A 546,100-nucleotide genomic window follows, 5' to 3' on the forward strand; every position below is an offset into this window, starting at 1 on the left:
ATTCATATTCCAGTGGTTTTAAATGTTATTAAATTTCAACAAATTAAACTGTGAATCTAAATGTACACTTTAATTTTGAGAAGTCATGTTGTTACAAAACTTGAAAGTGCAACAAATGTCTGATGCTGGAGTTCAGGTCCGTCCTATTGGTAACTATTATAAAGTATGGTCTAATAAATTAAAATATTTTTAAAATAAAGTTCTTTAAAAAGAGTGAGAGGTATTTGTGAATCATGCCAAAGTCTAAATTCAGTAGGGTTAAGCTCGAAGCCTGTGAATTAACAATGCTTATAAAAGTAGGAAGTTGATGTTTCCTTTCTTTACTGAATTCATTTTAATGATGGTGGGGAGTTAATATTTTCAGTTATTAAAACTCTATCAAGGAAAAAGATCTCTGTGCAGCTTTTTTTGAAACAGATAATCTTTCTGAGCACTCATGACTTCAAGAAGCAGCTAAGATTAGTTTCTTGAATCCAGAAATCATTTCAATTCGTTACTGATGAGTTTTTCAGTCCTTCGTGTGTCGAATACCAAATATTGCGTATTGTGCTTTATTTCCACAATCCAGAAAGGCCATCAAGTAGTGTGGGTATGGTACTGAGTGTAGATTCTGCTTCTTTATAGGGGCACTTACTGTGAAAAGAGAGATTATTTTCCTGAACTGCAGCACATCTCTCTGCAAAACCCTTCGGTATTGAGCAGTAAAAGGGAAAATATCAGCTTCCAGTGGGTATTCCTCAGTCCCTTCAGGAACCCTGCTGTATGGTTCTGCTAAGTGGAATTCTCTACTAATCTGCAAGAGAAAAATGGATCTCAAATATTTTTATCCTCTGTATTGTTGAAGTTTTTGTCTCTTTCCAGGAAGAGCAAGACTTGCAGTTAAAACCCATGTTAAGGGGTGGAGGGAAATGTGTTACTGGTTCTGGTGGCTACTATTTGTTAAAAAGTGACAAGGCTGAATGTGTTTCCATAGTAGTGTGTCATAAGCTTGTTTTTGTCCAGTTGAACTTAACTGTACTTAGATTTTCATCCTGAAAGATGCTTCTCAAAGAATCTTTTCCACACATATTTACATCCGTGCAAATGGGGGCCACTAGGACTTCTGATACCTTAACAGTGTAAGGCAGCTTTATGTTAAGAACAGTGAGGTCAGACCTGCTGAGTTTAGTGTTCTGAATAGATTCCAGCTTGATCAACAGTTTTCTTCCTGTCAGAGTTTCATAATTAGACTTAAGCACAGTGTGGGTTTCACATCACATTTTTATGCTGTGATTTACAGCAACAGCTCTTTGACACCACAAGTCTTGGACAGAGGACTGTGGATCTTTTGCCTGCATCAGGGGATGAATCTGTTTCTCTCCTTCTGACAATTGTTTTAAATGTATCACACATCTGTGCTTTCACAGTTGTGAAGGTCATTCATCTCAAGGAATTCAAGGTAGAGATAAATAATTGCTGCTCAACCACAAATGAGTCAGTTGCCATAATTACTTTTTTTATATTGTTTAAAAATTTCTTTACAATAGACTTCAAAGCGGTAATTTTTGTGTGCTTTGAGTACTGTATGGAAGTGGATAATAAGAAAGAGCAACAATCATAGGTAATTTTGGAATCGGAGGAATCTGGTGAGGATTCAATAGGACAAGATGTTTTCTTATATTTTTGCACTGAGTATAAGAAAGTGGTTTGCAATAAAAGCAGGTCATTTAAAGCAAAGATGAAGTCTGTATAAATGCTAAGAACTGACTTGCAGAAATGGGATAGCAAAGAATCATTTGGGGTGGTTTTTGATTTGTTTGTGCTTTTTCAGCCAGTGGACTCAGGTTGAGCCTCAGGTGTAACAGCAAGGAGGGTCAGTAGTCCTAAATTTAATAAAATCAATCGAGTGTTCAGCTTAAAATGGTGGGACAATTTTCTCGAATTCTTAGCAGTCTGAGAAGTTCCACATTACTGTATCAGCAGTGCACCTCACTGTCTGCAGTGTTCAATGAGATAAATCAGCGTGGTAAATCTCAATTGCATGTAAATCATATGCTTCAGAAAATGAAGAGTGACTGTTGTGTGTTAGATATTTTGTTATCCTCATTGTTACTACTGAGAGTGGCTTATTGTTGCTTATTTTAATAAGCTAATGCTGCACACACATTAGGTGTCACCATTAGAGTCACCCTTTAACAACCACAGGTCCCTCAGCCTGTCTTTGCAGCAGAGCTGTTTATCTCTGATCATCTTCATGACCCTCCTCTGGGCAAGCTCCCAAAGGTCCACGTCCTTTGATTTGGGGGCTTGTGGTTTAACCTCATCTGGCAACTCCGTCCCCTCTCCTCCCTCTGCCCTCCCAGTGGGGATGAGAATTGGAGGGGGGGAAGGGTAAAAATAGTGGGTTGAGATAAGAATAGTTTATTAATTGAAAGAAGATAAAATACAATAATACTAATTGTAATGAAAAGCAGTGGGAGAAATGAAATCCAAGAGAAGCAAGTGGTGCACAGTGCAGTTGCTCACCCCACACTGAGCAATGCCCAGCACGTCCCTGGGCAGCAATTGGCATCTCCCGGCCACCTCCCAGTTTATACACGGAGCATGATGTTCTATGGTGTGGAATATCCCTTTGGCCAGAGTGAGCCAGCATTCCTGGCCATGCTTCCTCCTGGTTCCTGGTGCACCTGCTTGCTGCCAGAGCTTGGGAACTGAGAAGTCCTTGGCTGAGAGCAAGCACTACTTAACAACTAAGCATCAGTGTGTTTTCAACGTTATTCCTGTCCTAAATCCAAAACACAGCACTGTGCCAGCTACTACGAAGAAATTGAACTATTCCCAGATGAAATGAGGACAGATCTCCAGAGCTGGCTGCAGTATGCCCAGTGGGGTCTGATGAGAATGAAGTAGAGGGACAGAATCACCTCCCTCAGCCATGTTTCCTTTGATGCAGCCCAGGATATGTTTGGTTTTCTGGGTCTAAGAAATACATGTTTCAAATCTGTGCTTCAAGTGTGCAAATATTTGGTGAACCAATTGGATGATCCTGTTACCTAATTAATTCACCTTTCATGGGTCAGTGAGAAGCTCTAAATAAGCACTCTGACCAAACATTTTCTGGTTTGAGAGGAATGTGTTTTAATCTCTTGGTGCATCTGTTACCTGGTCTGCAAAATTAGGTGGTGTTTCTGTGTTGCACACTGGAGTGTGATTGTTAAAAGTACAAACTTGTTTTTAACTTGGTGAATTAGAAGACTGAGAGGCTTTCTAACAGTCTCTGGAGGGGCTGATTTTTCCCAAAACACATTCAGCTGTTTTGTGGCCCCTCTGTTGATCCATCCTGTTCCATCCATCTGAGCTGCTGGTGGTAACTGTGGGGAGCCCATTGTGATGTGCTTTGACTCCATGGTTGTCATGGTCCTGTGTAGCCAGTCTGCAGGTGCTGTGCTCAGGAGAGCTGCAAGTGTCCTGCTCCAGCAGGAGTGGAGAAAACAGCAAAAGAAGTAAGTAATGGCAAGAACAAGAATTTTCTCTTTATCTCTCTTGTTTTCCTTCTCCCTAAAAGCATTTTCCCACTTTGTCCTGAATGGTATTAGATTTTAATAGGTATCTTGAAAAATGATTCCTATCCTATTAAGAAATAATTTCATGTTTAACTACCAAAGCAAAGTTTCTCCATGGGACAGAATTCCTCTCTATATGTGTGTATTCCTCTATAGCACAGGTATATCTGAGGGCAGGGAACCTCCTCATTGAGCAGCAGGAGTGCTGAGAGAACTGACCCTTCAAAGGGCATTATCTGTGTGAAACACAGCCAGTCTTTTCCCTGTATAGCACTTCAAAAAATGGGATTCTCCCCTTATCAATACTAGCAAGATAGTGTCTAGATTTAAGGTGTCTTAACAACTAAGTGGTAATAATAGAAAAAAGACCTTTTGAGGTTAAAAGAGGAGCAGCAGGCAAAGTGAAATACAGCATCTGGCAAAGCGGTCATCAGGGGTTGGTTGGGGGTACAAAACACAGCTTAAATCTGCTGTTAAATTACTATGAATGACTTTGGGATTTCTTAAAATGTTTTTGTCCATAATACAGTTTTGAACCACCTTTTAAAATTGTTATCCAAGCATATGTTCCAATTTTAAAAAGACTGAAGAATTCAGCGAGCTACACCAGAATTCAGTTTTAAGCTTCCCGCAATTTTTCATTCTTCAGTCCTGATTCTGCTCACTGAACCTGGATTAAAATTTTTAGCTAAAAATGATCTTTTTAAGTGCCAGGTGTCCAGCTCTGGGACACTTCAGAGACATAATTTTTTGGCTAGTCTCTGTTAACAAGATGCCTTCCTTTAAACTCTCTTTAGGTGAGTAATTTCTTCAAAATCATTTCTTGCCAAAATATATATGGATTCACTGGGTTTGGCCTCCTTTCTTGTAAAAAAAAAAAAAAGGCAGTTCTCTGTGCAGCTATCAGCTGTCAGGTTTGTTCTAAGCCATAAATGTGAAGCTAAGACCAGTAATTTTTTTATGCATGCCCCTGTTCCTGTTGTTGCTGTTGGTTTTATTGCAGTAATGCTGCCCATTGGCACCCATCGAGCGTGGGTCGTCATGGTCCTGATCCTGCTTTGTAGCATCCATTCACGTGAGTATTGCAAGGGGAAAAGCATTTTCAGAGAAACAGCGATTACTTTTACTAGCAGGAAGTTTACAGTTTTGTTGTCTTGGGGATGATTGGAAAATACTGAGAAATATTACAAGCAGCTACTCCAGAGGGGATTGATCAGTCCTGAGACTTAAATAGAGCAAAAAAAATTTTCCTGCAACTTTCCCCTTTGTGCATCTGTACCAGAAATGCTGCTTGTTTCATCCCCGGCAGTGCATCTTGCTTTTATTTTAACTTGATTATAGATTCTTCTATTTTTTATCTTGCTTTGACTTTTTTTTTTCTAGCATACTATTAAAGGTGTTCTTATAGTCTGTTGAGAATTGATGTATTTGCTTACCACAGCAAATGACTGAAAAGATTTTTGTCTGATAACTTGCACCCACAACAGAAGTTAAATTTGTGCATCTGACATGTATAAAGGAGCAGTCCACAGGTTAAGGTTGAGTCTGATCCTTAATGCATTGAGAAACCAGACTTAGGGACTCCCTGTTGAGCTCTTGATGAAAGGCTCTCAGTTGCTGTGTCGTTGTAAAAGGCTTCCAGGGTGGGAGGGTGGGAGTGTGAGCTCTAAGACAGATAAAATGTGATAAATACAGCAATGCCCATTAAACCTCTGTACATGTATGGCTCCTGTCTCTTTAAACTCTGGCAGGAGTGTGTAATGCAGCCATGGCCATGTTTTCAGATAATTCTTACCAAATTGATTGCTGTAAACCTCATCTCATGAAATTCCTGTGAAATTATTACAGAATCTTTAAAATTTTCTGCTCTTCTGTGCTGTTCACTGGCAGGGAGAGGGGCCCCATGACATAACTGTTGGTGTGAGCTTTGGTGGTCACTTTTCTGTTATACATTAGTTTCAGATTCTCTATTTTGACAATAACTTCAATTCTCCCTTCACTGATGCTGCTTCTTCGCCAGGGAGTTTTGTATGGCACAGAAGGGGCAAGCTGTGCCCCAGGACAAGTAGGGAATTTATGCTCTTGTTGCTGTTAGCTCAATAATTATCCAAAAGATTGTTGTTCGATACCTTAGTTTTTGGTTAGGCTGCAATCTCACTTTTGTTCACAAGGAACTCTAAAACCATGAAATGGCTTTCAGCAGACTCCATCACAGAAAGCTATTAAAGTTGTGATGGTATAAGTTTCTCTCATGTAGAGAAAAAAAGGCAGGCAGGGGGGGAATCCTGGGTTTCTTTTTTCCCCCTCATTGGGGAGTGGTTGATTGCCAGTGGAGTCCCACTGTGATTTGCACTTTTGGTTTAATGAAAAAGAGATGCGGGGAGGCAGCAAGGTTTACTGACACCACATTTTTTAGAGTAGTGTAAATGAAAGGTGATTGAGAAGTCCCAGAGCAAGAGATCACTATGGTTTGGGGAAATACTGCAGTACCTCTATTTTCGGGATGTTTTGCTCTTTCCTACACAACTGCAGTAGGTCACTGAAGCAAAATATTGGGATAGATGCATGTTTGTTTGTGTCTGATAAAGATGCCTTTCACCACTTCTCTGTGTTTTAGCTGGGGTCTGATCTTTGTCCAGAAGGCTGAATGTTCTGCTTGTGTACCTAAGAGAAATATAACTGTAGATACAATAAAGTGTTTTCATGTAACCTGAACCTTATAGGTGAACAGCAGGGCTTTTTATCCTTGACAGTTTCCACCTGAATGGATTCTTTAATTTAAATTTTACGGCTTTAGTTCTTTACTCACTGTGTTTCATGGAGCAATTTGAAGTAATAAAAGTGAATACAACAGAAAGACATCTATGCTTAACCTTGCTGGCCCTCAGTAGACACAGTTCATAATGACTGTAAATGCCTTCATAATGAGTGATAATCAGCATGAAAATATAATTGCATTTAATTAATTATGGATATTTTGATAGTAATGAGCTAATCATTGTAAACTTTCAGTTCTTGCAGCGCCAGTGCAGCAAGGTTTAGGACAAAGTGAAGCAGCACCCCACAGTCCCAACATGACACTGAAAGGTGTATTCGAATCTCTCTTAAGCTTCTTCAGGCCAATGAGTAAGTGGCACTTCACCATGGCAGCATTGTTTCTCTCTTCCCTTTCCACTTCTGCCTCACTTCCAGTCCATCCTCCCACCCCTACCTGTCAGCATTTAATGTATTTTAAACCCTCAGACTAAAATTCACTACATCTCTTGAAAATGGTATTGCTAAATGTGCCTTTGGAACAATCACAAATTTGCTTCCCTCCTGCAAAACCCTCCCACCCTCAGGGATGTGATCATGCTGGAAATGCTGGAATTGTGATGGAAAGTTTTGCACAGGATGCACCGTGCCTGGCTTTGCTGTATCTCATCTGAACTAGTTTTCTAATCTTCCCGTGTAGAAATAAATTTGGCACAGCCTAAATGAGAGAAGGATTTTGCCCCACACTGGTGTTTCTGCGACTTATACTGGCTGGGGAAGACTCCAGGGCTGTGAGAGTAGGCTGATCCACTCACCTTGGGACTGCTAAAGTTAAATGACAAGAACTACATTTTTTTCATAAAATTATTGAGACAGAAATCACAATGCTAATTTGCTAATATCAATAAGAAAGGGTTTTTTATGTATAAAAATTGCAAGCCTGGTTCAATATCTAGATTACAGACCAATAGGACAAGCAGAAATACTACTTTTCAGCTCAATACATTTCTACATCACTTTAATAGCAGTGTACCTCCCCCAATATTACTCACACCTAGCCCTAAGTAAACACAGAGGACTGGTGAAGAGCCTGATCCCCTATTTAATAAACTGAATTTGGCTACAAGTAATGTCTGTGATAAATGTGAGACTGACAATGCAACCAGTCCTGGGAGTGTTGTTGGAACCAAATGATGCTTTGCAGCTGCTCTGTCACATAAGGGATGTGATATGAAGTTTTCCAGGAATTAAATATACAGAGACACCTACTGTTTATGACTATCTTATACATTTAACCCATTCCCAAAAAGGATCTCATGATTATCAATAAATCTGTTATTAAATAGAATTTTTTTAAAATTGTTTAAATATTTTGTTCAATAACAAAATAATGTGGGGTTTTTTTCAGCTGATTTTCAGCTGTTTGTAGAAACATATAATTAGTGCCAAACAGAAGTGGTTGGTTGCAACATAGTCCTTAAAAAAAAAAATTGCCTTAAATGTCTGTTTTCTTTTTTTAATTCAAAACAATCCAGTCAGAAAATTTAATTTGTCATTTTTCACTTACTTTACAAACCTAAGTACAAAAGAAGTGGCAGGATGGTGTTTAACTTCAGCTTTGTAATTGTTTCTTACAGAAACAACGCAAATTACTAAAGATTTTCTATGCCCTTCTGTTCATTTTAATGTAAAGATTGATTAGGTTTTGGGAAAGAACATACATGGAAGCCAATGATACTGTTTTTTGGCAGAGTTAACATACTAGAGACACCGAAGTGATGGCTTCCCTCTACTTGGGCATTTCTTCTAGGGTAGAAATCTTATTTATTTTTTTTTCCTTTTTCAAGCATGCCGTCTCAGCAACGAGCAACCCTTAATTCCTTGTCACGTAGAAAGCCTTAATAAATCTGAATGCTTGAAAAATCACTGTTGTCCTATGAAAATTGGCCAGGACCTGCAGTGTCACATGCCGGTTAAAGACGGTAAGTTTGGTGCTGTGGCTTTCAGCCTCATGGCCAGGTGCTGCTTCTGCTCAGACAACACAATTTTCTTTGCTCTTTATAACCTCAGTTTTTCAGGACACTCCTCTCTTTAAAGGAAGTGCATTTATTTCTTCCTTTATATTAATAAAGAAAACAATGCATTGATAGAGAGCTGTCTGGATGTCTTGTCCAGCCCAGCACGAGCAGAGAGCAAGTGACATACAAAGAAACATAGTCACATATGTTCGTATAAAAAGTGAAGTAAAGGCTTTGTTTGTGGAAAGGAGGTTTAATCTAAAGTAGTAGTGACTCCATGAAAGTGCTGTAAAGAAAAGGTGAAGGAACTGGATGTGTTTTACATGGTTTGGTAGGGGCATACAACAGAAATTGAATGTTTTAATAATATTCATTCCCAGCCTGGGCCTTTATGTTATGTATAAAAGACACTTCACTATGGCAAGAAGAAGAGCTGTACAGAGAAAATTATATGTCTTCTGCTCATTTTTAAGACACATACTCAAGCAAATGTCAAAATTAAATATGCTTATTCAGCTGTGACTGCTTGATTCCTCATTCCAGTTAAGCTTTTATTGTTTGGACATCAATATCAAAGGCTGATTATTTTACTGAATTATTTGTTCATAGATTAATTAGCTTCTTGAACACTCCTGGATATTCAGCATATGTCCAAAGAAAACAGTTACTGTTTGCCTTGTAGCAATCTGTTGACAAAATAGAAGCACTTAGCAGATATTGGACTCATGGCAGTTGTGTTTGTAAGATGCTCACAGGCTGCATACTGAAGCATTCCTCTCTGGCAGTTTTGTCTTCAATTTCGCCAGGAATAAAATGAGGGTTTTTGAAAATGCTGCTAAAGTTATGAACTGAAGTAGACAAATAGCATTCATTTGAAAGATTTTGTCTCTATTCTTAAAGAAGCTTCCGAAGGACTTTATTTTTTTATTATTATTATTATTATTTATTCCCCCCACTCAACCCTGCCCCATGCCCTGGGCTCACTCAAACCCCAGTTGCCTGTGAAACTAAACAAACACTTGTGCTATTCGAACTCAGGTGAAATTTGAGACCAGTTCTTTCTCACCTGAGCTCATTTCTTAGTCTTTTGCCGTTATGTTGCTGCCTAAGATACATACACAGAATCCTAGAATCATTTAGGTTGGAAAAGACCTTTGTGATCATTGAGCCCAACTCTAAATTCAGCTAAAAGATGGCAATTTTCCTTGGTATTTACTGAAGTCTTAAGGTATAAATGTTGTCAAGAGTTTTGCTGACAAAACCTCTGTCTAAGAGAAGTGGCAGCGTGGCTGTGACTTCATGGCAATAAAAATGTCTGTGTTAGAGGCTGATCTCTGTCACCTGTACCTCAGTGGATATATTAGAATATTTCAGAACTAATGCAAACTTCTGCTGACTCTACAGATGTGCAACTGGCAATTCGACTGATTTTGCTCACCGGAGGAGGATTTTTGATTTTGGGGCTTCTACCAATCTGCTGCTGTGCCATTTTACAGAGAAGGTAAATGTGTCACCAGAGCAAATTTAAGAAGTACTGCTTCTAAACGGTGAAAATATGGAAAACTGACATCTTCTAAGTAGGTGAGGGGAGGAAAGTTTGGAAAAAAAGGGCAAGGAACTAATGTGCAAACACAAAAGATGAGACCTTCTATTTTGAAGCTATATAAAACACAGAGTCAATTTGGCTTAAGGAAAAAAAGTGATTTAATGCCCTAGTACTATTTCTAAAGACCTGGTTATAAAGAACTTGGGCTTAATCTTAGCTTCACTTGCTTGGGAAGTTGCACATAAAACAGGAAGGCCTCCAGGACAGACCTGGAGTTACACAGTAGGACACGGAAGGGAATAACAAAGTAGTAGGCCTGAAGAGAATAAGAAAGATGTGCTGTGAGTGTGCTTGGGAATTAATTATCCCTAAATATACTTCTAATGTGCAGCATGGGGTTTATTAATGTATAGGGCACATCACAGCCTGTGAGTTCTATGCAAGCAGTTTAGTGTTTGACACTGTGAAGAGTTTCAGCACATGTAGGTGTTCTTAATATAGTGGGAAAATGTAAGTTCCACAACATCAAAATCATTAAAATGGGATTGAAGGAATTAACATAGTTGTGCTTTATTGTCTAAGATAGTAATTCATATTGAATGGCTAGTGCTACAGCTTGGTAAATATGACAGAATTGTCTTTTTAGTGAAGATTTTTCCCCCCAACTGTTAAACTTTTGCTCTACTAAGGTATAGTAGCCTGTGTGGGATCATATACATCCATGTATACACACACATAGACTTTACTAATGTGGCTGCTTAGCAGATGGCTATTGCTGTGGAGTTCCACATTTTGACAAAACCTACTGTGAAAATCTCCACATTACATCTTACACTGTGCTCAACAGCTGATGCTCAGCATACAGAGAGCTGCACTGAGTCATCCATGACTCTGAAAACAGGAGGCAAAGAATCAACATGAAATTACCATAAATTTTCTGGAAAATGAATTAATATGTGTTCATTTTGAGGGAATTCACATTAATGTTTAAATGATTGTTTCTGTGTTTTTTCATAGCCAGTGAAATTAGGAATATTGCTCTTCTGCTATGACTTGTTTTTTTTGCTTTGTTTTTTAATGCGGTGATTAACCAGATGCTAAATGGTTTAAATTTCCAACATCATATATTTGAGTTCTAGGAAAGAAGCAATCCTATCAAACTTTGAGCTTTACTGATTTTAGAGGCAGTTGATAGAGAATACTGCTTTGAAAAGCATTCCTTTAATGAGCCAAAAAACCTTCTCTCTGGGTGGAAATTCTTTTGTTTTCAGCATTGTACAGTCATTGTTGAGAGGACCCTATGTACAATGCCAAGTCTGTACTGCAAAAGATGTGCAGAAAAGTAAAAATGGTTCTCCAGAGTTATCAAAAAAATAAGAGGGCTTTTGCTGTTGAAATTTGGGATAATTGTTGAACTCCACTGTGCCTCTCCTAGAGCAAATTCCAAGGTTTTCCATAGGAGTCTATATTAAGAAGGAAAAAAGAGAGAGAGCAAACATGGGCAACTAGGGAGAGCCCTGGAAAGGTTTGGCAGGTCCTTGTGCTACGTGGCAAGGGGTGGCTGTTTGACAAGAGGTGCCCAGGTGAGGGTCAGTCTCTTCTCTAAAGTAACAAGCAACAGGACAAGAGCAAATGGCCTCAGGCTGTGCCAGGGGAGGTCTAGATTGGATTTTAGGAAAAATGCCTTCACTGAAAGGGTTGTCAAGCATTGGAATAGGAAGGGAAGTAGTTGAGTCCAGCCCTGGAGGCATTTAAAAGCCATGTAGATGTAACACTTGGGGACATGGTTTCGTGGTGGACTGGACAGTGCTGAGTTAACAGTTGGACTTGATCATCCTTAAGGTATTTTCCAACTTATATGAATCCGAAGGTGAGGTGAAATTCATGAAGAAAGTGTAAGAGATGGGAAAAGCATATTGAAATGCTTTTTCTCACTTTAATCTACGTTTTAGAGATGAACCTTGTGATGGCTCCTGAAATCAGCTGCAGCTTTGGGAGGTTTCTTACTGGAGCTAGGACTACATGGCTGAAGTCTATGTGACCTTCTCTAAATTCCTTCTTTGGCAGTCAACCAATGTCAGCTGTTGTTTTAATGTGTTGCAGTCCATGTATCAATCCTGTACAAGGGATAAGCAAAAAAGTTCGGCAGATTGCACGAGAGAGAAGAGAACGTCGTGAGGAGACTAATGATGAAGAGGTTCATTTACTGGATTGACTTAAGAAAGAACCATGAGGACAAAAAACAGGAGGTAAGCTAACCTTGAGATATTGATTTGTTCATTCATTTTAGGACAGTTTTATTAACTCTGTGTAGAATACTAAAGATATGCATTACTAAATACCTGCTGCCTCCCAGTCCAGCAGACATTGTCAAAAGGCACTGTTTGTCAGGGATCACCTTCAGTTTCTGCTGTGGGAGAAGTAATGAGTTTGCAAGAATTTGGTTGCTGTTGCTAACTGACAGCAGAGCCATGGGCAGTGTTACAGCCCTGGGTTAAAGCCCTGCACCGTTTCAGTGTTCCTTATCCCATGTGCAAACTGTGTTGCATGGGAAAGTGGAGAAGCAATGGGTTTGCAGCTTTCAGGAGATGCAGATCCATTTACAGACACTGAAAAACCTGTCCTTCTGTATGGAGAGGGGTGTTTTTCAGCTGATGCAACCTCACAGCTCCATATCCTGGCATTCTTCCTCAATGCTGAAGAGCAATTGAGTACTGGAACAAATGTGATCTGAGAGAGAAATGGTATTTACTTCACATGAACATGCCAAACTGTAGCCTACTAAAGGTGTCACAATGAAATAAAACAATGTCAATGAGGTCATTAGACAACAAGGAAATATTTCAGGGAGAGTATTGATTTGGCAGAAACATAAAGATGTCCCTAAATCTGGTCACACTCATGGCTGGGGGTTTTTTCTCTTTAGTGTATAGGAACATCCACCTCCTCTTGAAGACCAAGCTGAAGACACCAGGATTATTTGACTACCTCCTAGAAAATGACACGTTTGGTTTTAGTATTGAAGTAATACAATGTTGTTAACCCTTGATAATACTATTGATTTTGCAATAAAAGTTCTTCATTCACAGTTCCTTGTGCTCATTCCATGCCTCCTGTACAAAAAAACTGGTAAAGCTGAAAGGCAAACTGCTCATGGCAACCTCTGAATAATGAAGTCAGTGTTCTTTTAGCACTGTAGCATCCTTGTGGAGGGATATAAAGATACCAGTTACGTGCCCATTTCTGTTTAGGGGTCAGTCTTATAAGATTAAGAGAGTGTTGTCCCTCATTAAATTGGTAGTGAGGGAAGCTCACTCTCAGTATTGGATGGCCCCATAGCACAGCAGTGCTACTCTGAGTGAGGAGAGGGACTAATTCCTTACCAGGGTACAGAAGATTTGGGAAATCTCTTGTTGGGCAATTGCTTTAAAGATCTGCTTGGCAAAAATACAGAGTACTCAAGGAAACTGTGGGAGTGTTATCTCTGGCACTGTTTCTCTCCGTGGTATATGGCTGCACCACAGAACTTTTTTTGGTCTTCAGATGGCCTGTCTCCCAAGGTAGGTGATTCCAAAATGCAATTTCTTTCTGTTTCTCTCTAGTGCAACAACAAAAAAAGATACAAACTTGTGGCAGTTTTCAACAGCTGAGTACAAAGTAGGATTAAGCACCTAAAAGAATGTCAGTAGAAATCAGTGTCACCAATAGTAATGCAAAAACTTGTTATTTTTCTTTGGGGCTGTGAGGTCCATGTAGCAGAATTTCCAAGAGCTACAACGGGCAGGAAGGGAGCTTTGCTCCTAAGCTGGAGAGTAAATATTATGAGGATTCTTAGAAACAGTGTACTTTCAGAATTCCCCACTTAATAATTTTTTTACTTTCATCAGTCCTAAAAAAAAAAAGCATCACTTAAAATCCAAGTGTAATGGGGGTGGAATATGCATATGGGCAGTCTCATGAAGTTGTTGAAGTGCTTACTGATGGTCAGACATAATTATATGCAGGAGCTTTAAAGCCTGACATTGTAACCATTGCCAGAAGCATTTTATTACAGATGGTTTGGTTATAATTTTGTAAGCAAAAGTATTACAGTATTTTTGATGTGGAGCAGCAGAATGATGGAGACTGAAGAGGGCTCTGTTTGCCTTCCAAATCTGTTGTGTGTTTGCTCTTTCTTCATATCATTTTTATGAGTGGTGGAATATGTCTATAGACATTTTGACAAAGATAAAAACGGTTTCCTGCTCCATGAATTTAGAGGCACTGTCACAGCTGAACTGTGCATGTGACAAACCACAGAGATCCTCGTGGCTGGTGATTGTGGAGAGAGCAAGAATAGGTAGGCTTTCCTATGGTGCTTCATGGTTTTGATTTGAAGGGCAATAAATCCCTTCTGTTTCCATGTCATTGACAGCACAACTGCTCTCAGTGTCACGTAACGTCCTGACAAGGGGACACACACTGATAAAACAACTGTGTTTAACAGTGAGCCATCAGTGGGCCTGCAGGAACTGTGTCTGGCAGCACCAGAACAAGATGAGCATAAGCAAAATGCATGTGCAGTAAGAGGAGGAGGTGAGATGAAGAAGTCACAGCCAGGGTTATGCTCCTCTTAGTGGGACAGCAGTCAGGAGCACAGTGCATGGACTTCGGCCGTGTCCTTTGCCATGTAGCAACTTTGTTGTAAAAATGTTCTGAAAAGCTGGAAGCTTTGCTTTTCAGCTGAAGAAGGCAAAAGCTCCGATTTTACATTTTAATTTCTTTATTAGCTTGAGAATTCATCGAATCAATAGCTGTCAAGCCGTGGGTATTGCATAAATAACTGCCATCTGTACCTAAAATGCCATAATAGCTGTTTTATTATTATTGAAGGTCAATATTGCCACCTTAGGGTCAAATCACAGATATTCATTCACAGGCCTGCATGTGATGTGAACTATACTGACATTGTCACACAAAGGTGGATGTTTTGATCAGCTGATCTGCTGCTTACTTCCACTAATGAATATTCAGATACCCTGAATAATAATTGGTTGGTTGGTTTTGTGCTCCTGGACTTTAAGATTCTACAGAACAATTTCAGGATGGGGTTACCCCATGTCTAACAGGAACCTGTCTTTTCCCCAGTGCCTCAGCTGCTGGTTGTATCATATACACAAAGCTGCATGTTGCTGAGCCACACTCAATTTTCCTTTGTCATTTCTGTCCCTTCCAAGATCTCCGTTAGGGTCCAGGTCAGCTACGAGAAGGCACAGGCATTTTTACCAGGCTCTTCACAGTGCCTCTGTGGCTTGCAAAGAAGCTGACGATGACTGGGTGTGGTCTCCAAATCTGCAGAAAAAGACCTTCCACCTTCCCGGCCCAGGGAGAGGGAGGGACAAGTTCAGTACTAAAATCAGGGACCACAAGATGGTGCTGCAGGAAAACATTTTTCCCTCAGCGGTTTTGGCTTCTAGAGAACTTTATTGATTTCTGCCTTTTACAATGTGGTTCATCAAGTCCCCAAAAGGCAGATGGTGTACAATAGAGCAATGGTCACTCGGTAAAAAAGACAACATAATACAGCATATGATGACAAGGCTTTAGAAGACTTACCAGATATACAAACCATTGCTTGTGGCTTTAGCTCTGCTCTCTTTCCTATTGAACTGATACAGAGTGAAACAAAAGAGCTCTCAGTGGAACATCCCTCTTTATCTTCACACAGATTAAATAAATACAAGGCTAAACACCTTGTGCCAATGCACAAAAGCTGTGTCCAGGAGTGGCTGCTGCTGCCCTAGAGATGGGAGCTATGAGAGGGCTTCAACAGCCAGCCAGCCCTTCATCACATCCCCAGAGCCTGCATCATGGCTAATGGCAAAGGGTTTGGCTCACTTTCTGTTCCCTCTGACACCAAACCCACACCTTTAACCACATTCTGTGAGATGAAGAGAAAGGGTTGCAATAATTTTTTTAGAAAGCTTTAAAGCAATATGAAATGACTGCATGACACTGTGGGCGATTGTGGCAATATCTGGTAGTTCTGTGCATTTGACCTTTAGAAAGCTTTCAAAGTCACGAGAACTTTAAAAAATAAATACAATGGAATGAAACCCAAGTTTCACACTACAGAGTTAGAGTGAGAGAATAGATAAAATCCTAAGCCAAATACAAATTTGTATTAAAGGAAAATCTCAGTGACTAGGGAACTTGTCTTATATTTTTGAAGGCTTGGGGTTCAGTTCTGAGGCCTATTTTACCCAGCTGAAATTCATGCAATGCCAGAGAGTGCAGATATAGGAGGAGAATGTGCTTTGTTGCTCAACAAACATTTCCTGAGCTTGTCTCCATGTAAGGGATGTAATTTTAAAATGTTATGGTTCCTCTGATCCTTGCTGACCTAGGGTTGGATGCACAGCTAAAATGAAGTGTAAAGGTCTCACTGGAAAAGTGTTCTGTGTTCTCCTGCAAGGTCCCAGTGGAGCGACTGGTTCTGTCCAACTCAACTTTGCTTCTGATGTTTGTGCCTCAAACCTTTTTTGTTCTTACAAAACGCTGGAAAAAAAAATAAATTTAAAAAATGGTTTCTGCCAGATGAAAGGGAAAAACTGTCCACAGCTGCACTGTTCTGGCCTTCTGAGTTTCACTGAGGTATTTCCAAGTGCCTTCACAAAAGGCACGTTTCTGCCTGCACTGCTTCCTCCCAGAGCCCACTATCCTACGTGTATCTCCCATCCAAGCAGATAAATCTTTGAGCACGTGTGTGTGTTCTGGTCTGTGTACAGGTAAGTGGAGCAGAGCCTCACCCTGCAGCAGCTGTTCCTCTGTAGTTTCCACCACCATCCCTGGCTCTGCAGGGGTGGTTGTGTCAGCTGCCATTCAGGCAACGTTGGAGGGGTGATGGCAATTCTCCACAGAGCTGCCCTGTGTAGAGAGCATGGCTGTGGATGCTGTAGTCCTGCTGCATCAGTCTCCCTGGTTTCCAGGTATGGGATTTTTCAGTCTGTAAGACTAGAGCTGTTCAATATTCCACCTATGATCATGAAGTGAAATGATCAGAACAACTTGCCTTTAGAAAAGGAATTTTCTAATACAAGTGCTTGACCTGCCATTTAGCACTACGCTCTTGCCCAGGCTCCTGTTCGGGTTTTTACTGACTCTCCAAGCTTTAAATATTTCCCTATTGAAGACACCTGATCCAGCACTTGATCTAAATGTGGGATGGAGAAACTGTGCCAACAAAAAGGACAGAAAACATCCTTTGCTTAGGACTTATGGCATGAGTAGGAGATCCAGGGAGATAATACACAGCTATAAAATACTCTTGCATACTTTTCCTAATGGGGAAATCCTGTTTCAGTTAAATGCACCAGGTAGGTAGCAGCATTGCCAAAATGCAATTTCTTCAATTAAACATGGCCTTATGAATTGCAGTAGTTCATTGTGGTTAGCTGTGTGATGAGTCTTTTCCCATCATCTTCAAGGAAGGACAGGGAAAAGTTCATTCCCCATTTCTAACACTGGGTGCACTGATAGCTGATATTTCCAGTTATATTTCTCAGATACCAAACTGATAACTTTAAAGAATGACAGAGTTCAGTTTGAAGGAAGGAGCTCTTATGGTCTCTATGAACAACTGTGGGAAGCAAGGAAACCTGAGAGCCTGGGGGAAAACAGTTATTGGGGTGGTGTTGTTTTGATGTCACAGTAGGGGATCCATATCAAGCTTTTGAGTAGTGGCTAAACAGGGCAAATTACTGTTATGGTGGTTGCCGTTCATAACAGTCCTAGAATGCCATAAAATGACTATGGTTAAACTGTGAAACATCTGGGGTTAGGGCACATCAGCTAAAGACCAGGCTGTGCAAACTGGATGGGAAGAGAAGGAAGTGAAAAATGACATGGAAAATTTTACCAGAATGCAACAGAATGTTATTTCTATTTTGCTTTTGCAATTTGTTTTTCTTATATGTGAACACACTAAAAATCTGTCACAGCAACTGCTAAAAGCACTCATCTTTTATTTTTATCTATAATACTGGTTAGTTGTTGGTTTTGGGTCTTGTTTGTTGGTTTTTTTTTAAACAGAACTACAATTAATCATAACTCATCAGTGCAGCTAGCTAGAAAACAAAAGGTTAATTCTGTTCTACTGGTTAAAGATGCTACTATAGCAGCATTTGCTCAAATGGTTGTTTTACACATGCAGTGGCATCATCCAGTTTAAATCCTGCTGTGTTTCTTTGCCAACAACTGCTAGTGAACATTTGCCCACCTTCCCTGCTGCTGAGTAGTATCAGGATTAGATGCAGGGAGGCGAACAGGCTTACAACTTCATCTGTTGGCACCACAGGAATGCAGGAGCAGAACAGCATGGCAATAGGGAAAACTTTCAAAATCATCAATTTTAAGGTCTTGTCTCAAAATGACTATTTCCTAGCTGGGGGGAGGTGGGGGCGGGGGAGGGGGATAGCTTTCTCCTGTTGTGCAAGGAGAAGGAAAAAAGCAGCAAGAAGAAAATCTTTCTCAAATAAAGACATGATGGGCATTTATTTATTATCCAACCTAGCAGGCAGGTGTATGTCTGCAAAACTGTATTGGGAAGTCGGTTTTGACATGGGAGGAGTGCCCGTCAAGGAAACACTGATCTTATCCAGCTCTGTTGGGAATAAAAATTTAGGGAGCTTTAGTACATCTTGAACTTTTTTTAAATGATGGATGGCTTGCAGCAACAGGCATTTTCCTCCCCTCACCAAAGGAAGCCACTTTTCCCTCAGTACTTAGCAAAAGTCTCTTTGAATGACATGATTATAGAGAATCACATTCTGAGCAAAGAGCCTGGTAGAGACAGACAGCTGGGCTTTCTGAGCATTTATATTAGCCTTTGCCTGGGCTTAAAATCAGCTGAACCCCACGCATTTCTTACCTTTAAAGCTGTGTGCCTCTCTGACCCTCACAACCACTTGTCTGTGCTTGTGGGCAGAGGAGGAATGTAATGTGCCAAATGGCCAAAAGACAGGAAAAGGTGGCATCGTTCTTTCCACTGAGTTCCTCTGCTGGAAGCTCTGGGTGTGCTGGTTACATCCAAACATGTTTCTACAATGGATGGGCTGGGCTGCACCCCCTTTCCCAGCAGAGCTTTCCCAGCTGGCTGGCAGCAGGCAGTTGAGCTGGGAAGTGGGGGAGCAAGCAGATATTGCTTTTTAACCATAAACATAGCTTTAATGGTTCCTCGTAGGTTTTTAAAGTAGCGGAGCACAGAGTTAAACAAAACACATCCTCCCTTTTCTCATTGTTTGTTCTCTGTAAACACGTGGCAGGCGTCTCTGTTATTAACTCTGAATTTGAGTCCCCTGTGATTTGTCTGATGGTAGCAATACCTGTTCTTTATAGTTGCTGTAGTATTTCCCCTGCTCAGACAATGCTCAGCTATGGCACCAAACAATCAGCTTAAATTGTGCGTCAGCAACTACAAAGTAATTAGGATTTTTTTCTTGTTGTTTTTCAGATTAAAATAGATTGTCACAAGCTAGGCTGACAGCTCCAAAGCAGCTCTTATGGTCTGCAGTAACAGCAGTGTACATTAAAGACCTCTTGACCACATATTTATGCAATAGACCTAATAGCTCTAAATGAGCTGTTATGATCTATCAGTTAATATATACTGTTAAGAATTCCAGGATAAACCCAAAGGAATTATTGTTACCTACTGCAGCAATGTTCATATTCTTGTACTTCAATAAACTTTTTTTCTCAGAACAATTGCTTTTCTATTTGCTTAATGCCATTAATAAAAAGCATACAGCCAATACTGAACAACATGCTTTGAGTTAGGGAAGTCTGCAGAAAATACTGTGGTAGGTTTAAAACATCATCTGTAGACAGATTAGAGTTGTTACAGCATGAATCTCACATTTATGCAATTATTTGGAAGAGCAGCAAGAGATGTAACAAGTAATTGAGTTTTCCTTGTTTTGTGATTATAACTTTACCATCCAGAGAATTGTTCACTTTACTGTGATTTCCTTCTGGTCTGATGCTCAGGGCAGGATATTCTGGTCCTAGGACTAGTAACAGTGAGTCCTATAGCTGCTCTTGACATTTACCTGCTCTAGCTGTTCTGCTGTTTCAGCACTGCTTCTAGTTTTAGAGCTGATCTGGTGCTACCTGCAAAACCAGTCCTTTGGGTTTCCTAACTTTTTGATCATGTGCCCCTATCAGTAAAATATTTTTGAGCATGTACCCTCACAACTGATACTATGTGCCTTATAAAACATACACACAAAATTAAAAAGGGTGAGATAAAGATGGAATAAACACTAGGGTTTTTTTTTCCCTTTTCCTTTTAATTTTTAATCCGTTCCAGTGGATTGTCTTGTGTACCCCTTTGAGTGCACACACCCCCCTAATGAGACCACTGCTTTGGCATAGTACAAGGACAGACCTCACTCTCCCTTATTTAAATATAATCTTCTGTGCTTTAATTCTCTCTCCACTACTCAGTTCTTCTCACACAGACATCCCAGTCATATAGGAAATAATGACCAGTGAGACAGGTAAATGATTTTTTTCTTCCCCATTCCCTCTTCACCTTGTTATTAAGCCTGTTACAGATACAGCAACTTAATGACTACTATGAACAAGATGGGTAGAACATAATTATTCTTAGTACATCATGTAGTCAGACTGCTTTAGTAAGTCACCGTAATCTGCAGTGAAATTTGGGTTTACTCATCATTACAGGGTAGGAAGGTGTTCTCTAGTCCTGGCCTGAAGCTGCATATGCAGTCAGCTGCAGAATCTCACTATTTGCTTCTCCACTTCTTTATTTTAGGGAGAATTTGCTCATGGTTCCCAGTTACTGGGAAGAGCACGTGCCTGAGCCAGGTGATCCCTGAGCAGGGATCACACATCCCTCCAACCACTGCCTTTCACACTCACACCTGGCTGATAATTTGTCTTTCAGGGTGTGAACTAGATCATCACCAACCATTAGCCTCCTCCCAGCTGTCACCTTCCTGAGCTCAATGACCCCAGTGAAATAAAAGTACTCAGGCACTTCACAGGCCAGTGGTTTATGTCACAGGCTAAAGAGAGGCAGAGATTCCTCTATAGCCAAAGCTCCTGAAGTGGCAAAGCAGCTCAGACCTGTTTTACTCATATTTACTTCTGTTGAGCAAGGGGAGAATTCTGCCAATCTGCCTGAATTTAGCTTCGGAGGAAAGAGTAATTATTTCTTTATTCATTCAGACAACCAGCTGAAAGGGGTTTTGTGTCCTTTCAGATCTGATTGTCCCCTTACAAATGCTATGGACCTGTTGGCAGCAGTGTAGCCAAACCTACTATTATAGGTTGTCTTTGAAGGTGTGTTGGTTATGTAAAAGTATTCTTGGAAGAAGAGATTTTAAGAAATAGCTTGGAGGAAGAGATTGAGATTGCTGCTGCCTGGAAAATGTTTGCCAGCAGCCTCACCCGATCCAGGTGAAGATGATAAACCTGATGATTAGGCCACTGCACCTCAGTGAAAACAAGGTGAAGAACAAGATAGGAGAGCAGAACCAGTATGGATTGTGCAGGGGTGGTAAGGTAAGACCAGTAACATAAGGTGATGGTGTTGAGGAATGCATTTAGTGCAGGTAGCTCAGCATGAGCTGTTTCTGTGTTACTGCACCATGAATATGTTGCTTTATGGAATGAGACATCTGAGACTGCTCTGGGAAACCTGGGGTTGAACTGGTGAGGAACCCTGGTGTGACTGTGAGTGTGGGGTGTGCAGGAGCCAAGTGGGGACCCATGGGGTCACTGGAGCTGCTGCTGTGAGGGGGCTCTGGTCCCAGCTCAGGTGGCATGAGTGTGACCAGTGTGAATGGTCATACTGGGAAGTCTCCTTACCAATGGTCAAGATAAGAGAAGAAGGAATTGCTCTTGGGAGTTGATAAGAATATATTCTCCTTCACCCCCTATAGTTTGAAACCTGTGTTTAGTACCTGTAGGAGTGGATGTAGCATGGCTGATGAAGAGGGGAGGGAACAGGGCTGGTTCTTCTGCTCAGTGATCAGACTGGGAGGAGGAGAGTAAACTGAAGGAGGTTGTATCACCTGGCTTAGCCATGTACTTCCCTGTGATGCCTTTATTGTTTGTGGTGTAGCTTGTTACTTGCTTTATCCCCTTGACCCTTTCACAGAGAGGAAAGGGCAGCTTGGTTGGTGTCAGCTGGTTTGTGTGGCCTCCTTGGCAGAGCAAGTCACAGTGGGAAGGAGATTAACCCTTGGTGGGAAGAGTGAGAGAACTCCCCCCCCGGCAGAAAGATGTGTCCAGGGAAGAGATGAAGCAGGAAAACAAAGAATGGATTGCTGTGGGGTTGGCTCTTGTGCAGGGTAGAGCTCTGGGAGAAGAGATCTCTTGGTTTGCTTGTGTGGAAAGGGGGTGTATTTGATCTGTGTTACAGAGAGCTCTCTCATGGCTGAAAAGGAGAGTGTTGGTTGTGTATCTGGAGAACAACGAGCAGATCTGAGGGTGCTTGTAGTCCTGCTCCTGGTTCCTTTGTGTCCATTAATGAACTCTATGATGTACCACAAACTAGTTTGTGACTACAGCAAACTGGGATTGGGAAGGTTGTTCTCATCTGATTCATTTCCCCAAGTGGCTTTCCAAGATACCTGGTTCCTTCTCAATTGTGACTTGGCACTAAAATCTGTTAAGGGGACATGTGAGGAGGTATGATATGAGGAGAAAAAGAAGTATTTGTATTTTTATCATAGTTCAAGCAAAAATAATAGATTGTAGGTAGAGGTTTGTGAATATCTACTTCTACCTTTAGTCATTAACATTAACCCCTTTGTTTAAAGAGATGAGGCCTGAGCTCTGAGGATGCAAGAGTCTGCATCCAAACCATGCAAACAACTTGACCAGTATCATCCTGAAGTATTAAATTCAGCAACATATGTCTTTCATCTAACTGGGAGATGGGTTTGTAAAGATTATATTTGCATGTGATTCCACAGGGAAAAAAAATGTAAACCATCAAAGCTGTTGCAATTAGGGTTTGGCTCTCGATCCAAAATATTTATGAATTGACACTGATGTTGTAAGTCTCTAATGAAACATTCATTCACAAGTTTGATTACTAAAAAAATGCCATTTGCAGAAGAAATAAGTTATGAAGGAATCAAATTTCATATAAGAAACTCTGGAAAACAAGACCATGAATGACAAAACATACTATTTAGAGCCCAGATGGCTGCATAAAATAAATAGCCGTTGCCTCAGTGGAAGCATAGGCAATTTGGCTGTGTGAAGCTACAATTCCTGCAGAGATCCTTGGAACAGATGTTAATATTGCTTGTGCATAGAAACTTTACTAAAATGCAAGATGTTCAGGTAACATGAATGTAATAAATGACGACCTCAGATTTCTTTGTCTGTAGGAGATGTGCACTTGAAACCATAAAGTGACTGCTGTAGAGCCTGGAAGGTAAATATCTGTATGAATGTCATGATGAGCTTACACATGGGGCTGCCTAGGAGGTTTGAGTCATTTTGGTAATTTTCCTTTTGCTGTAACCAGTAGTCTACTGAAATATTTTTAAACCAATGAGACAAAAGAAATAATAAAAAAAATCAATTCTAGGTGAGCTGTCTGGAGACCAGTGGGTAGTGGTGAAGTCTGACAACAGGTTGTTTCCCCACTTCCTGTGTCTGAAAATACATCCAGGAGGAGACATTCTGAGGAAAAGGCCTTGCACAACAACCAGTGGTCAGAGCACATACCTAGACTATGAGAGATTAGCATTCAGTGTCTTGCTCAGCCTGAGGTGATTCACCCCACACCGGGGTATTCCAGAATTTCTAGGGATTCAGAGGTTTCTAAGGAAATCTGTCATCTGCACAGCTGTGGTCAGAATTTGATGGGGAAACACTGGAGTTGTTTGCAGTGGGGCCAGCACTGGTAGTGTTGTTAAAATGTAGCCTACTCTAAGGCTGAGTCAGTAAGAATTTAGTGTTCTTGGATGTGAAGAAGACGCTGTTTATGCAGGAAGGCTTGGTGGCCATGTCAGTAGCTCAATATGCTCATTGTCATGGATGTCTGAGGCTTTCTGTTAACCTCCCAAGATTTGGGCTGATCTCAAGGTCCTTGAGGCATAGCAAATGCAAGGCATGTAGCAGTTCTCTGGATAAGACAAGAGATTTCCCACTCAAAAAGAATAATATGAAATTATAGATCTAAATTTTGACTCTCTTATACTGGAACAATTTCAGTAGAAGACAATTTTGTCTTTACTATATGGTTCAGAGCAACAGATTTGTTACTCAAGAGTGTTTACCGACTTCAAGATATCCTAGTAATCTCCCACATCAAACTAAATTAATTTATAGAGTATTTTCTCTCTTTCCTATTTATAAAGATGAAGAGTGAAAGGACCTTGATACTTGAAGAGAGCTGAAGAATATGTAAACCACTGCAAGGGACTTGATAGCATGTGGCAGAGAGCTACTGTTGTGTCTGCTGAATGGAGCTGGAACTGCTCAACTTGAAACCTTGTCCTCAATTGTGTTGAGCAGTCTCTCCCCTGAACAGGCAGTAGACATATGGGCTCTTAATAAAGGGGGTTCTGGCACCTCTCCCCAGCATCACAGCCTGATTCTGACTCATCTTGTTCAGCTCAGTGACTCAAGTGAGTTCTGAGAGGACACCAGTTATTGCAACAGTAAAAAAACCCTTTGTCTTCCAAGGCTTAGTGTCCCTTGGTTAGAGCAGGGGAGTGAAAGTAAAGCTTCATCATTCAGAATCCTAAATCATTCCCTTGGCCTCTCTCCTTCTGAGCATCTCCATCTCTGCTACATTTTCCCCATCTGTAATAACAGACCTGTGCCTGTGCAGGAAACTGATATCTTCAGCTAAAAGTGTAGTATAAAATATACATTTTCTAAGAAAGCATCAGAAATCTTTCCAACAAGAAATAGCTTTGCTTTATGCTAAATTGCAGTGCCTCTACTGTCATATGATACTGCTTCTCAAACACACCTAAGTCAGCTGAGTCAACAAGCTAAACACTGCACATCCCAGTATTAATTTCAGCAATCTTGACACCTCTGTATCGTAGTGTTACACTTCTTAACTCAGCTGTCAGAATGCAGGGAATGTGGTGGTACTGTCAGCCCACACAGAATGGGCTCAGGATCACAAGGAGAGTGTTTTGTAGGCTCGCTCAGAGAAATTCCATTTTCATATGCTCTCTACATTTACAATAACAGTGGGCTGGGTTTGCCACTCTTATAAATTAATGTCTAGTGCTAATACTGTAATAAACAAGTGTGAGTTTGCTGAGTCTTCTTCTCTAAAGAATCCCTTTGTTTGATAGAGAACCAAAAAAGTCCAAAGGAGTTTCTTCAGAGGAAACGTGCATCTATTGGTAACTCTTACAACTGGGACACCTGTTAGTCTGACCGATGAGACAATAAAATCAGACTCAAATTGCTTTATTCTGTAAGGATAAGTAGATAAAATCACAGAGAATAAAGTCACAGTAAAGTAAATTCTTGCTCCGTTCACAGCTGTTTAATGGGATTGCCTCTCACGTGAAAGCCACAGCTGTTCCAGCCCTGCCTGCAGCACCCACTGTGGCTCTGGAGCTGCAGCAAGGCTTGTCCTAAGCAGCCAGGGCTGCCTTCAAAAGTGACCTTAACTAGAACACATGCCTAGAACCAGAGCAAGCTATGGAGCATTGTGACCTGGTGTCCGTTTGGTTGGCAGCTCAGCTGAGGGCTTGGTGTGCAGTTTGCTGTTCACTGGCAGCTGCTGTCTCTCAGGCTGCAGTAGATCTGTGTTCTGCCCCTTAAAAACAGCAACACATTTCCTTGCTACCAGTGAGATGTGCCCTTACAATTTGGTAGAGCTTTGCAAACCAGCCTGTTCACCTTGGTGCACGAGTGTTATTGGCATCTTGGGGTTGCAGTAATGGGCCCACACCTTTGCAAGTTCAATTAGTTGTGTGTAGAAATGCAGTGTTAGACATGGATCTAATTCTCCAATTTGTGAGCGTGGTCAGTAGTTAAACACATCAAGCCTTTTTTCCCCCCTGTGCTCACTTGGCTTTTATTTTGGAACTCCTCCTTCAACTTATTCCGCACACAAAAGGACTCAATTTGCCATTTCTAAATGAGAGTAATAAACCCCCTTACCTCACAAGGAAATTGTGAAAATAAGTCAATTAGTGTGCTGGAAATAGTCTGATACTGCACTGGCAAACACAGAAATAGTGCTGGCTTTAGAACTTGGTCTAAATAGTATGCAAAAAGAAAGGCTCTAGACCAGTAATGAACAGTGACAGAAGGAGAAATTATTGAATCGTTGCTCATTTAGTGAACATGATTCCTGCTGTGCCCTGGATGAAATTGGCCCTGTGGGGAAAATAGAAAGACTAGGATAATTCTTAGAAAAAGAGGAATGACTTATGGTTGCAGAAACAAGCTTAAATTTAGCATTTCCTCACTCTTGAGTGATAAGTGTGGCCATCCAAAGACATTTCAGAAAATGGTGTGTGGGTATTTGATTTGGGTGTTTTTCTAGCTTTTGAAAGAGAATTGAATATAAAGCAATTCTGTCCTGAGGCATTGTTCAAATACCTACAGGTGATTGAAAGTGCTGAAATGCCTAAACCCAGAGATGTCCCTAACTTCAGCTAAGAGAAGCTGCCCAGATGGTGTTTTATCACCCTCTGAACGGGGAGATGTTGGGAGGAAATATGAGCTTTGTCATGAGCAAATGGAGCTTCTGACCAGGTGAATGAGGGAGCCCACAGTGGAAGTCACTAGACCTGGTTGGACAGTCAGCAGAGTCCCCACTCTCGTTCTTTCTCACTTTTAGCTTGGTGTAATCAAGGAATGAAGATTAAAGACTTAGCCATCCTTTGACGAATAAATCGGTTTGTGGAAAACACTATGAATTATAACTTCCTAAATGCCAGTGGATTTTCATAGGGACAGCATAAAGCAGCCTTGTCTCAGATTTCAAACCTTTTCCAAAATGTGTTTTCTGGAATGGACTCATTTGGGGTTTTTTAGTGTCCAAGAAGCAAGAGCTAGAATTTTTTTACACAGATTAAATACTTTGTTTCCCCTTTTTTTATCATTGGAAAATGCAAAAATGCTTTGGTTGAAATTCTCTAAAATGCCCACTGTGAAAACTTCAGGCCAGATAGTTATAATTGAAATAAATTGTAAACAATTGAATGCAGGATCTTCTAATGAAAGGTATCAAGGAATATTAATAATAATATTATTTCCAGCCAAGCCTGTAATAATACATGATAGGATATTTAAGGTAAAGAGATGCAAGTGCAAAATGAGGCAAATGTATGTACTCATCTCTTACGTTTTAATGGAACTAATTAATGAGGCTGGCATGCTTTTGAAAATGCTTTAATTTATTCTTTGATTAAAAAGTAGAAGTCTCTCATTAGTACAAAAATATCATTTCGAGTTACACTTCTGGAGTGTATAAAACAGAGCAGTGCTGATATAAACTGGGAATTTCAAAATTATTGTTTACATTGCATACTATTTCTGCATCATTCATTGTGGATTTACATCATAATTAGTTTGCTCTGTTTTCCCTGCAGTGAGCTTGACTTGAAACGGGGAAACTCTTCTGGATTTAACTGTTGCACCTGATTGCTTTTTTTGCTTTCAGACATTGGCCGTAGGGCATGTATGTTATTTTATTTTTTATTTCTATGAGAAGGAGGAAAAAAACCCACTTCTGAATTTGATTTATTAAATGACTTCTTTTCAGTTTTGCTCAGTTTTAGGTAAGGTGACCTTTGCATTTGTGGAATGGTATTTTGATTATAAAGCACTGCTTTGGCTAGCTCACAAATTTTTTTTGCACATACCTTAATTATATTAGTCCCCTGCAACCCTCGTTTGGGGAAAAAGGATCTAGTGCAGTAGTTCCTCTTTAATACCAGGTTCTGTAATTAGTATCCTCCTTCTACTTACTCATGATTTTGATAAAACATTAATGGATATTAAATACCGTGAGTTTGTGTGTAGGGTGAGGGGTGTTCCACAGATGAAGCTGCATCCATGGCAGTAACAGAGGATGGCTCTGGAGGGGGAGTGTGGTTGCACCTTTGGATAAATGCATGATTTTCATACTTCCCTGCCTTGCTTTAATGGCTGAAATTCTCCCCTAGGCTAGAGGGTTTATGAGGACTTTACATTACTAAAACATCCTTGAGCTAAAGGTAAAACCCTGCCAGCTTTCAGGAATTTCATCTAGATAATAAAAAAATTGAATGTAGCTCCTGCACCAGCCCCCTGCCCTTCTGCAGGTTGTCCTTTCCCCATAGTTAGAGCAGGGCTGTCCCAGGTCCTGCCCGGCTGTCCCAGCCCTTCTCCCACCAGCTCTCACCTTTCCTTCACACCAGGCACTCACAAAGCCACGGGGGAGGAAGGTCAGGGTGCAGACTGAAGGGTTCCTGCTTTCTGCCACCTGCCCAGGTCCTGATTGTTGTTGTCTCTTATATCCCTTGGAAGTGGCAGAGAGGTGAGGAGGAGGAGGAGGACGTGGTTACTTTACCCCTTGTAGAGCACTGAGCTCAACCTCAGAGCAGCTGGAACTGCTGCAAACTGAGCAGTGGCTTTGTTGCTTTCAGCCCATCCTTTTTCAGCTTTCTGCTACACAAAGTCCAGACTGAAGCGAAGTTTCAGCCTTCCCCACCCTCACTTACCCCTGTTTAGTGGTGGGGAAGAGGGTTGCTACAAGGAGGGGGGGGAAGTTTTTCCTTCTAGAAAGGCAGGATAAAATCCAGAGGATCCTGTAGGCTAAGTAGAACAGATGGGAAGCATACTGCATTGCCCTCCTCAGCAGGTTAGAATCTGGCAGTTTGTGTGTGAGATTTAATGTGGTTATGAATAAATAATAGAGGGAAGGGGAAGAAATATTTGCTCAAATCGGAGTTTACAGAATGATATGCTCTACTGATAAATCAGTCCAAAAATACCTCCTTGTCGAGACTCATTTTTCAGCTCCTTTGACAGCAGTCAGTGTCCCAGTTTGAAGGGTTCTCTGTGGATTTCACTCCCACTGTTCCTCCCTGTCCCAGCAAGTTACATCTCCCAGTTTTACTAATACAAAGCTCTTCATCATGTAAGGAAAATACAATGGCAATTTAGAAAGGCTGACCAGGGACAACTCATCAAAGAAGAGTCCAGAGCTGTGTGAGTGGCAGCACACTCCTACAAATTCTATAAATACTTGGTGTCACCCCATGCACATCTTCCTTGGATTTTGCATTTATTTCTCCCTACATTATACACCAACATGGGTAGCAAAATATGAAAAAGAGGAGACAGCAGAGATTAGGGGCTGGAAACATTTTCACAGCAGTATCTTGTCAGCTTTCCAGCACACTCTGACTTATCGAGATCCAAACACTCACAGCTGGTGCATATTTTAATGCCAAATGACTGGCATGGCTGAAATTGGAATTCACAGTCTCTCAGTGCACCGTACCAGTGCATTTAGTCAGCATATTGCTTTTGTGTGACTCTTTTAAAGTTAAGTTACATTTCAATGAGGGTATTTTTATGAGGCGCCGTGAACTTGCACGGAAGAGTGTGTGGCTTGGTGTGCCAAGTGGCTCTATGTCTGATTAAAATTAGAAGTAAAACAACATGAAAAACCCTTCTAATTTACTGCCCTAAAATTGTCAATTAGAGCAGTGCCAAGCAGTCTGGCAAGAGCTCCAGTTCTTCCAAAAGGCAGAACAGCAGTGCCAACTCTGAAGCAAAGGAAAGCGGAGGAAATATTTGTCAACTCTATCCAATATCTGGTCACATAATAATTGGGCAGTAAATTCTCCAACCTGAGTTGTTTGGCTGATGGTTGGAATAATGCCTGTTTTGGGGGTGGAGGAAGTTGGGGTTTGCTTTAAGGAGTTTTTTTGTTTTGCTTTTTTGGGGTTTTTTTTGTTTGGGTTTTTTTCAGTTATTTAATCTTTTCATCTTTGCATCCTTTTTCATTGGAATTATGATGGGTTGCTGTGTAACTCAGTGCTGAGCTGCATGTTCTACACTGCCATGTTTCCTGAACAGCTCAGTGTGTAATGTTGCATTTTCTATGATATTTGAAATAATCACCAATTTCTCACAGTGACATTAGAGGGAAGGTTTTGGGACAAGCTGCTTCAGCAGGGTGATAGCTGCTGTATATCCATCATCTGAAGTTCAGTGGCCAGAAGCTTGAATTGTGGCCTTTCAGTACCTGAAGGGAGACTATAACAAAGATGGAGAGAGACTTTTTACAAGAGCATGTAGTGACAGGACAAGAGGGAATTGCTTCAAGCTGACAGAGAGTAGGTTGAAATTGGATATTAGGAAAAAATTCTTTACTGTGAGGGTGGTGAGATCCTGGCACAGGTTGCCCAGGGAAACTGTGGATGCCCCAACCCTGGAAGTGTTCAAGGCCAGGCTGGGTGAGGTTCTGAGCAAACTGGTCCAGTGGAAGGTGTCCATGGCAGGGGGATTGGAACTAGATGGTCTTTAAGGTCCCTTCCAACCCAAGCCTTTCTATGATTTTATGATTTCCCTTTTAGGAAGTGCAGTTCAGGTCTGTAGTAAGATCTTGCCTTGATTTTGAGCCCCTGAACACAAAGAAGAGGCCACTGTGGGGTAGTGGTCCATGGCCAGGGTGTCCTCTAGCACAGCTGTGGGGACTGTTGGCTGTAGGGGGCTCCTTTGGGATCAGCCTTCTAAGGATACTGCTGGAAGGGGTTGTGTCACGCAATGCTGTGGTGTTTGGGAGTAGGCTTTCACAGCTTAAAATGGTCCCAAACACTGTCTAAATTATTCTAGAGTCATGGAGCAACTCAGATTTTGTTCATTAAAATTTTTGCTAGACTATGAAATGTATTGAATCCAATTCAATTCAGTGGAAGCAAGATCCCATTATGAGAGATGTTTTTGAACTCTCCAAACCTACAAGAGTTTTCAATTTTTTTCATGTGATCCATATGTTTGCAAACAATTATCACACTTGATTAATTTGACACAGAGGGAGGCAACAGATCAGCCAGTACTTCTATTATAACCCAGATTGTGAGGGACTTTATTTTGTGACCTGCTTCCTCTGCATTTTCTTTCCTTCTTTTTTTTTTCCCTGTCCTAGATTAATCAGACTTTAGGGATTAACAAAGCAAAATATACTATATGTGCCAGTGTTAAAAACTGGTTAACTAACCATCTTAGCAACAATTTTTGGACCAAGGGGGTAGGTGGAACCACAATACAGAAGGTAAATTGTGACACTATCATGAATAGAGTTAAGTCTGGGCAGTTATTGAAGAACATGTGGGGAAAAAAAAGAGCAACAGGTGGCACAGGACACAAAGAGAATCAACAGAGGTATCCAGGCCAGCACTCACATGCTGCAAAGTGTGAATAATCCCTGAGTTTGACTTCTTTCCCTTCTCATGTAAATCTGTGCCAGCTAAGAAAAAGATATATGAAAGAATAACATGAAGATATGGTCAGACTCTGAAGTGGGAAGGGGAGACAAAGGCAAAGGTCTTCAATTTGTCTCAGAATAGCAATTGGGTTTTGGGTTGTTTTGTGCTTTTTTTTTTTTTTCCTCAGACACTGGTCTGAGAAAATGAGAACTGGATCAGCTGGTATTTGTGCCTGGTCTGTGTCAAGAGCTCGTGCCTCAGGAACTGGTGGGGTTCAAAGCTGGGACCTCAGCACAGCTTGAACTCTGACTGCTTGTAAAGAAAAAAAACCCCAAAACTCAGTGTCCAGTTTTCTCTCCCGGAGGCTCAGGGAATGTACACACCTCCTGCTGTTCTTAAGAGGAGTTTCACTGCTACCTTCAAGGAGCAAGATCAGACTTTGAACAGTGGATTTTACTGAGACTATCAAATATACTACATATATGCCACAGGGAAAAGAGAAATGCCAGGGCTATAGTGTGGAGTACTTAGCCTGCACTACAGGTTTAGATTGGTGCTTTCCAATGGAAAGCTTACCTTTGTTAAGGTAGGAAACTGTAAGAAGAAATGGATGAATTATTTTGCACCTAGCAGTTGTAACAAAGTTGTCACAAAGACATCTCTGGTACTCAAGAGAAGCTGAAGTAGCACAAGGACCAAATTGTCCCTGTTCTCCAATTGTAGCCTGAATGCTTTGTTCTTGCAAGTCCCATCCTGCATGAGTGCAGAAAGAATTGTTTATGTTCAAAAGACCAACCCTCTACCAAATAATCTGTGACATGTTTTAGTCCTGAATTCAGTGGGAGCAGGAATAGGACCGTGATGGGTCAATACAAAGCTTTTGGCTTAAGCATTTACATTTTACTCTTTATTTCAAATTCATGTTGCCTTCTCAAGGCCCTCATTCCTGTGCCAGTTTGAAGATAGAATATATGCCAACTGCAGTTCTTTTGATGTCTGTGGGATTGCAGATATTTAATGAGTTTTATCATAATTTATTACCAGTAGAGAGCAGTCTGAGATTAGAATTAATATCAGACATTGCACGAGAAAAATACCATCACTGAGCCATACATACAATACACAGTGCAGAATTAAACTGATTAATTTTTACGCCTACATCATACTTGTAAAAGTAGCTTATTTTTGCTGGTTGGCATCTTTAAAGAGCAAACATTTGAAACTTTTGTATATAGCACAAAGTGAAAGAAAACACAGTAGTGTTCTTTACAGTTTTAATTTTAAAGGTGTGACTGCTGGAAGTCACATTTCTGTCTTTGCCTTACCTTTTTTAAAAACAGATCTTTTGTAAACAGTATTTGTGGTTCATGGTTTTCCTTAGTTTCTAAGCTTGAAACTTGCCTTGATGCACAGCAGGTAGAGCATTACACTGTTGCCTTCATTTCAATTTGCTTAAATTATTTTTAATAGTTTTCAAGTTACAAACATAAAGCCTGTTTTTCATCAGTAGCTTCCTACAGAGTGTTTCATTCAGACTGCTGAAAGATGTAAGAACTACAGATCATTGCCAAAATCAATAAACTGAAGTATTGACTTTCAATCCTGTCCTGTTTAGAAGGCATTAATCTACATATTAAATCATGTCATCATTACAATTCTGTCCATCTTGCAATTTTCTTTTATTTTTTTCTCTCTTTTTTTCCTGTACTTGAAGGGCTTCTTCCCAAATTCTAGTTTGTTTATTTTTTTTCACCCTATAACATAGTCAATGCTCTAATTTTACTGCATGATCCAGCAGACAGATGGGGCTGTTAGAGGTAAATCTCCAAAATCTGTAACTCCTGAGTTGAGTTCTTCTGGAGGCAAGAGCAGCAGCTTACCTAGCCCTATCCAAAGAAAAACCTGCTTAGGCATACAGTAAGCCTCAGTGCCTAGAACAGGATCTAAACAGATTTTTTTGTTGTTGTTTTGTTTTATTTGATTTTTCTTAGGCTCCCACTCTCTTGTGACTGGGCCTCACTTCTTTTGCACTTTTTTTGTGGTTGCATGGGTGGGCATCCTGTGCCAGCTGAGCAAGAGCTCTCCTGCTCTCTGCTATGGAACGTGGGCAAGGATCTGCAGGGCTCTGCTTAACCTGCCCGTTTCCTGCAAGGGGTAGAGCTAGAACATGAAGCTAAAGTGCAGATCAGACTTATCACAGACATGTTCAAAACAGGAGTAAGTGTGTGACTGAGAGGTTCGTATATGGGTGGTCAGGTGGTTCAGGCAAAAAAAAAGAGCTGCACCAAGAGTGTCAACACCTGTCTCTGGAGAGATGAAAGTGTGGGTGTGTGCTGTGTACAGTCATTAGTGTGTGACCCATCCCTTCGAATGTCTAATCCAAGTCAGCTCCTTTCATCACTGAAGAGCCTGTCAAGACCTCTCCAGCAAAGTTCAGCTTGCTTTCAACTTCACTAGACATCAACAGACCAACGTGGGTCTACAGGAATCTTTCTAGGCATAAAAACTCACTCATAACAAGAACTTCATTTAAATGGAATCATTTAGCCCTTAGAGCCATGGAAGGTGTGCCTGGCCTGAGGAGCAGCCCTGCACAGTTGTGTTTACAGGACTCAGAGGGGTAAAGGGAGGTGGGTGTGTTTAATTCACATACTTGGTGATGTTGAAATGGTAAAGGAAATCAGTCTGAAATGAGAATTTTATTTGTTCTCTGGTTGCCTGTAGAATCCCAGTGCATCTGTTAGAGGAACAGCATAGATTAGAGATGTGTTGAATTGTATTATTTCACTTATTTTTGTAGGCTTCTAGGAAAAAGTGGCTTAATTTCAAGGGGGAAATGAAGAAAAGTCCTGAAGGAGCACAGTTATAATGGAAAGAAAACACAGAAGTTAAGAGAACTAACCTGGCTTTAGTTCCAGGTAGAATCAGAATTTGTCATTTATCCCGAACTTTTTGTCTTATTGCCAAAAGTACTGATGGGGCAGAGAACTAAAACTGAAAAATTTACACATTTAAATTATGTCCATAGTCTTGCACTGCTATGCCTATGAGCCTTTAGTTTTAACACAGTTAAAACTTTTTTTACAGAACGTGCTCAGTATGCCATTTTTTAAATCTCTACAGAGGATTAAGCAGATAATCACCAACCATTCGACTCCAGAATTCTTGTTTATACATTAGTAGCTTTTCCTATTTGAATGGTATAAATAGCCAAGGCAGAGACCCAGCTTGCAAGAGCCTATCTGGGTCTTTATCACCGAGCAGAAGCTGTCACTTCATGGGTGCGGTTCACTTGTTTCTTTCATGTATTTCTTGCTCCAGCGTCAGCCAAGCCTCATCCCATGAGAACTTGTGGTTGCTGTTTTTCTCAGTGCTTCCTTATCTCAGGTTCCAGGGTTGGCTTTTTTTAGCTCTCTTGTTGTGTTGCAATCTCTCCACAGACTCCCTGAAATGCGGTGCAATAGGGCAGTTGGCGGGCATTGTTCGGCTCGGAGACGTTTTACCTCTCTGGTTTTGTCAGGGAATTGATAATTAAAGATGAGGCTTGTTGCTGGAGCATAATGTAGGAATACTTTAGAATCGGAAAGCAAACCTCACGGTACTCAAGAGGAAATGAAAGTTCAATAATGTCCACGTTATTAATCACTTGCATTGTTTCTCTCTGTGACAAAAACAATGTGTGTTTTCTATGGCTCTGCACGAATATTTACATTAAAAAAAAAATCAGTATATTCTTTTAACAGTTTCCTGTTAATGGCACTGTTAGGAATTCCTGTATAGGAATCTCACTTGAGGAAAAAAGATTTATATTTAAATTTTCCAGCAATAAAATAAGAATATCTGTTTGACAAGATTTGCCTAAATGTTATGTGCAATCTGTAGAATATAAATTCTTGGAGACAGAGATTGCCTTTTATTCTGTGCTAGTAGGGTACCTAGAACAATAGTGTCATTGTAAGTGACTGTAGTTGAATAGGTATTGAAAACTAATATTTCAACAGCCACAGTACTCAAAATGTGTTTTGAAAGATGATATATAAAGGCTCTATTGCAAGTCTGTAGTTTGTAAACAATATAAAAATAAAAAATATGACACTTCCCTTGCCTCTCCTGTGCCCACATAGTCAAAGAAAACATAAAACCCTAAACCCAGGGAAAAGAGTGTTACAAAATATGCTGCTAACAAGAAATAGGATGTAGTAACTTAGCTTTACCCTTGTGTATGCGCATCTTAATCCAGCCTTCAGTGAAGGCTGAATGTGATACTTCCTCGCTTGTAAAACAACACTGAAGTGTGTTTAGCATAGCTTTATTTTAAATATGGAATATAAATAGTGCCTGTAAACCCAAGGCTGATGGCAGGAATTGCTGTGCAGAGGGCTGGGTAGCAGAAACAGTTTTAGGGGTGGGGCAGTGGACTTGGTTCTCCAGCCTCTGGCAGGAGATGCACCTCGTGGCTGAAGGCAGCCCCTTTGGTGTCAGTGTCTCATTTGCACATCACTATATCACACAAGCTTGGAGGAAAGCAGAGGAGGAAGGGGAAGCTGGTTATGAAGTTTCCCCCGTGGTGAAAGCTCCTTTCCCCCCCGTGCCCACCTGAACGGCGCAAGCAGGAGCGCTCAGGAGATTGTGTCAAGGCTGAGCAGAAGCACAGCTGCTACATGCAGCCTGCTCCTCTGGCAGCATGGAGGAAATCCAGGAAGGAACACATGCTGGATTTATTGTAGCAGTTCCCTCACTTCCCTTCTGTGGTATCTGTCCTTGTCAACCATGGCCAGCCCCTTTCACGGGCAATTGGCCTCAAGGGAACTGCTTGTCTCTGGAGAATTGCATCTGTCTCCTTCATCTCTTTCCAACTCACACTCATCTATTTGCATGCCAATAAGTTTTTTCCCTGTGTGGGATATTATCTTTAAGGACTGCCCTTTTTTGTATGGCTCTTCCCCCTTCCTCTGGCCATACAACCTTCCCTGCATGCATACTTTCTCCTTCCTTCCTCAGGAGTTTCCCTAAACAGTGAATAGAAACAGGAAGCCACTTATGGCCTCTTTTCCCTTCCCTTTCACTGAAAAAGATTAGGGCTTTTTACACAGTGACCTTGAAGTAGCCTTCCTTTCCCAGCTTGGACTGATAGTGGTGATTGATGTACCTTTGGGGGGGGGGCAAAGGCAAAGAGGAGGTGAAGAAATAAAAATGAAATAAAATAAAGAAAAAGAGAAAAGAAAATCTAGCCCAGACTGAAGAATTCAGAGATGAAAAGAAAGAAAAGAAAAAAAAAAAGGAGAAAAAATCCAACCCCAAAAAGCAAGGAATCCAGTTCACCTGTATAGGCTTGAATGTCTCTGAATAGCTACCCCATGGAGGTGTGATTGCTCTGTATTATGCTCTGTAGGTCAGAGTCACTGGGTGTCTGAGAGCTTGCAGTCAGATGCCTGGGGCTTCCTCTTCCCACAAAAGCAGTAGGGAAAGAAACAAGGATTTTTTATGAAACCAGAAAATTACAGTTTTTTTCTACTGGCTTATCTTAAAATGTTACTCCTATCAGCATCAATGGAAGAGGCTTGAGTAAATTATGGCCATTTTCAGGAGTGCACACTTATCCAAAGGTGTTCAGCTTCACTTTTTCCTTGAGTTCCTGCTGACAAAACTGCACTGTGTAATGGCTGAGTGTCAATCACAGCGGACGCTGTCGTGTTCAGCAGAAAGTACTGAGCAGCTCTGAGAGGGGGTGTTTAAAACATGAGCAGCCTCGAGGAACAAACCAGTGTGTGTTGCTCATTGTGATCTTGACTTTGCTTTTCTACTTTATTTACTTGCTAATTCCAACCTCTAAACTGCGCTCTTTAAAAGCACCTTTAATAAAATACCTGATTAAAGGTTATGGTAATAAGCACGTTACAGAGTTTCAGAGCATGTCAAGTATCAACATATAAGTCAAGTAGTTCACTGTGTCTTTGAAACACTAGAAAATTATATCCCTTAGACAGATGAGGACAATGCTGACTAAATGACTTCCCAAAGTCCTCTGGTGTGTCCAGCAGAACCATCTCATGAGCTTGCCTCCTAATCAGTTCATCACCCTGGCACGAATATCAGTTAAATATAGTATTTTTCATTTCCTACAGTGTCATTTGAACTTTCCTGATTTCATGGAATCGGGCTAGTTTATCCTTTTTATTTTCAATCCTACAATAATGTGCTTTCCTGGGTCTGGGATGGCTCCCATCTCCTTTTGTGGAAACAGGTGCATTCTGGAAGCAAGCAGGGAAGGAATCAGCTGGTTTGGAAAAGACCTCCAAGTTCATCAAGTCCAACCCTTGATCCAACCCCACCGTGGTTACCAGACTGTGGTAACCAGTCTCATCTTAAAAACCCACAGTCAGTCTCATCTTAAAAACCTCCCGGGACGATGACTCCACCACCTCCCTGGGCAGCCCATTCCAATGGCTGATCACTCTCTCTCTAAAAAATTTCTTCCTAAAATGGTCCCTTTTGTCCCCAAAATCAGAGAGATACAAAATCAACTGCCCTAAAAAAGTTTGTAAGTAAAATGAAATCCTTTTAACTCCTTCTCCTTGCCTTTGCTGTTCTTGACCTGACTCCATACTGGGTTTATTAATTTACTATGGATTCTTGACTCACCTGTTGTTAAGTCCCAGCTCTTTTATAGAGGAGCTATGGCTGACCCCACTGAGCTCCTGCTGGGGATGGCTGGCTGAAAGTCTTGGAGCAGCACCCTGGCTTTAAAAGCATGCAGGAAAAGAGCTCTGATTATCTCCCTGATCTTAAATACAATCTGGGCTGTTCACATGCCTGTTACCTGTGTGAAGAATTTATTTCATTTACTGAAACTGGCTCCTTTTGAAATACAAGGAACATTCATGTTTGTCATGAGGCACTCTCTACTCTTCTCACTAAAGCTTGCATTTTTGAAACCTGCTTCATTATGCATGCTCCATGGAGAACCCTTTGGAGAACAATTATGTGTTATCTAAGGTATCATGACAAATGCTGGATACAATAACTCCTAACTCACAAAAAGCATGAATGCCTCCTTTCTTGAGGCCTTGTATTTCTTGCAGCTTTACATCCAGATGGATTTCCTCATTGTCACTGCACATTAGGTTCAAACCCATAGGGATTTTTCCATTAGACACTTAACTCTTTCTGGGTCAGTTCAGCAGGTATTTCCCTTCTGCAGCTTTCTCAGTCCCACCAGAAGTGTTCATCCTTCATCACTCCTGTTAATTCAGATTCTTTATGTGGGATCCAAACTAATTTCTGCTCATTCCATCCTAGCCAATGTACTGCCATGGAGATCCTTTTCTGAAACCAGTGGTGAGCAGACCTCTCAGCATTTTACAGAGATTAATGAATTTGTCTTCTCAATGTCCCCCAGAGGCAAGAAAGCTTTGCTCAAAAAAAAAAAAAAAAAAAAAAAGAAAGGGAACTGGGAATCCAGGGAGATTAATGGATTTGGTGAAGATTATGAGGGAGACAGTGGCACAGAGGTGACAAGCTCTGACTTAGCTCCCAGTCCTGTCCTCACATAAGGAGTCATCTTGACAGGAAAAACTGCTGCTTCTATTTTTAGTAGTATGTTTGCTAGTTAGTAGGGAATATAGCCCATGTGGCTTCTTTTAAAGGAAAATAAGAAACTATACGTTCCTAAAGAAATAGATAATTTAAAGCAATAGCAAATACAGAACACAGGAGGAGATGTCTTTATATTTACAGATGTCCAGGAGAGAAGACAGAGATAAAAAAGTCCCAATCCACGTGTTCCTCTTGCAAGCTGACTCATAATAAGAATGGACAAAAGTTCAGGTCCCCAGGCAGTATGGAGAGCAGCCTATATGGAAGTTACTGATTTATTAGTTTCTTGTTCAGAATTGTACATATTGGACCAAACATTGGGTGCAAGTGTAATACCTCCACTGTGATATTTTTTTTGATGTGGAGGATAAGGCCAAGTTCTGCTGTGCACTTGCATGCCTTTGCATTACTGCAAAGAGTGTGCTAGAAAGATTTCTCTTCCTCCCAGTGCGTTGAGTTTTTCCCAGGTAGATGTGCAAGTAAATCAGAAAAGATTCTTGTAGTAATTCAGAGAAGCAGAGTGTTTATTATTCATATATCACTGAGCATCTTTTACTCTCGCAGATTTGAAAGAGTTTCATAGAAGGGGACTCTGTGTTTTATCAATTCTCAGCTATCACTGTGTTGAACACAATTTTGTACCCCCTATAGAAAAGGAATCTGGGGTTGAAACTTACTTCTGGCTATAATGTGTCCTGACCTGTCACTACATATTGTGACCCTCCTTAATGACACAACATTTTTCTTTTGGAGGGCTGAGGCAGCTTGGGAACACCTTTGCTTTCCAGGAAGGCAGGATAAGGCCCCAGTGATGCCATCTACTTTGTGGTGATTTTTGAATGACCTTTTCAAATACATCCAATTAAGGAAATTTATTTCAACTTATCCTATATCACTGATTGAAGTGAAGAACTTTATTTTTGCCTTGAAGGTGGAATATGTACTGAATAGTCTTTGCTGAAAGCTTTAATCAAATTTGGGAGGGATTGCCTTTCTTCTGTACTGGTAATTTTCTTTTTTTTTTGTTTTAACCTTCCAAATGCCCTCTTCTGCTTTTAACTTTTTGCCACTGTCCTTTATTGGAGCTGCCTGGAAATTCTTGATGCAGGTTTCTATAACATACACTGGGCAAGGCAATCTTTTCAAAGACAGAAGTCTGTCAAACAAATTAAAGACCTCATTGAATATAAATAACCGAGTTTATAAATTAGTTATGTAGTGTTCAATTCTTCCTTGGCAGTTGAACAATTGTTAAAAAGTAAAATTTCACTATGCTTGGACTATAAAATAAAGTGACATTTGCTCTCTGGACTCTCCAAGTGACTGCTTTAGCAATAGTAATGTTTTCTTGCCAGATGCAGCATACTTTAATCAAGTATGTTTTTCATAGGAGTAAAGTCTCTTAACTTTCCTGAAATGTGGGTATCCTTATTTGAAAATACCATTAAGTTCCCCTGTTTTGTTCATCTCGTTAAGGTTTATCAAGAACAAATGAGGCCTGTGTTCAGAGGCAATTGCTTTATTTCCTGTGCCAGAGGCAGCTTCTTTGATGCTGAGTGAGGTCACTTACAGTGTTGTTTCTGTCATCATCCCACACAGCTTTGCATGAGCAACTTCTGCAATATTAATCTCCTTTGGAGTTCTGTCAACATTTAGGTTTCAGGTAATTTTTATGCAAAATGAATTCTTCCTCCATTTATGCAATTCCTGTACTGCTTTCTTATGCCAGGGATGAAAATCACCACCACACCCCACAGTTTCCACATTCTCCAAGTTTTCTAATTCTTCTGCTATTTTTTTCTCAGTTTGTTGTGTTGGGGTTTTTTTTAATATATATTTCCTGCGAGTTTTGTTTACCTTCATCAACTTGCCAGACTTTATTTCAGCTTAGTTTAGTGTCAGCCTGATCCATATGGAGCTTTCATTTACCATTTCTGCTGTCCAACACAGTTAATTTCTCAACCACAATCCACCCTGTTTTCCAGTGAGATTACAAATTTTATTTTTTTCAGCAAATCCATCCTGCCATGAAGTACTACTGTACTTTGCCTCCAGCTCTTGTGGTTTCTTCCCATACCCTACTGTTGCCCCCTCTAAAAAAGACACAAACTGTGTTGTGGTGCTTATGCCAGACTGAGAAGCACACACAAAAAAAAAACTCACAAAAAACAAAAGCAAGTATTAACTTTCATTTTATATTTTCCTTCAGGTTTTTTTTTCCCTCCCTGACATTTCTTTCTCTTCGTGGTTCATTTTTCACCTGTGTTGTTCAGTATTTTAGTTTCTCAAACGTGTCTCATGACAGGAATGAAAAATGTGTTTTCTGAGCCAGGCCACAGCTGAAACCAGCTGTGCAGGCACCGCCTGAACCACTGAACGAGCAGGAGCACAATTATTACCCATCCTTGTCTTCTCCCTCTCCTCCGGCTCGCTCCGTGCCCCTTGCAAGGAGGCTTGGACGGGGAAGGCACATAAAAGGGAGTCGTGGCGGGGCTTTTGGCAGGTTTTTGGCAGGAGTGGGCCGGTCCCTGGCACACGGGTGTGTTCGCACACCCCCGGTGTCCCCGCCACCCCCGCGCCGGGCCCGGCGCTGTCCGAGGTGCTGAACCCGGAGCTGCCGCTCGGCAGCAGCATCCCGGGAAAACGGCCCGTTCCCTGCCCTGGGACACCGCGGGCACATGGAAGGGACCAGGCCCAAGTGAGGTGTTCAATGAGTTCATGGCATAGAAAATGTATATCGGAGATGCTGGAGGTGTTGAGGCATTGGAACTTTTTTTTTAAAATCACGTGTTCTTAACCTATTTATAGAAACTCTTTATGCAGAAAAAGAACAGGTATATATTAGATACTTATTTCTCATAAGTAGTTTTCAGAGTTAGGGGAGAGTGGCTGTGTCGTGCCTGATTTCCAGTTGAGCTTAAAACCACGACGGGGTTTTTGTTTCCTTATTTGTTTGTTTGTTTCAAAAAGATAAATCTTGAAACATTTTTAAGCCTATAAGGTTATTGAGAACATGCAGCACCTCAACTGACTGAGAAATTGAATCAGTTTCTTTCAGAAAACATTTATTATATATTTGGTGCCCTGTTTTTTCATGTATTAGGAGACTACGTGCTCTAGTACAAATCTGTCTGTAGAAAGCAGGAACCTAACATTAGAAAATACTAAGCTGGATCTTCTCTTGCCCTGTGAAACACTCCTGCCATCACACCTAAGTAGAACTCCATGACCTTGTAAGTGCTGAAGGTCACAAAATAATTCCATAATACTTTGGAACGAGAATTTAGCATCCTGAAGCATGTTGAATACTTAGAAGGGTGTTGATCCATCATTCTTGTATGTGCTTTGTAACTGGGCTTTTCAATCCAAGAAGTTAAAAAACAGTTTGCCAACAATCCATTTATCCACCTCTCAGCCAACCTGAGCGATTGCTGTTTATTACGCTGCTCTTGCATGGAGCTGTGATGGTGACAGAAGGGTGATGCAGTGACATCCTTGTCAAGCAGTGGTGCTGCTGGAGTTAGAACACCTCTACTCACCCCCCATCTGAGGTGATGTTGCCCAATTACTTTAAAATACGCCACCTGTGACCGCAGTGCATCAGTAGCAAAATGGAAAATAAAAGCCTGATTCTGAGATTCTTCTGCCTTACTAATTGTATTTTCACTTCATAATAAAGAATATACATGAGGGAGCTGTTATTTCCCCAGTCTAGACAACAATTTTTTATTCTTGATGAGTGTATTTATTCAGCTACGATTCTGTCCTGAGCTTTTGTAATTTTATTTATTGCTATGCTTATTTGTAAAAATGAGAAAATCAATAGAGTATTGGGGGAAGGGAGGGAAAGGAAAAGGAAAAAAATCACTCAGAGGCACTACAATAAATTTACTGCAGGATAAAAAACTCCAGAGACAAAAAGTAGATAAATGCCTGATGATAAAGACTGAAGGCAAAATCTGAATCACTCATTGATTCATCATGTCTTTTCTTCAGCATTTATAGAGCCAAACAAATAAGATAAAGGGAAGAGATAATCCCAGTAGCCTAATGAGAATTTTACAGTCACCATAAAGGCCTCTCTTCTGAGGGCTGAATACAGTGATGTGCTCTATAGATTTGTATTTAATAATGAGCTAGAGGGTGATGTGGACTCATCTGGGCATTAGGTTAGCTTAGCTGCCTTTTCAAACCTCATCAGTGGTAGCCTGAGCTAACTCCACCCTCTTGGTTTGACTGGCTTTTTAGGATTTTTAAGCTTTATTTGTTTTAGAATTGAGGTGATGTGACCATGTCATAAGAACCCCCTTTTCCCCCCTCCTAATACCTGGTTATATTTATTATTTTAATATAACAGAATAGAAAAGCAATGATCTCCATGAGATATGGTTACAAGTTTAATGAAAGTACACGATGAGGATGACCATGATGATTATCCCACTTTAAACAGGACCTGGATTCTGGGTTTCAATGACACATTTTCCAGAAAGAAGAGGCATGAATGCCCCATTCTTTAATGAAACTGCTTTAGTTAAAGATTACACCTGTCTAAGATGACAAATCCACAGGAAGTCAGTTGTCTTTAGCTCTGTTAAACTAACAGGTACATCACTATTCAGGAAGGTTGCACGTGTGTGTTATTTTTGTTTGTTGTGCTAAGAAATGGAACTTGTGGTTTTTTCATTTTTTAAGACTACTTTGTCATTTGGGGAATCAAGAAGACCAAAAAATCAATACTTATTTGCACACACAGATTTTCATTCCTTTTCATTGAGCCTGGCATATGTAGTCATCAATGCAGTAGAAAATCTTCAGCCTGAATAGCTTGCAGACAGCCAAATTAAAGAGGGAAGGATGTATAACCACTATGGAAACTGGGAAAGTTCTGTTGGTGTTTATTGTTTGGAATCAACCACTGCCAAGTTAATTTTTGCTTGTGAACAAAACAAGAAATGAATTTTTTTTTTTTCTGGCTGATGCAGAAGTGGAACTTTCCAAGATGAAAAAGGTTGAGAACACTTGACTGAAGTTCTCCATCCTGCAAACCTTTTCTTAGCTCTTCTATTGCTGTTCTGCTGGTTTCACTCCCCTTGCAGTGCAGACTTTATCCCAAGTCCTCACGGAGTATTTTTAGGTGCTTGAAATGTTTTGATGGGCACTGCTGAGGAAGCAGAAATATCATGAGATGCTGCCATACCTCACTGTGATCTGCTGTCTCCTCCAAGGCCCTGGCCTGAAGGAGTGTAAGAGGAAGGCATATCAGTTTCTCTAGAAAGGCTACTGTTTTGCATGGAATAGTTAGGAACATTGAACAAACCTCTTGGTCTCCCAAGGATTTCTTTTTTTCTTTATTCTTAACATATTCTTTTTCTCATTATCTATGCTTGGCTTTTGTATAATAAACTGTTACTAGTTGAGGGACTGGATCTAAAAAGACTGCTTATTTTCCTTGCTTGTGCACCCTGATTCTACAGCTGAAGCAAAGCTCTTACTTTGCACAAGATTTAAATTGGATTTTTATTCAACAGCCAAATAATTTAGAGGTTTTCTCTAATCTCTGCTACTCTGGCTCATTAAGTGAAAAAGAATTGTCACTTCCACTCACCCTCATTGAAAAAACAGCCTTTAGTAACTTTGCATATAGCTTGAAGGCTGCTTTTGTTCCCCAAAATTAGTTTACGTTTAGCCTATATTAGTTATTCCCCTAGATACTGTGTCCCAGGCAGCTCAGTATTCAAGAGTCCTTGCAAATACAGAAGAATAACACCAAAGACTTTCTACAAAGACCTCATTGTAAGACTAAAAGGATTTCCTGTGAATGAGAGCTACACATGGACTTAACACTGCTGGGAGCAAGAACATACAAGGAGAAACTAACTACATAGTGAAGCCAAGACATTACTGCTTTTTAATGATTTCTTTGTAGATAGAGAGAAGAGGTCTTTTCCCAAGGAGCTCATGATAATACAGCGTAGCCAAGAACACAAAGGAGAATGTTGTATAGAAGGAAAAAAGGGAGCCTTGAAGGAAGAGAGGAGGCTCTGAGCTTTCTCCATCTTTCTCTTCTTTTCTACTCATTTAGATGAGGTGTGAATGTAACTGATAGGCAATGCACACTGCCTCTTCTGCAGAAAGGGACTCCAATGGGATATAATGATTTCTTAGTCCTACGTTATGGTGCCAGTTCAAAGGGGTAGCAGAGCATGACTTAAAGGAACATCATTCTCAAGGCATGTGCCACAGGACTGCTCACTACAGCGGGCAATGAATCCCTCTGAGGAAACTCCAGGAACTATTGCCAGAACTGCATGGAAGGTGGCATGTAATCTACATAAAATTTGTCTTAAGGTATAAAAAATAAGCATGATAGAGTGAAATAGTAGAAACTCAGGAGTAGATGGTGATTTTGTTGAGTTAAACTTAAAAATGTATTAAAAACAAAAACAAACAAACAAACAAACACACTATTTACCTAAAGCATTTTTTCCTCACGAGTGTTCTCCTACCTTGGAGAGCTTTAAATAAACTCACATTTGTGTCAAGAAGGAACTTTATTGTTATCATACGTCAGTGCAAGATAGGAGTAACTTCAGCCTGATAATGCATAAGAGATAAGAGCTTTTGGGGTCAGCCTTTCTCATACTGAATATTACTAAGCTTATGCAATTTCAGAAGGAATTAATATTCAGTTCAATGTATCTCAGATGATGGAGGGAGAGTGATGCTCTTTCTGTAGTGTTTTAAAAATGAAAAAAGAATTATCATCTTTATGCTGATTTGCTCAGTTGCATGACTAAGGTTGGCCAAAGAATGGTTTCTTAACCAGAGAGACCTTTTGGTCCCAGACTATGCCAGGATCTGATACTCGTTTTGCTGAATACAGACACAGAGCAGTGGACTTGTTTGTGCAGCCCTCACCTCTTCCCTTTGCCACAAAATATAACATGGTTTTGCTTCAGACCAACAACCTGCTTACCTTGTACCCCATCTCTGACCACAAGTAATGGGGATGCTTAGGAGGAGGATGAGAACAACTGCTCTACTCTCTCATTTTTAGCCGAGTGCTTAGAAGCTGCACAAAAGAGAGGACAGTGCCTACTAACCTGGATTTTGATCACCTGCCCATTGCTGATCCATAAGATCCTCACCTCAGTTTTGTCTCTAGCATGTGTTTGGTTGGAGATAACTCTGGAGCTGGTATTTGAGCATTTCTGCAGTGTAGAAGAGCAAACTTTGTTACTTGTGTCTGTACGAGATGTTTATTCTGGGCTGTCCTTCATCAGTTGGTGCAGAAATTTTCATGGCATTTATTAAGTAAGAGAAGCTCTGAGGATGGCTTCTCTGTCAGATGAAGGGTAGGACTGTCAGGCCTCTTCATCCATTTTTGTTCTTTTCTGTTTTATCTAATGGCACTGTGGTCATGTTTTCTCTTCCCTAAAGCCATAGTGATGAATTTTGTAGCTGGTGGACCAATGTGATTACATGCTGAACCACACTCATGTAATCTTGCTCTCTCTCTTTCCTTGACCTTTCCACCTCTTTCCTCCATGCATTCAGCCTCTCATTTTTATAAGAAAAACCAAAAGCTGCTCAAACTCTAATCATGGTGACCTTGGAGTCTCAGTTGGTGAGAAGCTACCTCATTTTGCATTCTAAGCCATAATTAGTGTCAGTCAATGTCAATGGCATGAGAAACAGCTACATGCAAGAAAGGTCAGAGAGTGGCTGTTCCCGAGGCTGAGTGCACAGTGGGATAGGTGGGTGTCCACTCACTGAAATTTGTGTATGTGAGTCATCTAACAGGATACTCGACCTCACCATGTAGTTGCCAGGTACAATTTCAGATCATAGTTTTTTCACGTTACAGTATTAGTTTTGATAACCATGCAGAGACAGATGGCATTTTGTCGGCTTTCCAAAGCAGAGGAATAATTTGCCGAGCTGTAGCTAGTGTAATGAGGAGCCAAGTAAGTTGAAGATGAGGTAAAACCAAAGCATCTGTCGATCCTTGTGTGCCAGCTTTTAGATGCCGCATACAAACTAATATTTCCACACAAAAAAAGTAGTGACTGTTACAGATTTGTGTGAAAAAGATGGCATTTGATAACAATGCCACAACAGATGTCGTTGAGTCCATGCTTGATTTTTACTACTGCTCTGTGCATTTTTGGAAGAGATACTTACTCTGCACAGCTTGTATGGAGTATGTTCATTATAAAATTTTATTTTTCGGGAAACAATGAGATGGAAAATTTGTAGCTAATCTGATATTGTCCTTCTTTATCACGCCTTCTTAGTGGTTAGGGGGGAAGAGTTTATTCTTGTTTGATTCCTTTTCAATCTCTTTTATGTGAGAGAAATGTCTATACATATAACTATATACTGTATATAATATAAAAATCTTAAAAGAGAGCTCTCTATTAAAATACAATGAAAAATTTGAGGTTACTTGCATTATCCAATATTACATTTTTCAGCATGTGTCATGGAAAACGTGTAATTATATCTTCCCTATTCAAAGAAATCCTTCTCTTCACCTTAATCCTATTCTTTCTCATCTTCTTTGATGAGAGAGAACAATGTTTCAAAAGTTCCCCTTTAAGAGCAAAGCTTGTAAAAAGAAACCCATGGAATACTATAGCCTACTTGACTCATTCTCCTTGGTAATAGATGTGGCAACTTAATAAAAGCAGCTTCTATCTAGGTCAAAATTATCTGAGGCATGCATACTTCTCCTAAAATGTATATATTTTTACTAAATACCTGCTATGATGTGGTATCCTCTGCACAGCCTGCATTGTGTTTTGGGAGTCTGAGGGGCCCGGTGGGAGTGGGTGAAGGGGAGCACGTACTTCTCAAAGGCGTGAACCTCACAAGAGCTAAACATTTATGTCCAAGCCCTTCTCAGAACTAGAAACAGCAGGACCACAGCTCAGCGTGAGGAAGGCTGAGGAAAGAGAAACAACCCTTGGGAGAGAGTAGAGAAGGGAAGCGGCTCTGCCAGGACCCAGAGCAGGCCTGTGTGTGGCTCGGTGTAAACTTCAAAGGGATCCAACACTAAAGAGCTGCTTGTTTGTCTTGTGCTTCTGCTGGTTTTTGTTTGTTGGTTGTGAACAGTGGTGCTGTCATTGCTTTGCTGGGTGCAGTGGTGTGGGAGGAGGGAACGCAGGTGGAGCTTTGTGTTCTCCGTGATGTCTCGCTCCAGGGAGCAGCACTGGTGTGCTCTTGCCAAAGTCTTGGTAGGACTGAACCACAGCCAAGTCCTGTTTGAGGCTAAAATAGCAACAGGTAAACTGGACAGAGGTTGTATCTGAGGGGTTGAATCTGAGAGGTAGAACTGCTATATGTTGATTACAGAAACATACAGCAGTGGTTGATTGATTCTTTTTGCTACCTGAAGCCCTGAAGCAAGGAAGAGTGGAACTCTGAGATTATAAAGTGCTTTCACCGTGGGTTAGCAGATGCTCTCAGCCAAGGGAGTACTCTTAGACCTTGCCAATTCTTCAAAACACTTTTGTCTGCCAACCAGCATTACCTCTGCCTTATCCACGCTGAACTGAAGTCTAACATGTTTTCATCCAGTACCACATTTTTGCCAAGTAATGTAAGAGCAGACATTTTTCTCGCAGTAGATTAAATTCACTGATTTTCTCTCCATTTCATAGCATTCAAAAGGGTGATTATGACACAGAGTTAGAGGCCATATTTTGTTCAATTATCATAGAGTTTAAATTGATTATCCTAATGGAGATCTGCTCTTTTCAAAATGTTGCTGTCTCTCTGGTTTTATAGTGCCTATTGAAGGCTGCTGATGCCTTATAACCCTTACACATTTAGTTTTCATTCTATTTGCTTCCTTATGAGTGTGAAACATTATCCAATGTTTTGGGGTATTTAAGCCAAATCTTATTAAGCACTGTGTTCAGTAACAAATGTTGGTACAAAGAAAGTGTGCAAGAATGGAATAAATACACTTGAGCTACATAGAGAGAAAATCAGTATCTAATATTTTACTTCTGCACCTGTACAGGAAAATCAGGCTCATTCAATGTTCTTTATTATTTCTTGAATGTTCATTTATTCAGTCTACCATCTGCAAGAGCTTTGCTTCCTCCCAGATACTCCACACAAAAATCTTCATTTGATAAAATTAATGCTGATAATATCTTTGGATCCTATCCTTGGAGACAGTTTGGGTTTCTTCGTATGAAATAGTTGTGAATGTCTGTATAAGGCTAGAAATCATAACAGCTTAGAATATTTGTGTCTTTGCAATGTGAAAACTCAAGTTAAATGGGAAGCTGAGTAGGTGTGTTCATAGAGGTCTAGAGGAGGAAATGATGCTGTGTTGAGACGCAGCAAACTTGGGTTCCACTCCCAGTCTGTTCCAGGACTTCTTGCAGAATATTCAGCTTTATTTTCTCTTTGATCTCCTTATGTTTTATGATTTTGTATGTGTATGTTTAATTGGGAAATGGTTTATCTTTCCCTTTATGGCACAATGAGAGGCTTAAAAAACAGTGAAGGTCCTGAAAGAGTTGGATCCAACAGGAAAGACCATGACTGTACTATAGCAAAACACACTGTAACCCCTGTCTTTCTGGAATTATCAACATTGCAGGTTAGTTTTAAACATAAATAAATAAAGACATAAAGGCAAGGGCAGCAAAATTAACTTCTCTTGCTGCAAATGAGTGGTGATAATGGGACTCTTGAATACAAAAATTGTAACAAATCAAAATACAGATTTAAAATTTACAGGTTTAATTGGTATAAGACTATTTTTAGAAGATAAGAAGATGAGCACATAAATATCATACTTTAAATTCGGTATCATTAAAGATGATCCAAGAAGCTAATATAATTTTGTTCTGCATCACTTTCTTTAAGTACTGTTTTGCTTTAATACTGAGCATAATAGATGGCTATGATTTTGGTATATCATTTGTTAGAATGATGTTCTGATGAGCCACTTGTACAGTGCCAGCTTGAAGTACATTTAATCCTTTTTCTTGAACTATCTGTTATTCCTCTGCCTATTCTCTGCGATGTGTTTTTCACTGACCCCTGTTTGCTAATGGTACATTTTATTAGTGCCAGTTAGAATAAATTGGTCTGTTAGGTTTAGAGCAAAGATGTTAATAATGTTTTCAACCTCAACACAATGAATATCACGCAAATCACTGTGCATACTTCAAAATACAGGATCTCTTCAATCCATGTGGTTTTTGTAATTTGTGAGTCTGGTGCAGTGTTTTATTAGAACTCCATTCATAAGCCACTTTGCCACCAAGGATGCATTATTTCCTCTTTCAGGTGATGAATTTCAGGAGCATCTTTTGCACTGAGTACTAGTTAAAAAAAGGAACAACAAATAACCCAAAGATCATAGATATGAACTCCAGTGATCTCTTTGCTTCAGCAGGAGCTCGTCCTGTGACCAAAGTAAACGCCCATACAAGGAAAAAGAGTAAAATTTAGTGCTCTCTTCTCACGTATTCATGAAGTAGAGCAGTGATATATGAGAATGAGGACTGGGTCCACATCTTGCCTCTCTCTGCTTATCACAGTGAAGTTATTGGCAGTTGATACAAATGCATATATAGCATAAAAATTCTCCTCATAACTGGTATTTCTTTTCCCAACAGACTAAACTGTTTTTATGGGCATTACAGGGAGGTGCCATTGCACCTGGCAGCTAATCAGTTAATGGTCTAAAGGACCAGAGGAAAGCAGTAGGCTATTTCAAAGCACTGGACCTGATTGTCAGACGTTGGAAATCAGCATCAGCTGAGTTATTTTTGTTCAGTGATGCTGATCCATAGGTTGCAGTTCTACTGTTTAGAAATGTTCCCATTATCATTTTTTCCAGTTTAAGGTGTAGTTCATGGCTCTCATATGCGATATATTTATTTGGCAAGCAGGCTAAGTTCTGCCATCTCCTCTCTCCTCTTTGAATATCCTTCTGGGGACTGTGCTTGGTGTACTGTCTCTGTGGCTCACCTTTCTTTCCCTGGTAGGACCATGGTCTCCCAAACATGGAAGATACTTTTAGATGTTCAGAGTTATTTTAGGCCTAATAATTTTATAGGTGTGCACTTTGTATTCTTTCCTCTGGGATGACCCAGTAGTAGGTCCTTGTGGCAAGGAAGGCCAAGAGCCTCCTGGACTGCACAAGGCAGACCAATGCCAGCAGCTCAGGGGAGGTGATCTTCCCATCTACTCAGCCCTGGTGAGGCCACATCTGATGTGCTGTGTCCAAGTCTGACCTCCCCAGTACAAGACATGGACTTACTGGAGAGAGTCCAGCAAAGGGCCATGAAGATGATTAGGGGATTGGAGCATCTGTCATAGGAGGAGGGGCCAAGAGAGCTGGTACTGCAGCTTGGACAAGAGGAAGCTCAGGAGGAACTTACCAGTCTGTATGAATACCTGATGGGAGAGTAAAGAAGCCAGAACCAGATTCTTCTCAGTGATGCCCAGTGACAGGACAAGAAGCAATGGGCACAAAGAGAAATACAGGATATTCTACTCAAGCACAAGCAAAAGCCTTTTTTATTGTGAGGGTGGTCAGACAGAACAGATTGCTCAGAGAGGCTGCAGAGTCTCCATCCTTGGAGATACTCAAAACCCAACTGGACACAGACTGTTCTAGCTGATCCCGCTCTGAACAGTGGGTGGGACTGGCTGATCTCCAGAGGTGTCTTCCCACCTCAGCTGTCCTGTGATGAGACCTCAGACCTTGCTACTTTTAGCTTGTTGCAAATGCAGTACTAGATCTCTGGCATCTATCTGCTCTCTTGCCCATCTGCTAGAATGGCACTCTGCCCGCTCAGAAGGTGCTATGCCAGTTTCAACAAGGCACAGGTGCCAACCAAACATAGATTTAGAAAGATACCCTGCATAAGATCCTCCTGGTAGTACGTAATGCCAAATTAGGCCCACATGCTTCATTACGAGAGATCACATCTGTTGAGGCTTGTGGGCATTGTACCATCAATTACAGCCTTTATCCTCTCATTCTCTTTCCTGAAAGCTTTAGTGAATGGAAAGCAAAATTTATGAGACCATCAAGTGCCTTGAGAAAATGTGGGTTTTTCCCTAGTGATCTCTGTCTTGAAATCTCAAAATTCAAGCTGCTTGTGTTTATCTTCCTCTGCTAGACATAATTCAGCATACACTAGATTTGCTTGTGAAGGCAATAAAAGAAAAAAACACTGAAAAATATATTCTTTCTTGTCATTTAATACCATGAGGGAAGGACTCTGTGCAATTTGTTTGATACTTGTTAGACCTTGAAGAATTATTTGGACTGGCACCTTCATTTAGTGGAAGAGAACACACTGTTTGGTTGTTATGCATTCTCAATTGGCATTCGAAAGATCACAAGGCTCAATCTGCTGACCACTGTGGTACTTGCTTTGTCTGTTGTGGGTGACACCTGAAGAGGTTATATTGTTCAGCACGTGCTATGAGAAGAACTGATGACCCAGGAAGAACTGTTAAGCCCTCCTGCTTCATGAACATTGGGCCTGTGTAGATAAAAATGGATGGCAAAGTGCTGACTTAGTGCTGCCTGCTCACTTGGGAGCAGTTACCTGTGCCTGTGGTAGGTAGTCTATAGGATGTTTGTCTGTTGTGTCAGATATGCCAGCTTTGGGGTTTGCAATGCCAGGAAGATGTCTGAGTCTTCTCACTCTTGGTCCTGACTTACCTTGCCCTCTGTTCAGTGGGTTTATTTCAGGATCTCTCTAAACTAGAGATTTACTGCCAGTGAAATACTTTAGGTAGGACTGAGTAATGCCAGAGCAGGGGCAAAGAACACAATGCAAGAAATTGCCTGGAGTATGGCAGTCAAGACAACTGAGTAGGACTGACAGCCTGAATAATCCACAGTGGTTTATGATTTACCTTAGGGTGTAGCCAATTTTTTGTATGTAGCCTCCTATTTACCATGATCAGAGCTGGATTGCATTAATTGACAGTCAGTTTAATTTGAGTTACACCAGCCTTAAAAGCACAAGCCCAAACACAGCCCTGCGATCCGTCGGTGTGTGCTTGTCCCTGGTTGAGTCAGGCAGCTTGGAAGGCAAGGCAGCCCTGCCTTTCAGCCTCTGCCTGCACAGGCAGTGTGGGGGGCTCACTGGAAGTTCAGGCACTGAGCTCTGAGTGCTGTCATGTTTCTCTAACCCTGCCTCATGTTGCTTCAGCTGATGGGCAAACCAGCTGCACCACCCCCTTGTAATATAAAGCATCATAATTCTGATAGTGTTTATTCCATTCTTACATCATTAAGAGAAATACGCTCAAGATGTTGTTGAGTCCTGCAGACTGAATTCTATTCTCATAATGATACAAATATTGATATCTGAACAGTCTATTATTTATGCACCATTAGGTATTCTGCTCGTGGCCTTTTCCTGTTCTTTCCCCCCAAACCTGGAGAACATGTGCTGTCATATGGTTTACCTATTATTTAGGAGTTAAAACAATAAAAATAGCAACAGCATAATCTTGTCCATAAACAATGGAAACATTGCTCTAAATTCAGTACTATTTCTGTTTTTATTATGTGATCGCTTCTTTGTTGTTAATCACTTGCCCTACTTAATTCATTCATTATACTCGAAAGCTTTGAGATTAAACCCCCAGGCAGGATAGCTTCATATGAATCCTTTCTTTTTTATCTGTTCCAAGTTAGATTAAGTCTAGGTCCTGTTTAATGAGGTGCCACTTGCTGGCTTTTCATGCAGAAAGAATTCCTCGTACTCAGCGGTATGTATATACCATATAAATTATAAAATATTTTACATTTTTTTCTGAATTAACTAATATGTCCTGCAGAAAACACTGTTATTACAAGTTCCCTAGGATGTGGTTGGTTGGCCACTTCTGGTGTGATTTTTTTTTTTTTTTTTAAATGGTGAATCTTGCTGTTCATTTTTCAGTTATTTTGGGTTTTATTTAAATTATGTCATTTCATAGCAATTTTGTTATTAATGACAGTGATAAGACTTCTTATTTGTCTATGCCTGCAACTCAGTAAGTCCATTACTGGAATGTCTTCACCTGCCATACAGTGTTAACAGCCTGCCCATGCCTGGCAATGCTTTGGTGTTTATGGACTAGTAGGGCCGATGTGGCTTCAGCGTGGGGAATTTATTGTCAACAGGGAGTGTGATGGGACTCTCACTTCACAGTCTGAGTGATGAAGAACTTTAACATGACCATGTTGACTGGGGTTGGGCTTTGTCATGGGTCTGAGGTTGGAATTTGTACCTTTGCATCTTTTCTGAGCTTTTTTGCACTGCTAAGGGGCTCCTTTACAGCCTCTGTCCTGTGGGTAACAAATCCATCCATATTGGCAAACTCCTGATACTCGTGGCACTTCCTCCTGGTTCTGCTTGTACTGATCCAACTCTGTCTGGCAATTCCATGCTGGGCTCATAACCACGCTTTTGGCTTTTCCACATTCTTTCGAACACTGACAAATTATTTGGTTGAAAATGCCTTGCACAGCTGTAATGTCATCCCCTATTTCTATGATCTGATATGTTGCAGATGGCAGGTTTCTTTGTGCTAACCATGAGTGTTGAGATATATATATATACAAGGAGAGTCTGGCTACACTGCCAAATCCCACAATTCTGAAAATTTGGAACATATCTGTTTTCACCTATTTTTATTTCAAGACAGGGAATGAGAAAACAAAACCATGGTTCAGCTATTTCGGTGCAAGCCTGCTGCAGATAAGTGGTAGGTTATGTTAGCAATGAAAGAGCAGCTTTGTCCTGCTGAGATAAAGTGATCACAAATAGTCTCTATCATGAAATGGCTTCTAAAATCCTTTTTCCCACAGAATTTAAGACTGAACACCTAACAGAAGTGGAAGGCAGTGATGATGTCCATCCAGGACAAATCATGTTCCACAGTCTCTGGAGAGCTCTTGTTCTCGTTTTTTGCCTGCTGAGTTTAGGAGTTTGGTTACCTTACTCCAAAATAAAGCTGCTCTTGAAAGATTATTCTAGTTATGTTAGTTATGCTAAAGAAAGCATTGGTTATGCTGAACTAGTTATGTTGTATTAAGCCAATTTAGGAAGGGGGGGTTTCTTATGGAGTTTCTGAATGTTTCTGCCCATTTATAGGGAAGATAAACTATAATCTTCAGCCTGAGTTTCTGGTGTTGTGGCTTGCTCTGTGTGCCCCTTCCATCTTGTCATGCTCCATGACACAAATTTTTGATTATTTCACATTAAGGACCATTGGGAGTCCAGTGTTAAGGGGTTTTTATATAGTAAAAATAAGCACCAGTGATTTGGTAGCCTTTTCTTTTAACTGTTGTTAAAAGAAATTTTTTTATTGTTACCAGTACTTCTACTGATCTTCGAAGTTAGAATTAACATAAAGCTTCATATTGAAGATTAATATTCAGGAGAAAGAGGAAAAGGACTTTTTTTTATTTTTCTTGTTCTGTGGGTGACCAATTTTGAAAGTATTGATGGATATTTAGATGGGAGAGAATGGAAGAATAGAGTTTAACTGCACCTAAATATTTAGTTTAAGCAATGGCTTACAATTTATTCTTTCTTCTGAGGGAGTCACCAGTCAAAAGGAGTCAATACTAATCACAGTAGAAGGGATATGTGACTCAGAGAGAATTGTAGATTTAAGCACTTTTTTGTTAATGCTTTGCAGAATTTAATGTTAAATAACTCCTTAATAACCATTTTTATATTGATATGAAAAAGCAGAAGAAGTAGATGACTCGACATAGATAAAAACTGAATAATTTTACATTTCTGAAATACCTATGGATAGTCAAACATTATGAATGCAAGTACTGGTACCTAAATATCATCTCTAATAGTTGATCGACAGCCTTCCACTTTGTGAATCAATAAAAAAAAAAAAATCTTCTCTGTTCATCTCCTTAAAAAGTTCAACATAAAAAGTAAATTAACCAGTTGTTTTCCTTCCTTCCTTCTGCCCTCTGTTGCTAGGCTGTACCACTTATCACCTGTGAGACATCCGGACCTGGAAGAGAAATAACAAAAGGAATTGCAGTGCTTTCAGTTCAAGGGACTGCTGGGGTTTCACAGTGGGCTTGCCCCCCACAGCCAGCTTTAGAGAGGAGATCGGTAGCTTTTCAACTCCATAGTGTGATGTTATCAAATATTTTGAACCGTAATCTTGCAATTACTATTAATGTTGCATTAAAAGATTATTTAATGAAGGAGATCATGCAGAGAACGAGCAATATAATGGCTCCAAGCAGCTTGCCTCCCACATACCTGGAAAAACTCCCTACTGCTACAGAGGGAGGAAGAACAGTTAGTGCCAGTTCTAAACAATAGGTTTCACACTATATCTGTTAAGACCTGTTGCTTTTGGCAACAAAAACTGTCTCAAAGGCACGAATTTAAATTTTAAAAAGTGGTGTTTGGTGATCAAAGACAAACACAGAATATTCTAGTTTCTGCTGTGCATTGTTTAGTATTCAAAGGCAGTTGTGGAGGTGTTGGCTGTCTGGGTGTTCCTTTCCACCACATATTGTTTAACCTCTCTATGCATTTCAGGGCCTGATCATGTTCTGACAAAAGCGTGGGTAATTCAGAAGCAGATGCACTTGCTCTGGTGTAAAACTTGTTGGAGTAACAGAGGAGCTGAGGCTTCAGTTGTGCTTTGGAATCAAAATGTATTTCTTGTTGTAAATTTATGTAACTGTTGCTTTAGTGCTCCACTGGCAGGACCCTCCTATAGCAGATCTCTCTCTGGTATCTGTGATGATGGCTGCCTGGCATTTCCTTAAGCCTTCACTTCATGTGTCTGTTTTTCTCTTTGCAACACACTGACAGCTGAGTAAAGTGTGGTGATGGAAACGTGTGGCTGAATCCCGACCAGCCAGTAGTGACACAGGGATACTACACTACAGATACTTTCAGAAATTGGTCCACACTAAAAAGCATGGAAAACACAGGCTTATTATAAGCAAAGCAGCACTCCTGCACCATTTAGAAAAGCAATAATCAAAAGAAGTTGTTACTAGATGTGGTAGAATTACAGCTGTGATGGTCTAAGGACACGGGCAGGGTGAGATCAGGAGGAATACAACTCTTTATTTTTTGTATTTTTTAATTCTCCAGTACAGGAAAAATGGACAAGTTTTCCATGCAGACCCTTCCTCATGTCATGCTTTGTGGAGGTACATAAGGAAAATCCTCAATGCAGTTCCATCCTCCAATGAAACTGGAGTTAGAGCATCAAATTTGTGGCTTAGCAATAACCTTACAGGGGGCTGTGCCTGAAATAGTGTGTTGTGCATCTAACAACAGGTGTCAGGGGTTTTATTCTTCACATAGAGGGAAGCTGGACCTGCTCTGCTGGAGTGCAAATACCCAGTACAGTTGTAACCCAAGGTCTAGTCTCAATTTCACCCTTCCAGATCTCAGTGTAGTTGCTGGTGAGCCTCATACTGTACAGAGCTAATAGGAAAAGTCAGTAAAATCAAGCACTTGCACCTCTCTTTTTCACAGCATTTGTCTGTTAATCTTGTATTCTGTCCACTGTGAGCAAAGACCCCATGCGTAAAGCTATTTATACAAATTTATTACCATGCAAAAGAAAATCCTACCTCTGACAAAATCTAATTGTTAGACTGGAGGTATGAGTGTTCATATCCATTTCAATACATCTTAAAATTTCAGTGTTTCCATCCAGTTCATTAAATAATAAGCCTGCTTTCCTATCATCTTTATTTGTGATTGCATTTAAAAACCATTAATAATTAGAAATAATATTTGAAACAAAGGCCTTTGAGGCTATATTAATCAAGGAGAAAAGTGTTACTCATGAAATTTTATGGGATAAGCACAATTATCAATACAAGAATATTCCTTCAGCATTAGCCTTTTTTTTCTCCTTTTTGTTTTTTTTAATATGACTTCTGGTCACATAGTACCGTATTGTTCTGAATGCACAATGTATTTTTAAAAATTAAAGTAATATTGTGTTTAATCTCACAATGTCTTTGGGGGAAAGATTGGTTTAATTCAACCCTTTTTACATATGAGAAAGTTTCCTGAGTGATTTTTCAGGGCATATGGCCTAGGAATGGAACTGCATGTCTTGAATGAGTTCCAGCAAATTTCATGTGCTCTTCTTTCACTGCATCTTTGTTGATACAGAGGAAAAATTAATTCAGTCTGCCAAATAAGTAACCCTGTGTAGATTGAAAGAGTGCCCATCTCTTCCTCTCTGGACATGATTTTCCATGGTATCGGTATTCCACTGGGCATTGAAATCTTCAAAAATAGCCATAAATTCATAAGCACATGAGGGAGTTGTCCCGAGAAGTGGCCAAGCCTTTGGAATACTTGCTAGAGGGAGAAAAATACGATAATGAATTTCAGTATATTGAAAACTATAGACCAATTTATTTTTTATTAATCTTTTCTATGATACATTTTTCTCGACAAACCACTGCTGGCCATGTGCTGTCTTCATTCCTTCCATCACCTTTATAGATAAAACAAATGGAACAGAAGAAATTAGTGGAAGGGAGCAGCATACTGCAGGAAAAAAAAATTGAAATACATAGAGAAAGAGAATATTACAGAAAGAACCTGTTGCAGAACAACAGTTTTCACCATCTGTTTATCAATTCCCAAGCTGAAGCAGAACCCATAAAGTACACAGCAAAGAGCAGAGAGGTCCATTGTGGGAGGTGCTATTGAACTTATTCAACAGCAACCTTTCAAATACAATCCCCTTTTTCTTCATGAGCTTTGAAAGGTAAACATTTGGGTTTGCAGATCTGCAATCAGAGTTTTATGCTGCCCTATGTCTTTGCCTTATCAACTCAACTAGGAGGAAGACTTGTGTTTTTAAAATGACTCTGCAGTGCATTCAGTTTCCACAAACTGATGTATTTTTGCCTTAGTTTTTAAGCACAATCCAGTCTCTTAAATGCTTTTACAAATTAAGTTTGAATGCTACCTTTCACTGCTCTCTGAATTGCAACTTATTATTTCCAACGATCCATCCTTCTCTTTGAAATGCCACTCAACTTCTCTTCACTGGAACCATTAAATATAGCTAAACTAAATAAATAAATGAGAAGACTATTTCTAGCATGCTAACCTTGACAAATTTTTCTGTTATATTTCAGCAATTTTTCAGGTGATAATGAAATACTCATCTCTGTATCTCATTATGAAACTTCATGAAGTTTCTTTTAACACTGTTGGTGGCAATGTTACTGGGAAGCTGTGTTAACTAATGGATGTTACATTTATAATTCATTCCAAGCAGTCTAAACTGTTGTTGGAAAATAATGAATGCCTTCTGAAGCTTTATGAATATAGTTGCAGGTATATGAATAATTTGTAACCATATATTCACTGATTAGACAAAAGTAATGGAAGTCTTGATACTAGTTGTTACTGGAGTGACACCTGTTAAAAACCTCACTTTCTTTTTGAACCAGTTGTGGTATAGACAGTATTTTTCCATGAGTGTTCAACAGAAATCCTGCTTCATAGTAAAGCACCTCTTCTCCAAATCCAAACGAAGCAATACGTAACCTTTCTTCCATCCCTTAAATAAAAATATGCTAATCATATGTTGATTAATTGCATTAAAATTTAAGAGGAAACACATAATTATAGTACACAGGTGCAAAATTAGTAGCCAAATTTTCAGTATAATATACAACTTGAAAACTGAACCTCTCATCATTATTTATTAGTGGCGACCGTGCAGTACTTGGATGCTTCCAGTTTGTGTAATGTAATGAATAAGAAAAAGCTCTACATTCTGTTGGTGTTTTAATCACCCTTCTTTTATTTTAATCTGTGATCTGGTTATGTCTTCTGTTTTACACAGAGCCTTTGTTCTCCGTTTTCATTCTAAAGATTTGTGGAGCTAAAGATGCGTAACTCCCAGCTATTACTGGGAAGCACAGCTTGGAGAGTGAATTTCTCAAAGTTCTCTACTGTGTTGTTATGCCAAAATAAAGTATGTGGCACCATTTAAGTTCAGGCACACTGAATCAGGAATATGATCTTTGTACTGGAGTTTAAATATATAGATTTAATGGATGATGCTCCTGCTGCCTCAGCAAGTCCCAATGCAGTCATCACAAATGCTGTACTTCGATCACCAGTCTGATGGTCAGTGAGATGCCACAGAGCAGGAGAGGTTTATGAACAATGTAAAACTAAGCACCACTGAAGTTTAGGTACGTGTTGTCACTGTGTAGAAGACTCAAGTGGGTAAGAGGACATGCATGACATAGACACCAACACAGTCCCATCACCTTTTAGCATTCTCTGAAATCCAGAGATAGGGTTCTTTGGCAAACAGCTGAAATTAATTCAGGTACAGTCATTAAAATTAATTACTGTAAACCAGGTTTGCTTGAAAAAAACTCATCTACCTGGACTCAGACTAATCTTGCCATAGCATAACTCTGAAGTGATATTATTTATTCATGTTCTGAGGATTTTGTACCCATGCAGCAGAGGTATTCTTATTTTATATCACAGACAAGCTTATTTTACTTGACTTCGCTTGTCTTGCACCTTTCTGCAAAAGAGTGAACATCTGGAGAATCACTGGTTGTGATCATGGGCAAGTTTGCAAATGTATATATTTAAACTGAAACCTGAAACTTTAATTTCTTCCAGTATGAATTTTGGGAAGATCTACGTACTTCCAAGTGGAGTTTCTTGTAATCTTTTTTTGGTGCAGTCAGTAAATGTTTTTCCCTTTGTGAATGGGTAGATAGCTGGAAGAGCCAGGAATTGCTGCTTAGGTGGTTCTGCTTTCTATTTACATGCTCTGTGCAGGTTTTGCTTCCTGTGGACTCTTGCAACCTTCCCTTCTGGTCTCTGAGGTTTACATGAGGGAGTAAAGCCCTATGAGTGTCCAGCCACCAAAGTTCCCCTTTAAACAGAATTTTCCTGAGAAAGTGAGTCAAATTTTGCATGAGAAGAGTTGTTGCAGTATCAGCCTAAAACGAGTTTGGCCCCTTCTCAGTAGTCCTAGAAGAAATTGTGAGAGTGTAGGTTATACTTTTGTAGATAATATTGACCAGACTGTTTGCTGGTGTTTAACTCATTCCCTTATTCTTCCAGAACCTGAGGCCTGCAATGTGTCTGTGTTTTCTGATCCACCTTGTTATGTCTGTCACAAGAAATTAAGAGCTGCTATTTTGCCCATCTCATAGCTCATTTGTAAGATTTCCTGTGTTTCTCCTACTCTTTCTTCATCACTTCAATAGCTTAAGGTGCATTTAATTGCAAACTAAGTAGCTTGCATTCCCTTTGCACGCATTAAAGAGTAAATTCTGAATGATTGGACATAACTAGTACTTATCGTAATAAATAGCATATTCATCTCTTCCACAGTCAGACAATTTCATACTGTGCAACTTTTCTGCCTTCTGAAATGTCACCACTTAAACTGTGGCGTGATTTTCCCATGAGGACACATTAAAAAGGCCTTTCCTGAAACACAGCTTGAAAATATAACCTGTAATGTTATATTTAACCCAATTTTATAGCACTCAAAAATTGGATGAACAGGTACAATACCCACACAGTAGAGACAGTGTGCTTTTTTCCCCCTAGAAACAGGTCCTGGGTTTAATGAATTTTGAGTTTCATTTTTATTTTGAAGTCACTTGCCTGTTTGGTGAAAGCATTTCTCTATTATTAGGCTTTGCAGCTGCAGAAATAATTACTTTCAGATATCTCTCTGAGGTGATATACAAGGCAGCAAAAACTCAGGTACTGCACATGTCATGTCCTAACCTTGAACTAAATGGCACCAAAGCCATCCTGAAGTTTAGTAGTTTCTTGGATCGTGACTTTGCAGAGGAAAGCTGCACTTTTACTGGTGAAAAATGGTGAGGTGTTTGTTTTACAAAGAACTCCGTGAATATGGAAAAAAGGGAAAATGAAAAATCATCTTTAATCTGAAACATGTTTGATGCATTTGTTTCAGTTTTTAAATGAACCTCACAGCAATGTGTCTGCAGGTAGACACGAGCAGCACCAGACTGAGCAGAAATGTCCTGAAAAGCCTCCACTCATTCTCATTGCAGTATTTCATGAATCCCAGAGAAACTACCGGAAACAGTTTGGAAAAACTCATTGGGAGGAAAACAAATTATGAATTAATTAAAAAACACAGATTGAGTTAAAAATACAAATTGGCCAATTTCTGTCAGCTTCAAACACAGCCATTAAAAGGAGCAGCACCAGACCCCCAGCACGGCCACTGATGTTCCTCAGAAAAACTGGGGAAGAAGTTGGCACAACCTGGACAAAACCTGACCTCAGCCCCTGCCAGGTAATGCCAGTGGGGAATTTCTCTTGAAATGCCTAGAGACCGTCAGGTCATGCCAAGAAAGAATTTCAGACCAGAACTACCCATCATAGGCAGGGTTCCTTAATGGATTTGAGTATATTTCTGGTGGGCAATAAAATACAGAAAGCACATTTTTCAATTATTTTTGTAATTAATGGAATGGATCAACCATATTATTTTTCTGTGGCACCAAAAAGGAAGAATGAACCTTCTTTCTCTGTGGTGTGTATAAGCTTTCAACTAGATTAATGATTAGCCACCAATTGTTGCACACAAAAATATGACTTAGTTTGGACTGATCTGTCATCTTGGTTTGGGTTCTGGGGGCTGATGTCAGACAAAGGAAAATTGACATTTTGTAAAACCATGTGTGAAGTTGTTATTGTTTCTTATTTGAAGATGAGTATCATGTCATGTTACAGGTTAAGCATTTGTTACTCAAGTTGCAGAAGTTACAAAGGCGTGGTTAAATCACTGATGGTCTTTCGTTAGGGCTAAATCTACCCAAAAAATTGGAGACCTACAAAGGACAAAGCTGTTTGTGTGTGGGTTAGATTCACAGTATTCCCACACTACTGTAAATCCACGTGCTAAAACTGGCTGCTGGCTTGTACCTCTGAACCCAGCACTGCACAGGAAAACCTGCCCCGGCGGCTGGGCTGCACTGAGGGGCTGTGAACTGGAATCACTTGTGTGGCCAGACCCAAAGACTCAACCACTGAAAGACCACTGCAGTGCCACCTTGGGGTGTGGTTTGTGTCACACCACTTGCTGCCAGTGCGGTGCAGGGTCACTCATGAGCTCCTGAGGCTGAGCATCCTGGAGGAGTGTCAGCCGGGGGCACCCTCCCTCATCTGGAGCTGGCTCTTGTTTTCCCTGTTTCCATGGGTAGGTTGGAGTGCTTCATGCTTGACCTCTGCCATTAAGTTTCTCTCTCTCCGATAAAACCCAGGGATAAGTCAGATTAATGACTTTTGTCTGTTTGTCCATTTTTGGCAGGAAGCAATTATAGCTGGTGAATAATACGTCGTGTCCTATGTGTGCTTTTACTCTGTGTTTATGGTTACCAAAGGAGATTTCCTCTCTGCACACTTCCTTTCACTAAAAGAAGAGCAGTCTGACATGCAGTTAGTCCTTGCTGTTTTAGTCATTTAACCACTGCAATATAGCACTTATTTATTTTATCTGGATTTATTTCTTCTCTCCTTTGTGCTGATAGCTGGATACCTTCAGTTGTGTGGTTATGTTTCATTAACTGGAGTTCAAGCCATAAGTGTTCATGGCTTTAATGGAGAATCCAGTACTGAAAACAAAGGGGCCTGTGGTCTCCTTAGGAGACTGGGGCTGGGAAAATTCAGAGATAACAGAGAGCTTCATGTAGGAATTTGTAGGAGCTGCTGTCTAGCCAGGGGGATATAAAGTAGGACTGTATGACCATGAAGTAAAAATTAGTGGAGGGGGTGTGTTCTAGAAACACTAAATCCTACTCAAAGCAAGAGGTATTTATACTTTTAAGGCTCTATCTGCCATGAAATCCATGTAGCTATTGGCAAGCATGACACTGAACCTGAGTTAATCTCCCTTGAGCTGACACTGAACACCCACAGCAACAAAGCTTCTAAGCACCCATGAGTGGCTTGTCTGCAAGAGATTCTCATGATGCACAGTATGTTGTCATGCACACTTGGGAGTCTCACAATCTCTCGTAAAGCCCAAGGAAACTTTGCAACCCAAAATTTCCAAAGATTCCATCTCTTGCTCCAGGAAGCACGCAGTCAGGTGAGCAGAGGTTTGCAGTGTATTAGATTTTATTACCCACACTACTCACCCAATAATCAATAGCCACCTTAGAAACGTGGTGCTGAATTAAATCAAGGACAGTACTGCTTCCTGTACCTTCTCAAGCCCTTTCAGGAAGCATGTTCTCCAGTCATGTGTGGGACACCTACTGCAGCTGGGCCTGGTCTGTAGAGCCCAGGACCTGTGAGTGTATGTGGAGCATGAACACACCTCTGTGCCTGAGTAAATGAGTACCTGTGTGTGCATCTGTAGTCACATATGAGTGTGTTAAACACACGAGCTGGTCTTGCAGTGGAGACAGCCAAGCCAGAATTTCAGCAATTGCATCAATTGCTTTAATCTAAGCAGCAGGCTCCACTCCTTCAGTCTCTACTGGGTTTTTGTTTCCCTGCCTGTGCATAGGTCAGCTAACCTCTGATAAGAGTGGTAGTTTGTTAATTCATCCACCCCGCCCTGCCTCGCCTGAATGCTACAAACAGCGCTGAAAACAGCAGTGAGAGTTTCAGATTACTCTGGTTGCAAATCCATTTCTGCAAATTACTGAGAGCCTTTTAAACGGAAAAAAATAATGTTACTTCCAACTGCAAATCTGCACTCAGGAGACAGAAAAGGAAGAGGGGGCAAAAATGCAGGTCTGATTCTGCTTTTGGTGTCACTCTTAGCAAAATTTCTGTGGCAAAACCCTAAAGCAGCTTGATGCCAAGAGTTTGCATGAAGTGTGCTGTATTTGAAGCAATTGAGTTGATGTTTGAGATTCTGACAATCGGAAAAATAGGTTGGCATAATTATATTAAGATATCTGAGAGTGTCATGTACTTTGCAAGACTGAATTTTAAACTGTTGATTTAAATTAATAAAGATTCAAGAGTTTATAATTTGTTTATTTATTGAAATCAAATGCAGTCCATGTTTCTAACTAATTGAAAAGTATACTTGTGATAGAGAAAGTATTTAATTTGGGCAGGCAAGCTACCAGACTTCCAAATAAAGATGATGAATTGCAAATTCTCAATCTTAATCCCTGTAGGCTGACAGTTACCCCTCTAAAAGCAGCATTTGAGTGATATACTATAGCTGGTAATAGCACACAGCTGCAGAGTAGGAAATCCCATTGATATTTTGCAAAGCTTTTATTTTGCCTCGTTCATTTATTTTTTAAAATGATACATTCCTGTTTTAGAATAAAGAACTTTTTTTGTGATTGTGAGTGGACCTGATCTTTAAAGAGCAGTTAGTTTGCCATATGTAAAAATGCCTAGAATTAGTTTTGAATTTACTTTACTTGCATGTAGCATTTTTAGGAGCACAAATACACGTGCGATTTTGCAACCTTTTCCCCCTCCAAGTGTAAAGAACACATCTCTGTTATATATCCCAACATTCAGTAGACAAGATCAAATGCAAAAAGGGTTTTTTCTGTCTCTAATATATAAAGCATGTGTCCAACAACAGCAGCAAAATCAGTGCCAGAAGAAGCAGTCCATAGGGAAGCAGTAATTTGTGTGTCTGCACATTATTCTGTGTCTATGCACATATTAACCCTGGTATACAGTAAATTGTGTTACCATGGCAGCCCTCAGATGGAAAGTTATATACTAGTAGGGTATCTCTAACAACCACCAATGGGGAATATGCATGTGCTGGCAAATGAGGAAAGGTGTAGGGTTTTTTTGTGGGGGGAAACAATACACTATAATTAAGGAGGGGAAAACCAGGTTGCAGAAAGGATGAAACAACTCAGCATTTGCCCCAAATGTAAGAGGTGAAAAAAAAAAAAAGCCCTCAGAATTCCCTCTCTCCCTTTTCCCATGCATCAGCACCACCAGGACTCCCAAGGGCTGGAATGCTGTAGCCTTTATTCAGAGAAAGCTTCCACTAAAATCCTGTCCTATGGTTTTCATTCTCTATACTTTTCATTGAGGCTTTTACATGGTACTTTGCTTTCATTAGGTTTTTTGTCCAATTCTGAGACTGAACATCTTTCTTTCTGATGGAGCTGATTTGTCAAGGGTGAGCTGCTGCCAGTGATGCTTACAGTTCGTCAGCACTGCGTGATATCATATGCTGTGTTATATTTTTAGTTGTATATACAACTTTGCCAAACTTCAGCTTTGTGGCTGACATTTTGAAACAGATGCTATTTGCCTGAGCTATTTCCTTTTTTAAGTGCTTGAACAGAAAGAGGTTCAACCTCTCAGGGAAGTCAGATCAGAGGAAAAATATTTTTTAACCCCACTAGAAATTTTTTTGACCGTTCTCCTGGAATGTTTAGCACCTGCTGGTTTGGACTGGAGTCTCAACATTAGTGGTACAGAAATGATAGCATTTCTCAAAGAGAAGGTACGATAGAAATGAGAGACCATGTCAGTGCTTTACGATGCAAAACCCAACATGAGTGAAGTGAATGTAAGGTCAGCAGTTTGCATGAGTCATTGGTGGTTTAGAAAGAAGAAAAGAAAAAAGACATGACAAGATAGACACTCCCAAGAGCTACAGGCTTGTTGTATTGGCTGAAGTTTAATAGAAAAGCAGTGCTCCTGTCAGCTGGTGTACTACATAATAATGTTAACACCACTACAAACAGGTTGTGGTTTATTGCTTCAATTTCTTACGTACTGGCAAGAGAATTAACAAGATTGATGCATTAGGATCTTAGATCTCAGTCAAATTAGGTGACTAAGAGGGTGATGAAAAAAATGCTTGCTCTTTGAAGGAGCACAACTCCATCAGAAACTTGTTACATCCTAGCATCAGGCCATTTGATGAGCTGCTGATTTAACAGCACACTTAGCAGGCAGTAGTTACATTGATAGGGGCAACTACTTAATCAGTGCTTTAAAGATATTATGTTCAGAGTGATTTAAAGGGATATTGTGCTTTAGTAAGTGTGCCGTGAGTATGAATACGTTCTGCATGAAGTGAATGCAAAAATGAGGTTGCAAGTGTCATTTATATTGTCAGCTTCTTTATTTGGACATATGTTAAAAAAAAGAAAAAGCCAGTAGATAGAAAACAAATACTAGCATTTTGAAAACGTTACTTACTGGAAGGAAAAAGCCATCAGCTGAGGAGAACAGGGAAAGAAAATAGAAGCTATCACATTCCATGGATTTGCATGGTAGAGAGAGAAAGAAAATTATGAAGACCTGTCAAATATAGGCGAGGAAAAATCATAGGAGTAAAGTGAGCAAAGTGCTTGATTTTAACTGTTGAGCTCCTATGACTTGGAAGATTTCCCTCAGCACTGTGGATGTATCCAGGAATGCTGACTGCCTCTCAGTACCTGCCTTGTGTAACAAGTGGCTTGAGGAATAAACCTTGCTTACCTTCCCAAACAAGGGCAAACCAGCTTGGTACTGAGGGAGCTGTCAGCACTTTGAGATCTGATACTGCATTTTGTATCTGATAAATATCTGTGGGGGATCAGCACGGGAATTGCTTTCTGAGGCCTCATAGACAATATTTAAAATAACAAACCACAAAAAAAAGTGAGGCAGCAGTATCAGTGTATTTGGAATATCTGGCGTTGGAGGATGTTCCACCTCTGGGTGATGTGGAGGGTGTTTCATGCCAAGTGATGGATCCAAGCCTGAAATGACTGCAGCTTTTACATACTTTGTCTTTACTTTTGGGCTGGTGACTCTACCCTTTAGCTCACTTGCCTCAGTTTACAGGGGTCTGCAGATTAGACCCCTCTTGTCCACACGTTCAATGCTCTGCTGTAAATCCCCACAACAATGAGCCACTTCCTGCTGCCTGGTCCATCCCAGTAATATCCAGTTACTGCTGGGGCACCATGGTGCAGGCAGCAGAGCTGGGAGCCCAGCACCACGGTCCTATGGATAGCTGTGGTCCTGTGGCATCCCAGGGCAATGGTGTGGAGCTTTTCCTCAGCACTGAATTCACCAAATTTTGAAAATAGCCAGATCTTTAGGGTCCATCACAGAAAGCACAAAAATAAAGGAGGGGAAATAAAAACAATCTTTGCTTAGGGCAGGGGAGCTATTCATTTTGTTGAGGAGAAAATGAGGCAAGGCAGAGTCATTAGCAGGGCTCCTTATGAAAGCAGGAGTTGCTTGGGAAATTACAGTGCCATTGACTAGAATACATGAAGCACAAAAGGGAGATATAATAAGAGGAAAGCAGTTATGCACCTAAACCCTGAAATGTAGCATTACATCCATCCCGAGAGGTAATCATTCCTGTCATTACTAAGCTGTAAGATCACTCAGTCCTACCATGTTAGAAATCCAGGAGCTCAACACATCAGTCAGGTAGCTTTTCATAACCCTCTGCTTCTGTGGCTCAGCTGGAGTTCAAAAAAAGCCTCAGATAGTGGCAGTCACTCTTATGGCTGCTAGCAAAGCTTGTAAGTAATAACTCATAAACCTCCTTAATTGAAATAAATTAAATTTTATCTTCATTACTCTTTTGCAGACTCATTTGAAAGTGCATTGTTTCTTGTTCAGGAACTGATCCACTGATATTTGCACTTGTGGTTCCGGAACAGAAATTTTGGGAACAAATGATATACCACGGATTTCTATCTTCTTTTAAGTCACCTCTGGTGTCCCCCTTAATTGCTACAGTTGTGGTTGGTTTGTTTGTGTGTGTGATCCCTGTTAGATAACCACATGTGCCAGAAGCAGCAGGTATCACACTGCCAGTGAGGTGTCTCAGCAGGGCGTGGGGATGGGACATTCTGCCCACACCAGAGATGGGCAGGAGAATAGAAATCCTCAGGGTGATTGTGGAACCACCACACTGTCTATGTACAGGCACTAATGACTTTACCAGCCCTGCTCGTTGAAATTATGTCTTATTCACTGCCATAGAAACCATTCAAATTATTCCTAGAACCGCCTTACAGATCCAGGACATGATATACTGACTCGGAGAAAAGGTCCTGCACTCTATCTGTGAAGCAGCCAGAGAAACAGGAAAGTAAATGTTTGAGTTATTTACCACAAAGTTTGACAAAATGCAGAACCTTCTGACATCCTTAGAGGATAAAAAACTCTGGCAATCCCTGCCAAAAAGAGAGTCTTGGAGAATGAGATGGAAAATCATATGTTTTGTTGGAAGAGTCGGAGTAAAACCATGACAGAAAAAAATACTGCATAGTGGCGCAAATAATTGAGGATTTCTCCCAAAAGATGCATAGGTTCTTAAAAATAGCTTGAACTATTCTGATGACCTTAAGATTACTGGCACCACAGAGCCATAGACTTGCCCCCATTTGTTTTTGTGTCCAGTCTTTGCTCTCATATTGTCTGAGAGCATATCCCAGAGAACAGCTATATTTAAAGAATTCAAATGCAGAGGAATTAATTCCAACTGTGAGTATACAGCCACATGTCTCCATTATTGTCACTATTTATTTATACCAAAAATATGAAAGCTTCTTTCCTCTCTGCATGAAAACATAATTTCTGTGTTTTCACTAATGTTTTTTCTTAATAAGGATTATTCTTCCTTATTTAGGGACCATGAGTGAATCACCCCCTGACCTTCTCTGGCATAACCTAAACAGATGGAGTTTCTGGAATATCCAACAGCAGGATGGGTTCTGCAGTCTTGAAATCTTTTCTGAAAGTGTTTCTGGATCATTTCCAGCTTGTCAACAAGCTCCTAAAATGTGTGGATTGAATACTTAGAAGTTAACACTGTGTCAGAGGGCAATTTACTAATTTCCCATTTTGTGTCATATTCTCAGAGGAAGCATTAATGAATATGCTGGCTGTATCTGTCCTTATCTGCTGGGATGCCATGCAGTATAGCTCGGCTTCCCAGTCACCAGAACATATAGATCAGGCTGGCATCTGCTCAGAACACCCCAAAACATCTGCACTCAGGAGCCAGGTGTGCCTGCCCATCTGGTGATAGACACAGAGTACCCTTTCTTTTTGAGTGAGACTCCTGTCCACCTTGTGCCATGTAATAGGGAGAGAGAGGCCATTTACATTTTGCTTTCTGATTTGTAGATTGAAAACACTAAAAGGACTGCTCACCTGGAGAAAGAATTGATACCAAACCTTGGCTGTATTTATGGTTCTGTTTCAGATGCTTGTCATGGCTGCACCCAGCTTTAGAGGGCCTGACCATCTCTGGAAGCTGTGAATCTGAATTAAAGGGTTAAAATGCTTTGTATGGGCAAAGATAGGCGTCTCAGAAGGGTGTTGACTGAGCAAAAGGTCTTTATGGCAGCCCTCAGCTGCAAAGAGTGTGTCTTAGGTGATGGGAAGCACTCGCTGCTTCAAGCAAATCCTGCATAATTTTTTTCTATCCTTTCCAAAGATAATCTAATGTAAAATGTCTAAAAAATGTTGAGAGTGCAGAATAAAAGTCCTCCCCTAGTTTAGGGTATCTGAGTCATGCATGTTGTAGCTTTTTTCCTCTGGAACAGGGAATTGGAAATGTTTTCCTGTACAGAGATGTAACTTCAGTGCAACTCATCTGCATCTGTGCACACTGAGCTTGGTTTGGGTGTCAGACTCTGGCTCCTGCAGTGGTTTGGGCTGTGCTTTGACAAACTGGAGAGCCCCTGAGCTGGCAAGGCACTAACAGTGCTGTTCTGGGAGGGCAGTGCTTCTTGACTGGCAACTTAAATGCCTATGGACTTTAGAAATGCAAATTTAGATATCTGGGGGCTCCAGTCAGGCTTTATGTAGAATGTTTTAGGAATTATGCTCTTCTACATAAGTGCCTAAATTCCACCCATGTTCCACTTCAGGCTTATTAGTCCCTCTGTGGATTTAGGCCTGGGAAAATAAAAGGCAGGATGCAAGAACCACTAGACTGTATTTAATAATGAATCTCTGAGCAGAGAACACACAGGCTTTGGTTTGAGGTCCAGCCTAAACTGGAGTCAAATAAGAAGAGAAAATACATGTCTTTGGGGATTGCAAATCAGCAAGTTGGTGCTGAATAGAAAGAGAGCAATAGAAGAAGCAGCTGAGAGAGGAGAAATTGGGGACTTAAAGAAAATTGTCCCTTCTCAAAATCATTGCCAACATTTTCTACAAGAGTGGGCTATTAAAATACACATACTCAGAGATGTTCCTTCTTGTTTGATTTGGTAGTGATCTTGAAATTTCAATTTTTATGCATGATGAATCCCTAGTTAGAAACTACCTTATAACATTGAAATGTTTCACACCTGGATTTTGTATATATTTCTTTATACAGCTGCTTTCCACCAGGATAGTTAATGAGGTGAAAACTTGGACACTCCTCTCTGGTTAGTTTTATATTGTGCAAGGAAGGGAGTTTCCGAATTCAATGGAAAGAGCAGGCCACGGTTACAGCGAGGTCACAGGCAATGTTCACCCACTGTTGGGTATGAAGCAGATATAATCCAACTATAAATGTCCAGTTAAAATTTTTCCAGCTGGAAATGGTCATCCACAGTGTATTTCTACACACTCTATACTGTTCCTGAGCATTGCAATAATGGCAATAATTGTGCTGAATTGGGGCTGGGATCATCTAGATCAAGGGTGACCTTCCCGTCAGTCCTCATCTCCCTTAACATTTTTAATCTAGTGAAACAATAATAATAACAACAGTAACAGTATTAGTAATGGTGTGATCACCAAACTAAGTACTCTGGAAGTTCAGGCTGGTGTTCCAGTTCAGGCTGAGCAACCCTTTAAGCTACAAATGAACTTGAATGAGGGTAATTGTACAGAAAGCGATTACTCAGCCTGAGCCCCCGTGGGACAGCCACCATCTCTGAGCTGTGTTTGCACAACACTCAGATGCACCAAGGTCCAAGGCTCCTCTGGGGGATCACCATCTGTGCTGAGATAAACTCTAGCTAATCTCTGAGGCTTAATGCCATCAGCACTGTAGAGTCTGTTTTCTCTCTTGATTTCTCCTCCGCCATTTATTCAAAGCTCTTAAGCAAAAGCAGTGACAGTAACAAACAGAAGAATTCTCTATGTTTTTTTTTTCTTTCTGGAGGTGGGTGTTGACACAAAGGGGGAATCTTCTTTAGCACTGTGCTTTTTATCCTTATCATTTTTCTGCCATTGGCAGAAACTCAAGAGAACCTAAGATAGCTGGGCAACTCTTTCCTTACATGATTCTGAAACTTAAGAGATCAGAAAAAAATATTAGAGAAATAGTTTCATAGCTAAGTTCTAGAAAACAAGCGGAAATGTCAAAGACATCTCAGGAGATAAAATTCTAGTTGTCTTGGTCACTGGAGAATAATTTAAAAGCTATTTTGTTTTATGATGGCTGACTGTCATGTGGTTTTTAGTGACTAATTGAGTGACTTTTTATTGAGAAATACTGCATTTTTTTTTCCCAACAAAAATTTCACATTTTATTCCATGTAACTAGTAAAGAGGACTATGAATATTGGAGGCATTGCCTCCTTCCAGTGTTTGGAGTACTTCTACGTTTTGCTTTCTAACTCTTCTAACTCTTATGGTCATAGATCCACGCCATAATGCCAGGATATTGTGAAATTCAAATTCACAGGAGTTTCATAGCTGTCCTCATAAATTCGAGTTATGACAGTACACACAGGTTCTAGGGAGGACTGGAACTAAATTGCTTGGGGTGCTGAACAAACACAGGAAAGGTGATTCCTCATCCCCACTATGAGATTGTCTAAAGAGGGAACAGAAATACTTTCGTGTGATTAAAATGACCAATGGACCAACAGAATTTAAATCTCAGATATTGTGTTTCACAACTGATCTTCACAATAAAAGATGTAAACAAGTTAATATATACACATATTGTCAAGTTAATTCAATTGAATAATTGGAGAAAATCACAGTCTGTTTACATATGCTCTATGAACAGAAAGTGAAGCTGTATTAAATCATGTAAATTATTCTCTGTGAGCTGTTTACTCTTTTCCAGTAATGATGTTATTTGTCACCCCAAGCCCCTGTATGTGGATGTAAACCAAAATACATGTTAGAAAAAGGAAATAGCTATACACAACATGAGCTTTTCCTCTCTAGAGAAGTATAGTGCTGCCCATTTACATTGTGGCCTTAATTAAGCAGTGATTGATGCTTATTTGGAGAGCTAAAGATAATTACTACCTTTTCTGATGTGAACCTGCTGTCCCTTTGACCCCAGTATTTTAGCCAAAGAACTTTGTGGGGAGTACAGTTCTTTTCTTAATGCAAAAGAAAAAGTGATCTTTTCTGTTCTTGTCTTTGGTAAGTTTTCTCCCCAGAACAAGACCCTTTCCTCCTGCCAGGTGGGTTTTTTGGCTCCTATGGGACACAACAGGAGTAAAGGGTGCTTCAGGGTAATACCTTCCTTAGCTGAAGGAAGATCTGCCTGGAGATTTCTCCCCTTTCAAGAGGGGAGGGAAGGAACACCCCTATTGTTGTCTGGTGCTCCTGCCATGTGTTTGGTTGGACATAAGGCAGACAGAGACTGCATATGCAATTGCTTTACAAGAGGCTTTCAAATATTTTAAAAGCTAGAGCATTATCACCAGTTCCTTCAAAGGAACCTTGTTAAGTGTCCTTTCCCTAGTTGGATTTATTTTTTTCATTAATACACAGGTGTTTTAATGTCCCAGTTCTATGGCAAGAAGGAAAGAGAAAAAGATTAGGATTCTGCCATCAGTCTCTGCCCATCTGTTTGCCTGCTGTCAGCAGGAAAAGAAACATTTCTCAAATACAGTCTTTCCCTTTTTCCTTGCTCTTTTCCTTTTTCCTCCGTTGTTTTCCATATTGACATGATGGGAGGCCCTCCAATGGCTATCTCCAAAAGTGTTGAACTCCCTGCCTTATCTTGATTTACATTACATGCAGCTAGGTGGGCTTTGTTTTAAAGCAGCCACCTGGAGAGATTTAACCACCTGCAGCTGGCTTCATGCTTCAAATAAAATGTGGCAGATAGCTGGGCCAATGATCTGATGACACATTTTATCATTCCAATGGGCATTTCCCATCCTGATAACAAACAACTTCACCAGTGCCATCACGCCACTGAGAGTGATGAAAAAATTAATTTCATTCTGACCAAGACAATGGATTGGGGTTTTGGAATGACAAGCTATAAGCAGGTTAATTGACTTCTGGGTATCTCAGTGAGTCATGAGAAATCTTGGTGCTAGATATTTTACTCCAGTGTGTGGTTTGCATGCTCCCCTCCACAGCAGCACCTGCTTGCTGAAGTGCTGTGCTGACAGTCTAAGAAAACACCTCTTTTCAAAAGCACCTTGGGAGATTTCAAATGATGTGATAAAACAATTATGGGATAGAAATTAGAAATCATACTGTAAGTACTCAATTAGGGGTGTTTGAAAAAACCATGGAAGCGTGTGTGTACATATATGTAGTATCATCAGAAACTATTTGGATCCCTTTCTGATATTTTTTTTTTAGTTTTGTAAGTTCTGAATTCCTAATTGTGTTCCTGGGACAAACAAATGGGAGCAAGAGCAGCAGAACCCATCCACAGTTAGGGTGGTAATTGCATTTTACAAGCAATTAGAGGAACTTCTGGAGTTTCCACGTGCACTCTGTGATTTGGCAGCATGGCAGAATCGGAGAGATTTTAATGTTAGTGCTGAAAGATTGTAAAATCATGCCTTGCGATGTAGAAAATGGAAGTTCCTTTGAAAGCTGCATTAATGAGCTCATTTTACTAAACTTCATTAAACCAGCCATATAATCTGTGCAAACTTAGTCTACTTCTCAATTACACAGAAATGGAGTGTGCTCTGATGAGTTAGGAGCCAGTGGCCATTACTGATTGTGTCATGCCAGGGAGGCTAAACTATTGCAGATGTCTTCTTTCATGATTTCTTTAGGCTGTAGGTGAAGAATTTGGCTGAGAAATACAGCATGTGGCTGTGGGTGGATAAAAGACCTATGGGACATGGGGCTGTGGAGACAGAGGTAGGTAGAGCAGCACCACATTGGGGTGGTGATTGTGCTCACAGAGCCTTTAGGGGTACAGGTGCAAATGGACCATGCAAAGGGATATTTCCAGTTCTCAGCAGAAATGAGCTTAAGCCTGTGAAGGGATGAAGAAGATCCTCACAAAGAGCGTGGGAATGATCCAGTATATCACTGGGAAAAACAAGATGTGGGCAAAACATCTATCTCCCTCCTACCCTATAATTTCTGCTGTTGTCTCCTGGTGTTTTGGACAGGGACAGAATGGTGTCTGCACTGTGCATCCCTGTTCAGGAAAATTGTGGTCCCACAGATGCTGTTCTCTGCTTTACAGGGGACTGTATGGGGTAGATGGTTTGCATAAAGCATTTTGTTTCATCTCACATCCTTGAGAGAGGAAAATCTGTCAAATCCAAAATGTTTTGGAAAGAAATTCAGTTTTATGGAATTTCAGAACTCAAAACATTCCTGTCAAAATGTATCCCTACTACCAACAACCTTCTATTTTGAAATTTGGGGGATTGCCTTAAACTCAGAAGTGGAATGGAGAAAAAGGAAAAGAAAGGACTGGCTCCCAACCACAATATTGAATTAACCTGAACCAGCTTTATGGCTTTCTGACTACAGTTAGCAAAAAAAAATTCCAACAGTTTAACTTTTCATCCCATTTGAGGGATTTATTTGAAACCTGCGACATGGGAAACATTGGAAAGAAAGCACTGGAAAGATCAGGTGCCTTGTGATGTGTTGCACCCCTGTTCCCATTGGCTAGGCAGACTGCATTTGTGCCTTGCACCTTTGGATGGACTATTCTTAAATTAGCTGTTTATTCAAAGTCTGTTCCAAACCTACCATATGTATTAATCACTAATCAAAGGGTCCACTTGTCAGGAGCAGATGTGACTCACTTGCTTTCCCTTTTATTGTGTCAACCTGTCCTTCGAGTGTCCTGGTGTTTTTCTTTTAATTATGTACCAGTTGTGCTGTGCTCTGTCTTGTGGGACACAACGTGCTGTAACGATTAACACTAGAACATCAAAGCTGACTCAGCTTTTATTGGTGAGGGAAAAGTAATGGAAGTGGTAAAACAGCACTTCTGGGATACCACAGACCTCTTCCAAATACAGCCAGTGAAATCAGGGAATATAAAAGAGACCTGGTGACTTGTCCCTTTTCTCAATGTGCATAAGTTGCTTTAGAGATCCTAAACTGAGACATTCAAAAGGGAGGCAGCTTTCAGAGAGCTTTAAGCATCTGTCCATCAAAAACTTTGCCTCCACTACAGTGCTGAAATGATGTGTGCTCTGAATGTAGCTGGAGACATTACTTAGAGTGGCAGATGACTGACGGTCCTGGTGGTCACCACTGCACCAAACCATGGCCAGATTTACCAGAACAACACCAGCTAAAACCAATTACATGTTGGGTCTGGCCATGATACCTGGCTAATGCAGCAATGCAGCCTCCCTATGGTGGCTTATAGTTCCTAGGCTGCATATGGTCCCTCATTATATCCTAAAAACATGCTGTAAATGTACTTTGGTCTGGTGCAAAGGTTTGGAAGGGAGCTTGTGATGAGGTTATGTAAATGAACTGGCTCTGCCTGTTCTGCCTCCATGTAGGATGAGTGGTTAAAGGCAGCTTTATTTCCAGAGGAAAGGTCATGTCTTACAGGGAGGTTGCAAAGTAGGATGTGTTTAAGGATTATTGCAAAGCCTTGTGTATTGTCCTACAAGCCCAGGAGATGTATAACACTATAGGCTAATGTTGTGGCATTATTCATAATATTGATATTAGGACAGTGACAGCAAAACTGACTTTGGAAACACCACAAGGCCACCAGAACAAGAGGAACCACATAATATTTGGACAGGGCCATTTTCAAATCCTTTGAGACGTGGGTTCCTGTGCCTGGCTCTGTGCACAGAGGAGATTTAGGAAGATTGTTTGGGGAAAAGGGATGGAAGAGAAAGACTGAGAGCTGGCTTTCAGGGTAGGACAGCAGAAATGAGGCAACTGCCACTCTTCCTTAAATCATTCCAGGGTTTGCTCTGGACCTGGCACAGACTGATGTATGAAATGGGGAAACTGTAACTGCTTGGTGCTATTCCCCCAGGCCTCCAGGCTGAGCAGATCTTGTTCAGAAAAGGTTCTTGTTAAAGGCAGTAATTATCTGGTAATTAAATGATGCTGTTGCATATGGTAGATTTCCAAAGTGGGATTGTCCAGGTTTAATATAAGCCTGTATATGAGGAAGGTGAACAAAATCTTGCGATAAAACTTCCACGCATTTTTTTCTGTATGCCTTCTGTAATATAAAGGCAATCTTAAATGAAACTGTAAAGTGAAACTATCAGCTATTTGGCAGTGGTTCAGGCAAGAAATACTTTTCAAAACCAAATTATATTATACACACGAAACATCTTTTCTGAGTGTCTGTGTTCAAGGAAAAACAATAGCTGGAAAGCTACTAGTGATTGCATGAGGCAAACCAGCTTGTACAGCTAAAGGTTCAGTGTGAGTAAATTTTGGAAGCTGATGTGTTAGAGATAGTGGTTGAGGAGTGTCAATAAGATATTAAGAAACATCAGAAAACTCCTCCATCTGTAATTTTTCCACAGCCCTTCTGGAATTCTTTTTTTTTTTTTTTTCCAGCAGCAGCAATAGCAGAAGCACTTGCATAGGTTAGTCTACAGACCAAGACATGTTAGGATTCAGGCTAGCAATTATTTTTGAACACAGAATGTAAATTTTCTCAAGGCAATGGGATGTTCAAAGACTGGTCCCAACCTGCCATTAGAGCATTTTTGGATGGTTTTTAATTTTTACTTATTGCAAAAAGCAAGTAAAATTTTACGTTAAGGATCCATATTATGTTTCCTCTCGTGTCCTTCCTGGTAAAAGTGCATCTAACTGAATCTTCCAATTTTTTTTAATTTTTTTTTGTTTTAATATTTGTATCTAAGCTACTTTTGTCACCTTCAAATATTGTCAGGATTTTCAACACCATTGCATCATTTTTTTTTTTGAGGAAATCTGTCAGTACAGTTGTGAGCTGTTGTGAGCAAGAGATATAAAGTACTGCTCTGGTGGGGTCTGAATCAGTGTGCACAGAATTCTGTTCCAACCCAAGGACTCAGATGAAATGCTTTCCCCGAGGCCAGAAGCCTTTTCAGTGATGGGTCAGTTCTAAAGATGAGTCACTGGGTTTGAGAAGGGGCTGACCAAAGTACAGCCAAATCATGCTGCTGATGCAAAAGTGTGTAGGGAGTGATGACAATTTGGGTTGAGAAATGAAGAAGGAACTTTTCTCCAATCCAATTTTATTCCCAAAGAGCAACACTAAATATAAACCAAGAGCTTTCTCAAGAGGTTTATTCTGCTGTTCCTATCCAAAACAAAGCAGACATGTTGCTACTGAATAAAATCCCTCTTTTTTCCTACATTCTCCAGTGCAGTTTTATTTTCCCAATCAATACAGCCCTAATTCAGGAAAGGTATGACTTCTTCGGGTGTTGGCCATAGTTGTTTTGTTCCTTATAATCTGTGGAGCACAATCCTCCTTTAAAGAGGTAAAAGGGTCCTCTGCAAGCCATGAGGTGCATTCCTGCAGTTTCATCTCTGTCATCACACAGAATTTATGAAGGCCTGGGGGTTTTTGTACACTGTTGTGATGGGGTATGGAATATGGGCAAGTTTTCAGAGTATTCTGTAAAGTCATTGCTGATGGCCCCCAAAATTCAGGGTGCCTGTTGATAACCCATGTTGGCTGCAACAAATGGGGAAACGGGGTGAGGGCAGAAAGCCTAAGCTCTGCTCCCTAGTGAGCATGAAGCTCCATTAAAAATCTAAACTGGAATTAAATGCACTTCCCTTTTATACTCAAATTGTTGCTCACTTGGGTTGCAATGGCAATGGATTGGCTCTCACTGGAGGCCTTCCTTTCACTCAACCATCTTGTTAAAAGTCAAAATGCTTGTCTTATGGATCAGAAAACTTGAAGTTGGATATTCCTCAAAGCATACTTGCACAGCTCTGGTAGGAGCAGAAGTCAGAGGACTCCAGAAGAGCCTCCCTGACTATCCAGTGGGGTGGATAGAGGAGGGTGGGATGTGGACTGTAAAGAGTGGGGGTGTTTGAGTCATGCTCAGCCCTCTGGCAGAGAAACAATGTTTTCCCTGGAGATTTAGGGGGATGAATTAAACTCTCTGTATTCCTTACTTCATTTTAAGTCTACTTCCTGATAGTCTATTTTGGCTTGAAGAGTGAATCTGTACAATTAATTCTGCAGCAATATTTTTTGTTGCTCTATTTTCACTAGTGTAGCTTAAAAAATCTAGCCCTGCAATAAATAACAGCTTGGTAAGCCCTGAGCTCCCTGTCAGTGAATCTCTTTTAGTGCCATCTGATTCATTTCTAAGGCTCCAGTTTCTCATTGTGGCTTATTATTACATTTTACTGTTCTGAAAGATGATGTGGGTAATTGTACTGGTCCCTTAGCTAACTATAGATTCTTTTTAATTTCTTAATAATAATGAAAATGCCATGGATGCCTTATAATATTTTTCTTCAGAAATAAACATTTAAATAGAGGTTCATACAAAGCAATTCTGGGCTGCCCTGTGGCAACAATTATAATTAAAATATAACTGTTTGATTATATAATTGAAATTGCTTCCATTTGATTAGCTTGGATCCTTTCCATGGCTGTACCCCTGTTTTTGAATAACTCAGCCTTTGTACACTGTGCTACAGGAACATTGATGTAGATGCAGTCGTGGGCTGAGAAGTACACGCCTGTTTCAATCCACAGGTAAAGAAAACACCTGAATGTAATACTAATTGAATAAAATCTGGTTTGTGTGCAGTTAGATGGCTACACAATCCTGCTAAAAATACAGAGCCAATGCTTAAAAAAACCAAAACAGATAGTGAAGGGCAGAGCTCAATTCTCTCCACTCCACCAATGACCACTCCAGCAACATGCTCATGGACTCATGCTCACCCTTGTTCATGGATGTTTTTAGTTCCTGTGCATATTTATCACCAAAACAGGTCTAGAGATGACTCTCAGAGCTCATCTTGTCCATTACTCTGCACAAATGGCAGAAAATAAGGGCAGCATGGATTTCTCTCAGGTCTGCCCCCAGAGCACTGGTATGATCCAGTATGGCTTGGCATGGCATGGGATGTCCCCCGTGAGGGAGCCAGGGAGAGGCATCTCTTTGTGCACCCCAGGGTGGGGGCTCAGGGAATAGAGAAATCCAAATATATTCACTTCTGGGAAGACTGAGGCACTGCTGGCAGTGGAGCCAGTGAAGCCAGAGTGAACATCACATTCCTCCTTAATGGCTGTGTGGTGAAAGCATGCAAGGTTTAGATGTAGGGGCCTGAATATAACTCACCCTAAATCATCCTTGAGAGTAGCACCAAAGGGCAATTGGTATTCTTTTACCACGGTATGAGTGAGCTCAGAAGCTGTGAAAAGACACAGCATGCAGAGAGTAACTGATTATTTAATTTACACAGTTTGCAATCAAATTGGGTTTATCTGGTAGCAGAAACATAGAGCAGCTCTAAATATTGCTAGAAATGCACAGAAGGAATAAAATAAATTTGACAGTATAATTACAGTTTCCTTTTATGATTCCATCAACATTATTTAAGTGCACATGAACCTGTGCTTTCACAAAAAGGCTCTAAGAAAATCCCAAATTGTATTGAAATTTGGGAGAACGAGGGAAGAAAAGTTCAATTCCATGTTTTGATTGTTTTATAGTGAATACACACAGAGTCTTATTGTAATGCACTGCAATACAAAGCCTGACATTCAATTAAAGCATTGGTTAATGATTTCTTCATTTAGTGACAATCATGTAAACAGAAAAGTTGGAACTTAACAAATTAAGTAAAGAACTGTGGAATAAATTTCAATTCAGGTTGAAAGCTAATGAATTGAAATGTCAAGTCAATCATTTAAAAAAATTAGAATTCGATAGTTTAAAATCATTTAATCACTTTTATAACTCTTTTGTGACATGGAAGGAGCAAAGGGTCAAAATACAAAACTGCAAGTACATCTTGGCTAATGTGAATATTGGAATGAATGGTTTAGTTGCCTTTCACCTGGAGTACATTAGTAACTTTCGCAATGATTATTTTTCTTTCTTTCAAGGAAATTAAATAATCAACCAGCCAAGACAGTTCTAAAATAAGCAATTGACCTGTCATGGGATACAAGGATTGATTATTCTATAGTCTTCATTTCACTTTACTAAATACACATCGGAGCAGACTTTCAGAGGTATCTAAAGGTTAGCTCAGCCATTTCCAGCCTCAGCCTCAAGGCTGGAGCACATTCAGCTCCCTCTGAACTTTATGAAAGTGAACCACGGCTGATAAAGCATCAACCCTTGATGACCCTCAGATGGTGGGTGCTCTGTGGCACAGCTGGCCATGGTGAGGTGGGACAGGAGGAATGTGTCAGGAGCCCCAAAGTCCTTTGCTTTGGGAACACAATGTTTAACAGCCACGCTACGAGGTACGGACACACCGAACTGCTATGGGAGTCACCAGATTGCTTATTTTGTGGTTACTGTCTTCTAAACATGACAGGTGATTAATGGAGGAATGAAAGGGTTGGCTAATCTTCAGTGCAGAGCATGGAAGGAACACCGTGTCAGCAGGCTGGGCAACTCTTAGGTGCTGATGGCTTCCCAGTGTTACGCTCAGAAGAGCTGAAGCTCTATTTTTAGAGAGGACATTGATACCACTGCAAAACTTCTGGAAGCTTATTTGTGCTTTGTCAAAAGCGTGAGGTAATATATTCTTGGTAGGTGCCTGTGCAAGAAAAGAGGGTCAGCCCCAGCGGGATTTGCTTGTGTGCAGGACATCCAGGGAATCCAGAGGGAGCTCTATGAGGGGCTGGTTGTCCAGCTGAGCTTTTTCCCTGTTAGGGCTCTCTGTGTCCTCCAGTATTTAGAGAATAAACGCTAGAGAACATCAAAACCGTGCTTTGGTTTTGTTCTGTTTGGGTTTTTTTCGGAAAAAGAAAATGAGATTGTTTTTCTAAGTAATATGATTTCTGACTGCAGTGTTTAGTGCTGGTGGTGATAGGGGCTTTTGTTAATAGTGGACAGTAGAGAAAACAGCATGCTTGTTTCCTGGGTACTTATGATATAATTAAGGATACAACCACACAAAATAATTGTCCTTACAGATGATTGGGTAAAGCCAGACTGGTAGGATCAGTACCCAAGCACAGGAAAGCAGAAATTACTACCTGAGACAGCAAATAAGATGAACAATCTGAGAAAGTCTATCAGATGCTATTCCACATGACATCCCCCAGCCCAAGACAGTCTCCAGTGTCACAGAAGAAAATTAAATTCTCTTCTACAAACCCACACTGACCAATAGTCCCAGAACTGCTTGTATTTGTCTTGCTGTGGTCAGCTTTTGGTAATCCGTGTATCCTCCACAAATGCTTGTGCTGTGTGACAGCTTACAGACTGCACCCAGGAATGACAGGAATTACAGATGGAAAGGAACTGTTAACCTTGGCCCCACAGGACTGCTCTCCACTTCATGTTTTAATGCAATGTGCAGTTGGCCCATGCCAGATGATCTGATATAGATGTTACTGTCACTTTCCCTCTTAGTCAGAAGAGCTCATCAGTGACGATGGAACAGATTATGTTGCTGCCAATAGGAGAAATGCCTGCTGAAAATCTGCACCACGACCAGGTTCTTTTGAAGGAAAATGACTTATTATAAGGGTAGAAAATTACCATGGAATAATTAATATGCTCGGTATTTACACTTAGGAAAGTGATTGTAACGCATAAAGAACAGTATTAAATTGGAATTAGCTACACTCATTTCAGTTACTAACACAGCACCATCCACACCACATCTTTTGCGGCCTCTCCAACATCTGTTTGAAAAAATGAAACCAAATCAGCCCACGGTTTCTGCATGATCTAATTGTAAATCTCCGGTAACTTCTTGGGTTCTATCCAAAACAACATGAGTTTCAATTTTTTCCAGTTTTTCCTTATGCTGGGAAGTCAACCACCCATGTTATTACTGGGAAACATGACCCTGTGTTATGTTCCCTCTCTGAGGTCCTTGAGTCAATAATCCCAGCAGTGCCTCAGCTTTTTTAGAAGTCCTGTTCTCTTCTTTCAACAGGCCTTACTCTCGACACAGTGCCAAATGTTACAACAAGTTTTTAGAGGTGCCAGAGTTATGATAATTAATGCTAAGAGACTTGTAGAAGGGTTGTAAAAGCTCATACCTCAGAGTTTCAAACACTTTCCCACTCTCAGAGATTAAGATAAACCCACTGGGGGGGGCTAGATTATTCTCATTTTGCCAAAGCTGAGATTTCTTATGCCTTTGTCCAAGGCATCTGGTTCTGGCTGCTATCAGAGACAGGAAACCAGACTAGGTGGACTTCAGCTCTGATCTCGTCTGGCAACTCAGATCCTGGAAAATAAAAGGGGGACAGGCTTGTTTGGTCCCTAGCTTGTGGGCAGCTGCTTCCATGGAAAGGAAGCGGGGCTGAGCGAGGCTGTACCAGGTCATCGAGATCTCCAAAACGAAACTTCCAGTTTCACTTCAAAGGATGCAGACCAGTACTCCTGAATTCCCAATTTAACCACATGTTTTGCATGTTTAAAAGGTTTCACTCAGAAGGCTGCAACCAGAAGCAATTCCGTGAGAAAACAAACTCTGGCTGCATTTTGCACAAGTCAAGATCCTGTGCCCCTTTTCCTCAGTTGTAGCTGTGATGCTCTAACTCTGAACCCCTTAGAGCCTGCCAGCACAGGAATTTGCTGCCTTCAGAAACAGGCCTAACATATATTTCATGTTTGTATTTCCCCTTTGTGCCTGTCTTGTCCAGAATTGAGCTCCAGAGCAGGTTCTAGTGAGGATACTGCCCTTTGCAGGCACTTTTTTTGATGGCCTTGGGCAGCAGGCACTGTGGTGGGACCCTCTGTCACAGGCTGAGGGGGGTTAATCTCTTTGGAAGACTTTCATTTTATTAGAGGGTGAGTTCCAGCAGTTTTTCAGAATTGAGAAAGAGGTTGTGACCCTCTGACAAAATTTTGGCTGCAAAATGAAATTTCCTCTCCACGCAGGAAACCACTGGAGAGAATATTTCTATAATACTTCCATTCAAATAAATCCAGGTATTCCAGTAATTGTACGGTCTCCAGTAAAAATATCAAATAAACCTGTCATAGACTTTTCCCCCAGATGCTCAGATACAGTCTCCTTTCACTGCTTCCCTGTGCAACACAGCCTGGAAGGCTGACGGACATCCAAGGCTACGCTCCTGCGGTTCGGGCTCCGCGGCTTGTCCTGCAAGGAGACAATGGTTTCACTATGCTCCAGGGTCTGCACCTTGGCACTGCCCCTGCCTGCCCAGTGAATGAGGTCAGAGCAGCGCTCTCTGCTAATATCTTGGGTAACACGGCCTCTGGGAGAGAGCAGTTTGGACGTGATGCAATCAAAGCTCATCACTATATAATTTATTAACTTGCTTTGTAAGGCAAAAGCAGCGTGGCACAGGAAAGGTGTGCTCTGTGAGGAGCACACAGCAGCCACAGTGGTGTAACTGTCTAGTAAAATGTTTGTGCTGTTGGAAAGGGTTTCTGCAGAGGAAGATAAAAGACAAAGATCAATAAAATGTAAAAACCTTTACTTGGAAGCCTTCTGTCTTAAGAGGAGACGGGTCTGCTTAGCCAGGGTGCGGAGGGCACGTGTTCTCATGGCTGCCTTTGTACTGAGCCTCAGATCTGACTGCCTTTGCTCCCTTACAGTCCTCAAAAGCTTGGCTTCAGCCATGCCAAGGTCTTCCAGTGTCTCACCTTGATAGAGCTCTCTTTGATACAGAAACATTTAAATGACCACTGGTCATTTACTTCAATTTGCCTCCACAGCAGAGCTCTCTGCTCACCCACCCAGATGCAGAAGGGCATTTTCAGCCTTTTACATGCAGCTCACAGCCTCAGCACAGCACCAGAGACTCAAGCCCCCCAAACATTTTAAACAAACCACGGATGAAAGGCTAACACAAGTAGTAAATCTCAGAGACAGCTCAGTGATAGCATGTGCTGCTTTAGCTGTGACATACAGTAGCTTAAAAAATTAGAATTAGTTACGAATAGTAGATTTCTCACACTGCCAGACTGTGTCATTTATCTTACATAATTTACTATATCATTTTCTCTTATAAACAGCTCAGAAGCCAAGACTTGGTTAAAACAAACAAACAAACAAAAAAAAACAACACAAAACCAACACAAACAAACAAAACAAAAACCAGAAATGGATTTAATATTTAACTCTTCCCAGGGGACCAAACTCATTCCTGATATAAATGAATGAGTTTGACCCACTCTGGGCAGTTCCCATCAGCTTTAATAAACTTTCCTCAGGGTTGGGCTCCACCCAGTCTGTTTTTCAGCTCCTCTTTGGATGACACTGTTAAAATTAGAGTACCTTGACCTCCACTGGCAAGAGACAAAAGCCTAGTGTATTTTTGTTACTAATTGGCACAGCCATAATGACTTTCATTTCAATGCAAGCACTTTGGAAATATGAATTGATGGGTAGCAAAGTTCATTGATTAGCACTTGTGTACAGGCACCTTTCCTCCTGGTATGGGGTTTGCACATAATTGCTCAGCGGTAGCCAGCACTTACTTATCAAAGACAAATCCAGAAACATATGGCTGAACATCTACATGCAGGAAACATTTATCCAACCACATACTTGAGCATTAATTTTACATACAGGAAGAGGGATTTCCCTTTTGATGGTGATAGTTCCTGTAACAAAGAGATGGAATGGTCTGAACAGTTTATACTATTTATTATTATGAAATGGGCAGGAGAAATTGAGTGACCTTCCGGGTTAATAAGAATTTTGAGCAATGGTTTCATTGAGATATAATTCAGTGTTCAGGAGGCATAAGTCTTACACCTTAATTAATAATATATAGATATTTTAAAATAACATTTTAGGAGTATTAAATCTATTATCACAATAAGACACTTCAATGTGAGAACTAGTGTGAATTAATTCACACCTAGTTGTATGGATGGCTCTTAGCCCTTTGGCCCCATACTTGACAATATGTTAGGCTTGAATTAATGCACTGTAATTCACAGCTTGTCATATCTTATTGCTGAAGCATATCCCTGAAGTGGCTTCACCAATATATAGGCTGGCTTCACACTTTCTCATAGAAGAATGGCTTCAGCTCTTCCCAGTCAGCTACTCTCCTGGGCTGTGACCTCTGAGGAAGGCATCACACTTCCCAGAGCTGTCAGCTGGCGTTCCCCAGTCATGGAACCACTGCTGCTGCCTGCACAGCCTTGGTGCCTGATGCACAACACACAGCTCAGGAGCAGATATTCCTGCAAAAAAAAAAAAAAAATAGATTACATTCAGCTTCCTTGTTTCCAACATGGATATGCTGTTTGGAAAACTACAAACTCATTGAGAGACACCAGACCGTACCTTGAGTGGGACTGTGGAATGAAATGCTGTGTTGCATCAGCATGGTACTGGCAAATATGGGGGCTCACAGACGGTGGAGAATAAGATTTCTCCTCCATTCTTGCTGAACAGAAATGATTCTGAATAAACCATCCAAGACAGACAGTGACTCATCCGCTGCAGGAATTGCTCAAGAGAACTTAATTTCATTGTGTGGGAAAACACTACCCCTGTAATACTGCTACAAACTGTAGCATCTTGATTTATCCTCATTCCAGAAGTGCAAGTGTTATTTGTTGCATCCACCTGGATGGTGGCCTCACATAACCTGCCTAGTTTTTTGTTTATTCATTTGTTTGGTCAGATGGCTGGTTATGTTTCAAATGCCTTTGATCCCAGTTGACATTCCCAGTTTAGAGCTTTATGTGGAAATAGCAGAGCTGCTCCTGCACTCCAAAAGAGCAGAAAAGGCCCAAGTTTTGTAGCGAGTCCTCAGAAAAACAGCTGAGGCAGTGATTTTTGGGAAGGAAAAAAAAAAAGGAAAAAGAAAACATGTAAAAGCAAAGAGCTTGATAGGTGTGGTGATAAATCTGAATAAATAAATGAGAGTTGCTGCAAGACATGGAGGTAGCAGTTTTGCTGAGCTATGTTGGAAGAAAGCCCTGATTGTGTGCCAAAGCAAGAGAGCAGCTGTGAAATGCTGGGTGTGGGTACTCAGCAGTAATCTGGTTTAACCCTGTACATAATGATATAATGCAGTGTCCAGCCCATGCACAGTAAGTGGTAAAGCACACTAAGTAGGTGCCACACAGGCATAAAATATGCATAACCTGTTTCTTTCTTTCTGCAGTAATCCACATGAAGATACAAATTCATTCTTCTGTCCATCTCAGGAACCATAGCAGGATAAGGCTGAAGTCTTGGTGTGATCAAAACCGATCTCCAGACCAGGTCACAGGGCTGTGTTCTTTCCTGGTGTCATCTTTGTGCTCTTATCAACATTTCTGTCGCATAGATCACCAAAGCTACCCTTCAGTAACAGAGTAAAGATGGCTAGAAAGTTGTAAAATACAACTATAACAGCAGAGTTTATTGAGCTGCAAATTTTACAGAAATTTGTGTTTTCTTGGTGGGGGGACGACGAGGGGGGAATCTCAGTGGAATTATTCAACTATAAGGGCATTCCTGAGGTTGCTCTGGATCTCTTCCCAGTTGTTAAGATCTGTTTTCAAATATGGGTCCCCCAAAATAATTTATCAGCACCTTAATATAGATGCCTTTTTTTTTCCCTCATCTGTCATAGATGTCATTTGTTCAGAAAATAAAGACCTATTTTGTTAACAAAATTAAGCACATATTTAGAAAGATTGTATGAGGTATTTAGCTTTGAAAATGTTTTCAACATTGGTTTCTTTCAAGGCACACCTCTGCTAATACAGCATGCATATACAAAAGCTGATAAGTGACTATATACATCATGTCTGAATATATACAGAAGTTCAATATTTCTATTTACAGGGTAAAGTAATGGAGTCAGTCTGATCTGAGAGAGGTTCTGCATGCAATTTCAGGGAATCTATGTTTAATTTAATAGGTCATGTATCTGTCTCAAGTGGGGATTACAGTATCTGGTTTAAAGTGATCTACAGTATCAGGCTTATTATGTAGCTTTTATTTTTAGCAAGGAATGGATTTAGCAGTTGACACTCCTACTTAAGTATGAAATACATCAAATTTACAAGCCAGGCCAGTCTGGCTGTATTACACACACCAGCTCACAAACAACCTTGGGACTTCCACTCGTCGGGTACTTAGGGGCGGTAGGAAGCGCCAGGCTGGAGGTATAAAACCATCATGATCCTGCAGCAGCCTGGGCTGATCTGTGGAGCAGTATTGTTGGTGAGGTTGTAAAGCTGATTGGAGCACGGGTTGATCACTGCACTGGGAAAAGTTATGGAGCAAAACAGGGTAGAGGGAATCTGGAGTGAAAAACAGTTCATGCTTGAGTGCCTTGAAGCAGCGCGTTGAGTGCTCTGCTCTATACCTGACCCAGCCGGACCGCGGGACCGGCAGAGCCGGTCTGCACTGAAGGAGAGAAAAACAGACAAGCAACAAACAAATACCATGGGCATAAGATTTCTGAGGGCTGGAGGGGAATGTATAAACGGTTGCAATGCACACCAGGGCAGAATGAGGGTTTTCACGTGATCCTGTTGTTGTCAGTTGCAATGTTTAAATGATTTGGATACAGCAAGAGATCAAAAGATTATCATATTTCCTGTGATGATTGGCCACTCCCTGGATCTCTCCTTGTCTGTACCTGCCTATTCTTCACTACATCCATCAACATAGCTGGTTTCCAGCTAGAAACCAGTAGCAGGAAGCTGAGTGCTGGTACAGTTTTAGCATAATGAGATGACTTTCATTTTGCTTGTGTAATAAGAGTGGCAAAACAGAGGTAAGTCATAAAGAGCTCATCTGTATTCTAATTAACTCAACTTTTGCTTCTGGCCTGGTCTGTAGGTTTTGTTGGCACAGGAATGAATCCTCTCAGGTGCAGAGAGAGAGGAGTGTAATATCTACTCATCATAATTGCACCAGTGAAAGCTGCTATATAAACAGAATTATTCTGCTAAAATTGCACTTCTCCTAGGAAGCTTATTCTACTTCTGCAAGTGGCTTTACTGGAGTGATATGAAACTTTCCTTGTGTGGCCTGGCCACACAAAGGCTGCTGTGCCAGGACTGAGCAATTCTAGCTTGTGTATATAAGCAAAGGCTCCTATAGCAGACATCACTTTGGTCACTACAATAAAGCTTGGGATTTTTTCCCCTTTATTTTAGCTCATTTATATCTAGCTGTAAAATCAATATCTCATGATGAGAAATTGAGCTATAAAATTTCTAATAAATCCATTTTCAAGCGCAAGTTTTGCTCCCGAAAATGGCTCTGTAACAGAGTCATCACACAGTTCCATGTCCACCACTGAACAAATCTTCTGCTTTTGCAATTAAAATTCAGCTTTTCTAATTGCCTTCTTTAGTAGCTCTCTACTCAGCCTACACAGGGTCAACCTTCCTCACACACCCTTACCAGCCACAAGGGCTTTCCAAGCTGTGTTCTGCCCTGTCTTAATGTGGATTCTCACATGGATGCACTGAAACAGTGAGAATGGATGGGGTATAATTTCAGTCTATCACATCAATTTTGCACAGAAAGGAGGAAACTTGTTTCAAGTGACAGGGTAGATGCTGAGTTTGCTTTTAAGATTTATTCACTTACATTTTCACTTACATATTTACTTAGGCCCAGTCTCTCCCTGGCATTGCTTCTTTGGAATACCACAGACAAGGAGGCCAGGCTATTTCCATGGGGTGGTCATTTTGACTGGTTGTTTTCTACTAATGGAAACAACCAAAATCTGTCTTCAGTCTTCTTCTTCTGCTCTCTGAAAGGACACAGCCCTGAACTAAACTCTGCTTTCCCAGCCACTGCACAGCAAGTTGGTTTATTCTGAAGGGGCAAGGTGGCATACTGGTGGCAGGAGGACACTGCCAAGCAGATGATGTCCAGGAAAGTTTAATTGGCTCCCCACAGGTCCTATACTTCCAATATCGCTTTTGTAATAAATCCAAAATGTCACTTGTTAAATAACCCGAGACCTTTCTTGTAATCACACAGGATTACATTAGAACATTAAATCAGACATAATTGGACTGTCCCATTTAGACATAATTTTAAGGTAAAAATAAAAAAAATAATCAGACAGTAGTGTATTACATGTAATGAGAAATTTATTGCAGTTCCAAAAATATCTTCACTGAAAGTATAAAAGAATTTATGGGGTAATTTTTTTCCCTGAATATAAAAAGGACTAACTAGAGTGTTTTAATCTGCAGCCACTGAAGTAAGCACTCTTTCTGACAGAAAGGGTTTGCTTTTACTAACAGCAATTAGATCTTCAGTCACCTGTAGAAGAAAATATTAAAATGCTCTGTTCTTCACTGGTCTTAACTCTTTATATTATACTTTCTACTTGTTCTTGAAATGGCACCAACATGACTTAATTGGCTTGGATATTTTGACATATAATTAACCTCACAACTGATTTCCCAAATAAAGGGTTTAGAATTAAACTGGAATCTGTTGAACCCATATGTATAAAAATATTAATTTCCTTTCCGTAAAGTTTATTATGATTTATAGTCAAATACGTTCACTATTGGAATTCTTCTCTGCAAAAGAGGCTGAGAAAGGGCAGAACTATTAATGACATTGCCACTTTCCTGGAAAGTTACGTTGTGTAGGTATGTCCAGAGAAGTTTTTTACAGAGATTTCCCATCCTGGAAAGTGAGGAAAAAGATTAGGTGGTAGGAAACTACCCAGCCACTTCCCTGGGACACTCTGCCCCAGGGCAACCCCAGCACCCCTGTGTGTGCACACAGGATGTGGGTGAGTAATGAAACACGTGCAGGATGTACCCAGCCCTGTCACACCAGCGATGCTCCCTCACCAGGCTATTCCCTTCCTCACCAGCCCATTCCCTTCCTCACCAGCCCATTCCCTTCCTCACCAGCCTATTCCCTTCCTCACCAGCCTATTCCCTTCCTCACCAGGCTATTCCCTTCCTCACCAGGCTATTCCCATGCAGCACAGCCCTCCTTGGCCACACAGCCTGGCACAGGAGCCGGGTGGGCAGTGGAGTCCTAAGATGGTTCACACTCCTTTACAACAGGTTTCTGTGTCCTGTTGGGGTTGTGCCTTCCCACAGCTGTAAAACTCATACATGTGCAGGAGGTTTTGCTTCAGATCTGATGAAAATTGAACATGAGCTTGACATTTTTGTACACTGGCCAGTCTCTGCCTTCAAACAATTTTGTGCTAGTATCGCTCTCAGAGAAAATTTGTGCTTCAGGAAGAGTGCTGAGAATTCAGTCTTTATTTCCCATGCTTTCTCTTTCTGGTGTGCTTTGCATGAGTTTTAAATGAGGTGGTTTGGAACTTAGGGATAGTGTGCTTCCATCTGTGGTTTACAGTCTTCAGATTTCTAAATGCATACGCTTCGTGTTTATATCATAAAGAATCTAATAACCTTGTGTTATTATCGTTTATTTCAACTTGACATAAATCAGGAGCCAAACGAAAGGGAGGACAGACTTTTTGGTGTTTAACTAGGTTGTTTCATGTTGCTTGACATTCCCCATGACTTTATTTAAAAGCTTCCCTCCAGCTTCATTAAACCACTTTTGACAGGCAGCAGTTTAATATACACATGCACACACACATATGTATGTATGTATTCATTTGAATTTGGGCTCTTTCCCTCCAGTCTCTGGTAATTATGATTTGTGTCTGGAGGGAAGAACGGTCTCAAAAATAATAAATAAGAGGCCTTGAGAATTGAAAGCCAGTGTTCAGGTTCATCTAGAAAGAAATTAAGCAAATCAAGTTCAGGCTTATAAAAGGAAGCAAATTACCCTGGGGTCTCCACACACTGGACTGACTTGACATATTTAATTATTTTGCAGGTTCCTGCCCTTCTAAAGAAAATTGCAGCACTTTTACTACAGCCACCTGGGGAGGTGACAACGAGGTTATCAGGCACTCTAGAACTGCTGCAACAGCTCCTTAAATACACACAGCTGGGGAGGGCTCCTCGTGCTAATGACACCTCCCTATACCCACAAATTAAAGCCCAGCTGGTCACGAACCATCCCACCGCTGACTAAAAGCCCCAACCTTTTGCAGGTGTGGGCAGGAGGGAGGGAAGCACCTCCCGAGGAGATAAAGGAAGCAGAGGTGGCCGGGAGCCAGCCGTGGGAGAAGCTGTTGATGGTCCAGGATGTGCCTCCAAAGGGGCGGTGGGCTGGCGTGGAGGCCACCCCTGCCCGCCCCGCCGGGGCTGCGCTCGCAGCCGGCCCGTGGCTGCAGCTCTCCTCGGAATGCTGAGAATGCTGTGCACCGCAGAGGTATGCAAAGGAGATGACTCAACACCCCTCCGATCATGATCCTACAAGCAGCTTGGGGATTTGGTCTTGATGGTGAGCTGATTATTATTTTATCTCTTACCAAACTGCATAATTCACAGCAGACCAATGTTTTTGCGTGTTTTCTTTGTAAGCCACTCCTGCTATTTCATTAGTAGCTGTGTTAAAAGAGAAAAATGCCTTTTCCCCCCACAAAACTATTTACTCTCTTTCATGCAGACTGATCCCAGCCTTTCTACCTCTCCACAGAACCCCGAGCCCACTTGAAGGGTTATATTTCTGTAATCACTAAACAATCCATTTCAGCTGGATGCAGAAAACCATCTTTGATTTCAGTTCCCCCTGAAGTGATTTAACTAGGCTCCCAGTTGAGAACAGACTTTGAGAGGGGTCTGGAGTGGTTTTCTGAATTCAGCCACCCAGATGAGAAAGCCAAATCTAAAGCTGTTCATGAGTGTGCACAATGTACCCTCGTGTGCCCACAGTCACCAGGTGCAGTGAGGGGTTGATTGCCAACCTGTGTCACTACTGGGGGCTCTGAAGCTCTGCAGCATCTCCCCCACTGGCCACTGAGGCTTTGCCAAGAACTTGACTGAAGTAAATATTTAAGTAAACGAATTATTGATGCAGTAGGTCCTTGCAGAGTTTCCTGAAGCAAAATGAAGAATCTGGCTATTTAAGTGTTTGATTGTGAGCTAGATTTTTGTGGGTGTCTTCAAACTATGACCTAAGGTGTTACCTGAAACAATGCAAATGTGGCCAGTCAGGTAGTAACTTGCTTGTCTTGCTTCAAGGAGAGGAAGGGACCAGGCAAGGCACGAACCAGGCTACCCAAGTGGCATTGTCACGTTTTCATACCTTCAGTTAGTGATGCTGATAACCTCATGGCACCTTATGTGAGTGTCCATACTGATAAATAGCAATTGGTAGTTATTTTGGCAATATTTGCCAGCATCCAATGCCAGGCAATACTCAGCAGGGAGGTCCCTGTCCTGTTGCATGCTTTGATATAAGACAGAGTGGGGGTTTTACTGCAAGTTGTTGCCTGTGTTGTCAGTTCTGCAGCATAAGTAATAGCAGTTCATAATTTTACACCCAAAAATGTAGGCTCAGAATCTGCTGGCTGAAGTACAGGTGACAGGGTCTGTATGAAAGGAGGAATGATGAAGCATGGCCACCAACTTTTGCTGGCCAACACACCTCTGGTAGAACCAGCCTGTGAGCACAGCTTTTGATCACAGTTGCTCTGATGGGGCTTTCAGACAAAGTGCTTTGCTACCATTGTGACACTGTGTGTGTTGTGGGCAGAACTGTATTTTCTTAGCCTGCCTGGATTTTGGATGTTAAGGTCACTCTTGAAAAGTGTTCTAAAACTCTTAGCCAACCTATCCAAAGGTTGTTTAATCTGCTTATATAAGAATATATGTGGAAATACTTTCTCTGAAGGAGAGTGCTAGTGTCCAGGCAGAACCAGCAGTTTCAAACAACCTTAAATATCTCAGGAAAGACCTCCAAGTTCTGTCTCCATCATGGAATAGAAGCTGCTTTCAGTTCAGGCCTTGGGTCTTGGCGAGCCATGGGGTTTGCTGTTGAGCCCAATTGAAGGCTGCAGTTTGAGAAGACTGACCCAAGTGTGCACAGTGAGGCTGGATGGGTACACCATGCTCAGAAAATTGTGAGCAGGGCTGCCAGCTTAGCAAGTGCATGCATGAGGAACAACAAGGAGATTCAACAGGGGTGCTCATTTTGGGCCATGAGCACCAGGTGTAGCAAAACAAGGACTCTTGGCCTGCAGAACGAGTCTTGAATTACCAGTAGTGAGAATCCATTATCCTGTCCTGAGGACAGGACAAATCCTGCTCACCCTCATCCTGCGATTAGAAACAATAACTGAGAGCAGAGGAAAAGCCAAGGGATTAGCATGGTATGTGCTGCTTTCTTAATGGGAACATCATTTGGCTGAATGACACTCAGCTGCTCCTGAAGGATTTGGAAAGCAATGCTGTGAATGTGCTGAGTGTCAGTGAGAGTAGAAATAAGAAGCTCCTTCTGAAAACTGGGTTCTTCTTTGCCACCTTCTTCAAATAGCTGACTCATGTTTCTTTTGGTTTTGAAGGAGTATCTCTGCATTTTTTCCTTTAAAAATGAAACCACAAAAATATTAAAATACTTGTATCTCATCAGCAAGAACCATGTTCTGTTCAATGTGCTCTTTCTACTAGTCCCTTAAACTTTCTTTTTTCTGTATGTCGTATGAAAGATGTTTAAACAGTTCCTTTGGTTTTGGAGGGGTTTTTGTTCTGAACATTGCATATTTTTTACATTCACAGCTTGTGCCAGTTACTAGGCGTTCCTACTTTACTCACAAACAAGACTTTCACTTTCAAATTCTTTACCAAATTGTGCAATATACATTCTTCATGAGGCACCGAGTTACCATTTAAAAAAAAAAAAAAATTGGCAGTGGAAAGACTGTTATAGTTGTGTGACAAAACACAGATTGGAAAGAAATAGCTCAAAAAGCATGAATTAAACATCTAATTAAAAGTGTTAAGTCTCATTTTAATTTTTTTTTAAACACCAAAGACAGAAAAGCAGCTGCATGCCAGAAGAATGTGGTATGATAGCATCCAGTTGAGTATGAACACAGAACTGACACAGACAGCTCAAGGAAACATCTATGGAAAATGTGGATTTTTGGGATCCTCAAAAACATGATTTATCACAGAGTAGATTTTTGTAAAAACTGCTTATGAAATGGGATCTGAAACAGGACTGGCAAAATGATGTGTTTTCCTACCTTGTGGTGAACAAATATATATTTAATTAGCTTCATTTTTTTGCGGTTAGCAGAGGACACTCATGCTTAATCTTGTGCTGTGCCTCTAGTTTTGGATGGGTCTGACATAAATGGGATCATATTATTGTCTACTTGGAAGATATGTGGTTGTTTCAGCTCAGGGTTGCAGTGTCCTGAAAGCAGTGGTTTGAAAATGTTGAGAAATAATTTGGCTCCTCCTTCAGTTAGAATTACAGTTCAAAGCCAGAAAAAAAAATTATAGGAAAACCCCTTGTAATTTTAGAAGAATATTTTTCTTTGATATTATATTTTTTCTAAAGAAGAACATACAGCGTGACCTAGGGTTGTTATCTATTGTTCAATAATGTAACTGGACAGTCTAATATTTGCTCTGTGAATATAAAAATTGGAACACTAAATTGCTTGGGCCTTTTCATGTGATTATGGGGGGGAAAGAAATCTCCTTGCTTAATTACAACTGTAATTCAAAATGTATTTTAAAATATTAAAAAGTTATCTGCACTTGCAAAACTCAATCAGAAAAAATGTGTTGTAGTTGTATCCCTCCCTAAGGGCTGTATTCTGTCAGCTACTGTGCAGAGAAGTCAGGTTCAGAGAGATGACTGTATGAAATGCAACTCTTTTCTTGCTTCAGCTCCAAACTGCAAAAAGTCTACCAGTCCATCCTGGACACAGTCCAGGTGCTTCTGCAAGTTGAAAGACTAGACTTGGATCTGCCCTCTAAAGTGGTTTTACACTGGAGCAAATGGAATGAAGTTCCTGATTTACACCAGTTGCTAAGAATTAAGAAATGGGCTTTTGAAATCAGAGAATCTTTTTTTTCAGGCCTGTCCTGATGTTAGGATGGTCCCTGTGCAGAGCTTTCTGCTGATGTAACCAATGCTTCTAAGGCAGCAGAACCAGCCAAGGGCTGTGCACAGCATTGGTGAGAGCCAAAGCATTCATTCAGGCTTACATGGGTGCTGCTGTAGTTCTGTGTGGCCTTTCTGTGCAGCAGGAAGCTTCTTTTTTTGACTTGGAAATGCTCAAGTTCTGCTGTTTCTGCATTGGAGAGACTACAGAAATTTGTCACTAAAATGCTGGGCAGGTAGTTGGACACATCTGGGGGACAGAGTTTGATCTCAGCTTGAAGGAAATGCATAAGCTCATTTTGCCTTTACGTGATGATAACTTACAAAGCTTTATTTTTTTATCTCCAGAAAATAGCTGGGGTCTGATTAAGTGCACATCGATTGGTACACAATTACCACAGTAGCTCTAGGTGAATTTTATTCTGGGTTTGCAGGCACTGAAACCCAACAGGCCAGGTTCTTGGTTTGTGTCTTGCATGTCTGAAAAGCCATGACCAACAGTGAAACCACAGAGTGGAACAGTTCTGCCCCAGTTCCTCCCTCTCCCCCAGACAGTGATGCAGCCACCTATGGCTGAGTGTTCCCGTGTGAGGCTTGGGGAATCAAGCACAGCAATGCATGAATTTCAATAAGCTTCCCCCCCTTCCTGCACAGTCCCACATGCCTTTCTCAATTTTGTTTCTGGTTGCAACAATTAATGTGCATGGGATGTGAGAAGCCATGGGCAGCTGGAATATGGTTGTAATATAGCAGAGCAGACACAGCTCTGGTAGACAGGCATGTCAGGCAGAGAGGCAAATTCAGTTCTTCTGTTGTGGAGTTCCTGGGCACTAGTCTATACAGGTAGAATATGTACATTAAAATGCATTTAATATTCTGTGGGCCTTTCTTTATAAATGCTCTGATCAGGCCTAGATCTGTAATGAATGCCTTATAGTATAGCCAGGAATCATCATGCATACCTTGGATTGAGACAGGAGGGAGGATGGTGTTCCAAGAAAAATCAATGAAGTATTTAAGTAAGAAAAAGTAATTTTGTCTCTTTGATTTCATCTGGTAACAACTGAAAATACACTCTAGGAGCCTTTAAAGTACATCTAATTTCTCATCCACTCTCAAAGAAAGAAATTTCTCTGGTTATTCATAAATACAAGAGCAGTATGAAGTGGTTACTCATTTATTCAATATGTTATTGCACAACAGTGTTCTAAAGTAAGAGGTTTAAAGGAGCTGGAAATACAAAGCATTGAAGCATAGCAATTGTAATATTAATTTGCAGAGGGCAGCTGTATATGACTGTAACAACTGAAAACTAAACAGGGGAAATGGGTTGGATAACAAGATCGGGAACTCATAAACTGAACTTTCATCCCCCTCTCCCTGGCCCCCTAAAAAAAAAACCAAAACCCAAAAACCTTCAATGAAAGGGAGAAGATTCTCAAATTAAACAAAATATCAAACCATAACCAAGAGTGGGTGGGAGAGCAGAATTGGCTAAGACATGGCTGCAGAAAGGGAAATGAGCGTTGAGACAATGGCTGGAAAGCGAACACCGCAGTGAAAAGAGCTTCCTAATTAGAAAAAGTTCACTTGTTAAAAGACTCCAACTCCCAGCCTAAAACCCAGGAATATTTCTCTGCATAGAAAAGGATACTTGCATGCACATGCTGGGTTCTCTGCCCACACACAAGGAGCTTTATAGCTCTTGTAGCAGGGGCTGAGCAAATGGCTGGTGCTGAAGACCTGGTGCCTGCGCTGTTTGAACTTGGGGCATTCATGCTTCAGAGCAGCTCTAGTCCGGTCAGGCTCTGTGTCCTGGCTTGCACTGTGGCAGGAGTAGGCAAACAGGCTTCCTTTCAGTGGGGACTACACTGCAATGTGGCCCTGTTTGATCTAGAGTCACTTTAAAAATCCATCTTGACCCGAGCTGCCAACACAGACACCCCCAGCCTGGAGGCATGGGGTGCACTGCTAAAGCTCCTGTGGCCAGGTGCGGGTGTTTGGGATCTTAAGCTTCAAGGATACAATTGTGGCAGGGACACCATAAGAGTAGGAGAAAATGACAAAAAAGCAGCACAAAAAAAGGGAGCTATTCCTGAATCCTCTCACAACAATATTGAGGACATCATCCCTTGGCTTAGTTTCCTAAATGGATGGACTTGTTTTCCAGATATGAATGCATGTTTCAAACTAGGACTGGTCCTGTGATTCTCAGGAGGTAAAACTATCTGTAATGCAAGTGAGGCCCTGGACTAAATCTGAGCATATGTGAATAAATGTCCTCCCTCAGCTTTGGGGTGGCTGCTTCCAAAATGCTGCAAGTTTTGGGAGCAGTTTGATCTAGGAAATTAGTGCTAACTCTATAGGAGGAGACAAATGTGGTAAATCAGCCCATATCATTCTTATAAGGGAAATGTTTACCCAAAGGGTAACTTCCACCTTCCACTATTGGAGAGACTGGTGATGCTGGGGAAGTACTGATCCAGCTACAGAGGGAGACAGGACAGAATGTCCAGTAGTGTTCAACACTGAATATAAGATAAAACTGAGAATTAATGCTTTGTATGACCCAAAATCAGAATAATGTGGAATAGTGGTACTTAAGGGATATTGAAGTGGGACTTGAAAGAAGTAGAAAACTCTAGCAATGAAATAAAACATAATCAAGTAGAAGAGTTCTTTGTCAATGTAAAGAATAAATTCTAAAATGTCACAATATTTTGTTAAGTGAGAACAGGCCCATTAACAAAAGGGGGAAAAAAGACAGTTTGTCAATTACTTTCTAAACTGTAGGATTTTTTAATGAGGAAAAAAAGGAACTGAACTTGCAGAGGGGATAAAGAAGGAAAGTATGTATATCACTGTGGGACTGGCCTGTATCTACAGCTGAAAAGTAGTCTCAATGTTATACCATTTACTATTTGTTGCCTCTGTAGCAGTGGTTCAAAATATGGCCATGTCTGGATTTCTTTGGCCTTTTATAAAGGGTTATCATTTCAACTGACACTTCTGATTTTTTTAAAAAAAAGTCTTGTTACTTTTTCTCAGTTCAGACTCTTGTCCTCCTGGAACTGATTTGTCCCCCCTGTTTCTATACTGTCAGATATGAATTTCCTGCATATCATTTGTGGCCTTTAATTACCTCTGGGTTAATCTGCCTTGTACAGGGGGGCCATCTACCTTACCCAAAGCAGCCTGCAAATGGAACAGAAAGTGCCTTTGTGTGACCCATCCCTTGGGGCACTGCTGGCAGGAGGTGCATTAGCAGTGCTGGTGAGGGGCTCTCCCACAGGGACACGGGAATTTGTGGCAGCAGAAGCACCACTCCCCAATTTACCCCACTCTGACTGTCCTAGGCAGGTGTCTGCCCATGCACTGTCACCCACCACTGACATTTCACTCCTCTGTACCTATACTGTGGTCTGAAATGGCAGAAGGGAAGGTAAATGAGTTGTTAATTTTATCCCTTGTTATGTGCCTGTGCAGCTACAGAATTTCTTCAGTGGAGATACCATGAGCTAAAGGTCCTTTTGGGGCTCCTTCTGTCCCATGAGCTGAATTTTAACACTGTGCTCAGTTTTTTAAGTCTGTGCAATAGCTGATGGATTGGTTCTGGATAAGCCTGTATAGGGAGAAGCCAGTTGCAATTAAAAAAGCTTAAAGATGTGGCCGTGATGAAACTTATTGCCTTGCAAAGCATTGATTTTCTTCCCTATAATTGTAACCTGGAAAACGTAACCTGGGTTAGGTTTTCATACATTTATACATTAATTATTTTTCAATGTAATTGTTTCCTGAAGCTATAAAATGGTAACATTTGTACAATTAACAATAAGAACATATGAAATTACATAGCAGTGCTTGTCTGAATGATTAAATGCAATTTGACATCTGATGCTACAGTGTACTGTATGACAGGTAAAGGTAGGCATGAAGTTATGAAAATAGTAATTTGATTTGCACTTTGTCACAAAAGCTTTTCCTTTAGTCGTCTAACATCTTACAAATACAGCGGAGTTATGAAAACTACACATTTCATACAGTGAAAATGGTGACTGACTTTACATTGCCACCAGTCAGTAGCTTCATCTCCTCAGGAGCGAAGAATTAAGCAAGACACTTGAAAAGTCAATCAAAATTAATTAACAAATTAAAAATCAATCAATAATACCCAGAAAAGTCTTGTTATGACCTCAGTTACTTGTTTGAGCATAAACAAGATAATCGGCTACATTTCCTGTCTAGAAATAAGATCATTGCCAATTAACTTAGGACTTAATTAACTCTCTAAGGTACTGAACTTTAGATGCATCGTAGGCTGTGTCTTAATGTTATTATTAGTTATTGCCGTGGCTCTAGTACATTCCTGATTTATTATAATTGTTATATAACTATTACATTTACACTTATGCTATTAAAAAAACAAAGCCTTCAATATTACATTAAAGTTAATGCCACATAAAGGACAGAGGCATTAAATAAAAGCAGAATTAAGCAGATGCTATAGGTTTACATTGAAAATCCAGCAGTCCAGCTTCTGTTCTTTGCTGGGAGGCACCAGCACAACAGTTTACACATTTATAGGTATCAATTTTCTATTGCCCATCTATAATTGCTTTTTATTTCTGGTCATGAGCTATTGGATTTGCCATCCCTTTGGCAACTGGGAGAAGTCACATGTAATCCTTACCTCCTTTCGAAGATCCTTCCTGCTTGTCTCTTCTATAACAAAACTTGGGACAATCTTGATTTTTTTTTTTTTTCTTCTTCTGTCATGACATTCTGGCAGGTTTTTTTTTTTTGACACCTCAGTGACCCGTTTTCCTTCTTTTCCTTCTCTTTCTGTCTTAATGACTACAAGCTGTTCATTTTCCAAGGCTGAGAAGAATTTGTCCCATGTTTGCCAGGAATAAACAGTCCAGCGGAACAAGTGTTCTGTCTGCTGAACAGAGGAGAGAAAAAGTTGGATGAGCAGAGACATTTAAATCTGTTCCTTTGCTCAAAGTGGATGTTAACATTAGTTTGGCAGTGTTTGATAAACGTCTCCAGAACCCTGAGTGTCTGGAAATAAACCTACCCTGTAAGTGATATGCAAGTGTTGCTGTCGCCTCGCGAGCTGGCAATCACACCACCAGCAAGCATCTCTTGCAAATGGGTGTTTTGTCTCTTTTATGACTCTAAAGAATCTCACTATGAAACTACCCCAATCTTTTATTTCAGAAATACTGTCACCTTGTCTGTAAGTCAAATTGGTTTTGGGCGCCTTTACGTGCTCTTTGCACCGGGTAAAACAGCACAATCTAGTCTTCACCTTTGGCTTTACCACACTTTCAGCTGGCATCTAGGCTTTGGCTTCTTCACCATTTTATGACTGAGCTGGACAAATGGGGCTAGGAAAGCCAGTGTACTTTTTGGCACTGATTATATTTACAGCGAGAGTGGGCTAACAGCAATGTTTTGTTTCATGAAAGAATCATTTCAGCTTTAAGAAAAGCTCACAGCTCCCATGTGTATTACCATGTGGCTTTGGGTTGGTTTGGGGTTTTTTTTGTTTATTTGCTATGTCCAAACTTAGGAAATAAAACAATCCACTATCTGCTTCAAATCTGGCAACCTAGACATAGGTGGATTTAGGATTTGAAGGGCTTGTTTTGAGAAAGAAACAGCCTCACAGAGAACCCTTTGATAGGATTGACCCCACTCCTTTACAGTGTCTGAGGATCAGGAACTTCCTTGTCCAAAGCACTCCTGGGTACCTGTTTTGTGCCTGACTTGCCAATGATACAGGCATATCCATGGTGATCGTGTCACAAGTGAACTGAAGCTTCTGCATCCACTAGCCCTAGGCTGGGGCTGCAGTTAAGATCTAGAACTCCACAGCACCTCTGATAGGTGCTATATGTATTCTATATTTCATGCACACATTGTCCTTTCATTCATGTCTAGATTGGTCACATAACATTTTACCTGGATCTGAGAATAAGTTCCTTACAATAGAGGGGGTGTCTACCCAGGAAAGTGGATTTGGCAGAGTCTGCCAACTATAACAGGTGAGCTATTGTTTCTGAAAAGGCTAAAGGAATCCAGAATGAGACACTTTTGTCCTAGAATAGATATATCCACCCTGGGAGTATCCTTTCTGGAAGCGAGCCAGGAATAACTCCCTGGAATAATGCTCTGTGAGGGCTCAACCCTTTCTGTTGTCTTGTGGGTTTTTCCTTCAAAATGTGAAGCAGTCAACATAAACCTGGTGCTACATACAGAGATGTGCTTGATTATCTTAGCATATAATTTTTTCAGTTTCTCTTGGACTCACTATTAAACACTGTCTCACAAAACTCCTGATGTTACCCAAATTCATTTATTGTTTTCTGCAGAGGCCGTGCTGTTACTTCTTTGTAGGAAAAGAGCAAGCGATGAAGAATGTATTTTTCTTTTCAGATGTAGTTCTAGCTGCCAAGGATAAATGGCTAATTAGAGTAACATTATTGTAGGACAAATGGATCACTTCTTGAGTCATGTCTGCCTTAGTTTGCGTGCGTGGGCTTGTTAGAAGAAACAGGGCTGGGAGGAGATGGAGGAGAACTGCTGGTGCTCATGCAGAGCTCATTCTTTAGTACTATGACTCTTTCTCCTAGGTGCTTTGCTCCTTCTTCACTGTTCTCCATTTCCCAGAATGTTAGAGAACTAACTCTAACTCTGAGGTAACTGTGTCCACTGCTAATGTCCAGGATCCCATCATGTTCAGCTGCTGCTTTGCCTCTCCTTGGTCCCAGCGCTGGGCTGAGCAGGGAAGCAGCTTCTGCAATGTGTTTCTCTGGATCTGGGAATAAGTTCCTTACAATAAAGGGGGTGTCTAACCAACGTTTGTCCGTGGCTTCTGATGTGCAGGGAGAATATGATGTTACTGAAGGACTAATATCTTTACAAGCATGAAAAAATTGAGTTATGCCCAGGCATTTGCTAGTCATGTACTTGCTCACAGTCACGCAAAGAGCCTGTTCAGAGATAGGGCACATCTACTATGTCTCCCTTTCCTGCAATTTAAAGGACACTGCTAATCATGACTTTATTATGCCTGCCACACACTGCTTATATGTCTGAAAGGAGCTTGGCTGAGAGTACTGACATTTCTTAATGATATTTTGATCATTTTTCTGTAAATTATACTGGTAGGAAATGTACCATGAGAAATAGAGGAAGGAATGGAGAATTTTATTTTCAGCCAGACTTAGATGAGTAAACCTTGCCACAGTCCTGGGTGCTCAAGGTCTTTCCAAGATGTGCTTAAGATATTAGGGGCCACATTTGAAACTTCTACTGAATTTAAATAAGCTTTGGGTTAGATCTTTGAATACTTAACCATTTTTTTTAAATACAGACTGTCACTATACTACTTTTGTTAGTCTCTAGCTCACCAGGTTCTCATAGCCTCATGAGCAAAATAATGTCACCACTGCTGTTGCTCAGGAGTGATTATTGTACTGGGTCCTAACAGAGTTAGGAGATTAACCTCCCCATGCTGAGTGAGGAGGGAGGCAGCCTGTGACGGGAGGTCAGGCTGGTGGCAATTAATGGCCTTTTCATCATATAGGTCTATTCTGGTAACCGGTGGCTTAGGCAGGAGATATCAAATTTTTGGGAGGAAAAAATCATAAGGGAGGGAGAAGAAAAGGGGAGGAAACCCAGGAAATGTGTGACACATTGCAGTGATGCAGTTATCTTGGCAGTTCATGAATGGCACAGCAAATCCCAGACACCACAGTGTTGATTCTGTGGGCTGTGAAACAGACTCCTCATGTTCAGCCTACCCAGATCAGAGGATCTATCAGCAGTAATTGTCACAGACAGAAGACAAAGCTGTTAAAAACAATCTAACATCAATGGCAGTGGGACTGGAGCTTGCAGCAGTTTTAGAAGGTTTGCTTTATTTGTATTTTGTTCCATGATGTGTGAAAGTGCATGGACCAGAATCTGGTGGTCCATTCATAGACTTAGCACCTCCCCTACCCAGTGGTCTTTAATCCTGGTGCAAAGGGATCCCTCTCAAGAAGGGAGCAAAATCTCCACTGACAGAAATAGCTTTGCAAGTTGGAGGGCAACAACTAAGAAGGTCCTTTATCAATAGCACATACTGGATGTTAGTAAAACCACGAGCCTATCTGAAATAAGTCAACATAATCTTCCAAAACCTCCTTTAGTATCACCCTGAGACTGGGATTTTATTGTTAACTAAATAAAAAGGTCTTTTGTTTTCATGACATGATTTACAGGGGAGACTGCACAACCTCACTGGGCTTTTGTTTGCAGCCTGCATGGCCAAGTCTTCATTGCTTCCAGCCCTGGGTAAACAGGCAAAACCTGATCAAATGTGTTGACCCACACTGCAGCTCCACTTCTGATTACACAATGGGTCAGCACTTAGAATATGAAATAGCTTGTTCTACCTGGTAGGTTCTTAAAAGAAGCAGGGAAAATGTGATTCTTGATACTTAAATTGGTACTTCCAGATGCTTTTATAGAACTATCCAGCCCAGGCTACCCTATCAAAATTATGTCCACTTAATGGCATTTAATTCAGCCACTTTGTCTTTTCCTTCCATAAGCAAATACGAAAGTTCTCCATTTCTTCCACGAGGGCATTTTTGCAGAGCTCTCTTCTGAGCTATAAACCACAAAAAGCTACAGCCAACTGCTAATCTAAGGAGCAGCTGGAAAATAAAAAAAAAAAAATAACTTCTGAACTTCCTAAGGGATAACTTCAGCATGTCACACCTGCAAGTGCTCTACCCCAAGTCAGTGTCCCTATTGCCACTTGCGAGTAGTAGTTTAGCTCTTCTGCTTCAAAATTCTTCAGTTGAGCAGGCCCTGCACCCATAAACTGCAGTTACAGGAAAGAAATATTGCCGCTCCATTTTTTCCTCTTTAAATATTTTAGGCATATCGAAAATGGAGCTTAGCAGAATTCATACTGTTACTGGTGACTAGAGTCAAGCAATCAATCTTGGAATCATCCCTGGAGTGCACTAGCATTTCCTTGCACATTGGGTGCACTCAGAAAGCAAGTAAATTACCTGTTTAGCAAGATTAAAGTGAGTTGGTGTACTAACCTGCAAACTGTAATTTAAGGAGTCAAAAGCCTTTCTCTCCCCACCCTCTTCCACAGAAATTAACAACTCCAGTAGCATAATGTTTTTTTGTACTGCTGCTCTCTCTCCAGTAAAATATACTTTATTACTATTTGGAGGCTTTATCCCTTTATGACAACCAGTATCAAGAGTAATATTACACCAATAACTTGGTTTGCTAAGTATTAATACAAGGGAAATTATGCTAAGAGCACTGTGTGAGTTTAATTGCAATTCACACTTTAATATTTTGATGCAGCTGTAAAAGTGTAGAATGAGAAACATTACAATTCTATTAGATACTAATAAATTGTGTTGTGGAGGAGGATATGAGCTGTACTTCCCATAATGAAGCACATTCTACTTCTCATCTCTCTTTTGATCTTGCATGTGTATGATTTTATAGAAAGGTTCAGCAAAGGTTCTACAGAACAAGTCAAATGAGTGCAGGGTTGTATATTTTTATTTCCAATAATCACAAACAAAGTGAAAATAATGTAAATCATCTTGCTTATGAAGTGTTTATGTCAAACACTTCATTTTCTTTATGTAAAATGTGTGATTGTTTAGAATTAATCCTATTAGGTTTAATTTTTTTCTTCTTTTCTAAGCTTAAGCTTTCCAGGTTTGGATGTATTTAATCAAATGCCATTCTCAGAAATATTCAGAGATTCATCCTCTTTCATTTTTTTCCTAATAGAAATGACATTTTTAAACTGCTGTGCTTTTCTCTATTTCTATTCATGAATGTGGGATGCACTGTGGTAGCAATACTTCCACAGAGCTGAATCATAGACTTGTTCAGGTTGGAAAAGACCTTTTAGGATCATTGAGTCCAACTGTTAACCCAGCACTGCCAAGTCACTATTGAACCATGTCCTTAAGTATCACATCTACATGTCTTCTGAAAGCCTCCAGGGATAATGACTCCAACACTTCCCTGGGCTGTCTGTTCCAGTGCTTGGCAGCCCTTTTGGTGAAGAAATCTTTCTTAATATCCAGTCTAAACCTCCCATGGCACAACTTGAGGCCATTTCTTTTTGCCCTAATGCTTGTTTCCTGGGAGAAGAGACCAACCCCCACCTGGCTACAACCTCCGTTCACGTAGCTGTAGAGAGCAACAAGGTCTCACCTGAGCCTCCTTTTCTCCAGGCTGAACCCCCCCCATGTCCCGCAGTCACTCATCAGACTTGTGCTCCAGACCCTTCCCCAGCTCCATTGCCCTTCTCTGGACTTGCTCCAGCACCTCGATGACCTTGTCATGAGGAGCTCAAAACTGAACACAGGATTCAAGGTGTGGCCTCACCTGTGCCCAGTCCAGGGGGATGGTCACTGCCCTGGTCCTGCTGGTCACACTATTGCTGACACAGGCCAGGTGCCATTGGCCTTCCTGGCCATCTGGACACATGATGGCTCATGTTCAGATACTGTTGACCAGCACTCCCAGGTCTTTTTCCATTGGGCAGCTTTCCAGCCACTCTGCCTCCAGCCTGCAGCATTGCCTGGGACTGTTGTGACCTGAGTGCAGGACCTGGCACTAGGCCTTGTGGAACCTCTTACAAATCTTGCTGGCCTGTTCAGTTAGTCCCAGTGCATTTCTCTGGGTAACCATTTCTGAAGACAAAATTTAGCTCTGGACTAGTAACTTGAGCACTTAATATCTGAGGCTGTCCCGAAAGAGCCCTCAGAAGGAGAATGTTATCTGTGGTGCATGTTGTACAAAATGGGATGTGGGATGTTTGAGTTGAGTCCCTTATGGCATTTCCAAGTACCTCTGTTTTTTGGTCCTATTTTTGTTATGTGTGTGCATGACAGCAGCTGGTTATGCTTCAGTAACCCACTTTCAATCCATTGTCTGTGCCCTGGATCAGTAGCTACGAAATCACTGGTTCTCATGTTCAATAATTACAGCTCTCCAAGAATCCAACCAGGATCAAGGATGCTTTGCTGGACAAAGTAGATAGCTACAAAAAGATATGGTCCCAAGTTAAAGATCTTTCAATTAAGCCAAGTAAATTACTGAAGGAGGCATCCTGCACTCAAAGATACCAAATTGCATGTCTTATGTGTCCTGAAGTAACTTGTGAATGTTCAAAGCATAAAACATGATGTTGCCTGATATCAGCAGCAACTGAAAGGGGACTAAGCAAACAGTTTAGTCTGGTGATCTGACATTCAGACTAAAATACATAGAACTATGTGATTTCAGGCGAATCACTTGAGCTCTTCTTAACTTTTGTTTCAGTAGCTGGGAAGCAGAAATAAAAATCTCTCACCATCCCCAGTATAATTTTCTGGTTAAATAAGAACATTACTTGTGTCTGTTTTCCTCCTAGATTTCTCTATTTTTTTCAGAGTTGAGTGTACAGGTAGGAATGACCCCACTTCCACTTACACAGAGGTAACGCAGTCTACAGTAGCAACACCTTCCTTAATTTATCAGTAACAAGAGCAAGATTAGCTACAAGTTATTTTTGTGTCAGCACTTGGGTGCCACACTACTGACAGCAATAGCAGAGTTCATGGATGAGCTGCTCAAGACCCAGCTCACATCCCCAGGGAGGACAGCAGGGCACCTCTTGAACAGATCTGCTGACCAGCTACATGCAGCTGATGTGAAATAGTGGTTTACTCTGATTTTTTCCTTTGAATGTCTGTGAGTTGCTGTGTGCAGGTAGGGGATGATGCAAGAGTGCGGGTTAATTTGTTCTCCTTTATAAAGTAGATATTCAGAGTGAAACCAAGGCTTGTACTAGCCACGTTTACCTTTTCTTATCAGGCTTGACTCTCAAAGGTCAGTGTAGTTTTCCACTGGTCTCGGTGGATATTTTTTGGAGGGCAGAAGGGGTCTGTATGACTTAAGCAAACATATATTTGTACATCACACTGCCAGCTCAAGGATTCTTACTGGCAGTTTACACCCTTTCACGTCTCCTGGCTTGTAACACTCTTTGCCTTTTCCTCTCCAATTCCTCCTGTGCCTCCTGATCTGGGTATTTTGTTATACCTGGTTCTCTGCCTTCTGCCTGTGCTCTCAGGCTGAGCATAGCTGACTGCACATTTCTCTCCTTCCCAAATCTAACCCATCCATGTGTCTTGAATGAGCAACTGACACAGGGATCTTCTCAATTAAAATGTTCACAGAGTCATTAAACTAACTAATGGTGGAAACTTCAGTAGAAATAATGCTGTAATGAGACAAGCTTTCATCATCTTGCTGAGGAAAACATATTTCACTTGATTCAGATAAATTATATGCCCCTACATATTATGATCAATATTTTAGCAAGGCTTAGCATTTAACTATGTCATTTTTGAGTAATGAATAATCACGTTGAGTATATGAAAAATGAGTAATGACAGATATCACTGGACTGGTACATTTTCCGCTTCTCAAAATGATGTTTAAAATTTTACAAAAATGTTGTATAAAGGATTCAATGACTCCAACTTGTTCCTTCTAATGGGTGTCTACCATTTAATACTGTGACTGCTCTCAAGGTGCAGGTTAACATAACTAATTCTAAAACATGTTCAAATAATTCTGTATTTTGACAGAGCAAAGTGAAACCCAGTTGTTAGGAAATACATGTGATAAAACTGGATTTCAGAAATTGAAGGCCTTAGCAGACCACTAAAGTGACTCTTTGTTGCATAAAGGCAGTAGCACTTAGTACTCATGGCTTTGCTGTTATAGGAAATGTGAAAGGTATAAAGTACTTTCATCAGGGAAAATATCTAAATAAATAAAGATTTTTAAATAACATACAGAAAACTACAGCAGTTGTCCTGACCCAGGTATACTTTAATTTGTTTAGTTACTTTAGTTAGCTTATTGTATCACATTTCATTTGTGTACAGCCTTCCCAATGGCTCCTGCCCTGATTTCTAAAACGTTTGTGCTTGAAACTACATTCTTAAAAGCACAAACCAGAACCAAAGGAACTGTTTTGATTTTCCTCTAAAAATGTCAATGTGATTTCAAGCACCTACTTAAGAAAATCTTTGCCTCTTCTGAGGCCCGTTGAACGAACCATCAGCAAATGTGTGCAAGTCTTAGAAAGATCAGGAAGCATTTGTCACTGTAATCCAAAAAGAAATCTCTCTATGCATAGGATACTAATTTTTTCCTCAGTCAAGTAATCAGTCTCTTGATTACATTGATCTGTGGTTGACTTTTTTCTCCTAACAACTGATCTGTCATGTGGTTTTAAGGTTGCAGTTGGGGTGATAGATATTGTTCTATGCCTTTATTATCCTTAGGCTGTAGTTGGCTGTTCTGTTCTTGATTGACTTCTTTGTTTTATGATGTCTAGCAGGTACCTAAAACTAATCTGCAAGTATGACCACTGACATGGTGACTTGCTCTTGCAACTGGGTTTGGTGGTGCAATATTGTACTTCTAGCTTTTAAAAAACACATAAATACGGTATTGATGAGTGTACTATATTTCAGTTGCATTAAAGAGAGACATCATTTGCCTCAATTGTAATTTCTGGGCCTTTAAAACGCAGAGTGAACAAGGAACATAAGGGTCCATGATCACTTAGGCAAGTTCTTCCATGGTGGTTTGCACTGTTACCTGTAACAATCTCTGTTTGGTTTTAGTCACCTGCAATGTACAAAGAGGTTTCTGTTCCTAACAGGGTGGACAAAAGGCTTTTCAGGTGTCCCTTCAGCTGGCTCTAAGATTTCCTCTCTATATTTAGCTATCTTAGTGTAGTCCAGATAAATTTCTAATGTTTCCATCTTTTTATCGAAGAATAATGTCAAGGAGATCAGCTATAATCTTGTCATTATATTTACATAAATACTATTCTGCTTTTAAACTCCTTGCCAAGTGTGTCTTTTTCACTCAAAGTTAAATTCTCCCTTTGTCAATATCAGTGTTTTCCTTAGGGATGAAACAGCTAATAATCTATCCTATATAATAGGCAAATTCACATTAATGCTATCAGAAGTATGATGATTACCGACTCTTACAGCACTAGTTTTCCACATTGACAGAACGACATTCTAAAATGCATTTTCATAAATTAGGTCATTTAAATCAGTTCAATATGTAAGTCACAGTAGCAAATTTTTCACTTGGCAGCTCTTCATTATGCAGCTTGGATTAATTCTGATTTAAGAACTGTGTTTGGTTATGCACTTTTTTCCTCAAAACTTAATTTTCAGTAAATGTGGTGACATCACAAAATGATAAAACATCATTTAGTGTCACCTGCTTCTTCTAGCTGTTGAGATGACCTCTCAAGGCACAGTCACTGTACACAGTAGAATCACAAGTGAACCAGGTAAATTTTTCATCAAGGATGAGAAAAAAAAGAAAGGGCAGGTGGGAGTGGAATTTCACCCTGGGCCCAATGGTGGGAGTAAAGGAAGTTATACTACTCGCTTTTGGAAACAGATTTTAAGAGCATAAGTCATTTAACCACTTTTAAAGACTTAACTCTGGGGTGCCTCAGTGCCAGAGCTGTGCAAACACATGGTAAAAGACAGTCCATGCCCCAGTGAGCTTAATTGCCTTCTCGGCTTCCCTCCGGCAAGGCCATTATGCTCCAACCCTCCTCTCTTGCACAGGATGAAGGCCTTTGCCTCCTCCTCCTGATTATTTTAGCAGACCTCTGGTTAGCACATGGAACGAACCCTCTAGACTTTGCCGTCAGCACTACAATCCTTTCAAAGCTCACCTGGCAGGTTTCCCAGAAAAGCAAGACACGGTCGTTTAAGCTGGTTGCCAGGAAAAAGGCTGAATAATACTCATTCTAGCTATTTGTTTGGGATACTGGTTCTCACTTTATGAAAAAAATATGCCAGGCATTCATCTCTTGAATAAAAAGAAATTGCTGCAATGGTCTTGCACTGTTCTCAGCAGAACCTTTCCAAGACCTGTCAAAGGCCTTTGACGGAGCATCTCGGATGCTCTAATCCCAGTGCTATTTCTGTGTGGAGTATCACTTTCACCAGGGTCTTTCAGGGCTCAGAAAAAGTTCAAATGAGGAGTTCTCTGCTGTTGTCTTCTAAGATATTCTAAGTGAATATCTTTTCCTTAAGTCAGAACTGGCTTTTTTTGGTAAAAACCTGGGGAGGTGTGAACACCCAAACAGTAACGTTCATGCAGTGCTCTGTGCTTGCCAAATGGACATGCGAGCTGATCCTCTAAATTATATTCTATACCATAACATTTGTCACAGCAGAGCAAACTAGGATGTAAAATGTCTATAGGATCCATTCACTGCCCAAGTGTCTGGATGACTGGCTGTGTCTGCCCATGGAAAGCAGACACTTCTGTTTTTCTCACAACAGAGCCAGGAAGAAGCTTACTGCCTCAAGTCTGTTGGCCCCCCCATGCACCTGGGAAATGCTCCCAAAATACTGTGACATTGATCAAATTTGTGAACAAAAAGCTACAGTATGTTCAGCGGGGTATGTATTTGTGAAAACACAGGGATTCTGCAATTAATGCTTTTTTTAACTAAAAAAGAAACGTTTCGTAGGTATTTACCAACATCTTCTCGGGGGAAAGTCTCTCCTGAAATGAATTTAGATTTTGTCTGACCCCTTTGTTGTCAGAAGTTGCTGTCACATGGAATATTTCATATACCTAGAGATAATTTGCACCTTTTAATGCTTTGGATTTATGACTGAATTCCTTTGTTTGGTATTGAACAACTAGACCAATACTCAAGCTGTTGCTTGAATTTTGTTGGTTTCTCATAGTTAATCCTGAACAGCTATAGCATCTGCTCTGAACGTATTTGGTAGAGATACCATCTTCTAATATTAGTAGAAAACAGGAAAGTCCTATTTTCCTAATATAGGGTAAGCAGGCAATCGAGGTTGAAGGGGACGAACATAATGCAGTGATTTTACCAGAATAACAGAAGAAAAGGGAGAATGAGAAAGGAAAAAGAGCAGCTTTTCTTCTCTGATATTCCACCTCTGTGCTAATGTTATGTGCCATATATTATTCTTTTTGTTTCCTTCAAAAAAAGGAAGCTTTGCCTAGTCTTATGTTTCTGCAAAGTGCATTAGAGAATATCGTCATAAAAATTGCTGAAGACAAGACAGTACTTCAGCAGCTTATATATAGACATCGTTGCTCTAAAGTGCTTCTGTCTTTTGAAAGCAACATGGCAGAAAGAAAGAAACTTGATGTGAAAAGCCTTTTTACCATGCTTTTGCACTTCAATTTTCTGGCTGTGTTTGCGTTTCGAAGTTGGTACGGTAGCTTTGTTTTATGCTGTGCGTTGTCTTTGGTTCCACTCATGAGGAACATATGGTCATGCAATTGGTTAAAAAGCTACTACAGGGATTGCTTCTGTGTGCCAGGGTAGGAGATGGTGAGAGCCATGCTAAGGCTGTAAGCGATTGGTTTGGTTAAAGGAAGGGATTGCAACAGATGGCCTCCTCCTCAGCTACTCGCTTCCACCCATTGTTTACAATCAGTTAGGAAGTGTGAAATAAAATTTTGTTCCTTAAATCTTAGAAGAAGATAGCCAGCTGCTTTAAATCCTGCAAAACAAAGTATTGGTCATAAACTTAAAAACGAGAAAAAAGAAAAAGAGGAGGGCTGGATGTCAGGAAAAGATCAAACTGTGATGATTCTAATTAATGAAATGTCTACTTGAAAGTCAAATCGGTTTTGATTTTTTTCATAGAGCCTTTGTACTTTTGACCACTCTCATCCTCCAAATTCGTAGTTCTGTGATCCTCCCTCTTGCTTTTCACAACTGATTTGCATCTGCTTTCCAGTAGAGCTTTTTGGTTACTTGTTTCTGAAATGACTTTCTTCTAGCTTTTGACTACAGTCAAAAGACAGATCTTGCCTAGTTTTGAAAGTTTAGACTATCCCGACTGTGTTTTAAGAGCTGCCTGGCTAATGTGCAGAGTGACAGTAATAAATAGGAATGTCATAATTGTTGCTTTTCTTCCTCCTGATTTTATCCTGACAGTGGCAAAACATCAGGTGGAGCTGTGCCTCAGTCGGGTAGGGCCACGCAGTGTCACAGCCTGAGCACCACAACACTTCTAGTGTGACTGCTGGGTTATCAATGCGTGTCTCTTGAAAGCATTACTTTGTAACATGTATTAGGGAGGACTTTCTCGCCACCTGAAAATGGCATTCCTGGGGCTTTTGCTGATACGTGGCCAACATACAGAGAGGTACCAAAAGAGGGAGCTGAAAACCCCTATGACTAATTAACATCTGACTATTGTGGGACTTTAAAACATCCACTGTGCACCTTATAGGAACAGAGCATGATGAAATCAGTGTGTCCTGGAAGGTAGCTCTGGACACATCCTAACATGATATGTAAGAGCTTGCCATTGTGAACAAAAATATCAAAACACCATGTTTCCTAAAGGAGTCTGGAGAAACTTAATGAAGGGAGGATTATTCAGAAGGACAGGAGAATGCTCCCCCTTCTCTCAGTAAGAATACTTTATCAATATATTCTCAGAAGAAATTATTCTTGTTTCATAAAATAGGAGTAACAATGCTAATAAGAATAGTTCTGCACAGTTAAATAAATCACTCAGGCAGCACAGAGTTGATAATTACAATTAAGATGGCAGGAAAATAAAGATTGCCTATATATACACACTTGAAATTGAGGACCAACGTACTTTCAGTAACTGAAATACTTCTGTACTTCCAAAGAGGAAATTTAGCCATGAAGGCAGTACATGATGGGTTTCTACTTTATATATGCACATCTCAATGGTGATTCTCTTTTTGTGATATAGCAGCTTTAGGATACATAAGATTTATGCACTCCTGCCAACAGCCTGTTCTCAGAGAGATGGGCTAAATATTCTTGTGCCTACCTTTAAACAGATGCTAATATTAACTTAATTTTCAATGTATTAATGTAATCTGTGTGCTTTATCTAAGATGTAAGTTTGTTCTCTATACATGTTTAGTGCAGTATGAATGAGGCACAGAAAGAAAAATCAATCATTGCTTCACAGAGAAATATGAACTCTGTTAGCTTCATTTTTCACACTGTGAAAATGACTTGACCTTCCTTTCCTCAGAAATCCAAATATCTCCAATCTGTATTCATAGCTAGGCACAAATTTTCCATTAACATTTTCTGGATAGAAAACTGTGATTTCATTATTCTTGTTTTGTGGGAAAATAGGGTTTTCTTTGGATCAAATGGAGTATTCTCAGCAGGAAAGGTTTCTGTGTTGTCTCACAAGGTTTGCAGTTCAGTTACCTTTTGCCTCTGTGGCTGTGGACTGCTGGCCCCAGTCTCACCCAACCCACTATGGGCACAGCCTTGTCTCTCCTTCTTCGGGAACAGGGACAATGGGGCTGCTGAGCCCTGCCTTTGGAATAGAGCACTGAACTGGCCCTCATCACGTCTTCCTCATTGCTTTTGTATGTTCTTTGCATATACTGTGCATATGTGCAAAGCCTTTGGGTAGCAAGATTGTCATGGGATATAGGTGGGTTTCAAAGAGAAAGAATGGGGCTGAGATGCCCCTTCCCTGCTTCAAACTCTGTTCTGTACTGTTTGCTGCTGAACCTGATGAAACAGGTGGGAAGTTTGACCATTTTGGTATAACTTCAGCAGCTCCTGTGGTTGCACAGTGCTTTCAGCTTGTGAGCCCACCCACGGCTGCCCAGTCCTGACCATGGCAGCAGCAGCCACCAGAGGGGTCCAGGCATTTGTGCTTCCATCAGAGAGACTCCCTGGCAGGACTCCTCCTCCTCTGATCCTAAATGGAGACAACCACCAAAGCCACCCACCAGGAGCATCTTGCCAGAAAGCCGGCTCTGGGCTTGTAGAGCAGGATGGGCAGGGGAAGGGCTGGCTGGCACAGGGCAGGGGCGGGTGAAATGGCAGCAGGGCTCTCAGCCTGCAGCCTCGTCGGCAAAACCGAAGCCTGACCCGTGCTGAGCCAGCATTCCCCTTTGTAGCAGGCTGCGGGGCCGGGCGGCAGTGAACAGGGCCAGGAGGCCTTGCTGATCTTATTATCCCCGCTCTGAGCTGTTGCAGGTGCTGGGAACCGCAGTTGTATTTTCCACTATAACTGTAAAAGAGGTCACGCCGAGGGCAGTTGAATTTTCTATTCCTGGCAGTTCGGGTAAATGAACCCTTTGCTCTGTGGAGCCAGGGCTGGGACAGCCTCATGTTTGCTCTTGCCCTTGAGCGGGCAGTTTGCAGAGGGTGCTGGATCCCTGCTGCCAGCAGCCAGGCACTGGGGGAACAGGTACACCCCGCCACGCTTCCCACAGCCCTTTGCTCCTGCAGTCCTGGCCTCAGCGAGCAGGCAGTGAGCAGGGCCAGCTCACACTCTGCTGCTGTGCGTTGAGGTCGTGTGTGGCCAAGCGTGGGTGTGCTGTGTCCCTGGGGAGAGGGCTGGGGAAGGCACTGTCCTGCCAGCCCCCATGGCAGCAGACACTTGTCCAGCACAGAGCCCCAGTGGAGCCTGGGCTGGGTCTCTGCAGCAGTGCATCCTTGGAGGTTTGAAACCTGAATGCAAAACCTGGTTTGTGCACAAGTTTTCTTATGCAGCTGAGGGTACGGGGTGTTTGGGGAGCTCCAGGTGCCAAATGTGCAACTTCTGAGGAGAGGGATTACCTCTGCTTTTGCCCTTCATGGGAACAGCAGGTTTGCTTGCTCATGAAGGATCTCCCACCCCTTTGCTGGAGTGCGTTCTGAAAGCCTTTTCAGGATCTATTTTGTGCACCTTTTGCTAGTTTCTGAAGGTTTTAAAGAAGACTTTAAGAAAGTGAAGGCACTTGTACCTGTGAAGTGTTTTTTTCTTTCTGCTGGGCAGAGGAAGGTCTGTTGCAGACACTTCGGTGCACGGGCTGCTGGCTGGCAGCAACCAGACCCCTCTGTGAAAACAGGAGGAGCATAACTACCACCTCCTGCAAGTCCCAGTGCTTTACTAAGTTGTTTGAGTTTCACTGTTGAAGCTCAAGATACTGAAAACAGGCAAGTTATTGAATGTGATGGACTAGGCTTTTACTTATATTAATAGTTATTTTTTTTTAAAAGCCCCTCTCTACTTGTTTCTGGATTAATGTTCTGAAAATGTGACTCCACCTCCCATGTTGGTCTGAAGTTATGATTGGCCACAAGTTATGATTTTGAATGGGGCCTTTAAAACCAACGATGATGCTTAAATAGGAAACAGACAAGAGAGGGGACCAATTCACAATATTTTAAAGCTCCAGGCCCAGAGCAGTATGTTTGAGTCTGTGGAGAAAATAGAGGTGCTAGAAAGGAAATGCTGTGTCCACCTGCCTGCCCATGGCAGGGAGAGGAGCAGTGCTTTGGGGTTTGCTGGGTGCAAGCATGGACTGTCAGCAACACAGCCTTGCCTGAGCTCCCTCTCTTTTGGAGGCCCACAAGACACATGATGTAAATGCGAATCTTGCAGTGAAGCCCAATTTAAGATGAACTCTGCCATGTTTGACATCCATGGTGCCACAGCTTTTCTTCAGCAATATTTTTAACCCAATAGCACTTATAAAACAATTGTGTGCTCCTTAGGAAGGCAAAAATTGTGGATTACATTAGCTGCTCTGCCACTGATCTAATTTATAATCTTAGATTTGTCTCTTAATTCTCAGGAAGCCCATAAAGATGCTTCTGTTAGAGGGTTCACTGGAGCCTTGTCTGTGGAGGCAGAGCTGGCTGCTGTGACCAGCTGTGTGAGCCTCCTGGGACCAGGGCATGGTTGTGGAGATGGGAGCCCACCAAAGCAAGGGTCATTTCAAACTTCACCAACACCAAGTCACTGAGACTCGCTGACATGTGGGGAAGATCAGGGTGTGACTGGTCCTGTGGAACACTGGAGTGAAAATGAACACAGCTTTGGTCTTGTCTTTGCAATACCAATGTATTTGTTCAGTTGGGTATATGTATTTGGAATTTCATAAATATAACAGGGACATGTAAAATTGTAATACCTTGGTTACTGTTTAGAAGGCAGCTGGATACAGAAGCATGCAAGCAGGGCATGTGAACCTGAGTAGAAAATAATTTGATTAAGGGTGTGGAGGGAGCAGTGGGCCCTTCTGTGTATGGGGCAGTTTAGGACTCGTGCTTGGCTTCTCCCTGGGGCCAGCTGGGAGTCTCTGCAGGAGGCTCTGGATTGCCCCTGTCCTGCCTGCTGCCTGCAGGTGAGCTGTGCCACTGTCCATCACTCACGCAGCAGGCGGGCAGCAGGAAGGGTCACCATCCCAGCTGGGGTATGGGCTGCTCCCCTGGATCCAGACCCCGGGAGGGCCATTCTCATCCAGCCCCTGCAGCCTCCCTGGTCTGGCTCTGCTCTGCCCCTTCTCTGCCATCCTGCATCTCCCAGCGAGGCAGACCCCGAGAGTGCTGGCATGTTTGCGCAGGCAGGTTTGTCCACTCGCAGGAGTTGGCTTTGCCAATTAAATTATAGGTGTCTGTTTGGTTTTTTGTTGTTTGGTTTTTGGTTTTAATTCTCTCCCCCCCCCTCCTTCCCCAAGCCCAGCCAGGCCTCTCCGTGTCTCCCGGAGGCGCGAAGCCCGAGCTGCTCCCCCGCATCCCCCCGCCGTTCCTCCTCCTCCTCCTCCCTCCCAGCTAAACTTCCCCGCGCTCCCGGCGGGGGCTCGCGGCTCCGCCGGATCCCGGCGGTGCTGCCGCGGCGGCTCCATGCCGCGGCTTCGGGCCGCCCCGGCTCCTCCCCTCGCGGTGTGCGAGGCAGGCTGCCCGCCCGTCTGTGTGTGTGTGCGCCGGGCCGCCGCCGCCGCCGAGCCGCCTCTCCCAGCCGGGCACAGCCGCGCCGCGCAGCTGGCGGCGGCGGCGGCGCTCCCGCCACCCCGGGCGGCTCCGCGCGGCCCCGCGGCGGCCGCCGCTCCCCGCGGCGCCGCTGCCCATGCGGGCCGGGCAGCGATAGCCGCGCCGGCTCGGCTCGGCTCGGCTCTGCGGGGCGGCAGGGGAGGGGGCAACCCACTTCTCTGAGTCTCTCCCCCACCACATCGTTATGGACCTATTCGACTTTTTCAGGGACTGGGACTTAGAGCAGCAGTGGTAGGTTTTTTTTTTTTTTTTTTCGGGTGGGTGGTTTGTTGGGGTTTTTTTTGGTTTTTTTTTTTTTTGGTTTTGGTTTTTCTCCTTTTTTTTCCCCTCTCCGCCACCCCGTGTCTCTCCACCCCTCTCTCCTTCTCACAGCTGCCTCCTTCCTCGCTTCCCTGCTCGCTGCCCCCGGTGCCGGAGCCTTTGTTGCGGGGGGAAGCCCCCGGTGCCAGCGGTGCGGGGCCGCCCGGGGCAGCCGCCGGTGCCGGTGCCGGGCGGCTCCGGGCGCGCTCCGCGGCCGCGGCTCCGGGAGCTCCGCTCGGTCCGCGGCGGCGGCGGGGGGCGAAGTTGGCCCGCGGGGGAAGGACGGGACGCCGAAATGTGCCGGGTGCCGCTGCGGGAGCGGCAGCAGCAGCAGCCCCCTCCCGGGCAGAGGAGCGGTGCAGCGGAGGCGATGTTTCCCCGGGATCGCGGCTTCTGCTAATGTTGTGTTTACTGCTGTCACTGACAATGTTCCTTTTCACGGGGGAGAACCGCAACTGTAGTTTTTACTGTGGCACAGTTCGCCTGTGAGCCCTGATCGGTTTAGGAGGGGGGGCTTCTCTTGCTTGGTTTTAGTGGTTTCCTATTCTGGATGGAGCGTTATTGAAGTTAGTTTTGGAAGTGGGAAGATCAGTGCCCGTGATATTATAACAGGTCTCTTTTTTTCTTCCCCCTCCCTGCCTCTCTTTCCCCCCCCTTTTTTTTTTTTCCAAAAAAGAGTGGAATTTTAGGTTTATATTGCTCTGCAAATAGATGCACGCTTAAAAAGGTCGGTGCATCTGTTTAAGTGTATTGTAAACTTGCTATCAAAGTGAATGTTAAGGAATTTTTGATGGGTGACAAGTAGCTGGGAAAGTTAGAATTTGGGTAGGTATTTAGTCACTTCCCCGGCTGGTTAATGAGATTGTGCTTATTCTTTGTCTGGTTTTATGGGTTCTTTCTTTACTTTTCAATTTAGCGAATATATTTATAATTCTTTAACTATGCATGGTGAAATTCAGGGTTTGGGTACTGCTTTGTTAAATGCTTTTAGGCTGGAGTACAGTTTGCCAAGAAAGAAAGAGACTAAAATACTGTTTTTTGTGATCCTAATCTCTAAATGTCACACAGATTATATGTGTGTATGCATGTGCATTTGGACCTCGTCTTTTGCAGAGGGTTTACTTTACTTAGTTGATAATATAAAGGTATGTCTAGGAAAGAGATAACATATCTAGTTAATAACTATCATTTTGCCAGACATGGTCTAACAGCAATACTTGCAAATCCATGGTAATCAGAACCAAATACCTGTCACGTTCCATTTTACAGCAATTTGGAGTAAATCCTTGCAACTATAAATTACACTGTATCAATATTAATCTGTTAACAGGCGTTTTGGATCATGTGCGTGTTTTATCAGCTCTGCATAAACCATTGTATTACATCGTTTAATAATCATGCTGTTGTTATTTAAAAGTAATAATCACAATAAAATTAGTGCTCAATTAAATATTATGCTTCTACCACACTATCTTTACTCTGCTACACTAATTTATTTTGCAGACAACTGATAACCACCATATTACCACTCAAATAATATTTGCATACAATTTGCCTAATTTATAATGTGGGTAACATCATTAATTTAATAAAAGCTGTTACAACCTGATATGTGGGTGTAGTTCAAATACTAAGCACATTATAGGTATTGAGTTTTAGTGTTTGCTTAATAACTTACTTTCATTTGACTATGGTTTTATGTGGATTTAGAGATGTACATCAGAAAGAAGGGAAGTCTTGTGCTTCTGTTTTTCCATAAAATATGAACATCTTGCCACTTGTTCTAGAAATTCCATTTGCTTGCTTTCGTACCGTGAAAATGTATTGTTTTTAAGGTCCACGAGGAGAGAACGTTTTTACTTTGAGTGTTTCAAATTGTTTGATATGTGCACAAACTCTCTATATGGCGCAGGCGTTCACACACAATTACTTATTGCTGAGGTCAATTTGGATTTAGCTTTTAGTAATCCAATTAGTGTATGCAAGTGCACATGTGTATAATATATGGGTACGTAATCTACGTGTATACACGAACGTGACATGTATTTTATAACACACGTAAATATTTTTCTCTCTGACAAGTAGTTGCGTAGCTTACAGAGAGCTGAGTTTAGCTCATCTATCCATGAACATACATATATATATGTGTATATGTAAACTGTTATATATACCATCCCTACACACCCAGAAATGTGCATGCTCACCCATCAAGGTTTGTTAACTTTGTCTGTGTATCAATAACGGTGTGGTTACTTGATAATATTTACGAGTAAGTATATATAACATGATGTGTGAATTGCTGCTGCTTATTTCAAAGCTATCCTCGGTGGTCTGCCTGTAAGATGGCCTTTGTAAAACGTGTTTCACAAGCATTTATAAAGCAATTAGGGACCCTCTTCTGCATTCCTTGCAAACCCAAAACTTCTGCTAATCTGTGCTGCAGTCGCCAAGAAGGCAAGCTGGGGCCTACCGGGTGTGTGGGTGTCTGTATTATCTGTATGCAAACTACAACAGAAACATTGTTAGCCTGAGAAATATATTAAAAAAATATTTATAGCTTGAGCAGAATTAATTTTTTAATCTGATGAAAAGGTGCAAAGGTAAACTTACTCTGCTTTGCCTTTATACCAGGAAATGACTTCCCAAAAGTTTTGGGCTGATGGGAAAAATACAGTTGATTTCCCCCTGCCTCCAGTGGAGGTACATTTTTGTGTCCCTTCTTGAAATGTATTTTGTCAAGAACTGTGGTTGTTACAGCATGTGGTGCCACTACATGTGTGCTGAAATTCTCACCTGGCATTTTGGATGATTAGTGGGAGCTTTGCCCTGATACAAACTGCACAATCAGCCCTTTAGTTTCCTATATTAGGAGAGATCACAGTAGTACAAGAATGGGGTGTTTCATTGAACCTTCATCAAGAAAGTGGTCGGGAGGGCAGTCGAGAGCTGGTGTCAGGGATTTTGTTAACATTTGGGTAAAATGTGTAAAATAAGGCCACAAATATCCCCATGGATGTTTTTCCAGACTTGAAAAACTGAAACATACCCAAAACAATTTAAATGAATGTAAACTCGGGATGAGATGAAGGGGCCAAAGCTGAAGTCTGCTATGATTCCTGGATGAATAAGAAATGTTCACCTGGGCTTGCATTTAATACGAGCTATTCTGTGAGGGAGAAAGGAGGGGAGATGGATATAATGAAAAGCTTGAATGCCTGTGTGCACCAAGGGGACCACTTGCTGTTAAAAATCAAATTTCATCTTTTAAATCACTTTCCACGCTTGTCTGTGGTAACCAAGTAAATGAAATCTTGCTGTGTCCTGGGACCATGTGGCTGGATTTGAACCTGCTTACGGAGTAAGGTGGTGTCATTAATCAGCAGCTGGGAAACAACAAAACCCAACAAAGACCCAACCACCTCAGAATATATATATGCCTCCTCACTAGCACAAACAAAGGCAGAGAGATTCATGGCTTATATTATATTTATTGTCGTTGGTATTAATATTTTTAAGTCCTCCAATCTTTAAAAAAGTGGAAGTTGAGAAAATACTTAGCCGAAGAATTCATATTGAGGTATGTAAATTAAAACCTGGCAAAGGGAAATAAGATGATCAGGTAAGAGTGTCATCTTAGATGTGTGGTTTTGATGAGGAAGACTCCTCTCTGCAGAGAAACAAGCCTCTTGGGCTTTTTTTTCTTTTTTATATTATGTATCACAAGTAGCCTAATTACAGCAAAACCAGCAAACTGCCAGTTATACAGGAAGAGGCTTAAACTCACTAAACTGTTATATAAATAGAAAGTTCAAAGGTCTGTTTGTGGCTGACAAAGCTGAGAACAGGCCATCTGTGGGCCAGGTTCCTCTCCTGTGTGAGTGCAGAAACACTCTGTGTGCCACAGCAGCGCGCTCTTTCAACATAGTGCTCAACCTGGAGGGGGTGATCCTGCTCTCCAGACAAAGGTGAACTGTTTCAGTTCCAGCCTTGGCTATTTCTCCCCCTTCACCCACCTTCCCCCTTCCCTCTTTGCCTTGTGCCCCTGCAGAAGACCTTCTCAGTTACTGTTCTTTCACCAGGGTCTGTAATAACTCACTCAATGAAAAGTCTTCTGAATGTGGAAAAAGGGTTGTGTTTCCAATGGGAATGTGTGAAGCAGAGTAGATAGGCTCTTTGGGAGTTAGATTAATTTTTTGGTGTTTTTGTTTTTGTTTTTTTTTTTTTAATTTTAAATTTTTTGGGGGGGTGATGGTGAGAGCATCAGTATAGGAGAAAGTCACGTTTTGAAGGCAATTTTTTAAGGTTTTTCTCCCCCTCCCTTTCTTCCCCCTAAGAAATATTACAGCTGAATTGCAGTTACTTTTTGGATTTGTATTACAGACATCCGCGAGTAATTATTTGAAAATGTTTCATTTTCAATTTGCTTTGGAAGTGTAAATGGATGGATTGTGTGGCTGCTGGTGGGTGTGTGAGGAGGATTAGATGCTGTCAAAACAAGCAGCTGAGGAAGACCAAAAATAGTCTTGGGCCAAAACCTGTACTTGAAGTAGATCCTGATTTAGTAATTCTTCCCTGGCTGATATTGAACTCCATGGAGTGTAAATCTTAAAAGAATTTGGCTGTTTGCAAACATTAAGCTCACATCTATCCTATGAGGCAAAATTACTATCAGTTTAACAGCATTTGAATTGTTTTCCTAATGATTCATTCAAGAATTTAATGACTTTTAAAATATACAAATTGGGACAGAGAATAGATACTTCAGATATTGTTCAGCTATTCTGAAGCCAGGCAGAATTTCAGAGCATTTAAGCACTTTCAACGTGAATGCCAATTATATTGCTTGGGCTTTTCTTTTTGAGTAAGAGATGGTACTGTGATGCAGGTCCTTCAGTCAGGAAAAACGATTCCTTTTGTCTGTCTGACAAGACTGTTTCTGCAACCTGGAATGTAGCTAAATAATTTAAGGGGGAAATGTGACATTCTGTAAACTGTTAAGTTAAATAAATACGTCAAATGATCTTTGAAAAAATGGCTGGGCACTGCTGGTCTTTTTGTGCTGAGGGCTGAGTTAGGACTGAGATGGTGTGTGCTCCAGCGTTGTGGAAGGAGTGTTGTGATGCTTTTTGTGTATGAGGCCCAAATTCTGTTTTTATGCGAGTCAAGCAAAATTCCCAACATGTGAGATGGGACGAAATCGGCTCTAAAACTTAGAAAAAGCACGTGGGCCTTAATAGGGAAGGGTCCATAGGCAGGTATGTGGTTTTAAGCACACAAGTGGTCCTATTAAAACAACTCTGATTTCAAATTAAATTTTACTGAAGTGGGTTCTTGTTCACTCCCAAAATGCTCAACATGCTTTACTAATGACTAAACCCCAGTTTTTGATGTATGTGGTAATGAAAGCTGATGTTATTTTTGACTTTATACACATCCATTTCCCTGAAACCTGTCAGCAGTTTTTCATGATTTCACAAATAACTGGGCATCCAGAAAGAATGCAAATATTAAATCTCATTAAAAAAAAATTCGAGGAAATTTTTTCAAGGACGCTTTTTATACACTAAACCCATGAAGTCTGTGAAATAAACATCTAAACAGAGAGACCCTATCCTGTTTTTCCCTGTGCCTTTAATTTGGGGTAATGATTTTTTTTTTTTTATGGCAAGGACTTGAAGGATTTGGCTTCTGGATGCTTGTTAAATGTAAATAATAAATACCATAAAGTACCCATGTTTTCCTCCAGCTTGGGCCTGAGTCAGGAGCTGGTGATGCCAATGGAGGTGCCCCCAGTTGACTTCAGAGAGTACTGGATCTGACCCTGTTTTGGCCAAAAGGGAGACTTCATTAATGTGAAGCAACTCTCTAATGATCAAGATCAGCAAGGCACTTTGCACATGCCTAATACTATGCACGTGGAAAAACTCCTCAGAGCCCAATTCTGAACCTGTCTAATGCAAATTTACTGCCTTTCTTTTACAGAAAGAAAGGAAAAATGGAGAGGGAAGCTTGAATCTTTTCTCTCGATTGCAGTTAACAATGGATTTTCTAAAGCCGTCAAACATCTATTAACACTGAAAACTGAAAATGTGCTGCAATTCTGGGTTTTGCTGTGTTACAAATTCTTTCTTAAGCACTGAAAAAGAAGATAGTAAATCAAGTAAGGTGTCAAGTTAATATAACCTTCCAGACCACTCATAGTATAGTATGGTCAGGAAGTCACAACAGTGACTTGAAAAGACAGGTCCTTCATCTTTTTATTGTTACTGAATGTTCTGTATTGATGCTTTGTAACCAAAATATTTGTTTAAATTGTTCTAATAGCTTTGGTCAGAGGTCAGAAGGTACATTACTCCTGACTAATGGACAACTGTAGAGATTAAAAAATGAGAGGAAGGATGGCAGTGTGTGTGTCAGTAGCTTTTAAGCTCCATTTTGAGTAACTTCTAATGAGACAGTTGTTTGACAGAAGAGTCTCACAAAGGGCATGTGATGTTAAATCTGCATTTGTGAGGAAAGATTTTAGGAAATGACCTGGAGAGCTTGTTTTCAACTACTCTGTACGGGAGTCCTGTCTTGCAGAAACTTCTAGGAATTGTATATTGCTCCTGAATTTCAACAGGACTGCTGTTGAGTGCAATCAATGTGTTGGGTTTACAAGGTTGGGCTCATACTGCTGAAAAATAATGTGGAACCAGAGAACTGAGGTAAGAGAATAAACCAAGAGAAAAAACCAGCAGTTAACTTCCCAGCTGTTACAAACTGTTTTATCCTGAAGAGACTACTTTTCAACTCGTACGTAGCAGATCAACACCATAAATTATTATGACTTTTAAGCAAAGGTCTAGTAAATAGTTTCTTCAGTAAAACTTTATATCATGTTTTAATAATGTTTTATGAATGTGTTCAAATCAAGCCACTGAGAGAGGAAAACTCTACCTGGGGAATTTTTTCTTTGTGACCTCGGCAGTTAGTCTGTGTATTTTCACTGGAGATTGAGTCCTTACTCCCTGTGATTTGGGGTGATGAGTTTTAAGGAGAGTTGGAGATGGTACCACAACTGGAAGCTGATTTTTATTGTAGGTGGAGCAGAGAATGGGGAATGCCATTTACTATGTGTGATGAGTAAATCTTGTTTAGTGAGGAGCTGCAGTCAGCAGTTCAGATTCCTGACTCAGATGCTGCATGGTGCTACCAGTTATAGTAAGACATGAATAGCCCACTCATAATTATATGTATTTATAGGGGTGGGGTATTAACAACCAGCAAAGAAGAAAACAAGATAGAGCACTAACTTAAAAATCACTCAGTTGTTCCTTTGACAAGTATTATAATAGCTATTTTTGTATAGCTGTGGGTGTACATGGTGTTGTGGAATGAGTAAATTCTGTAGCTCTACATTGCTTTCAGTGCCTGGGGCTCAAACCTGCAGATGGCTTACTACTGAGACTAGTGCTTTTTCCTTTTGGCACTTTGCATGGACTGTTGTCAGGATTCAGCTGTAGTTTGAGTTTTCTTGGACATCCAAGTGTAGGCCCTTATGATAACTGATGGTGTCTGCATCCTACAGAATGATAGACACCTGAAAGTAAGACTAGGTAAAAACAGAGCAGTATTTGGTGGTTTATGATTTGTGCCGAGAAGGTGACTTCTCAATGGGATGATTTTTATTTAAAATATTTTTGTGTCTGAGGGTAGCAGTACATTATATAGGTCTACTGCGGTTTTTTTTTTTTTTTCATCCTTTACTGTGTTACTGGTTTAGGTCATGATTTCACTTGTGAGGAAAAAAGCAAACAACTGTCAGTAGAGAGAGCAAATGCAAAGCTTTTAAATATAAAATCGGGAGATATAAAATATCATTATGGTTGCCAGGTCCCACTTGCTTCAGTCTCATGCCATGATGGAAACTAAGATCCTGCAGTAATGTGGTGTTTAGGTGAGTCTGTTTCTATGCTGCTTTCAGTAGCAATGCTTATATTTGAGAATGTTGTATTCAAGACTTGGAAGAACATGTGCCTGCTGGTTATGGACCTCTTTGCATAGGTGCCAGTGTGCGAGATGATTTCAGAAGGTTGCACACGTTTTAGGTCCCTGTCCTGAACTCTCAGGTGAGACACCCCTAGCCTGGGGGAGCCAACTCATGTATGAAAACTTTGGGCTGCTCTTTTGAAAGTGGGGGGTGATTTTTCTTCCCGTTTCTTTCCTGTAGAACAATGGAGTGACATTCTTCCTGGTGTTCCCTGTGAAGAATAATGACGAGGAATTATCTCTTCTGTCTACAAGTGTTTAAAAACTCATTAGTTAGGGTCCCTGAAAGAGTTCCAATACAAGTCAGTGGGTGTGGTGAAGCCAATTGTAATGGGAGGCGGACTGGGCCCTGGGGCTGGTGGTCAGCAGGGAGGCAGAGCTGTAAAGAATACTGTGCATATGCTATGGTAAGCATTTTCATAGATCTCCTCTGTGGGAGAGGACAATGGCTTTGGAGCTCATATTTACTCAAAAAGCAGCCCTTTGATTTTCATGGCTTTCTGCTTCGTTGCACATTGGAAAGCCTATTTGTCTTCACCAAGCCTTTGAAGAGGGATAGGTGAAGGGATTGAGGCACTGGCCAGTGGCTCAGGGTAGTGGTTGCTTGGAGAAGGAACTAAGTTGCTTTGCTTTTTTTTTTTTTTAATACTTGAGAGAGTTGTTGTCCTCATTTTTAAGTTTGTGAAATCAAGGTGAATATGTCTTTAGGAGTAGAACATGGATTCTCTTACTGGTGAGATTCTCTTACTGCATCTGGCTGCTTCACTGCCTTTGGAAGGTCACTTGGTATCTCTCAAAGTGAGAGATACCAAGTGGTAATTTGCCTTTTTTTTTTTTTTCTGAGGTGCAAAACATGAGAGAGAAGGGCCAGCTGTGTAGTTACCTTTATCTGATCTTTCTCCTCACTTTTTCGTCTTCCTGGGGGTCAGCTGGGAACTCTTTTTGACGTTTTCTCTGCTCTGAACTTCCCTCCAGCCATATAGCCCTTCACTAGCTTTCTTGTACAGTGTTACCTACAAGAAGAGTAAACAGTGTTGATTGTCTGTAGCACAGCTGGTGCACTGAGATCCTTGTGTTGAATGCAACATTTTTGCTGATGATATACACGTGTTTAGAAAAATGGGGTGATATTTCTAGCTACAGACCCTTCAAGCAATATTAATTTATGTCTCTGCTTTACCTCCTTTTTTAAAGTGAGAAGCATAACACCTCAGAATTTTACTGGTAGACTGAGGCATTTTTCAGAGAAGTCGTTGTCATTACTCCTTCTTATACACTGGGGAGTGGAAAGAGAGGAGCAGAGGACTCTGTGTTGGTCAGGACTGCTGGCAGCTGAGTTCCACTTCAGTGCTTGCCAACTCTGATGGGTATATTTTCCTATTCCATGGAGGTGTGATGAGGTTAAGTCCCTTAATGTTTATGAATGTTTACAGTGATAGAGGAAGACAGAAACCTAGGCAGATATATTAGTAGGGGAAAGGCAAGCCTGTAAAGAGAAATGGTGGGATTTGGGCAGAGCATATCTGCAAGAGAATGTAATCAAGGCAGAGAAACTCTTCTGAAAGGCAGAATTTATTTACGGTGTGTATACTTGATGTAATTTGCCCTGCTCTCAGCTGGACAGTGAAGGCCATGGACCTTTTGGAGACAGAACCATCTTGTTACTGCAGAAGACTTGCCATTTACCGGATCTTTTAGCAAAGCTTTGTATATGCAGCTGTAGCTTAAATAAACGTCATGTCTTGGATGCTTCACTGAATAGTACATCCACAGTTTTTCAGAAGCACTGTTGCTCTTTGAGCCAGCTGCCTTTGTTTCTAGCAGGCCACTGCTTTGTTGGCTAACCCTGGACATGAGTTTTCTTCACATATGTTATTAGACTGAACATACTTTCTATTTATACCACTTGGGGATACAAATTACTGTGTTGCGTTCAGCAAGCGCTAGGAAGAGTACATCCTTGTGATTGGAAAAAAATGAATACAGGGCAAAATTTTATTCTAAGGTCCTTTCTTTCAAGGGAAAAAACAGGCAGCAAAAACAATTGATGGTCTTTATTTTCACGTCCCCGAAAAGCAGGGGGTATTTGCACATATGTGTTTTAATAGACTGTGTTGGAGGAATTTGCTTCTGAAATTAACAATGTGCCTTTGAAGAAGGGAATGAATTTTGATGAAATCCTGTGTATCATTTTAAGGCAATTAGGGAGATTATTAGTGTCATACATACTTAGAAGTATTGTCTTTGTGGCTTTGGTAGTTGTCTGTGGGCCAGTAAATTTGCACCAGAGGGCTGAGCCAGAGGCAGTTGGTTGAAGTTTTTCGTTGATTTAGTAAACTCTAAACCATACTTAGCTACAGCTTCCCTTGCTTTCACACTCCATTTCAGGAGCAGATGACCTTTATCTACTCTGTGGTAGAGCTCCAGAAACATTATGCAATTTATTGCAATGTTTCTGTTACTGCTCAGTCTTTCCTTCTGTCTTTGAAAAGCCCTTGCCCAAGCTGGGTATTCTTTAATGTGCACATGGAGGGATCATAGATAAGGGGATATAATTAAAGAAAGTGTTGATATTTGTAGAAGAACACACCTGTGTGCTCATTTGGAATCATAAACTCCATCAGCAGGACGCTGAGCATGTTTGGATGGTAGACCATGACTAGGTGTTATCCTCATCAGGATAATAAATAATACACTTCCCTGTCACTTCACTCTGCTGTTTCTTTCCCCATTACCCAAGACAAGCTGTTGTGTGAGAATTTCGCCTGGTTGTAGACTGCTCATGAATCTTGCAGTACATGACATGCAGACATCTAACAAACATGACTAGAGACTGCATAAAGTACACAGACGTAACACAGAAGTCATGTGTTTGAAAACACATTAGAGCTCCACAAATAACCTGATATCGAGGAGGCTTTTTTCCTCCTGTATACACATAACCAAGAATATTTTTCTAGCTGCATTTCAACCAGATCAGGGTTATTTTAGATTTTGTAATGATTCTAGCTTGTGTAAACTCACGCAATCTGCCTGCAAATTCAAGTCCAATGATAAAAGGTCTCATCAAAAAAATTGAGGCAGGCTAGAATGTTTGGTTAAGATTTAATATCTTTCTAACTAATTATAAAGCAGTGTCAATATATGCTCTAATATCTGTGGAAAGAAAAGGAACATAAAAGATACAGTTCCATTGTACTGGGTCTTTTGTAAACATTTAATGGTTAGGTGGATGTCTGAAGCAAGGGCAAGAGAATTGATAAACCTATTCTAAAGGGCTTGAAAAGTTGAAGTGAATTCAAAATGTAGATTAGGAGCAAACGATGACAGCCAAGCCAGCATTACCTCAGTTGATTAATTTATAAGGATACTGGTCAATGATTTTAACCAACAGCTATGCATAGTAGAATCCTAATGGGATCTGTCTGTTAAGATTACATAAAGTAGAGCATTTGATTTATTTCATAGCCTTCCAACGCTCCACTTTAACTTCATACAAATAATGCATTAGTCACACTGGATAAGATGGCGTATTGAATAAAGTTGTGATTTTGTCTGCTTCTTATAATCTGATTTTTATAAAGGATTAAATCTGTTTTAGTAGTTTATTCATATCATAAAAGAGATTGTCAGTTGAATGAAATCTTTACATCTGCCACTTTCTATCTCATTAGAAAAGACAGTAACATAAAGTTCCTCGTTTCCTCCCAGTCTGTTTTATCCCCTGGTGTGTCTGAGTGTGTATATCTTCTGTACATGTTTGTATATTATAACGTCAGTGTGTTTTCAGAGCTGTGGTTAAGAATGCGTCACAGCTTTGGGGGGGGAGGATATTACCAGGGGTTGTAAACGTTCTGGGCCAGGAATATACCCAGCCAAGAACAAATGGGGATGTGGCAAAGGGTGACTGTCAAAAATCTGGAAATGATGGCTTTTAGCAGCGTGGCCAGACTGGGCAGGTACTGGAGCACCCCCAGTCCCTCAGTGAGTGTGCCTGCGTCAGTGGGCACGAGCGCTCGCTCAGGGATAAGTGTGTTGACTTAGGGCTGAGTTAAGAGGACGTGAAGCCTGGGCATTCCTCTGGACTTAAACGTGAATTGTCAGTTGTCGTTCATCTGTCACGCTTCCAGAGGTTTTAGAAACGTTCTTCTAGTTCAAATGTGCGGTTGTTGGTTTTATTTAGTTAAATATTTAATGGAAAATTACCAATCTAGGCTTTTTTTATCCATTGCTGCCAGAGCGTTGGCTTACTGTTTGTGTGTTTTATTCCTTTTGTTTAAATGTGTGTCATTGACAGGATGCTGCTGTTACAACTGGCAGTTGTTTCCATATAGACCTTTAAAGTCAGAGCAGCAGATGATCCTTTGCTAGATGTTTTCTTATTTGTATTTAATGTTCTTGTCATTTTTATTTAATCCCATGAAGTATTTAGGGCCAGACTTGGTCTTCCGAATGTCAGGTGTTCTTGGATTTTCATGTAGAACAGGGAGTACTATCTAGCTCTTTTAGTTGCTTTTATAGTCAAAAGCAGATTCTGAGGATCTCAGTTCTCCCTTTCGAGGACTTGCTGAAGATGAAACTTCTTCATTCACATTTCCATTTGTTGATACATGTTGCAGTTTTACTGGCTCTGGCATTTCAGTCTTGGCTTCTTTTCCCCATACTTGGAATTGGTAGGAGTATTTTGATACAAAATGTGTAGTCAGGCTCTTCTCTAGCTCAGGGAGCCTCCTGCAAGCTCTGGTTGCAGATGCAGTGGGAGCACTGGGGTGGGCAAAGAGGCTCCTGCTGGGCTCTGCCCTCGCAGGGACCCTTGGGCTGCCCAGGAGTTAATACAGAATTATACCCATTTGACTCCAGTGCAGGACTGGGCCCATCTCTGACTCTCCAGCAAGCTTCTTCAACAAGGCTGTAGGAATCAAATATTGTTCACCACCCTGCTTTGTTTTAGGAGAAATGACAGCGGGGCTGAGCTCTGCTCTGTGCTGGCCGTTGTCTCTGCAGCAGTGCTGCACTCACTGCCTGAGCCCTGCAGTCACGGCTGAGTCATTTTGTGCTTAAATCGTGTTCGTTACTGAAATTGAGGGGAAAAAACCCTTTAGTTCTCATGAAAGTGTTTTTTGGTCGTGATACATTCCCATGATGTAGAATGGTCCTCAAAAGTGTAGTCATGTTTGCTGAGGTGGAGAGTTTCTGGGGCCAAATTTGGGGAGTATGCACAGGTAGGTTTGCTGAGAGCAGGTAGTTTCCATTTGGCCTTATTTGAAGGAACAGTGTCTTCTTTCTAAGCTCAGTTAAAGTATCCCCTGCTGCAGGTTTACCTACGCAGGGTGTAGGTGAAGCAGCTCCAATATCTCTGCCCCTGCTTTAAAAGTGGGTGTCATAAGCAGCAGACACAGCTCCAGTATGTGCTGGTTTGTGACTCCATTGGCACTGGGGGAAGTGGGTGTTGCAGGGAGCCTTCCCCAGCCACCCTCCTTCCCAGCAAACCTGGCCTGTTGGAGGGGTCATCCTGGAGCTGCACATGGCTGGAGTACACATCCATCACTACTTTCAGAGAATGCCCAAACCTGGCACCTTCTTTATGCACAGCTATTTAAATGAGATTATTTGTCAGCTCCCTTATATATGTAACAGCATAATTTTAGGGGTGGAAAGCATGTGCTGGTTACATAGGGGTCTAGTTGCTATTCAGGAATGGGAGGTGATGCTGGACCCACAGTTCCAGCCCTCAGTTAACAAATTATCCTGTGAGATGGTTACAGCAATAAGGCAGTAGAAGTATTTAAATATGAAAGAGCAGTGCCACACTGTTTATTTTCAGTGAGGAGTACTGACTTTATCTCTGAATAAACAGACAACAGCCTTTTATGAGAGATTTTTGTTGTATTTTATTTGGCAGCTGTTTGTCTTAATAGGAATTCTTCAATAGTATTTATTGTATTTTGTGCTGGTAGGGGGGAGAGCCAAAGCAGAATCTGAGCAGTTTTACTTGCTTTACTCATGAACAATAAGAAAATATTGCTGTATTAATTACTTTTGTGCTTTATTGGCAAAAATAAAGAGATCCTATAATATGAAATTGCTAATATAAGAAAGGCTTTGATTTTCTCATTAGCACAGGATATTTTGCATCTGTTCTGGTTCACAAGTGCATTGTCGGCACTTAAATAATAATAATGACTCAGTAATGAATAAGAATAACAACAAATAAGCATGTGAGTATGCAGGCAGTCAGGCACCCTCCGGTGTTTATCAGTGGGTTGGTTTTGGAGGTCTTGCAAAATGAGCTGTTCCCATATGCCCATTCAGATTTTCTTAGATCATTGCACAGCCCGGAGATCCATTTCACTGCTGACATGTCTGGGTTATATACAAGCACTTTTTTCGTTCTATGTCAGTAGTAAAGTGCTAAAGTTGAAATGGGAAATGTTTCTTCCACTTAGAGACATTTAAGTCTCCATTTTTCCTCTGTTCATTTTTTCTTTTTCTTTTTTTTTTTTTTTTTGTGAATAGACTCTTAAGTATCTCATTGTTTTGAATTTGTGAAAATACCAGAGCACTGGATTGTTCTGCCAGTCTTTCAAGTATGTTCTTAAAAATGTAGCCTGGAAACACCTTCACTACAGTTCAACTCAGCTTGTATTTAATTGTCCCTTTTGTAGCTACTCTCACAAAACCGGAGAATGTTAAACTAATGTTAGAGGTGTGTCTTGAACACTGAAAAACCTAGGAATCTAAAATTAAGGTTCAAATTCCAATTTGACTCTTGGTTTATAGCACTGTCTCACCTTTTATAAAGTTGCCTCCCTGCCTGCAGAATATTCCACACAGTGCAATCTATGGATTTCATTTTTTTCCAGGTCTTATCTAATGTCAAATAGTTAAGAAGAGTGATAAGTGAAGGGATAGCACAATACTCCCTTTATTGTTAAAGCAGTGGTTAATTTTGTCGAAGTATATTAACTTTTAGCCTTTTTCTCAAAATAATTTGCACTAATGGTATGGCTTCATGGTTCTGAGCTTAAGAGAAAAGGAAAATTCTTAGTTAAGTTGGGGGGAAAAAACCCCAGCAATTGTGTTCTGAGTTACTGTTTTCTTAAAACACTGCTCTGTATTGTAAATTATACCCTTGTGACCCTGCAGCTCAAGAGAAAGTCACAAAAAGACTGTATATGTGTATAAACAGTGGTCTGGAATTTGACAATTCTTGTCAAAATCCTTAAAGTTCTGGGCTGACAGGCAAGAGGGCGTCTTCTGTGGGAAGAGTCTAAATTGTACCTGCCCTTTAATGGCATTAAAGGACTACCTTAAAACAAATTACCAAAAAGTGTCCTTATTGATTGCTCCAAGTGATACTTGCTTTAAGAAGTCTGCATGTGTTATAGTACACTTCAACAATATCTTTGAAGCAAAGGAAAGCAGAAGTGGATGGTTTTTCTTTTATTGATTGCAATTATTTTTTGGTCCAACAGCCCTTAACTATAATGGCAAAAAGCTTACAACAAATGCATGGTTAAAATAAAACAGAGAGGGGAAAAAAAAAAGAAAACAAAAAATAACCTTCCTCTCCAACTAAAACAGTTTAGCCTTGGATAAGCCAAAAGAAATTGATAAAGCAAGTAGTTTAATAGCACATGACCTGTAAAGTACTTAAAGTGATCTGTGAATGGAAGCTACCCTAAGTCTGCTTCTTGTCACAGTAATTTGTCTGGCTTAAGAGCAAAGTAAGTGGGTCTCCTTGGCAGTACAAGAGCAAGTAGATCACTAGGTAAGATCAGATAGAGATAGGAGTCTCTGGTGGTAACAACCGAACTACAACAAAGCTCTTCTTTGACACCATTTCTGCTGCTGTTACTGCTGTTAATAAGTGTGCTAATTATCATGAACCTGATAAGGCTTATATTAATTGACTGAACTAAATGTAAATTCTGGTTAAATAGAGAATAGTTTAGACTTGACAGGTGCTGAATTGCTTAGCTGCTGTGTTCACCGTGACAGCATGCCTCAAAACAAAATAAATATCTGTATGTTTAACCCTTGAATTTTGGGGAGGCTTATAATGTTCAAATTTTACCCCTAAAATAGAAGAGCTTAAGGTTTTCAGAATATCTTCTGCCTTTCTCCCATCCTGTGATGCTTTATGCAAGGGCAATTAGTTCTTACAGTTTTCCTACTGCAGTAAAATCCCTGTGTAGTCGTTTGTCACATATTTGCATGGCACAGTAGTGTGGCAAAACTGCTTAGTCTCCAGACACTATTACAGTAGTAAATGTTGGATAATAAATAGCAACAACAACCAGTGTGATGGCTGTAGGGTAGATGTGGAGTTCCAGTTGTACTTGTGAAGATACATAAAGGTCTTTGAAATATCTTTCATATGGCCAAGCAAAACAGTATCAGTATTAAAGCATTCTTCTTTTACCTTGTGAGGAGGGCAATTCCTGTTTAAGTACTCAGTATTATAAGTATAGACATGGAAATGGACATGGAAGAAGCAAGCATGATACCTCTTAGTGATAAATGTCATGGACATTCTTTGGAAATGCTGGAATATTTATAGTATATTTTATGTATTCTGTAATTAGACATTGCCATTAGTGGACATGACCTCTTCATTTTAATTATCAGGAGAGCTGTCACACAATAACACGCTGCAAGAGCAATTGGGTTTTGTCATTTATCAGCTACATTTTATTACTTTTTAAGGTGTTTTAATTCTTTTCCCACTTCTCCATCCAGTAAACATGATGTTCATTTGTAAAGCAAACAGCTCTGCTGCTTCCAGAAAGGAGATGGGGTATTTCAGTCGCCGTTATTCCTGTACTTGATAGCTACTGTCACCTTAATCCTGCCTCTAAAGACTGACTTTTGTATTCATTCTTGCTGGATAATATTCTCCTCCCAAAAGCACTCCCAAAGCAGTCTCCCACCAACCCAACAAAAGGCAAATACATCATGAGGCTTGTGCAGTGTTTTAAGACTCTGTAATCTCGCCATGAATGGGGCTGGAGTGGTACCTCAGAGTTAGTTTTGATGCACATGGGCTAAAAATAGCTGTGTGCTTTCTGCCCCGTGCATGCCACCTGTTCCAGTGAAAAGAGGAAGCATTAACTGCTCATAATGGTCACGAAACTAGCTGCATTTTACTGACACATACACGTGCAAATAACCCCCTACTTTAAAATATATAAGGTAGTAAATTGACTGTTGAGAAATTAGAATGCAGCTGGACTTCTTTGCAGGGTGAGGGTGGTTTATTTCTCTGGGTGCCCCCTTTTCTGTCAATGCGGGGTAATTACCACACATTACATTTGGATTGCAAGATCATCACATGCTTTTACTACATGCAGTGCTTTATTGAAGCTATCCTGCATTATTTCTACAAAGGTTAAAAAAAAAGGGGGGGATGGGATTAGAATTACTTTAGAATTACCTCCTGCCTGAGAAACATGCTGCAGAGCCCTTTTTTTTTTTTGAAGTTTTTAGTTTTGTATTCACTAATTTACTGTTTGTTCTAGAGCAGCAGTGAGTGGGAGTTAAACTTTAAGTGCACATTTGGCTCTTTAAAAAGACATTTAGTGTACAATTACTGCTGTTTACCATCTTATAATTGTTGTGTGTTTAGGCTTAGTCAGGCTTAGGAAGATGGGTATCTGTAATCTTTGAGGGCTACAACTCCCTGTCCTAGTTTTTACAAAAGAGAAAGTAATTATAGATATTGAGATAGATACAGAGATAACACAAGACTTTGTGCTGTGATGTTTTAGTGATTAGTGTAAAATAAACACACAGACAAAGAGAGAGGTTGTGGTGAAAGATGCTGAATGTGGCTGCAGTTTCAGTCAATGATATTCCCTTTCATGCTTAAATTGGATCTGGGAGTCAGGATTGCTTGTCATGGAGTCCCCAGATTTGCTTGCTCTGTTCTTACACAAGGTGCACAGTTTGCAAAACACTGGTTTTAAGCAAGGGGCTGTATTTGTAGTAACAACTGTACGTTACACCACATCAAAGGAAAACTAACGACTGCGGTCATGCCTCGATTGACATCCCGACCAACAGGGGTGTCAGCACGTCCAGTGGCAGGGGAGAGACATCTCCAGCAGCCTTTTTGGGTCAACATCTTTGTTAGATAGGAAATAGTAGAAAGGTGGGTGAGTATCTGGGAAGACCCAGATCAACATCAGGATCTCAGCAGGGCTTAAAGTGTGGTTTATGGGAGCAGCCAAGGGTTGGAAGCTGCAGGTTTCCCAGTTTGAGGTCCATCAGAGGAAAAGAACAATTGCATGTCCCAACCTGCTGTGTAGCTTGTTGCTCAGTAAAACCATTTTCAGTAATGCCTGCACGAAGCACTGGAGAAATGTGGATGAATCCAGGTGTAAAATATGAACATACTCGTATTTCTGTTTTACAAATACTGAGATGTGGTCGTTGTGGCTTGGCAAAGGATGCTCTGCTACCATGTATTGTCTGGATTTTCTTCATGAGGAAATACATCTGTGAGGCATGGGCTGAGATGGGTTACATTCAATGCCTAAAATGAAAGTGTAAATTTAGTTGTTTGGGTTGATTTTTCCTTTGAACTTGGGTGGAAAAAACAGTTGTGTGAAAAGAAAATGTGGCAAATGTGTAACTGAAAATGCCATAGTACTTGAAAGGCATGAGAGAGAGGTAGTTAAAGAGCATCATTAGCTAGAAAAGTATCATCTTCCTTTAATTCAGTTTTATGACCCACTGTAATTGGAAGACATAGCTCCACTGTTTTTCTTTAAACAGGAGAATATTACTGGATTTCAGAGCAGTCATCTGAAATTTTTCACTTACAAATATAATGAATGCTTTCAGCTTTATTTGTAGGAAATGTTTTTGAATTACAGATGCTCTAGAGAAACAAATCTGTGTGAGGGCTATTTTGTAGCTGAAGGCCTTTGAGGGAATGTTCCTATCATTCAAAAAAGATCTGAAGCTCTGAGTAGGTATTGTGACTGTCATATTAACTTTCAAACTTAGAATGCAAAGGACAACTAATCCTTCCCTCCTTGATAGGAGTCATATGCTGCTTTTTAACTTTCTTCACCATGTTTTATTTTTAATGTAATTTTAATGAAAAGGTGGATCTGGCATTATGAAGTGGTTGTTTGTTGCTTCTCTTCTGATGTCAGAGTGATAGGAGTTTCAGCAGTGTTACTTTTTTTTTTTGGAATAATATTATATATATTCTGCACTTAAACTTTGATCTTGTGTTTAGTCCTACGAGTTGAAATCCATGACACTTTCTTTGGGCTTTATCTGCAGCCTTTTAAAATCAACTGGCATTTTTTCAACAGGCTGTAATAGTCTTTGGGTTGAGACCACAGAGCTTGAGTACTTGGGTGTTAAAAAGGTGGAATACAGGGAGGGAGGTGGTGAAGATCAAATCCACCCTCCCATTTAAAGGGTGGAGATAAAGCCTGATATAGTACCCCACCTCTCCTTGATAAGGCTGCTCTGGCTGTGTTAATGCTGTTCCTCTTTGCTGTGTTGAACTTCACCCACTGACATTAAATCCTCTCTCATAAGTGATTGGTGTACAAGCCTACTCTGTGATTTCCAGGCGTGTCAAGGGATTTAGCTGTACAAGCTTTTTCTTGTATTTGAAATGCAACTTTTTGATAGTAATAGGAAACATGGATCAAAATGTGTGATTCATCCTTCTTTGTACCCAGAAAATCCTGTAACAATAGCAAAGCTAATGAATATAGTTAATTAATTTGTTCATACTACTAACTAGTGGGGGGGAAAAAAAAACAAACCAACAACAACCACCCACAAGCCAGAAATCCTAAAGCTTATCTGCTTAAGAAAAAAAAAAAAAAGACACCTTATTTATGTGAATCCAATTAATTTTTTTAAGACTGAACTTTTATATGGGAAAATACGTTTTTCCATGAAGTATAAAATTTCAGCAATTTTATGTCAGTACTGGTGGAAAATTTTTTAATTTAGAAAAGGATCATTTTTGCCAGTGGAGGAGGAAAATTGCTTTGCTTTAAGAAATAAATCTGAGCATCTCTTAATAAACACTAGCATTACTGTGGTTTTTATCTGTATGTGCTTTCATAAAAGGTTCTTTTTAGTGCAATGCACATTTGGTTAAATCCTGCAATACCTTAATGCCTTTCATGCTAGTGCATCCCAAGGCACTTTACAATCTGTAAAGTTAACATTAGAAATGCAGCACATAAAATTCCCTAAGACAATCCTTTTTAAAATGCTGAATAAAACATCTTAACTGTTTAGTTTGGATTAAATGGCCCAGCAGTTGGTGCATTTTTTTCTTTCTGTGGAAAATATGTTTGAAACAAATGACTGAAATGAATAAAGACTCTGTAAATAATATGACTTCAAATGATATTCATGGAGGCCAAAATCTGCCATTCTGCAGGAGGAAGTCTAGACATGTACAAAGTTCAGCTCTGTTAATTAAGAGGGAGCAATATGCTGCAGTGAGTCAGAGCAATTTTATAATCCAAATGCTGCTAAAAGGGACTCTTGTCAACCTCAAAATCTTATTTGTTTTGTAATCACTGGGTAGGGAGACTTGCTGGCTGAGGAGATACATGTCTCTCTTAGGTTTGAATGCAGTCCAGCCTGGTAGTGACCGAAAGCTGCTGCCATCTGATAACTGTTTGTTAGGCCCTGCAAAATAATCGTAGTCTCTAAACAGTTCCCAGTGTCAACGTCAAAAAAAAACCCAAACCAAACCCACCCCCACGCTTGGCACTAATTATTGCCCTCTCTGGCAGCCCGGGCGAGAAGGCCAAGGTTTGGCTGTTGTTTCCCCTCTCAGTGCTTGCAGTGGTCCTGCTGAGAGAGTCTGTGTCTGGCTTGTGGTTAAACGGTGTATGCTCTGTTTTCTGCAGGGCTGCCAGCTTGATATCTCCTATAAGTACTGATTTTTATCATTACGAGAACAAGATCCTTCATCGTCTTCTTACTCCACCTTTAGCTCTGCTGCAGGCTGATTTTTTTACATAGATGCAGTTTAAAAAAAAAAAACAACAACCAACCAAAAACACAACACCAAGAAACCAGCAGAACAAAACAAAAGCTGTGGCAGGTATGAATTTGCTGTGCAGGGATAAGATGAGCCAGAAAGAATCAACGCTGTTAAAATTTCATTTTTTTATTTCTTTTAATTTGGAAAAAAAAATGTATGCTGAAAAATAAAAAAACAAGAATAACAGCCAGCTGATAGCAGTGGAATACATGAGAGGAAAAAAAAAGCCCAGGATTATGCAGCCTCAGAAAGAGCCAACAGATGTTCAGGGCGGGTTAGAAAAACAACATGATCAACGGTATGAAAGCGGCGACAGATCTAAACAAAACCCCAAAATAGATACAATTCTAGAATAGGCCTGAAAAAGAGAAATCATTATAGGCTTTCCTCGGCACAGCCGCTGGTCTCTGATAAAACAAGATTGAAACTTCTCAAAAAGGAAATTTATACTGACGTGGGTTTGCAACTTCATTGCAAGACACTTCTCATGCACCTCTGCCAGCGGGTAAATTGGAAACAGGCTAAAAATGAGCAGTGTGTTCCTCGGGCAGGAGAGGTGCCTGAAGTAAGAGCTGCTTGCTGGCCCTGTAGCAGAGTGGCGCTTTCTTAGGAATTGGGAACATGAGTGCTGTATCACTTAAAATAGGTTTTGTTTTTTTCATTTTGCTGGACAGCTTGAGGTGGAAGCAAGTCCACACAGACCATGTAGCCATGTACAGTTGCCTCTTGCCCGTGGTGCTGAAGGCTGTGTTCCCGTAAAGCAAAAGAAGTCGGGAGTGTGGGCACAACCGAGTCTGCGTGTGGCAGTGTTGGGAGTGCTGGTGTCCCTCCTGTCCCACGGCCGTGCTCTGGGGATTAGATCTGTGTTACCACCCAACCTAACCATCCTCCTCCCTCAGCACTCAGCTGGCTCATTGGGGCAGACCTGAGAGCAGGACATTTCGGGGGGTTCAGGCTGGAGGTCCATGGCAGCTTTCCCTCGGACACAGGAGTGAGTCCCTGTGCAGTATTTAATGGTTTGAGGCCCTTTTAGCTTTCAAATTGTTTGTCACCTTAAGTGCCACTTGGTGGGCCCAGATGCTCCCATCCCTGGAGGAGTAAAGCCAGAAACACCTGATGGTGCCTCCCAGAAGAAGGGAGCTTGGCTGGGGCGGGAGTCCACTGGGAATCCAAATGCGGCTTTTTTTCTGGAAACCTGCGTTTCTGGGGGGGTTGCCTGCTGCCTACCCCAAAGTGAGCCCACAGCTGCTGGAGCCAGCCTGAGCTTTGTGCCTGTGACTATAAAGTGCCATTTTGAAAAGGCAAGTGTGTATGGATCTGCTTAAGTTACTCTAAATTTTAATAAGGTGGAATATTTCTCTATTTTTATCATAACGTTGGAGAAGCACCAGAACAAAATACCTTGACTTGGCGCTGTGGGAAGGGTGTGATGGCCAGCCCCTGTGGCACAGGCAGCATGTTGGGTGAGGTGTGCTCCCGCTGCCTGGGCTCACACCAGCTTTCCCTGGGCTCCAGGAAACCCTCTCAAAATGCTAATTGTTGAATCTACATTAATTTGTATAAATTATGCAAATGAAGTAGCAGTTGTGCACCGCTGTGGTTTTGGTGGCTCTCACTCTGTACTTACAACTTCACGTTGGACTGGCACGTTTTATTCCCTACAATGAATGGTTTTGCTGTAGACTATTTGGAACTTAGTGGGTGGTGGTACTTGGGTGCAGGTGACACCGGTGCACTCTGTTAAGGTTTATTTCCAGAAGGTCATTGAACTGAACTCACTGATGTACATGGTCTGAACCGAGAGCGCTTGGGCCGTTTTGCTGTAGGGGGATGTTTACGAAAACATTAAAACGATCGTGCATTTTATTAAAAATCGTTAATTTATTAGCTTTCCTTATGTTTAGGAAGCTGTGAAATTAGCATTGAGTGGTGCAAAAGTGGGGCAGGTAGTTTCCTTTGCCCTTTTGGTTTTCAGCGTGGCCTCAGCCTGCAGAGCAGTGCCACGGGCTGCTCTCCTGCCTGTCACCTGGTGACATCCAGCCTCTTCCTGCGGTGGCGTGTGGAGCAGAGCTGAGCTCAGGGCATATGTTCCCAAATGAAATCCAGCTCTAGCTTTTCAGATGAAAAGGTTAAAGACTTTGACACGAGATAATTATAAAGGGAAAATGAATCTTTTCTTGGATCAAAAATTATTGTGTAAAAGAGTGTGTAAATTATGGCGTGCAAGTTAAGTAATGGCTTTTATACTGAAATCTGGAATTACTGTGATGAAGGAGATGGTGTCAAACTGTGGTAATTTATTTCATTTTGGTTTCTCAGATCTGCAATGAGTTTAGGAAATTCAAATTTATGGCAAGTGGGTCTTGGTAAGAATTTCTCTGCAAGAATGAGGATACTTTATGGAACTTCCATTGGGGTCATATTCACACCGTTATTCTAGCTGGGACTTCCAGTTAGAAAGTTCCCAGGTATGATTTGTTCCAGTGGCTTCTGGAAGTGGATTTTTCAAACTTTCTATGTTGCTACCATTTTCTCATTTAACTTGCATCACTGCTCTTCACTGTTTAACAGGAATATGGTGATGAGCATAATGCAGTATTTTGCTAATGAACCATAAAACCTTTCAAGCACTGTTTACCTTTTTTTTTTTTTTTTTTTTCTTTGTGGAGGGTTTGGGAGTTGGTTGCTTTCTTTCCAAGCCATGCATAACTGTGGGGTTTTTCTATTGCACTAGACTACTAAGAGCTCAATTCGAAGTTTCTCTGGAAGAAAAATTAAAGCCCTTAACATTGTATTTTTGGGATATTAAGTTCAGATTAACTACAAGGGCTCGATTCTATTCCCAATGGAGGATGGTTATGAATTGGTCATGAGCATAATTCACCTGTGAGTTGCAGTACTTCATCCAGAAAAGCATTGTTGATGCTGCAGAGCACACAGCCTGCCTTGTGGTAAATCAAAACCTGGGGTGTAGAGTCCTTCCGTGCGTGTTTAGAGAAAGCAACGAGCGGGCTGTATATCTGCTCTATCTAAACTGTGCTCTTTTGTAAACAGAATGGATATTTTTGAACCTGGAGCAGGATGTTTCTGGCAAAGGGATAATGCAGATGGATCCTTGCGTGCACACAGGCTCCCGTGTTACCACCAAGGGAAGGGGCTGTGCCTGTCGTTCATTTAACTGGCAATTCTTTTGTGGTGTCAGTATCATTTCCTAGCAAAATTGGCTAAAGGAATTGTTTCAGGCACAATGGATGTTTTGAACTGGCCTAATTACTTACTCAACAGCCAATAACTTTGGGAATTGTTTTCTATGTGAATTCTAGATACAAATTGGGATATCTCTCCATTTGTTTAAAAAAGATTAAGCCAATAGGAGAAAAAAAGGATCTTTACCCATTTTCACTGAGCAGTGAAGTTTGAATATACAGCTTGCAATTGAAACTATTTTTTTCCAAAACCTTTGAGGGCTGTTTCTCAGTCTAGTGTAAACAATTTATTGTTAAAGTCCTAGAATATTTGCATTTTAATTAAAGACAATTTTAATTAAATACAAAACTTTAATCAGAAAAGCAGAGTTTAGGCAGATAGTGTACTTGCATGCTAAGCAAGCTTGCTCTGAGGGGACCTCTACTCTGTGTAAAACTGGTTTCTGCGGTAGTTTAAGCAGGGAAGTTGTTAATGCATCTTCCTTGCCTAACTTACCTACAAATTGTGATCTCCCTCCTGCATCTTTTTCCTGCGATAAATATTCTTCCTACAGGCAATTAAATGAAAGAGAGGGTGATACAGAAATCTTAAAGGGGCAGTGAGCAGGAACAAGTTCACTTGGAACTCCTAAGGATGCCTATAAAAGTAAATGTTAAAATTACGATTGTGTGTTTTAAATATTCTGTTTCAATTTTGTGTTCGAAGTTTGGTTGTTTTTTTTTTTTAATAGGCTATGCTATGACCATTTAATGTTAAATAATAGATGTGACATCTGGATTACCTGTGCTGTGCTATAATGCTGATGCTAGAACTGCATCTTGAATTATGACCCATTGGTTTTGCCCTGTTTCTGGATGAAGTTCTCTATGCCCAGTCATAGAACTAATTAGGGCCATACCATGTATTCTAGAAAGTTGTGGTCTTCAATAATGTAGTGATGTAGTGGAGTAAATTCTGAGGTCTGACAGGCAAATGTGTTTTTGGAGCTTTCCACCTTCATTTTGATGGGAATTTGCTTAGGCCAAGGCTGCATACCTGGACAGCAGGAGTAAATCCCTCCTCAGTGAGCTCTGAACTAGTCTTGTGAGAAATACAATGGCAGCCAGCTCTGAGAGTTGGTTGTTATATGAATTGGTCTTTATGCATAAGGTTTTAGTATCCTAAGGTAGACAAGAAGTTGGTGATATTCTGTATACCTTTTATCCTTCTATCTGTTGGAATTCACTTAATTCTTTGTGAAATAGCAACTTAGAACTAAAATGGTAAATAGTCATAATATGTAAAGAGGATATTTCACGTTTACCCATAGCTACATATTTTGAAAGCAGTACTTCTCATTGAAGTCTCATCATTGACAAACTGCTCATAAAAAAATTAGAATGCAGGTGTCACTCAAGATCTGTTTAAGACTGAGACTTCTGCTGTGATTTAGTATAATATTGGCATCGTGTTTTAATTCAAAATGGATATATAGCATGCATACAGAAATACTTTCTCCTAGGCCTACGGTGACTTGTGGTAATGGCAAAGGAGTTAATATATTACCTTTGCTAACAGGAAAAGTGGTGCATATAAATATTTTCAGTCAATAATGTATTTTTAAAAAGGTTTCTCAGTGGGATCAGATTTATGTTGTCAGAAAAATTTATTCCGCTGACAAGTGCAGATGCCCGGCACGTCGTGTGTGCTAAGATTTACAAAGCAGTTTCTTCCTGGACGTCAGTTGGATGTGGTTATGGCAGGGTTATGTAGAGAATTGGGGAATCAGTCCAGGAATCCTTTTGTGCAAAATCCTGCCTTAGATTGGTATGATCCAATAAAGCTCTGCCTCTACATGTCCACAGCAGTTTCTGGTAGCGTTAGATACTCGGGTCAAGAAGGGGCAGAGCGCTGGAGTCAGGATCTGTGGTATGGATCTGAGAACAGAATTTTGCCTGAAGCATTTGAGATTTTCCTTATATATTAAACAGGCCATTTTCCTCCCCCTGTTACTTGTGTGTTGCTGCCAGCTGCAGTTCAGCTCGGTAGAAGTTGGAGCTTGCTCCTTTGGTTTCCACAGATAAAAAGTAGAGAATAATAGTACTTGTGCATTAGATTTTGCCAAGTGTGCATGTTTGAACCACTATTGTTAAAGAGCCTGCATATTGTTTGTTGTACAAAATATGTATATAATGAGAAAAATATGCTTGAACAGAGATTTCATGTTGCACAGAGTAGCCAAACCGTATAATGAGTAAAGAAAGCACAGTGCTGCTTAAATCCAGTTTAATGATCACAAAATAATTGAAATTCAACTACTTTGAAAATTAAAAGCCTTTAAAGTATTTAAAAAAAACCATAATTCCCATTTGTTTTTACAGTGTTAAGATCAGTGTGTGAACTTGTTGCATCAGTCTTCATATCTTTTGATGGAGCTATAGGCGGTTATACGGAATTTTTTCCAAAAATTTTAATTGGTTGAATGGAATCCCTTCTCCCAAGATAGAGGTAGCTAAAGCCAACGAGGTTTTTAGCTGCTTAATTAGCCTAGTTTGTGAAATGATTTGGTAAAGGAGATACCAGGAAGAATTTGACACATCTGTGCTGACTTTGAGGTAACCCATCAGTTTTATCAAATAAAGAGCTGGAATTTCGGTGTTTTTTGGTGAATAGGTATAAAGTTAAGCAGATTTTTTTCCCCTTCATTTTATCCTTTTTTGGGTAATTCTGGTTATCTAATCAGCATAAAATTTGCACTGCAGTTAAATAGCTCTGCGTGATTATACCTGATGATACACTTCTTTTTTAAAAGAAAAAGAATCTAATAACAGGATTCTGTATTGATTGTGCTGCTAATTCTGCCTCGTAGCACAGACTGGCAGAAGGCAGGTAGCTGAATTGTATTTAACGGTTTTATTGTGATGTGACTAAGATGGATGTGACATGGTCCTCTATTATTCGTTTGAGAGTGTGGACACTAATGAAGCCATTAGCTGAGCTAAGGCAAGTGAAGAAAATAGGGAAATTACCATTATTCTGAAGCCATTAAGTTGTAATCTGCCACTTTCTCTCCTTACTCAAAAAGGCATCTTCTTTTTAAGGCCTCCCTGACTGTCCTTTAAAGATTCATTAATTCATTAACTTTCCAAAGGAGATGGAGGAAACACAATTGAAATTTTAATCAGCTCAGTGTGTCATATTATTAACATTTTGAGTGTATCTGTATTCACTGTTGCACCACATCAGGTTAAGGTTAAATAAACTACATTACAGCAAATAATGTTCTGTTTCATACTGTAAAACATAAAATGTTGAAGGCAGAAATTGGTTTCATGGTTAAATTAAATTACGATACAGAGCTCATATTATAAATATTGTTATTCAAATGTATGCTCTTTGGAGGAAATGCAGTCCTACCTCCATGTTATTAACATTAAAATTTTCAAAATACCCACAATTAGTCTACTGTGTATGAAAGGATATGGAAAGCACTAAAAATCTTTTTTTATAAACGTCTGCTTTTACTATATACACACTTATGATCAGTGGTTTTATTTTATCTTTCATAAAGTGAGTGACTTATTTTAATGTCTCTCTCCTAATGGGTCATTCACACATGTACAATTACAACTGCAATTTTTTCTCTTCATTATTACTTTCATTTAGATGCTATGGAGTGCTATTTTTATCAACCCCTACTTTCTTATTAAAAAAAAATAATTTCCTTTTGCCTCAGTGGTACTGGAGCATCCTGGAGTGTAGTGAGCAGCTTCTGTGCTGTTAGAACTGCTTAAAAATTAAAATACCCCAAATGTAGAGAGGGAGTGAGCCCTCTGAGTATGGGACTACTCTGATTTCAAGTGGCAAACAGGAACTTTTTTTGGGGGAGGGGGGAAGCCTGTTTCATTTTGGGCTTTCTAACAGTGATTTTATTAATGCCTCAATTAAAAGAAGCCTGGGGTACAGAGAATTTCTGGAAGGCATGTGTTTTAAAGGCTTGCTTGAAATCCTTTGTTGCAGGGATAGGGCTCACACGGGCATGGTGGAAAAAAGATGTAGGGACAATAAACAGGGATGCTGACAGCCTGCAGGTTGGAGGTAAGATGAGGCATGAGCACAAAGGGAGGGTAATGGAGGCCTGAACGTGCTGTTGCTTTTCTGAACTTGGAAGTTCCTTTCCAGGTTCATCAGATTTCTTCCTCCTCTTTCTATAAGTTTGTTTGGAAACACTTTCCATTTGGTTGTGGACTGTTTTGCCCTTGTGCTGTATCACAGAACTTTTAAGCAGCGATATAACAAAGATTCCAAGCTTGATGTTAGTATTTATGCTAGGCAGGCAAGCCTGGTATAAATCTGAGGTGTTTTTCTTTTCTTTTCTTTTTTTTTTTTCCTAGCCGTGATAGTGTCAGTTTGATATATCACCTTTCATGTTGTGTTTGTACTTGAGGTCAGGAAACTTCTGAGTTGTGCGTATCATCAGCATTGTAAATACAAAGTAGCCTTTGGCACCTTTGTGTGGTGCCTTGCAGTGGATTTGTCAAAACAAAACAAAATCCCCTCTTTTGTTTTCCCCTGGAGTCAATTACACTCAGGATGAAGCGGTTAGTGACACCAAGGATAGCAGCTGAAGCATTACAGGCTAACCTGCTTATCAGAAGTGCTGGCATCGGTATTTTCTGGTATCGTTGGCCAGCTTTACTGGTCCACTGAGAACTTCTGCTTTTCAGCAGGACTTGCAAAACTCACTGAAACTTCTTTGCGGATTTTTGGGCTTCCAAAATGTACCGACCTAAATAAACCTATTGCACTGTGTCAGTGCTGGCAGTCTCTGGGGGCAGGACCTTTCCCCTTTTGCCTCTGAAGCAACCCTTTGATCAGAGATGGGGATCGGTGGTTGTGCCCTGCAGCCCTGCCCTGCATGCCCTGCTCCAGGGACGTGGGGAGGCATGTGCCAGCCCTGTGCCCTTCCCTGTCCTGTAGCTCTGGGGACATTCTGCACGTTTATCTAGGATACACTGTCCATAAACGGGTCCTGAGTTTGTGCTGGGGAGGGTTCTCAGGGTGTACAGATCTCCTGTATAGCTGTGCATATGTGTGTCTGCACACCTCTGTGGTTGCTGCTATTGTCTATGTGCTGTATGACATATATGGAGATTATATATGCATTATGTACACATATGCATGGTATATGACATGTCTATTATCCTGTATGTACAGTGTGTCTGTGTGTTCTTAAGATGCTTCTTTGCAGCATCACACAGGATGGTGGAGTTGCAGCTGGTTTCTCCACACGATTGGAAAATGGGCTGGTGAGCTGTGGTTTTCCATGGTTCAGTACAGCCATGGCATAGTAATTTAGCAGCAATTGGTTTTCTCTGTCTTGGATTTCAAAATGCCCTCTCCTATGCTAAAATATGTGTAACTCTGTAACATGAAATAATGTAAATAGACCTATTCCCGAACAAAGCTTTTGCTATTGTGCAGGAAAAGTTTATTTTCTCTCCTTTCTCAGATAGGTCAGGTCATTAATTTTGTTGCAGCTGCAGTGGCGTAGGAAATGTGGCTCAGGTGTTCCTGTATTGCTGTTGCATGTCAGATACAGGCTGGCTTTTGTGACTAGTTTCCATATATAGGATTAGATTTTAGCTGTGTTCTGAAAAGAAAAAGGAATTAAAAAGCCAACGGAGAAAAATTAGCTGCATGCCTCCAAACCAGCATAATATAAATCACGTATTGTTGTTTTGATGATAAGTAGCCATTCATTACACATGAGTAGGTTAAGAAACTACTGTTGGCTTGGGATGGGGTTTGCAGATCCATCTGCTGACAAGTAAGGTTTGGGACCCGGTCACATCTGCTGTGATGTGCTTTGCTTGAACAGAGCTTTCTTCCCATCTCCTTTTTTTTTGGCTGGAGATTTACATAATATATTTGAGTACAGTAAAAGGTCCAGACACCCTGGCCAACAAATTAAACATGTGCTGTACTTAATACTGCTAAAACTTTTTCATAAATGGTCTGTGACTATTCCAGTCACAAATAACTTAGGAAGGCTTTCAGATAGACTTTATGTCATATGGTTATGGGTTCTTCTGTAAATAAAGCAAATCCTCAGGAGTGAGTGTGAGTAATGGTTGATCCTGAAAAATGAGGAATAGGACTGTGTTCTGAAACTGGGTGAAAAAACCCACATGTTGTAATTTATTTATTTACTTTCATTACTCTGTACTTCTCCAAGTGCTGAAACACAACCAGTACGCAAGAACTTATTGCAGATCTGCAGAGTCCTGTGCAGTGGGGACTGTTCTTAGTTATTGCTATCAGCAGCAATAAATGTAATAAACATAAACCTCTCATGACAGCCTCATACATTCCTCAGTCTGTGACTTCCCCAGCAGCCAGAAAATAGATGAACTTCGCTGTGGGTCTGAGAAGGGGTTATCAGCAAACTCTGGGTCTGCAGGCTTGAGGAAAAGATCAGGTTTCAGTATCCCACATTTTTCATGGAAAATACTGTCACTGGAACTTCTGAAGTTTCTGGGGGACTGTGGTCATAATTGTTGTTGTTTTCCATATGAGGAATAGGACACTTTAGGGGCAAAATCCAAACTAGCAGAAGTGTTAGGAGCTAAACCCACTGTCTAAAAGCTTATGTCAAAATTCACCACCCACTCATACAGACTTTAGAGAACCAGTGGCACTACAGAAACAGGTAGCCCCAGGAGAGAAACACCAGTATCTATTGAGGTGAAAAACATAAAACACAGCTGAATCTGAAAAAAAAAAATCTGTTACAGCTTTCCTGAGTCTTTCCTAAGATCATGGGGAAAACTCAGACCCCGCTTGTGTTCAAATGGTGCGTCCCTGGTGACCCCACCATTCCTGACTGTGCTTCAACATCCCTTGATAAAAGAGAGGTTCTGGGGTTTGGTTTTGTGTGAGCAGGGATCTCAGTCCCCTGAGTATACTGAAGTTATGAACTGCACTCCTTGTGAGCTTGGTTTGAGATGGAAATGTATGTGAATAAACAATGTGTATGATTCAATTCTCCCTCTCGTGGTCAGATGGGGCCCTTCTCACAGCCTTCAAGTACAGACATATTAGATGTGTGTATTTGTTTGATGTAACTTGCATCTTTTGGAAGACTCCCATGTTCATAGTACAACCAGGATTTAGTGGGGAAGTTACTGATAGTTCTTGAAATACATATATTGACTTTTTGCCACGCTGTGAGTGGACAGATTGGAGATCTGAACCAAACTGCAACATTCCGTGGAATTGTATTAACCTCACTTATACACACCTCCCTTAAGCGTTTCTAATTTGTCTCTGTTTAGGTGTTAAAGTACTTCTGAACCACAGCTCTGTTTGTCATCCTCCTGGCACTCCTGTTGACTCCAGTGGGTGATACAGTGTAAGCTCTGTTGCTTTTCAAGGATGCTGCAGTGTCTTTGACTTTGACAGGAACACTCTTCTAAAAGAGGAGAGGAGGATTTGCCTCTCTGTTATAAATCTGAGTGTTTGGTAAAAAAAATCCTGAGGATTTTATTCAATGATATTTAAGTCTCCTCAGAAGGAACAGAACTCTACCTAAAAAAAAAAATCGCACAAATGAACAGGATTATAAGCATTCCAAAATCAATTCTTAATTATTGTTTAATCGATTTCAGATGTAAAAAAGAAACAGAAAAGAAGAAAATTTTCAAGTATATTCTTTACATAGGGCTTTACAGGCATTTTCTGTCAAAGTGGATGTTAGAACAATACCAAAATTCTCTCATGAACAAAGCCACTGTACACCCATAAGCCTTTTGTTCAGTTTTATCACCGAGGAGCAGCAGTTTTATTTTATTAGTTTTTCTGATTTACATCACAAATATTTTCTGTTGCATGAATAATTTTTTACAGTTATTTTCATCCACGGGCGTGGGAAAATAATTGCCACTTTTTAGAACTCCTGTTAAATTCTGAAGCAATGACTTTAATTGCTTTTGTATTTCTATGTAGTTGGTTTCCTCTAAGAATTGGCTAAAGATTTTCCTCACACAGATCTTGACTCAAAGATTGTCCTTTAGCTAGAAAATATTGATTAGCTTTTGTTTGGCCCCTATGGAGACCACCTTATCTCTAAGACTGGGTTTTGTTACGATGAGAGTTGACAGAATTCAGATTTAGCCAGGTGAAGTCTGTCACGGTCAGTAAAATGTTAAAGAATCACAGTAATAAAAAATGATATTAATCTTGTGATTTTTTTTTTTAATTAAAAGCAGTTTTTAATGATGCAGAGATTTTGAGGAGTTCAAGTTTATTGAAGTAATTCATGCTAATTGTCTCATCTGCTTAGTATATCATTTGTCTTCTATGAATATCAATGCCTACATTCATTTAATCTAAAATAATTAATACCCAAACAATTGAGATAGAATCTGAATTGAAAAGAACTTTAAAAGATTTTTAAGTATATTAGTGATTTTTAAGACTGACTGTAAATATTGCATTACATCTCAAATTATGTTATCAGAAAAATGACATGAAAAACTTAATGCAAGATCACAGGCATCTTTTTGTTATGCGTGCCAATATTATTATTATTATTATTATATTGTGGCAGGTCAGGGATAAGAACTTATGTACCATAGTTCAGGCCTTGTGCAAGCTTAGTAAAAGGGTACTGACTGTAGCTGAGCAGCCCAGACTATTTCAGTGGAGTGTGTGGCTGCCTCGCTGATGTCAGCAGGGAGATAGGTGCCTTTGAAGAGTGATTCAGCAGCTCTCAGTGCTGACTAATCACTAGATTTAGCCACTAGCAAATGCAGGATCCACGGTGATGTCTGAGCTCCTGCCTTTTAGGGCTGGCATACGGCTCTGACTCAGGGTTGTATCTGCCCACTAATGATCTGGTGCCTACAGCCCTCTTCTGATGCGAGATATCTGAGCCCATCTTGTCTCCTTGAAAGTAGCAAAACCCTCCAAAGACACTTCTGCTTTCATAGCATTTTGTGGCTTTTCTGTAATAACCTGGTGACAGAGAAAGCATGACTTTGGGGCTCCCAGCAGCCTGAGGGGGCAGAGTCTGCTGCCCTTGCCAGGGAGAGGTTATCCTGGAGAAACCAGCCTCTATGCACCTGCCTGAAGATGAGCTACAACACAGCCGAAAATGCAGCAGTCGCAGCACCAGAAGTAAGTCTGATCCTGTAGCTTTGTGGCCTGGGATTCACCTGAGGAGGGTGGTTGGGTCTTTGATCTGAAGTGTTTATGTGTTTTTTTTTTCTAGCTGGTAGTAATGACACAAAATAACTAGGATCCCTACTTCTAGTCTTGGCTGCTGTTGTAATGTGGGAGCGTACGCCTTGCCTGTGAGGTTCAGCAGGACCTGGGTGACTGTGGCTTGCACGCCATGGTGGGCTGCTTTGCCTCCAAAGCACTAATTGCTTCCCAATGTCATTTGCTGCTTTTGGTTTTAGCAGATCTTTTGTGCTGCTGAGGACAGAATGTTAAGAATGTGAAGGTGGATTAGGTAGATGTGGAGGCAGTAGCTGAGGACCTGTCTCTGCCTCCCAAAACCCGCTGCGCTCCTCGGTCCTCTGAGGCGTCCTTGTGACCTGGTGGTGTGGAGGGTTAACCAGGTGTGCCTAGGTGATGGAATATCACCTGCCACACAATTTAACTGCCTTGTCTCTTGATGCTGAGGTTTTTCTTCAGTCAACAGGGGACAGTACACCCTTGGCCACTTCTCTTCTGAACATTTTAGGACATTGGCCTAGGATGTTCTTTCTCAGCAGCTTTCTGGCGGTCTCTGTACTTGAGAGAATTATTCCACTAAGCAAATTGGTGGGCTCAGTGAGTGTGTGCTGTGAGTGTTAAGTTTAATTTTCCTAACTACAGGTGTGCCTACAGGCTGTAACAGAGCTGGCATAGTTTGGCCATTCCAGTTCTATAGTAATGGCCCGATGTGCTCCTGCTGCCTGGCACAGAGGACATGGTTGTGTTGTTAGTTGTTACAGTGGTAAGTTTTATATGTGGTTGTCTGAGCTAGAGGTAGTTTGGATTTCCAAAAATGAGAGTTGGAAAGCTTGAAAAGACGAAGGGAATAAAGAACCTTGGAAATTTGTGTGAGCATCTGTAAAACATCATAGCCTGGACACTGTCAATTTTAGGTATGTTGTTCATTAACTTTACATCTCACACATATATGATGAATGCCATCCTGCCTTCCAGTCTTACCCCAGCCATGCACCATGCATTTGTTCTGTCTGCTTTGGGCTGCTACTAGCCTTAGGATGTCATGTTATGAATCAACTGACTGGTCCTGCTCATTCTATTTTTTTTTTTTTTTCTTTTTTTTTCTTTTTTTTTTTTTCGTGGGGGTGGGAATGGGAGGGAGGGAAATTACTTTGCAGCCAGATTAATTTCCTGGTCTATCTGCCTGTGCAGTTGCATGAATGCCACTGCCAACACAAGGAGGGGAGCAAAATTAAACTGTTTCTGGACTGCCATCTTTAGATATAAAAGAATAAGTATGATTACTTTGTTAATATTACTTTGGTCTAGGTTTTGACACACTGTTAGGACCATATGCCTGTAATCATTATTCACTCTTGAAATGTAGAGTAGTCATCAGGCGTGTTTTGTGGCTTCTCTGAGTATGTATGTGTGCTGTGGTCTTTTGTTTAGTAGATGAAATACATTTTTATTTGGGGGGAAAATATAACCTGATTTTGCAGCACAGTAGCCTTCATATGAACAAGTGAGCTGCATCTGCTCGATGCTGTGTCTTTTAAACACATGCTTCTGGAGAAGTTTTATCCAATTCTCACTCTTGCAACTCTGCTGTTTGCAGAGGGCAAAGATGCTGAACAACTCAGTGGTCTGTGCTGGCCCAGTGGACACAGCTTCTAATCTTGCCATTGACTTTTACTGTGTATTTTTTCAGTTGCCATATATAAATTTACCCAGCACTACACTGAAGTGTCTGAGATTTTTCCAAAGTGATTTACATGAATTTAGCATACTGATTCCATGTTAAAGTCACTACTATAGAAATCCTACTGTAGCATTCTGATTGATCTTTAATCAACGACGTGCATATGAAAAGTGAAGAATAAGTAATTCTGGTATATGTATTTTAATTTCATAAACATAATAATAGCTTGCTCCAAGTTCCTGAAATAGACAATTGTTTCAAATATAGCTTTTGTTGAAGTAAAGTGCATATATTCTGAATAAATATCTATCAATTATAAGCTACTAGCTTGATATTGTAAATAGATAGATATTGTAAAAACCCACTATCTATATACTAGATAGATATTGTAAAATACTTAAATTTCTTCTGTTCCTGTATTTTCTTAGTTCATTAGGACAGTATGACTTCAGTGGATGTGGGATGCAGTAGGGAAAAGATCAGAAATGTGTGTGAATACATGGGTTTCTAAACATGATGAATTTTTTTCTTCCCTTGTAATGTGTTTTTCAAAGTATTAGTTCATAAAGTACTTACTAACTTTGTGAATGCAGCTAGTGTTTTATATGCAAGGTTCCACTTCTTTCCTCTATTTAAATCTTTTACAGAAAATTCCCTGAGTTTACATGTATCTCTCCATAAATACCAATAATGCCTTAATTTTCATGGGTGTTTGCGGTTGGGCTTTGTTTAAATGAGTTCCATCCAAGAGGAATCAGAGCCTTGTATTCCTGCAGAAATGAATAAACCACATGAGGTGAATTTTCATACAAGCCATTTCAAACCTGGAGTTTTCAGGGTATAATTTAGACACTGTATTGGTGGTTTATGACCATATAAAGTGGAGGTGTGTAGGTAGGAGGCTAGATAGATGTACTTGTAAATGGCTAGAAGCAAGAAGGCTGAGTATGGTCTCCAGCAGTGCATTTTTCAGCTCACAGTTTCACATCTCTATCCTAAGGCATTAGATGTTGCTAATTCTCCAAAAGCCAAAGATTTGTTTTACAGGAGAAGATTCTGATTTGATTAAGGTATTGCTTCAAGACCTAACGTTCCTTTAGCAAATCATGCCATGACTGGAAACGTACATGACTGGAAATAAACTGCATGTTATCTGAGAAACAGAGCAAGAGCCTCATGATTTGGAATGATGCTGCAGAAGAGAAGCAGTGTTTAGTGTAATGACAGTACACTTAGATTAATTATAGCGCTGCTTGCAGGCGCCACTATGTACTTAGTGTTGTGTCAGCACTTCTGCTGTTAACCCTGTGTTGCAAAAGTTTATAATTGGGCTCTAAAAAAATGAACAAATCCTCTGGTTTGAATTCAGTCTTTGTGCTGCATGCACTGCATCAACTTTTGGTTAGGGCCTGAATTTTGTTTTCGTATCCTTAACTCTTCCAAGTGTGTTTCTGTAGAAATAATCATATCTATGTAATATTGTGTATGTTTTCTGCTCTGCCCAATTCTGATGGAAGATTTAATTTCAGTAAATGCCTAGACCGTTTTGTGATCAGTTCAGATGGTCTGAAATAAAGCAGTGAGATATTTAACCTTGCAAGTTGGAAGGTGTAAGTATTAAGCCACCATTTTTCTACTCAGTAGATGAGTTAAACTTAAACTTGGATTAATGTAATATGATTAGCTGCAGTGGCTCTGAAGGATTGTTAAGGTTTGTAAAAAGCCTTGAGCATGACTTAAAAGGATGTTTACACACAAAAAAATGGAAATACTCTAAAGAAGCTATTATAATTAGTCAGGTAAACACTACAGAGTGGTTTTTAAAATAAACATTGGAAATATACTATAGGCATAAAAGCGACAGTGAAATTAAGTAACTTTTTGACTAAGTCATCAGAATATGTTTTATCTTCATTTCACTGTTGATAAGACAGCAATAAATGCTGAGACAATAAACTTACCTATACCTAGAACATCTCATCCTGCAAATACAGGAACCTTCGCACAATTTTCCAGCAGTTCTTGGCCTCTTATCCTCTCTTGTTTCTAATTTCCACTCTTAGATTGTATTTTATTTTTTTCTGAGTAGTGCTGGCAAGTGGCTCTTATCAAGAACAAATGATGCTGTAAATCAGGACCAAAATCAATGCTGCTGTGGGGTTGTAGCAGCAAGATGCGGTTATGTGGGCCTGAGTGTTTTACCTGCCTCTGAAGCCAAGAGTGAGGCCCTGGGTAGTGTTCCAGCCCTTGGCTTTCTGATTTACTGGCAAGTATATATATACAGCTGTTCTGTCTCAGTCTTGGAGTGGAGTTATCAATATTAAACTCCCATTTTAATATGCCTTTTCTCATAATGCAAACAGTAAAAAGCAAGTGGACATTTGTAGTCAGGTAGAATTGCACAGGAATACAGAAAGCATTTAGTTCCTCCACCCTTAATACTACTAGAGTAGGATTTAGGACTGGCAGGACTGGCTTAGATGCCTGGCAGCATGTAAGGACTCCCTTCTTGTCCTTTTGAGCATGTGTTCTCTGTAGGTGCAAAGGATAGTGGGTGTTCACATAATAGGATGTGCTCTGTCAGCTGGAGGAAGGTTTATTTGCCCAAAGCAACAGGGTCCTTAACATCATGGCTGGCCATTTTCAGCTGCAGTTACTGCTCTTCTCCGTGATAGGTGGTAGTATAAACAAGGAATGATTTGTGCCGCTGGAGTAAGGCCATGTGTGTTATGCCAAATATAAAATGAGAGGGCTGATACGAGTGCCTCTTGGACATGTCTTTCATTACCCTTTACACTTCTCTTTCCTAATAGAATTTGGAGGAACCAAACACATGCTCTATGCAGGGTTTTATTAGAGTGCTTTGCCTCGGGCCCTTAACTCCTTTAGCTGGTCATTACCTGACCAGTAAAGACCTCTAAACGGGTCATTAATGCTTAAGTAATAAACTGTTTCACAAGACTGTCTAGTGCAGAACCTCTTCTATCATTTTTACAGTTACTGTTTTATAGATAAATCAATGACCAACAACTGGATATTCTTGTTTTGCTACATAATCTTGTAATAGCAGCCACAGCAAACAGGCAGAGGGTTCTGTTAACTGTGTCAGGACAGCTGGAGGTGGGCACACACAAGTGGAACCTGGAGGTGTGTGTAGGGTAAACCAGGAGTAAGGTAAACAGTGAAGACATGTTCTGCTGTTACCAAAATGAAGTGTATCAGTGTATCTGCTTCTGAAGTTTCAGATTTTTTGAAGTAGACGAGTTTTTTTCCCCCTTCTAGAAGTTTTATAATTTCAATAAGGTGTCTTTTCTTCCCCCACTGCCATATTAGGGACGAGTAGGTCTGAGTGCAGTCTAATGTTGGCAGAGAGATTTTGTACTTTCACAGAGCTTTTCTGAACTAGCAATTAGTTAATAACATAAGTCTCGCACTCTTCTATACCATACATCTGTTCACTTTGAGTTTAGCATATATTAAATTCTTTCTAGGTGTGACAGTAATAGTTAGCTGTGGTGCACATGTTTCTCCTGCTTCTTGACATGAGATTTTCAGGTTCCCCCTTTACACAATATATCCTTTAGAATAGATTTCTGTGCACGAAGCTCTACAGAGCTCTTGCAGTCTGGAGAGACAGAGAGAAGATGGATAGTAGGTACCATACAATTTTTTGGCAGATCACCAGGCATTTGATATTTCCATCCTTGTTAATATCAGTGTATCGTTGATGGACTGCTGAGCGCTGGAATAAGAAATCCTGTCCTATACATCTTTTCTCATGATAACCTCTGGGGAGTGCCAGTCTGTGCTGGGACTGTTGGGTTTTTTATTTGATTTTTGGCGCTTTTTTTTCTCTTTTTTTGGGGGGGAGCTGGTCATAAATGAAAAGGGGAATGAAGCTTGATGCTGAAAATGGTTCTTTGTAGACACAGAATATTTTTCTGTGGTGAAATAGAACAAGATCTCTGCAAATTGATCAAATTGATGACTTCTGGTGTGATTAGTACCCATGGAGCAAACACTCCATAAGCGTTTTTCTAAGAAATTGCAAACATGTTAGTTATGGGACAAGTTCTCTCTGGCAATGTAAAATAATTAATAATGAACAGCTGTTTCTGTGATAGGCTGCTTTGCAAAAAATATAACATTGGCATGTTTTTTTATTAATATTCTTGATGTTGAATTAGGAGTTTTGCATTTGTAACTACTATGTTGAATCTAAGAAAAAAATTAAAAAAAACATGAGGCAATTTATTTACTGAAAGAAACAATAAGAACTTTTTTTTGCTTTTCCCTTTTCCTTGGGAAAAAATATCTTTTTGAGTAGCGAGCCTTAACGAGACCCACAAAGGGCTTTAAGGTGACTTCAGTCCTGCACCTTGTCGTGCTAGATCCTCAAAGCTGATGCTGAAAGTCATAACATTATATATAGTGGTAGAAGAATTGTGTGCTGACTTAGAGTTTAAGTAGGGAGGAATCTGACACAGCACTTTGTTCAGTTTACAACTCTCATAATATCCCCAGCACCTGCAGAAGGATTTTAATTCGTTTAAAGCAAAAAAAGGCTAACATAGGATTATAAAACAAACACCACTTCACAGACTGCAGCTCCATGATTGTCCCGTTCTTATCTCTGCTGATAATCTGGCAGTGCTGGTGTGGCAGTAACTTTAGCAAAACCAGTATTTGTACTGAATTCTTCCTTCAGATCTGTGGACAGAAGCTGTCCTGTGTGTCACTTTACCGTGTTAGTACGACATGAGGAATCAATTTGGTCCCATCTGCAATCGTCTAATATAATCAACCTCTATTCTGTTTAGTTCAACTCTCTACCTACAGTAAGTGATTTGTATGTGCATGAATATTAAACTTCCCAAGTAAACGTGTGAGTAAATATGAATTGACTATAAAAGAAAGTTATTTGTGTGCACTGAAAATGAGTGCTCATTGTTGTTTTTATAAAACAGCATTAAATTGCATCGTGATGGTGTGAATAATGGTTATTGCTTCCTTTTTCTGTGATAGGAGAGAACAGTAGGTCCCAAATAACATCTTTGTATTACTGCTTTCCCTTCTGGCTAGTGTAGTCTATTAGTCTTTTTGTTGTAAAGATTTTTTTCTCTAATTTTTTAAAGTCAAACCTCTGTTAGAAATTTTTCATGGCTCAACAGCCCTTAGTTTTCTTTTTTTATATGACTGACTGCAAGTATATTTGCGTACTGAGTACAACAAGGCAGATACAATATTTACAATCCTTAGCAATTCCTGTGCAAATGCAGTCTCTGGAGAAGGGCACAAAACAAGCAAACATCACAGTTTTCTAAATAAGAACTTGCAGGCATTGGGGTGGTGACTCACAACATGGATGAGAACCCTGGAGTTTTAGAGTAATTTATGGGGATGCTGGGGAGATGGATTTCATTTAAATACAGTAACTGCTGAAATATTTCTAAGTTAAAAAGTCAACTAGTGGTTAAGTAAATATCCTCTTGACCCCTTTTAACTCTTGTGATGTACCGTTGTTTTAAGCTATTTACTTTGAAATGCTTGAGTCATAAAATGACCCAGGAGAGATGAATTGACCACAGATAGTTAATGCATAGGATTGAGTTGCTTAAAATTTAAACCCCATGCCCATTTTTTATCTAATCTATTGTTCTTTAATTGGATGAATGAGGTTAGAAATGGAGGGCTGTGGAGTCTAAAAAGTAAAAAAAAAAAAAACTTGAAAAAAAATTGGTTTCATACAGTCTGCAAAAAGCATTAGGGGAAAAATTTAGAGAAGAACAGAGGTTCCTTCTTGTTTCTATAGAAACCAATAGTGATCAGGAGGGGAGAGGATTTCTTTCAAGTGTACATTTTAGTGAGGCTGGCTCAGCAGCTCAGTGCACTGGAGGGCCACTGTGAAAAAACCAAACCTCCAGTGGGTTTTGATGTGGTGTTCGTGGCCCTGTGACACCAGCTGGAACAGGGATAACACATCCCTGGGAGTCCCTGGCTGGCACTGCTGTGGGTGCAGGGGGCTCTTTGCAGTGCCACGGCCCCCGGGGAGCACAGCCTGACAGGAGGGATCCTCAACGGGAATGGGCACGAATCCCATGATAAAAACGGGGGGGAGGACAAAAGAGGGGGAGAAATACTGAGGGAGAAGTGTTCTGTCCTGTGTCAAAATTAACTGTGCTAATTGCTTTGAAGGAATGATCTCCTTTGGTTTTATCCTGACAGAATCGTAGCCACTGAAATACCGTGTGCCCAAACAATTGCAGCCGGGACTCAGTGACTTGGTTTTTGAATCATGATGATCTTCCTAGTGTGCACTGCACAATACATAATCCCCTCCACAACAGAATTATATTCTTAATTATGTTCTGTTTTCCTGATATTACCTAAGTGTTGCCATAGAGAACAGATCAGGGAAATGTCTGAAAACCCAATTTTAAAGCAAATCTAGGTCTTAATCAATACCGTACCGTTAAAATAATTGCAGGATTCCTCTAAATGAAGTTCAGGTCAAATGCAGTGTCAAAAATAAGGCAGTTTCAATTTGCTGCAACCTGACAGATCCAAGGAGTGACTGAGGAATATCCAGTAACTGGTGAAGACACCTCTGTTTGACATTTACTTTCGCATGTAAACAATGGAGCACTGTATATTGACGTCTGAATGTATTAGCTGGTGGTGATCCAAACCCTGGTATGAATTTAGATGGTTTTCCTTTCTGTTTATAAATACATAGTCTTGATAACAAGGGAACATTTACTGCAATCTTGCTCTGCAGTTGTCAGAGCAGAATGAATCATTTTGAAACATAAACCCCCTCAGATCTCAAAAATATCAAGAAAAACATAAAACATAAGGGAAAAAGGATTATAAAATACAAATAAAAAAGGTTCTTAACATATTTAGAGGCCTATGGGCTGTAAACACTGTAGATTATCATTAATGAAACTCTCTGCCAAGTACACAAACCACAGTTTGGTAGCAGCTGTTAAGCAAGCATTGTTCAAAGCTGGATAATCCCTTGAACATTATACATAGTGGCTCCGTACCTCTTCCTATTAGTAATCAGATAATTGCCTTGCATTTTCTGTTACACATTTTTTTCTTTTAAAATTCAGTTTCATTCCTCTTTATGTCAGAAGGCTTTATCTTGCAATAATCACTTAGGCAAAAATCCCGCAGAGGTCAACAGGCAGGGCTGTGGTCTCCTTTATTTTTGAGAAATCTGGTCTTAATACAATTCAGTCCTGTGGTGTTACTTTGGCTTCACAATGGGAAAACAGAGACGAATCCCACTCTACAAACAAGGTGCTTGAATTGTATTGTAGCTCCGTTACCTTTTTTTTTTTTTGTATAAAATGAGCTCTTCTAAATAATTTGGGAATTCATTAAAAACGTTTTCTACCACTGTTTTTACTTTAAAAATAACTTCACTGTTACATATTGGGAGGGAGAAGGTGGAGACTTTCCGATTCCATTTGTCCAAAAGTTCAGGCCTCATAGGAATGCTTCCCAGGACATGATATGTAAGTATCTTGCAGAAAGAAATTTGGAAAGTATGACAACTCTTTTTTTCCAGCATTAAAATATTCTTAAGTCATAATAACACAGAAATAGTGAGCCATAGCCCTGGTAATTGTGAGTTCCCTTGAGCTCCATTGGCTATTAGGGTTGAACTGAGAGAGTAGCTTATCTTGCACTTCTGGAATTTCTCATAACCCTACAACAAAGCACTATTGATTTTTCTCAGCTGGGCAGGTGGGGGGGAGGGATTGAAGAAGGTCATATGTAAATGTGGTAAGTTTGATAAACAGCTGGGCCAAATACTACTGAGTCTAGAATCTCACTTATGCTAAGTAAATCCATTTTATAACCCCTAAATTACACATGTGCTGGTTCCCCTCAATTAACACATGGTGTCCCTGCACTGGAGTGTTCAGCCTCACAATACCTACTGACACAGACTGTTCAGTTTAAAACTAGTACACCCCTCTGATGGGCACTGGCTTCACAAGCTGTTAGCGTCAACTTTCTTTGTCCAAGATCTAGTTCCAATCCCAAAAATCAAAGCAGATGGAGACATAAATCCGAGAGCAGAAAATATGATTCATCCTTAAACCTGCAGGGTTGCAGGGACTGTTTCTGTCTAGTATTTAAAATTATTTTGCATCACATGGCATAAGCAGAGATTTGAGAGGTGGTGTCATACCCCCCATGGGCAAGGCATAAAGGATATTTTCTAGCTAGCATATCTCTGTACACGAGTAAGAAGAAGAAATTGCCTTTTTTTTCTTTTTCCTAAATTGCACCATTTTGTTTTCAAGAGGATCCAATGCTTTCTGTTCATTGCAGAAGCAATATTATTAGATGCCAGTCAGTAGGAAAAATTACAAAAAGGATGGCCTGAAAGACAAAACGAAATGCATTTTCCTACCATTTTCCAAAAAATAAATTACCAATGAGCCAGGAGCTGTCTTTAGGCAAGGTTTTGGGAGGCAGATTAGATAGTAAAATTATTTCCTTGTTCTAGTGAGGCAGTTTTCATTGAAGACAGGAATTTATGAGTATTTCTAAGGGAAAAGGTCTTGCAGCAAAACTGCAAATTGGGCAGCACTGAGGTAACTCCTCCCAGCAAAGTGATACCAATTAAAAAGGCATCTGTAATGAACAAAGTACAGATATACTCACCTCAGTTGCTGTGAAAGGAGGACATGTATGAAAGAATATTATACTGAAGTGCAACTAAAAGGTTTGGAAAAAGTGTTCCTCAGTTGCCCCACTCTGTGCAGAGTATCTACTGAGCAATTTCTCCTAGCATATTTCTAGGATATTATGGAAAAAAACAGCTCTGCAAAGATTCTAATTTTTGGATGAATTTATCAATATTAGAACGTTAGTGCTGTGCATTTCCAGCAAAGCCCTTTGACCTCTGTCAGAAGGTTGTCTTAGTAGCAGTTTCTGTACCGTGTGTGTACCCAGCCATTTGGGTCTTCCCGGAGTGATCTTTGGCTTCAGCTGAAAGATTTTTTTGCCCTTAATCATCTTTAAAGCTGCATAAAACTCTTCCATATTTCTGTAGAATGCAGAATGCATCGGAATCTACCTCAGGAGCACTGCTACCCAGAAGGACCAAATAGGCTGTGAGGAACTCCCCATTGTTACAGGGTTTGGTGTGCCAGCAGGACAGAGGGGCTGGGGAGCCTGCAGGTAACTTGGGTGCAGAACAGCAGCCCCAGTGCTCACAGTGCTGAGCAATGTCTTCTGTTGTTTGAGATAATGGCCAACTACAAAGGCTGTCCTGTGGTCTGATGTGGTTTTTTTTTAACTTACATGAGCCCATTAGTCATAGATGATCTCTAAAGTGTAGATAGATGGAAAATTTTGAGGAATTTAAATATTTGGGTGTTGGGCGTGAATTTGAAAAAGAACCACTTTGGTTCCATACTCTACAAATTACTGGCATTGTGCCTTCTGTATGAGTGCAAAGGGAGGGAGAAATGTGGTAAATGGAGAAGCGAGAAACTGGGATAAGAGTCAGATCCCATAACTAATCCCATTGTAGTAAAGAGTAGAGTAAGGGATTGAACAGTGGCTTCCACTCCCCCACTCCTCCTGCTCTTTACCTGACCATATTCTGGGATAAAAATTGTTTGTGAGAAGACTGAAGCACAACTGACCTGGTTGCCAGGCAAACAGAGTCTGAGACTTTTCTTATATTTTAAAAGAAAACAAACCCCAACTGTTCACAGTTCCCCTCGAGTGGAATCCAGGAATGCCTTCAGCGTTTGACTCCAAATGATGGAAGGCTCACAGCTTCCACTAGAACCCAGTCAGCTGCCATTTGTGACTTGGGCAGTAGGTTCGGGGTGAAATGAAGAGATTGAAAAATCTTTGTCTGATTTGAGGGGATAAAACCATCATTCTTGTCATTTATCCAAATATGGGGACTTCGAGCATAGAATTTTTATTAAAAGATTATTCAAATAATAGTAATAATTAATTAAATGCTCTGACTTCTGTACTGGAGAGAACTTGCACAAGCAAATAGCTGTCATTGAATGGGGTAGAACATACACTTTGGAAGTAAAAATGGAGAAAACCCACAGTAAAATTAAGATGCTGTTGTAGGAAGGAAGGTGCAATTAAAAAACAAAACAGCAAAACTATGGAAAAAATAAATCTGAAAGGAAATGGGAGGGGAAAAGCAGTGTTTTCTTACTAATTTGTCCCCTTCATTCTGCGTTTAATTTAGTAAAGCAGTCATAAACGTTGCTAAACAGTCAAAAAATTAAATGTTGCTGTATAATTTATGGTGGTTACAGGATACATGAGAGTGCACTTTAATTAGCAAATTGCATGTTTATTTTATTTGCTTAGCATATAATTTAGATTGGATAAATGCGCTTTGACTGGCTATGGCACCTAGGTATCCTCATTTGGTATAATTTTTAATCACATTGTTTTGGAATTTTATTGCAACATTATACAGTTGATATAACAGTGCACAATTAAGTATGCTCAGTTCACACCTTGCTCTTGAGGAAATTACTTTTTATCTGTATTTGGATGGAGCACTTTGTATGGCAAGTGAGAACTTGGGAGTAATAAAGAATGCTCACTGTGGGCACTAGAGCTGCAATCTGAATAGTAAATAATAATAGTAATGATGGTGCCCTGTTAGTGAAATGTGTTTGGGAGGAAGATTAAAAAAAAACAAACCCAAACCTGGAAATAGGCAACTGGAAATGATTATTGTATGTAATATTATATTAGCTGGATCATAACCGTGTCTTGATGCTACAGCTGAACTGAGGGAGGATGAGGATTGTGCTGGGTGCTGTACAGAGCCCGGTGGGAGAGATTTTCATCCAGCAAACATTAGGAATGGAAGAAGATGTTGAGAGAGAGGGTAAGTAGATGATACAGGATGTGGGAGATGATCAGACAAAACTGCCATCTCAGTCCTGGGTCCTGCTTCTGCACCTCTGCTACGCCGTGACCCACATCAGGATGCAGAGCAGCTTGTACAGTGTGATGTGGAAGGAGTGCTGTAAAGAGACACTACATTGGGAGAGGCAAGCACAGGCATGATGGGTGTTCCCAGGATTCCGAGACTTGGAAATATTTCTGCACTTTTTGGTTTGTTTACTATTGTGCATTTGATCATGCTCAGGGAGTGTCAGTCTGAGATGTGTTCATGGTATTGTGACTCCGATAGGCTTTGAATCTGGAGCTCTGTTTTCTCTGTTGTTCACTTCACTTTTTTCTCTGTGGTGACAGGACTAAAAGAAGGCTGTATCCTTGCTTTGGGGAAATTCAGATTCACTTTACCATTTAAATCCCCGCTTTAGGTAAAAGGGCAGCAGCACGTTCAGATATTCTGTAGATATTACTGGAGAATGTAACAGAGCTGTAACTTGACGGTTCTGGCAAGAAAAATAAACACATTTTCTTGAGCAGAAAAATATTCCCTAAGTTTATAGACATTAAAAAAAAAGTATTATTTTTGCAGCTAAAATATGAAAGGAATAGAGAGCATTTAATTGAGATCTAGACTATATCTCAGCAGTGGCATTTTATACAGTGGTTTGACTTAAAAAATCTGCAGAAAAGCTCTCATTTTCTCTTATATCCTATGGGCCTTTTCCATCAGGGCTGCCTGAGTATTACATATATGCCAATCTGAGATCCCAAGCGACTCCGTGTCGGCAAGATTGATGCTGGGCCAGATTATGCTTTCAGTCACACAGGTATAAATCTGGGGTAACTCCATTGTTTTCCTCCCACCAGAAGAGGATCTGGCCCACTTCCCTTTCTTCTCTGCCTTTGAGTAATTGGCCCCGTAATGCAGCAGAGCTGCTCTGGGGTGATTGGCACTGATCGCTCCGCTGTGACAGGACGTCGGCGGTGGTATGTGCTGCTCCAACACTGACATTCCTTACTTTGTTACACTGTGTTTTGATAACGTTATCTGCAAAGAATGTTCCTTGCCCCTGATTATGGTTATTAAAACATACAGAGATCAACAGATATGGCAAACAGCTGCTTAGTCACAGCTGATGTGAGAAATTTGATTTAACGTGAGTTTCACAATTCGAAACTATATCCTCAAGAAAAACACAGGCAACTAATCCCTCCTGCATGCAAGCCAGTTGACTTTGTTTAAAATAGGATTATATCAGGATGATAAACAGAGGCTAGAATTAAAGCACCTTTTTGAAGATTGTTGAAATATAGAAGAAAAAAAGCAAAGAGGAGAGTTTTTCTGGTTTGGGGGTTTTGTTTTGTTTTTTTCCCTTTTTGTACTGATGCACTGGACTGTTTAAATAATATTTATGGGACCTATCATGCAGATGTCATAGTGCTGTAAGGAAATATCTGTGGTATTTAGAGCCAGTGATGCAGTCCTTTTAAATATCTGTAGTGCTCTATAAAGGCAGACAGTGCTTCCCAGCATTCCTTATGGAACGCAGGGAGAATGGCATGGACCTCTTGAATAATTAATATGGTTTTCAGAGCAGTAGTCATGGAAACCCAGGCAGTGTCACATATATGGATTTTAGGAATTAGGCACGTTTTGAATTGCACGTTTAGCCAAAAAAGAACATGCTGTAAATCCTAAAGATCAGAAGCATTTTCTCAGTGAGTCTCTTGTTTACACTGACAAATACATGTATTTTATATATTTTTTGAATTAAATAATATTTGGATTCCTAAAAATTTATATGGTAGCCATCTAAAGGGCTGTTAAAGGCACTAACTGCCATAAGTCATCTTTTAGATGTCTTACTCTTTTTTCTTTCTTTCTTTTTTTTTTTCTTCTTCATCCCAGACCCCTGAAGTTATTAGGTTGTAGGTTTTAAACTGTATAGCCAATTGCTATTCACTTAAAGGACCACAGCTTTACCACTAAGTTGCTAGGCCCTTTCTCTTAGTTCAGTTGTGTGGCTTTTTTATCTGTCTCAAAAAATGTCTCTTCAGGATCAATATCGTCATTACCTTGGGTGTGTATGTGGAAGAAGTCAACCAGGCAGCAGTGAAAAGCTATCATCCAGTCCTCAGTAATACTGTACGTGTAAAGAATAAAAATACATGGAAGTTATTTATAGACCATAAACCCTCTGGTTTCATAAACCATTTTATACTATTATTTGTCCAAGTCTACAGAGTCTCTCCTGAGTTCACAGCACATTCGAAAGCCTCTGTTTTTTTATTTCTGTCTGTTTGAATTGGGAAATTAATTAGAAATACACTTAGCAATTTACGGACATGAAAAAGCCATTTGGCCCAGTAAGCCTGCTTTCTTTTCCCTTTTTTCATCCTCATTTTGTTTTGTCACTCTTTTTCAATCTACTCTCTACTAATAAAAATATCAATCTGTTTCATAAACTCATTGAGACTTCATGGCAATAATATTACTTGGCAGCATAATATGGCATATTCATTACTCTCTAAGCAAAATGATTTTTCTTTACATTTTGTGATCCAGATTCCTCAATTAGATGCAAACTTGCAGCTTTCATTGAAGTCAATGAGACTTTTATAGCTGTCACTGATAGCAGATACTGGCTCTTTATTTCCAAATGTGAAATGATGCCTACAGTTTTGGCTTTCTTTATTTCATTTAAACTGGTAATGAACAGGTTCTCCCCATCTCCCACATCTCTGTGCTATATTAAAATTTTTCCTAATTTGAAATTAAATATTTCGTTCAGTCGTTTCAAAGTTGTCTCTTTCCTAGCAAGAATGAATTCAGTCAGGTTGACCTGTCGACGTGAGATTTTTAAGTATCCAAGGTGAGTCAAGGTTCCTAGAGTTGCACCCTCTCTACAGTAAAATTAACTTATCTGTGTGATGCTTGAAACTGTGGACAGAATTGCAGTTGTGAATTAGTTATTTGAGAAATCATCTTGCTTCCTATGATTTGTATTGCTGCCCTTGGTTGATACGTCTGTGTCCTTGTTGTTGTTTCTTTTACTGCAGCCAAACAGAACAAATGGCTTCAGAGATTTTTCTACACTAAGCTCTAAATACCTTCCCAGTTGCTCTGAGCACTGTTTGGCTGTTTCTTTTCATGTGTATTCCCTCTTTCCTGGCTTATTATGCTACAGCACTCCCAGCTAAGTTGTCCATCTGTAGACCTTTAAAAGGATGTATGTTAGTGATGGAAATAGTCATAAAATCAAGAGGACCAACTCAGAACTATGTGTGAGTATCAGCTGCCTATTGGAAACCTCTCGTAATTACCCAAGGACTTTCAAGACTCAACCCCAGAAATCCCCTGCAGTTGGTAATCTTCTCAACTGTAGTGTTTGCTGGGAAGAGTCACAGGGAGTTAATTAAAATGTTGAGACTTTTAGAGATCAGAGAAGTTAAAGGGGGCCAAGAATATGGTCCAGGACTGTAGCTGCATGTAGGACAATGTACCGATTACCCAAACTGACATTCCAAAAAAAGCAGCTTGAGTTACATGGGAATTATAACCAACTGAAGAGCTTGTCTTCAGGGCATGTTTGGCTCTCCTCATTTTCTGCTGCCTTTCAGGTTGGAGTCCAGTATGGTGGTGCTATATACCTTCCTTCTTCCACTGTGAGCATTCATGGTACCAGTATATCCTAAACTCATTCCCTCTGTGTTGTTATGCTTCCTTAATCACAGAAGAAGTCTGAGTTAATGACAACTTCTGCACAAATCCAGTTGCCTCTCAGCTTTAATGCAGAAAGTTATTTAGCAGTTTAGTTTCCTCCTCACAGAACTGTACATATATTTTTATATACAGAGACACACACAAACACTTAATGTTATAGTCTCAAGCAATTGATGCTGCTGTCATATCTGCAAGTAATCTGCAGCACCATCATTGCTGTGACCTTTCAGACCGCTGAATGTAAATCAGATTCCTTCCCTCTGGTGGTCTCTGTGGCACACTGAAATTGCTCACAGATTGTGTTTGAGCAGTGCCTATCAAGTCAGATGACAATGCAAGGAGCATATCATCATTCTGGTTGCACTGGCACCTTTCCAACGCTACACCAACTGCAGTGTTTTTCAGTGCAATCTGTGGTTTGTGGAGGAAAGTGTGCGCGCACCTCTGTCAGCCGTCACATGCTTGCTCAGAGCCATTGTGTTCTCCCTGATTTCTACCCCCTGTTGATGGAAATCCCTATTCTTGGCCTTAAGCTATCAAATCTCTGAAAACATTACTGGCTTTGTGGATTTGGGCTTTTTAGATTGACGTGTTACAATAGCATCATACCAGGTAATCGGTGGAAGATACTTCACACACCGTATTCTGCAAAATTTGCATCTTTCTTTACAAGGACATTTTGAAGTCTGGGCAAATGTTTTAACACTTGGAAATTCTAAGCTGGATGCAATGCCAGGCCCCTGGAAAGAAGGGGACCAAAGCAAGTCCAGAGTAGCAGGGTAGTACTGGAAGTTCTCCTTGTGGCTTTAAAATTACCCTCTCCTGGCATGGTCCTGTGGTAAGATGTGTGTGCCCTTGGTTCTCTCCTGCAGAAAGCAGAGTGACCATGACCATAAGTTTCATTCATTGCTAAAGAAAGGCAATGATGAGAGTGAGGGAATAAGAGGGTCAATAAATCTGATTTCCATAGAAATTGGTAGGTATGAGAACGAAGAGCAGTTTTTTACTTCATCCACGGTAACGTGGCGTGTGACTGTAACAGCAGCAGTCATAACACATCTCACCTTTGTTAGACCTTTCAACTTCATAATTTGTCAGTTTTCAGCAAATGATCAAACAATGGGGTAAATATTTGTGTAAGCCAATCTAGTGTTGACCTCTAGAGCCTTGGTGCTCGGAGCAGTCGTGCAGGGCAAGGGGGCCTTGAACTGTAATTCTTATAATGGCAGTTACCACCCTGGGCTTTCTCCGAGATCCCTTTCTCCTCTCAGACATGCAGTGGAGAAAATCAGATAGGACACTGATAGTCCATCCTTTTCTCCTTCTCTGAAATTCAGTTTAAGTGGCTGCAGGAATATCGAAACTTAACACATTTATTTCTGGCTTAACAGAAGAAAAAAAGTGTTTGTTTGGGTATCTTGGTGTTCATAGTATGTTTTCATCATCTGCCCAGAATTGTGTAAAAGGGGCTGGTATGAAGCTAGATTAAAGAGATTCAAAGCACAGCTGATCTGGCTTTTAATACATTGTCAGTGGAAGAAACCGTCTGAATGCTGCAGAGGGCTTTAGATCTTGGTTCCATCACTCACAGTGGAGATCAGGTGAGCCACTGTACCTCATAGAGGGAAAGAAACTGAAACCATGGTTCTTTGCCACAAATCTACATGGCACGTGGCCAGTTAAGAGCTGAAATAGGTTGGTATTAACGGCAGGGAAGTCTGAAAATGCTCTAATCATACCTATCCCAGCAGGGCTCTTAGTGCAATGACAGGATGATCGTCTTGTCAGACTTTGAGAACTTTCTTCTTTAAACACACAGAAAATAGGGGGGGCTGAAAAGGGGAGGAGGGAGAAGGGAAGACAGAAAAAGCTTTAACTCTGCTGATGTGGCTTCTTTAATTTGCTGTCAGTGATGCCACCGATGTTAATTCTGGCAGGGTTAATTATGAGAAATTAAAAAGCCGCTCAGAACAGACTGTACCCTTCGTACTCCAATAAAGAGGCAGCTCTGGCGTGAGAAAATTTCTTCATTAATATATATCCCCAAAGGGCTGCTGCATACAGCTTTCGGAATATGAATCATAAACTCCCAGGGACCCTGCAGGAAGCAAGGGAGATAGGATTCAGAGGAGATTGACTGTGTTACTTTCACTGCTGCAGGAGAATGACGCTCCGGCTGGCAGGAAATCACCGTGCCGGTGACATTTGGAAAGAAGAATTTATTAATTTGCATGTTGGCATGCTACAAGCTTTGAAATATGGTTTTAACTACGTTCTGTACCGCCACTGCTGTATCAATGTTTGGTGTGTCAGTCTGTAATACATGCAGCTGTTAACACAGGGCTTAGCATAAGCATTGTAATTGTTTACCATTTAGTATTTTCCAGGAATGGCTTTAGGGCATGCATTTATTTCTCACGAAAATTTCACTGGCTTCTCACAAACTAGGCAGTATATACCCTTAACCTAATACATTATAGTAAATGGCAATGTGGTTATACCAGATACATTGTAGAAAGTAAACTGCAAAGAATACCATGTACAAATTGTGTGGTTCTAAAATACAAGCTGGAAAAAAACAAAACGTGTCCCAAAACAATAATCTATAATTTATATTTGTATAACTTGGCAAAGCCACATTACCAAGCAAATGTAAGTGCAAATGGAGCTAGATAAAAGTGAAATACCTCAGTGATATTAACTTGCAGCAGAAATAAAGCCCTATTGTTAAAAAATTTTGCACTTAGACCATTTGCAGTGTAACTGTCTGATGCTGACAGGGTGTTCCAAAGTGCTGGTGCAATTTGGAAGTCTCTTCCCAGGAAAGGTATTATGGTCTGTGAGTCATTACTACAAAGAAAGCAGCTAAACAAAGTTAGTTTACAGCACAGAGGTCTAAAAAGAGGCCAGAGAATTAATTTTCATAAGAAAAACATGTATTTTTTTCTCGTCTAATATCAGCGAAGCACTGATATACACTGTGTAACCTTTCATTCAAGAACCTCAACAGTCTTCAGAAACATTAATTAATTAACCTTAATAGCAGCTGCAATCCACCCGTATTATTTTCAAACTTGTAAATGGTCATTGAGAGGACTGCTAAAATGCAATTGAGATGGACCTCTAAGAAAAATGGAACATGACTTAGAACAATTGAGAGTGCTTGGGAGCAACCTTGTAGGAGTTGTTATTTTAGCAGATTGCCTTTGCAGGCAGGTTACATTGTATGTTACTGTTGCAATTAGCGGTGTCTCTTTGGGAAGGAATGGTCTGGATGTTAAGACTTGGGGGTAACTTGGGCGCATCTGCAGTTCCAGCGTGCTGGGATCTCTGTTCTGACAGCTCTTTGTACACCAAGTTAACCCTGCTTATCAATATTTTATTTTTCTAGTTGCTTTGTTAACGTGGAGCTGGAGGTACAGGTAGATTAAGTGGCACACACAAGGCCACAGCCCAATGTGACAAGGTGCTGCTGTGCCTGAGGGACAGCCAGAAAACCTGATGGCCTTTTTCTTTGTTCTAGCGCTGGAATCCCACTTTGTACCTATATAACTAAACATCTGCTATCAAAACTAAGGGAAAGATTAGGTATGTGCTATAAAAATGGCATTTCCTTTGCCACTGAAAAATGACTTTAACATTTCCAGGAATAAAGACCTCCTTTGTTTTCTCCAATTCTAATCCCTGTCTCCAATTTCACCTTAGAAGTGTGTGTCCCTCCCAAACCCTGAATCCCTGCTGTCACCAGCTGTGCATTTCTTGGCAGAAACCCACTTATCAATGTTAAGGATGAACTTTGAGGCTCATTGAATCATTCATTGTAATCCTCACGTAACAAACATAACATTTCAGCAAGATTTCTAATTACCTTTTGGCTGCTTTTTTCATAATGCCCTGTTGCTGTTGGAATGGCTCTCATGGCATACACAGAAATAACATTAGACTGTAAATCTATTGAGTGGAGCAGTGGTAGGAAGAAAAAACGTACAAGGGGAGAAGGTCATTTTTATAATTAGTGTAATATATCAACATGTGAGGAAACTGAAATGGGAGAAGTTGTTAGAAATGGAAATTTGACTGAAAGTTCATCTGAGAGTCTCTTCTTCCCCATTTCCCTTCTGTTACCTTACCCTCCAAAGCAACCCTTCTGACAGGTCCAGGGTATGGTGTTCTCACAGGCTGGATCTGCAACCCAATACACAGGCAGAGTTAGCTGCTTGTAGCCTCCTGGAGAACAACTGCTTTAAAATATTCACATAGGAGAGATGGGCAGTGTTCTCAAATGACTCCAAACTGCTGCTTCCCAAGCCCTGAGGGGCCTAAAGCAGCGGGCCAGTGCAGGGCTGGGTTATGCAGCTGTGTCTTCTCTACTTCCCATCAGGTCTGCATCGATCAATTAGAAAGCCCTGTTTGTGCCCAGTTTTTGCTAATTGGTGACCACTGGACACCCGGTAGTTCCAAGCAGTAAAGGGAGGAATAGCAGCCTGTGTGAGTCTGAGATCCATGGTGAGGATGGTCAAAATCTAATCAGATAAGCTAAGCCTTATGTACACACGGTATCAATTGGGAATCCATATATGGGCTACTGGTGTTGGGAATGGCTGTCCTAAAACCCTTTCAAAATCTTTTCATTTCTAACAGTCTTCCCCAGACATCAGCATATTATTTAGGCAAAGATCGTGAAAACTGCCCTGTTTTCGACTGAATTTTTCATCTGAAATGCAACTCACTCACAACTTGTTACTGTCTAAAGAGAATGCTAACACTGCCACATTTCCTCATTAGCTTTGCATAAGACAGACTCCTGTGTCACAGCTGATGGAGCCTTTATGAGCCTTTTAGCCAAATGACTGATGTTTCCCTCGTTATGTCAGATCTGAGGGCACTGCTGGCATCTTTCTTTATTCGCTGTCTAACACCATCAATCGAGCAGCTGCCATGCACCCATGATCAGGCTGATTATTAAAATGTGCTCAGGAGGCTGCCGACACCAATTTTCTTTCATCTGAAGAGGCCAATATACACGGGCTCAAGCCGACAGTTATGTACATGGAATATTTAGTGTAGGAACCAGCAGGTAAGACTGAGGCTGATTCTACAGAATTTGGATCCACTCCACTGAGATTACCATTAAGATGTTACAGAAACAATGGTGATGTTTGCTTTGGGTTTTTTCCTCCTCTGCTTTTATAAATAGGGAATTGTTCTTTTTGCTGGAGAGTACTTTCTCTAAAACATAGCCCTTCCTCTTATAGCCAGTGTCCTTGATGGTGAGGGGTCACAGCCATTGAAGAGCTCATTAAAACCTGAGTCCTGCTCTTGCAAGATTGCTCACTCCAGAGGTTTATCATAGTAGTTTTGCTCTGCTGTCTCTTCCTTCACTGATATGTCAGCCTTTTTCAAAGGGAGACAACCCTTGCCTTCTTTCTGATGATAATAGTGAAAAAAGCCTTCTGCAAACAGTGTAGTTCAGAGCTGTGGACTGACCCAGCATGTCAGGGATTGATCAGGAGCTCAAGCTCACCTGGAGTTTCCCTACCAACGGCAAACACAATTTGGCTGCATGTTTAGTTGTGTGGCTGGGAACTCTCCTGTTAACCACTTCTGCCTTTGGAGCCCCTAATCTTGGATATTTGAGTAAGTTCAAACCTTTCTTTCTAGCACGTTTGTCATTTTGATATTTAAGGATGACCTGTGAATGTTTAATTGACTGTAGGGTTTTTTTTCAACCCCAGGGCCATATGGGTTTTTTTAGAGGAGTGGTTTAAGTTTAATGGTTATCGGGTGTAGTTATGTCTTAGTACAGCAATATGGTTGTGTGATTAAAAGGTATAGCCAAATATGTGTTATGTTTAGATTCTGTACATAGGCTTGTGTACATGTTGAGGGTAGAGTATAGCACCAGAGAGAAGGGAAAAACCTCTGCAGATGCCTGGAGAAATGAGACTGCAGAGCAAGGAGGGGGCTATCATTGACTTTCATCAAGTTCTTGTTGGAAAAAGAGGGGCAGAAGTTTTGTGCTCAGATAGGGTGGATCCCCTCCTCTTGCCCATGTCCTGCCCAGTCTGTTAATGTGCCCAGGCCTCCCTTTCTCTGAGCTGTCTTTTAAACAGACCATTGTGCTTCAGAAGTAGCTTCTGCCTTTGTGAGGCTCTGTGTTCTCTCCAGTTGCTGGAGTGTTTAAACCCAATCTGTAAATTGGCTGGAGAGGAATTCTAGGAGCTGTGTTGCTCCCTCAGTTTAAGTAATGATATACTGCCTGCTCTGGTCCTGCAGGAAATGCAAACCTGAACCGTATCCCACCATATAAATACACATATTTTTCCACAATTCAGTTTGTTGTTTTTTCTTTTTTTTTTTTTTTCCTTCTCAAAGACAGAAAAAGTATTAATCTGCCTCTTTTCCTTGGGGATGGGGATCCCTCACAGGCCCCATGATTATCAAAACCACCCTTAAACTCCTAATACTGCTAATTAGCTACATAGCACTGCTGAGCAGTTAACACTTTTATTGTCTGTCTCAAGCTCACACCCAAGAGGTTATTTCTCTTGGAAAAAGCCCTCTCCTTAGGGAGAGACTAGAAAGGACCAGATGAGAGTGACTGAATTAACAAGATGCTGAGAGTGAAGCCCCGAGTTACTCTGAAACCTGTTTTGTTCCTGATATATCGGGAGGAGGGTGTAGGGACTTGTCCTAAAGATGAGAACCACAAAAAGAAGAATGTTTGATTATGGTCTTAAATCTCCAAACAGCTGTGTGTCTGTGGTGCATTTATGACAGGAATTTTGGGTGGCTGAGTGTGCACGTGTGTCTGTATGGTGTGTGTGCTGAAAATTCAAAGACCATGGTCTTGTGCACTTTTTTAAACTCTTACTCTGTGACTGCTACAAAATCAACCCAAATTCTAATAGTGTGATATTCTGTGGCATTAAATGAATACATTTTACATGGCCCACCTGCTAGTGTAACTAATTAACAGCCATTCTCATTAATTACATTGATCAGGATCATAAAATAATTTCAAATCGCTGAACATGATCAACAGGAGTAAAATGGTTTCACTTTAATCCCTTAATGATTTTTTCATGATTAATCAAACAAAATATATGTAGTTATTTGATCAATTTTTTTCTTCTTGGAACTGCAACTCAGGGCAATTACAGTAGACATAAAGTTGGTGCAAACAGAACTACATCTCATCCAGTAGCTAATTAAGCAGTAAGACACAATAGGGTAGGGGGGTGTGAATGTTGTGAGAAAATCACTCCCCTGAGGATTTAAAAAAAAAAAAAAAAATGAGGACCTCTGCTCCCTCAGGAATCTGATTATCTTCATATAACCACATACCCTGCAATTGCCTTCTTGCTAGCAGGAAGTTCTTTAAGATTTTATACAAAACTGAATTAGGGGGAGAAAAAATCTTGGCAGAATCTGAGCAGAGAAATGGTGAGTTGTGCTCTCAGCTCCTAACTGGAAGGCTCACCAAATCAGATGTCATTTACATCTCAGAAGTATCCAGTCACCAGCTTTTCTCAATAAATCGGGTGTTTACTGCCAGTTTGGATGGTGTATAGATCTCTCTTTTGACAGCACGTAGCTCTTTTTCTGATGTGCAAACAAATATGGCCTTTGTTCATGTTGGCCTCAGACAGTTGATAAACCCTGAAATCAGGCTATTGAACTGGGATGTTAAATATTGATAGATGAGCTATGAAGAAGCTCCGGTATATGCATGTGCACAAAAGAACCTATGAATCAAAAAAAGGTTTACAATTACGTTTGTCGTAATTTATTATACTGTTATTACTCCTCATTATCTCAAATTACTGAGACATTAACAGTGTTTTGCTTGATCACAGAGCTGGAATGGTTTATAGCCATACTGAGATACCAGCATGTTTCAGTACATGGTAATTCAGAGAAATCAATGTGTATTGTATGCACATATATATATATATATATATTAAAAAAAAGGCATAATTTCTCATAGTTCTGTGCACATGAGGGCATGTTGAGTTGCCCAGACTCAGAGACCTCAAGTACTTCCTAAAGCCTAAAGATTAGCATCTCTTCTCATGGAGTAACATCCCTGGTACCTACTGATCCTGCCTGTACCTGGAGCAGATGTGGTGGGCTGCTGTTGCACTCCTCAAGAAGGAGAGCATGAAAGACCCTGTGACAGGAGCCCCCTGTGGTTCAGTGGTCTTCTCCAGATGTGGACATGGCAGTCAGTCCTGGGAGCAGCTTGTGGATGTCTGAGCTGTGCTGCTGCTGAGTGGGGCGGGTGGGTTGCCCTTGGCTTGCTATGCCCTCCTGTGCTCCAAGGAGAGAAGGGGGTGTGATGGATGACGTTGTCACTGGACCTGGACGATCAGGCAGTTCAGTAATTTGTTCTTGTAAAAAAAGTTACCGGGCAAATATTTTGTTCTTAAGGCTTGGAGATTTTTTTTTCCCCCTGGTTTGATGGGTCATGGTTGGACTTAGTGCGGTTCACCCAGCAACAGAAATACAATAGCATAGTCTGTCATGATAATGCTTTCTGTGTGGTCATAAAGATCTACAGTATTTAACCTAGTTTTGCATGAAATAACTAGATTTAGATCAATCACAGTCATTTTGTGGAAGAGGGAGAGAATATTAACTTGGTCTTGAAATGTGATTAATTCCAATTTGCTGTTTTCAAAGATAAGCGATGCTCGCGATCCCGTTAATTAAAAAAATTGGAGTTTTCTATTTTACTTCATGCACCATTTTTTAATGAAATAAGTTTGTCTTTTTGCTTCTTATTATGACTGATGCCTGGCTCAACATGCCACAGGCTTCCTGAAGGAAAAGTAGTGTGTACTTGTTGTGACCCTATGAAATGAAGATAAATGGTTTCATGCAAGATACATTATGGGCTTTATGACATGCATAAATATACAGTAGATTGTATCCTTTCCATGAAAATGTTCTTAGATTTCTAATATTGTGTTTTAATGCAGTTTCGTTAACAGGATGACAAATAGTGAAAATATGTACGTATTAAAATAGGATCCCAGATTTGTGTGCTGTTCATTCAACTGTCAGCAATTGCTGCTTCTCGAAGAGCAGTCTGACTTTGACCTTGCTAAATATTCATTTCATGTCTCCACCATTGCTTGATTAAGTCAGGCAACTTTCTGTGTGTAGCTGGACTTGGCATGAGTCTGACTGCCATGTGGAAACACTTTTTTGATCAGGGTTAGGAATGAGCTAGACCTTGTTAAAAACTAAACAAGCACAGGAGTTAGGAGATTTGCATGATCCAGAAACACTGGTTCCTTATAAGAACTACTGGTTTCACATCTTATCTTTGGTGCACAGCAGTTGTCAGGCCTGCATTATATATTAAGAAGAGGAAATGTCAGTTATTAACGTACCATAAGTGGCCTCACTAGGAATAAAAAATGACCTTTTAACTAAAAACCACAAAAAAAAGAGGAGGGGAAATAAAACAGATTTACTTTATAATTGGCTTTAGTAATTTTTATTGAGAGTGTTTGGCATTTGGATTTCACGTCTTGCCTATGCTGCTAAAATCATCTACTCATAAAAGCAATGATGACAAAACCAATCATAGTTCTTTAAGAAAGTTGTGCTGTGCTGTGAGTGTATGTGGTGTGTGTTTGTGTGCAGCTTATTTTCTGCCAGCATCCACATTGCAGCCATGACCTCTAAAGCCCTGATTGAAAACCACTGTTCCTGACAAGCCACACTGTGCTGAAGTGTAAGTCACCCATTAATTGATAGGTGGTGGGACATATTCCGAATGTGCAGAAAGTTGTGCATCCTGTATTCTACAGCACTCAGCTGAGTCATGTTATCTGATGTAGCTTAGTGTCTGATCCTCTATCTTATTCATAAAATCTTAGAGCAAAGTGTGCATTTTCTAAATTGAATTGTCTAATTATTGTACTTATTCAAGAAGGCAACAGGCTGTAGAAATGTTTATACCTGTAAATATCCAGGTGGTTTGCTCTTTTGAAGTAAGCAGCAGTCAGAGTTGATAAATGTCTTGGCTGGAATTTAGCAACACAATGAACCTCTGTATAGATATCCCACATGGTATCAATTGAAGCTCCATTTAAGACTTAATCGTTGGCCCATACAAGCAGAGGAAAGCTTGGCTAGACAGATGGAAAGAGCTGCTTTAAGAAGGGATCAGAAAAGGCATTGCTACTCGGCTGGCCTAAATCCACTAATCTGATGTTATTATTAGCGATAAGGAGCAGCGACCAGGATAAAATCTCATTCTCTGCAAATGTCATTTAAATAGGACTCTGATATTTTCCAGTCAAGTAGACAGGCTTTAGTCAAATAGTGAGCACTTTATTTGTAAATTCAGGAGGAAAAGAAAAGCTTTAGTTCAGCAAGTTCTTAAGATGTCAGCTTACCAGTATTGATTAATCGTTCAGCAGTGGCAGCTGCTTCTTTATTAAAAGCGTAGCTCTCCATACAAAAGATATCAGATGTAGGAAATGTTTGTTGACAATTTACCTTTTCTTACAATGTGGCAAGAGCTCAGTCTGTTACACATTCCCCTGCTTTCTGGCCCTGCAAGTCAGATAATACCCATGAAGGAATGTATTAGTCCATCTGCACGGGGTAGATTGTGGCAGCTGGACTCCGCTGGAAATGTTGTTCTGTTTGAAACAGACCTGCAGCACCATTTCCCAGCATGGGAATTAATTCATGGAGAGCCAGTGCTACTTAGGAAAAACCTTTAGTTTGGCTGTGCATGGATATGTTTGGAGTATACACAAAAATATAGCCTGATGAAGTCAGAGTGAAGACAATTTAGACGAATGCCTGAATTTCACACAATGAGGGATGTAACCTGAGGTGCATCACTGTTTGCATTTTGAATGTTTTAAAACCTTTGATTCCACCAACTGCTGAAACAAATGGTTGGCCTAGTAATTTGTCACACTGCATAGGGACCTGGAGGTGTTTATGGACATGGGGACTTATGGAGCTATTTACAGAAAGATATTCCAAAATGAGCATTTTCTTCTATCTCTTTGAATACATTTCTCCTTAGACTTAGGACATGCCTCCTCTTGCTGAATTTTGATTGTCTGATCCTGTGGACTCTCTCCATGAAAAAATGGCAATTAAATGCACTTCAGGCTGAAATGATTCACCTTTGGGGTCCCCCCTTTGTTGTTTGGTACAAGGGAAGCCTGTGTGTTTAGAGTAGACTGCTACCACCTTATTTCTTGAGTGTACTTCTAGAATTAATAAAGTCAAATGCAGTATTAACTGCTGGTGGAACAGTGGAAGCAAATATTGCACAGGGTGCTAGAGCACAAACCAGCCTTATCCTATTGCTTATATCTTCTTTTCTTGCCAAATGCAGAGCTGAAGAAAGAGAGAGTTGCTTTTCCAAGGGATTAGAAGGGATCTTAAGTCCCATCAGCATACATAATGTCTTTTCTTATAATGTAAGTACAGTTAATAACCAAATATTATTCTGGGAATTTGAATAGCTCATTTGCTGTACACCACCCTTGACTGAATCTCCTGTTTCCTCTTTTGGCTTCCTCTTTCAATCTGAGCTCTCCTCCCGTGTTCTTCAGAAGTGAAGCAATTTGCCTGATACCCTCTGAATTTGGCCTTGGCTTTCAGGGATGCAGGGGAATTAAAATGGATTAAAAACTATAAACTGCTGTCTCACCTTCAGCAAATACCTAGCTATAAAAAGAAAAAAAAAAAGAAAGATGCTTTTAAATCCTTGTAATTATTGAATGCTGAACAGTCCTGTTCTTGGGTTATTATACGGGGTTTTTTGGATGTCAAAGACATCTCAGGCTAGTGCATCTTGATAAGAACATGAGCAGCAGAGCCTGGCATATGAGGTGGAGTTGAAACTGTTCAGTATCTGAGCTATGGCTGAATAAACCAATTAAGGACTTATCCAAATCTGCACTATGTCCAGATCCTTGGGACACAATAACTTATTTGATACCCTGTCCTTGTCCTTTTCATTTATATGATTTTGCTCTATACAGCAAGCCAGCGTCTAGCAGGTGTTAGATATATGAGCCTACTCTCTGAAATACCAATTCATAGTTTCTAAGAGCATCTGTTCGGATGAAAACCCAAATTAATTTTTGAGTTCTTTGAGGTGTTTACCTATGACTAATTGTCATAAACAGTTTTTGCAGTAGTTGGCAAAATATTTTTTATTAGTTTCTAATGCAATAAGTGCCAGTTTTCTTTCTGTGATGGTATTTATACTTTAAGGTTTCAAAAAATGAAGCATCTCTGTCAAACACTCAAGCAGACCAGATTTCACTTGTCTTGCCTTGTTACAGAGACTGATATTCTGTTTGTCTCAAATGCCTGTAGGTATAGTTTGAGGTTTAGGTGTTCTGAATTAGTAATTTATGGAGTCATCCAGCAGTAAATTCACCCATTGACCTTTGTTCGTGCTGTCCGACTATTTATGGTTAAGAACCCAACTGGGGCGATCTGGTGGATAATGTATGTTACTGTGGTGTGTCAGGCATTTCTTTCCATTTAGAAATCAAGATTCATCTGTAAATGGTGCTTGGAAAATGGCATCTTCTACACCTGCTAACTCTATTTACTTACTAACCTGCTGTATAGAAATTAGTAGGTGATTGTACCCTATATTTTTGTCTAAGATTTATGTTTTAAAAAGAAAAATATTGAAATATCAACAAAAATACTCATGACTGATATTATGCTAAACTGAATAAGCAGTTTGCTAGAGTTGACATTTCTTTACTTTTTACAGTAATCTACAGTTACTGTAAGAAGTAACTTACAGTTTCCATCTGTAAGTCACAGTGAGGTAAAAGATCTAATTGTGACTTTATAGGGAAGTTGGTAGATTTGAGGACCTTCAGTTGTATTTGAATGGTGTAATGAACAAAATGAACTCGTTATTTGATAAGGACAATTGTATTTAGGCCAAAGCTCTGTTCTCTGGTACACATGGAAGTCCTTTGTTACTGAAAACACTTGCCCATAGGTGACTGAGGGCAGCTCGTGGTCTGTTGTTTCAGCAGGAGTAAGATATGTCAGCTTGATATCCATCCTCCCCTCTGCATTTCACCCCTAATAGAAACTGATAGTTTGAATTTGTCAGGAACAGTCATTACTGACAGTTATCTGTTTTTAAATGTTTAATATTGTGAGGACTAAGGTAATGAAGTGCAACAATAAGATATTTGCCCACTTTTTTTATGTAGCACCCCCCAAATACCACATATCAGCTCACCTCCAGTAACTGATGAGTCGATAATTACTGAAATTTGGGGAACCTTCTCTTCCTTTTAATTAAGAAACACTGTTTAAAATAAATGCTATGAGGGACGTGTTTTATTGGCTTGGGCACAATCTGGCAAATCCCTTCTGCCAGCAGTGCCACTTTCTAATGGGAGTTGCTCCACCATGTTCAGAAGGAAATGACTGCAGGCTTGGACTGATGTGGGAACACAGAGGGATCCTTTGCAACCCATGCTGATGAATTTTAAAGACACAATTGTGCATTATTTTCTTAAACACATCTCGAACATAAGATGGTTTTGGTGTTAGCTCCTGGGGACCACAGGAATGCAAATTGAGAGTGCTGTATTTATAAAATAAACATAGGTGCTGGTCTGAAGCTGTCTGCTAGAGTAGAAATGAATTTTAAATTACATGTGCCTGAGGCTTTACCTTACTTGCCGTGGGCAAGGCAGATCCTCCAGCCATGGCACTGTATGCACAACCATGCTACTAACAAAACACTGCTTTGGGAATAACTGAACCTATACATTTTGTAAAGCTTTTTCTTCTGCTGAAAAAATATTACCAGATGATTTTTTTTTTTTACCATCTTTCCTGCATTTTCACTCTGTCATGCTCAAGTTAATGCAGAGTTAAACACGAGGCTGAACTTCCACTCTGGCTGAAAGCAGTGCTCTGCTAATGCCATCTATGAATCTGAAGCTATGAGCCAGATTAATGAAAATGAGATGTTCCACTTTTCCAGCAGCCCTAAAAGTGATTCCCTGCCTGGCAGGGTGAGTGCAGGGGAGACTTGCTTTCTGCTCAGTATAATTATAAAATCCAACCAGACCAGCAGCACTTGAAAATATCAGCTTCCAGAATCAGCAGAATCAAAATATCAGCCCAGTCTTGCACACCTTGCTTTTTTATTTTTCTTGGAGCTCTTTGGCGATGCTTGTATTTTTTAGAGGAGGATTTAAAATATGTTTTCCTGTGCTGTTTACATAGATTTTTGATCAGTAGCTGTATATGGAAGGAAAAAAATTACAATGCTTTAAGGATTTTTTTTTTCCTGACATGCTTTCCAATGCCCAGTATGAAGTAACTCTGCTTAATTGGAAAGATGCTGCAGCTGCAGACTAGAGCTGTTGGCTTGGGTGGGATTGCCCAAGTGAGGAAGGGCAAGTTCAGGTCTTTTTTGTGTTGCTTGTGCCTCTGCTTCCTAGGAATGTGAAATGTCTTTTGGCAATGGTAATATCAAATGATGAAGCTAACACTGGAGAGTTTAGTATTTACAAAAACTCAGTAAAATAAAGAGCTCCAGAGATTTGATTCCTAAGTCCTGAAAGGAAGGATAAAAACTTCCCACATCCATGAATGTATGTTGAGCAGAAATGAAACATTTAGATTTTGCTTCTCTTTTTCTATTTGTGCCTTTAGGGGGCTGTAGTAGAAATGGAATACATAATGTATTGACAGGAGATATATATTCCACTTGTGAGTACGGCTCTGAATCCTCAGCTTCGCTGTTTCTGAATCATCATGTCTTTCCTCAGTGGAGAGATAAATATGACATTCACTTCAACCCATTTAGCCCATTATTCATTTATATAAAGCAGGACCAATTAAGACATTCTTTTGTGTATTTGTACATTCTACATACGGAGCAAATGGGAGTTAAAAATATCTGTTGCAGCAAATGTGGCGGATGCTCTTTGAATACTGAACATGTTACTCCTGCAGCTCCTCTGAGCACTAAACTGACATTCGGGAGCTGCTGAAGAACACAAATAGGCACTTGTTTGGTTTGGTGTTTGCTCTGTTTCTGAGGTATAAGATTTATGCTCACCCACTCACCTGAAAAAGTGCATCCCTTTCCACTCTTCCAGCTGCCTGCTGGTGAGTACACAGTGCACAGGCACTGCTCTTCAGCCCTGGACAGAGACAGAAGTGACCAGCGAGTTTCATAGGCAGAAGTCCATATTCCGGGAGGGATCCATGTTAGGTAGTGCTGGTGTATCAGAATGAATTATTTTATTGGTCTTGCTGCTATCTTTCAGAACATGTGTTTTGACTTTTTGCTCAATCTCTGAGAGTTTGAGAAGAGAATGAAGTTAAAATAAAATAATAAAAAAACCCCAAGAAATTCCTGCTATCACAGGCTTAAGGAAATAAGCCAAAATATACATTTTCAATTCCAACAGCATTGCTGAATGGTATAAGTCTCTGTTGGCTTAAGTGTTTCTTGGCACAAAATGCTGATTATATATGTCTCAAGGAGACAATCAGCATGTTCATACAAAAGTCTCAATCCCTAAAACACAATAACATGTGGTTGCCACTAAAGATTTGCTGTCGAAATAGATAAGGAAAGTTCTTCTGGATTACGATATGGGGCTTTACATTGAAAAGCTTTGTTTTGCATTAAAAGGTAGTTTGTGGCATTGTGAAGTGATGAAATGGTGTGCAGCATAATACAGTTTGAATGGAGAGGAAATGCGGTAAGATATAAATGGTTTGATGGTATTTTTCCTTGCAACTCAGTAATATTTAACTGTTGCATGGCTGCCTGAAACAAGTCAGTCCCTACTGAGGAAGATGTGGTGGTTGTGCAGCTTTTCTGCAAGGCCCTCTGTGTGCCAGCACCGTGGCCCAGCTGCAGATGGGGAACTGCTGCCCTTGCAGAAGGGGCTGCCTGGGGGAATGGGCCAATATATTTTGGTGGATCAGAACTTACATGAATGACTATTGTCTTGTGGAGCAGCATGGCAGCCATATGTGCATCACTTTATATCTTTTGTGTCTGCTAGGCTGAGTTTTGTGTGTTTTTTTTTTCACCCAAGATCCTTTCCAAATCTCTTTATATATTGTGGCTTAGAACTTCATCATCTTCCTGTGCACAAGTCTGTGAATGTTAGTGTCAATATAAGCTGGAAACTTCTGGTCATGAGGTTTTGTTGTGTTCCTGTGACAAGTGTCATGGAGTTGGATGAGACCATTTATGAACAGGTCCAAGTTTCTCAGCAGCTCAGGCCCCAGGAGTGCACCCACACAGCATCCAGTGAGGAGCCCACCCTCTGGGCTGCTTGGCTGGAGGCTTTGCTTCATCCCTTCTACCAGGGCCTGTGCCAAACCCCTTATGCTGTTGTATATCTTTAAGAAAGATTTCCAATGCCTGTTTAAAGGCTTCAAATGGCTGTGAATCCCCTGCTTTTTTAGTTAAGTTGTTAAAATGGTTATTATTTTGTTATCATTGAAAATTGATGCTGCATAAACTGGTTTGAATTTGACTGGCTTCAGCTTCCAAGCACTGGATCTTGTTACGCCCTTTTCTGCTAGATTAAATACCCATCTGCTCTCTGCATTCTCTTTCCTGTGTAAGTATTCATAGTCTGTGATCAGGTTGCCTCTTAACCTTCTCCTTTATGAACTAAATAGACTGAGCTGTAGTCTCTCCTTGTAAGGCAAGTTTTTCCAGGCGCTCTAATCGCTCTTGTAGCTCTTGTCTGAATCCTTTCCAAGGGTAAGAGGAGGTAGGGAATAAACCAGCTAAGCAGGGGAGGCCTGCTTTTGTTTGGTTGAGCAGTTTGGTATCAGGAATTGTTCATTCCTATTGAGAAGATTGAGAGGTACATCATGATGAGGAAGGAAAACAAAGCAGCATGTTTCATCCAGCAAACGGAGGGAAATATGTGTCTCTGTGTCAAGCATCACTTTTCTAAGCAGCCCTGTCTTCTCAGTCATTAGCAGAAATTTGAGCTAAACCTGTAGTTGCTTTTCCTTACTGGTCCCTCTGTCATATGTATTTCCCAACATGCCCCAGTGTTGAACTCAGTGTCCTCTGTCTCATGTCCTCTGACCCTTCACAATGTCTGGGTCACAATATTTGCTTTGTATAATGCCAAAATAAGGATTAAAGTGACCATACGAGGTTCCCAGTAGAAGCATCTTGATAATTGCATGGTTTTAATTTTTTTTAAGATTTATTTTAAAATAATGTATATATATAATTTGTTACTTTAAATATGTGTAATGGATGACTGATCTGCAAAACAAGACATCTTTATGCACAGCTTAGCTGATCTGTTGATAGGGCTTTTCTGGCCAACTTTAGGAGACAACTGTTATTTCAAATAATAGTTTATTGTTTGATATAACTGTAAAAAATGAGTTTATATATTCTAAGTAGAAAAATAACTACCTATAGGCAGATGGGGCTGTATCCTCATGCCATACAATTAAATACATTTTTAATAGTATTTTTATCATATACTGGTTTTATCAGTATAAACAACAAATGGGAATAACTGAAGATCTTATTGAGGTCTTAATGTTGATTGTATTGCCAGTGGTTTGTTTGTGCTGAGCATTGGGGATTCAAGGGAAATATGTTGTAACTGTGTTCTGATTTAATGCTGCTCACATTTAAACATGGTACATTCTCAGGATGAAGCTTGAATTATTGAAGAATCAGAACAACTAATCCTTGATAAAATCAGAATACTTTAAAAAGTTTAAGGGAATACTTTGTCCTTCAGATTATATGACCTGAAAATAAAAGTATGCAAAAGGATTTAATAAAACATAGGCTATCCTGCATGAGAGCTCTCTCAAGGCTTTTCAAGGAGTAAATGGTTACCATTACCAGAGGTAATGTACTTCATTTGCTTTCCTAAGAAGCTACTTTGATATTAAGAGAAACTCCTGAGCTAGGATTGGAATTTAAACTCCTGTAGGGTATTTCATCTTGCGCCCTAACATACCAGTTTGATTCTGAGGTCAGCTCTATTCATGGCATCAAACTGGCTTTAATAATTTCAGTGTTATTTCTCAATTTTTAATTTTTTTTTTTTTTTTTTTTTTTAGTTTGTGTTGCTTCAGTAACAATTTCAAGCTGTTATGTGCTCTGGTTACAGAGTAGCTGGTGATGGCTCTGTTCAGAGTTTCCCATTAAAAAAAAAATCCTACATGTATTAACAATATTTTTCTCTCACCACTTCTGCATTTTAAGTGCAGAATTTTTTCGTTGGCTCCCCAGAGTGCTTCCCTGAGCAGAGTTTCCCAAGGGAATAGTAGTACATAGGGGTTTTGAGAGTGAAGAGATTCCCCCCACCCCACTTTTTAATGATGATTCAGTGGAAATATCTGTGTAAAAAATGTACTATATATCTGGGTGTGTTTGCTTAGGAATAATTTATGCTTCTGTGTCAAAGTGTGTATTCTGATGTGGTTTAGATAAATACTGCCTATCTGTTTGCAAAATCAAACCATCCTTTGAATTCACTAGTGCCTGGTTTAGTGTTCGCTGAGGTCAACAGAGAGCTCCCACTTCATTTTGGAGGGATTTGGTTCCAGTGCACGAAGAGGAATAGTTGCTTCACAAGACTGTTCAGCTGTGCTTGGGATAGAAAGAATAGAAACTGCTGGAATGTGTTACTTGCCTTTAGGCACCTGGAGGAGATGATGACCCAGTGGAACTAGAAACAAATATATTCTTGCCACTTTTGTGATTTCAGTTTCCATTTTGTATGAGAAGACTGTAGCCCATTAAACTCATTGCTTCACCTGTGAGCTGCTTTTCTTCTCCTTGCTTTAAAAACACTTCACCAGTTTCAACACAAAGATACCTATTTGCCTCTTGGGTTTCTCAGGCACTTACATGTATGATTTTTACATGATATGTTTCTTTTAAATTCTTTCCTCTGATAGCCCAGGTGGTGTGAAGTGTAAGGTGAGGGCGTTCAAGGAACTGGTGCAGTGTAAACACATCTAAACCTATATACTTACTCTGAAATCTGCCTTAGTTGAACCCTCAGCAGACATCCTCTTTGGTGTTTAACACCAAGCCTTGTGTTGACAAGTGAAGGTATGAACACTAAACATAAACATCAGCTCTCCTCCCCTTGCTTTTGTCACTAAGCAATGCCATTGTCTTAGTGTATAAAATTCTTCTGTTTGACATGGCAGGTGAGTTTGGTTTTGAGGCAAGGTTATGGCTGCTTTTGGTTGCAGACATGCACTGATCTCATTTATTTGCAAGTGTAAAACAGACTGCAATTTCATCAGGTACAAAAACCCCTTGGGTTTCTTTAATTGGACTTGCTGTGTGCAAAGGACTGGCAGGTAAATGCATTAAGTGTTCATATTGGATGCTGGTTTCTGAGGTAAAACCAAGTTTATGATGGTCAAGTAATAGATAAGAAAACTTACTTGTAGTTGATGAGTGAGGGATTGTATTCTGACCTGCCTGTTGGTTGGTGCTGATCTGTTACTTGGCAGACAGCAGGGATGCTACAATATTTCACACTGTATGCTACTGCAGAAATAATAATACTATTGCCAGTTCTCACAAATTATGATTATTACCCAACTGCTGATGACTGTTCTGTTTTCCTACTCTTCCCTGCAAAGCTCTTTCTTGCTGCCATCGGTCTCTGCGTGCTTCCATGCAATCCTGCTGCTCTCCAGTAGGTTTCTGTCAGTGTTTGCTGGATTAGCAGGATAATTTGCTTTCCTGGCATGTTTTGCTTGTCCATGAGGACAGACTGCTCGAAAGAAGAGAGAACTAACCTGGTGCATCAAGATTCAGTAACTATCATTAGTTGCAAGTTCGAACCTCCCGGCGCTGAACCGCGCAGTCTTCAGGAACTGTAAGATTGATGTGTCTCTTGCTAGTTTAACATGCCAGCCCAGCCTGCTTCCAAACTGAGTTGTAGCATTATTATCCTTCAGTGACAGATATGTGCAGCGATGGTGATCTTTGACCTGCATAAAATAAGTCAAAGGAACAAAGCAAAACTTCAAAGACCACAAGTGCGCCCAACACTTTCAAGCTCACGAGAACAATATACTGTTAGCGTGAGTATTGCAGAGATTTAATCATTACATCTGTACCTCAGCACATTTTTGTAATTAGAAATCAGACAGTCTTTTTAATTTTAGAGGTAGAATTTCTTTCTCTGCCTTTTCTTTGTTTTTCTCAGCAATCAATCCTGTGCTTTGGTTTCCTTTTTAGCTTTTTGCATATCACATACTCTGATTTATCACAAAAATGTATGTTGCGTATGCAACTAGTAAAGAGCACTTATGGTCCTGTTTTTGACAGAACAAGTCATTTGAGCCAGCTGCAGTAAAATGTTCCTGATTTGGACTAATGAGCAGGAGGCTGATTGCAAATTCGAGAATTTTCTTATGTAGGGAGCCAGGAAACAGCTATAAAACACAGAACAAATGCACCCTATAATGTACTTTGTTCATTTATTTCAAACCATAAGGATAGTTTTGTTTTAATTATTTATGATAATAAACTTGCGAGTAAGGCATTCTGCTATATTTTGTAATGATAATGAAACTTGAGTGATGCAGGGCCTCTCCACAGCATCCTGATATTAAACGTGTCTTGCAAACAGATTAAGGAATTGGTCATGTGCTCTTTTAGGAATTTTTTTGCTATTTAGGTAGGGGTTAAAGGCTTATTTTCTCCTTCTCTCCCGTCTTTCCCTTCCCTTCAAGTTAAAAAAGGAGCCTGTTTCCTGTCTCAGAAATACACACTGTTAGAAAGAAGCTCTTAGTTAAGGCTCAGTATTCTGCACCATTTAATGTACGAGAGCTCATTGAAAGCGTCTTAGGGAACATTTCCAAACATTCTCTGCAAACTTATGGTGAGCATCACAAATTTGCCCACTGGCTGCTTTTATCACATGCTAAGGGTAAAAAGGAGGAGTTGGAAGTACAAATAAAACAGCCTTTGCAAGTCACCTGTAAAATCTTTGTGTGCAGATTATGGCAGGTGCAACTCAGACTCTCCAGTAGTTCATTTCTAGTGGTGTGACTTCTCTCCTCTCACTGGTGATCTAATTAAGTAAAAGCTATTGAAGCAAAAGGCATTTTCCTGGGGAATTAATGATTGGATGGGAGAAGTTTATAACCTGAAGTGCAAGTGAAGACCATTTACTGATTTTCTTCTTTTTACTGTTTTTTGACTCCTTGTTTGATTTTTCTTTTGTTTTTAAAGTAAAGAAGATAAAGAGCAGTACCAGTTTCTTGTCTGCATTTTTAACACTGCTCAAATATTGCCCTTATATTTAATCTGTTTTAACCTGGTAGATTGATAAGACAACATAGTATGCAGTGCTTAAGAACTTGACAAATAATAATAATGTATGAAGCATTTATCAAGAATTAATGCCTTTCTACTAGCCAGTCGGAGTATTTTTGTATTTCTTAGCATTTTATTAGTTTGATAATTGTTAGCCTCCTGAGTGCAAAAATTGAAGCATTACTGTGCTGCTGGTTGTGGCTGTGGTGGTCTTACAACTAAAAAGAGACAAACACTATAAATATTATGGCAACATTCAGTTTAGGTTTAAACCCTTACAACGTGATACGTGGGGGGTATATTTTCTGGTAGGTATTGCAAATAGAGATACTGTAATAGTAACTCCTTACCATTAAAAAGGAAGGTTAATTGAGTTGTAGACAGGCTAAGACATGGGCAATGGGAAGTGGTTCCACTCCTGCTGCTGCCACTGTGGTCATGAGCAAGTCCTTTACTCTCTCTGTGCCTCAGTTTCTCAATGCATGATGGCAATTAACTGCTTAGCTAGTGTTTGCACATTGTTCTGAATTAGTAGCTGTCAAGAGAGCCTTTGTTAACAAATTTCTAAATATTAACAATGGAAAAAAATGTGGGTTTTGTCTGATGAAACACAGGTTCCCATCATTTGGTGTGACAGGCAGTCCCAGTTTCTCCCTTTGCCTGATGATTTCTGTCAGCATTATGAGATGGAGGCCTCTAAAATGTTAAATCTTCTAGATCAGATCTGACTACAAAATCCTATTTAGACTAATACTCTGATGTGATTGTGCTGTAATCCAGTGAATTAACAGGACGATTTTTAAAAAGTAGCTGAGCTATATTTTATTCAAGGAAATGCTTAACCAGAACCTTTGTGGAACTGAGGAATGTAGTTGGTACAGTTTCCTCAAGAGAGTTTGTCCTTGATGAGTTGACCTGACAGAAACCCATGAGATCAGTAAGTGTTGATAGATCTGCTCTCCATAATGGCAACTGTGGTATGGAGGGACCAAGACTTTCTGTTCAGGTAGTGAAACGCTGACACAGAGGAGAAGAGAATCCAAGGAGTCATATGAGCAGATGCTTTTATATTTATAGACTATATTCCTCCTGATATTAATTTGGTACAGTACCAGTTAAAAGAACATAAAGCTATAGTTCTGTCTTCTGACTGCTTCTTAATGTGTTTAATATCTGGCCAGCAATGGTGAAGAGATCCACATGGCCGCGACCGGATGACCTCCTTGGAGCTGAAATCATTAATTAATATGTTTAAATCATCAAAAAAAAGCAAAGGTAGATGTGAAATGTGGCTATACATGTGCAGTCACGGGGCTCATAGCTAATGATGTGCAAATTGCCATAGAGGCTGTTAGTGCTGGGCTCTGTGCTCTCCCAGCTGACAGCCGAGAATCCACCTTTGGCCATGTCCGACCGATCCCGGGGGGGCCTTGGCTGGGGGCTCCTGGTGCACAGGGAGGCAGCTGGCCATGGAGATGAGCTCCCTTAGAAGAAAGGGTAAACTTTCTGCTTGGTGTTTAACTTAACCTTAGGCTCAGCTCATTGTGCTCCTTCCCTCGGCTCCTTTAGAGCACGTTGTCCCATACGGGCATTGTGGCTCAAGAGGCCGGGCTGGATCTGCCACAAGGCCTTGGTTTTGTCTCTTGGGATTGTCTGAACTATAGGTGGGTGTTATGTATCTGTAAAATCCCCTCTGTAGGATTGTTTGCTTGAGCAGATGTTACATTGGCTTTAGAGCTGTAATTATTCTTTGTCTGGTTGCTTGAAACTGGCATTAAAGGAATGACAGGTTCTAGGATAATACAGAAATGTGGGGGGTTGAATTACATATACAGTGTGTTAAGTTAATGTGAGGAGAATAATCCACGTTGTAAAGAAAAGAGAATCCTTCCTAGACCGACAGAAATATACACTTTTTTTTAGGCTTTCGGTGTAGCAATGCAAGACTTTCAAGTGGAAAATTGTTAATTTACTATAATGAATTGAAACGTGAAAAAAACAAATATTTAGTTAATTGCCTCATAAATCTGTCTGTTACTATCAGTGAAATTAAATTGATAAACAGTTCTTTAAAATTAATTTCCACATGGCAGTGTGCAGATTTTATTTTATTCAAACCCTATTAGGTATTTGTATGAAAGAAAACATAAATTTAAAAGGGCGTGTGTGACAAAACACACATTACCTAACATGGGTTCTGAGGTTTTAATATGTTTGGCATAATGAGGAGAGCTCAACATTAGCTACTTTCAAAGGCAATACCAGCTGAAAAGTGGAAGTACATCATATTCTTATGATTGTATCATGTCTCTTTGCTGTCAGTACAGCTGAACTCGGAGTCCTTTTGCTGCTGGGGTCAGAGGACCGTGGACATGACGCTTGAAGGTCACTTGTGGTTTTGGGCTGTTGCCAGGGATGGAAAGTTCTTCATGAGGCTGAGGAGAAGGCAGCTCTCTCAGGGGGACTAGGAAGCTTATTTCTGGTCAGTGCCAGGGTGGGAGTTTGTGGTGAGAGGGGGAGCTTGGTGTTTTATGGTACTGAGCCCGTGTTGCCTCCACAGCCACAACTTTTCCCGGTTTTGAGCCTGCTGCAGTAGCACTTGCAGGCCCTTGTTGTGAAAGGAGGTGGGAAGCTGAGTGCTCTTGTACTTTAATCACCTAATGACATTATGCCCTGTGCAGTATCAGTTCGTCAAAGTAAGTGGGGCACTACACAAAATTAAATCATTTGATATACTCCATCCTTCCAGCAAATGTAATAGGAACATCCTTTCTGACCTCTCCCAGTGACATTCAGCGGGAGAAAACTTGTCTTGCGGTGTATGACCCAGTGTTCTGGAAATGCACATAATGATAATTCCTCCCTGCTATATGGTGGTGTTAGATAGTCTTAAATTTCAGCTTGATGGTTGTCATCTCAGAGCTTAGAGGTGGATGAATGGTTGCAGGTTACAGCTGGTCTTATGGTAAAGTTTAACGTGTGAGAGCTGGGGCTCCTCAGTTTTCTTCCCTCAACCATCTCTTCTTGAATGACTGTCATCAACTCCCTTAAACTTTCATTTCCCTCAGATGTTTTGCTTGACAGTAGTTGCTTCTTCCCAGAGGTATAATCGGGCATGGCTTGATCTGATTTGTAAAGAGCTTTAAGATCCCCCAAAGAAACCAGCTAGAGGGACAAAATATTAGTGATAACAGTGACCTGTAAGACTTCAGAGGAAGGAGGTTGCAAACACATTTTCATTTAACTTTAATAATACTTTAATAATCAAAAGAAGAAATGTAATGTTTAATATTTAAACAAAATTGCATTCCCTTTCTTCTCATGTTAAGTGAATATTAAAGCAGGATGGAAGCTAGTTTACATATTTTTGCACTAGACTATTTTATTATTAAATACTGAAATGTGCTGGAGTTGGCCAGCCTCCAATGAATATGATTCAACTTACATTGCATTTTAATATGTGCATGTTACATAGTATAATATTTCTATTAGACAAATGTTTGATGGTAGGGAAATAAAAAAGGATGCACTTTTGTTAAGTAACACATTGTGTTCATGTTATGAAAATAAGTGATATTCATTCGCTGATTGACAGCAGAAGGGACAAAAATAGGAAAGTTTTTGGAGTGCAAATAACTATTATTCAGGATGCAGTAACCCATGTGTCTGGTCTTGACAGTGCAGGGTATAGTTAGTGCTGTGGAATGTGTGCCTGAGATTCTCCAGAGACTAAAGAGCACAGGAGCTTTCTCTCTATTTGCCTGTAGTAAGTGTTGGTGCCCCCCAAAATGCATAGGAGTTCTCTTTTTAATACAATCTTTTGTATTAAATCTTTTAATACAATACAATCTTTTTAAACCAGTGAGGTTTTCAGAGCTGATAGGAGCAGTAAACCTGGTTTGAGTGAAGGAGATAAGTTCAGATGAGTTGTGAAGCTCTTTGACACAGAGTATTCTGTTTGAGAGCATTCTTTGGAGAAAAGTTTCCCAGAGCTATTAAATATAAATTTACCAGCTCCTTTGTACTTAACACATGGTTTCATGTGCCTCAGTTTTGTCAGGGCAATGGCAGTATTTTGGGGAGCTCTTTGCCCTGTTCCTTTGGGCTTTACTGGGTGTTTGCTGTTGCCTGTTGTCAGAGGCAGGATGGGTTAAACAGAACTTTGGTCTGTTTGGTCCCCTTCTTCTGGGAGTTTGGCCCTAAGTAGCCCTGTTTTGTTCATTGTGATATTTCAGTCATTCATGAAGTCAGTTATACATGTGAGATTTCAAACACATTCAAAACATAATTGGGGAAACAGATATAGTTTCTCTTTGGCTCTGGGAACTGCAGTACTGGGATAATCATTTGCATCACACCCACCTTAAACATTCAAGTCATTTCAGACATGAGGTTGTAGTTATAGCCAGTCTAAATAACATTTTATTATGATTTTTCTCTGTGTAAAGAAGTATTTTACAATTTTTAAATGCTTGCTTTTAGCTTTCAAATCCCAGAGCATATTTCAAACTTGTGTAACACCTACATGCCATATCCCTAATTGCACAGCATTCCCATGCCGACTTAAATTTAAGGGTGTTGTTTTTTCAGGGAGCATGATACATTTGGTTTACTTTTTCTCAGTGACAAGGTCTGTGATCTGCCTGGTGTGTGTGTGTGTCAGTACTTACTGTGGGGTAGAGGCAAATTTCATTATTCCTGTCGGTTGAGATGTCATATGTGTAATCTATAACATCACTAAAATGTATATATGTGTGTGTGTGTGTATAATCACTCTTTATTTCAAGGTCATAATGGCCTGTGGGGTAGATTAGGAAAATTATTTGGTATCTCGATTTTTTTTTTTTAATTAAGAAATTCTTAAATTTCATTTAATTTACCTTTGTCTCTGCAGTCAGTAGCAACATGTTGTAAGGAATGACCATAGAAGTTCTGTAGCTCTGGCATGTGCTGGTTTGTACTTAAGACTTTTTAAACTCTTGGCAGTGGATAAAAAAATTCTGTTAACATGAGGAATATAGCAGAAAAGTTAGTTTATAGCAAGAAGTTGCTGTGACTTAGAGCTGGCTGTGCTATGACACCTGGCTTTTTTTGTCATTATTAAATGGCTGGGTCCCATCCAGTCCTCATTGAATTCACTGGGAAAATTGCCAGTAGCATCAGTTGAAGTTTTGAACTATGCCCTTGGAGAGGATGTAAACCTCAGCAATGCTGATGAACTTTGTGCTGGTTTGGTTAAATTATTTTGTCATACTTTATACCTTGTTTATAAATGAGGAATAAACATTATATGTTTGCTGTAGACATGAACAGTATTTGTTACAGATTATCTTCCTCACTAGAAGCCAATGATGATGATAATCCATTGACCTGCTGACTCTGAATCTATTTAGAAAAAATAAGCACAAAATATTATTATTCTTTCCTAAGGTATGGAACAGGCACCTTGTTGCTGTGAGGCTTTTTAAAGTCCAGTGGAAGAACGCTTAAAACTTGGAGTTTGTAATGTTCTGGATTCTTTACAAACTTATGAGCATTAAGTCTTATGAAGCTACAAGATCATTGCATCTTCTGCAATTTGCTAGTGCCCAAGATGAGCAATATATTTCACAACAGCACTGAAAAGGGGGTGCATGTGTACTTGAATTTGAAATGAGAGCACCTTGCACTTATTTGATCATCTCTGTCCGTTTCAGTAGATACTACTACAACACATTGAGGCCAATATATAGGGTTTCAACTGAGAGGATAATTTATTTAAGAGATAATTTCTTAGCTGATGTCCTAAATAACAAGCAATTTAATTATATTAGGCTTAGAGTACCATTTTTCTGTGCACTGGAGTCTCTGAATCAGTCTGTATGTGTGCACTGCACACAGAGACCTGTGTGAACTTCTTCAGTCTAAAATTGATGAATGAAATAGTCATCCTACTAAATTTTTAATTTTCCTGTGGTGGTATTCTTCAGCACATGTTAAGTTTAAGAACATGTGGTTAAATAGCTGCACAGCATGTGAAAATGCTCAAGGGAGTAGAGGTGCCTGTTAGTAAATGAATGCATTTATTAGAGCTGTAGGAGCCCACAGAAGCATTTCTGTGATAAAATACTCAAGCAGTTGATTGTGCTGATTCATCTGTGCCCAAAAGGTTGTGTTAATCATGATTGTTTTGTGTCTTCTTTAAAAGGCTAGATTTATATCTGTCTATTCTGCCATCTATTAGGTCTCATTGCCAACATTTCGAGCATATATAAATGTGTGGAATCCATTTTTAAGGAAGCATCTGACAGGTGCCCAGGAAGGTTTTGAGTGGTGGTATTAAAGACAAAAAATTAATTCTAAATATGAAAAAAGATAAAGACAAAAGTAGAATTCCAAAATGGTTTTCAGTGCAGATGTAAGAGTGCAATCTGTACACATTAGGTGATAGTAAGTTAAAGATTTTGAATTTCCATATATTAAAGTACATTTTATGCTTCGAAAACGGTAAATGTACAAAGAAATGTACATTTTCAAGAAAGGCTTCACAATTTGAGCTATTCAGGTGAAGGAAAAACAGACTGTAACAAGCATTGTGAGAATATTTTTAATTGCATCAAATTACTATTATATCTTGGGATTAATATATGTAAAATATACTTTTTGTAGCAGTACTATGCCACATTTGCTATTGATGTGTGTAAAGAATAATTCACAGCATGCAACTAAGCACAACTATATTTATCTGTAGCACATTAATACACAGAGTGCTGGTGCTGATAGGCTGCTAGGAAGCTGATGGCCACTAGGATGTCTTTAGGAGATATGCTGTGAAATATAGTATATACTTTGGCAAAGGCTTCATTGCCATCAGTGAATTTTGAAGAAGCTCCAAATCCCAGGAGATATAAAAATTAAAAAAGCAAACAAAGACATTTAAAAACCTGTCATGTCCTGTTAAACTCAGAAGAACAATGAAATTCAGAGTTTAGGTTGAATGTCCTTTCCTATTCAACCCCCTTGTAGTGATCAGAGTCCCCTTACAGCCACAGCACATTACCCATCTAATAAAGCTTTTTAATCCAGCTCCAGTGTCCTGAATGTAATTCATTTGATGCCAAAATGCTCATAAATTTCACATTTATTTAAGTTAGTTACAGTTTATCATTGGTTTATTGCGAATCATAACTAGAATACTGGATTCCAGGTGCTTCTGGGAAGTTGATATCGACACCTCAATGCGTATTCATTTACTTAAAGAAAAAAAATTACAACAAAAATAACCCCATAGTGTTACCTTAACTAGCTCTTTTATTTATGAATCAGATGTTTATTCTTAGAAATACTGCATGTTGGAAAGCTGTTTTATGTGACTGATGTTCTAATGACTGTTTGTCTTTTAATGTCCTTCTGAAGCTGTTTATAAATAGTTTTCTCTTCAATTTTCTTTTCCCCCCTCTTTTCCTTCAGTTTTGCTTTTGTTTCTCATACTGCAAATTTGAACTGACAAGAAGACTGTAATAGGACTCCAAAACATACCTTGAACACACATTGTTAAGCAAATTACAATTGCTGATGTCATTTACACGTGTTGCCTTTCAAAGGATGAACATGTTCATTTAATTTGCTTTTTAAATATCCATAACAGTGTCCCCAAGCATTTTAATAAAACAGAAACAGTTAATTATTGCCGAATAAGGGTACCCAAATATAGTGATCTGCAGCCTGCATTTAAATGTATCTGACAGCACTTCTCTCTTGAAGAGAAAATTGTGCAAATTGCCAGTTATTATATTTTTTAATAAATAAATCTTGACTCTGTTTCTCTCTTTCTTCCCCACCATACTGCAATACTGTTCAACAACCATACTTTCAGTGGGACCATTTCTATTACAGAGTGATTGAGCTCTGATTTACACATCAATTACCCAACTTCATGGAGATTTTCATGCTCCCCTAGCTGACATCAATGAAGCATAACTGCGTAAGCGCTTTATTTCATCCCAGTTTTTGATAACTCAGACTGATAACTAATCATATTGAAAGACAATGTGCTATGATACAGGAAACAATAAATGCTCCCCTTTGAAACCTCATCTGTTCTTTATATGCTTACTATTCAGGAGCTTATCTCTGTCATCCATTCCCCCAGAATCGTTCCTTCCAAATTCACGTGGAGGAAAGGTTTGGGGCTGCATTATACCAAAAAGAGGAGAAAATTGTTTTCTAGTTACTTGGTGTGTGTGGAAATAACTAAAAAGAATGAAGAATATGACAAATAGAAGCCAAACCCTTAGCCTCCTAGCTTACATTTCCATAATTTGCCCAGGGGTCTCTTGGGTGTTATTTTCTTCGGAGGCTTTAATCTTCTACATTCTCTGTTAAATGTGCTACAGGAGTGGCATTGTTTTTAATGCAAATTGTGAAGAGATTTAGCTCATGTGGATAGATAACCAGTGACCATCTCAAGTATTTCTCTGCAGAACTGTTGAACATCAAAGACAGAATATTCTATATTTAAAAATAAATCATTTATCTTGAAGTACAGTGATAGATATGTTCTCTGCTAGACACTTTCAATAACTATTCATGCTATGAAGAAGAAGACAGCATTAAAGTAAATGTTAAATATGAAAGATACTGAGAAGTTGTAAAGCTATTCTATCATGACTTGACTGGTCTCTGTTAAGTAGGAAAATTACCAGGACAAAGATGCAAGTTCAGTGGTGATAAACAGAGGAAGAGGAATTTTTCTATTTTAAGTGTGGTGGTGCTTATGTTGTTTATCATTAAGTGAAACAAAGACTTCAGATCAGCAGGGAGATATGTTAAGTTGGCCATATTTCTGCTTAAAGATCAGATTTTGAAATTCCTCTCATTTAGTGAATACATTTTAAGACCTGCGATGAAATTTAAGTCCTGAGGCTGCTTTTTTTCATTTTTCTTTTTCATTTGAATTAAATGTATTGAAATATCAGAGTTTATATAAGGACAGTCTGAAGAGATGAAGGAATTACAGTGTTGTGGTACTCTGCTTTTACCTGAAATTGGTGGAGCTATGGTGAGATAAATCTGGAGTTATGAACAAGTGAATTCCCATTGTAATGTAGTTGTTAGTTTGATTACCAGCTTAAATGCTTTTTACTGTACGTTTTTTAGCTCACATTGAAAAAGGATTGGCCTGGTATGGGCATTTTCATGAGTGGGTTTTGATTTGGGATGTTTAATACCTTGTGCAGGCATGAGAGTTAGTTTTCAAGGAAGCTGAGTTTACTTCTCCAACTTCCTGAGTGCTTGTGGGCAAAGTAAAAACTATGAAGAAACAACCTTGGGAAAGGACTTTCAGTTCTCAAATTCATATCATTTTATATCCACTGTGTCTTAGTTTAGAAGCTTGTGTTTATTTCTTGTTTCCACAAATGACAAACATTTCAGTTTGAGAACTTCTTTCATCATTTAGGCACATCCGATATTTTAAGGGGGGTGGAACCAGTACAGGGGAATGTTTGATTTGATCATAGTTGTGCATTTTTGTGAATTGAGATGTGTTATTGAGAACAGCAACTACTTCTTTCCTAACTTGTGGATAAATGCTGTTTTTCTTGAATGTCATTCATTTATCCTCGTGAATGTAATCTGTCGCTGCTATAAAGCCTCTCTGCTCCAGCTTTTTTATTGATTCTTTCCCTATTGGGCTCTTGTTGTTTTGACTGAATCAACAGAGCAGTGTTCTGTTCTCATTCATGGTTTGTCTGCAACATTAGGTGCTTGATCATTTTTCTCTCTTCTCCTTCTTAATATCACAGAGACTACTCCTTCCAACTGGTCTGACTTCTTTCTTCTGCTCTTTCTCCTGTCTTTCAGGCTCTTGTCTGACTTGCCTAGTCTGCTGTGCTTTGGAGACTACTTCTGTGGCTGTGGTTAGCAAAACTTTGAAAACAAACCTCAAACGCTCGATCTCAGCCTTTAGCTGTTGGTTTCATTTCATCAGCTTTCCTTTAACTCTTCCCTCTAACCTCTTACTTTGTTGCAGTCTGTCCTAAAAGGTTTTTTCTTTTCTCTCCAGATCGTTCTCACCACATCCTCTCACTTTCACCACAGATGATTGTACTGTCCTTTCCAGTGCCCCAAATGTTGCTCTCCTTCTAGTTCTCCTTTTTGTAGCCAGCGCTTGTCTGACTTCCATCTCTTATCGTCAGATCCACATTTGTAGCTTCCAGTCCAAAACCTACATGCCTGTCTGTTATCTTTTGCCTTGATATAACCTCCTTCTGCCTCAGCCACCTTCTCCCCTTCTCTGTTCTCTGGAGATCGAGATGGATCTGGGTTGTCCCCACAGCCCCCGTGGGCTGCACCGAGGGTGAAGGTGCAGCTCCACAGCCTCACTGGCACTGCAGGCTCACACAGGCTGAGCACCTGGGCTGTCACAGTGCATCAGCTCACCACTGTCCCTTAGGCTGTCTAAGAATGACAAATGGATGTATGCTGCTCTGATTGTAAAGAACTAAGTATCAAATGCTGTTATTCAAAATGCATTTCCAACCTGCCCCAATGTTAAACGTATCAAAACCGTAATACAGTTGTAGTTGCTATTCTTTTTGCCATATCCAGCACGCTGGTAATTTGTAGATCAGTGGTCTCATGTGCTCTTGTACCATGCTTACTGCTCACCATTCCTGATCTTCTAAGATTTATGTACAGACTTCCTCATTCAAATTCAATTATTAATCTAATAAGTTGTAACAGAACAATAGAGCTCATGTATTTAAACTGCATTGTCACATAATAGTTGTGCCTAGGGAACTGGCCTTCTTGGATGCAATGAATACTGTGGCCTACAGCTGTTTCCTTCTAAATCTTGTTTTAAAATGTTTGCAAAAGTCTGTATTGTGATATCCCGCTCTCATGGCTTTAGAGGACTCATGAAGTATTTCTCATACTATAGTGAGACAGACTGAACTCTGATGTTCCTCATGGTATCTGACTATAGTTTTCACTGACACCTTCCCCACTAATCACATATCTGTATTTCACAGAACATTAGTTAAGCTAAAAATTAAACACAAGTCCCAGAGATTGCATTGTGGCCGCATTAAGAGTTTCTGGAGAGCATCCCATTAGGTTCTCAGTGCACTGCAGCCTTAAGATCTAATCATCATCCCTCTTTGGATTAAAAGGAACCCAAATAAATTGTTATCCTAATCTGTGTATGATCTTACAATATTTGACTTCCTGTAGACACAATCAGCGCCCTGTCAAGTGTTCCCATAGCAAAAGTACATTTGCAGAGAAATAAGCCAAGTAATGGACCTGACAGGATGAGCAACCACTTCCTTTTGCATAGATACTTTGTACACTTAAGGGTGCCATGTGACTGTGTAAGTGGAAAGTTCAAAATGAAGCTTTTTTTTTTTCTGTTTGTTTTTTTTTTTTTTTTGGCGGGGGGGGTGTTTGTTCTCACAAGAGAATATACAAGAGAGGGATTTGGATTGATGCAGAGCTGGCAATTCACTTAGGGCTTTGTTTGTGTTGTAACATGGATTCTCACAGTTTGGTTCTGTGTAAACACTGCTGGGGTCCAGTGCTTGAGGTGCACCTTTGCATTCACCTCTTGGGTGCATGGATAACATTCATAAATGTACTATGAGAGAAATAGTTCAGTAGATTGTGTTGGAAAATACTGTATTTTCAACCTTTTTACTGTTAGCATTGTAAATACTGTGTTAGCTCAAGTTAATGGCTTTTAAAGTGATTATGCCACTCTGAATTATGCCACTGCTGTTTTCATCATTTTTGAATTTGTGGTTTTGTAATGTGTCATAAAACATATCTAAATAGTCTTAGGACCTCTGCTGGTTTTTCTCAGATAGGATATGGCATAATGCCTCACTTGGTTCCCTAAATACTTTGCATGCTTGCAACCAGAGCTGGCTTTTAGGTAACAAAATGCTGGAACCTCACGAGGGGTGAGATACGTTCTGTGCTGTAGGCTGTGATCTCTGTGTTCAGTGGCCAGATTCAGTTTGATTTGAATGGGCCCAGGATTTCACCCTGAAACCCCAGGCCAGGGAAGCCATTGAGAAGCTGTAAAACACAGCTCTAACTTTCATGAATAATTCTTTCTGAAGTGAGTGCTGGCACTGCCTGGGATAGGACTGCTCCCGTAAGCAAAGATGATTTATGCAGGATATAAAATCTTTCTTAGACCAAATCCATGAGACTGGGTTTATAACTTCATAATGATCTGATCTTGCTGCAAGAGTCACCCAGTCTGTGGGTCAAACTGTCAAAGAAATCCCTGGAAAGATTTCCCATGAGAGGGATAACCATAGTGTGTCCCTACTCCTCCTGGGCTGAATTATTCTGGGTTAAACCAGCCCCCTACTCTAGCAGAGTTGTGGGGAGGAGCCTTGTCCTCTTCTTTGGGTACCAATTTGGGAAACAGCTTGTGTTGACTTATTTCCATACTTGTGTATTATAATGTGGATTTAGGATATGAAAGGAAGGGATGCTTATCCCCCCTTCACTTTTAGTGAACAGTTTGCTTGTGGTTTGCAGCATTGCATCAGCAATGTGGTCACATATAGAATAGTAAAGTGACTGTTTTTACAACAGTTTCCCTTCTGTCTCTCTCAGGAAACCAGCAAACAGTACTAAACCTTCTGCAGAAATACCAGGATTGATTATAACAATGTTCTGGAGCTTGCTTTTGGTGTTAGTCATGCCACTACTTCAGGAGGTGTTATAAATAAATAAATTAAACAAAACAAAACAAAACGTGACAGGTTTTCTGCCTTCTAACCTGTAGAAGGAAAATGTGGATGGAAATCATTCAGCTCAGCCTATGTAGGTGGCTTTGCATTCAGTTTACAAGCCATAATCAAGCCTTATTCAATCCAACTCTGAGTGGTCTTGAATTGCTTAAACCAATTATTAATTCATATTTTTTATTTAGGGATCTCTCCGTGGCAGGTCTTTCCTTTTTTCTTTCCCTGCCTGTACAAAAACAAGTATATGAGTGTAAGGATAACATGGAGTCATCAGGCAACAGACATATGCTTTCCTGTGCTCTCTGCAGGGCTTGCAGGTTCAAACACAACCTGCCTGAATCATAAGAACTTTAATTGAGTAGATAAAGAGGTCCTCATAATTATAAACTGCAGTAGGTATAACAAGAGGCTAAATACATAGCTGTGGTTTTAATTAGCTGGTGCTTCAAATTAGTAATTGTGGTTTCACTCAGAAATCAGTGACTTTATACACTGTTAAAGCCTCATCACTGTGCAGTTCATTCCTCATTATATCTCTCGGTGTGAAGCTTTCAATACAACATCATGCTGAGCTAAAAAGGCAAAAGTTGTAGATATTTGGTTATCTTCCAAGTGCAGTGGAGCTCTGTGGAGATTTAATTCATTCTCGCCAGAGATAGGAGAATTAACTGTTCTTTGTTACAGCTGTAATATGTATGTTTGTGTGTAAGCATTTGTACACAGAGGCTGTGTGTGGATGTGTGCATGCGTGTCCAGCACCTATCAGGGAAATACTGCTTATTGCAGATAACATCAGGGCATATACCAAATCTGCTATTCAAATTGTCATCTGGAATTTGGTAGCTAATTAGCTGACACAAAGCAGAGCCAAAAGCCTCATAACAAATCAAATACGGGTTGAAAGCACAGAAGTGTCCCTTAATGCTTGTCACATGAGAGGTTGTCAGTGCAAGTTGAAGCATGCATCTTTTCCTTTCCTATTTTTTCCCTCTCCTTCAGGGTTTTAATTATATCTTTTCCCTCAGAGGAGCAGGAGGTAGTTTGTAAAGCCAAAAGACCAAAGTACTTCAGTGCTATTCAGGGGAGAAGTGAATATGGTCTCTCAGCTTGTCATCTAGGTCTGGCAGGTGCACAAAGTAAGCTGACACACAGATAAGTGCCACTCACCATTGCTACACTGAGATGCTGGATTCTTTTCTGTGTGTTTGTATGTAGAATTTTATCTGATACTGGAATCAACTATCCCAAAGTCTCTTCTGGCAGCCTGCTGCTACAAAACCACTTCGTAACCCCCGCCCCCTTGACACCTACAGTGAAACTGTACATAAATTTTAACAAGAAGTGGGACAGAATTAGGTGGTCTAAACCACACATGGATGACCTGGAGCATTGGGATGGATGTTTAGTTAAATGGATTTTTAGATGTTGCTGTGCTTCCTTGACTTCACATTTGCTTTCTCTGCCCATACACGCTCTGTGGGCACACGAGTGTGTGTGTGTGTGTGTGTTCACACTCATGTGTATGAACAGGCTGTTCATACAAAGACATCAAAGTATATTTTATTACTCTGCATAATACTCTGTTAGTTTGAAAAGAATATTTTTCTCTGTTTTCGTTTTAGAAGTGTACTGACTGGCCTTCTGCCCAATTTTGCATAGTTTTATGATTCCATGTTTAAATTTGGAAAAATTGTTCAGTGGCTGCTTCTTTCTTTCAGAATTATCCTTGGGAATTGCATTGTTTCTGATGTTTTATGGCTATTACTGATACTTATGAACATGTAACTAAATTATGGAGGAAATAACGTGTTGTCCTTTCTCTCTTTCTCTTCTTCAGTCACTATGAACAAGACCGGAGTGCACTTAAGCGGAAGGAATGGGAGAGAAGAAACCAGGAAGTCCAGCAAGATGAAGATCTCTTTGCTTCAGGTTTTAACCTCTTTGGGGAACCCTACAAGGTAAGTTGCATTGTTATATTTTGCATTTTCAGATGGCTTTTACAAATACAGATAAAGCTTCTCTTCACCTGCAAGAAAGGGAAGTATCACATCTGCCTTGGTTCTTATACTCTTGAATTCACTGATTGTACAGATCAGCATACGGCAGCAGAGCAAAGTGAATGTGCTGCCCAGCTTAGCATGCTAGCATTGGCAGAATCAGGAATTTTGGTTACAGTCCAGTTCGAGATTCCTTCCTCTAAACACATAGCAAAGTCCTGCAGTAGAAGTATGTGCAGCTCCTGTTTCTATAAGTGGGTTTGTACAAAGCTAGCTATTAGTTCTTTTATTTTTAAGAAGAAAATATACGAGTTGTTAAAACCAATGTCCCCTCTATAAATAATGAGTTCATAAGCTTTTTTTGTGCAAGCATAACCATCCAAAGAAGTCTTTTGGGAGACTGAATCTTTGGGGAGCATAACAAGGGTATGAAAGGGACTTTTATGACAAGTCTTATTCTCTCTAAGGAACCTTGCTGCCTGAGATTTTCATCACCAAGGGATGTCCCCCTTTATGATTTCTGCTGCTTTGATTTTCAGTAAGACATTCCCTAAAGAATTCATCAGAATGTAAATTTCCATATCTCTTTCTCCTCCCAATCAGTGACATCCATTGAAAGGCCACCACTTCATCTTTCCATTTTACATTGTTAGCAGCTGTAAGGGAAGATGAGGGCTCTTTGAAAATCACCCAGAAAGGAGGAGAAAAGACTGTCGTTATAATCATATGATGTCTAATAATTATAGACCACGAAAGTGTGGTGGATACACTTGACTCCAAGCTGTACTTTGGTTCAGGCTGACTTGAGGAGCAACAGACCTTTCGTCCTTGAGGTGAACTTGCCTGCTGGAAGCCCCTGGCTGGCGTTCCAGGGAGTGAAGGTGTCTTGAAAAATATTTCAAAAGGCGGTTTTGAAACCCAAAAGTGCAAGGTAACCAAAGCACAGAACAAAATATCAGAGCTAAAATGAAGATGTCTCTCCCTACTCTCTTGACTAGCAGCCAACTTCTTCACCCTATAAATACTGCCATCAGGGTGGGCCCAGTTTGATCTTACCCTGAAGTGCAGTTGGACTGCACACCAGATGACCCTCTGCTTGAGCAGGGATGCCTCTCAAGGGGTAGAGATTCCTTCCTTACCCAAGGCAGGGAGATCCCTTACCCATGACAGATATTTGATAACTGACTGATACTATGCTGAATTAATCCTATGAAACATTGCTAGTCCATGTAGCTACTCAATATTATTGTAAATATTATATGAATAATTCCATTAGACTTAAACCATTGACCAAGTCTGAGGCTAAGATTGGATCCAGCCATGCTCAGGGTCCATAAGGAGTTTAGAGAGCAAGAGGTCTATTCTGAGCCTTCTGACTGAGGGGAGGGTTCTCCTTAATCTTTGCATCTCTGGTCTCTTGAATTAGAACCATTCTAACTCAATTTGCCTTTGTAGGTTTCTTCCATGCAGCAATTAAGAAGGTGAACCTTGGCATAAAACTTACTGCTGGCAATAAGTTTTAATGTCAAACCACTGTTAAACTTTGTTGAATTCCATTGAATTTATCAACCTCTGTCAAATTATTTTACCTCAATAAAACACATTGCTGCTTCTCTCTTCTGAGTGAGGTGCATTCCACTTATCCATGACAGACATATTCAGCCAAATAAGGGCTATGCACTAGGATAGTTTGTTTGTGGGGTCTTTTTGATATTTTTTTAATAAAAATCTAATAAATGCACTATTTCTGCTTTGAACCACATTTTAGCTTCTTTATGGGAATAATAACTTACTATGAACTGATTTTGTTGAGACTTCCTGCATGTCAGGCACGTTTTCATTCATGCAAGTAGTCATTTGGATTTTAGTAGATAGACCAGTCTGCAAAACACTGCAAAATTTTGTGTCAGGAACTGAAAACACGCAGCACCAATATCTGTTGTACTTCTTTCTTTTATTCCCAGACCTAGTGTCCTTACTTGTTTATCATGCCTTCCTCATTTGCTTCAACAGTATCTAGAGAAGGGACAGTTGGGGTAGGGAATACCACCACTGCTGGTTTTGATGTTTTAAAGACTGAACAACTGGCAGCTGTTTTTTGGGTTGCAGTAGGGTTGGGGATATTAAAAGTTGCTTGAAGAAAAGAACTCAGGTTTTCTCATGGAGTTTGCTGCCACTGTGCATCACAAGATGTGTGGATTATCTGCCTTCATCTATCATCTCTCTGCTCTAGCTGTTACAGCGTCTTTCTTTCCCTCTGTCAAATAAAACGTAGGTGTTCATTATAGTTTTGGACAAGTGCGTGTTTCTACATTGATTCTTTGTAGTTTGTGTGTGTGCACTCACATGAAAAGAGATATTTACTTCTGTGGGTGTATAAAATACATTTGTGCACGCTTGTTAAAAGATAAATGCCTCCTTTAGAAGCTCTGCTGTCTCATGCAGGGAAACAACACCTCTGACAACGTGATGACACCCAGCATTATTTTGGGAAGGTCAGGCAGCGAGGGCTGTGTTGCTCTTTAATGCAAGTGGGTTGCAGGTCCTGCCTCTGAGCTCTGGTGCAACCTGCTCGTGCTTGATTTTGCAGAAGGGATCAGAGAAGGGCCTGCCGTGTTGTGGCAACAGACACTTGAAAAGGCAGTGCTGGAGTTTTCCTGAGAGAAGCTGTAATTTTACTACTGAATTGTTGATACCTTTTAATGTTTTGAATTAGTAAAGAGTTTCAGAGATGAGTATTTTAAAAGAAAACAGTAGGAGCATTTTTGTTACTTTTCAAAGGAATTGCTTTAGAAGAGTTCAACTTGAGAAAGAGAACCCAATGGGCAGCATTTCCATTGTGGAGCCTTTGGTGAATGTTAAATCATTTATCTTTTTTCAGGTAAAGCCCCTCCATGCTTTTCAAGCTTAGCATAAAAAAGATCTCAGCTTCTAATCCGTGGAGGTTAGTTTAACTATGAGGCATAAGAAAGTGAATGAATTATGAAACCTCAAGTTTCATACAAATTTTCACAAAACCCTTGTAAATTGGGCCTGTAAGTTTGAGTGCATTAGTTCTTTTCTTTGTAAAACTATAATGCAATAGCTAGCTAGCAAATTAGTCTTCCAGTAGGATTCTGTACAGATAGTTTTTGAAAGAAATAGGAGCAAATGCAGGAAGGTGTACATTTCCTAAACTAACAGGAGCCTAGAATGAGGGGAAGGCTACTAACCATGATTCATAAACTAGGCGTATAATTTATGCCTTGGAATACTCAAAATGCTGCATTTCCTTGATAGAAACAAAATTGTACTTCAACATGCTGTTCAGAAAACAAGATGTACAGGGGTTTCCTTTAAGAAATCAGCCAATTATCCAGAATATGAAGGCAGAAATTGTCCCCAATCTGGAAGTAACAAAGAGCAACAAGAAATTATGACTGGATTTTGTGTTTCTCTTGCTGGTATCCAGGTTTGTCAATAATACTGTGCTGCTCACGAGAGCCCTGAATTTGTTGTGGAAATAAAGTAAAAACATTAACGTTATCCCTTATGTCTTAAATACAGATAGTGCAGTGCACTACATGCCTGAGCTCGTTCAGATGGTGAAGCACAAATCTGATGCTGGCTCTGTGTGCTCTAGTTTTATTTAGGTGTAAACCAAATTACCACTCACATTCATAATGTGTTGTTTTGCTTTGCAGTCTGGTCCAAAGGCCACTGAAGAGAGTACTTATCCTTCCATTGACTTCAATAACCATTGAATATGAGCTTTAGTGCACTTAAAATATGCTAAGGATGTTTAAAATAATTTAATCTCCATGGCTTTCAGTAAATATATTTATTAATGTTCCCAGTAAATGACTACAAAAACCAATAATACCTAATATTTCTATAGTGTCTTTTATTCCCAGGATCTGAACCATGTGCATAAAATAGAGTTAATATCGGGCAAAATTATATTTATCATTATGTGACATGTAATAAAAGAAAATAAGTTGAGAAAATCAGATACCTCCAACACAAAATAATTGAAAAGATCTACATTGAAATTAAAATATTGATTCCCTCTGTGAGGATCTAGACAAGCACCATTTAATGTGCTGTGATGTTGAAGTGTTTCAGTGATGATATGTTGTCAGAACTTTTTTTTTTTAACTTCTGCCTTCTGGAAAATAAGCTAAATGCACCCTGGAAATGTAGCTGAACCACAGAGGGGAAGGTTGGTGGTCAGGCTGTTCTCAGTACTGTTACTTCCCATGTGCTATCCCATAAGGAGTTAAAGTGTTTGGGGAAGGAGGAAACAGAACAAGTATGTAAGTGTTTAGACTTCGAATCATAATTCCTGCTGGGCCCTTAAGCACAATGGAATCTCCTTGTTTTAAATTTGGGGGTTGAACAGAGAGAGCCTGGTTTTGGCTGCTGCCCAAACAACTCATTGTGCAACTCAGTTGAAGGAGACTGCTCATATACAAAGAGCTTATTCTTGGCTTAGCTAGAATATAATTTTTGCCACTAAAATGACCAACCTAGGGACTTAGTTAGTGAATAAAAGTGATTCGTGGTTCTCCACAACTGGGATTATTAACTGTGTCAGTTAGGAGCACTGGCAAAATATATATAGATGAGAACAACATTGAACAGTTAATTTTTAAATCACTGCCTCAGTGCAGTGGTAATATATGTTAGAATCCCTTAGGATGAGCAAAAGCAAATTTGCATTTATTATCTTCTTTTTAAACATTTTTTATGGCATGTGCAGTACTAAGGAAAAAAAAAATCTTTCCGCAGTATTCTTCTCATCTTCTGACTTGTTCAGCAGTGGGTAATAGAAGCAGATATTTCAGGAGAAATGCATGCATGAATTTTTTTCATCTCTCAAACTTCTGCTTAATACTTGAGGAAAATGGGATCAGGGGCATGATAGGATCCCTTGTTGAGGAGTCTGACACTCCCTAACCAAGCACAAGCTCATGGTGCTGCCTTTCCTCATCTTTATGGCCTGGTGTTAAGGTGCTGGTGGACTGTGGCACTATTTGCTTTATTGAGTGAAAAAAAAAACCCAAGCATAAGTAGAAGTATGGTTGACTGTATCATGACATAACTTTGACATTTAATTCCAGACTGTAGAAGTTAACCATCTGCCTAAACAGGAACTATAGTTTTTCTTTGTTTTTCTCCTTTGAGTCTTGTAAAGTAATAAGCATAGGGAATAAGATGTTTTAGTTCTCTGCTGGTCATTTCAATGGAACAGAAAGGTCAGTGAGAAGGCTGGTGCTTTGGGTCTCTGTGGGGTGAGTTAGAACAGGAAGAGAGAGGAAATTAGCTGAGTATTAATTATAGCTTCCAGCTTATTTGTCCATCTTTTTACAAGTGAAAGGAAAAAGGAAAAAGAAACTTCATACTTCAAAAGAAAAAGTATAATAGCAGTGAAACACAGATGAGTCAGTATTTATTTAATAATTACTGGAAATAAAAAAAAAGCAGGATTAAAAAATACAACCAGACTGCAGACAGCGGAAGAATCCCGATGCTTAAGAATGTGGCAATCATGTCTGTTTATGTTCTGTGAGAAAATATTTTTGAATTATCTTTTTATTTGAAGCTACCGTAGCATTTGAGTGGGTAGAAGCTTTTTCGTTCCAGATTCAGATGGTAGATACTTCAGGTCAAACTGAACCTTCTATGGAAAAGTAATTGGAGTTAAACTGGAGTGAAGAGTTTGGCACTGTTACAGGCTACCCAGCTTCTATTTATGGCAGAACTGTGGGTCAAGGGGCTGATAGAGCAATAACATACTTAAATAAACTGTGTGATTGCAATTCAAATGCTCAGTAGCCAGTAATTGCACGTTCGTGTTTTGCACGATATGGAATGTACAAGCCCAACATCTCTGACATAAACCCAGCTTATTTTGAGCCTAACATCCATAACTGATGCAATTTAAACACTTCTCTGAGAGCATATTTAAGAAAATGAGAAGCAGTATACAAGTGTTACTGATGCAAGCCTGTTTCAAGAGATTCTTTGAACACAGTTATTGATAGGTTTTTCTTACATAACATATGCAAAATGTAATTGAAATTTAATTAAATGTCAGCATGACACCATTAAACAGCTAACATTTGCCATCTTCTAAGACAACTATTCTGAGCAGTAACTTGTAAATCAGGAATTTACTCACGCTTTTCTTGTCTCTTTTTTTTTTTTTGATATTTTAGACAAATAAAGGCGACGCCCTTGCAAACCGTGTCCAGAACACATTGGGAAATTATGATGAGATGAAGGATCTGTTAACCAACCACTCCAACCAGAGCCACCTTGTAGGAATCCCAAAGAATTCTGTCCCACAGACACCCATTGACAAAAATGAACAGAACTTTTTTCCAGAACCGAGAAACAGGATGATCCCATCTCATCAGATCAGTGGCAATTCATCGACATCAATGCCTCCTCCTTCTTCATTGTCATCAAATTCTGCTTTGCTACACAGTCACCAGAGCAGCAGGAAGTCGAGGACAGACTGGTCACGTGGTGGTCACAACTCTAGTGGGGCCCAGCCAAGCCAATCCAGCGCTCAGCAGAGTCGGACAAAGCATAGCTCTTCCCATGACCAGTCACAGGGCAGGTATGAAGACCTCTATAACTGTCAGAGTGAGCAGCATAAAAGTGGAGGGACTGAGGATGCAAATTCCATGGCAGCATCTTCACATTCGAGGAGGCATGCTCATGCAAAGTCAGCACCTGGAGAGCACTCTTACAAAGAAAACAGTCATTCCAAGTCACCCACCGAGCTGGAGTTTGTAGGCCATGGTCCTGGCTCTCCGCTTCCTTCCACTTCTTTGTTAACTGCAAACAATGGTCTTTCGACTCAGAATTTCCCACCAGGACTCCACTGTAAAAACAGCATGGTCCAGCAAAAGCCTACAGCATATGTCAGGCCTATGGACGGTCAGGACCAGGTACCCAATGACTCACCTGAACTGAAACCCCCACTAGAAATTGAGAGTGGATATGGAAATCAGTCCTTTGGAACACTGCTGGAAGGAAAAGTGAACACACCTAGTTCGAAGAACAAAGTACCAAAGCTCAACATTCCTCCTGTTAGTGAAGTAAGTGGTTTAAAATATCTTCTCTCTAGTACTGCTTGAGTATTTCATTCACTAAATATTTTTCTCTGGAAATATGAAGTTGTATTTCCTGGAATTACAGTGTAAAACATTCCTTCTTCTGGAATGTGCATGACTTCTTTCAGCAGTTTGTTGTGATAGTCCCAGTAGCAATATTTAATGTGGTTTTTAAAGCAGTTTGGAATACTGACCTTGCTTGTTTATGATTAATATTAAAAGGCTACATCTCTGTTGGGTATAATATACGTATACCAGCTATACCACTTCTGGACAGGGAACTCTAATATCTCAGCTCATCTGCAATTTTCACTCTTGCATTCTCAGGTAGGAGGTAGTTTGACAGACAGATTGCTGTTTTAAACTCTAAGGAAAACCAGCAGTGTTCAAATTTCAGTGGTGCTAAACAGTCCTACCAGTAAGGAATTTATTTGCAGAGTTTGCTAAATTTCCATTGCTTTTAATGGAATTAATGTGACTTAAGTTCTGAATAATGCTTATGAAAATGTGTCCCATTGAAGCTCTTATGCATTTTGAGGAGCCCTTACTACTGAGATTCAGTCCCAATCTCTGCAACCAACAGTTTGAGCTGTTGAATTCTGCATTGCTGGTCAGTACAGTAGTCCTGTGAGGAACATTTTAGTTGGTTCATATTTGTGTCTGTTCCAAACAAAAATGTATAATAAGGATACTATTTATACTCTGAATACTTTTCCTTTTATTCTGAGTTTCTCCAAAACAGTAACCTTTGCAAGGTAGGTGTACAGTGTGCTTATGAGCAGAATTGCAAGATGGCTTTTTCATAGCTTTCTGTTTTCCCCACAATATTTCCCTGCTTGGTAATATTTTTATACTGGGAATGAGGAGCGATGCATTCTTAAACCACTTTATTGCAAAAGGTCAGCTTTTTCTGTTGGAATAATTGTTTCAAGCCAATAATTTGTTTGACTATTTAAAAACTTGATGTTATTTATTAACATTCCAGGCAGCAACAAAGACTGATGTGTTTTGCAGTAGAGCTTGGAATAATTTTCTGGGAACTGCATCTGAAAACAGTAAAAGGCCTATTTATATCAAGTGGAAGCTGAGGGTTGCTTGCAGATGGTGTTTTATTAGAAAATGTATTTGTTAATAAACGTAGCTTTCTGCAAGATTACTTTACAGATGTTTCTGTTTATTTTTACCTTGGGTTAAAAATCTGCTGGTATAGATGGCTTCAGAGCCTGTTGTGATTTGTCACTGGCATTGTTTGGCAAGAAAATAATTACATGCAAAGGAAATAATGATGTTGCAAAAGCAAATACTTTTTTTCTCTCTCCCATCTATTAACACTATGAGTCAATAGAGGGACTTCAAAGTGCAGCATTAATACAGCATATTTTTGGAAATAAAATGTACCTTTTGCAATTTGTGTTAACGCTTAAGAATGCATTTTTAATTTTTTTTAAATTTCTGAGTGAAATCCTGGCACTATGAAATTGAGTTGTTAGCAATGTTTTTTTGGGTGCAAGATTTCACTCTTGGTCTTTTTGCACAGCTCTAAGAACCTCTGATGTGAACTGTTGTTTTTGGACAGACTCCTGGTTGCACAGATGAAAAATTACATTATGAATATGTTGCAACTTCAGTTTATATCCTGCGTAGTGAAAAGTATAGGTGTATAATTAATTTCATTTGTGTTCAGATAAATGTTAAACTGTAGGCACTTTAGAAATGAGCGTAGATAATAACGCTGAAGCAGCCTGCGTTGTGAGAGCGAACAATAATTTGAAGAAGGAAAGAAAACTCAAAGCTGTGACAAAATAACTTTCCTTTCTGAGGCAGAACATAGGACAATAGCCAGACTGATGGATCTTTTTCAGGCAAATCTCCTCCTGAGTTTGGAGGGTTGGATTTTTTTTTCGCCTGTGTCAGGACTGTGAACTTTGGCCCTCTGTGTTTTTCCACAGATGTGTATCCTGAATTTGATTTACCTTGCGTTCAGCAATAAAACTCCTTCCAATCCAACATTATAGATAACTGGTTTAGTTTAAGCTTAATCAGAACTGACAGTGCACACCTGTGAAACCCATAACCTTTTCAGAATGACTGCAGCGAGTGGCTCTGTTGTAATCTTTATACAATTGATGTGGAGGCTTATGATCCTTTGGTGGTGCTTATCAATTTATGAACCTTCCCTAGCCACCTTGAGCCATAGTGATCTGCTTGAAACAATTTTGTTCCTGCTCCACAGATTTCCATCTTAACTGTTCCAGGTGGTGGTGGTGATCTTCTTCAAGCTAGGAATAGGAGAGTTACTTTTTTTGGGCCATTCCACTATAATTTGTACTGTGGCTTTCCTGTATCTCTGAGTCCTTCTTTTCAAGTCGCTGAGTGCATTCATAGAGATTGCACACCAAACAGTTTTCAGTGATTTCCCTCAAAATTTTGCTTGCTCTTAAGATAAGGAATTATGTGAAGAAATAAGATGCCCAGGTGATGGTCCTGAAACAATGGCACCCATTAGGACATGCAAACTTGGGAAAGAGAAAGACAGTTCTCGCTATCTTTAGGAGGGGGAGGGGAATAAGTAACCAAATATTTGAACTAGTAGGTTTAAAAGAAGTGCTCAGACTGATGTGGAAATATGGTCTCATTTATCATGGCTTAATGGAATAGGATGTTGAGTGCCCTGGAAGCATTCTGCCATGTGTAAGGAAGTGATCAATTTTACAACATAATTTGTGTCACTTGAGGTGTTGCTCTAAGAATCTTTGCTCATTCTCTGGGCCCAATTCTGCCCTCGGAGATGCCCATCCATCTTTCAGCTCCTCTGGAGGAGACAACATTGTTAATGCCTCGCTGCTGGCGTGTCTCCGCTCTGCGATGGATTGTGGTTTAGTGCTTCCTGGGTTTGTAGACATTCACAGTAAGTTCACACACACTCACCAGATTGGGTCAGGATGTAGAGTTAGCAGCTCTTACACACCTGTGGACTAATCCTTGACTGTGAGTGGATGCTGTTGTGTGATCTCCAGACCTTGATTCACCCACACAGAGCTAGTTCAGACCTGACTGTACCATGCGTGGCCGTTCCTGGTAGAGAAATAGAAATAGCAGATCCTCTGTAGACTTTTAGTTATTTCTCTAAAGGATTTCTTTGTGATTTTGTGATCCTTTTAACCTTTTCATTTGTTTTTCATACCAGTACTGTTTGCTAAGGATGAAAGTAAAACATTTCATGGCTTGGTGCCTTGAGTAGCACCCAGTGTAACCACTAGTGCCCAGGCCTGGCAGCCTCTGAGGTTCCCAAGTTGTGAAGCAGATCCTTCTGAACTGGGGAGCCACAGGGCTGTCATGTGAGTTCAGGGGGACATACAGAAATGCCTACAGATCTCATGACATGACATAGAGTTGATAACAATGGCTGTGGAGCTAAAACTGATAGAGAAATGATAAAAAACCTTAAGCTGTAAACATTATTTCCTGCTTCTTATTAACTCTCATCTCTTCAGTGTGTATTTATATGCATACTTACATACACATACATATATTAATTTTGAGCTTGCATTTAACATTTGGTAAATTGTGGCAAGCCTGGAATATCACAAAGAGCTTTTGTGTTATGTAGAATTCCACCTACTTAAATTGTATGATGGCAGATGATTGTTACTTGCCACTTGAAGAGAACTCCGCAGTTAAATCCTATGCATTTCTTCAAAAAAGTAGAGGTTAGAGACCACAATAACAGCTGATCCTCTCTCTGCTGCTTTAAAATCCACGATCTTGATACATGTATGTATATTTAAACCTCTGGGAATCAGATGCTTACAAATTATTTCAAATCGCCTAACGCAGCAGGGGATGGCTGAAGGAAAGCCTGTACTTTGCAGATTGGGCTCGAACACAAATTACTGAGAGTACTGAGTAAAGCAAAGGGTTTTAAGGTCTGTGGGAATGTCAGAAGCTGCATTCCTGGAAAACCTTATGCACAGTTCCCCCAAACGAGGCATGGATTTCCAATAAATGTTTAGGGGTGGGGAATCAAGAGCAATTGAGATAATTTTTGATTCTCAAGGCAGAGGTTTTAAATCTCACCACAGAATCGGCTTCCTATTTCTACGAAGTAGCAAATGCTCATGTACCAAATTTTCCCGAAAGTACAAAGCTAGGAACAAATCCAGAAGGCCTACGACATCTATGTCACCACCCACTTAAGTAATAAAAAATGGAGAACTTCTATTTTCACTTTACTTCTAGGAAAATATTTTGACGGGTTCAGTATACTGCGAAGTGATAAGCTTCTGTTACGTGCTTCAAATCATTCTGTTATCGCTGCGTGTATTGATTAGCTTAGTGCTTTCTGAGCTAGCTATAAAAAAAGCTGCTCTCTTTCTGCATTAAAGAGCAAGAAAAATTGACAGGTAGATAACCATATTGATTGAACCTAAATAGTAAATGCAAGAGGCTTATATATGACTTCTAAAACTCTTTATAGGAAGCAAAGCCAGTATAATATGGGGTTTTTTTTTTAATTAAATGGAAAGTAGATGCCTTTAATTAACCAGCCCCACCCCTTTTTGATATACATGTTACTTTAGTTGCCAACTGTAGTACATTACCACAGTTGTGGGCAAATCACTTTTTTCAAATGCCAGCTTTAGCTTGTCCCCCAGACACTTGGAGCTCGGAAGAAGAATGGGCTGAATCACACATTAAGCTGAAATCCCTTTGCTTGGTTCATGTTTCAAAAGTCTGAGGCCAGAAACAAACCCAAAGAGCAGTATTTCTTGCAGTATTAGAGGTTACAGCCATATGTTTTTAATTTGTAAATACTGTGAGAAGTAATGTTCTTGTGATATTTCTAAACGAAGACCATATGACACCACTCGACTGAAGACCTCTTGTTGTGGCCTTTTGAAGGCTACTGTCCGATGGCCTGGACAACGGCTAGCAAAGCTATTTTCCAGGGATACCAAGAGGACAGCTTGTCTATTTTAAATCAAACATAAATAAGCATATTTAGGACCCGATTTTGAGTTGCTGTGACCAATCCATTTCAGAACAGGGCACCTAAAGTCACTTGAATAGGTGTGGCTAAAAGAACTGATCATGTATGTTTGCTTTGGGGAAGGATGGGTTTGATAACTTCTTTCCCATTGTGCATTTGTTAGTGGGGTTTTGTTTTTTAAGCTAGTCCTAATTTTGTCTTGCTGGAAAGAAGGAAAAAAAAGTCTCAGTGAAATTAGAGTTATCTCTACTTGTGAAGAGTCAGACTCGTGGTGTCTTAAAGAGTGATTTTTTTTTTTCAAACCTTTTTGGAATTCCCAGTGCCAGAGTAACTGCTTGTCTCATTTGGCATCTTACGAAATGTCACAAAGTAAAATGGCCTGAAAGGCTTCAGGGAGAGCAGTAGAAGAATTTGTTTGGCTTGAGCAAAGATGTGGAGACATCATTTAACAGCTGCAGGGGGACTGTAGGGTGTATTCATGACTTTGACAATAGATTTGGTGTATGACTATGGAACAGTCACTTTGGTCCATCTCAGAGTCATTGTAGCCAGTTTAATTTGCAGAGGTTTTTTAATCAAATGGAAGGCAACAAACGTCATTCTTCCTGTTTCTCATTCTGGTGATTGGTCCTCAGTGCTTTGGTGCATCTGACTAGGGCAGGGGCTTATAGTATTTGCTCTTCACCTTTAAGGGACTGTTGTTTGGATACCCAATGGAAAAGCATCATTATAACTGCTTTTCCATAACTAAAACTGCATCTTTTCTGCTTCCTCCTATTAATTTAGGGAAAACATCAGAAACCTTAAGTGTTGTGTTATCTTCATGTTAACTGGTAATGTACCCTTTGAATAATAAGCAGGAGTTGGTAGAGCTAATTTTTCAACACCTTGTATCCATCCATCTGGCATGCAAATGCATAAGGAAAGGTGTTCTTAGATCTTGGTAGTCTGCTTGGTTATCAGCTAACAAGGGCATTCTTCTAGGGCCAGCCTAGCAGGTGTGACCAAGTTGAAACTTGGTATAAGTATAAGCACTATTTGCTTATACTTTTCAGGCCCATAACCTGCTTCAATAAATATGTTATATTTATATTTTTATATACATATATGATATTTACTGTGAACGGTGAAATAAAGAATGCTTATGTAAGAGAAGATGGGAAAATGCCATTTTCATGTATTTGAATGTTTTATGATGTGTGTTTTTCACTCTGGGCTGTGATCAGCCCTTGAGTGAAAAGCATGTGTGCTTATACTAAGAACAGGATGGGCAGGTATTCAGGTATTGGCATTTGGCCTTCTGTGCTACAGTAAATGGCCATTTGTAAACCTTACCATCAGTTACGTTAAATATTTATCTAATGCAACCTTTAAAGTAACACACAGCTACTTTGAAAAAAAAATCTACCTACGTATTCACTGCTCTTTCCTGTCATAACTTTCAGATATTTTTTCCACAACTTCTATTCTTTGTAAAGAGATTTAGGTTTTAAATAGTCTGAGAACACAGAAGACACATGTTTTTTCCAACAGGCAGGAGAGTGTGCACACATTTTTGCATGGGCAGTGACAGCTGTTGTGAATCATCTCTGGGACTGAACATGGGGCTTCTAAGGACAGCCTCTGCTTCTTGAACGAGAGCAGGGACTGTCACCAGTAGCCTTAATTGACTTTGTCCCAGCGCCACTTATTTAGTGAATATGATGAAAACATTGCATCCAACACACACCTCTTAAATGCATAAAAAGAGACCTAAAGAAAATCAGTGGGTGTAAATGTAGACTTGGAAAAGAAAGTTCTAATCCTGATGAAAATGGTTAAGTCAAGTAGAAAATTGGACTTCACTGTATCTGGTAGGAGTAGATCAGTAAGGAACAACTGAAATGCTCTCTTGAAAATGTCAGGAATCTGGGCAGCTGAATGGTGCAGAGTGTGATCAGGTGTTGTACAGGTAGTAGGAAAGAAAACAGAAAACGCTGTTGAGTTGTTACATTAGCAAGCGAGACAGAAATGCAGCTACCAAAAGGTAAAGGAGGAGGGACAGCACCATATATTACCAGCTGAATGAAGATTTACAGAGAATATTGCAACAAGGGACATAAGACGTAGGGAAAGAAATAGAAGAAAAGGTTACTTATGCAACAGAGGCATGGAGGACATGAAGGAGATGCAGGTGTGAGGTGAACATACAGTGAACCTCTGCTTTGGCTTTCAGTAGGGACACGGTGGCACAGAGCAGAGGATGGACAGTGGGTGTAAGCACAGGGAAACCGGGCTCACCATATGGGAAAGAGGAACCGTTGGACTTGGGTGTGGTCACCTTTCTGGTGGAGATGGCAAGAGCAGAAGTGTTTAACTGCTCTTAAGCTGGTCAAACTCCATCTTGTGAAAAGCTGTGTGTGATGTGCAAGTGGTTAACTCACGATCCAGCAGGGAGCCTCCTCCTGCTCTGTCTTCCTGCATTCTTAGACACATGGGGTGCTTGCTCACATCCACACCTCTGGGTGCTTTGTGTGCTTTAGTTTGTTGACATGCAGAATTGCACTCAGATTTAAACCACTACAGCAACACAATATGATTCATATTTATAACATACCTTCAGAGTGTGAAAATCAGAGGAGGGTCTTATATGAGCATTTGTGGCTTTATGGCCAGAGCCACCTCCCTATAAGCTGGTAGTCCCTGATTCAAGTATGGAAAAGCGTTTAGGAGCTGCAAGTGAAAGCATCATATGGGAATACTTTAATAAAAAAAACCAGAGTGAAAGAAAGTTGAACATATAACTTGGCAACGCTCCATGAACTGCAGATATAGGTTAAAGTTATTTAGTTGGCAGGCGATTGCTAGTGTATTAGCAGTGTTGGGGAAAAAAAAAAAATCTAATTTCTGTATTTTGGCTTGTGCAGTAAAGAAATTCCTCCCACATAAATATGTTCATTTCACCTTCTGGGAAGTAAAGAAAGGAAACTGTAGCTGCAGTCTGTTATTTAATCTTCCTGAAATTAGCATTTGGTGCTCAGGAAGATTGAAAGATTTAATGCCAATGCCTTCCTCAAAAGAAAGAAATGACATACCACATATGCTTTAGCACTGGTTAGACTGTTAAATGGAATTAGTCAAAATCCATGTTAAAATATTTCCATGTGTTAATTAGCAACAGTTTGGAACATTAAAATACATATTGGCTTGGGAATAAATTAGTGAAGAAATATCAGATTGAGTTTGTGGGCTTTTAATTGCAACATAATATACTGTGTGTTTTAGAAAGGTAAATGTAAATACACTCCTCTGAAATGCTGTGGCAATGTGCATTTAAAAATTGGGCAATAAACCAATATAAACCAGGCTTTTGTTACAGCAGAGAGAGTGATACCATTTCCCATTTTAAAAGAAACATTGAATTGTTCCCTCATCTAATAAAGCGAGAGAAAAACAGTTTAAAAATTCTGAGAGTTTCATCTCAGGCCAAAGGAAGTTTTAAAATTTCTCCTTTGAAAATCAGGATGATGTAGCAACTACCAACACCAGGTCTCCTGCTGAGTGTAGAAGAATTCACTTTTGCCTTTCTGTTCCTGCTGGGTCACTGCAAAGTTTGTTTTCCATTCTTTCATGCTGAGTCTTAAGAGCAGCAGAATAGCATAAATTTGGTTAGGTATGTAAATGGAACAAACAGGATTCATACTATTAAATTAATACACAAGAGGCAGGTAGAGATATCTGTGGTAGCATATTATAGATACCAAACTCCTAACTGAGAATGGTTGCCCCACAAAGTACCCATTTCTCTTTCTAGTGAGGGAATGACTCTTATTTTTCATGACAAAATAATATGTAGAAGCCATTTCCAAGAGGGTTCTTGGAGTTGCATTTCAGGTTTCATCTCCCATGTTCACGTTGGTGGGGATGATTCTGTGTACATCCAGTGTGGGGAAGTTAAAAAGAAGGGAAGTGTTAATTTTATTTTTTTCTATGGGTGCTGCTCAAGGAGCTATTTGTCAAATAACATTGAGCTCAAAGAAAAGGTTTGCAGAGTAGAGGGAGGAAGAGGCAAGATAAGCATGGATTCAGTCACTTTCCAGGCTAATGAGCCTATTTTTGCTTGGATTTGCAAAGATCTTTGAGAGAAGTCAGTGATCATAGTCTCTAAACCTCAATCCCCATTAATAGTGCCAATTAATACTGCCAGTCTAAACATATTTCAGTTGATACATGCTGCTTTCCCTTGCACACTTCCTCAGAATAATTTCCCATTGTTATATCCCCCAGATGTGTAAACTCCTTGGGTTATATTTCACTGAACTGCAAGCTGTGACACTTAAATCCACAAGACAAGCTGGCAATTACTTCTGCTGTTTGTAAATACCCAGGCATCCATTTACATTTGCCAGTATTTTAAATATAAACACTGAGATAATTCTTTCTTAAATACGTTAAAACCCTGACATGTACTTTGTAAACTTAGAAAACCGTCAAGATCCTCAGGTCACCTGGGGGAGTCAGGATTTGTATTTTATTACTTAGAGTTCACCCTGAAGGAAGGCTTCGTGTCCTGGTCAGTAACCTTAACTCAGTTTAATCCTTTCTCATGCCAAGCAACCCTAACTTTCATGTCATCAGAAACTAAAAACATCTCAAACATATTAATACCAGTACATGCTACTCTTACACTTGAACATGGTTAATTTTGAACCTCTCTTTACATCTAGGATAAGCTTTCTTAAGCAGCTTCCTTGTGAAGTAAAAGTTCACAGTTTATTTTGCATTGGAATGAAGAGAGATTGTAATATCTTCTCTTCCCGCCAACACATGCAGTTACACATTGACATGAAATATGGCACAAATTTAGCTAGGGAAATACTGAAAAGAGTACTTTTTATTTGAGACAATTATTCTAGCAACCACATCATTTGCTCCACAGTCCCGTGATCACAAAGGTCACCATTTAACCTGGTTTTATGGCGAGGACTGGGCACTGTGGTGTCATGGACCACAAACAGTTTGCAGATCCAGGTTTGGAAATCAGGGATTTAGGGCTCTGCCACTATTTCTGAAAGCAAAACTCAACCAATAAAGTTTCCCGAGGTCTGTGGAGTTGCAAAAAGCCAGTGAGGGGATATGGATTGTCTGTGCCGATAGTTGACATTTTTTCATTGTAATAAATTATTTCTTCTGCTGCCAGATAGAAAATGACTGTGCAGAGTGGAATGGAGATGGGGCTGCATTGGGCAAGTTTCTGCATTTTGAATACAAAGAATTTCATTTAATTCCCACTAAATTTTACATACGAGTGCTATTGCTTTTTCCCCTCCATGTAGTGATAAACTGGTTCTTGCCAGTTCCTTGGAACATAAAATACCCAATTCTCTGCACTAAAGATAAACAAAATAAACAAGACTGAGAAGCAAACCCTTCTCCAAGGGATGTAGAGGTGATGGTAAAGTACAGACAGGATAGATCTGTCTTACTCTTTTGTGATTGCTGCGGGTAATCCTGCTAATTCCACGTGAGGACTAAGGCTTTCTGATTTTCATTAGAAGAAGCAAAATTGGGCCATAAATGATCAATCTGAATAAGACTTATTTATGACTGAAAGAAAGAGTAGGATGTAGCAGAGATATAGAGAATTATTGCTCTTCAGAGGAGAAGAAAAATTAGAATTTGCAAATGCTGTTTTCGTAAACACATTTTATTAAGATGTAACTGCACCTGCATTTCATCAAGAAAATTGTTTGCTACAGTTTTTAATATACTTTGATATATTGAATATATTTGATTTATTTTGATAATAATGGTTTTTCTTTTATTAGTATTCTACATTCTATAAATCCCTAGTCCCAAGTATCAGATTTTGTGAGAGATGGCCTGTTTACTTATAATTTTCATCCCACTTTTTCAGAACCAGTGTTTTAGCTATAATGAAACCCTCAGATAAGCAACCAGATTTCAGATGCTAAATGATTTAGCTAAATCAGAAATATCATATTACTATTGACTTAGCTTGGTTATAAGAGCCAGGTGCTAGAAAGAAAAAGAGTGCCTTTCTGTTAGCATTTTGGTTTATCCGAGGAGCACACTTTGGAAGCAAATCTGATCTTCCTCAGTTGCTGCTCTTTGGTTCACTGAGGAGTGGTCTCAGGATACATGAATTAAAGGACGACCAGAGAAGCTCTGCAGGGATGCCTGTAACGTGCTCCAGATGCTCTCTGGTGCTCAGGAGAAGTCACACCAGTACCACACAGCCCCTTCTCTCTCCTCCTTTCTCCCCAGGACTCACACCCTGTGTTCTCTGGCTTCTTGGCACCAGCTCTCTCCACTGATTGACTTCTGCTGTGCTGTGCTTCTTATTAATGTAGATACAGCTTTGTTCTCTGGCACTGGGACAGATAGTGAGTGACTTGGGGTTAAATTACCTGTCATAGTATTATAAAAAGGGCAACTAAATTCATAGCTTGCTTGTAAGAACTGTAAACACCTATATGAGCAGGTGACAAGAATGGAGAAGACTCTCTCTGTCTTGTCCTCACATGGACTGCGCTCTCTAGTTCCTTGAGAAGGGAGAACTTCTGTAGGTGCTAGAGGCAACTTCCATAACTAAGCACATTAAAAGAGAACTGATTTTTACAGCCTAGTATGGAAGATTTTCTGTAGCAAATCTCGGATGTAGTTTCAGAAGTGGGTGCTCACATGTTCTTGGCTGCTCTAGTCATTCTAGGGTGAGGCACATGTCAGGTCACTGAAGGACAGAAGGGAAAACAGAGGCATGAACAGAGAGAGGGATTTCCCCTTTCATGAGCCACAATAAATATGTTTGTTCAAGAACAAATAAAATAGCTGAAGTAAGAAGACAAGCAGCTCTGGTGCTGAAGAAAAGGCTATTTGTGTCAAATACATAGGAAATACTGTTCACAGATAAACCATTGTAAGGATTGTCCTTTAACGAGGCCAAGTTTATTTGGGATCCTGGCTATGGAAAGGCCCTGTATTTCATTCTTTTTCCCACTAGCTAACATGGGACACTTCACAGTGAGGAGAGATGTGATTGCAGTGAGCTGGGTTTTAAGCTATGTCAGTAAAGTAGAGTGCTTTACTTCAAGCTGCCTTGGACTTTGGTGCTGTCAGAAATCCTTATTGGGTAGGGTTTCCAGGTTTAAAGTCAACAGCCAGAGGCAGAAGGAAGAGATGCTATCTCTGTGGCATGCCCTTAATAAAAAGTTTGCTTGAACATAACTTCGTTATGATAGCAAACCTGTGTATAATGGCAAGAGTATTTACTTGTCATTCTTGAGGGCTACCTGTGGTGTTTTGTTGTAATGAGGGGTGGAGGCGAGAGAGAAGTCCAGAGAGAGAGACACCAGTCCTGTGGCAGTGGAGTGAGGCAGGGGTACTCTGTGGCTGTCCCAGGCAGAGAGGTGGTGTGGAGAGCTGCTGGGCATAGGAAGAGAAATGGACTTGGAGCCCAGGCTGAAGGCAGTTCTGCACTTAAAAATGTGAAAGTTTGTGTTGGCAAAACTCAATCAAGAGCAAACAGAACTGAAGACTGAGCTCCAGTAGGTGCCTGTGGCAGAGGACATGGGGATACACCTGAAACGTGGTGAGGGTGTATTACCTGACTTTCCCAATTGCTACAGCCTTGGTCTGGGCTTCTCCAAAATCAAGCTGTTCCTTCTTTCTGGGGTTCTTGCAGATCTCATCTTACTTCCTTTCTGTGCGTACCTTTTTCTTCAAAGCACTGGAAGTAAAGTTGACTTCTGCACTGTGTCTGTGAACTTGAGGTTTTGGACTTCTTAGGTGATTATTTTTCTGGCAATGATTCCATCAGTTTGTTTTCTCTGTGTGCATATGTACAAATCCAGATGTAAAATTATAGATAAGCAGCCCATTTACAGTCATTTGAGCACTTAGATCTACATCCACACTTTGAATACAGATGCTGAAAAGGCTTTCCCTGGCACAGTGCTGTTGTTTCACAATAGATCACACATGATGAAAGTGGGAAGGAATTACATATTTTGCTGCCTCGTCTCCTGTGACATAGAGCCACGTGGAGATCCTCACTGCATCTGGTTTCTGATTTTGGCCCTGATTACAGACAAATATCACGGGCCCTAACAATTGTAATTTCTGGTCCTCTCTCCAAATGTGACACCCAGGGGAATCAGTTTTCAGCTGAATGTTCTCTGTTCTGTTCAGCACTTTAATTTACTGGCATTGCTTGTCTGTCTCTTGCTGAGTGGGATCATACAATTACTTCTTAAATTGCTCTTTGTTCCCACAACTACTTTTCCACTAAGTCCCTCTCCAAATGAAGCAAGATCTGATTTGCCCACAATGTTGGTGTCCCATGGCTCCCAGCACTTACTGTTTACCCTGCCATGGGGAGGGTGCAGGTTTGTGGTGTGGGAGACGGAGGAGAAAAGTTTGGCTTGTTGCCCATGGGAGGGAGCAGAGCTGTGTGCTGCTGGAGGAAGACACTGCAATCCCTGTGTAGAAGAGCAGAAAAGTGCATTGGTGCATGCTTTAGTGGACATGGCAGAAAGATAAAGGCCTGAGAAGGGGAAAAGTCAGGGGAAGAGGAAGGCAGGAATTCACACGGGTGCAGGGTGCTGGACTCGGGGCAGCAGCAGGAGTGCCCCCTGCACAACTGGAAAACCTTCTCCTGGCTGACTTCTCAGCTGTCTTAGCCTCTTCCTGTGACTTGCCCGCACCATTTGCAGGGAGTAGCAGTGACTGTAATAATGTGGTTTTAGATCACTGATATGACCACTCTGAGGAGAGGTAAGCTGTGCCTAACTCGAGTTTCCTCTTATATACCATCAGATCCACGTTGCAAATAGCTGTGGTGGTGTGAAAGCAGCACAGCCTGTATTCTGTTGTCATAGAGAAGCCTGAACGTTAAGTGAGTGTTTGGTACCTGAGAAAAAATCCAATATCTTCTGTTAGGAAGCTTTAAGTGAACAAGCTGCTCTTCAACCTTGAGGTGATTATAGTACATGTGTATGAGGTGTAGAGCCAAAGCTTCTGTATTTATGTACATAAGAGGAGGTATTCAAATGTGTTCTCCCACCATTTTTCATGTATTTTTATAGTGGTGATGGCTGGACTTTGCATATGGATTATTGTAATCCTACATCCTTGTAGCAAAGTCTCACCTTGGATTGAGTGTCACGTTGGGCAAAGAATGTAACAGATATTTTGGAACAAGAGCTTTCCTTCATTAACAATTGCTTCCTCTCTGCTATGAGGAAGGAAAAAAAAAAGCCACAGGACTGCATTTACCACAGCTTTGTGTCTGAGCTAATAAACGGTGCTGAAAGCCTCAGCTCAGGCTTACATTTTATATTTTCCAGCCTGAAACACAGACTGAGATAACTCAGGTCTGCCCACAAGACAGCACAAAAACTCCTTGAAAGGCTTCCAAAAAGTTTTGAGGCCTGGATAGCTACGACAAGAGTTTGTGTGTATAAAAATATGTGCCATATAGGATGTGTACAAAGGCACTGGAAAATCCAGGAAAATGTGCACGCGGCTGTATTGAGGTTGCTACTGGGGGAAAAAAGAAACCACTGGAAAATTACAGAATTTATTTGAAAAGAAAAACCAAAAACCTAAAAAAAACAAACAAAAAAAAACCCCCCACCACATCCAGAAACAATGAAAAGCCAGCAGTGTCATTTTGCATGTGGCTGTTACACAAGGCTCCATAGGGATTACCTTTGACACTTGGCTCTCCGAGTTGCAGCATCTTGCATAACACACTTGCACAACAAGCACCACACTTTTTAGCAGCAGGTTTAGAGCCAGGGCAGTGAGCAGTGATAGCTGCCACTGACATGGGCTGCAGAGTTTGGTGGGAATGCTTGGAGCCGTTCCAGAACTAAGGATAGAAAATGGAGTAAAGGAGGCTTGGGAAAAAGGAAAAAATTCCCCACTGCACATCAGTCCTGCACATTTGTCTTTAAGTAAAAGAGATGTAAGTAATTATTTTAGAATTTGGTGTCTAAGCTTTTTAGTTTATTTACCAAAAAAGGGGAAAATCAATGCATTTTCTCCAGGAGGATCTATGTGTGCTCCTGCCAAAGGCAGTAATTTCTATGTTTGGCTTTGTGGAAGCAATTTTTGGAAACAAATTTTGACCCTTTATAGTTAAGGTTAATAGATCAAAGGTGTTCTGCATTTTTCCTCTTTTCATAGACAAGGTTAATAGATGGAAAATGTTGTCTATTCCACTCCCCTCCCCACCAGTACATCTATACCTGCTCCATAATATGCCAGGGAGACCCAGATATGAACCTACTGCTCTGCAGAGATTTTATTTATCAGGACTAAATTCCAAACCCAGTGTTGCTTATAGAAAACTTGTCATTGTCTTTAGTAGTCTTTGGATCAAGACCTGTAAAAATAAATTCAGAAAGAACCACTCTGAAATTAGCATGTAGCAATGATGACTGCATTACAGACTGGACTGAGTGTTTCTGCTATCCTCTTATGTAGCACTTCAAAACACAACTTCCACTGAAACAAGCTCTTTGGAAAATAAATGGAGGAGTTTCCAAATACTGTAGCTGCTTCAGTATTCATACATAATAAACCAGCTTCTGTAAATAACTCATTTTATCTGTCAAACACTGTAGGCACATATGCCACATTTACTGTCACTGGGGTCGTAAATAAACAATGTATCTGTCTACACATTACTTATGTCTGGGGCGAAATGAACAAGTACACATGAAGAACAGTGAGGAACATACTTTAATTGTATAATAAATAGTTGGTGTTGCTATTGTTAATTGTTTTAGATACATCTGAACTTAAAAATACAGTTCATAATTCAATGCAAGATGCAAAAGGGTAATATTCAAACAAAATTGAGTTAATAATGTATCTAGTATGTATTTCTTAAATGCGTTTCTACACCAACTCATTCAAGTGCAACTCTGGGCTTGAGACATTTTGACTCTTTATTCTGAACAGAACAACAGAAACACACCACACCACCACCATCCCCAAAGTGCACGAGCAGCTCTTGCAGCAGTGCCTGGAACTGGTACTCTAATGGTGCTTGACTAAGAAGGAGGAAGCTTCTCAAAAGGGTGTTTGCACATTTGGTTCAATTCCATCAGAATCAATGGTGTTACATTTGGGTTTAGAGTGTAGGTCCTGGCTCTGGTGTACTGTATATCAATAAGGCATACATCTTTTAACATTGTCACAATGAACTGTCCTTTCTTTACAGTCTTTGCATGATTTCTGCTTAGCAGTTTGTGCTGTACCACTTGTTTGTGATCACATCTAGGCATCAAAAGATGCCTAGATAGTAGGAGATAGTAGGAGATTTCTAATGAAATGCCAAAATATCAGGAGTCTGCCTTTGACCAGTGGAGTATCTTGGTGGTTAAGAAGTGTTCTGTACACTTTTAATTTTGTTTTCTGTAGGCAGTGTTGTCACTTAAAAGACCAATTTCTGAGCCTGTCTTAGTATAATTTGTTTCTTGATGTATGTTGGAAAACAAGCAAATCCAAAAACAGCAAACATAAGAGATTCCCTTCATCCCCTTCTATATTTGTTGCGCTGGAAAAAAAAAGTTCATCAACCAGCTGGGTATGGTTAGGGGTAACAAGCTTGATTAATGATAGAATAAAATTCAGTTAAGCTCTGTCTGAGCCAAAGTGATAGTAGAGCTTATATTTATGTTGTTAGATCATATTTTCTTTATTAGTTATAGAATTATTATGATTTAGCATTTGTACCAAACACTAATACTACAAGAGCAACAATGTTATAACAGGAAACAAAAGCCTTTATAAATTCTGTTGATTGGCTAAAATACACCTTTTATATTAATAGTCTTTTACCTAAGCTAATGAGCCAGAATATTAAGATTTAAGACATTAGTGCTATTAATGTAATAGCTAATGATGATGAAATTCAGCCTTTAGATATTTCCATGGCTCTCTTGGTAACTTATGAATGAGCAGAACTTGACCCTGCATGCTTTGCTAAAACACCAAAACACCACAAAAAAGGATTAAGGCACATTTAATCCTGGGATGATTAAGTCACAAGGTAGCCGCGTCTTTGAAAAGAATTGTATTTACTTCTGCTTGGCATGCAGATGGCAAGAATCTATTGTGTGCATCCGTGTTATTTTCATTTGACATTGTTAAATATCTGATAAGTGGTTTTCTGCCATGCATAACATTGCAAGTGACATGCTAGAAAGCATATACGATCTATAAGGAGCTCTTGTTGCTGGATTATAACAGGACTACTGTGAGAAGAATTCCAGTGCTGACACCTCTTGTTAACAGCCCTTCCATAGGTGCTTAAGTTCAAATTAACTGTTCTGAAACCCAAATTAGAGTCAAATCTGATGTGAGCCAATTTACTCTGCACAACAATCATGGGCAATGAAAAGTGTTCTGCTAGAGTGCTGTTTAAATCGGATCACTATAGCTCCCTCAGTGGGAAAGTAGTGCAGAATAACAATGGCCAGCAGCTAAATGTAATTTAATTATTGGGTTTACATATTGGTTAGTTCTTGCATTGTTTAAAAAGAAACGTTTTTCCAGCCAGGTGTACAATGTCTGGCCAGTGTTAGAAATCATTATAAAAAGCTGGAGGAATAATAGACTGATGATCTAACATATTTAAATTAAGCAAGGTTTGATTGTTGAATGTTGAAGGGTGGTGAGTTCATTTCCATCGAGGGCTGACATTTTGTCCTCTTTGTATATTGCATCGTTAGTGGTATAATACGTACAGAAATATAATGATGAAAAGCCTGAAGACTTCAAGTTGGAAAATACAGCTTCGTTAGGGCTGAGATATCACTTGTTTCAGACAGCAGTTTTTCTGGTTGAAATCACATGGTAAATTCAAGACTCTCCATTTAATATTTACAAAGCAAACAAAAATCTGATAAGATGTCAGTCCAACTTTATCTGTCATCTGTCCTAGTCTTTCTCATAACTGAAAGATACTACAGGTTGCTCAGTGTAACGTGGTGAAGGGCATCGTTGTTCTAATACTGCACTTTTTTCTCAAAGTTCCTTCTTTTGCATCGTAACAGCAAAATTCCATATCACATCGTTGTTTGATATGAAATTGCTTGATGGGGTGTGATGACACATTCATATTATGTTAGCAGCATAATTTAACTGCTCCATTTTTTTAAACCATTTGCAAAAGTGCCTGAAATGTGTGCCTTATAAAATAGGGTCATTACAGCTATGGTTGAATTGGCATTTCAGTAATAAACCCTTTGTAGAGGGCTAGATGTTAATGCAAAACTTCTGTCATTATAAATATGAATCCGTCAGCAACAATATGGAGTGACTTCAATAAATGGACACGGGAAAACCTGATTTGCTGAATGATGATACTGTGGCTCTCAAAGCCCTGACATGCCACCAAAATGCTTGCCAGGGTGATACAAGTGGATACATTTGTTTGTTGTTTGAGGAAGGAATGCTCCTCACAGATCAGCCAGCCAGGTCAGGAGTGGCTGGCACCTACTGTGTTGGGAGGGAAGGAAGCTGAACGTATTGCTGTCTTCTAAACACAGCCTCAGTCTGTGCCTGTGTTTCATACAGGTACCAAAGCCCATCTCAGTTTGTGCCTCTGTGGCGTCGGGAATCCAGCCCTCTGTCTTTACTCAAGTGAAGCCTAGTGCAATAAAAATGAGTATCTCCCAGTAAAACTGATACAGCACTTTGTGCTCTTTTTCAGGAGAATGTTTTTCATACTGTGCTGAGAATAGCAGTCTCTGGATTGCATACAGAGAACTGAACAAAAAGATTCCAGAGCTTCTTGTCTCATTCTTTTCCTGCCCTCTTTCTTCAAGGAAGTTACCTCAGCTGTGCTTCTCTGAGGGATAAAAGGCATCCCCATGGGATAACTGAGAGCATCTGCTGTTGCAGAGAGGAGATTAAATGCTGATTTCAGATTTGGATTTGAAGTAGGTTAGTGGACACCTGAAGAATCCTTGCAGGTCTAGTTCTCTGAGAGCAGAACCTTCTGTATAGTCCTGTATACATTTCCCTCCTCTTCTTCCTGAGGCAAGGGATAAAAGGAGCAGTTGCCTCAGCTTCAGCACCAAAGCTTAATGTCCTTACTTAAGGAATTTAAATCATTGCATGGACTTAGGTTTTGTCAGGATTTAGACTTTCAGAGGTCCGTCTTTGGAGGAGTACCTGTAACAAGTTCAAGAGAGATGCCAGAAGGGCTGGAGGCAGGAAGACAAGCTCACAGAAGGTGTGACTACACAGATGGAGTGGAGAGAGGGAGTTTCTGTGGATCCTGCCTATAACAGGGCATGGGTAACAAAGATCAGTAGACATTGGTACAGATGCTGCCTCCATTAAAGAGTATCACAGATACACACCTGTCAGTAATGGCATGGTTTATGTTGTCCTCAGGATGTGGGGCTCCCTTTCTGCTGCTCCACTAATTCTGTTTTACAGTCTGTCCAGAAGCATGTTTTTACTGCTGAAGGTTTTCTATCTACTTCTTTGCCATCTAGTAGTGCCTTTTGTAATCTGTGCCATATTCTTCTGTGTTCTGCAGTGCGATCCTATAACACTGGACATGTAATTTCTTCAGTAGAGGCCTTGCCTGTACATAAGCTTAATGATTTTCTGCATCTTTCTTGGACAGGGGTGTTATCTTCAGTTCAAAATCCACTAATAAAAATGACTTTGTACTGGGTGATAAATTTTGTGTCCCTTAGTAAGTTGGACCAAAGAGGACACTTAGGAATGAACCATGAATAAGCAAGGTCCATTCTCTATTGTATGTTGATTACAAAATGAAATGGTAGAATATGGTACACTCTGTGATTTACAGAAATTTTAGCTTTAAAATATGTTATTAGAAAGGCTCTTGTAGTGGGAGCACGTACTCCAAGTGGGTACCAGGTGAAAAAGAAAATTACGTTTCTCAATTTCAGTTCATTTTGTTTAAATTTAGAATAGTGTTGGATGGCTTTTTTTAATGTTTGTTCGCGGAATAGGCATATAAGTCATATCTGCCTGCATGGTCTATTTACTTTTTAGGTCAGATTTGACACATATATGTGTTATTTCAGGAGTGTAATCACTCAACTTGTTGCTGGTTTCAGGAAATTCTTTTATACTCAGGTCCTTGTGAATTGCATTAAATGACTAAAAGATAATTTATTGTGGGAAATAAACATTGATTGATATTATGCTTCTAATTAAACCATATGAACCAGAGAGATGGTTCTTTGTTATATTTCTGACTGGGAGGCCAAATGTTCCAAGTTTTTGAGCCAACCCTCATATCTTAAATTTCAAGAAGCTGAAATTTGTAGGGTCCTTCTAATGCTGGGGAAGATCTGCTTGACCTCTGAGATATTTGCAGTTTGTGAGTCGGTATTATTGAAACTTGTACTTTAAATGAAGCAATTTTCCGTGTTTAAAAGGAACAGAGCATTTCCAAAATTATAATATTGTAGTATGTATATGCAAAATCTATAGGTGTTCTTGATGAATAACAATGCACTCTGACAGCAAAGAATCAACACAGAAAAATTAGGTCACAGCAGCTTGCTTGCTCTTTACACTGTCATGGTTGATTGGTTATTCTCATCACCCTTTGTTTAAAATCATTTCAGAATTAATTGGCGTTCATTAACGCAAGTCTTTGTAGCAGAATTGCAGAAACAGTCATTAATGTAGCTAATAAACATAAAAAAGAAAAAAGGATCCTATTACCAGGTCCCTACAGGCTGTTAACTAACATTTTGAATAAGAATACATAAACATAAATTAAACATTTTTACAAACTGCTAAGGATGTGGGAATTTAGCACGGTGGTCTGTAGCAATGCTTTGAACCTATTTGTTATATTATGTTGATTTTTTTTAAGGTTTCTGCTCTACAGATAGCGATCCTGATGAACTTAGATTTTCACTGCAGTCATGAAGGTTTCTTAAGAGGTCTACCTGTGCCAGTTGCTACAGATGAGGCTCTGATCCTTCTCCCCCAAGTTCAGTGAGTGTTTTTCTTGAGGAATAGAGATGTTCAGGTTTCTTTTGTGATGTTTGGAGAAGAAACAGGGCAAACTTAGAAGCCAAAAGTTTTGGTTAAGGGTCCAGCAGCAGATACTGACTGGTGCAATTTTCACCTGCTTCAGTTGTGTGGCCAGAGGTTGTTCACTGGATGCTCTGTCATCTAATTTTCACATTAGTTTGAGCTAGACCATCTCAGTAAAATCCACTCTCAAGTTTGTTTTGCGTTGATTGCAGGATTTCCCTTGTTTATGCTGTTGCCCTGATTTGATGGAAGATGCCCCTTAGAATCTCCTAAACAGCCGCCCCTGAGCTGTTCTTAATAATGGATGTCCAAGGTTTAGCTTCACTGGTTGTTGAGTGCAGCTGATGTAGGAAAAGTCACCTCTGCCATGGTCCCTGGCAGGAGTGGGGGGATACAACGGGGGGGGTGTGGCTGTTGGGTTTGGAGGGTGTTTCTACCTGAACCTTTCCTGTCTGTGGGGATGCAGCAGGTCCCAGTGCTCCAGCTCAGGATCCAGGGCTGGGCTGTTTGAGGAAGACAGGCTTGTTCATGTGCTTACAGGTGCTACCTAACCAAAACAGAGCAAGAGGATGCTTGTACTGCCTACTTCTATGTGTAAGGGAACTGTGGTCTTTCAAAGGGTGATGAAAGCAGCTGTGGTGTTGGACGGGCAGCAGGGGCTCCCAGGACAAGCTCTGGCTCTTTGGGAGTTCCTTCCATCTGCACAAGAGCTCCTCTCGCTGCCTGGAGAGAGGGGCCAGGCCGGCCATGTTCACCTGGGCTGGCACAGCTGCCTTGTGAGCACCCTTCTGTCCCCCTGACAGTTTGTAGGACACCTGAGTCCCCAACTTGCAGTCATGATAAGGTGGCTGAGCAGCCAAGTGAGCATGGCCTGGGAACAAGTGAATAGAAGTGCCAAATTATTTATCCAGAAGTGTTGTAGACATTGAAATGGAGCCCTAGTGAGGGGCAATTGGAAGGTGTGTCCCCTACTATTTAATTTTCTAATGTCTTTGCTGCAGCTTACTGAATATAAAGAGGGCAATTTGCAGACGAAGCACCAAAGGTGGTTAGTTGGTGTATATTGAGGGCACTGTAATGGCTGAACAGCATTGACTGATGCACTTTTAACTTTGTGTAAATGTAGTCTCCATGCAAATGCAGCCTTGGCATACACAGTAAGTTACAAAAACATTTCAACTACAAAATCAACTAGACAAATATATTGCTTTGTATGTCTGACTCTTGATACACAGTGTCTGTATACATTCTGACATACGCAGAGAAACATGAAGGCTTGCCAGTGATCCATATACATTGCTTTTTATAGCATACAATTTAAAAGAATTCAAGCCTTAAGTAGGATACAATTGGTTAGGGGACAAAGAAATATATTTGCCCCCGCAATTAAAATATAATAACAGAAAGACTAAAAATTGTTTTAGTCTAACTTTTGTTTATTGACTAGAACATATAAATGGCTTTAGGCACTACTAAACAATAAAAAAAATGTGGCTCACTATTGGGTCTTTTATCCATTTTAATTTATTTTGATGCTGCATGCAGTTTCTGAATATCTTTTGTGGGTTGTAATAAAATAGCCGCAGTGCAATTTTGCATGTATGTCAAGCGGTGCGTGACCTGATATGCAAATTTAATACCAAGGTGCCAGAACTGAATTCATAATGTTTCACATCTACAGAGCTGTTTAAGGCAGTTTAGAAATCAATGAATATGTAATATGAAGGTGATAAGACCTAAATAAAAACCTTATTTATCTACTATGAAAAGTATTTATACACAGAATATTTAGCACAAGCAGAAAATGGACAGAGTTTCCAATTATATGGTTTGCATAAACAAATGTTGAACCATGTGCTTAGAATAGATAATAACATAGCTACTTCCTTTGCATTATACTTTAGAAATGTTTACAGATGTCTCTCTCTCTTAGTGTATATATAAAATGAAACACTAAACTGAAGCAGCTTTTGAAGAAAACCTCTTTGAGGTCTCTTATTTATTTTTAATTTACAGTATATGGGGTGCTTCATTATAGGTTTCTGTTACCGGTTTTCAGGTTATTAAAGATCAGTGAAATAAGATACACTTTTGTAAAGTCTTGTAGTTTATGGTGAAATAAGGGACATAAATTTAACTGGTAATAAATAAGAATCAAATGTTTTCCATCTGCTTACCTTTAAAAGCAGAGAAGATGTAATTTTGGAAGCATTTAGACTTTCGAGCTCTTCTCCTGAATTGACTGATTATTTCTATTGTTTTGTCCAAAATGTTAATCTAATAAAGTTTCTGGAGTTTACCAAGTGATACTGGATTAGATTGGCCTCTCACTCAGCATGGATATACTGTGGAGATGGACTAGGAATCCAAGTCCTGATTGATGGCAATCAGTCCCAGCTATACCACTGAAAATATACAGTGTCTCCCCAAGGAAGAGGAGAGAGTATGTGTGTTTGATTGGCTGGCAGCATTGTTTTACAGCACCCTGCCAGTCAGCACAGACAGACATTTATATCTCTTGGCTTGAAATAAGTTGCCACAGTAATGACTACCAATGTGTTGAGCAATCAAGAAAAATGTAGGGGTGCAGTGGATTTTGAAAAATGTCCATCATGCCATATGTGTACCGCTGATATTTGGAAGAGATTTTTGTATTCACCTTGCTAGAGGCCAAGGTCTATTATAGGAAAAGTCAGAGCATTAGACTGACAGATGAAATAATGTTTTGAAATAGATAGTAATTAATCTTTGTTCTTCTGTAAAAAAACCTAGGGAAAACTCAAACCCCAGAAGGGTATGCTTTTTTTTCCACTCCTGACCTCAAACCAGCTCAGGTATAGCTTTCCACTGTTGGTCAACAGCCTGTTGACTTAATGTCTCAAACCTCAACAAGGCTTTAGAATTCACAATAAATTTGAACATCTTCTCTGTCTGATCAGATACAGATGAGCAGAACTGGGAGGTGAATAATATGAAGAAGATCTTAGGTTTTGTCCCTTGTGTGGCTACTACCCCGTGAAATTGCTGCCTCCCTCTGAGAAATGAGTGATGGGGTCATTTTTTGTTTCTGCATGAGGGATTGTCTACGTTTCTTCAGCAAGTGCTAGAACCATTCATTTTTATGAAGTTTTCTTTGGCTTGTGCCACTGTTTATTAAAAAGAGATTGTATGAAAAAATAGTAGCCAGCATATTGTCAGTGTTGTACTTTTCTGGGCAAGAGCCTCAGGTTAATTTTCTCTACCAAACATGCTGCTCTAACATTCCTCAACAGAGAGCATCACACCACATTCCTTGGAGGGGAGGACATTGAGTTTCCCTTGCTCCGACGTGCCCAGTAAGAGGTTTATTTTAAAAGGATCCATATGGATCCTTCCATATGGAAATGGAAAGATCCCTGAGGCTCCCCTCACAAAATTCTCTTTGCATTGTCTCCATGGCCCTGAGGAGTGCTGAGCTCTCATAGGAGGCCACATCCTTTCCAGTCCTAAAAGAAACGTGCAGTGTAGGGCCACATTCAGATGAACCCTGGAACTGTACTGTGGGGACATTTGCCTTCCTCCTCTGCTGGGACACAATGTGCTTGTAGGAACTGTGCTGTTGTGTTCCCCTTTGGTTGTCAGAGCCACTGGAGGGGCTGAAAGGACAAAACTTAAGAATTGATGTAGTAAATAAATGAAATGGAATACATTTTAGTAAACCAGTGAAATGGAATGTATTGTTTTTTCCCCAAATCAAAGTAAAACATATGTCATTCTCAGAAAGACGTATTTCTAGTTTTTAAATATATTTCTGGAACATAATATCATAGTCTTTATGAATTCACCTATAAAATTAATGGCCAATATTATGATTTCCCCAGAATTTTTATTTTGATCTTGGCTAAGTTTTTCCCTTTCTGACTTAGAGATGTTCTGGTTGGGTCTTTTTTCTTTTTTAAAAAAGAAAGTTTTCTATTGAATGCAGAAGTCACAGAGCACAAGATAATGATCTAGTAAGCAGTTCAGGTTATTTTTCTCCAGAATTGTCATTTCCTTCTGCAGCCTCTTTCACAGAGCATGGAAAACAGCAGGAAGAGCTGGTGGTGCAGAAGGACCTGAATGGGGCAGGAGACCACCACTGCTTTGTGCAAATTCTGGCTCCCCACCAGAGTCTGGGCTCTAATAGAGACTTGAGCTTTAATTGTTTGTTCCTGGGTTCAGCTTTGAGATTAGGCTCAAAGCTTAAAAACTCCATTCTTACAACAAAACAGGGTGGTTTTGTACTGACCTGAGCTACTTAACCTTAGCCCTAAAGAAGCTGTATTAAATGTGGCTTTGAATTTTTCATGAATTTTGGACAAGCAGTTGGACATGGACCTACAGTGCAATGACTGATTAGTCAATGCCTCTAAGAAGAAACATGAAGTCTTAGTCTATCAGGGAGAACTGGGACCTTGTTTGACAGTTCTTGTCTGACACTAGGAGGCTTCCCTTGGGGTTTTGTCTCATGCAGAAAGGTGTAATGCACCCTTTATGCTAATGTTGGCATAAAGACTTGAGCCACCAAAGTCTTCAGGGAAGCCTGTGCTCAGAAAATGCATTTCTCTGAAGTTCGTTGTGTCATCCTGGATTCTTGTCCACTTCATTAGTCAGCAGTATCTAAACTAAGAATTAGGGAGACTAAACTGTTCCTAAGATTGGGAGTATTTTTGGGTTACACATTTGTTTAGTGACAGTTTTGCTGCTTTGGAGAATATCCATCCAGGACAACTGTATTAATAAAGAAAGCATTCATACTTAAAAACATCATTTTCTTGGCAGCTTAAATGTCTTTATTTGTGATTTTCCTGTCTGCGTCTTTTAATCAGTGTCATGCTGTGAAATCTGCTATTTTTGCCATGACCAACCCATGAAATTTGTCATTGCTGTTTCTGTGATTTGCATGGGACTTGCTTTATGATTAGCAAGCGAAGTTCACAAGTGTGTGTTTTATTTTCATGGATCTCTGCTCTCTGAAAAATGCACAGCCTCTTAGTCTGGCCCCCAAATTAGACTATAGAGACAAGGCTTAATATTTCTTACATTAAGGGATAGTTATTTGAAGTGATCTCTGAAAGTGTTACTGGGTTAGGCAACGAGGTGCTGTCAGTGGAGCTCACCTGAAATGCTTGGGTTCATCACCTTTGTTTTGCACTTTGCTCATATTTACTCAGTTAGGCATGGAGGGAAGCAACACAAGCTCTCTGCAGAGTAGAATTCAGACACTTCAAGCGTGTGTCAGGCAGCAAAGCAGATTACTGTGACAGGCTCAGCTAAGAGTTGAATCCCCAGTTTGGAGTGCAAAACCTGTAGGAGAAAGTGAGGTTCTTACTATTTGATATATAGTAATTTTATAGTGAGTTATACTGATATATAGTGAGTTATTTTTTTAGCACTGAAACACTGTCTTATGAGTTTTTTGGCCCAGCAAAAGATAATAAGCTTAGTTTAACAATGAAATGATACTTTGACATTTATTAAAAAAAAATAGGTTTGGCTTCATTTTAAGTGTGTGGTCAGAATGAATTCATTTGCCTTTACTGGAAGACTACTTATCATAATGGATTCATGTGGTATCCATGTGCTTGTCACGTGTTCTTTTTTATACACATCCCTCTAATTCCATTTCAATGCCACTTTAATTTAGCATTAGTTAATGGACTCCACATAAAGGTTGCTCATTTTTTATCTGGATTCTCCAACTAAATTTCTGGTATTTAAAACTGCTAAGCTGGTGTGGAAAGCACTAAATATTAATAGCAGCACTTTGAAAAATTAACAGAATTATCTTCCTTTTTGTCTGTTGATTCCCTTTTACTACTTCAAAAGTTAATAGGCAAAACAATAAGGGCTAGAGATTAGTCTTGACAAATGAAATACATTACTGTAAGAGAGTCTTACCTACACATACCAGTCTTTAGTGACTCTTGGGCAGCATGGGAAGATGTACAGATCACACTGCATGGTACAACAAGGGTGTAGAGTCACCAGTTCAATAGAGGAAAGGTGCTTATATTAGGAACTCACCTCTGCGTGCTTTCTGACAGAAGTAACCACTTGCTGAGGTTCAATTAGGAGCCTTCCTGCCCAAATGGTATGGTCTCATTTCTGGAGACACCAGCTTACCTTGGACATCCACCTAAAGCTAAAGTGAGTGGTGGGAATATCTCTTAATATATAAAACCCACAAAGGTCTATGGGAGTAATGCAGTTTAATTTAGTGTAATCTAGGTTTCACCCAGAGACTGAAGACCTGAAATTCTAAAGTTTTTCCATTGACTTCACTAGGGTTTGGCTTGGATGGGCCCATGGTGTGGAGTGAGACAGCCCCACACAAGCCAAGGTAGAAAAGATCCATTATGATAGTCAGTCAGGAAAAGAAAATACTTCAATGACTAAATTGGCTCCAGTTGTTTATTATCTATTATTTATTATCTCGTAAAAAGGCTTTATCCAATAAGACTGTAGCTGAATTTTCATAGGGCGTTGGAAACAAAAGTGGCTTCATGTCAAATTTATGCTGGAAAGGTCAACATTAGTTTACATCAAAGGTTTGGGTTGTTGAGAAACAATAACATAAGGTCATAATTTCAACTTGTTTGAAGAGCTGCAATGAGCTGTTTGCCAGAGATTCGATCTCTGGTAAACAGGCCCCTCTAGGCTCACTTGGAAAAGCTTGCAAATGGACGGACGCTCTTTGCCCATTCGGATCAGGATGAAAGGCAAGCCTGAAAGCTGCCAGTGTTTATATACAGATTTTGGTTCTTGTTTCTTTTCTTTCTTTTTTTTTTTTTTTTTTCCCTCTGATCTTAAGAGTGAAATCACTTAGAGAAAAACACAAAAAATGATGGAAGGTGGAAAGGAGGGAGAAGAAAGGGTTGTGACGTTTAGACCCGAACTTCATCTAGCTTTACAAGAGCATGGGGCAACTGAAGGTTGCAATATGAGTTGTTGATCCTAAGGGGCTTTTTAAAAAAATATGTTATAAACTGCAGTCTGAAGCCCCTTTACATCAGGTTGAGAATGGGTCAGAATTGAAAGCTTCCCACCATAAGGGAGGAGGAAGCTCTTGCTTAGCTGAGGGAGGGCTCTCTGAAGTGCCAGGCCAGCACTGGTTCCTAGAGCTGGGAGAAGCCAGCTTGGTCTTCTCTGTAGGCTGCCCATGGCTGCCTTTTGTGATCTGGTGTAACCTGGCCTGTGGTCATCCTTTTTTGGGAGGGGGAAATGCTTTACAGCAGATTTGCCCCTCTGGGCTGCTGGAATGGGTGGCCTGAGGGCTGAGGCAGGAGCAGGTGAAGGCTCTGCCCTCTCTTTGCACGGCCAAGGTCTCTTTCCATCCCCTGAAGAGTAACCTTTCCCTTCCCACCTTTCAATTGCTTGGAGACCATTGAAATGTTTAAAGAGCCTTAGCACAAATACTGCAGCTGTTTGTCGGGCTTTAGGAATCCACACGGATCCTTGCACACTGGGTTGTTGGAGTGACGTAATTTCCATGGTTTCACACACATGGAAACTATAATGTCTCATTACAGATGGAGGAGTTCAGTGATTAACATACAAAAGAAGGTTTTCTAATTCCATGCAGTTTAAGAACCACCTTTAAAAAAAGAAGAACAATAAGAGTTGTGATGCTGTCTTTAACTCTGAGTGAACTTTGTGAGCCTCATTTATTGGGTAGAATATTGGGCCTCTGGGGCTTGTTGAAGCCTTAGAGTCCCTTAGGATCAAGTGACAGACCTTATATTGGGAGTATCCAGTAATTACCCAAATCCTTTGAGTACTGTTACTCACAGTTCTGATTTTTACTCTAACATTGCTAGTGGTACTAATTTTTAAGTTTCTTCACAGACTTCTATTCATTACCCCTCAGTGATGTGCTAATTAGAGCAGCCAAATGCTACAAATGAGTCTGTGTTTGCCATTTTTCAAGGACTGGAGTCTAATCATTTTCCCCACCACTATAAAGATGTCATGAGGTAATGTGTAAAGTTATGCTGTGGGAAACCAAACAGAGAGAGAGGGAGATAAAGCATTCAAGGGTGTCTGATTTACCTCCTTTGAATACAGTCAGTCATGCTCATGCTCTCTGGGTTGGAATAGCTGGTGTGCACAGGGTGCTCTGCAGCCTCGTGCTTTCCGTTGCATCAGTGTTCTTTGCCTCCCAAGAAAGAGACATACTTTAACACTTGTAAACATTTATTTAATCATTTGAGTCTGGAAAGGGACACCTCCAGAAAAGTTCCACACAAAACAGGCAATAAACAAAGTCTGCTGTGAGTCTGCCAAAGCCCAAGATCCACCTAACTAGACAAAAATTTGTGAATAGGGAAATGCCCAGAGAAGATACATGGATTCTGTCCCTCTTCCCCTAAAATACCTTTCACAATAAAACAAAAATAATCTGTTTTCTTTTGCAAACAAGGACTCCAAAGCAGAGACAATTCTCTTTCAAGCTTGGCACTAGTGTTTTGAAGCATCTGAGTGCAGCATGGCAGCTCTGTGACACATGGCAATTCCATCAGACTGGGGAAAGCACAGGATAAGGAAACCCTGCTGTCTGAAGTTAGATGTAAATTCTTGCAGTGGTCTTCATCCAACCAGATTTTAGTCACTTAAAACATAAGGCACTTTGTCCAAGGTTAGGTTGTCTTAGGGTGAAATATCTCATCTGCCTTGTCAGTCCAGCTTGAAACCGACCTACTACTATACCTTCCAAAAAGGGTTTAAAGTTTCAGATGTGTTTATTCATAGGAAGTGGCAGCATCTTTCAACATATGCTCTGTGTGGAAAAGGTTGGTGGGATCTGGCCCCCAAAAGGCTGACATTAACACTTTCTTAGTGAATTTACCTGTGGTTGACTAATGGCACAGAATAGCTTTGTATACGTTTAGAATTTTTTAGTAGAGAAGTGATCCTACGCCTCAGCACAGCATGAAGACTTCACATTTAATGCCTAGGGAGGTTTGCCTTCAGTGCATTTACCCCGTGCTAGAGCATCAAACTAATGCACAACAGATACAAAAGTGAAACTATTTGCTTATCCACTCAAGGAGTGAGTGAAACCCTTCTGAAAAAAAGTCATCCTGCTTTTCTTGAATACAGTAGCAAAAATTGCTCTCTTCAGCAGCTTAGGATTGAAAACTTTCCTCTCCATTGCCCTTTTTTGTGTGTTCCTTGATGCTTTATAAAAGGGTTCCAAATCTGTTCTATAACACTATTTGACTAGATCTATGATGATGTATGCCAGAACATGTCAAAATAATTGTGTGGTGACTATTCTGGGTTAAGAAGAATCATATTTAATGTTACTAATTTTCACATTATTTCACCCATAAAAATCTTTCTAGCAGCAAAAGTTTTATTGCACTGTAATTCAGAGTCTCTAATTTATTCATGGGATAAATGTTTCATGTAATGAATTTTCTAGTAAATGTATTCTGAAATTCATGCAGAAGCAGGACCACTGTAAAACTGCACACATTTATGATAAAAGAGATGGATTTCCCCCATTGAAAAGTTTGGAGGGCAAATCCTGTAGTTTTCTGCCCTAGTTTCATCTTTCATTAAGGTTTTGTTAAACTCTAACAGCTTTATTTTAAAAATGCTACTGCCATGTAATATGCAGGTTAGATTTTGAGTTGGTTTATATGTGCAGTCCTTTGCACTAACAGAATATTATTAAGCCTAATGTTTTTCCTGATCATGAGGCTTAACCATATTTTGAGTCTTTATACTGAATTGTCTTTGTTCCTGCTTCACATCTTGGCACAGGTAGGGAGGAAGAGATCTTGGAAGCTCATGTTAGTGTTGCTAGAATAAGGCACTCTGTTATAGATATGCATAGTGTTTGAAGAAGAGTCAGGGAAGACTCTGTAGAAGTGATTCTACAGTCTTTGGCTGATGTCCCGCTTTTGTTATGCTAAAAATGACACCTCTGTGGAGTAACAGGTACAGAGAAGCACACAGATCATAAAGGACATAACCACAAAGAATGTATTAGTGACCTTTGGTTTCGCATGAAGTCATTTGGCTGTGAACAGTCTCTTGCTGTGTAGACCAGGTACAAACCCCCCAGTATTTCTAGCAATCTGAAAACCTCACACCCTTAGAGCAGAGAAGTCAGATGTTTCTCGAATCCCTTGCCTGTTGACACCAGGCAAAATTCCTCACCTTAGAGACTGAGCCTCTTAGGTGTTACTAAAAAAGCAGCTCTAACCATGTTCTGCTGCATAGGTGAAAAATGTGTGGGTAAACCTGGTCTTCAACAATAAAATTATGTCACAGGGGCACTTATTCTCAAACATAGTAAGTTTCAGGGACAAATTCACTGTCAGTAGAAGTATCTGTTAACAACTTCCAGCAAAGTAGATCTACCCTACTGCCATGTCATATAAAATATAGGCAGTGATCAGCATTGACACAGTCATTAACTATAGTAACCTCTCTAGACAGAAGTAACACCCATGTATTTCTGGCTCTAGGTATGACAAAATACTGAAGTGGCACTATTTTTTAAATGCTCTCTATTTAATAGGGTTCAAAATAATAAAGAATTATCAGATCCTAAACTGGAGTTAATCAGTGTCAATGGTGCTAGTTCAGTTTATCAAAAAGTCTACAGCCCACTGTTCCCACTTAATTACAGTGCTGCCCCAGAATTTTCAATATGGTCAAGGCAAAGACTGGGGGTAATCAGAAGAAAGAAGCATTACCAGTCTCTGTGGAGAATGGAAGGGACATCTGTAATCTGAATGGGTATAGTCCCCTGATGTCTTCTCTTCAGGGCTACTTCTTAAATAAATGAGGTAACCCTAGCCCATTCCAGGGCTCTGTTGTAATATTCTTTTCAGGGTATGGAAATCTTAGATGTGAATCTCTGAGTGACCAGATGCATAGGAGCAGGTATTAAACTGCTACAGTCTAATTGATATATGCTACCATCAGTTCTGACCCAGGTAATAGCACAGCTAAAACAATTTCGAGTGGGTCGAAACATCCCTGGAGTACTTACTGCAGTGATATAAAAATCTTGAAGCAATGTGTCTTAAGTCCTGTAAATCACGTTAGACTTAATGAAACCTCTGCAAGAGTATTCTGTGTCCATGATGCATTCAGCTGCAGTCTGTTGACATTTGGTATCTGATTTTAAGAATTATGTAAACTTTTGATGATGTGCTATAGCTGATAGGATTGAAAAATAAAGATTGCTTTTTAATGGTTCATTTTGGTGGAGATCCCAGCAGTTGCAAAGGAAATTCCTGAGATCCAGTGTATTTCATCCCGGTGTTTTGATTTCTTTTTACCCAGAGGAATTTTTCCTTATGAAAACTTGGAAACCAGAGATGTGCCTGTTGTGTACACAATATCTGTTTCAGCTGGTTTGATACAATTGAGTCAGACCAACTTCACACTCATGTTGCTTCAGTACATAAAATTTATCTGCCTTATATTTACCAGTGAGCTATAAATGTTGTCCTTTGGAAGGGAAGTTGGTAGATAATGACAAGAGAAAGATAACAGGTGAGACTGCAAACACATAGACATACATTCTTCCCTCCATGTGCACACATAAATCCTTTTGACATTAATGAGGACAACATCGATGTAGTGAAAAGCAGGCAGGACTCCCTAATAAAAGTTAGGCAATATGAAGCACTTAAACCACCATATCAGACTTTCTGATTGCAAATATTTTCTTATCATTATTACTGTGCTTAGCATATACAGAAGTCTCCATCTCTTATAAATTAGGGTTATGCTATGTTTTTTCCGAATTCATCCTTAGAGTTTTTTTTATTGGTAGAAGCTTGCTGCTGGAAGAGAAGCAAATTCTGCTGTGTTATTCCAGAATACATCTGAAATAGTTGATTTCAGCAATTCCAGGGAACTTTGTTTTGTTCAGTTTTAGAGCTGTGTGATTGAGAGCTGCACTCCACTCTAATGCACTCTTCTATCTAATGTATTCAGGTACGCTGGGCAATTTCAGATGCTTATTTTGGGAGGCAGCAGAACAATCTAAGGGACTCTAAAAAGAGCTTCAGTTTTACAGAAAACATTCAGTAATTTTGAAATTCAAGTTGGACTTCCTCTAATTAAGCCACACAGACCAACAATAATTCTGGAAAATATGGTTTGCAATGCCAAACGTCCTACCCTGCTTTTGCAACCAACCATTTATCAAACTTGATGTTGTCACTGACACATACTTGGAAAAAAAAAAGGGAGAAAAAAAAAAGGAGAAAAAAAAGACAGACAAAGGTTCTTTCTCAAAAAACATGAGACTGGCATCGTTATCGTGACATTTTAAAATGTAATAAGTTCTTATGTGCTCTTATTTGCTTTCTGGTTTCCAAACGAATAAGGATAACATTCTGAAGCTTTTCTTTGGCACTGTGTAAGCTAGAAAGCTCTTAAATAAATTGAGACTAAGTTCTTCATGTGAATAAATGATGTAGTAGCTTATGCTTTAGGTGCAACACCAAATGTCTCAGAACTCTATGTAAATCTGGTGGGCTAGCACTGTTTTTTGCAAAGTTGGTAGATTTATTCTAGTGCTTGCTAGTTAAAAAAAGAAGGTTGTTGCTGTCTTAAAAAGGTAAAGGTCCTTACTCCTACAGTCAAACTGATAGCAAACAGGTACTGCTTGATTCCATAAATAAGGTGTTTTGTTTCATAAAGGGTCTCAGAATGCATCTTTTATTCTATAATTATGTTAATCTTAGTGAACATAGTGTTGTCTGCCATGTAACCCAGAAGCTGTTGTACACTGGGCTGTTCTGAAGGGAAGAGACATGCATGTACAGGGTGCTCTTTGGGGAACAGGGTATGGAAAGAATCTGATATTTAATGGAAACAAACATTCTGAGTATAAAGCTTTCCAGTCCTATAAATATTAAGGCTGATAAAAAAAGAGCCCATACTTAGTTCCCCAGTGTCTCACTGAATTGTCTTTTTAAACTCCTTAGAACATTAAGGCAGTACTCCACATAACTCTGACTTCTTGTCAGGAGAAGTTTTTCTCTTGAGCTCCACTCATGGACTGAAAACAGGGCCCTGGCTTTGCCTCGTTGCGTCTGAAAGGGTCAGAAGAGGGGAGCAGAAGCAGCAGAGCCCTCAGTGTTGTAATGCAAGAGAGAGCACACCACAGATACCTGCTGACCTTGTGAAGACTGTAAAAATGCTGACAGCTCCCACCACTCCGGGCTGTCTGGAATTCCTCCTCTGCATAGGCTTTATTGTCATACTGCCTTCATTATTGTTAGTCAAGTCGTTGGTAAAAAGTCTTGAGCTACCAGTAGTGTGTCAGCTACATCAGAGAGAGAAAAGGTCAGTTTGGTTCTCCTGAGTCAGTGGAGAGCTGAGCTCTGCTGGCTTCTTGCTCTTGCACTGCTCTGTAGCCAGAGAGCTTGGCTTGGGCTTTGCATCTTCTCCCCAGGCAGGGCAACAGCTGTTCTTCAGCCAGTGGCTCTCCTCAGGTGACATCCTGCACTGCTCTGGCTCAGGCAGTGAGTTCTGTGTGTAACCCTGTGTGTTTGGAATCATGGGGGACTTAGGGCACCAGGTCTTCTCCGTGGGTCTGTGCCCGACTCTAGTAACGAGACAGCCTTTATTTGGAAACAAAAGTACAGTTTGTTTTAATACTATGTGAAAGTGCTTAGAAAGAGAAGGGTGTAGAACAATCCACATGCATTTCCATTTCACCATGGGGCTTATTATCCCCTTGGAGCAATCCAGGCTGGCCTAATTCCTTTAGTCACCTTCTATATATGTAAAAGTCAATACAGAAATCAGATTCCCCTGAGCAGTTCCCCCTCTGAAGGGAAATCCTCCTTCTAAGCAGAAATGGTTTTTGTATTCTGGCTTTTCTGGGTGAAACCTGTCAAGTATTCTTACTAGAGACACAACTGTGGGGTCTCAGTACGTCAGCACACTGTGCTGCCATGGCTGACCTTGAGCATTTTCCTTCCTTCTTTGCTTCTCCTGTGTGTTGACATCACCTTATGCAACTTGAATCGGTGTGATCATGCTGCAGAAACTGCAGTTGAACAATCTGGTCAACTTATAATACCTTCTATATTTCCCTCAGTTTTAGGTACTCTGTAGATGTTCTTGGATGATCATATCTTTGAAAATCTGCCCAGACATCCCCAGTGAAATGTGCTGATGCTGAATGTGTTTGAAAAAAGGAGCACACAGGCCCTGCAGTAGTAGTATTCTGTGTTATGGGGTCGAGGTACTGAGTGCTTGCTTTTGCTGTCCAGACCCAGGTCACACCATGAGCACAGCTGTAACTGAATTCCTTAGTACTCTCCTACAGGACGCCTGGGTAGGCACTGAGTTTTACAGTTTCTGGTTCAAACCACTTAAAGGATCCATCCAAAATCCAGTTAGATGTGAGAGGTATCAACAGCTGTGGTAGAAGATGTATCTGAAAGCAGTGAGACTTTCTGGATAAATTCCATCTTTTTTTATATCATGGTCAGTCAACACTGTTGATAGCTACAGTTGCTCTCCAGGCATTTCTTACCAATGGCAGCTGGACCTATTAATTAATAGGAGAGATTTACAAATCCTCCAGTCACTCCCCTCTCAGCGGTGTTCCTTATCCACAGAACACTTTTGTCTCTTCTGCCCTGAATCCCTGGCAGACTTGCAGTGGGGTGACCTGGTGGGAACCAATCAAAACAGGTGGAGACAACCAAAATCTCACTCCCCATAGATGCAGAAAAGTGGCTTGAACATGTCAGGGGTAGGGGTAGTACCTTTCTCAAAGCAGAGTAATGCTCTTCCCTCACTTGGGACATCCCATGGAATATAATCACCTTCCAAAAGAATAAATCTTCCCTAAAGCTCATTCCAAAGGAAGTTAGTCACACTCAGACACTGTAAACACTAACCTCCTTATCCCAACCCTCCCTGTGTACCCCCTCCACATCCCTGTCCTCTTCTCTGCTTATGATATTCGTTTTTATCTTTCCTGTTACATCACTCCCACCACACTGTATTAATCATCTGGCCTCTATCACATTACACTTAATAAATGAACAAGATCTAATGCAAAAATCCCTCTGAAACAGATGACTTAATACTCTTTTATGCTTAACTCTTTTTTTATTCCACAGATGTGTTGCAAACACTCATGAGTGTTCTGTAGTAGATGAAATGTTTTTAGCAAAGATAGTTGAAAATAGATGTAATTTATATAAGCTATTTAAGTTCATTTCTGTTTGATGAAGTATCGTACATCCTGCCTTCATTGTAAAAAGAGAGAAAATTGCTATTTTTGTATGCGAAAAAGGACAGACCTCACTAAGTTATGAACCCAAGTTTAACATGTGTCTCTAAGGTTAGGAGATGTTCTCAGGGCAGTCCATGTCAGAGTTGGGACAGGCACCACTAATCATAGGCACAATATTCCCTTTTATCTAAAATACCCTGTTTTTAGGGGCAAAATGAATCACCTTCAGGAGCGCAAGTTCAGCTCTGCTGGGAGCCATAGGCCCCTTACTGAGCCTCCTTGTTGTCTGCTTTCATGTTCCTTGACACAGCATCTCCTTCTTCTGTGTGTTTTGTTCCTCATGAAAAGTTGAAACTGCTTTTGGTAGTTCTTGTCCCTGCAGAGCTCCCGTGCCCAGAAGGGGTTGCCATCCCCAAAGCCAAACCTTGGGCTTTGCCACCAGGTGAGCAGTCCCTGCTCCAGTGAGCCAATTCATACAGGTGGCATTAGCAGGTACCTCTGCACTGTCAGCCCTTACAGTTTGATCCCCAGATGGGTGTGGAATGAAACTTGGGATGATGGTGCTTTTGGTCTGATGTAGATTCGCAGAGAAGGCCCCAAATATGTAAAAGTGCCAACGAGCCCTATGTGGACGTGTTGTGTGGGCTGTGACACATCACTTGTGCTGTGGGGAATAAGCTGTTAATAAGGAGATGCCTAGGAGGGAGAAGTAATAGGGATTTCTGAGCAGGATTTCGATAGAGCTATTAGCAGGTGATTAAAAAGCCCTCCAATAATCCCCTTTATTTACTCACAGAAGAATCGTTGCTTTCATTTTCAAGAAAGAGGGTTGTCATTTATGTGACACTCAGAAATTTTCACTGTCTTAGGTTTGCCTTATATTTGTCTGTCATTTGCTAAAATAGACATGAATTTTTAACTTTCAAACTGCAATTTGTTCACCCAAAAACGTTCCACAGGATATATTAGGTTTCTAAATTGAAATAGTTATGACCCTTGTATGACTGTGAAAGATTAAGCTGTGGGCTTTGCACACATCAGAGGCTTAAAAACACTGGTAAGTAGCTATGGCATTGGGTGATTAAGAGGAAGAGGTTGAACTTTGCATCTGGTGTAGCTGCCGTAAAGCTTTCCTGGAAAATGTAAACCAAATTACCCAAGAACCGGAAAATTGCATTTGGAAATAATAACTGTTTCGTTCAGTTTTATCATGCAGACTGACAGCTGGAGGAGACTCGGTCTGTTGCTGAACCCCCAAATCAACAAGTTCTGTCTCATGACACACACGGGGGTGGGAGAAGCTGCTCGTTTAAGACCAGTAAACAGCCACGGCTGTGAGTTTCTAATCCTTTCATTGAGTCTCGCTCCCTGATTGCTGGCTACGTTCACTTTCCTTTCTTTTAATTCGCTATCTCTTAAATTATAATAATTGAAAACACATTAGGACCAAGAAAGGGAATGGAAAAAGCTAAGTAGACAATCACCTTGTAAACATCTTGTGATGGTGATGGCTATTTAACAGGAACGTTCAGTACCAACTGAGGCACAGGCGAGCTTATCCAAGCAAATCAATGCAAGTTAATCTTTCAGTGTCAGCTGGCTGAGTTTTGGACTAGTGATGAATGCCTTGACTGGAAAGATGAAATGCTGGAATGCCAGGCACTGCTCTGACAGCTACAGATGGTGCCAATTACTGCCAGTAGAGCCTGTCCTGCTGTGAGCCCAAGATGTCTGATTTGTGGTCACAGAAAAATGAAAAAGAGGTTTCCCAGCTGGGCCTGTCACCTGTCCTATATTGCTCCATAGCAAAAATGGTATTCGTGTTCTAAAATCAAATTTCTTTGTATATTTATGCAAATGATCCCACCATGCTAATTACCAGACATATGCCTTGGAAAGATGCAGACGCTATTAGAAAACAGAATTTTTCTTTCCCTGGCTTAAAATAAATTTCAGAAATTATACTAAAGTTAGAATAAAATGCAGTGTTGAAATAAAGGGGAAGGAGGTGAAAGGAGGAGGAATAAGTAATTCAATAGAGCAGGCAGACATTCTGTGCTTAATTTTTCTTCATGCAGTTGAAAGGGATTTACAGGCTGTAAATCAGAACAGGATCTAGCCCGTGGTCTCCAGTCTTGCCATACTGAGCTTGAATGTTTATATAAGCCTTTATTTTTCCTTTGTACGTTTGAGCCTTTTTGTGTTTGTTTTTCATGTGCCGTCTTATTCCACCCCTACCCAAGCTATACAAATTGTCATTTATTGCACTTTCACATTATTTCCTGCCTCTGTGATATTTAAAAGGATTAGTCTAGACATCTGTGATCTGTAATTGGCTTTTTCCATGAAAGGGGATCAGCTGTAAGAACTTAAGCAACCCAGACTTATTTTACTTGTGATACTTGAAAGCCTTCTGGACAGAGCACCTTTGCTGCAATGATTTAGCACCAGGTTACTCAGTGTGCAAATGCAGCTTCAGTCAGTCCTTTGCCATTGAATCCACCGTGATTTTATCCACCTGAAAATAGCCCATGTGTTTTAATTAAAATATATATTGAAGTAACTGGTTCCAGGTTTGGCTTTCCTTAGCACTGTGCTGTGAAAGGGGACCCGATAGAATACTCTAACTCTGAAATATATTTCCATTCTGCTTTTATTTATATGTTAAATTAACAATAGCATGGTAATTATCCCTATTGGAGCATGAAATACAAATCTGCCTCTTTTTCCCCCGTCCTTGGAACTCATCTACCACAATTTGCCTAATTGTTAAGAGCTGGTAGGTGGGGGTATTGGGGGGCCTATTTCCATTTTATTAGACTCAACCTTTGCTAACGAAGCTATTTTTCCCTTAAGTTCAAACACAAATGTTTAAGCAAATTTTAGAATTCATTTAACAATAGTAGTAAATCAACAGACAAACTGTACTATAAAAATAACTCTTATAGCAGCTGTGGAGTGGAATGGGCCAAAGTACCTTTAGGTCCTGGCTTGAATCAAGGAGTATTTGGTGTTTTCAGATAAGCTCTCAGTTGCCAGTTGTAATTCCACTGTATAACTTGGAAGAACTCGCCCTGTGAGTTCCCAATAGCTGTCAATGATAAATGATAAGCTTTTAAGTGATCATTTCTTTAAATTTTTGGGAATTAAGTGGTGATGGTAAAATGACAGATGGGAAGACACCACAACCTCTCTTAATTTTTATCTTTTCACCTTTCATCAAGCAATGAGAAAGGTTGAGACACCTGGCAAGTCTGGGAAGACTTTCAATATGTCCATAAACTGTTGTAGCTTTCATGTGCCTTTTTGTCTGAGTGCACCATCTTGTATTTGTCACTGGGTTTGCTTTCCCCTACCCATAATTATTTAACAGTTAAAATCAAATATTTAGGTTTTTGAGCAAAAGGTCCCAGCTTCTTATAGAGCCTCTTGTTTTAGCACATTCCAGTGAAGTCACATGCTTTTCGTGGTTCCCTTATTCTGTGTAGGTTGCCTGTATTTAAAGACATTATCATTTATATAAATGCAAGGGGAGTTTTCTGGAAGAGTGTTGGGAAGAACCACATAAAAAGCCATTATCCGAGCGGTTAAGATCCACAGGCTCGTTCCCAGGTGCAGCTGTGGGGATTATAGATTTGATAACATAAAATAAAAAGTCTCCCAGGTTCCCTTTCTATCAGCGAAACGAAGGTGGTAAAACAGAGGCACGCTGCCTTTGGGACTTTCTCCTTGTGCAGGAGCTGTGCCTGCCGTGGTGCCAGCGGTGTCCGGAGCTGTGGATGAGCTCGGGTGCCCAGGGCAGCCTTCACCTGTCAGGGGCTGCCTTCAGGCTGCACCCTGTGACTGTTACCATGTTCTCTTTGCCCTGCCCCTAATTATGTATCAGTTAAACCCATATATATATAGGGTTTGCTGCCAAGGGTCTCGGCTTCTCGTAGAGAATATTTTGGTTGTCTTCTGAACCGCTCTTTCATTTCCTGGCTGCTGGGAGAAGAAGGCTGTAACGTGTGAAAGCCACAGAGATGGGCCCGCACCCCAAGTACAGCGGGTTTTTTTGGGGGGTAGATACACTGTTTTGTGTAACATTCAACCTGGGGAGATACTTAACCACTTTGCCTCAGTTCAGCATGTCTAATATTTGGCACAAATCAGTGTGTTCGTGTTTCATTCAGCTTGGCTAACAGCCAGCGTAGAGACTCTATTTTCATTTTTGAATTTCACTTGGCAGATCCTTAAAAGTCACTGGAGAACTTTGCCTGGGTAATAAAAAGCAACTTTTTTTTATTGAAAACTAATTATTTTTTCAGCTCCATGTGCCAGCTGTTTAAAAATGTTGTGGTCACGTTAGCGCATACTTTAATTACAGAGTTCTAGAAAAATGCAGATCCTATTGTGAAATGTTCCTCACAGCAGCTAATAAGCCACTTATTTTCAGCCACATCCAAACTGTTAAAATACACAGATAGCTTTTGCAGCTATAATTAAGTATCATTTATCACTAAATGCACAAATACCAAGATAAAGCCTCTACCTGTTTTGGGTGAAACCAGAAAATTGTAAGTTTGAGGCTTGAAGACCAAGCTTGTGTGTATATGTAAGATGCTGAGTGAGGTTTTCAGAAATGCTCAGGACTTTCCAAGTCACTAGGAACACCAGACTCAATGTGCTCTTGAGATTTCTTCTGTTCCTTAGGCACCTAAATGCTTTTGAAAATCAGGCGTGAAAAGACTCCTGGGATGCTTTAATGGGCTCTGCTGGTTCAGGACACAGCGCTTGGCTTTGCAGGAGCCGTGGAGATCCAGTTCCTGGGCAGTGAGGTCCCTAAGTTGGGATGGGGTTTAGGGCCCTGGAGAAGAATAGGGTGAGAACAGGAGGACAAGTGCTACGTGAAGCCAAGCAGGAGGTCTTTTCTCCTTTGAAGTGGGCACCAGGGAGATGGTGGGATCTGGGTCCCTCCATGCAGCTGCAACTCCCAGCTTTGCTGCATCCACCCTTCCTGTGTGACCCGGTTTCCTCCACGAAGGAAGCGTTTCTTCCAACATGCGGTGTCGCATGAGACCTCATCCTTCATGGTGCCAGCGTTTGCAGAGCATTTGGCCTGCCAGATGCTGCTTCAAATTAAGGATGGTTCTGAGCCAAAATCTTGGGTTCAAACACCTTCAAACTTTGGGAAAGTTTGTATCCCAATTTTATGGCTTTGCTCTATCCCTGCTTCATTTCAGTCTTACCTAGTTACAATTTTTATATTCTCCTGCAATCAGAAGCTGCAAAGAAATGTAGCAGGAACAGAGTGGGTGGATGTTTCATGGGAGAATAGTAAAACCTCGCCTGGCTGGAGGCATGCTCAGTTTCCTTGGTCAATTTATTGGATGTATAAAAAGGATTATTCTATGGACAAGAACAGTCCTGCATCCCTACCTTTTTTACACTCTATTTCTGGTCATACCTTTCATATAAAAATAAAGTACCTTTTGCCTGTTATATTTGATTCATTACTGTAAAAACTAATGTGTTGCATATATATAAGCAGAATTTTCATAAAAGTATATAAACACTAAGGGAAAATGGCAAAACAGATGGCAAGTAATAAAGCCATTTAAAGGTATTTGCTGGACATGCAATACCAGACACGTGTGTTTCTCCTCCATAACTTTTTAAATTACTTACTGAGTTTGTTTAGATTGCATCTGACATAATTTTTCCTCTCACTTTTTTGAAACAGAAGATGCATTTCACCTGTATTCCCATATTTTAAGTGTAAGCATGTAGTAATAGAATGTGTTACCACAGCAAACCGTGAAGATACAGTATTTGCTTATATTAAGTCGTATCTGGTTTGTGTCATTAGAGATAACTGTAGCTGTTATAAGTAGCTTGTCCTAGAAATAAACAAAATAAAATGTAAATGTCAAATCATTCTAAACACATGAATTTCAAAACCATTTCTTTGACCACAGAATGTGTCAGAATAATGCAGCTAAGGATGTCTTAAAAGCTGAAAAACTAGAGTGGCTGTTTTGATACTGTGCAGTTTGACATTTTCTCCCACGAAGTGGTGAAAACCAAGGAGACGAACCAGCTTAAGGTGAAGAGGGAAGAAACAAAAAGTACATTTTAATGAGACATTTACAAATTGTTCAGCACAGAGAGAGGCACATTATGCTAGCACTTTGTCACTGTAAATATTGCAGATGTCGTTCCTCTGAGTTTGTCCTGGAGCATTATTAGAACAAAATATACAAACACACAGCCAAATCTTTTTGTGTTGATATTAATGCCTTTGACTCAATCAGGCTTGAGCAGGGAATCCAGATCTGCCCTACAATCAAATAGTCATTAGAGCCCAGGACTAATTGCTGCAGTAATTAATTCAGTTCTGGTGTGGTAGGTACCAACTGGCTGGTGGTGAGTTTTGCCTGCAACACAGGCAAAAAACATCCCAGTGGAGCTGCAACCCACATTAGGTGCTAACTGTGGGTTCCCCGTGTGCTTTGCCTGGCCCAGCATGCTGTGAGCAGGAGGGGAAGCTGGCAGGTACCCCAGGGCTGTCCCCTGGGGTCCATTCCAGGGGGACAGGCTGATCTGGAGTTGCTGGCTGAGAGGTGACTTGTGGGCAACTAGCCCTGGGCAGCCACACATTGAGCAGCCACAGTCCTGCCTGCACAGCACCAGTACCTCTCACACCCTGAGACTGGCTGCTGGTGCAGTCACACAGATGGCTCTGCTGGTCTTGTGCAAAGGAGGTTTTCTTCTACAGTTTTTCAAGTATCCCAGATCTGTCACCTCAGGCAGACAAACCCTGCCAAGGATCTGGGCAGGCCAGACCAGGTGTGTGGCTGCCCGTGGGCTCCACTGGCAGGGGTGTTGAGTTACAAAGAGACTCACATGGGACTTAACAGAAAAGAGGTCAAAAGAGAATTGGCTCAAGGAAGCCCTCATGTAAAGAGGAGAAGGGTCCTTCTTGTTGGGGAATGGACAAGTAAACATGTCTCTGCATCTTTAGCACTGCATCACTCAGCAGAACAGCAGAACCCCAACAGATTTTGTTGTTGTTCCTATCACCCTGAGCCATCAGTCCCCTTTTGCCTGTTTCTTATGTGACTGTACTGGTTCAATCGGATTCAAGGGATGTTGGAAAATGTACACACGGAGGCATAAGCAGGTAACCAGGAGTGAGGATGGAGGATCTGCTGGTTTTGGCTTTGCTGGTTGCCTTTGTGGCATGACTGAGTGCTCTGTAATGTGGTACAGGCAAGTTCTGGCTTTGGGGTGAGCTTCCTCCTGAGCTTTCTCGGGTGATGCGTGTCCATGAGGTCCTGTGGTGGATCTCCCGCAGGGAGCATCACCAGCTTTCCCTGCTAGAGGTGGCAAAGCTCCAGCTGAGTTTTACAGTGGTGAGAAGGGTCATTACGAGAAAAACACAGTGGTTTTGTTGCGTTCCTTCTTATCAGACACTGATGGTTTCAATGAGAGCTGTCAAAACCAGTGTATTCCTGGATGTTTCAGAAGCTCTATTTCCCTCTGCAGATTTTGCCGGGAAGCAAGGTTATTTTTCTTCATGCTATATTTAAAAAACGCAGCTGAGCAAAAAAGTTCTTATTTTCTTAAAATTCAGATCGTTTTTTATAAATTACAACTGTTTAATTTTTTTGGGCTGCTAGGCATTTTTGGAAAGCTGCCAGCTTCTTAATGTATCTGTGTATGTATGCATTCCCTACCACCAGTGAATGTAATTAATGTTTGAAAATTGTGGCTTTCAGTCTCACAAGCATAAAGAAATATTTTAATTTGACGGTATGGCTGACAAAATACTAATTTGTTTTGGGACAGACCCTTACCTACTTGCATGGAGACAAGTGCAAAGCCTTTCCAGAGTTTCCAGCATGAGTAAATATCAAATTGGAACCTGTATTTAGAAAACATCCACATGCATTATAATTTGCATTTGTAATATTAGCAATCTCCAATAGTATAATTTGATAAAACACTCATGGTACAATTAACTATTAGAAAAGAAAAGTAAAATTAAGAACAGCCTTTGAGAAGCATTGGCTTCTTTTATCTAAGATATTTTGGTGTACCCATGAAGAATAAATGTATATTCCATTTATAATACAATGAACCAAAGCTATGTAAGTGCAAACAGAGAAAAGTACAAATTTTGTGAATAAGATATGAGGGACTACTTTCAGGAGTCAAGGTAATTGTAAAAGATCTATCTGGGCTAGTGTGACTGCTTTATATTTTTGTCATGCCTTTGTAACATTGGAGATCATTAGGAACTGTCTCCGGGGAAAGGGACCTGTGTCTAAAATCAGTTTGGGCCCATTATCTTCGGTAAGAGACTGTCTATACCCCAGGCATCCTGAATCCTCTATTTACTGGGGTAGGAAGCACATTATGTAATGGACATTAATACAGTGGGCCCCCACATTTCTAGAGCTCATTAATTTGAATGGCTCGGAGAGCTGAACGTCAGTCTGTTGGTACCTCTGCTGTGCCTGCTGCTCCTGCTGCTCGTTGGGGCTTTTGTGTTTCCTGCCCTCGCTTCAGTTATTGTTTCTTCTGTTTTGTCTCCTGAAAACGCTCGTTCGCCACGAGAAACCTTCAGTCTGCAACTTAAAGGCCGAGTGTTGGCACACGCAGGCGCCACGGGGTGAACTTTGGCAAAGGTGTCCCCGGGTTTTGCTGTTAATGAGGTTCCTCTGCTGTTGGATGCATTGCATGGAGGAGAGGCTGAAGCCCATGGAGGCACATGCCTTCCTCATGGGAGCAGCCAGCGGGCTGGTTTAGGTGTGAATTTGAGGCTACCAACAGCCTAATCTGTTACGTGTTCGTGGGGTCAAGTTTCTTCCTTTGTGGCAAACTGTCCTTTAAACACGTTATTTTCAAGCTATTCCTCTAAACGCGGCTGTAAATGTTAAAATCATGTAACGCACAGATGTGCTCTAATGTAATCTAAAGTAAAATATGACTATGAAATGCTAGCAGAAGTGTAAAATCAACATTTTTGAGGTATTATTTTAAAAATTCATATAGCATCTGAGGCTTTTTACCTACTCGAAATACAATTTAGATGTGCAAACAAACAAGAGCCAGAGGTGACTGTTAAAGATAAGACTTTTCAACTATGTGTTACAAATTTTGTGGTTTTCAAGCAGCTGAGAAATGTCTTCTGCTTTTCTTTTGAGGCTGTAAACACTATGAATTACCAAGTAAAAAACTTAGTAGTCCCCTGTTCACTAATCAAAATCTGTAACAATTGGCACAGTGTTATAGAATCAACATTTAAAAAACATAAACTTTGAAAGGCTTCTTTTTAACAATCTGACTATATTGCTTTATGTGCCTCTAAACAGTTTTTAATAGCTGTGGAAATAGACCTTTCAATGTCATGGTGTCTTTAAATACTACAGGTTACATCATCTGGCACATTACATGAAGGTGTAGATAACATTAAACATACAGGCTTTATAATGACTATACAAATATGTACAAATGATACAACTTGAGATCACACAGAAATTATATGTATAAGCATTAGATAGATGTTATCTCTAGTCCAAAAATTACCTTAAATCTGGTTAAATAGTTATTCACCAGAAGTATAATAAATAACTCCTGGGTTTATCTGTTACAAAGATCTCTTCTGAGGTCATCTGTACAGATGTCTGTGCTTTCTCTGGTAATTTGATGACTGCATCTCCATAGGCAGGGCCTGGGAAGTCTTCAGTGCCCTTCTGGCAGGTGCTGAGGAATTGCAGGATTAGTGAACCTTCAGTAAATTGAAATGTTGGTGATCTTGTTAAAATCACTTGTCCCCGAAACAAAAAGAAATTATAAGGCTAAAAAGTATGCCCCCAGATCAGATTAATGCTGGATTATGCCTCCACATGATCATATTTCTTTCTTTAATTCCTCATCCAAATGAAGCTGATAGTAGCAAAATGAAAATAAATAGATATAGCTTTCCACATACTAGGCAGGCATATTCTCATGTGATTTTTAACATTTTAATTGAACAGGTGAAATAGATACTTGGGTGCGTTTCACTAGGTCACGGAGCACAGTGCAGCAAGTATCTGGGTTGTGGTTTGTCAGCACCCAAGCTACTATGGTTTTTGGATTATTGAGCTAGTCTGCTCTACAAAATGTGAGAGAAATTGCAACCCAAAAGGACATTTTGATTTCAGTAGCAACCTGTGTATCAGAAATGTGATCTTTACAATTCAGTGCTCCGAGCTGATTTCTTTCCTGTCCTAAGAAAGCAGGGCTCAGTAACTTCCATTTCTCTTTCTTAGCTTTCAGTTCAAGCCTAAATAAAACTCAAAACTGATCTCTTTGGACTTATTCCATGCTACTGACCTCATGTCCATCTGCTCACATACCCTCTCCCAGCATGATCACCTCCCTGTGACAGTTTTCCCTCTTGGTGTATTAGCTGGTGCAGAGAAGAGAGGTCATTTTTCCTCTTGAGTTACCCTATATTGTCTACCCACCTCCTTCAACTACAGAACAAGATCCTTTCTTCAAACACCATCTTCATTTTTTGTTTGCAGCTATTTCTACTTTCCCCTCTTTCTTTCTCTAGTGTGTCTGTGAGACTGTCCTCTGAACACTATATGAAATAAAGTGTTGTAAGGAGAGCTGCTGCTTGAATGAGGTGCTTCCCAAGGAGTAACAATATTTGTTGAGCAGATGTTATTTCATTCTAAGTAATGGAAACCATTTGGTGTCCTTCAAAATCATCGTGAGGGCAGTAGACGGGAATAAAAAAAAAAATAATAATAAAAAAATCAGCAGAGACGTAACAGCTGGAGAATTTCTTCCCCCCTCCCTCCATCCCCTGAATAGTAGCTATTGCAGATGTTTCAAAATGGCCGAGGTGCTGTTCAGGAGAAAATCTCCACAGCTTTCTGCACCATGTGAAGCCATGCAACTGGCTCCTGCACCCCGCTGAGCTATTCAGTAGAAAGCTCAGCTGGGTCATGGAGTTCCTGCCAAGGGGCCAGAGGGCAATTCCTGTAGAGAGCATCAAAATCAGGGCAGGAAACTCTACTCCCTGCACTCCTCTGAGCCTAATGCAAAATGTCCCACAATGGGCAGTTTTGTTTTTATTAGACAGAAATGCTTCTCTGTGCCAGGAGATCATCAGTTAGGTAATTTAGCAGGTATGGTTACACTTCGTTTACCAGGCTTATTAAAAGCAAAAAAAAAAAAAAAAAAAAAAAAGGTTTGTTCCCTGCCATGGATCAGAGGAAAGGCAATTTGCATTATTTTTACTTTAAGAAGCTCTTAAAATGTTTAAAACTGCAGAGCTGATTGGCAGCTTTCTGCCAGCCGGATACTTGCACGCTTTCCTGCACAGGTATTTGTGAAATCTTGAACTGTTGGACTGTTCCCCTAAGACACAACCTTTACCTAAGTTTGTGTCTAGCTCTGCGTGATGGAGAGGGATCAGAAAGTACTGTAAAATAAACCAAGCCTGGCAGCTGATTTATATCAGGAGTCCCATAAGATTGGTTGGATCTGGTTACTCTTGCTGTCCGTACACCACCTGAACTTGCAAAGATTGACTTGGTTGCCTGCAATAAGCAATATATTCACAAATCAACTTCATACCTACTGTTCTTCTGTCCAGGAGTCTGACATATGTACATACAGAAGTCATAATACAAATTTGTGAAACCAGCTGTTTTATGGGGACCTTTTGGTTCTTCTGCAACCCAGTTGTGTGAAGAATCTCCAGGCTGTGATGAAGTGCATCAATTTTAGCAGTGTCTTTTATGTAATAGGGCAGTACAGAAATAACAGGTATTTTCGTGCTCCTGACTACAGGATCACAAAATACCTCTTCAATTAAGAAGTGGTATTTGCAGCTATAATCTAAGAAATATCAATCTTTAGGAGATAGTGTCAGAAGAAATGGCTGCTTTATTAGCAAAAGTTTGATGATAGTACAGCCACTCAAGTAGAATATTCATCTACTTTAGATCTATTCTTAATTAATTCTTGAACACTTGACAGGCTTTTTCATTTAAAATTCTGTTTTCCCCCTTTGAATATCTGTCCTTGTTTGTGCATTGGTACTTAATTTTCTTACAGCTCAGCCTAACCTTTCTTTTTGAACCTTTTTCTTTTTTGAAGGAATACTTTATATCATCAGACTCTCACACAGAAGTTCCAGTGTGTTTTGAAAGTAAAATAACAAACTGATGTTGCTTTACAGCAGAGAACAACATGACACAGTGAGTTTCATTGCATCAGCCAGACTAGAGTCCAGGTCATTTTCATATTAGGAAAAAATTTTGAAGCCTGGACAAGTGTGATTATTTTACAAAGTCAGTCTTAAGATAGTCTGAGAATATTGTTTTCAGTTGATGGTGGAAGAACTAGCTTGGGAAAGATCAATAATGGACCTAACCCAGATTTTTTTGATGGCTGAAGAAATGAAAGTTATTTTTGCCTAATTTTCCTAAGGGAGAGATGAGGTGCTGTCAGACCCTCTGGAAAGCCTCCCCAAGTGGAGCAGTTGTGTGATGTCTGTGGTAGCACATGGTTGGTGTTAGCCAGCTGCCCAGTGTGTGTGTGGCTCCAGGGGAGTCCAGGCAGGGCATTGGGTGGCCCTGACTGCCCAGCTCGAGTGGGGAGGTACTGGACTATTCTGCTATGCAAGGACCTGGGCCACAACCCCAGCCCTTGGCAATTTCCACAGCTTGTGGAACAACTTGTTGTGGTTGGGAAAAAGAAAGTTTTGAAGAAAGGAAGGACCTCCATTCAAAAATAGTGGAAAACCCAGGCTGGATGTGATTCCTAAACACCGTTCCTTTTCTGCCTTGTGTGTCTGTTCCCAGAGCAAGGTGTCCTTTGCTGTGAGTGCAGAGATCCCAACATTAAGTGGTGGGCATCTGGGGGTGGAGCATTCACAGTGCTGAGCCTCACCCCCCTAATTTAGTGGCTGAGTGAGGAAGATTCTCCTTTGCTCCTGCAGATCAGTGTCAACAGAGATGGGCATCTCTACAGTGTGAACTGTAGCAACTAATTCTACACGTGATCCAAATTCATTCCTCGAGGGGCCTCTCTGTTCCTACAATGCTCTAGGGAGGATGGGGAGACTCAGTCACATCCCAGCTCCATCCCTAAACTAGCAAAACTTTGGTAACATGGCCCCAGGTTAAGCTCCCTGAGTTCATTTAGAACAAATGTGGTTGACTTGGAACCCTGAAAGGTGACTGTTTGATTTCCTGACTTGTTCTTCCAAAGACAGGGAAATTTCCCTAATAATTCTTACTGAGTCTCCCAGCTTGTTGTTTATGGCTTTTGCTGTCATTTTCATTAACAGCAAATTGTTCAATATGATGCTAAACTGAGCTATATTAGATCAGCTAGAAATCTTTGTAGGCTCTCAAAGCATGGGCATTACATATTCAAAACAGGACCTAATGTTTCAGAGATTCATATTCTACTATAATTATATGGTTCAATGCAAGTGATTATATCTCTTCTTCAGTATCGGACTGAAAAGTTTTGGTTTGCTGGCTTCCTCATAATTTACTGCCGAGGCATAATAGGCCAGTCTTGCGGAAAAAAAGATGATAAATGACGCTGGCAAGGATTCATAGATTTATTAAATTTCTATCAAACAGTGCAACAAAAAAAATCTGCTTAAGTTAGAAATGGGCTCAAATTTTTTAATCAAAATTCATGAGTCCTGATGCTTGGTTCAGTAGGTCCAAGGAAGGCTTGAATTGAGGACTGATTAAAGAAAATAAAAGGCTTATTTGAAGTAATTTTTCAATGACGGCTTTTAATTGGATGTTAAATCAAATTCTTATCTGCTTTTCTGCAGATAGCACATTATATAAAATACAGTTAGTGGCACTACCACTGTAACTGATACACTGAATAACAATTGACTTCTTACTTTACACCAAGAGGATAGAAGGACTGCAGTTGTCAACCTGTCAGAAATTAAGTATGTAAATTAATGCTTAAGTATATGAATATGATTTACAAGAGGCTCTGAGGGCTGTCAGTAAAAATACTGATTTCTTGCCCTTCCAAGGTTAACAATTACTCACTGACCTTTACAAATTTGGGCTATATTTTTTCTTTTTTAACTGATATGATGTTCCAGAGATCTCAGTAATGCTGAAATAATCTGAAATAATCTGTCATGTACAAAGAGAAGTATCGTACTAATACCTATTAGATCTCATGTGTATAAGTCAATATATTCATTGCTGGAGATAATAGACTTATTATTTAATTTGATGATTGCAGTATCTGAAATTCGTTGCTTGTTTCTTTTCAGACTTGAGTTGAGGGTAGCACTCTTTATGATGGGGATATATTCCTAATAGGCTGTCTGTTAATTCTGTAATGTTTTACTGCTGAGAGTAACATCTGATTCCTTAAGCTTAGGAAAAGAAACCCTCTATCTCACCTAGACTGACCAGGACCTATAGAGAGAAGTAAAATATGCTGTAGAATTTATGCAGCCCAGAGAGTAGGAGAAAGAGGAAAACCAGCAAGGATTACGCTTCAATGTTACTTAGTTTTTTTTCAGGAGGAGAAATGCATATGTGTGGGTTTTCTCTGCTGGAGTTTGCATCGTGCTCATTATAATCACTGTGCTGAACATTATGATTATTTGTACCACTGGAATTTGCATCTAGTTCTTATGTATTCCCCTGCCTGTTCCTGCACAGAAGTGTTCCCACAGGAAATAAAACTCCATATTAGGAGATCCTCCATGAAATTTTATTTTAAATTCAGAGGAACTATCCTGCAAAACCATATCCAAAGATTGTCTGAACAATTAAACTTTACGATGTATAACAACCTCTTTCCACAAAGAGGCAGTATCGAACACAAGGCAGTGTGCCTGAATTCCAGGATTCCCAGACCCAGGATGGAAACCTAGACTCTCCTCATGGTTTCCATGTGGTTTCTCATGTTCCCCCCCATCTCAGATATCCAGCACACTGAGATCCCTAACCTCTGTGACTGGAACAAGAGCACTGAGAAAGAAAAGCACACTGTAAAATTACTGCATGCTAAAATGAGGTTAAGCAATTGCAGCTTCTCCCAGTGCCTCGTAAAACAGACCCCCTGAGCGGAGACAAACCATCTTCAAAAGATTCTGAAATTTGGTTCGGATAATCGTCAAGAAACTCAGCTTTTTCAAAGCTTTGAAGTCCCTTATTAGTCATGCCCCAGAGCACATGCAGCTTCAGTGGCTTGTGGGCTTCCATAGGTACTTCACACGTTGTGGCGTGTCACGGATCTTCCCGCGTGGACTGGCGGTGATGGGAGCACCGCGCTCCGGGCAGCTCCGGGGTGGTTCTCCACTGTTGGGTGTGGAACAAGAATCCGTCTCATTTCCATCTGAGATGACTATGGGTGGTTCTGTCTGCTCCCTGTCAGTGCCAGCCCCTCTCATGCCAGCCCTCAAGAGGCTACTCAGAGGAGCAGGTAGAAAGGTCCTCTCCGAGGGGGGACTCTGCTCACGTTCTGGGAGCCCCTGATTTAGTTACTGGCTAAACCACTTCACTCTTAAGTGCTGTGCTGAAACAGGGCTTCCCTGTTTTCCAAAGAGAGAGGTTTGTTGTGAAAGTAGTTTGCATTTAATTTTAAATGTTCTCCTCTCCTCTTCCTGTATCGTGAAAAGTTTGCGTTTGCTAATTGGGAAGTGTGAACTTTATTTTTGAGACAAATTCTTCTCATTTTGCTACTTCCATGGTTTCTGCATCATAATGCATAATAGGGATGCCCTATTCTGTTTGGTACAGATGAAATTTGGGCTCCCTGTTGCACTTCTGGCAGGTTTCCCATGTTCTACTTTAAATTCTGGGCTGTTTCTCAACTGGTGCAAATTAAGCTGTGCTGGCTTAAACTGCACAGAACTCTGACACCTTAGCAGGAGCAGGCCTGGGTTTGCATAACTGGGAGGGGGACCCTGGTCATTATCCCTGTAAAATAACATAAATATATGTACATGTAAGTCAGATTATTTGTGGGAGGTAAATGAGTATCAGAGAAGAATCTTTCACAGTACAAAGGTGGATGCAATTTTTTACTTAATCTTTGTGGTAACAAAATTCATCTTCTGGCCAAATCTGTATTATTTGGTAAATACCTCGATAAATACTGGCAACAGTTCAGGGGAATTTTTTCTTCTAACAGCCTGGAAGACAAATAGTATATTGCTCAACCAGATATGGTTCTAATTATAGCGTTTGCATTATACTGTTTTAATTGTCCTCTTAAATGCAGTTTTTGACATCTTGCCAAGAACTTCTCAATGATTTCTTCATTGAATAGAGGACTTTTAGTCATCCACTACATTTCTTAAGGCCATAATTTTCAACAGCATTAAAATCCACTTTTTCTTCCTTGCCTTGTGCTGCAGTTAATATCATTCATCTCAAGAACAATTGTCCTGTCACCCATTTACCTGGAAAGCACAGTCTCCTTTTTTCATTAATCCACAGAAGGTAGAGATGGAGTCATTCAGGTAATGAGTAACTCTGCCATCTTGCTTGGCTTAGACCAGGTGGTGGTGATGATGTTGCTTTTTGCTCCTGGGATAATAAGGATTTAATAACTAGGAAATTGGCAGAATTCATTCCTTTCCACAGTTTTCATACTATGCATTTTTAATTATATTTTTTGTATGCGGAAGTCATGGAAAATATTCTTTACTTCTGTTTTATTTTAAAAAAGCTGCCTTAGGGTGACACTGTTTTAAATTCTCCAGGAGAAACTATGAGTAGAAACTATTTCACTAGTTGTTTTAGCTCTGTGGCTGCTTTGTAGTCCATGTTTTTTGCACAGAAAATTACACACTGTGGGGTAAATTTTAAGTGTGGTTATAAATTGCCAGAGGAGACTGCTGCTGCAAATAATAAGAATGAATTTAAGAGGCAACTCAGTAGTTCAGAGCAGGGGGCGAGGATGTAGAATTAGGAAGAGGCATTTAAGGTCATTCAGAAGCAATCAACCTTCGTCAGTCCAAGATACTTTTGTTGTGTGTTTTTTTCCCTCTCAAAATATATTTAGGAAGCAGGGCCAGCATGTCAGTGTTATTTCCATTACATTTGCATCAATCCACAGGTACTCCCCGGAACAGAAGTGCCTGCTGTTGAGTTATGGGTTTACAGAGAGCTCTACAGAAAACTAGATTTTATCATTTCATACAAATTGACTCACACATTTGCTAAAGTTTCAATTATTATTTATCTGTTCATGTCCTCAAAACCCAAACATTTGCAAGATGAAAAAATGTGTGTTAGACCCCTCTCCAATCAAACACTTGACATAAAAGCTTAACTTGAGTATTTGAGTTGTTGAATTGAAGTCAAGTGAACTGTTTTTGTTAAAAATTTACAATACTTGCCAAATCAAGGTCCTAATGTAGAAACCACATCTGTTGGGAAGAGCACTCAAGCCTGTGTTTAAATGCCTTTCTGAATCAAGACCTTGTTTCCAAATAATATATTTCCTAACAGATAAACCCCAACACATTCTAATGGTCATTCTGATTAGGCAAGAGCTCAAGTAATGAGATCTTCAGGAGAAGGTAGCAAGTATCTTGAAGGTGCTCCCACTGCTCATTTTTTAATGATGTTTATAATGATTCAGAGATATTTCAGTTTAAAAATGTACATTATAAAGTTATGGCAGACATTTTTACTAATGTGTTCCTTTTAATCACCACTTCAATCATTTTATTGCATGCTCTCCAGGAAAGCACATGCAGCCAATATTCATCTGCAGATGGACGCAGTCCAAACCATTTCAATAAAAGACATTCATTTATTAGGAATATTTGTACCTGTAGGTAAAACCTTACAATACATATCCTTTCTATCTCCCCAGTCTGCAGAGTATTTTTCTGCTAGCAGTAAGCATCTGACTGTTTTTAGAAGATTAACTAAACTGAAATGAATAGGTAAATTTACCTATTACTCCCAAACTGTTGCTGCAGTTCCTCTTAATGTCTGTTGTTGTCTGATAACAGAAGTACTGCTGCAGTGGTATTGTAAAGTGTTTGCCCACACGCACATCTCCAGCTGGATTATTTCAGCAATGAACAATTAATTGGAGTTTGATCACTGAAATTCATTAATTGTAGCCTAATTTGCCACTAGTGAAAGCTGACAGAGATCTGCGAGATCAGCACAGTTCTGGCAGTTTATACCAACAGTGGATCTGACCCATTATCTTTTCTTGTTAAAGCTTTATTTCTTTTGAAGTAGTTGTATCCTTTGTCCGTAGTTAATTATGATATTAAATTGCAGAGGAATGTTTCCATTTTCTCCAACTGCCTAATCTGAGCCTTTGGTCTGACACATCAGATTAGTTGAGATTTAAACCAATGACCTCCTGGCTCTGGATAATGTCATGTTGGTTCCTATACAAAATAACAGGGCTGTCCCTGTTCAGGTTACACTAAATCACAAGCTGATGAGAGGTGACGGGTTCTGCAGCAACTCTGAATCACATGTTGTTTGATTTCTGCTTCTCTGGGCCAAATTCCTTCAGATAAAAGGTACAGAAGGTCACCCTCTGTCCAGAAACACTGTGCTGAGATCACAGCAATATTACAGCAGTATATTTTTGTTTTGGCAAGTAAAACAGCAACATTCTTATAGATGAAAATAAATTAAAACCTGTGTATAACAGCACCAACCTTTTGTGTGCATCCCCTCTCTCATTTGTAAATAATGGAGTGAAGTGATGAGATGCTGTATAAAAACAGTTTTAGGTTTAGTTTTTCTCAATGCCATAGAATAGTCAGAAGATGCTGTAAATATATTCTGAAGACAGTAGCCAGTCAGAAATACTTACATGCCAGCTTGCAGCCTTGATGTGCTCCAAAGTCAGTGTCTAAGACAGCAGTTGGCACAGATCAAGTGGGAAGCATAAATGTCAGTGAGTGGTAAGTGTGTAAATCTCGATCTCTCAAGTTGTTAGGTTGTTTATCTGAGTGGTTGCCCCTTGAGGTGGACAGAAATGTCAGGAGAAAACTGTTCAAAGAGATGTTGCAACTGAGCTGTTGGCTAACAACCTTGTTGAGTCTTGACTGTGACCCTAAAGTTACCCTAAGCACTTTTAAATGTATTTTTTAGAATTCAATTATTTTCAAGCTTTCTCATTATTCCTACAGATGTTATATTTTTTTAAATTATGTGCAGTCATCTGTTTTTTGCAAGTCTCCCAGCAGATAGTTGTGTATAACTGTTGCTGTGGAGAGGGGAGAGAAATGAGGTCTGGGGGGAGACAGCAGCAGCTTGGAGGATGAGCTAGAAACACTCTGGATGGAAAGCCAGATTTCTGCAACTGCAAAAGAGGAACTGCCACAACATCTACATGCCTTCAAAGTCTTTAAGTCTTACTCACCAAACTTCTTAAAAAAAGCGGGTTCATGTGTATGGTGGTGTTCTATGTGTCAAGGCTTTTGATTCTGTAGGACAGTATCACCCAAATGTCAGAGAAGCTGTTCAATACTGTTAAAGTTGCTGTAAGTTTTGTGAAAGCAGTGGGATAAAAGACCAGCCCTGTTAACATTAGGGCTGGAGTATGAACTCCATTTATGTTAGACATGTGAGAAACCTCTCTGAGTTGTGCCTAGAGAACTGACTCCACAGCCAGCTACCCCTCACTTGTCATGGATTTGGCGGAAAAACATGTCATTCTAGGATGTGAATGCAAGCAAGTTTAGACACAGTGGTCTTGGCAATATTTGAGTCATGCCTCTGCCAAAACATATTCTGTTGCTGCCTCCAGAAGAGCTTTGTCAGAAGACATGGCCGGTGGGTCACATCCCATTTTCATCAAACCCAGGACTAGCCTGTGGTCCTGAAGTTTTCCCTGCAGTGTGGGCCCTGAAAAATTCATTATTTAAATAGTTTTAGATGCCTTGTAAGTGTGAGACTTCAAGTCTGGACAAATACAGCAGAATTACCCACCCACTCCTTCTGTCTTAACTTTTCCCGGGATGTCAACACAGTGTGGATGTGCTTGATGACAGAAGTCTCTCTAGACTATCCCCAAAACCTTAACTTCCAGACAGGAAAATATCAAAGAGATGTGTTCCATGTTAGTCAGAGATAAAATGATCTTTCTCTCCATGTTAAATCTCCTATTCTGCCTATGGGGTATCATTCAGTATTTTCAGTGTGCTTAGGTTCAAAGCCCATAAAGGTCATGTTTCCTTAGGAGTAAAGGGAGCAATTAGGGCAACAAGTTTTATTTCATTTGATAAAAGTTCACATACTTTAATATTCAAGTAATAATTACAGTAATTCATACATTAGTAATCTAAAATATTAATTCATTTGGCACAGTCCTAGCTCACGCTGTCATAACAGTGCCTGACAGGACTAGCTGAAATCCTGTAGTTACCTTTTTAAATACCAAAGGCTTTCTTCATTGTTGTGATAAAATACAGATGTGCCTTCAAATGAAACTTGCATGGTGAGCAGAAATAGAATATATAATTAGAACAAAGAGGACTTAAATCAAATTAATCTTTATCTGACAGGAACATTTACATTTACATCACTGAGTGCAAAGTCATAGCCAAAATTGAAATTAGAAACAGATAATTTTGATAAGAGAGGACACTTACACCGACTTTTTCTCATGCATAATTGGAAAGCAGACAAAATGCACTGCTTGTTATAATTAGAATTAGTGTTAAAAATACACCACTTCTGATGAATGCTGGTTTGTTGCAATGAAAAGTTGCCTAAATACTTGTCTGGTAGAGAAGCACAAGTTGATTCTGATTAGAGGATCATAAAGAGGGCAGATGGTTTAATATCTTTTAAAAAACAATATTGATGGAAGTGGACTCAGTAATCTTTAGTCTTTTGTGTTCTAGATCTTTGAAAGTGCAGATTTTTTTTTTTTTGCAGGCTTAAGTCCAGGCATCTAATTTCTCTCATTTAAAAACTGTAAGTGTGCATTATGAAGGGTTCATCAGCCACTGAGCAAAGCATTTGCCACCCCAGGATTTGATCTTAAGCAAGAGCAAGCTTCACTTTTGTCAGTCTGGAGCAGCAAATTAAAGGTGCCCAGCACCTGGCAGGCCTGTGCCCATCTAATACCCATGCAATCTACTTTGAATTTACTTTTCAGTACATGTACCTTGAAAGCACTTTACATATACACATACAAACCTGTCACCTTTGCTCTTTTACCTTACTGGGAGTTTTTTCTCCTGGCTCCACTGTGAACACAGGATTTGCTGCTACTCAAGTCCCAGGGAAGAAAATGTGTTTTATGAGGTTGCTGTAAGAAAAAAACTAGCTTGGAGCCATAGAGGGTGTCAGTCTCAGAACAAAAATCAACAGTGAAGGTTGTAATTCACTGGTTTTCAACTGTGCCCTTGCTCTACAGATCACTCATCCCTTAACGTGTGGTTGCAAATTGGAAGGTTGGATTCTCAGGTGCTGTAAATCCAGTACGACTCACTTGACATTGTCAAATTTGACTGATTTAACAGGCAGCTGAGGATCAGAGCCTGTGTGTATATAATGCTACGGATAGACACACATTTATGGTGTTTGGAAACAGCACTGTAATTGCCCCCAGCTGTAAAAAAATCCAGATGTTTAGATTTTTAGGTTTCAAAAGAGATATGGCCAGAGCTCTAACGATGTTTGTCTGCTTAACACCTCCTTGGCACAAGGGAAGACATTTCCATGATGTTAAGGGTGATGGGAAGAGCTGGGATGTGAAGTTCCTCCTTTGGCTTTCACTTGCAACTTTTATTAATGAAACAGATCCAAAGGGTCTCTGGGAATTCACCACCACAATAGTTTAGCATGCTGTCAGAAAGGAGCTTGTCAGATGGCTCTATTGTACTGGGATGTGATTTTTAGTAACATGTAGGATTAGGGAAGTGATTCATGTATTGTGCACTGTTGAAAAGAAGGGTAATTTGAGGTAGCAGAAAGGATTTTCGATGCCAAAACAATAATGATAATTCATCCTGTGGTAAGGAATTGTTATGACACGTTTTCTATTATTAATTTGGTTAGAGGGTCTAGGTTAAATGACTGCAGTCGATTAAAAGATATATAGATAGAAAAGCTTTATGTATTTATTACCCGCTTAAAGAAAAGAAAATTTATCTGAGCAAATTACAGCATGGAAGAGTGCACAACTGTGATTTAATGAGCTGCCTTTACACGAACATCTGGAATTACTATTATTATCATGATTATTATTTTACATAAAAACAAAATAGTGACAAATATGAATAAGAAACGAGTTTTTTATGTTAGCTGTAACAAAAATAACCATTGTGGTTACAATAAATGTTAACTGTAGCATTTCTGTGGGCCCTGTGCTGCCATAACTGCTGTAAATTAGTGCTTTTTCTCCTGGGGAGTGTCCCACTTAAATCAGGGAGTGCAAAGACACTTGGTGCAGAGTTTGTACAATGTAGTCCCTAAATGATAAATATGAGCTGCAGTAATTTTGAAGAACACGATGCTAGAGGAAATAATCTAACAACTAGGAATTTCATTCAGCTGATGCCATAGGATGGTTTGTTATAGGAGATCAGCTGAAAGTATACACAGTGGTGTTAGCTCACCAGGAGTCTGGCTTTTGTCAGGCACAGTAAAGCATAGTCCTGGCACTGGTCTGCCGTGTAAAACCAAAATTCACTCTTGCATACGTATTCATTTGGCCAAAGCCTAAAAATGGCCCCATGTAAATATATGCAGTTGTTTGAAGAAGGGCTGTTCTTTCAATTAATCCTCATTTCCCTAAATTTCCTCCCAAACACAGAACTTCAGTGTTGTTTTATAGCTATAAACCCCGAGTTAAGTCTCTGTCTAGGTATGTTTGCTTATGATACTAATCAGTTAATTTTCAGTGCCTTTTATTGTTACACTGAATAGAGGAGTTTAACCATAAGATTTAGGGTGATTTTCAAGTATTTAGTGTAGAACACAACAGTAGACACAACAGCATAATTCAGATGAAACAATCATCTTACAGTTTTCTAAAGCATGAGCCTGGTTACAGATGAGACCTGAAATGTAGATATCCTTGTGCCAGCAATTGAATTAATTGATCAGAACGGACTATTAAGTACCTAGTTTTCTTTAAAGTAGAACCCTCAAAATTAAGTTGACTCTTAAAATTAACCTTGCCAGGAACCCATATTTTAAGATATTTTACAAAGATCTGAGGAAGATAAGACAAATTTAAATGAAACACAACTAGAGTAAACATGAGTGTTAAACCAGAGCATTTTTCTCTTTCTTTCCATACTCTCTGGCTTTGCCCTGTATAGTAAGCTATTGTGAACACATTTCTTTTTAGTTGGAAAACAGGACAAACATCCACTAGGTTAATTTAATACCCAAGGAATATCCCTTAAGGATAAATTATATGAATCTTTGTTACAGTATTTCACAAATCAAATTAGCGACTCAACATTAATGGATGTTGATTGACACATCTGATATTAACCACTAGTGTCTCTATGGACATTAGCTCTTCCTCATTAAGTGAATTATGAAATTCCACTTCTTGATCAGAAGAAGAGTCTGGTTTGGGTTTTTTTTGAGTGGAAGCAAGGGCAGATCTTTAGCTGATGTAAATCAGCCCATCTCCATTGAAGTCAACTTAAGTACTTCAGTTTACCTCTACCTCGACAATAAATGCTTTATTTCCCACAGAATTCATTTTGCAGGACAGGACAATCTGATGGCACAACTGAAATTCTTGGGGTTAAAGCTTATAATTTACAGGTAAAATTTTGCACTTGCTTGTGATGGAAATGGCAAAGCTTCATGCTCCCAGTCTCTTGAATTCAACTCAGAGGCTTGAACCTCTTTGCTGAGAGTGTTGGAACTGCTCTTCTCTGTGCAGGATAATTAAATGTCAGCTGGGGCTGGAAATTTGAAATCAGTTGCCCAGCTTGTAGGAGACTATTTTAGTAACATTGACTGATCTGGTGTGAAGGAGCAACTCTTTTGACTTCGTTCTCTGAAACTTGAAAATGTTTAATTCTTCACTTCTCTAGAAAGGCACTTCAGCAATACACTGAGCTAAAAAAAAAAGCAGAAGAATTAATAGCAATCAGGGCTCCTTTCAGAAAAGTGAATCTTGTTTAGATGCTACCTACTGGTTTGTGGAACTAAAGCCTGAAAGCCGTGAATCTATTAAAGAGAAAAGATGACATAGGTAGGGAGAGAATCAATACCTAATTTCTTCTCTGGAATTGCTTACGAAAAAGAAGGAACACAGAGAATAGTGTTGCTATCATCATAACCATGTTAAGTGTGTTTTTCTTAAAAGCCATGTATGCAGATATTGCTTCTCTATATGCATAGAGAAGCAAACAATGGATACTGGGTTTGTTAAACTTTCTTTTGTTGGACTTCTGTGTTACACAAATTGTGTTTCCTTGAAGAATATTTTTTGTTTTGATTTCGTTGGTGTTTGCCCAACATTCTCACCTCTGTGATGATTATGAAGGTGACTTACTCCCTTAGGAATAATGTCTTATATGACACCTGATGTGTCTTACAAATTAAGGTAGATAAGTGGGCAATTTATCTCTGCAGATATCTCTGAAGAATCATTTCACTTTACTGACCAATACTTTAAGCTTCTTCTGTGCTGTGTGGGAGGCTTCTCAATTTCTTTTGCTCTGAGCAACGTACTGGTTAACCCAAAACAAATTTATATGATAGATGAGACTAATTCTCCAAAAAGGAGCTCAGCCTCACACCTGCTGCAGACAGGTTTGTGGCCAACCTTCCTTGACAGAGCTGGTATGAATTCAGATTCAACAAAGAGACTGGAACATCTCTGTGCCTCCTTTAATGACTGTTATTTTTAGAACAGTTAAAAGCCAGCTATGCAGCGTGAAGGATATAAAGGAGTATGTTAGATAAGAATAAAAATATAATAACTCTGAAGGAGGTAGAGGTGGGGTTTTGTCTGTTACCCACAAAACTGCCTAGTCCAGAAGCATCTGTATATAGATGGTATTTTTCCTCAAAGCTCTCTCCCTGATGGATAACTTGATCAAATCATATATTTAATAATGTAAATACATTGAAAGATTAAATGCCTTGGCCCTGGTTCTTTACCTAAATGTCTGGATTTCACGCCATTAACTCTCGTGACTAAGCGTGGGTTTCTCATGATTAATTCCTGTATTGCACAGGCTGCAGGTTGTTTCTGTGCTGCCTTCAAGGGTGAGACCCTTCACAGTGGTCGTCTGGCCCAGCCCTGTCGAAGTGACTGCAGTTAGGACCATTGACACAGCAGTTCCATAAATCAGAAATGTATCTGCTTTCCACACTGTTACAGTCTCAGCACTGTGGTGAAACTGTTTACAAGACATCAGTGTTTCTGCCTCAGTTCTGTACACCTGTATTAATGCAATACCTCTCTTTAAAAATTTGCAAGTTTAATTACAGACTCAGTTCTACTGGGATTGCCATGAAAGAGCTCTGGTGACTTCCATTTAATTACTTCTGATTAGACCTCTGGTGCAAGACAAAGCAGCATCAAGCCCAGTATGACCCAAAAGGTTATTTGGAGTGATCCCAAAAGAGCAGCAAAGGAGAGGCATTCTGAGAAATCCCTGTAATACCTGTGTATTTTGGCATGTGACATAAAGCAGGGGTTTTTTTCAACCCATTTGTTGCAGTGAGTACAAATGAGGCAAAATATAATCTAAACTGGTTAAACAAGGTCCTTCAAATATTAGAGGTGCTTACTGAAAATGAAGTGGTTTAAATCAATCAAGAGGAATGTCACTCAGAAGTTAGACACTGATAACCGAAGTCGCATGCTAATTTTATTTTTAATAACTTCAAGCTAATGTTAGAATATTTCACAAAGCAAGAATTTCAGAACACTTACAAGTCTTTCTAGACAGATGGGTCAGGTCTTGACCATCCAATGCAGATTTACCCTACTGAGGATCGAGTACTTTGTGTAAGAAGACATGGCATTACGAAATGCCCAGTAAAACAGCAGGATAACAGTGCTCTGTGTGTACTTTCTGTTGCTTATTTTCTATCTTATATTTCATACATGGTGTGTTCTTCTGCATAATTTTGGAGAGACATTTGCGTGTGTCGTTTGCGTGCGTGTTGGGTAAAATGTGTATGGAAGGTAAGAAGACAGTAACATGGCAGGAACGAAAGGGATAGATTTCATGTTTATTTGAAAAGGCCACCTGCAGAATTCATGCTAGATTGGCCATTGCCATGAGCCTGTTGGCCCTACAAATGTGTTTTTTGACCCATAATAGGTTACAGCTTGATTTAATAGGTCACATTTCACTGCCTTTATGGACACCTTTACATCTTCTTTTCAGGGTAATTATCTTTACACACATCTGATGTGGCAACGTAATTGATTCCTGCTTTTGTATGGCTATAGGTTAATGAACCAAACTGATAATTTTTTTTAAGAGAATAAATCACTTGTGTATTGTTTTTGAAGTGATGGCGAAGCTGTGTGTTTAGAGGGCTGCTTTTGATTTAGCAAGAGCACTTTGCAGAGAGGCATCCACCATCTGGGGCTCTATGCTGCATGGTGCACAATGCACAGAGGTGTCCTAGAATGGAATTCCTGTGGGCTAGATCCTGATCCTGCAGGGCTAATACCCTGAGAGGTGATCTGAAGTAAATTAAATCACGGCAATTCACTTCCACATGGATGCTGACCAAAAGACTGGATTGGAGAAAAAAAATCTAAAAATCAGCAATTCATTTTTTTTGAAACAAAATCACAGCACTGCTAAAAGGCCCCAAATAAGTCCCTTTTATTCCAAAGCCAACATTTTCCCTCAAAATATGCACTGATGTGAGTTCTGTCAATTTTCAGTTCCTCATGTAGTAAAGTGTGCAGTTTACCATTTTTGACACTGCTTTGTTTTCATACAATTTGAAAGGAGTCTTTGATTAACAGCGATCATTTGGCATGGTTTCTTAGCTGTTTAAAAAATCTGTTTGAACAGTGGAAGCACTCAAGCAGGAAATGCCAAGTTTTCAGGTGCCTTTAGCACTTTTCAGGATTTTAATGGACACTGCACAATGTCATTACGCTTTTTTTTTTCCTATGACCACAACAGAATTTGGAGAATCCTATTTGCTTTCTTATGAGAGAGGAAGGATGTATTTATGAAGGGGGGGGGGAGCATGCTCTGATATGAAATATTCCTGTTTTCTAAGAACAGGCTGTAGCCCCAAAAAGTGGGAGATGTCCATGTATGTTAATTTTTAACTTGTGCAATTTCCCTCTGTAGTTTTATTTGTACATTACTGCTCTTCCTCTCTGGCTGAAGGCTCTATTTTGCATCAGGCATCAGCTACAACCTGTGCACAGCCTGTCCAGAAGCTGATTAAAATCATTAAAGTCCATATGGACTTTAATGCAGTTATTTGTGTTTATTAAAACAGTACCTCTGTTTTTGCCTGAAGTGTTTTGGGGTTTTTGAGGAGCTGAAGACAGGGAATATGAGTTTAGAACATGCTTTTACAGATGTTACTCACATGAATGGGCCTATTAACTTTAGACTACCTGTGTGAGAAAAGACAACTCATGAGCAAGGACCCTGCTGAGGGCCGTAATTAGTGAATGCAGAGCATGTGTTTCAGAAGCCCGTTCTCGTTACTATTCAGGACATGTTGGTCTGTCTTAATAAAGATGTCACTTCCACTTTACTATCCCTGATTTACTTTATTACTGATTAATAAATATCTGATAGATGAATGGTACATAGAGTGCCAGAGCTTGTCTGGCCTTTTGATCATTTTGTGTCAGAAAAAAGATGCAAAAGGGTCATAAACCTCTGGGTCTACCCAGCAGAGAACACGTGCATTAAGTGGGGATGCAGTTGGGTTGTCTGGCAGTATTTAGTACCTTAATAGCCCTTGGGAGTGAGGGGCATCCAAGAGTTTTGAGGATGCAAATGACTGGAGCCACAAATGGCTCATTTACACCTCTCGCAGCTGCTTATTGGGGCACAGCTGAAAACATGGACACCAGTGCATTCAATCTGCTGAACATGCAGTTCTTAAACCATGCTTAAAGCTGAGTCAGCAAATTCCCACCACCGGCTGGTAAGAAAAGGGCTTAGGCAGTTGGTGGTGTGGTGTAATGTGTTTTGGTGTTTTTGCCCACCCAGCACCTCTTGACCAGTTTCCACCAGATTTGGGATAGATGGTAGCACTCTCAAAGTTGGAAGTTTCATGAAAACCAGCAGTCAGCTGGGAAAGAGAGAGCCCAGCCAGGCTGTGGTCAGGAAATGGGACATAGTCTGAGCCCAATTCTCACCAGAGGTGACAGGAGAGGGGACTGACAGAAGCACACATGCAGAGCTGTGGGAAATCCTTCTTCCTCCCACTTATCAAAGAACCGATCGCTGCAAGCTCCTTGATCTTAGTTTTTGTACCATGAGATACCTTTACATACAGGACTTAGGAAGGATGTACTGTAGAGCTTTGGTAGGTGGTATTTTGGAAAGAAAAACTTGGAAAATATTCTCCATAAAAAGTATGCAGATGAAAATCCAGGCACTTTCTGCAGTCCTCCATCACACCCTGGTCCATGTTACAGTTCAGCTCTCTGAGCAGACACAGCAGCAAGCCAAACATCTTCATGTGCAGGAGCAGACCCGCTGAGTTCAAAGGAGCTGGGAATATATATGTGAATGTTTGCAGGATGAGGATCCAGTGTATTGCATGAAATTTGGCCTGGCTTTCTGCTTCCCTCCAGGATTTGACCTATTGTTTTTAAACACCACTGTAATTGATGCATTTTAATATTGCTGTGATGTTATCCTGAAAGGCAACTGGGAATTAGCATACTGTATTTCATTACTTCATGACTTTTTATATATTCATATTTAGACTGAGCAGTGTTAAAAAGAATATTTTATTTCATTATGCAATTTTTAGTGAGCTTATTATCAGTAATATGTTTAGCATAAAATTTATTAGTGACATGCCCTTTAATTTAGCCTGTCTAATTGGTGCTAATTTAGTTAGATTGCATTAAATTACACCCTTTAATGTAGCTATGTGTGGGTCAAGAAATCCATTCCAACAGGTTAGGTAATTTTTCATGCAGCTGAACAGTAAAAATGGTATTGAGGTAGCTGAAAAATGCAATCATGTTCCAAAATAATAGTTTTCCTGGATATGATTATCAGGGAAAGAGGATTTCTGTTATAAGTGCTCTTCGTTTGAGGGTTCATCTTCCATCTAAACTCACGTCCCCAGTCTCCACAACAAAGACAAAGGGTGGAAATTAAGATCATTACTCTTACGTGAGGGGGAATTATTAAGAATGATCTTTATTTCAGCCTTCATTCCTTCTTTATCATGCTCAGCACAAAGATAACAGTGAAAAATACGTTGTCCCTTCTTTTATCTGAGTTTCTGCTTTCTGCTCCATTAGAATTACTTTGGTCAGATGGTTGGAGTGGAAAGTAATTGATTTGATCTCAGCAGTGTACAAAGAAGCAATCTAAGCCTGACAAAACAAAACAAAAAATCTGACCTGTAAGAGTCATCGATCTCCAGCAGTAAGAGCAGGGGGCGCGAGGCAGGACTCCTGGGGGCAGGTCTTCAGCTCCTGTAAATTGTCGTAGCTGTTATGAGTCAATGGTGTTTGAAGTCACTGGCAATTTTGCCAGTGGAGGTCTCAGACCCTGGATTCAGTTCCTAGTTTCCTTTACAACCTCCAGAAAACTCCCGGTCCTGTCTGGTCCTTAAATATGTCACTGTCTCCTCTCTGTGGATCAGTGATTGCTGCACTCCTGTGCCTCCATCCTCTCTATCCCAACTCGTCTGCTAGGAATTAAGTCCAAGCACAAGGCAAACTTGTACAGTCTTTGGGGGTGTTTTAGTGCATAATTTCATTGCATCAGGAAACCCCTTCATGTCTTGGTGCTGTTAGTAGCAATGGTTCCAAGAAAAGGTGGATGAAGGGGGGAAAGACATTAAGGCTTTCTCTCAGTGAATATAAGAGTCAGTCCAGCATGCAGAGAGCATACTCTCAAAGCCATGGGAGATCAATAAATTATCTTCTTCCAAGACCCTTTTTTTAATCGAGAGCTTCAGTCCTGTGTAAAAGGGTCTGACACGTTTTGAGCATGTTTCTAGAGATGGCCTGTGTAGCATAATGGCTCGCTGACCTGTTCCTGCAGTTGTTTGCTGAGGTTATTGTATGGTGGTGTCATCATTGCTGAAGGAGTTATGTTGTTAAACTGCACTTTCCAGTTTTATTGTCATCATCCTGTTCTTCTTGAGCTTAGTTTTATGATAGACTGCCTGAATAAGTGGAAACACTTGCTTTGTTTTCCCATATAACCCACTCCTGACATAGCCTTTACATTTGTAAACCTACATTTGTTAAGGTTTCAGGTTATAAACTTGGGTGCCCCACATCCTCAGAGAGCATCTGCATGGCCAAACACATGGGACCTGGATGGGAAGGAGCAGTCAATAGGAGCTTAGATGCAGAGCACCACTAGGAGGGAACAACAGGGCTATCAGCTATTTTTTTTACCTTTACCAGCATATATGATATTATTGCAGGTGAGTCACATGTTATTGGGATTTTGCAGGTAATCCACAGCATAGACACAGAAGTAAAGCTGTTGCTCATTCAACTCCTCTTCTGTCCCATATTTAAGCAGTTGAAGTTTTCCCTGCAGCACCAATAAGAAAAATGACTTAAAGGAACAATACTCATAGCAATTGTGTCTTTCTACTAAGTGCTAATCCGTAGGGTATCTCCTTGGCAAAAAAGAGCCAGTTATACCAAAATATCAACCTGAGTTTCCTAACACAGCCAACTGAGCATTAAGAACAAAGCTAAATGCCTGTTAGGTCTGATCCAGAAGGCTTTTTAGTTCCTTGGAAAAGACTCCCATTCAGATGTTAGAGCAATTGTAGGGGATTTAACCCCCAGAAGGCATAGAAAGAGCCTTTTTTGAGAGCAGTTATCTGGGCTAAGCTGATACCTGTTTGATTTTTGGAAGGATGTGAGATCAACTTTGCCTAACAAGCAGCTGTAAAACTGGCAGAAAAAGAGAAGCAGCAGCTCAATTGCAAACATCACACTGAGTATTATGTTTTGGGTAAATAAATATAGAAAAGAATAAGTGGAAATCTTCCTCTAATAGGAAAACACATAAATGATACTGTAATTAGAACCAACATTATTCAACTGCAATAAAGTATTTATTTTACTGTGATTACAACAGTTGTTTATTCCTGAGAGCTGTATCCAGAAGCAGAATATCCAGACTAGATATCCAGCAGAATATCAGCAGCTGTCTAAAATAAGTTTCTTAAATCTCTGCTTAGTGGCTCGGTTCATACTTGTCAGTACTGAGACTCAAGACAATGGACTGGGCAAGTCCACCAGTCCAGCTGGGTCACAACACAGTTACAGTCCTGTGCCTCCAGGTGGGTACCTGGGCAGTAATGAAACGGCAGCTCAGGCAGTACAGAGGGAGTGAGGCAGAGGGGTGGTACAGCTGCACACAAAAATTAGTCTTTTCAAGCACTGCTGAGGTCCTGCCATGCACGCAGAAATGATAGACAGATTTTATCTGAGAAAAGAAACTTAATAGTCTGGGTGTGTTTTCAGGGCTTTAAGGAAAAGAGTGGATTTTTTAAAAGATGTGTGTTTATATATTGGCTTTCTATCTAGAACAATAAACACTCTACACACACTGGGGCTGAGCATCCTCCTTCCAGCTATTTAAACGTTCCCAAACCAAACACCCAGTTCAGTCCGTCCCTGTGCTTTGTCATCAGGAGAAAATGATCAGCTCCAGCAGCAAAGCCAGGTTTACAGCTGGACTCATGAGGCTGATCCCATGCTCAGTAGGCCTTCCTATAAGGCAGCAGCTGAAGAGGGACACAGTGGCTGGACAGACTGTCCAAGGATCTCTGCCAAGGAAGGCAGGTATCTCTGCTTCATAGACTCCTGCCTGAAGTCTGGAGGTCCTGGTAACCCCCAGTCACTGAAAATATTCAGAAACATTACCGGGATGTTGGATGTAAATTAACAGTATAACAAAAAGTGGTGGGTTAGTTCTGAAGTTCCATGTTGATGTAAGGAAAATTAGTCTCCCTGTGTCCTCCCCCTCTGCCCTGCTTGCAGGGCTGGTCACTCTGGGCCTTGTCCTTTGTGTCCAAAGCGAGCAGAGAAGTGGTGCCAACCCTGCCTGTTGCTCTGACAGGAGCCGAGCGTGCTGGGTCTGGTGCCAGTGCTGAGCTTGCCAACACTTAAGTGCATAAATGAAGACACTGGGAGGTGGTGCAGGGTTGTGTTGGGACATATCTGCTCCAGCCATCTAGGCCACCAGTAGTGTCCTTCATCTCTCATGACATATTAGACCTGTAGCTTTTTGGTTTCTTGCTGTAAATCCAAAGCTCTCACAAGGAAATGCTCCGTGGTTGGCTGTGTGCCTGCAACCAAGGTGCTGTAGGGAATCCTGATATGGCTTCCCCCTGTCAGATGGGATGTAGTCTTCCCAGAGGCACTGTGCTATCATCCTGGCCTCTGGGGAGAAGCTGAGTGTCAGACAGAGAGTGCAGTCTCCTGGGCTGCATGGGAAATGTCTGGTAGAGCAGCAAGCTGAACCGAGGTCTTCTGAGACATGCCACAGCTGTTTTGGCATTGGGACAGTCTTTGGGGAAAGCTGGAGGTTGTCCTGAATTGGTTCCCGTTGCCTGCAAGTTGCAGGCACCAGCTCTGGCACTTGCTTGTTGTCTTGAGTGCTGTTAGGTGGGACACTGTGGGGGGGATGCAAGCCAATACTTTGTATGAAAATATTTAGAAAGAGATAAGAAGAACCTGCTTTTCATCTAGTCTCGTTCTTCCCTGCCAGCCTGTGCTTTCTTTCAGCTCAGGAGACTGAAATCTTCTGTTCTCTTGTAAAAAGAAGTCGCTCTGTGAGCAGAGGAGCTAATGAAGCCTGGCTTGTAATGTGTCTCTCTCATGCGGATCCTCTGATATCTTACAAAGGGTGAGCTTTATTAGCTTTTCCTGAAATGGGACAGCAGTAGGATCCCTCTCCTCTCCCCCACTGCCTTCTTTTCAAACTCCGAAGAGTTTCCATATCTTTTGACCTTGATGCTGGACAGCAGGGGTGAGTTGAACACCCTTTTTGTATGAGAGCACAAACACATGCATTATTTCAGACTCCCATGACTGCAGTCTGTGGGTGTCTCATTTCTGTCAGGAATCAGGCTAAAAATAAAACAAACAAATCCCCTGAAATTAAAAAGAAGCACTGGTGTTCACATGACTTTGTGGTATAAACTGGGGAATTGTCTAAAAGGGTTCAAAATAATAAGACTGGCTAAGCTGAAATCCACCCACTCATAGCAAAAGGAGTCAATACTTTATTAGAAGAGTGGGATGTTGCTCCTGAAACTTATGTATCTGTTAACACATATAGAAGACAACCTTCTCTGTTTAGTCCACGTGTCAGCTTTCCATTTTTTTCATGGTTAGAATTAGTGAGGCAGGAAAAGAATGGTTCATCCCTACCGCTAACAGGCAGAGGGAGACAAGAGAAGCTGAATGGGTTAAAATCAATGCTGGATTCAAACATCAGATTTTCCTTGTCAGTTTGTCACAAACGCAATCATATTTAAATTCAGCTGCTTGGGTAACACCCAAAAGCTATCATTGCACTAATGCAATTATGATAGTGCATCAGTTGCTGTAAATCACAAAGCTATAGATAGGGTGTAGTTGTCATGTTCTTTGTGATTAAAAGATGTAGAATCTCTAATCACTGCAATGAGGGAGGCTGTCATCGATAAAGGGAATCTGGAGCTGGAGAACAGTATTGATCGTGCCAGGGAATTTGCAAACTCTATTTCTCAGTTTTTGCACACTTTGAACAGCCTTCCAGGACACACCATCAGCTTCACACACACACCCCCCATGCCCCCTGAACTGGGGTACTAAATGAATAGGTAAACGTCTGCCTTGCTCTGGTTCTCTAGCAAAATGACATCTAGGAGATACTAATTTTTTTAGCAATTCTGTGTCCAAAAGGGTATTTGGTAGATCAAAATCAGAAATGGTACACTGTATTTCCATCTTGGAGGGAGTAATGGCCATTCCCCATTACACTCTCACATCATGCTGGTGGTGGGGTCTCGGTCCCCCAGTTTCACTCGTGCCAAACCAGTGTGAGCTCTGTGTGCAGAGCCCACAGCATGGCCCCTGTGCTGGGCCCAGGCACAGCACGAGCCAGCATTTTCTCTCTTGTGGCTTTAAATATTTCCTTCAGTTTTTTTGCAAATGACACAACCTCTCTACCTGTAACTGAAAGTCAGACTTTCCCTTGTTTCAAGATGTCAGTTCTTATCATCCATGTTATTCTTCTTTAAAAAAAAAAGAAAAAAAAAAAAAAAAAAAAACAAACACACATACACAATAACTCCCCCAAAATAATTTATGGCCAATATTCATAAATTATTTACATTCAAACTGTGGAATTGTAGGCAAAAAATGAATATTAAATGACCAAGTATGATGAAAGTGGAAAGACAGTGCTGGATTGTCAGGCTGCTTGGTTGTTTTTCATGCGTTTGGCTGTTTGTTTGCTTTTCTGTCAAGAATCTCCATGGATCAACATACGAACAATTTATGTGATTTTTTGATTAATATGTAGCATGTGGTTTGAAAGCTTTTATGCATTTATAGCTTTCCTCTACAATGACATAGTTCCTTGTGTTGCTCTGTCTGCATGTGGATGTGTGTGTGTGTACGCAATAGCTGTATGTAAATGTTTTTAAACTAATATTCTTTGTATAGAAATACTATACCCTCATGTTGCAATTTCTCTGGTTTTCGCCACTCTCTTCTTTATGCTTGGGTGGTCATATTTTGAAATTTCCCCAGGACCAGTTTTTCATGCAGTCACGTTTCTCATCACATCTGAAGGATGTTGTGCTTCGCATGGTAATTAGGTCCTCTTTGTTTCATCTGCTGAACCGCTCTCTGTTGCTTCCTGCAGCACGCTCACGACTGGAGGCTATTTCTGAAATGTTAGAGCAGTGGAGATTCTCTAGGAGTAAACAGCTTCATGTGAACTTGCCTTCTTTTTTTTTTTTTTTTAAATGCTGATTTACATCCTGTTTAAACCTTGTGCAATTATATTTATCCTTCTTGCTTTCTTAGAATAATGCTATTTATTGAAATAATTTATTATTGCATTGTGTGGCTAGTGGGTGTGTATGGAAATCATCTGAGTATTTACAAATACATATGACTTTATATATAAAAACACACAAGTATCTATCTCCCTAAGGCTTGAGAATGCTGATGGCTTAGCTGGGAGTGCAAGTTGCTGTCAAGCTTTGCAGAGTTTATGCTTTCATGGCTGAAAAGAAAGCTCTGATTGTTAGTTTTTCTGGCCCTGTGTGAGGGCAGGCTGAGGGTGGCTTTGGGCTGTGTTTGGTGTTTAGGGGGCTGAGCAGGGTCTGGATGGGGTTGGCACTTTGCTGTGGGAGCCCTTCTCTGTGGGTGCTGGGACAGGGACCCACACATGGCACAGCAGGGACTGGAATCCAGCTCTCCTGCAAACCTGGCCAGGCCACTCTCTGAGAAGGGAGTTTCTTCCAGCATAATTTCATTATCTCCCTTCTAGCTGTTAAGTTACAGCAGAGAATCAAGTCCTAAGTTTTTAGCCTTTGTTGCTTAGAAGAAAATCTTCCAAACCTGCACGACCCCTTTTGCTGGTGCAGTCAGCTCCTGCATTTTAGGGCTGACAGGTTGCTCCAGCTGGAGCCAAAGGGCAGTTCATTGGAGGCGGCTCAGGTTGTGCTGCTGCTCTGGAAAACCCTGATGGTGCTGGGGAAGGCAACAGAAAGCAGGTCAGGTTTGCCCTGAGGCTGCTGGGGAACCCCTGCCTGGGGTTCCTGCAGAGAGACATTCAGGGCAGGAGCACTGGAAATGCCTCCAGTCGTCTCCAGAAATGCGAAGTGATCTAGTAACTGACCCTGAATTCCCTTTGAGTCAGTACAAAGCTCTGGAATGCCTTTTTGCAAAACACACCCCAGCAGTTGTTATACTGGGAACCATCAGGCTGCCCGGAGTGCCTGCCTGCTGGAGGGGGGACAGGCAGGAGGTCTCCAAGCAGCTCATGGTGGCAGGGCAGGGGTGGCAGCGGGAATGTTTTTCACCCTCATAGCTTCAGTAATTCAGCTGATACATGTTGGGTGCACTGCTGGCCCAAGGGGTGCTCATGTATATACATGGGGTGCAGATTGGCTTGGGAGAGATGTGGACAGTGGTGATAGACAGCAAGTGCTTTTGCCAACACATGGAATTCCTACTGGTTGGTTGGGTTTTTTCCTTCCTCTTGTAATTAATACTGCTGTGGTTACTCTGATTATAATGACTGTGTATCCCTTTAATGGTGTCTAGGTTGAGGTTTACATGGCATTTTTTTCCTTGTTTGTGTGTTCTGCAAACATATTAAGAAAGTCTCTAAAATAATATTACCAAACATAAAGTAAAATCCTGTCTCCTGAAGGGCTGATGAGATCATATGCGCATGAGTGTATGTTATCTTGCACTGACACATGGAATTAAGTCTTGGACTATCCTCACCTAGGAAGACATCATTCTGCCAGCTTTTTCTCTCTTCTGGCCATTTCAGATACAACAGCTTTCTCCCCTTCAGCCAGTTAAAGCAGGGCTGTTCTCTGGAAAAGCCAATGAGAAAAATTTGGCAGTTTGATAATTTCCGAGTCTCTTCATCTTCATTTTGTTGAGCTTCCTGGTTGCACACAAACAGAATCATTTGTGTCAAAACACCACACACACATTTAGCCCCGCAACAATTCTGTGACTTTAGTAAACTGAGTTGTATGTGGAAGGGAAACTGGATTTTCTGTTATCCTGCTGGCAAAGCTGTTGGTGAGGAAAGCCTGAAATTGAGCCATTCAGCTCTGCAACTTGGGGGACACAGTTTCTACCATGGAAGATCAAATTTAGCAGCACTGCCACTTCTCTTAATATTGGTTTATTTTATTGGGTTTTAAAAATTCTAGGAAATTGTGACAATCAGGGGCAGACATTTAGGCATTTCCCTGACTTCTTCATTTACTGAAACAAATTCTGTGTTGATTCTTTCTGGAGTGGCTGCCATTATTTTGTTTTGTTTCCTTAATGAAAGTGGTTTAACAGGTTGAAATCAGTAGGAGAGTCCTCCATTTTTATCACAGTGAAGTTTGTTTTAAATCATCAAATAATTTCGAATTTTCATCTTTCTGTAAAGTTTTTAAAATACCGTTTGAAGTCCAAATCAAAGCAATTCTCCTTCCTCCCTCCAATTCAAAATTATCGTTAGACAACAAATTGCTCATTGTCTGGCTTAACATGAGCGATTGGCTCTGGATCTTGCATTCAGATCCCCAAGTCACTGTCTGATGGGGAATTTATTCCCCGTCTGTTTCCATTCCTACACTGCAAGTTCAGCCTGGCACGTGAGCTGCTGCACAGTTGTGGGGTTTGTGATCCATATTTAATTCACCTAACTTTCAGTTTTTAACTGAGACTCCCCAATTAAGCAGAGTGGTGACCCTGGCCTCTCTCTGTAGTCAGTGCAGAAGTGGGTTCACCCAGAAGGTGACTCTGCCCATGGAAGATCTCAATTAAATGCCTGAAGAATAACTTCTCCAAGATCAAGCTGCTATATAGTGCTTTAAGCAGTTCTACTAAAAGAAACCTTGTTGGCTTATAGAGACATGCTGATAATGGGCTCATTGGCTTGTTAGGTCAGCCAGCAAACGGATGCTGGAGGTCCTTGGGGCTTAAGTACCAAGACAGCATTGTATTTCTGGGGAGATCATGCATTTCAAGGGTGTGATGTGAGACATGAGGCTGCAAAGCCATCCCCAAGCTGCATTTATTCCCCTGAAATGCTCAGTGTGTCAGACCTGATTTCAGTTACAAAATGGAAATAATAGATAAAAAAGGTCAAACCATTTATTGAGGATTGACATTTACAGCAGTCAGGAATCTCCAGTCATATACAGCTTTGTGTATGTATGTCACTCCTATATGACACCATCCTGCTGAGGACCTCCAAACCACTGCTTTCCTGGAATAACTAGGTGGTGGCAAGTTATCTGTTGCTTATTGTGCTTATATGGATGCCTAGACATAGAAATGCAGAGTTAATTAACTTGCCCAAAGCTGCAGTGCACATCTAGCAAAATGAAAATATAAATTCCCAAATCCTCTCTGTGGTTTCAAAATTCTTTTCTCTTCTACTTTAATAAATTTCATCAGAATATTTTTGTGAAATGAAACTGAAATTAACTGTTTTCATTGAAAGCTGTGTGTTAAAGCACCCGTGTCCTTAATCCCATTGCATGCAATGGCAGTTATGTGTTGGAGCATTGACAGGGTTTGTGGATTGAGCACAGTGCAGGAAAACAGATTGAAGGTAATAGCCTAGTCTGGGATCCAGGAAGAAATTGCTGCTTGTGTTACATCCAGGATCTGGACACAGTCACACTGTGTGTGTGAAATAACCCTAGCAGCAGTCCAGAAATCAGTAGATGATCTTTGCCATTAAGGTCAAAGTGGGAGGAAAGGGGAGATCCCTACCCCCTCAGCTACATGCACATACACCCCTGTGCATGTGCAGAGTGGGAGAGACACCTCAGATAGGCTGCCAGCAGCAAAGTAATTAAAGGTGCTGAAGCAGTAAGTGCCAAGACATCCTCTCCAAGGGTACAGAAGGTTTGCTAATGTCACTGCTGCTGTCCCAAAGGTATCGTGCAATTCTGGTATTTGTCTCCAATGCCCTTTGTGAGATTTGCATTGCCTGGGAGCCAGTCTGTTTTCTCCTTGCCTTAATGGTCTGACTTTGAGAGCTAAGCCTTGAGATCGCTGCGCCTCAAGGAGACCCAACACACCCCTGGTTAATGTGGTCCTCAGGGCTGTTTTCTTCCCATTGCTCATGCATTGCTGCAGCATTATTTCTCAGTGCTTTGAATTAACAGGCTTATATCCTGGCACTAAGGATTTAAGGGACCTTGTGCAGATAAAGACAGTATAATTTATAGAGCGAATACAACAGTAGGCTTGAAAAGATTGATAAAATGACCTATCGTTGCATAACAGGTATTAGATATCATGTTCCCTTTTCCCCCTCCCTGCTCCCAAATGGAAGCTTTTTAGCCTCTGGATAAGATGCCAAGAATTCTAGTCAACCCCGACTTCAAAAATGAAGAAAAAAGATGTTTAGGTTTTAATGAAACGTGTCTTCCAAGTTAACTTAAATGCTTGTTTAGATAGCTTTTAAGATTGGTCTAAGAATAATAAACGGTTATTTATAGGGAACTTCCTGGCCAAAGACCTCTGGGCAGCTCCAGAATACCAGAACTAAGGATTTACAGCCCACTGACTACTTAAAATGGTGATGTTATTTTTAGATTCAAAATTTGAGATTCCTTTTTCCTTTGTGACAGCCTTTTGGTGAAGAGGAAAAGCTGTCTACCAATCTTTGAGATTCTGGAGTTACTCTTGATAGTGTGATGCACGTGGGTTAGTTTATTTAGCTTACTTTTGGAGCTTTTACAGATCTGCATGATGTCTTCTGGGCAGATTTGTGTCTGCTCATGGCATCAGCCAGGATAAATGGAGGGGTGGGATCTGCCCTGGCTGATGTAGGGGATTCTCCTAGTCCCCAGTGTCCCCAGTCTCCTAATAAATCAGTGCCCATTTCTGATGGGATGCAGCAGCAGGTCAGCATCCTTAGGTAAAGAAAGGCTTCCTGAAGTGAGCAGCAGTCACAGAAAGTAAATTAATGGAAGCTGGCATCTGCTGATCTCTTTGACAATAAGGAATTCCGCTGCCAACATTTAGAAACCATTGGAAATGGTCTCCATTGGAAACCAGATTTCGACTTTCTGCCCTGGGCTGCCAGAAGTATTTCAGCATAAAATGCTAAAGTAAGTTGAACTTTCAATTATAATTTCAATGACTGTCTAGTGAAATGGATTAATGCTCTGGCACTGCACCTTTGAGGCTTTGGCTTGAATCTTGTAGGATAAAAATCTGTCTGCTTTGACAGTTGAAAAGGTCAGAAGTGAAATAATGTCAGGTGGTCTTAGCCCAGTTCAATGTCTCGATTAAGAAGTAGATATAAAAGTTGTTGATGTGGGATATCATATTAGATCCTTTGAAAAAATATAAATATTTTTATTTATATTTTATCATCAAAATTAGATGCAGACAGCTGTATTCAGGAGAGGTGGAGCTTAGTTCATACTTCAGGAACACAGGATTGCAAAGTGAGCAAAATGCAGGTTATAATATTCAGTATCTTGAGCTCAAAAGCTTGATTTCAATCAACTTGAAATTGATTTCCTGATATTTGACTGTGTCAAGCATAGTTCACTTAAATATTTTTAAAGTTTAATTTGGGATTTTTTATTAGCTGAGAGTGTATAGAATGATGATGTTTTTCTCACTGTTCAGACAGGGCAAGAGGTCTCTTCAATTTACTTTTTGAAGCTGCTGCAATTCAATTCCTAAGCTTATTAAATAGAATTGTGGTTAAGGAGCAGAATACGGATATTTGCAGAATGCATTTTTCTCTTATTTGAATACATACTTATATAATTTTGTATGATAATGTATAAATATAAATTATGTCTCCAGACATCCCTGCGGAAAGGTCACTATGCAAAAATTTGTGGCAATAGTAACAGGAATTTCTGTGGGGGAAAAAGGGCTTGGGGCTGTGCATCTCAGTGATGGGGATAGTGGCTAACAGAGCTGCAGAGCACCTTTGCTGCCTTTGCTCTGTCCCAGCCTCTCTTGTCCCCAGCCCTCCTCACGTGTCAGGCAGCCTTGGCATTGCTCCACCAAGTGAAGTGGCAGATTTTCTTTGCTTATTTCAATAAGAAACACAGGCAGAGGAGAATGCAAATTGAAAATCAGCTGTCATGGTATGCTACATAAATTACCCTGTTCTGGTTGGTAATCCATTACAGATGATTAAATAAATGAGTGCTTGTGTCCTGTTCAGCGCTGGTGGCATCTTTGTTTTATTTAATTCCCTGTTCCTTCTCTGTGTGTGTGTATGTGGGGTGCCGTGGGTTTTTTTCAAGTTGTGTTTCCATTTTGAGGCAAAGGAACCACAGTCTCCATGTGATCGTGATGCAGTGCAAGAGCTGATGGAACCGTACATATGTTGTAAAGATTAATTGGCATTCAGTTAGGCCCCATAAAGCATGGCATGCCATGCATTATCCTCTGCTTTGCCTTCAGTCTGTGGTGTGGTGCAGTTCACGTGGTGGGCACAGACTGACAGAAGCCTGTTTCTGAAGTGTAACATGTACCTTTTAGTAGGCTGATCTTGCCAGTTACAAAACCTTCAAAAAGCTTGGGGGATTCAGATGCGGCTTAACGTGGGGCAGCCGTAACACGATCTTGCTTTGCTCTGCTGAGATCTGCTAAGTGAGAGCCCAGGGGACCATTGAAACCACAGAACTATCTTTTATTTGTTCTATAGATTTTTTCTGACCAAAAAAAAAACCCAAAAAACCCTGTAATACATGGCCATCCTCGCCCTTCAAAGACACGGGGTTTAATCGCGGCACGGTCCCACGGGGCCGGCGGTGGTGCTGCCACGGTGGGTGCCAGGCATGGCAGAGGCCAAACCCCCTGAGTGCAAACCCTTATTTATAACAGAACAAAGTAGTAATTTTGCAACTATCACGGCTCAAATATGGGACCATTTCCCTAGTAATAAAACTATTACTCTGTAACTGTTTACTTATCAGGAGACCATTATGTGATTGATGACCTGAAAATGGAGGTTATCTTTCAATTCATTTGAAATGCAAACTGACTAGAAAATCTATAGTTATTGCAGTGTATTTTTAAGCAAAATCAGGCACCTACATTGACTTACTATTTACATTTCTTTGAGAAGAAAAATCACATAAAAGCTATCAAGAAACACATTTCACAGCAGGCAAATTAATTGGTTTTACTGTATTTGAATGGAGGGTTTGTCAAATAAAACATGCCATGACAGTTAATAGTGTCATTTAGAGGCAGAAAATTATTGGCTTATTTGTTATTGGATAAAAGGAAGGCAAACACTTTGTATTAGGAAGTTTTAATGTGTTTAAAATCCTCATTAGGGATTTATGGACATTCTTGCTTAGCATAGCGCCTCATTAATTTGAGGCTAAACAGTTACTTCTGTGTTTCAATTCCAATTTTTTTTTTCCCTTTTCTTTAATTAGATCTCGCATTAGAGTTTGGTCTCTACACCACTGGAGATGTAGAATTAATTAATGTGATTTATAAATCTAATGGAAGTGAGTTATTCTTAGATATCTTTTCATTTTAGTGAGCGGTTTAACTGCACGCAGCATAAGTGCACACAGATCTGAGAGATTTTGGGAGCTCAGGAAAAGTATGTGACTTCTGCATTGAATACATTTAGCAGCGTCCCTTGGCATTAATAGATCAAAGCATTTTAATTAGAAATGTAACTAAAAAAGAGACCATAAAGATCCCATTCAAAATCAGATTTTCTTTGTTCTAAGTTCTGTACTCACCAAAAAGCGTTATTTTCGCTCCCCTTTTGTATGATAACCGTGGCATTCAGTGGCAGTTGGAATGTGTATTTTACTATTTAATGAGCATAAGTTCTGGCTCTTAATGTAGTCTAAATTTGGATGCGATCAAATGACGACATAATCATTGATTGTACTATTTTGTTAGTAATAATAAAAGAAAAATAGCTTTTATTTCATATAGAAATTTCACGTATTTGATTGAAGTTTATGTTAAAAATTTATTTGTGTAGACTACTTATGCTAACAGGTAGTGTTGGTATTTAAACCTTAAGATATTTCAGAATACATTTGTTTTTTTTCCCCTGGAGCAGGAACATGTCCTTGCTCTTTGAATTCTGGCCCTCTGTTTTGAAGATAGTCTGAGGACACGTTTTACAAGTTGTGACTGTGATGGAAGGATGTATGAAAACAACTAATTTGCAAACAAGCTCTGAGCAATTAGTTTGGGTCCCAGCATTGGCCTTGCAGCTGTGCAAACTGCTGTACAAATTATACCCAGGAGTACATTTTTCTGTGACAACATTCATACCTGCTTAAAAAAAAAAAGAAGTGGAACAGGTAACCAACACAGCCACCCACTGTATCCTTGTAACCACAGTAAAGGCACTGTCAGATGTAAATATATCTTTAAAGAGGTTCCTCTCTAAAACCTCTGAAGAAATCTTACAGTGTGAATTCATAGGGTCAAATAATGCTTCAGGTTACACTGATGCAACTTCACTGACATCAGCGGAGTTTTAGTTGTGTCACAAAGGCCACAGTCTGACATGGCGACTTTGCTACTATTTTAGCAGGAATTTATGCAGCTCCTGCCTGATGCTGCTCTCGTACTGGCAAAATACTGGGAACAGTTACCACATTCCATTAATGTGAAACAGATTTAATGGAGATCCAATTCAAAGTTATATTACATTTAGGTGGCTATGTCTGTATAGTAAAGGGATTTTGCATAATTTCCAAGAGGTTCTCCTCAGTGGGTTACACTGAGAATAAATATGGTGTCTAATTTACATCTCTCCAACTGAGGGCAAATAGTCCTGGAAGCCAAGCTCCCTTCATTCATGCACCTTCTATACCTGCTCCTTCTACATTGCTTCACTGTCTTTGGAGAAGTTAGATTTCATTCACATTGGCAAAAGGAAGACAAGAAACAGACACTTGATCATTATTTCTGCCACATCATATATCTCACCACACCAGAGAGTTGCATAGTCTGTTAGTCAGGCTTTGATGTTTCAAGTGGACAAGTGCACGGTGGCATTTTAGGTCAGGATGCCTTTTATCATCACTTTAATGGAAATGTGTAAGGTAACCTCTTCCAGAATAAGGTGAAAATGCCAAGACACATAAGAAAATGTACTTATTTTATGTAAGTAAATAAGTACTTGCAGGCATTGGAGGAGAGGGAACGGAGGGGAGGGAAGGAAGAAAGAAAGTCTGACAATCCAAATTTCCTTGCTCTGTGTCAACATTAAGTGGTTGCAACAGCCTTTTAGCGAGCCAGTGTTTTGGTCACAAAAGTACTGCAAAAGCTACTTTTGATGGGGCCTGGCTTAATGCTGACATTATCAGTTATTCTGGTTTTATCGTTATGGTGGGTTTCTGAAATACTGCATTCAGAATATTCCATAAGTAAAATGTGCAGCCTTACCTACATTAGAAAACTCCCAGGAGACCTTGAAGTGAGAGATCACTTTATCAGACTTCTCTCTCTAATAGAGTTTGGCAATTTACCGCATGAAAATAATGGTGAACCATTGAGTATAAATTGAACATCAGCATATTGTGCTTTCGTGGAGACTATTTCATGCTGATCAACATTGAAATGGTATTGTTAAAAGAAAACATCAAAGAAATGGAAAAGAAAAAAGTGGGCTAAATACAGTACACGCTGAGAAGAAGAAGAAAAATACAATTGTCACATCCAGGTCAGTCTGGTTCAAAAGTTGCTGTAGCAGAACTAAATGGCAGTGAAAAAACGTTGTCATTGCAGTTGGGCTTGCCTGGACCGGGAGGTTGTTGTAAGCTGAGTTCTTTGTAGGGAGATCAAAATGCAATTCCTTCCAGTCTGTGGGCTGGTCACCCCACCTGGTGTGACTGCAGTGGTTTGTCTGGCTCTTGGGTGACTGGAGAGGAGCATATTGGAGTCATTGGCTTTTGTATGAAACTAAAGGTACCCATTGCGGGGAGCTTTGGCTTCTGAACTAGAGACCTTTTGGGAAGTTCACTAAAATCAGTGCGAGTCTGATTCAGTCACATTTTGGACCACACTAGAAAGCTGTTTTTCCTAGCTAATGTTCTTTACTCAAGGGGAAAGGCATAAACTTCTCCATCCAGCACTTGAAGAGCAGCTCTGACTGCAGGCCAGGCTGTCTTAGCTTAACAAATGAATTAACTTGCTCCTTAAAACTTTTTCGTGTATTCAGATTCTCCAGTAAATGCATATTTTACACAACTGCTTCTGCAGTATTTGTATTAAGGGGGAACGGAGGAGCAGCTCTCTGTATTTTGTTTTAGGCAATAGTTTTTCTTTCTCTCCTAAATTTTTATGTATGTGAAAAGTATATATTTTCAGAGACTTTTTAATAAGCCCCAGGAGATATTTTGGGGTTAAAATAATGGGAAATGCAGTCTTCTCATGGTATTTTGGTTCCAGGATGGTGCAAGCACTAAAAGAAAACAGTGGATATACATTATTTGGGACCCACAAATGGCTCCCTTGAGAGTGAATAACCCTGTGAAAAACACGTATATGTATCTGAATACCAAGGGAGCAATTTGGGTGTTTTGGGGGGTTTGGGTTTTTTTTTTAATACCACCATGTTTTGACTTCATTCAGTTTCCTCCAAAAAAACCCCATATATCCCTAATATATGTTGGTGGTATCTCCATAAATACACAAGAAAAAACATGACATCAGGTTGCAATATTCATTCCTTGCTCTTTTGCTCCTCCCATTCTTGTAGGTTTGCACTAAAGTTAGTAAGGAATAGTCAGGTCCTCCCATCTAGGGAGGTTAGTTGACATCTATTTCAGGTGTCTTTAACAGGAGTGACTCTTTTTGAATAAAATATTGAGAAAGGAAGCAGACAGAAGCATGAACTGTGAAACAACCCAAGGAGGTTGGAACAGTGGGCTCTGAGCAGAGGTGAGAACCTTACTTGCAGTAAACGCGGAACAATCTTGCTCAGGAGGAGAAATGTGTAGTCAGGTGGCAGCTAAGGGGGATGTTGGGAATGACTGAAGGGGGGAAATGAAGCCTGAGCATGCAAGGAAATACTGATGGCAATCAATGGAAAGCCAGTGTTGGAAGGGCATGGGCGCATCCTCTATTCAAATACAGGTGCAGTATTGGCTGTTCTTAGACTTGTAGTGAGTGTATCACAAAAATGGAATCATAGGTTCATGTAGGTTGGAAAGATGTTTCAAAGGTCATCTAATCCAATGTCTTGTACCCAGAAACTGCCTGATCCATTTCCCACTTGTTAATCGGAAAAAACTTGTGTTAATCAGAAACACCAAGCACCCCGTTAATGGGAAGCCTGGCAGGGGCGGAAGGCATTCGGAGGACAAGGCTTCTGCTGACTGGCCTAGTTTTGCCATTTCTGGTTTCCCAAGTGTTTTCCTCTTATCACTGTGTGGTGCACACTGGAAGTGATCAATCAAGGCTCATGCACAGGATCTTTTCATGCTGGCAAGTGAAAAATCAATTTGTGTTCGAAGGAGTAAACAGTAGTACGAACTTCATCTCCCCAGAGTCAAAATGGATTCCTTGATAAAGGAGATGACAAGGAAAGCTGAGCTCTTGCTGTATAAGCACATAGGTGCTCATATGCAAGAAATGAGAGCGGGTTCCTACATTCATTTTACATGCTACACTTACCTTCTCAATAAAACAAAGACAGGAGGAGGAGATTACTTATTGGATGCCAATCATGCATCAATAAAACCGGGGGGACTGTTCATGAACAGTTTATCCAGATGAAAATGTAGTCGGTCAGTTCTGGCAAAGACATTATTCACTGTGTATTTCTGCTTTATGGCACCACATTTGAATTTTCAGAACTATTCCGACAAGTCTGTCAGAAGATTGTGTTGCTAACGTTTCTGAGAAATGTTCGCTGTCAGATGTAAATTACAGGAAAAAGGGTCTTTATATGATTTTTCTGTGCCACAAAAACAAAATCTGATCTCATGCAGGTTATAAATTGTCCAGGAGGTAAGAGTGGTCAAGGAACTGTTGAAAGAATAAATGAAAGGTTAGATTGACATGACTCATCAGATATTGTAGCAATTTACCCCATGTCATTTGATCTGCATAACATTATAGGCTACTATTCCCTCCCTCTTAGATTTCTGCCCTGCTTCCCTCCCTTTAAAGTTCAGAACTAAGCCACCCAAGCCATGCATTAGACCTTTGGTTCCACATCATTTAAGCTCTTTTCTCTCTCCTGTGAGACCAAAAAGCAAAGAGAGCCTTAGAATACTGTCTTAGGTGGAATATTGTGACCATCAGACCTTTCCTTTTTTTTTCTAGCAAATAATATTTAAAAGTAAACATGAAGTGTTTTGATGCAAAGAGTTTTGCCAGATTAAAAGGAAATTGGAAGATGAGTTCAGTGTAGCATGTAGCTGTTGTGAAATCTTCTTGCTTTGATTGAAGTTTTATTACCTCAGTACGTCTGTCTGCAGCTTATGTAGCATTCGCTGGTTTTCAGTCTGGGGTTTGTGGATGCACTGCCAGCCAAGAGAAGAGCTCATGATGTGAATTGCCACCACTTGGTCTTGAGGAAACCAAACTCCTGGAATCTGTCCTTCCAGCTGAGTTAGACCATGCTGCTCACAAAGGAGGAAAAGCACCAAAGGCGTGCACAAGGGCAAGCTGTGCCCTCCTTTTTAGACTCTGGTTACTGATGAAAGCTGAAGAGGAGAGTAGAGGTGTGTGTGGGGTGTAGAATCACATAATGGGTCCTAAAATGCTTGATTTTCATTAGATTGGGAAAGTAGTACTGCGGGATGAATCTTGACTAAGCTACAGGAGGAACGTGGCAGTTTATTAATGGCAATTCTAATAACAGTTTGTTGTAGTGCTAGCACTTGGTGATGAATATTGTATCTGCTCCGTTTTGGTCTGTCCTGATGAATCTATGCTTGGATGCCATGGTGTGCCATGTGGGCCTGCTCACACTTGTTAGCTGAATGCAAGTGTTTATGGACAATTAAACTTGCAATTTTTGATTCACACTTTGAAAGGTCGAGAGGTTGTTTTATCTTTTTTTTTTCTGAGATAGACTGAGTTTCTAATAGATCTGTGCCTTTCAAGTCTCTTAGAATGTGCAACTGCAGCATGAATTTAGAAAAATGGTCTCATTTCTTTAGAAATCCATTAATAGTAATGTACTGAAAGACTTACATTGATCTTCTTTCTGATAGCCATGTTGTAATAATTATTCTTTTAATGTTTGCATCAATCTAAATGTTTTCCTCTTTGTGCTAGCTCCTACTTGGATCTCCCTATATGACAATCACAGCACTTTGACATCTTGCATTACTTTAATACCAGTGATTCAAAACAAAGCAATGCCAAAGGGAACAAAAGTTCTGTCAAGCCATTAAAATCTTCTTTGCCATTAACACAATTAAATTGATGCATGAGCATTTAAAGTTATTAGCAAGTGCTGCCAGCAGAAGCTGGTTGTGATTGCATAATATATAGTGGGCTTTATTGAAGTAAAATGGTATGTTTATTGCTATTATTATCATTAGTTGTGAAGTAACGTAAACTTAAACAGGGCTGTGAATTGTCAGAGGACTGTGAGACAAGTAAGAACATGGTCTGCCCTGTATTAATAGCCAGGTACACAGTCATCATTCTTCTGAACAAAGGAATACACATGGTACCTTGACTAACCATTAGAGCTGGCATGTGCAATGGGAGGGAGGGATGTTAAATAAGGAGAGGGCTTCTGTACCTCTGCTGCTCTCACTCTTCCCAGTCTGACTCACTCAGCTGACTTTTGGGCTGCTCCTGTTACTGCTGTGAGAAATTTTGTGGTTGTTGTGTACACTGTAAGCTTATTGGGAGAGTATTTGTTTTGTTTTGTCATATTCCAACACACTTATTTTTCAATGAAAAAAATGAGGCGTGTATTAGAGACACATGTACTCCCAGTGTCCCACTGCACATTGCAGCAATACCCCTGCTTGCTAACCTTTTGATTAACTGTATTCCTCACTGAATGGGCAGCTGGTATGAGGAATGGAAAACACAGATTAGCAAAGAATTTACAGGTATTGAGGGGGAAAGCAGTGATTTAAGTGAAAAGTAGGGAGATGAAGGAGATCCAATGAAGTCCAGGTCATGCGGTGTGAAGGTGGACTGCATGCCCGTTGCAGTTCATGCTGAGCATCCACTGGCAGTTCTCAGCCTAGGTTTGGTATGGGATTTGAGCTGAGTAGAAACTGGGGACAAAAGGTAAGGCTCTTTTTTTGGTTGTTTAAAGTGATATTATGGAAAATTGTAATCTATAGTAGATAAAAATCGCTAATACCCCTGCAGTGTAGTCATATTCACTTGGGTAATTCTTTACCAAGATACTGATGAACTGTTGGGAATTTAGAGAACTGTGATGAAATAAGCCAAAGGGGAGGAAAATGTTGTTTATCAGGAAAGAAGGTAAAAGTTGAACATACAGCATTTGAGAAAAGTGGAGTATAATTCTGCATGTCTGTGCAAATGTGAAGGGAAGTAATGAATTACTTTAGAGTAGTGGGAGGAGAAAGGCTGAGGTGACACTGAAAGCAAAATTTTAACCATTATGCTCATAAAGTACCAAATAGTTTACAACACTGCTACATATTTTATTAAGGGAAGGGATGGGAGACCCATTTCCCTACAGTTATTTGGGTCAGACTGGCCATAGTACTAGGAAATATGGGGGAAGTGTGCTACATTAGCAGAGCACAAACTTGGTGATCTAATAGGTCTTTGTGGTCTTTGACTTCTGTAGCTGTGTGGATTTATTCCTGAAGCTTAGTGCTGGCTGAAATATAGGTGGAAGGCCATGGTCAGTGCTTTTGGTCAAGCTCTACAGCAGATAAGGATGACAGGGATTAATTTTAGTCATGAGTATCTTTTACCAAACTAGTTAATAAGGGCAGTAAGGTAGAAGCTTCAGGCAGAAAAGTCTCATTGAATATTTATGGCACAAAGGACTTACCTATGTTTTGGTATCTTCCTGAATATTGTCTCTTCCTCTTCTGCTTTTCCTCCCATGATAAGAGCCCATCACAGCTGTCTGCAATTGCTGCAGAATGATTGTACATACAGGTCATGTCTACCTGTTGTTTCTGTAATTGTTCACAGTATTTAAAAGTTTTGTGCTCTTTCACGCCCTTGGAATGAGGGATTGTGACAAATGCTGTAAATACCATTTAACAAGTGTTTTCAGTTGGAATATATTAGTAGCACCACCATGTGTGTGCGTGGGTATGGCTGTGTACATAGATATATTGCACCTTTTTAAGGGGAAAAGGAGTAGCTGTCAAGCCTCTCGAGGTGGATTCCTGTGTGCTGTGCAGGCTTCAGAGGATACTTAACCTGCAACAGGCTGATGAAGTGAGGGACAACAAAATCAGCAACCGCCCTTATAGTCCAACCAGTATTTTACTACAGTATATGTTTAAGTTTTAAGAGCTGTCTGGGCTGTTAGCCTATTAAGCTGTAGGATAAGATAGTTGATGATAACAGCTTTCTCCTAACTGTTATCACCTCTGTCCTTCGCTGCAGCATGTGGCAAGTTAAACCAAACCTCTCCTTCTCTCTGAAGGCTGCCGATGGGAGTAACAGTGGGATCTTCTTCAATTACAGAAGTTTCAGGCAATTCTAGTGCCAGTTCTCAACTGTGAGGAAATCAGAGTACTTTATTGCTTCAAAAGTGTCGTTAGTAGCACAAAGCAGTGTGCAAGAGAAAAACAACTTTTGACAAAGTGGGTCCTGCTGATGATTTATGTTGATCTGAACTGGAAAATTTGGTAGGCAGCAAGCGTGGATACAGCAGTCTTCAAACAGAGGCAGTTGCTTGTTAGCTGTTCACCTGTGTGGTTGTAGTCACTGAACTTTGCATCCAGCACCTGACTAAACATTTCTTTTTTTTGTTCTTTAAACTTAGGTTACCCTTCCCAATGACTCCAGTTGTGTGGAAGAAATACTGCGGGTGAGTAATACCCTTTGCATTTTTATCTTTTGCGTAAATTTTAATGCTGTTATTTCATCTTTCAAGGAGAGGGTTTGTAGGGCTGTCTTTAACACTGTAGTTAAATAATACCATGTCAGTGGGTCTGTATTAAAGAGATACAGCCAAGTAGTAGGCCTGGAGTGCTCTGACTAAGATCAGTTCACCTAATATTCTGCATCTGCCAGCTTGTCTCAGTCAGGATTTACACACGTTCCTGTTCTTTGTTAAGCTCCCAGTCTCTGTGAGTCTATCCAGGACACATTTCTCTCCTACCCTGATGTGTAGCTGCCTTCATTCTCCTATTCACAAACTGACCTACAGTCTTCCTCCTCCCCTCAGACTACAGTTGCTCATCATTCATGGTTTTGTTAAAAACTTGCAGACGTTTTTTCTGGGATCTCTGGTCAGTGGTTGAATACAGAAGATTACAACTCCAAACTAGGCATGGCTTAATTTCAACAAGATTGTGTAACAAGAGAAAGGGGAGTGTGGACAACAAGTCGTATGCCTTACTTTAAATGTAAGATGGGCTTTTCCTCAGACACCCAGCTTTGGGTTTCTCTCTTGGCAATGAGATTTGCCTGGGGGCAGTTTTGCAACCCACCAGTGCCTTTTTGGGATTTAGGTTTTTATCCTCATGGGTTGAATTTCCCATGTGTCAGAGCTACCTCCCTGGGATTGCCAGGCACCCTGCTGGTTTTTGGTGTAGAAGGGATAAAATTTCAGTGGGAATTTCTGCTAACCATGTCCTTATTACTAGGAGCTAGTGCAGCAGACTAACCCAGACCTGAAATTGTGTGTAACAGTCATGCCAACTTCCTTGCAAAGACATGGACTTAACTCTTGCTTATAAAATAAAATAAGATTCCCAGTATCCATTGTAATCCAGAGTTAAATAGTTTGGGAAACTTGCTCCTGGTTTGTGTACACACATTGTCTGGGGCTGACAGAGATGTCTTTATGGGTTGGCAGTGTTGCTGCAGAAGTTTGTGGAAGCAGCAGGAAAGCATTCATGTGCAGACCTGCAGTAACACAGGAGTATCTGCATGTGCACCCAGGAGCAATGAATGCAAGGAAATAAGTAACATTTACTTTCAACCTTCAAAGTGAACAGGGGTTTATTACCTAAAGAACACTAAGGGAGAAAATGCAGAGGAAATGTTGAAAGGCTGTGTGAAATACTTGATATATTTTAAATGTCTTCTTCCCTTGTTTATATATTTCAATTAGGTTCATTACTATATTTGGAATGAATGACTTGTTGGCTGGGGAAAGCAGTTGTTTTCAGTAAACAGCATCAAAAGAAAATGTGATGTGGTGGATTTCAGGGATCAATCATCCAGGTGACAGTTTTAATGGGGAACAGTGCATATAAATCACAGGAAGCAGAAATGTCTTTTTTTTCTAATCAAGAGGAGCTGATCCTATTTCCTCCCCCATGACTGTAATTTGAGTCAAGAAACAAGCAAAATGTCCCAGGCTTTCTTCTGAAGCATGCCAAGAGTGGAGCAGGACTTGCTGTTGCCTTCAGAGGATGGGGATCAACTGCAGAATCCCCACTCCTGCCACTCGTGGGCCATTAAACTCAGGGGAGGGCTCTTGGGGTGGACAGAGCAGGGATTTGGCAGGGATTACATGTCTCTGGGAATATCTTTCACAGGGACAGGTAATGGGCATCTGAAAAAGAGATACAAACCAGCAGATCTTTCTAACTGCTGGCTGCAGATGCCCAGCAAATACCTGGCTAACCCAGTCCCACCTGACTGAGAATGGGTCAAAATCCAGTCCTCAGGCTCCCCATGGAAGCCCTGTGTCAGGAGATTCAGGCTGTCTGCTCCAGGTGAAAGAATGACCCTTGGTTTCAGCAGAGATTTGAACTTTGAGAACCTGGATTAAGCTCCCAACCCTGACAGGTACTTTCTGGCCTTTTGGAGCCATTTACATAGACTCTGAAGAACTTTGGGGCGTGTGGGTCTCAGCTACCTGATGACAGCTTCCCCAGGTTAAAAAAAAAATAGTTTATTACCATTGCTGTTCTGTCAGGGATGTTGCAGAGATAAAGACAAAGTATTCCATGACAGTCAGGTCCTGAAGATGGAGAGCTGGGCTTTAACTGTGAGTTTTGACCAAGGAAACCACTGGCAGCATCTGCTCTGGGCTGTGCCCTCTGCTTAGCCATGCACCCCAAAGGGCCAGAGGTGCTCTCTCTTGGAGCACTGCATGCCTTGAAGTTGGCTTTTTTTCTGTTTGTTGGGGTTTTGTTTTGTTTTGTTGTTTAAGTTGAGGAATAAGGTGACTTAGTTTCACCCCTCAGAAAGACACAATTACTCTGGAGGGGTTTTTTGCCAGGCTTTACAGGAAAGAGGTATTCACGCTAAGATCTATGACCCCTGATTTTACACAGCTCTTTTTTTTTAAACTGAACTTGATTAATGGTTTTTGTAATTGTAGAGGTTTGCAATTCCTAATCTGTCTTCCTTTTTTTTTTAATCTGGAAAAAAAGGTTTAATTGAGTTTATATTCATAAATTTGCAACCGAGTGAGAGGAAAGGTCTTGACTCCGCTCAGAACCCTGAGTCTTTAGAGACAAAATTTCACAGTCCTTTAGATTTCCTGAAACACTTAGCTACTTATGTCATCCTGTGTAAATGCTTTAAGGACTGCTCCCAATACTACAACCAAAGGTTAATGGCAGACCAGTCTCCTGTTGATTTTACTTTTCTAACCAGGCTGACTGAGAAGGTCGTGAAAACAACAACAATAAAATAATAATAATGATCAGCAGCATCTCGTGTACAACTAAGGCCAAACTTGATGATAGTACAGATTTGCATTTCATACAGGTTGCTAATACAGAGTTGAAAGATGAAGGCAAGTACACTGGTGGTCAGTACACTTTTTTCTGTCCCAAAATGTATTTGTCTTGTTTTTAAACCAATGTAATGGTTTTAAGCGTGGATAACATGGAAAACAGGCAATTAAAAGTATGTGTGTGTAGTTCACATTTTATTAATATGGATTTAAATTGTCACTTGCTATGTGCAGCCACTGAAAAATGAGTTCATTGAAATGTTGTGATACGAAGTGCAGATGGGGTGGGAGAACTGACATTTAAAACCAGTCTCTAAAGCTGTTACTTGTGCCACTTGTACCAGTGCTTTACATCAGCATGCCTTGCTGTCACTGCATGTGATGTGAACCATGTGCTGGCCCAGGCATAGGGGGATGTGTGGGTGACACTGGGGGTGAACAAGCAGTGATCCTTTTCCTGCCTGTAGACAGCACAGAAGGGACCTTCCTTAGCATTGGTTTACCTCTGGGTGAGGAGTTGATAAGCATACATACAACATCTCCCAGGAAAGAAAGGAAATTTTATTTAACTAAATCTTCTGGAGGACTCGTAGTGTAAATTGAAACTTTGGGCTGGGTGTTTAGTCAATCGATTAGATGTAATCCTGCAGAAGTGAGGCTCTGGTCTGTACACAGACAGCTTTCCTGTCTGTGTTCTAACCATCTGGGCAGGCACTTCTGTCTGGAAATCTGTCCCTGCTTAGAGGAACAAAAGAATTCTTGTAGATGCATATTCTCTGTAGTAAGGCATCAAGTAGCTAGATGGATTTCTGATGTTATGTGGACAGCTGTGATATTAATTAAAGGCTTTCTAGTCTGGAAGCAAAACAAATCCTAAATATAATTCAGATTGTAATAAGTATAAAAATGACTGGAGTTAAATAAGCCAAGTCTGTAATTTTTATGGTTGTCTTCTGGTGACTAATGACATTGGAGAATATGTAAATTGATCAGCAGGTGAAAATGCCCTTGACTGGACAAATTATGTGTAGTATTACCTTCCTCACACCAATTGAAAGCACTAACAGATTTAATATGTCTCATCCATAGCTGAAGTGAGCTGTTCACATGGCAAAATTAGACTGTAACAGATATAGCCCATTATTTGCCCCTCAGTAATTGTTTTCTCTTCTAAAATGCAAACCAACAGTGAAGAATGATGCTAAACCTAATAACAATAATTGTAATTTGAAAAATACAGGTATGCTGTCCAGCGTGGTTACAAATGCACTTAGTAGCTGACGGGCAGTTTAAATATTTTCATGTGGAGTCTGGGGGCTTGCTGGGGAGGACATGATGTGAATTTAAAATGATTATCCAGACGTCATTGGACAAGTGAATAACGAGCTGACTGGCCTAGTAAATCATGTGAACCTGTCAAATGTGGGAACACGTTGGGGAGGAGATGATGTCAAGTAACAGTAACTTAGCAACCTGGCATTTAGCTGTCCAGAGAATGAGTAAGAGTAGCCACTTTTAAATAGCTGAGTAAATAAATGAATCCCTATACGTCTTAGGTGTGCTATAAAAATAGCCCAGCACCGTATGTTTTGTGTCAAGCTGCTTCTTTCTCCAGGATAAGGTGATTTATTATTTCTATTGAAATGAAAAAATGGATTGAAAAGTTAACCCACGTGTAAATGTGGATCTTTGGCCTTTGTCCTTTCTCTGGTGTGCAGCCTTTGAAAGCGTGCAAGGAACGGGTAATAGCCTGCTTTGAGAGGTTTGTTTTTTTTTTTCTTTAGACTTTGCTCATGTACACAGAGATTTGGATGGATAAAAACAATTAATTTCTTAGCAATTTCTAAGCCATTGCATTTTCAGCTTTTTATCAGCATTTTCTCAATGGAGGCAGAACCACTTCCTGCTCTTGCATCAAAATAAATCAAGAGGTAATTCTACTGACCTCTGATCTCATTTGAGTTCATTGAATTCTTCTTCATCCCACACTGGTATAAATTGGCAGCAGCTCCACTTATGTTGCTGCTGCTGTTATTAAATAAAAAGGAGTTACCTCTGCATTACTTTAGGTATACATAAAAGCAGAGACCAGTTCTTTGCTCTGATGACTCTCTCGATGTAGTCTCGTTCCATAAAATGGAAATGCTGAGTAGTTCTTTGAGAACAATTCCTTCCTGGTTTGGTAGGTGATCAGCTCAATTCTGGTCTCAGTATCACCACAAGCATTATCACCACAAGCATTCAGCAACAATTCCAGGAAGGTCAAAGGAAGCCTTTTCTCAGCATTTTGTGCACTGTCCAGTATCCACACAGGCAGGGTGAAATCAATAGTTGGAGTCATCTGAGGACTGCCTGGTGTAAGCTTGCAGTTGAAAAGGCTCTTTGGGAGTTCGAGATGTCAGCCTTAGTTTTCCCCAGCCTAGAGCAGACCCTTCACACGGAGCCTGGCCTTGGCCCCTGGGTGCTGCACCTGAGCACAGCAGAACAGCATTATTCAAGTGTCTGGCCATTTCACCCTTACAGGGACAACACTGTGGTGGTACCTCAGAAGACAGACACCTCTGTATTAACTTGAGGGTGCATCACGTCGAGAGCTCAGAGCTAACTTTAGGCTGAGTGGGAAGTTGGCATGAGTCAGTGCCAAGTATTTAGCTTAAGGCAGCTGTTTTTGTGGGCCACTGGCATGGCACAGGTTAGGTATGAGAGGAGTTCACTGGTGATGTAGATATATAGTATAAATCTGCTTTGTGCTGCCAGATGAGTGCTGAGCAGGCTCCTGCTGTTGGGGAGGTGACAGGGAGGAAAGGTTGACTGTCTGATCTGACAAATGTGTGTGGGTGTGCAGCGTTTCCTGTATTCGAAAGCTGGTGTTTTGCACCTGCCTGTTACAGGGATAAATGCCTCTTCAAGATGTAAGGCAGCAAAAGATTAGACCTTTGTCAGGACAGACAAGCAAGGTCTGATTCCAGCTTGCATGCACATTTATCAAATAAAGGTTTTATTTTCATAGCAGTATTAAATAAATTATTTAGCAAAGAACTTTGAAATGTAAAATCTGATCATTATGTGGGTCTATTGCAGCCTGTCTGCACTGTAACAATAAAAAAAGATTACAAAAGGTATTCAGGAAAAGAGAGAGAGAGATTGCCATGCACCTATTTCAAACTCGCTATTCAATTCTGTTTTCTTATCTCTTTTACCATAATATTTTAACATATATTTTTGTACTGCCAAATTGAAATATTGCTGATTTCAGTACTGTTATATAATTCTGCTGTCATTGCCAGATTTACCATTGCTACTAAAATTACTATAAAAAGAGCTGACATCACAAGGGTTTGGACATGTATTACTGCTCCTGAAGAGTAAGAAAGTAATCCCATGATAAATGATAAATGAATGACTGCCAATGAGGAAGAGAAGCTTGTTTTCCAAGCTCTTCAGCATCTCTTTTGTATGAAAACAAGCACTTCTAGTTTTTCTTCCTTATTGATAGTCAGCTCAGAAACAATCTACTATGTATTGCAACATGTTACATCCTCAGCATCCTCACTCTGATTCAGCACTCTGTTATGATAGAAATAATTACATATTATGAAACAATACAAAGTAATTGTTTTAAACCCAGTTCAAACAAGAAAGTAATTGAAGCAAAGTCATTGTCTTAGAGGAAAAAAAAGTAAGTTTTCCAGCTTCTGTGGAAGATCAGATGCACTCTCTGCGGCACTTAAAAGTATTGGTTATTTTTTCAAATACCTCTTAAGTTTTGTACTTCCAGAAATAAGTGAAAGAGATAAAATATAATCTGGGAAAGCAATTTGATGGAATCTTGTAGTTGAGCAGAAAGTGTCCTAAAACTAAGATTCCTACTCCCAATTTGGAGACCGATTGGACCTGAATTCTCATCCCTTTTCATCCTTGTAAATAAAGAGTAACTCCCTTATTTTTGAGTGAAAGAGGTAGAGAAAATAGACCCAAGGAATCTGGGATGTCAGATCAACTTTGACCTTTTGTATGCTCCCATGAACAGAAAAAGGGCCCAAGTGCTGAACTCAGTGGAGAATTTTAAATACTACAACACCAATACAGTGTTTGGCTCAAGCTCCTTAAGGACCTTGAGGACTGCATGAGTTTATGTTGCATAAAAACGTGATTAAGAACTTCAGAGCCTGTTGTGTGTCTGTCCTTGAGTGCTGCTGCTGATTCCAAAACTTCTGGTAACAGCTACAGCACAGTCTGCAGAGCAGCCAAGCAGAAAAGCCATCTGAAGCTCCTGTACTCCACTTACACAGCTTACTGCCAGAGTATTAAACAAAAAAATCTAGTCCTATTTTGAGACAGAGGTAGTAGAATATTTCTCTGGTCTCAGATTAATCATTTCTGTTATTTCATCTTGTCCTGTCAAAATGAAACATGGTTAAATATGGGCACTGAGTGTTTAAACTGCTAGCAATGTTACCTTTCATTTAAGTAGATTAATAATGTGTACTCTACATAACAAATTGCTTTAGGCACAGAATGAAGACATTGAAAACATATTAAAATCGAGTTAGGCTTTCTGAAATGAATGCATGCTTTAGAAACAGTCTTGATTTGAAATGTCTGCAAGATCTTCTGTGTCTCTTTCTTTCACAAAAGGGAAGGGCTCCATTTCTGCAGCCCTGAGGGCAAGTGTTGCAGATTTAAATTTCTGGTAGGAAGCTTCCCCATAAGTTAGTGCTGCTGAGGAAGCTGGTGGGGTCCATGAAGGATAAAATGGCCATATGTGGTTAGTCAAGAAAAACAGAGTAGGAAAAGGCTAGGCAGACTTGCAGTGTCCAGAGGAACACTGGGCTGGAAGATGTAGCTCAACAAATCAGAAAGAGTTTCAAGAGCTCACCTCTTTGAAATTCTCTTCTGACATTGGAGCTGGCCACGACCATCAAAACCTTTACAAAAATAGTTGATGGTTAAAAGAAATATATGTGAGGAAAGGACTAGGGAAATTAAAATAATGGACCAAAAAGAGACCAGATACTTGAGGCCTGCTCAGTTTTGCTGCTTTATCTGCACTCGCATGTTGCAACTTTTGATGCTTTACTGCTTTGTGCTCTGAGAAAGAAAGTAAAGAAAACAGGACAAAGATGACACCTGGAGCAAACCTGAAGTTTCAACTTTGAATCTCACTGTTGCTCTCAGAGGAAATGAGTGGTAGTGTTCTGTTACAGCAGATACCAGGAATACTTGTTGCCAGTTTCTTAATGTGCTGCAGTCTAGATTTAACCAAAAGTCACTCCTAATCTCTTTTTCATAAGGCAAGAAAACAGACACGAACTGACTTACGGACCAAAAAGTATTTATTTCTTCCTGAGAGAGCTCCTGGACAATCAGGTGGACTTTTCCTTGAGCAGTCATGGGGTGACACACAGGCTTGCTGGCCTCCATGGGGCTTGTGGATGGGATGTGGTTCATCTTCTCATCTCTTTGAACACCTTCTCAATAAGTGCTTGAATACATACACTCAGATAAAACATCTTACCTTCAATTTTTCTGAATAACCTTGAGATGCCCCTTTGCTCCACAGTGTCTCCTTCTATGGAATCGTGAAATAGAACCTCACCCACACCGCCTTCATTAAAAGTTAAATCGGTTACTAGCAAAGTGCATTGATGTCCTCAGCTGGAATTACTGGTGTGATAATTGGGCAAAAGCAAGGCTCAATCAGATATTTAAAATTACCCTACATACTGTGAATTATCCATTTCTATAGAGAATTTCTAACATTTCTTTAAAGAAAGCATGTCACTGAATTAAATGTTCAGAGAAACCTTATGAACTTCCAATCTATTTTAGCTGTATATTTCACATTGTGCTTATAATTGTGTTTTTATTGAATATATAAGTTCCTTTGAATTTCTTAATACAGTACAGGGGTTTTAATAGGCATTTGAGAAGAATGCATACTGAGGATGGGTGGCACTTTTGAGGGTTTTCAAATTGTCACAGTAAAATTGTCACATTTGTTTAATTAGCCTGTAGATCCTGCCACATCGATTTGTCAACTGTGTAACAATATCTTTGGATACTCAGAAATCAGACCAGAATGCCTTTTTTCTTTTCTTTTTTTCCTTTTTTCCTTTTCTCGAGGAATTTCTCACGTTTCTTTTCAATTTAAAAGCAATCATACAGGCATCCAGCCTTGAAAAAGTCAGCAGACAAAAATGTCAGTTTCTAGCATTAGAAATGAAGATGCTTTTATTAGTTCAAGGCATTGAGGTGTTTGTTGACCACTGTTCAGAGGCAAGGGGGAAGAACTGTCTACAAACACAAATCTGAAGGTCAGACCTAAGTGCCCAGATTTATATTTTTTCAGCATTCTGCATACACTGTGTATTCTACCTGGTGCAAGTGTTACTGTATGGCCTGGTGAGACTGTCACTAGAAATCCTGTTATCAACGCTTTGCAGCTCTTGTTTAAGTGTTTTCTCTATTCCAAAATTTCTGTGCAACGTCTAAGTAAATATTGTTTGGGGGAGGTGGAAATACCTGCTAATACTTTGCAGGGTAAAACAGGAACAACATGGACACATATGGGCATATTGACTTGACTGGGTTGCTAATGGGGGAAAAAATGGTCAGGGTAGTGTTCATTGCATTTGCTGCTGGTTGAGTGGGTGATTTAAGGCATGGACCAAATTTCACCTCTGGAGCCAAGCTGGAAAATGGCAGGTACTGATCTCTTGTCAGGAATGCTGTGAGATCTTCTGATGGAATTTACTGCACAAGCCCTGAGTGTTAAAGGCCCCTTTGGGCTTTGTAATCCATTAATTTCTTTGCCATGGGTATATCCTACTAAAGGACATGTTGTTTGTGTACACCAAGGTACTGTAACCTTTAAAAGTACTCTTCTGAGCCTCAGAAAAAAACCACACCGTTTGTGTTTGGTTTGCAGGAGAACATTCCCAGTAGTGGTTTTTAATTTTTTTTTTTTTTTAAATCAAGCCAATTAATCCCGTCCACTTATTCCAGTATTTTATCATTTCTAAGCTCTTGAGTCGCTAATCTTTTCAACAAGAGGTCTGAACTGCCAGTTTATCTGAAAAAGTATTGTTGAACCAATCAAATGAAAACTGGTGCTCAGAGTTTTTTTTGAAGAGCAGCCCCTTGCCATTCCTGAGTTCAGACAAAAACAAAGAACAGGACTTCAACAGTGAGGCGTTCGCTGGAGGCTTCTTTCCATGAAAATAGTTATCACTTCTTTTTTCCTTGGCAATTGAGTCATTGTTGCTTTTAAAAGAGGTTGTCATGATCTCCTCATTACCATTTTTCTTAATATGATAAGTGTAAAGTACAAGAAAGCTATCATGTTTGAAAGGATACAGGAACCCTAAGGAATGTTGCACTAACTGCTTGTGCTCTTTGAAAAGGCTTAGACTGGGAATTTGACTAAATGTATCATTCTGTCTACTTTGCAGCAGTATTGTCTTTATAGAGTCTTTCACTTACAACACAAGTTACCCTTCAAAAAGAATGCCGTGTTACTGCATCCAGCCTTTGTATGTCTCCAGCAAAGTGAGATCAACAACTCCTTTTGGTAGTTGCTGGAACATAATAATACATTGCACTTTGAGCAAAAAAAAAAAAAAAAATATTCTTTGGCAGGTTTATTCCAGTTCATCTTTGTTTGGTAACTGGTAATTGTCAGTGTTTGACACCAGCTGGAGCTGCAACTATCACTAACTGCTTAGAGCTAACAGCAGCCATGGGTCTACTGGGTGGTCTTTTCTTGGGCTTGCTCCAAGTTTGTTCCAGATTGTTCATACGACCCCTGATAAACTTTTACTAATGAACAGTTTGCTATTCCTTTTTGGCCATCTAGAAGCCAAAAAGACGGTACATGTCATCGTCTAGTAATGTAGATATATGATTTCTAAATGCTAGAGCACCAAACTTACTGCCTTTCAGTGCTGTGGCTTTTGTGTCCTGTTCATTGATTTTCCTGTGGGAAAAAAAAGTAGTGTAGTGTTTGGAGACAGGAAGGTTATGGACTTTGCCCTTTTTCAGCCCTGTTTTTAGGACTTAGTTTGTTTCAGTGTAGTTTGCTGTCAGAAGTTTTTAAAAAATGCAGACACAGGAGGAGGATATATCAATCTGGTATAGAGTCAGAACATGCTGATTTCAGACATTAGGACTGGTCCAGCATTTCAGACATTAGTACCAAGCACCCTCAGCTGTCATATGTCTTAGTGGCACTCCCAAGTATTTCATATTTCCAACCTCAAACTTACTAGCTTTGTAAGAAAGAACACACTGGGAAATGAGGAATCAAATTCATGCAACAGTGGGAATCTGTCTACCAGAAAAACTCTGAAGCCTCCATACCTTAAGGGAGATCAAAAAAAAAAGCCTCAGCATGTTTTGGCTTCGGTTTTCTTTACTCTTTAGGCTGGCTTATTTAGGTAAGGCTGACATGCCAAAAAAGTATATGTTGTATCAAAACATCTTCTATAACATGCATCCATTTTTTCTGCACCTGTTAGCTTAGCAGGAGTGGATCAAAGGGGAGTGTTGGCATGATTTACAGGACACACAGATGCAGGAACAGACCTGCTTCAGGGCACAAGTGAGGAAAAGGAAATCTAGACTGAAATGTTTGTTCTTTTCTAAAGGCTAAAATTACTATAATAAATGCCAGGTTGCATGAGAGGGTTTCAGGTGTCTGCTTAGGTCTTTCTGTAAGAGAAGAGAATTAAAGGGTTGAGCATGAGAGGCAGCAAGGGCTCTACCTCTCTGTTACAGGTGAGAACCCATAGAATATTCTTTGGCGAATATGCTAAGATTAACCTTACAAAAGGTGACAAAATTAGAGGATCCAATGATTAGGCTTCAGTTTGGAGTTGCTTTATGCATCCAGGGTTTGCTGAATGCCAATCAAACTGGGTATGTTGTCCAGCCAATATTCCCTGTTCCCAATTTCCAGCCAATATTCAGAAGTTCCACCACCGCCCGAGACATCACATAGGACAAAAAAAATGAGGCAGTTTTTGCCCCCAAAGGATTCACAGTTCCTGATGCAGGTACTGGGAAGATAATCATGCTCCTCAGGGGAAAGTGAATTCTTCATACGTGAAGGGAGAAGCAAGTTCTCAACTGGGACACTTGGTAGGGAGAGCATCACATAGATGAGGAAAAGGAAATGGTGAAGAAGGGCAGGTTTGAGCTTTTCTAGGTGTTCACTGTGTCTTTGCTTCAGCCTCAGACCGCTATTTTAGCAGCATTAAAGTTGAGGTGTTGATGAGACTGTGTAAGAACAATATTAAAAACAAATGCGACCCTGGCACACCCACTTGGGAAAACCCAGTACTGCTGCAATACTGCTTGTGTGGTAAGCAGAATAAGAGGTCTGGCAGAGTCTTGCTTTTGAAGGCAAAAAAATGGCTTTTGTAAAGGATTTCAGTGTGTATTGTACAGCAGCTTCATTTCTTTGTATTTGATGAGTAACAACTTAGAGTCCAATCTTAACGAAAGCAAATCATGGCTTATACAAAAACATTTAGCTTTAAACTCATATAAATTGCCTAACCTGGTTTCTTATTTTCCTCCATACGCCGTCTTAGATAATTAATGCTCTTGTTTTAAGTCTAAAGCTGGTGTCTTCTGGCACAAGTTAATGTTTTCAAATTCCTGATGATTTTTGGACTCAGCTTCATCATATTCTCAGGATTTAAGTTGTATGCTGATTACATGGGTCTAAAATATAAAACTTAAACAGTTTCTCTGCTAAGCCTACTGAACAAGAAGTTTTGTAGTTTAGCAATTCAATTTTGCCTGCTATGGAATTTGGAGAATTTATTTTTTTCACTACATTGGCATAAGTGGCCCCAGAAACTAAATGTGTTTTATAATAAATTGCATTGATAAGGTCTTGTCCTGTGACTACATAAGTCACTGTTGTATTTTGTATGAAAAAAACCATGAATTGATTATATATGACAATGTAAAGGAGATGATGTAATGTATTGTATAAATGTGCACAGTGGAGTGCCTCAGGGTAGTCTTGTTTTGTAACTGTAAATTATAGTTCTACTCTCCTCTTGGTGTGAACCCTAAGTTTCAGAGAAGAAAACAGACGATTCAAGACATGCTTTTTTGCTTGTGAAGCTCAGGATGGATGGAACAAATTACCAGATTCCCTTAAACAAGTGCCAGCAGTGAATAGTTTCAAAACACAGTTGCTTATTTACTTGGAGAATGGGTTTTTTGCCAATGTTTTTTAAATTGCAGAGATGAAATTATATGTTGGTATTAGTAACTTTTGAAAGAATTAGCTTTTTTTATGACTTATTGTGCCTTTGTTTATATTATGCTGTTGTAGTGCCAGGATGTTCTGTTGCATTTAACAGTTCAATGCATACTTCCTATCTCTTGGGGCCCTCATGAAAATTAAACGTGCCATCCCTGGGGATGGTTACCAACAAGTATGATTTTGAATAAATAAAATCAATGGGATATGGCTGTGCATCTTGGGATGAGGAACTGGCAGGAACAGGAGGTATTGCTTTGGCCATACTGTCCACAGCAGGGCTCTGGTTCTGTGTATTGGGCAACAAAGCCACTAGTTTAGTTACTGGGAGTGACAGCTGAAGGATGCCTGGCTTTCTGGAACTGGGTCCTGTACATGTGACTGCAAGTACCTGAATATTTATGGGGGTATCAGTGACTTGTAGGACTCTAAAACTGGTGTTAGCTGGTGCTAACTGAATATCCAGTTCTGGATGTGATATTAAACAGAAAAAGCTGAGAATTAGTAAGTATGGAGGATCAGGATTTTGCCCTCATGATTGCTCTGGTGTTTTTGAAGTGCTCTGTGACAGACCACCAAACTGTCTGTACCATCCCAGGAGAGCGGGACCTCAAGTCTGACCCATTCTGACAGTTCCGTGTTCCTGACCCATCAGGTCTGTCCAGAAGAACAGTTGTATGGAAACAGGGAAGCCTCACGTGGCCCAGCATCTCACACGTGCTTGGCAAAACTTCAAAGCTTTGGTCATCCTCTCCTTGCACTGAGCCATTATGGGCTGACCTTACCAAACCCCACATATTCCTGTAGGAGACAAGACACCTCGTGCCTGTCTTGGATGGGGAGATACATTGTTGAGTACAGGCCTGTCTCGTGATATAAAACTAACTTGTCAAGAGAGCTATTCCATGTGCTTCCTGTAAGGCCCTGTTCCTTTTTTACCCAGTGTGAATTTTTTTGCTGATTATGTTCTGTGACCTCCCGTGTCCTTCCTGCACTCTACTCATACAGGTAACTTTAGCCTGGCAAGAGCAGGGATAAAGCTGCTGCAGGTCTCTTGTTCTGTGCAGTTCACCATAATGATGTTTCCATAGTAGGTCCCGATGGGGATTGTGATGCATGTCCTAAAAATGCCAAGAACATGTGAGAAGGTGCTCAAGGGCACAAAACTTGCTTGGGATTAAATTGAAGGATTGTCCTGGGCAGTGTGAGCCACATTCAGGACAGTTGCCGACCGTATATATTTATAATCTTCCTGAGGTGGACCCTGAAGAAAATATCCAACCTGTTTAACAGAGGAACCTCAGGAGTGAACTGTTGTGTGCACAGTGTGGACTGTTTGGGCCCAGGGCCCAGCAGGAAGCTAAATTTGACAGGATAGACACACTATTATATAGGCTATGGTTTCCTTTAGGATTGTATCCGACTTGTTAAATTGCAATCTGATGGCGAGTTCATGTGGTGTAGCTTCATTATTCTCCCCCTAAAACAGTTTCTTGGGCTGAGATACTTTCTCACTATAATATGGAGCATTGTTTTTCTTCACATACACAAGATTGGTTAGAGAAGTAAGCACATCAATCATGATTTACTATTTTTTTATTGTCTTGTAAATGCTCTAAGCAAAGAATATGAGTGTTATTAGTTATAAAAGCTACAGCATGAGGAAAATATATTGGAAAGTTTGAGGTACACAGGAGTCAGAGAGTATGGAGAAACTCAGCAGAAAAAGAAAATGTCCATATTTGTGGATTTCCAAATGTTAACAAAGTAGGAAAGGAAAACGTTGTAAAGTTTATAGTCAACCTCTGTTGGCTTCTAAAGCAATTTCTGTATTCATTTTCACTGAATATAATTTTTGTCTGTCCCCTTCTTGTTAATATGGAAAGGAATAATAATTTACCATCCCCAGTTGGCAAAGGGAACTTATTTGTCGCCATTGATAAAACCCACAGGTGAACACTGTGGTTTAGGTTATGGTCAGGGAAATGGTTACTTTTTGTAGAATAAATTCTACTTTTTCAATAATAAACTCATGCATTTATTCAGTGTATTTCCAAATGGATTTTAGGCAGGTTTTGGTACAACAACAAGATAAATTCTAGTATGACAAAGACATCATTGCAGATGCCACCACATTGTTCCTTCAAAAATATGTATTGGGCACTAGCCACTCATAATAAATTTGCTGAAACATTTGCATGAGGAAAGTGTTTCCTGCCTTAACATTCATACCAGAAAAAAATTGCTTTCTTTGGAGACCATCACTGAAGTCTTTTGGTTGTTTTTTTGGTTTTTTTTCTCTTACAGGCAAAAAGGTGTGGTATCCCTTTGATGATGAGAATTTTTTCTAAATGCTGAAACATGATAATCAAATGTGTATTCATGAATTTCTCTATCATGTCCCTGTTAATACTGGCAATGTGTCAAAATCCCTTTCTAAGGAAGCCTTTAGCCCAGTATAAATCAGGCCAGATTACTGATCAGGATATTCCCAATTGCTCCTGCAAATTTTCCATTCCTTCATAAGGAATATGAATGAAAACGACCCGTAGGGTTATCGCCTTTGTGTTCCTTTAGGATTTAGTGTCATTTGCTTGTCCATGTATAAATATGTGTCTATATATTCATTCATTCATTCCTTATCCTTTCTTTCAAAGATGAAACGGGCTGAGATGTTTTTTAATTCAGTATGCATCACACACTTAAAATGTGGCTGCCCCTCATGCATTACTGGCTTCCTAGCAGATAGTTTGATCAGGTTTGTATAAATGCAGAAACCAGAAAGATGCTGTGAAACAAGACACGCTTTTTACTAAGGTTGCATTGATAAATAGTTAATAAAACATTAATAAATCATTAATAGAGTCTTTAATAAATGGTAAATCACTTGGCTATCTTTATTCCATCAAGGCAGTAGGTTGCTTAGCACCAGCTGTAGCATCAAGTTTGTAATAACCTTAGAAAATCTATTCATCACATATTAATTTTTTCTGAATGCAACTTTAACATACTATGTCACCAAAAACTGAAGGAAGTTTAAAGCAACAGATTTAGCTGGGAGTTAAAAGGATTGAGAAGGGCATTTGACAGAGAGAATACTACAGATAAAGTCTCTTTAGCAGCAGTGGCCTCACATTGCATTTATTGCTGGTGGTGTGTGCGGGGCTGCTCCTCCTCCTGCTCCACTGGCTACCCTCTAATGATCTGGGCAAAGTGTCAGTCCTGAGACTGCCTTTGTGGCCACAGAAGGAAAACATCAGGATTGTTGCTTTCTTCTGCTGCTTTTTTGTGAATGTGTCCACAAGAGAGGCAGTAAGGATAGGGTTTGGCCAACAGAGATCTATCAAAACTACAGAACAAGAAAAAGGGCTAGGAAAGGTCTTAGAAATCTCATCACCTACTATGCATCCCAGTCCCAATGTAGGAATCAATTCTGCCTAAGCCATTCCTGGCTGATGTGTTCTAATCTGTTCTTAAGTGTGTTCCTACACAGATGGAGTCTGTGTAGCGCTCTGAGCAATCTATTTCAGTGCTGCAGAATCCTCACCATTAGAGAGCCTTTTCTTGCGTCTAACTGGAATTTTTCTGGCTGCAGTTGAAGTTCATATCCACCACAAAACTGGAGAACAGATTATTCTCTCCTTTAGGAACAGATCTTTCTGTAATTGAAGACTGTTCTCATGTCTCCCCTCAGTTCTCCCAAGGGAGGTAGCATGAGCCCTGTATCTTGGGAGACTTCAAATTAGATCAGGCTAAGCAGTTTAGAGTGCACTGTAGGAAGGGAAGCTGCCTCTGTAGGAATGCAGAGTACACAATCCTGGTTCTTTTTTCCATAATGACCTCTTAGAGCCTGGCTCAGTGCTTTTATCTGTACTTAAAAACATGGCACACTTTCTTTTGAACGGGAAGGAAATGATGGAAAAAATGAAATACAGAGACAGGAAATAAATCTTGAAGGCAGCTATTAATTTTAGGGACTGGTTTTGTAAAGCTATTTACCATCTGCCCCATATCCCCCGTACTCAGTTCTTTAGCTCTGACCTTTTCCTTAGAAACTTGCAAGTTTGAATCCTTCCCCAGTCCTCTCCTTCCATTTAAATCGAGATTTGGCTTTGTTCCTCTGCAGCCCTTAGAAGGTTTGCTTCGGGTATCTGTATTTTGAGTGATTCATTAGATCATGTCTGCATGTGTCCTTCTTAGTTACTCACCTGAGGGCTTTTATAGCTGAAAAAAGCAGACTTAGCTGAAGAGACGAGCGTGCCTAGCTCTAATAAACAAAACACATGGACTCAATTAAAACAATGTTTAAATAATTTTCAGAAAAGGAGGATGCTTGATGTTACTACATCAGAGGACCACAGTGACTTCTAAGCCAACAAACTGTGCAGGTTTACTTTCTCATTTAATCTCCAGGTCTATAAAAAAAATGCATGCTTCCATAGCAGTCATCTACCCACTCCAACAGTTAACATGATTTTGGAATTACTTTAAGTCCAAACCATGTGAAAATAAATCCTAACTCAATTTTGTGGGATTACTTTGTTTCCATTAAATTCCTCTTTAAAGTATTTCATATGCTCGGTTTTATTATTTTTACTTCCAGGAATTTCTAAATACTTCCAAATTTGGATTGATTAAAGTTTTTTAACTTTTCCTGGAAAAAAAAAAAAAGAATGCAACTCCCTGCCTGCTTTCCCAGATATTTACAAACCAAGGTGGCTACAGACACATCTTAATGGATACATGCACAACACACACACTGTATGTGTGGCTCTTTGTAGTCTTAACATATTAGAAGGCAGATATATCAGATTTCACAAGCTAAACAAAATAGAGCTTAGCCAGTACTTAAAGATGAGGGACCTTCAGAAGAAATTGGGGCATAGCAAAAAATGGTGAAGTCACGTGGATGATTAAGCAAATGACATCCTTTCTTCTGATTCTCCAGGGTAATGTACCTGTGCTTAAGGAACAGAGTAGGAGTTAAGCAGTCACACCCCTGCAGGATGTGGGGGGTTTGACCCTTTCCTGGCAAGGGTGCAGTGCCATTTTTGGGTGTCATTCTGTAGCTCAGCAGGGCTCTGCCTGAGTGGGATGTGCAGCCGTGTGGTGGTCAGGGTGGGGTTGCTGCCCAGACATTTGGAAGTGACATTTTTCAGATGAGTGAATTCAAAACTTTCTCTACCATCATTCAAGGTTCTTTGGTCAACAGTGCTCTGTAGGTAGATGTAGGTATGTTTCTTTAACCAACTGTATACTTTCTCACTCCTTCCACACGCAGTGGTTGCTTATACACCAATGTTTGTGCTGTTTTGCATGTGTGATCCTATCTGGAATTTTCTGTCCAATAATTTTTGTTGCAGTAATAATTGAAGTGAAATGCTTCAATGAAACTAGCTTGTACCTTTGTAATAGACCTTGATGCTCACAAGGTCACTCTGTAAACACACAGATTGAATAGTCCTAAACTCTCTGAAGCTGACTTTTGCTTCTGACCTGATTGGAGTCAGGATTTCATACCTCGTAATTGAATTTCCTCAAATAGCAGACTCCTTTTCCCTTTTCCCACTATTTTATGTTCAGGTGTCCCCTAACAGGGAGATGACTAGGTTTGCTTACACTTTAACGTGCCAAGTGGGTACACAGTGGATCCTAGATGCATTTTGACAGTGAATATTCTGAAATGTTTGCTGACATCACCTTCCCATGAATCCCAGGCTTTCTGTACAGCCTTTTATCTGTGGCCAGGAAGAGACTGAGGTCAAGCCTATAATTGCAGTTCTAGAATATGCTTCATTTCTGCCTTCAGCTGGACTGCCTGGCTCTCTTTTAATTATGCAATGCAGTCTCTGTTTCATCATTTTGCTATGAAGAGATTTGCCACAAAGCAACATCTATGGTGTAGGATTTGGCAGAAGTGTGCAGGATTTGGATTATATTATCTCACAGAAGAGTTCACCGGATGCTTAAATTTTTTTCTGCCTTCCCCTGTGTGGAGGTCAGACAATCAGTGCACTAGAACAGTGCACTTCTTGTCATGGCACTGGGCTGCTGCAGCCTCACACACCGGGAGGGATGAGCTGTTCACCAGCTGCTCCTTTCCTCCTCAGTGCCACAGTCTGGGCTTTGTGCAATGAAAACGGGCCCTGGGTTTCCACAGCAGAAACCCAGAAGCTCTTTCAGGAGCACAGGCATCTGCACCTCCCCTGTCCCTGGGTTGTCTGCCCAAGGCTGCACTGTACGTGTCCATGGTGCTGGACCAGCCCTGCCCTCCTGCCTCTGCCAAGGCTGGTTGAGGGCTTCTCTGCCTGGTAGTTGATCCTGGGCCGTGTCCCTTGCATGGCTCAACCAGCCCTCACTGCAGTAGCAGTGTTGCTGAGGGTAGAAATTTGATGGGCCAAAACCACTAGTGCCTATCAGGAGCTGGGGGAAGTTTATATGTCTGCCTGTCCCCCTGACTGAGGACTGTGGTGCATAGTTTTCCCTTCTCTCTCCTAACCTCTTGTATGACACGTACTTTGGGACAGAAAACTGAAGATCTGAAGCTTGCTGGCTTTATCTTCAGTAAAGTATACATTAGTGTCAGCTGTAGCCACCCGGGGCATGTCTTTAGCTGAAATGCACCCAGCACACTGACCTTTTGACAACAGTTATATTTCCTTTAATTAATCGTAGTATGTTATATTTGTATTTGTGGAGCGTTTGCAGTGGTTGTCGTGTTACCTACAGAAATTTGCCTGTTCATAAGGTTTGTTGGGAATGGCCCTGGGTTTGACCAGTATGAAACAGCAGCTGGGAAGTTTACTTTACTGATGTCAGGATTCTGGCCATTGAACATAAAATTTCCTAGATTAGACCTTCTTTTGCTCTTTGCCTCCCTTGCCTCAAGAAAGAATTCTTTTCTGAGCTTTGTAGGCAAAGAAAAACAACCAAAACAAAGATACAACATAACGCCAGAGACAAATATTACTGCCTCTCTGGATATTTATTAAATTAAAAACAAAGATAAGAGAGAAAGTAGCAGTATCTACCATAAAACACACTCATTAGAAGGGCATTTACAAGCTCTGCCTAAACCAGCACTGCCTAAACCCCCGCATGGCTGCATCTTGCCACCACGCACCTCTCTACAGGGTTGCATCCAGTGCTGTGCAGGAGGGTCCCCTTCCTGCTTGGGCTTTGCAGGTAAAACCTTGCTCTATTCATAAATCTTGACAGCCTGACCGTGGAGGTGGAATCAGCTGCCACCTGCTGAAGTCACACTTTGAAGGGTACAACCTGTCCTCGCTGTCGTTCTGAGGAAGTGCTGCATGTTGGCTGGTTGAGGTGTTCAGCTGTGATAGAAGGATGTGTGATGGTGGGGTCACTTCCTTGAACAGTTGCATCTCCAGGCTCAGTGGAGCATACATCATCCTCTTTAGCCCTTGTTCTTCTTTATGTACATGAATTTGTTTTCAAAACTTTTTCTTTCTTCCCTAGGAGATGACCCATTCCTGGCCTCCTCCTCTTACTGCTATTCACACTCCCGGCAAGGCTGAGCAGACCAAGTTTTCTATCCCAAGCAAGGTACCAGTAGGCTGTTGCCAGTGACCTGATTAGCATTCTGTTCTGTTGAGTGTGCTTCACTGGAGAGTTTATTTTTGTAACTGGTCCCATTTTCAAAAATTTCTAATACTATTTTTAGTTGGAAATTCCCAATCAGACTGTTGTTACTAGTAGAGCTGCTTATTTAAAGCTGCAGAAGATACAGTGGAAACAAAGCAAACTTTATCTCTGTTGTTAGAGGAGTCTTTCAAGTACAATATACTTTGTTTGATTTTCCTCCATTATTATTTGAGCAATGAAAAGGTTGAAGTGGTCACTTGTTCCCACTTACTGATTGATTGCAGGGTGAGGTTTAGGCTGCATGGTCAGATTACTGAGGCTGCAAAGCTCCCTGCATGTGAAGAGTGCAATGGCATCTGCCTGTGTCACGCCCCAGGGGCACACAGGGTTGGACAATGCAGTCCTCAGCACTGGCCTTGTTAAAGGCATGCACTCAACACTTGCCACATCAGAAACACATGCCTGGAGAGTACCTGTAGTTCACCCAACATGCAGTGAATTGTTAAGTGGTCTGATTTGAACATTCTTTTAGCCCAGACTTCAGTATTGCCTTCTGTGATTCTGATAACACTGCTAGGGATCGAGCTCATACCCAGGGCAGGTATTGCTGGAGCTGTCTCTTGCTGGGACATGAATAACTGTGAGCTGATGATGTTTGAGGAAGGGGAGAACTTCCCCAGGGTGGGAAATCTATGCCATTCTGTCATGGAGCTACGTAAAAGTTTCTTTCTAAAGGCAGGACCTTGGAAAATATCTTATAAAACTGGTACTCCTTGACATTATGGTTCAAGCAATCATGTCCTGTTTTAGGAGCTGTATTGTGATTTTCCTCTTACTGATTTTTGTAAAAAAGTCCCTCTCCATCTTTCTTGTAGGCTCATAATTCTCTAAGAGTATATTCCTCATTGCAAATTGGTTGAAAGTCAGTTGAACCCTTTTAGGTGAACTGTGTGAATACAGTGAGAATTCAGGTCTTTGCCCGCTGGAAACAGGGTTTTTTAAGTTTATACCATCTCCTAATTTAGTGCTCTGTTTCTAAAGGGTCCTACAGAAACTGATTTGAGTCTTGCAGACTGCCACTGTCTCCATTGGCAGCAGTATAAGTGTAGGTTCAGAGAAGCTAAAGTTTTGGTTTGCTTTTCTGTTTCTGTTAAGTTGGCTTTGAACTTTTAAGATCCACATCAAAGTTAGTTTCTGGACACATTAAATGTTGATCCTAAAATTCTTGACCGTATCACTTCAGTACAAAATATAAATTAGATTAATTTTTTTTTTTTTTTTTAGCTAATGTTTCAGGAAATAGGCAAGCACATAAATGTTTCCATGTTTGCTAGTTTTACTTTAAAAAATACAACGATGTCTCTTCAGAACATCTCTTTAAATCTATTATGGCTGACCAAATTATACATTTAGGACATGATGTGGCTAGATTGTGCAGCCATATAAACCAGAGACAGGCACTATTAGAAGTTCTCAATTTGGCTATTAAAAAGGTATCCTCATGAGAAACATATATAAAAAAGTGTGATAAAAGAGGCAGAACTTATCAGAACAATTTGTCCCTTTGACATTCAAATTTAAAGTGCCATGTTTACTCTTAGGGCATTATTTACTTCACAAGGGACTGACTGACAGCACAATATAATATTAGGAACTAATAATGCCCTAAGAGGAAGTGCAGTAAGGGCTTTAATGACTTTAACATCCTACAGAACTAACACTTCCAGCAAAGTAGTGCCTGGCTGTAAGATGAAGTTGTAAATAACACCTTAATTTCAAATGATCAAACTCTGCTTGGAAGGAAAGCTGATGACAATCACTGTGGACTATAAAGCCTGGAGAAAAGCTAAGCAAGAAAAGACTGTGACATTAGGGAAGCAGCTTAGTTATTATGAACCAACAAGAATCCTGGCATTAGCATGCTCAGTGTTGCAAGCCAGATTCTTTGCTGGTTTAAAGTTGTTGTGCTTCCATTGATTTCATTGGATTTGGACCAATTTCCATTGAGTGAAGATGTACTTCCTGCGTCTTTATCAAATCCTGTGTGTCACAGCCCAAATAAAAACAGTGGCTGTCAATAAAAGATTACTGTATTTCCAGGCGGCAAGATCAAACAACAGAAAGGCAATGGCACTGAATTTAATGCATAGTTGCATTCATGCTGCTTTCTAAATTGTACATCCTGAGTGGCTCATACACACATCCATGACCAAGCCTGGCAAAGGCTTGGACCGCTGTGGGTATAAACCTGTGTGGTGTCTCCATAACAGGGGTGTGTGGATTTACAACAGCTGAGGACAAGCTCTTACCTGAGCTGTGAAGGGCCCCTCAGTGGTCCTCTATCTCCACAGTTAAGGTTTTGTTTTAAACTAATGTCACTGGTGCTGCCTTAACAATCCCACAATCCCTTCCCTGTACCATCTCCTTCCCCGTTTGCAGAACGCCAATGCCCTTAATCCAGCAAGCCGAGATATATCTTACCTTCTTCATCTTATTTAACTAATGCTGACATTTTGTGTGTTCTTCTTTGTAGGACTCCCAACATCTGACCTCAGGATACAATGTACAAAGTAGGTCTTTATCATCCTAGTCCTAACAGTCAGGGTTGGGTATTTTCTTTTTCTGCTTAACAACATTAAAACAAAGGCTAAAAAATTAATTTCTGTGGTGCTAAAGCAGATCAGTTCCAATTTTTATTACATGTTATGCATTGTGGCATGTTGTGAAACCAAGTATAATTAGATGGGCTGACAGCTTTGGGTGCATTTTAATTCTACAGTAATCTTTTGACATTTGAAAATGTGTTTCCTTTGTTTGCAGAGTGGAGTGATCCAGCAGGGAAAGTTGCAACTAAGTCAGTGCCACAAAAGTCGTAAGTATTATTATTTCCACCTTTAAATCTCATTTTAAATTTATCATAAAGAATGAGCTTATTTCTCCAAAGGTAACTAAAATCTAGCTCTGCTCATAATCTTGTCCTCGTGTTCAGGTGTTCTCAGTAGTCCTTAAAAATTAGCCATAAACCAGTTTTATGTTTTCAGTGCTTATTACTGTTTCTTCTTTTTAAGCATTAGCTAACAGAGGTATGTGTGAAAGATGAGTTTATTAAGCAGAAATAATGCTGATTTTAGTTCTACAGCTTGCCAAAATTAAATCACTTTTATGCTTCTCTCATCAGATACTAAGCCTCTTACAATAGAAAATGCAACCCAATGAACAGATGATGCAGGAATTTTCACATTCATACAGTGAGAAAGAGTAAAACACATCATACAGAATAATTCTACTAGCTGGTGTTGAAAAGCTACTCTTGAGTTTCATACACTTTGAAACAGCTGAAAATCACAGATGATCTATAAATATGACAGTTGAAAATTGTGGAAGAGCTGATTCTCCCTTGTGTTAACCCATTTCTCTTTGGTACTTCTCTGGTGTAAGGCTGCAGTAATGTAGCAATGAGTTGAGACTGAACTGGTTTTTTACTTTCGTCCCAGGTTCTCAAAGTATTTTACAAACGGGAATTAAATTGCAACTTTGAAAAGTAGGGGGGTTTTTTATGCTTATGAAAATGTGTGGGTCTGATTTCAGTTCAGAGCTGCTGGGTTTTTTTAGTGTTTAAGAGTTTTAAAGTACTGAATGCAGAATTTAACTAGCTTAACTAACATTTGCGTAAATATAATATTTTAATTTAAAATTACTTCAGAATTATTCTAATGGTTGCCCTTTATCTACTAAAGACACTATTTTAGGTAAATCTCTATAGGGGAAAAAAAACAGTGTCACGATAGCTACAAAGGTTTTTAAAGTGAATTTAAATATTCTTAGTGCAAGTTTATGTACAGGAAAGGACTTGTTGGAGTTCAGTGATTTGTCTGTGACTGTGTAAGAAATGCAGGACTGGACTAGATGTGGGTGCAAAATCCATTGATTTACTCACCAGACTCTGAAGGTCCAGTTCTTTACTCATAAACTCAAGTCATGGAAGTCCTCATTCAAATGAAGTTGGTTGAGTAAAGGTTTACAAAATCATGGCTGAATGAATAACTCAATTTTAAAATTAAATATGGGTTTTTCAGATTAAATGAGGATTGGATGGGAATGCTAATGATATATAGGTTAATTTCTGCAAATAGTATTTATTTACTAACTTTAGTAACAAATTAATTTTTGCCCTTTGTTATTTTGTTTCCAGTAATGGCTTGGTTTTTTGTAAAGAATTTAGCCAACAGTACCCACTGTTCTTGGTAACAGAACAGAATGGGTACATTCATGTTTCAGAACATTTGAGTGATCCAAATCTAACATCAAGCATATTCCATAGCAAAAAAAAAAGTAAAAAAAAAAATATTATTACATCTTAAAATTATTTTTCTCCTGAAGCAAGTGTATTTGGATTCCAATGTGAAAAGTATTTTAGTGAGTGTACCATAAAATACAATATTTCAATAGTTTGTAACCAACAGTAATATACTTGTCAATCATGGTTTATAGTTATAAGCTGAATTTCAAAAGAACAGTGCTTCAGAGCTCAGTGGTATATAGTGCATTTAATGGGACCAAAGCTCTCTATAGGAAGCCTGATATAAAACCCGAAGACACTGAGTACATTTTATGAACCAGTTGCTCTCTGTTCTGCTGCTTGATCTAAAGTTCCAGTACTATCAATCAGATTTCTGCTGCAATGAACTGCCTTCTTATGGTAGGTGATAGATTTTACACATGAGAGATCAGAGCTGCAATAAAGCTACTTTTATTTTTAGCTTCCAAATGAAGATCAGCTAACCCATTACTATCACTTTTTCTCTTTTACTGCAGAAAAATTGTTAAGGCAGCTTCTAAGAATTTCCATAGGGCTTTGGGAGGTTAGAAGACAGTCCACTGTGAGACTTGGTATTACGAGGCCAATTTGTTTCTTAGATCTGCGTGTGCAGTTACCACCACTTTCATGGGGAATTACAGGACTTGAGGACATAATGAAATTAAAGAGGAGAGTGGGGCAGAAAGACATAATGGTACCAAGGAGAGCTGGATAGTGTGATCCAAACAAACTCTGATGGATAGAGTCTGCAGTCATTGTGTATTTTAATAATACAGTATTTATCAGACTGCAGTTGTATTAAGAAGGGTTTAATCTTTCGACCATTGATAGGTTTCAGGGATATTGAAGCATACGAGTGAAATTACAGGCCAACTTATCCCCGGTTACATCTGTTGCTACACTGTCAGGCACGCAGCACGATGTCACTGACTTCAAAACTGTATCCCCCACCAATTCCTCATGTATTTTGTCAGTGGGGTCTGTTATCTGTATTTCAGTTTGATCAGATCTGACTGAATTTGGCTTCATTGATCTGTATGCTTTTTCAGAGTCCTTTTAACTCTGTTAGTATGTTTCTAACTGTTCCCCAGCTTACTTTAAGTTCACGGGCAATTCAAGTGAAACTTACCTTTTCCACTTGCACTGGTCCTAGTGACAGTCCTGTAGGTTCCATTGGCTTTGTTAGAAATCCATAGGAGCTGGCAGTAATGTGCTTGCATTCACCATATCACTGAGTGATACCATGACTAGCTGAGTGAATGCAGAACAAAGGTACTTTACCTTCATGATGCTGCATTCTGCTCCAGAAGGCAAGCTGCCTGTGTGTCATTACAGAAGTCAGGTGTAAGAACATTGGCATGATGGAAGACCAGACCAAAGGGATGTATGATCTTTGCAAGATAACCTTTCAGATGCAACTTCTAGGGGGAAGAATGGGGTCAACATACTGCTAGGTAGATTAATTGACCAACATGCTGCTTTTGTAGGATGATGCAAGATGCATGACTTCTTGTCTAAGTAAAGCTTTCTGAAATACAAATTTCACCCTTTTTATAATATTTCAATGTACTTTGTTACATCCACATGCTGGAAAAACCCAATCCCTAGTGCTCTGCAGCAGGTAAAATAGGAGGTGGAGTAGTTAGGATTGTGTCTAAATTCTGCACCAGTATTGTACGTGAGTATGTGTACATATAACTCACCTCAGATCCTAATTTCTACTCAAAAACTTTTGAAAATGAAAATGTGCATCCATGTGTGTATATCGTGGTGAGTTTTTATAAGCTGAAATCAGGCTATGTAAATCTGCAGCACTTGGCTTCCCTTTTTTTAATTTCAGACTCACTGTAAATCTCTGCTGGGTGTTTGTGTGGTCAGTTTTCAGCCAGTCTGCTCTGATTAGTTTATTGTGAAGCACAGTAAGCAGGAACAGATAAGGTGCAACCAATTGCACTGCGAAGGATTTTCTGTCAACTTCCATGAATTTGAGGGCACGAACTCAGCTCATGACTTGGGTTTCTGTTATATAATTACCGTTGCAAGTATGTCATCCTCAAACATCCAGTTCTTTTGTTCTGTTTTGGTTGTTAGCATTTGGCCTGTGTCCAGTTGGAAACCACCCAGAACCTTTTTAATCAAGCACATCCTGTGTTTCGAAATCATACTGCAGAGTAGTCTTGGGTAGTTTCCATAAAAGCCTAGCTAAAAAGAAGAATGTAATCATAATGGTATTCTTCCCCTGTCATAAAATTACTTCCTATACTTACTGTATTAATACAGTATTAAAAGGCCCTTCTCATGGGCTCAGTGAACTACCGGAAACCATTAAAAACTTAGAGCAGCAAATTTTTATGGATCAGACAAAACCGACTCGTTTTATCTTTATAGAGTTTTTGTTATCCATCATACTTAATGATACACAACCGGTGTGGGGACTAGAGAACAGCTAAATAAAGGGAGCTCAAAACCAAAACAAGCAGCTGAAAATCTTTTTGTCATATTTCAGCAAGGATTTTTCTAAAGGGGTTCAGCACTGTTTTTGGTTGGGCCAGGATTTCACTTCACGGTTCTAAAAAAATTCAAATAAATACCAGCACTTTTGCAATCCCAAATATTATCATAATACTTCATGGAAGCATGTTTGAAAATGGAAATGTGCTTCTGACATCTAACTACTTTTCATAAGTATCTAATGGCTTTTTGGAAGTTCTCCACTGTGTCAGGGACAGCCACCTGGGCACATAGAAAACAAAATTTGGCAGCATGTTCAAGCTATGAATTAAAGGTAATTCACAGTTTGAAATGAATCAGCATGAGGTCCTTATGAAGAGTAATCAGACATCAAGAGGATTTTACACCAAGGATTGTATATTGGATATTGCAACAACAAGTAATGTTGTTATTCAAAACTATTCAGAACATTCAAATCAAGAAGCACTGATGAATTTTTAACCTTGAAAGGAATCGGTTAAAAAAAACCAAAAACAAAATAACGAACTGGATTCATTCAATGTTCATGCATCGTTTCCAAAAATGTACCGCGAATTAAAATGTAAAATTCATCTCCAACTGGAATAGGAAGAATGTTTCTATTTATGTATCAACTCTATATCTGTGTTCCAGTCACAGTGCAGCCCAGGTATAACACACTGGAGAATCTGCAGTCTTAGTATTACTAATTAACCATATTAAAGCGTGGGAGTGTCCATTGATCCCGCAGTGTTGATACTCTGCTTTCTGTCAGAGCTCACGTTCACTCAGCGAGCGTGGCAAGCTTTAATCGTTACACTAAGTAATGCCTGTTTGTTAGAAGTAGGAAGTTCCAAAGATATTCCCTCTGGGTAAACTGGGAAAGTCATGAATACAAGGGCCTCGCACTGCCATGTACAAATTATGATAAGTGAAACAACAGTGGCATGTAATTGGAACTCCATTAATCTTTAGAGAGCTCCAGTGCACCGTATTAAAGGGACAAATAGCAAGTGAAAATGGAAGGGTCTCTTTTGAGAAGGTGTCATTCATCTTTCATATTTACTGTTTTGTTTTGTAAGTTAGAAGTTTGCTTTGCATCCTTTGGCCTCATAAGTTCTTGGGTTTGGAGCAGTGATAGTCAGGATTGTGGTTTTCTGTTTCTCACTGCTGCAGGCTTTGCCTTTTGAGCAAACTAAGAAGTAATTTGGAATAAAATATACAGGTATTTCCTGTGGACAGTTGCCTATAGAAGAAACTTGCAAAATATTTCAGCTGATGTGAAATACATTAAACACCAGTGCTGTCATTAGCAACCCTGTATATTTGAAGATAAGCCCATTATTCAAAATAATTTCTAAATTAGACTTTTAATTTGTTTTCATTATCCAGCTGCTCACATACAGTTTAACCTCCCTGTCAAAATAAAATTATTTCCTAATACATTCTTTTCCATGATCTTTTTCTCCTGACATGTTTATAAATCAGTTTAAAAGATTGTGGAACAGAACTAAATTAATTCTATGATATTTTGCTGATTGACAGTGAATAATTTTTCTCGCCTATGAGAGTCTTACTGTCTTTAAGACTAAAACAAGCCAACCAACTGCATTCTTGCCAGTGTTGCTGACTGCAACTCAAGTGAGCACTGAACCATTTGAGATTCCTCCGATACTGAATAACCCCCCATTAAAAATTCAGCATTTATTTGCCCTCACTAATGAGTTGCAGCTGAAACACTTTGTTCTCAAGGAGGATGCACTACTGCATCGCTGCCAAGTGCATGCAATCACTGAACTGCAACCATTGAAGTGTCAGCATTAATAGAGAGGGGTAAATGACACACAGGTAACATGGTTGGATCCCTGATGTATTTCCCTGTCTGCTACATATCAGTTCCCATTTTGGAAACTGGTTAGCCTGCAAATCTGCCACAGGTTTCCCTGTATTTAAAGAGCTTTTTCACAGGCAGCAGCATATGTTGTGCCTTTATGGCTTGAGGCCAGTCTCAAACCGACCTCCCAATTTACATTTCTGTGGGATGGAATCACTTCCGAACTTCAGTGCGACTTCAAACATTCACTTTGAAAAACAAATCTCCTCAGTAAAACTGAAAACTTAATCAGGATAGAGCAGAGGAAGCCACACTCAGTACCTCTCCTACCCATTTTTTTTTTTTGTGACCTGCACACTTGCTGATAAAATACATATGAGCAAAGTTCTTGCTTGGCTTTCTGGCCACCATAACGTGGACCTCACCCTGCTCCCTTTGTCTTAACTCTGACCTGTCCAGAGCCAAGCCATTTCTCTCTCTGGCTTTTTCTTCCTAGTGCTCTTTGCTCCAGTCCCTTTCGTTCTTCCTGTCATGACTTACTGGCTTTGTAGACTTCAGTAGCCTGAGACAGAGAAAATTGTCACTCAGATTCATCTGCACCATGCTGCAAAATAGCCGTAATCGGAACTGGGTGATAAGCTTGAGAGAAGAATGAATTTTGCCAGGAAGCTTGGCATTCATAATACCAGAGTGGGCTAGAAACTCCCAATTTGTGTCCTAAGTACCCTAGGTAAGACTAACAGCCACTTTTCCTAATATCCCAACTTAATCCTTGGCATCTTTCCTCTGAATCCCTCTGACAACCCCAATAATCCACTACATTTTTCTCAGCTTTACACTCTCTATCCAGAGGAACTTATATTGCTACCATTATCCTTTGGGCAGAGGGCTCAGCAGGGCTCCAAAGCCTATCAATTTTCTGGCCAGAGGGCTTATTTTTTATGAAGTGAAGTTCTCACAACACCCCACGGGGCTAGGCCACGGTCACTGCATTATCCTCTGTCTTGGATAGCCCTTGGAGCCAGAGATTCAGAATAGCTGTACCTTACAAGTACATCCTCCAAAACGGTGAAAAAGGAAAATACTCCCCACTGCTGGGCTAATTACTGCTCTAAATTCCTGGAGGAAGAGCTGCTTCCCTCAGTTGTGTCCATGCATCTCAGAAAAATGTGGTTTGAGACTTTCCTAATGCTGTAACTGCAGCTTTCCAAAAAAATTATGTAGCCCTGGAGGAGGAGGGTGATGTCTGTAGCCTTACTCCAGTAGGTGCAAACCAATTGTTTAATTAATATCTATGTTATGGAAACACAGGAGGGGGGCCTAGAAAAGTGGCAAATAAGTGATTGTTTTCTAATTTCCGCGGGAGCTGTTTACCCTTCAAGATAAAAATAGTAAACAAAATCTGAAGGTGGTTCAGCTTTCAGGAAATTGTCCCTTACTGGAAAGCCTTGTTTAGTCAAAATGCTTCACAAAAAGATCTTTACAGCTTTTGAAAGAAAGATGTTGGTTCATCTACATCAGACTGTCAAGAAAGACTTAAGTGCAGCTGTCAGGCTCATCTGAGTTTGCAGATGCAGTAAATATCTGCAGTAATGAGAGGTTGCTTTCACATCTATTTACCTGTTGGACTCCACTAAGTATTTGCTTTTTGGGTGTCCCTGCTAAATTGCATGCACGTAACTGTGTTTTAAGGACATATATGTGCTTTTCTGCAGAGAGAGGAATGCAAATCAATGCTGCCCATATTTGATTTAGCATGAATTTCAATAGTTCCAGACAAATTCGAAAGCCTATACAAATCACAGAGCTTCAAGTCTGGCTGTGTGCTAGACTGGAATTTTTTGTTAGGTCAGACCTTTATCTCAGCTTCTTTTTGTGACTCTTTATGGGGAGATTGAAGAGGAACTGAAACTGGTGACCTGTCTTGACCTTTAGTACTGGATTAAAATTCCAACTTGCTGCCATGGCAACGAGGCCTTGAAAATTAGATCCTGACAGAAGCAGAGAGAAACTTAAAACTGCAACTGCTGCACTGAACAGAAGAAAGGTTGCTTACAGATGTCAGTGACAGGCTCTTAATTGAAATAATCTCCCTTTCCCTGTACTAAATAAAATAAGGAAGAGAGAAATGAAAGCAAAAAAAGCCGAAAACAAACAAACAAGCAAAACCCCCCCCAAAAAATTGTCTTTTTTTTTTTTTTTTTAAATCTGTTGCAATTCAGAGCTCATGCTGCTGAATCCAGCACAGGTGAGAAGGAGCCAGACACACAACTCACAAAGACCTGAACCCCCTAGACCAGACTGGCAGCGGGAGTCAGACAGTGACCAGTGTTAAATCACAGGTTAACTTTATGTTTTTTTCTCCTTTAACCTGACACCAGGGATCAAAAGAGACATCACAGTGTCTCGTCTGACTCCTAGGATCCATGCAATTATCTGTTCTGTAGATGTAAAGGGATAAACATAAGCTAGATAGTGCTATTCCAGATCAAGTGTGATAAAAGTTACTCATTTTCCAATCTAATCAATGCAACAGTCAGAGGGAGATAATAGTGCAAGTCCTTCACTGCTAAAGGAGGTTAAGTTGTTTTTTTCCCCATGGAGAACAGAATTTAGTTGTAACCTGAAGGGAGAAGGTTCTGAGGGTCACCTAAAGGATTTTCTGCTCCTTTCTGCTTTTATCCAGGAATCTCCCTCATCCCAAAATCAAATAACCTTGAAGATCAGGTCACAACACAGTCTTATGTAAACCTGTGGTTTTCCCCATCCTTGATGATGCTCTGAGAGCCGTGCTCACCTTTCCCAAGGCATCAAGGACCAGAAACAGCCCTTAGCACACAGGGGAATGCTGCCTCCTAGCAGCCAGTAGCCATCTTTTAGAGTCCCTGTAGGGATTGCTGTCTTCTACACAAAAATATGTAGATTTTACATATCAGAAAAAAGGATGTTTCTTAATGGACAAATAGATAGTGTTGAATTGGATTAGATGCTCTGTACAGTTAGATAACTGCTGCAGAATCAGATTAGATTGTAAGTACTATATATAGCTAGATGAAAGTTTAACAGCTTTAGGTAAATGACATTAAATTTTTGGAAGAGAGAGTTTTGCTAAAGCTTAGTGTCTAAACTTATTGCAAAATCCCAAGACCGTGTTTGGAGTCTGAGTTCAAGTAGAAGGCATGCACAGAAAAAAAGAAAACCACCTTTAGTTTTCTTTAGACTCTACTACCCAAGTATTGGATTTGTTGTGTATTGGTGTAGTGTAGAATTACAGAGTCAGAGGAAACATTATGGATGTTCACGAACACAAAATTTTGCATGATGTGTTTTGTATCGTTCATTGCATTGCTTAGAGATAATGTTTATCACTAATAGTGTCCATTATCAAGGGCAGGTTGCATTGAAATGATGTGTTGTATGGTCTTAACAAAACACCGGTTTCTGGAGTAGACTGTTGATAGACAGTAGAAAGCGAGTGAGTAGATGAACAGTTTGCTAACAAAGGAAAATAAAATCCATTTAACATTTCTCAGGCTCTGAGTTATGTGCTTCAGTAACGTCAGACAGTTAAAAATAGAGGCCATTATTTAAAATTTCAAGTGTTGACTTAATTCCTAGAGTAAGTTAGTTATTTCAGAGGAGTTGCTGTCAGAGATGAATTCAGCCCATCCTGATGAACACTTGCCACTGTTACCATTTCCTGCAAAACACCACTAATTTTGCCTTAATTACTGTCAGACTGGACTATGGAGCCCTGGAGTATCTGGCAATAAAGCTGTGTTTTGCTGAGAGAGAAGGTAAAGAACCATTTAAATAGGTTTTTGAAATAAGCATGAAATCTCTGAAGATGTACTGTTGTAGTGCAGACTGTATATCAAAATATATAAGCATCTTGTTGCAACAATGGCTTTGTAAACACATTACTGAGCAAACTATGAAAAGTAATCCACCAAGGGGCTGTTTCCCTAACTCATAAGCATGAAGTTAAGAGACCAGTGCCATAAAGTAGATATGTGCTGTTAAAAAATACTTTTTATGTGAGATTATTTTGTGTTAAGCCCAATAGATGGTTCCTTTTTTTTTTTTAGATGCATATCTTTTAATACTTGAAAATACTTGTGTTTAAGGCAAAAGTCAGCTGTCCTCAGAAAATCTGTGAATAATTCATTAGCTTGGGGCAAAAAATGCTTGAGGGTGGAATGAAAGTGCCCACATGCACCTCACTTGGGCAGGGTGCAGCGGGTGTCACGCAGTCCTACTAAAGCTATCCACTAATTTTTTGTGGAATTACAGTATTGTGATGGATAATGAGGAATGCCTTCAGCACTGTCACTCCTTTTAGCAGCCCGCAGGCATGGCCTGAGGGGTGGTCGGAGCCCACCTCCCCCGGCAGGCAGAGCCTCCTTGCTCCCAGCCCTGTGGTGCCTTGGTGAGGCACCAAGGCTGCTCTCACAGTGTCTTACAGATGTTTTGGAGGCCACAGTTTGCAACTAATCTTGGCACAGCTGTCAATCATGTGCGTATCACTTGCCCCCTTGTCAGCACCCTGAGCCAGTTCAGAGCCGCCTGCTGGAATAGAAAAGGCGTGAGGTGAACGGTGCTGTGTGGGAATACTTCTGATCCCTTGTTGGCATCTGGCCTCATGCCTGGCTGAGGAGCCTTCCCACCATACAGTGTTCGTGGATGATGTCCAGAAGGAATGAGGCCTCACAACCGGAGGGTGATCTGAATTCTAGGTTGATAAGCGTTTCTGCATTTACCCATCATGTCTTCTTTCAAAGCAAACAGCAATGCTCCTGGTGGCTACAAGGGGAGTTTGCTCAGAGAGTGCAGCTCACTCTCAGAGGGATTTTGTTCAGGAAATTGCAAAACTTGAGTAAGAAAAGGTGTTAAGTGAATTATATACAGACTGGATATGGAATTAATCTGCCATAGCCAAAACCCAGTAAGAGCTCATGTATTTCCAATTGCTGACATTTCTTGCAGTTTGTAACTTGTGCAGCTATGCAAACACTGAGCTAAAAATCCAATATCACCTCCCCTCTCCAAAGTACAGAACTTCCTATGCTCTTTTGCTTTAGCCAAGTATTACCCACTGTTCTTATCATTAATTGACTCTTGTGAATTAAAAAAAAAACACGACACAAGGACTGAGGTTGGTTGGCTGCTTGGTACACAGCTCAGACTGATTAATACTAACGAGAGAGCATTCATTGATTTTGTTTGCTTTGTCTCAGCCAGTAGAAAAAGTACATATTTAGGAGATCAGAGAAAATTTATGTGGTTGAAATCTCAGATATGACTGTTTGAGGTGCTGTTCTTAGGAAGTAATGGGAGATTGAGACTTTTCAGAGGAAAGAGCAATATACCTGGTTATGAAGATTTTGCAGGACTTGTTTATTACTATAAGGAAATGGTGTTTCAGCAATGTTGTGTTGTTAGAGACTGAGGGCCTTAATAAGCAGCTGCTGTTCATCTGTAGTAAGTTTCTTAGAAGTCCATTCAGACAGGTGAAATTACTTCATGCATAGCCTGCAGAGCACGCGCCGTGCATTGTATTACAAAAAAAGAATAAAGCAAACACAATGAATCTGTTAAATCATAATGGCTCCCAATCGTGACAAATTTGCAGATTAAAGCTCATTGAATACACATTTAAATGATAAATGATAATGGCTTGGAAAGAGTCATTATGATCTATTTCATCAATAATCCACATTTTTTGCCTTGTAACTACACCAAGGATGAGTATAATGAATACTGCCTGATGAAAAAAATATTTTGTTTGTGAAAGAATCAGAGAAAAGAAATTCTCAGATTAACAAATTTAAGTGGTTGCTACTGTTTGTTTATATTGTTTATACATGACAGATTTTCCCCATTATTAATATTAATAATTTACAGCTTCAGAGCTTGTACTCAGGGGGAAAAAAAAATGTTTAGACTTAGTATCCTTCAAACCACAGTTGATTTCAGTGGGTTTTGGAAAGTGAAAGCAGAATGAAGCAGGGATACAGTATTAAACATTCAAGGTGTTAGACTGCAGGTTGTTCAGTGCTTGTGAACACCAAGTCCCATGAAGTTTGTGAGCAGAATTCAATGCGTTTGTCACAGATTTGTCATGTTTCCCATACAGAAATGTGCACATTTTCTTAATTTACTGTGCACTGGGATTTGCTGTGCCTGCCCAGGACATCCTTCAGGGTACTCCAGCAGTTCCCAAGTGCACTCATGTCAGTCCAGATGGTGCCGATGTGTTTTGGCACTGACAGACATGCGCTTGTGGAAAACCTGGTGGGGTTTTGTCGGGAAAATCTTCAGTTGTGCTGAAACAAAATTTCCTACTGAGGAAGAAGGAGAGGTGGAGGTTAGACTCAAGTGTGCTGTGTTGCCAGCTCTTGGTTGTAACCTCATGTGCATGTTATCTCATGCCTGACCAGGTTAGGACTTCAGTGGCAAGTTCCTTTAGGAATGAGTTCCTGCAGGCCATTTAAAAAGGAACAGCAAAACTCTGTTTGGTATGGGGGGTGACAAAGGGCATCTTTGTGGGATATTCTGACTGAAATTAGCAGTTAAAGCTGAAATTTTTGAAACTGAGTGAGTATTCTTTTGTATGACACCCAAAAGCTAAATCTGCTACAAGTATGAATGGTAGTGGCCTTATTGTGTTGCTGGATAAACTGGATGAATTAACACTGGAGCAGGATCTCAGTACACTTAGTCATAAAAGTCATCTCAGTGAACTTACCAGAGTAAGTTCATTCATCTGAAGACCATGAAGCTCCTTCTCAAGAACCACATTTATCAAGTGCTTCTGGGCATTTACTGTTTTCTGGTAACATACCATTGCAAATTAGCACCATGGAGCCATTTGACAATAAACAAGACTGTTGGAATGTCATCTGCAGAAAAAAGAGCAAGATCCAGTTCCAGGGCCTAGATAGCCCTCTTAAAAACTTCGATGATTTACGTAGTTCTCTATAAAAAAAAATGGCTTATTTTGCTCTTTGAAGTCACATAGCACATAACTCCCACCCTTCCCCTTAGATATTTTCACCGTGAGCGAAACGCTTCAAGTGGCCGTTGTTTCAGGCAGTCGATATCTGTACAAATGCAGCATTAATAGTGTCCCAAGCTACCACAATGTTTTGAATTACAGAAGTGGAGAGCTTTTTAACTTTGAACACATGCTTTGCGTAAATGCTCGAGTAAAATGTAAGCTTGTAGTGAATTTTTGTATCCCTGCTCCTCCTGAAAGCCGTATGCCAACTTATCCCTAAAGCCTGTGGTTGAGCCTCTGAGGCTGGGGTGATGTTCCAAAGTGAGGATGAGAGCCGTGGGAACAGCTGTGGTGTCACCCTGCACTAGTTTCCCAGGCCAGAGCTGGTGTGTCCCCATGTCCCATGATGGCCTCGGGAGCGGGTGGGGGCAGTGCTGTGCGGGGGGATGCTCAGCTGAGCGGGGCAGCGCCGTGTGCTCACAGCGAGGTAAAAATGCCTTTGCAGCACACCTGGGCGTGCTGGGGGCACTGCCTTCCTGCTTCAGAGGTGTGAAGATGAGTAGGTATGGGAGAGAGCGATTCCTCCTCCTTCCCTGGCCACCCGTGGGTGCTGCCCCAGCCGGCTTGGAGCTGGCCCCTGTGTTTTGATAACCTGGTCGCTCCGTGTGTGGCCAGCTCCAGCCTCCAGAATCCCTGCAGCCGTTGTTATGGCCAGGCTAATGACTTGAAAACTTCTCGTTAAATATTCCTCTTGGCGAAGTTTGGTTTCATAGATGGTCTCAGGGAGGAGGGAGGGAGGGGTCTCAGTCCTGGGTGTTAAAAAAACCAGCTTTATTTTTAGCTCTTTTTCCATAATAAGGTTTTCTCAAATGATTTGCTACAATAAATGGGTCTGTTTAAATTTGAAAAGTTCAGTTATAAGTTAAGGGGTAGCCCTTGGGCACTGTGGTGGAAGATCCTTCTACATACTAAGGAGTGATTATTGACAGAGTTTAACTTTATTGACCCTGCTCTCCTAATTCCCAACAAATTTTCTAAATGTGCTCTTCAAAATCCCTACAGAACACTGCAGGTTTTGGGTAATTCCAGAGCTGCACCTGAGATTATTGCTTTATTACCTTCCTTCTTTCTATCCCCATCCCTGGCCTGACCAGGCCTCTGACATTTCTTTTTCAATATATTCTAAGCAGAGTACATGTGTTTGTCCTTCCTACAGCTTTCATCTCAACATTTATGCAGCATATCAGATCTCTTCTGTTCATTCAGGCACTTTCCACTCCTGCTCTAGCCCGTTTCAGCAATGGACTTGCCTATGCTAAAAATAACTTTTTTCAGCAATTTGATAGCTTTGCCAATAGGTTCAATGAAAACAGATGACATGTTTATGCCTGTATTGACAACTGAGAGGGCTCTGAAAGCCTGTAGACTTTCTACCTTTCTGACTTCCCTGTATCTCTCCTCCTCCCAGCACCCTCCATGGTACAGTTTCTTGCTGAAGGGTTGACTTGACTAATTTTCCACTGCTGTCAAGCTTGCACAGTTGAGGGATAAAAATCCTACTTGAATTAGTAAAGAAAAACTGAATATTTAATTTCTGCACAGGATTCTGGGGTTGATAACTTATAGCTACTTGTCATATAAATTAAGTACAGTTTGTGCTTAAGTGCTTTTTTATTAGGCACTGCTGAGATTGTTAATAGCAGGTTCGTTCCTCAGGTTTAGAAAAAGTTGCTTGCTCTGAAGTGTTTGAAAGTCAGGTGATATGTGTATCTTTAGGGACGAAATCATTCTAAAGATTAGAAGGACAAACTTTTTCCTTATTTACTGTTTCCATCTTCCTTGGAAATAACTATTTTGCATTAATACTCAATATACCTAGCAAATCACTAAAGCATTTTCTTAATTTCAATCTTTTGCTATAATGACATATTAGATGCTTCTTTTGAGGGTTAACCTTAATTCATACCAAGTTTAGAGTTCTCTCATATGTGAGTTAATAGAAAAATATTATCTATAAAACATTGCCTGTTTCACAGAACATTCACCTGAATATTGAGAGGAAATATTTACTTAGAGAAAATAATCAGGTACTTTGGGTGTTTTTGTGCCCCTTTTCCATTTTTTTCAGAAAAAAAAAAAAAGAAATCTTAGGTTAATTACAGAAATTCTTCCTAATTCTGTACAAACATTTTTAACTTCTCTGGCTGGTGGTCATATTTCAGGTTGGATGTGGCAGGGCAGGAGGTTTTACTGTTGGCTGTATAGTCCTCACAGGCACGGATGTGAGTCAGAATATATTTAGAGAGGAAAACAGGGGAAAGTAGGAAAGAAAACAGGAAAATCAGCTTAACTGTGCCCAGTCAGCATCAGCTCTGCTCCTGTTTCTGTTGCAGCTTTCTCTGTGGTGCTCAGTAATTGCCCCGGGCTGCGTTTACCAAGTTTAGGTGTTTGGTAATGATCATTGTGCAAAACTGAACTGTTGCTTCCTGATGCACTGAGTGCCTGACAGCCTTCCCCATGCTCCTCACGAGTTGGCTTGTCCAGGTGTGCAGGTGTGTGTGTGATGCTTTAAGTCAAAACAGATACTAATCATGTCACAGTGCTAGAGAGAGATGTTTAAAGGGTACAGGGATGAGCATGGAATACAGTAGGTGAAGTAAAACACAGATGTTGGGGGAAGATGAATTTGTTGTTAAGGCATTAGATTGGTGCTCAGGAGAATTTAATTTTAATTCCAGGTCTAACAGGGACTTCCTGTATGACCTTTTGGAAATTATGTCTCTGTTTTCAGTCTGTAAATAGGAATGATGGTTTTTTCCCATTCCCTGCCTCTTAAGTTTAGACAGTGCAGTTGTTAAAGCAAGGACTCTTACACTGTGCTGACCTGTTGTCTCTTGGTCCAGTAACATGTGTATGATGTAGCACAAAGTTGTGAATAGGGAGAGGAAGAATGTAAAGTTGCAGATTGGATATGCATGTCACTGGTTAAGAATTTACAGAATTTAATATGGGATGATTGGAATAAACCTAATGAAAACATTGCCTATTATAGACCAAGATTTTTATAATTTCTGTGGACCTCTGTACTGTGAGAGGCTTCTGTAAAAAAACTTATTCTCTGTTAAACTCTAATAGGACTTTTTACATAAGCTGGTTTTTAGCATGCATTTGGGATGAGTGCATTACCCACGAGTAGTGAACTCACAAGTGAGTTATGCGGGTAATCCCAAACGAGTGCCAATAAAACTTTTATAACGCATAGCATCATTATGGAATTCGTTTATGCCACATATTTTACAGGGGAAAAAACTATTTTGGTCATATATTGGAGAGTTTATAATTTTTTTTACTGGTGCTGTTTTTCACATCCCTCTGCCTCTAAAGCCGAGCCAAGTGAATACCAGCAATCTGGTATTCTAACCTAGAAGGAAGGGAAAATTAGAACAAACACATGTTTGAAATCTCTCTGAAAATAAAACAAGGGCCAGATTCTAATCTCCTTACTCATACCAAACACCACCATACCCCCTGAATAGCTCTATAGATTTCTTTGGGACCATTTGTCAAGTGAAGTGCTATTTGACATGTGTGGCAATACCCAGAATTGGCTCAATCTAAACTAGCTTTTTCCATTTAAGCCCTCCAAAGCTTGCTGTCTTCAGTGGTTAGAAACACATATTTACGTTTTTTATCGCATCAAAAAGAAGAATTCTCACGCTGCTTAGAGGGGTTATTTCAGCCCCTTTTTAACAGAGTTGGGTGATGCGAAGCAGAATCCCAGCACTTCTATAAAGCTGAGGCAGAGTAAAGCCCTCCTAGGGGGTTGGCTGGCAGGCTAAGCACACTGCTTCCCACCCCATTTGATGGGTCATGTTCAGGCTGCAAAGACTGAGGAATTTGGTCCTTCCACTTCACCAGCTGCAGTCAACAGCTTTACAAACCCCACTTCACACCTCTGTAAACCATACACGTATAAACCTGTTGCACCGATGTAATACCCTTGTCCCCATCACTTCAGCCATTGGCTGCCATGTCCCATATTCAGTTCCCCTCCTTTTGGGAACAGTTATTTCACTTCAGAGACTTGAGTCCTCTATCTTGCTTAGTGTAAACACAGTGCATTCTAAGAGTTTTTATCTCTTTCTCGTTTGTTTTCTGCTGCTGTGTTAATTTTATTGCCAAGATCAAAGATCCTGAACTGGTAGACATAAGTCAACAGAAGGACTTGACTTGACTTTATGGAGAGCAGGATCAGGCCATAAACATCCTGGGTTTGTTCTTTTGTCTCACATAAAATAACTCCACCGATAAAATGCACTCTGTGATGATGGCTAATCAGGGATTGCTGCTTAAAGCTCCACACATAACCTAGCTATCTCCACATTAACCTCCTACTTTCATTTCCTTGGTTATGTTGAATAGGAAGCAGTTATTGAACTGCAGTGTTATGTTCATAGAAGCCATTTGATTAATTGACTATGTTTTGAACTCTTGTGACCCGCGGCTGAAATATAGCTCAGACAGAAGTGACAGAAGCAATGGGATGGGAGTATAAAAGAGCACCAGTAAACTGTCCATGGGCAGCCCACATTCATGTTCATGTTTATCCTTGTAGGACTTGCTAAAAGTAAAGACAGATGTCCAGCTTATCTCATGTAGTCAACAGCAATAATAAGTACGGATGCTGCTCACTGTGAGTTGAGCCTATTCCTGCTGTCACTCTGTCTTTATGTATCCACAGGGAGAAAACCTGGAAGGCAGGCAAAAAATAAAAAAAAAAAAGAAAAAAAAAAAAAGTGTTGCCAGAAATCCCTGTAGGCTATCTGAGAAGGAGCGGATGTGTAAAGCATTTCTTTCTGCATAAACATTTAGAAATCAAGCTCTCATAAGTCAGGGATCCACCAAATGTGGTGTGAAGAGGCAGATGAAGCCTGCCTTCTGGCATGCCAGCATTTGCTGATTGATTTGGAATGCAGAAGGGCCCTTTTTATTTTTATTTTAAAATTTGAACCACATCTTAATACAAATCAGGTGAAAAATAAATTGAAAAATAGCAAGCCTGAGATTACAGATGTGCCAGCTTCATATTGTTCAGTTTAGCTGAGGTCATAGTCAAGCCCATCAAGTTCACATCGTTTAGTGTGCAGCCACTGAGGTAATATTCAAACAAAAGAAAAGCAGTCAGAATGCTGATATGCTCCTACTTTGCCAGCTGGCCTCATTCAGCTGTGCAAAGCACACTGGCTTCAGCTATGTAAGGAACTTAAATCAGTAAGGAATACAGGTTTTTAAAAGGATATGCTATTCCAAACAGCCCATTCGTGCTCCAACTCTCTGACTTTAGATCAGTCATAAAGGGGAAATACCTCTCCTAATATGCAGTTTCATATTCTGAAATTTAGAATGCAAGAGCTATACTAATGATGATACAGATAATTTAGACAGAGGAATTTTTCAGCGGGGGACATTTGTATTCTGCTCAGTAGTTAGAGAAATCTTGAACTTCCTAGAAAGCCTACAAGTAGAATTACTGGCATCCGTTCCTCTCCATACTGGTGATGTTACCATGCTGGTTCCCTGCACACAGGTATAGATTTATGTAGATTAATTTGGTATAGTACAGTGAATTGCCACTATGATATATATTTTAGAATTACTTCCTAGCACAGCCTAATGGCTGGAATCAAATAAAACATAAAAGTAGATTTATATAGATTGCTGTATAAATCAGATAAAGCTTTATATTACCTAGCATTGGTAATGGAAGCTTTTCCTGCAAATAGTATAGAAGTTTTTCATGTAATATTTTCATTATTTCAGTGAAAGTGAAGCAACAAAAAAGAAGAAAAGAAATAAACAAGTCTATCGGGCTTAGCCACCATTAAACATCATTAACTACAATTTTGCCTGACAAGTTCTCTCATCTGGTGATGGGTGAAATGGTAGAAAAGTAGACTGAACAATTGCATAAACCCAAATGAAATATGCCCTTGTATTCTAAGTGTGCACAGTTCAGTCAGTTAAAATAGAGCAATTTATTATGCTTTAGCAGCTTGAGCTTAATCTAGTTTTAAATAGATCTCTCTTTTTTTTTTAACCTCTTGCTGTGATTTAACTGGTTTGGGAAGACACATGATATAGTGCTACACAGTGTCTGCTCCCTCTCGTGCTAGTTTACTTTGAAATAACTTTAATAGAGTGCTGATGATGAAAATAACTCACAGGAAATGTAGATAAGCCTTTAAACAACAGTGAATACATTTGTTTTGTTTGAAATGAGTGGATAAAAGCTTAATGGAAGAGACAAGAATACAGAGTGGAGAGAAAGGAGATTGAGTGTAGCAGGCACAGCAGAGTGGTCAGCAACACCCTCCTGAGGATTTGGGGCTCTCTAGGCTCCACCAGGCAATGGTGCTGCCACATGAGCATCCCCTTTTCATCAGCTTCTCAAGGTTAACAGCTCTGAGCATTTTGGGCCAGCCTATCAAATGTCTTACTGGTCAGTTTTTAATATCAAACTGCCGCTGCAAACCACTGTGAACCACTTTGCCATATTGGCCACCCGTTGTCAAAGTAGGTTGGAATGTTTATCAAAATCTCCTCACATAATATAGGCAAAGCTCTCACCTGCCTGCATTCAAAGTGTGCTCTGCTGTTCCTCGAGGCAGGGAGTGTGTGACCTTTACTGAGTGGAATATTTTGACTGGGGACATTTTGTTTGATATTACGCTGTAGTTTTCCACTTATTCATTAGATCCCTCGGCCTTTGTGGTTTTTCACAGGTAATTCTGTAATTACACCAGCTGTGATAAATACTTCATTGAAATCTTACTTGAAGAAATTTAGCTCAGTCCCTTTGCATGTGGAAGCATCTAAGTTAGTGTTTGCGGCGTTGATTGATACAAACAGCCATGCCAGATGCATATAAACTTGTGCATTTATATAAGATCCCACAGGAATGGAAGAGGGACATGTTTTCAGGGAATTTTGTGTGCACATGTGCATTTGTAAGAAGTTCAGCAACCAAGTAACACCAAATTCTTTCTATAACTGAGGGCTCTGGCTGGCACAGGCTGCTCTAGCAATAGGATGATGGACCCTTTCACCTTCAGGTTACTGGTTGAAATTTAAGGCAGATTTGTAGGGAACAAAAGTCATTACACTCTCAGAGCTATTCAGTGGCCTGTGTGAGATGAAATTCTCCATCGGAGTCTAATGGACATGTGTCCAGTTCCTGAATCTGTGATCCTAATTGGCACTCTTGTTGATAGTGGCAGCATAGAGGCCAAGGACTGAATGGGCATACAGACAGAATTTCCTCTCCTTTTCAAGAGAGGAAAGACCAGTAGGATGTTTGTGTTATTGCTGCACATGATATGAATGTTTCTTGGATTGAGAAGGGACTGCAAACTTCAAAAGCATTCATGAAGTCTTGAGTCTTCTAAAAAAGCCCTAAGCTAACTTTTTTTTTTTAATTTAGAGAAAAAATTGCTAGCAATGTTTGTTGAGCTGGCTGAAGCTTTGAGGTATCTTGAGTAAAAAAGTAAGGAGAAAAATGTTTTAATTAAAAGTCAGAGAATACCAGGAAAATCAGTAGAGGGGGACTGTATGTACTGTTCCTTCTTACGAGTGACTGTTTAAACAGAACCAGATTCACTGGTCTTTAAAATTTTCCTAGAAGAAATTTGTTGTTTCCTAATAAAAAGGAAAAAGAATAGCCCTAAAAACAAAAAGAATGCGCCCCCCAGCTGACTGCCTGAAGCAGCTCCATGACCATGAGTATGTATTGTGATCAGAGACCGTATATTGCTAAAACTCCTTGATGGAATGAGTTTTAATTTGGTTTACAGAAAGCTTTAGGGGATATGGCTCTCTACAAATTAGACCACAGGAGCTATAAAATGAAGGATGTCCTCCCTAATTAGAAACAGTGGAGCAGTCTGGTGTTCTTCCTAGTTGTAGCCTCGTGGGTACTCTCTCACAAGTGAACTCTGTGCAATGGATGCTTCTCTAGTAACTGTTATCTGTCTTTTTACTGGAGTTTATCTGCCATCCAATTTTCTCTCTCCATTTCTGTACATGCCTTTCTGTATAGTTCTGGCAAGTTCTTAACTGAAGCTTTGAATGGCTGCCACAAAACAAAAATTCATGTGTTGCTCGGTGATTAGTTACCACTCCCAGAGCAGCTTATTTATTTTAAATATTAAGAAATGGTTCTCAAACTCGGGTGAACATGGCAGTCAGTTTAGGGGGTTCCTCTTGCAGTGTACAGCTGTGTCAACTGTTTCCTCATTCCTTTTCTGGTGAAGTTAATGAGAGTTAAAGAGAGGCATATAGATGGACTGAAATAAATTATGCTTTAATGGTAATTAAATTTCATTTTCTAGACACATTTTTTAGCAAGAAAGTGTTCATCAAACTGGCATCCAGGATTTTGGACAAGAAAATAATACAGTCACTTAACTATGACTAGAAAAAAAAGTGGTGCCTGGAAATCAGGATGTCTACAGCTTGTCATTTGTGCCCAGTGATAAAACCACATCTGAGCGTAACTACAGAAGGGCATTAGGCACAAATGCACAACAGTCACAATCAACTACAAACCTATTTCCAAAGTGCGTGTGAAAGGACAGCTGAATGTGGAGCTGAGCTGTGAAGTATTCAGACTGTGCTTAGGCAGCTATAATTTGACTTTTTTAATTGTAAGTAAAAGAGGACATCCAGGCTCTTAATTCATTAACATCTTTTCATGTAGACTTACATGGAGTAGGACCAACGACTGGTCCAATGAAAGCTTTAATTTACTTGTGACATATTGTTTCCACTAGGAGTTGTTGTAGATCAATCTGAGAACAATTACCAGGTAAATAAAAGAGCAGAAAAAAAGAGCCAAGTATTACTCTGGAATGTAAGTGAAAAAATGGAAATTTAGAATCAATCAAAATATTTATTTTGCTGCCCAGCGTGGAGTATTACTGACAGGAAAGGGCTGTATTTTTAAGTGTGATTGCTGTTTAGATTTTACCAGAATATATAACTGAACATGTCTCATGACCGTCTTATTTTCATGTAGTATTTCATCCTCCGGCTTTGTAGGGGAACTTTATGCCAAGAGAACTCACTGGAGACTGAGTGACAGATCAGGCTGTTGTCCCACATTCCCTTTCTACTAAATCACAGTTTTCTTTAGATGGAAGGTGGCTATTGTGAAGCTGTCAAACTGAGGAAAGTTAAATGGGCTGAAGTGAAGGCTCCTGCTAACAATAGCAGCTATCTCTGTCAAATGAAAGCTCAGCAGACAGTTACAAGGCAATTCGGCACTGATGGGTGGTCGATTAAAAACAACAAAAGGCAAGATGAATGAAAGGGGAAAATCCCTATTACTTTGTGGTAGGAGCAAGGGAAAAACCAAAAATAAAATAAAAAGTCCACCTCACCCAACCCTGTAGCAATTGGAACAGACTTGTAGTTAGCATGACCTTCATCATCTCAGATATGGCACAATAAAACTGACAAGATTATTTTCTCTTCAAGCAGTGCTGAGGTGTTTTCGTTGGCAAAAATCTGGAAAAGTAAAATAAATGCAGAGTTCAAGGCAATTGAAGAATTCTTGAATCTGATAACAGCTGGAACATAGTGCCACCAGGAAAAATAGCTTGGTTTTGTACTAAAAAATTATGACTTGATCATTTTTTTTACAGTGTCATTTCTGAGGTTTTGAAGGTTACCCTATAGACAACCAGAAGAGGATTAGAGAGAAATTATCTTTGAGCTCAAGGGAGCACCAATTTAAATTGGATTTGAGATATAACTTTTGCATTACCTTAGGAGATGAAAGGTAGTGTTGTGCCCTGATAGTTACCCAACTGCCTAACCATATGTATCAACTGGATTAGTCTGTAGATTAGCAGCTCCTGCACCAAGTGCAAGGTGTATCATGCAATTTCCTCTTTGTGGGACTCATCCTTTTCCAGTTGAACTAACATCAAAACTCAGCAAACATGGGGAGGGCTTTGCAGTCTGCATGTCAGACAGAAGGTAAATGTGCACACTTGTTCCTCAGAAGATAATTGTCACTAAGACTTGGACTGCCTACAGCAGGTGTGTGGAGTAAGATGAGAAAGTACAAAAGTAATAGTTTGGGAAAAAAGGTGCATTATGTCCTTGTATATATCCTGATAGAAAATAAAGTTTTGAAACCCTAGTGAAATTTGATGAGAGGCAAGCACCTAGACCCACTTAGATCCTATAAAATTCCTATTCTTTTTCTCACAATTTAAATGCCAGGATAAAAAAGCCAGGAAGAATGAACAGGTTCTTACACAGCACACAGTTGGGACTCAGGTTGATACCAACAGTGGAGCCAGGGTTCAGAGAGATTCTGATAAAACTTTGGAATAAAAAATTTGGGAGACATATGTGCTTCATGAGCATAATGAACCAGCATCTCATTCCAGTTGTATTAGGAAAAATAATTCTGTACTAACAAATGATGCAGAACTAGATGCACCACAGGCTCGATCCAGTCTGACAATTTTGATATATTATTATTCTCTTATTTGTAAAGTCATGACATCATTACTTTATCAATTACATTAAGTTTAGTCTGCATTATCCCTAAGTTTTTCCCTTTGAAAAAAAATTGAGTATTCATTTATCAATTTTATGTACTAATATTCATGTTTATTTGTCTGATAATAACATCAAGATACTTTAGTCATGGACAAAGAAACCAATTGCCAGACATGGTATAAATGTACAAAAAGAAAGGCGAAAAATTGGCATTCTGGAATTTTCTTTTTTGGAATGTTTTTATCACTGAGGACCACATTTGAGTTCTAAGGGTTTTTTCGATGGTAACATGAATTTCATCTCATAACTAATTTGGTATGAAAATGATATTAACCTACCTCTCTGAGAATCAACCACAGTGTTCCTCAAAGGCTTTGTGATAAAGGAAGACCAGGGTGGTCTCAAGATGAATTTGGGAGAGAGATGTTAAAGCAGAGAGCTGCTAAAGGAGGTAGTGTTTCTCATGGTCTTCAAAATGTCAGTGTCTGTCACGTTCTCACCAGGATCAGAATCGTGATTGCAACTTGCAGGGTTTGCTCTCAGTATTTGTTGTCCAGCAGGTCAAAGGAGGTTGTCTTCCCCTCTACTCAGCCCCGGTGAGGTCTCATCTGGAGTACTGTGTCCAGTTCTGAGCTCCTCAGTTCAGGACAGACATGGAGGGCCTGGACTGAGCCCAGGGAAGGGCTGTAAAGATGATGAGGGACTGCAGCATTTCTCATATGAGGAAAGGCTGAGGGAGCTGGGACTGTTCAGCCTGGGGAAGACTGAGAGGGACCTCATCAATGCACAAAATATGTTAAGGGTGGGTGTCAAGAGGGTGGGACCAGACTCTCTTCAGTGGTGCCCAGTGACAGAACAAGGCACAAACTGAAACACAGAAAGTTCCACCTGAATAGGAGGAAAAACTTTACCATGAGGGTGACAGCACTGGAACAGGTTGCCCAGAGAGGATGTGGAGTCTCCCCCTCTGGATGTGATTCTGTGCAACCTGTTTTGAGTGAACCTGCTTTAGCAGGGGGATTGGAGTAGATGATCTCCAGAGGTCCTTTCCCACTCCAGCCATTCTGTGATTTTGTAATTAGGTATAAACAATGTTGTGGGTATTCCCTACCATTTAAACCAACTACTGAATATTCCTTTCTTGGTTCCTCACAGCTTCATTGTAGAGGGCTCTGCAAGCATGAATTAGCAGATGGCTCAAAAGTAACCTGGAATTCTTAGAGAATATAAAGACTGGAGAGTGTATGTACACAGGGCTGCTGGGAGATGCTGGCTTTTTCAGAAGTACACTATTTGCAGGGATACTGAAAAAATAATCTGCAGATTTCAGGACAAAGAATGGTTTAACCATGTGGCACAATTTATAGGGTAAACAAACTCTCAGTAAGAGCTAACTATATCAGAAAACTTGTGTAACATGCACAGAAGGCACTGTTAAATTATTTCAGTGCCATAATTCAAAATGCTGAGGAAAATTCTCCTGTATTATAGCCAGAGCAAGATTGGATCTGTAGCCAAGTACATCAACGTAAATGTTCAGCTGTCTGGGGAAATACAAGTCTTACACTGTTACTTAGGGGAAAATGTGCACAGACATGGTGGAGCCCCTTATGAAACAATCCTCATTTTGTTAAACAATAGGATCAAATTTTCAATCAGGTTATCTAGCATATTGCATTCTGCAAGCTTGCCAAGCAAAGAGAACTATCAGCATGAAGACCGATATATTTTTACAGAATTAATGATGTATGAAATCTGGAAGTGGAAACATACATTTTCATTTTATCCTCTAATTTTTCTTTTTACATTATAAGTGAAAGGAAATGCTTGGAAGTATTTGCAGTTATTCATATCTGTTTATCTTAGAGTGATTATCAGAGCAAACAGTGTCAGGCATTGTGTTTGGATCTGAGCCTGAAAAATAGTGCTTACAGGAGCAAGGATTACTTGCATGAGTCAGTGTTTTCAGGACTGTGCTTAGTACTTGATTTGTCTCATGCATATGCAGTGCCTTATAAATCATCCAGATTCAGAAATCATTTAAGTATTTTTTTCATTTATTCCATCTATTTATATTAGTTTTAGTCTTGCTTGGTTTTATCTCCTCTATTTACATTAGCTTTAGTACTGTGTGGATTAATGTGTTTATACATTTTTAGATTGATCAACAGAATGTTCATTTAAGGATAGAAGTGAACAGTCTTACTGAAGATTCATTTTTCTTTGCAAATTCTCTATCAGATCTGTGGGATAGCTGTGGATTCTTGATGGAGGATTTTGCAGCTACAGGAGAAGTGTGTTTAAAAAACTGATTCACAAATTAGTGCTCTGAAAATGAAGCTCACCTTCCCCAAGATCACCTTATCTTTGCTTCCTATGGGGACTTTTGCTGATTGATCATCCCTGCACTACCCTGTGTACCAGTTGTGGTCCAGCAGTATTTTTCATAGAGCTGTAGTGCCTCTGTGGCACTGAAAGCCCTGGTCAGTTCTCCCATGCACACATGAGCCCCTGGTACTTGCTCATCTCCTCTGTGGCTGACCCCTGCTGACCCATCAGCAGGCCAGTACAAAGGACTTGCATCCCCCCTTGGAATTCTGCTTTGGAAATACACATCCCTGAAAATCTGTGATTCAAGTGCTAAGTTTAAAGCATTTTTTAAAAATCTGACATGTGGCAAATTTCACTTTTCTCCACATGCCCAAACACTGTTTCTGAAGCTCGAGCTCCCATTCTCCATAGCCTAACAAATCACTGAAAAGCTGTGTCATGACTGCATTGCTTTGCCTTTGCAGTATCTGCAACTGGAAGACCTCCCTCTACCAGTCTTTATGAAAGATCTTGAATCTTCTATTTGAACAAGTAAATAATTAATTACTTTACAGTTTTATGAAGTTGCTGTTCATTTGCACTGGAATTAAGAAGCCAGACCCCTTTATCTGGTTACAGGACACTCATCCCCGATAGTTCATTCTTGAAGACTAATTGACCCCAGGGATTAAAACACCTTTAAACCTGAGATCACTGTCAGGGAGTCTTTGTTGCTGTTCCTCCACTCATCTGATTAATCAGGGCCCACTCACACTGAACTATCTCAAGAGGACATTGGTTACACCTTTTTTAGAGGCCAGTGTTGTGAAACAAACTGGCAGGCTTTACCTTCAACTTGCTTCTTGCCAAATACTCTTTATCCTTTCTGTGAAGGGATGAGCAGATCCCAGCAGTGCTTTTGAAGGTCTCTTGAGTTCATTTTAGGAGTTTGTAAATTTTCTCACATCAGCAAATATACTCTAATAAGAGTAAATTTCTTCTAATGGTCAGTTAAAAAATGATGTTTCTACTGAAGAAAAATCTGATTTGTATCAGGAAGAAGAGACCATGTCTCTGTTCCTTTCCTATCACTTCTGTCCTTCCTCCAAACCGAGGCTGGCACAAGTGCATATACTACAAAATACCGTGAGATACTTGAGTTTAGTTTGCCTTTGGCATTTTTTACCTCCTTTTCTTCCACCTCTGCCTTCTCTTTTCCACTTTCCTATTAGTACTTCTTATGGAATTTTAATAGAATCATTTCTTTCTCTGTCTTCCTCTGTTCTTTTTGTCCCTGTCTCCTTAACCAAGACGTGACCCCAATGGCATCCAAGTTTAAGCTGGAAAACTCTGATAAGCCTAATACTAGGCAGAAACAGTTTTTACTAGATAAAATAGTTTTCCCTTCTATATGTCCTTAAGCTATGAAAACTGAGTGAAAAGCTCCCATGTTGTATTAGAGTGCTGTGAACCCATAGGAGCTGATGTGTCTCCTCTGCAGACACAGTAACCGAGCAGTACCTGTGTTTGGTTTCAGGGCATAAACATTTATTGGCCATGAACACTGTTCAAATGCTTTGTTAAGGAATTGAGACTATGGAGTTCTCACGTTAATTGTAGTTGAGAGGTTGCTGGGCCTTGTTATGGCTAAAAGAGTTTTAAGTAGGGAAATGATTTGTGAACTGGGGATAAATTGGCCTCTGTTGAACCTTTTATTTACTTGGCACCCTGTTCTCAGCATCCAAACTCCAGGCAGCTGCTCTGATTTGCTCACTCAGAGCTTTCTCTGAGACTCCTTCGGCTTTTCAGATCCACCCTTTTTTGTGAAGGGTGGATAAAGTAGATTCATCTTGTGGAGGAAGACTGGAAAATTACCGCCGTTCTCCAAAGGTCCTGCCAGAGGACTGTGCCAGGGCAGTGAGGAGCAGGAGGCAGAGGTTCTGCCGGGTGTGGAAGGGCTGTGGGTGCCATTTCAGTCAACAGACTGGAACAGACTGGTGTCACTGGTGAGCTGCAATGCCTCCTTATCTCAGAGCAAGTGCTGGATGTTTCTCTTCCTCATCACCCCAGTGCCCAGCTCCATGCAGTCCCAGTACCCCTGCCAGAGAGGAACAGAGTTCATCTCAGTCTGTGCTGTCTCTGTGAAGTGCCTTGAGGACACACTGTCATTCTTATCACTAACACTGAAGTGCAGTCTCTCCCCGTGGCACTGAACTTTGCAGACAGCAGTTCAAAATTAGAAACAAATAGTTCAAATGGCAGAAGGAGACGCAAAAATACATCAGTATAAAGGTTTACATGAACAAAAAAAACTGCTTCCACTCCAGACCAGATTATTGAAGCTTTGGATTTACCAGATGCAACTCATTTGCAATCTGCAGAAACAAAAGGGCTCTGCTCTTCAGATATGAGATTAGTCTATGTAAGGGGAAAAGAGTGCACAGAGAAGATTTTTGCAAATGTCATGTTGGTACTGACAGCTCATCAAACAGCTCCTTGAAGGACTCACTTTGTTACCAGATTTAAAAAGGAATAAAATAAAAGAATGTTATCAATGAATAAAATTAATGTCCTTCCATATGCACTGTATAACATTGGATAGATGAGCCAGTCCTGTGTTATTTTTCCCCTGTTGAACAACTTTCTTTAATATATTTTCTGGTATGATTTTTTAAAGTCACCTCTGCAAGTTGCTGTAGAATTATCAATCATTGTTTAACTGTGTGCTAAGTTCCCATAGCCTTTATGTGTAAATATGCCAACTGAAGGCTTGTTTACCAGAGAAAATACTGGTACTCTTGCTAGGAGACAGTTTTAATCAAATATGGTTGGAGTAAGCAGGTGTTTTTCATGTGGAATGTATTGGAAATGAGTATGTATCACAGAAATGGCTCTTGGACTATATAGTGCTCTTGATAAATAGCAGAACCCAAAATTATATCAGCCACTGCAGTTCATCAAAGGGAAAATAGTAAAAGCTTTGTGGACTATGGCAGAATTTGGCACACTAAAAAAGGTGGGCTCCTCATTTTGATTCTTCAAAAACTCAAAGAATACAAATTTTACACTGGCATTTATAGAAACTATAAGTCCCTCCCTGTATTTTTCCCAAACCTATACTTTTCTTTGTTCTTGTCTCTCTTTTCTCCCTATTTTCCCCCCCTTTTTGCTTCAATGATACAGCATACTCAGGCCTTGCCAAACAGTCATGTGTTGTGCTGAAGAGTCATTGGACAGTGAGGGAGACACAATGTAATAGAGATTGCACTTTTCTAGGGTAGAAGGCAAACCTGATGGTATTAGTGTTATTAAGACAAAAATATCAACTCACCAGCTTGAAACGTAAGGATGCTGCTTTTTGTGATTTTTTTTTAAAACTTCCTATCACATTGTTAAAATATTTTGACCCAGTTCTACTCCCATTCTGTTGGAAGTGTTGTTTGGGAGCAGGATTGGAGCTCAACAGAGATATGAAGTTATTGGATATGCTAGAGTATTATTCTTGCTAAACATACAGATTTCCATCTATGCTTATAATATACAGATAAAAGTTGGCAATAGGTTTCTCCCTCCTTCCAAAGTTCTTGTCTTAGCTTTAATGAAACACAAAATGCCTGTCAACAAACAAGTAGTTATAATGCACTTAGTAGCAACTTAATATCTTAGTTGCCTTGAAGAGCTTTTTATACATAGACATTAATGGATGGCTGGATAAAGAAATTCTTCTAGTGAAAGAATTAATTTTGCTTAATCCTTTTGAAATTAAGAGATGATGCGGAGAGATGAGTAATGAAGTGCACTCTCTAATTGTGAGGTACCTAATAGATAACCACAGGGGTTACTTCTCTCTCACCAGCTGTAATTACACTAATTACTGATATGGTGCCAGGAACACTAAGGCAGTTTGTGACAACACAAAATGGAGTGTGTCTTAGCAAGACATCTTCCTCCATCAGCTGGGCCAGAGGGAGGCTGATCGTGTTAGGAGGGTAATGTTTGCCTTCTCCCATGGGAGGGAGGAGAACAGGTACCTCTATTGCTCACAGACTGTTTTGCAGTGAAGACAGAAAACCTGACTTCAGTTCTTTCTAAGGGGAGGCCATTTCAGTCCATAGAACTGTAGAACCAACTGAGTCGGAAAAGACCTCTGAGATCATCAAGTCCAACTCTTGATCCAACACCACCATGGTTACCAGACCATGGCACTAAGTGCCACATCCAGTCTCATCTTAAAAACTAAGGAGTTGATCTATACCTTAAGCAAAGTAACTCCATTCAGGCCACTGAAACTGCTTAAATGAGCAGAAGTTACTTCTGTGAGTAAGCATTTGGAAGATGAACCTCATCATTGACAAAAATGTAGTGAAAGAAAATGGTGGCTGAGGAGAAGGAAAATTAATAAATTATATTTAAGTCTGTATAAAATTGCTGGATAAAAGGCCCTGAGTATTAAGGTAAATGGTGCTTGTAAATTCCATTTAATCTTCTGAGATTTTCTTTTACCATAACTCTAACATCTGAGAGAAAATAATCTGAAGATGACTTGCACATTTCAGCAAGAGAAGGAATATCAAGTTTCAAGATTTATCGATGGGATGTTTTAAAACAAAAGATCTTCTTTTTTCCTTTGGAATTACTCTACCATTTATTTTCATTTCCCCAGTTTTTTTGCTCACTGTATTATGAACTTCTCTGGGGAAATCTATTGTTAGATGTTTTCACACACACAGGCCCCCTCTTCCCCTTGATAAATGATAAAATTGTGCTCCAGTGTGTGCAACACATTCTTGAAATACATCTGAGTTCCATTATACAGTTTGTCATTTGCATGATACCTTTTGAATTACCACTCTCAGAGAAGCCTTATATACCTCAGAGAAATGCACTAGGAAAATGAAAAACAAGTTCTCTATGAAGTCCACAGGGTGAACCGGCAGAGACTGTGTTGAACTGATGGCCTTATTTCCATGAAAGTTCAGGGGTAGAAAAGGTTGCATCTCAGTGCTAGTCACTGTTTGTATGGATGGTGTTCCCTCCACATCAGTATTGCTGCAAAAAAGAGTAACAAGGGCTTCTTAGCTCAGGGTGGCAATATACTACTTTTTTCACCTCAAAGGCATTTATTTGATTCCTTCCTGTTCTGGATTTAAGTCTTATTAAGTTTCACGAGTGAAATTTGCTCTAACAGTTTAAGCTCTGTCTTTAATATCGAACAGAATAACTAGTTGTAGCACATGCTGCTCCAATCTAAAGCACACAAACCTCAATTTAAAATTGTCCTTATCTATCAGTGGAAGGTTGAAGCAGGAGGGAATTCATTCCTTGAAGAGCACCCACATCCTCTATAAGCTTCCCATACCAGGCACTGCTTCTCCTTTGCAGCACTTTGTTGTGTCTTTTGTGTCACTAGTCACAGTTTCAGCCTTTTCTTTTCAGGCAAATTTAAGCAAAACATCCTATCCCACTAATGGAACAAAGGCATGGTTTCCCCACTGAGGTTGCAAGGACAATGTTAAAGATTTACAAAAATAAATGAGCTAAATATTTAAATAATAAATATATTTTGAAAAGCAGGGGAATATTGTATTCCCATTTTACCAGAGGCAAACCTGGCAAGAAAAGAATGGGATGCCATTGCCTGTTCTCCTTCCTTCCTATTCACACTGCCTTTTAAGCACCTTCTCCTTGAGGAAGCCATGTCACCAAACATGTTATTATAAACACGGTGGACTCCCAGCCCAGCTCTCCACAAACAGAGCAGGAAGAAATGCATAGCATTCCCAGAAGTCTGCTCTCAGTCCAGACCTTATTCATTTGTAAAAAGCATTTAAATAAGTTAAACGTTAAACCAAAAGGAGGATGTTGAGCTGTTTAAATGTTCCTTTAAGAAGTTCAGAATCTTCTATAAAAGTAACTGTAATTGAGTGGTATTGCGGTAGTGCTTTTTCAGGGAGGGGATTATCTCGTGTCTCCTAATCAAATCCTCACTTGCTTGTTGACAGGATCCCAAGCCATCAGGTCTGGTGTTCACAAAACACCTACTGAACTTCACAGTTGGGATGGGCTACAAGTCCTGTTTCAGTGTTCGTGCAGCTGAACTTGGTGAGACCCCAGGGAATTTCAGCCCAAACCCCAGAGCTGAGTTGGAAGTTCTGCTGCCTTTGCCACTGCCAGCACTGATGAGTGGGAAAACCTGTTCCAGTCACCCCAAAAGTCTCATCAAGTCCGAGGTCATCTCGCTCTGCAGCTTTGCCCACTTGCTCAGTATTCATGAAAAAATGTGTCTAAAATTATATTTTATCTGAGTAGCTCATGCTGTAACAACTGTTGGGAGTGGCGAGGGACTCCGTGACTCATTCAAGCTGAACATGGACAGGAAAACCATATAAAAAACAGAGTCTGTCCCCCAGAGAAACAGAAGCCATGGTGGGACTCGTGTAATCGTTTGACATGGTCTGTTAAGAGAACAGATACAAATTATGAACAGATACTGATGATGTTTAAACTGGTTTATTATCGTGGCATATTTTTTTAATTAGATTCTTGGAAAATGTGCAAAGAGTCTAAGAGGGAAGATAAAGCTTATTATGCCAAAAAGTTATAAAAATAGCTCATTCTGATTTTTGCCCATCTCATAATCTTCTGAGGCCTGCTTCAAATTGAAGGCTCCTAAAAACAATATTTTGTTCTTACTATTTCTAGCGAGACTTTTACAGAAATCATCCTAAAAAACCTTCATTCAGCCATTTGTCTAGCTAAATTTGTAATGTAGAAACAATCTGCTTTGGGAGCCAATTCATCCCTGGAGGAAGTGGGTATTGTAGTCAGTCAATGAGATTGCCCCTACTTACACCACAGATAAATGTGTTGCTTTGTCACAACGTTTCTGCTTTGCAATAATTTCACATTCCAAATTATAAACCTCTGAAAATTATAGATTATGAATGTGCTGACACAACTTCAACTGTTATAGTAAATGGCATTGCTCTAATAATGAAATAAAAAATCCTACTTAATCCCATTCTTTCCCTAAAGTGGTGTTTTGCATTAGCTATGGATGAAAAGACAAACAAGTACATGTATATTCAATAATAATGTCAGCTGGGTCAGAGAAGAATAGAAAATAAAATTAATTCATAACAGCTCCAGAGATAGCTTTCTGATACAGGCAGTTTTCTCTTTGATTTGCCCTCATTTAGAGTATTCATTGTAATTTTAGCATAACCACCAAATTAGCCTTTATTAATAGCTGTCCTGATCTTAGTAACAAATATACTATGTAATCTCCAGCCTGGGTGTTTCTGAGGTGAACAATTATTTAGAGCAGAATAGATCATATGGTATTTACAGGGATCTCTCACTCAAGAGGGCCTAATTTCATGTTCAGACCATCCAGACAGTGTCTCGGAGAGCTGTAGATACAGAGCTCTTCTGTCTCGGGGCTTTGAGGCTGAAGTGGGTTACCTGTCTAGATATCATAGTGAAATAGTCATGTTGGATTAAGGTTGCTGGCAATCTTAAAAACCCCTTATTGGGCTTTGAGTGCAATGAGATGCTACTTGCTTATAAATGAGAGTTAATAGAAACATTAAACACTACAAGCTACTGTGACCCATGTCTTCAGAATATTAAGCACATTTTAAAATTGTGGAAGACCATCTAGGCCTCTGTGTTCTGTAAAATATTGCCTCTTCTAACCAGTGTTCTCTGGGAGCAAGCTATTTGATATCTTCAGCATTCGACTTTCATTTGCACATACTGTGTATTTTTAATTTATTCTCTCAGTTCTCTGGCTACCATATATTTATTGTTGATACAATACTCAATTTGTCTTTAATTATTCCATCTGCCAGGAGAGTGTGATGCATTTTGGAATCTGGGTGGTTTAGTTGTTTAACCTTTGAGTTTTGGAACTGAATGGAATGACATATTCTTCATTTAACAGAACAGGCTAAGAAGAATTATATACTCCAAGTGATAAGCTTGGAACTGCTAAAGAAATACCAAAATCCAATTTTTTCCCTCTCTCTAGTCATCTAAACATCCATTAGTCTCTTGAAGGGAACTCATAAATCCTGCAAATTTAGTTTATCTGAAACCAACTCTAACAGTTGTCCTTCCTACTAATCATGTTTTATATCAATTTTATATTTTTCAATATTCAATAAACATGTCTTGTGCTTACTGTACTTGTTAGAAAGTGTCTGCAGTAGAGGCTGTATGAGGACAGTTATTAATCAGCCATTTCGGATGGCTGTAGGGTTAGTTTAGTAAGTGTATCTATTTATCTTTTTTATGTTTTCTTCTTTGTTCTTTCCATTTATCCAATATGGAATTTCTTTCGTCCTTTTTGGTTTATTTCTACCAGGGTATGTCAAAAAGGAATTTAACATGTAACAAATGAAAAAAAAAAAAACAAACCACAACAACAACAACAAAAAAACCCCAACCACCCAATAGCTGAAAGAAAAAAACCACACACCACCCTTTGGGTTTCATCCATGAAGAGATCCTCTTAGATCTGCGTTAATATATAACAATAGAGTGCATTATCTAGCAATGCTGCTTTAAAGCAGTGGATAATTTACACATTAAAGTGAGATGTAGGTTTAAAAGTAGGAGTGTAGAATTGAATTAGAGTTAAGAGTCAGAATGATATAGTCCTGTATGAAAATGATGTCGGTTTCCTGGGGGTATTGTCCTTCTGGTGTAATGAGACTTGCAGATAACAATCAGGGACTGTGGATAGATCGAGGTACAGTGATACATTGAGAATGGCACAGCAAGTATTGGCTCTGGGGAAACAAATGGATGTGTCTGCTAGATAAACAGCATTAAAAGTTTCTGTTCATCAGCAAAGTCTAGGCCTGTAAAGATTAATAATTCCTGAAAAATAGTGTATTGGGTTTGCATGGCAAGGTTTTGGTAGCAGGGAGGCTTCAGGGGTGGCTTCCGTGAGAAGCTGCCAGAAGCTTCCCCCGTGTCTGACAGAGCCAATGCCAGATCCAAGACACCCACAGCTGGCAAAGGCCGAGCCCATGGTAGCACATCTGAGATAACAGATTTGAAAAAAGGGGAAAAAACGCTGTGCAACAGCAGCTGGAAGAGACGAGTGTCAACATGTGAAAGAAAAAGCTGTGCAAGCACACGGGTCAGTGCAGAAGGAGGGGAAGGAGGTGCTCCAGGAGCCGGAGCAGAGATTCCCCTGCAGCCCGTGGTGCAGCCCATGGTGGGGCAGCTGTGCCCCTGCAGCACATGGGGGTCCGCAGGGGAGCAGATCCACCTGCAAAGTGGGATGAGCTGACCATAACTCCCATTCCTCATCCCCCTGCACCAATGGGGATGAGAAGGCAGAGAAAATTGGCAGTGAAGTTGAGCCCAGGAAGAAGGGAAGCACATGGGGAAGGTGTTTCATGATTTGGTTTTATTTCTGCTTGTCCTACGCTGATTTAGTTGCCAGTCTTTCTAATTGATTTCCCCAAATCGAGTCTGGTTTGCCTGTGATGGTAATTGCTGAGTGATCTCTCCCTGCCTGTATCTTGACCCACAAGCCTTTTGTTATGTTTTCTCTCCCCTGTCCGGACAAGGAGGTGAGAGATAGAGCAGCTTTGGTGGGCACCTGGCGTCCAGCCAAGGTCAACCCACCACAAATCCTGGCTTTTAGAAGATTTTTTTATGGGTTCACATATTACATGGAGGCACTGGCCATTTATCAGGATGTTAATGACTAGTAGTTATGTGTCCAGATACTTTGTAACCACTGGGCTGCCCGACAACAGAGGTCACTGGAAGACAGATTACTTACAAACTGGTTTAGAGATCTCCTTCACTTTCTTTTTTTAAGATCACCATCAGGGCTTCAACTACTCTGATATTTCCACATCGGGATTATTGCCTCCTCTTTAAAATTCCTTGTATCAGGAGGCTTCCGTGATTTACTCGTAGTCCTCAAACAAAAAAACTTCCTAACAGAGCATCCATTGATTGCTACAGTTATTTAAAGGCTAACAATAAAAAATCATAGACTTCAGTCTCCATCAAGGCAGAAAGGAAACAATAATTGCAATTTGCAAGCCTCCTGCCGTGGGTTAAAGTAGCTCAGGATGGCAGAAAGGGAGCTCCGCAATTTTAGTGGCTGTCACAGCTGGGTGAGATGTGCTGATTCATTCACACGTCATTCTGTGATAAGACAATTTGTCAGGGTGAAAAGATGGGTGTGAGGTACAAGTGTGCCCAAGGAATATCAGCTCTGAGGAGGACCACTAGATAAAAGCACGAATATGTGGGAAGCTGTACAGGAGTGTATTTGGTGACTGCTAGCTATGTCTCTTCAGGTTGACAGGCCTCAAAAGAAAAGACCTTTTCTGTCTCTGTAACAGCAAATAATATGGTTTCTTACCCTGTGTATTTTTCCATACCAAAGTGTTGGATTAAAAAAAAAAAAAAAAAAAAAGACAAGTAATATGGGTGGTAATGTGGTAATGTACATTATTCAACTCTTTCTTCTGCCAAAGAAAGAGCTATAGGGGCAGCCACATTTTTTAGGAATATCCTTCCCCTTTAACCAAGGGCAGGGAGCAGTCCTGTGAGATTTCTCTGTATTATAAAATAAGTAGGTAAAAATGGGGATATGAACCATCAGATTCCTAGCTTAGAAAATGTTTGCCTTTGGATACTAACAACTGTGAGGTCCCATCAAACCTCAACCAAGCACCTCCTCCTCCTGCTGTTCTCCATTCTGCATTCCCAGTTTGGTAAGGTGGGGATTGATACCACTCTCAAAGAAAACTAGTGGTGCCCTTAATTGAGAATGAAACATGGATGACTTTTTCTCAGTTTTTAGCAACCCCAGAGCTGATTTTCCCTCTGGATTTAGAAATACACATAGGTATATATGGACTAATCACTGTGAGACAATGTGCAAATAGAAGAGGACATGAAAGAGGAGCTGACTGCCAAACTTCATGATGGATTAGTCTGAAAGTCATTTGCTCTTCCCTAGCACCACACATAAGGACTAATACATACATACATGGAGTATTCATCAGTTTACTTACCACAGGTCTGATTTTACTTGTGTTGAATTGAAAGAGAACTTTTCCTCTGACTTTGCTGAGGTGTAGATTTAGCCCATTGTACGTCAAGTTAATTCATTAAATGTAATTCTGTGTTGTCTCTCCTCTTTTTCAGAATGCTTGAGGATGATCTGAAACTCAGCAGTGATGAAGATGACAATGAACAGGTAAATACACCTGATATAAAAGCACAGACCTTATAATCTGACAGTTATTTCATTGGTTGCATCTGATTGTGTGTTGGTTTACTATATTTGCATCAAAAGCATTTTGGGGTGCTGCAGAATCCATTATCTAAAATCTTGTTTGCTTCCTTCCCATGGGAGGAAGCTTATTCTCAAATAGGAATGCATTTGGGCAGTTTTGTTTGTAAAGTTTGTGAAAACGAAACCAAAACATGTCTTACTAACCTTGGAATTAGAGCCCACACGTGGCATCACCCGTGTCAGCCAATGTGTTCTGAATTTCTGTCCTCCATGGTACTAAGTTAACCAGGGAACAGCCTTCACTTGCTTTGCACTCAATTTCTGAATTGACAAGCTTTCTGGAAGTGGGTGTAAAATGACTCCATCAGACCACAAAGACAACTACAGAATTGGCTTGTGCTTTGCAATTCGTTTATACAATTGCACACAAGAAGATTGGGTCCATAAGTTTTTGTTCCAGTCAGTGAGTAAAGGGTTGGGAGTCCACAGCCAGTAGTCCAGTGATTCCCATTTGTGAGAGCAAAAAATCCTCAGCATGTAGCTGTAAATCAATACTGAAAGTCTTTCAACCTACTTGGGATGTTAATGAAGAATCATTTTCAGAAAACTGGCTCATGTCATTCTCTATGCTTCCCACTTTATAAATATTTATGGATAATACTGGGAAAGAATGCTGTTTAAATTCATATTCTCAAAATTCTTATCAGAAGAAAAATGAAACTTTGGGTTAAATTCATCCTTCATTTGACTTTATATATGCAATAGCCTCAAATGTTTAAATTTCTGCAATAGAGAGGAAAGTAATGCTATAATTCAGCATAGGATCATCTGTTCAGTCTGGGAAATGTTAACAATAAGTGAGTCTTTCTTTCTTATTTATTTTTAAACCACCTAAATGTTCTCCTTCACCCTACCTAATCCATCCTTTAGGATCATGCCAGGAAAGATTTACCTTCTGGTGAAAACTGACCCCTTATTCATACAAGTCAGTATTTTTTAGCACTGAGTTAGACTTGCACTCTCATCTGAAACCAAAGGGTCAAAATCCTGTACTTGTGCAACGTGCTGTTGTGCAAACCTGCTGGTTTATGGCACCTTCAGGTTTCCTGATCTACTTGAAATTTGCCCAAATAGTCCTGCAAAATGACATTGTGATACTGAGATGCCTAAAATACAGAAATAGAAATATATTATCGGGTAGCAGTTACTGTTGTTTTCCTCAGCTGCTCCTCATCAGACTTGTGCTCCAGGCCCTTCCCAGCTCCATTGCCATTCTGGCAAGGAGAGAAAAGATTAAAACTCTCAGCTCAAAACCATTCTAACAGTTTATGCAGCGTTTCTATAAGGAAATGGAATCGTTGTCTTTACAGTCTTTATGATTTCTTTCTGCTATAAGCTGGCAGCCAATGTGAAACATGAGCTAGCATTTACTCATTTTTGTTAATAAAAACAGTAGGTAAAAATCAAGTTTGTTCCCTTGATTTCTACTCTTGCTTCAAGGAAATTGAAATTCTTTGAGAGCAGTGGTCAGTAGGGAACTCTAGGATTTGTCCTTTGAGAATTGCTAGGGACCCTTCATATTTTACATGGCAGGGCAGTAGTGACACTGATCCATAGATGCACTTTGATCTCAACTTTTAGTGAAGGTCTACAGTATGTGGAGAGAGTTTGATCTATCAGCCTGTCTTCTGAGACTACTAGTAGTCCATTTGTCATGGTGGAAGATTGTTAGGAACTTGCTGCAAGAAACAAAGCTCTTCTGTCTTCCTCCCTCACTTGTATGAACAAGCACCTTATTTATGAACTGTACTGCAGTTCTTTAGGGGTCCGTGGGCCTCACACTCTTTCAGGTGTTAAACATCTTCCTTTTCTCCCCACTGCTGAGGAGAAACACAACACACATGATAGCTCCAGTCAGTGATGTAACTAAGAATTTTGGCATTCACCTTTCAAACCTAATTTAGAATAACTGGAAATTGCTCCTAAAAGTTATAAACACGATTTGGAGAACCCTCCTTAGTATAAGTGTTAGGTCTCTTTTGGTTGAGGCACACATGATGATGGCCTAGCAACATATCACCAAGAAAAAGATTCCTGAAAGGAGGCTGTACACTTTAATTTCATCCCAGAGGGCTTAAGAGGCTTCAGCAAGTAAGAGCTGACTGGAAAACCAACCTACTAGTGCCAAACTGCTGCAAATTGCATAGGAACCTTGTGGGTTTATTTTCCTGTTAGCCTTCTGGCAGTTGTGGGCCTGATGCAGAAGTTGTCAAGTGAATTTCTTTGGGCTGTGACATGCAGGAGGTCCAGTGAGATGTTCATTGCAGGTCCCTTCAGTCTTCAGGTCTGTAAAGCTTTGGACCATATCGATCATTGCAGATAGAGCGTGAGGCAAGTTACAGTCACTCCACCCCAGCTGCAAACTCCTGTTACCACTTTTTGGGCCTTGCAAGGAGACACTCATTTGCCACCTGCATCTAACACATGTAAACACAACCCACAGTGTCTTCAGTGCAGACACTCTGGAGGTGGCCATATGACACATGCTTTGTCCCATAGACAAAATGCTGGTTCTTATGTCTCATTGTGGATGATTTGGGATTAAAGATTAAAGACACACAGAAAACGATGGGTTAGATCTGGAATCAATTTTCATTTACAGCTGAGAAGCAGTTATTGATGCTGTGCTCACAGTTCAATAAAAGATCTAAAGATACAGACCTTGTGTTTCTCTTTCAATATAAGCGGCATAATCAGTGTCAAATGTTTTTACAAAGAAAATTGTATTGACAGTTTTATTAAAATTGCTGTCTTTAAAGTTTTAAGTTATCCACAATTTGACCTACTTGAATGGTTTTTAATATGCACACTGACCAACTCAATAGATTTTTATGTCACGTATTTATACCAAGTACACATCTGTTTAATGTATTATTTGAGAGATACTGTTACATTTAAGCATTGCCTGGTTTGAAAACTCTTGTGGTATTGTCACTGAGAGGAAGGTTGGAACATACATCAGTGTTGCATTCAGGAGTCCTATTGCAGAGTATGCTCAGATTGGCTACAAAAGATGCAGTCCAGGCAGATGACAGGCATGCTTTTATTAAAACCAATAGATGGCAAGGCCTTTCAGAGATGCTAATGTTAACACTCTTCTCTGAGGAAGGGCAGGGCTTTTAGATGGCTTCATTACTCTGTTAAAAAAATACATCAGAAATTAGGAAGAGTAGTGAAGGTTTTTAATTAGTAGCTCAGTTCAGCTAAAAGAGCTCAGATAAAACACAGGTTAGTATTTTTGTTCTCTAAAGCACCTCTGTATAATTCAAATTAGCTTTGAGCTCAAAGGCATCCAAATGAGTTGTGCCTGGATACAGTATTTTAAGTAGCTGTAGTGTACCCAATTTTCTTTAACCAGCTCCTCTTTGTTCTTCTGCCTAAGGAATAGTCCTGTTAACCTTTTAAATGTGTACTTAATTTAAAGCACATTGCTAGCGTTCTGTGTGTTTTTGAACCAAAAAAACTTTGATACTAGTTACAGAACTGCTCCATTTTCAGTATTTTATGTGTATAGTAGTTTTGGCAAAACAAATCAATAAGATGTTTTTTCTTTTCTATTTGATTTTTTCTGTTCCTTCTCTTAGTAATTACCACTTTATTGCCACTTCTTTAATAACCCTACAAACAGAAGACATGCATGTAATTCATGGCCCTGCTCTATCATTTGTATTTTACACAAAGATAATTCTTTTTTGCTAGGTTAATATTAGGTAATTCCATTCAAAATGTTTGACTTAGTATCTGAGTCTGAAAAGGTGATCAGCCATAGGCTGAGCTTTGAATTCTTAAAATGCCTGCTGAGCTTTCAGGTTAATTTTTTTAAAAGTTTATGAAGTTCTAAGGCATAATATGCCTTCATCATATCACGTAAACACTTTTTGAAGTGCGACAGTGACCACTTTCCTTGTAACAATAGATATCCTTTCCTGTTGTATTTTTTCCCACTTTTTAGCTGCATCCTGTACGAGCTGTTTACCTCCCCAAGGTTTCTCTGTGTTTCCATTTACTTTGTTATCAGCAGAAAGGCTGAAGAACAGCTCTTCAGTAATGACATCAATACTGCACACACAGTGAGAGAGGTCATCTTGTCAAAGCTATAGAAAAATCAGATGGATTAGGATGAAACTAGGTGCAAAATAACTTTGATAGAGTCTTTTAATGTAAACAGTTTATCTGTCATTGGGTTCCATTGAAATCCCAGAGAGGTGCAGCATCAGTTGTAGCCACAGCAGCATGTGTTTTGATAAAGAACACACGTTCCAGTGTTTAAGATCTGCAGTCACGTTTTATAATTGTAGGGAAATGTTTTCTTTAAGCCATTAATGAAAACAAAAACTATTAGGATAATACAGTCATTCTCCAACCTTGTCAGTCTTTAACCATGAAAAATCCTTTCATGCATATATATCCCTCCTTGCCACCTCAGTCCATTTTAATTGGTATTCAAATTATTTTTGATTTGAACACTAGTTGAACAACACTAATTGAAACGACAATGTATCATCAACTGTGTAAGTTAATACTCCAGCTTCTGTTAGGCAAATCTTTGGAAGTAAGAGATTTGATGACTGACATGTCTAAGGTTATAATTCACATGGTAATGATGTAGGTTCATATCATTTGTTTATTATCAGCAGAAGCTTTCAGTAACCACTCTGAGATCTGGGCTGAGCTTTCTGCAAAAAGCACTGCACGCCACTAAAATACACAGTGTTATCAAAAGCTTTTAACTTGTTCAAATTCACAGAATCACATGTGATTTTTTTTCCACACATGTTGTTATTGTGGAGGTCATCCATCAGTGAGGAAGGGGATTAATACAGCCCTCAGGAAAAAATGGTTGCTGTAGAGTGCACAGTACTACAGATCAACAAGAAGGAGTTTGCCCCTGCAGGCTGCAGCCGTGCTCTTACCTGGGCTCTGGGGCAGCAGCTGCCCAGACCAGGAGCTGGAGCAGCTCCATCCCTCCCACCAACTCACCTTTTCCATGGGTTGCCATGGGTTGACACTGGCAGCTCAGAGGCTCAAAAACCCTCCACCACAGTAGAAAAGACAATACACGAAAAGGAAATACTGGCAGGCAGGCAGGCAGGCAGCCCTAACAAAGTGGGAATTCAATGCCTTAGTTAAAAGGAAGTTTTACATGATACATTCTCCAGAAGTCCTCTCCTCACTGCCACACAGGCAGGCACTCCATAGCCCCTCAGTGCTCTCTCTAACAGGTGATGCTCTTGGCTTTGTTTTTCATGATACCAGCCTGAAGCTGCCAAGCTCTGTCAGCCACACTGTAAGACATCATTCTCCTCAAGGAAAGCTTTAAACACCCCTGATGCCTCTGTCACTAGTTAAATAGAGGTTGTTCCTCAGTACAGCTGGAAGGACCAGATCCTGGAGATCTGCCAGCCTTTCTGGACTGAGAGGGAGGAGGAAGATGCAGCTTTCAGTCTGCAGGATGGGCCGTGTACTCTCTGTGTGTATGCATAGTTGTGCACACAATTTTTTGTGGAGGAGTTTTTATTATAAGGTTGGAGGGAAATACATTTCCCCAGGATCCCTTGCTGTGTATGCTACTTATGCAAAAGCCCTGTATTGTTTTGGCAACAAAGCAGAGGCAGCAGCGAGATAATTGATCAACCCCAGCATTGTTGTTGAGAGAAAAGCCAGGATTGGCCACACTGTCCTGTAAAAAAAACGTGAAGTCTGTGATACCTGCAAGCCCTCTCAGTGCTCAACACTCACTAATCTGACCCCACAGGACACATTTATCTCCCTTTTCTCCTCAAAAGGAGAGTGTGATTGTTATCTTGAATGTCTTTTGAAGCATTTTGGTAAAGAATGTGTCTGGCTTTCTTACACTGGCCATCTGCAGTGTCACTCTTCTGTAAAAGCCGGAGCAACCATCTGTGAACTTCAGAATCTGAATTCCTGTGAGTTTTTTACACCAGTAGAGGATAGTGCTAGTGCTGGGTTTGAGACAGGGAGGATTGCAGAAGGTTAAAGGAGGAACTCATAGGTGGCCAGAACAAGTGTAAAGTAGGTGCTGAAAAGGGCATGATAAATCCAGTAATTAGCTTCTGTCAACCAGAATAAGGGGAGAAGAAGTGAAAGTTGATCTCCCCTGGAGGTATTCCAGGAGGAGAACAGTAATGGAAACTAAACACCTTAATTTTTCTTACGATAAATTCATCTGCCACTGCAAGGTTTACTGGGGTTGGAGGTGCTCCGTTCTGTGCTGGCAGGATGAATCTTCCCAGAACAGATCTGCCTGTGCACAGGGACAGGTCAGGACCACTGTGAGACAGTGCAATTGATTTGAGCAGGGTGCTCTCATGGAGTGTGTGCCTGCTTTACAAAATTACCAATTTCATGGCAATACTATTAAGTATAATTTTTGGAACTGTGCAATTTAGTAATTGGCTAAGTCATCTGAGCAATGTACTAAACCGGACCAAGGTCAGCAAAGAGTTATTTCATGTGGGTTTGCCTCTGTTGTCTCTGCTGCCTGCTTGTAATAGATTTAACATTCAGTGTAGATGTAGTGTTCAGTATAAATTAAAATCCTTAAAGTCTTTAGTACTGTGCAGGAAATAAATGGGCAGGATGAACAGTAGCACCATCAGTTCACTGCCACTCCTGGTACTCTGTGACTCTGCCCTTTTGCTTCTCAGGTCTAGGGAACTATTCATTTGTTTAGAGTGGAGGGAAGACTAAGGATGGTTGGACTCCCAAAGGAATGAGATAAAGGCCTTTACCACAAAGGAAAATCTAAGGGCATAAACTGCGGATAAGCTGTTTCTGAGGTGTCTGCCTGTCCTACTTTCCATTTTGGCAAAGTTATATGAACATTGCAAAATTAACAATTGGATATTACATTCTAAAAGTACACCTGGTGCATCTGTCTGTCTATCTATCTATCTATCTGTCTATATTTACACACTGTAATTATAAGACTGCAGAATATCATCCCTGTTTAGGTTAAGTTTCAGGGATACAAAGGATTATTCTCCTGCTAGAACTGGGAAACTGAAGAACACACAGGTTGTTGTGACTGTCTGCAGCTGGACAGTAAGGTCACAGGATATTCTTTGAAACAAGCCTTTTGCTGCTTATTTCTTGAAGGAGTTTAGAGAAGACTTTTTGTTTCTCTTATAAATGTTTCCTGATCTTTTCTGTGTTTCTTTTGCCTCCTCAATTTTTTAATCATGCAATTAACATGCTGAAATGCGACTATGGAGTAAACCCGACAAATAATGGATTTTTTTATTATTTATTAGCCATCTGGAGAGTTGAACCAAACACACATTTTAGAAAAATCATAAGTAAATAAGATGATGACAAATACTGAGTTTTGTTCCCAGTTAGATCCTTTATATTTTCACAATAGGATTATCATCCACTAAGCCTTGGTCATTTGTAATCAATTTGTAACAAATTATTTACTAGGAAATGATGTTTCAGACCAGAATTTCAATTTTGATTTTTTTTTCTTAAATGTGGACCATTCAGTACTATATTCCCAACTTCTTCTGTCATGAGGGATGTATCATTGTTTTCCAAATAAAACAATTCTTATGAAAAATCAGGCCAAGCTCTAGCCAGGAGTGCTGTTCTCTGCCACAGAACTCTGCAATGACCAAATCAAATAGTATTGTGGGAGCATTTAAATCTTCTTCATGAGACATTGGTTAAGATTTTTCGTTGCACACTTCCTTAATTTGATTTCCACCATTGGCCTGATGGAAAACAGGGATTTGGAAAAAATGCTGACAGAAGCCCAAATATATCTGTGGTGCTCAATTAAAAGCATTTTGCTTACATCAGGGATGAAGGTGACTCCTAAACCACAGACAGCCTGTTTTAGATTTGGTCACTTAAACTCTGTTTTTCATTTTGCCCAGCCTCCACTACAACAATTGAAATGAAATTTCCAGTGTTTCAAGTATTCCTGAGCATCTCTCTGTGAAGCCATGAAGGTTACTGCATTGCTCAAAGCAAAGATGAGGAGCTCTCTGTGGTTCACACACAGCGAGAGTTCAATGAACCGTTCTGATTTGTGGGTACCACATGCTTGGTGACTTGATGTTTCAAAAAAATGGATTTTAGCTGATCCATCCCACGTATTTGACTTTTGAAGGAAAAATGCTTATTTTCTAAAATTATAACATAAGAAGGAGAGTATCTTCTCCATTGTTTTTGGTCCTGGATGCAGTGTTGTTGGGCTTTTTGTCCTCGAGATGAGACAGAATCGAAACATCACACACAGAATCTCAAATACAAGGTTGCCAACTACATGTCAAAGGCAATTAGCAAGAAAGAAATACAATCTCCTCTGTTGACATTAGGGGACAGGTAGAGGAGAGTGTAACCAAACAAGTGAAGAAGGAAAAAAAACAAGGAACACAACACACATATTTATGAACATACTGATCTGTCAGCCCTTGGGTTTGGGCTCTCTGATTCTCAGCAGAGTCCTGGGTGGTTTGTTTGCTACACACCGTGTTCTCCTCCTCCACAGGAAGTTGTATTTAGCACTGTGTTATTACAGAATCAGAGCCCAGTGCAGTGGAGTTGGAAGGTCGTGGTTCTGGGTTTGTTACTTAGGGTCATAGATGGGGCATTGTGTATGGATAAGAGCATGGTATAACTTCCAAAACAAATAATACTCTACAAGGAGCTATAGATATATAGATATATATAACTACATATATAATTCAACTAATGTGGAAAGCATCTCTGTTTTTATTGTGTTGTTGAACTGAGTCTCTGAGGAGTCTCTTCTATACCTACAGGACAGGAGAACAGCATGGTGGATGGTAAACTTACTTGTGTAGAGTCACTTGGCTATTCACCCAGGCAGAGCTGGTTAGAAACTGGGAGATAAACCTGAGTTAGATTTGCAGCATGAAAAAAGGGAAAAAGTTGAAGCATGAAGGCCTTCCTTTTGTCAATACATTCAGTGACAGGAAGTGTCATCTGTCTTGCCCTAAGACACCCCTTGAGGCTCGGCAATTGCCTTAGGTGGCTGATCAGTGCCTCTGGATTAAGAGGGTGAGGAGGCATTTTTAAAATAATTTTTTTGTCTAATCTCAATTTCTCCAAATCAAACAATTTTCCATGAAAATCCTGGATTTTCAGTTGTGCAGTGGAAAATATTTTTTCCTTTGGATAGCAGACACTTCCTTTGTAATACTTCACCAAAAATATAATTTGCCTTTTGCAGATACCAACTATGTCACTTTTTTTTTTTTTGGGCCATCCTCTTATCAGTTCATTCTCATCAGAGTTTTGTGATGTATGAAAGTTGTGCTGACTGGAGTACTTTTTCTGGTTCATTCTATCCAAAAGCCAGTCTGCTAATTGTTAGGAATGAGGAAAAGCATGATTTTTCCCATTTTATAGTCCTTGTGCACAATCTGTAAGCAGTTTTTGCTTATTCCCATGTTTAATCTTTTGTGTAATAATTAAATACCTGCTAACAAAATAAGTTTATGGGTTAATCCACTCTGCAGAAAGCACAGGAAAGCACAATATAGCTGGTTTCTCAACTAATGGTAAAACAACTAGCACTAAAATCAGGTGTAGAGGTAGGAGTCATTCACAGCTACAAAAATCACAGTAAAACATCCCTGGGCAAATAGTCTCTGTCTTACTGCTTTCCATGTATTTTCATCTTCTTCCTTCTTATTCAACACTGGAGTCAGCTGTTGAAATAAGGTCTCAGAGAGCAGAAGCACAATTATGGAGAGGCCATAATTGTTAAAAAAAAGAAATCAGAAGAAAATTACAAATTAAAGTAGAATGATTGTCTAGTTCACACTGGCTTCCATTTTCTAATCATCCTAAATTATTTTAATGCATGTTTTCAAGCTCAAAATTAGCAAAGGTCCCATGATGTAATTCTCCTAACACCCATTGAATATTACATTATACCAGTCCAAATTCATTCCAGTCTTTTGCAGCATCATCTCTCACTCAGGGCACATATATCATGGTTTAGGGACCTTCTACCTGCTCTGTTTCTAGATAGTGCTTTTAATACACAAAGTTTAGGAATCATTGCGAAGTTAAAACCAGTTTCTTACTTGTAAAGGCCTAGATAAAAAAAATATAAGATTAAAAAAAATAACTCTTAAAACATGTTTGTCTTTGAAATACCTTAAATTAATAATCAAAAGCTTGCATGAAGTCTAAAACAAATCAAACTCAGTCATGAAGATGAGAAACAGGAATTATTAACTGAGTAGCGAGGATGATGGAGACTCAATGAGATCATTTTGTTCAAAGATTAAAGGCGATGAACACTGAAATAGTTGAGGAGGATGGCTATGAACACATCTGACTAGAGCTGCTAAATTCAGTAATGATCAAAAGTTAATTATCAAAGCACAGAGAACTACTCAACACAGACAATTTGAGTCAATAGCTAAGCAGCCCAGAAAAGAAGTAATTTGGAAGAAGTATTTTCCTATGATGAAGTTATATAAAAGACGTACATTTCAAAGAAACCTGCCTAAAACAAGATTGCATTCTTCCTGATCAGAGAAAAATAATTAGCTCTAATTGACAGACCTGCTGCACACCAAATATTTTCAAACAATATGTTTCTGCATCAAAGCTTAGTGTGTAGAGTTGCTCAATGTCACTTTGATTTTGCCTTCCTTTATCTTCCGCCACTGGGCATGCTCGTGATATCACAACAAATATGCTTTGAAAAATGAATGAGCAACACCTACAAGACAAATAAAAGCAGAAGGACAGATCCTGGATTTCTTTCTCAGATGGAATCCCTGATGTGTTCTGTGCTGTGTTTAACATCACTGTGATCCCACTCAGAGGCAAAGTGAATCATTTGTAATAGGAAATGACCAGTTGCCTAATGATCCAACATTAAACTAGGCTGGCATGTAGATTAACCTGAGCATTTGCAATGTTTTTTTACTTTTGTGTAGGCAGCTGTGTGTGTGGAGGACAGTCTCCCTCAAGCATGTGCCTTTTCTTAAAAATTAGGAAAGTGTCTTTTCCTCATAACAAAGAAAAGAAAATGTGGAAATTCTCCATTTAAAAATCTAAGGAAAGATACATGCTAGAATGTCCATGGTCCAAGAAAATACAATATATCTGTAATTTTTTACTTTCTAAAGCTGCTCCATTTCTTTCAGCGTAAACAGATGCCACCGATGTAGCTAAGTGGTCAAAAATCAAACATCCAGTTTAGACTCTGCTCTTTAATATTCTATGACTTTGACATTGGCAGTTCCCACTCCCTGAAATATCTTCATCTTCTTTAATCTTTCATGTAAACAGTTTAGTTCACACCATCATGCACATGCTCTCCAGAATATCTTCTGCTGTATTTTGTATTAAACCGACTGCATTATCATTATTTACTTGTGATCCTAGACACTCTCCACTCTTCTGTTTTCTCGTCTTCCGCTCTATTTTGATACCAGGTTTTGTGTAGTGGTTTTTGAATAATTCAGGGGGGAAAAAATTGATTTAGATGCAAGTTTCACATGCTTGAACTCAGAATTGTTATAGTCCAGCTATTTGGTATATAGTCAAGCAAAATACCACCGTAAAGTCAAAAAGAACTCCTGACGTTGTGGAAGGATGTTTATGAGCTTTAAAAATAATTTTAGTTTCCTGCAGGATGGGACTGCAACTTGGCATTTAGTGGGAGGCTTGGGAAACTGAAATGCCACTTTTGATGTGCTTTAATCCATTTAAAATGAAGCATTTGTGTGTCATTACGTGTAGTTTATGACTTAGAAAGTTTCTTAATAGTATGCTTCTGACTCTGCATTTGCGATTGGCCGCTGAAAAAGGGAGATTTTGGAGAGAATCATTGGAAGGAGGCAAAATTCACATATCTCACTATTGAGGCAGGGACCTCATTTCATCCTAGGCTTGTTTGAGACAACATAATTAGGTTTGGATCTGGAGCAGTTGTGCAATCTGAAGTTTAGCATTTCCTGAGGTTGAAGTGTTTTATTTAGCACCCCTACTGTACAATTGATATAATTGATTCCTATCATGCATTCATTGATTTATTCTTTAGATGGAAAATATAATCCAAATGAAACAAACACATTTTTCTTAGCATGCTGGGAGTCAGCCTGGAGGGTTGCTGTTGCCCCATCCAAGCTCTCATAAGCTCTCATTCTTTCTCCCAAATTCTAAGCTCATTAACAGGGATTTCCATGGATTTAAACATGGATTTTGCCTTTGCTGTCCTTGGAGACAAAAGTGCCAAAACAGCAGGTATTTTCAAAAACTAGCCCCATCACAGAGCCCAAAGGAAAACTCATTCTGGCAAAATTTGGAACTCAGTTTCAAATGGTCCCAGAGGTTTCAAAAGTTCATCGATTTTCAAAAAGGATTTAATTTGTCAAGGCTTATGTAAGCATTTTTCAGAACCACTAATATTAGCAGTTGCCGTGTAGAAACCATTTTATTTCCATCCCTAAGAATAGCAGAGGTTAAAGTTCCTCACCAAAACCCTTCTTTTAATTCTTGGTAAGCTGCATAAAAATATCTCTAAAGGTAATTAGGAACTAGAACTCTCCTTCCTATAATAGGTTTATGGATCAGTTGTCTTAATTCTACCTTTCACCACTCTCCATGCTTGTAATCTCACTAACCATCTGACTGCTTTCCACGTTTAAATCTGTTACAGTCTGGTTCTGCAAACACTAGGAGGAATTCTCCAAAAGGATAAGACAACACTAGTTTATCTGATGGTGGTATTTCCAGCCCTCTTCCTTTAAAATGTTATTTACCTAGTCTGAACAAAACCAGAGTGGGATGCAAGGTCGGTTCAGATTATATAATTATGTCACAGAAGCATTAAAAGAAAAAGTCTCCAGTAACATCTCGAGCAGCTTAACCAGTGTGATAGACTGGCGCGGCTCTGCCATCGGTGCCCCCAGCTGTGTTGCTTAGCAACATTTTAATTCAAGAAGAATCGAAGGAGATGAAATCCCCGTGGAGAGGGAAACAGAAATAAGAGGGCCGTTGACAGATGATCTGAGTTGTTTCTTCTAATATACTGTGAAGATCACTGGCTCTTTTCATGAATGATAAATGGACTGTACACAGATCAATGGGTTCAGCAATAAACTGGAACCAGGCTCCATGTCTGAGGTGGTGCAGGCCGAGAGGCCCAAAGATTTACTCATTTAGATGATTTGGAGTGTGTTTTCTCAAAGGTTTCACAAGAGGAAATTGATCTGAACATTTGGTCATTCTTTGCCCTTTTCTGTTGCTGGTGAATAAAAACTGTTTTGGAAATGGAGTCCATTCTTCCCTTTATTTTTCCTGTTGTTGTTCTTGCTCCAGATAGGGACAGATAGCTTGTGACAACGGGGCCAGACCTCAGAGCTGGAAATGAAGTAATAGCTCTGAACGAGCAGTTCCACTCGTGGCCATTAAAAATAAACAAACCACACTGGTGTCACAGGCTGGGACAGGAGCATTTCAAACCCTGAGTGCTGTCTCTCAGAGCAGCCCTCACTCCAGCTGTGGGGTGTGCGCTGCTGAAGAGCTTCCACGGGTTGATGTTTGTGGCTTGGCTGGGCTTTGGTGTGCCACTTAATGTTTTGTTTCCCCCACCCCTCTTCTTTTTGCAGGCTGCTGAAAAGACAAAATTGAGAAACATTCCTGTAAAGTAAGTTATTTTTATATCTGTTTGAAAATGCAAGTTTAATGCATTGTTTAATACAACGACTAAAAAGACTAGGACAATGAGAAGGGTGATGAAGGAGAAAATAGAGTTCATGTTGCCCCTAATCATAGCAATAAAAAAGTCAGTATCATTGAGGAAAGCTTTTGATTTCTCATGTGTCCCTAATGATTGCACTCCCCAAGTTTCATCCAGTTTCCATAAATTAATGTGTTGTCTATGAATAGCTGCCAAATGATCACAATCATACTCAATACATAGTGCTCCTAGCCTTGGGGGGGGGTGTTGTACATGCTAAAAAGATTATGATTTTTAATTGCAATCCTCTAGAAGGTCTGACAGGGGGAAATCACTAGGAATGTGCCAAATAATTTCTAGACACATGGGAATGATTTTGCACCTATGTATCAAGGCTTTGCCATCCTGTTGATTAAGGGCTCTTTCTCACTCTCTGTGTGCAGCTCTCTCACACCATACACACATGTATGGTTCTGCTCTTTACAGCAGGGCTCTGTGAAGGATGAGCAAGCTACCAGGGAGCAATTTCAAGGGCGTTTTATGAGAAGTTCTTAAATCTTAGGCCACTAGCGGCAATACTCAACCATATATCACTGAATTAAGAAAGTTGCTATATAGATGTCCTGGCTCTTTGAGAAAAGGCATTTTCAGTTAAAGCTACCAGCATCAGTTATTCTGTTTAAGTAATAAATACTCCAGTCCTAATGGGCTCTTACGTACCAATAAAAACACATATTTTTAGCTTCAGTAGGTGATCGTAGCAGTCTAACTAAGTCCAGGTAACTGTATATTCCTGTTACAGACAGAGGAAATGTTGTAATTTCGGTAGTAGTTGGCTAATCATACTGACTGTTGGACTGGAGTGGGTTTGTGTTTGTAAGAACATGCACTGAGAGACTCAGATCACTGTGTTTTAGCACACATAACAGAAGAATGCAGTTCTACTTCTCACTTGGCTTCCATCATGTATAGTCATTTACACCTTATAAAGCGAACACAAAATGTGTGTGAACACTCCTTGGAGTGATTAGGCAATATGTCAGATGACCATAAATCACTCTCTCTTTATGTTTCATTCAGTCTGATAAAAATTAGAAATAGGATCCAACAGAGACCTGATAGCACATGAAACTTGTAATAAGACAAGGGACCTTTGTTGCCTATAGGGCTAGTTCAAATTCAGTGCAAGCTGAATTAAAGTCATTGTTAGCTGGTGGTTGTTTAATAGAGAGTGAAATGAGCTGTGTTCTCACCTCACATTATACAGGATCCAGGAGTTGCAAGGTGATGAAAGTCATGGGGAACAACTCCAAAATAATCATTTATCATTCATTCACTTTTTTATATATTCTGAGTCAAATTCTCAAGAATGACTCAAGTGAATTGAATTTCCCCCTATATAACAGACACATTGAGCGTTGCAGTTTTTAAACAGCATGCATGTGACACTGATGCCCAATTAATCCACCAGAAAGATTTGAGAGTTTGGGGAAAAGGATGATTTAGGTTAAATAATTTTTTACACAACTTGAGTAACTGTAACATTTTGAAATGGAAGAAGGCCAGATGGACAGTCTCGCTCTTTCCACCTACATGTGTGTGTTTCACCCTGTCATGTTTCTCCCAACTGGTTGTTTAACTTTTCTTTGACTATGTTCATGGTGGCAGCTACAATTAGTACCCTAGGGAATCCATTATACATATTAATTACACTCTGTATAACAAAGTAGCTGAAAAATCTGCCTAGTTTTTCCAGTGACATGTAACTATTTACGGTACCTGTATACAATTAGGATTTTATGCTAAAATATTAGCTCTCAGGGCAAAGAAAAATTAGTGTCTTTAAGATACCAGTAGTAGCCATGGATTGCATTTATATAAGCATCACAGCCACACTTAGTACAGCTCAGACTTGGCTAGCTTTTAGTCACTGCTTTTGTAGCTCTCAAATGTCAAGGAGAATTTCACTTGAATTTTAATGTTCTTCAGTATGCAAAATAAAGTTAGTAGCTTCCATTGTCATAAGGGCTGAAAGCTGTACAGATTCCTTCTACCATATGTGACTTATCACATACATTTTTAAAAACACATTTTTGTTATTAAGACATATGTGATAGTACACTTCTGCAAATGTGAATTGCTTTTGGCTAAAAGCCATGCACTAATAAGTAGAGTTGAATCTAACTGCACTTGACATCTGCTACAATATATATTTTTTTTACATATATAAATATATACATATAAAATATTCGCAGTTGTCATTAGCATAAAAAAATGTCCTTGTTTTTACCTTATGCTGACATAGTTCTTGTGTCCCAAAACTGGAAGCAGAAGTTACTCCCTTTTAAGTACTATAGTTTATATAAAGTCCTTGGACACAACCTAATAGTGCCACCATTTAACATAGTAGTTCAGAAGCATGATGAAGATTTCTGTAGAAATGGTCTTTTTACTTTTCATTGCTCAGTTTATTAATGTTGCTGGTATAATGTTTGGTAGGAAGTTTACTGTTCTTTTATGTTCTCTTCAATCCCTCCAGCACTAACCACTTATGAAGGGAAAAAAACAAGGAAGTTTTCTTTTTACAGTTCAGTAAAGCAGCCAAGCAGCTGGTTTCTTAACGTCCAAGTGTCTGTTGGTGCTTAGACTAACTGGTGTGAACTTCCTGATGGCCAAAGTAGGTGCAGGTGGCACTTGGCTCCTTCAGAAGGCTCGATCTCAATTCCATGTTGCTCAGAGCACTGCAAGGCACAAGACATCCATAGAACTCATCTTTATGTATTGGTAGCATCATCTGACATAATATTGCTATAAATAAGCACACAGTAAATAGCTGAGAAGTCTCTATGTCTGCAGAACTGATTTCTTTTGGTGGAAATAGTGCAGTTAATTTTTTCGAAAGACCCTCTTCTGTCTTTATGTGGCACCAAGGTAGCCCCCATAACTGCAGGATCCATTATATTTACCTTATATACGCTCTTCTGCCCTTGTTATGTAAGGAGCACTTGCTTTCTCCCGTGGTTTTATCCATATTTACGTTGAGAGTCTGTGGCAGAAAAAGAATTTCCTGTATGTAAAGCCCTAGATGCTTTCTTACTTACATGCTGGTCCTTATCATGCTATTCCTATCCCTGAGTCTGAAAGAGGTAACATGACTTAAACAATTTCACTCTGTGGAGGGTTTATGATTTCTAAAGAATTGTTGCATGAGAAATGGTTTTGAATTAGGATGCGTTCAGAGGAATTAATCTTTTATATACCCTGTGATTTGATGGAATAGGGGGAGAACAGTGATATCATTAAAAACCTGTAGTAGCTTTGTTCTGGAACCAACTGATGATCACTCTTCCCAGATCTTTTTCCAGACTTGTGTAGACAATGGGACCCCACATCAGCATAAAGCCTAGAGGAATCATGTTTGTGTTGACTTGGACCCCATCACTTGTCTTTTACCAGTGGGTTGAGCTGCAGGATCCTCTCATATCTAGGTCCAGTCAGGGTTAGTCCACAGGCTCAAGTAAAAATACACTTGGCTTGGCAGTCTCTACATAAACGTGGACTGAGGATCAACCAAATTGTATGGTATTGAGCATCATAGTGTGTGAAAAAATACTGCCTTTTTTTTGTTTTAAACCCTTTTCCTCATATATTCACTGGAATCTGCCCAAGAAGTTTTTGTTGCACAGAAAAGCAAATGATTAGTCACTGTTCTTCATTCCTCATATTACATCCCTCTGTTGTATAAACCAAGGATTCTTCCTGCTCAAAAGCCACTAATAATGCTGATTTCCCTCCAGCTGTGTGAGCCCACCAGTGAGCTAATACAGACACAAGGCAAGTCCCTCTGCAGTTGGGAAATGTCTGCTAGTTGGGTAGAGACAGTGGTTAGGAAGATAAACAGGTTCTTTTCAGATTTTCCTTATGAAGAGATGAGTTGTTTGCATAGCAAACAACAGTCCTGAGTAAGGACTGGATATAATGTCATGCTGAACAAATGTCTCAGATTACAGTCCTTTATGAAAATGGCCAGATGGATTTCTTGGGAAAATGTGGACAGGTGAAAGAATGATTTGGCTAAAACTGATGTCATCCAACACCTTGAAATACAAGGGGTTTGTAAGAAATAAAGTAAACTTTTTAAATGGAAAATGAATGCTTTTAAAGGTGTAGTCATGTACTCCATGAAATTCTGTAGAGCTGTAGGAATATTGGAAGTGACTTCTTGCTTCAGGGAAGAAAACATTGCCTTCCTTGAGTGTCCTTTATACTCCCTTCTTTTATAGTCCCTTTTAAAATCTTCAATAGAAAGTATATGGCATTTCCCCAAACACCTGCATATGCTTAAATTTGCTGTAGTTCTAATGACTTCCAGATACATGTTTTGGGATTACAGCTTGTGTTAAAATCCTGCTGCTTTTTATATTTTCAAAATATATTTGTTTTTCATCAGCCAGAAGTTTGTTAACCAGCAAGATTTCTGGTGTTTATTGTCTTTTCCTGCCATAAAATTCATCTTCTCCTCATAAGGGCATCTGACTTGACTTGGTATGGTTTTCTGTCCCAACCATCATTGGAAATGCAATCCATTAACATTTGATATCTTGACATTTCAATTGACCTCTCATTTGCAAAGCGCAGTGGTATTTTTCGTGGCCTTTTCATCCTTGATTATACATGGAATAGGAGTGCCTGTTTCTACTGACTGCACTTTAGAAATGTCTTTGTTTTACCAGCTGGAGTGGCACCTGGTCTATCCTCCCTGGATAGACCTTATTCTGCATGGAAGGTCTGAGGTCTAAGCAAGTCATGCAGAGCCAAAGGATTTTCTTATTGACTCACTAAGCGGGAGGGCGAGCAGGTCAGACTCCGAGGGTCAGTTAATGTATGCTGTAATAGCAGTAACCATAAACAGATCTTTTGCTCCCACTGGCAAAAATGCAGGCCAGTGGGACAGGTCTGGAAGTTGGTTTGTTTTTAGCCTGTCAGATCAGACACTTATACCCAGTAGAGGTACGAAAGGGACAAAGTACTCTTGGCACACACGCTCAGCTCTTCCGCTGCAGGGTATCTCCTGTATTTAAAAAGAGGTGAAAAAAGTGTGTCATGTCTAGGTTAAAAAAGCCTCCCATTCATAGATAATTGTATGGGAGGATGACCATATATACATATGCTGTATGTGAAGGAGGGTCAATTTAAATTGGATGTAAGGAAGAAGTTTTTTGTAGTGAGGGTGGTGAAACTGGCACAGGTTGCCCAGAGAGGGTGTAGGTGCCCCATCCCTGGAAACACTCAAGGTTAGGTTGGAGGGGGCTCAGAGCAACCTGATCTGATTGAAGATGACCCTGCTCAGTGCAGGGGGTTTGGACCAGCTGACCTTTAAAAGTCCTTTCCAACCCCAATTATTCTCTGGTTCCATGTACATACATGTTATACATAGGCATCTATGGACCATAGGTGCCTAAAGGGCATTTGCTAAAGGTCTCAAACCACTCTTAAAGAAACAAAAAACCCAAACCTGCTAAGACCGATTCTTAGTAAAACTCCCAAGCAATTTCCACATGGCCACTTGGTCATCTTTGCTTCTAAACCTTCCTTTCCAATGTTTCTGCTCAGACTGTTTCTGGTGAACTACTAAATCAGACTGCACCAATTCAATTAGTTCTAAAAATCCATTATAACCTAGTGCCTAAAATGCCTACCCATATTCATTTCTCAAAGAAATCCATTCATATTTATGTTTTAATACTTTCAGTCTAGCATGCAAAAGCACTTAAATCCCCAGCAGAAATCCAGGAAAAAGCCCTCTTACAGGCAATTATAGACAATGTGCTTTAGCCCCTGATCCTCCTAGTCTGTCCACTTAAGCATCTGCACAGGCGCAGAGTTTGGTCAGTGGGATCAGTTTATTGCACCAGCAATAAAGTCCCTCCAAAATTTTACAGAATCCCCCACATGCCACTGGCTGTGCAAGCTGGGCCCCATGGTAAAGTCTGTACAGGCGTGGAGAGCTCACAGCAGGGTCGACACCTGGGGTGTCACTGTGAAACCAGGGCACACATGCTGCTGCTGCTTTCCAGTGAGCTTTATTTGGGGGGAGGCTGCGTTTCCTCAGCAGAATGTGAACTCTAGAAATGTTGCAAAGGATTACTTCACTCTCACAAGTTAAAGGTTAGTGTTGGAAATGGATTATAGAACACCCGCTTTTAAACTGTTTGCAAAGAAACGCACATATTAAATCTTTTTTGATGATACTGCATTAATCCCTAAATACTGATTTTTATGTAAATTTTGACTCTTGCAAAGCTCTGACAATTCAGCTATCCCCATGTGGTTTTATCAGAGCTCAATTGCTCCTTTAGATCTTTTTTCCTTTTTGCAGTACCTTTTGCTTTATTCCAAAGTCATCACAGCAGCTGGAAGATGTAGTACTTTAGACATAAAATAATAAGTCTATTTAATATTTTACCTTTATTTTCTGAATTTGTTCCTCTGACACATCTTGTTAGATAAATTTTTATCAGTCCAAAGGATAACCACAGTAGGGCTATTTTTATTTCTAGGGAAATGATGCATGATAACTACTGGCAGGGCCCAAAGCAGTAAATCAGTCCTGTTCCAACCACAGAATGTATTAAAAGTCTGTAGCCTGTGGTAATAAGTTATAATTTAGTTGACTAGCAGTTTGTTTGGACTTAAAACTGTACAAATGAGTCACATTGGCTAAGTCCTGAAATATAAAATAGTTTGTGCTTTATTAAGGTATTCAGCTACCACCACAACAAGTACCTAGAGAGAACACACGTTTTTCAAATGGTCGCAGTGCACTTTTATAGTGAAACGCTTCCGACTTGATTGTGCAATTTATAGTAGATGGTTAAATTACCACACGGCCTGTGCAGTGTACAGTGTTTGCTTACAAGACAATGAGATGAACAGACTCTGAGAACTCATTCATCCAGTCTCTTACAAATCTGAGTGCACACCATCGATATCAAGCACCGCTGGCTGTATCCAGCCATGAGGTGTCCCTCGGCTGCCAAGGCAGGCACGGTGCTCAGTGACCATCACACAACTTCAGACAGCTAGAGAAACTTTATCTTTTGCATATTTTTATTTACAGAGACGTGTGTATGCCAGTTGATCAAGGCTGATCATGCATTTGTGTAAAATTTGTCTTGAGTCTTGCAGCTGCGGGGAAAAAAAAAGTACTTTCGTTTTAACTGGGTCACTTTTGTTATTTTTCAAAACATTTTTACACCTTCATTGTGATGCAGCTTGTCAAGATTGAATTTAGGTCCCTTTTTAAAAGTTGTGAAAAAATGAAAGTTTGAGCCAAACAAAACCTTATTTTGCCTGACTCTTTTTGATGGGAAAAAAAGTTAGTTAAGGTCAATATTTTTTTTCCAGTTTTAGTGTGTATCTCCTGTTGATCAAAGGAATGCCCGTTTATCTCTCTCACTCATCCTGTGGTTTTGATCACTTTAGATTTTGTAATTTTTTCTTGGTTATTATTTTTAAGTTACTTAGCATTTATTCAAACCGTTATTCTAAGTGTTTGCTTTGGGCATTGCATCAAGTAACAACTATTTTCTAACTACCCTTGATCTTTTTTATATTAATACTTTTAAAAATTGCCTCCGAGCGATTAAGATATTGCAACCAGTCAACAAATGCTAGGAAAACTGAAGAAAAGTCCTGATCCTGGTATAATTGGGAGAACCTGTGTTGCTGGTTTCAGTACAGCTGGCTGAATTCAGCATAGGAAACAGCCTTCAGATCTCATAACCCTGAACTTCACTGTTATGCCATTTTTGTGTTGCTGGAAGGTAAATAACCAGAGCAAAACTGTAAGTAGTGTTAGAGTATGTTTATGACTGTATGGTTTATTTAGGTTCTAGCACTCTCCAGATGAAGATCCCTGCCTCAGAGAGCCTGGTAAGAGGCAGTGGATAAAGTTATGATGCAGTGGGATTTAACTGAGTCTTTGAACTGTCTTCAAAATCTGTGGGCCTGTGTCTGCTCTCTTTTGAGCTGCAAAATTCCACTAGTTCCACTGGCATTTGTCCTACTTCTTCTGGGTGTGAGAGGGGATGACATTTCCTTGTTCTTTGTGGGTTATGGCCTCATGGTAATATATCTAGTAGAGTTCCTCTGTCTTGCATGGTCATGAAAATAGGACTGAGTAAAGGTTATCCTTGGTATCACCTTTTGTATACCCCAAAAACATGCCTGCCATACAGCAAACAGTCCTTTACTTTGGCAGCCAGTAAGTGAAATAAAAGAAAGATAGGTGTCTTCCAAGCATTTATGTTTTTTTAAATACAAATACATAAAATGATGAGCTTGTGCTAAGTGAGAGAAGTAGAAAAAAAATCCAGTCATTTAGGATCAATGAATACGAAAGAAAGGCAAAAGCTAGATAATGTTTCAGGAAATAACACTGCTACAAGGTTAATTTTGCCTAGTACAACATTTCCTAGTATTGAATTGCCTGATATACTCCCTCAGGGATTGCTCCTGCGCTTGCAATAATCGAGGCTGATTTTATTGGAAAATCACCTCTGGATGAGAGACATACTCTAGAGAGAACTTTGCATGGGTACAAATAGGTTTTTGGTGCCAGTGCCATGTTGCCCAGGCCAGCACAGTTATAGTTCCCAATCTGTCTGTGCATTCAAGCAGCAAATTCATTAGCAACCCTTCTGGCAGGATAGAAAAATAGACATATTAGGGAAATTTACTTTGAATTGTTTTCAGGATTTGTTGGATAACAGTTCAGTAATCAAATTGCGCCTCCTAACAAGAGCATTAAATATTTTTATTAATAGTGGCAGGGAAGCTGCAGATATTCCTTTAAGTGCAGAACGTTTTACTGTAACGCTATGTGACTAGCAAAGATCATGGATGAAAGAAGAGATTAGCATAGTTGGAGCGGGGGCGCTCGTGGTGTCGGAGCTGATTTTTGTTTTGTGTTCTGCGTCGAGGCCGTGTTGAGTCACACGACTCTCACATTACAGATGTAACGTAAGCTCAAGTGTCGGCTCGTCCCTCAGACCCTGCCGGTTTGCCGGCTCTTTAATTGCAGAAGGGGGTCATGTCGTGACAGCTCCGTGCTCTCTAACCGTGGGACCTGAGTTCAGATCTGTGGAGCGGCTTCCAGGCCTCGTCAAGTGGAAAGTGAGCATATTGTAAACAGAGAGCGTTTCGCCTCCAGCTGGGAGGAGGGACACGTGGAGCGCCGCGGACGAGGGCCCTCCGCTGACCTTGGAGCGACTTTCAGCGTGGGGAGGCTGGAGGAGCACTGGGAAAAGGCTGATTCAGAGAGACAGATTAGTGAGGAAGAAAAATCAAGGAGATTGGCACAAGGACGGTGGAAAAAAGTCTTTCTAAAGAAGGAAAATTTTTTGCACTCAAGGCCAACGCCGAGTCCTTATAATCAGGCTCGTCTGGCCACACACCAACAGTAGCAAGAGAGAAATATACTGGGTGCAGCTTGCACAGTAAAGTCTGTGCAAAAGCTAGTGTTCTGCTGGGAAAAAAAAAAAGAGCATTGACTAGAATTTATTAGAGAATAAATTACATGAAGCCCAGGGAAAGGACAGGGTTAAAAATTAGGATTGTAAAAAATAATCTGTATGCTCTGTTCCCTAATTCCTGTTGTTTTCATGATTGTTTCGCTGTGAAGAGAAGAGCCGCTCTCAGTATCAATCACAGTAAGCTATTTAGACACAGAAATAAGTGGCATATGGCTTAGCACTTTTGGGTCTAGCAATCAAGTAGCAACCTTCTGCAATACAACTGCAGTTTGGTTCCCAATGGGCTTCACTTTGATGATTAGATATATTGAGTTCCCCGTGTCATTCAAAGACAGCAGAATTTCATACTAGTTGGTGTTAGCTTCCTCTCACTTCATTTCAATTTTCAATAACCAGTGTCATCACAAGTAACAGTTTCCTCGTAATGGAACTTCATGTCGAATCAGATTTGTCCTTCAAGTCAAAGAGCACTGTGAAAAGTCTTCTGAAATACTGATCTCTGGAAAAATTCCTACCACAGTGAAAATGGGACAGGATTATTTATTTATTTCTTTTTCCTCCTAAAGACATTTAGGTGCCCAATCCTCAGATCATTCAGGAAAACTCAAAAAAAAACCCATTAGTATTGCATTTGGGGATGGTCTTAGCATTCTTTACAGGACTTACACAGATGCTTTTGAAGTCATTGTTGTGGTAAGTAAATAGAAAATATTTGTTCGTATTTGAAACCAAAACTATGACATTTAAAGGCAAGCTCTGTGTAAGTGAAGTTATATGAGAGGAGAATTTGAACTTCAAATATGAATTGATCCCTCTATATTTCAACATGGCATCTGTTAAATATTAATGTGCTTCACTGACACAGAACTGATACTTTGCTGGGACTTACCTTCTCTCCATCAGCTCTGCCCCATCCCTGGCAGTGGAGAGCTGTCTGTGTAGGCAGCTGGAGGGGACCAAAGGCATTGCCCACTGGAGGATGAAAGCATGAGTCCTACTGGAGTTCAGGGTCTAGAGAAGGGAAGGGAGAGACTCAGAGTAAAAGCCCCGAACATGATGAGCATAAACATGCAAGACAAGTGTCTGCCTTTTCTCTCAGGGATATTTCTGGAGAGATCTGGTGTCTTGGAGAATGTTCTGCCCATTCCAGTGCTTGAAGCTGTCTCCTCCCCAGTGGGCCGTGATCCCAGTTCTCTCTTTGTTGCCCCTTCTCTGTAAGATTTACAAAATGGAGGAGCCCTTTGAAGGTCCACCTGTGTCACACAACCTGTGCATTGAGATCCACCTGGCAGCTTTCCATGTAGCACCTCCCACACATAAGGATTGTGCCAGGTAGTGTAACAGCACAAGCAGTGCTTTTAAAGAGTAAATTCTGGGTCACACATTCACCATGAAGTACTTGCTGTAATTCACAATTAGACTTAATATGCTGTAAGAAGAGCGACTGCAGACAAATATCTCACAGCTTTATAAGCCTGACATGTACTAAGCAGCAAAGATGATATGGCTGCCTGTGTCACATACCCAAGACTGCCCATCCCATAGTTTTATTTCTTGGCAGTTTCCTACAATTTTGTGGAATATTTTTTTTAATGTGACAAAGTCACTTCAATTACACAGTCATTATAAGTTTTGCCAAGGTTGACTATGGATCGCTTTGTGTTCATTAGAGCACAAAATTAGAATTTTCATTGCAGCAACTGTAAACAGTATTGGCTCAAAGGAGTCAAGCTTTCTTCCCTCCATAAAATCTTGGATAAGCTATAACTGAGGACTTCCATTTTTTTTGACAGCTTTTAGGTTTTGTTTTTTTTTTTTAAGCTGCCTTCTGGGTTGTTGGATTTTTTTCTTCTTCTTCCTAAGCCTTGATATATTTGTTTAACTGAATAACCAGTTCCCTTTAAAATGATGACATTGCCACTGTGTGCACGAACAAGCAAGTGCAGTCAGTGTGTTTCTAAAGCCATGAATATAATATTCCTTCAACTTCTTAAATGTTACAGCTTGGTGCTTGTCACTTTAGACCCAGACAGATTTGTAAAAGCCATAAATGGTCTTCAGGAAATAACCCTGTTTCAAAAAATACTTCATCATCTTCTTAAGTCCCACTAAGCCCTATTATGCTTTCACTTAACTAATATCAGAGTTTACTACTTAAGTAATAATTAAAGTTTCTATTTCATATTCTCATGAATTTATGGGTATATGTGATTGACTTTGCTCATCATGCTGATGTAAATATAGAGAAATTGCATCAAAACCGATCATTTTATATATGGAAAAATGGAGCAAATAGGAAATAAATCCATTATGGAGTGTTTCAAGCAATGGAGAAAAAAACAACAAGAGTGTTGTTGTTGTTTTTTGAGTGTTGTTGAAGTCCAGGCTTTCAGAAAAGCTGTCTAGAAAGAATAGGACTGCCCCTTTTTGTCTGTATTTAGAAAAATAAATAAGATCAAGAAAAGCATCTTGGAGCAAAGGAGGTTACATTTTTCCCTTGATTTTTTAGTAATTCCTTTTATGTTATTTTAACCATCATATTGCTGATTTAGCATACTAGAAACAATAGTGTAGTAGGTAGTGGAACTCTGCTTAGTAGAAAATATAATGAAAATCTTTCATCTTTTAGTTTTTTGGGCTGAAGGTGAATTTATGCTGCTCTGCCTCCCTTTTCTGTCTCTTAGGATTAAGGAGAGTGTGTGGCTCCTCACTTGTGCTTCACTTGGAGGAATTTCCAGGCTTTGTTTTCAACCTGATGTGTATTTACAAGGAAGGAGAGACGACAGACACTATTATGAAAGTAGCAAAGAACTTCAACAGACATTCCTGTCAGAGCTGGCACAGCAGCAATCCTCTGCCCTGCTCCTACAAATTCACGGAGAGCATGCTTTCCTTGGCATGTGGCATGCCTGTGTCTTGCCAATGGGATGCCCAGTCCTTAGCAATTTATTTTTTTTTAGATATAATGTGCCGTGATAATGTCATTCAGGATAAGATATGTCAGCAAATGCACCAACAGGCTTTATCAGCTCATACCTCTTAGCAAAACCTGGAGCTAGAGTGAGTGGGGACAGCAGACATACAGCAAAGGCATATCTCTTCCTCTTAAAGAAATGTGTTTAACAAGGTTATATACCATTTGCATTCCAAATTTGCAATTAGCACCCCATGAGCACACAATGAAATCATCCAAGTGACAGATAATGTGTTAGATATATGTAGTTAGACTTTTTGTAGATTAAACACACTATTAGATATAAGGTAGCACAGCTACAGTCTTACATTTTATAGAAATCAGTGTAATCTGAATAATAAGAGAGCTCATTGAAATATCATTCTCTTGTGTGAAGGATGTATGTTTGTGAATGCATGTGTGTGCATGCAGGAATGCAAATTGCTAAGTAAAAAGATTAGCAAATTGTGGATTGTGGAAGTCTGACTGTATATAGTAGAAAATTTTCCTTCAAAGCACATACAAAGGTTTGATTCTGCAACTTTATTCTCAACCCTATAATTTTACACTAGCTGGCATAAATTAGCAAGCTAGAAGTCTAAATATATGTGTCTGACATGCCTCTCAAAAGAAATAAGATAAATGCACATGGTGAAACAGGAGTAGTATGTGTGAAATATCTGTGCCTTTCTGCACATAGGTTACATTTAAGTAAAGGAAAGGAAAGAAAAATCTTCGTCTGCACTTTATCTGTGTTGAATGTAGTCTGGAGTTCTGTGAATATATTTCTTTTTTAACTTCAAGGACTTTCATTCTGTAAAGAAACTGGCAATGCCAAGCATTCCTTCTCTACCAAATGTGATAATTTCTGAATCCAGACAGGGGCTTACTTGCATTAATGTGCTCAGTGGTGTGGTGGAAATCAGTAAAATGATGAGGCGCAGTGAAGGGGGAAGGCGGGCTTTCCACATTTATTTATTCTGGATAAATGGTGCCCATTAATCTATCAGGAAAATATGGAATTAGCAGGGAAGGAACCACAGTTGCAAATTTGGCAGTTGCTAGCATGCACAGATGGTCTTTCAGTGTTTTAAGATTTTCCAGTCTTTTGATATTGATACCAAGATTGAAAAGTAGCCCATGTATTGCTAATGTTTATCTGGAATAGCCATATAAAATTAACATTGTATGTTTTGGATTGTTCAGTCTCCTCTCAGTGTATTTGCATAACATTTTTTCATCTTAAAGGTAAAGTTTTTATGCTCTATCTGTCTTGGGTTATTTTAAGAAGCATAACTGGAGAATGATTTGCTAAAATAAGAAAGCCAGCATATCCAGACAAAGGCATTAGGAGGAAAGAGGCTCTCACATGTGAATTCAGTTGAACTTGCAGGTTCGTTGTCCAAAGTACCTTCTTACTGTTACAGATAGTATGCTTCTTTGTAAAGTGGTGTTCTCAAAACCAGGATGTCGAGTCCCTCCTTGACAGAGTGTTGTTTATTCTTATTCTGCTGACAAGCACTGATTCTCAGTCACTGTATCTTCACTGGAGCTGGGAATCTGACCCTGGCGATGTCTCCATTCAGTATTTCAGGGCATGAAGTCAAGAGGGAAGGATAATGTCATCTGCTTAATTTGCTTTGGGAGTATTTGGTTGAGTCTTTAAAGACCGTGTTGAAATATATCACAGAGGAAATCACAGAATAATTCTTGCCAGCTTTACTTTGAGTTTATTCTCTGCTGGCCCAGAGGATATAGTACCTTAATGACTGTTCTGAAATGTGCCTTCTGCAGCTCTGTGGTTTTGTGGATGTGCGTGTGCACAGGACAAAGACATCTTTGGCTACACGCAGCAAAAGGTGCTTTGTATTAAAAATCACTAAAAACTGCTGGGGAAAAAAATATACTAAAAAAAATTTATCTCAGTGCACCATGAATTTTCATCTGGTGAAAAAATGTTTGAGAGGCAAAAGTAAGGTGAAAGTTTTAGATGTGTGACAGAAACACTGTGTGCTGCTACCTGCAGTGTATCCAGGTGTATGAGTCTGGTTTATATAGATCTGTATGAAGCCAGATAGGCTGATGGACAGTCAGTCAGACAGACAGATAGATGTGGGTAATAGATAACGGTATGCCAAACCTGTAGGACATTAGGACATGTAGGTGTGCTTCTAAGTCTTTTTTTTTTTTAAAACATGCAAAAAACACTGTCTTGCCAGTATCTACCAATGTTAAAGAGAAACATACTGGGTGCTAACAAATTTTTCTAATTATGGTTCAGCAGAAATCTTACTGAGCATCTGTGTGGATAGCACAGAACAGACCTAGAAGCACCTTGTTGTGCTGACAGTAGTTCCCATCTTTGATGCACGTAGCCAGATCTCATGTACCACCCCAGAAACAGAACTTGGTTCTGTTTTACAAGCAGGGATGCAAAATACAGTTTTATTTTCCAGTGTGCCAACAGCCATCTTGGGTAAACAGATACTTTACCTTAAGCCATACCTGTACTATCGTTTAGAAGAATTATGCCATCAATTTTGTAAGCTAAACTTCTATGTATTCATCCCAATAGGATATTTGCCTTTTCTGCAACCACCTGATACTGTTGACTGGTGTGCAGTGCATAATCCATTATAACCATCTGATCTTTCTTTAGAAAACTACCTCACTGGTCATTTTCTACCTTGTATTTTCGCTGTTGAATTTTCCCGATCAACTGTAGTACCTTGCACTTGTCCACACTGAATTTTATCCTGTTTCTTCAGATCTTATCTCCCCTTCATCAGGATCTTTTTTTGTATTCTTACACATCCTCCAGAATACTTGTACACCTTCTCAGATGGGTATTACTTGCTAATTTAACAAGCATACTGCCTGTTCTCTCATCCAAAACTGTTCATGGTCTTCTAAAATGTTCGTGTCCATTGTATAGTTACTGTGGCAATAGCTAGGCTTTAGTCTTGACAGATGTTTCTTGCCAGATCTATAAGAAAAAAGAGATATACTACTGACGATGATTTGGGTGATTTGTGTGGTCTGTAAAGGGCACTTTACCAGAATGGATCAACCCTTTAAACTCTTGAAATGGCTGCACATCTTACAGGACTTATGGAAGTCTGAAGATCCTGGAGGGTATGAACTTTTCAGGTTTTTTGCACATGTGTGAAACTTGCATTTAACAAGCCACAGAAATGCACTAACAACTCCATGCAATACATTTCAAAGTCCTTCACCAGCAATTAAAGGCTCTGCAGCTCTGACTGTCGTTTTGCTAACCCACCACATATGAATTTCATTAAATACTGCCCACTGTCAATGTTCTTGCAGCAGTGGGCAGTTCTTTAGTTTCATGTGTAGCTATTTTGTCATGAAAATTGTATTGAGAAAAATCCCAAATTTCTAATCTACATGACATTTAAGAGATTAGTGAAGACCCTACACCACTGAGGGACAGAGATGCAAAAACAAATTAAAAAAAAAAAAAAAAAAAGGAAGTTGCTGGAAGCAGAGATAAAGAAGTCAGACATCAGGACAGACTTAGAAATGAGCATGCAAGACTGTTGTTGTGTAAGCAAAAGCTGACCCTGGTCAGCTCTAACTACTGTTATCTTCACTTATTCCAGATATTGCTAGAGGAATTTCTTCATTTGTTTAATATCAACAAGCAATTCATCTGGACTTCACTCAGCAGTCATATACAATCATATCATTGCTCAAGCACATTGAAATGTATCCACACATTTCAATGATAAAGCCATGCATCTAATCATATATGTACTGAATTGTTCCAGACATATACTCTAACATACATTCTCCACTCTCTTTTAAAAGGAACCATTTTTTATTTTTTTAACATATATTTGGGCTGCAGTCAAATGATCTCTTAATCACTGCTCTGAAAGTCTTGGCTGCAGGGTAAAGGTTTCCTCACTCTCTTTGTCCTGTGTCCTCCAGTGCAGTGAATTTCTCAGTTTTTCTCCCTAGTTTGCCACATACAGGTGTATAAAGACCTAAATGTGTTCTCTTGGGTATATGTACATGGATGTTCATATTTATGGCATTTATTTTGCTCCATCTTCTTTAAAAAAACATCCTGGAACTCTGTCGGGACACTCCCCTGCTCTTTGGGTGTTCCTCAGCGCATCTGTGCATTCCTGATTGTTTAATTTTATTTTGACCTATTTTGAATTACCTGGGTCCATCTCTTAAATTAATAACACTTGCCAGAATAAAGGCAGAGCCTGTGGTTTAGCCCAGTTGAAAATTAAACAACATTCTCTGCATAAAGGCATTTCTGACTCATTTTTATGCTGTAATTCCATCAAAGAGGTTTTTTTCTTGGCCCATAACCATTGTACAATAATTGGTCTTTTAAGGAAAAGTGCATATCTCCAACACCAAAGCCTAAAGAAGTTAGTTTTGTTGTCAGTTTTCTAGTGTACCCAGGAGAAAATCTATCCTGTGCCATCCTCACAAGTGAGAACTCTGGGAACAATTTAAAACACATTTTTCCATTTAGGTTCCCAAGTGCCTTTGTGTATTTGCTCTGACCTTATGTTGGGAAGAGTTACAAGTTGCTAGCAGTCATCTTCTCCGTATTTTTTTCTGTGACTGTAATTCAGTGTAATGGAAAGATTCCAAGACAATTAGAAACACAGTCCATATAGCAACCTGCCTTCAGAAATTCAGGGGAAAACAGTAACTTTCTTTAAAGAGGCAAACCCCATCAAGAAAATGGGGTTATTGAAAGTCCTGAATCTCCTCTTCATAAGCTTTACACTTCGTTCATATACTAGACTGCATCTTAAATATAAACCTATCATCAGGTTTAGCAAATCAATACCATAAGAGTGTGAAATGGTCCCCAGAAATCTCCAGAATGCCATTTCACAGTAAAAGCAATTGAAAAAGAAGCTGCAGTGGAATATCTTATGAGATAGCCATTTAGATCACAAAAGGATCATAAAAGTCAGAAGCAGTTTGTTTGAAGCAAGGTTCATAATATAACCATACAGGGCTTGCTGGGAAGAAAGAGGAAAATTGCAAACCAATTTGTGGTTACAGCTTTTTCTGTCAATTCCACAGGGATTTAAAACTTGTAAAAGGTGGAACTTCTGCCATCTTACATTGCTCAACTAGAAAGAGAGAGCTATAATCATAGTAGCTAAACAAACACCAATTATTGAAAGGCAATATAGTCTTCATTAACTTCAAAGCAATTAGCACTTCTTTAGTTCATTTACTACTGAGTAAGGTGGTGTCAGACCAATGGCATTTGTCAGTAATAATCTGAGCATCTTTTGAGGGTTGCTTTCCTTTATTGTCATAATATTTTGTCAGTGAAGTTTTGATACTTTCTCTTTATGCATAATAAAGACACTAAGGAAAGCATTAAAAGGAATGTTTCTGTGAGCAAATGCCACCTGAGCATGCCACCCTGTTTCAAACATGTTTGTGTCATATAACTACATATTTCTTAAAACATGATTGTGTCCCAGTGCAGGATAGCAGAAGCAGAGCATTCTGGAGGAAGTCATATGTCACAAAGCAAAAAAAAATACCGTAAATAAATAAATCAGTTCATTCTGTCAGCACCCATTCAATTCTACAATTGTGTGTCTTATACACACCCTTTGAATTAATGTGTAATCTTTGTCCTTTGGTAAGAGCTAAGAGATGACCTGACCAACTAGAATGGCTTGGGTCAGACATAAACAAATCCCCCAAAGCTTGGAAACTTAATTAGGTTGCAGTTGCAAGTCCTTTAATATTTTTTCTAAAAATGCTTCATGATTCACGGTTGATTAGAAGCTAATATGGAGCCAGTCTACCTTCTTCTTTTCTTCCTTTTCTTAAAAAAAAAACCCTAGACAATAAAAAAAGTTTCTGTTTATTCTTCTGCTAACATTTCTCTTTGAAGAGTGGCACTGCTTTAATAAAGATATAGGAAATGAAATTTCAGCTATGTTACACTCAATCAGATTACTTTGAACAAATGAAAAGTAATGGTGCCTCCTTTAATACCATTAGAAGAATTGATATTGCAGGATTCTTTTCAGATGGCAGTGCCTGATGCTGTTTACCCTGTGGTGACACCCCTGTGCTGTGTCGCTGGGAAATCTCCCAGTGGTGAGCTTTGGACACGGGAGGTGGAGGGATAATGTGCTGCCATACACTTGGAGCCTCCTGTTTTCCTTGCTGCTGCCACCATAGGGAAGCCCAAAGCCCAGTGCAGGGAGTGCAGCCAGGGCTGGGGGAGAGCAAAGGGTCTGTGCACGTCGTGCCCAGGGATGCTCTCCACTGTACTGCCTGTGGAATGGGATGCAGCCCTGCACCTCTCTGAGGTCCAGGAGATTATGAAGGATTGTTCAGTTGCGCAGGATCAGGTTCTGATCACAGTGTTGCCTAAAGAAAATTCAGGGAAAAAAAAAACTCCGAGGCACTTTAGTTTTGGAGGTGAGATAAGGAAAGGTTTTTAATTTGTGCCTAGGCATAAAGATTACAAGACACGTGCATCCGTCCCTCTGCACGGATGTTACAATTTATAATATTGTCTGTCCAATCCCAGATATTTCCACCCTGTGGCTTTTGCCCTGATCCACCCTCGGTCTGCCCCTTGGGAATTGGGGCTAGAGGCTTTTCGAGACCCTCTTTTCATCAATCATCATCTTCTTCAGAGTACAGGGGGCATATATTCACCCAGTTCTTGACTGTACTTTTGCAGTTCAGGCCAAGGTACAAGTGTTCTTTACACAAAATAGGCCTACTTTGACAAGAGACTAAACATTTTCTAATGGAATTCAGGCGTAGAATTGATATGAGGAGCATGGAATGGGGTGATGGGGTTGGGGAATGTGTATAGTTTCTGTGCTAAGGGTAAGGGAATAAGGGCTGCTGCTTCTAAATCTACTTCTACTATATAACTACTTATAAAGCTTATAAAAATTAGAAAAACCAAAAACTAGATGGACCTTAAGGCATCAACAGTATCTTTAAGTGATGTTTGCCCTCAAGAGTTCACATGTCTGTAATGGAGTAAAAGCACGGAGGCTTCATTTTTTTGGCCACCTTCTGGACATCTGACCATAGCGAGGACGCGCAGCTGGCCAGCTCTGGGAGACCTCGTGGCTGTCTGAAGGTGCAGCAAAACAGATTTTGCTGCCTGTCTCTCTGTGTGGTATCGCCAGAGACTCTTCTTCATGCAGATTCCCAGTCGCTGTCACGCTGGGGCTCCGCAGGCACCAGGCATGAGGCAGAACAGATCTCCAGCAGCTCCGCAGTGGGAGATGCCATTGCCCCGGGATCAGGCTAACATCGAGTCGTGCTTTTGATTTCCTAAGCTGCTGCTGTTCACTCCTCAGCAGCTCAAGTCCTAGGCTGTAGAGCACTAAATGAGTGCTCCAAGTGATTAGGCATTATTTATCTACGTTTATGAACAATGCATTTCATTCATGTCATCATTTACTGCACATATTGGGAAAGTTATTGGGCTCTTTGGACGATTTCTGTTCCAGGAAGCAAGTGTGGCATTTTTTTGTCTTACGTAACCCTCCATTTATCTCCCAGAGCCTGCTTTCTGCATCACCACTTTTATTTTTCAGTTTTGTACATATTCTTGTGTTTGAAACAATGAGAAAAAAATGCTCATTAAAACATCTGTTCTAATCCATTTATCAGAGAGGAACAATTACAAATAGCACTTTACCAATTAATTAGTAACCTTATTCATTGTATAAACTCAAATCATGCTAAGGCAGCTTCTTTTCCTTTACATGATTTGCACCATTTTTATCATCTTATGTGACTGATGCTGCTGAAATAAATTTCTCAACATGGCTCAGAAAGACAATGGCAAATTACCTCTTTCCCCAAGTGAATGTTAATGAGCAGGAGGCTGGTGTGCATCATTGCTGCCACTCCTTGCAGTATCCCTTGTTGCAGGCTGGCAAAAAAGAAATCTTAATTGTTAAATGGCAGTAGAAAATCCTTTGCCCTGGTTTGTGGGTAGCCAGAGCACTCTGCTAGCACAGGGCCGTGGGTATTTGTGAGCCACATCAGGGAGAAGGTCAGTGCAGTGCTGCAGCTGGTGGGTTGGCTGGGCTAACCAGCATGTGAGAGAAAGCTGGCAAGGTGAGAGAAGGGGCTAACAGCTGAAGCCATGAGGTATGAGATATAGAGAGAAGACAAGCAGTTTGTAGCTTTGGGGTAAGCAAGCTAATTCTGCAATTAAATATTTGAATTTTTTTTTTAATACTACTTATTTAGTGGAATATAAATAAAGGTTTGTCTTGCATAGCTAAGTTTATCTTAGCAGTAGACTCTCCGAGTAGGTGCAGGAGTCACGCTGGTATAATCCAAAACAATTCAACTTTAGTGAAGGAAATATCTATTACATTAAAACAAATGTTTTTTTCTAGCTCAGTGTTAGGACTTACAGTCAAAACAGACTTATAAGTACTAACATTTGCTTTAAAGACAGTACTGGTAATGAGGAATGGGACTAGAGGACTATGTCAGTGACATGGATCTGTTGCTCATGTTGAGAGGTAAAGTTCAGCCACTTTACAGCCACCTGAAGGATTTGGGGACATCTCTTCTCATAAAGCTCTGAATACTTCCAGTAAAGCTGAACTGAGAGAAGGAACAAGAGTATGATGCTTCCCTATGAAGTTGTGGAAGTTTGGTGGTTTTGCATTACTTTTTTGTACTTCAGAGCAGCAGCACTTTGGGGGTATGGTTTGGGATCAGCTCCAACTCTCAGTCAAGTTAATGTGAGCTGGATCAGTTCCTCCACAACAAGCAGTTGTAGTTGAGTTCTATGTGGAAACAAGTAGATGTGATTGAACACATGCCTACACACATCATGTGTCCCAGGCAGCTACGGAGGGACCTTCACACTTCTCATTTTGCAAAAGGCAACTCTTCACCCAGCATTTAAAAAAAGTCTTTAAAATGTGAAGCGAGTATAACTGATACAGAAGTGTCTGGCTGGGTTGTGAATAGCCTGAAACCACTTTTCTCTGAGCTGCAAACAATACTGTGCAGTGCAGGCTGATACAGATGGTGACAGGGATGCTTCAAGGATGAGCATCAGTTACCCAGACAGTCAATATGGCCTGAAAGGAGGGAACAACTCTTAAGGCACTGTGGGCATTTTTAGGGTGAGTTCCCCCTGTGCTGTGGGAAGTGAATCTGTGGCAAACTATCAGTATGGTAGATACATATGTGGGAAGGTTAGACATGAACATGTGCAGGCATTTAACAAGATATAAATGGTATCCTGGATGTCCCTGGTTGTATTTTACTGCAGCAGCATTCTTTATTTAGAAAGTAGGAGAAACTGTTCTGGTAAATTCTAGTCCAGTGGCCTAAAACCAAGACTTGAAATAGGAATCCTAATTTTCCATGCTTGCCTTTTTTCCTAAAAATCTCTGCAGTATTGGTCAGACAACTCAAAGCTTTCCAGTCTGTGCCAAGATTTAAACATCCTAAAAATCCTCACAGGAATGAGAAATACTGAACGTTTTACTTGGGATTTGGTGAATTGTTGTGGAAAATGTGCAGGAATTTGGAATAAGACATTTTGTTGAAGACTTCATATATGAATAAATGTGTTCTCATATATGTGCAATATGTACATCCTGCATGACACACCAGTGTGCAGAAGAAAATCACTGTAGTGGTTACATCACTGCAAAACCTAGATGTAGAGAAGAGCCTAGAAAGTCTTAGCAGATTCTTCTTGGTCTTTTTGTGAAAGTATGTGAAAAGAAAACACATAACTGTTGGTCGTGCATAAGAATGAGGAAAATTCTAGTGTAGTCTGAAATATTGTCAACTTTTTGCAGGAAAGAAACAGAAACATATGAATTCAGCTATATTAAGTGCTTTTTCATAAATATCTCCAACAAAACCAAATATTTTGACATACTTGAAAGCAACATACATTTATTAAATTGATCGAAAGGTTCCGTTGGCTTTGCATTGCACTGCTCAAGACATCCCTCATAGACAGGATGCAGCCAACTTAAAGCTGTCAGCAGGGACTGCACTCTGGGCTTAACTGATTACATAAAACATTTTAAGTCAATTTAATGAAACAAAATATTTCTTTGTGGATGAAATTAACTCAAAATATTTTATTTGAGTTTTCCCAATAGAAATGTGTTACGTTGGAGGGGAGTTTGAAATTTCCTTGCACACAGTAATGCTGATTTTAATGAGAATTTGTTTTTGTCAGGTTATCCTGGGGGAGAATTTCTAAGAGCTCTGCTATGTTTTCCATAGGAAAGCTAATTAGGATTGTACTTCTCAAGTCCTGCTGGGGGGATGATCTGTGGTACAACTTTCTGCACCACCAGACCCTCCAAATAAGTTACAATGGATTGTAGTACCCCTGCCTGCCTGCAGGACAGGATCAGGCCGAGGGCCTCTGCAGGCTGGTGCTTGGGGCAGAGCTTTTAGGGGATTCTACTTTGCCAGCAGTGGAGAGGGAAGAGCATTGCAGATGCTCAGCTGCTGCTCAGCTCAGGCAGCTGGAGCTGATGTGACAGAATAAAGAGGATTTCTTTCAAGCCCATTGGGCCTGGGGTGATTACTGAACACTACAATCAGGGTCTTTTACTTTTTCTTTTTTTTTTTTTTTTTTTTAAAGTTTGATTGCCCTCGCATGAGACTGGAAGGCAGAGAAAGGGCTGTGGCAGTACAGATTCCTATGATCTCCCCTTGCCATGTAATCAGAAGAGCTCTGCAATTGAATATTTCGCAATAATCACTGCATTTTCAATGGGGATGATATAAAAGCAAATATCAAGGCCTCTGGCTGACAAAAGCTGAATACAGAGGGAAAATATGAAAATAGCAACTTACTTCAGCAATAAAGAGAGTATATTTTATACTGCAGTTTTTCTTTTTGTTAAATCATGACTTTCTAGTAAATGACATCCCAGAAGATATTTATCAAAGCAGGAAAGCACTAGAAAGGAGCACCCTGCATTCACTTTAATATTTCTCCTTTTCTTCTGACATTTTCTTGCCTAGAGATCTAATTCCATTAAATATGTACATTTTTGACTGGAAGACTTCTTCATGTATCTTTCAGATGAATCTTAAAAGTACATAAGGTCTGTAGGGCAGGTTTTTTTAAGTGCAAATGAGGCGCACAGTAGAATATTGTCTATGAGGCTTTTCAAATTATTTATATTCCTGCAGTGCTTTACCTTTCTCTTTCTGTGATAATGATAAGGAAGAAGTGAGACTCCAATGCACCTTCTGTGGAACACTGTCAAACAACATTAGTCATATTTAATATCTGACATGCAGGAACTTATTTTGGCTGATATCCATTTTTATTTGATTTATTAGACGTTATCATGTCTGTAACTTTCTCTGATCCCGCGGCGTATCGAGGGTTTGAAGCCCAGTAGGTCCACGATTGGTCAGCGTTAGAGCCCTGTTATGCTCTGGTGAACGGATATAAATTAACATTCCCTCATTAGGCCTACTTTGCAGTACATGTGGATCTGCTGTGGGAATAATGACAGCTAAATGCTCTGTTGGCCCCCAGCCATACCCACTTGTGCTGTTCTCCTCCAGCCTTGCAAGGCTGTGACAGGGCTTGGGAGGACACTCTGGGTCCCAGAGGCGCTGCAGACACTGTAGGGCCTGACAAAGTGTCTGTTGTCCCCACACCACCTTTGAAATCGTGACCTTACGTTGTGTTAGAGGCCACTGTGCTGTAAGAGTTGCTGCTTCGGATTTGGTATAAAGCAAAGGTCCTGGCCATTAAAGAGTTCACTGCTTTCTCGTAAGAATTTGAGTTAAGGGTGTCCCAGCCGAATTGCCACTTACGTAAGTGTAGTCTGCCTGTGCTGCTGCCAGTGCCCCCCTCCTCCCTTATCTCTGTGCACCTCAAACCTCAGTTCAGGTCCCACGTTTGAGTGACTTATCCTCACCATTGTGCAGTGGTTGTAGCTCTGCTTTAGCAAGAACTGTACAGAACTATGCTGACATAAAGATTGGGATGGATGGTAAGACATTGCTTTCTCTATCTGCGTTGAGATATTCAGTGAATTAAACTTCTGCAGAGGAGGGAGAGTCTTCTGCAGGAGTAAGGAGTTACAGAGTGATCTGTTAAGTCTTCAGCAGGAATCTGAGGGCAGAGTAAATCTTTCCAAAGCTTTGCTGGACAAAAAATTTTATACCTTCCGTAGTGTTAACTGGCTATAATACCTGCAAAAAAATTGTGTGGTTAAGGACTGTGTGAAATGTACGGCCATCTTCAATCCACAAATTCTGGGCTACTGCTTCCTGTCAAAACAAAAATGGCAAATTGTTCACCAGAGTCTCTGCTTCTCCTGCCCTGGATGGGGCTACTCATGTGTTCTTGTATCTCCTCAGCTCTCCTCTCAAGATCTCCTAGTTCTTCTATCCTGTTGCAGACTTTCTCTTGCTGCCCCTTTCATCAGTTGCGTCTTTAAGTTCTCATTTTCTCTTTTCTCTTTTGGACTGTTCCTTAAAGCCACACTTGCAAATAATCAAATAATCTCTTTTTTGTGTTTAATGCCTCCCACATATGGCATTGAGGGTGCTGTATAACCCAGCATCGAAGCAATGTGTCACAAGTTTGAGGGGTGGTGTGGAGGCCTGTGGAGGGATCCCATACACACACAAAGCCAGTGCTCACACTTCCCTTCTTTTAAGGGATAGATTCTATTTCCCCTCATATGTTGGCCAGCTTTCCTGAGAAGAAACAAATGGCTGTGGCAAGTTGCCTTTCCTATCCCACTTACATATCTGTTCTTCAGATGACGAGCAGCTCCCCCACATATGAGCAGCAGCTACTAAGCTGAGCAGGATCCACAGAAAACATCTTTCCTCTGGGTCTCTCTTGTAGTACAGAAGTGCAAGTGACTGTGGTGATGGTGATGGTTACCCTAAGTGCATATTTATACGACTCAAACAAAATGCAGCAAAAATCAGGACTGTACCTAGTCCCAGAGATTTGAAGTGTTTCTCTCAGAGTGGATGCTTAGCATTTTCCAGGAATTTAGTTTATTGCTTGCTTACAAGTTGCAGAATATGAGTAAGCTTCATTTATGATCACCACTAAGAAAGCCCAAACCTCAAGTAACACCAGTGTATTGAATCATGGCACACTCCCAGGGTAAAACAGCACTTGTATATAAACTCTGTAGCTTTGTGGTTGCTCTTGGAGTTAGTCTCCATGTTAGACTCGGAGCTTGAAAGCTGGCATAGTCTCCACCTTCCCCAGCAAAACTCCTTTTGTTTGTCATCCTTGCATATATTGTTTTGCTTTTGAACTTCATTCAGTCTGTAATCTGCTATGATAATATGGCCTTCGCCTCAAGTTTCTGAAGTGGTTTTGGGTTCATAAGTGCCCTCAGCTTCCTTCACCTTCTTCTTCACTGTCTTCCTTTTCCTCTTCTTTTTCCTTTTTTTCCTTTTTTCGTTTTCTACTTTTACTCCTCTTTCTTCTTTTCCTTCTCCTTTTGCTTTTCCTTCTCCTTTATTCATATGGGGATAATTGACCACACATCTGGGAGGAATTATCCACTTCTGCTCGGATTCCTTCTGGTTCCCTGGCTGGAGGAGGATTCTGCCATTAATCACAAAGTCAGACACTGTGATTAGGATATCACTTTGTCCCTCACTGCCAGCTCAACCCCTTTAGAAGTCTGTAGGCTTGTCCTATGTAAATATGGTCCTCTCCAGTGTTGCCAGCCAGTTTTTATTGTAGTAAAACCCTCAGCCCTGCAGCCTGCTGAAATCCCAAGCCTTCTTTCTTGAAGGCCTGTTTTTCCTGAAGCTCGGGAAAGTAGTTCCTTTCTTGAATTGTTTATTTGTTTTATGGGATTATTTCCTCTTCCCAGGTCTTAACTTGACTTTCAGGTGGCACTAAGATCTGTTGTTGTAATTGCACATGGCTTTTGACAGAAGTTAATTCAGAGAATAGGTCATCTAACTTTGGTTGCTGCAAGTTTTGAAAAATTGTATTGCAGATGTTGAATTATAGCTGAATCTTTGACATGCTCAAGGAATTCTTGTGCCTGCTGACTTCTGCAAAGTGTAGGCTGATAGCATCTCCCAACAGCTCGATATATTCCCAGAAGTACTTGAACTGTGGCAGTTTTAGTTGCACTGCAATCAGTGTAAGGGGGGGAAAAAAAAGAAAGTACCTTTCAGTTTAACACTGAGGCTGCAGGAACTTCCCCTCCGTGTTTCCTTCCCTTGGGCTGCCTCTCTGCTCCTCCCCACATACACACTTCAACCCCAGATGTTTTGATAACATCTCAGCTGATAAGTATTAGCAATATATCATCAAATAGAAGTGCAAAGTAAATAATCACTGTCAGCAGAAATATATAGTCGAGACAGCACGTTTTGAAATACGCAGAGGTGAGAGTCTGCCATCCCTTGAAGAGCCAGGACCCACGTACACACTGCCATATGGCTGCAGGCACCTATGGGAGCCAATAAGAAGACTGTCAGCAGTTTTTCATTTGCACTCACATAGCAGGATGCAAGGTGCATGCATCTCTTCATGTATTCCCTGTAAAACATCTGAAGACAATGGGAGAGGCATTAGCAAGATAAATACATGACCAAACCCCAAAGAGAGATTACAGATTGGTGTTAGGAGAAAAAAATTAATTATATTTTATGCTTAACAGCCTACCACAGGAAGCTGGTTGAGAGGGGGGATGATGCTAAGTATGAGAAGCAGTTCTTGTTTTCTCACAAGGTTTTCCTTGCCTGGATCTCATCAACCTAAAAAAGCTTCTCTAAGGCTTCTTGTCCCCACTAGATAATCGTTTTATCCTTTGTTTTCTTTTGTTCCTACTTCCGCCACTGATAGCAGCCTGAGGGAAGAGGGGTGGGGAAATATGTTGCTTCTGCAAAAATCATTGTAGGAAGAATAGCCAGAACATAAATGATACTGTTTTGGCTTCAAAAGGGTAAGCAGGTGTCTTAGGAGTCCCAGAAGAGCGATGTGCAAGCTTGTACAAACAACCTCCGAATCACGCCTGTTTGTTATTCACACAAACAGAGTTGAAACCGCCTGAATTCCTCAGTTCCCAGAATTCAGATGGTGCACAATGGCCCATAATGAACAGCACCTGTGCTTACCTCAATTACTACACAGGGCTGAACAACGGCAAGAAGGGCTTTCAAGAATATTTTTTCAATAATAGATTTAGTTATGTCTTTCGTAATTGGATTCAAAAGCTCAAAATTTCATTTTGCAACTTGTTCATGAAATTTGTATGAAAAAGTCTGGCATTTATTCAAAAGAAATACTGTATGAACAAGAAATTGCAAAACAGCCAACTGCTGGTAACTAAGCAGCCAAATTATAGTCCAAGCACTTGGCAAATACACCATCTTTTTTATTATTTCAGTAATTGAATTTCTGTTAAAGCATGGAGCATAATTTAACATCAGGAATTTATTTATAATACAATAGTGTTTCAGTAATAAATGCATTATTATTGTCACTTTTAATGGAGTCTTATGTATTCCCTCAGAGACTATGTGGCAGACTCTGAGACAACCACTGCATCAGTGTTGTTTGTAGACAATTGAATTAATTGGAGACAGGGTCATTAACTCGACCTGAATACCTCTGATTGCTTCTGTAAATAAGGTTAGAGAGCAAATGGCTAATCTTTGTTGTCATTATAGATTCTTTTTACATTTTCACACTGCCTTGTGTATTAAGATCATTTTGCTAAGCAGCTTTCCAGGCTGTCGTCGTGTTTACGGTATTGTCTTGCATGGCATACAACCGTAATTGTATCAGACTTACATTTCATTTCCCATATCTATATAAAACATGATACTAGAGAGAGACCTATTCTGAATTGCAGCACATAAAAACCATTGGACCAACAAATTAATAAACCAAAATGAATAAGCTGTAGCATTAAAAAATAATCAAATCACAAAACAAAAGTTGATTTTGTTTGCTTTTGTTTGAAAATTCCTACCAGCAAGACTTGCCAGGGATAATATAATGAGTCCATTACTCAGTTGGGAACATGACCTGCAAGGCCAGCTCTGTGTATACCAGCCTGTGAGTTAAATGTTATCCGGACTTTTGGCACGGATTTTCTTGGAAAATAAGCAGTGGGCTGTCATTAAAGCACAGATAGAACACAGATATTTTTCAAGGAGAGATCCAAAAAAAGGTTGTGAGCACACTGTTCCATTTCTCAACAAACTTAATAAAGAATGTAGCCTCAGAGGCCTAGGAAGGCATGTGTCAGGAACAAGAGACACCCTAAACTTGAGAATGAGGTCAGGTTCACATTGAACTCAGGGATACCAGCTTGTCATCACTCCCATATTCCACCCTATACTTAAAAAAACACTTTGCTTTCTCAGAAACGGTCTTGTAAGTGGAAGAAAACAGCTGGCAGTGTCTTATAATATGCCTGGTATTTGCATGTATTTCTTTCATTCTAATTTTATATTCAAGATGGGCTTGAACCCAAACCCCAGATATGCAGTGTGAGTTATCTATACTCTGGAGCCAAGTGTGGGATCCTGAGTCCATCTGTAACCTAGACGATAAGTGATGTTGTATGAATTCAGATTCAAAAATAACAGCCTCTCCACTTCAAAACTAGCAAGTAGAGCTTTCAGCTTCAAAACTGTGCCCGTGTCAAACTGCCACTGACGGTCTGTTGGTGCAGGAATCCAGCCTGACTGAGTGGGGTGGGAGGAACATGCTGCCACACTATGTTTTCTCTCAGCAGCCTCTGCACAACTCACAAGAACATTTAGGGATGTTGCTTCACCTAAAAAAGGAAAGGAGGAAACAAGGCACTGAATAGATGCTGAAGTGTTCCAGGATTTTGAAGGCATCATCTGAATTTACTGACTGGCCTTGTAGGTTTTGCTCTGCAAAAGAAGAGAGATCAGCCAAGCAGTGCTATTACTGAGCAGGATCCAGCTGAGCAGTGGTCTGAAATTCAGGGTGAGCCTTTTAGGTCTGGGGCAGAGTGCCTCTGTCTCTTCCTGCCTGTTTTCAGGGATGCAAGCACTGGTGGTGTTCACCTTGGGCCCTGCTGCCAAAGCAGTCAGTCCTGCTTAACCTCTTTGACTGTATTACCATCTACTGTAGGGCCTGGCTTTGGAGCTCTGTCCTTCATTAATGTTGCTTTATTGTTTGTGATATCCCAAATACTGCGGGTAAAGTTAGAGAGGGTGGGGTTTTATTAAATCTAATAAAGGAAATAAGTTACTACTTCTCTACTTCCCTGCTAGTAGAGTGACATCTTGCTACTGATTTTTGTCTTTAACAAACAAGAGAGCTTCACGTAATCAGTAACCACCATGCCACACTAGAACCTTAGGAGATTGAGGCTGTCTGGGCAGATGTGTGAAGAACACATTTGCACCTTACTAAAGGAATGATTATCAAATGGAAAACAATAAAAAGTTCAAGAGAGATCGAATTTTACCTGTTTACCTCTGTATCCATGAGTGGTTTGGGTCTTCCTGACCTTTGCTTGTTGGCAGACCTTCAACAAATCATTGCTGATACAATAACCCTTCATTGGTCTGAGGAAAATGGATGGTGGTAATGTTGAAAAATCCATTTCTGGCCACTCAGGAACATAAATGTCCATAATGAAAGCTTCTTAGCTGGTAGGTTTTTAGGAAGAAATAATTTAACTAATCCTAAAGATCTAAATTATTTTGTCCACACTGAAAGGTCACTTTTTTCAGCACCCCACTGACAAAACCCACTTTATGCTCAGGTTTATGGTCACTCCACTTCTGTTTTTTCTGAGGCCCCGTTGGGGAATACAATGTTTACACACTGCAGATGTTAACTGCCTCTGCCAGGCATCCCAGTTTCTCTCAGCCTGGGTTAAGAAAGCAGGGAGTGTGACAGTTCAGGAAGGCATCCAGTGTTACTTCTGGCAATCCCAGTTACTCTTTTCTGTTTAAATGAAAGCTGGCTCAAACTTGTCCTCAGCCTGCACACAAGGCAGTGCAGTCCCTGTATTTGCAGTGTTTTGATTGACTCCCACAGTCAAGGGGTGCTGAGCACCACCAGCTCCCTCTAGAAGACATGGAACTCTGTTTGCCCACAAGATCCCAGCAAGTAGGCGCGGAAGCTAATAGGATCTTCCTTTTATTTTGGGGTTGATGAAAAAGGCTGAAAGATTTTCAGCCAGGTAAGGTTACAGAATTAAAGATTCTCTGTTTCCTTTTGCTGTCATTCAAAATAACAAGCATAGGAAATTCTGTTTAAAATAGATGAGCCTTTTGACTTAAAAGGTTTTCATGTCGAAGATTTAAGATGTCATGTTTAAACATGACAGTGATAGTATTAGGCAAAGTATGAGAGCAGATACTTGTAGCAACTGTCATTTTTTTCTGACTGTTTATTAATGGTCTTTTGTGATTTATAGTGAATGTTGTGAAGGATCTTCAGGTCCATTTATCACTCAGAGAAGCACCTTTTTTTCCTTAATACCTATGTATGTCATAATTAGGGGCGGATGCTGCTTAAAGATGTAGCTCTGTTCTTAACATAAGAACCATCAAGATTATATTTAATCCTAAGTAGATTTGATACCTTTTTTTAAATCTATAAAGCAATGTATTATGTAACTGGCAAAAATCAACAGCATTAAAAAGGGATCATACTAGACAGAAATATACAGAAGGTTTAGATTTTCACTCTAATTGGAGCTTTTTACCCCATTTTAAAATAAATTGTAAGGAAGACACCTTTGTGTCAGCATTCAGTTTTATTAATATTTTACTAGACAACTTTCCCCTTGTTCAAAAAACAAGTCATGTGTGCTGAAGTACATCTTTATATCCATGAAAGACTCTGGTGGCATGCCATAAATTCATCATGTGCCTTTAGGAATACTTCTTTAAAAACTATTTCAGAGTAATTGCCCATTATTAATAATGATGATTCCGTTTTACCGTTATGGCAGTAGCAGTGAAACAAAGTGTCTACTTGTGGATTTCATTAGTGTCTGTGTACTTCTGTGGCCCCTGTTATTACAACTTAAATCTGATGAACATAAATATGCTTGGAGTCTCACCATACTGTATGTATTAATAGCAGGGAAGAAGTGCCAGGAATTCAGTTATTTTGCCAGTTGAATCTCAAAAAGAATGGAACTGATATTCTGAAGTACCAGACTGGTTCTGTGACCACATGGTTGTCATTCTTTACAAAGGTGCAGGAGTCATCTCCACAGAGGTGAATTATTTGGGCCTTAGTCATCTGAGTCCATGCCTGTGAGCCACACCGTGCCTCCAGCACCAATCCTGCTGCTTCATGCTTTGTACAGTGGGTAATGCATGGAGATTGCTACCAGTCCGTGAGCAGCTGAAGCTCATTTAGTAGAATATTACCCAATTTATTCCGATTGTACTCAGTTTTTACCTCTGCCCTTTCTGTATTGCTTGTTTTACTCATCGTGCTCCTGATAATGGCCACAGTTAGAGCAATCTTGGGTCTTTTCTGAATAAGGATGGCTTTAACAGCCTGCAACAGGCCTTTTTTCCCTCCTCTAGCTTTCAGAGACTCATGTTCCCAGTTCTTCCCCTTTGCTCTGGTCTGAAACTAGTTATACTGCTGATCTGCTCCCAAGTCATTCCCCTGGAAAGGAAATCCTCCAACAGTTTCCTGAGCTTGTGTTGGGATACTTGTACTGTGCACAGGTGTAAATGACTGTGTGTGTGCTGTAAAGCTCTGGAAAATCAGGATATGCCTTTTGGCACCTTTTCAAACTCAGAGGTGTTGTTTTGCATGGGGAAAGAAAAAAAATTCCTACTTTCTAATGTTTTCTCACTGCTTGGTTGATCAGGATAGTAAAATTAGCTTTCCTCAGATAACAGATGAGACTGGAAATGTTGAAGAGTTGGAGGTGTCATGTAGATCCATCTGCACCAGTGTGATTTGGTCCATTGCTCCCAGTTTTCTTCCCACAGGGTTCTGTAAGCTGGATTTTGTTTGCAGTTCCAACTGAAGCAGAACTGACTTAGAACAAGCAGGGTAGGGGTAGTTCATTTACAGTGTTACATGCCCAAGTTTCTGATGTATATGAATGGGAAAAAGACAACACTTTGCTCTTAGAGGTTCACTCTGGATGTTTTTTTTCATGACCACACTTGGACTTTCTGCTGCAGTAAATAAAATGAAAGTGTAAATAACTGACTCATTAAAAACCATTTTATGTTAACTTGAAATTATGAGCAGCGGAGTGGTGAATATGTACTTCTACACTTCCACAGAAGATTCACAAAGTCTACTAAAAGATGCAGTAGTCCAACATTTCCTTTGTGGAAAATAAAGACGTTTCTATGTATCAATCCTCATATGTAGCTTGATTTAGTGGGGCAATATGGATATAATAAAATGGTTCCATTTACATCAAATGAGGCCCTTTGGAGTCTCACAGTAAGAGAGAGTATTCTTGTTCTTCCAGAGGCCAGGCAAACAGTAGCACATCAGGCCACAGTACAAATAATGCTCTCTGACACTTGAATCCATTCACTAAAATATTGTACATCAAAAAGCCTACATACATCGCATCCCCTGAATAATATCGTGCTCACAAAATTGTTTCTAAACTCTGAGGTGAGCAGCGTGATTCATGCACAAATCATGGATACAATATTGCTTTTAATATGCAAAATCCCCTTCTCTTCCATGTCAAGTGTGTATAACAGTGCTGTGATATTGGAAGGAGAGCCATTTCCATACCAATAGTTCAAGAAGTTTTTTATGTGCACCGTTAGGGATGTGCCATTAAAATTCCTCCTCTTCTGTTTGTTTTTTAGAATGTCACAGGCAGTTTGATATGTTATACCTGTTCTTTGTTGCAGGTGTCAGAAAGAGTCAGATCTTACTGAGGCCCAGGAATAAAACCTGGAAAAGAGTCAGAACAGGACAGCAGAACCAGTACCATGTTTAAAGTCACACTGCAGATGTATATACACAGTTCCACCTAGGATTTATGGCTAATGTAATTCTTTATTGGAAGGCTTTGACCTTGTTACGGATTCCTGGCAGCTTTTCCCCACTCTATTCATTACTAATGCAAGCTGTCAATCACTTTAGTTCTGCTTTGACATAGATTGTGGCTCATAGGAGTTAGTTCTGTCATTCTTTTTATTTCTTTCATCTTTCCTATCCTTTTTTATGGTCTTTAAAGCTGGAAGTATAAAAGGGTTATATGTATATGAAAAAAATCTGTTTCAGTAACTCTATCAACCTTGTTATAAACAGTCTTTGATTAAAATATTTACTTTTGAACACAGTAAAATGAGACTGTGGCTTTTTACATATAACATCTTGTAAATTACCCTCCCCCTTAAAATAAATCAGTACTTCTATTTGCATTACAGTGTTCAGGATTGATACAGGCAGATCAGCTGCCACATCCTGAATAACATATTAGAGAGGTTTTCCCTTTCCATATGTTTTGACATGAGAGAGCCATCATAAGTGATGTCTTAACTACACGTGCTAATGTTAGCTGAGGTAACAATTTCCACACCTTATTTCATTTCATTGACCTGGGTGCTGATTAATATTTTAAAAGGCTTGATACAGGTTTTCAGCTCCTGTGTCAACCCAATCTTTGAAAGTTTAGATTTGAATCCTACCAGCCTGATGATAAATAATTTAATACTAACCAATGGAAAGGGAGTGAACAAATCATTCAGAGCAATCCTTTTCTTTAAAAAGCAGTCTAATGGTAGTCATATATAGGTTTGAAGATAAAGATATGAACAATTCATTATAAAAAAAAGGGCAGTTCTCTTTCAAATTAGAAGAGAATATTACTTCCTGATAATGGTGTGAGAATAGAAGAGAAATAAAACTTCATTATTGAACAGTTATGATATTAAATTCTGACACTAAATATTAATCTGCTAGGTGCTGCTCTGTTATTATCTACTAGAATAATGAAGCAGCCCTTTTTTATGCAGAATTCAGTGAGTCCAGTAACTCCTAGTAAAGCCCATCAGGTTCACAGTTTTTCTGTAGAAATATACTCTGAAGGAGAGCTTGGGATAGCTTCTGAACAGCTGGAGAGGGTTTGTTCCTCTGTCTCTTCAAATAAAATGTAGTGAGGGGGAGAACAACAGTATCCCTACAAGAGTGAGTGTTGCTGGTAGATGTGATTGAGTGCACAAAAGTCTTACTCAGAGCTGGGTGCCCAATTTTCAGATTGCCCTGTGCAATCAGACTCTTTGTTCTCAGGAATTTGCATTTTAAATAGACAAGCAAGATTAAGGATAGGCCGCATAGTCTCTCTTTTACTCAGCAGGAACTGATGCACAGATGTATTTTCTTCTCAAACACAAAGCAAAATTCATCCAAGTCCAAATCCAGTGCCTCAACAGGAAGATCAACCACTCTGTCAAGTCTGTAGTCATTTTTCCAGCAGAGACCTTGGCCTTTCCAGATTTCATTGGTTAAATTTTCCCTAAATATAAGCCTGTGCAGTAAAGCATCCTTTGTAGGGTGCTGCTTCTAATGGAAATACATTGCCAGCATTGATGTTCTGTTGACTCACTGGTCAGTTCCCATCTATAATTTCCCACTGCCCAGCAGTGCTCTGCTTTCTCTAAGTTTACATTTTGATTTCTGGGTAGAGCAGTGGAACAAGTGGCCAATTCATCGTTACCCTAAAAAGGAAGGGTTGGAATGAATAAACCTATTGTTGGAGGGCACCATCTATTTGCCAAATTCTCTTCACAGCAATTAACATGACTACATCTAATTGATAAAAGGTTCAGGGATATAGCTAAGGACTTGGTAGGAATTTTTGTTCCTTGATGAGTTTTACTGCTGGAGTCTGAATTACAGATCTTTTTTTGCATCTGTATTTACAAGGCTAAAATTTTATTATTTTTCTTATTAGAGGTTAATGAGTTTGAGTATTTCACATTATCTTTGTTGTAGCTACCAGGTTTAATCTTGAAGATCATTTATTACAAAAGTAGAGTAAATGATATGTTGAAAACAATATAATAGTCTGGATGACAACAAGAACAAAAAAAAGTTTAAGCCACATATCAAACCTTTAGTTCTCTATACAGCATAATAATCCAGACACATAATAATGCCATGTCTGCTTTAATTGGCTTTGGAAAAATAACCTATGAATTAAAAAACAGACAAGCTGCAGGGTGACATTTAAATTTAGGCAGATCACTTGTACCAGGGAAATGCAGTGAAAGAAAGATGGTTGGTGTGTGATGAGCTTGATGCAGTTCCTCAACAGGAGCCATCAGCAGCCACACACCTGCAACTCTCAGCTGCTCTGTAGTTAAGTATGAGCTCAACAAAGGCTGAAACCCACTGGTGAACTGGTGTTTGTCCCCTCCTTCAAGGCATTTCTCATCTCATCCTTCATGCCCACCCTGTGCACAATCATGTGCCGGGCAGCACGGGACAGGGGAAGCACTGTGTGCTGCAAAAGCAGAAAAAGGGAGATGGGGGAAAGTGCTGCAGAACAGCTTCCTTCCAAATTTCTGCCAGATAATGCAGGTAGGTCTCTTCTGTCTGCTTCAACGTTGGGTAGCAGAAAGGAGACCAGCTTACCATTGTGCAGGCAACTAGAGACATCATCATGATCTCTGCAAAAGGTGGAGGTCTGGTTCCCCTCCCACCTGTGGTATGGGTGTCACTCCAGTGTCTCTCTTCCCCATGGCACAGGAGAAGCTCCTTGGGAGAGAGGTGAGGCAACCACTGATCCATCTGGCCAGAGCAGCGTGGTCCTTGCTGCCCAGTCACGTGTGCATCTTCCCTCCCAGCCATGGCCAGGGCTCTGGGTCAGGGCAGGGCACCTCTGACTGCCCTGCAGGATTCAGCCCAAGTGCTGAGCACAGGCCTTGGAAAACGGGGAAAACAAACTTAAAAGGGGGGAAAACTGATGTTTCTATTAACTGCAGAGAGGCCTTGCACTTAGAGAATGTGACAGGCCTGCACTGAGTATGGAGATGAGTGTAATACCTCTGATGTTTGCTTTGTGTGTTTGGATTGCAAGCTCTTTGGCCCAAGGACTGTGTCTCATCATGTATTTACACAGATCCCAGCACAGCAGGTCACTGGTCTCAGTAGGGGCCTCCAATCTCAAGTGATAATAATGAACTGGCTTTCTTCTAAGTGTTGGTTACCCAAACAATGCTGTGTTCCATTGTGCAGCATTGTTTTTAATAATTCTTTTTTCAGGTCACATGAAATAAAAACATTGTCCACCCAAACACTGAGGCACAATATGAGTGCTCCTCTCCTGCTGGGAAATAAAAATTCAAGAGTTTCAAATACCAGTGCTTCCTGCCCCCTTTAGTCACTTTGAGGACTTGTGTCTGATGATAAAATGCTTTAAATCCATTTTAAACCTTGTCTAGACTGGCATTCCTTGTCTGGATCTTAGCAACATAACAAAGCTTGCTTTGAAAGTCTCTTTGAGAGCCAACCCCCAGTTCATGTAGTTGATACCTATGTGAAGAAGCCCAGTTTATTTGTATAACAGTTGCTCGAATGCATGTTTGCAGAATCTAGCCCAACATCTTTTAAAACATGATTGAACTTTGAAGCTGAAGAAGTCTTTGGGAAGACTGCAAACCAATCTGGTTTTTTAACTAAGAGATGCATTTTATTTAGGGAAAAAAAAACACAGAAGGCAATCCAGAATCTCCACTTAACTCATTTTATTGGAAGCAAAGATTTTTTTTTTTATGCACTTGTATGTGAAAGATCTGTGTGGTTTTTTCTTCTGTACTGAACAACATCATAAGAAGTTGATTGTGCTTGCAGCTATGTACAAGATCTCTCTATCTTTAGTATGGTGAGATGCTAGGAAAGGCATTTTGGGTCTTATCTGATTGTTTTGCAAAGCATACACAGTTGCTCTCAACCCAAACTACATGATGAAAATGAATGCTTCTACTTCAGTAATGAGGATCAGGCAATGATGCCTTCAGCATGAAACTGCCCAGTGTAGCCAAGGCATAATTTTATTATCTCAGATGAAAGACAAATATGACCTCATTGTATTTTGTATGAAAAACATTATTTTGAGCCTGTCTGGTTCCTGCAAGCTTGCTGAGCTGTGTTATTCAGTAATGTTTGGCATATGCTAACTTTTTCTGAGGCTGGTGTGCAGAAAGAAAGAAAATAAGGCCAGGTTGGAGCTGCCATCTATTTCCATAGTTTTATTCTTCCCCTTTGAGTTCTTTGTCAGACAGCTGCAGTCTGCCACAGTACAACTCCAGTTGTTTTGTAAGCTGCAGAGGGTTGAACATCTCACCTTCACAGCCCTCTCACTGCTTGGATTGTGGGAACTGGATTTTGGCACAGATTAAACATTAATACTGCCATGTTCACCTCCATTTAGGATGAAAACAGAAAGAGAGAAGCTCTCAGGTTTAGGGAAAAAGTTGTCTAAATTACAACTTCAGTTTTCTGATAATCCATAAATAATACTTTTTTCAAGGTTGATGCCTCATTTCCGTATGTTAGAATGGAGTTGTCGTGTTTGAGTCCTGAGTTTGGGAATCCTTAGAGTGTTTTCTAATTTTTTGTTATTATTCTTGGAAATATTTGCAATGAAATAGGAAAGCTCAGTTTTCATCTACTGTTACTTATAGAAAATATAAGACCAAAATTACAATATGTTGAATTGCAAGGCAAACTCCCCTACAAACACATTCCCTTTTTCTCCATTCTTGTTTCCTTGTTTACTGGGGAAAAAAAAAAAAAGTGAAAGTGTATTTCCCTACATTTTCTTGAGTTTCACTGTAAAGGAGGGATAAAGGAAGAAATACAAATGCACAAATGGTTTCCAAAAACAATCACCTAAAATACAAAATCTAAGATCCATTGTAATTCATCAATGTTTAGTTTTCCATAATACTTTTGGAAATGCCCATATTTTTTAATCATGTGTTCTTTGAATTACCTGATACTTCCAGTGGAAATTTTCCAAGTAGCTCTACTTGAGTCAGTTGAGTGAGGAGCCCCTAGAACAATTAAAAAAAAAAACAGAAACAAAACCAACTATATGGACTTAATGAGCAACAAAGTTAGTGATCTGTAGCATTACCCAAGTGAGTAATTTTGTTTCATTAATGCACCCTAAAGCACCAAGCTGTTTTGTCAATGGGCACTGCAGGGCCATTGCAAGGCTCAGAGAGACAGTTGTGTTACCAACCGCAGTGTAAGCAATAGGTTTACCAACAAGGAGGGAGAGAGAAAGTAGCTCAGTGTAGGAAGAAAATTAAAGACCATCTATTATTGTCACAGAAGCCAGTGGCAATACTTGTAAAGATTCTAGCAGAGCAGGGTCACACATCAGTTTGTTATGGCTTTTCCTACTTCCAGTTTCTTGATTGCTGTGTTTTTTTAAGAGGGCAGCTTGATGCAAAGAGCATCTTGGTTTGAAAGGGGAAGGAAAGCATGTACCTGGCTTACTTGAATCCTTCTTGGAGGAAAGTAGAAAAGCAGATAGCAGAAACAGAGGCAAAGCATTGTAACTTCTAAGCATCTCTGGATCACTCAATATGGGACATGCACAGCATATGATATATTAAGGTGAAGTATTGAATATCCATAAAGGACTACTAGCAAATAGTGTCAATTTTCAAACACTTTGCTTTGTCAGCTTCACAAATTTAAAATCAATCATCAAAAAGCCTCTGTATAGATCAGCTGAAGAGACATAAAACCTTATGGTTATCTCCCTGACAAAAAAGTTGAAATTAAGGATGAGTTTATAAAGACTCAGACTGGCAGAATTCTGTAGTGCTAACATCTGGGGTCATCCAACCTCTCAGATTAGAAATAAATGCTGAGGAAAAACAATGACACCCAGTGCACTGCTAATAAATACATCTTAGAGGACAGTTGAACACATAGAAAAATAGATTTCACAGAGAGGCTTATTTTCAGCATGAATGCTATTTTCTCACTGCATTATCATAAACATGAGAGGAAAAAAGCTATAAATAAAAAATTCTTGGGCAGTCCCTGAAGACTTGTCAAAAATATGTAGTTTTTGTACACTGCAGTGTAAAAGTATTCATTAAAATTAATTTTTAAAATGCCCTGTCCAATATTAGTTGCCTGATGTCCTTCCTTTGATCATAAATTATAAATGAACTGGCAAAAAATGAAGAAACCATGATTCCATTAATGAATTATTTAAGTGTGATTGTTAGTTTTTGCAATCATTGGCCTAATAAGTCCAGGCTTGTGACACTGGAGTGTTTCTTACTTGAGGGTGATGGTGATGGTAACGTTATTAACATTATCACGTGTCCCATGAATCACAAACCCAAACAGCTCCTTTGGTGGCTCCGCAGTGGCACAGCCACTGGAGCTCTCACTGGGTCTGCACTGCAGGAGAGGGAGGTGGCACTGAGGGCAGTCCAGGGTTCACTGGGGGGCTCCCTCCAGGCAACACTTCAAAAGAGACAGGAGCACATTAAGAGAGGATCTTCTCCCCACAGCAGCCTGCCAGTGCCAGCGGCACACGCCACCGGCTTGGCCCATTCCAGCGGCGGCTCCGGGAGCTCCAGCGAGTCCGAGAGCAGCTCCGAGTCCGACTCCGACAGCGAGAGCAGCTCCAGTGACAGCGAGTGCAACGAGGAGTCGCGCAGTGCCACGCCAGAGGTAAAGCCACACTCAGCTCCTCCCCAGCGGGGGCTTGAAGGGGGAAGCGTGGAGGGGAGCGAAATCCTGCTCCCTGTTAGGGAGATGTCGGAGTTCTGTGCTGTTTGATGCCGTTCACTTTTTTTTGCCTTTACGGTTTCACATGTATGACCCACATACTCATTCCAGCTTTTGGAAGAATCTTTCTGGCCTACATTTGAATTGCTTTTAAGAAATATTTAGATTTTTGCCAGTAGCTAGAGAAGATTTTATTGACACAGTATTCAGCTGGGACTAAGGAAAGGCAACATGACAAAACTATGTCTTCAGGGACTAGCTAAACTTTTTAGTTGTATTAAATTTCTCCAGGGCCACATTGTAAACCAGATAAGGAAGCCTAATTAACCATAAATACTCCATAAATACTCCCATAAAACTAGCAGTCACCACTAGTTGACTGAAATAAAAGGGTATGTTAAAAAAAGTCCTCTTTTAAAGGGAAAAGCACTGCTTCTGTCTGAGATTTGTTCCTTGTCATTCAACCTGCAGCCTGAACCCCCCTCAACAAACAAATGGCAGCTGGATAAATGGCTTAATAAAGTGAACCCCCATAACAAGACCATCATCAACAATCAAAATGAACCCCACAGCGAGACCAGCTCCCAGGCCCAGAGCAACCAGCAGGCCGAAGGGCCAAACAAAGGGAAGCTCAGCAGCAGCCTGCCCCCGAGCGATTCCAAAGACCGGGCGATCCTTAGTCCCATCCGAGAGAAAGCCAAACCACGGGTTGCCCAGAAAACCCCAGAGGCAAAAAGCTCCAAGCAGAAGTCACCAGCTCATAATGAGCCAACTTCACAAAGGACTACTGGGAAAAAGCAACCCAAAAAGGTAGAAAGGACTTCCAGTGTAGAAGAGTATAACTGGCCCAAACCAAATAATACCAGCAACACTCCCAAAGAAAAAGACACACAGGAACCCCCCGAGCAGCCAAAGGTTCGAACTAAAGCAGCAGTTGGGAAGACCGCTCCGAGGAAAGAACCACGGACTAGCACAGGTCTCACTTCAGAGAAGAAAAAGTACAGAGGCCCCAGCAAAATTGTCCCCAAGTCCCGGGAATTCATTGAAACGGATTCATCTACTTCTGACTCGAACACAGACCAGGAGGAGAGCTTGCAGGCTAAAGTGTTGCCAGCCTGCACTGGGTCTGGCAGCAGTGTCAAAGTGAAGGACTCTGGCAGTAACATCCTCAGTGTAAGTAGTTTAACGAGCAATGGCAGCAACACATCCATTGACCAGACCAGCAATGACCTGGAGGAGCAGCTCTTTTCTCCCATCCCGATCGTACAAAACGAACTTCTGTCCCCACTGAGAGAATACGAAGAACTCAAATCTCTGTGGGTGAAAATAGACCTCAGTTTACTCTCTAGGATACCTGGACAGGAGACTTTTGAGACCACGCCTGTGAAAAGTGAACCGAGAGAGGCAAATGTGAAACACAGGCGACCATCTCGAGAGTCCCCGACCCCAGCAGCTGAAAAACCCTCCATAAAATCCAAAAGGAAACACAAGGTAAGTTGTTTTCATTGTTTAGAGGAAAACAGTGAGTTTCTGAGCACCCTCGGGGTCAGGACCACAACCAGTGATTCGTCACTGCACCTGCAGCAGGGCTGTGGGGAGGCATCACAGCACTGAGGCTTTACTGGTTTTACAGAGGACACTTAAAAGTGCACCAAAAATTAACATCAGAAACTAGCAGAAAGCAAACCCCAGCTAACAAAATCAATAAACAATGTATTTTTTTTTGAGATTTATCTTACAAGCTTTTTCACTGTATTTGCTCACTTACCTATTAATTTCCAGTGTTCTGTAATCTGCAGAAAGATCAAAATGATGAGTTCTTATTAGTACAGGTTCAGCCATACTCAGAAAATGTGACTTCTATTTGGAAGGCATTATGAATTAGGATTAAGGCGTTTCACCACTGGCTTAAACAGGCAGGGATTCATGAAAGTCAGTGGAATGGTGCTTGCTTATGCTCCTGGTGAATTTAGTTTTATATTGTTTTGTGGTATAAACAAATGGGATTCATAGAAATATAATTTGCCTAACTAGCTACTCTCTCTACACGGCTTCCTCAAAAAGCAAATATATTTTGACTGAAGGCTTTGTGTTTTATCATGTGCTTTAAGTTATTTATGCCCAAGGGCATCCTATTTTGTGGGATATGACATTGCACTTCAAACTAAATGTGTTTTCAGAAAAAAACCTGAAGTTTTGTATCATGAATGAATTTTTGTAGTCAGTTTTCCCATCTGAAATGCTTGTGCTCTGGTCTGTCTGAGAGAAGTCATCATAGCGTATTTTATTTATACCCCAAATTTTACAAATCTTTGTGAATGTGACTTCAGCTTTCTGTTCTAGTGGACTTATTGAAATCCTGAGTTTGAGCAGTCCAGTGGTAGGAGAGAGTTAATACAAGACAAAGACAGAAGATGCCAGGCAGACACAGGGTCTGCTCCCCTGCCTACATGAGTCACTGCACTGGCTCCTTCCCTGTTGAATTAAGTGGAAATAATCACATGAGTAAACTCAGCAGGTTTTTATTCAATTTATATTCTAGCTGTACACTTAAGGTAGAGAGGTAAGAAGGAAGGAGAAAAGAAGAGGAGGAGGAAGTATAAATGTCCATGCTTATGTGTATGTATAAGTACACCGGCGTGCATATTAACTATACAAAAAAAATCTCGCTAGGTAATTCTTGCTAGTGTCTGTATGATAGAGAAGGAATCTTGACTAAAACACAAGTGTAGTATTGGCAACTAAACTGAGAGTTCCCAGGAGATAAAAGAAATAACGGGTTATATGAGAGTTGGAACCTCCTAATTTCATTAACCGAGACCGTGAATCAGAAAGTAACAAAATGCGCAATCTTGCTCTGGGCCTGTGCAAACATAAGCTGGGCTCTGAATCAGCCCCTTCAGTTGCAGTATGATTGTTCATTGCTACCCAAAGGGAAACAAGCCAATTAGGATGACTTGAGGGTATATCAACAGTTAAAGCAGGGTAGGGAGAGACTGATTTGCGTTTCTAAATCATGCTATTAAAAGATTTATTTTAGCCATCTACTAGTGGGCTTGAAGGCTGATATGAAGGTTCCAGTGACAGAGCAATAATCAGCTTTGCTTGTATCATCCTAGTTCAGGCACAAAAGTCATGCATCAGGGAGTCTTCCAAAACAAATTTAAACGAGCTGTTACAGTTAATGACTACCCCAGCTCAGTCCTGTACTCTTAGTCCTGTTAGGAATACTTACTCAGGGAAGTTTTCCCATCAATTTCTGTTAGGTCAATGAGTAAAAGCTATTTACTTCAGTAAGGTTTGGTGCTATCTAGTCATTGCATCTGAATTATTAATTAAGTTCCAATGCACTACAGAAGATAACTTCAGCACGTGAGACATTTTGCTTCCTAATTATCTGCTACGTCACTTGTTATATGACTTCATTTCATGTTTGGAGCAGGTTTAGCCCTGATTTCCGGTGATTTTCGTTTCTCTTAAACCAGTATTTTAATTGCTGCTACTATAAAGGAAATTCAGAGATTCCTGAGACCCTCTTAATAGCCAGTGAAGTTGTTTATAAATGCTGGATTTTTTATGCTCTACCTCTTTTTATTAAAGCAGACAGAAGGCCTGGACACCTTTGTTGAAAGCAAGAAGCCACGCCTGGAGGACCCTCCAGCTTCATGCCTGCTCCCACCTTGTATCTCTCCGATACCGAACCACAGAATAACCAGCACTAAAGAGTAAGTTCTGGTTTTTTGACATAACATTCATGAGGGATTTCACAGTACTGTTCAGTAAATGTCTTTGGTGTAGATGGGCTTTATAGCCCATAAGCATAAGTGACACAGCATTGGTATTCTTTTCCATCAGGAACAGAATCCATATGGTTTTGTCCATCCTTCTGATGGACTGCAGGAATTCAGCATGCTGCCACAATCCTGCTGTACTCTTCAACACACATTGCATTCTCTCAGTGTTCTTTCTTGCCTCAGTCATCTTTAACCTCTGTGGACAGAGAATCTCACTAAAAGTGGGATTTATTTGATTGCCTGGAATTTATTTTTTTTAATCATTTTCATAAGAGACAGTTCTCAGTTTTATTGAATGAAATAGTGACTTTGCCGTTCCGTTAAGCAGCTCTTATTCTTTTAGCTGTGTATCCAGAAATGCCAGGGGTGACCATCCTAAATGTTTCAGACATACGTGCTCTGTATTTCAGCAGACATACCATCTGATAAGTTTGTGCCTTTTGGACTGTCTTACATGGCTATAATGCTTGAGCAAACAGGTGCCACCTGAATAATGGTTCTGATTATAGAGCCACAAGATTAACATTCTGTAAATAACCAAAGAGTCCGATTCCCTTCTGTTACAATTTTGTGCTTTTATAGTTTTGAGATGAGGCAATTCTTTCTGCTTTGGGACAAGCAAAAAATCAAAATCACAATGTGCTTCTGAAAACAATTTGAGGGTAGTAGTAGTTAAATTTGGATAAAGCACACTAATTTTAAAACCATTAAAGAAGGTTGACCATCATTTTGTTTATACTGCTGTAATTACAGAGTAACTTCAGTCCTTGAACTAAACCCTCATTCTGCCACTGAGAAAATCAGAATTGGAGTCTGGAAAAGGCAGATGACTTGAAAGTTTCAATGTCGTCTGTAACGTGTTGCACATTTGATAAACATCCTGATGGGTGTTGCCACATTATCATTGCTAGAAACACAATGAACAGAGATATATTGCTGAAGGAATCAAGGATTATCCATCCCCAACACCTCCACAATCCATTAAAAAAAAAAAATCTTTCTATTCTTGTCACCAGCAGGCCCTAAGGATCCACCCCCAACCTGATGTTTCTTAATTTGAGCTTGTTTTCCAGGTCATTAATTTGATTCCTCAGAGCTTTCAAGCCTTTGGTATTCTCTGTTAAAACATAATTGTGTCCATCAATAGTTATTTCCATATGCTAGTTTTTTCTCTCATCTGCCTCAAGTTCTGAAACAAAATTTCCTGACTTTTCCACCACAGTAACTGAGACGTGGCTCACACTGCAGTTGTTATAAGTGTCTTCTGAATTTGCTTGAAACAAACGCAATATTTTTTGATAATTCAGGTTTTCAACCCCCAGAGACCTGCAACTGAATGTAGATCATTGTATTTCCCAAAAGATCAGGGAGCTGGATGAACTGTATGAAGATAAATTTCTGGAGAGCCTCAGATTGTTTTTAAGCAGTTGGGAATGGTTCTCTTCTCCAGAGGGTAAAGTTTTAAAGGAAGGCAGAAGAAAGTCCACTGTTCAAGGTCATGGGGGAAAATAACACTTCAGGGGTAAAAGGTTGAAAGACAGGCTTTGCCATTTGCTTCTTTATTCCCAAAGGTTCTAAGTTTTCTTTCAGAACTCTTAAGTCTCTACATAAGGACTTTGAGAAACGAGGGTGATTCAGCTACAGGTGTGGTGATCTTCATCCCTTAAGAAGGTGTTAAGTTCCAAGATATTCTCACTCACTAGGAACCTTAGGTCTCTCCCTTTAGAACTTGATCCCTGTGCCAACAAGCCAAGTTCCCCAAGGCAGACTTCAGAGATTTGCACTGGGCTTTTTTATTGGTACAAGAGTGTTTTCACAGAAAGACCATGATCTCTGGGCCAAAATTCAGAGACATTCAGGAGTCTGGAGGAATCAGGGAAAGAGAGGTCACACCTGTGCTTTTGCAGCTCCTGTTGGCTGCCTTGCTATGGTTTAGGCATTTGGATACATTTCTCTCATAATCTTTCCTTAAATATATGGGCTCAATAAAGCAAGAAAAGATGCACAATTAATTTTTAAAGGGTCACATGTCTAATAAGGCGATTAAATGCCTAATTTCCACAAGTTTCTATCACTAGACATACTGAGTGTAGAAATTTAAAATAAGTTGTGAGCTTAAAAGGCATTTGCACAACCAAAGAGTGGGTTTGTATTATGTAGTCATTGCATAAGCCATAGTTATCTCTCTGTTAGTTCCTTCCCTCACACACTCTGGGGCTGATGCCTTTTCCTAAATCTGACCTGACACTTAAAATATAACTATTCATACTATTACCACTGTATTTTCCTTATTTCTGATACTTCCTAGCAAATGAAGGAATAGATGATTCAGTGTTTTGTCCAATTCATAGTAATACCTTGAAACGCTGCTGCAAGGCTGGATTTTTGTCAGATCAGCTGCCTGCTTTGCAGCAGAGGATTATTTATTTATATTTACTTGCTTGCCAGACCAATTTTAATTTAAGCATTAATTGTATTTGCTGCTGAATACCTTTTATATCTGAATAATTGATCGGTAGACCCAGGCTAGACAGAGAACTATTCACCAACATTTGGCTGTTTGTGGCAACACAGAGAGTTATTTGGTGATGCAAACTGTGAGTCTGAATTTCAGACTGGACTCATACCAGTGAATCATGCCCACCATCTAGCAGGCATGCTGGAAGTCTGTCTGAGGCAAGCATTTCTGCCTGTTTTTCAAGATTTCCCATTCCCTTTTGTTTGACCTTTAGCTGAAGATGCACCTGTACTTGGCAATATATATTAGCTGATCCCTTGGGGAGTCAGAGCAGCATTCATTGGGGTTCCTTCATGGTAGAGGCAGCCTTCACATCTCTGACAATGACTTCAGCTTCACTCAGTTGCTGCCATTTGGTCCAAGCTAATGTGGGAGTGACCTTTCCCTGTGAACCCCCTGCAGAAAGTCAGATACACCATCAGTGTGCAGCATTTCATTGTGGACCAGGGGAGCAGAGGCAAAGGAAAGCCAAGTGACTGGTATAGATAGTGGCTTTGTCTCGCTAACAGGCCAGAGATACCACTGCATACCACAAGGAGTGGATAAAGAAAGAGCAAAGAAAAGCAGCTTGAAATGTGAGAGTAGCTGGAAATTCTCCCTTCTTCATGCACTGACCTCTCCTTGCCTGCTTGCTTGCTTTCAAAAAAAACAAACCAGGATGAAAAAAAAAAAAAAAGCAGATGGGAAACCTTCTACTTCCTTGATAATTGGCCTTTTCAGACACAAAAGATTAAACCCTGCAGCCACAAGACCATCAGTTCTGCTTGTAGTTTTTCCTTGCACTTTTATTGTGTTTCTCCCTAGATTTTAAATATATTTTAACTAACAATCATGTCAGCAAATTAAACCATTGAGTCTCGGTAATTATTGCAATAAATTCATTCAAAATTAGCGATTACTGCAATCAAAGACCAGTTTCTTAGGCCATTAACAGCCCAAAGCAAAGTGACAATCTGGTTAACTGCTGGTAACAACCTATTTCATGGAGGTTATTGTTAACATAAATGCTTTAGAGTAAATCTGAGGGAGGTAACATTGCTAAATAAATTATCATCTTAATTCCTGCAAAACCTCATAGGATTAAGTGGGCAATAGCAGAAGAAAATTAAAAAAAAAAACAGACAGAATTATAACTGCATTGTTAAGTCTTCCCACCCACAGAATGACTTGTGTTCTAGAGCTGAGTAGCTGCACCTATGCCTTGGTTTGCTCCATCTTATATTTGAGTCCAAAGATAAAGTGAACTGGTGAAGTTTTAAGTAGTGAAGTTTTAATCATGGCACCTGCAGCCTTCTTAAGTTTTTGTTGTACTACCCTCTTAATCCCTTCAGCTCTGTGTAGCACCTGAGGAATGTTGCATCAGTTGCTTTATATGTCTCTTAAATTTCCTCATGCAGTGGTAGACTTTGTGGACAGAGAATTAGCCCCAAAAATAGCCACAGGTGCACTGAGGAACCTCACTTGTGGTGTAGGGTCAGATCCTGAATGGGACTTGTTCAGTGTCTCCCATTCTGTGTTTCTTCAGATGAGTTTGAGATAGAGCTGCAGACTCAGTTGTTCTCCCCTTTGCAGAACTGTCCTGGGGAAAAAGAACAGCTCCACACTCATCTGTGCACAGTGGCACAGAAAACAATTTTACTCTGTGCTCCCACCCATGCATGCATGTTCAGGGGTCCCTGTGAAGGGCGTGTGTTTGGGAGGCAGAGGGTTTGGGTTCTGCTCCTGGGTTCATTAACTTTGTCTGCTTTGCCTTTGTACAACCCAAGAACACATGCATGCTTTGTCAGGGCAGTGCTTACCCTCCTTTGGAAAACTTTCCTCTGGAAAGAGTTCAGAGTGTTATTGTGCTATAACTATGGTAACTTGTCTGAGTTCCAAAATGCCCTTTGGGGGTCAGAAAGCTAACAGATGGAGCTTTGAGTGAGAACTTTCTGGAGGACATATTGCAGGACCACATGTGCATAAAATCAGTCTCCTCGAAGAACTGCCAGCCTATTCCAACATGGTTGCTTTCCTTTGATCTTCTTCGGGCCCATGTGTTTTCCAAGCAGGACAGCATCCATCCCTGTCCTAATGTAAGGCAATATGAATTCTGGGCTCATTTTATTTCTTCATCTGAAGATCTTTAATATCAGAGACTTTCAAATAAGATATTTTTAACTCTGCTTCAGTTGAATTAAAATAGTTTGGGGTAGACAAGCTATAAAACCTGAAACATGAGGAGTTTGTTTGATTTCACTCTGTGATTTCACAGACAGGTTAAAATATTTCTGTATCACCAAAGGCCCAAAGTAGGGGAATAACCAAAGCAGGTGTAGATATTGATACTGGTGGTGAAACTGCAGAAGAGGCTAGACTGAAATGAGAGAGCTCCAAAATAAGGAGTAAGGAAACCTGGGTTTTCTCCTCTTTTCCTGGTTACGGTAAGGCAAAGTAGATCTATAATTCCTGACACTGACTGAAAGTGTGAACAAAACATAAATTCTTGTTGACTTAATTTGTTATTGAAATTTTAGTCAATAATCATGAAAAGTAAATGATCATGTAGTGCAATATTAGATGTCTAACAAAAGATTAAAATTCAGGTTATCTTCATTGACTGAGCTGGGACAGTACCTGAAATAAAAATCTATGAGTAGATTAACGTGTTAAACAGTCAGTGGGGTGTTGGGTTTGGTTTTTTCTTTTTTGATGGATTGGAGTGGAAAAAGGTCTACCAGGCTTTTTTTTTGTTTTTACTGTGTATCACAGCTGCCATTTCTAGCCAGCTAACAATTTCTGTACATAAAACAGACAATAGATTATCATATTACTTGAGCTTTCATGTCAAAACCACATTCATTTTCTGAATCACGTTCAATTCATCAGCCAATATTTGCTCAAGAGCTTTTGCCAGCTACAATGTATCATTTTAATATAGTGTTGAACATTGGTTTTATTCTAGAGGTTAAATAATTATTATCTTGTTATTGTTACGATTATCATTTTGCAGTTGTTTCTTTTTTTGGTTCTCATGTCATGTGCTATTTGGGTTTTTTGCAAAGGTTGCTTATGTGGGCCCTAATCCACCTCTTAAAAAGATGCTTAATGTTAAAAACATAAATAGTCATACTTGATGTCAAAGGAAATAACCCTGTGCATAAAACTTTCCAGCACTTTGCTGAGTCAGAACCTCTATGACCTCTCAAATGAAGACTGACTCAAATTAGCATTTAAATTGAGTGCAATTTGTACTAATGCACTGCAAGTTGTCCTCCAAAGCAGAAGGGTTCTGCAGTCATTGAAACAGCAGAGGCAGCTCTTGTGTTGTCCCTGCCTGTCCCCTTGTGACTCACCTGGTAGAGCAGGGGGACTGCAGGATGGATTTGAGGGTACAGCTGGCTTCCCCGTAAATAAAACCTAGAGCTTTGTGCTGTGGAGGATTAAGCAAGGTTCTTGAAGTGCAGCTGGTTTTATCTGTGTCCCAGGAGCAGTGGTAGCTCAGTGAAGAAGGTGACAAAGAAAAGAGAAGAGAAGCTGTTCCCTCCTCCGTTATCCCCACTCTTGGATGAGCCTGTGCACCGGCGGCACAGCAGTGACAACAGCTCCTTCAGCCAAGAGACCACTGTCACAAACGCCTCCCAGACCAGCAGCTCTTCCTCCTCTGTCTCTAAACACAGAAAGAATGAAAATAAATCCTCTTCTAACCCCAAAGGAATCTGTGTAAGTAACCAGCCTCGACTGCGGGAAGTGAACAAGATAAAATAAAGTTAACTTAGCTTTGTTCTGTTTGATTTTTTTTTTCCCTACAGTATCTATTTCTAAATGCTTAGGTAGCCACACTCAAGGGCAGTGAGTAGTAGAGCAAGGCATGAGCAACTCTTGCAAGTTCCATTTTTAGGCCAGCATTAGGCATCTATGTGGTGTTGTCTATCACTCCTTAAAACGCCAGGTCCCTGAGCCTCAGAGAAGAGCCTTTGCAGCCACCAATTAGCTGCAATTAGTATTAACTATGTAGCTGCAACACACACATTTTGAAAATAAAACTTTAGGACTATCACCTGAATAATTGTCCCAAATCTCAGCCAGAAATAGGCACTGTAGTTCTACTGAATATTGCAGCCTAAACTAAACAGACAAAAAAAAAAATCTAACAAAAAGCTAATTGTCCGTGGCACACTCAGCATGTTAATATCCTCTCTCAGGTTTGCAGGCTCCCAGCAGCAAGGTTTATTTACACCTAATCTCCATGAATGATGTATAAGCCTTTAGATACCATGTAAATAGGGTTCCTCCCCCCCCCCCCCCCCGAAAAACATCATTCTGTTAGGGTAATCTCCCCATCAGTGGCTTTCTTATAGACAATTCCTTCCTGCTTGCTTTTCACCAGATTCGGATGACTTTTTGCTGAAAACACATGAAAAAGAGCCAAAACTGCATAGGAAATTCATTAAAACAAAGTAAAATTTTACATCAGTTTGTCATCCTCTTTTTAGCTTAAAAAGGGAAACATTAGGATTTTGGCCCATTTTAGAAAACAATCCTCCCTCAAGAGTTTCAAACACATCATTTAGTATCAAACTGTATCTTAGTGTCGCTGTCAAGATAAAAAGACAAGAAGAGAATTCTGCCACAGAAAAGGACATGCACAGCCCCATTTTTCACAGTTCACCACTTTGTGAGAGGTTGTTACCCTGCACTGTAATAGCAAAACTCACAAGCTGCATTGGATCATAGGTGACAAATCGCTTCACCTTATTCATTCATCCCTGTTGCTTTCTGATATCACTGTGTCACTTCAAGCTGCGACAATAATACACACGCCTTCAACTGAAATCAATGCCAAAATGAACTGCATATGTCAGCATATAAACAATGCTATGTAAACAGCAGGGCCTCTTCCTCTCATCCCAGCATCTCTAGTCAGATTTATCCTTGGTTAATCTATTACCTTGATACATGAAATATTTTTCCTCTAAATAGTTTTCTCCAAATAAATTTCCTCTAAAATTCTTTCCCTAGTTCATTGGTTCATCTGTAATTTAGTTTATCTGGTTGTGGACCAACCTTGCAAGTTGCAATTGCCTGATTTAAATGCTTCTGTTATGCTGATGGTTTTAATCAAAGTCACAACTCCTGACTTCTGCTTTCCATTCTTCTCTCTGTAGCAAGAGTGCAGAAATTGTTCCCTGATGAAATCCAAGCCGACTCTTCAGTCACCTTAACAGTTAGCTCCTAATAATAAAGAAAAAAATGTTATGTTAGTGATACACCTTGAAGGAAATTGAGTTTACCTCCAGCCCACCTGCATTAGATTTCCTCACCCTTGCTTTAACCAGTGTCTCTAGTTGGTAACATTGTGATATCAACTTAAAAATTACACCTAAAAGTGTAAATTATTGAATTCAGGTGAGGACTCTGGAGTGTAGTCATGCTTCCTAATTAACATGTTAGACTCATGTTATGAAGAATGGAAGGGTGGTTTGGTGAGGTAACCTGGATGTAGTTGGGTATCTGTGAGTGCTACTTTGTGTCTTAGCCTTTTGTTTGTTTGAAGGGCTTTTGTTTTCATTTGGGGGTGGGGGGTGTGGATGGGAGCACTGAAATTGTTGGAAGGTGTTTGTTTGAACTGTGAATAACAGTCCTGTGTTTTCTAGGAGGAAGAATCTCACAATACACCAACAGCCAACACTCTTCTTGACACCAGCCATCTAGAACCAGACATCTGGTCTGCAATGCCAACACTTTCCAATGGGAATTCTGAGCCCAGAAGACCCAAAATAACATTTGATGATGTGTAAGTTTTATTGACTCTGTGCTAGCTGCATGTTCTGTAGCTGGGATTTCCTTGCAAGCAGAGCTCCCAGGGAAAGCGTTTCTTGGGCACCTGTGTGTATAGTGCTGCACAAAGGCATACACAGTTTTAATCTTCACAAATGAACTGTTGTCACTGATTAATGAAGACTCTGTTGATAAATGTTTTCAGATCATGAATGTTGGTTCACGGTAATTCTTCTTCATCTTTTTATTTTAGCTCCTCTAATGGAAACTTCTTATACTTAATTAGTTTAAAATATTTTTCCTTTTCCTCTGTTCAGCACACATTAATGGGTCCTTTGGGTGGCCAGTTTCTACAGGTACTTATTTTACATTCTGGTCACCCATCATATCTTTGCATACAGCAGCTTCAGATTGATATCAGGTTAAGATTTAAAGAGATAAGTGGATGTATGTTTCAAACTTGTTCTTGAAAGCAGTCAGCAAATTTTTTAAACAATGTTTGTCCAACTGTATGAAAGCAAAGACTTGAATTAATTGATTTTGTCTCTCCAGGCTTCACAATGCGGATTATTACATGCAAGAGGCTAAGAAGCTGAAGCATAAAGCAGATGCATTGGTAGGTTATCACTGGAGTTTTTTGTTCCTCTCCACTGTGGAACTCAGTATTACAAAAATGGACATTCTGCACGTGTTCTAAAACCAAGAGGAACCCTGCTGTTGGGCATAAAGTATGCCTCAGACTGTGCTCCATAAACCCACTGTGCACAAGGCAAACCCTGAACACCATTCCTAGCCTTTAAGTATTTGTTCCCCAAAAAAAAAGCTCCTTACAATAGCTGGTGTTTCATCCAAAGAGGAGCAACAATCATGCTGTTTGTGAAGGATGCAAGATAATTTCATGAAAGTTGATGTGTATTTGAAATTTGTTGCTCCTCTTCACTTTGGGCCTAAAGCAGAAATGTTGAAATATTCCATAGCAGAAAGTCAGGACAAGCAAATCACCTTCCCACCCCATTATCATGTGGTAAAACTGCTATTTCCAATCCAATTGTTTAAAATTTGCAACCATTCATTTTTACATAGTACATTCATTTTTATTGCACGCTGTTAGGTTGGTAGAGAAAGCCTTCCCAAAAAACCTTACAATGAGGGAGTTCAGTGCTGGGAAAGCTTTTTCTTTCATTTTACTCCACATGAAATTCCAATAAGATTGGCCCAATTCTGCAAGGTGTTTTGATTTTGATAAAACTGCATAGTCTGGCAGATTATATTCTGTCAGGGTTTGTTCAATCTGAACTTTTGCCAGCCCTGAAGTGCCTTTAATAGACATTTGTTTTGTAGGTAGGTACTTTGCTCCTATAAGGTACATAAGGTGCAAAACAGCAGCTCATTTAGGCAGATTTAGTGGAACTTGGCTCTTCTACTTAGTTTAAGTAAGATGTCTAAAATGGAGCGTGGCCATCTCTTTGCCCCCTCAAAATTACAACTGAAAAGGAACTGGGTGATCATTCACCTCTCACTTTATTATTTGTGGGGATTTTGCATGCATATTCTGTCATTCCACATTAGAGATTTTAGGCTTGGGAACCAGTGTTGTCTAAAAAAAAAACCAAACCCCAAACAATCACATGCTATGTTTTTAAAAAGCAAACCAACCAAACAAAAAAGAAATGGCTCTCCCTCTGCTGTCAGCGAGAGCTAACATGTCAAGCTGCCTGCTTCAGCTCTCTGGGCTCCCTTTGGGTTGGGGCACAGTGTTTCCAAGTGTGTGTTCTGTGAGAGGCAGGTTCAGGTTTTGGCAGCCTGCTCTGACTGTCAGTAAGGTGACAGTCATCCCTCCCGACGTGCCCGTTTACAGGAGGTGGCCTGATCGCTTCCAGCCTGGCTCAGCAGAGCTCAGGCAGGAAAGGCTGGCAGGAGCAGGCTGACAACACCTCCCACAGCTGGGTGACCTTTAAACAAAATACACATGGTTCTGGCACAGGGATACCTGCTCCACACAAGCAAATATTTACAGGCTCAGGCTCCCGATGATCTCAACGTGCCATGTCAACCCAGCTCCCTCCACAGCCTGACACACTCAGAAAGTGTTGACCTGTCTCCTGTCCTCTTCCCTTTGCTTGTGCCTTTCAGAATCAGGGGTGTTTCTCAAGCAGAACTAAGAGGAGCAGGCACAGCACATCCCACCGCTGCCTGCGGGCAGGCCGTGCCTGTCGCACGCAGTTCGACACCCCGAGTGCCCTGGTGGGACTGTGAGGCCATCCACTGCAATCAACTTGTTGGCAGACATAAATATCCATGAACAAAGAATCTGCTTTTTCTTTCTGCTAGTTAGATCTCAACTTTTTTTTTTCCCCACCCAATGCAGCTGCACACAAGTTATCTGCGTGTAACACATTTGCTGTGCGATCCCGTAGTGTTACTTGTCCTATGGAAACAATTGCTGCTGGTTACTTGGTGCTGACATGACAAAGCACAGGCATCATTGAAAGATGTGTTGCAGTGGCTGGAAAGATAATGCATGTGACCTCAAAATGTGTCAGCAAATGTTAATGAGATTTGTGGCAATGCTGTTCCTGAGCTTGTACAGAAAATAGATTTCTGGTGAAGGGCAGGACATTTCATGTCTTACGAGAGCAACCCCATGGAAACCTCTCCTTGTCTGGGGCTGCAGTAAGGGATCAACTAATCTGGGTGGGCTGCTGCAGTGGCAACTGACTGTACCTTATGGAAGAGATCTTGGAGACCTGACTGTGTTCCTGACTGAGATGTGATGAACTGGAGTCATTCCACCTACTCCATAGGATCGGATCCCATTTCTGGCTTGAAATCTGTGTCTGCACTAAATCTGCTTGCAGCCAGATTCGTTTTTCATACCACAAAAAGTCATCTTTGGAAAGCTTTTTGTCTTCCAAAATGAATTGAAATTCTTTCAAAGTGAAAAAAGGAATTTGAAGAATATGCTGAGAAGCAGCCATTGGAATAGACAGAAAGCAGTCAGAAACATTCCCCTTTTCTGATCATTCAGTTAATACCTAACAATTATACAAAGGCTTTGTATGTAATCAATGCACAAGACCAGAACTTGAAATTAAAGGTGTGCAGAGGGAACTAGCTATAGGGATGGTTTAGAAGGAGCCATAAAGACAAATATACTGTTATCTTGGACCAATAATAAGTGTTATGCTTAATATGTTGCTAAAATAGGCTTCAGTTTTGTGAACAGAAACATATGCGGATGCATCAAAAATATTTTGATAGAGACATAGAAGAAAATTTTTAAATTATTTAAAGTATATTGGATCTCCTATATCAAATGCCACATTAGTAGAATTCTTACATCCAGCTATCAAAAACTGAAAATGTTAAATACTATTATAAAATACGTACTATAAAAATGTCATATATAATATTCATTACACATAAAAAAAGAAATCAGTATGTCTAAGTCAGTTTAATCACAACCATTATGAGGGCTAAAACCTTTTGCAATAAAATCCTAGTAAAATGAAATATTTAGCAGTGCTATATTGTCTCCCTTTTTTTTCCCCCTGCTCTTTCAGTCATCACATAAGTGATGAGATTTTTTTTTTGATCAACAGTTAACACAGAATATGACATCAGACAAATGCCATGGAGTTGTTACTTAACCCTTGCATAGTGACATTCAAACTTAGTTCATCTATAAAGGAGTGATGTGGATGTGTTCAAACATGCTTAGTGCCTCTCCTTGCCTGTGTAAATCCATGCATGTCAGTGGACATAACATTGACTTTCCTCTGTGGAGCATCCAGCCACATACTGCCTGAAAAGATCTGGTAAAAAATTAGGCCCTGCCTTAATTACTATATGAAATCATTCTTAATTACCAGTGTCGCTTTGCTTTCATCCTAACGCTAGTGTTCCTTTGTATGATGATCTGCCTACCTAGAAATTAAAGCTGAAGGATTTTCTTGACGGTGTCATTCCCATTTCAGCTGGAGAAGTTCGGTAAAGCCGTGAATTATGCTGATGCTGCCCTCTCCTTCATCGAGTGCGGGAACGCTATGGAGCGAGATCCATTAGAAGCTAAATCTCCATACACCATGTACTCAGAGACTGTGGAACTCATCAGGTTAATGTCCTTTCTGTGATCATTTTCATCATCTCATTTCAGTCATAATTAGAACCTGCTATGTTTTAAAAAATACCATTTCGACGTATTAATGATTTGTCCAAGGCATCTTCATCTCAGAAGTCATCATAATTAGTTCTTGCCATTTTATTAATGTCATGGAAAATTTATAATTGATGGACACTGCTTTTATAAATTATCCCCTTTAGAGGTTATAATGTGAGTGTTATAATTTGCAATATTCATAAAATTAAAATTGAAATGTAGTGGGTGGAAGTAAAGTATAGTAATTTCACTGTTTGGCAATGACACTTGTCTTTTAAAAGGTGTAGTTTTATAATTCAAAACATTAAAGGGAGTCTATCAGGATTTCTATTACAAACCCTGGTTTTAGAGCTTTATAACTTGGCTGTTAAAAAAAAGAAAAAAGCTGAAATTTGGGACATAAGATCATAGTCAGAGAGGAAGCTTCCATATGTATTGTATTGAAAACAGTGTATTTTTAATGTTAAAGGAATGTGAAACAGCTGAATTAATTTTAATACAGTTTTGTAGACTCATAGGTTAGAATATGGATGAGAGAGCCTTTACTTACTAATAAAATGTCTGAATTATTACTTTAAAATCTGCTACTATTCCTTATAGCTGTTTCAGTGTTGGCTCCGTAGAAATAATGGTCTCTTGAGTAACTAAGGGCTTATTTGCTTTACTTGAGCAAATTATCAACGTGAAATCAAGCAGGATTAAATTTACCTGTAAATAGAACAACAGGATTTTTCCTCTGCACTGTGATGCACCTTTGCTTTCCCCAGTGTATGCTGGGAATATCCCCATTAATGTCAGTGTAATTACTGGAAGTTTGCACAAGAGGAAAAAAAGGAGGCAAATCAGGCCCTAAATATTTGGTTTTTAATATGACAACGGTGGTTTTTTAACATGCCAGATTAGCTATTAGGGACTGCCAAGATAATGCATGTTTTACATTTTGAGCAAGTAGTTATTTGCATAATAAAATGTATCAAATCTTAAGAAGCTCTTACTCTCAGGTAAATAATATGCCTGTTAAATATTTAAAAACATGTTTTTGCATTCCACACTTCATAAAGAGAAGAAGAAAATCTAAAGAGATCACTCAAGAAAAAAATTATGTTCACTCAACACTTGATCCATGTTAAACCCTGGGGAGCAGAGGACCTAGAAAAGGAGCAGCCTACCACTTCTCTGCTGTGCCAAAACTTGTCCTGCACTCTGGCAGGGGACAGTTCAGTACTGTATGTCCTGAACTACACAATTGCAGTTGCATGCCAGGATAAATGGTATTAAAAGGCAATGCTTTTTCATAGTAGCCTGCTTTTGTTTTTTAAGAAAACCACACAGTACAGTTGAAAATGTTTCCCCTCCGTCCAGCAGTTCGTTCAGAGTTCACAGACCAAAAATCTTTGTTCATCCGGGAGTCATAACACATGCACCACTTAAGTCAGAGAATGGCAGCTCCAGGAGTCCCTCACAAATGGGCAATACCTGCAGGTCCCCTGCAGTGCTGGTGCTGGGTGGAGTCAGCTGAGTGCATGGCTGTGTGTTGGAGCAGCTGCCACTCCTCCGCATACACAGCCCCGCTGCCTTGCTGCTCCTGGCACAGTCCTGCTGCAGGCTACATGATAGATAAACCTTGGCATGGAAGCAGCAGCACCTGAACTGCTCTTGGAGCTGCTTTTTGGCTATGGAAGAAACTGGAGAACTTTGTTATATTAGACCTCCGATATCTAAATAGCTAAAGTCAGGTGAGATCAATTCCACGACCTACCACCAAAGGTAGAGCTTAATATACCAATATACAAGATGCATGCAGCATCTTGTAGCAGCCAGTGAGACTGATTTGCTTATTTAATTGCTGTCAGTGGTCAGACGTGGACAAAAAGTGATTGCCCAGGTGAGCAGGTACAGGCTCAGTAAACTCCATGGAAAAAGGTATCATTCCTGTGGGCTACAGTGTGTGCTGAATGTACAAACCAAGTATGCAGTTGTGCCAAGCCTCTTTCTCAGTGTGGCTGCTAATGTTGACATAGATTTTTACTGTGAGATAACAAATAGAAGGAGATTTTTCTCACTTTTACTCCTCCCTTTATCAGAAACTTAGTTTTCCCCTTTTGCATTAGCTGTGTCTGTCATGAGTATCTGCATCAGACACCTATTTGTGAAAGCAAGTGGAGCATCAAAAAGATTGGGAATATCAGAGATCTGACTGTCAAATGTGTTTTAAGTTAATGGTAATTTTAAAATCCCTAACTTAACGCTGAAAATCCCAAAGAGACACATATCTTTGTGTTTGATGAGATTCCTTCAGTTTGACTAGAACAACAATACCAAGGAGCAGGTGAGATAGGACAGGAAGCACATCAGGTGGTGTGTTTACAGCTGGGAGCTGGGTGCTGATGATGGGGGTGGTGGGAGAAGGCAGAGCCAGAGCAGCACAGCCTGCCTGCACTCCATTACCTCCCTGTAAATGAGGACTCATCAAGACTGCCTGGATACCTTAAAACTTTCTTACGCAACGCTGAACCCTATTACTTATTCTAACACAAGTACCTGTGAAATTGCATTAGGGCTCAGAACAATGATTTTATGCGATGAATTGATTTTCAAGAGACTAAATGCATGGAATGGAGTATGCTCAGTTAAAGCAAAAAAAGACAGGGGAGGTAGGAATACTCAATCTTTGATCATCCAAATGCTGGACAGCAGCAATTAAATAGAGAGGGAAGACCAAGTACACAAGACTCATAAATTAATGAACCCATGAATTAAAAAAGCTGTGAACGTGACCTTTCCTGTATTTAAAACCATTTTCTATATAAAATATATTAAAAGCTTTGAAGAAGCATTTATGAGAAGGATTTTCAAGATATTATTCAAGCCCAAAGTATTATATGTAAAATCTTATTATACATTACTTTACGCTTCAGTACATAGAGGGCCAAGATCTTATGCTTCTGTCCAACACTCATCACAAATGTTTGCAGGACTCAGCCTAGTTGGCTGGATATAATATCATTAATATATCCAAGAATAGTTCACCTTGTTGGCCCAGAAAATTGGTTGGTGATTTACTTTAGCCCTCCAGATTTTAAGCGGTGCTTTCTGTTGAATTTTACATTGATCTCATCGTTACAGAACACTGTGACCATTAACTGTTGCGGTTGGAGAAGAGTGTCTATGAGTGGCTGTTATTTTTCATTGTTACTAGTATGCTTGGAAACATCTTAACTCTCAATTTCTTCTCTCCTCACCTTTCTGACAAGGTATGCAATGAGACTCAAGAATTTCACAGGCTCTTCTGCCACAGAAGGGGACAAGAAATTAGCAGTTTTATGGTAAGTCCCTTTGTGACAATGAGAGAAGCAGCTAAAATCTTAAGGAGGACTTTAAAAGTACTGAATTACTTAAGCAGCTTACAGAAGATCATTATTCTTGTTTTCCATTAAACTATTAAAGGATAACTAATGGATTTCTTCAGCAGCTGACTAAACATTTATTCTTCTAATTTATACTCTTATCAAGATGGGATATTAATGCTTTTGACCACTTTTTTTTCTTTCTCCATTTGCTTGTGTTTCAAAATTTAACCTTAGAACAGAAACTACAAAATATAGGTCAGCTTTTTTTTTTTTTTTTTACAGTTTATAGGTTTCATTAAGCAATGGAATTAACATAATCCTTTCCTAATTACCACAGCTACCGATGCTTATCACTTCTCTACTTGAGAATGTTTAAACTAAAGAAGGACCATGCTATGAAGTACTCCAGATCTCTGATGGAATATTTTAAGGTAATCTTTATTCTGTTTAATTTATTGATATGAAATGAAATTCATACCAGCACCGAGAGCTCTCACAAGTATGACTGTGTGACTTAAAAGTCCCACATTTAACCTCTCCCTGGGGAAATGCAGGCAGGATGGCTGCCAGGGAGTGAGGACAGAAGTGATTTAGGGGATTTTTGGATTAGTCACTTGATTCAAAGGACCATACTCAGTAATTCTACTAAAATAACATTATTCTCAACACCATGTAATGTTTATGCAAGTTTCTAAAAAGGAACCTGATTCTTTCAAGGTTTCAATGTGGAAGCGATTATGAACTGACCCCCAGTGAACCATAATAAAGCAATTATTTAGGCTGTAGTTAGTTAAGTTTGGATTTTCAATTCAGTGAGGTTTGCTGAAGCTTATTGCAGTCTCAGAGATTTCTCCTTTTATTCCTGTGGAACTTCAAATTGCCTTATCTACATCTTGAAGGTTTCTCTTTACCTTAAGTGGAGATCTGATTGTCATGACTTGGGGATGTTTTGTTTTACCTTGTCAAATGCTGTTTACCCAGTGTAAGAATGACAAATCCTCACTGTTGCTAGATTAAGAGAGAAATAGAATCTTTCTTCAGCTCTGCCAAGGTTTTGATATTTACATTTTACTGGTTAATGCTGTTTGAAGCACACATTAATTCTTGTACTTTATTACTACATATTATTCTATAATTAGGTAATTATACTGTCTTGTCAGCCCATCAGTCTTTTTTTGTTGGTGTTTTCAGCCGCTGTGAATTTGTTCCAAGCTTTGACATATATTGGTACTGCAAACCAGTAAAACCTCTAACACTGCAGTTTTAATATTTTCACGTAAATGGTGATAAAATGGTCCTTCTGCTGTAAAACTCCAGTACTATCATGCAAGCAACCTTAGTCCTGACTTCCCATGTGTTTTTTCTGTGTGTGTATCTCTGCAGCTTCAGTAATGTTACTCCTGGTCTTGTGCTTAAATGGAGTCTCTGTTGCCACCATTAGTAGTGCCTCTGTTGTGTTCATGGAGTTTTCAGCCAGGGAATGGCAAAACAAATTAAATTTGAACTAGACACATTTGTAACCTCAGCATTTTCATGAAATGTGTTCCACCCACTTCACATTTTATCCAGGATGAATGTAGATTTTCTCTTAAAAAAAAAAAAGGATTATTGGACAAATAGTTGTGATAAACTTTTTCTGCAGAAAGTAATGATAAAAAAAAAAAAAGAAGGGTATGCAGGGGGGATTGTTTTGCCTTAAAGCCACTTTACTTGTCTAGCTGTGCAAATAGGTACAACAGAGAATATATTAATACTCCCAGCATAAGACCATTTTACTGCATCCACACAGAGAAAATGTCTTTTAATGTAAATTAAAATAAGAGAAAAAATTGTTAAATGTAATAAAATAAATCAGAAATGCTATTTTAGGCATCCAGTTGAAGCTGAGTGTTTCAGCAAATGTGTGTGCTATGGGCACTGTAACTCATTTCCTAGAAGTAGTGTTTGAGTGTGTACAGATTATATGTACAGATTATATGTTTTGTAATAAAGGCACAGGAGGAGAAAAGAAAAGAATGAGAGCTATTAACTACATGTTAGTTTTGTATTGCTGCACCATGTTCTCTGTGTTCACTAGAGAGAATCTGTAATACAAATGAAAGAGATTAAGTGTTTGAATAGAGTTGTTATTCAGGAATTTTACACAGTTTTAACTGTGAAAAGCAGCCCCCTGTTTACAGCAGAGCTGGAGAGGAACTTTTTGGCTGAATTGTTTTCCATATTTTTCCTCACAAATGCCACTTTGTCCAAATTGAAACCATTTGTGGACAGAACTGGTACTCATTAATTTCCAATTAAAAACTTCAAGTTGATATTTTTGACATTTAAATACAGAAAATAACCATAAAGCATGTAAGCAATTTTGAAATTTAGAGACAACTTGAAGTAAAATATAACTAAAGTGATAAATTTTTAAAATTGAAATCAAACCTTTCCAGATTAGAAAAAGTGACATCCTCTGAGGTATTTCCCCTGAAAGTTTGAGGAAGATTTTTATGTTTTTGAAAATGTGTTGTCAATAGTCATTGAAATACTTTTGCTAAATATTTTTATCATCAAATGACTGACTCCAATTGAGATCTAGTCTTAATCTTGACAGACCTATAATTTGTCTCCAGGTAATGTTGGGAACAATCCCCAGACAACAGAACCTAACATCAAAGCTTCTTCTTCATCTCTGAATTTCCAGGGCAGTTTAGGATCTCCCTCCTTCCTATATGTGAGCAGGTGGCAAAAATATCCATTACACATGTGCTGTGCAGAACACAGGGGCCAGGCCAGTGTCATGGTTTGACAGTGTCTGCTGCTTTGGACAGCACTGTTGGGTTGTTTGCTGTGTTTTAGAAGTCAAGGGTGGGCTCTGGGCTCCACTGAATCTCTGTGCCTCCCATGCAAAATAGTGATTACAGTAAGTGGATGAGCGTTGTAATAATGGTAATACTGTGCAGAGAACTTGTTAAATTTGATTGAATTCTCACTGTGTGTGCTGACTTCTAGAAAGGCAGCTGAGTGATTATTTTCAGAGAGCACACGTAGATAGCCTCAGCCCTGATACTACCACTTTGTATGGAAAATAAAATAACCACTCAGTCTGAGCAAGTCTGGAAAAACCTGGGCTTTATTGTTGCTCGGCAATCTTTTTGTACAGGGTTTTACAAGGTGCTACACAGACGTGAAAGGCAGAATGAGTAAGCAGGTAAGGAAAGTCAATTTGTGCAACTAAAATACATAAAAACAAGGGCATTCAAGCAGATCCTTACTAGAAATGTTATTTATACTACTATCTGAATCCCAAGCCACCTTCCCTAGCAATTTGGGAGGGATTAATTTCATTAAGGCATCAAGCCAAATTCTTTTTGTTCCTTATTAAAATAATGAAGGTCCCCCTAATGATAAGCAGTCATTTACACTCTCAAGAACTTACTTTGTAGAATAAGTTTCAGTGGTAATTAAACCACTTCTTTGTGACCTACATCTGCTTTTACTGGAACTTATTCCCTCTTTCATCAAGTGACTTTCAAGCTACTGGTTGGAACCTACCAATCATCCACCAGCCACTTAATTATGGGACCAATGTGCAGAGCTGTTCTGCTATATGCACTGTAGCTCTTGCAGTGAAAATGGGGAGTGTTGAGGCTTCTGTCTTCAGTATTCATGTGCTTGCATCACCTGTATTTACATTTTGGTTTTGTACTTACAGAACTCTTCAAAAGCCTCACAGGCCCCCTCACCTTGGGGCGGCAATGGAAAGTGAGTATTTTCTGCTGAGTACTTTAGTGTGGGAACAAATGGTTCCAAAAGGGGGGGGAAATGTTTTTGTGCCTCTGAAGGCAAAGGACAGGCCATGGGATCAGCATTTTGGGAGCTACAGGTGTCTTTGAAGTATGTATTAGGTAGAAAATGTTCTTTTTGTCTACAGAATTGATCGTACAGCTGCCCTGGGCTTGTGGGGGTGAGGGGCTCCCACCAGAGTAAATCAGGTACCCGTGTGAGCCATCCACTGTGATTGGGAAGGAAGAGCTGAAACACACCTTCATCTGTGCAAAGCCCCCTTAAGTCTAAATTCAGCTGTGGTGGGTCCATGCTGAATTCTTTGACAGTTTGCTTCTCAAGCCAAATGAAGGCCATAAAAATAGCTGTTAATTAGCTAGCAAGTACCGTGTCATTTTAGGAAGGCAAAGTAAAGTTAACCTTCATTGCAATGATTTTTCAATGATTCGTTCAGCAATGAAAGACCAATGAATATTTCATTGATATATGGTAAGTGCTGTTTAATAAAACTGAAGGTATAATAGTGGTGAAAATGTGAAGGCACTTAGTCAGCCAATTATCAGTGACTTTATACTAACGTTAAAACACCCTCACCTCAGATATGAAGTCAGGGTAATTCAGTTATGATCTGCTGTTCAATGAAGGTGCATTGCTGCTGCAACCTTGCCTTTATCTTGCAATCTCTGTTGCCACCTGACACATCTTTCCTGCTCCTTCCTCCTGTATCACACAGATACAGGTAAAACAAAGGTGAAGGACTTTAATAACTTTTTTTCCATCTTGACTAGCATGGGCTCAATTCTAGGTGAAAATGATTATTGTTAATGGTCTCTTTCTGGTAGTTCAGAAGAAATTACTATTAGACATGCCAAGGAAACAACATAATAAAACTGTAGAAGGAGTTGAAGTTTAGCACACAAAGAAATGAAGTTTTCAAGCAGACTTCGTTTTCAAGCAGTAAAAAACCGAGAAAATATTGTCTTAGGTAATTCAAAATGTTTTCTGGTGTATGTATATAAACATATACACCCCAAATACACAGTTATTTTGAATATGTGTGTATATAGATATTTAAGTATAGATTATAAAACAAACTAAAGTGATGAAATACAAAATCACCTTTAAATAAAAGCTGAAAATATATTTTAACACTGGAAAAGCAATACTAAATTAGATTATTCATTATGTGCCAGTTTTTTGAGGCATTTAAATGTCAGTGAAACCTTGTATTGCAGTAAAAATACATAAATATTTACCTAAAGTTTTAGTGATGAAATAGACCACTGGAGCATTGCATCTCTTTTCTTAAGAAGTGGCTTGTACATACACATTTCATGAAGCAGAAGTTATCCTTTTATTCCTGTCCTATAATAGTCAGGATGAAGTGTGTGCTCTGCAGGTGATGACACCTCCCTTGCTATTTAAAGGAGCTGTTGGGTGTTCAGGATTTAGAATAAGTGGGTTTTGACTGGAGGAGAAAATTCTTGTCTGGCCACAAAGTAGGCAGCAGAAACCCAGCCTTCAGGTCAGCATCAGTTCTAATGTAACACCCAGCTGATCAGTCTCTTCCCACTAACTTTGGAGATAAGGAAGCAAAGCTCTGAAAGAGCACATCTCTGTCTTTTATTCAGAGAAGGAAGCACTTGACATGTGAGAATAACTGAACATGACAAGGCCGTGTTATAACAGCGTTATTGTGACACCTGTGACCTGTGACCACAGTCCACACTCAGCTCTTCTATCCCCCCTGTGTGGACTCTCAGAAGAAAAGCTCTCTGGCTGGCTTAGAGTGGCTGTATATCTCAGGTGTCTCCTGGTGGCCCCCAGTTTGTCACAGGCCTGGTGCTGCCCCTGGCAGCACGTGCTCTGCCTTCCCTAGAGCTACTTATTCTACAGTTTCCTCTTATTCCCCTGCAAATTTGTACCAGATGGGTAGAGAATTCGCACACCACAGAGGTGTGGAGATGGATCAGCAGCCTGGTGCAGAACAGGGAAACAGTGGGGCAGTCTCAATTGTTTTGGTTTTTTTTTTAACAAAGCAAAACCTGATCCATTGCCATGAATTGTAGTGTCCTCAGGATCTCAAAAGATCAAAAATCTCATTTGGCCTTACTGGAATTTCTGCCTACTCTTGTTTGAAAGGGTTGTGAACCTCTACAAAGTTGGCCTGGGTTCCAGGCTGGCAATGAAACAAATTTTCCCTGGTTTCATTACAGAAATTTTTCCCACCTCTAGCAACAGAGAGCACAAAATACAGAGATTTAGTAGACTCACCACAGTAATAATGGCTGTGCACAACAGGGAAAATCCAGTGAACAATGTGCTTTATTTGGCAGAAGTGCGTCAGCTTGTTCTAAGTGGCTCTAACAAAATACTCTTGGTATCCTCAGATACTTATCATTTTTAACAGCTCCCAGACCTAATCTAGTATAGTTCAGCTCTCCTGTGCATTAAAGACACTGTGGCACGTCAGATAACCAGGATGTTTTGAGACTTAAAGTAAAACATTTGTGCATTAGGATGTGCTTAAACTCTAACACATAAGCTGTGTTAAAAGCTACTGTCTGCCAAATCAACGTGGTCTCCAGCTCTGGAAAAAGAATATATCACAGGAGCCTGTTGTTGAGCACAGGTAATAGCAGGGCACTGCTAGAAAACCTGCAGCAAAAGCTGTTGCCATCGATGCCTTTCAGCCCAAGGCTGTGCCGTGGTGGCAGTCTGTCCTGCAGCCCTGCATCTCAAGTGTATTCCACAGCAAGTAGAATGCTTTTGTTTAGGTAAGTGGTTCCAAATGGAGTTACATCCAGCTGGAGCTGGTCACCAGTGGTGTTCCCCAGGGGGCCAGTCCTATTTCATATCTTTATTGATGAGCTGGACGAAGGGATCAAGGGCACCCTTAGTCAGTTTGTGGATAACACCAAGTTGGGTGGGAGTGTTGATCTGATGAAGGGTAGCTTTTGTTACTTCTCCCACATAACAAGCGACAGGACAAGAGGAAATGGCCACAAGTTGCACCAGGGGAGGTTTAGGAATAATTTCTTCACCAAAAGGGTCGTCAAGCACTGGAATAGGCTGCCCAGGGAAGAGATTGAGCCACCATTCTTGGAGATATTAAAAAGATATGAGATATGTAGATGTGGCACTTGGGGACATGGGTTAGTGGTGGACTTGGCAGTGCTGTGTTAGTGGTTGGACTCAATAATCTTAAAGGTATTTTCCAACCTGAACAATTCCATGATTCTATAAATTTTCAAAGAGAATAGCTGTTTTGTGAGGGTTCAGCACTGCACAGCTCTAACCAAGAGCTTGCTGTGCTGACCGCAGCACTGCCTGCAGCCAGCAGGTGATTCCTAATTGCTGGTGTTAGAATTAAAGGAAAATCTATATTAGAACATTAGTGCCACACTAAGTAGGTAACTTAAAACACTGCTTTGTACAGAACTGTGCAGATGAAACTGTAGGCAATTAGAACAAATCTCCATGGCCTTAAAGAATCCTATAGAGATATTCATAATCCTACAGTACCCTCAGGACCTAATACTGCTCAGCAGGGTGCTTTTAAGACTTGCTCTTTACTTATTGTGGTGACTGTTTTTGGAGCAAACTGTCATTGTTGTTCCCAGAAAATACTTTGATAATAAGCCAATATTGCACATTGAGTGTTTTCTAACTGCCATTGCAGCTTCTGGCAGCAGGTAGAAAAATCATTACAGCTATGAGATGCTTCTTTCTCTGAAAGATTGCTCTATTTTTGTGATAGATTTTTTTTTTTTTTAAATAACAGGTTCATTTAAAGGGAAAATTAAATCCCTTCTTATTTTCAGTCATCCCCAGTTTATATGCTCTCCTTTCTTGTAAAATCAGGAGATACCACTGCACATTCTCCCCTGATTGGGGTGCAGAGGTAACTTTTGAAGTGCACTTAGGATGGCAGTGAAGTGGGGCGTGTGAGGGGGACTCACTCTCGCTTTCCCTCTCGCAGGAGCACAGAAACACCATCGCCCATGTCCCTGAGCCCGTCCCCTGTCAGCTCTGCTGGGAGCACCACGGGCACCACTGGCTCCTCCTCGGCGGGGACCATCACCATCCCCCAGCGCATCCACCACATGGCTGCCAGCCACGTCAACATCACCAACAACGTCCTGCGGAGCTACGAGCACTGGGACATGGCTGACAAGCTGACCAAGGAGAACAAAGGTGCGCCACTCTCTTGCTTTTTTCTTTGTCCCCTTTGGCTCACCAGCTTTAGCTTTCTCTCTGTTCTCTGCCTTTGGACCCGGAGCCACCGCATCTAAGAGCACAACTGTGACAGCTTGAGCAAACAGACCAAATCTGCTTGCTGGTCGCTGTAGCCAATGCGTATCTTCTCTTGTCAAGCACAGAGGGGGATGTGTAACACACTCTGAACATGGGGTTATCAGAGCAGCTGGCAAATAATTTAGCGAACGTGAGCCCCAAGTGATGAGAGCTTTTGAGTCTGCAAATTCGTTCACAGTTTCAGCATCTTGTAGGGCACTGAGATTATTTTCAGACTGCTCCGTCAATGGGTTTAAGACTATTAAAATGCTGGCTAGGATAATAAGCAAACATTAGATGTTATGTTCATGCGGGGAGTCCGATTAGGAGATGTCCACTGAAAGCCGTGACCTTGACTCTCCTATGGTTGGGTTGCAATCTGTTTATTTCTAACAACGAAACATAGGTCTTTACCACAGCCATTTTAAAGGAGTTTTAGCAAGCAGTTTGTGACTGGGTTGTAATCAAGTGTAGTGGAGTGTCTGAGATATAACTAAAGGACAAATTTGGCGTATTGTTGGCCAGCTGTGAACTTCCCCATGATAATGTAATTATTCACATTCCAGCTTTGGGCTCACACAAATCACTGAGAAAGCCTTCTTTGACACTAGAGGTGCAGAGCCTAACTAGGAAATATTCTCATCATGAGTCGGCTCATTCTCTTAAATTATAGTGAGATTTCAGATGGCTGACTTGTCCTGACAAATGTGCTTGCTGTATGCAGTTTGATCTTACTCCCATTAATGTCAGTGGCAAATTTCCACTGATTTAGAGAAACTGAGCTTGAGATTTATAGAGTTTTATGTCTGAATGGTGGGACATAATGATCTATCCCTGGATGAGGAACAATAATAGAAGTTCTGTCCAGTCCTCCCCACTGCTTCTTGTCTTTGTTCGCATTGATTAATTTAGTAGCAGTGCAGTCATTTTGGATTTTTTCCATAGCTGCATCCATTTTCACAAAATGTGAAAGCGATTCCCTGTCAAATGTACTGCAGAATGTTACAGTGGGAATGCAGAAGGATGCCCTGATAGGAGAAAGAGATGGTGATAATCTTGTAATTAGCTCTGTGTGTTGTGGAGTTGTTAAATGTTCTACTTGGTATTGAATCAAAATAGCTCAGGCATTCAGCCAGCAGACAGAAAATGTACCCAGCCACTGCTGTTATCAGTCCTAGAGCTGGATGAGAAAAAAACCTGCTGACTCTCTTTCTGCATTTTCCTCCCTACACTCTCCTTTGTTCTCATTTTGATTTACGATCAAATAAACCCAATTCTGCAAAGCCATATAGGAATACTCTTTATTCAGATCAGCAGTCCCTTTGACTTTAGTGGGACTGGATGCATGAATAAGGGTTTCTCACATCAGCAAGACATGTAGGGTTGTGACCTGTTCTTTCATATCTTGTTTCACAAACTGCAGACACGTTACAGGGAATGGAAAGTTCGTGTTACTTCAAATTTGATTTAAGTATTATAAACCATTGGAGAGAGATCAGAGTTTCATGCATGCTATACCGTGTCTGTCTTTACATTTTGTCTGGAACCTCATTTCTAATTAAATACATGATTTAAAGATGCATGCTTTAACACAATTAAACTGCAATTTGAAAAATTCATGGTGTAACAAAAAGTGTATGGGAACTGCTGTGGTGCTCTGCAGCTCTTCATCACATCACATGATGGATTCTCTTTACAGAAGGATGTGTTTAAGATACTTTGACATGAGAAATATTGCAGTGTTTCATGAAACCTAGCTGTAGTTGTTTTAGTAGATGTCATCTGTACCTCTCAAATAATTCAGAGCACCTATATCTTGCTGGCTGGGACAGGACTCATCCCTGTCCCCTCTAGTCCACCTTTGCCAGCTGGAGCAGCCCTAGCAGTGCCCAAGCTCTGGTACACTGGCATGTGGACTGTGAGTTCCAAAATGCCCCATGACAGCAAACAGGACAGTGCAAACCCCACACTCTGCTGTGAGTACAGGACAAATCTCTTGGCCTCTCTTCCAGAAGCTTGGGCAATCAGTTCATTTTAAAGAATGAGATTTTCCCCCCCTCCCCTTGAAATAAGAATGGTCTCAAAAGCAAACAGAAACCCACAAAGAAACCATGATTAAGATAAAAATTAAATTCCTTTTAAAAAAAAAATAAAGCCAAAAAACCCAGATCCAGTCATTTTTATGGGTTTTTTTGTGGTCAGCTCTCATTGTTTCTGTTGTCTTCTGAATCACAGGGTGTGTCTTGCCCAAGAATATGTCTCTGATGAGAGCTAATAGAGATGGGTATAAAACTGTGGCCTAACAGCCTTTACCTCCAGGTCTTACTGCTGTCATAGATGTTTCTTAGGTCATGCCCATGCAGTCACAAGAGATTTCTTCCACATTGTAGGAGCTGTGCAGCCTCCCCTTGTCCATGGCTGTCAGCTTAGGTTTTGTGCTCCTCTGAGTATGCCTGCACACTCCCAGTTTGGACTTGACTCATGTCCAGCTGGCTCAGAGCAGCAGACAGAAGCCTTTCTTTGTCAGCTTGACAAAAGATGTGCCATTAAAATAAAAATGCATAGCAAGAGGAGAACAGCAGAACTGTGACCCACCAGGCTGATCTGGTTTGAAAGCATGAGCATACTGCCATGTACTTTTGGTGGAATTTTCCCTGGTCAGTAGGGTTGAGAATGTGTGGGAGAATAGATGGAGTTTGTCATAAATCTGCATCTGTATCAGGCCAGACTAAACTGCAGACTTCCCAAAGCCCATGGGCTGGTTTGTGTTGTATCACCTAGCGTGGTGTTCACCATCTATAACATCAAACTCTCAGCTGACTTTACAAGATCAGATCATTTTTTTAAGCTTCCAAAGGTAGCAGTGCTTTTTGTCTTCAGTGGAAAACTATAAGCTCTGTAGTGAGCAAGACCTGTTCTCTCACGCATAAATTTAATAAGTGGCTTCAGTGCATGTAGCTTTTTCAAGAAATGTTCAACTGAAATTAGGCTTTAAGGTGAATTTTCAGTGTTTAGAGCAATTATTTATCTGAGCCTAAAATGAGATCTCTAGAATGCAAGCAAGATAGTGCATTATTTCACTTCTAAATGTATTGATTTTTACACTAGAGGAGGGGAATAAAAGACAGAGGAAGGAAGATTAAAAGTAGCTGCTGGCTGCAGCATCTGAACAGCTCTGGTGCTAGCCCTGAGCTCTCATTATGCTTGCCTGCAGCCAAATCACTTTGTGCTCTGATACTGCTGTAGCTCCCAAGCTGACCAGGGTCAGGCTGTCAATACTTGGATAGAAGACCTCAAAGCAGCACTTACTCGCTGAAGAAAGTACTGATAATGATTTTGTACCCGGCATCTGCTCTCCTGAAGTGCAGCCAATACAGTGCTGGCTGGCTGAGTGCTGGGCACTGGATTTTAGGCAGGGCGAGAATGTAAGGGCTCAGCCACTGTTATTGTGATTGCTGGTTGTTATCTGAGCTCTGAGGGGCTTTAACTGAGAGCAGGCTCCCACTTGCCTAAATATAGTGTAAGTGTTGTATGTGTGGGAATGCCTGTGCCCCAGTGAGCATAAAGACAAGCTGTGGGAGAATAGAGGACACAATTCAGTTCTCCATTGACAGCAATTAGGAAAGGTCTGTTGGCCCTAACAGGATTAGTCTTTCACCCAGAGAACATCTAACACATGACATAAAGTAAACTGGTGTGTTTCTTCCTAACTGTGGCTCTCTGTTTAGTGACCTCCTATTAACCCTTTCCAACATGGAATCCCAGGGTTGGGATTCTTCCCCCTTATAGGTTCCTGTCTCCTAGATGCTATTTTCCTGCTGTGTTCCCTCTCTCCTCTTCCTTCTCTCCTCCCACCCCACACACATCCTCTGGGGCCTGCAGCTGCAGCAGAATGAGCAGAGGACCAAAACTTCTGCAATGGCAGTAACAGAAATTGGAGGGTGGATAAAAGAGCAAGCAAGGTCTTCTGCAGGATCCAGACTAGCCCTTCATGCCTGGGAGAGGGTACAGCATGGAAAAGGAAATGCAATTCATTGCCAGCTATTTAAATTGTGAAGCCAGCAAACCTAATCTCAGAAAACTGATGGCGTAGATCATCAGAGTTAAAGGAAGACTACTGGCAACCACTCATACAATGTTGTGGTAGACTTCCAGCATGGATAATCTAATTTGGTCTTTTTAAATATACTGTTGTGTTTTAAATTCTTTCATGCTGACAGTTGTGCTCATGTGCACAACTGCCTTGAGAACTCACTAATTGCACCGATTGGGAAATCATGGTAATACCTGTATTTCTGTACCATTGCCTGAAACAACTGCCTCTGTTTCTTGTGTATTGCAGAGTTCTTTGTAGACCTGGACTCAGTGATGGGACCCTTAACACAACACAGCAGTATGACCAATCTGGTTCGTTACGTTCGCCAGGGACTCCACTGGCTCCGCATTGAGGCTCATTTGTTGTAGTGACTGCTGCCCTCTCCATAACATCCCCATTCTTCTACCTCTACCAGCGCAGAGACGATCACTGGTGGAACTCCACTCATTTTTGGAAGTTTATTCATGTAACTTCATTTTTATTGCCTTTTTTAATATCCTATCTATTGGAAGTAGAAGTCACCATAAAAGAAACTTATGACTCAAGAGCAGTATGTGTTGTACCATCTAATCATTTTCGACAATTTTCTATGCCTTGTGTCTCCTGGATCCTGCCATCCTTATGTGCTTTATGGAACGGTACATTCCCTGCAGTATTGTTTAAGTCCATGCTGCCTTCAAGTGAAAACAAAAAAGCACTTTGAGAAGATATGGATTCCTGAGAAATAGTACAAAGCGTCTTAAATATTTGAGGGTATATATGAGAAGTCCCTTCTGAAATAAATTAGTAGAAGTTATAGCTATTCATTCAAAATCATCTTCTGAACCTGAACCAAGCTTTTCGACGCTTAATTCTGGCATCATTACCTGACTCAGTACATTCCTAAGATTTCATACTTCCTATAGGTTTAATCTCTAAAAGAGAACATTGAATATCTTACAGCTACATAATGTAAGATCACCAAAGGTGTTAAGAGGTAAAAGGTTGAAGGAATGCCTCATTAAAGAATGATGACACACTATGCAATGAGGTTTTGATATTCCATTCTTCCTGTTTATTGTTGGCTTAATAATTTCAGTAGGCAGCAGAATTTATTGCAGTTTTTAGGCAGTTTCAAAATATTAGCTTTCTTAGTCTTATCTACCATTCCTATACTAAATCTGTGAATTTTCTTTCTACTTTACTGTTTAGTCTCAAACAAATACTCATCCAAGATTTTTCTTCATAGAACAATCTCTCCTTGCATAGTGACTCACTGAAAGCAGATTTTAACAGGACTGCTGCACTCTAAGCATTGATATTGTATGTAAAAGTCCATTAATAAGTGTATGCAGATTCTTCATGAAACTATCTAGAAGTTTAACTAACCAGCTACTGTTGAAACATTATAATTCCATGTGGCATCATTTTTCACCTGTTTTGTTCATTTCAGAGCATTACAAACTAACAGTATTATCTTGCTATCTTGAAAACAATGTCAAATTAAATAAAATCACCAGATTTACCCAAAAGCAATATAACATTTGTTTAATAATGGCCATGAATACTTCAGTCAGATTACCTATTTTCCAAGCTCTGCATCTGTTTACCCATGCTGTCATGTTTTGGACCATTCCTCTAATGCGTGAATAATAATGAGACAATTCAGATAGAATTTCAAAGCAATTGTGAATAAATTGCACCATTTCACATTTGCTCTTTCCTCTTATTTTTTTTCCTTGTTATAAACTGCACTGCTCTTCTGGTGCCACTGCAAGAAGCGCTGGTGCATGAAACAAAACAAAATGAATTTATATCAATAATTCACAAGACTTTAAATGGTCTCATCTCATTCTTGATATAACACCTGCATACCTTACTGAACTGTAAATTCCATTTCTATAAACAGAAAATGCTCATAGCAATGTAAATATTATTCTGTCTCATCTCATTGAAATAATACAATATGTGTATTAAATGCCATCCAGATATTAGTTAATTGCAATTACCTTCTGCTATATAAACCTGTATATCCTTTAATCTGGTGAGTTATTGGATTCTACTCACTGGGTTGTGACCAGATAAATAGGACAAATTTGCATTTAAAAGGTTTAGACTGTTACGATTTTTAGAGCAGGCCTTGGATATTTGCAATAAGAGCAGTTTAAGGACTCTGCCCAATGCACATTTAAGACAAACATTTCTGTAGCTGTTGTATATTAGCTCCCAGTAGTACTACCTTTTCTTAAAAATCAATAATTCCTAACATTTTGTTCCACGAGGCTGTATTGTAAACATAGCCAACGTGCATCATTAGAGAAATCATCCAGTTTAGGGTTTTCTGCAAAGGACATTTGCAGAACATGCACATCCTGTATTATCTGCACACTTCTGTTCCTGAAGTGGTCGATACACCCTTATCTGTTCTCTGAGGGTTTCAGTAACACGGCTGAAACCTGAATCTGACAGCATTTGTCACACTGATTCTGGGCCCAGTAGCTAATGAATAAAACCACGACAGTGAAAACTGTTCAGAACTGTAGATGAAAGGTGGTTGTTGAGTTGGGGTTTTTTTAAAGAAAAAGAAAACAAAACACTTGAAATTTTTTTTAACAGGTTGGGTAGTTGAGATGCAGTAGTGTTGGGATGGTTTTGTCATAAGCCAGAGTTTTCCATTCTTTTTGCAAGTAACTATTTAGTCTAATTAAGTGCATTGTCGTCACTTGTTCCTTTAATGTAGACTGAAATCCTAGACTTCCATGCCTTTACAAGGGATAGCTATGCCTTGAAAGACAGTCTTCAGACATGGGACTGTTCAGAGTTAGCTGCAGTCACTCAGTGAAGACAATGTATTATCTTTCTCCTGTTGGTTGTGGTAAACAGGCTCCTATCTTTAAATTTACACCGCATTCACAATCTTTTGCTTCAACAGCTTAAGGAATTAGCCCACCTGATTTTGTATCCTGTGACTTAGGTTGAAATGTATGCTGAATCAATGGCATGATTATAGTAAGTCCAGCAGTCAAGTCTAGGATCACAAGCCAACTTACTATTTAGCAGTCTTGTTTCAAAAGCGGCTTAGAAACAAATTAAATATGGAGAGTGAATTACCGTCTTATCCCTGGGGATGATGCTTCTTTTGGGTTAGTTATTAAGGATTATTGCACTTTTACAGGCACTATATTTATCTCATTTCAATTGCCAACATGTCATCTTTGTGGAATCATTTTTACCCCTTAAAATATTACTTCCAGCAGACTTAATCAAATGAGATTGTTTGTTTGTTTCAGTCCGTGGGGAAGCAGCATGTCTGTGCTTGGGCATTTGCTATGTCTGCACTTAACACTGCCCAATTCAGGCTCTCAAACTCATGAACCAAGCACCAAAAATTACAAGATTGGTTTAAAATTGTGTTGGTGGGTTTTTTTGGTTTTTTGGGTTGTTTTGTTTTTTTTTTAAATAAACTCCTTGGTTCTTGTATTGCCTTCTGGATACTGAGCTTTGAGACTGATTTCACAACACATTTTCAGGCATTCTCCAAACATGACAAGGGCTGGAAAACACACATTTGTTTTTAATAGTGATAAACTGGGACAGTGATGTAATCTCCTGATTTCTGCAGCTGGGACTTAAGAAGGACACCCAGATTCATAAAAAAATTGCCAGAACTGACTGCCGTTTGTGACCCATGCTTGAGGAGGTTTGGAGCAATACTGATAGTTCAGCAGCGAGGGGAGCAAGCCAGTAAAGGGCTAAACTCAAGCATTTGGGGAGCTCCACGGGTGCGAGATCCAAGGGCAGTAAAGTGCAAAGTGCTCAGGCGAGGCATTTGCATAGCACTTAACCTCCCTGTCAAGCCCTGCAGCAGCTCCTCAGTGAAGTCTTTGACGTCGTGCAGGCAGAATATCCTGCTCCGAGTCCAGTATCTCAGCCATGTGATGTGTTTTGGGTGCTCCAGAGCAGGGATTGGAAGGAAAGCCTTTTTGCTGGTAGTGTTGGTGGCAACGTTCACAGCGTGCTTCTAACAGCTTCATTTCACTTTTTCTTACATGTTCTTTGGACTTTTAATTATTTATATACTCTCTCTGTGAATATATTGTCTCATTTATAAATTATCTCCTTTGAAAAATAGGGACAGGTATGTTGATAGTCATGTGGACTTTTTTAAAAAAATAACATTGGAGATCTTCATTCCTCCTAAAGAAACAAAATCTGAGAATTGAATCTGGACCTTAATTTCCATGCTTTTTTAATTTCACAGGTTTTATTGTGTTCTATTATTGTAACAGTTTAGATTCACTGATGGTTTTGGGTACTTTGGAAGAAAAGTTTTCATATATTTTTATCATCATTTAATGCTGTCTAAATCCAGTCATTAGTTCTGTGAGGGCAACTTAACAGACAGCAGAAACGGGGCTGGTAAGGATTCTGACTTAAGTATTAACATACTTCTTTGCTTGAGTTCAGGACAAACTCCACTACACACAGCGTTGAAGCAAGCACATGTGTGTGTGTGTGTGTGTGTGTATTTGCAACAAAAAGTCCTTGTTCATTACTTCATAGCACAAGAAAACGTATATGATAGCTGTAAACAGAAACCACTCTTACCACTGCTGGTGGTAATGGCATTAATCAAGTGTTCCTCTGTAGTATGTGATACTCCTGTTTGACCTACTGTCTCTTGCAGGCAATGAAGTTGTGGTAGAAAGTAGCAACATTTTGTCATCTTGGTCCTGTGGTCCCTGAGGTCAGTGTCAAAATGGAATGTGCTGTCAACATGCTGTTTTTCAGGTTAACTCATTTGTTGTAGACCACTGTCTTGAAGTTTTAAGAAAGATGAAATATTTCACGAGTCACCAAAGACAATTAATTTGTCATTTTGAAGCAAGTGTAGAAGTGTTCCATCTCTAGGCAGCTTGCACCAGTGAAAGGTCATTGCAAACGGCCTTTGCCTCTCGCAGCATCTCCCTGACCTCACATGAGGGCACTGGGAGTGAGGCAAAGGGGATGAAGATAAGAAACCAGTCCCCTGTCCTTATGACATCTTCCAGCTTTATTTTACATACTACTTTATAAATACAAATAAAACAAGTCTTCTTAATGTTGGGAAGGCTCAATTCCTCCTGGACTTCCATGATATTACCAGAGCACTATACTCACTGAAGCATATAGGCATTCTCTAATGAGATAGATATATATATATACAAACACACACATGTATGTATATAAATATATGTATCTCACTAGATACAGTGGTATGTTTTAGTTATATCACTTGATATTTAGCCTAGAGGTATAGGCTAAAAGCTGTTAGGCTCTCCTTCATTACTGAAACCTCCCCCTGAGTGCATAATGTTCCTGCCTGACTCAAAGAGCAGTCCTCCTCTCCCCAGTATTCTTATCAGACCTGCCTTTCTGATGGACTTGGTGGCTTTACTTAAGCCATTTTGTTTCAGAGATGTTTTGTCTTCCAAGATCAGTGATTCTGATCATCTCACACCTGTTTAAACCCCTGGTGGTAGCTGCTGAAGTCAGGATAGATTGAGTTCAGATCTTGTGTACAGCCAGGGGATGACGTGGCTCTACAGATATGAGAGCAAATTCAGGGGCAGATGAGTTACTGCATAAAACTGGTGTCAGATGAGAATCAAACCTGGCCTCATCAGGAAGCCCTGTAACAGAAATACTATGATGATAAGCTCTTCCCAGGACCACAGGATATGTAGCAACATGTCAGGCAGCTCATTGGCACTGTGATCATATCAGGCAATTCAAGATATCAAGAGTGGTTTAAAGAAACTGGGGCAAGTTGGTGGGGTCTGGCATCATGAATTTAATGTCAGCACAATGTGTGTGCTTCTTGGCAAAGGGGATTCATTACTCTTGATATGTCCTGTAAAATAACACCTGTACCATGGTATCCTATAAAACCAGAGTATAGCACCATTCCATCCAGTCCTTAATCCCTCTCAGAGTGCCACCACGTGTCATAGAGAGCTAACTCTTGTCACTGCCCTGAAGTCACCATACAGTTAAACCGTTATTTTTACAACTCCAGCAAGGACCAAGCCCAGGGGCTGAGGGGCCAGCTCAAGTAGCCATGTGTGACCTGATGTTGCCCACCACAGGCTGTGGAGCCACACAGAGCTCCCTGAGCCAGCAGCCTACGCTGAGTGTTGGACTACTACAGGTCTCTGTGGTGTGAATCCACATAGCCCTGTCCATTGTACTGGGGGACCAGTGCTATGCCCAGCAGGACTGAGGGACCCCAGCCCCACCACCTGGGTGTGGCAGAGCTGTGGCTCTGCATTGCTTTCAGATCTTGGTCCTTTGCAGCTGCAGATGGGACTGGGATTTGAGCACTCCCTTGTACTTGCACTGCATCTGGAAATGCCAAACGAGTTGACAGAAGCCGTGCTCGCAGTAACAGCACAGAACTCGGGCAGTGCCCACTGTGTGCAGAATTGTTTAAATTGTAGTGTCCACAGGACCACTCATGCTTACTGGCCTCACCTCAGTCCTGCTGATGCCAGTCATAAAAGTCACATGAGTGGATAATGCAGCTGTCTGAGACTTGCTTTCTTCTCTGGTTTTAAGTGAGTTCCTCTGTATGTAAGTTCCGTAAGCTCTCTGTGCTGGATATAAGTTTACTCACAGTTGTGTGAGTGTCACCCTGTTGTAATACCTTTGAAAGACCCATCAAGTATAGATAGCTCTAATTTCCACTGACTTATTTCCTTCTCTGAAATAAAAGGAAGATCAGATCCTGAAGCAAATTTCATTGTTTTATTGGACAAGAGTGACTACAATAGACCAAATTGTGAGTTAAGCAAATGCAAAATAACTTGGCTCAACTGGTGAAAGTCATGGCACCAAATTCTGCTATCATGTGGCAATAATGCACAGGTCTTATGGAGCTTGCTGGGTACTGTTTATCACAGAGAAGCTGGTTAACAAAAATGGCATAACATTACTGGAGTTAAGTTTATTAGGCCAGAAATTGAGTTGCATTACCCCAGTTAATTCAGTGGAATTACACCCATTTTTGTTCTGGCTGAGCACTCACCTCACTGAAAGTAGTTCAAGGTCTCTGGACAAGTGCTGGAGTAACTGCAAGCAGACTTGCTCTTCAACCAGACCATATATTGACTCAGCCCTTGCTCAGGGAAACCACCATTGACTTCAGTGACAAGTAACACGGCGTTATGGACGTGGAGAAGCTCTGACCCACTGGCAGGAGGCATTTACCCTTGAATTTATGAATGAAGCAACACAAAAGTTTTATTTATAACAGAGGTAAAGTTCCTCAGCTGGTGTAAACTGGTATAGGAGTACTGATTTCAGTGGACTTAATCCAATGTGCACACACCGAGGAGCAAACCCTCTAACCCCAGACTAATTTTTGCCAATATATCTCCATGCAGATAAACTCCCAAAGCTTTTATCATTATGCCTTTTTACTGATCATGCCAATGAAATGATTAATGTCCCATAATCCTTGCCTGTAAGGAAATACTGTACTTTGCAGAGCTATGCAGTATACAGCACATCATAAAACTGCTTTAGACCACACAGTCTGGAAAAGCGTTATCAGAAACTAGACTAACAGAGCAGCTTTTTATCTGATGTCGATTACACTTCACTCTGCACTTCCACTGCTGAGTTTTACATACAGACTGAATGATGGCTGCAAGTTTCTGATGTCTGTGGGCTGAAGCTTCAGCTGATGTACCTCTAAGTAGCTGCGTAGATGTCAGTGCTGATTTACACCAGCTGAAAAACTAGTCCTCTCCCTTTTCATACTGTGCTGCACCCCCTAATGCAGCTTTATAGATGCACACTGAAGCTCAGTGTATATTGAACTATTCTGATTCAGCACCAGATAATCCCTGCTAAAAGAATTGGAGGGTGATTTCTGCCTGCCATCTAGGCTTGCATATGTTTTGGTTTTAACTAAAAGGCATGTTGCAATTTCATTACCTCCCAGTTTAAATATTTACTAGCATCAGCATTAGCTTGCATAGAAAAATGGTGAATAAATTCAAACATGTCATAAATGCTCTCAGCCTAGAGATGGAATCTGTTACTTTAGTTCAAAGACTGCAGCAGGCTAAAGTGGTTTTTCTAAGACAAATGGGTTTTGTACATTTAAAAGTCATGGCAAATACTTATCTAGGACCATTTCTGCTGTTCTTCCCCTGAGTATCCTGATCAGCAGGTTGCCCCACTGAAGTCCACAGAAGTAACTGAGTGAATGAGTGCTCAGCACACAGGTTGCAGAATCAGGCACTGAATATCTTAGGTTGCTGCAATCAGGGGTTTAATTTTAGCCATATGTATCACTTGAGGACACTTAAAAAATATGTACATTTTATCCAAGCTGACAGTCCTTGTATTTCCATAAAATATTGTATCATTTATTCCTGTCTGTATTTTTGACATCTCTGGATTGCATATCTTGTACTGAATCTTAAATGCTGTTTTTTTTTAAAACCCACATTCAAAAGTTCTAGGACATATCATCCCAGAATATTAAAGCAAGTCAAAGATCTGGTGATGTTTTGCTCTGGTTTTGCGCTCTCCTTCAGTTTGTGTTTTGTCTTTGGCTGTAGTACTCCCAGAATTTTTTAAACGGCTCAGTTCAATTCAAGTTGCTTCCTGTCTTCTGAGGGGAAAAAAAAAAAAAAGCAAAATACAACTAAGGTTCAGGAGAAGTAATCCTGGCAAACTCGGTGGGTGTTTGCTTTTTCTAGCTGTCCTGTTTTTTTAACCCTGCCATGTTGGGAGTAGTCGTGTGTGTGTTCTCTTACCCACCATTTCTGGCTGTTGTGGCAAATACTTTTTTTTTTTCATTTTTTTTTCTTTTGTGTGTGTGTGTGTATGTGCGCGCATGTATAATTAACCAAAATATCAGGAAAATTTATATATGCTTTCTTCTGGTTCCTGGAAATAGAGCAACATTATGACCTTATGGTCTTCCAGCAAAAGTCAGATTTAATTTCTGCATTGCAGTGCAACTTAATTAGCTATTGGAATTAGATTATGGTTTACTAAATGGCCTTTTACCTTACGTTCTTATGTTCTTACTTTTTATTTACTATCGAAGTAGCCTTTTTTTTTCTCATGTGTGCAAGTATCATATCAATAATCATTGCAATTCCACAAGGTGTCTTTGTTCTGAACAAGCATGTTATTCTTGTAAAGTTTTAAGTATAAGTTGTTTTGTACAGACCAAGGTAACTGTTAAAATGTCAAGCAATTACTGAAATGTTGTATAGTTACAAAAGTTTGATTTCTTTTGCTTTATATGTATAAAATTGTATCTTGCCTGTTTTGCTTTGTATTTCCAACGTGTTGCACAATTATGCATTTTGTTTACATTTGTTCCTTCTTCAGAAAAAAAAATAACAGTAATACTTTATGTACAAACATTTTAAATGTACTTTCGTTGTTTTTAAACACAATGTCTCTGTATAAATAATATTGGTTGAACTGGTACATTCGTGTCTCTCATAGAGGGATTAATTATACTGCCAGTGCATTGAATTATTTAAAAAAAAAAAAGTAAAATAAAATTTTTATGAAAATGTAACCCATTTTATCACTATAAATTATTCTGTCTTCTGCTATTTTCTCATTCTCCTCCCAGGATACAATAAGTATGGTACAGTAAGTACTGTTTGTGGGAGAGCTGTCATGGGTTTTAATTTTTAATCAATGTGTTTGTGTCATTGCGGCGACTTTAAATGACTCGATGTTAGAAAATAATGCAGTGCTGATACCAGCTGTGAGGTAACAGGATCAATAGCGTGCTTTCCCCCTCCCTGAGGGGCCTCAGCTGCAAGCCAGCAGCCTAAATCCTGTCTGCCCCAAAACCAACCTCGAGAGCAAAGGGGCCAGGCTTCAAAGGAGGGGTATTTTTTGTTTTCTGGCTGACAAGCAGCCCAGGGCTCCGGCGCGACCCTCCGCGCGGGGACGCCTCTGTCCCCGGGGGCTTCCCGGGAGGACAAAACTGGAAACGCCAGGTTTTATATCATCACTGCAGAAATAGCTCTGAGAGGCAGTGCCAAGAATACCAGCTCAAAAGAGATGTAACGAGCTCTCAGGAGAGGCTGAGCAGCATGCGATGTGGCTGCCCAGCCTGCAAGGCTGAGCGCTCGCTGCGGAGCAGCTGAGGTCGAGCTGCCCGCCGGGGAGAGACGAACCGCAGCGCTCCCAGCACAGAGTCCATCTCGGGCCACTGTCTCCCAAGATAAAGAAGCCATCGCTGTGTTTTGCTCTGTGGACCCTCACACTTAGAGTCCTGCTTAAAACATTTTTATCTTAGCCTGGAGAGTTGCGTGTGCTCTCTGCAGGAGGGCACGGCCGGGAGGCGGCTGTGGGGACAGCTTAGCCCAGGCAGTGGCAGGGAGGGGGCTGGTGAGCCCAGAACACAAATGGTGTCACAGAAGGATGACTGGAGAGCCATAACAATAGGTGTTAGTCTGGATTTGAGCCTCACTATCTATTGGAACGTCCTGCTTGGAAAAAAGGGTCAGTAGCTGATATCTTCCAGTTTGTAAACCACTCTGACCACATGAGCAGTGTAAAGCTCTCTGGTCCGGCCAGGCTACAGCTTTTGTAGTGTTCACCATCCCACTGTGAATGGTTACCTGTAAAGCAGGTGCTAGAGCCCCAGTCCTTCCTAGGCATGAGTCACTTCAGAAGGAAATCTGGAATGGTGTTGCAGGTGCCCATTTTGTGTTCAAGGAGCCAGCAAACATCAGAGAGAGATATCTTTTGGGTCAGTGGGAGGAAGGGCAGGACTGATGCTGCATGTGCCATTCACTCCCTGAGTCCTTTGCATCCTCCAAGTGTGCCCAAAAACCAGCTTGAAGCTTGACTTCAGACTGGCAGCTCATGTCATTCCCTGCATGTGTAACCTTGTAATCGGCTGTGAAGTGTTCTGTGATCCCAGCTATGAATGATGAATGGCTCCACATAAACCTGTGCTATACAGCACTGTTAGAGTGACTTCTGAATTCAGAAAAAAAAAAAAAAAAACACCTCTGGAAATAAAAAAGGGGGATAATTATTCATATAGCCAGTACGTGGGATTCCCACAGTAGTAAAAAATTCCACTCTGCCGAGTAGAGGGAGGAGTGTCTCCTCCAACTGTGGCAGTCAGGGATAATAGAAGATGGGCTTTTGGATGCTCATTTTCAAACACAATTTCACAACAACCTCAGGCAAGGTACTGTGGCCCTGTTCCCCAGCCAAGGAGAGGTCTTCTCTCCCTCCGTGGTTGAGGCTGAGGCAGTGATGTTGGTAAGAGCTACATAAGGCTCAAGTGAGAGAGATGGAAGCACTACAGTTTGGCAGCCAATTAAGATGATTTAACTGCACAACTCCCTCAAGAATGAATTTGGCCCATGACAAGCTGCTCTAGACCACAGGATGTTTCATTGCCAGCACAAAAGACAAAGAGCTTGTGAAGCCTTATTTATATCTGAAAAGTCTGGCTGGAGCTTCCCAAGGTCCACAGAGCTAAGGAGTAGGAAGCAAAGCCTAAATACTGTCACTAAAAGACTGAGACTCCCCAGCCTCTCCTATGCACATGATCCAGAAGCAAAGCAATGCAGTGTCAGCTCCAGATGATAGAGAGGAATTTCATTTACCAGCTGCATTTCAAAGTGATTTTAGATATCTTTTACTGGGAAAGGCACGTGTGAATAGGGGGATCTTTCCCCTCCATACTGTGTCCATGCAGTTGGAAGGACCTTATTGTAGCTAATGCAAATGTGTTCAGCACACAAACCACATGTGAGGCTGATGTTAAACAGCAGTTCATGTTGATGTGAGCTACATAAGAGTCCCCATCGATATTTTTAGGCATGCATGTAGATTGGCCTTTGGAAAGAGACATTCTCTCTTTTGGGAACCTGTTCACCTATGAGCACATGAGGGATGAGTTATTAGGTCAGCCCTCAGGAAGTGGACTGCAGGAGAAAAGATACTGTGTGACATTGGCCATCCTAGGCCAGAAATATTTGGCAAATTTGGGCAATAACATTAGGATCGGTTTTCCTCAAGTTTAGCTTGTCATTCATCTGTTAAACCAACTTTGGAGTTGTTCTCAGCTGCTTTCTGGTTGTTTCTCCTCCACGAGGTTATACACTGCCCCTGAGAACCTTGTCTGTTTTGCCAGACAGCCATGATTTGCAGATGCCTGGAAATGGGGCTGCTGCTGTTTGTAGGATTGCATGAAGAGTTTACATTTTGAAAGGAAAAAGTGAAAAATTAAGACCAGCCACCACTACTGCCACCATTTGCTCCCGTTTTCTCAGCGAGCTCCAGGCAGACAAGGTTCATCCTTTTGGAAAGGGGGTACTGTGAGAAATGTGTGGCGTTGGAGGTGATGAAGCTGCATGAAAATACTTCTACTTTTTAGGAGAGCTGAGTCATGCTGCCAGCTCCCCTCTGCCCTGCCACCCTTGGTGAAACCTCAGTGCCTACTGCTCTCTTTCAGCATGCCGGCTCTAATCTGCTGGGGAAATGAAGCCCCTGAATGACTGCTGCATTTGAATGGCAATTCCCCCCTGCAGCAGGGGTTGCTGGAAAACTCAGCACACCTGGAGTACCCCTTAGTGCTGACCCTAGACTTTGGGCAGCATCAGGAGCCTTGTTTAACTCTGCATCGCAAGTCATTTCATCCTCAGAGAGGTATAACAGAGAGCAAATTCTGCAGCTCTTTTTATTTTTTCTATTTTTTCTTTCTTTTTCTTTTTTTTTTTTTTTTTTTTGGCAACTCTACATTCGCTGCCTATCAAGCAGGAACTAAATAAAAAGGCTGTTATTGTGCTTCGAGCCATCAATTTAAGAGCAATCACCTATGTGTTCAGGATATGCTGGCAGGGAATTATCTGCAATGAGAAGCTGCTTGCCAATCAGCCTTGTGAAACTCCATTGGCTTTATCTGTACCTGGAAGTGGATACGACTTATTCAGTTAAGTGCTGCACTCGGATCTCTAATGCCCTCTATAGTCTGGGAGCTGATTAACCAAGAGAAGCCTCCTCCAGATGGGCGTCCAGGGCATTCCCTGTGCCCCAGCCACCACTCAATGCTGCTGAAGCCCTGAGCCTGAGCTGCTGTTCCCGAGTGTGGTCCTGCCTGGCTCCAGGGAGCCACAGTGGGAGGCAGCAAATTTGCTGGGGTATTTTTTTGCACAAAGGCTGCAAAATCATGGTTGGGACAGGACGTGTCAGAGGAGTAATATGGCTGGGAAACTCTGATGTGGCACTGAGGAACCAGAGAGCACCTTGGAGGAAATACTTCAATATGAAATGCTCCCCAGCCAAGATGACATGATGTCTCTGGCTTGGCCCACTCTGCCAGCCCCAGGCAGAGAGATGAGTTTCTCCTTAAGGGTTCCTATGACTGAGGGTCTCGTGTGTGTCCAGAGACTGGACACAGACATTTTGGCAGCAGGCTCTTTTCCACACTAGTCAAATAAACCCCTTCTAGGCTCCACCGAGCTGGTGTTGGTTCAAGGACAGAGCCAGATCCTCCAGGCTGCCCCAATGTGATGGTGATGAGGGACTGGCCTTGAAAACCATCTAATTAGTTCTGTTCTAGGCAGGAGAGGCCTCCTTCACTGCTCAGCATAGCAGAACTGTGACATCACTGTTCTTACCACCGGTGGCATTGGGGATTTGCAGATCCCTCGTGTCCAGGGCTGTCCCCAGTTTTATCCCAGCATCTGCTGCCCTCATGAAGGAATAGCTTGTTCAGCCAGCAAAGGCAAGCTTGAACCAGGACTTCCCAGGTGAAGTTGGTGGTCTGTTGGTATTCAGAACGTTAATGTAGATGACGACGATGACTAAAAATCTCTCAGTTTATTAATCAGGTCACCTGATCTCACCACAGTGTCTTTGAGAGAGAGACAGTGCCTGAGCCTAAATCCAGGTTATTTTACACTAATTTAGCATGTCAAATCCCAGGGCAAGTGAAATCAGACTCAGGCCTTCAGTTTTGTAGCACCAGCATGAAAAACAATGCAGCTGCATTGACCACTCAGGGTTTACACAGGTGTAACTATGATTTTGCTGTCAAAACTGGCATCTCCTGTGGTGAATGCTGGACTCCAGACCAACAGAAATGTCACCTCCGTGTCTCAAGGAGGCATTTCAATCTCAATCATCTCTGAATCAATCAATGAAAAAAGCACATCTATGTTAATAATGAAGCACCATGGGCCAGCACACAAAGCTCCCAGTGCCTGGCACTGGGGCTGCTGGTGTGTTGCCAGCCCATGGCTCAGACCCCAGCTCTCTAATTGCAGCAGCCAGTGCTATCAGCCCCCCAAAGTTGCTGTTTGTGTGTGATTCCAGGAAGGCAATTTATTACCCTGAAGAGCCCGACTCTTCTCTCCCATCCATCTATATCCCTGTGTTACGTTATTTCTGTTAGCATAATCATTTCTCATGGAGAATGTCAATAAATGCTGGAGACAAAAGCAACACCAACACCAACACCAACAAAAGGCCCAACTGCTAAATAATTCCTAGAATGAGTTGTCAGAAACCTTTTATTTACTGATTCCGCGCATTTCATTTATTCCTGGCAGCGGGCCAACCTTTCTGACAGTTAAGATTTATTGATTTAATTGCCTAGGGTAACCATGCAATAAAATCATCTCAAAGATAAATTTTCATGGCACTGTGCAGCACTGAAGTAATTTTTCAAGTGCTATGGCTATATTTCTGCAGGTTACAGGTGCAAAATTTGCTTAAAGCAGAAATGTCTCATTATTGTAACCCCAGCACATCAGTGTGGTCCCTCCTGTGAAACTCTTCTCTTCTTTTCTTTCCCTCTCTCCTTTCCCTTTTTTTCTCTGTCACTAGTTCCTTCTGTATCTCCCCCTGCTCCTTTTTTTTTTTTAAGAGGTACAACATAGGTCTCTAGAAAAGAAATTATATTTTCTTAATTGGTTCATATATTCAATGCCCAGGAGAAGCGAAGCTTCAGTTTAATTAGTAGTGGGCTTAGAGGTTATTTACAATGTTATACAGAAGCATTTGTTTCCAGCTGTGAGATGCTTTTTAACACCGAGGCCTCACAATGTAGCTGATTGCCGTTTGTGACATTATAGTTTATTGAATCTTTAGATCTTTTTATTTACACTGTTAAAGGGCTCATTATAGTTCAGAACAAGGAGCAAATGAAAATCCCTGATTAAATCCCAGGTTAATGGCAATATGTCTGAAGTCAGAGATAGTCTAAACTTTCAACAGTGCAAAATATTTTCTTCTCTCTTATTATTTATTTGGGGAGGGGGATGCTGTTTAGTGTCAGTGTAAGATTTAATGGCCTATTCCTCTGCCAGCCTTGGCAGCTTCCCTTGCCAGACCTGGATGTTTAATTCACTCTCCTGCCCCATTGAGGACATTTGGCCAAAGGCAGCTCCAAGGTGGTGCCAGCAGAACTCAGGCTGTGGAAGGGGTGGCTGCCGTGGCCTCTGCAAGCCATGCCAGGGCTGAGCCCAGCAGCCAAAACGTCACAGGAGAAACTAGGACACAAAGGAGAGGTTTTTGCTCTGCCAGCCTGGCACAAATGCACAGTGAGGGCAGGAGACAGCTGTGCTGTGGAGACACTGAGCTCTCAGGCACCTCCTCAGGGTGACACTGTCCCTTGGGATATATTCTCCCACCACACCCGTGATGCTGTGGGTCAGTGGAGCTTCCCCAGCACCTCTGAAGGTTCCCAGAGCCCTTGGCAGGGCTGCTGCCAGGTTTGCCCTGCTGAGCTCATCTTGAATGACTCTTAGTCCCGTATGCCAGTGGACTTTCCCCCACCCTGGTCTCATTCTGCAGCTTTTTCCTCTTCACTGCAAAGTACAGACCTGACTCCTGTCCCTTGGCACCTTCCTGGGCACTCACTCACCACTCCTTCTCCAGCTCCCAGCTGCAACTGCAGAGCTGTGCTGTGTACAGAAACTGCCCAATAAGTCAGTCACAGGAAAACCTCATATATAGAAAATGCATAAATTATCTATTAAAGTTGAGTTCAATTTACAAGAAAGACAACTACATCTTTGGTCTGTTCATTTGGATTAGCTCCAAGACAAACATCATGTGAGATGTGTTCCTATCTCTGAGGGATAATTTGCTCCTTGTTACCAAAATCATACAGTCTGAGATGGGCAGAGTAAGGGTCTGTGTTATCATTGTTAACCCATAAATGGATCATATGAAGCTGTTTGCAAAATGACCTTATTTCAAATTATTAGTAAGAAAATGTGAAATTGACTTCATGGCTCATATTTTCTGGTGGACTTGCAGATTTGCTCCACTGACAAGCTTGTGGATCTCACACAGCAAAGACTGACTTTAAAGCCTAGGACCTTTATGCTTGCAGTTTAACCTCTTCGACCTCTACTCCTCTGACTTCAGCCTTTCATTAGGTGAAATACGAAGGCGAGTTGGATACATTAAAAAGAGTATTAGTGAGAAGAGAGGCAGTTGAATCAATAATGTCAGTAAAGGTAGACCTATTTATAGAGAAACAATGTCAGCATATGATAAACCTGTGAGTAAATTGGCCCAAAGCCCAGACCTTTGTTCTGGTTTGGAGAGCTTGAAGGGATCTGAGCAGCAACAAGAACAATCAGTAATCCCAGGGCTCAAATGTCAACCACGCCAAACGGGAATCAGAGAACCTAAAAAAATGTGTTCTGAGGTGGAAGAGGAAGGATGGAAGGACAAGGGAAAATTGGCATAGTTTCAAGTGTTGCCAAAGGAAAATGCCAAATCCTTAAGGCTGGGCAGTGATAGGAAAAGCTGAGGTCCATAATTTCTCTCTTTAAAACAGGGAGCTGATCAGGCTGAGCAGACCTCCCACCCTCATACCACCCATAAGCCTCCAGGCACCTAAAATCCACAGGCACCTCCAAATTCAAGACAAAACCTGTCCAAGTATTCAGAAAAAAAATCCCACATTTACTAACTGGATACACAAGTCCTTCCATTGATTACCAAGAGAAGAAACTTGACAGATTCAGAGAATCTGGTTCACCCTCACCAAACTGATACTTGAGCTTGGCTTTTTTTTTTTTTTTTTATAAGGTAACAGACCACAAAGCAATTTGAGTACAGTCTGGACTCTATACCCAGGTCTATAAGTAACTAATATTGACTAGATGTGACATCTTATTTCTTTTCACTGACTCTATAGAAAGTCAGGGGATGTGAGTTTTAGTTAAGTTAATGTTGTAGACACCAATCCTAAGGGTCTTTGGGTCCTACTGTGACAAGTCACATGCTGAATGTACTCTTGGTAATTAACATTAGTTGGGAAATTTTAAAAGAACACAATTCCTGTTTCATGTAAACACTTGAGCAACTCCTGTTCTAGTTCTAAAGCATTTTTTTTTTCCTCAATTGTCAGAATTCTCCTTCTCTTCACTCTGGCTCTGAAAATTGCAGTTTTGGGATAACTTCTCTAGGTTCTTCCCAGGGCACTCAGAAATCTTCAGCCTGAGTTACAGCGTGTCCTTTGTTCTGTTTCCTTAGGTTCTGAGATGTCCTCAGTGAAGTAGGACACACCAGATGATGTGGGTGGTTACGTTTCTGCTTAACTAACTCTTTCTGCTATTTTTTTTCCTTTTGCAATTCACTGCTGCTCTGGGCAGGCTGACAGCCCAGGAATGTGAGAGTACATGAAACCTGATAGATTTATGTTTGTGGGGGGAGCTCAGAAATTGCAATCAAATTGAGAAGCCTTCTAGTGAATGAAAACTCATTCAGAAATAAAACAAGTGAAAAAGAAAAAAAGCCCCTGCCCTTAGTGGTAGGTACATAGATCCAGATGTGTACCATACAAGTGTCTGTTCCCAACGAGCTAACCTGGGAGGAGATGGGCCCACAGCAGTGCACACAAATCACTTAAGCCCTGCCAAAAATCCACAGTATTGAGCCCTTCCAGGAATCTCAGTTATCCTCATTTGAAGTAAGTGATCAAGCGAGACAACAGTATCAGGTGGCCAGGTTTAGTGTCTCGTGAGTGGTGGTCTCTGGGAGCCACATCCTAAACCACGCTGGGGCTGCTGGTTTTGCTGCAGTAGACTCAGTGTTCAGTCTGGAGCCACATTGGCCCAGCTCTGGTCACCCAGTGAGTGTGTGCTAGATGTCCCAAATGGAACGTAAATTAAAAGGGAAAGGGTTATCAATCATGTTAAGACCCCTACTGACACATACTGTGCTCACACACATAGCATAAACATCTCTAAAAAAGCACATTTTTAAAGAACCAGAATTACAAGCTGTTCCAAAACCTCTGCACTTTATTAACATTGAGAATGTGTCCTTTGATATAAACTCTTCTAGAAATGATTCAGATGAATTAGCACAGGAAAATCTTGCTGAGTTGGAGAGCGCTGAATCGGAAGCAGTGCAGTCAGTGAATAATGAAAGTAAACCATCATTCCGAAGTATGACTAATGGTGACATGGCCTGTCTAGAAGAACAAATAACCAAGACATACTACTTGGCCCCAAAACTGGGCTGAACATCTTTTGAAATTACTTCACTGCTGTATGAAGACTATTAACAAAACAGGAAACCCTGCCAACTTGTGGACTACAAGTCCAATGAGGGAGAATTCCACTTGTCCACAGGAGAGACAGATGATTCACTTCATGAAGGAGCGGGACTTATTACTCTTAGAGGCAATATTAATAGATCCATCCAAAATCGCTCATGGAACAGATCTATTGATGTTGCCAAGATCCTTAGCTGAAAAATGAGCAGAGAAACTTGAATCTGCAATGTAGAATGCTGCCATGAAATGATTACATTTTGTGGCACCTAAAATGCTTTTATCAAAGGATGACTTGACGAGACATCAAGATAGCTAAATGCTTAAGACTGCATGTCAGTCAAAAACTTACATGTATTATTCAAGGTGCAGACTGAGCTTCAGTGAGGCAAAGGGAAAATACCAAACTAAGGTTTACGGAGAGTGTGTTTGTGTAAAGATAGGAGATATCTTTTGCAATCTAAGTACATTCATTCTGCTTCTTGGGCTAGATGCATTGGGTGTGACTTAGCCAACTGCATGGGGAATTAATTTAAGCCACAGTGTCTAATTCAGGAGCTGCAGGAAATACTTTGTCTCAGCCTGGTGTGGTTCCAGGACCCAGTTAGGGCTGCAGAGGTTTTCAGCTCTGTGCTGGTAGCCCAGCAGCTCATGGCTGCCAATTGTAGTATGAAGTAAAAGAAATGGCTGCCATCAGGAAAACGCCTTTTCTTTCCAACAATAAGGGCAAGAACAACTCAGCTGAAATTCACATTTACAACAATGACCCACCACTTGAGTGCTCTCACAACAAAGGAAGGTACTCCCCTACCCCCACATTTTGGAGCCCTAACTTATAACTTACTTATAAGCCCTAACCATAACTTACCCTTTCAGCATCTCAGTGCATATCCTGATCTTCACCTGCTTTGGGATGGTCAGGAAATAGAGAGCTCACATTTTCAATTATCCCCAAAGAGATGGTGTAGCTTTTTTCTGTGATTAGCTCTGTACACAGGCTTAGCTGCTGAGCACAGCAATGGTTGTCCAGAACACACGAGTCCTGCTCAGGAGAGGGATGTGCAGCTGAAACCATCACTGATCTTTTTTTACATCATCAGAGCTTTACAAAAGGCATGAGCCATATTCTCTCCTGTAAAACACCAGAATCAGACAATCAGACTCTAGCTAAACAGCAAAAGCATCCTTTCTACAACAAATGAACAACTAGAAGAGACAATGTATCTCTAAACCTTTATGCATGTACACATGTATATGCTTTTTAACTATGTCAATGTCCTAAGGGTTGGCTAAGAAGCCAAGGAAATATGCATTATACAGTCCAGAGCTGGCCTTTATAAAATTCTCAGTCATTCTATTGACATTATTTCCTACAGACCTCTCAGAGCATCTGACACAAAATGATTTTTCCTATGGAATTGATCAAAATAGTGGCAAAAGTAACACGACAAAGAATTAGGAAAATAATCAATGACAGCAGAGTCCAAGCTTGGGAATAACCCATCACCAGTCACACAAAGAGGAAGAGCAAATACTTTAACTCCTTTCCTCTGTGTGGTATCACCTGAGAAAAGGACAGGGTCAAATTACTGCACTGTTAAAACCAGGAGTGAAACAAAGGTAAACACAGCTCATGTTTGAATTGCTGTCTCCTTGCAACTGTCTAATTGTGTCTACACCCAAAGGGTTTGCAAGGCAAGAGTGGGAGCAGAATGACAGAGAACTGCCTTAAAAATCTTAAATATGCTTATTCAGGGGGAAAAAAGCAAATTTTTCTGCAGGGCACAGGTATCAATTAAACCTTCCAGTGGGGACATCTCCCTTGTGCTCCCAACATTAGCACTGGCTATGTTACGCAACTCTAGTTACACCATTAGTTAATATGAATGAGCACTTACCATACCAATTATTACTTTTTACAGTGTACATAAAGTTCTTGATTCAGTTAAGAGACAGGGTCAGTGTTTAAGCTGAGCTCAGCATTTAGCAAGCTTTCTTTCCTAGATGTTTTGATTACTTAGGAAAGCTTTAACCTCTACAACGTAATGAAGGACTGGAAAGTTGTAGGGTAATTTGTAGGAGAAAGGGTGTGCATGAGGATATATGCACTATTATAAAGCTCAATAAATAATCATGTGAAATTGCTGGCATTTAGGACCCTCTAGAGGGGAGCTTTCCCAGCCGGCTGCTGATCCCTCATACCCTGAGTAATTCCAGATTAAATCCACTGACTTTGTAGAAGTGTATGTGACATCAGAAACCTACCATGTATTTCCAAAATGCACGTTAATTGGCTCCAGACAGTGGCAAGGGGGTTGTACATGGCTACAACCATAGGGCTTCCCAACCATCCCCAGGGTGGCTCAGAGGGAAAGTGGTGCAGAGCTCAAACAGTCAGAGCTGTGGGAATGATGCAAGATGTCTTCCACTTGCATTTTATTGAGAGAGCCCATAAAATTCAAAATCCAGCTGTGCAGGTTGGTTCAGTCCGCCTATTAAAAGGGCGGCGTTTTCTCATGCCTGTGATTGATATGGTTTAGGCACATCTGTGTACTCGCTTAACCCCTTTCCCTCCACCCTCTCCATCTCAAACCACTGCCTAGACATGAAAAGTGGGGATTTTGTCTTTTGCACATGAGCGTAAAAAACGCTTCTTGACTTCCACTGAACAACAATAATTGCTGGTTTGCTTTGATTCCCTCTCAATGCTAATTTTCCCCTGATTTTTCTCAGGGAAAACATGGAAGTCCACACCAGGGTAATCAGACCTTTTTCTTTCTTCACCTCTAAGGAGCAGGAAAGAGGCAGCTTGGTAAAGTGACCCGGACACATGTTACAACAGATAATCAATGGCTCTAGCAAAATGCACATGAAAGCATTCAAGCCCATGTTTCAGTAAACATTCTCCAGAATCTGTGGCTATTTATCAAATATGAATGCACTCTTCAGGATGAGGATCTCATTTCCCCCGGTGTTTTTGTTCCAAAAATAATTGGAAGTGACAATACATAGAAAGATGATGTTTCAACTTCATGTTTAAAATAAATATAAGGCTGTCATCAGAGCTGAGCTGTCTTGTGAAGATCCCTCTCATAGGAGTCAACAGGCAGCTCTGCTGATAGAGAATCGTGTTCCATTATTGATTAGCTTTTAAGTTCTTGTTACATATTAGATTAGGATCGCTGTATGCATAGGGAATGAATAGCCCAATTACAGTCTAAAATAGCTCATCTCAAAGTGGTTTAGGATTTTGATATTATAGAAAGAATTTTAAGGAAATTACAGGGTTTATTAAAAAAGCCTTTAAGGGAGATATTTACATTTTTATTGCATGGCTTTTCAGGATGGGGAGGGCAAACTATTCCTCCTTATATTACATACCAGGCTGCTTTTAGCTCCCTCCCAATTAGCTTTTCAAATCTTTGGGAGTTAGGGGTTTGCTATATGGGGAGCAGGTTTCCTGCACAGAAAGTACCAGACTAAGCAACCCCAGAGTTACATTTCCTGATTCCCCCAGTTTAAATGAGAGCACCCTACACTGAAATCCATACCAGGCTCTGTTCTGAGTGCAGCTGCTGAGACTCCAGGGCTTATTTTGGAGCCAGTGATGGTTCCCAGCAAAAGCTGGCATTCAGATGCTCTACTGCTTCTTACTCTTTTGTGCAGGAGGGAAAATCTATCGATGGTGCTCCAAGAGTCACAGATCCCTGCCCTGGCCTTCAAGGGCACTGAGCATTGACCACAAGTAACCTGGAGTAGATTCAGGGCTGATCAAGCACATCCCAGTTCTCAGCAAAGGCACCAATCCCAGTGACTCCTGTGGACACAGGGGCAGCACCCTTATAATAAGATATTCCTGAGAGTGCTGCTTAACCTGCTTTAGTGTCGTCAATTTTGTAAGACTGGAGCAATTCTAGGGATTTATCCTTAATTTTCAAAAGCAAGTAATGCTTTTGCTAAAATCTAGCAATCTTGAGGACAAGACATTTTCAAGACTAGGTAAGCAAAGCCACAGCTGAGGGGGTACAGAAGCCCAAACTCAAACCTCAGCTCCCTGTATCTACTCATCACAGCACTGACAATATCATATTTCATAGGTTTTGTTCCCTATAACAACCCTGGATATTTTGGTATAGAAAGCAACCACCCTTTTTCTACAGAGAATTTCTATCCTTTGGTGAGGTGGAACAGTTTTAAAAATAGATCTGACTTTCCCTCAAATTTGCCTAATTAATCATTCCCTTCACAGGTTAATTTGAGGCTAGCATTGACCACATCTCCAACAAAGCATGGAAAAGGTCACCAGAAATAGATTGCCAAGGCCTTGAAGGGACTCTGTGGACAAATGGTTGCCACTACCCAACACTATAAAAGTGTGATTAAAGGTAAAAGGAAGAACCAGGTGGGAGAGTTGCATGACCCCAGGATCGTTGCCAATGAAAAAAACACAGTGAAAAGATTTAGTAAGGCCTCCAGGCCCACTGACTCACTCCTTTTGGAAGGTAATATATGAAATCTTTAAGGAAAACTTCTGCTCACTGAGTCGTACAGCACCAATAGATCCATAACATTCATATTAGTCTGCCACATAAGAAGCTCAAGTTCCCTTATTTTTCCACAGCTGCAAGCAACACAAGCACATGGAAGGCTTCCCTTCAGGAATGAAGGTCTGAGTCCTCATATAGGTGTACACACGGGGTCACACTGGCCACTCAGGTCAGACATCTCTCTTCTTTGCCCCTCCTGAACTGTATCTAAGATATCCACATGAATTTACAGTGCCTTTCTAAATAAGGACCCATTCTGTGAGGTGCTCAGTACAGCAGTTTAATCCAGGGAAGTATTTTTTTAACTGAGGCTGCTCGCACATGTTTAAAATTAAACAGCCTCGGGGCAAATTGCCTTATGCCCTACAGATGGACACTTGCTGGCTGTGAAATGCAAAATACAGATGTCTGCTCCACTTTATATATATCTGCAACTTAATAGGGAAATCTATATCTTCATACAGGAAGAGTAGAGGTGAACTTAGAAGGAAAACAGGTTGTCTTGAACCCAGTTATTTTTTGAGCTTGGGGACACTCCTATCCCAAGTGCACAGGTACAGCTGCAGATCCCCATTACTGGATGGTGGACATACCTGGTGGACATCCAGAAGGAGTGAAAATAAGCTACATGGACCACATGAGAGACGAATAGCTGCATCAACCACTTGTTCTTCAATTTTTTAAGTTCAAAGTGACTCTTGGTCCAGGACACTGTGTGAGGAAATGTCTTCAGAAGTTCACTGGGTTTGCATCCTGCTCCTGGGAATTTTACTATTTGGTCCTTGAAGACAGGCCCAGGGCCAGGGACATGCTCCTGCCACACTGGTGTCCTGCACAGTGACCTGTGTAGGGACTGGGCAAAGCTCCCATGCCTTGGTCTGCTCCAGAAGCTGCTCCATTAGTCCCTCCAGATTCTTATGTCTAAATATCCACTTACTCAGCCTACAATGAGGATGATTCTGTTAGACAACAAAAATTTTAGAAGCAAACAGACCAAGCTGACAAATGCACAGAGGATGTGCTTCAGTCTCATTAGAGTTCCATGTCTTTGACAGTCTATGTGGTCCATCATCTGCATTAAATAACTTGCACAATACTTACCTGTCCAAGTAGAGACTGTACTTCGTTCATAGTTGTACATTTTGTAGCCTTTAAGCAAGACCAGAGTGCTCTCTTAAAAAAAAAAGATAAATTATTTTTATCATTATTATTATCATTATCACTGCTATTGCTAACACTACCTTATGCTTAGAAATGGTCCTCTGCTTTCCTTTACTTCAGTAAAGCAAGAGCAATTATGTAGCTTCATCCATTTCTCTAAAGGGCTGTGTGAAAAAAATGTTGCTTTCAAGAAAAAAAAATGATAATTTTTTACAAATACATAAAATAAGGCATTTTTGAGAGGCATTTTCACATATTGCTGAAATTACACGCAATGTGTGAAAATTTGCATAACAAATGTGACAAGATGGTTACTTAAGGGACTGAAACAGAAGGAATAAAATATATATTAGATACCTCATCTCTCATTAATTATTATTCTGAATGAGAAATAATGCCAGGAGCAAGAGGGGTGCCAGAAGAAGCGATGGGGAAATATATTATCATGTATCTAAAAACCTTTAAAAGGTGTAATAATAATTAGGAAATTATTGCACTACTGATCTTTTCTAGTAGCAGAGCAACCACCTGTTCACACTTTTATTAATTGGTTGCTCTCCTCTTCCTTAAAGATGGTCTGTGAAGATTGTTAAAGGAAAAGCAACCTGAGAAGAAAGGAGGAGAAAGAATTCGTGTTATGCAAGCAAAAAAAAAGTCCCTATAAAATTCCTAACTTTAATTAAGAGTCACAGGTGGAAAGACAGTACTACTTTAAGATTGGTTTGTAGCAAAACATAATTTGGCTTCAAACAATAGCGATGGAAGAGAGTGAATGTTATTAATGCTGATTTTGTTAATTTGCTCCAAATGTCCTGCCTCTCCCAGCTTTTCTTCCCAGTGCTCCCTAAGGTGTCAGTGGTGCAGACATGGAGCTAAGGCAGCTCTGTGCCCAGTGCTGGGGCCAGGCGAGGTGGTGGCCACAGGAGCCCTGGGCTTATCCAGCCGTGCCCTGGGGTGACCCACAGCGGCACATGGTCTCAGGCAACACCCCCCGGGTGAAGCTCTTGCTAAGCTGGAAAACTGCAGACTTTCTATTTTGGGGAATAATGCCAGTTAATGTATGTTTGTTGTCAGACATCTATCTCCTGGACCACACTGCCACGTGCTGCTCAGGCCCCCACTGCTCCCCTCATTCCTGCTTGCCCTCAGATGGAGATGAAAGCCCGGAGGTGTCCTGTGGCTGCATCGATCCCTTCCCTGCCACTGCTGTGGGAAGGGGCACAGCACAGCAGAGTCACCACGGGTGTTTGTGCCCACCGTGCTCCATAACTATGGCAGGCAATTTTGCAAGCACTTCTCATTATTCCCTCCTTTAGACTTTGAAACATTTACACTTTATCTGTCCTAAAACACAGAAATCCTTTTTTTCTATCAACCTCTTTCCTTCAAATCTCCTGTGGAAGCAGCACAGAATTTCCTATTTGCTCCTTGCTGCAGCCAAATCTTGTCTTAGGTTTCCCAAAAGCTTTTGTCTTGGCCTTCCCCAGAATCACCATCTCCCATAGACAGTGGCTTTGCTTAAAAGCAGAAGTGCGTGATCATTTTCCCTGTTACTCTCCCTTATGTTTCTTGTTTTCTATTCCCTCACTTGAACCTCTTCTCTCTCAGCTCCAGTGTTTGGAGGCTGTATCCTCACTGTTTGCCCTCTTTGGAAGGTGGTCCTCTGCCTGTGTGCTCCATCCAGGAGCTGCTGAACTCAAAACAGAGTCCAGATGGCCACAGTATTGGCACCTCCACCACTGCCATCCCATTCGCCCAGTCCACCCTCACATGGGAGTGGATAAAGTAAGCTCGGTATGGTCAGAAATAGGTGAGAGCAAAACATCTGCTGTGCCATGGCACTCCCAACTTCCCAAATACCTGTTACCTCATCATTCTGGAAATAACACCATTCCCTGACATCCCTTTGGAGCCCAACAGCTGGGGCAGGCAAGCTGGAGGGGGAGGGAGGTGGAGAGGGAGGCAAAACACTTTACCAAGGATCCTCTGCTGGTAAAAGACACAGGGTGCCAGTTCATTGTGCCATTCCCTGCTCCAGCTGTGAGAGGACCCCTGTGTTCTCTGTGGGCTCTGTGTGCCCTCACCTTGGCACCTACACCAGGACGAGCACCAGCAGTGGCTCCTGTGCGGGGCAGGGACCCCACGGTTCTGTCTCAGGGGGCTGGAAATGCAGTTTCACTGCACCCGCCTCCCACGCTGAACGTGAGTGCAGCAGATAGCAAAAGCTAAATCCATTTAAAACAATTTTAAGAGGGAAAATAAGGCCCTTTCTGGGGGTATTATTTCTAAGTCATGTTTTACTCTGCCATTAATATACTTTTGGAATGCATGAGAGCTCCCTGCACCCAAGGCAGGTAATAAAGGTCTATTAAAAGACACCATCTCTGTTTCCTAATGCTCTATCGAAGGTTCATTGATGAAAATAGCCATCTGGCTGCTCTCATCAGCTTTAAGGAATTCCATAAAAGAATGAAATATGATTTCCTCATAATTGCTTTTCTGTAAGATTTATGAGAATGTGAGTAACGAATAAACTGGGCACTTGCTGAACAAGACTCAGATTTAAGATGTGCTGATGCAAACGAGGAAGTGTCCAACTAGAAGATGCATTTCTTGGGAGAAATTTGAAAGTGTTTGCAAAAGCCACGAGTTACCACAAACACCTGGCTACGTTCACTGCTGGTATAAACACATACAGCTCCAGGGAGGCCAAAGGCACTGCATTGGTGAGCTCTAGCAGTAAATTTAGGTCTTGGACACCAGTTATGTGAAAAGCTCACAGCTGAGAAGAGGACTTTGACAGCATCTGGAAGATGTCCTGGGTATAGCTATGCAGCTGATTAAGCAGCAGCATGTTCTTTTGCCACCTGCATCTGATGATATTGTATGTGCGAAGCACGTCACATGCTTGGGGGATAAAAAGCAGGCCCTTAATGCCTGGCAGCACTGTTCATACTCCTGCCAAAAGTAAAAGTGGGAATGGACTGTGTGATTAGTGCTGTGGGATAATTAAATCCCATTTGCCAGCTATTCATCTGTCAGAGTGCAATGGTCATCGCTGTGCCTTTTTACTATTATGTCAATTATATGGTCCTATGACCTTTTGACTTCAGCGTCATCTAAAGCATAGGATTGACACTTTATCTATTTCCAACTCTGATATTGGTTTTTGGTGTTGCTTAACTTTTTTGTCATCTTTTCAATCTCCAGAACAGGAATAATCAGAGAGTCATCTAGGTTGGAAAAGACCTTTAATGATTCCTTGCCCAATTTCATTGCCCTTTAGGAGGCAATCACATACTACAGATATAAGTGCCACTTAAATACTTGTAAACATGCCTGTCTCACTCTGTAGAAAAGGCAGTCATTACACTCTCATTCAATGCAAGCAAACTATTTAGTCCTGTGCAGTGAGGGTCTAAAATTGCTAATGGATGCCCATTTCTGAGGGCGCTCCACCTCTATGACATGCCCACCTATGTGTCCCCAGCAAGCTCAGGGGTATCCCAGTCCCATACATAAGTTGAGAGGAGGTGGTGAGCATTAGCTGGTCAGTGCTAGAAGATGTGAATAACATGAGGGTAGATGCTTTTCTGAGTTTTTAATCTAAAAATTTTGAATCTGCCAAAATTTGAGTCTGTACAAATACACATCTTTCAAGCACCCTCTCCCAAGCACTTTCTCTCAACACTTTCTCTCTTTACAAACACATGCATTTTAAGACTTGCAGCATGCATATATTTGGGTACTATCTGTACCCAGAAAAGCTAGTAACCAGCATCAAAAATTTTGCTACATTTTTTAACTAAATTTTACTAAATATTTAAAATTCATCACAGCTATAAGTAAGAGCAGAGTATGAAAGGGTAAGAGCCAGCCATTCTGGTAAGTCAGTGTTACAGCCACGCTTTTAAGATTCCAGTTATTCATTCTGCTATTTCTTTTTTTATTTTTTTTTTCAGCTAATTACATCAATAAGACTTTATGAAAACTGTTGCCAAATGTTTAAAATTAGAGCAGTTCAGTTGTTATTTCAGTCCCAGGTTACTGAGGCAAATTGTACATGCTCACCTCGTGCATTCATTTGTGAACATTGGGCATATCAGTGATTAATTAATATTAATGGCAGAAATCACTTCAAACTTGCTTTATGCTAGAAATCACACACAATCTTGACTCTAATCATTCGGCACATAAAGAAACTTTAATTGATAACCCAGGTTTAATATCCATCAGAAATGGATTCTGTAGGAGGAACAGAGCAATGTTCCCTGTAATCATCCTAGAGGAGATAGAAAGCTTGTTCTACCAACATCAAAGAAGATTAGGCAGCAGAAGCCTGATAGTAAAGTAGCAATTATGGAGGGCTTTTTTAATTCTGTGCACCTGCTTCATCAAAATAATAGGCATCTTTTAGCAAAATAACCTGAAACTCAGTTCACTGACTTTCAATTATCTGATGCTGGGAAATGCATCTGGAGAGACATGAAAAAAGGTGATAGACACACAGAGAAATAAAGAGAAGGGGGAAATTAGAATGAGGAAAAATATGAGGGCCTAAGTTAAGTGGGTGTTATAAATATCCCGTGCCTTGGGCTGAATATAGAACAGGAATACTTTTGCTAAGTTATGACTGTGGCATCAGGCACATCTGACCAAATCAGTCCCTGGTAGAGCACCTGTGACTACAGCAAACAGCTTACCCTAGGGACAGATTTGGCTGATTGCTTTTAAGGGGAATTTTAGATATCAAAACTTAATGCAAGCTAAGGAAGCGCATGGTAACTTCCCACAAACACTTCAGGCTGTATAACTCAAAGTAAAAATGACTATCCTCAAATTGCCCCTTATCAGGTGGTCTTGCTATGCAAGGAATGACCACATAAGTTTCTTTCAAAAGGTGAATCTAAAGTTAGACTAGAGCCTATCTTCCCTGCAGGTGAGAAGGGGGAGAAAGCCCATACACAGTCTTGGTTTTCTTAAGGAACTGCATCCCCATTTCTGGAAAAGCAAAAATCAGAACCAGATTTAAGAAGACTGCCTGGGGTTTGGTACCCTTCCTTGTCAAGCTCTAAGGGCACTGCTTGTTTTTCAATACATCCCAATTTTTCCTGAAAACACTTTTTTGGAGATCAGTGGGTAATTCACTTCAACATCCCATGATCTGCCACCCTGGTGCCTCCAAAGGCAGAGCATAGCAGAGTTCTAAACAGAGAAAAGCTGCATTACCAGCCCCATTACCAGGAGGAGTTCTTGCCAGGCTTGGGTCAAAAACAAAGACAGCACTTCTCCATCTTTTTTTCCAGCTTTACATCCCTGTTAAATTTACTGTGCTCCCTTACACACATCTCAGTCTCTCCTCCATTACATACAATCACCCACTCCTCGTTCTGACTCAGAAATGATCCCCACATGGATGCAGGTCAGGAGAGCTGCTCTCCATTTTATCTCCTGAACTCATGTTTCCCTGCACACATCCAGCAGATGCTGCTCCATATGCTGGAGGCTGAAGCACAGGAGATCATGATGCAACAACCATGACTGGCAGAGGCTGATCCTTCAGCAAGAATCACAGCCACATCCCACTTCATGTGAATGAAATACAAGTAATTCCATTGTAATTAAATAGGAATTTTTGTGTGAATTCCAAATGAACCTTTGTAACATTTTCATTAGTCCTCAACACACCTCTTATTTTACCTCATTAGAATTATTGGTAATAAATGGTAGTAACTGAATTGTAATTAAATAGGAATTAAAATTTGACTTCCTAATGAACTACAGCAAAGCAATCACTATTTCAATATACATTAATTGCTGTTCTGTTAGGAATACAGGCAACTTATTTTTATTGAATTGCTACAAATTATAATGAATATATGACCTGAGCCTACAAAATGGTCTCACATCAGTAAGTGTGCCTGGTAGATGTCAGACAGCTGTGCAGGAAGCAGATCTACCCCAGGAACTTGGGACTTGCAGCATGCTAATGCCAGTAGAGAGTACACTGGATTATGACATTCCCAGAATAAACTTTCATTTCAGAACCTCGCTATTAATTTGCAAACAGAACGGACAAGATGCCATTGGGGCTGCCATTGGGGAAGTGGACTAAAAGGTGTGAGAAACCAATAGCAATAATACCGGACTAGTGCATTTTTATGTTATTGGCCGCTGTTTGATTATAATAAAAGTGCTTTGTAATATATCCTGGGGTGGTAAACTGCATATAGAAAACCCCATTTTAATATTTATACATTCTGTCTCTGCATGTAGAAATATATATAATATATGAATGAATAAAATTTCACTTCTATGACTGTTCTAGATTTAAAAGCCACAGATTGCTGTTTCCTTGTATTACTGTTGTGGATGTAGCAGGCGTTTGGTGTAGGAAGTGTAAGCTACGAGAGGCATGTCTGTAAAAGGGAGTGCTGACTCTTTAACAGGGGCTGGTATCCATACTCAGGGCAGACTTTCTGGTTTAGCGGGATGGGTGGGGGAGAGAACCCAAAGCTTTCTGTTGTCACTTTGAAAGCTGGCAGCATGTGTCCCACTGAGCAGCCTTCCATCTCCAAAGTGATGGACTCTGGCCTGAATTCTCCAGGCTTTAACAGAGTGTGAATTCCCCCATTAACTACCAAGGAGTTTTTTCCATCCATTTTCTGGCCCATCATGTCATCTCATACTGTTGATTTCTAGGGGACAGCAGCAGCTGGTCATCACAGACATGGGACAGCCAGTTTCTTTGGCACAGCATGAGCTGAACACACTGATGTGATCACAGGGTCTGTCTCAACATGGTTTTACATGCCCTGAAACATCCTTATGACTCCATTTTTTCAGCATTGCTATCATTTTCGCTCTCCTCATCCTGCAAAGTGAGTATCCGACTGACATTTAGAATCCCTCTGGATTTCCAGACCCAGCAGGTGGAATTCAGAATCAGGCTCTGGGATAGGAACTGCGAGAGCCAGTCATGTGTGGGCTTGGGAGAGGGCAGCTCACTGCTTAGGCATCCTTGTTATACTGAAATTTAAATCACAGAGATTGAACGGGGAAAGCAAACTCACTTTTTCAATTTTGTTACCTAATCAAAACTCTGAAGCTTTCTAGTGCTGGAGAGTGTTCACATATCATCCACTTTCCATATCCAATGCTGACAAAACAATAAGGCAGGAATAACATAAGTCGTGAGAAAACTGGTCTGTCTCATAAATCTTCACAGGAAAGTGGCTGCTGTTTTATGTTATTGCAGTGTGTTGTTTCCAATGAAGTGATTACTGTTAGATGTATTTTTAAATTGCTTTTGGTATTTTTAAAAATACATGACTTGGAGAGTGATAGAAATGAGATTGAGTGGCGGTAGGCAGTGCCTACAATATGATTAACTTTTTCCCAGACCAGCTACTTTGGAAATTAAGGTTACCAACACAGCTGTTGTCAACTTTCCCCTGGCTGAAAAGGACTCATTGGAGTCTGTTTGATGCATGCAATTATCCTACAGCCCACTTAAATCCTCCTCTTGCTTCAGACACTACGCGGGCTTGCATTCTGCTTCGAGTTGTTTGATTAATATTTGCTAGTGTTATTTTAAAGTGTGAATGTGCATGTTTATGCACTAAATCCCTGTAGCACAGAGTCTCAAGTTACATCCTGTTGTGACTGACAAGTTGTGGTTTCTGTCCACGGAGGGGAGGAACCACTTTGTGTGTTAACAGCTTCAACCAAAGCACACACGCTTCCAAAAAGGCTGAGTTACGTTTTAGATAAAGTTCATTTGGAAGACATTCAAGGCAATAAATATCAAGTGAGAGATTTTCTCAGGGCTTTACAAGTCATTAAAACTCCAGGTAGATTTTACCTACCAGAGGCTTCACTTGTGGCTTGCTGAGTTCACACAGTCCTTTTCCTGCATGTCATCGTATTCCTTCCAGTGGCTAATGAAGCCTGTAACCATCCCAGGGCCCACCTACAGGGTCCCTCTGTGCTCCACAGACCAGGCACTACAGGGTTAAGCTTGCTCAGACAAGAGGAGACTCAATAAGAGGCAAAAGGAAAATGAATTAGAAGAAAATCAACAGGCAGCAAAGGAAAAACTAAATTACATTTCATGTACACACATGCACTCTTTTGGCTGGAGGGGCAGAAAACATAGCCAAAACCTGGCTGTTTTTATTCTAAACAGTGCATCAATCCATTGATTAATTTTACACTTTGTTCCTTATGAACCTGGGCTGGGGCCATGAATGCTGCTATGAAAAGAAGAATATAGCCAAAAAGGAACTCTTAAAAAGTTGGCAGCTATTTCAAGGCAATGTGTCTGGCCAGCAGGAAGGAGATGGCTCCTCCAGGGAAGTGTATAGAGCTGTAAAACCATTTGTGAACTGGCCCAGTTCAGTTTATAAGGTGTGTGACTGACTTAAAGTCAAGTTTCTTGCACAAATTTGTGACTTGTAAATCGAATTATAAAAGCAGTCTTAAGTATCATTTTTCCAAAAGGGCATTACAAGATTGGTTAAGAATGACTGTATTTCCTCACTAATACCATTAACTTCAGAATTGTTTCCATCCATTACTGAGTAGAACAAGGACAGTTTACCATAAATTGCTCCATGCTGTGTGGTTCAACTGGTCAGCTTCATGGTATAAGAAGCATAAATAAAACAAAACCAAATCAAGGAATACAATGAAACACCATGGACCAACTTCAGTCTTGATATAATCAAATTCAAATGGAAATTAATGGAGTTGCACTCACTCACACCAAGGCTGACACATCCCTTGGCCACAGAGCAGGGGGAGGCAAATGTCACCTCTCTGTGTTGCTTCCCAGGAACAGCTACGGTGAGCAGGTGAAGGCTATGAGCTCATTCCAGTTACCTGCCATATGCTGCCTAGATGTTTTCTGGAAAGCTTAATTTAGCCAGGATTCCTCTTTTGTAAGTGTGTATTCCTTTCAGCAAGTTAGGAGGTTAAGGAATGATTTGGGAAATACCCTTAAAATCTCTCCAGGGTAAGCCAAGAGTGACTTTCAGTGGGTGGAGATCTGCGTAAGATCTCAAGAAAATCGGATGGAAGGAGGGGGGAATTCTGTCCGTGATATATCTTACTTGTCATCCAGACCATGTTGCTTAGTGCAGGAGAGGGACGTGAGTTTCCATTTACAGGAGGTTCAGAAATCCCAGGCCACTGCTTATCTTGTTTGTATGAAGGAAGGGATAGCACGAATCCCACTTACTGACAGAGAAACTCACCTTCTGTAGAAAACTTACACAAAACCAGGACACCACTGTCTTAAAAGAGTGGATCAGCAGAGGCCCAGGACACAGGGGTTTTACACAGGCAATCTGACCATTCCCTGGATGAACACACAGCACTCCATGGCCACATACCTTCTGGCATCTGCCTGGGAGTTTGGCTCAATGGTGAATGCGACTCGTGATCAAATTTGGCAACTGCAATGAGAAAACATGGTATTTAGGTGACTTTCTAAACCATTGCTCATCTAAGCCACAAAGCTGCTGCTGCTTTGGTTGTTCAACTATTCAATTTTCACACCTTCTTAGTGCCTACAACCTCAACATAAACACTTCTGAGCAAACAGGAGATCCAAAATCTCTGCACAGAACCAATTCTTTCCCTTCTCGCTGTATTTCAGTGTTGCTAATTGCTAATTAATCACAGACTTTACCCATTCCCCCTCTTGCCCAAGTTTTATGGTTGAAGTTTTGTTTGAACTGTGCTTCTCCCAGCTGAGCAGTGCTTGAGGGTCAACAGAGCTGTGCCATGTACTGTGAAAAGTGATGCTTCTTTTAAGGGGCCTCGTTATTGAAATAACTTTTGAGTTAATGTTTGGAAATAACTTTGAAATGAGGACTTGCACAGATTTGTTTTCTTAGTGCAGCAATTAGCTCCTTGAGCAGTGACTGGCTGCAGTACCTTCTGCCATGTCTGACACATTAAATAAATTTTGCACTCAGTTCATTAGTTGGAAATACACTTTGTAATATCTGCCGAGTTACAGGACACACAGCAAAGCCACAGTTCACTTCAACTAGAAAAATGAAGTCAGGTTTTGCTGCTCCTGCATAAACAAAAAAAGGATGGGAGGAAAAAAAGGTAAATAAGATACTGTTTTTCCTACCAGTTGGCTCAGTCCGTTTGCTTCAGAACACTGCCCCTCTGCCTTGCTCCCTTTTTAATTATCAGGTTGTGATTCTCTCTTTCCCACCAAGTTGGACAACCTCAGCAAAATCTCCCATTGCTTCTGGTGGAAAAACACAGCATTGGTAATTTTTAATGAAAGTACAATGTCACAGCCTCAAAAAACAATTTTAGTATTTTTCCTGCCAGTCCAGGTCACTGTTGCGAGGAAAGCTGTTGCAAGTGGTCTGTTTGTCAGGCTTTCCCTGGGCAGGCAGCAGCCACCAGACACCTTTGTGGAAAGGTGGAAGCTGGGGCAAGGAAAAGTGTGGGTTGTCTTTCATGCTTGCTGGATTCTAGTCAGTGCATGGCGACAGACTGACAGTACTGACTGGGAGATGGGATGAGCTGTGGAGGCAGCATTGGTTGATCCAACAGCATTTCACCCACCCACCTGTATGGAAACAGGACCATGGCTGGGTCTGCAGTTGTGCAGTGTGGATGGAGGGAGGTACAGCTACTGCTGCTCTGGATGCAGAAGGTGGAGCTGTTACTGTCCAGCAGCTGGTGCAGTCAGGGCCCTGGCCTGGGGCAGTACAACATCCAGGATCTTACCATGCAGGGCATGACATTTAAAGAGAGAAGGGGACTTTTAAATACCAGTTAGCAGTTGAACTTAACTAGAGATGGCAGGGCAGGAGGATGAGGAGACCTTTGGAGCCTTATCCTTCTCTTCCAGCCTCATCATTCAAAGCAGCCCTAAAAATAAAGCCCAGATCCAGCCACCTTCAAGTACATCCTTGAGCTCAAGATTTCTTTATCCAAAGGATAGTCCTCCTTTCTTCAAAGATGCTGGAGCCAGTCACTAATGGAAGCACTGTGGGATTCAGCCCAGAATGACAGGATGCATTTTGTAGAGGAAAACACCTGTAAGTAAAATCCTAAATACATATTCAAGCATCAAAATTGGTGACATGATTTTGCAGAAGTGAGAAGCGGTGATGTCAGCAGAGGCACCAAGGTGAACGCTGTTACAGACCTGCCACCCTGAAACAGGTCTTGGGTGGCTTACTCCCGTTTCTTTTGTTCAATCAGATTCCCCCAAGTAGAATGAAAAGGTTTAGCCACTGCAGGCCAGCTGCACTCTTCCCAGTCAACATACCATGGATGACACAGGTCTGCTATGCAAAAAACATAGTGTGTAAAGAAGAGGATAAAGGAGAGAAGAAATCTAATAAATACTCCATTATCTCCAGTGTATATTATGCAAAATTTGGCATGAAATCTTTATCTCACATAAACATGAAGGTCACTTATTTGTTCATTAAATTCTCCTCAGCCTACATCATTATGCTCATAGTTTTTCTTATACTTAATATAGTAGGGGCCTGCCAAACTCATTAGACATCAGCTGATAAATGGATTTGAACTCACAATCTGTTAAAAATCACATAGGCACATTAGAGCAATATTTTCATGGCTTAGAGAGTGCATACATTTAAATCTTCCCAGAGAGGATTTTGAGCATTTTTGATCCAGTGCAGCAGACTCAACACATAATTCAAGTCTGCTTGCTGTAAAAATTTACAGGCTGGGATCTTAGCATCACTAGTCATAAATCAAAGCTGTGCACTTAAAAATGTGATAGTGGCAAAACTGTTGGATAGGGTGTAAACATCATCAAGCTCATTGCCATGCAGAATTGCATTGAAATAATGGGAGAGATATTGTTAAATGTTGCATGTATTTTCATTCTTCTGGCAGAATTTGAACACATAATATATAACCCTGTGTAATTTCCAGCCTGGGCAAATCTCTGGATGAGGAAGAGCTTTCTGAAGCTGTCCTGGATTCTCACCGTGGTGTCATGACTTCAAATAAGCTTCTACATGAAACGTGGACAGAAGGGAACATGGGGCATATTTATGCCATAGTTTATGTTTCACTTACTCATTGCTCTTTATTGTAATTTCCCCCAACTGATGATAAAATGCTTATAAAGCATTGGGCTGATAATTTGCAGGCTCTCCCGCTGCTCTGTTTGTTATAAAGCTACTCATGTCTCCAGGAGAGTCTTTCTTCCTTTTGGATTTATGAGCCTAATGAACCACTGTTATTCTCCATCACAGGAGCCAGTGATGCTGTGACATTATAGCAGGAAGATTTGAAAACTTACGAGAAAGCACTTGAAACAAACTGCTGCTCTTAATAAGTGCCTCTTGTCTTCAGTGTGGTCTGAGGAAGATCTAAGTGAGCTAATGAATGATAAGAACAAACCAAGTCCTGCAATAACCCTGCAAGCTCTGCTGCAGGGTAAGCAGTGCTAGTGAGACAAATCTGCTGGGATGAACACTATTTATCAGTGGCAGGATGCTGATACACAGCTCCACTGACAGGCCCACTCTGCATACAAGAGCCTGAGTCCTCAGGTCTGCTTAGATTCTCCAGATGAGGGTTGTTGGATGTATAAGAGTAAATACAATTAAATGTAGCTGCAATTAAATTTAACTTTCACCTTACTGAAAGGCCTTTCACTGGAGCTCACCTGGTTGACTAGGCAACCTTTTGCCCCCCTAGGTGCTCTAGATTCACTTAACATATCTTTTTCCAGGGCTGTTCTTGACAGTCACCAAATTCATACAATTTCAAACCAAAGAAGTGGAAGTGGGGGAAAAGGGATCACTTTCTGAAGACCAGCTGCAGACTGCTGGTCACCTTGTTATTTCCATAAAGGAGCCCATTTCTGCCTACCACAGCAGGACACAATGCAGAGAAAGGCAGTACCATAGCTAGGCCAGCCCCAGGCTATTTAGGAAGTTATAGGTCATAACCCACACCTCCATCTCCACTCGGAGACCATTAAGAAGCCCATGTAAAACCTGGAGCACGTGATTCATTGGCTCCCAGTGAGAAGCCCACAGTTAAAAGCATGTACTGTTCAGAGCCCCATTGTATAACCTGCTGGTATCAAAGAGACACTTCTTGGACCCAAAAATTTACTTCAGCCAAAAAAGCATGGAGAGCAGAACAGAAGTGAGTTGCCCAGTGCTCAGCAATAAGTCAAGAGCAGCGCTAGACATGGAACCCAGGAGTCTTGGCTGGGAGTGCAAGTGAGACACCAGAATGCTCTGGCAAGACTTCTGCTGCCTTTGGCTGTTCTGCTGGATTCCCAGAGACAAGTGGGTTGAGCCAGTTGAGCCATGCTGCATGTTGGGGCAGAACTTGAGAGGATGCCAGTCCCTCCCCACCCTCAGTGTCCCTGCCTGCAGAGCCAGCTGGCTCCCACAAGGCTCCAAGCAGTGTCAGACAGCTCCTCCACAGCATGGTTGGTCAGGGCTCACCTGTAGGGCCACCCTGCACCATGGGCTTCTCTGACAGTCTTGACATACCCATTGTTGTCCAGGGTGGATGCTAGAGGTGGCTGGAACTTTTGTCTGCAGGTGAGCAATCTTGCCAAAACAAAGAGACCTTCCACCACACACAATGGTTGAGCATGCTGTCAACTCTCTGTATAATTCATAAAACCTCTGCTGTCTCCAGTTACTCTATAATCATCACATCTTCCATCATGGCACACGTATCTCAGCAATTGTACCCATTACAAAACCACCAAAGCATAATGAGAAACAATGACACGCTCCTTTTTTTTTTTTTTTTCTGTGATTCAGTGGGGTTGGGAACTCAGTGCAATACAGATCATTTAGCCAGCAAAACACTAGTGGAAGATGTACGGTGACATGCCAATCAGTGCTTTGAAAAGCTCAACCTAGGTGACTGTCTGTTAAAAAGTATTCAAAAGCCCCAATTACAATCAGTTAAAAGCAATAAGCATGCAAATTATTTTAAAACAAACTTTAATTAATTTCAGCATATGTTTCACTTAGGCTGATTAGTCAAATCTGATTTTCTGAAAAGAAAAAATAAACATCTGCTAATGATGATTTACATATTACCACTCACATGGCCTGCAGTGTGTTCTGAGGTTCTGCACAGCACAGGGAAGCGACGTCGTGCTGTGCCCGAGACCCCCAGGCTGCAGCCACCAGGTACAGAGAGCAACAGAAATAATTCTTTGATAAAATGCCTAGACATGCCCTAAAAGAACACGATGGTGTTGATATGAACAACCATCCCAGTAAGGACTTTCCTTTTTGTTAAGGGCTCTTTGGGTGAAAAACAGGTAAAGCAGCTTGAAGTCTGGGCTCGGGAGACCCCAAACTGAAGCTCTGCACAGCCTGACCTTGGTACAGGCCAAAACTTCGAGATACCAAGAGAGAAGCTTTTCAGGCAGCTGCATTCAGAATAACAAGGGCTTAACCTATTGTTCAGACCCCCTTTCCCTCTAAAACCAGTGGAAAAAAATTATCATTTGCAATAAACACAATCACTTATTCTCTGTTCATTATATAGGGAGACAGGATGTGATAATCCTGCATAGGCTAAACCCTCTTTATGCCCAAGAGTCCATTGTGGGAGGCCTGAATCCAGCCTCCTCATACCTTTGGGCCTGAACCTCACGGTAATGTAAATATTTAAAAGTCCATGGCATTTTATATTCACAAGGCTGATAATGGAATAGCTTTAATATCCTTACAATGCCAAATCCAGATTAACACAATAACAGTGGCTCCCAAGCAGTTTATTAGCACTCATACCTGATATGTAGAAATCCTGGAGGGGGAAAAAAAAGGAAAAAAAAAAGTCCTGCCAACATATACTGCACACAGAGCTCCAAGATGTTGTATTCCAAGAGTTATTTCAGTTGTAGAAGCCACGTGGCACCATTACTTGGCACGAAGAGAGGATAAAGAGAGAATGGTCTATGACAGGTGTTGCTTTAAATATTTTGAAGATATGCATCAGGAATAGTTCATAAAAGTGCTTCCAAAGTAGCTCTTACACCCACTGGGCTTGGCAGTCCTCACTCTTAAAAAACATGAACTTGGCGCAGTAGTCCCCTAAATCTTTTAAACTAGCTTAATCCTCCCAGTAATGAAACGTGCAGTCAGCTAGATGGGTGCATTTATCTGAAACTCACTTATTTACAAGCAACTAAAACATGAAATTAGCTGGTCCCGGAAGGCAGCTTTGTACTTCCCAACTCCTCTGCTATCATAAATCAACCCGTTCAAGAGGGTGCCACATTTGTTTTTCCCATTCTCACATTCTGTATGAACAATCATTCCCCATTTAATGCCAAAGACGATCCTCTAGAGATATCTCTGCACGATTCATTGATTTCTGGCTTCTGTGGGACTAAAAGTGCATGTGTGTTGGCAGACATCAGGAGGTTTGCAAAATCAGGAGTTCTGGGAATGTTTCAAAGGAGGTTCCTGCACCAGTGCTACTGTGGTGCAGGCATCCAGTGTGAGTGGTAGGATCACCACTTCCACCATTCCCTCTCTGCAGAGAGCAATCCAGTAAGCAGGAAATTGAGCTGTACTCCATGTTTGCTACCCTTGTACCCACAGCCCTGTGAAGGCTCCAGTGCCCACACTGGCAGCTAGATGCACTCATCACAACCACTCCAGACTTTCTGGGAATACTAATCCCACAGAAGATTCTGGTATCTCCTCCACGGGGAGGGAGAGCAGCCTTAACCTATTAGATGTAAAAAATTGACCCCCCAGCCTTCTGCCCAGCTTGGTGAAATAAAGGATTTTCCAGTATTCCTCACTAGAATATTCCCTGGTGGATTCTGGTCCCATTCTGCTAGTTCTGCACAACAAAGTGCTCAGTGGTCAAGTAGCACCAATATATAAGAGATTTTCAGTTTTAGGATTCAAAATTAGGACTGAATATTCCCTTTAGGGAATTCCTTCCAGAAATTACACTACCACAGAATGGATCACTAGTTCATGACTGCAGACAATAACATACCTTGGAAGGAGGGAACACCAGAGCAACAGGAGATCAAGGCTCACAACTGGTAGCTGAAAACTCCATCACTAAGCCAGGCCCTGGGCCATCATAGAGCTGCTCCACACTTCATTTCCAACTGGAAGATTATGTTGGTTGGCTTCTATCAGAAAAAGTAAGCAGCTTTTGCAAGGTTAAAACCTGGAAATCAGAATTTGCCTTTTATTGTTCTTTTATAATGTGACACATAAGACAGTTTAAAGTAAAAAAAAATTAAAAAAGGGTTGCTTTTCTCACTGCCTGAGAGAATATTCATAAATACACTTTCATTTGCCTTTTTACACCAAATTATCACCTGTCACCTGATCATTTCATCTGCACAACTACTACAAGTATTTCCCTTTATTCTGGAACGTTTTCAAGTACTGGATTTAAAACAGCACCAAGAGCAGCATCAGGCTTGAAAATGCAATCAGGACCACAGAAATAGGAAAGAATCTGTTTCCATATAAACTTTTAGAAAAGAAACAGCAACTCTTCATTCATTCCTGTATCGTCTTTGAGGTCTGGAGTAAAGATTTGCTGGAAAAATGAGTTACATGTGAATATACCATATGATGAGTCAGAAAAGCTCTGGGCAAGAATTCAGCAAACCTCAGTTTTACCACTGTTCATATGCTTCTAAAACAAGATCCCGGGGAGCTTGTTGTCAGGCATGGGAGAAACTGGGCACGCTGGATATGCGGCTTCTGCCAGCCAGCAAACTGGATGCATGTGTGAGATGGAGGTGGCTTCTCACAAATTTTACTCTCCCCTAAATACAGAGGTCCTCAAATTTGCTTTTGGCCTGGAAACAACTGTTAACAAAAAACACTCTTCCAGAATCTCAGGCTGTTCTCATCTTGCTTGCATCAATTTGAATGTTTTAACTCCCTGATGGAACAAGCAATGCTGGAGGGTCTCAGAGGCAACACAAGAAGCCTACGCTGTAAGAGATGGGCTCTTTTCTGACAGGTATCAAATAACACCTCCAATCTCCTCTGGAAAAAGTGAAAGGGTGGAACAGAATAAAATATACAATGTGATAGCAAAAGCTCCTTGTCTCTGAGAGTGAAACCCCCATCCTGTGTGAAGAATATGACGGAAACAGATGTTCCTGTGTGGAGTTTAATGGCTGGATTGTAAAGGGATAACAATTTCTCCTATCTGCATGTCCTTTGCTCAGACTAGAAGAGCAAAACATTTTCCTCCTGACAAAATGATTCTTGATTAAGGACCAGATTCTGACCAGTTTGAAGGTAAGTGAGCAGAAATACTCTGATGGCACTTTGTCCATAAGTGCCCTGCATTAGCAGCTGCAAAATTAGCCCACATGACCAAGAGAGCACAGGCATCTTCCTCTGTGAATTTTTGGAAGTAGGCATTTCTTGGTAGGAATAATCCTACCAAGGGGAGGACAGAGGTGAAGGGGTTTCTGGGCAGATTCACTTCCCAGCTAGTGACTATAAGTATTTGTGATTTTGGATCTATATCAGTTGCAAACCCCAGTTATGCAATTGAGTTTCCACCAAACAAAGTCCTGACCACAGACAGGGTTCCAGCCCTCAGTTACAAGAGCCAACCAAAGCTGCAAGTCTCTCAAATCCCCTAAGAGGTTGCACAGCACTAAACCCTCTGTGCTGTTCCATGCTTCCTTGGTATCTTGAGGCATTGATGGACAGAATCTGGCCTCTAGAAGGCAACAAATCAAATTTTACTGCCAGTCCAGACACACACACACACTCAGTTTTCCACGTTAGCTTTTGAGCAATCATATCTGGAACTTTTCAGGTCAGCTCCTTTATTCTTAAGTGAACCCTGATTTGTTTACAAACAAAAGCAGAGAACACCAAGTACATTGCTGGGAAATCAGTAGTTAAGAATCATCTACATGACCATGCTATGACCACGAGAGCTCCTAGAAAAAAGGTCACCACATATTTATCCAGTTGCACGCTCGGTAGGAGTGTGCTCTATGAGAAGTGCTTTTAGCAACAGTTAACATTTTCAAGACAATATGTCAGCTAACGTAACCTTTGAGAGGAGGGTTCGAAGAAAGGTTAAGGGAACTTAACCTAAATAGCTTAGAGAAATAAAGAGAAGTGTTGGAGGTAATTAATACTTGAGAGGATATAATGTAAAGGAGAAGAAAGACTTATTTAAGGTTGGCCAAGTACAATGTACTACAAGAGGTAATGGCTTTAAATTAAAGAAGGGCAAGTTTAGATTAGATAACAAGAAAAAACTTTCCAACAGGAACAGTAATTCAACAGCCCTCTGAAGAGAGAAGCAGCACGAGCATTATCAACAGACACATTCCAGCCGACGCCAGCGAGCTCTCTCAGAGGGAAAATACCTGGGGTAAACTGCAAGAGATCCCAGTGACTTGACTCAACAGTCTATAAAGACCACTCCAAATCCAACATCTATGATCCTCTAATTAACACACACATCACCTATTAATCTTACATGTTCCAATGGCTACCCCTTCCCATTTAAAGCATACTCACCTGACATAGATGGATGGGGGATTGTAGAACCATAATGTAGCCCTACCATGGATTATTGGTCTGATCCTCCCCTCAGCCATGCATCACATCTCACCTCATATATGTTATGTTACAGTAAATTTTCAAAGACCAGCACCCTCCCCCAGAAAAGCCAGATGCAAGAACCAAGTTGGAAAAGCTAAAGAAGTGTTTCAGGTATTGATTTAGCAGAATGTTGAGCTGACCACAGTTTGTAAATGTGCTGAAATGTTTCAAAATTAAAATGACTGGATATTCTAACAGCATGGCAACAGCTCCAATTTTATGAGTATTTGCCATGATCTTTATAATTCTGATAGATTCATATTTTCTTCCTCAATTTCATAATTTTCCTTCAGCCTGTAATATCATCTGCTAACCTCTTCTTTGCAAGGACAGTTGTTCAACTGAATTTCGAAAAGATTTGATGGCTTCTGGCAGGGCATAGAAAATACAAGATGTTGCATAGTACGAAGGAGGAAACAGCATAAGATCTCCTCTATCACACAATACACAACATAATTAACAGAAGTATTGCTTCACTCTGATTAAAACCATATTCTTCGCAGCACAGTTGTTCTGCTGTGCATGCCTCTAAACCCAGACATTCCCTCAAGATTAAAACTTCTCAGAAAAATATAGGGAAGTTGAAGACATCCCACAGGAAACTAGTAGTTGGCTCCAAAAGTACAGTGAGGGTATCAGTGGGGCAAAGAACTGCAGGATTAGGGCCAGATGAGCTGTGATATTCCTGTGCTTAGCCACCAGTGAAATCTGAGAGACACTGTCCTGTGCTGGGCTAGAATGACAGTCAGGAACACAGCCATGAAATTAGGGCTCCTGGCTTTTTTTCCCAGCTTTACCATTTGCTACCAACAGGACTGTGTAGATAGCAATTCAGTGCAGGTTTGCAAAGGTTAATTTATGGACTTTGAACCACTTCATTTAAGGCTGGGTTATGCCTCCCTCTGCAGCTGCGAGATGAGGTAGAATGAAGGGTCTGCCTGGGGGTCTTGGATGCAAAATGTGCAGCCTTGGCTCTCAGCTGAGGGTTGAAACCCTGGCTAGCTCCAGAGCCACAAACTTTCTCACAGGCTAATGTTGCCTGCTGAAAGTAGAGGCTGCACCTCTGAAGCAGACAGTGACAAAATCATTAGCTGGTAACAAAAACTGAGCTTCTGATAGCCACTCATCCTCGATGCTTTCTCTGTGACTGCATAAGTCACCTCACAAGCAACATCTGTGTCATGTCTTTCTCCTCATGGGCTGTTCCCCAAGGCTCTAATGGGTGCAGATTCCCCGATTCCAGGCAGGTTTCTGCAATGAGATAGAAGGGTCTGCTTTGGACTGGGATCTGATGGGAAAGGTTAGAGTCTTCTTAGTAAGAAAAATTCTGCTCAAAAAGTCAACAATACTAAAACTTCACATGTCCAGAAAAGGAAGCAAAATCTATGCTTTACACTGTTCAATTTCCCTGGGTGACTTTAATTTTATTTGCTATTGTACATAGATTATTCTACACTCACATGAATGCCATCACAGACACGGACAACTATATGTGGCTAGAAATTCATATCCATCCTAAGTCTGGGCTGGATAAAGAAACTAGAAGACAACTGGATATTCAAGCAATGGATGTTAAATTCAACACAGAAAGAAGATTATCCCTGTTCATATGCAAGTTTCCTACACAACATCCTATTGCTACCTATAGATATAAGAAATTTGGATGGTAAATGGTCAAATATAGTTCCGCTGTTTTGCAGCCATAGTATTCTCTTAACATAGATTATAGAGGTGGCATCCCTAAGTCATGTGTATTCTCCAAAAGCTGCCAAATACACAATCAAAAACAGTTCTTCCTAACATATTTATCACCCCATTTTCTTACTGCTCTGCTTGCCAGATCTAGACATGATTTCCATCACTGAAAGGTTTGGGTAGTATATCTAGCTATATTAGTCAGACCAAAAGATTAGTGGCACAAAATTGTCCAGGGTTCAATGGTAGCATTTAATCTTGTAGCTGCAATGTGAGGTTCTCCCATCCCTCCTCTCAGCAGGTAATGCATGAAGGTTTATCAATGGCCACAGTGCCAGTGGGCTCGGGTGAGGCAATAGAATGAAAAGAGAAAACCACAGACGCTCAGATAGACCCAGGTCTAAATGAACAGAACTCAGCTTGCAAAAAAAGAAAAGAAAAAATTAGGCTGAATAAAGTTGAGCAAAAAGTAAGTTTTGTTTCTGCAGGGAGACTCATGGATCACTGCTACTGGCCAAGACTATCTCAACGCAGCACCTCATCATGTTTCTGCTAAAGAAATTGCTGCCTTTACAACCTCTGCTGCCTTCGAACTGGTGTCACATTCTGCCCCAGCTCTGTCACTCTCTGTGGAGTATCTCACATGCTCCTGTTCATCCTTAGAGTAACAAGAATCCTTCAGAGGAAAATGAAAGAGAAAAGCCCAAGTTTCCGTGGCAGGACAGACACACTCAATGCTCTGCTCAGGGAATCAGAAACCTGTGCTAAAGTATAAAATTCTCTCTGTAAGTTAAATTACCTTTCCTCTGAGGAAAAAAAGCTGCATGAGGCTGTATTAAATATGGCTGTTTTCAAAGACTGCATGACCATGTATTTGCCAAAAAATTTAATGGAGCTAAGTTGGCTATAAAGTATGAGCTGGATATTTGAAGGGGTTTCGGCTCATCAAAGGAATAAGATATTTAGAACAGCTGTCTGACAGGGACAAGAAACCAAATCCACATTAAGGTGGAGTTCAATAAATGAATTGGAGAAATTGCAGGATTGACCTATGTGCAAAAAGATCATATTTGGGAAAATAAAGTGTTCTTGTAGGTCATTGATTTGCTTCCTGGCATCAGTTTCAGTGATTTTTAGCAAAGTCACAAAACCAACTGTGATTTCCAAGTTTAAGTTAAAGGTTACAAGTAACATGGTCTTCCAGAACAAAGGCTACATTTGTGGTTATAACCAGCTTAGACTTTGCCTATCCTTTTTTTTAGTTCTTGTTCCATCATCTACCTCAGATGCTAAATGCCTTACACTGCACATGTGAAAGGCAGGAGACAAACAAGCATTAGTTGGTGACATTTCAGGTTTCTTCAGGAACTATCCCAGCCCTAACAGCCTACCCACTGTACCTTGGTTTTCCAGCCATCCACTCCACACTTTTCTACATCCATACCCTCCAACAACAGCGTTCACCCTGTTGCTCCCAGATTAAGCTGATGACACTTTCTCCATGACTACATTAGGCACTGGTTTCAGCTCTTCCTTCCCAGCAAAACTGTGGGAGTGTCATGACTAATTTGTCTGCTACTCCCACAGCACAGCCTGTGTTTGGGTGCACCCAGTGCCTGCCCGGTCCCAGGGCCTCCAGCAGAGCATGGCACGTGTGGCTCTGTGCCTCAGAGCACAGCTGGGCCACTGCAATGGCCTGTGCAAGGGAGGAAAACGAGCACCAAGACTCCTCTGCAGCTGTTGGCAGTGACTGTACATCACACATCTGCATGTATTGTTTTTCTACACAAGTGTGATACCTCCCCACACAGCAATGCCAGCCCCTGCCACTGCCACTCACATCCCAAGGAGCTGCTTGCAGGGGTCTGGAGATCAAAACTCACCCCCTGCCTTGGGTCCCTCATCAGACACCAAAGGCATTCACACTCCAGAACAGGTTTCTATGAGCCTTTTATTAATACTGTACATTCCTTTGGCGACTGAAATTACTCAGTTTCTAGCTTGCTGTCTTACAGCTCACAGGGGCTTATTATTAATGGCCCAGTAAAACAATATACAGCCTGTTGGTATCTTAATTCAGTAGTCAGTAATGACCAACTTAGAGAAATCATTTTAGACCTATGGGTTTTCTAAGGCCTTTTGAAGGTAATGGCAGTAAAATATGCATATATTAATGTTACTTGCAGAAGGCAGAATATAGTGGCAGTATAAGCAATAATGCAGCACTGTGTAATAAAAATTGAAAATTCTTTTCCCTAAGTGTAAATATAAAATACCTCTGGGGGACATATCTAAAGGAAGAGTGTTTCAATAACACATAGTTAAACTCAAAATTATATTTTTCAAAGCTATCCAAGTATAGTCTAATAAATAAACCATAAAATAAAACAACATTTTACAAGGAAGACTCATACTGTATTTCAAGCTTTTTGCCACTCTTAAAATCATTATTTAATACAGACAGTTTTAGTCACAAAATTTCAAGAGTTTATTCAATATCTTTTATGTGCTTTACAAGGTTATTAGAGAATTTATTTTCTCTTTCCCTTACAGATTGGAAGGTGGGCAGTGATATATGAGCTTTCACATTTTATTTATTCACCAAACTGTTCCAGATGTGATCCCATCATTTATCCACTGACACATCAAACCTGCTGCGTGACCTTTACAGTGACCTCTTTACAACATTTGCTTTCATGCTCTTAAAGTTATAGCAGCTTAACAGTGCTTGCTTCAGTGGGAAGACAAGAGAACTGATATTGGGTTGGGGGGGGCTATAATTTAAAAAGAATAAAAATTTAATTACTCTCCTACAATATGAAAACTAAGTCCAGGTGGGGAACTAGCCAGTAGAGTTATATTTCCAGAAATGTTTCGATCATATTTTATTCCAAACAGTATTTCACTCCATGGATTTGGAATGTACTGGATTTGCACAGGCTACATTTAGCAGGCACTGTCTTACTCCCCTTCTTGTGATTTGTCACAACAATAGGATTCTTGGGTTGATACACCTTTCCTTATTACATATCAGCAAATAGAATGATAGTCCATCTGCAGTCTTCCTTCTTAAAAGAAAAAATTGCTTACAGCACATCCAAAATTTCCATTAACTAAAAAATACCTACATCATTGTGACCTTAGCATTATGCAAAAAACCAGTTTTGGCATCCTATCTTAGGGAGTCAGTGAGTACACAAAATTATTCCAGGTATAGATCATTCATTCCAGGCAGCTCCCTTGCCAGCTGGGAGTTTCCAAGTCTGGTGAACTTTTCCTTAGTACTTTTTTGTTTTATGTACTTCCACACTTGGGCTGATACCAGCAGTAGACATGCCTCTGTTGTGGTTCACACAATATTTATGGCCCAAGAGGTAGCAGAAAATATCAAGAAGCAAACACACACATACATACATGTACATACCCACACAGAGCCTGAATCCAGGAGAGTTCCAGCCAAGGGATGAAGCTTTGAAGGCATCAAAAAGATTCTGCACACCTTCTAGGTAACAACTTCAATTTCACTTAGAAAAATTCCCACTGACTTAAACAGAAGTATTCAAATAATGTGCAAGTAAGAAACAAGTAAAACCTGGGAAAAGATGTAGTGAGAACTTCTGGATAGCCTCTTGATTTCCATGTCATCACCTGTTTGCTCTACCCACACCCACTGCAGATTCATTTCACAAGAATGTTTGGATTGTTGAATTCATATCAAAGCAAAACCTGAATTGCAAAGCACTGAAGAACCCCACAACCTTTTCACAGGTCCTCCTCTCCCTTCTCTCTCTCTCCTGACCACAAAGATGATCACAAAGGTGATCAGGACATAACACCACTGCAGGGCAGACATCTGGCCAGCTGAGGTACCAAGTCACCTGAGCCCACACTGCAGAATCATGGTGTAAAAAAAGAGGAACAGAATAATCCCAGCAAACCCTCCCAGAGCTATACACAGACACCTGTGGTTAACCCAAACACAGGCTTCTATTTCGGTGACTTTAAGCCTAAAAAAACCTAAAAACTGAGCAGAGGTTGAGCCTCTATGGTTTGTGCTCTAAGTAGGAAATCAGATTCACTCCTGCCACAGCGTTCTGAAACTGGGGTTTACTTTTTTTGTTATTTGGTAGAAACAACGAGGTTTCTAAGTAAGATCTTAAAAAGCCTTGGTTTTGTAATATTGGTTCATCAATAATGGAAAAATTACATCAAAGAAAATACACTTGTTTCTTTAGGTGTAAATCAAAACACAAAGCAAAGGTGGTAGAAAACAAATGCATTATCCTCATGTGCTGGGAAAACAGATGAATGGTACAAATAGTAGATCTGAAGATGCCAGCAGGAGAATATCACAAAGCTCTCTGGAAGTACCACTTCCAGGTTAAGTGATCACAGGAAGATTACAGTAACACACCACCAGTAAGTGATTAATTCTCAAAAAAGAAAGGAAGGTGCGGTCCTGTTTTGATCACTTCTCTAGTTCACAGACTTACATTTCAGCTGGAGTCCTACTTTAAATAAACAGAGCTGAGATTTGAAACTTTTTAAATAACACTCAGAAATAAAATTCAAGAGAGCTCCCCTGCTCACTTTCTATCGCTTATCCCTGCTGGCAAAGGAAATGCAACTGTTGGCTTTTGAAAGCCACAAATTTGCAAGGGTCTGGGGCGTGAGCTGGCAGGAGGCTCAGACTCCTTGATGTTTGTAATTGAAAAGGACATGAAGTAATGAAGTAATTTCCCTGTCCCTATTCTCCATGTTTATCAGAGGCCTGTCTGCAGTGGAGGAAGGGTGACAGGGTAATCTGAGCCTCCACAGAAAACCTGCTTTTTCTCCAAAGTTATTTAGATTTCCATGAGCGCTGGCAGAATTTTGGAAGGAGTCCAGGCGAATGAAGGAATTCGGCTGCTCTGAAAATATCATGCAGGAACTTTAAAAATTGAACTGATTTATGCCCTGTAATGTTTTCAATACTGTATAAATTAAGTTTGAGTTCCTAGCCCGGATTTTAAGGAGAAATTTTATATGTTATGAGCCATGAAAGAACTAGAGGAAAAAATATCTTATTGTATGATAATTCCACCTCTCCTATAAGAAGTGCTAGACTTTGCATATATAATGTGTTCAAAGGAATAATATGGAAAACGCATTACTTCGTAACATCAAAGGATGTTCCAGAATACCTTCAGGTCCTGACAGCTATTTGGAGTTTGCTAATATCACACAGCACTCTGAAATATATTAGCAATAGAAAGTCTGTATGTTCTGTTCACCACTGGCTGACTGTAGAGCTGGGCTTGGGAAGAGTGTAAGCTTCTGAGGTGCAGCATCTAGAAATTGTAACCTAATTGAGGGGGAAAATTATCTCCTACAGAGGAATGCTTGGAGCCACCTTTAGTCTTTCATGTGCAGATGGCAATGCCTGGGTGTTTTTCCCTGGCTGATGTGCCAGCCTGTGTCAAGTACTCCGAGCAGGGATGGCCACGGCACAGTCTCGGGAAGTCCTCTAGCGTCAATAAACAGCCCTGTGCTTTCTGAGGCTCTATGATGAACTGTGAGGTTTTCAAAGGAACCACAATTTGCACATCTAACAAACATAAATATGTTTATCCATGGTGCCTTGTCCTCTTTCAGATGGAGATACAGCTGTAAATAGCTAAATATATTTCCCTCTTTTAATCAGCCATGGACACAACCTCAGCTGGGAATCTAAAGGTTGAGTCACAGTTGATCCCCAATTTGATTAATCACTGGTCTCCTCTGAGGTTTGAATCTTGTTTCTGGTTCAGAGGTCAGCACACACAAAAGGCCATTACCAGTGAGCTTCCCCTGTGCTAACAAACACCCACTCCAGCCCACGCCACAGCTGTACACCCGAGAGCTGCAGAACACACACTCAGGGCTCAAGCTGGTCCCCAGCTTCAAGCCCCGAGGAGGAGCATCAGGAGGTTGAGATGAGGAAGCTGCCATTCAGAAGTGTGAAAACAGAAGCTTAGGAGGAGATCGCTTTCATCTGGAGCCTGAAAGAATAATTGTGAAGTTAGCAGAAACCAACAGAGACACCAGAGAAGTGAAATTACAAAATTAAAGCTGTGCTGGCTGCCAAACTCCCCTCCAGGAAATCAGGAGAGTGAAGCAGGTGAGGAGCCATTCACCAGGCAGACAGGAAAGAAAAAAAGTTATTCATCAGGCAACTCTTTCAGAAGCAATGTGTACCTTCAGCATGCAGATACGTGTGGGGTTGTCACTGACATTCCCCATGGAGTGGAAGGGAGCAGAATCTATTGTCCAGAACTGCTGTTATGCACCACTGTTTTTCCATCCATGCACTTTGAGTCATCTTTTCAAAAGAGAGCTCTGAATTTTCTGGTTGCAATCTTCAGTCCATGATTACTTGTAACCAGTGTCATCACCTGGCACATATTTGTGTGCAAGCATCCAACTCCATGCCTTTCCAAATGCAAATGAGACAACTATTATACCAAAGATTTGGTACAAATGAATGTGTATGGGCAGATTAAATAATTAAAAAAAAATAAAATTTAAATAAAACCCCAATAGTTCTCTTCCAGGACAGATGTTTCTCTCTCTCTATGGTGTGCCATTCATAGTATAGCTGTCACACAGCTCTTTGAATCAAGGCAACAACTCCTCTCATCCTGCCTTTTGTGACATTAACAGTTTGAACCCCTTTTTGCCTGTTGGGAAAGGCAACAATCCCACCCTTTCAGCAAACCATCACACTAAGCATATACCATTCTTTTTTTTTTCAAAGTGCAGAATTTCTGCCCCCCACCACATGTCCACCATCCAGGCATGCTTAAAGCATGAACTACAAGTAACCCAGGACAAAACCCCCACCTTTCATACCTGTAAAAATGAAACAGTGATAAAATACAAAGCTGTTCTTAGTTCTATGGAGAAAACTAGAATTTTAACCTATTGGGAGTGGGTGTTTCCACAGACACTCTCAGCAGAGTGGAGAGAGACCCAGATTTACAGTGTGATTAAAATTGTATTTTTACATTTTATTTTCCACTATGTGGCTTTTTCCCCCCTCTGCTGTAGTATTCTGCAGGCCTTAAAGAAGTGTCCCTGTATCTTAGTACACAGAGGTCTTGGGATATTACTTGAAAACAGTACACCAGGAGGAAATTGTGCAATCAATTCCATGAGAATGCCTCCCTCAGCAATAAACACTGCCTGTGCCAAATAAATGGGTGATGTGCGTCATAAATTTCCTTTTCCTGTCAGAGCAGCCACAAGAAATGGATGAAGTTATGCACATTTGTATAAAAATAAAAATGTGTTATTTGCTCTACAGCGCGCTGCGGACAGGACGCCAGAGCTGCACCGTGCCTGCCCGGGCTCCCAGCGCCGCACAGCCCAAGGCACAGCTCCTCACACACAAAGGAAAGCACTGCCAGCTTTTCTCACAGTCATATCATGCCAGTTCCAGCCTAACTGTTCACAAACAATGAAGGAATGCCTTAATTTTATTTTTTTTTTTGCGTTCATCTTAAGCCCCTGTCAGAGATCACTTGTTGTCAAAGAGGAGGTGTTTACCACTTGCTGCAAATCAAACCTAGGCACACAGTCCTGGCTGAACAGCCCAGTCTTGACAGTCCAAAGCCACTAGCTGCTGCACTGAGAAGTCAGGATCTTTTATTCTTTTTTTCTTCTAGGTAGTATTTCTCCCACTGACTGAGCCTACAGAGTAAGAAACTTGCTTTGCATTTACATCCCAAGGATGTAACCCACCACCCTTACACATTCAGCTCAGCTCCTCATCTGGCATAGATAAACACAGGACACCAATTTAATGCTCCACAGAAAGCTCACTCCAAATGGGCATTCAGACTATGGCAACAAGTTTGGATTACTTTATTCTATTTATTTTACTATTCTTTATTCTACCCTGTACATTGTTGTTCCTAACTGCAGATGAGTGTTACTTGCTGCAACCAACAGCAAGAGCCTCTGACCCTGAGCCCCTCCATGTGCTGTGCAGTGACACTTCCACATCCCCTCACACATCTCCAAAGGCTGTTCCTGCCCAGGACAGTCACCGACACAAAGCAGTATCATCTCTGCCTCTCCGTTGCCTCTGCTCACATCCCTCCTCATCTCTTCTTTACCAGCCACTTGTATAAGATTCCTGGCTCAACTGGGGGACAGAGAGAGCTGTCAACACTGATATATTAGAAATACAATTCAAGCAGCTGCTATTTGTGGTTTATTTTTATATGACTTTATTTTTTTCCCCTCAGACTGATCTCCATTTCTATAATATTATTCTTTCTCCTAGGTCAAACAACATCTGTCATATAAAAAGGAAAGTAAACTCATTTGGATTATCAAGTTTACATCTTTCCATTTATATTTTACTTTATTTGCCTAACTAGGAATTGTCCTGCTCTGCCCTCTGATACTTTATGAACTACTGGGTCCATAGGAAGATCTTGGCATTACTTTAGCATCCATAACCACTCCACGGGCCTTAACCTGACAAACCACAACTGCTCCACAGCAGGATTTACAGGCTGTGTCCATACTGCCCTGAGAAGTGGGGAGCAGAGCAGACCCTCCTCCCACCCTTGCTGCCTGCTCTGTAGGTGCAAGGGGCTGCATCAACAACCTGCAGTACCTGCTGCTGCAGAGAGCTTGCTCTGGTCACAAAAGAAGTCACCAATGACTGTCTTTAACAGTCAGTGTAGGCACGACTATAATGTGTCAAAAAACCTACAGAGACATGACATAGGCAACTGTAACCTGCCCTAACTCTCTAAGGTTAAGGTATGTGGTCACCTTCACCAGCTGGGCATCTGGCCCTGGGCTGGCTGCAGGGCTGGTCCCAGCAAGCAAGGGCACTCTGTCCTGTTAGGACTCACAAACAGTGACCCAAACCAACCCAAAAAGTGAAAACCAAGTTCCTACATCCAAACCTGATTTAGTCCAGTGAGAGTGAAGCTATTCAAACCCATGGAGGGCTCTGCAGCTCTGGCTCTGGCCTCTGTGCCTGAGGACCACTGGCAGCACTCAATGTCTTTGTTTCACTCTTCTACTTCGCAAAGAATAGAGCTACAGGAAAAAAAAAATTAAAAGGAAAAGTCCCAGCTCTTTGGAGGCGCAAGATGAAATCAATGTTATTGATTTGATCCCAGCTGGCATTTCATACATTGAAACACCAGTCTTCCCCTCTCCAAGTCAAGAGTTAGAGCAAGCAGGACAGAGAAAGATGACAGCAGTTGCCCAGATGTGATCCTCATGAGAAAAGCTGTTATTCTCATGTTTGGTCACTGCTGAGAAGAGCAATTTGTTCAGCCATCAGAGGACAGATCCACACAGGAGCCAATGAAGAAAGGACTCTCTTGAGGGCAGGTAGGGACCTCAGGAAGCCAAAGAAAACTCTGATGAGGCCACATCATTTTTCCTGTGGCTCATAGCTGACCTTTAGCGCTTACTTTCCTCTTCTGCTGCTACCTCTGTTTTTTCTAGCAATAGCGAGGATCAGAGCTGTAATAGTTTCCATCACGTCTTCCATAAAAAAAACCTTGACTTTTCCATAAGGCTTTGCTCTAAGAAAATGACAATTTACAAACATGAAAATCTTTGCTGGTACTTCCTAAGGTTAAGAAAAAAAAGGCTATCTCCATATGTTCGCATTTGTTCTTTTAGGTAAGTAGCATGTTCCCTCTAATTCTTCTAAATTGCCAGGACATGATGGATCTCCACAGCAGACTTTCTCCCCCTGAAGACAGTATAAAGAGCTCACAGTGTGAACAACCATGTGTAGGACTGATTTTCATTCTGGTCTGAACCTTCAGTATATTTCTGAACAGCAGCAGAACCTCTATTGCTTATCATGAGAGCAGTAATTTTGCTGTCACACAGCTGGCCACAGGAACATCCCCCCCAGTTGTGTATGCTTTCTGTTAAGGATGGAATCCCAGAAGAGCACAAGAATATCCCTGTGTGCCCTCTTCCTCCCATACGCAGTTGAGGTAGGAACATGAAAGTGGCCTAACTTCAGTTCTAGAGGCAACATGAAGGACACCTTCCTGCTCCTCACAACGAGATTCCCGTTGTGACACCAAACTCAGATGTGTCCTAGGGGTAAGGGTGCAACATGCCTGACATCTCCCTGCAGCTCAGGTGGCTCAGGTGGGAGGATGGAAGCAGCTGCACCATCTCTCATGCTCAAGGGCTGTTACAAAATCCACCGAGGGGCTTACAGCCAGACAAGCGAAGTCTTGCAGGCCTTCAGTCAACACACAAAGACCAAGCACCTACAGAAAAATGTTCCCAACATCATCTCTTTCACCTAGATTTTCTTGTTGAAACTTGACAGGAAACAGGCACTTTTGCTGCAGCTGGTAACAATCAGCCTCCTGCACCCAGCACCTGCCCCTTTTCTCCACTGTCAGCTCTGTCCCACGGCAAGGCATGGACCTCCAGGCTCTGTCGTGTCCAAACACCCTCTGCCAAGATACCCAAGAAATCAAGGGAAAAGTTTTGAAGTGAAAGCATCTATAGCTTAGAATTATAGTGCTCCTTGTCTAGAAAAACTGCTGGGAGTTGCAAAAGAGCGGGATTTTGTACAATAGTTTGAATAGCTGATGGTTCCAGTTCAGTCCAAGAGCCTCACAAGAAGGGCCTGACTTGAAGCCTGAAGTATTTCTGTTCCCAAGGGCACAAGGGTATGGAGAATCGTGCCACGGTTTTTATGGTTAACTGAATATTTCTTTTCAATCCCTGAAGGGCTTGGGGTTTGTTTGAATTGTGAATGATGGCTCCTGTCCCAGCTCTGTGTGTGACACAGTCCTCTAGTGACAAAGTTCACACACTGAGCCTCAGTCAAGAATCCACATGTACCCTGAAAGTTGCTGGCACCCAGAGCGTATAATTAAGATCATATGAGACTCGGTATTTCTTTCCCTCGCCCAGTTACATCCAAGAAAAGGGCCAAATAAATTTCTTTGCCCTTAAGAATTGGAAGGTAAATCCTGTAATTTGATTTTTCCTTACATGCTGTCATTTCTAGCTGTAATTTCTATTTAAATGTTTCTTTACACTCCTCACAACCACCATTGTCATGGTACATTATGGCATGATCTTTTTCCGCAAGATAGCAAGGCAGCATTTTCAAAAGCAGCTAAAAGGGTTAAAAGCACAAGTCCCCAGTCAAAATCTTTCCAGGATGAATGGTTCTATGAGCAAGGAAGTTATGTGAGCAGCACAATGTGGATTCTCACCTCAGTGGTGCCAAGAGATTATTTTGGCAAGTTACTCTAAAGACCTGAATTTAAAGGGATAAAAGGTTGGTTTGGCAAGTTGAAATAGCAAGTATAATTCCACTGATTTTATAGCAATAGCCAATCCTGCTTCAGGGGATTTAAACAGCAAGAATAATAGGTTTTCCTTTTCTTATTAGAGGCCTATTTTATCATTTTGTGCATCAGTCCGTTGATTGCTGTATCAGTCAATGAAGAGGGAAAAAAGCCCTAGTTTTGAGAAATATTAATTGCTATCATTTAAGGTGCTATCATGATTGTGACTTATACCTTACAGCTCAACGTACATACAGACCTAAAATTCTCAGCCTTCCTTCAGTGTTCACAACTGGTTAAGAGAAGAGCAGAAGAAATGGATATTTTGACAGTTTGACAAGTGCATTTCTTACCTGGCACAACTGTGTTGTATGGACTGGCCCTGGGCATTGATTGACAAGCTTACCATAATCCAAGGGAAAGCAAAATAAGCTTGCCTCTTGTACAGCTCAAATTAAATCAGCTGTCCTCTATAGCTGGGTAAATTCAGAGCAACATGCTGAACTTGCTCTGAATATACACCAGGGGGAAAAAAAGGAAGATTTTAGTACTGACTTTTCATGATTGGAAACAGCCATGGCATTGTGAACTCCTTTGAGTGTAGAAGGAAAGCCACATCTGAGAGTTTCAATGGTCAGTTTGAGTAATATTCCATGCCCTGCCTTCAGTTTGATTGCTGAGCTTCTCCTCTTCAAAAGCAATGGCTTTGATTTCTTTTCATCCAAATCTATGTGGAAAAAAAGTATTTTTCACCCTCCTGCACAGCCTGTAAGTAACAATCCCTTCACTGGAGATGGGACTCCTTCAGGAGCCAGAAGTGAGTTGACTTTTCCTGGGCAGGGGTGGAGGAGAAGCAATGTAATAGGGAAAAACAAACCAACCCCCTGGCTTGGGGTAGGACAGAAAGAAGCAAGAAAAGAGGAAACCGTAAAAGAAGAGAAGAAATGGGTGGAAGGAAACAAGAGAAACACAGAGAGAAATAAATACTCTGGAGAAAAATATAACTGACTTCAAAACTCCCAACATCTGTTAGAGTTAATGGGAAATCCTTTGTGCTCCTCAGATTTCCTCTTAGATGATGAATGGATGCAGTGGGAAGAAGCCTGTGGAGGGAAATCCAGCTCTCTCACCTTTGTGCACAGGTTCTGCAGGGCTACTCTTGGTTGCCTTATGCTACACTGGTGCAGTGGCCAACACTGCTGACAATATTCCAGGTGGGAGCTAATGCCTTTACCAGCAATAGACACACCACCTCTTTTAGATTTTATCCTGTCCCTCCATTAATGCAGCCTTGTGTCTTGCTTGCCCTTTTGCTACGGATGTGATCTAGGCAGACAGTTTCAAGGATTTTTCCAAAAGAAACTAACCCCACACACACATCAAATCCCTCTCTTCATTCCTCTGCTGAATGCTTGCTCTGTTAAGGCATATTCCCCAGACCAATTCACTGCTTGCAGATTAATTACTCTGCATTTCTCCACATTTAATTCCATTTTGTCATTTGTTAGCAGAGTCATTGAAGAGATTTTGGCCCTGGTGAATCTGCTGAGGTTATGCACAGACTTGGGGAGACCTTACACCAAATTATCTCTTCCCTCAACCCACTGCAAAGCTGGAGTAACTTCTCAGACCTCAGCAGCTTCATGTGCACACAGTGTTTCTGAGGAGCAGGCTCAGCAAATAGACTGCTCTGAAACACGTGGCAGTGCAGCAGGGCTGGCAGCCCCTTGACATGGCCCCAGAGGAACTGGTGACTTCAGACCATGACAACTGCTCCCACCCAACAGAGACATGAAAGGACTCCTGGCTGATCAGGCTGGGAAGTCAGAAGGAGGTCTAGCTAGGACACTTTGCTGCTGGTGGTGCCAAACCCAGGCTGCCTTAGAGACATGAGCATGGTGGGGCACCTTTGTGCTGTCTGGATTACACATCACAGAGATCCTGAAACAGTCCCAAGAACAGCCTTCTGCCAGCTTGAAAAGTTTTCATCTGTGCTTATTGTCTCATACCTGCCCTCGAGCTGGTTTTGATCCAACAGCCTCTATTACCTCCTCTTCCTTTACCTTTTGCCTTAGCTATTAATCTCTGATGTGGAACTTTGTGAAATGCTCTTTGAAACTCTAAGCATACTGCTGAATTCCCCTTATCTAGCCTGGCAGTAATATCTTCAAAGAACTCCAGGAGGTTAGTTAAGTATGACCTCCTCTAGCTTCAAGCTCAGCTTCCCAGCAAGCCCTTCACTCCTTTGCTAGAGATGAGAGGAAGAGGACAGGGAACTCTGGGACAAAGAGGCACATCACTGTTACAATACAGCCAGCAGCAGACACAGCACCACTCCTGCTGCCCAGCACATTTTTAAATTACCTTGGCGACACCAGGCTCTCTGACTGCACCTTCTGTTTCACCAGGACCCAATGCAAATCACATCTCCAAGGCAAGCTGCCATTACCCACTCAGGGGAGGACTTCCAGAGGGGCACCAGGGATTTCTGAAATAATGCTGGGGACCCAGCTGCACATCCTGCATCTCTGGATAGCCCCTCTAGTCCCTTTAATTTCTACCTGTTCTCAGGTTCTCGTCTTTCATGCCCTCCAAACATGGTGCCATTTCAGTCTTACATAATGCTACAGCAAATGTTTTCACCATGAAGTTGTCCAAACACTAGAACAAGCCTCCCCAGAGAGGTATCCCTGCCCTTGGAGACACCTGAAAATCAGACAGTCAAAGTCCTGAGCAACACTGCCTAACTTCAAAGCCAGCCCTAATTTGAGCAGGAAGGTGGACCATAGGATATATTAGAATAAGGTATATTGGTGATTTTTATCTTCCCTTTGGACCCAGTCCCACATTCCAGCTCTTAACTGGTGATCCCAGGAACCCAAGCCTAATGGTAACCTATCCAATGCCCTGCCAGAACCTTGGCTGAGGTTAGGTACAGCTTGGTGAGTTTCCTCCCTTCTGCTCAGCCCAAGTAGTATTTAAAGTTTATCTCTACAATGAAACGAGTCCAGGGTTTAATTTTACCTCCATTTGCAATGTGCAGAATTTCCCCTTGCACTGTGCTTCCTGCTCCCTCAGAGCACCTTGCTGTGTTTCCATTCACACATCATTTCTTGCTGGTTTCTCATTTACATCATAATACCAAAGTTGCTGTTTACACTGAGCTGCACAAAGGTATGTTTTACATCTTACTGTGGTGTGATCATTAACATCACACTGCTGGCCCCAGGGAGTTTCATGACTGGATTCAGATCCATCTGTCCTGTGTTCCCAATAGGGGTTCCCCCTGCAGGCCTGAATATTTTGGCAGGAGACAATTCAAAATGTGCAAAACACTACATGTCAGGCAGAATGTGTTACCTTAAATGATGAACTATTATATGAATGTGCTTGTTGCTTTGTATCTTACCTCTTTAAAGAGCAGCCTCTTCAGAAATCATGGTGCAATCTGTGCTCCATCACAATAAAAGTGCTAGGTACACCTGCAGTGAGGTAAACTCCCTTAACACGCTCAACCTATAGATAAAATCCCCTCAAAAGAATAAAAAAAGCCATGAGATGCCATTCCTTATTTACAACTGATACAAGGTTACAAGATTTTGGTGTATTCCCTTTATAGGTGTGCATCTCAAAGGTGTATATATAAAGATTCTACCACATGTATCTGCATAGTCTGGAAACTAAACTAAAGGCACACATGGCAGTGCTGCAGATTTCACCCACATAGCCACAGCTCTGAGCATTAATCATGGGGGGAGCCAGGTGTTACAGTGTGCCAGCAGCCACGCTGTCCACAGCCAGTGGGATCCAGGCAGGGGGAAGGAGACATCTGCTTTGGAAGTAAACATCCACCTGGCAACCTAGGTGAAAACATGAGCTACAGAGAAAAATGAGGATGGTGAACATGTCTTTTCCTTATAGGAAGTCCCGTAGAGGTTCTCTCACTTTGGGGGTTGGCTTCAGTAGGAGATCATCCCTTTTTTATTTCTCCTCAGTTGTATTTACACCTAGGGCTTACTGCAGCTGCCCTTGAACTCCCTCCCACTGTGTCTATCTACTGTTTGCTCAAGTACATTAGAACAGATACTTCAAGATTAAATCTTAAGGAGCATGTGTGGATGGACAAAATCTGGTAACATTTTACCTTCAAGTGTGAAAACAGAACTTAGCTCACTTTCTGCCATCTCCTCCTCTATGTCCTTGGAGGGAAGAGACACTTTTATCTGCACTGGTGGGAAATGTCTCCTCAGCGTTGAGGACAAAAAGTCATTCCTGACACTTGGCACAGAGTAGGCTCAAAATTACAGCCTGAAAGTGGCTGGGTTCTGTGAAGGAAATATGAAAAAAAAATTATCGAATAATAAATTTGACAGAACTTATCCTAAACAATAGCAATCTCTGTAGGCTTCTCAGAAGTTGCAAGGCACACACTTGCAAACAGAGGTGCCCTCAGGAGAGATCCACAACACAAACTGGGCCCCTAGGCTGGCTTTGGGCTGCATCCTTTCATCTGTAATACACAGCTCAGGCTGACCTTTAACTAGGAAAAATAAAAAAGGGAGGTGACTGTTACTGAGTCACACAGAGGGGAAAAAAATAAGGTGTGAATTACGATGGGGATGAATGGAGAATATTTAGAAAATCCTGGGAGGCAGAGCATTTCGAGAAGGCTTTTGGATGGGGCAGACACACTAGCAGCACTGGGTTTGCAGAAGTAGTTGCTCTGGTGCAGGTTTGCCATCAGGTTTCCCTTGGTTTTCTCAGGGTATATGTCTGAAGTCTGAGATTTTAAAATCCATGGGCACTTTCGAAAATCTTTGTTCCTTGTATATTCCCACAGTGCTCCAATAACTGTGTAGCCTTGAATTTACTTAGCACTAAGTGCTGCTACAAGGGTCAGGACAAGTATCTGTCTAGGAAGCTGCTGGGTCCAGATCCAGCAGATTCAGCCCCAAGATATGGCAGGGAAACCACCTCATTCTCTATCCCCTACTGCAAGGAACAAGCCAAAAGAGAAAGGGAGAATCCTCAACATCTGTCCAGTGCTCACAGAAGAAAAAGAAGAAAAAAAAATCTCAGGATTGCTCTTTTTCCTCCAGTGTAAGGCTACAAAGTCAATATAATAGTTGATACCAACTATTATAGTTGATACCACAGATACCAACCTGGCTTTAACAAGCTGTGGCACAGTCAGCAACACGGTGGTGACAGAAGCATGTTATCCATCAGAGGCTGGATAATAATCATCACCAATTCATTCACTTTCTTGAGAGAGCTTTGCAACCAGTGGTGGTCACTCTATCTTTTGCTACTGTGCTCACCCCACACAGAGTATGTGGCCTGAAGCAAGTTCAGCCACACTCGTGGCTACAGAAGGAACAGAAGAACCCTCCTGGCTGACTTACCTCCACATGGACCATCCACGTCACAAACTCAGACATGGCTCCAGGATCCCTGCCCTCAACAACAAGCTGAAAGTTGCCTTTACTTGGGGCTGCAGGGGGGAACCCAGAGACTGTGCTTGCTGCAGTGCAACCTCACGCCAGTCAGAAGAGTCGTGCAGAGGAAGGTGGAGAAAAAAGAAATCACCGAGAATTAATCAAGCCATCATCAGTGGCTCCAGGTGCAATAGCTGTACAAGAAAAACAAATAAATCAACCCATGGTTAAAAATAGCCTTTTTGATTACTGTCTTCAGTCTTCGTCTAAAGACATCGTAACGACATAGTGTTCTCTCAGGAACTAACCCTTGGCCCATACTTTACAGCTCCTGCCCTTAGAGCCAGTCAATACTCGCAGAAGGTAGAGAGGTAGGTTGATCAGAGGTAAAAGAGACCTGTACTGTACACATTTGCCCCTGCTGGACCCCTGGACGCTGCCCACAGGGGAGGAATGCCCAGCACCTTCATGGCCACGCACAAGCCTTCACAGCCAAAAAGCCGCGTCAAGCGAGTGCAGCCATCAGCCACAGCCCACGGAGGGCTCACTTTGGGCAGCTGACCTCGTAGGAGATGCTCATATGGATGCCTGCGTGTCCCAACAGGGGCTGCAGTGCTGCACCTCTGAACTCGCACCCGCCTGGGTCTGCAAAGGCACCCCCAGCACAGGCGCGTCCCTCCCTCGGGGCAGCCGCCGGTCCCGGGGGGCTCCGCTCGGGTCCGCGTTCACGAACCGGGAGAGATGGAAGAGGCAAAGCAGGGACACAAGTAACGCGTTTGTTAATTGAAACTCCTTTAGGTGAATTTTTAAACGTCACCGCCCCCTTAACAGAAAAACCCGCGCTGTCCCCAGTGTCGCCGTTTCCAAGCAGGTTCTCACCGAGGGCTCTCCGGCCGAAGGGGAAAATCCTGAGTTTAAGGCTCAGAACCGACCCCCGGCGGGGCCCGGCCCGCGGAGCCGCGGGGGACGGCGCCACCTGCTGCCCCCGCCTGGCACTGCAGGCGCGGCCCCGGCCGGGAGCGGGGCCGGGAGCGGGGCCGGGAGCGGGGCCGGGAGCGGGGCCGGGAGCGGGGCCGGGAGCGGGGCCGGGAGCGGGGCCGGGAGCGGGGCCGGGAGCGGGGCCGGGAGCGGGGCCCCTCACGTTAAACTCACCGCCCCGGCTGCTCCATCACGGTCAGGCAGCGGGCGCTCCCGTTGCCCTCGCGAACGGTCCCGTCCGTCCCGCAGCCCCGCCGAGCCCGTGCCCCCAGCCACGCCCGGAGGCGGTAAATGCGGCCACTGAGTCCCAGGGCTTGTGTTTGAACCCCCAGGTGGCCTCAGCTAATCTTAACTGTGGCATCTTCCCGTGTCCATGTTCCTGTGGGGAAAGGGCAAAGGGGAGTGAGCAGTACCTGTGTCCATCTGTCCTATTTTGATACAATCTCTGTTATATTTCCTTTATCCATCATCCCAGTTATTAGTCATAGAATCACAGAATACCCTAAGTTGGCAAGGACCTACAAGGATCATCTAAGTCCAACTCCTGGCCCTGCACAGGACAGCCCCAAGAATCCCATTATGTGCCTGAGAGCATTTTTTTCCAAACACTTCTGGAAGACTGTCAGGCTTGTGGGGCCGTAACCACTGTCCCGGGGAGCCTGTTCCAGCGCCCAACCACCCTCTGGATGAAGAACCTTTTCCTAATATACAACCTAGACCTCCCCTGATACAGCTTCATGCCCATCATGTCACTGGTCACCAGAGAGAAGAGATCAGTGCTGCCCCTCCACTTCCCCTTGAGAGGAAGCTGTAGACCCCGATGAGGTCTCCCCTCAGTCTCATCAGCTGGCCCAGACTTTTCAGCCTCTCCTCACACCAAAGTCTTCCCCTGGATCCAACTGGTGGATAATAAACTCCCACATTATTACATGAAGAGTCCATCATATGTAAACCAGTCCCACCAGTGCTGGGCATCACAGTGAGGCACCTGAGCCCTACTGCCCCCAACATGCACTGCTGGGCCCTACATATCCCACAGGGCCTGCTCAGATGTGCAGTCCTTCCTTTCCTGCATTTACTCAAGCAATATTCATTGCACCTCTACCACAAATTAAACACTGTTTGAAGTGTAATGCCATCTACTCCTATTTAAAGAGGAAAAATCACTCTGATTATGCTCCTTGCTTGCAGCTTCTGTTTGCTTGCTCCAGCATTCTTCTGCAGCTCAGTGTTTACATAGGGTACACAACCTGTAAGTCTAAGATTTGATTATACAGAAAGATGTTCCAGGAACCTTACACATGAATACATGGCCTCAGTGTAGTCTGATTCATCCAGATTAATTTTTTCAGACTTCTGACCTCACATCATTTGCTCAAGAATGTTCTCATTTGTCCAAGTACCACCAACTCTGACAGCAACAAGTCCTCACCCCATAACTATGTGTCCTCCTGCTGGCATCTGGCTCAAGGAGTCTCTGACAACTACAAAGAATAAGAGTTGGAGCTTTTCTGAGCTTGCAAGGAGAAGATACATGGTCCCTACTGGAAAATCCTGAAAACCATGTAGTTCTTCTGAAATCATGCTTGAAAATAGATCCTCTGACTCACTAAATACTGAGTCACTGACCTGGCTCCACAGGATGAACCACAATCCTGCACTGTCCAGACCTCCATTGTTGGCTCAACACACCACAGCCACTCAACATCAGCAACCACATCCAGCCAGAAACTCACTGCCCAAAAGCCTCAGGATCTGCACAGTGCAGTCTTCTCCCTTATACCAGGTGAATCGTGGCTATGGATGGTGGAGTGCTTTCTCCCATCCTCCATTCATTGAGAACAGTGTAGTGTCCGAACAGAAGTGCCAAATTTGGTACTGGGATAACAGAACAAATTCAAGTAGCATTGACACATTTCCACAGCATAATAATCAATAGTGATTGTGTATCTCAACCACCTTGTAAACAAGCAGCAATGAACATGTACTTTGACATGAGCAAGACAACAAAGCTTTAATGTCTCTAGGTTATTTCTTGCTTTTTAATCAGTATAGGTTGATATAACCCACCTCTGCTGTACTTTTCTACCAGTATGGCACATCCATCTAGCTGTTTGTGGGACTGGCATCTCTACACACCTCTACTGTTGAAATAAAGACAAGAAAGGAAGGGGATTGGAAACATGATTCAAATCTTAAACATAACTTGACAACTACTAGACAAAAGATAACAGGGTGACATTTCCATAAACTTACACATGATATAGGCGTATGTGAGTTAAACCAGCAAAAGGACATGGCTCAGATCTTTTCTGCTCTCTCAGAAGACTTTAACGTCATTTAATGGGCCTCACTGAAAAGATGGGGCCAACAGTTACAAATGTAACCACAGCCTTGCAAAAGCTTGGTTCAAACTCGTAATCTGCTAAACGTAGCTGGTGTAGTGTTGGGGAAGTCATTAAACTCCAGAGCTTTCATGTAGTCAGTGGTGCAGCTATGGAATTTGCAAAAGAATTAAGGAAATTGTTAGAAAAAAATATGTCTCTTCTCAGCGGCTGCATTGTCCAATGGAAAAAAAGAGAAACACCTCACATGTGTGCAGTGAAAAGAAGCTCACTGAAATCTGTGATGCCATGGTAATGGAGATTCTTTTGATTTTTGGCTACTTCCTTCATCAATGGGCTTATTACTGTAAAAAAATTAAAGAAGAAAACAAAATACAAATATTTATCAGTGTGTTCCATTAAAAATTCAGAATATTACCATTATTTTCAGCTATGTTAAAAAAAGCATGTTATTACTGAGATGGATCACTTATCCATCTTTATTAATAATTCCCTATTGTGAAAAAGACGAGTATCATTTTCCTTACACCTTTAGGGAACAAACAATTTTCCCATTTTCTACGACACTAATACACTTTTAATGGCTGTAAATTGTACACACATAAGAAGTGAAAGATTCCTATCATTTCAATCTATATGAAAGTTTCAGCTGCAGCATTTACCGTATTCTGACTCACTGATTTTAAAATTACACAAATGCCCCCACAGATCTTTTGAATTAAAACAAGATACAGCTTCTGGCTTAAAGTGTTATCCTCCTGAGGTAGGCAGAGTAATACTGCACAAATCTAGATTCCAGCATTTTTTCCACATCAAATGAGCATTTCTTGAGAAAATTTGACTGGTACTCATTGCCCACGTGTATCAAATGACCTGATCTGGAGCAGGATGTTGATTCATCACCACATCAGGCAATGAATTTCCTTGGGCCACACCAGCAGCAAGGGTAGCTGAAAGAGAGGGAGGGTTGAACAAACCCTTCAACCAACACAAAAAGGAGAAAGCAGGAGCTGTGATGAGACTCAAGGATTCAAAAATCCTTGTAAGACCACTCATGTTGCAGCATAAAATCCACGCTCTTTGTCAGAATTTATACCGCAGTCAGAGGCCAATTTAGCGTTACCTTATTTGTGACAGTAGATCTACTGCTGCAGTCTACAATCCACCATTAGCACATTTCTCTCTCTGCTGGCTTTCTGCAACCTAATGGTGAGACACCAACTGTTACTAATCAAATTATTAGTAGCTGGAGTAGATGCACAGGAATGGCCCATCCTAGAATCCTTCTCTTGGCAAGACCTTGTTGGAGATGAGAATGGGCAGCTGTGTGAGAAATTACAACAGTGCAAATAGCATGTCACTACTGAGCTTCAAACCCACATTTTCCAAAACTTCTCCCAACACCCTCTTCCAGCCTCCACCTTGTGGAGTAACAGGCACCCAAAATGAAGAAAGCAGGCACGGACTATTTGCCCTCAGTGCTTGAGGAGTGTGTTTCTGCACTGTGAACCTGTGTCCTTTTATTAAAGGTCATTCATCAGGTGCAACGTCAAAATACAACTTGTCTTCTGAACTGGTGGTACAAAATGTCTCAGATGTAACTAAAAAACCTCCCAGTAACTGGGGGGGAAGAGCATGCTCCATTTTGGAGGGGAGGGAGGGACAAAAGAGAGAGAGACACAGAGCCAGAGGTCACCACAGAGCAGATAAACTCAGAAGATATGGCTTCTGGAGGAGAACAATACATTCGTAATACAATTATGGCAGAATGGGAAAAAGACTGATAAACTAAATAGCCTTAACTCACTCCCCAAGTTCTAAGTGGTGATGTGTTCACTGGTTTAACTTTCCACCAAGATTACAGCTGTGTGACACTGGAGCCTATGAATTTAGATAGCTCATTGGTTGTAGGAGACTAAACACGTACCCGTATCAAGTATGTTTTCAGATCCTTCAAACATGAGGAGAATTCAGGTAGATTATCATGTGCTACTGCCGCCTGCAGTCTCTGACACAGCTCTGAATTTCTATTACAGCTTTTATACATAACTTTCAGACTTCATTAATTCTGGTGGAATTATGATTCGTCTTTCACTTTTTTTAAGGTTATGTGTGACAAAAAAATTATGCTTTCAATTTGTAAAACCAAATACCTACGTGGGACCTGTCGCCACCAACAGAAGCTCCAAACAATCACTCTGATGGGGTTAATTGGCATTTTAAAATAAATCACTGCCTCCAGATTGATTTATTTCCCCCCTTCTCTTTACACAACATTACGGCGTTTCTCTATAATTATTCAATGCTAAGTTCATGGGTTTGAAGCAGACGACTGCCGACTTAGGAAATGGTGTTTGATTTGTTGCCATGGAAACATCTTGCTGTAGATGTACTCTAATCCCATGACAACTCTGTCTCTCAAGAACCATTTTTTCTGACATAATAAAAATCTGATCAAGGTCAGATTTAATAACAATCTCAGTTCTCAGACTTTATTTCGCAAAGCTTTAGCAGAGCTATTTTTTTTTCTGAAGGGATTCTCTGGAAACTTTGTTTATTTTCTTAGCCAGACTGGAATTTATTCCCTAAAATACATAAACCTGGTGTGGTGTCATGTAAATTTACAGTGCACCTTTTGTTATGGTATAATTGCATCATTAAAAGAAAGTTACTTATAATTGTTTATATTGTCTTGACAGATGTTAACATTTTACATAACATTGTTCCCACTAATACATACATTTAGGATATCAATAATGCTTATCATTTCCTAACAACTGGTGTTTACATAGTAGCAAATGCCAGCATAGCTTAACTTTTCATTGAGCTACATTTCATACTATAATGCTTTTCTGAACTATTTATCACAGGCACATTCAAACCTATAGGACCGGAGACAAGCACCAGTGTTTTATGTGTTCCACCAAAAAATAAAACCAACATACGTGCAGAAGAGTCATATTAACACAAAAAAAAGTGACTTGGAAATGAGGAACTTGTCAAGAACTCAGGCATAAGTTTGGGAATTTTTTTCCCCTCCTTGACACAACTGTATTTGTCCTTCGGCACTTCAGTACCCACTGAACTGCCTTTGAACAGTAACAGCTCCCTGGGAAGAGAGACTCAGCTAAATCAGCTCAGTTACACACTTAAGGCTGGGCTTTCACGAGACAGTTAGCGCCTGAAAATGCTGAGAGACAAGAAGGTTTCAGAAACACCTTTTCATCAACTCCAGCTCAGCCCCTGGGCAACTGAGTCCTTAGGATTATATGGTCCCGACAGGTGGGGGAGGAACCAAACTTGGATAACCCTTAGGGACTTCTCCATTTGTGCTGCTTGTCCAGAATGACCTTAGAGCCCCTAGAGAGAGATTTTACAAGTTCATCTCACCCTAAAGCACATGCCAAAAAGAGATCAAGTAAAAATCACAGCCTGAAAAACACATGATTTCTATTGATTGTTAAAGAAATTCAAACTAATTCAGAGTCAAATATCTCAGATCTGTCCCAAAAGCACCATCTGCAAACCAGGTCTGAGACAGTGAAGAGAATGGGAAGAATACACCCTTCCTACAGCAAAAATTTTTTTATCCATATCTATTTAGTCTTATGCCTATCAATGCTTCTATCAAAGAAAATATATAATTGACTTCCCTCTGTCAATGCGAATAGTGATCCTGGGACTCCTTAATACATTGCATGGCAATATTTTGTATCACAACTACCCATATTTCTTCTTATTCCCCCAAGCACAGCTTCACACATATAGATGACTTTTTTTGTCTTTATTTTTTCAACCATCCAACACTGGACTCTTTGATCTGCTCTGGAAATTGGTATCACACCCTTGTGACAGGCATTCAGTAGCCTGTGTTACAGTACTGCTTTGGATCCACAGGCCAAAATGGATTATGTAAGATACTCTACAAGATAGATGGCAGGAAGTCCTCACCTCAAAAAGACAGGTAATGGTCTCTGCCCAGTGGGTTTCTGGCAATCAAGTTCAAGGACTGATGTATCATGGCAAAGAGAATTACTGGGACCAACACAAAAATGTAAGGAGTCTGTTCAGAAAACTTCTATACTGTCATGCAGTTATACCACAAAGATATATGAAACCACAGAAACCGTCATTTAATGTAAGGATTGTAACAAATTTTGTGCATTATTAACGTGTTCGAAACCAACAGCTTTTCCATATTGATTTTCAAGTGTGGCACCACAGGCAGAATATAAACCCTTCTTATAGCCCAGAAAAAAACTGAGCTACATCTGTTCTTTGACATTACAGGTGATAAAGCATCACTTTGATGGCTCAGCTGAGATCAGAGCACATCCTAGGTACCACATAGACACACACTAAGATACAGCATCTGCCCTGCAGAGCTTTCATTTTAAGTACTGTGAGACAGAGTGAAAAAGGAATTATTCATATTCCTGTACTATAGGTCAGGAAGCTGAACCTTGGGCTTTAAGTACAAGGTTGTCCTTCCTTTTGCATTATCAGTGTAAACAAGGATTATTGTCAGTACTATTGTGGCCAAATAAGAAAATCTGAGGCAGCTTCAGTGAAGATTATATTGTGGCATACAACCTGTTTAAAGTATTCATGCTTGGCCCCCAGGCACAGAGACAGAAAATACAGATGTTACTGCTGTCGAACTTTAAGGTACTGATCACAAACCCTGAGCCCTTTCTGCTGATGTTGTAAACGTGCACACATTTACACACACCAAAAGATGGTTTCTGCTCTGGAAAGCAAACGGTCCCATGAGGATACAGCTGCAAGATCCATGTGTCAGTAAATACAGCATTGCTGGGCTGTCACTCTCAGCATTCAATCTCCAGGTGAAAATGCAATATAACAGAAAAGGCCACCCAGCAGGACGAGTCAGTCAGGCACTCTGCAGCAAAGGGAACAGCAAATCCCATTCACCCAGGCTGCCCTGCCACCCTCTTCAATAGAGTCAGCTAAAGGATTTGTGCTCTTCTCCATGCTTACCTTCAAGCCTAAAGAAAGAGGGGTTTAGTGACTTATCTCAGTGAGTGGACCAAGATTGCACAATAGCTGAGTGGTGTGCAGACACAGAACAAAAGGACACTTGAAACTAAAGCGATCAGAAGTTGCTTCTACATTAAAGATAATCAATGTCTATTTTTCTTCTGTGTACTCCAAGCAGGATCCCCAATCCAACCTGATAAACACTGGAACTTGATCACTAACTACCAAGAATAAGTTACAGACAAAAAAGCATCAATTCCAAATATTGGCTGATTTTTCTATTATTTTTTCTCAGAAAGAATGTCAATCCTCATCTATTTTTATCCAAGCTTTTTCTATAGAAAAATGAAAATTATCTGAAGAAATCTGTGGGTTTTTCTTTGGGTTTGGGATGGGTCTTTTTTGGGGGGGGGGTCTGGCAGGGAAGAGGGGAGGAGGTGCAGGGAAGGAAGGGATTTCACAGCCCCTATTTGGAGCACTTGTAAAAACAAAGTTGCCTTGACAACTGTAGCCATCTTTACATAGTAATTCTCTTTGCAGAGTAGAAGGCTGTTTTAATTCCTTGTTTTTTCTCTCTGTCTACAAGGAGATCCCCTCCCACTCCCAGGTAAGGTTCTGTCATGCATACACTGGTTTTACTTCAGTGTACACCCAGAGTACAGCCTGTTCTCATTGACTAAATCTGGAGTTTTAATAGATGTTATTTGACTTTTAAAAGCATTTCATATTAAGATTTTCAGATTTAATTGACAGATATTCAATTTCAAAGTCCTACTCTCCCTTCATAAATTGCTAATAGTATTTTATCCGAAACAGAGCTAACCTAATAAACAGATGAAACTTTGTTGTCATTTCAGCTGCTCAGAGCTCTGGGCTGTATATAATTGCTCTCTTCATTTTGCAGTTCTTCTGCTTCAGATTAAACTTTTTCAGGATGTTGCAACGCCAAAACACACGTTCTGACAGGAAACTGGCATCAAAGGTAAAGGGCTCACAGACATGTTTGGAGCTTTGAAACCGTAGGAAGAGAAGTAACTGCTTAATTTACAACAGTTATTGCAGAGGAAGAGAGGAGGGGAAGAAACAAAACACTGACGAAGGGACTGGAAGGAGCGCTCAGCTCTGGCACATCAGTGCCACACAGAATAGGCACAGGTTACCCACAGAGGTGGGGGAGGCACCATCCATGGAAACATTCCTGGTCAGGTTGGACAGGGATCTGAGCAGCCTGATCTACTCAAAGATATCCCTGCTCATTACAAGGGTGATGGACTATATGACCTCTAAAGGTCCCCTTCCAACCCAAACCATTCTGTGATTCTCCCCTTGGAATTCTGAATATTCTTCAGATTGAAAGAAAACATCAAGGCAGGGAAATCCTTTTCTGCAGCAAAATAAAAGAACAGCCAAATAAAATAATTCATCATGATAAAAATTTCTTCATGCTGGGGGCTGCGAGGGGTATGTGTGTGTGTGGCTTCCAATAAAGAATTTGAATTTTTCAAGGAGAACAGACATTTTCCACCAAGCTTTTGATGCAGTTTTCCACTTAGTAAAAAATGGTTTTCACGGATTGTCTTTAAATAGCTCTAGTTATAACAACAGCACCCACACATCTTCATGCTCACCTTTACAGGAATCAATGTATAAATTTATAACAGAAGACTTGTGGAGATGTATGTTAAATCATCCAGACTCCACCCTTCTGGCAGCTCTCCCTGGGAAATAGGCAAAGACCTAAGAAAGGCAATTCTTGTTACACACACACACACACAAGTCCCTCAAACAAAAAGCCACATGCTGCATTATGGTACCTGGGTGCACACTTGCTTCCTTCTCCACCTCCAACACCCCGTGGCAGCATTTCCGGAATGAATTCATACAAAATCTGGTCTTTGTCACCTCAGTGTGCAGAACTGGCAATTCCTTTTTCTCAGATTGAAGGTTTAAGGCAGGTCCTTGCGGGTTCATCAAGGGAAGTAGGTGGCAAAATACAGCTAAGAAGGGATCTTTCCACAATTGGCCACCTGCAGCCAAACTCACCCTGTAAGGCACTGCTGGATCCCCACGTACTGTTGGAAGAAAACAGTGCAGCAACAGTTGGGAATGAAGCCAAAATAGATGTGTGTGTGTGTGTGTGTGTGTGTGTACATGCATAAACACAGAAGAGCAAACACAATGATCAGGCACATGAACGTGAAATACAGTTTTAAAAGGCTCAAGAATAATTGTAGAATGTCCTGGTTAAATACTATTTTGGTTCAATGAAATATTTTGTTGCCATCAGATTTTTAAGAAGCAGAAATTAACTTACAGCACTTTTTTTTCCCTCACAGTTTAAAAATTCACGCGGAAATATTCTCATTTTTCTGTTTACAAAACTATGGACTATTTATTTTCATTGAAATTGTTATTCTTGGTGAATAATACAAAAATAGACTTATATTTTAATAATCTTTTTTAACTACACTTTAAAATGCTTGAAATAAAGACTGATCGCTTACGAACTGGATACCAGTAGAAAAATTGTTTTGTTTTGGTTCTTTTTCGAAAATAGACTTTTGTCTAGGATCAGTTCTTCAGTCAAGTGACAAGGGAATCTTTAGAACAGTCTAAAACATTGTGATCCACTGCAGCTTTTACTTGGATGTGTTGAGTAAACTACTACAAGCCACATATTACTCTGAGCCTCAGTTTCCTTTGTTGTAAAAGACTACAATAAGCCTGTCTTTAAAAAGCACTCTAAGGTCTGCAGATAAAGTAAACCATATGATAATTGCATCCAAGCAACCAACAGCAAAGTGTGGTTCATCTCCCACATTAGTATCTGAATAAACATAGAATATGTTTATATTAGTAGTTAAATACATAGAAACAGATAATCAGATGGGAGAAACCTATTTTCATAGGAATGACATGTAATGATAAGGATATTTATTATACTTTTGGAAGGACAAAAGAAAATAAAGATGAGTGGACATACATCTAACTTCTTTTCTAGAGTTGTATCTTGTTTCTTAAATCAACTGGCCCCTATTCCTCCTACTCAGAGGAATCTTTGATAATTCACATGTGAAATTAAAGGCATCTTATTTATTCAGTTATTTATTATTCTCTGTAAAATGAGTTAGGAATTTGTCCCTGTGAATAATGTTAGCCATAATAGTTAATTTACTCCTATTCATTGGCAGTAATAAAAATGTACAAGGGGATGCAGAAACATTATTATTTCTTGCTTGAAGTGCAATTTCATGTGGTGAGAAAAACATGCTAATATGCTGCAAAGTGCTACAGGAATTTAGTTCTCAAAGGAATGGTGGTATTAAATGTATTCTGACAAGAAGGGGCTTTGGAAGGGAAACATTTATCTTCATAAAGTCATTAAATTTACTGAGCAGCACTGCATTCTTACTGCAATCTGCTCACTCCATTAAAGGCAGAGCTGTGGAACGGTCTCTGCTGTATTAGGAGCATCTACATTTTTGAAAATTGTAATAATGGGGGGAAAAGAAGACTCAAGGAGGGGGAGATAATATGTCCTTCTTTAAGAGAACCTTCTGCATTAAAAAAAAAAAAAAAAAGCACCAAAAAAACCCCACAACACAAACCCACAAAAAGCTTCAGAAATCACCACTCAAAAAGAACAAGTTTCACTGCCTACCTCTGGAAAGAAATATATTTTAGGGGAATTTTGCAAGATAAGACTTTAAAACACTGCAATGAGGACTAATGGCTTTGAAGGCATTGGCAGCACATAACTGGCTTGTGAGTGGTGTTCAAAGTAAAGAGGTGGGAAGAGCAGCTTTGCACATCATATTTGATCTGTAGCTATCTGTTCATGCCCAGGCTTATGGCAGTGAAATGGAATTAGGGCAAGCAGAGAACTCCTGAAACTGGAGATTCTCTTCTCAGTGCCATTGCCCATGCAGTTGGTTATTTAGTTTTTCTTTGTCCTTGATAGCTATATATATTTTAAGCAAAAATATAAAGTCTGTGTGTATTGCAGCGCTTCAGTAACATTTTGGGTGAAGCCCAAAGTTCAGATAACCCAATCCAAAAGCTTGGGTCAAAGTCACACCACGATAATCTGCACAATTGAAGAGGAAGGTCCTTCCTTCAGAGGAAGCAGGGCAATTTCTCTAATGCCTCAGATGTGAAAATTGTTGCAGGCACTAGAACCAGACCACACGTTATTCTTTTCTAGTTCCATTATAACCTCTTTAATGACCTCCAATGCACCTGTCAGAGTAGGAAACTACCTGTGCTTGTTCTGATTATGGCAAACATCAAGAACAGAAAGTCAATTAAATAGCAGTAAAATATGACAGCAACACTGCAAAATCGTATTTCTGAACAACAGCCAGAGCCATCCACAACATGGTTACTGTGGGTTTCTTACATCAGTGTCACAGGGTGTCAAAGCTCTCCAGGAATTCATTCAAAACAAGGCAGCAGAAAACCATAACATTAACACCACAAACCCACCTGCCCTCCCAATCACAAAATGATAGGGACAGAGAAACACCTCAACAAGAACAAGTACACAAGTATCAGAACCTGAACCTCATGCTCAGCATGACTGAATCTAAAGCCAAGGAAGACCAATACTCAATACCCTTTTTCACTACAAAGGGGGATTATCATACCTCCTTTAAATGATTTAGTTATAACCACACCCACAGAGTCTCTCAAAAACTCAGAAATGTTTTTGCCTGGCTTGTGAAAGAAAAATAAGGTGTTGATAGAACTAACAGAGCCCATTGTCAGAGGCTGAATGCAAGAGGCTTTGAGTGGTGCAAGGCCCAGAAGTCTAGGTAGTAACTGACTTCTGGGTCTAGTAGGTCTGAAGAATGACTTTCTAATGGGTGTACACCACAAGTGCATCGGTTCTGCAGATTAGTGCCCTCCCACAGTTAACATCTGGGTTAAAGGGCTGAACCTCCTGGCTTTGTTGTGTCTCTAAATGTGCCAGATAAATACAGTGGGTAGAAGTTAGATAGCCTGCAGAATAACTGTACAATCATACCAATTTCTAATATACTTGCAGCCAGTTGCAACCTTGCTGTAAAACAGAAGGGAGAAAAAAAAAACTACATCAGGAAACCACAGACTTCCCTAATGGGTTACAGTGCATAATTGAGTATAAAGAATAGTTATTGCCTGAACTACAGTTGAACTGAGATTTCCAGCTTCCCTAGCAAATGTTCTGCTACCGCTGCTAAGCTATAGCAATAATTTCTAATTGTGTGGGTTTTAAGTGAAAATAGCAAGAAATGCTGTTCGATTGGTTACCGTAAACTATTCCTTCCAATGCTACCAGGTCATTGGAACAAGTCCTGGAATTCAGAGGTCTTTTACCTAAACAACACCAGCAGAAGCTGGAAACTAATGAAGCAGTGCTGCAGTAGCATCACGCCCATTACACGATTAGAGGGACAGCATTGGACACCATGAGATTGTCACACACCTTGCTAATGAACCATGTTTTACACACATTTAATTAATTAATTATGGCTGAAGTCATTCACTGCTAGCCAGCAACTGCTTTATTATACACAAACCTGACCACCTTACAAATACCACACTGGAGTGCTAATGAGCTATTAAGTGGGACTGCACGTTACCAGCAATTTTGTGGGAAATCAAGTAATAAGAGATCAAATATCAAATAAAAGAGCTTTTAATCCAAGTGAGATAATTAATTGCACCTCCTGTCTCACAGCTTTCCTAGTACTTTACAAGAAAAAAAGAGTTTTCTCATCAAGTTAATTTGATCCTATTGCCAAAAACTTTTTTTTAAATTATGAGTGCCATTTAGCAAGTACGACAGGAATTATTATTATTTACATAGCAGATTATCCATGGAATTCCAGTGTACTCCAGAGATATCATTCAAATGCACAGGGAAAAACAGACAGTAAGCCCCAAGAGCTGAAGGGTCACCCCTCCAGCAGCAGGACTTGGTGAGCTCTGCACAGAGCAATCTGCAATCACCTCTGTGTCCCAAAGCCCCCCTGCACCTGCACTGCTCTGTAGGCCCCCAGGACATTCCAGCCTGGAATAAGAAGGGATTTGTGAACTCATTTCCTTATGCACCAGTTGCATTTAAAAAAAAAAAAAAAAAGGTGATTAGCAACACCATCCAACCTAATTTTAGGTGCTCCCAGACTTAATAAAGTTAATTCTGCTCTGACTTTGTTTTTCCCTTTATCATAAGCATGATCATAAGACAGTATGGAAGATGATCAGGACATTTGAGGAGGTTTAAAGCAGGTTGGGTTTTTTTGGAGTCAGAGAAATCAATAGCCAAGAAGGCCCCAGCTCAATTTTGTAGCCTCAATAGCATTCTTCTTGGGCTTCTGTGTGCAAATGTGTTATAAATCCCTGGGGCCTTGATAGAGCTTTTCTCCTGCAGTTTCAGTCAAATATAGGTTGGCCATGACTTCCATAACACCCATAAAGTGTCAAAAGTAATGTGATGAAAGCATACTTCACTTCTCCCTGGATCCAGAATTAAATGTTCACTATGCTTAAAAGTCTTATTATTTTGCAGTTCACTGGCTCACCCCATCATCTCTGTTATCCAATTATTTCCTTTCTACATGTTTTTTTTTTCCCCTATAAACCTTCTAGTCTTTCAGCATTCTACAGCACATCATTAGTTAATTCCTGTTGACTTTTATCATTTGTACTCTCCCTAATTGGTTTGTCACATTCCTATTTCCTTCTCAATTCCCTTCCATTTTTATTTTCCTACATTCTAACTCCCTCATATTTATTTTCCTCCTACATACACTATGATTTTTATTGATGCTGAATGCAGCCCGCAGGCCAAAAATAATAGTCAGTCCAAAACCAAGTGACCACAGTTCTTCAGTTTTTCACAGATTAATCTCAGAAAAGAGGTTCGATTTGGCTAAATTTCCTTTTCTATATTTCTAGCTACTGAGGAAGCTGCACATACAATAAATATTTAATAGGAAATCCCCTCCAGCTGAATTCAGGCCCCACAGCATCTCATTACCATGTCTTGGAATAGCATCCTCATTGTCACTTGCTTAATTATGCTAAGAAAGAGTTGAATTGTGTGGCTGTTGGGATCAGAAAGTGATTAAATTCACTTGGCAAGACTTTGGATATCTCATTATGGTCCTCATTTAGCACTTCTAATTGAGTCCATTTTTAATTCTATTTTTTTTTTTTTTAGTTTTCTAGAATCATGATTTGGAAAAAATCTTTCCAACAACTGCCAATATTTCCTTAACTTTTTCTTTATTTCATACAAATTTCTACCATGAAAAAGAATCATGTAAAGATTAAAAACAATTTGATGACCTACTGCACCTCTAATCTTTTTGAAAGGTTCTCACCCTTACAGAAAAGAGAACTGAAACTCCCTAGAGTAGACACCTACTTTCAGATGGAGTTCTCTTCCCTATGCATTAACACTTGCTGAGGATCTTGCCCTCTATGAATGATCACAAATGACAGCTTGCTCCCAAGAAATCCCCTGACCTCTACTCTTCAGCAGTTTTTGGAGCTTGTGTCCTTATTTCAGGTGGGAGCATCAGCACTCTGAAGGTGAAGATGAGGGTGCTGCTGGGAAGATGATTTCTGCTTTAGGAGTTGCTACCAAGCTTGCAGGAAACGCAGCTCTCTGAAGGAAAGCAGCAGAAGCACCAGGTATCATTTCAATCACAATTAACGTGTCAAAAGGGAACTCAAGTGATGCACAAGTGCCAGATATCTGCACAGGGGGTTAATTTCATCCTAAGTCAGATGACAAGAGAGTGCTTCATTAAAATCAACACACATGCAGTTTACCAGCATAGGTATAGTTCTCATATTAGTACTGAGAAAGCCTCTTAATAGCATCATAAAACAAATTCTCATAGCAATAGCTGTATATAGTCAGAAATAAGATAGATTGTTAACATACTCTGATTTGTATGAAACTTTTCAAAAACAGCATCAGGAAAACACATCTCTGTGGGTAATGTCTGTGCTAATTGAGTCCTATCTGAGTGCAGAAATACTGATGAAAGTCTGTTCCTCACAGTGAGATATAAATAACACACCTATAAACTCTGAAAGTAACCATCACTAAAGAATAAAAGACTTAGAAGGGCAAGAATTAGGACTGGGTATCTTAGACCTTCTCCCACAAAAAGAAAACAAAAGAAATACTTCCTGCAAATATCCTCACCAGTCTTTACAGCCAACAGCCATAGCTGAACAGTGGTTGTTACATCTTCATTTTGTAGGGATGTAGGCAAATGAAGGAAGGTACTTTAAGAAACCCTGGAGCAATTCTGCTGCAAGAATAACACGAAGAAGTGATATGAAAGAGGAAATAATGAAACTTATCAGCATCCCATAAGCCATGCACATTTCTGTTTTATAGATCCAAAAACAGAGATGAGAAAAGGTTATGTGACTTTGCTGAAGCTTACACAAAAAGATCAATGTGACCTGAGAAACAGACCTTTAATGAAACCCTTGTCCACACAGAGCCCTACAGGCACACACGTGCTCTGACTCAGCATAGCACCCATGGCTTTTAGTCTGCTCCAGTACCTGCTGGGCTAAAACAGACAACTACCCCTCCCAAGCCTTACCCAGAGAAGTACATGGAGCAAGGTACTTAATTTTCAAAAACCTAGTAATTTCTTCCTTTCTTATCCCTATATAAAGATTAATTTTGCAGAATCTTCCAAGCACATGGTCCTCTTTTCAGCAAAACAAGAAATTTTACAGCTTCCTTCTTTGCAAGTGTAAACTTACCCCAAGAGGGTCAATATCTGTCCAACATAGCTGGGGATTTCACCCCTTATTTTTTTTTTCCAATTGTGGCACAATTGCCACAGAAAAGTTTTTCTCCTAGAGTTGCATAACAATGTCCTTAAGACATCCTTAGCTACTGCAAAGCCCAGATTTTGGTACTCTTAATGACATATTTACAGGCATAAACATCTCTTCTACCAGTTCTTTAAAGTCTATTCAGAGAAACAAAGGGAAAAAAAGAAATGGCAGAGGAAAGCCCAAAGCCTCAAAGCCACCATCAGCCCAAGGATTTGTGGTTCTCCTGAGTGCATTTTTTTTAGTGTCTCTGTTCAAGTTGGTACAGGAGATTGACTTTTAAGGTTGATGGTATTGATCTAATTCACAGCCCTATACTCATTTATCATGATTCTTTAATCAATAGCCCAGCTACTTAAGATACTAGGAGTTCGGGTCCTTATTTATCTAGATGACATTTTGATAGCACCTTTCTCCTCGAGGGCTCTTGTCTTTTAGGTCAGTGCTTCATTTCACCTCATCTTTCCCCAAGGTGTGTGAGCAGTGGGAAGACATAATTGTCTCTCATCCCAGCCTGTGCTTGGGTGTGGCAGCACCACGTTTTGGACCCCTCAGCAGATTCTGTCATTGTAAGGGCAAATGGGTCAGGTGCTGAGCTGGTCAAAAGCTGACATTCTTTCAGCAGAGCCATGCTGATTTTCAGCAGCTCTCTCTTTCACAATCCACATACAGGTGCCTTTACTTCTAACACAAAAGGAGCTGTTGAAGCTTAACCAAAAGATGCTCCCAAGTACAGCAGGTCTCATTGTTTCATCTCTTCACCTTTTCCTCCCTTAGCATCAAGAGTAAGCTTCAGGAAAGGGCTTACTGCCAGACTCCTCAATAAGAGCTTCAGTTCTCCAGAATGAAGCAGTTTGTCTGGAGCACTCAGCTGTCCCTGCTTTACATAGATCCTCTCCACCCCTGAAGTTCTATCAAAATACATGCTGGCAATGAGATTACCACAAAAGCCCACTCGTCTATCTAAGCACAAGTTCCTGGTTCACTTATTCATTTTAAAGATCGTTGCTACGTTGATGTTCTTTGTTAGGATGAAGGATTTTTGCTTTCTTTCCAGGAGGAGGCAAAGGTTAGTTGGCTTTCATTGTAAAAGCAATGCACCTGCACTGCAAAAGACGGCAGAACACTTCAGTGAAAGCAAGCTAAGAATAAACAGAAACCTGCTGGTCCTTCGTGCTGAGAAATAAACCCTCTCAAGCTTTGAGTCATCAAAGAGTTGTGTGCTGCAGCCCAGTCCCAGTGTACAGCACTGTATCTTCAGCTGGTGGGAAGTAAGGGAAGCTACTGCAGTTCCACAGCTGAACATCTGGTCCCTGCAAACAGGATTTGCATGCCCCTGGCTGAATTTCTTTCAGCTCCTGTATTGTGCAATATAGAAAGCACAAGGAATAGAATTTTGAGCCTTGAGGGTGTATATGGCTGCACCATGAGCCCCCCTCAAAACTTTTCTGTTTCAAAACTGAATGCAAATGTTTGAGGCTCCCAACCAAGGCACAAATATCCTGCAACTTTTTCCACAACTCAGCCCAGCCTCACCAACTGCTGCCTAAGCAATTCTCTGACTGATTTCATGCAGACCAGTGTCAACACTTCCTGGTCTCCAATCTCTTCAGAGATCAGTTGGGAACAGAACAGCTTCCCCCCTCAAAAATAGGCTCCACAGACTTCCAAGATATGAAAAAAATGCTTTAACTTGCAGGGGAATGTTTCTGGAGAGAAGGTAAGAGAGCAGAGACAATGAGTTTTCACAACTCTGTGAAAATTGCCTTTATAACCTTTTGCTATGGTTTATAAGAAACCATTACTCTACAAAAGAACTCTGAACTTCCTAAAGCTTCCTTTGATTGGATAAATGTTAAGTAATTTTAATTTACAAATGTAAATGCATACACAAGGATAAACAGACTGTCCGTGGTGCTGCCATCATTCTGAGCACTACTTCGTGAATTATAATCTCACAGCACCAGAAGACTGGGGATTATGTCCACCAAGGTCTGTAAAGCTACAGTGGCACAGCATGGTCATACTGCATCCAGTCCACATGTAACTATGAACTTCAAGTCGTTTACACCCGAAAAAAATAGATTTCTTCTACTGCTTTAGAAAGAAGAGCAAATATAGTCACTTTCCATCAACGGAGCTTCCCTAAACTCACCATCAACACTGGATGAAATTACTGGACACAAGGTCTTCACATTCCTTTCCACTGTTAAAAAAGGTTTATCTAGGAGGGAAGTGGTGCTTGAACCTTCTGCTGAGCTTCTGTACGGAGGGGTGAATTTCACCAGACTATTTACCCAAAGTCATTGCTTCCCAAATCAGTCTAACAACTACAGCTGCTCCCTGACATGCAGGGAAGTGCCGTCTTTAAGAAGCTCTGCCACAGCTTGTATCTCAAAGGCAGAATAAGTAATGTGGGGTGACAGATGCTTTCATAGCTGTTTTTGCATTGTAGAACTTACACAGCACATACATAAATATATCTACTACACATGCAAGAAAGACTTTATTTACACATTTCCTTCTTGTCATATTTAATTCATAACTGCACACACTCAGTCTGCTATGTTCCAACTTGGCCAAATCCTTGTTCACCAAACTATCTTCCCTCAGCACTGCAACATCCTAAGGGCACACAACTGAGAGAAGTGGGAAAGCCTATTAAGTGATGAGGATGCAGTGTTTATAAAAATTAAAATGTGAGCTGGGTGTTTGGGAGAGAATGAAAAAAATTCAAGAGCTGCATTGAAGTATGCTGAATAAATTTAAAATATTAAATCAGGGCCTTAATTACTATGTCTCTAATCTCATACAGTCACACTTCACTTTGAGGCAATTTGTGATTAAATAATAATACTTTAAGGCAAATAACAACACTTGGCACTTTTATAGTGCCTTTTGCCTAATTAGTTTGGGATTAGTTCCTTCGCATTGGGTATGGGGCTTTGAAGATATAAAGTGCTAAGTATCATTATGACCTGAGGATCTCAAAGCATTTTACCCTACACATTAATTAAGCCTCAGAGCGCTCCTGTGAGGTAGGTAAGTATTTTTGTATCCCTCTGTGTTTGGCAGGCCCAAATGGAGAGAGGCTTGGCCAGTGTTTTCAAACTTGCAGACACATTCTGGAAGCACTTCAGTTCCCAAGCCACCTTCCTGGACTGGGCACCCCCATGGCCCCCAGCCAGAGCAGTGCCCACATGAGCATCTTCACATTTCACTGCAAGGCTCCTGGAGCAGACAGCTCTGCAGGAATGGCTGGGCATGCCCAGAACTGCTGGAAAATCAGATAATTGCTTATGAAAAAGCCATTAGAGTTCATTCCCACCTGCAGGAAGCCCAGTGAGAAAGCTATCCTCGATTTCTTGGTCAAAGGAGTGAAACTGAAATATTCCAACAGCTCAAATCCAAGGATCTCTGTGGTGGAGTCAGACACAAAGTCACGGCCCCCACTGTAGGTCATACAGCCCTCAGGCCTCCTCCAGAAACATGAATTCCTTTTCTTTTGCATGTTTCCTCCAAACACCAAAACTCAGAGGCAGCCTAGGGATCACAGGCTGTTACCAAAGCAAAGAAAGGAAACTTATTTCTTTTTAGTTCATCCATTATGAAAACATAAATCAGCAATAAGAAGCTACAAAATCTTCATTCTATTTATAATTAATATTGTACCTGAAGCAGTCACCTGCAGAAGAAAGAGGTATAAAAGGATTTCAACTTACTTTGATAATTAAGGGTATTTAGTGTCCTTTAAACATAAAGTTTAAAAAAGAGGAAATCCACAATCTGCCTGAATGTTCTTAGTTCAACAAAGTCTTTGAGTTGACAGCTAATAATTAATTAACAATGAATGGTGTCTTTCAGCCTGTCACCATGATTGACACTATCATCTTCTGAAAAGTGAAAGATTTGTTAATGTGGCAGACTACAGTCTGGGAAACATTAAAGCTTCACAATTCCCACTGCTTTCAGCTAAACACTTGACATGACAGGTTACCAGCTTGAGAGGAGGAGGAGGTGAAGAGAACAGCAGCAACCTCTGCCGGCGGAAGCTCAGCTTCCCCTCGGAGCATTGATTTCCTTCAGACAGACAGAAGAAATTTGGGAGAAAACAGACCTGACTGGCCCTGAAAATCCAAATTTCTGAGGGCTGTGTCAGCAGGCTGGGAAGCACTAACTGCCCACCTCACTGTGCTCATGCTGCCGCTGGTCCTGCTCAGCAGCAGGGCAGGGGCTGGAGGGGCCCTGGCAGACCCCCTGGAAGGGCTGCTTTGAGCACCTTCACCCAGCAGTGCCACTCCAGGCTTATCCCCACCTATTCACCAAATAAACAGCTGTTAGAGGCAGTAACTGAGAGCTCATTTTCAATTATATGTATTTGTTGATTTTTTAAAAATCCTATTTTTACAGACAGTGCCAAAAACTATGAAATATGTGTTCTAACTTAAAACAACTGACCTAATTAAACTAATTAAGCAGCAGAGAGATACTTTATTTTAGTAAACAAGGACTCCTGCCATCTCGCCTACTCAGCATTGCTGTCAACCATGGATCCAGCTTCTCATCAACCTTCCTCTCCAACTGACTCTTGGCTCCCCTTAAGCTTAACTCAATAACAACTTCTGTACTGATAAACCATCTGTGTTCAGAGTCACCCATCTCCTTGGTCTCACACCTGCAGGTCTGGCTTGACTCCCCTGCTGCAGATTCCTTGTTCTGCAACTGCCTTTATTAGTACAGTCTGCTTCCTCCACCTCTACCCCACTTTAGGACTGTCAGCTTTTCCACACCTCAGTTGCATCAGGTGTCTATTACACAGGAAAAACTTTTGTTTGCTTTCAGCCTCCTCCTCACTGCCTCCCTTTGTCTCCCCCATTAGTACTATCTCTGACCTTTTCACACTTAACGAGGTCTTATTTTCCCAGCCTCCATCCCAGATCACCTCCATTTATACCACATCAGCTCAGCTCATAGAAGAAAGCAGTTCCAGTAGAATTACCTCCTCCACCAGTTTCTCTGGCATGTCCTTAGCAAAGTCTGCTTTTCTGGTAAAAATAAATCCACCTCCACAATTTATTCTTCCTTCTATTATTTATGCATACAGGCTTTTGCCAACCTTCTACCAAGAAAAAAAGAGGGACACAAGATTTTTAGACATTTGAACGTCTTACTCTTTTCTTCTCCCTTCTTCCTCCTCCTTTCCCTTTAGACATAGAAATTACTTTGCTTCTGCCAACTCTTAGTTCTCCAGGAATTGTTCTCATTCTCATCCCATTTCCTATTTTCCTCCATGTCTTTGTACACTCAGCATTACCCCGCTCAGAAAGTCCCCACATTGACTCTGTTTGCTTCTCCACCTTTCGGTTCATCCCTACTTCAGTCTCCACATTCCCATTTTGCTCATTCTGTCTGCATAATGCTGGGGGTTTACCCACCCCCTACTCTTTCACACAGGAACTAGTCAATCCTACTGTCACATAAACATTCTTCTCTCTGGCCTTCCTAAAGCAATTTATCCCCAATACCATTCCCTCCCAAATCATGTTGCAAATACCTTTTTTTTGAGCTGACGTCTTGCTGTTTTTCCCCTTCCTCCTTTGGCTTTCCCTTCTCTATTATTTATGAATTGCTTGCCTTGAGTTTTAAGGATGTTCATGATTTACCGACACATCCCATTTCCTCTCATCTGCTCCCAAGATGTCAGTCCTTGCCTCCAATCAGCCCTTGGCACCAAACTTCTACATTTGCTATTTTTTAAAATTAGGACTTTCTTGCTTTCTTCCTCCCATGTTGTCCCCTCACACAGGAAACAACCTAAAAATTAAATCATTCTGTTTTTCAAAAATCCTCCTTTCCATTAATGCCTACAAAGAAACTGACAACAATAGATCATTTTTTGCTCAGATCTCTTCACCTAAAATATTGTTTCCTTATACTATTTACACTGCTGCCTTCCAGGAATGGTCAAAATCCCTAAGTGGATCTTCTAGTTGCTATAGAAATACAAATACTAAATAACAAAAGGAACTTGGAACTAAAGTAGGCAAAGCACACACAATTTATACCAGTTGCTCCTTGCAGAGAAAACTCCAGAGAGCACCTGCAAATAAACTAACAGCCCCACATCCCTAGCAGGCTTACATGCCAATATTGATGATGGAGGATACCCAAGCTCTATACATTAGATTACCAGCCTCCTTCAGGTGTTGTTTTCATTCTTATTTCAAAGAAAGTGCAGGGGAGAGAAGGGGGAGAGCATTACAAGACACCCCCCCAATATACAGCCTCTCTGAAGATGAAACTTGGGGAGCCCTGCATTAAGCATGTTAAAACCACTGTGAGCTGACAGATGCACAGGAGTACAACAACTTGACTTCTGCGGGACTCCTGCAAGCACAGTCTGCTTAGTAAAGGCCCTAATTAACAACTTTGCAAAGGACAATGAGATTATAACAATTATTCACTGCAGGCAGCCTGTTTTTTTCCTCCTCCAGTCTCCAGCATTTGCTTTAGCCTGCATTCCAGATAAATATTTTATTCTGTGCAGGCAGAAGGTTCATTATGTAAGTGACAAAGAGAAAGCATCAATTGCCATATACACAGATCCTAATGCACCTGGTTAATGTAGTTATAATATGTCACTGCAAAACATCTTGTCAGCATTTTGTAATTAAAAAAGAAAAGCTACTGCAATAATAAAGGCGATGCATTTAACAGAGACAAATATCACATGTAAGATGATCTATCAAAGCAGAAATAGAAATTACCAAAGCAAAGCCTTGATAACCTTGCCCTACATACTCCAGTACCCTCAAATGCTCTTTGGCCCAATAAAGTACCCTTTTCCTCTCTACAATAGCACTATTCAGATAAGTAACACTGACCAATCTACAGGGCTGCAACATTTTTCAAAGGACAAAAAGCATTTCTTTCCCATTGAGTCAGCAGGATATTTATTTCCTTGTAACAAAGAGTTTTCTGAACTGCTGAGAGATTTGTCAAAATCGAATCACAAGTGATACATTAAACAACCAGAGAGGAGAACTTATTATTAGGCATTAAAAGAGAAAGCTGCACGTTTACAAATAAGAATAAGACTGTGTACTTGACTTTGTAAATTCTCAGTTAATGAGAAATCAAACATGAAAGGCAAACATTTAATCTAGAATAAATTTAGTCATTTAAATCACAGCCACTCACAATCCTGCTGTCTTACACTTCATAATACACAGCAAAGGGCAACTGGCAGGGCACAAACACGTGCCTGCTCAGTGCTCCAGAATATGCTGCAGTTATTTAAATAGCAGTTATCAAACCATCAGAATGAAATTTCTACTACGAAAATGCCAGCTCCCCCATTGCCCTCAGTGCTTCCTGGGACTAGACAGCACCTTTCCTTTTCCAAGGACATGCCTGGCCCAAGAGATGTGCAAGTCCCACTGCCTTCCTCCAGTGCAATGAGCACTGAGTGGCAAACTGCAAACACCCAGCTGGCCACAGCATACCCAGTGTTGCTTAAGACTTACTCAAGAAAAAAGAAAAGGTAGGTTTACACTACCACAGGCCAACCACCATATCAAACCTGGTGTCCTACACCCCAGACTGCAGCCACGAAAAGAGAGTCACTTCTGCTTCTTCCACCAGCTTGAGTATCACCTACTTGTCTTTTAGCAAGGCCCAACATGATACAGCCACGACTTCTTTGCTGCACACACTGGTCTGACACTGACACCTTCTTGCTGCCACAGCTCCAGAGAAATAGGATTAAGATTTTCTCATTTTTGAGGTCTTCCTGCTAGCTAAATGAAGTACCTCCCTGCTCAGCCAGCCCTCTATCCAGAGTCCACTGGGGGGGCATTTAGGTTTTCCTGCACATCCTAAAGCCCCCAGGAGTCTGGTCAGGGCAGCAGATTGCACCCCAGGAGCCAGGCACCTCCACGTTCAGGGTTTGCTCTCCATCGATGATCCTGACTTTCCTTATGTACAGCACAGCACTGGGAAAGACCTCCTGGGTAACAAGCTTTCAAAATCACAGTACTGGAAGACATCCCAGAAGACCATTTAGTTCATCCTTCTATTCATGGTGAGATCAACTGTAAATATGGTATTTGCTCTTAAAGGTCTCCAGTGATGCAGACATCACAACTTCCCTGAGAGTCTGTCCCCCCCTTTCACTGTCCTTTCCATCAGTAAGGGTTTTTTTTTCCTTACTATCTAGATTGAAGTTTTTGCTTCAGTTTAAGGGCATTACTTCTTGCTCTGTCTCCACGGATAAAAAAAAAATTTTAAAAAAATACAAGTTTAAGGACAGTAGCACACTCATATAGAGAAAACAGTCTGCATAAGCAAAAACCCACCCACCTATCTTCTTCCAAATTTTCCCTGTTTATCCATAACACTAATGAGATTTTTAGAACTAAAACTCCTGTTTTCAAAACAAGCACTATGTGCTGAGAACATGATAAGGATCTGAGCATTTTGTGAAAGATTTTTGCAGAGACAGGAAACACAAAAGCGATTCAAACTTTGTCCTCATATTTCCAAATGCCTTGAGATAGCAAAGGCACAAGCATAGCTTAATGATGGAAAGGAAGATTAGCAACAAATGAACTGTTATTCTTGATTCTTTTATTCAACATTATAAAGGGACTCACCCCACCAATGCAGAATTTCAGTCTCTGTGGTTGGACCAGGCCCTGGATCATCACACACTAACACAATTATCCTGCAGGCAGTCAAATCTAAGCCTTCCTCTTCTTTACTATTCCTTCTCATGTACATCCATGAGCACACATGGTGTTCCTCTCTAATTTGGTACCATCATAAGCAGTTCTTCATCCATTACTGCATTCAAGGCTGGAGAACAAAACAAAGAGAGAAAAATCAACACTGGAACTCAAGGAGAACCAGCCTGTGCTGTGAATACAGGTTGAATGACAATAGAAGGAGGAGAGTACTGGTATTTATTGCAATCTGCCCATGGCCAGAACAGTTGAATGATCCCTGTTATATGTGTATTTTAAGTGCTTTATGACTTTAATCTATCTATTCTTTGATAAGAATAGATAGATTATTTCAACCCAGAAAAGATTCATCTAATAAAATATTAGGATGTGGTGTTTGGAAACATTTCCCTGCTAGGGACTCCCTCTGTCCTAGGTGCTTTACCTGCTCCAAGAACATTTGCTAAAAGGAATGCTTGGGTCTTTTGGGGTTCGTTTTGGTTTTGTTATGGTGGGTTTTTTTGGTTGGTGGTTGGTTTGGATTTTTTGGGGAATGTTTTGTTTTAATTTTTTATTCTACAATGTCTCCATAGCAGCAGAAAGTTAATCTTTACTTGACGAATACAAGAGCTTAGACAAACCACAAACACACCATGCAACATGTCAGGCTTACAAAGGAAGTTCTGGTTCTATCAGGTTTCCACACCACATACAGCTGCAACATTGGCTTATATTACTAATCACTTGCAGTATTTGTGTCTTGGGTTGTAACAGATGGTGTTTGTGAGGCATGCAAAAGCTTCAGATAGCCAAATGGTACAGCAGTTGAGATAAGGAAAAAAATCCTCAAAACAAAATACCCATCCCTACTGCGGAGGCTGGAATGTGAGCAGTGTTTAAATTATTCCTGGTCTCTGCAAGCACCGTGGATTTACAGACTCTTAACCCTAAATAGGACTAGATTCAATCTTTCATATTTCATTACCCCAGTAAATCCTCACAACAGCAGCTCACAGACGCGACGCAAGGCAACGCAAGACAAGCCACAACACAGGAAAGTTCTGTTCCTGACACTTGGAGAGGCCTGGGCTCCAGACTACACCAGCACAACTCAGGTGTAGCTCACAGATGTTTCGGTGGTATCTCAGTTCTGATGGCACAGTGCAGTATCCCATATGCTAAGGCACTTGAAGATTCATCAGGGATGCCCTGTTAATTCAGTCTCTCTTCTGTAGAGAGCGTAGTAACCTGCTCTATAGTGGCCCAATAAGACATAATTCTCAGTGCTGAGCTGTTGGCTTTTAGGGGGACTCGTATAAGCCTCTACCTCTGGGGAACCATGAGCTTTTTTGTCAACATGCTGACCTGGCTTAATAGACATGGAACAGATGAAGGACACAACGCACATCTCCATACCAGCACTTAACTTCCTGACGTCTCAGGAGACCTCTCAGCAGTTTCTGGAGTTTAACAAAGAAAGGAAGATGCTGGAGCCCAGGGTAGCTGCCAGTCAAGAATGCCTAGGTTTGTTTTGAGATGAAAGAATAGAGATAACAGAACTAATTTCTGTCAATTCTTCTCTGGATTCAAGGTCTTTCTAATAGCATTCTCAAATAATGCAGTAACAAAATTATTACTGCCTATTACTTTTGATTAAGAAACAATCATTCAACAACATAGCATGAATACTAGATGGCTAAAAAAACCTCGTATTTCTCAACTAAAAATTGTGATACTATACCTTTTTGGACAACAAAAAGGCCTGTCCCCAATTTTTAGCTTTCACTCTTCATATTGCTTTTACATTAAAAACATAGGAACAAGACAAAGGTTAGTTTTTCTTTGTTCAATAAAGAAAATGCCTCTAAAAATAATTTGGAAGAAAAGACCTTTTTTATAAAGAAAACTTTTAGAAGATACTCTGACCACTGCTAGATACCATTATGCAGAATTGACTTGCATTACATTGAACACAGATGGGGTCACTTATTTCTCTATTTCTAAGGGTTGTTGGCACTGAAAAAACCAACCTGTATTGCTTTTAAAACTCTTCCAACATACAGGTCTCAGATTTTCTCACCACTGGCTAGTGAGCTTAATTTTATGGTGATATTCACGCTGCCTTTGCTTTTAGAGCTGCCTAGTTTTGTTTAAATGATGAGAGTGTTTAAGCACAATGCCAGTTTGAACAATCCCTTACTACAGGTTTACATGACCTTGACAAGCAGCAGCACTGACATTTAACACCAGTGATACCTGGATGATATTTTTGATGTCTCACTATCAAATTTGGAACCACTGAAGAGAAAAAGATCTAGCTACTGTTCTTAATTGAAGCAGGATTGGTTCCACAGAGAATATCACCACAGTGTCTTGTCACTGCAGAACACAAAGCACAGAAAATTATTACAGCATTAAAATATAGAAAAATGTCCTTGACTGGGACACTTCAGATGATGCACAGGTGGAAGTGGAACACAACATTCATAGAGAATTTATAAGAGCACCCAAAAAACCATCTCATCAAACTCCAGTCACCTGCCCAGATAATCAGCACTTGCCCTTTTTCCTCTGCATGTCAGGCTTACAAAGAAATCAGTCATCTGATGCTCCTCTGAGTGCTTTCAAAGCATCTGAGCCTGAAAGCAGCATCTTCTCTCAGAGAGGCCAGAAGAGAGTAAACACCAGCACTGCACACAGCAGGTACATAATGTAGCTCTATTTGCTTCTGCTGTACCACAGAATTACAAGGAAGTCAATCCAAGTGGAAAAAAAAATGGCTCAACATATCCAGCCCACAGAGAGGCTCTCAAGAAACCCAGTACCTACTCTAGGTTGTACCAAAGACCTCATGGATAACCTCACAAAGGTCACCCTCTTCTCTTCCTCAGGTCCTCAAGTTATCTCACCGTGAAATGATAGCACAAATCATCAGCACAAATTTTGTTTCTAAACCAGTATCATGGCACCTTACAAGGATTTACCTGCTCCCTCCCTCTGCACAAGGCAGCCACGGGCAGAGACCAGAGACACTCTGTGGGACACACAGAGAGGGCAGTGCTAACCCACCTGCTCCTGCACTGCTCTGCAGGGAGATCACTGCATTTAACTGCTGATGCTCATATCTACCTCATTCCCCATCTTGGTTGTTCCACAACAACCAGAATATTTCAGGGGCTGATCAGACAGCTGGAGGTCTTCCTACATCTTGCAGCAGACAAATCAGCATCTTGGGTACCCACCACTAGAGATGTAAACTCACATGCTATGGGAACACAAGTTACATTCTTAGTATTATCAAGCAAAATCCTGGGTAATTTGATCTCTATTAATGGTTAAAGAAGGAAACAGCTTCTCAAAGAGGCAATCAGTCTTGCTAAAGTACATAAGCATAAACTGAATCAGAGCTTCAGAAACTCGCTTTACATTTTATGTAAAAATAGAAAAAGTAATATATGCAACAGAGCCATTAAAATGCATGTGCATTTGTGTGCAAGTTCTCTTTCTTCTCTTCCTTTCCTCCCCAGCTTGATAACTATATTGTTGATAGGAATAAAATATCAGCCTTTACTTGTACACATACCCAAGATCTTGTAAGTCATTACAACGTGTTTTTGAGATTTGCCACTTCACTGCTCTATAAAAAGCTTCCTGAAAAAGTATTAACAGATGGCCTCTTACTCTCTGAGACTGTTCGCAATACACCAGATGGCAACCTGAAAGAGAAAATCCAACTTACATTTTCAAAACTGAAAGAAATGTGACAATATCCTCACAATAAATATAAAGCATGAAGGTAGCAATAAATGATCCGTTTGAAGCAAACTGGCTTTCTTTATTTAAGCAGTGAATCCAGCCCTCACTTTATAACATATTGAAAAATGCTTCATATCCAGTGCTGGAAGTAATTTCTGATGCAAGCAGAAAGTTTGCTTTAAATGAGCAACAGATTTATGAGAGGCAAGGTTATTTGAAAGGGTGAAAAAATGGCCCAATAGCCTTGGGGATTAAGACTTTGTATACTGGATCCCAGGTATCTGGTTTGTGTCTGAGAACTAGTCTGTAGATTGCAGCAGTTTTGCTATTAATGTTAGAACTATTAAATCCAACTTGCCAGTCAGGGTCTTGTTAGGGGAAGGCAGCAACTCTTCCAGATCCTTAACTGCTTTTGAGCTTTTTGATTGACCTGCAAGACAGCAGCTTAGCTCAGCTCACAAGAACTGGAGAGATCTGCTAAGTACAATCAGCCATTCTAAGGGTCTGTAGCTGTTCTACTGTCCCTTAAATGAATCAGAATATTCTTCAGATAGAGGCAATAATCTCTATCCCACAGCAAGTCCCCCTAAAACACAAGGACTACTGATGGGGATAGACATGTCTTCAAGCACACATCAGAAAACCTAAAAAGAGGCCTTTGTACTTGCACAGTATCAGCATGATGTGGCTTCTTTTCTGGATAAACCTTTGAGGTGCTTCTGCAATTTCAGTAACATTTATCCAAGTTGTGATCCTGCTCCTAATGACAAAGGCCCAGTGTATTCTGAGGAGATTAGAACAATTCTTAAGGGGAGGGCAGGTAACTTTCCAACTCTCACCAGGGATCATTGTAATTGTTCCCAGCAAGTTCACCTTTCACATGCAGGACACACTTGGAAAGTTCACTGATTTCTTCCTCCAAAGCGTCTCCAAAGAGGCACCTAGGGACTGGCAGAGGAAACACAAACACCTACACCTGCCTTCATGGAAATAGAGAGTGATCTGTTGTGCCATCGGGTTTTAAGCAGAATTCCCTATCTTAGTCAATATGCCATAAGCACAAAATTGCCAGTAGGACAAATTATAGAAGTACAAACTAGACAGATGTCCTACCATTGCCCATAAAAGGGAACCATTTCTATAAAACTGCTATTTATTATTAATAATATAAAATATTTATCATGATACCAGATGTATGAAAATTGCCACAGAGAAAATTTCCCTCTTTGCTTTCACATTGGCAATAAGCCCTTTTTCAAAACAATCGCAAAATTGTCTATGGAAATAAAACAATAATAGGACTGAAGCTGGGCTTTCTGAGACAGTGTCCCACCACAGAGCTAAAAGACCTTTTTCACTAGTCCAAGACAGTGGACTGTAACAGCAGACTGGAGTTTCAGGGAAAAGGAGAAGAAATCTGCTAAGTTCCAACTTACACACTTCAGCTGGAGTTGGAGCAACTCATTCACCCTAAAGCAAACACTGGTGTTTAAAGGCTCTCTGTACCAGACAAAAAAGGCTGTTTCAGGATCTTGGGACTGCCCACTTTGTAAGGTGATAGTATCAGATCCCCCTAGTTATATTATTCATTAAACTGCTGTTCACAACATGAACTCATCTCATCCAGTTCCCACCTGGTGCTCATCCCCTTCTGGAATCTGGCCAGGCTACCACCTTCACCCTTGCAACAACATACAAATGCACATCCCCTAATTGCACTGCTGCCTCCCTACAACCACCACACTCCTTACAAAGCCACTGGAAAAGTTCAGACACATTACTAGGAAAGGGAACAGCAATCACATTGCTTTCATCATCTTTTTCACGTAGGTACCAAGTTCTGCAAGGCAGGAGCTGCATCTTAGGTCATGTATTTCTTCCTGCTTTGGCCTTTCTCTGACTTCTTGGTGAGCTAAATCAACAGCAGGAGGGGAAAAAAGTGGGGGTTTTTTGGGTTATCAAGCTGAACCAGTTTCCAGGGAACCAGACAAGCACCAACAGAAGGACGAGGGCAGAACCAGTCAGCTGTGAACAGCAGCTCAGAGGTGAGACTGTCCCTGTTGTTGGCAGCCAACTCAGCCACAGCTCAAACCTCCCCCTATGATGGTTTGCAAGGTGTCTATCACTAAGAACAGGAGATTTGAAACACTGAACATTTTCTAGGAAATAAAACCCAACATACGGCACCACTTAAACTAGAAACCTACCTCTGTCATTCGAGTGAAACAATGCAAATCTGCTAATCCCAGTGGCTTTCATGCAGACACACCAGCAGAGAACTTGATTTACTTTATGAAAGAGGCTAAAAAAAGCAGAGTTCCCATTACATTTCATTTCCCCTACTCATTCAATGATCAAACGCATGAGAGTCCTCAATTCTGCCCCGCACGCTCGGGTTTCCATTTTAAAGCTGATGGAATGACAGGCTCTAACAGATGATGACGGCCTGTCACCGTTCACTTCTGGAGCTGGCAGGCTGGAGTGGAGAGCTCTGCCAACATACAAGCTCAAGAAAAGAGTTGCCAGACCCAAAGAGATGACTGCACTGGGCTTTTAAAAGCATTTATACTTTTCAACCCCCAGTCAGTGACTGCTGGCTGTGAAGAGCTTTTTGCCTTGCTGGTGCTAAAGAGGGAGGTGCTGGTATGGCACCAAACTGACCATGAGGTAGAAATCATGAAAGTGCAGGCTGTCCACAGGAGTGAAACTACTGTGCAGCCTGAAGGCTGCCTGGAGAAGAGAACTGAGGAAAAGGACACAGCTTTACAGCCTGATCCCTCTTCTAAGCGTAACTATTGTCAATAGTTATGCTTAGAAACTTACAAAACTAAATACATCCTTACAAAACTAAATACCAACTCTCAAACTCATCTCCATGTCCTGCCCGTTACATTTCCAAGGCACAATCATTCCTTAAAACTTTTAGACTTAAACATTTTGCTGCTCCAGCACAAGAGGTACCTGGTTTTGCAGTTCACTACAGAAGCCTCACTCATCTTGTTTTATTTCTTTAAATTTTCAGTTCAAGGTACACTGAGGCTTTTTTAATGCAAACATGACTGCATATTACCCCTATTCCACAGGTTCCTATGAACTTGTCTGTACCGACAGTCACCAGCTACACTGAGAAGACACATCTTGGAGACTTGGTTTTATTTTTCTGCTGAATTTAAAGGGGGGGAGGGAGAAGAAAAGAAAAAAAAAACAACAGAACCAAAGTGTAGAATTCAGATGAAATTAAGTATTTGGCTCAGTTTTGAGCCAGAGAGTTAATAAACCTGTGTTAGATAGCATAAGCACCTTTACTCACTTATTTCAGTAAGGGATTTTTGGAGTGCAATGAGCTTGGCGAAGTCCAGAGGCTCTGGACTGTTAGCAGGTCTGTCACTCTTGGTTGCCATTACATTGACAAAGGCTTGCATCTCTCATCTTTATGTTGTTGATTAGAATTACACCAGTCATTCTAATTGTTGCTAATATTTTACTTTTTTGGAAAACTACGCTTGGTTGCACTCCTACTAACTGGCATAAATCACAATGTAGCTGGCAAGTGTAAAAGTGGTGTGAGGGCAGGAAATAGGACTTGAGTAAGAAGACTATCAAAATGCCTTGGCCTGTGTTTCTTTCTGCAGGGGAAAAAAAAAAATCAACTTAGCTGACACAAAAATGCTGGGAAACAGCGATTTCTCCTTCATAAAGACTTAGTGCACAGCTCTTAGGAGTGCAGCATTCTAATAAGAATCAGCATTTTAGCTGGAGACAAATGCACTAATCACAGTCATGAACACAACTGAACTAAATGTCTCAGCAAAACCACTCAGTAATGGCATTAGTCATGATAAAGAAAATCAGTATTTTCAGGACAGAGCATATTCAAGGAATATAAACAGAATCCTTTGTGCCTGCTTCTATGAAGAAATGATTCAGAGTATGAATTTGACCAACTTGCTACTAAAATGGCAGAAAGAAATGCATCTGGAATAGAAAGAGCTGCTCCATGAATTGCTTTTTAATTGTCCAGATGACCAATTCCTCTATCACCAAACAGGAACAGTTCAGCAGGGAAAAAAAGAATAGGATGGAATGATTACAGAACAATAAGCAGTATTTTTAAAGTAAATTGAAACAAACAATCATATCTCTTATTTTACCTTTAAGCATTCCTAAACTTACCCTTTATTAAATAGTGACTGATCTATTCTACACTCTATGAAGTTGTAAGGACATGACAAATAGGACTTGTAGCTGCTGCTGATTAACCAGATCACAAGTCTTCATTTCAAAATGAAATGTCTAGTGGCAGCTGATATCCCACAATTTCTGGTTTTCCGTCTGCTGTTCTTTGATGTGTTACTGACCTCTAGTCGAGGAGCTCTGGAACTGCAGAGCAGAGCCGCTCCCACATTTGTGGATGGCATCTGAAATAGTTCTAAATCCTAACAAAGCAGGGCAAAGCTGGAGGACTCTTTCCTCTTCCCAGCTGTGGTCTCGAGGAATATGCCCAGCATAGCCACGAAGTACTGTCTACAAAACAGAGGGAAGGCTGTGTGAGATTTTATGTAGGATCATTGTGTGTTTGCTCTTCCTAGTTTTTAGCTTTAATGTCTTTTTAAACCTCTCAGTCGAATTGAAATGCTATTGATCTGCAATCAAGGGTACAAGACATTTCGAGGAATCCAGCCCCGGTTCCTGTTTCAAACTAACACATTTGAGAAAGGAGAGATGCAAGAGAGATGTGGGAGCCTTATGAAGCCCAGTGAGTACAGAAATTCCATCCTGTGCTATCAAAACCTTGCCACATCCACCCAATATATTCCTGAAAGTGAAATGGACCTTAAAACACACCTTAGAGCACCAAGATACTTTCTTTTCTAGCAGAAATTAAATCCTACTAATTAATACTCAGTTCTCACCCAGGCAGGTCTCTTCAGCCCACTGGTTCCTTTGGTGGCCCTGGGATGGTTGTGCCACAGACTCCTGGGTCTGGTTCAGCAGAGCATTTTAAACACACACTCAGCCAACACACTTAAGTGTTTTACTGACTAGGAAGGTATTTAAGTGCATGGGTTAGTGCTTTACTAGGTCAGGGCCTCACTGGATTTGATAAAGGTAAATGAATGTTAGCATTTATTTCTTTCAGAAAGTGAATATTTGAAGAATCCTTAGACAAACCACACCTTTAAAAGGCGGTGAAAAATTTGCATCTCATTTGTGTGGCTTTATATTGTAAAGAATGTCATTGCTTTAATAGAGCAACACAGAACAAATACGGAGGATACTCGAGATGTTTCCACCAAGCACATTCCTGGAAAAGAGTAATTGCAGGCAAGAGTAGCAGTTACAGAAACAAATAACCCTCAAAAGAAAAGCAGGTTTGCAAATTCTTAAAATATGAAAACCCTTTTAAAGCAAACCCATCACAGCTTTCTTGTCCAGAATACCTCCAAAATAAATAGCTTTAATCTCTGCTAATCTTATTTCAGTGAAGAAAAGCTAAAGCTGGCAACAAGAAAATTATTATACTATCAAGTTCAATAAGTCAATCTATTTTTAACGTCCCTGATCTTGATTTTGTTTAGTAAAACAAGGTATCCAAGTTTTCCAGCAGAGAAGATAAGGGAAAAAGATGAGTATCCCACAGCTGCACATAATGAGAGCTCCTGAAGTAATGGATCACATCCTTCTTACTGTGAAATATTTGAGAGGCCTCAAGTAAAGAGAATAATTTCCTTCAGCACAAGATCAAACTCACTTTGAAACCAAGAAAATGTGGGAAGTATTAGGCTAGGCTGTAGGTTCAGTCAAGGATAGGTATTATACACTTCATACCTGCCAAGATTTGTCTTCTAGGAATTATATCCTAATTCTGTTACCAGGAAAATGTTTCAGAAAAGGCTCTGTTCTTTAAAGCTGGAATAGCAGGCACAGAGATCAAAACAAACTTTTTCCAGACATGTAATTAATATTTGCCCTCTTATTAGGCAATTTGTTGAGGGGAAAAAAAAAAAAAAAGCCCTGCTTAAAATTCACTGCAGCTCTCTGGCCAGGGGAAGCATTTCTTTGGCTGTGCAGGGGCTGTATAGTCTGGCTGTCCTGGAAGTAGGAGAAGGAGAAGCATCTGACAGCAGCGTGGGGTGAGCCTGAGAGCAACAAAGCTTGATGGTGGGGGTGAGATGGGAATTGGAAGAAAAAGCTGCTGCTCCATTTTTCAGACAAGAATTAGAATCCTGAGTTGGAAGGGATCCACAAGGACCATCCAGTCCAACTCCTGGTCCACTCTTTCCAGAGCACTGCAAACACAAACAGCCTAAATCCAAATCCAGCCCTCAACACTCTGCTAATGGGAATAATTATTTGTGAAGCCAGGTTAGAATTGGCATTTCAATACCATAAAGAGCTGCAGGAACTGGGATTTATCATCACTTTCTTGTTGCTAACATTTCAAAGTCTTCCCACAAGACAAAAAATACAAAAAATTCTGGTTCAAAAACTCGAATTGACACATGAAGTGAGCTGCTTCATTTTCACAGAGGTGAACACTCTCCTTCTGAGATCAACATTTTGGTTTTGACTTTATTATTTTCACAAAGTAATTGCATTCTCATTTGTTATAATACCCTTTTATATTATGTCAAAATTATGCAATATAAATGAAAAATTGAAATAAAATTGAAGCGAAGGTCCCGTATCTTATCAAAGCAAAACTTTTCAATATAACTGTCACCAAAGCAATATCTCTACATAAGACAGTTTGATTTAATCAAATAAATACTTTCCTGACAGAAATAAATAAAAAAAAAAAAGGGCTACAGTCAGATGATACTCAGCCAGCTCTTATAATGTCTACAAAAGATGCACAATCAAGACTTTTTTTCAGGAGACTTGCAGCCCAACACAGCACTGAAGCACAACCAGACTGATGCCACTTGTCCCCACCTCACTGAGCAGCCTCAGTGGAATCCAGCCCCAAGGTCTGCCAGACATTTAGTGCAGGCTGGCCACAGAGCAAGTCAAACCATTAGGGGTATGTAACCCACAGGTAACTGCTCTTCAGTTACACAGGAAACATGGAACCTTCAGCACAGGTGTAAAACATACTAGAAATTACAGAGTTTGATTCTCCTACAGCACTGGGACCAAAAGAAAAGAGCAAGGGTTTTGAATACATGGATAATGCCAGACTGAGTATACCTGGGACAAAACTCCAAACATACTGAGGTAGATTTTCAGAAGTGCTTCTGAGATAAATTCAAAGAACTTATACAATCACAACATAGATTTTATACCTAAATACAGGAAAAAAATAGAACAGAAACATCTGAATGAAGATCTGAATGCCCCTAGATGTGTGCAGAGCCTAAAACCAGAGATACAAAATATTTGCCTTTCCAATCTTGCTCTCTTTAGATTTCTGTTCTATTTTCTTGCTGGATCCTAATCTTTCAGATCACGACTTTACATCTGATTTCACTGTTCATTACATCTTACTGTTCCTTTCCTCTCTGCTGCTTCAGTCTATTATCCCCACTCCATGTCCAACTGCACCTACAGAAATATCTCAAACTTTGCCATTTCCTCTTGCTTAGTCAAAGCTCCATTATAGTTGGGGCCTTCACACACTGCTGGATAGAAATGTTCTTCTGCTACTCAGTACCGAGCCAAGTGTTAAAGACAGAGGGCAAAAAGCTCTTTTTGCTGCTTCATATGGTGGATCTTGACACTGGTAGTCTATCTTCTTTCATAAGCAGAACTCCCACAGACTTTAAAAGGAGACCTGTACATTTAGGTAGAGAAGAACATTGGAGTCGAGATCCACCCATGCAGATCTGAAGATAATTTTCATTAGCCAGGAAGTCAAACAAAGAGACATAAAAAGTTTTGACACAGAGTCATCTTAACTTGGCTGGGAGTTTCTGATGTGAAAAGCAAGAAGTTCTGTAGCCTAGAAAACTGTAAAGCACCAGAAAACCTAGTTACCAAGAGGGCAATTTCATTCTTTATGTAGCGTTTCACATTTGAATGCTAAGTAACCACTGGAGGAAAAAAATAAAAAGAAGAATTACACATTCAACAAAGGATCTCAGCTGCAACTACCAGGCACTTCCCAAATATAGTTTGAAACATAAACTGTGCACATTGCCCTGCAATCCTGGGTGCTGACCATGACTTTATGGCCCTTTTGCTACTGGTGATATTGCTGCTTATCACAGAAAATACACATTAGCACCAGGAATTAAGAAACATCCCTGATATTGAACCATCACATCCATATCCCATCTTTCATGCTGTGGAACACTCGTTCCAGCAGGGGACTCCACTTGACCAATACAACACAGCAGCAAGTCACTAATACGTAATTAACATGCAGTGGTGATTAATTAGGTAACATCTGACCAATAGCTGGGGCACTCAGCTGCCTTTGCCTGCTTCACCACAGAAACACATTTGCAACTCTCACATTAATGCAAAACATACCCCATTTCCCCCAGCAAGCACAGGCCAAAGGGTGGATTCCAATCTGTTGCACAGCACAGTGTGTAGCTACAGCATTTGCACATACTCCAGTGTGCACAGCATGCCTGAAATTAAACCCAAATCTTTTCTTTGCAAACAGCATGCTGTAAACATTCACTTAGTGTTACAAAGAACACCCAAATACACAGCCACCTCCATCTTTTTAAGTTCCTATTGCTTCTACTTGGTAAACAGTGAATTTTTTACTTTGCTTCAAAAAGTTTGATTTAGGGTGTTGTACAACTATACACTTGAAACAACATCAAGAGTTATGATTGACTGATGTACAGTTGTTTAGGGACCAAAATCTTAATTCCATTGCTTAATCACTCCTGTGCATTAGCTTATTAACAAAGGCCTGTTTATTGACTCCACTTTGTGCCAAGTGCTTACGGCGGCTACTCCAGGGTCCCCAGTGGAGTCCCTCCATACATGTACCACAGGTAACAACTCCTGCTGAGGCAGCATCATGCTGTTCTTCCAGCTGTTCTGGTGCCATCCTGAGAAATAGGGTCAACACTGGCATCTCATTTATTTCCTGATGCTTGGCTTGCATCCTCTTCCCTCTAGAGAGAGCAGGCTCACAAGAGCACTTTACTTTTATTGCTCCTGTTAAGCTCTTTTGTTCTTCAGTGGAGGCTGCTCAGCCCAGCAAGACCCACGGCTCAGGCTCTCCAGCAGAAGCAGTGTTTTGGTTCCTTTGAAAAAAACGGTCCTTCTCCCTTTGTTTCTGCTGGATTTATGTTTTGCTCAACCTATTCAATAACAAACTATCACCTGGCACTTGTAAGAGCAGAGGTTTTTTTCACCTCTGTGTCTCACTCTTCCCCCAAAAGGCTAGGTCCCAACTCAGCAGCAGGCAGGAGGGCCCAGCTCTCCAGGTGGACTGCAGAGTCCTGCCCAGGGACTTCTGCAATTACTCAGGAACGTCCTTGCCCTCAGCTCACGGATACATCTTGATTCACTGGCTGTCAGAGACAATTCTGTTTCATGTCTCCCCAAAAGATTACTGGATTTTGATTAAGAAAGGTCAAGGGCAGCTTTTCCCATTCAATATAAAGAGAATGACTTGAGGAAAAAAATACTCATCACCTACCACCAGGACTTTTATCTCCACTTGAAAAATTAAATTGCCTGAAGTGATGGGAGGCTTAGGGCATGGTATGCACAGGAATTTTTTCATGCAAATAAATTCCTAAATAATTTATCTACATGCTATAATTGTACATCCCCTCAAAAAATGTGGTTTGTTTGGTTATTTTACAGGTGTCTTAGCAGAACAAAACACAAAGCTCACGTAGCCAAATCTCAGATAATACCCATTTGCCAGATCAATTTTAAATGTACACTGTATTACTGACCCAGCACACCAGAGATTTAGAATAATCCTTAACACTTCGATACATGCCCCAAAATAACTTTCCCAATATTTAATTTTCCTTTGAAGGGAAGTGTGTCAGAGCTATAATTAGCCCTAGCTGCAGACTCCAAAACTCTGTCTGGCACTGCTCTCAGTAAAACATACCTTCAGCCAGTGTGAAATTGGTACAGCTACATTGAATCTGCTACCTGCAATTGAAGCACTTCACACCAGCTGAGGATCTAAGTATATATGCATAAAAGAGGGGAAAATATGTTTTTCCCTGGAATAATAATGCTGCAGAACACACGGGATCTTGGGCTGAGTAAAACAAATGACAAGTTCATAAGAAATATATTCTTCTAATTGAGTT

General features: G+C 40.5%; 2 protein-coding genes and 2 long non-coding RNA genes across 5 annotated transcripts; 2 read left to right on the plus strand and 2 right to left on the minus strand.

The window, feature by feature from the left end:
* Nucleotides 1-3,356: 3,356 nt before the first annotated feature.
* Nucleotides 3,357-12,948, plus strand: FMR1NB (FMR1 neighbor). 2 transcript variants are annotated; one of them, XM_064669748.1, is made up of 7 exons: nt 3,357-3,482; nt 4,546-4,617; nt 6,555-6,668; nt 8,144-8,278; nt 9,719-9,815; nt 11,964-12,119; nt 12,798-12,948. In XM_064669748.1, the coding sequence occupies exons 2-6, from the start codon at nt 4,548-4,550 to the stop codon at nt 12,073-12,075; spliced, it is 528 nt and encodes a 175-aa protein (XP_064525818.1). In that variant the 5' UTR covers nt 3,357-3,482; nt 4,546-4,547; the 3' UTR covers nt 12,076-12,119; nt 12,798-12,948. The 2 variants fall into 2 exon arrangements, with proteins under 2 accessions (XP_064525818.1, XP_064525817.1); XM_064669747.1 differs by having other exon boundaries at nt 11,964-12,109; nt 12,787-12,948.
* A 138,501-nt stretch (nt 12,949-151,449) lies between these two features.
* AFF2 (ALF transcription elongation factor 2) lies at nt 151,450-454,400 on the plus strand. Its single transcript, XM_064669750.1, has 22 exons — nt 151,450-151,790; nt 204,129-204,249; nt 210,489-211,379; nt 298,533-298,577; nt 319,171-319,257; nt 321,830-321,866; nt 322,117-322,168; nt 358,990-359,041; nt 372,769-372,806; nt 412,866-413,028; nt 413,557-414,576; nt 416,686-416,810; nt 422,865-423,099; nt 425,034-425,173; nt 425,710-425,773; nt 429,135-429,271; nt 432,571-432,642; nt 433,004-433,097; nt 435,815-435,862; nt 436,367-436,416; nt 440,420-440,634; nt 445,076-454,400. Exons 1-22 carry the CDS (start codon nt 151,768-151,770, stop codon nt 445,195-445,197), a joined length of 3,831 nt encoding a protein of 1,276 aa, XP_064525820.1. The 5' UTR covers nt 151,450-151,767; the 3' UTR covers nt 445,198-454,400.
* An 8,710-nt stretch (nt 454,401-463,110) lies between these two features.
* On the minus strand, nt 463,111-468,827 carry LOC135421369 (uncharacterized). The gene is made up of 3 exons (XR_010433976.1): nt 468,523-468,827; nt 464,251-464,514; nt 463,111-463,301 (listed from the first exon to the last, which is right to left on the minus strand). It is a non-coding gene; the product is annotated as an uncharacterized LOC135421369 (long non-coding RNA).
* A 23,060-nt stretch (nt 468,828-491,887) lies between these two features.
* On the minus strand, nt 491,888-505,874 carry LOC135421370 (uncharacterized). The gene is made up of 2 exons (XR_010433977.1): nt 497,493-505,874; nt 491,888-495,443 (listed from the first exon to the last, which is right to left on the minus strand). It is a non-coding gene; the product is annotated as an uncharacterized LOC135421370 (long non-coding RNA).
* Between the last annotated feature and the right edge of the window lie 40,226 nt (nt 505,875-546,100).

The sequence above is a fragment of the Pseudopipra pipra genome, chromosome 13 (genome assembly GCF_036250125.1).
Source record: "Pseudopipra pipra isolate bDixPip1 chromosome 13, bDixPip1.hap1, whole genome shotgun sequence".
Taxonomy (NCBI): domain Eukaryota; kingdom Metazoa; phylum Chordata; class Aves; order Passeriformes; family Pipridae; genus Pseudopipra; species Pseudopipra pipra.

Excerpts from the sequence above, each read along its gene's own strand:
- FMR1NB (XM_064669748.1), top strand. The coding sequence starts at position 4,548 with ATGCTGCCCATTGGCACCCATCGAGCGTGGGTCGTCATGGTCCTGATC. Across the intron at positions 6,669-8,143 it reads AAGCTTCTTCAGGCCAATGA|CATGCCGTCTCAGCAACGAG; the intron begins GTAAGTGGCACT and ends TCCTTTTTCAAG. Across the intron at positions 8,279-9,718 it reads TCACATGCCGGTTAAAGACG|ATGTGCAACTGGCAATTCGA; the intron begins GTAAGTTTGGTG and ends CTGACTCTACAG.
- AFF2 (XM_064669750.1), top strand. The coding sequence starts at position 151,768 with ATGCAGCAGTCGCAGCACCAGAA. Across the intron at positions 432,643-433,003 it reads AAGAAATTAGCAGTTTTATG|CTACCGATGCTTATCACTTC; the intron begins GTAAGTCCCTTT and ends TAATTACCACAG. Across the intron at positions 435,863-436,366 it reads AAGGCAGAATGAGTAAGCAG|AACTCTTCAAAAGCCTCACA; the intron begins GTAAGGAAAGTC and ends TTGTACTTACAG.